This window comes from Venturia canescens, chromosome 2, assembly GCF_019457755.1.
Source record: "Venturia canescens isolate UGA chromosome 2, ASM1945775v1, whole genome shotgun sequence".
In the NCBI taxonomy this organism is placed as follows: Eukaryota; Metazoa; Arthropoda; class Insecta; order Hymenoptera; family Ichneumonidae; genus Venturia; species Venturia canescens.
In genome coordinates, this window is record NC_057422.1 from 7130724 (window position 1) to 7550679 (window position 419956).

At 43.6% G+C, this 419956-nt stretch overlaps 14 protein-coding genes and 2 long non-coding RNA genes across 30 annotated transcripts; 7 read left to right on the forward strand and 9 right to left on the reverse strand.

Annotated features, from left to right (window-relative positions):
• Window positions 1–3293: 3293 nt before the first annotated feature.
• Window positions 3294–238724, reverse strand: dac (dachshund). Of its 4 annotated transcripts, none has more exons than XM_043411371.1 (12): window positions 235096–238718; window positions 141691–141845; window positions 124536–124761; window positions 120854–120916; window positions 88288–88364; window positions 86151–86321; window positions 82100–82324; window positions 59044–59127; window positions 21218–21364; window positions 19619–19933; window positions 8560–8646; window positions 3294–6554 (listed from the first exon to the last, which is right to left on the reverse strand). In XM_043411371.1, exons 1-12 carry the CDS (start codon window positions 235893–235895, stop codon window positions 6502–6504), a joined length of 2403 nt encoding a protein of 800 aa, XP_043267306.1. In that variant the 5' UTR covers window positions 235896–238718; the 3' UTR covers window positions 3294–6501. The 4 variants fall into 4 exon arrangements, with proteins under 4 accessions (XP_043267306.1, XP_043267308.1, XP_043267307.1 ...); XM_043411373.1 differs by having other exon boundaries at window positions 141691–141839; window positions 235096–238717; XM_043411372.1 differs by having other exon boundaries at window positions 141697–141845; window positions 235096–238716.
• An 11870-nt stretch (window positions 238725–250594) lies between these two features.
• On the forward strand, window positions 250595–252774 carry LOC122405707 (uncharacterized). The gene is made up of 4 exons (XM_043410606.1): window positions 250595–250765; window positions 250900–251007; window positions 251618–252367; window positions 252456–252774. The coding sequence occupies exons 2-4, from the start codon at window positions 251005–251007 to the stop codon at window positions 252549–252551; spliced, it is 849 nt and encodes a 282-aa protein (XP_043266541.1). The 5' UTR covers window positions 250595–250765; window positions 250900–251004; the 3' UTR covers window positions 252552–252774.
• An 88-nt stretch (window positions 252775–252862) lies between these two features.
• On the forward strand, window positions 252863–258147 carry RpIII128 (RNA polymerase III subunit RpIII128). The gene is made up of 13 exons (XM_043410599.1): window positions 252863–252994; window positions 253065–253153; window positions 253402–253556; window positions 253898–254074; window positions 254167–254458; window positions 254558–254715; window positions 254787–254895; window positions 254995–255294; window positions 255400–255600; window positions 255684–255961; window positions 256219–257198; window positions 257274–257569; window positions 257697–258147. Exons 2-13 carry the CDS (start codon window positions 253076–253078, stop codon window positions 258078–258080), a joined length of 3408 nt encoding a protein of 1135 aa, XP_043266534.1. The 5' UTR covers window positions 252863–252994; window positions 253065–253075; the 3' UTR covers window positions 258081–258147.
• A 1556-nt stretch (window positions 258148–259703) lies between these two features.
• LOC122405706 (protein FAM76A) lies at window positions 259704–320334 on the forward strand. 4 transcript variants are annotated; one of them, XM_043410603.1, is made up of 7 exons: window positions 259704–260418; window positions 261003–261067; window positions 261629–261842; window positions 262004–262140; window positions 262392–262635; window positions 262966–263203; window positions 320193–320334. In XM_043410603.1, exons 1-6 carry the CDS (start codon window positions 260323–260325, stop codon window positions 263197–263199), a joined length of 990 nt encoding a protein of 329 aa, XP_043266538.1. In that variant the 5' UTR covers window positions 259704–260322; the 3' UTR covers window positions 263200–263203; window positions 320193–320334. The 4 variants fall into 4 exon arrangements, with proteins under 4 accessions (XP_043266538.1, XP_043266540.1, XP_043266537.1 ...); XM_043410605.1 differs by lacking the exon at window positions 320193–320334 and adding an exon at window positions 269814–269831; XM_043410602.1 differs by lacking the exon at window positions 320193–320334 and having other exon boundaries at window positions 259704–260129; window positions 260254–260418; window positions 262966–264154.
• Blimp-1 (PR domain zinc finger protein 1) lies at window positions 265518–276775 on the reverse strand. The gene is made up of 8 exons (XM_043410600.1): window positions 275261–276775; window positions 273526–273696; window positions 273173–273292; window positions 272455–272580; window positions 272245–272371; window positions 270048–272033; window positions 269494–269838; window positions 265518–269264 (listed from the first exon to the last, which is right to left on the reverse strand). The coding sequence occupies exons 2-8, from the start codon at window positions 273688–273690 to the stop codon at window positions 269104–269106; spliced, it is 3030 nt and encodes a 1009-aa protein (XP_043266535.1). The 5' UTR covers window positions 273691–273696; window positions 275261–276775; the 3' UTR covers window positions 265518–269103.
• Window positions 320335–322204: 1870 nt separating the features above from the next.
• On the forward strand, window positions 322205–323893 carry LOC122406568 (uncharacterized). Its single transcript, XM_043412095.1, has 3 exons — window positions 322205–322368; window positions 322465–323208; window positions 323315–323893. Exons 1-3 carry the CDS (start codon window positions 322348–322350, stop codon window positions 323405–323407), a joined length of 858 nt encoding a protein of 285 aa, XP_043268030.1. The 5' UTR covers window positions 322205–322347; the 3' UTR covers window positions 323408–323893.
• Window positions 323894–327097: 3204 nt separating this feature from the next.
• Window positions 327098–330345, reverse strand: Pdxk (pyridoxal kinase). The gene is made up of 7 exons (XM_043410943.1): window positions 329980–330345; window positions 329315–329414; window positions 329061–329204; window positions 328836–328956; window positions 328512–328654; window positions 328009–328185; window positions 327098–327928 (listed from the first exon to the last, which is right to left on the reverse strand). Exons 1-7 carry the CDS (start codon window positions 330070–330072, stop codon window positions 327816–327818), a joined length of 891 nt encoding a protein of 296 aa, XP_043266878.1. The 5' UTR covers window positions 330073–330345; the 3' UTR covers window positions 327098–327815.
• Window positions 330346–330625: 280 nt separating this feature from the next.
• MTF-1 (Metal response element-binding Transcription Factor-1) lies at window positions 330626–338004 on the forward strand. 2 transcript variants are annotated; one of them, XM_043410942.1, is made up of 6 exons: window positions 332789–332920; window positions 333229–333242; window positions 333329–333498; window positions 333934–334216; window positions 334564–334750; window positions 335211–338004. In XM_043410942.1, exons 3-6 carry the CDS (start codon window positions 333339–333341, stop codon window positions 336666–336668), a joined length of 2088 nt encoding a protein of 695 aa, XP_043266877.1. In that variant the 5' UTR covers window positions 332789–332920; window positions 333229–333242; window positions 333329–333338; the 3' UTR covers window positions 336669–338004. The 2 variants fall into 2 exon arrangements, with proteins under 2 accessions (XP_043266876.1, XP_043266877.1); XM_043410941.1 differs by lacking the exons at window positions 333229–333242; window positions 333329–333498 and adding an exon at window positions 330626–331289 and having other exon boundaries at window positions 332697–332920.
• LOC122405887 (uncharacterized) lies at window positions 332207–334069 on the reverse strand. The gene is made up of 2 exons (XR_006259843.1): window positions 333986–334069; window positions 332207–332892 (listed from the first exon to the last, which is right to left on the reverse strand). It is a non-coding gene; the product is annotated as an uncharacterized lncRNA (long non-coding RNA).
• A 61-nt stretch (window positions 338005–338065) lies between the features above and the next one.
• On the reverse strand, window positions 338066–339857 carry ATPsyndelta (ATP synthase, delta subunit). Its single transcript, XM_043410944.1, has 4 exons — window positions 339702–339857; window positions 339367–339491; window positions 338750–338947; window positions 338066–338386 (listed from the first exon to the last, which is right to left on the reverse strand). Exons 2-4 carry the CDS (start codon window positions 339481–339483, stop codon window positions 338219–338221), a joined length of 483 nt encoding a protein of 160 aa, XP_043266879.1. The 5' UTR covers window positions 339484–339491; window positions 339702–339857; the 3' UTR covers window positions 338066–338218.
• A 1459-nt stretch (window positions 339858–341316) lies between these two features.
• Window positions 341317–343656, reverse strand: Prdm13 (PR/SET domain 13). Its single transcript, XM_043413360.1, has 5 exons — window positions 343498–343656; window positions 342759–343008; window positions 342483–342614; window positions 341924–342398; window positions 341317–341770 (listed from the first exon to the last, which is right to left on the reverse strand). The coding sequence occupies exons 1-5, from the start codon at window positions 343654–343656 to the stop codon at window positions 341536–341538; spliced, it is 1251 nt and encodes a 416-aa protein (XP_043269295.1). The 3' UTR covers window positions 341317–341535.
• A 13004-nt stretch (window positions 343657–356660) lies between these two features.
• On the reverse strand, window positions 356661–367589 carry Rsph3 (Radial spoke head protein 3). Of its 2 annotated transcripts, XM_043412031.1 has the most exons (10): window positions 365115–367589; window positions 364726–364809; window positions 361919–362000; window positions 361562–361735; window positions 361064–361192; window positions 360793–360996; window positions 360560–360722; window positions 359803–359889; window positions 358008–358238; window positions 356661–356752 (listed from the first exon to the last, which is right to left on the reverse strand). In XM_043412031.1, the coding sequence occupies exons 1-9, from the start codon at window positions 366065–366067 to the stop codon at window positions 358015–358017; spliced, it is 2100 nt and encodes a 699-aa protein (XP_043267966.1). In that variant the 5' UTR covers window positions 366068–367589; the 3' UTR covers window positions 356661–356752; window positions 358008–358014. The 2 variants fall into 2 exon arrangements, with proteins under 2 accessions (XP_043267966.1, XP_043267967.1); XM_043412032.1 differs by lacking the exon at window positions 364726–364809.
• Window positions 367590–371769: 4180 nt separating this feature from the next.
• On the forward strand, window positions 371770–378222 carry LOC122406419 (activin receptor type-2A-like). The gene is made up of 8 exons (XM_043411861.1): window positions 371770–372548; window positions 373461–373651; window positions 373837–373996; window positions 374135–374274; window positions 374569–375138; window positions 375233–375370; window positions 375549–375680; window positions 375983–378222. The coding sequence occupies exons 1-8, from the start codon at window positions 372491–372493 to the stop codon at window positions 376166–376168; spliced, it is 1575 nt and encodes a 524-aa protein (XP_043267796.1). The 5' UTR covers window positions 371770–372490; the 3' UTR covers window positions 376169–378222.
• A 1611-nt stretch (window positions 378223–379833) lies between these two features.
• On the reverse strand, window positions 379834–402741 carry LOC122406415 (uncharacterized). Of its 6 annotated transcripts, none has more exons than XM_043411845.1 (11): window positions 397240–397721; window positions 395803–396249; window positions 388456–388603; window positions 387758–387971; window positions 387320–387415; window positions 386475–386712; window positions 386067–386365; window positions 383827–385797; window positions 383642–383747; window positions 381969–383442; window positions 379834–381822 (listed from the first exon to the last, which is right to left on the reverse strand). In XM_043411845.1, exons 2-11 carry the CDS (start codon window positions 395990–395992, stop codon window positions 381651–381653), a joined length of 4908 nt encoding a protein of 1635 aa, XP_043267780.1. In that variant the 5' UTR covers window positions 395993–396249; window positions 397240–397721; the 3' UTR covers window positions 379834–381650. The 6 variants fall into 6 exon arrangements, with proteins under 6 accessions (XP_043267780.1, XP_043267781.1, XP_043267786.1 ...); XM_043411846.1 differs by having other exon boundaries at window positions 395803–396302; XM_043411851.1 differs by lacking the exons at window positions 395803–396249; window positions 397240–397721 and adding an exon at window positions 402480–402741.
• Window positions 401801–405734, forward strand: LOC122406437 (uncharacterized). The gene is made up of 2 exons (XR_006259961.1): window positions 401801–401881; window positions 405079–405734. It is a non-coding gene; the product is annotated as an uncharacterized lncRNA (long non-coding RNA).
• Window positions 405735–407531: 1797 nt separating this feature from the next.
• LOC122406416 (angiotensin-converting enzyme-like) lies at window positions 407532–416594 on the reverse strand. 2 transcript variants are annotated; one of them, XM_043411852.1, is made up of 13 exons: window positions 416086–416594; window positions 411045–411236; window positions 410770–410928; window positions 410590–410671; window positions 410363–410503; window positions 409657–409842; window positions 409490–409584; window positions 409239–409390; window positions 409015–409142; window positions 408667–408913; window positions 408492–408581; window positions 408246–408353; window positions 407532–408158 (listed from the first exon to the last, which is right to left on the reverse strand). In XM_043411852.1, the coding sequence occupies exons 2-13, from the start codon at window positions 411225–411227 to the stop codon at window positions 407540–407542; spliced, it is 2190 nt and encodes a 729-aa protein (XP_043267787.1). In that variant the 5' UTR covers window positions 411228–411236; window positions 416086–416594; the 3' UTR covers window positions 407532–407539. The 2 variants fall into 2 exon arrangements, with proteins under 2 accessions (XP_043267787.1, XP_043267788.1); XM_043411853.1 differs by lacking the exon at window positions 416086–416594 and adding an exon at window positions 411460–411591.
• Between the last annotated feature and the right edge of the window lie 3362 nt (window positions 416595–419956).

The following is a 419956-nucleotide window of genomic DNA, read 5'->3' on the forward strand; positions in this document are numbered from 1 at the left end:
ATACGCATACATATATTTAGTGAATTATATCGAAGGTAGATTCTCGGCGTAAACAACTCAACAACAACAGTCACCCCATTCATTGCTCCCGGCACTTTTAGACCAAAAGTCCCAACTAGTGGAAACAGAATGTGTTGAGGCATGCACCGAAACATGCTTATCATGGCCACCCACGCGTTCTCTCGATCTTTATTGCACCGGGAACATATATTTAATCAAATAAAATGCTAAAACGAAGAGGCTTGATTGTTACATTCTGTTCGTTAATAACGCAAGCACCTTGCAATTTTTTCTTTATATATTATAATCAAGTGTGCGATGAAGATTCTCTTCTATTTGATTCTATTATCAGTCTAGCATGAAATGTTTTTGTTCTTCTCTCCCCCCACTCTAATTTCTTATTCTCGTAACACTTTATTTTACATCGACACGCAGAATCGCCGGAGCTCAATTCTCTCGTATAAATATAATAATATAATAATTATTCGTATGGTTCCCATCGCGTAGCTCTAAAGTAAGCAGCGTTAATGGTTTACCCAATTAAAAAAAACGACCATGCGCTCTCTGCCTCTCTCGATAGCAATGGGCGTCCGATGCTCGCGGTGAGAAGAAAAAAATTAATAGGTGTGCATACATGTCGGATGTTTTACGTACCCACGTGCTCCAATCAAATTAACGCGCCTTTCTGCGTGCGTTAAAAAATGTCTGCTTTAAACATGTTTTTTTGTATAATTCGAAGGGAGTATTTTGGATTCCGACAAATTGATCATTGACGAACACTATTTTGTGGTTACTTCGTTTTTCAATGAGTGATGAGCATCAGCAAAAATATTCTCTCCGCATTCGTCCAGGATTTAAAATATTTCTTTCCCAACTTCGCTTGACTCGATCATTACAAACGCGGCTCTGTTACAAAATTCCACACTGCTATAGAGTTTTAATGAGAATATAAAAATCGCGGGGGATCAGGCTCGAAGTGAGATCGATTTAATTGAATTTGCTGCATGTACAAACGCCTGCAACAGCAAATAGAAAAAAATTCCTCACACATTAGGCTAACTCTGGGGAGCACACGGCTCATAAACCACACGGGCATTACAATTCTAATTAAAAGTAACATCGTATACCATCGGATCCCTGGTCCAAATTATATGATCCTGGGCTAATCACTGAGAGAAAGATACGCGCTCGTATATCTGTGTATACGAAGAACGGGGCTTAAAGGAGGAAAAAATAGCGATATGAAAGTAGAGAAAGAAGGGAAGAAGGAGCACGAATACGGTGGGAGAGCGAGTGAGAGAAAGAGGCCAAAACTACCCTCTTACACGCGTTTACAGAATAAAAAATAAACGAGAATAAGGGGCGAGAGTGTATATTAGAAAAAAGTAGGAGCATGAAATTAGTCGTACACTTCGTTTTAAGGTTTGTGGATCTCTTTATGCGCATGTATTTTGTATATGTATATAAATGGGGAGAACGAAGACCCCGAGGCTTTCATTCTTTATTTTTCTCCTACTCTTCAAATTCGTTTTATCCCCCTTACCACGACTACGTAACCGTTTTATTCGATAATTATGCAAATAAGGAAATGATTGTCATGGCAATATGTCCGACGAATAAAAAGTGGGAGACGAAAGCAATTCGGTTATCTTTATGATTCGAGGAGGATGCTGGTTGAAATGAGAAAGAAGAATTTCAAGTGCGGAGACGAGAGAGAGAAAAAGCTTCGCAGAATGAGAGATCTGCATGCCCAACCGCGAGAGGGCACCGATTTTTTCGCGGAAAAAAAAGATCGAAAGTGCTCTCTGAGTAGGGGATGAAAACGAGGGGAGAAGGGGGAAGAAAAGTCGAGCTAAACATGGCCGCGAGGCCGCGAAGTCAAGCCCTTCATTTGCATCCAAACGTTCATTTTTTTCTCCAGCTTTTCCACGAGCTCTTCTCTCGCACTTTTTCCCTCCTTCCTTCTCTCTCATCTTACGCACAGAAAAATATCCGCTGACAGGGTGAGGCCGAAACGCGTTTTGCATTTTTACAGAGAATCAGCCCCCCCGCCTTCAAACACAATTTCTGCTGGAAAAATGTTTCCCACCACCCGCATCGAAATATATTTTTTCACCATCTCGACTTCGAGATTTAAATATACACCCCTTCGAGCTCCCGATTCATCGATTATTCGTCAATTTCGTGTACGATTCAGAACTGCCAATAGGTGACTCTGCGATCGAGTCTTTTTCAGTTTTTTTCAACTTCGCTGTTCAAAATCAGAAAAAATGTTTAGAAATTATTATTTTTTCGATTCCTCGCATTTCTCCGAGACTTTTTAGATCGAAACTTGATACGAGTTGTGCCTAGACAAGGTTAAAAACTCGTCGATGAATCCAGCTCGTCAACTTATGCGAATTTTCAGGCAATTCTGATCACACCAGAATTTATTTGAGCATGTCAAAGATTCCCATCCATTCAGGAAAGGATTGAATCAAAAGCAAAGTTCCCTCATTTTTTTTCGAAAAAAAAAAAAAAACAGACTTTTATTTCAAAACCTTGACAATTAAGATTCCGGTGAACTATTTCGAAATAAAAATGGATTTTGACTAGAAGTGCCCATGCAAGAGTACCAGGAACGGTCTCCCATCGGAATCGTCCGCAGTCGTTCTTGTTCTTACTTATACACGAACGATGGTCTTTCTTACGGTCTACGCCCACGTCTCGGTCGTACGTGTGGATTAACGTTATTTATTAAAATATATTCATGTCTGAAGGGTGGAGCGAACGAGGAGTCCGACCAATGGCGACGAACTCGCGTGCTCCGAATCGTTACATTATACGTTACGGCAGATTGATAAGAGTATTACACGGACTCCCGCACCTACGCGAGCTCTTGACCATTCACTTTTTTTTGGTAGCATATTTGAGTTAACGTCCAAACAGTATTTAGCGATGCGGAGAATAATAACCAAAAATCATGCGCGTTTTGAAAGGCCGAATGAATTCGTTCCAATAAATAAAATAACCAACAAGACGAAAACGTTATTTTTTCATTAGAAAAATCTTCTGACACTACGAAGAAAAATTCTGAAGCCCCAACATTTTTTTACTTACCTGAACTAGGTGGATGAACCCCAGAAATTGTCTCAGCACCGGCTCGGATCATTCACCGTCCGATAAAAGTCGAATTCAATTGAAGGGTGAGAATAATTTTCTCTCGGAGGGAAATCGAATGAAGGAAATGTTCGAAGAGAGTTGGCATAATCGATTGCGAAAGCACAGCATTAAAATCAACCAACAAATGTCACTTCTTACAATAACAACTATTTATTTCATACGTAGTAATGCTGAATTACATGAATACACTTCTTGCCTCGATATTAAGATTGTATGAGTTCGGTGTGGCGTGCGGGTGGGGCCTTGATCAGGCAACTATAGACACACTTGTTATTCGCTCCATTACTTCATCTCCATTTGTTTCCTCATGTTGTATTTATTTCGTAACCGATGAGATTTTTTACGGTTTTTTTTCTCATCATCGATATACGAGAGTTGACTTATGCCCATGTCATGTACACACTCGATCGTCTATCTATATTCGTATGCATGTATATATATACACTTGCACGCATTCGCACACATACATACGCGCATACACACACACGCACACGACGTATACGTATACGCATGAAGTTGCATGCATTTTCGAGTATCCTTCAAAAGACGTATATATAAATCATTTTTTTCGACGAATAAAAAATGAAATTCATATACGAAATATAGGACGACTTAAATTCCTCAGGTGTGTTTATCGGCGACTGTCAAATACAAATTCGTCTACGCATCCTCGGAGTTGAATCTTGCATTATTCAACTTTATATTTCTAGTGTTTCCTGTACGTGTGTCCGCGAAGGTTCATGTGCATGGGTTCGTGTCTGTGTCCACTTTTCCGTCCGTCCGTCCGTCCGTCCGCGTTGCTGTCTTCTCGTGTGTGTGTGTTTTTGATTTCAATGTTTATTGTTGTTACTATTACTGTTGTTGTTGTTGTTTTTGTAATAGTCTTAGCCTTTTACCTAGACACTACGATTATGTGAACTTTACAACACAAGACCGTCTTTCACGGTTCGAAGTTTTTCTTTTCATCCTTCTCTTCTTGTTCAAAAGGCTTTGTACATGGATCTCGAGTACGTCTCTCGCGTGACCGATGAAATATGTTTCCTCGCGAGAATTCTTCACCGTAATTCTCCCGTATAAGCGGCGCTATATAGTACGACGAAGACATTATATGTACATACATGTTGTGTGTGAGTGTATGCGTGTGTGTGTGTGTGTGTCTTTATGGAAATAGGAAAATTCGAATTTTCCCACGACACCGCGATTATACATTTGTGGGTCTACAGAAAAACAACAGTGTGAATCTCTGTGACTGAAGAAAAATCCTCTCGCTTGGAAATACACTTCAGCGCACACGCCGAATGACGCAACTATTTAACGCCGGAACACGCACACGCTCACGCAGCTCAATTTCCACTCATACCCGTACACACTCGCGTTATGGATTAAAATTTAGTCATTTCTTCCGGGTAATAGCTTAGTTTATTTATATAAATAGAGGTGTTAGATTCAAGAGGCTACTGGGATTTATGTTGCTTTTTTTCATCGCTTTTTTTTTCTTCTTCCTTTTGCTTTCGTTTATCTTTGCTTTTCGTCAGTTCTACGTATGATACAGTGAACGAGCCGCGGTATTCGAGAATTTTCTCACGGTTTTCTTTTCCCCCTTTGCACTATTAGAATCTTGAATTGTTTCAGTATTTTCTGTTTTTTAATATGCAAACGAAACAAAGCTTCTGTCGACTTTTGGCCAATTTGTCGTAGAGTGCCTGGAATCCTAATTTTCTTTGGATGTAATCATCAATTGAGTGAACGAATAAATTGTTTATTTGAAATTATGGAAAGCTCAGTACCCGGCTCGATCGTCACTATTATTATTATATTTCAACTTTTAAAATTTACTTTTTTTCTCGGACGCGTGTTATTTATGAAGAAAAATCACTGTTATCACGGATTACTTTCCCATCATATATAAAACGTCTTATTACTTTTTTTTGTCAAGTTTTTATTTCGTATTATTTTTCAATTTTTGTCTTGCGATCAAACGAGCGCGAATGGCACACGTCTCTCTCTCTCTCTCGTTCTCTCTCTTTCTAGCCGTTATACTAGTGAACGCGCTTTCTTATCGATTACCTACTTAATCACGATCGATATTAGGATATTATTTTGTTTATTTAATGTCTATAGGAACGCATCCATTCACGACACGCATTCACAAGCAGTCTTTATAAATTATATCTCTCTTTTTCATCATTTTCTTCCTAATTTTCTTACTTTCTCTCTCGTTCTCTCTCTGTCTCTCTCTCTCTCTTCCTCTCCCTTTTTCTCATTGTGTCGCTCTCTCTCTCTCTCTCTCTCTCTCTCTCTCTCTCTCTCTCTCTCTGGCTCATTATTTTTTGTCCTCTTTTATCACTCTTTTGTTTCTCTCGAAAACACTGTTGTTTCTTTTTCTCATATTTTCTATTCCTAACTTAATATTTATACTGATTTCACGTGTTTTTAAAAATCTCAGGTGAAATGATTTTTTCATGGTTTCTTTCATCGCGTGATACGAGATGGACTAGCCTCGCGCAGATCGTTATTTTTATTCCTTATATTTTGTTTTCTCGTGTCCGACTTACTTTATAAACTCGCACGAACGAGATACGAAACGATCGCGAAATTTTCTCTACCCCAAAGCTCGCGACAACGGTTCCTCATCGCGCTTATTTTTTGATATGTCTTTCATTTATTTTTATTTATACAAAGACATATATTTATTTATAAGTTTATTTATATATATATTTATATATTTATAGAATTTTTTTCCCCCTTCTCGTTTCACAATCGACTCTTTTTTTCTCAATACTTCGCTGTCACCTTCAGAGGTAAAGAATTTGACGCGATTCATATTCAATAAAATGATTGAATATTTATAATTATTCATTCATCTACAAATACTTTAACTCGAATGGATTTTCTTGACTCACTCATTATTGGTTCTGTACATTTTACCGATATCGTGGATCACGCTAGGATATATTTTAATCAATTTTGTTATTTCACTCCTTCTCATCATTCATACGGAGGTTATTTTTTTTCGGGTTTCCCCTTGAGTGTATTAATAATAAAATTTACACGCGTACAAGTTTGTTTATTCTTGTACGTTTCGGATTCGCAGCCTCTTTCGTCGTATCCCGAGATGTCGTGATTCCTCTCACTCGGCTCTCTTCTTCTGTAACCATATCCGACGAGTCTTCGAAGTTTGAGAGTCAAACGCGAAATTCAGGTGCCTTGACCAATAGAGCCGAGAACCTTTGGTGCATTTTCGGCTTCCGATGACATCTCAGCCAACGTTTTTGTACCGGACGATTTTCCACCGTCCGATTGTTCGTCATCCGATCGCGAATCCTCGTTTATTCTTCTCTAGGTCGCACTCGTAAATAACACCGAATTCTTGTAGTATCCCGTCCGCGATTCTGCAACAGAAGGAAAGAAAAAACGTGCGAATATTGAAAATTTGGTTCCCGCTATTCCTTCATCAGCCTCGACACATTTTTTAAACTGCACTTTGAGTCTGTGATTATAGGAATCCACAAAAAAAATAATCCAACAGGCTACAATTGCAATTTTGAGTCGATTGTTTCAATGATTTCATTATACGATTTTCTCTTCGGCTTTTTCTACGTCTTAAGGTCTTTCTGAAGTGTTGCTTCCATAATTTTTTCATCACGCCTGCTCATCGCATCATAATGATGAGAAAAAATGAAGAAAATAGTCATCATCATGAAAATGCATTGAGAACGAAGTGAGAATACTACGAAACAAAAAGGCTGAATGTATGTTCAGTTCCATTATGAACGAGTGGCCGATAGCATTGGATTGAACGAGATCGAGGAGTCGAGTCATCTCGGCCCTTATATTTGCCTCGGCTACCGCTCGTGGCCCTTTGAGACGGTGCCGCCACTTGACTTTTTATCGAACTGTCGCTTATGATTGGAAAATAATGCGTTAATAGTGCAGCTTACGGGCTAGTATAAGTTTTCGTTTGTTCCTGAGACGCTCAACATTCGTATTGCTTTTGTTTCTTGATTTTTTTTCTTTCCTTGATACACTTCGATCTTGAGGCTCTCGTTCGACACTGACGAACCCTCCTCAAGGTGCCTCCTCCTCTCGGCCGTGGGATAATTGAATTTCAACTTTTTAATTATCAATTTTTTATTCGTTTTCTCGAGGGAGCAATAATAAAAAAAGTGACGACTCAATTTGATCCGAGTAAATCAATCTCGCTCGCTCCCTTGTTTGGATCTTTGAACACTTGCGCTTATGCGTGTATGTGGATGTACGCAGCAATCGAAGATTCTATCGACGATCTTCATCTCTCGAAGGCATTCGAAAGTAAGAGAATAAAGCAATGATGCGGTGCAATGCGATCGAGATCGGGGTACCCTTCGAAAAATTTGTTGGGTGCGCGGTTTCTTTTTTGTTTTTCGTTTGACTGACACATCCATTCTTGATGTAAGGCGTGGATTTGAATTGAGTTTTTCATTCCGAACGCCCAACATTTTTCTTTGATTAACGCTCGATGGAAAAAAGAGTGGAATTTTAGGGTGGGAAATCGGCCAGTCGAGGTCGTAAAACCTTCTGGAATAAGGGAAAATAATAAAGTTTTAATGCTTGTTAAAAAAAGTTGTGGCGAATTAAACGACGGAATGTTGATTTTCGTTTCGATAAATAGCGTCGATTGAAACAACGAATCTTCTTCGTTAACAGGCGAGTGATCATGGAGAGTTTAATCGAGCGGTAAAAAGGGAAAAAACGAGATTGAATTTAGAGTTGATCGCGCGGCATAAGAAATCCTTCGGAAGGTTGTGGTGCTTTCGCATAAAGAGGCCAAAGACGCCGAATAAGAAAACGATTATATCGAGGCTCGCATAGTCATGCCTGATGGCGGGTCTCCTGTGATCCCGATAGTTTTTGTTCTTCAGCCTCGGCCCTTTGTCCTTGCGGTTAAAGTTTTGATGCCTCGAAGCAAGTTTTGGCGTTTGCAGCCGCAAGTTTCAAATTCGGGGCTGCTATCGCGAAGTATGTCGCCAAAGATTTCGCGTCTTCGAACGGCACACACACACACACACAGCTGCAAGAAAGTCAATTTCGAACAACGGAGCTTCGCCACCGAAGAGAACAACGACGATTTACGAATTATTCGTCCGAACTTCTAATTAAAAGACGAGCAAAGAAATTCTTCGAAGCTCTTGCCACTTTTCATTGTGAACATCTCGCCCAGTACAAAAAGCCGCATTTCTCACACTTCACAAATAATTATCCTGCGAAAGTTTACTCGGGCCGATTTGTTACATTCATCAAGTTTTTTATCGTCCTGAATCTAAAAATTGCTATCATCAATTAAGAAGAACATGGACCAAATGTTTTCCCGATTGTTGCCCGAGCGCGGAACATAATTTTAAATACTGAGTAACGAACCTTGAAGGGGAGACTTGACCTGTTCCCTCTCAGTTGCCTGGTGTTGCCGCGATTTTCTTTCCTGCTCCAGCTCCTGGACCAGCGATTCTGCGACAGAAGAGAGAAAGAATTGATTTTGGTATCGTTAAACGTATAATTTTATGTAAAATGTAACTATTTATTTGAAAAGTTAATGCCAATAATTTGAATGATTTTAGAATCCGAAAAACCAAGAAGATCTCTATATAGTGACGTGATCGTTCTCTCCTCATTTCGCAGCCTCGCATCACACGAAAAGATGCTTAATGTTTTTGATTGTCATAAAAGCACGCACTGCCAAATACAGTTCATAAATAACGGTGTGAAACGCTTAAATTAAAACAAAAAAGTTGCCCATTGCTGTTACGGAAGAATTGAAAATCTCGATTTCTCCGAGCACTCAATTAAATCGAGAGTTTTTTTCGAAGGGACAATAACGAGGGAATTAGAAGATCGCCCTCAAACATAATCCGGTGTACAGAGACTTCACCTGCAAAATACGAAGTTGGGGCGATGAAAAAATGGGGAACTTTGGGGAAGGGAGTAAGAGACGTGGGAAGGTGAGAAGGGGATGGCAATCGCAGGCAGTTTACTCGGACTTGATTCGTCGGGGTGTGAAAACACAAGAAAGAGAGAAAAAGAGAGCGAGCGAGAGAAAAAAAGAGGCAAGGAGGAGATGGAACAGCGGAGTAATTAGTGGAAAAGCAAGCCGAGACTCACCCTCTAAGGGGTGGTGGTTTCGTGCAGCTCGCGGTAAATGCGAGCACGGGCTTTGAAAGGGATGCGGGACGAGTGAGCGAACGTGAAACGGGCAAACTAAACGGGATAACGGGGTAAGGCAGGCGTGAACGGGCCAACGGCAAGCACAACGGAGGCTCAGGTTTGCTCACTGAATTCCGCAAGGATTAGGGTGAAAACTGGAAAATGTCCCTTTAATGATAATACGTCGAATTAACCGGTGAACGCAAAACCAACGCGCCTTTTCCTCCGACCCTTCTTTTCGTCCACAAAACACTGTATTATTATACATCGCTGACCCTCGCGCTCAATCTCTCTTGACCGCGCGTGCCATACACGTAAATTCCTCCGCTTGTTACCCTTATTATCATTATTATTTCACTCATTATTGTACCTGAGTGGACGAAACTCCCATTCAAATTATCTCCCGAGATAACATCCCCGTGGTATGAAGAGTTATGTCAAAGGAATGAGAAAAATGAGGAGGGAAGCTTTGCAGGTTCCTTACGGGGCAGGCGCGAAATTCCATTCGATCGCCAATTAAAATTGCAATAAAAAAAAATTCCTCCCAAGCATCAGCTCCAATGATGACTCTAATCATTAAAATCAATCTGCAGAGAATTCACGCGAGGACCAAGCGAAATTGACGCCCCAAACCCTGCGCAACTCCGTTTTCGAGCGAGCTGAGAAATCGAGAGTCAGAAAATCAGCGATGAGAAAGATGGACAAATAGAACCGAGTCGTCTGGCTCGCGTGCGCAATGGTAAAATCCAATTGAGAAGCCATTAAAGCCCGGCTGGTTAAACTACCAGCAAGGAGAAACGCTTCGTGGCACAGCATATCGCTTATATATGCGTATATACAATACTATTTCTCTTCGCGAAATTGGTATATATAGCAGGAAACGCTCTCTGTTGGGACTGCAGAACGACGGGGCCGAGATTCCATTATGCTTTGAGCAACAATAGCTGAGGGCTGTTTCTCGCGGCACCAGCAGGGGTGTGAATCACGCCTGGCGTTTCGTCACTTCGCGTTGTATAAATCTATACATTGCTCACCATAACACATACAATTATACTCCTCAACTGTAACGTGCCAAAATCACCGTATACATATGATCCAAGAGCTATTCTGTGCAAAATCAAAACTCCAACTGCATTCGAACTTCCCTGCTTCCAGCTTCGAATTATTCTTCGACTTTGAAAGCATTGATGCAAATTTTCATGAAAACTCGATGCACGTTTCGTGTCAACTCGTCTGCTAATTTTCTTCATTCGTATTCGACCTTGGGTTTGAGCAAAAGGTTTTCTTTACGAATGTCGCTGAGGGCGGTTGAAATCGCTGTTTACTTTTGGAAAGATTTTAACGGTTTTATGAGTCAAAAATCTGGGGGAGGAATCGTAGGGAAATTCAAGATTTCGATGCGAGAAGATCGTTGACTCGAATGCAACTTTGGAGGATCGTAAAATGGGGTTTTGGGAATCGGCACAGAATTCTCCATACAGATTTAAACACGGGTATAGACGTAGATGAACGCGAAAGGGAGTGCGAAACGCTTAGTCCCACTGTTTGCGTTTCACTGAGCCAAATTACCTAACGCGCCCTTATCCTCGGGCTCGCGGTGTTTTCCTCCCTTTGATATCCAAATGACAATTTAACTGCTCAAGATACCGGAGGATTTGGGACACACGGAGGCGTGTCAACGTCGTTTTCGTCGCTGTCGACGCGTCTCTCGTCGCTAAGGGACGAAATACAGGAGACGAAGAATGAATGAGAGAGAGAGAGAGAGAGAGAGAGAAGAACAAAATTGTTTTACCATAACCCTCGAGCGAGAAAATCAGAGAACAAAGAAAAGGGACGAGCGGGTGGGAGGAAGAGGAATTTTGTGAGAACGACAAAAACCCTTTTCGGTGCAGATTGAGCCACAAATCTGACTGACTGTGATTCGAATTGTCCCCAGTTTCGTTGCCGTGTTCAACAACGTGTAAATACTCTTTATCGACGATCATTAAGAAAGGGCGAATGAATAGGGCGGTGATTCTGATATTTCAAAAACATATTGGAACGACATTGGCGTTATTGGGCGAAACGAAAACGATGTTCAGTGGCTACAGAGTGGGACGGAAAGTGCGAAAGTTTTGGATATTCCGCGAGCCTCCAAAAATTCGGTTCGACTCATAAGTAGGACGAAGTGAGCGCGAAGTTACGATTTTTATTCGCAAACTTCGTGGGGTCAATCTCCAAAGTATTTAAAAGCGCACGAAGAGTTCACGGTCAAGGACTAAAAGAAAATCCACGATCTCCAAGGACGCGATGAAAGTGAAAGATGAAATCTGAAGCGTCCCGGGACGTTTCGCCACCGTTTTGCGAAGCCTGACAAATAGTGAGTAACAATAAGAAAAAATTTCGGCGAGACTGTTTGGAGTCTAAACTGTTTCGAGAAGTTTCATCTTCTATAAAACTCTCTCGATCGCACATTTTCTCTCCTTCTTCACCCTCGCTCCACTCTTATTCCCCTGGCCCTTGATTATTTCTTACACATTTGTTTCATTCTTCATTCATTTATTTCGTATCGTGTTTTCAAAGCTTTAAGAGAGCAAAGGCCCTGCTCGCTGTGGAAGAAACGCATCGTGGGCCTTGGTTCCTCCACGCGCTATGACTCTGCGTTTATCCGCACGTAATTAACTCCGACACAATGCCATGACCATAACAGCGGGGTTAAGGGGACTGGCTTGCCTCGAAGGAGGACACGAAGTCACCGGAGAAAAAGAAGTCGAAGAAAAGAAAGAAATATTTATATATATGTAGTAATGAAGAGAGAGAGAGAGAGAGAGAGAGAGAACGAGAATGAGAAAGGCCCAAAGAGTGAGAGAGAGAGAAAAAACGAAAAGAACCGGACCTGCTCCCGCAGCTTCTGCCTGTGCGCGCCGGCAAAAGTGAATATCCATCGAATAATTCGAATGAAAAAGGCGTATCGTTAATCTTCAAAGATGGAAGATCCGTCTTCTCGATCCCAAAGCATCCAATACCCATACACATATCTCAATACATACCCATAAATATGTATATACACGGAAAGTTAGAAAGACTCTTTCGTTTATCGCGAACGCTCTTCTGGTTCTTATTACCGCAGTTGGTACGATAGGAAAAAAGAAACTTCTCGCGCTTCCCGCTGCAGTAAAAATGCACGCATTGTGTTGCCGGCGCCTCTTCTCCCTCTTCTTATTCGATTTCCGATCGATACTGTATATCCATATAGCCCTCTCGCAACGGCCTTCTTCGCACGACGCATTGTACCAAACTCTATCGCATTGTACGGTTGCCCCGCGCTCCTGCACCCCCGAGGGATATTTCACTGGGCAGCCTCTTCGCTCCCGCGTAGCACGTTTGATTATCGAAAAGATCTCTGTACGATATCACGTAGGTGTACGCGTTTTATCGCAGCGGACATGGCATTATCTCGTTAAACGAATCTTCGAAGTAAGACACGCGTTTGTGCATTATCGTAAATCCTCAAGTCTCGTTAGATCTTAGCAAAAACCCCTCTCGTCGTGTGTGTACACAGCCGGAAGATGCATTGAAACTACCGCGTGATAAACTCGTCGAGTGATCATTGCGAATTATTGGGCATGGGGGAGATCGAGGATTTTTCAATTCGTAAACACGTTTGAGGAAAAACGGTTTGGCTTGTTGATGGCGAGTCGTCAAAATTTTGTCAAGGACAATTAATTTGGGAATATTCATTCGGTTTTATTCGATGGTGCAATTAGAGTTAACGCACTTCATTAAGCACTCTTGCGACTGGGAATTATAATCTCGTGATCTCGGAATTAATTCGTCTCCAGTCTTTCGTAAATTTGCCTCTTATGTGCTTCCATCGAGAGCCACAGGGGAGGGATAATTACACTTAAAAGAAAAAGATGCAAAGGGCTCGGGTCGAGTCACAACTTCTTGAGGAGCTTCACAAGGGCAGGGCGAAACTGAGACGATTTTTAAATTTAGAGGGTTGATTTCGTGTAGCGTTGCGTTTTTAATGCTCTGATCTTTATGTAAAACAGAGAGTGGCACGAGCGACAGCACACGCGTTTCTCTCTGCGTTTTACATACTTTTTTCTTCCTCTGTCTCCCTCCTCCCTCTCTCACTCTCAACTTCTTCGTTACTCACACGCTGGTATGGTTCTTGAGAATGCGTCAAGCGAACCGTGAAATTGTATGAATCGAGAGAGAACGAGAAGAGCAAAGACGAAAAGAAGAGTGGGCGAGTGAGTGCGCTGAGCTATACGGAGACATGAAAAGCGAAAGAAGAATGTCTCTTGCTCTTTTGCATCGTCTTGTCGTCTACGGTCTTCGTGTACGGGATTTTTCAGGAGAAATTAACGGTCGCATCACTCGCGTCACGTACTCACTCTTTTACAGAAATTTCAATCATTCCTGCGAGTGGGCGAGCGGTCATGGTACACGCGATTTTTGGCATTTTCTTCCCCTAAAGTATTGCTAAAACTACTCAAATGTCTGATTAAAAAATCCAATTGACCGAAGCTCGCGCTGGGAGAATGAAACCAACAAATGTCGAGTCCTCGAAATTCAGTGGTTTTTTTATGATTTACTGTGACGGGGATAAAATAAAGTGAAGCTGAGGTCGTGCTTCTGACGATTTGGTCCGGAATTCATCGTGTCGGTGAATAAATTTTTGCTTCTTTGGATCGTGAGTTCCCGCGGCTGAGTCTCTCATAATTTCGAATTTCCGTAGGCTCTGAAAATCCGCTTTCTTTTTCGTCGCCCCATCTCTTTCCTCGCTTTCTAATAAATTTTTTCTCTTCTTTTATCGCTTATAATCTCAGCGATATATGTCCTCGCTACTGTTTTTTTTTTCAGTCGCCTACCCCGAATCGTGCCCTCAGCGAAGAGAGAGAGAGAGAGCCGCGTTTTAAGGGGCTGAGAATATTCGCTGTGCCATCTTTTCTTTAAAAGAAAAATTGAAGCAGGACGGAATAACAAGCCGCCTGATCTCCCGCGTTTTAACGCCAGGTTAGATCGAACGGAATGGAGTGCAAACAGAAAAACTTGGGGAAAAGTGATCTGCAAATATGAGTGAGAAGGAGCAATAAAAAACCGAGAGAATTTCAACTTTTCCAAGCTTTCGTTCCTTCAGATACAAAGCATTTTACGATCTTTCATTTCTTATGGTGATCGAAACTTTTCTTAGACTCACAGTGACACTCCAAATGTCACAATATTTACATACACTGCGGATGAAAGATTTGATAAAACATTCGATGCCCCAAGTCACATGGCCACGATCAACATAATTGCGAATAAAGCTGATACCGATAATGATAAACGAGCGTGGGAATTCGACAAAGACGAATTTTCGTTATTAATATTGAATCCCTGTATTATAGTCTTCGGTAAATAAAAGCGAGGGCTCGTGCCCTCCCGGAACATCGAGATTTCATTCCCCTCCCTTTTCTCTCTTCCTGATTTTCCTCTGCCCCTTTTCTCTCGCCCGGAGGAATATGAGATGAAGAAAAAGCTTTCCCCAAATTTTATTTAAAATCTGGCTCGATCCCCTCACCTCTGGCTGGGCCGATCTGTTGGCTCCGGAGAAACGAGATAAGATCTCGGAGCCGTGATGTGACGCGTCGGTGGAAATTCGAATAGAAAGAAAAACCTGGCTCTCCTTTCTCTTTGCTCTGTCCCGGTGGAACATTTGTTTTTATATGATAATCCCGGCGGTAGCGCCTCCGCAATATTATTACGTTTTCTCGTATCATGTCTCACTCCCCCGCGCTTTATTTCCCGTTCGTGTTCCTTCTTTTCGTTTTCCAACGAGCAGTAAATCCCTGAAAAGTTCGTACACACCGTAAGCTCTGCGTGTACGTGTGCGAGTGTTTGCGCCCCCGCGGTTATCCTTGTTAAGGGCTGTTGTGGATTCGCGGTCGGTGATTGTGCATGTCTTCTGCCACTCGCTTTCGGTTGGATAGGTATTATGAGGAGAGAATAAATAAAAATAAAGGAAAGAGCAGCGCGAGGGCAACACGAGGAGAGACAAGAAACGGAGGTTAGTTGGCGAGCGAAAAAATTGGCCGACGAAATCGCACCTCGTAATCATGACGCTCTGTGCTACGGGGATGGATGTGGAGAGAGACCTGAAAATCGTGCACCCTCTACAACCCCAATATTTCCGGTTGCAGCACCCTTCAGCCTTCGCTTTATACCCTTCGTTCTTTCGGTCGCTCGACACCCTCTTAGCCTTTTTTTCACTCTTTTTTTCCACCCCGACGATAAGTTTTTTGCACTATTTTACCGGAAAACCACGGGGCCTCCTTTTCCTCTGATTCCCAGTTCTTTCGTGCCGAGGGCAAGCACGAAACTTTAATGTAGGATTGAATTACGCTTCGAGTCGCGTCCGGAACCCACCGAGCCTCACGGTCGCCTCGATTACTTTCGATTTCGTTCCCTCCCATTCAAACCTAATTCAAAACGATTCATTGCATTCCCATTCGATTCCACTCGCTCCCCCATTGCAGTCCTTTTTTAAACGATTCATTCCTCGCGTCGGAATAACCGTCATTAATCAGCAATGATTAGCGATAAAAACAAAAGTCAACGGCTTATAAACTGGAGAACATGAATATGAGCAAGTGCGAAAGATTCCAACAAAAAACGGTGTTTCCTTGCCTGACCTTAACCTATGCCGGACACTGGATTCTTCATCGTAATATAAGAAAAACAAGGATGATGCTGGTTTCGCCGGTAAAAACGATGCATCTGTATGAGTTTCGAGACACGCCAGAAGAGGCGCTCCATTCCGGGGCTCGTACGTGCATGACGAATATCCGCGCAGCTACCCCGCTCGACACTCGCTCTCTCCCTTCTCGTGTCGTTTTTTCTCACGTTCTTTTTATATTGTCGGATTATATACAGTATACACGCACATTGCGTTTCACGCTTTATCACTCTTGCGAGGTTATTGTCTTTTGCGTTGTTAATAAAAACGCGTCGCTTGCGCTCTGTCTCGTTTATATTACGCGCGTCTTTTCACCCGTGTTATAAACATGCCTTACGGATAAACCTATTCTTGGATCCATACTCCACTCGCTCTCATCTTCTCAGTTTTTCTAAACACTTGTTCGTATAAATACACAGGCTAATATCGAAGTGGCGAACCTGCTTGAGCGTTAAACTTCGTTCTTCGTCATTCACAAAGGCCTCGCGTCAAGCAATTATTATTAAACTAAATTGATGGAAATGTCATCACTTAAGGTTACGCGATGAAAAAATCATTCGGGTCGGTTCGAGCCGGGTCATGTCCGCGCGTGCCGGAGGACGTTTGAGCTTCAATTCACGATCTTCCAAGTGAATCTTCATTTTTTTCGTATTAAAAACAATCGAACGACGATGAAAATCAAAATTCACACTTTTATGACTGGATTCGTCGAACCAAAGCTGTTTCGTATATTGCTTTTCATACGCAGCTTCGTTATGTACTTTTTTTTTGTAGGCGAGTGATAGAGAAAGAGAGAAACACACACACGTGAAAAAAAGTCATCCCCCGTCCGACACCTCGGCAAGCAAAAACCGGTGAGAAAGGGGAACACTGAACCGCAATCATTTCAATTCCCGAAGAATTTTCAAAGACCCCGCCCATCAAATATTAAGCGGTCCGCCCGGCGATTTAGAGTGATTGCGGTCGTGGAGAGAGAGAGAGAGAGAGAGACGAGAGTTTTGGGTCCACCGGGGCTCGGGATGAGGCCAATACACTCTTCGTCACTCAGTTGCATGCAAAAGATGAAGGACACCGGTAGATGAGTATGCGCGTGTTTTAGATTCGGCTTCACCGGCGTTTATAAACCACAAAAGACCAGCAGCCAGGAGTTCTCTAAAAATGTATATATCGAAAGAATTTTCTTCAATCAACCAATTGAGCTGCTTGAAAAGTTTTGATAAAACACTTTGATGACTTCAAATTTTTAATGTCTTTGGCACTACTCCTTGACACAAACGCATACGAATCAGAATGATTCCGAAGACAACTGTACTCGAAAATCATCCGACTCGGCGCGAAAGATTTGATATTCATGCATTTTCTCTGAGCATAAGGCCGAAGTGATAGGGAAGACGGAGGATTTGAGGTAGAGGTTATGTGCTTGCTGAGAAATTATTGCATATAGTTTGAATATTAAAGCGTGGCGGAGTGCTTCTCAGCGCTGCTCTTGATGCCGGTGGTTGTTGGAAGCGTTAAGGAATTGCAGTACTGTATAGCATGGAGTGATAGAGACGAAAACGATGAGAGAAGCGCGATGAAGGTGTATGTATATGCGAAGGAGATGAGAAACAAGCGTAGCATAACAGAGTGAGGGTGAGCGAGGAAGAGGGAAAGAGAGAGAGAGATGAAGAGATGAGGAGAGAAGACAGGTAACGCCGCGCACCGAGGAGACGCGAGAGCTCGCGTTGGCCGCCGGGGAAATTACGGCTTCTTCCTTACGTTGCCAGAAGAGTGGAGAGATATGTGCATAAACTCTGCATTACAAGACGACGGTTCTCATTCGATCAAACGATCCGTTGTCTGTCCCTTTCGAGCCGAATTCTTGCAGGCTCGGTGATAAAATTTTGATTTTTTCCTCAAAATCCTGAATGTAACGCTTTAAGGATGTGGGAAAAAGATGTTTGGAGTAAAACGCCTCTGTCGAAGAGCTTGAATTCAGATTGAATTTGCACGAGCCTCGGACTGCGCTCTGAGCCAGCTGGAAGGTACGACGGAATTCATAACTCGGCGAGTATCCGAGTGAACATTGAAATTATCATGCTAACTTTCAAAAGAAATGATTTCGTCATTTCCCACGGATTCGCCCAAGTCTTTTCTGCCCCGTGCACTCTCTTCCTCCTTTTTAGTTTTTGACTCGCGCGTATCTCTCCCAGAGAGCCACTGCTCGTATAGAATGCATGACTCCCGAAGACACCAGCAGAGCAGAAGCGAGGATGCCAACAGGCGAAGAAAGAGAGAGAGAGGGAATGGGCAAAAGTAAGGGAGATAGAGACGTAGAGCGCGAGAGAGAAGGGGCTGGAGGTCCCCTCGGGTGGCGTATAAGTACCTACCTCAGACGACTTTGCCTCCCAAACCCCCACCAACCATTCCCATCCCGCCAGCATCGCTGTGTACCCCTTGCATACGTCTCAGGACCTTGGTGGCTGTATACATCGACGAGAAATGGTATTCCTGTATGCATGTTTTCTCCCCCCTTGCCGTGCTAACCCTCATCTAAATCTTGGTTGTTTATTGCAAATGGATTCTGCATCATGATGCCCCGGTGGCTTCGAAGACACAGAGCAAGAGGCTGGAGAGCGAGGGTCTATTCAAATACGTGTTTCCTCGCGCGAGTATCAGCCCATATAACCAGCACTGTTCTGCACCTTCTCGTCATCCGCAGTTTTCCTAACCCCCGAACTCTCTCCTCGATCCACGGCCAACTCCGCGGCCTCTGCGGAAGCTGCATCACCAACGAAATCCGCTATGTCCGTGTGGCAGCGAGCCTGCCGCTAGTATCTCGTGTGTTGGCTCCTATGGATACATCGGATACGGGACCCGTTCGAATCCGGCCTTCAAACAGGCTTGTTATTGCCCCGCAACGTGATTGCTCTCCCTCAAAATCTTTCGAATAATTTATTTTTCGCGATAACACACATTCCCCCTATCCAACAGGATTTTCACGCGGAAATGCTTCGTCGGGCGTGATCGAGGAAGATCGACGAATTTTTAGTCCGTTTCCCTGAAGCCATGGATAAACAACTCGCCGTTCTACGAAACGGAGCGCGCTATATACGTGGCCGTTTACTTGTCGAGATTTCCCGTACAGTCGGGCACTATGGATAACGCTGCGGAGATACCATTAATACGAGAGAGAACAGATTTTCTTTATAATCGTTTGGGGATCAGTCGATTCGCTCGGGAGGTCAGAAAAATTGACTGGAGCCTGATACGCAAATGCGATTAGCGTGGACGTGTTACGGAGAATTTGTGATGGACCAGGTTTCTCCACGTTTTACTCTTTTTCTGCCTTTCGCCCTGACTCTGCAGACGGTTTTTCGTTTTTCAATGGATACTCTCATTCGAGAAAAAGAACTCATTCGGAGCCGAATGAGAGTGAATTCGATTTGGTGGGTTTCCTTGTTCATAAATCTTTGATCGAGTCGCAACCAACGTGAAAGGGATTTTGCTATTTATGACATGAATCAGTTAAAATATCAAACCTTCGTCCTCTCCATTCATCGATTTTCTTCTCTGAATGACTTGTTTTCTTACCTTGATAGTTTTGCCAGAATGCCGATGCCTGACCACCGATGAGATCGAGACCGTATCCCCAACCCGGTTTTATAGCGTCGGGTGGCGACGGTTGTTGTGGCGTACGTGGCACTTGTGACTCACGGTACTGTTGCGCCTGTTGTTGTTGGTGGGACGATTGTTGCTGCGACGATTGTTGCTGCGATGATTGTTGTTGCGACGACTGTTGCTGTTGCTGTTGTTGGGACTGCTGTGGCTGGGACTGTTGGGATTGCGAGTGCACCGGGCTCTCATCCGTCGCTTCCGTGCTCGTGCGCGCTTCCGCTTTAACGTTTTCTGCGAACATCAAACCAATCACCAGAAATCTATTGAGAGAGGTATGAATTCGAAAATTATTAAAACAGTTTAGGAGAGAATTTCAAGATCCTCCGAAGATCATTTTCCATTGGAAATTTCATTGCAGCGCCGATCGTGGTAATAAAATCTTCATAAAGATCGCCCAGCAAGATTTCTGTCTCGATTAAGGCACATTTCCGAAGCTCATCGACAGAGAATTGCCACCGGGAAACGTTTAGCTCTGTATATTTCGGCGCTCCTCCGTAGGGACGGAAGCTGGATTTTCCATCCCGGGCAAATTCGTCCACACCCCCTTGAGAAAGAGCGAGGCTCCTTTCGTTTGATTTGAAATTAATATCACGATTCCTCTGGGCCTGACAGGGTTAATCAGCAGCGAAAACGGCAAGGAGATCGAGCTAAGAGTGGAACAGCGACACGGAGGGAAGTCAGAAGAGAGATGCAAAACGTTATATCGGAATAAGAGATTTCACTTAAAGGGTTTCGTGTTTGAGTTTTGGTCGTGACAGGAGCGGGAGAGGAGGCTTGGGGTGAGTCAACCCCGTTATTCCGTCGTGAAGGGTGCAGAGGGGAGGATAGAGAGTAAGAACCTTTCGAGAATCTTGCAAGTTGAGAGGAAATCTTCAAGGTGGAATCGCTACGAAGGTGGCGATGACGAAGTAACAGAGTCCGTACCGACGAAGAGTCGGAGTTAAGAAGTGGGAGAAGTTATGGTGAACATCGGCGAAAAGTGGGAGATTAAAGTTCGAGCAGGGGAATGGAGTGAACTGTAAGACAAGAGGCGGGGGGAAGGACCGGATAAGTAAGGAATCATATTCTGCCGGGTGTCAGGGTGTTTGCTCTGCCTCAGCGAATTAATTAATTTATTCCGAGATCACGCCGAGTAGCCCCGGGCCGTCTTTGCGTCGAAGTTCGAGAGCCTCAACGTTTCGTACGGAACGAGAGATCCTAGACACTTTTGGACTCGTCTGTATGTTTACACGTAACCCTTCGAAGAACGGCCTGCTCGGGAGAATCGTTGAGCTCGATATTTCTCTAGTGAGCGTCCGCGGATGTTCTTCGTACTATCGAATAACTTTTGTGGAAACGAATATACAATCGTAAACATCGAGTGTTTTGAAAAAGTCTACTGAAGAACTGGAAATTTGGTTTTATAGTTGCGCGATAAGTAATTAAGGCGTGTGTCTGGATCCACACGATCGAATTCCACGACACAAACTTTGTTAGGTTCTAGTGAAATTGTTTCGAATTGATGTTCAATCTTACCAGCGATTGCTCGGACTTGCTCGGACGACGCGCCCGTTGCCTTCAACGCGTCTTCTAACTGCACTCGCCTCTTCGTCTCGAGGTCCAGTTGTTCCTGAAGACGTTTTCGCGCCCGACGTTCCTTCTTCAAGCGTTTCTGGTACAACACTGCAAAAGAAAGTTGACAAAAGAGATCAATGACTCTGGTCAAAAATCCATTTGAATTATAACTTTAAAATAGTTAAACGAAGCGAATGACTGAGGAAACGTTTCCAGTGGATTCGCGCGTCTCCACATTTCAACAACGAGCATTAAATTCACTTAAAGATTCCTAAATGATTCTGAATACGTTGAAAAACGAATAATGCAAATAAAATATGACACGATAGCTCTGAGCCGTGACACCTTTTCCCCAGGTGGTTGAAGCCCCCCGCAGACGCGGGGTTGGGAGTCCCTCGAAATTATCATCACGTATCATTCTACCGCGGGGGGTTCCGCGCCCCGTCCCTTTGCCTCTCTCCGTCTCCCGGCGCAGAGGCAAACCGAAGGGCGAAAACGTCCCTGGAACGTTGCCGGACGCCTCGCCTTTAGCGAAAGGTCCGCAACCGGGCGAGATATCCTTCGAGAGATCTGTCATCGTGGCGGGGGTTCCAGCATCCCGCAAAGACGTGTGGCAACAGCTACCGTTCAGTCTCTCTCATCCGCGAGCGCTTTTATGCCGCTTGGTGGGCTCGACCACTCGAGCTGACCGCACATCTCACTTTCCTCCGACACTATTTCACTTCCTCTCTGTCTCGCTCCCTCATTTCCACTGAACTCTTTTATTTATCGCTAATGAGATCAGTTTTGAATGGAGTTACTACCGAACTGACGAAACCGGGAGTTTTTACGCGACGAAAAATCTACGCCGCTGATGATCGAGGCCAAATGTTTTTTATTTGGAAAAAATCCAATCGCTCGAAATCAAAATTCTGCTTAGACATCGCAATATTCTCAATTTTTTTTGTCTTGGAATTTAGGAAAAAGACGATTTTTCGTGTTCGAAATAATATCTGTTGGAATGAGCTTGGCACACCGTTCACTTTTCTTGCCAATTGGTAGAGAAGCAATCTACGATTCTCACTTAAATTTGTAGAGAAATCAATAAACGGGCAAGCGGTGGTACAACGTCTTGGCAGATCGTGATTCCGAGTTGAATATAAGATTGCAGTAACATCGCGATACTGGACATCGTAAAAAGTTCTCTCTCTCTCTCTCTCTCTCTCTCTCTCGATTCTCAACGGTAAGAAGGTCTAAAGAAATCTTCAGAAAATATAGACCTGGCTTTGATGTATTGAAAGAGTGAAATGTATAAACTCTTTGAGCATAACGATCTCCGAGTTCACGTTGTTTCCTCTTTCTGGACTTTTTACCACTGTAATTCCAGCTCGTTTTCAGCGATCTCTCGCAGTTACCAAGAAGATCGTAAAGTTGATCTGTACACAGTAGGAAAATTGAGATTGGAGGAGGCTCAGAATGTATTCCACGCTCTGTAACTCCAATTTACTTTTATATGGGATATTCCGTGCTCAGTTTGCAAGTCCCCGTTGTGTTTGATTGTTGTCTGAGTACACGTTACGATTCGTTACTTTCATTTGTTCAGTGCATTCGAACTTTATATCAATGAAAAATAAAAAGGAGTCAATTAAGATTGGCGAATCGGATTTAGAGGCCGATGAAAAGGATTCCACACGAATCTATAGCTCATTTTCTCTCGTTTTTTTCGCACAGTTGAGGTCATATCAACGGCATATCTCCGTCTCTTACCAACAATGAGGGAGCTGCAGCGAGCAGCAGCCGGAATGGAGCAACAATGCAGCAGATACGCTACGGCCAAGAGACAAGACGTTCACAGAGCTGTACCGTGGGGCGCATTGTCCGATCGTTTCTCCACCGAGTCGCGCTTCGATCTCCATCATTCATACTGCGATGAGGAGAGAGAGAGAGAGCGAGCGAGTGAGGGAGGGACAGAAGGATCGACTTGCTCGATTGTTCTATCGAATCTCCATTAAACGAGCCACCTTGGCCTTGGTGAATGGAAGATAATCCGACGACGATACAATTACGGTTACTATTTTTGTAAAATATTTTATAAAACAATTAGAAAGGTACATAAACACACGTGCGCGTGATACGCAGATTCTTTACTACGAAAGGCGTCCACAAAATAATATTTCACCGATCTCGATCTCTGGAGAATGTGAGTTGCAGCATGAACTTTATTATAATGCACCAAGCCATGCTAGGGTCGTGGAGAAACCTCTCTCCATTCTTTAACGCAGATCGTGCTTTTGATTGGCCGGTGGCCCCGGGTATGTGTGAGCATGACTCCAGACCGCGGTGCCTTTGATGTCCGCTCGATCTTTTCATTTCTTTTCTATCTTAATGCACTGTTTAATTAATTTTACGTCATTGTCGATATATCCAGCGTGTCCGCCTATTGTGTGGCTCACACGAGTTATTTCGATGTGGGATATGATATTAGTGCAGACACACACACACAAACACACACACACACACGGACCGATGGCTGTCTTGCAAGGGGAAAGCAATAAAGTGAAATATTTTGCAGTGTTTCCGAATTGGAAAGCTCCTTTGGAAATTCCTCAAGATATTCTGCTTCTAAAGTTGAGAATCAGATCGAAGCTAAAATAGTGAAGAAACAGCGTCGATTTTTTATCTGCATTCCTTTGCGCGCCTACATAAACCACAAAAATATGTTCATCGACTCAAATGGACATACATATTCACGTCCACGTATGCGTACGTCTAATAGCGCTCTTGAAGAAACGAGGATGACGACGATCAGAAGCGCAGTAGCGGCATCCACGTACGGTACGAGATTACCCGGTCTGACAGGAGACGGTAGCGAGGCGTAGGTGCCACGTCGCCGTGGGCGTCTTTGAATCTTGCGGGAGAGAGAGAAAGATTTTCTCCACTCCCGAGAGACGTTACAGCTCGCTCGTTCCCAGCCCATGTACATGCGTGTATAAGTATATAATCGCAAGGATTTTGTATTTTATGTACTCGATACTGGTATGAGTGTGTGTGTACGTTCAGGCGTACACGTGAATCTTATTGTAAGTGTCTATGTGTGCATGCATTCAAGAAGTAGTGCGTATTGTATTGGTACGTACAGTTTCATGTCATGCCCATAGGGCAATGCGCGTCAGCGACGAGATGATCGCGTGGACCGCGAATGAAAGAGGGGAAAAAAGGTGGCGAATGAAGAGGATCGGTGCGTTTCATTTAAGTTCAATCGATGGAATAAATTTGTTGTGAATTTCAGCCGAGTTATTCAAAGACAGTAGAGCGAGCTGACCGTAATCAGAATTCGGTAAGGACACGGGAAAAGGATCTTGAAAAAGGTCCGGTTGAAGGGGACCACTCGTCACGCGTAGGACCAATCGATATTTAAACCAAATATGAATCTGCCAAAAAAAAAACAAAATTGAAAATTCCGGAGGTGTGGAATTGAACGAAAGTCAACAACGTTACTTTCACGATAAGGCAGCGTGGAACGGTAAACGAAGATGAGGAGTGATCGAAATGAAAAAAAAGGGTCATCATACACGGCAATTAATTGGTATTTGTGTGAAAAATCAGGAGCTGTAAAAGTGTCGCAGGGTTGCGGGGCATCGAGTTTTAAAGTGCGCCAGGTGGTGGCAGTGACGGTGGACTAACCGAGAGCAGTTGTGCACCACTGTTACGTGATTGATTCCCGGCAGACAAGGCGCAGACAACCCCTTCACTCCCTTTGCCTCTCGCCATGGTCTTCCCACTTCGCAGCAGTCCGTCTTTCCCTTTCTCTCCGATCCTCTTCACTCTTCACACATACAGACGCATACGTTGTTTCTCCTCCCGCTGTTGCGGCTGAGTCTGCTCCCTCTTTCACTCTCTCGCTTTCCCTCTCTTTCTCTGCCTCCTGATCTCTTGGCTTCCAGAAGAGAATCCAAGACGATCTTCCAAGTTGTCCCGGGGCCGTCTCTTTCTCTCCCTCCCTCCGTTGGATCTCCTTCGTTCTTAGCTCGCACTACTCGCGATCGGCACACTCGTTCGCTCTCGTGCGAGTTGGGCTATGCGAGGGCGAGGACGAGAAGCGAGAAGCGGCAGAGAAAATCCGGAGAGAATAAGAGACGAAGCGAAAAAATTCGTGACTGAGGTAAAAGGGAGAGCAGAAAGAGGAAGACGAGGAATCGAAGAGGAGGGGGAGCGAGGGAAAATAAAAATACGTCCAAGTGCGCGATGGCCATAGCCGAACGGGAATGATCGGGGAAAGGAGGAGGTCGGATCCGAGCGCAGAAGTAGAAGCCAGCAGCAACGGCCAGGAGCTCGGGCATACACCGGCAGCAAATGCGGGGGTACGCAAGGGGGGCCCCGCTTCGGAGAGCCTTCGGAGAGAGCATTATGATGCAAAGATGGCGCGGTTGCGGCACCCTAGAATTAGCCGGAGCACTCGCCATTGGTTGCGTCGGGCAAACCACTCCTTCGCTATAACAACCGACTGCATACGATGCATACTAAGGATAAGCATGCGAGCCGACAAAGAATTGGCTGTCCTCGCGCACAACACGCGGACAACACGGCCAGACGGTTCTCCAATATTTGGTAGAATTATTCAAAAACTCGTAAAAAAGTAAATAAATCAAAGTATTGGAAACGAATGCGAGTAATGCACCGCTTGCTGAGTCACTTTTATGAATAATGAAAATATTCCAATTGGTCGATCGAATTTGACACCTGATCGAACAAGATTCGTAGCACCCAGCTCGTGAAGCATGAGCACCGATACTTTTATTACCAGCAAAGCGAGAAAAGACCCAGATGCAACGAATATGAATACGTGAAGATATCGGAGAAGTCAACGAAGCTCATCTCCGATGAAGGAATCTCGATAATAGTGGAATATTGACGCTCCGGTTTCCCGTCCGGTGTGTACGCGCGTGTGTGCCGAATCGGTCAATATATTCTCGACCACAGGGAATCTCTCGGTCAATCTACGTTAACGTCCGTCCGTCTCTCTTTCTCTCACCTTCGTCTCCTATCTTGCTCTGCTACACCCGAGCATTTTTCTTCACCCATACAAATATGATGAGCTACGACACCAGCATGATCATGAAGGTATAATCGCGTAGAAGCCTTGTGTATATATATGAATGTTGGCAAGAGAGCGAGAGAGAACGGGAAGGAAAGTGAGAGAGCGAAAGAGTGAGGAACTTCACTGCCCGCCTCCGTCTTACCTCCGAATCCCGTGAATGTAACTGGCCGATAAGTTGTTCCTCTGACGCGCGCGCAGGAAACAATATGTATACATATACGTAGACAAACGATGGAAGTTGCAAGCTATAGGTAGATCCATCCCCCCCACCTGAGAGTTTTCATTCGACTGTGGTAATAGCGCGGGCAGTGGTTGTCATCGGGGTGGTCGATGTATCAACAAGAGAGTTCAAAGAATGAACCATATTCACAACAAGCCGACAGCAACAGCCTTGTCTGCGAAAGTTGACGGGTTTGACCGCAGCTGCTACCACAGAATTCCCAGTGAATGTTGTAGTAAGTCAGTTTGACTGTGCGGTCTTGGGTCATGTGTTATTTCATAAGCATAGCAGCTTTGCCGAGGCAAAAGTCAATGACACGAGGCAGACAAGCATCGAGAAGTAACGAAGGAAGTGAAGCATGCCCTAGCCAACGAGAGGGAGGAATAAAGAGGCCGATAAAAGAATTCGTGGTCGGTTATGAAATCAGAGATCCCGACTGATGAAGGGGTCGCCCCGGAGGACGTGGCAGCAGATCGCAGATAGCCCGAGATTCAGAAGGACAGAGAGTGGAAAAAAGACGGCGGAAGATCGGCAGTTACCAGGGGGCGGGAGGAGAAGAGAGCGAGAGGGAAAACGCTTGAGGAAGATAGAAACAGAAGAATCCTAAGGAAGGATGACAGCTTAGCAAGGACAGATCCACGGAGGCAAGAGGAGAGCCGCCAGCAGGCAAGCGGGGGTGCTCCATTAGATAATGCAGTCAACGCAGGAGAGAAAGGACACGCGCTGGTTAACTGTGGAGTTGCAGAGAACGAAAGGATGATGAAGAGAGAAAGACGGGGAACGGTCACTTCATCGGGCACGTCAGAATCCATCAGCTACCGCTGTGCGATCGCTCAGAAAGGCCCTCCGTTCGCCGTTCCCTGTTCACTGTGTATTATGCGTCCATTCTGCCTGGCGAGGACTCCCCACGTTGACTCAAGCCACCGTCCTCGCTCTCATTCGACTTTTCTTCAACCCCCTGTCCTAGAATTGTACAATCGTCACAGCTCCGCAAAACGTGCGCTAACGCACGCTCCAATTATTCATTTTCATTGTTATTTTACCATCCAATTGCTTTTTCCGTATTCAAATAATTCTTGCTTCCTATCCACGAAATAACGGATTTGACCGAGTGTGTGTGTACGAAACCGACGGCCTCGACCTCTCACAGCCAAAGGCAAACAATCAAAGTCCATCCGCCGAGCGACTCGATCCAAAACGTCGGTACACTACAAATCCAATCAACTCCGTAGAAACTAATATTGCAAGCAGCCAGAAATGGAAGGAGGTCTCCCCGTCTTGCGAGGCAAAAGCGCAAGTGAGTTAGGGGACGCCGGTGTTTAATACAAGTAGCCCTCAAACCCGATGAACCGTTTCCCTTCTATCGCTCTCCCTCTCTCACCCTCATCCCTATCCGAAACAGCAATATGATTTACATTTTGCCGCTATATTGACCATTTCGAGCACCTGTACCAACCGCTAAATTGTCCTCCCGTATTTTCTTGCCCCTTTACTTTCTGCATTCTTACGTACAGAACTTTGGCTTTTAAATATGATGAAAAACATCTCGCTCTTTTCCTCCGACTAAATTAATAAGAAAGTCTATGGAAAACCTTGTCTCGAACCACTTTCGACTTTACTGCTAGCAATATCAGCTATGAAAATCTACAAAAAATTGTGGATTCTCCACTTGGATAGTTAATCAGCAAATGTTGGCAAGTGTGCCAGACATTTCGAATGTTATCCCACGATTCGTCAAGCTGTACGAGAGTGTCGAACCTTCGCAGGGCTTACCAACCACTTCTAATCACGCTCATTACGATTCATGACCCGACGCCAACTATCTTCTTGTCATTTCCTTGTACCATTTAGCCAAACAAGCCGAGCAACAGCGGTAGCTAAATGAGAAACGGCGAGTGAGACGAAGAAAACAGCAGACTGCGGACATACGACTCTGGGATTGATCGCGTCGTCCCGGGATGGGGTGGGTTCTTAGGCACCCACTAGAGAAGTCGTGATTGCCCGAGTGTGTTACACTGCTCCGACGGACAGAGGCGGACAGAGGTAAAGGAACAGCAGCAGCATCTGTGCTCTACGGCCCGATATCCATACAAAGCTGTCTGCTGAATAATATTACACTTAACCCGTACCACTCGGATGATTATAGTTGTAGCCAACGTCGATAGTAGTTAGAGCGTGCATCCTGTGTGAATGCTAATATTACACACTAGCCGATTCCAACGTCTTGGGGATACACGTTGCTCCGTACGGCAGAGAGCTTCGATACGAATTGTCCGCTTCCACGTTATTCGTGGAAGAATCCAGAGATAAACTATTCTCGCATTGACATTGCGATGAAACGAATTAAGGTCATACGGTATTTCTTTTGTCGGCGTGTGATCAATCTTGCAAGAAGACGTTATTGAAAGAAAGCAGATCCGAGTGATATTTTGACGAGGAAGTTTCGCGAGCAGGGACTGACGAAGCTCCGGAGCCCTGATGCAGAAACAATGCCGCGTAGGTTTCCTGCAAGAAATCTCGAGAATGTTGAATGACCGGAAAATGACAAGAGTTTGAAAGATGTGGAAACCATACGAATACGATTTGTCAGTGGGTACGATGATAAAAAACGAGAGGAAAAACTCGTAACCGAGGGTCGCCTGATGTCCGACAACCCTCGGGGGCATCGCTTTACGCAGCTTCGAATATCAATTTCGTATATAGCTCAGAGACAACTTTTCGCCCTTTTGCTTTCAGGCACACACAGTCGAAACGACACGCCAAGGATCTAGTCCTTCTCTCTCTCTCTCTCTCTGCTTCTTCCTCGTGGTTTTCACTCGTGTGTACCTCCTGTGGCGGCTCATATGGAAATAGAGATCGCTCTTCCGCCTCTCGTCCACGTTGGAATTCAGTTTTCGCTAGTGTAACCATCTCGAGAGGGTCAACCCGACGTTTTTTTCCTCGATCATCGTACTTCTTTTTTCCTTTCATCGCATTCTCCCATACACGCGTTTTCACTTTTACCGATGTCCTACAGCTGTATATGTGTCACCAATTTTTGTTAGCACTCGGGTATAAAGTCGAAAAGCTTGTCGATTTTACGCATTACGATACCCCCTTGTGGATGGGACCCCTGAGGCTCGAGTGGATTCAAAGAAATATTTTCCATACTTGAATATAAATATACGCACACTGGGACGTAAATTCTATGATGTCCGGATGAAGCCATTCGATTATTGACTTTTCGAGCAGCACACTTTTACGCGTGGTTAAATAATCCTGGAGCCAATCCAAGCTAGCAATTTTTTATCAACGTTAATTTCGTCACCAATATTTTCGAGGATCTTTTCGATTCGTGTCATTTTCGAGGACATTTCTTGCTCATTGCATATCAACGAAAACATTCTTCGACCCTGTAAAAAAGATTTTTTTTGAAACTCAAAGTTCAACACCTTCTGAGTTCAAGACGAAATCGTTAAATCATTAATTCAAAGTGTTGCACTTTCCTCACAAGAGCATCGAACGTTTTCCATTGTTTTTGCATACATAAGAACGCCGTATGGAGTCTCGTGTGTGGTCCAAGCGACCGAAGAGCACTTTTGCGAGATCGTCGGAAAGTAAGCCCATACACCGGACTCTCGGAGCTGCAGATTTGCGTCGGTTGAATTACTCGCCCCCCTTTGCGATGGGGTAAAGTAATATGAAAATATTTACCGGAGCAGTAACGGTGCGGCTGACTGTCTTGTTTTCATGGACAGCTCACGCACACGCATACGAACCCGAACAAATCTTGGGTCATTCGAGACACGGGTCTCTGGTTACCGTTTCTCTTTGGATGCTCTCTGTTCCTATCCGCGCGCATGTCTTCCTTTGATATTCTTCCCTCGCTCGCCTCTCCTCGATGCATCCACCCTGAAGAGATCTGCTCGCGTCTTGGGACCCCGAAACGTAATAGCCGCAACGAGAGTAAATCGGGATATTCGGTTTCGGTAAGAGATGAGAGCGCACCTCAAGGTACTTGCGGCTGACTACGAAGTGTTTTGCGTTACTGCTAAATCCGTCTCGAAGTGCTCCGAAGACAAATTTCACGATCACAGATACCCAGTTCTTTAATGTCGTATCAAAAAAAAAAAAAAAAAAAAAAAATTGTTGAGATCAACTGCGTACTGGATGCGATTTAGATTTGGGAAATCAATATGAAAAACCAGGAAAGTCTGTGAACGGTATGTTCGAATTTATTGCAATACTGATTGCGGGAAGATAGAAAAAAAAGCGAAAAAAAGAAGTTTCAAGGGAGTCGATATCTTTATGTGATTCCAGTCATTTTTCTTATCTGCTCCCGTCAGGATCCGAAAAAAGTAACAATAGTTTTCGATAAATGTATGTTTTATATGCTTATATACATACGCATTAAAGGTATACTTCGGTGTTTTATTGGCCGAAAATCGACAGATATCAGGATTATATGCTCCGTGACTGAAGGGATCTCTGTAGTGTGGAAAGCGTGGCGCACGCGTTCGAGACTGAGTCGAGGGGTGGGTTGGGCTCCGAATAGCGAGGGCGAGTCGCGACGAAGGAGGAAAAAGTTCTCGCACAACAGAAGAGCCAAATTTTATTTAAACGAACATTCAGAAAAAGGGAGTTTGATTTTCATTTTTTTTTTCGAATTACCGATCGATCGATCCACCCCCGAAATTTTTCCTCGAGGGATTCCTTCTGAAAGTTGTTCCTCCTGCTCTTCTTTCGGCTGTTCTTTCGCCGTTTTCATCTCCTCATCCCCGATCGTCCGTGCGGGCCATTAAAAAAATAACCTGGCATTAGATTGGCCAGTGATGCGGCACGTCGGGGCTCCGTTTTATTTTATCTTAGTCCACGGCGAGACCACGATTACTACGATAACCATCTATATACTCGAATAAGCATTTTTTCTCGGACTCAGCATCATCGCCGTTTACGTTTTTTCTCCCATTTTTTCTTCGTGTCCAGGCAATATGCGCGTATGCATCTATTTCATAGCCGAAGAGCCCAACACCCATCATTATCACCATCGACGCTCTCGGACCCCCGAGAGCCGATTTATTTTATTCGGTCAACTATGCTTTTGCGCTTTCTTCTCGCTTTTCCATCGCCCTTTTCTCTCATCTCTCTCATTCTTCGCCTCCTCCTCCTCCTCTCGCATTATCTCTCAAATCTGACCCACAATCGCGCTCTCTTCTTAAGGGCGATCCCATATTCTCGACACTATATAAATACAGTCAGGCTTTCGGGGACGCGGGAATATTTTATAGATTAAATGAAAACAATTTTCGTTATGACCAATAAATTTAAGGGTCACGAAAACGTGAAAAAATTCGTGTTTTACGCTCGAATGTAACGACTTTCGAGAAGCAGGAAAGCATTTTACAACTTGCCGTTGACTCATCTTCGACTCGCGTGGACACTCCAAATCATAAAAAATACTTGCCATTTCGTCGGATTCGTATATTCTACGTCAAAATTAGTCCGAGTGTCGACCTTATTTCGATCGATTTGAGGTTTTCAACGTGCAAAGGTTTATCTTCACGAAGAAAGAAGAATAACGTACGAGAAATCTGCGTCAGCTTCCACACTTTTATGAAATCCCACCCTACATGGTTGTTTTTTTAACTGAAAGCGAGGATGGTTTTTTACGTTCCTTCGAACATTTCCTACTCATGCGTTCCATTACATAACATCGCTGAGAGAGAGAGAGAGAGAGCACACTTCTCGTAGTTGTTCCCCAGAAACTAGTGAGTGAGAAACTCTGTCGTGTTTTCCTTGTGAACTAACCCCAAAATATCCTAAGCGCCATTCGATGAAGGGAGGAGGGAAGGCAGAGAGAAAGAGCGAGGGGGAGGAAGGGATGATAGCCTGCGAGATTCCCAGTGTTGATAAGCCTCAATGATATTTCTTAATATTTCATCTTTCCAGTTTTTTTTCGTAAATAAAAAACAAGAGTGATGCTGGCGTGTTGTTTCGTTCTTTTTCTCCTCTTCCTTCATGACGATCTCTGTTTTCTTTTGGCTATCGAGGAAATCTGCCATACGGTACCCAGGGGTGTGTTTTAGTTTATCACGTTTTTGTCGCTTAATGCGTTCACACGAGAAACGACTATTCCGTTCTCGACTACATCTCTCTCCCTAGCCGAAAATCATGGGGATAGAAAACAGATTTCTGATGGCAACGATTTTTTTCTTTTCCGCACACATTCTCCGAGTCGTTCTTGACGGAAAATGGAGGGAAAGAAATCGTCGAATGCTCCGGTGTTCCGTGGGTCAAGCGTTAGTGCTTCGTCCCCCAGGCCCTTTCCCATAGGTCACCCCATGGACACCTCGGTGAATGAGGAGTAAAAAAAGATATGCACAGAATCACTTAGTGCTCGGTGTGTCAGGAGCGTGTTTGGATTGCTAAACGAACACGTGTGGGTGCTCGCAACGTAAAAAGTAATTGTGTTACTGATCACTTGCGACTACGAATGCGAATTCGTCTATTAATGTTGCATAAAGTTTTGCATGAATCGATTAGAACTGAAAAGAGAAAAAAATAGGACGCAATTCTGCAAATATTTGAAGATAAATGGATCGGGAAATTGGATAATATAATTGGAATTTCTCGACTTTAATATTGAGTTTGCCATGTTGTATGGAGCAGTGAGAATCTGAGAGTTGACATTGAGAAGCTTAGCTCAGCTTAGCGTTGTATCTCGGTCATGTTGTATCTTGAATTCGAGCCTGTGGCGTGTGAAAAAGGAAGTTTAATAAAAGCGAGACTATGAGGATTTGGTCTTAATCTTTATCGAGTACGCATGTTCGTATTTCCAGTTGAAAGTAAGTCGGAATGAAAAAAAAAGATATTGATAAGCTTCAGTGTCGCGGGGTGACGCGAGGAAGTGGAAAGGTGGCCCAGCGAGTCGGTGTTTTGGGGGAGAAATTGAAATTATGCTCTCGAGACGCGAATGAAATTGGGCTTGCAGGGAGAGAGAGCGAAAGAGACGGAGAGATCGTTCTTATTCTGATATTCCTCGGAGCAAAATCGTCGAACAGATTATAACTCACAAGGATAAAAACGAAGGGGAATAAAGAAGAAAAAGCTTGAAATAAAAACTAGGCAAAAAAAGGTGGAGGTAAGAGGAAAGCGGAATGGAAAAGGAGCCAGAGAATGGGGAAAAAGAGTGTGTAAGCACACGAGAGAGTAAAACGAGGACTGTTAGGAATTAAATTCTTAAAGTTCCCTCCATGTATGCTGGGAAAGTCGCATTCCATGGGTCCCTGGGATCTCCACGACGCTCCTTCTTCCTCTTCCGTCGCTTTCCTCGACCCTGGGGAACCAATATTAATTCCCATAAATTTCCTTTCAACGAGTATACTGTATGGATACTTTAGTCCCGCGATACCTCCCTCCCCTCCTCACTCCCACTCTCCGTACTTCGTCCCCTGAGAGCTTCAGCGAGAAAACGCTTTCGCATACATATCTTGCGGGATTCGAGCAGAAACCATCGTTTGCCTTTTTAATCTTCTCGTGTATGCAAAGAAAACGTTTGTTCCTTACGTTATTTTTATCCACTTTTCACGGGTTTCAATGGATCCTACGTATAACGGGCGCTCAAATATTTGCCATTACGCTCACTCATTATTGAATCGAAAGACTTACGTTTTCTCGTACAATAAGAATATGCGAAAAGCGTCCTTCCAGAAATTCTTAATATAATCTTTTTCGTAAAAATTCTTTGGCAAGATTTAACCGAAGTTCCAAACGAATTTAAACTTTTCGCCATTATTTCCGAACGACTACAAAGGTGCGAGTGCACTCTGAATATCCTGGTTAGAAATGTTCTTGTGGAGTAGCTTCCAGTTGAGATTATTGTACGCCGTACTACAAAGATCCATGCGTGTCTGCACATACGAAGAACATGAATGATCCACGTGCTGGATTCCTGATTCCCTTTCGCGGCTTTTCTAGCTTGCACCGAGCGTTTATCACGCCCCGAGATTGCCGCATTAAAGATCCAGCAAAGAGAATTTGCCGACAGTTGCACCGACGCCGTAGCGGCGAGCGCACTAGAACCACGTTCGCCGCCCCTGTCTGAATAACCCGTGGGTTGAACACCCCGGAGCATCGCACTCCGGGTTTCCCGGTGCATGACACTGAATTCCGTTTTTAGTTCCACATATGAAAGGATTTCAATTACTGCCCGCAGTACACTGAGATTTCAATGTCTCTTGGCACATATTTATCTTTAGTGTCACCAGTTTTATAACGATTGTACGGAACATGAAGAAGGGGCGAAGTGAAAAAAAAACGAGTGATTTAGTCTCAGGAACGACCACGATCGCAGACGAATCGTTCCGCCTCGCCGTCAGTGGGATGCAGCATCAAGATTGAGAGACAGCAAAACGTAAATGGGAAATAACTTCACATTTGAAATTCCGGTCGTTGAATGTTCGTCAATTCACGTCGGTGTTTGGATTATTTTAATGACTGCATCCTCGCCTAACGGGAGACTGAGTTTCCTATTAATCGAGCAGTCATGTAAGAACAATTGCAAGTAAAAGGAACAGTAAAACGGCAGCCGAAAGGAAGGAGATTGAATGTGACGTAATGCACGATACTATGTATCGAATGTTAGGAATCATCGATGAATAAGCCCGGTGAAAAAGTTGCACGGAGTCACACTGCTGATGATGAAAGGTTTCTCATAGTCCTTAATACAGGGAGGCATATGGATGGCTTCGCCTCCTTCCCGTAACGATATTTTCGCAAAATAATTATCATGCTGTTCGAAACTCTTGCGAAGACTCCTTTTGGTATTAGTCCGATGACACTGCTGCTGGTCGATGGACAACGAATTTAGAAGTGAAATTTGGAATAAGCTCGATCGAGCAGCCATACTTTGATGGCATACGGATGACGCCAGGTCCCAATTAGTAAGTCACATTTTTCCACGAATTCTACTTTCCCCGCGTACGTTCATCGGCGATTGTTCTTTTGTTTTTGGGATCGAAGTGGCGGAGTGGTCTTTTTCGTAAATACGAAAGCCTACAGGCCAGAATTTCAGTAGGGTGTCATGCGAGAGTGCTCCTTTTCCAACTAGACAGAGAGAGGGAGAGAAAGGCAGAGAGAAAGCGTAGATATAGATAGGGGAAAGGGTGGCATGTGGAGTTCTCTCACCCCGCGAAAGTTTATTTGGGACCGAACGAAAAGCTCTCTCGCTGTCTAGATGCTGGCGGGAGAGAGCAGTGAGCACGAGCTTTCCACTGCAACGCTCGATTTTGCCAATAATTGTGAAGCGAGAAAGGGAATTCGGTGGGCTGTATTCCGGAAGAGAGAAAAAGAGAAAGAGGAAAAGTGGTGGTGAGAGAGAAAGCAAAACCAGTAGATGGAGCAGGGAATGGCGGCAGATAGAGGCTCTTGATATCTTCGTAGCAGAACGCGCCCGGGTAATTGTGTCAAAGCGAGTTTCCAAATTTCAATCACGAACCGTCGAGGCGTTCTGCTCTGGCGTCAGTTCTCTCCTGTCTCTTGTACCCCCATGACACCGCACCTATAGCCCTCCCCTCCCCGATCTCTCCGTCTTCCCTTTAGTCCCGTTGCAAAACCATCGAGGCATTATGTATTTGCTCTTCAAGGTAGAGTAACAACCGGCTCGTGGGTGTGCCGCTTCACCCTCGAGCAAGCTTTTCCTTCTCGCTCGACACAGTCTTTGAATCTCTTCTCATTCTCTTTCGCCTCTTTCTCACTCCAGTACTCACCCGCAATTCTCAATTCTATATCGTTCTCGAACTCTCCTGCTGCGCCACCCCTTTCATCATCGTGGCCCGCAATTATTAATATTTGCCGACAATTACCGGGGAATGGTATGCTCTGCTGCTCATCGTTACCCCTTTAATTCCATGCCTCCGAGACCAAGACACGTACCGGAGAAATCAATAAGATCTTTCGAAAATAAAACGTACAATAAAAGATTCGAAGTGTCTAAAAAATTAAAACGTCAATCGCGACCACTGGAAAATCAAGGCCCGAGAACAGTGATCAGATGCAGACGGTAATGAACTAAACTTCCGGACTATCTGGGGTGCTGTTACGGTGATCCATCATCTTCTCGTGGTCACGCTTCTCCCTTGCGACTGACGTCTCGTTACCAAGCCAGTAATTACAATCTCTGTACACTCCATGGACCGGTGGAACCGCCAGCTGAGCATCTCACATATTGCATACAACATTCGGAAAATCAAGGATCTCATATTAATGACATTCCATTGGAAGAACGAATCGCCAAGTTGTCGAGGAATGGTAACATTACCATGATGGCCGCGAAGCACGAACGTGAAAATTCTTCGTAAATCTCGCACGCTCAATAATTAAGCAACGTTTTTTCCTCGAGCTCATTAATCATATTGATTCAACGTGGTGCTTACGAATGTCGTAATTCAAATATGCGTTGGCACTGAGATATTCATTGCTTAAGGATTCGTGATGGTTAATGAGAAGTTCTCATCGTTTTATGATAAACACATATCGTGGAAAAGGGAGATTGCTCAATCAGGCGGGGGGAGAAGAGAAGGAGGCGAGGGCTATTACTTTATTGCTTTCTTGTCAGAAACAAAATGAACCGGCGAATCACTGACACTCCCTGACATTCCTGATGGCTCGAATAAAAAAAATGATATACCGAACGAAGCCTGGATTACACGGGCTGCTATAGACATGCGAAGAAAGCAACGGCTGCCTACGAGATAGGGCGGTGCGACGACTCAATCCCGATAACACCTCAGCTCTAGTAGACAAGAGATGGGTGTAGTAACGGGAACACGGGGGGCGTATCCTCGAGCAGATACATCTCCATTATTCCACGAGTTGGCGATGGCTAGGGACGTTGCCGAAGGACAACACATGGGCCTCAATAAGGGCAGCGGCACCTGCCATTGAATTATCGTTGCGTTATGCTTCGATCGATACGATCGAATGTGTTCCCACCGGGCTTCATGGACTCGGATATTTTCTGTCAAGTAAACCTAGCTCTTTAATCTTCATTACAACTGGACGCAGAATTCTCCAGCGTTAACAGCATTAGGGATGCTTCGATAGCGGAGTTCTTTTCTACAGATTCCTGTCGCGCAAGAAACTTGATACATACCCGAGCGCTCCGAAACACCATCGTTGCGGATGGACGCGGCCGCGGAGGGGTGAAGAAGTGGCTGGAGTAACTCCTGCGCTACCGGAAGGCTGGGCAACACTTCCGGACCTCGGAGAAACCATCAACGATTCCCTGATGGATGGGTTAGGCCTGGCGGGGGGATAAGACTTACTTCTTCGAGGAAAGTGTATGTCGGACGAAGACTTCGGAGATAAGGGAGTGGGCGCGATACACTGAGAATCCAGCTCTTCGTACAGTGACGTCGAAAGCAATCTGGCCGATCCGTGATCCGTGTTTTCGAGCAACGGTGGCTGTGTATTCTCAACTAGGGCAATGCGGCGCCATGTATCGTTTGGAAAGCTCTCACAATCTCGCTCCGGCATGATTTTCTTGCGCTTCCATTCGTCCATATCGGATATTCTCTGGTTATATATACTAGTAAGCTTTGCTTACTAAGTAGGTTTTGCTTCTAAGACGCAGCGGAGAGTTTAATTACAAGGCTTTGCTCACCGGCGCTCTATCCCCCGGCCGAATACATGTCTAAAGTATGAAGGACCTTCCTCGGAAAGCTCCGCTGGTCCAGAGCGCAAAGGAGCAGTACGTGAGCAGATCGAGAGCTTTGGTCCATACTCCGGATATGTGGTAGATGTTTGCCTGTGCATCCGTGTGTTGACCTGAGCTATAATATAACAAGACTCGAGGACCGATGGTCAGTCTTTGGCTTGGCATGTGCCCTCAGGTCGCGAGCACTCGATAATGGAGTAAATGGACACGGAGATCTGCGAGGTGGACAAAATGCCCCGAGCTTCGACCTACCCAAAGTGTTGGGTTCCCTGAACGAGGTTTCCTTGAAAACCCAACGATCCGAGAACTCTCGCGCTCTCTCGGACTCTGCTAAGGCTCCATGTCCGGGTGGCAAACCAGAGCTCTGAGAGGCGAACTTGCGGCTAGGATTCCTCTGGTGTACACCAACAGTCTGGTCGAATATCCTCTATGCGGTAAGACGGACGAAGAGGGATCGCTCACATCAGACTTCAGAGAGGATTTCAAAGACGAATTTGTTTGTGTATGTATATGTAACCAGCTTCGTTCTACTCCAATGTAACTGCTGGCAGAGCCCTCTTTCAGGATACTTACTAGAGCATCTAAGACTATAATCCCGTTTCACCCCGAGAACGTGACGAAGAATTTGTCTCTTCCTTAACTGGATATCGGCTTGATGGAGTGATACTATTTGGTGTTTGAGTTGACGAATTGCACAAACAAAAACCTTCAGACGTTTCTCTTTTTTCTCTTATCTCGCCATTCGGACGGAAAGTATGTTTTTGTTCACTTGCAACAGCACGGAAGCAAATTTTTGCTTTCTGCTACAGTGTATTTTTTCTTTTGGTAGCATCCTCAAGTCAGTCCGTGGTGAGATATCGAAAATCTGTTTTAACGGTGGGGGAAGATTGCGGATTATTGTCAGTGCGTTTGAATACGTATGAAAAAAGTTATTTATGTTTTTGCGGGACAATGTGATGTTAGGAAAATAGGCTTGATGACAAAAAATTCAAGCGCTTGGTGGGTCCCGTATTACACAGAGAATTGAGCGAGTGCTTCCATCCGACGAGTAGCAAGAGCATAAAAGCCTGGCGTGGAATGGCATTTTACAAAGGTTCTATCAAGCCCAGAGCAATGTTGATGGCCAACAGATAGGCAGAGAGTCTCCAGTGCAATTTCGCGTGTATGCTATGTGCATTCGGTTGGCGTGGTTACAATTTTTATGACGCACCGCACACAGCCTCCTTGTTTCTCTCTCTCTCTCTCTCTCTCGCCCGCTCTTTTTGCTTTTACAACCGACAAAATGTAATTTTCCCGGGATACGTATTCGTGTATGTGCGTGCGGCGGCGGTGAACCCGGAGGACGAGAAAGAAAACGCGACAAGACAACAATAAAATACAGTAGCACGAGAGTGCCGCACACGTATAGCCCGGGAGAGAAGCAGAGAGAAATATTGCTCGCGGTTCAATAAATTCTTGGTCGAAAGAAATAAGCTGCGCAAAATGTCGGCTGATCGTGTCTTTTAAAAACTAGAAAAAACTGATCTGCATAACGTATTATTTACTTTATTATTCCTCAATATATTGAGCGAACAATATTTGTCTCAGTTGCTTTTGTTCACAGTATCGTTTCTTTTCACGGCGGGTCTCCCTTGCGTTTTTATATGAGGATATATTGCGTTGAGGTCAAACGAACGAGTCTGTTACCGGAGAGTGGCGATGTGCACCGAGAAAAGGAGCCGAAGGAAGCGTCCAGTCAGTCGCAGCATTTGAGGATATTTTACGAGCAAAGTGTCATCATGAAAGAGTCTTGCCGAAAATATTCCAAATGAGCGAGTCGAAATTGGAGAAGAAAAAACCAAAAAAAAGGTGTTTGGAGCTCGGAGGGAAAGATCGAGCCGACTGTTTATCTACGGTTAGGGCAGATAGATGGCGCACGAGAAACGACCTCAGCAGACAGACGCGCCTCCGAGTTGGCGCAAGTGGTTACTCCCCGGGCGTGGGCAGACACGGACCAAAGGAGAGCGCGAGCGAATTGAATTTCAGGATTTATCGCAGTCGGAGCTTCCGTTTTGCGCAGAGCCACATTAACCTCTCCATCTTTCGTGCTTCTCGCACTATTTTACCTTCGCGCACTCACACCCACCACGCTGCAATTCTGTATTTCTTTTTTCCCCTCGAAACCGCGGGTACGTAAAGTAGTTGACTTTACGACGCCGCGTCTCTCTTCAACCACACAAACATGTCTGTCCTTTATTTCATACTGTAAAATCCGGTGCTAAAAATAATTCATTCAATCATCGTGATTCTTTCCTCAGCAATGGCAAGGAGGGAAAATAAGATCTCCAAATCGTGTCACCGTTATTTTTCGGTCACGGATCTGCACCGGAAGTGACCAGACGAAGGAGCAAGGTCCAACCATTATTTCTATTGGGCCAATACTTTCCGACATACACAGTTCGAGCTCGAAGAAATTCTTCAAATCTTCTTTTTTCACTTCATTCTTTAAACTCCAATTTTTTATGTCCTCGGGCTGAGAAACATTATCAAAAAATCCTTTCCTTTCCTGGTTACTTCTCCTCTGATCCATCATCCAAAAGCGTCTATGAAGGCGAGTTCGTTATTTCCACAGCGGCGATGCCAATCTACATTGACTTCTAATCCATTCTCACCATAACGTGAATCCTCATACAATATATCAGTGCCTAATGCTACAATAGATAAGTGGTACAGAGACATATGGTAGTTGAACAGCTAGAACGCAATGCGGCAGTTGCATCGGGTCGAGATAATTAGGTTTGAGTGCACTCTGGTCGCCGCAGTCGGTAACTCAGTTATCAGTGGACACCCCCGCGTACAATGGCTATCACAACGGCATCAAACATAACGCATCAATTAACGTGAACAATAACCCAAGCCACGAGAGAGAGAGAGAGAGAGAGAGAGAAAGGTTGGAGGTTGGTTACTATGAATATATACGTAAGCAGGATTGCGAGAAGGGTGTACGAAGGGGGTGTCGTGCAGTACGAAGTGTGGACAGCTCTAGCCATAGCGAGAGATGGTCGGGGCGAGAATACGCTCTCTTGCTCTCACTGTGCATGGCATATTCTCTCCCTATATACATTCAGATCGGCCAGACGAGCCCAGCACGTCGATGATCGTTGCGGAGAACCATCGATGTGCAGCCCCGATGCGTTTGTGTCGACACTTCTCTCCCCCTCCTCCTGCTGCCCACTCCTGCTCTCGCTCTTATTCTCCCTCTAAACAGCATTGTCGAGAGCTCCAACGAGCTCTCGATATCTCTATAATATTCGCTCTCTTCTCTCATCCCCTATTTCTCTTCACGTTGCCTCAAATCTGGCAAACTAAACTGGAGAAGCATGGACATACGAGCCAATGAACGTTCCGATGGGACCAATGTGCCAAGTTCGATATCGCACGTGTAGTTTGTGCTTCCATTTATACACGTGCGAATTATTCGATCGGAGAATTTCAGATCAGGCATTAGATTCTCTCGCTCGGATGACCGAGGAATTCATTTACGGTCAACAGGGAACATCGACGAGTTCGGATTTCCCATATGTAAGTTTAAACATATTTTTTGTTCGTCGTACATTACTGCAAGACTCGATTCAATTTCGTTCGTACATTTGCTGCGGTCCCAGAATATTTTTCATTCCACTGACAATATGAAATTCCCGACGTTGAGATACAATGACTATCTGGAAAATGACAATTTTTTCATGAAAATGAAAAGGAACAAAGTGACGAGATAAAACTTAGGCTCGATTTGAAATCAATAGTATTCGTATGTGCTTCAGGAGCGGAACGAAACGTTTCATCGTGCATCTAACATATTACGTGCGAAGAGGAAGAACAGTGAGTTTCGTGATCCGAATTTCCAATGAATCGTGAATGTGTCCCATCCAGAAATCCCCTGAAGTCATAGAATGCACGGGAGAGAAAGAGGACGAGGATAAAATGAAGAGACGAGCGGAGTGAGAGAGAGAGAGAGAGAGAGAAGAAGAGAAGCCCTAGAGATGGGAGAGGACGAGCGGAGCATCGCACGCAGCGTTTTCAGTGAAACATTAATCTCTCGCGGTGGCAATATCGCACCGATGATATTCGAGGCACGAGTATTATGGCAGCAACAGCCTCAGAAGCGATGAAGCTACGTTCGTGTTGGCACTGATGCTCCAGTGTCATTAGTTCGTGGCCTCAAGAGAAGAACGAGAGAGAGAGCGAGAGAGAGTCTGCACATATATCAGGATGCGTGATTCACTTTGTGTGCGTGATGAGAGAATGCGCTTCGTTGATGATCGTGCATAGATAGAACGTTATATATTCACAAATCGATTGCCTACGCGGAGAGACTGGCTTAATCAACCGTATCTCCACCTAAAATGTTGTCTTTAGGATATTTTTTGGGTGGAGACAGAACACGAGCGATAAATCGACATCCGAAGCAATAATCGAACTTCTTTTTACCGTAATCCCGATTACGAGTAATTCGAATCCCATTCTGCCATGTTGAATGACCTCAAACACCGAAATGAAATGTTTTCGTCTTCATTGGATGCCAGATTATTCATTATCGTTAACATCGTTATTATCAGATGTATCCACAAGCACGCCATGTGTGTATATATTCGTTGTGCATTGCTGTACACACAACAGTGTACGATACAGTAATAAATGTTCACATAATGCGTAGAGGGCGACGAGAGCTACGAGGCGTTAGTCCACGAGAGAGTGAACATTGGCGAGGGAAGAGAATCGCTCTCGGACACGGGCGGATGCGTGTGCAGCCGGTTAAAGGCGTGCACCAACACACCGTATAGACGTACTTATGAGCTGGTGACACAAGCCAATATTGCAGCTTTCAACGTATCGATATGCGAGCAGCGTGATAATCGATTCCAACATTCCCCGAAGCAGAACGACTCCGACGGGACAAAGTTTCATCTCCGTTATGCACATTTTGCTGCGTGGTTACTTGAGATCGGACTCTTGGCGTGCTCGAGAGAAAAATATAGTGGTGCAGGCTTAACCGGAAAAATTCGTTGCTCCGACGAGAATTGTGAATCATCGCGATTCAAAACTTGCCACTCTTTGCTGCGTATCTGTAAACACTGCTATATTTATGCTTGCATTCACATGCACGTGTAGAAACGATAATGGCTGCTATTAACGAGCCACGGCGGGTGCCGAGGCACCTGGGTCCGAAATATCACCGCAATTAATGCAATTACAGTTTACAAGTCCCTCTCACCGAAACAACCGCGGCTGTGCTCGAGGCTTTTGCCATCACTTATTCAGCCAACATAACCACGTTCAATAGTCAGTAGCGTGCATATACATTATTTTCCTTTTGCTGGTCTTGTCGAGCATTCGGAAATTCGAAATTTTGGTTTTTTCATAATGAGGGTAATGAAGCAATGGAAAAATTTCAGTGCACACGTATGCACTATGAAATTATATGTCATTAGATAATGGACAGTAATTGTTATGAAAGTATCACTTCATTATTTCTCTTTACATTATTCCCATGAGAGACTCAAAGCAAAGGGAGTGCCTATGCGAATGTTTCGTAGAATTATTGAGTCTGTCAATGACTCTGAATCTCATCTCCGATAGTAATGATGCATTGGGCGTGAAAAAAACAAATTTTTGTCATTGCTTCATTATCATTTATCATTGCATAGACAAAGCACTTTCTCAGATGATTTCTTGCCCTAAGAATTGAATTGTGTATTATAATCCTCACATCGAGACTTAACAAGTGGAGTAGACATCGGGCGAGAAGACTTTGCCATCCCAAAGTCTTGACGTTGTTATTCACAGGGTCAAAGGGGTTGTGGATGAGAGAAGCTGACGCAGAGTGGCGGGAGTAGTAGCGGCAGCAGCAGCAGAAATGGGGCTGGGAATTTGAGACATCGAGCGAGAGGCGAGGTCGAAGGCACTTTCTCTAAAACCCTTGAGCGTAACGGTAGTTCCGTGGTTGTGGTTGACGTAATTACGGAAGGTCCCTTCGTTTCCACTGGCAAGATCGTCTCTCGCGCGAAACCGCGAACGTCTTAGCTCTCGCGCTGTCTTAAGATTGCGCGATCCTCCGGCTCTTCGAATCTCCTCTGTACTCTCACTCGCTCCATTTCACGATCCCTCAAACCCGTAGAAATTGTCCGAATACCAGTAATCGCTCCATGAAGGAGCTCTTAGGCTCATCGGCTAACGATGAGCTTTTCATTTTATTCTTAGCATATTTTTGCAATTATGTTATAGAGCGATTCCAGACAAATGATTTCATCCAAGTGGAATAAACCATAGAAATTTATGGTATGTTGCCACTGTAAATGTATATTTGAAAGATTCTCATGCCGAAATCTCTTCTTTAATCAAGACAAAAACAATAAATCATGAATTAACTCTCCCATTTATTATTCTTTCTGAATTCCAGAAGCATTTACACAGCCCTTGCGTCGAGTGCAAATGACCTGAAAAAATCGTCTCCTTTATGTCCCTACGAAACGCTAATGGACCCTCAAAATAAGATCGTTGACTTTATCGAAAACGTGATAAATATTTGATTGGTAGAAAAATTGCGGGAGAGCAATTTCAATAATGCCGAAACAACCGCACACATTTTACAATGATTTTGCTCGTTGGTTTCGCTCGCTCGGCGTCGCGATGTCGCCGCCTCCTCAAATGGGGATCAAGCGCAATTACGCGCGCGCACCATCATCGTCATCTAGTTGGATGGTATATCCGTGGTCAGCCGAGTTTGTGCAGCATTCGAGTATGCATTTTGCATACGCGTACCAGCGGTACACACTGAAATGACTGCACGACCATTGATAGTGGGGGAATGGGCAATGGAGAGAGAGAGAGAGAGGGGAGGGGGCAAAGTGAGGGATAAGCTTTGCACGTACTCTCGCAACCATCGGGCTTTATTAGAGCGACGATCGAGACAATCATTCCGATGATTACAGCCGAAACATAATCGTTAACGCATACGACCCATCAATGACTATGAACCATTCGCCCACGCCAAATTGGTTGTGGCGAACGAGATCATTCGCGGCGACGTGAACACGTACCTAAAGCGTTATTCGCATGTTTGTGCAGAGACACCGTCACTTCCTACGCACAGATCCAATAGCGATGAAGTTTTTTACACGCACATACGTCACACTGCACTTCGGTGGGTTAAATAGATTGAGAAATGTGCATAAATCGAATATGGAGCAACAAATGCTTTTACATTTAGTCAAAAAATGGTGGACGGGGAACAGAAAAAGGACGGAGTTTTATCGTATTTCGAGTGATGAGTGAATTCGTAAAATCAAATTGTCAATATCGATTATCGTTCACGCATTCGTTTACGCTTGAATAAAGTTAGTTGAATGATCGTTATATTTCTTGCCACTGGAGTTGAAAAATAAATAACGGGGCTGTATTTATATTTTTGACATTTATGTATCTTCGTTCGCATTTGTCAGCTTGCAATAAATTTTCATTTGGACATTCGTAGCAAGGAGCAGAAACTCGGGACAACAAAATCCATTGAGGCTTTACGACATCGTTGATCTTGTCTTCGATGTACAGAGACAGAAATGAGCCCCTTTTACACTCGCAATGAAGCTAATAATTAGAAATATGCTTTCGGTCGTAATTTCAATGGCGGCTTCGCAGCAGCAGTGACTCCGAGAAACGGGCTAGCGAGGGGAAGGGTAAGCCCGTTTACTGCCAATAAGGAAGGGCATGCATAATAGAAAGCTATGGAAACAAGTCGAGGATGGAAGCAAGACGGAGGGGCCAGGGGACGAGACAGTGGTTTACAGTCAGACCGACCGACCAACATCGAGGCTTTAAGGGGGATGTTACTTTGCGAGAGAATTCTGAGCACAAGGGCTCGCTTCTTAAATTTCTATCCCTTTGCTACTTTAACCCCTCTGAGTCTTGCAACTTCGAACTTTCTCAAGTTATATTTCGTTTCGAAAGAGCGGACCGAAATCTGTATTTACTCTTGAGAAGAAAATGAACTTTTTATTTCGTTGTTAAGCTACGATTACTGTGATCCAACGTTCGATTGAACGCATTTTTGATTGTACCGAATACCCCAAAGCTCACAATTTCCAAAAGAACTCTGAGCCGTTCCACGGAGCAGCTGAAATCGTTCGCGAACTCGATAATAATCTTTTTTAGTGTTTCTCAACTGTTTGAACTGTGAGTCGTTAATTAGCGTTTGGTGTGTTTCACGCTCGGCTCGCTCCGCTATTTCTCTCATCGACGGATCCCCGAGAAGAATGGATAGAGCAAAGAAAGGGGAGAAAAAGACTGTCAGTGAATAGTTATGTCGCTACGAGAGCAGAGGCCGAATGGGTCTCGGTTGGTTGAGAATGACACCGCAGGCTCATAATCACCGGTTATCACCGTTACACGTTTGGCTTTATTTATTTACGCCCTCCCGGTGAGCTAACACACGTAATTTTCTTCGTAATTCGAGGTTGCGGCGGCACGTGCTGCACACACACTTTTGAATGAATCCAGAAAAAAGAACTTCGAAATTTCACTTGGCGAAAAAAAGTCTCGAATCCATCTTTTGCTGATTTCGTCCAGGACCTAATGGACAATAATTTTCGGACAAAAGGACCCGGCATCCGGCATCATTTTTCTGGACATTTGCTTTGATTATTTTCCACAAGATCCCTTCAATTTCCAAATGATAAAAAGTTTTTGTGATTCGAGGAATGATTTGGCCTATTCCAGCGTGCTGAAGTCATCCATGAACATGTTTTTTTATCCTCATAGAGCTCCACGAGATATCCTACGAAGCATCGCTCGAACCAATAGAATTTATTGATCTTGTGACGCATGAGAAAGCTTTTCAGCCACTACATTGAAACTTTGACCATATTTAAACATCGAATAACGCTCTCATTTGTAGACTCCTGTTCTCGTTTATAGATTCCTCAGTGGCTGGAATATTTCAAGGGATAAAAGCGACAGAGTTCTGTTTCAGAATTCCTGTTCAAGTGTCATTGGCCAACGTGCATAATACGAAGCGAAACATTATCGTGCTTCCAGTATACTCCCACTTCAAATGTGTTGGATCGTGTGGATAAAGGATGGGCTCATGTGAATATTCTCCTTTTCCTCTCGCTCGCTCTCCGTCTCCTCACCTCCTACTTGCCGGCGCCGAAGTAATTTCCGCAATTTCATCTAAATTCCGTGTTCCAACAAAATTTCGAGGTCTCCTCCCCCTCCCCTTTTTCTCTCGCTCGGTCTCCCTCCCTCTCGCTATTTCCTGCGTCCTCTTGCTTAGGCATACGAGTGTAAATAAGCTTTCGTCGTTGCCTGCGCGAGAGTATAGACTGCCGAGAGGAAAGGTGAACTGTGCTTGCGTGGGTGGCGGGAGCCTCGCGATGATGCTGTTGTTGCTTCTACCAGCAGTACATACAGAAGCTATGTTCGCGGGAGTAGTATGTACAGCCCGAGAGCGGTATTTCTTACGTCCTCTCTTTGTTTATTATACCCGCGGTGCCACCAAGCATTATAATGAAATACGATTAGGCACGGGTATACAAGCGTACAAACGACTTCGTTTTAATCGTACATTTATAGAGGCGGTTCTATACGAAAAGGAAAACATTTATGAATTTCTAACGACCCGTGCTCGAAACTTGCAGTACGACGAAAATAAAAAATTATTTTATGGACGAGCGCAATTTTTAGCTTACTTTTAAATATGATGAAGACAGAAGCAGTTGCTGCGACATTTTATTCAATTTTTGACTAAGCAATTGAGAAGAAATTGTAGAACTTCCGATTTTTAATATCAGATTGCATACACGAAAAAAAAAGTTACGCGTTTAGTCGCGATGAACTTTTTTTCGAAAAGTTTCACCGTTCGATGTTTACGAAAACGACTAAAAATTTTCAACCAGCTTGTAGACAGTTTCTTTTTTTTTAGTTTGATTTAATCGTAGTTCGAATAAACGATGGAGATTCGTTGTTTATTTGACGCGTCGTCGCATTGAGTTTGTATAAAAGATCCCATACACGTGAGCATTTTTCTTGGTCCCGCGCTCGTATGATTCTGTATTCCCTATTTCACTGCTATCCACCTCGTAATGTCTTAATCTTGTTCACTATGAATGTGCATACGCGAGGTCTCGTGCGTGCTCTCGAGGCATTCTCAATATTTGAGTCCTTGAGAGTAATAAAAGCCGCGTGCACTCGCCAAGATCGAACGAGGAAGATAAAAATGCATTTTATGGTTATATGCGATAAAATATGTGAATCAAACTTGCTGACTTTGAGCAGACTTTTCGAACACATAGCAGTTGGGAAATTGCTTGTGAAATGATTTTTTTTTTTTTCATTGGAATTAATGATTTATAATAATAAGGCGATCTTTGAAGCTGAAAACTTTGAAGCATCAAGTGGGGAGTTTCATTGCCAAATTTTCATACTTGCATGTTTATTTATCTTCGGTCCACACAGTAATAATGAATTTTTGAGGGCCGCGAGCAAGAATTATTCAAAAGTCGTACATATATAATTATCTTATCCATCAAACCGGGGAAATTGACCCCGCGGCACCCAACGAGGAGAGAGACTAGAAGATACGTGTACCGAAGTTCGCTCCGTTTCATCGTCGATCTTGGAAGAGCTCTTGCGAATCTATTATCATGATACTACTGAGCGTGTGTTTGTACGTACGGCGAAGCGTTCTTTCGAGAGACGTCCTTTGGCGGAGCAACGATATAAAGTAGCACGAAGGAACACGTGTACGATATAAAATGCAGTATACCCTCGCGGGTATCAACGCTCCAAGAAAAGCATCGAGTACGAGCTATAATAGTGGAAACAAAAAACAAGAAAAAAGGGAGAGAGGGCGAGAGAGATGAAGAAAACGGAGGAAAGTAAGAACGTGTACGTATGGATGGCTCGGAAGGGAATCAGGACGCGAAAAAGACGCGGACAAAGAGTGGAGGCCGAGAAAACGTTGAAACGTCGTTCTTCGCGCTCGATATATAAAAATAAGAATGAGACGACGTTAATCGTATTATAGAGGAGGGAGAAAAAATGTAGATATGTGTGGCTGCGTCTATAACAACGGGTTGATGAGACGCAGCTTCTCTCCTCGCGTTCACGTGTCTGTGTGCGTGCGTGTGAGTGTGTTGTTTTCTTTTTTCTCATAGAAAGCGTGTGTACGCGATTATTATATTTTATGCGAGCATAAGAGAGGAAAATGAGTGAGAGCAAGAGAAAGAGAGAAAGAGAGTATAACGCGCGAGGCGTGTTCATCGTACTGTATTTGCTGGCAGTTTATATACCAGTGTGTAGTCGGAGCCGATGTGCGTCTATTTTTACGTAAGGGGTTGCTGATGCTGCTACTGGTCGACGTATATACCCACGGACGCGCGTTACCAACCGTACATTATACCACGCGGCGTGTACAATGCATAAGCAAGTCTCGGCTGACGGGAGCCCGAGGGCCCATCAGCGCATTAACAATTATATTACGGAAGCTCGATGTTATGCGCCAACGAATTCATACGCGCGTGCGAAGGTTGCTGCTGCTGGATTTTCAACGTTCCGTTGTAAAGGAGCACCGCGTTACACGGACACGTACACCTCGTGTGATAGTCACTCGCTTTGTATCATGTTTACTGCTGATTCTCGGGGCTGGGGGTCGAGTCATGCGGCATTGAGAAAAAAATCTTTGGGCGCGATCCATTAAAAAATGGCGAATTTCCTGTGCGAGCCGTTTTGATACCAGGAACAAGGCGAGTTTTCAACGATGAAAAAGCCAGATTCAATTCGCTTTTCCATATTTTTTCATGAGAAGCTTATCGACTCGTGAAATCATTTAATTTTTGAACGACCAAATCGTCGTTGACCCCTTTGGATCTGCTCGACGAACTCTTTTCTTCATTTGCGTCGACTCTTCTGCGTGAAACATTCCCCTCAGTAAACTCGTCGCTGCACTTTTTCTTGTTCCCGTGCAAAAGCAACAGTGCCAGGTTTACGCGAGGACTCGGGAACCGCGTGAAAGCGAGCGTGACTCGGATCGTACTCTCGCCACTGTATCTCCGAACAAGAGAACGAAAGCTTCGGGGGGCGAGGGTCGAGCGAGATGGAACAGCACGAGTAAAAATGAGAGAAGCTGGAGCGAGGAGGTGGGGAGGGGTGGGGCCTGCTCGACGGGTGAGTGTATTGGCAGCGGTGGTGATAGCGTTAGTCGTTCTGCGAAGCGAGAGAGCCTGAGTGCGGAGTTCCTAGTCTAGGCAGGACTTAATTAAACAGCGGGCAAAGCCAGCTTAGTTCACAAAGTGACCGCGGTACCTATCCCTGGTTGTGCCAGGCTTGGGTTTATACACCATACCTTTAGCCTGCTCGTACAGCTCTGCTCGACTAGTGCGATGCTGGCGCTGGTGTTGTGTCCGGGGCCAACGGTACGAAGTAAGCGAGCTGCTATTAACGTATATTCGCCATTGGTGCAGTAGTACACGCCGACTAGGAAATACTGGTTACGTGTGGTACACACAGAATACAATACACAGAGGGTGTACGATGGTGGACAGTTGCTCGAACGAGACATAATACGAGCTCACTCGCTCTCTCTCTCTCTCTCTCTCTCTCTCTCTCTCTCTCTCTCTCTCTCTCTCTCTCTCTCTCTCTCAGCAAGAACCGAACACCAACGCTGGGGTTAGCCGATCAACTGGGCGAGAAAGTGTACTCTCCTCTCTCTATGGTTTACCTCTTTCCCTGTTGGAGCCTGCTAACCCCTTGCTCCTGGTAGTCCGCAGTGGCAAATTGATTTTGACCGTCGGCTTCCATTCTCAACTGCAATGAACCTCTATCCAGAGAAGAAGAACCTATAACCGGAGCTTGCTCTACTTACCGCACGCCTTCGCGAAGCCAACACCTATAATACCTCCTCTACTCAGGAGAGAGAGAGAGAGTAACGCGAGACTGGTGAGGAGTGTGAGAGGGTCGTGCACCTTAATTTTCCAACAATTAAGCGGGGTACATTATTCACACATGTACAAGCTTAGTCAAGTCAGGGTGCTCTCAACATTAGAACCTTCGGACTCATTTCAATTAATTACAACACCCTTTGGGCTTCGGCTCATTAAACTTTCTTTGTTTTTAAATGTTCTCTGTGCTGCTTCCGTAGCACCAGCACTTTGCCATTTCTCTATATATTCGCGGTATTCCAAAGGGACGCACCGGGCATTCATCGGGCTCGTACTGTCGCGCTTGCCTTTCTGCTTGACATGCGTAAGTCTCTGCCGCCGTTATGCTGCCGACTGGCGGAGAGTTAATTGACAAAAGAGTTGAGAACGACCGCTACGAAAGGCGACCCTCCGTGCTTGCGCAGAGATACGTATACTCGGCGAGCTTGGACCATGACAGAGAGAATCGCTTTGAAGCAGCGAATGTGTCGGAGTTACTGGCCTTTCTCTTTTCCTTCAAGCTTTCTGCCTTTTTCTAACCACCCCCTCGACACTCGACTGCCTCTATATCGCTTGCGTCTACCTAACGCGATACACACTCAGACGTGAGCTCACACAGTGACGGAGACGGAGACGGAGAGAGAGAGAGAGAGAGAACAGCATGGAGAGAAAAGTGAATGTCCGACCTCGACGAGTGATTGAGCTTTGCCCGGAGCTACGAGACCGCGAGTGAGCCGTGCAAGGAACAACCCCTTTGTTCCGACAGAACAACAACGAGATGTGGCTCGTCGCACATACGTCTTGGTCTAACGCTCGGGCTACTTGCGTGAGCGTTTCTTCTGATTCATTGAATCTTTGGACTTAACGGGCTTCGTTCTTACAGGACTTTATGCTTTGTTGAATCGAAGTCACGAAAGTGGACAAACATTAGCAAAACATCGTCTCACCGGGCCACCCTGGCCGGATGTAGAGCCTTGCTTCGGTTCAATGAACAGCACAACTTCGTACGAATATAAAAATTCTACTGAATTCTACCAAGTGTCAGAACCTCGTAAGCTGCAGCATTCGCGTGGGAAACATGTCGCAGGAGCGGATGTAAAGATGCTTGGGTCATTAAATTGGATTAGCAATCGCGAGAAGAAACTGGATCAAGAAGCAACTGAACCAGATACGTTCGACCGGCACAAAACGTGGCTGCTTACCTACTGAGAATTACAGGTATTGCGAGGGAACAGGGATGCAAAAGATATACAAGGAGCGATAGAGAAAGAGAGAGAGAGAGAGAGGGTGAGAAAGATTCATCAACAGCTCTGATAGAACAGAAGGGTTGAGAACAGGTCCGTGTGCTTTCATTCTCGGCAATCCCCTTTGTGGCAGAGTTTAGCGTTTCATGTGTCGTATTCCGACTCATTGGAAATTAAGGAATACACAGAGGAAGCCGTAAAGGGAAACGGCTTTGAGATAAAAAGAACGAGGCTGCACGAGGGTGTGTGTGTACTCATACGTGTCTGTTTACGGGGAGAATTGGTGTTGGGACCACGAAAATAAAGGCTCTTGCTACGAGTGTAGCAGATACATGCTGCCTGGAGTATTAGGGGCAAAGGGAGAGAGAGAGAGAGAGGGAGGGTAGAATTCGAGGGTGCTTTTCTGTGCACGAAGCAGGTGTGTGCGTCAAAGGTGTTCGCCCGCTCGTAGTATCGTTCGTCCATGAACCTCCAAACTCTCCGTCCGACCCACGTTCATCGCTGATGCTGTCGTCGTCCTTTCTCGCTTCCTCTATTGCCCTTCTCTCATAATACTGGAGGGTGTGTGTGTGTGTGTGTTAAGGGGATGCTGGCGGCCCTGGTGAGGTTCGGATATCCCGGTAGGTCGATCATCGAGGGGGTGCAGGGGTGTTGCAAAGGGTGTGAAAAACCCGAAAGAGAGAGATAAAGAGAATAAGTGAAAAATAGAGGTTGGTGGGGTTTGTACAGTTCGTGGTTTGACAGGGCACGTGTGACGGTTCGTTGACGACCTTCTTTCTCCCTGCTCGATTTAACTACCTCTTGTCAACTTTTCTTTCAGTAAATTCTTGACAATTAACCAGCAACTACCTTCAGAGATACGATATGGAGGAATTACGTTTGCAGTATTTTTCAATTTCCATGTTACGAGGATAAACTCTCGCCTCTCGAATTTGTTGCTACGACGAGAAACAGCCAAAACAATTTCGCACGAGTTATCAACTTGGTCGCCTCAAAGCTCAGGTCCGCTGTGTTGGTTTGAGCGAACGACACACCAGCGCGCAGTCGAAAATCGTACTGTTAGGGAAAGTCCCTCGGGTCCCAATTACACCGACACCCGATCCCTGGCATCACCGCTCGGCTAATTCGAGGGGGTCCTGTACGCTTCGGTATATCTGTGGCTATGGTATAAATCTCGAAGTGATTTTGATTGTACAGTTTTCGGATGCCGTTTGCCCGAGTACATGCCGCGAACGAGCGCGCTTCAATATCACCAACTTTTCGCGTACATACGCCGGAGTGATTGAGTGTATACTCGAGCATTTAATGTGCTCTACGGATGAGAAGTGTCGAGTTGAATATCGCGTTACAGTTCTGCACGCCGCAGAGCAAATATATTACATCGAGATACTTTTGAGTTTCAATTCTCGAAGACCCTCGTACTCACGAAGAGCAACTTTAAACAAATATTCAAAGAATCACAACTTCGTTATTGCATCAGTGTCCAGTTATCCAAAAGCTTCTACGACAATAACTAATTCTCTGGAAACGAATGGCTAGTGAAGCAAAATTATGAAGGAAAAAACAAAAAAAACCCACAAAGGAGGATGGCTTTCTCAGAGTTTCTCGCTTGTCTCGAGTAATAAACGTTCCGCTTCTCTCTCTCTCTCTCTCTCTTCATCTTTCTGTACCCACGACTAATTACAGCGAGGCCGCATAATAACAGTTTCTTGTAAAACGAGGCTCGGCTTCTCGTCTCTAATGTGTAACACAGAGAGAAAACGCCGCACCGCCGTACCACTAAGAAAACAAGGTACATAGAGGTGCGTTTTAGTATCGTACGAAGACTGTCGGTTGCCAGCAAGCTTTGGTGGTTAACGTGTGTAGTTAGAGCTCTCGTATGACATTATAATCGATATGTATAATCGATATGTATAACAAAATAGTAGAGAATGCGGAGAAGCGAATATACGAAGGTTTTTGCACATTTAGTCGATTTTCCCATCGTCGTATATGACATAAGACAGCACGAATAATAACGGATCGTATCCAGAAGCTGTATAATAGCAAGCTCCGAACCCTTGCGCACATATTTTCTTCTCTCGTTTCTGCTCTTTCTATCTCTCCGTCTCCCTCCTCCACCCGTTTCTTTATTTATTATCGTTAATAACAGTGTGTATGTATATTTTCCTCGCTCGGTCCGGCGTTATTATAATATTATAACGATATTTTTCTGATACGCGAGTGGGAGGGGGGGGGGGGGGGGGGGACGGAGCCGCGAAGCGAAAAATACCAGCGACTGGCACAGTCGTCTTATCTTAGTCGACAAGTACGCCTTACGTACATACATAAATATATTGAGAAGCATGTGTGTCTTCTTGATGGAATGAAAATCGAGTGTAACCCTCGTAAAGTGGGTGTTTTCGGGCCTCGGAGAGTGCAAGGGGAATTGTTTGTTTTTTGTCTATTAGACATGAGAGAAAAAATGAGTGTGGAAGGAGAGTTACAAGCAGTCGTAAATTAAAACAAACTTTATCGCCTCGACGAGGAAAAAGAAATGGTGTTGCTTTGTGCGAATTCGTGTGTGGATATACTTCGGGTTAACGCAACGCGATAAGTATCGAATCGATCGTCGAAAATGAATCCGGATTTTACGACGACACGAGCAGCAACTTGAACGTCGTCGTCGAGCGAGTACGACCACGATGGGAATGACCCAAGACCATTCGATGAAAGTAATTTCCGGTTAACGAGAGAAGCTTGTATATCGAGGAGAGAAAGAGAGAGAGAGTGAAAGAGCGCAGGGAAGGGGGGCAACGACCTCGTCAATCGGGACGTATTTATTACAGCGATAAAGGTCATCTTATATTGTTTCGTCTAAGATGCGAATAGGACATTATGTCTTTGCTCTTTCTCCATAAAGATGTATCTTCCTATATACATACATCTGCAGTTTGTTAGTTCAATCTCGCTCGTCGTTGTATTCGAGCCTCTCCCAAGCACAGAGTTGATCGTTCTTCCACACTTCTGAAAGCCTTATACTCCTCCAAGGATATAGCACACAGCTTACTTTACAACCCTAACACCCTGCACAATCCTCTGGCTTGGTTACAACGTTGTACAGTCCAACCTTTACCAAAATGCCAGGCCAATCCATCCTCCTATCAGGATAGCATCAGGAACCTTTGCACGCGTTTCTGCCCTTATCCGCGACATTTAGTTTTCAATTACGGGCGATCTAATGACTGAGTTTTCGTTGATTCAATCGCCCTCGATAATCCTTGCGATGAATTTTCACTGGAGCAAAGTTTTTTTTTTCGTGTAAATAGTCGCTCTCAAAGATGACGAAAAATATTTTAGTAGCGCAGCTTTGAAAATGAGATTATTTTTAGATCCAGGTGAAGGAAGGCTGCGGAACGACCAAACATTTTGTATACCAAGGATCCAGGAACGTACCGGAGAACCCAAACGGCGAAGAAAAGAAAAGAATGCGAGAGATGTTAAGTATCAGGAGTGCAAGGGGCGCGACGGTTGACACGGTATCTCTTACAAGAAGGTCATTAGTCGAATGAGAAAATAAAAGAGATACGAATACCCATACATGTATATTAATTCAAAGTGCGTCCGTAAATATCTCCGAGAGACAAACACACACGCGTGCACTTAACTTCATCAATCATCCTGGAGTCTGGCTGCTCGCACAGCATTAAACATGTAGAAAGAGAAGAAAGGAGTCACAAATTACATATTCGTTTTATCTTCGCTTTTCCTCGTGGTAGCTCGTTAGAAGTTTGACCAACAAAGAACAAGGCGTTTGAAGTATTTTGTGTCGGCACCTTCGCGTGAATTAACCTAAAGACGTGACGCGATACGCCTACTTTTCCGATTACGTTGAAAAAGAGATATTCTCTCATTCGTGGCTGGCTCTAGGCATGTCACAGATCGATGTTTATTCGAGATTGATGGATTCTCGTGCAAACATCTCAATATCTATGTTTGAGGTGTACTTTATCATGGAGGTTTTCAACACGAGCCCGCCCATATAATTCGAATATGGAGAAAGATAAAAGCACGACTCTATTTACACTCGATAAGCTTTTCGTAGTGCGGGTTCGATATTACTTGTACAACTTTCCTCGTATTATTTCCTCGAGAGAGATATCGTAAGTGTAAATCTAATGGACATAAATGTAGTAAAAGTTAGATGTGTGTGTGTGTGTGTGCGAGGATGAAAGTCTATCTGTCGCACGCGGGGATCGTCCTCCAACTTCCGGATGAGGATCGGCTCCGTCACTGTTTCTTCGCGAATGCTTGTCATATTCATGTATTGACACACCACGAGGCGGTTGACTAATGGACTGGCTGTTTTCTCAGTCTCCTATTACCAGCGACGAGGGCTTGGCCGAGACCAAGTCAATTTTTTCCCTTGTGCGAATCAAGACGACTTACGTACTCGCCCTCAAAATTCTCTGTCGCACTCTCATTCCTTTTTTTAGCCATCGGTTTTCCGTACAGACGGATGATGGAGGATCGCGAAGTTTCGATCGACAAAGTTCCTCCAGTCGCATGGTGAGCAAAATTGTTTTTTTAAAAAAACGTTCAGGACGGAGGCTCTCTGACATCGAGGCAATCTCTCGATGAGATAAACTTCCCCGCTGTGAGTATTTTCTCATTTGGCTGATATTTTACCCTGGCTTTGTGCCTCCAAGGGCAAACATCGTCCACGAGAACCTCGAAGACGGCGCGTGTCATAAATCCCGTTCGTACCGATCTCCCGCGATATATTGCTTAATTAAATTTTTATTTCTCATACTTTTTATCACTTGTGTCACGTTCTATTTCCAATAAATCCGTTTTACCGCGGGTGTCGTTATATTCGAAAACTGTATGGTTAGCTCCAGGACCAAGGGACACGAGGGAAAGAGTCTTGAGGGAGAAAGATGTTTTCGTTTGTCAATTCTTTTGCGTACGATGGAGGCAAGTTAAAAAGTTTAATATCCCACGCTATTGAGCGGGATGATAGAAGGCTTTCGTCAATACTTGAAGGTAAGCCACACGCGTATCCTCCGACTTGTCCTACGTATTGTCCGTTGTCATATTTTATTTACGACACATATTGCGCTCATGTTGAATCCACACGCGCAGCGACCACGGATTCCGCACGCCTCGGCGATGGCATCCCGGACGACACCGGACGAGAGAGCTTTCTGTTCGAGCAAACGGAACGACCTTACGAAAGGAAAAAGATGGATGGATTGTTGGAGCGAGGTGAGCAAGAGAAGCGACACGATTCCTCTAAACTCGTCGAATTTATGTGTGACTTTCAAACATCATTCGTAGGGGAACAGTCAGCATGAGAAGATAAATTCCTACCAATTTTTTCACACCCTCGTCCTTTAACGGATATTTGATACTCTCAAATATCCAAGTTTGAGGCCATGGATTTGAACTCTCGCACTCGATGCAAGCACAAGAAGACACGAGCAGTTCCCAGTGGACATACAAGTTTCCAAAGGGACTTTGATAATTCGCTTGGCTTCCGAGTTTTCGTAGTCGAAGACAATGATCGAGGGTCGTCTTGAACTTGACTATCATCAGAGATAAGCATATCCATAGATATAGCACGACGGTGGCTGATGCGGTTGGGGAATCCTGAGAGTCATGTATGAACGAAAGATAGAGAATGACGAGGTGAAAGGGACAGAGGCAGAGCATCAATAGTGAAAGAGACGAGACGCCGGATAAGCCGTGGTCAAAGGAACCAGCCCATAAACACGAGACAACTATTCTATTACGGACTGACATCCGATACAAACTTGGTTGAGCGATCACGGCCTTTGGCATGCTCCGCGCTCCTTCTCTCCTTCTCTTTCTTTCTCGATTTTCCATTTACCAACGTCACCTTACGTACGTACGTATGTTCATGTGGCCAAACGTTGAACAGCGAGTTGCTCAGGCCCGTGGAACACACGGGATCGCAAGACGCGCGAGCGATGAAACATGGGGCAGAATCGAACGCGAAACAGCTATAGCTATGTTGAAAACCTTTTGGCAAAACAGAATGATGGTGCAGCCGAGAGAGCCGGTGGCTACGGATCCAAAAGCTTCGTGCCAATGTGCAAAATGATTGCCAGCCCTCAACACAGAATAATAGCACACGCGAAAACCTTCACAGCCCACAGCCCTTCTCCATTGACATAGATGCCTCTCTATCTTTTCTCTCCTCCTTCCCGGTCCCTTTACATCGTGGATCGGTGTACGAAACTTTATGGCAAACTCTGTCCTATACGGCTTCTTGATTTATTACCAAGTTAACCCTTGCTACGAAACACCCCTTCCGAGACATTCGATACCACCCCTCCACTGAACACTTTGTCTCCGACATATCTTCGAGTCATGGAACGATTATTGCGCCCACGAATCAATAGGTCGGCACAGGCATTTAGGTTAATAACTGTGACAGCTAATTCTGAAGAATTACTACTTCTGGGGACGTGTCGGGCCACCGGGGCGCCACTGATTTGCTTGTACTCACTCGGACATCGAATGATTACTGATTCGTATTGAAATGCCAGGTTTCCACGATGATAAAAAGAGTGCAAAGATATGTTTTTATCTCACTTACCACGGGTCTTTTGTTCGTCTTGTAATTGTCTCTCGAGGCTGTCCTTGACTTCCCGCTCTCGAAGGACGTCCATTTTGAGCTCAGCTGAAAGCAGAAACGAAAAAGGTTCCTTAATTTTTTGGAGCATCCAACACGATTTCACCCATGGCTTCGTTCTTCAACAATGTATTACTCAAAATTGGAGAAGAGTTAGTGACACTTGAGAAGTTCTGGTTTGCCAGTGCCATAGTTTTTCATAACTGGCTCAACTACCAAGACGAATGACGCGCAATAAAATATTCTATTAAGTGGATCTTCCACCTGGGTCATGGGAGTGGACTAACGGATGGGTGGGTGGCAAAGTCGAATGGGGTTCGTAATAGAAGAGAGAATATCGCACGGTTCGCTGGCTCCGTGATTAAATCCAACGATGGAGATGGTCTGCAGACCAGAGAGCTCGCATAGTTACCTCTAATAGAATTATATCAAGACACGGAGATCCCCGTTGCCCTCCTCCGCCTCTCCCTCATTGAATCTCGTACCATTCTCGTCCCTGCCGTTTTGCTCCTCTACACAATACTTGCTTCATTGGACGTTTCCTCTTTCTGTCCAACTCTCGGAGTATCTTGACTATACGAGACGATGATAATGCCGGCACGGTTGCGAATCTACGAAGATTTCCCTACCCTTGCTATTCCCCAAGGAATCGCCGCGCTGAATTAGCCATTTCGAATCCCGACGACGAGGGGAGGGTCGTTAGTACGAGTCCAGAACTGAAAAAACCTCTCGTACCACGAGTCAGGGTTAGACGGGATGTTAAACTCGGTTAAGGATCAACTCAAAACGAGTGATCAACTCGTTTTTCTCATTATTTCATCCAGAAATTTTCCCATCGCTTATTCCGTGACTGTGAAAGCGCCAGGTAGTTGGATAAATTGTTGCATTGAAAAAAGTGTGTCCGCAAAGTCTTGCGATCCGATGTGTGAAAATGACTTCCTTCGTGAATTTTGGGGACAGTTTAGTTGCAACTTATTCCAAAGTCAAAGTTAAACACCGATTGATTTTTCTTCTCGAGTGCTCCTGACCAATATCGATGCACCTTCGTTAGCCTCCAAATTTTGTCGCGTTGAGTGCATTGAGAGTCCAATTTCTTCATTTTCGCTTCACGAAACCTGGGGGGCACCCTCGACCGGTGGTGGCGTTACCGAAAATCACTTTCCAACGGTGTCACCCGATAGAACGTTCCCGGAGTCTAAACCAAGGGGCAAGCTACTTTGGTTTTAAGGGAAAAAAGAAACGCCAAAGTGAGGGTGAAATTCTAACTATACGCAGTCACCAGCACCCTCCTTCTCACTCTCACTCGTTTCTGCTCCCAGGACAGACACGAGAAACCCCTTGTCGCCTTGTCGCTCTCCCTCGCTGACGTGATGAATCCGCTCCCGCGATCTTCGAATTGGGTTCGTGGCTAATGAGCCGAAAAGCTCGTAACGTACGCTCTTCCGTACTCGACGTATGTATTATGGCTTTTTCTCGGTCCATAACGTCACCTTGTCCCCTTTTATTGCCCGCTAACGCGTCTTGATACAATTTTTTTAAATATTTCCTGATTAACAGTCCTTAAGAATCCCGACGAGCGAAAGGTAATGGATAAAAACGTGCGTGATGAGGTTTTCCATTGTTTTCCATGACCGTGGATGGATATCGTTCTTGATTTTAATTGACATTTTCTAATGATTATCGGATTTAAATCGCTTTCAACCGATTCGAGGAACGGAACTGAACTTTCTCCTGATAAACCGAATGATTTCAACCGTCGAAAGTTACAACGATAATTTCAACGGGTAATCAATCGATTTCTGTTTATGAAAAAATAAAGAAATTGCTCTTATGCGAGCTACCGGATTAATAATTGACCCGTAAACGTTACGAGCATGTCCCAAGTGAATTTCATGTTTTCCATCACGTAAGCTCGATTATCATGCTTATTAAAAATTCGCCGATTGAATTCGCGACTGCACGTTTACATGACGCAAGTGGAAGAAGTACGCAGGGAGAGGGAGAAAGAAATATGGGCCGAAAACGCGAGGGAAAAGGAGGAACAAAGAGGAAGAGAGAAAGGCAATACCGCTTTTCGTCGACCTCCACTAACAGCAGACACCAAGCAGAGGGTCTATATGCCAGCAATTTGAGAACGTTCGCGAGGTCCATTAACGACGGTAACTCTTCACGACCGGCCGCCACGAAGATTCAATTTGAATGCTAACCAGAATAGGAAGTTCTCGCACCGGGGCACCGCGCTCAGGCATATCCTGTTATTGCCAATTTCGGCGCGTTTCTGCAGCCCACTTTGCGATCGTTTAGATTATCATCTTTCTCTCTATTTCTAATTCTCTCTCTCTCTCTCTCTCTCTTTCTCTTGTTATCTCTTTTCCACCCTCCGATTCAACGTATTTCTGATCACGTTTTCTGCTCCCATCCCTTTTCCTCGCCCAATCATGTTCTTCGCTTTTCTCTTCTACCGTCGAGATCTTTGTACCCCTGTTCGTGGACGGATGGAACATCGGTTTACAGAATTCTGTAGGGACGGTATGACACGTGTTTCATGGATCGCGATAAAATTTCTTAAAAAATGGATTTCAAGAGATATTGCTTATTGGCATTTTTTTGTAACGATTCGTGTAAGGGATTTAAAAATTTTCTTACACTCTCTGTAAGAGAATCTGAATCACGCTCTACGACATTCGATTTAAGACAAACATTGAAATGTTGAAATGAAAAAAGTTTTATTTCCTATGAAAACTAGTAAAGATGTTGCAGCGAATGAAGAATATGTTCTTTGTCGCGCACTCTGTTAAACAAAAAGTTGTCAAAAATAGATATCGTTGGGTAGCAGCAGCAGAGGCAAAATGGGAAAAGGAAGAATTAATTATTCCTTGGTGGGTTCAGGGATAAGACGAAGACGGGTATGAGGTCGTTGTATTGAAATTAGGGTCGCGAGAGAACATTAAACTTGCAGGGATTAATATCGGCGTGGTTGAGGACACGGTGAGAAAATAACTAGCGCGAAAAGACGAGAAAGGGGACAAAGACTGAGAGAGAGAGAGAGAGAGAGAGAGAGAGAGAGAGAGAGAAAGCGAAGTTCGCGTTGTGCCGTACACTCGTAACGTTTAATGTTCATCCGGGTTGGGACGTTATCAGAGGTACACTTTAAAAAGTAGCTAAACGAACAAGAGCAAGAGAGGGATAGCATCCAGAATTAAGAAGCAATATTCGCGAAGAATCTTGAGAAATTTTCAAACGAATGCAAGCGTTACGAGGCCCTAGTGGCACGGTGGTTTCGGAGCGTGCAGAAACTTCCTTGAGCATCATTCTTATTTCAATTATAACGGGTGGCCAAGCTGGAGGAGGGGGGAGAGGCAGAAGTGACAAAAAGCGAGACAGAGAAAGGGAGAGAGATCTACTCGTGGCAACCGTGTCGCGCGTCATAAACCGCAAATTACCACGAGGGCGATTTACTACTCTTGTGATCCTCCTTCACCTCTGGACCCATTTGGGAGTGACTTGAATTTTATTTCCTTCCTTCGACCGAGCCAAAACTCGAATTTTCTCCATTTCCTGTTCAACTTGGAAAGCAATTTCGTGAACAACATCAATAATTAATTCATAACAAGTTTTAATTGGCTTCGCTTTCGAAGCATGATGATAAATCAGAGCCTCTGAAGTCTCGCAGACTCAACAAGAGCGTGTAATTCACCCCCCCCCCCCCCCCCCCCCCTCGCTACCTTTATTCTCGTTCCTTCTTATTCGTGAAATCACATTTCCGTTCGCGATCACCAGGATCACAGATATCAACATGACCCTCAATGACGTACGACGTTTCTGGTGAAACCTTCCTGATGGATCTCGAAGGATTGTTCGAAACTATTGATCAAAGTGGATTGTGGCGATAGGACGGAAGCTGTTTTGACTTGTACGACGTTCGCGCATTTTCCAACCCCAAAATATAAGCAGATACATAGCAATACAGCAATATACATATAGAACGAGTGTACGCTTTTCGTGTATATGGAAGCTAAGATATATTCGCAATGGCCTCGGGCCACCCTCAGAAACAACAGTGTCAACTTCCCGGAGAGCGAGCCGCTGAGAGCTCGCCTCTCGTGACCCGATCATTTGAATAGTATAATGTAGTTTTCGTGTTAGTCACGTAGGAAATGTAACCAAGCTCTTATGGAAGATGGATTTTTTCGTATCAACACTAATAAAAAAAACCCTCTGTTCTGTAGGTCAATGGCTTTCTGTAAAAACATTACTAGTTACGAGCGAGCTCTGCCGATGATCAATGATCGAGTACCAACTGATAAAAATGCTTGGGAAAATGCACCGTAAGTGTGACGAATCGTGCTCGTTTGAAGTTCTGCCTCGAATACGTGCAAAGTCTGTGACTTATTGGATTTTACCAAACCAAGCAGATGCTTACTCCTTATCTAATAATAGCAGGAACGAGTTTTCCATTATATTCTGATTAAAGCACATGTTTACCTAGGTTGATGGGCAAGTTTCGGTAACGGGAAAGGCCCGAATTGCATAAATCTCGACTAGTAATCTCTTATAATCCTAATGTCGTACTATTTGCCTAGGCATACAGGGTCGATTAGGGTGTCCACTGAGTAAGGATGTTACGAGTTGTCTATACCGCTGCTGTATAGATGCTTTTCAGCTTTGCCATACTGTATATTATTGTTTCTGTACCCTTGCATATTATAGTCGAATAACGATTAAGTGTACCGGGAAGTTTGTCCTGGCCGGAGGGCCGATATATAACGTCGCGGAGATCCAATTGTCACGAGATTCGTTCTTGCGTTGTACCGGCACCGGTGGCCGATGCTGGTTCCACGAGGGATGTAAAGAGTCGACCATAAATATGAATTCCGTTGGATTTTCAGAGCGTAGGAAAGGCGATGGAATCTGCGAGGAGAATACGACAGGGAAAGCAGTTATGGCACTTGACATTGATTACTTCTCGATAATTAACGAGCAAATGCCGAGCCAATAATTCTCATCCATCCGTTGCGCATACGGTTTGGCGTCGGTCTGCGAGCCCGTTCGCAGCTCTGGTCGTCTTCCTTCGTCAATTGCTCGAGGGCAATTTGACTCGGACTCTCGGCTCTCGCTCGAGAAGCCTTCAATCCACGCTGCCAGCGATGACGGAGAACAAGAGTCCGATACGCTAGTGGTTCTCTTGCTTCATTCACAAGCACTGCCTTTGGGGGTCAATAGTTCTCCGTCCGGGATTAGGACCTTCGAGAGCGGTGTGAGGTGCACCGAGTTAGGGAAAGGGCTTCGAGTGCGTGCCGAGCCAAAAACCAGACTGTTATCCAGACTCCCTTGCAGATAGAAAGATCGACGGAGGAGGGAGTTCTCCGGCGGGATTTAAGACGGACTTAGGCCTTGTTCCGGTTGCTGACCGCTTTGCCTACCATTAACCATTAACGGATCTCTACCAAATAGGATTAGATATCTGGAGGTTGAGGAAGACGTATATAAGAAACGAATGAAGGTTCGTCTCGGTGAGAGTGGCCTGCAGGGTTTTAGCATACGAACGAAAAGTCACTCAACATTAACTCACAACAGAAAACCTTGTCCAGGCAAATCTTTTCCAGCGACTACAAACTCGAATCCATGCGACCCAAAGGACCGAACAAAATCGATAATAAAAACCGTCACATGGCCGAGGCTTGGTTTCAACGCTCAGCTAAAATTCAGCATTATGTCGAAGCCACAAAAATGACGGGATCCTAAAATGCGCACGATACGAGAATAGCAGCAAAAACGCTTTTAACCGCGATAACGTAATTAAGAGTGCGGTCAAACCCATAGGAAATGTCGGTGTATCTACTCGCCGTAGGACGTAGACCATATGGCATCAATTCGAAAGCCACGTGCGTATGCGGACGCTCGCATTCGAGGACGAGGCGAGAGACGAAGATCACATACGTGCATGACACATATCTCGTTTGTTCGCCATTTTATTTCTCTCTTGCTCTCGATACGGAGCAACGTACATATGTACGATCATTTGTACACGTGTCGGAGAATCCAAAATATATGTACAGTGTCATCGTCCATACATAGGCCGCGTATGCGCTTATATTTCGACGAGTATTCCCTATAAATGTAGCCAGGCCCGAGGGAGAACGAGAACGAATTAACTGGCACCTGTACGTATCGCTCTCTGGTCGAGTGGTGGTGAGAGAAACGCGAGTATGCGGTTCCGATAAGAGGATATAGGCTGCTCTCTGTGACTACATGAGTGTGGGAAATAAAGTGTGCAATATGCAACATGGATACGTTTCGAAGCTGGTATATAATACGAACGGGCTCGCGGAAATCTTGTTTTGTCCATTTACTTCTGTTACTATCTCTGCGTGCTCGTGCCTTTGCTCCTTCGCTTTGAGAAAATGCGTGAGAAGCGAATTGATAGGAGGGTGATAACTCTTCTCCTTGGAAGACGACCCCCCGCATCGAGAATTCTGGACTCTTGTTCTGCTTTGTTTTTTTATTTACTTTCGATTATTTTCCTGATGGGAGAGGGGAATCGATCATGGAATCTCGTCGATGTCTGAGGGCTCGAAGTTTTTTTTCGTTTGGACACGTTTTCCGGAGCACTTTCGTGAATTTTGAAAGAGATTTTTTTCGTTTTTCGACTACGGCGTAAGCAAGAGCTTGAGGAAAAAGTGATTTTTGTTTTATTCTTTTCTAATGAAAGTCTTTGACAGCTTTCTGTTGAAATTATTGAAGGTAAACTGCTCCGATTTCCTTCTCCCTGAGCCAACCTGGATGCTCCTTCTTCTCGTCGGTCCACGCGTACTCCGAGACGCAGAGAGATACGCTGGAGAGCCTTTTCGCGTTTCGCGATAGGCATTCACCGCTCCTCCACAGGATTTCGGACTGAGGGGTATCTGTGCGAGTTATTGCTCGTGAAGATCTCTCGCGAGAGACACCATCGCATCTCTCATCCCGAAACCAGAAGGATTTCGTAATTTTTTGCATTAGGAGAGCTTTGATTTCGTCTTATTTTCAATCCTATAAGAAAATTGCTGTTTCCAAAATTATCGATTCAAAAATTTATATTTCAACAAATGAAAATACACTTTTCGTTTAATTATTATTATATTATTATTTCAAAACTCCCAATTGAGGAATCTTGACTAAACCAACTACCGTTATTTTTCACCGTAAATTCTTCGATAATTCGTGAACTAATTAAAATTTACATACTTCCTCACCTACCATCGTGACGAGATAAAAAAATAACCCTTTGTAAAACTCTTATCACCATTCAAGATTTCACGTCTCTTTCTTCCCTCAACTCTCGCCGCAACTCTACGCCTACATATCAACTCTTTTTTCCCAACCTTCCCGCCTAAGATCTGATCGCGAGTCCGCGATATCTTTCTCTCTTATTTTTGCCTACACTTTTTTCACTCGCCATCTCGCTTCTGTTCGTTTGCACCCTCTCGTCTCCTTTTTTCTCACCCTGCTAACTGGTGCTATAACGAGGCTGACATGCCACGAAGAGTCCGATCTTTATCATTATTACGAGTGTACGTCTGTCTGTCGGTCTGTCTGTTGGACTCGGTTGTGAGAGCACTGTGGGCGCATACGTACATATACAGGCTGATTCGCTCTGAATTTCGAGAAAAAGTTATACAATTGTTTTCTTATGAACTTCAACTCGGCAGAACATTTTCGGCTGGTTTATTTTCGCAGTAATTGTGAACCCTTAAATTCTGCAGTGATAACAAAAATTATTTTAAAAAAATTGAGATCCTCGAATTCATTAGTCTCAACACAAAAACCATTTTATACGATTGTAAAAAGAAATTTTCGAATGTTGGAGAATACATTTTTGAGTCTTTTCTGTGAATCATAGTTGCCCTTGAACATTCAAAAGTTCAGAGAATTATAGAAACGAATTGACAAAAAGTGTTCCTACGATGAAACAACTTTGTCACTAAAATTGCTGAGTTTCGAATTCTGTTAACATTCTAGATATGCCTCTCTGATTAAAGAAATAAAGGTTCAAAGATTCAAGATGAACCAGCCTGTACAGACAGCGAACAATCTCGCTTAGATTCGCTCAGGACTCTGTTTCGTTTATACAGCAATGCCCTCAACTTGTATTTGTTGCATGACCGCGTATATACACGGTTGTAAAGAAGAAGGAAGACGAGAACGTGAAAGAGGAATATCGCGTGCACCGGAAATGGCACGCGTTGTAAAATCGGAGTTTCTTTCTCTTTTCTCCATATCGCTTATTCTCACTCGTTCTTTCTCTCGCGTTCTAACTTAGTTTTCGTGATTAAAGTTTCTCCTTCTCATACTCTCTTTTGCGTCTTGGTCTTGTCTCACTCAGAGTTGCGTATCGCCAATCCTCGTGAAAAAGCCTCCTCGAACGCCCTCTCTCACGTGTCACTCGTCCGAGAGCCACCGCAATCAACAATCGTTTTAATGAATACGCTCGCTTTAATCGCGAGCTTGAGCGACTCCCCGTGTGTGGTTATTATCTTCATCTTTACACTCGGTAGCGAAGAGGAAAAAAGGGAATGAGAAAGACTCGCAATCGCGAATTCGTGTTTTATATCCCATCTTATTTTCTCTTATTTACGGTAATTTTTTTCATTCTCAACGTGAAGAGACGCGAAAACAAACGAAGCGATCTACGAAGACACGCGAATATCATTTTGTTAGGGACAAATACGAGAGTAAATTGGTGCTTAGGCTTTCAAGTTTGAGAAATAAAGGAAGAGAGAGAGAGAGAGGGAAATATCAAAACACATTGTATTTCCCTTCAAATTGACCAACTGACGCACCGAGAACATGTGACGAATTTCCAAGTAGCGTACGCTCTGTTATTTTTCTCCGAGTTACTTAGCGACACTGCGAGATAATTTATTTACTTGGTTGCCGAGTCTTCATAGTTTCATACTTGCCTTAATTTGTACGAGCATCCCGTGGAAAAAATGAAAAATATCATTGGAGAGTCATAGCGGATTGACACGATTGTGGCAGTGCAGCTTCCTCAATTAATTTTCGTAAGAAATCAAGGATTTTTAATCGCAATGGGGAGCGAGAGATAAATCTTAATAATAGCGATAGGATGATGCGTGCTCGTTACCTCCCTCGTCCGTTTCTTTATCGTTTTTTTTTTTTTTTTTTTATTTTTCATTCGTTCCCCTGGCAAATACGCATATTTTTTTCAACGCCAACACACGCACGTATACAAACAGAGAAATATTTCTCTCGTTTCTTGCTGTCTCGCTCGACTCCCCTTTTTTCTTTTCTGTGTGTGTTGGCTGAGATGAGCGCACGAGCTCTCCGCTCAATTCTATCTCTTACTCTTTCACTGCGTGCCGATCGTAAATAACCACCTGGTATAATAAGACATCAACGAATGGCTCCGCGCACCTACGCCCTGATACGATCTTTATGGACATGACAGTCGGAAGTTGTTTTGTTTTTTCGTTACGTTTCGACTTTATTTTCTCGTTGTGAATGTTGAAAAAATGGTTTGTTCATACTTTTTCATTCCAACTATTGTGCGCGCAAGCGTATAATTACGAAAGCTCATTATTGATTTTTTTATTTTGCCTTCTTGTGATCGTAAAAACCAAATGATTGGCCCGTTCCTGTTAAAACACGAATTCTCTTTAGCCGAAAGCGATATTTGCTGCTCCGCCGAAAGCGAATCGGCATTTTTTCACGAATCGACTGTCGCCGAGTGCGCCCTTCTGTCCACCAGCAACGATCGTCAACGATTATCGATGCACTTGAAAATATAAATGTGCTCCGCGCATGCTTATACAGCGACGGTAATTGTCAATCGTTAAAAAAACGAAAACGCTCGAACGTCCTGTTGACGATCTCGTGGACTCGCGATCGCTGCGACATGCTCTGTCCCTTTCCTCCTTCATTGCTCGCACGATTTTATCGATCCAGCTCCCGACGCACCTGCTCTCCTCGCAACGATTAGTTTCGCGTCCTGTTTTCCCTCGCGATTACGAACCACCTGAAGCTCCCTGTCTTCCGATACGTTTATACACATTTTTCTGTATACATTTATAAGCGTGTACAAAAATTAATAACCCCGCAGTTACTGTGCCTCAAAGTTGGAGCTTCTTATCGCTCGCAAAGAGACTGGCACTTCATTTTTTCTAAGCTCCCCGATTAATGACGAGATCACCGATGCAACTTTTCACTCAACCACTTAAATGTCGAAGGAACTTATTTCCAGGGAGACGGATGAATTAACACAGTCCATAAACGACCCTGCTCATCATCGACGCATCGTTCTCGCGCTACTCGTGCCCCGACACCAAATAAAAATACAACCGCAAACGACAGTGAAATCGTTGTTATATCGAAAGACGTTAAGGAAGAACGTTGCGAATATAATGAACAGGTGGATTCACAGGTTTTTAAGTTTTTTTCAATATTGCCTGTTCACACTTTTATCTAATTCATTTGAGAATTGATGAAATATAATCTTATTGATAATTATTTTCTGAAACTAATTTCATCGAGTCTGATATTTTAATTTCAGTCCGGAGCGTATCTTCAAAATTTGTTTCTTTTCGTTCACTGCATTCTTCAATTTTTCGGTGCATTCGACTCGTTCGATGCATCGAATATTCGTATGTTAACATTGTTGAAATACGGATAATTTACAAATTTTTTGCTACTCAGTGGAAATAACTCTTCTTATCTGAAATCAGGCGCGTCGACGTTTCGGAAAAAAAGGATCGAAAAACGTACTCGGTGTTCGAGTGGCTTGAGCTTTCTTCGTCTCCGTTTTTTTCTTCACTCTTTCGCAGTAGTGTAACAAAATATTCGTATCTCTTGGAAAGCAATAAACGACATCGTTAACGACGACGGTGCAAAAGAGTCAGAAGCGCCGTTCGTCCGCTCACGTGAGACTTTTCTTCTCTTTTATTGCACGGTAAATAACACATTTTATTCCTTGGACTCTGGCAGTATACGAAAAATCTTGAAATAGTCGTACCGAAAAAGTTTCTCGAGCTGCGGTAGGTCAGGTTTCTTCTCGCTTCTTTATCATCGTTTTTCCACATTTTTCAATTTTTTATAAACGTACTTCGAACAGAAAATATGAAACGTTATATTTAGTCCTAATAAAAGCGGTTCGTTCGTCGGAACAAAATTGTTGTCGGAGTTTCGAGCGATTTTTTCCGAAGTAAGAACGCGAATATCCGCTGCAGTAATTTTGCTTCGTACTTCGTCGAGCGATCAAATGAAAATAAAAATTTCTTCAACTGCGGCTTTTTATCGTCTTGAAATATTTTTTTAAACGCCAATTTTCGGGGGAAGTCCGTGGGAGGTGACGCGTGTTCGGGCCTCTTTCGAGTGGTTCGCAATATTTCTTCACTCCTTTTCTCCGTTAAACTCCGACACTGTTGTACGAATCTGGCAATAAAGTTAGGGGAATTAGCGGGTACTTAAACGACGAGAGACTCACGCATGATCGGCAAACGTGAGAGTTATTATACCCCATACAATGATAGCCTTTCCGTCCCTCTTTCTTTTCCTTTATAAATTATTCGATTTTATTTAACTTTCATTCTTCTTCGTTGTTTCTCCGTTGTCATCGCCAACAAAATACTTCACAATGTATTACTGTCTTTTCATCGTGGCTGTATCGTGGTCTCACACACGGCATGTTTGCGTAAAAAGCTCAAGAGTCGTCCGACAAGACAAGAGGTTCGTCGACCGTGTGGGCAGGTCCCCAAGGAAATTATTGTACCGTCGAGCAATTACTCTGTGACGTCCATTTACGCCCCTCCATTTTTTCTTGCTTAGCGTACAAATTTCTTACTTTTTTCCATAACTATTCAACGAGACAATCCCTCGGGGTGTAAGTGTTTTCCCGTTCTGTCTCCATTTGCATTCAGCCCTTATGAGTCCAAGTGACTTTTAACAGTTTCATTAAGATTCATTCAATTTTTCACTATTTTCTAATGAAATATTTTATTTCCAATAACCTTTCGTGGATGCTCCAATGACGAATTGATCCAAGAAATCGTTCGGAATTGTTAAAAAAAATGTAGACGGAAAAAAAGAATTTGCTGATTCCGCAAAATTTTTGACTGATCCCAAAAACAATCGAGACCAAAAAATAGAACTTTTCTGATCGATCGATCGTTTTTATATATTTCGAGAAAAACTTTTCGTGACCCCACATTTGAATGATTTTCTTGCACGGCCAGTTTTAGGCGACTCACCCTGTATATGATTCCACTTTATATAAAGTAGCATTCCAAGAGCTTTTTTTTATAGTTAAATAAATAATCAAGTACACAGTTGTATTTCCATGTTAGGTATAATTTATGAGCCTCCCTCAGCGAGCAAAGTCCACCCCTTTTCTCTCTTTCTCTCTGGCTCAGCACAATCAGCACAGTCTTAAATTTGCTCGTTCTCTAACCATTTCTCTCGTTCTCGTGCTTAATTTCAATGTCTCTTCTCTCTCTCCCATTCAAACACATATAAGATTTTGGTCTTTTCTTGCTCGGTTGAATCGATTGCGCGAGTTTTATGTATAGGTTAAGTTTCGTTATTCGTTTTCTCTTATTTCGAGCCCTCGGTCTTTCTCCTTCGATCCTTTTCCCAGCACCAACAGCAGCGAGGAACCCCACCCACGATCTCGCGATCCGTGCGCTATGCTAACAGAAATCGTGGCGCGGCGCGGCACGGAGCGGGAGGGGAAGAGAGAACGAGAGACAAAGAAGGTGAGGCCTCTCGCGTTGTTTCTTTAATTGACAATCCTCCGCGTGTGGTAACCACAGACATCGGTAGATATATAGCCATATACGTGTATGCGAATTTCGGTTCTTTAGACTCCGGTGCAACGAGGTGGGAACCGACAAGCCGGCCGGCCGGCTCGAGCCCAAGGCGCCCCACAACATCGTATTGTCTTTCCCATTTTTATTCCAACTTTCTCGAGTTAGTTAGTTCTCCAAGGTTATTTACCCTTTTTCGAGAGGTTTTTAAACGCACATTCACGTGAGGAGAATTCTGGAGGCTTGCGAGTTCGTGCGAATTGATGAAATCGGAGGAATGTCATTAAAAAATCACATGACCGGATTGAACATTTTTTTTTCAACTGTTCGTCAGTGAAAACGTTGACGAAAATGAGAAATTTCTGGAAATGTTGTTTGTCTCGGAGAATTCAGCTCGGCGAGTTTACGCTCCGTGAAACTCCAACGACTGCGCACGCCGGGAGTGAACGTTGTGTTTCATCCTTGCGGGAACAGAAAGAAGAAGCCCGTTGGGCAATTGAAAATCCTCGATGAACTTTGACATTTCTCGTTTCGGTCTGCTTCAGCCAGGAAATTGAAAATTCACGTTCTCTCAGCATTTTCATTTGTTTTTCTTAATTAGCTCTTTTCTCAGCTGTGCTTTAGACAATAATTAATCTTTTGCTCTCTTTGAGACTTTTGAAAAAAATCCAAAACGTGTACTGCTCCCTCCCAACGATTTTCCACGCTCCATTGTCTTCGGTTTCAAGGAGAAGGGAGAGTAAATATATCACGCCCTTGGAGAGAGCGTCATATTTTCAAAGATACAAATTATACTGAAACAATTTGTTGCAGGGATACAGATGACGTAGCTTCTGAGTTATAAACGCATATGTAAAGTTCGTGTTATGGTCGTTTGAGTGGGCTCGAAAAAGAGGCTTTAGTAAAACATATCTTGGCTGTTAGCCACGTTTTAAAAAACAACAACAACGAAGAAAACGAAAACAACAGCACAACAACAAAAAAGCATGAATACATACGAGTTCTTCCTAATGCATTGACTGCCATGCCATAAGGACGCGATCCTCGAGCTCGCCTTCTTTTGCTTTTATTTCTCCTTCTTCGTTGCTCTCTCTCACTCGACGAAACGAAATAAGCGAACGAGAGTTACGATTTCGTAGGCGCCTGGGCGAGCTTCTCGTCCGTCCTGTAATGTCTTTTTCTACTTCTTCTTCTCCTCCGCGCGTTCTCTCGGTCTTTATTCTCGCCACCCATTCCAACTTCACTTCGCAAAATATCTACATGTGCTATTTTTCCAAAATAAATGAAATACTTTGCAACCTCGTTCGCGTTAATGGTTTCCTCGAAAGAAATACAATTGATCAACGATTTTAACTGAAAATTATTCAAATCGCATGATTAAAAAAAAAAAAAACAGTAACTTTGATCCATGAAAATTATTTTTCTACGAAATTTTTATCGCGTTCCTTCAGAAACTTTCTCATCTCTTTAAACCTAAATTTGAGCAGACACTCGAATTCTTCAGATTTTCTCTTCATTTTCACCAAACTTTAAAATCGATCTAATTAAATATCCGTGGCCCCGTGATCGGGACTGTCGTAATCGGCACCGCCAAGACCGTAATGTACATAAATATAGTAAAACACGTCGTCGAATGCGCTACCTTAACGATTGTCTCTGGGTCAGAAGTCATTCGGCACGCACTCTCTCACACACACACACACGCACAGGCACGTGAAAAGAATCGAGTAAAAAAAGAGAATACGTGTAATCGACTGAGGTGGATCGCGATTAAAGGGCCTCGATACAACGGCGAATGGCATGGGAACTATTATGCTTATTAAGGTGGAAAGTAATAAATTATAGACGGCTAATAATGGGAACCTCGAAGAGCGTAATTGATGTATGCAAAGGAAGTCGTTCCTATATGTGCTATAATGCGTGGCCTCTGTGTGTTTCGCTTACACGAGATTTCCGAGCGCGCGAGGGTTCACTGTACTACATATCGATATGGGCGAGAGGGAGGGCTCGACATATCGATCTTCCAGATGCAAATATGCATATACATAAATACATACGTGTAAATCCACTGCTAATCTTCGCCCTTTTATTATTCTCCTTTTCTATTTTGTCTTGGACGCGAATAAACGATCAGCTCATCATGCCCCTCGCGCGGTGCGCATTAGGCACGAAAGTCAAGCAATTTTAATCGGCCCCAGTCACCGTTTTTCGTCCCCTTTTTTATTTTCACCGAGAATATGTTCCTCGACGAGTCGAGAGTAATAAAAGCGCGAGTGAAATAGTATTTATCACCGAGTGCTACGATAAAAAACCACGAACCGACTGCCTCTGCCACCCGCTCACTCTCTCGGGTACACATCTCACGTATATCTTGAGAACAAGCCGATAAACTAATTCGGTTCTTAATTAAATCTAAGACGGTATGAGCGAGGGAGAAAGAGAGAGAGAGAGAGAGAGAGAGAGAAAGCCGATAATTAAAAGTGACCGGGGGAAATAAACGTCGACGTGTACGAGACGCTGCGCGTGAAATGATTCACGTGCGGTATAGAAGCGGAAAGAAAGAGAGTGAGAGAGTGTGGAGAGGGCAGGGGAGTAATCGCTGCAGAGAGTTGTAAAAAATAAATAAAAGTCCAAACCTTTATCCGCGCTTTGTCACGAAGTCACCTGCTGCGCTTACATCTTCGCTACCTTTAATTACCCCGATTCAGGCGAATGATTATTGAGACGAAGTATAGGCGAGGGATGAAAGCGCATATATTTTTCATTTTCGACGCATCTGTGTCTCACCGAATTTTAATGTTGCAGGCAAGTTCGTGAAACGGACAACGATAGATGAAACGAAAGCAAAAATCTCAACACAAACCAATTCCACGACTAATCGACCACCCTCTAATGACATTAATTTCAAAACCTAACGAACTTTACCTCCGGAAAATTGGAGATACTCAAGATATGGGTTAAAGTTATAAAATCACAGTGAAGATAGACGCGCGGTGAATGAAGCGGCATGCTGTCTGTGGATTCGACCAAGCGAAGCTTATGAGGAGAGCGGGGGTCGGTGGGTGGGTGGATGGGAGGGTCACGGTGTGGCAGGGTTAACCATAAATCAATCAAAGTGCATTCGAGCGGATCGAGGAAGGCAACCGAGCGGTTGTTGAGCTTTCGCGCGTTATAAACGGTACACGCATAAGGTACAACACACTTACGCGCGCTCTCTCTCTCTTTCTCACACACACACACACACACACACGCAAGACAGATACGCAGAAAGAAAAGAAAACTTGTGCATGAACTCACGTACAGTATTACTATGAACCTCACACAGAAGGCGTCCCGCGGTAGGTGGACGAGCCAGCGGATGTTTATATCAATATTTCTGTTTGTTCCATGTAACGTTTATGCTTCTTGCGACGTTGAATGAGCCACACGACCAGCCCCCTCTCTCCTTTTTTCTCTCTTTCTCTCTCTCTCTCTCTCTCTCTCTTCTTTCTCCCGTTCAGTTGTCCATGTTCGTTGGTTGATGCAAAGATACGTATACACACATACATATATGACGAATAAGGAAGAAATGAAAGAACGAAGACGAGTCCAAAGGTTCAGTGGAACCACCCACCGGCACTCGCGCGGTTATAGTTGTAAATTTTGCTTTAACTCGCTCGTCGTTCTAACTCCGTCTTCCTCATGCTCTATCGCGGTGTTGTACAAGAACCAACGATATTCTCCACTCCTGCAGCCTGCTCCTATCGCACCGACGTTAATTCACCTTTATATCTTTCTCACTGCTGCTCAACATTGTAGTACTCTCTGTCGTCGCGAAACCATTCAATAGCCCTCGCATTTCTCACGAGCAATGCAGAAATAACATACCCTTAAAACAAATGAACGAATGAGAGACGATAAATATCCAGTCTCGGGACAACACAACGAAAGAACACCCTTCGAGAAACTCTAATTGAATACTCCGATGTCTAAAGTAGCCTTTTTAGAAGGAGCCCGAGACGCGGCAACATGAAACAGAAAAATATTTATTGCAAGTATGTCCAGAAAATTATCGTGTTACTTTTGTGCTAAATTTCGTTTACTGGATCTCTTAACTGCCACTGCACTCATCGAATGACGATTGAACTTCTCAGAAAATTGCATGCCACAGGGAGAAAGATGTGAGTCAAGTAGAATCGGAATTATGCCAAGTAATAACGAAATTCAACAATTTTTTATTTGTTTAATGAATTTATGTCATCAGGCGAGACAAACGTTGAGTGAAATTGATAAAATTTGCGAAATTCAACGGGATTATACTCAAGTTTTTTAAGAATATTTATTTTCTACATTGCATTGTGAGAGGAGGCAAAAATATAAAAATCTTTCATCACTTCGGTCAAAGTAGATTGGAAGAAAAATGAGAATAAAATTTACTTGGTTTCTTTTCACCGGTGATTGGTTCTAGCGCGGAGTCTCCTCGAGCGTGCCAATGTTGCAGCAGCGAGATAAAGAGTGGCGCTGTCGCGGTCCCGTCCTTGGCTTCATATTCCGTTTTCTCTGTGATCCATTCCCTTTTACTCACTTTTCACGATACATCGACACATAAATATATATATTATGAAGGAACAATTGGATCAATTGTATATTTGTATGGATCTGTATTAATGTGAAATCGCAACGAATATCGTGGCGGCAAATGCAACCGATGGTATTCCGTCGATTCGTGGTCCTTTGGTCGTTTTCCGCTGGAAGGAATATTCCGCATGCGATCGAGGGGGAGGCACCGAGGGAAGTATATGAACATTGGGGCTCCGTGGATACGAGTTTTCCGTATAGATATAGAGTCTTATTAGCACAAAGATACTCGTTTTGTTCGTTCTTCGATGTCGTGTCTCTCGCGGGCCTCGGTGGTGGGTAATAGGATTTCACGTAAGCAGCCTCCCATGCAGCGAGACGGCCCAAAAATCGGAGGAGTTTACGGCGAGGAGAGCATCAGCAGTAGCGAGGTTCGTAACAGTCGCAACGAAGGAGCATCGTCGTCGTCGTCGTCGTTGTTGTCGTGGAAGCATCGAGGGATTGTGGATATGCTGGATGCTCGATAAAAACGTGGAAGAGCGAGGTGGAAGTACGAAACGAAGAGAGACACGCTTCCCGATACCGATTTCTGGCTGTGTCGCTCGTGCAAGTGTGCTAACTTCGTTTGTGTGTTTATCTCTTTCCCTCTCCTCCTCATCCTCCGACTTTTTTCTCTCTCGAGCCTACAATTTTAATTAACCCGGTACCGGGTAGCAGCGATCGCGATCGAATCGGGTGCACGATCTACAAGGAATCTACATAAGATCCTCCACTCCCGGCTACAACTCAATCCTCCCGATATCCTCTCTTTATTCTGGCCGTGCGCTTCCCCCTTAACCGTGCCCCGAGACTCTGTTTTGCTTTTCTGACCGTGCCCATATTCCTTCTTCCCCTCCCGCTAGCCCTTCTGCCTCATCTTTATACTTCTCTCCTCTCGTAGTACCTTAAGGGCCACTGGGCCCTCGCGCGTGTACGGTGCGCACAATCCACCAAGAAACACTCGCTAGTCCCGAGATCTCGCTGCACCCCCCCGTATTATCTCCCGCAGGATCGGAGATAGCGTCTTCCTCTCTCCGCTTTGCTCCCTAACCCAAACCCAGACACAAGTCTCTCGTACTCCGCTGAATCCTTCTTCCCCGAGCTCATATTGTCTTCGCCTCGCGTGTGCGCTCACTTTTTATCCCGGTATATAAAGACGACGACGACGACGACGACGACAATCAGCCGGTATAAACTTAAGGAGAATACGCCCGGCAAATGAGATGGTACAAGAAGAAGACGTAGAAACAAGCTCTCCTCGAGGAAGCCTCGCTATTGAAAGAGACTTTCCTGGACCCTGCTCCAACGATCTCTGCCCCCGCCAAAGTTACTTCTGCTCTGTTCTCAAACACCCTTTTTCTACATTGATGCGTTAACGATTCGATAAGAATCAAACTCATACAGCTGTGGACAAAAAAACTTTTGCGACGACGTTCAGAATAAACTGGAAGAAAAATGCAAAATACTGCTCAACGACGATCCTCTTGGTAACGAAACTTGTTTCAGACTCCCGTGAACTTTCATTCGGAACTAAAAACAATCTTCAAAGCTCCCTATGAAATCCCTATGAGAAAGTGAGATTTCCTCAAAAGCTGTCATTCGAACGTTCGTAAAACGCGAATACGATTCACCAGGTCCTCCTCCGAGTCCGAACGTGCACTATTGTGTAACTCGAGCTAATATCAGCAGCACGTGGAGGATAATGAATATGACACCCTACTTAACTTTTATTCGTTGGCTGGAGCAGAAACGCGTTCAATGATCGTCCAAAGGAATTGACTTGAGTCCTTCCTGCAACCTTTTTTTCCTTTCTCTCTCTCTCTCCCAATATACATATAAGTAGACTCGAGTGTTTCGTTTTATTCCTCGTTGGTGCACAAGTTTGGTCGAAGCGCTCGTGCTCGACGCCGCCTCAGCGCGAGAGGCGGCCACCGTACAAAGAAGGATAAAGAAGGATCGAGAGGCGAATAAAATGATCGAAGCGCGGGGGGTCCCAACGCGACAAAGACGAATAATACATTATATCGATAGTATTCCAGCATCGCCAAGAGGAACATCTATCCCTTGGTGGATTGTCACGGGTGTATACCTCGAGTGCGTCGGCGTGCGTGCGTGCGTGGCGGGAAGAGAAAAAACTTACTGTGGGACTATATGTGCTACGGTAACACGATAGGAGGCCGTATGTAAAACCATCTGGTGTAAAACGAGCTGCTGGCTCGTTCGAGTATTAAATCGGGTCTCCATCTTTCTCTCTCGCTCGCTCTCGATCTCTTCCACCTTCGTCCCTTTTCACGGGACCCCACCCCCAGTTCCATCATCTTCGCGAGCACTCTTTCTTTGAAGATAAATACTCCCGTATTTTGTCCCCGATTCTTTGACGGCGCGACGAAGAATCGAGGATGGCGAGTAAACCATCTCATACGGAAATATTCGATTTGGAAACGTTAACTTATTTTTTAGGACGTTTCATCGGAGACGGAGATGAATACGATCGTACTGGCATTTCGAGTTCATATGGAAAGAGGCACTTTTTCGATTAATCAATTCGACGGAGAATCCCGAAGTCTCAAACAATTTGCGATTTGAATCAGCTCTAGAGAACCGTGAGCGAATATATCGAGTCCAAGGTTTCCGGACCTCGAGTCCGAGGAGTCGAATCCCTCGATTCGAGCTCGAGTCTGAGGCCAAGATTCCTCACCGATCCGACTACGCTCTTATCTCCAAGTCAGTGAACGCATTAGTTAAGGTCTCCAAAAATAACACTTTGTATCGGCTAATGGGTAATTAAAGTCTGAGGGAGGTTGCGATTTGAAAGAATGTATTTAGCGAGGGCGGTGATGGCGCGAATTTTTCTGTTGGAAGCTTCGAATAAAAGGAGTTTGCGGCAGAGGTGGGGGGTGGAAGGATGGTCGAAAAGAGACAGCAGAGATTGAGGTTTGAGTACGCGAATTTGGTCACTATCGCGAACGTTTTATGGCCATTGGGCACTTAAAAATCTGAGCAAAATCCGGCTGTATGGACGACGCCTGATCGCGCGAGAGGGTTTTTTAGTTGCTCACATTGGTTTCGAGAAGAAGGATAGCGTCGAGGTGTTGTTTTTTTTTTTCGAGCACTGTCTTGTGAGAGGCACGTTCGAGGATTGTTTCGTTCGTTTTTTTTCGTCGTTTATCCTTTTCTTCTCGAATGGGCCATGGCCCAGTGGCAAAACGAGGTGCTCCAACCGTTTTTATAATAATATAGCGTCGTTCAACGGAATCACAAAGTTACAAGAGAAGTCGTATGGTCGAGCAATCGTAGACTCGAAATGCCCGGAATGACATTGACTTGATGATACATAATTATAGTTTCCATCTTGCCATCACGTTTAAAATGTGCTATTACGAGCAATCAAATTATAGTGAGTATGGATACCTTTGTTTCCTGTCTGTGTATGCGTGCATGTGTTTATACTTTTATGTTTCTTTCTGCTATCGAAAAATTTAGCACTTCGTTTCGCGATGGCTCGACCACAAAAATCCTTTCATCATATTGTTTGCTGTTCATAATGGTTTTGTTTTTATTATTATTTGTTTTTTTTTTCTCCAAAATCAGTGTTATTATCGACATCTCGCATGTTATAGTTTATTTATTTATTCATTATTATTATTATTATCGTTATCACTTAGTCCACATCAAAGTATCATGCATAATAGTTCCTTGGTTGACTCAAGTTTTACGGCGATGATGATAAACACGTGCATAAAATTTTATAAGAATAATAATAATAATAATACTAATAATAATAGCAATAATAATAATAGTAATGATCATTTTTATTGTAAATATAGAGATAATAAAATAATAATAGTGATAATAATGATATTAAAGATAATTCAATTCGTAATTTGGACGCAATGCGTGTTTCGTAATAATATTAATGACTAAAATGGCAACGTTAATATTTTTAATATTAATACTAAATAATTTAGTCTCATACTCGATCCTGCGATGTATCGCGCTCATTTATTTCCAGCCCCCGTGTCAATATTCAATATTTTATTTTTGAGCCTGACGACCGGAAGTTTTTCGAAAAGCGAAAATCAATTGATTTCTTAAATATATGTATAGATTGATATTAAACTAAACGAATTTGCATACGACGAGTGGCATTGCAGGATCGATGGAGAATACAACTTTACGACTTAAATAGAAAATTCGAATTTTCTTACCGCTAAATCATCTATACAATTGAGATTTTTATCCTTCTTCGTTCTCTCTCTCTCTCTCTCTCTTTCTCTCTCTTCCTTTCGTTTCTTACAATCAGCCTCGTCGAGATCAGTACAATTATTTAAATTAAGAACAAATAAAAGAAGAAACACAATCCATAATGGTAGAACGTTCACGATGATGGGGGGGGGGGGGGGGGGGGAAATCATCACTCACGCGCAGCCAATTTTTCTGCAGTGTATCGTAGTTGATGAAGGTTTGCATATCTCAATTATTCCGTTATTATTATTACTATTATTACTATTATTATTGTTATTATTATCATTATCATTAGTGTTTTACTATCGCAGGAAGTTAAATTAATAAATTGTGACTCATGAACGAACTTTTTCTTTCTTTCCATTTCTAGCGATCTATCTACGTAACGTTTCACAATCTCACACATTCAGACACACACGCAATCTTTTCGAGGTTTAAATGGAAAAAAAAGAATCAAAAACTCGTACGATTCTTTCTTTCCGCAAAGTAGGATAATGGGGATTTATCAGTAATAATCGCTGTTATAGTACAAAAGTTTTGACTCTCCTGGTCGCGTGCCAAGAATCTCTACTAACAAGATCGAAAGTCAAATTAAATACATAATCTTTCATTTTATAATTCTCTCTCTCTCTCTCTCTCTCTCTCTCTCTCTTTCTGTATTTCGCTCTTTGCCTCATTCCAACGATCTACGCTCTAGGTTTTATGTATATGTATAATCGATCGACCTTTCGTTCGTATGGTGCACGCGGTAGTTGTCTCTCTCTCTCTCTCTCTCTCTCGTTTTCTCTCCAAGTTTCATTTGTTTTTTCTCTTTATTTCTGTCCCCTCATTCCTTTATCTCGATTCTTTCAAACGATAACACGAAATTTGTCGAGTCAAATATTTTTCGGCATTTGAGCTTTCAAAAGCGAAAAATCGTGGGATAGTTTATTCATCGACAGAAGAGAAGAAAGAGGGGGGGGGGGGGGAGAGTTAGAGAGAAAGAGAAAGAGGAGAAACAAAAGAAACTCCGTTAAAAAACCTATTTCCAATCATGCGCACCCGGAGAAAATGGAGCGGAGAAAATTGTCTAAAGTTCGAGTCTCCTTGCGACTGGGCGTCAGGGAAGGCTCATGATCAAGACTATTTTCAGGATATTATAATGGAAGTTGAGATTGATAAATGAAAAAAAGTCTTTTATTTTTGAGGGCGTAGGAAAAAGGCCTTCAAGCTTTTTTCTCATGTTGCCCTCTCGCGTCTCGTCGAGAACGGATGACGAAAAAAAAATGCGTCTATTCGAATAACATTAATTCAATGCCTCTTAATGTGATTCTGAGAGAGTTGGTAGATTATGAAATTGTGGAGAGCGCCCTCAAGTGTCTTAAGAAAGCCCTGCCACTGACCTTTCTCGTAGTTGATTTGCCTCTCCTGCTGTCGCGCGTTGTCAGCCGCAACCTTCAAAAGACCTTGTATATTCCTCAGCAGGGTCTCGGTACTCGATACCGAGGGATCCTGACCACCCTGAGATACCGCAACCGCCGCCGACGCAATCTGCGAGTAATTCAGTGCTTGAGGACTTTCCGAGCCTGGCGCCGGTAGCGGAAGATTCTCTGGTACGTCCGAGAGATCTGCAAGTGAAAAACCGAACAAGAAAAATGGTTAGACAAAGATTTTCAAGTGATTGAGAAGGTCGAAAATTCTTCGAGGTCCAATGAGACGAATATTTGAACTTAATTCGATCAAAGATTTCGTCCACGGAGAGAAAAGTCGCCAGCAAAAGGAGCAATCGAAAATGTTTCTTTTTTAATTTCAATCGCCAACGAACGCGATCGACTGTAACAATAAATTCAGCTTTCGCGAGCGCATATAAACATTGACACGAGCAAGCAAAAGCGACAGGATTTTTAGCTGTGTTTCTGTTATACGCGAGAGAAACCCCAAGACTTATGCAAGTTGCGTGTCCCGAAGTCGTAAGATCGCGACGCCTGTGCTTGTTTCATCGCTGAACATTCGCCAGACTCTGATTTAACGTCATAGCAATCGAATGCAAACTACGATGTTTTGTGTCGGGTTAAAAACATAAAAATAAAAGTAACATTTAAAAGTAGTAAATGAGTGCGTCTCCAATCACGAAATTCCCATTTCTCATTAATTATCAATAAATTCATTTCATTTTTTCAATCACAAATCTTACTAAAACTCTTATAACAACCATCGCATAAAAATCAACCTTCCAAGCAAATTTACAACAAAGTTCAACCTCCCGCGGTCATCCAAGATTCTTAAAAAATCAATCGAATTTTTTCTCCCCCTCCAAGAATCACGTTCCCACAGAAATCTCGCGGATCACATCGAGCCAACACACGTAAGAGCTTTACAAAAGAGTCTTAGGTTGGATAAAGGCCGTCCGGAGAGGACAAAAGGCGAGAGTCGAAGATGCACTAAAATCTATCGGTTACAGAGATATTTACATTAACATGAAAAGAGAATTGAAGAGGAATGCCTTATGGTTATGGGCTTTGGCTAGTTGGCATGAAACGCGATTTGTCTGCGTGGGTTCTCGCGCTAAGTGACCGTTCGTAGTCAGCCCACACCGCGTCCTCGGCGTTCTTCTCTCTCTTCTCCCTTGCTTTTTGCTTTATTCCCGTCCGCATATACACAAGCGAGAGAGATCTCTCTGCTTTATGGCCAATGATATGTGTATTTATTGTATCGTCTTTTAATTATCAGCCCCGGATTCACCTAACAACGCGACTACGGCATTCGGGTTTACTTATTGCTCTCCGCGGTTGGAGAGCGAGAGACGAAAGGCCGATTTAATGCTCGCGGCCTTTGCTCGCGTCGAGATCGCTGCGGATCCTGCACACGTCGGTATACCCTTTTGATACCGCGAGCGCGTACGTTCCCTCAACATTGTCACTACATGTATACACATTTGTGCATAAACACATGTATATAAGAGGGGGGGTTATGCTACGAGCTGGACCTCACAGTGTCCCGCGTGGAGGCTGCTTCCTCTTTATCTCTCACGAGAGAAACCATTACAATTATCTGAAAAAGAATTGGGACTCTTCGCGTAAATCGCACATTTGTCGATGCGAACGCGTGTTGGTCAAAAACACTCGTGTATCGGTTGCTGGTTCATGCTCGACCGGCTGGCCACAAAGATTCTCGCGATCGACGCGTTCGCAAATTCTCTACTCTCTTTGTTTTTCCATCCCGCTCACTTAAGATCTTTCCTCGGCTCTTTCTTGTCTCGTTGTTGTGTCGTTGTTGGTCTTGTTTTTTCCTTTTCAATATCGTCTCGGTGTAATACACACGCATCGACGAGGCTCTTTCGTATTGCGACTTCTTTCCGGTTAACACCGCGGCGCGCTCTGGGATTGCTAGTTGCTTAGGAAAGCGAAGACTCGGCGGGTAGAGTGCTTTTGAAATAGTTGGGCGAAGAAAATTTGAAGCGTCGGTGGGGCTTAAAGGGCTCGACGATTTCAAGAATCGTACGCGAACGTTTAGAGACTTAATATATCGATTACTTCCTTCGTGATTGGACCCCAATGTTGATTAAAAAAGGAGAGACCGTGCGAGGGAGAGCGAGTCAGTCTCATTAAATCAGAACTGCATTCCACGGGCGTGTACACTCCCACGGACTTTCGATGGGGCTCTACTTCGATCACCATAGGTAGGATGTACCGGTGCATACAACACGCTGCGAGACACGATTCTCTACCGCCTGATTCCTCCCGCACCGACCAAGATATACATACGATAGTTTTAAATCCACCCCTTCGTGGAAGACACCACAAATTTTACGTGTCTGTAACTGCTGCGTGAGCCGGTTCTTTAACTCTGGATTCGGTGGATGTTTCTTGCTCCGAGGGAAAAATGGCTGAGGGATGCGCGCAGATTAATCCAACGTTGGTCGGTTCTAATTCGATGAATAATTATTGCGAATCCCTCGAACTGTGCGCTTCGTTTCAAAGAGCAAAAATGCGAAACTGTCGACGAGTGCCAAGGACGTTAGATCAATTGTAGGAGGCTCAACTGCGAGTGACGAAAATAGTATCGAGATCGTGAATTGAGGCAAAAATCAAGGTAAATCAAGGTTTCCTCCAGCATCCCTAACAACTGTCACTGTTCTGGGCAACTCGGCCAATTATAGGGCCTGAACGATTACGAACGAATCGATTCTCAAACGATCTTCCGCCCTAAAAATGACACTCGATTCCAGTGAGGTGCAATCTTGGGCAGTGGTTCTTCCTTTCGAAAAATGAATTCAGAGTAGAAAAATTCGCTTATGTTTATTCGATGTACAGGGATTCCTATTGGATTTCCCGTCGAAGCGGATCGATTTCAACTTATTGAGCGTATTAAATCTTTTGCTCAATTGAAATGACACGTTTATCGAACGATTACGAATAATTAATCGAAGGCCGCACATATGATAGCCGCTGAGAAACTGCTTCACTTACGAAGCGTCTGTGTGCGCGTGTGAAAAAAGAAAGAGGGAAAGAGAACGACGCTGAAGACAAACCCGAGAACGTCGCTCTGCACTCGGTAGACCGATGATCGATGAGAGCTCAGCTCCGACCCACCGTGCGGCCAAAGCATCGCATCTCATCGATACAGAACTTTCTCTCTGTCCCTCTTAGCATCCTTGACCATGGACCCCTCGCTCGTTCGGCGATATAATTATTTTCTTTTTTATCATCTTATTTCGCCTCCTCGTAAGGCAGATAAAGATAAGTTACGTTTCTCATCGTGGCGCCTCGAAACTCATATGAATATCTGATGCCCGCGATAAATGCTCGTGAGACGTAACGCGAGCGGCTTTCATTTTTTCATTTGACATTATTTTTCAAGATTCTGCCAAAGTTCGTTAGAACAAATACGAATAAAAGAGCGTTGAATTCGAGTGGATAGATTGGTGTATTTTTTCACTCTTCGTATCGCATATCTGCAGGTCATTCGCTTGGACTGAGTGGTCGATAATTAGTGAGCTCGCGATAAAAGATTGCAACTCGATTACCTTCCACTTTCTCTCTTTCTCGAGCGATCTACGCGCGCTTTTCGTCTTCTTTCACGGTTGCTCCTTTTGTTTCTGTCTCCCGTTCTTTTCCATTTGAATTTTTTTCTTCTCTTCTTTTTAATCGTCAACATTAAAACCTCGCAAAGTCGTTTATCACTGTCCAAGTGAGCACCGATAATTAATGAACGACTCTTCATTACGTTCGCTTGATTTTTTCAACTCTTTTTTTATTACTTTCATTCTTTTGTTTGCGGCGAAGGAAAGGGCATCCGACGAACGGAAAATATTCGCTTTGCGGAGGGCTAATTGCGCTCTTTCCGAAGGGTCACAAGTGACTCAAAACCGTGGGAATTTTCATGGGACCAAAGTGTGTTTAACGAAGCAAAAGCGTGAAGATTATTTTCAAAGGAATATCGATTTTTACGCACCTTCGTCCTTCTCGTTCTCGTCGTCCATGTCGTCCGATAAATTGTCATCTTCCTCTTCGTCGTCGTGCGAACGATGCGACGCAGCTCCTTCGCTTCCCGAGTGCTCGCCTACGCTTCCGCTGCCCGCTGTTTTTGAGAGGTTCAGAACTGGACTGTGTGCGTTTGAGGAGCCTTCAAAAAATAAAAACAAACCAATCCAAAATTACCAAACAATCTTCAATCTTCGGTTCGTTCATTTTTCAACCATAAAGCATCAAAAATTTATTCCAAAATATCAACAAACTAGCACGAATGACCTCGAATCCTTTCCCAATTAAATCTTATTCTCACCAAGAGAATCCAAATGCAAAGTTTTTCCTCCTCAACCCCCCCAAACCCTGCTCTTTTTCATCTAAGCTAATTCTAAGGCGCTTTCAGGCTGGTCAGAAAATGTGACGGAATATATCGTGGAGAGAAATGAAAGAAGAACGAATTTGGTTGCCCGATTCGCTTTCCCTGATCGGTCTCACTCCCAACTTCTTTGACAACATGATGGATTTTATTTACCGTACCGCAACAATCCTTATTTGGACACGTGGCCGTGCAGCATACATTTGTACATAAAAATATGTATATTCTCACGAATATATACGTATATTTGTACTCGGACTATCCACTTTTCAGAACTCTATTACTCAGATTGCGCGTTGAGCCGTATGTGAATCGAGCGAGCCGCACGCGAAGCGCAGGACCGAGCCACTTTTCCTACACGCGTATTTGATATCCCAGCGTTTTAATCCTGACGTGGATGGATTCTGTTTGGGCAGTGGTGAGCTTCTCTGTGGCCGTGCCCTGTTCGCCGCGCCACGGGAGTGACGCATCGCCACACACGGTTTTACACATGCGGGGATTCCGAGTCGCCTTTGCCCTAAAACGGGATAAACCCTACGAAGGAGATGTCCGGTCGCTTTCTCGATTCGAGGCATTACTTGATCCGAAACACTCGCGTTTGGGGTATGAAAAAAAAAAAAAAAAATATTCGAAGCTTGAATAATTTGAGCTACCGAAGTGAGAATTTTCATTTACCAAATTCACGCGAGCTACGGAAGAATTTCTGAAATTGTTTTTTCCTGAGCGATTGCTTCCGTATCGAAAGAAACACTTGAACGTGCCGATGTTGAAAGAGCCAAAAAACTTTCGGCAAAACTAAAATCCCCAAACTCGAAAAAACGAGTTTATTTAATCTAATGAGAAAAATAAAGAAGATTGCGAGGCTGTAGTGTGTGGCACGATTTATACAAAGGGTTCGACCAGACGGATTAAAATATTACGTGGAATCAGAAAGAAAAAGTAAAAGAGACGGCCGGCGGTGTTTGGGGCTCCGAAACCCGATATCGGAGTTTGGTCTTCTCCTCACCAAAGAGTCCTAAACGCTCTCGGGACCCCCGCTCGATCTGTACAGAATAGCGAATTGAAAAAGCAGAAGAAAACAAAATCAACGGGAGATACGCGGAGGAGCGTTCGAGAAAAGAGAACAAATTTAGAGACAGAGAAATGAGAGATATATGCGTAAAAATAAACGTGTATATATCTATAGATTTGATTTTAAAAAAACGAGAGCGAAGGGACGAGAGGGAAGAGGGAGCAGAGAAGCCACAGGCTTCTTCTTCTCTTCCTCCTTCCTCTTCGAGTGCATAAATATATATATATATAGATATTGAAATAAAAAAAAGTGTGTATAAATTCATGGAGAGGAGACTTTTCTGCGTGGCTTAATTTCGATCGGAAAGAATCGATGCGGGGCTCTTTCTCCCGCTGTGGTCGAACGATTGTGGATCAGGCATTATCTTAATCCGCGTGACACGTCGTCGGTGCCTCAGAGGGCTCGAATTTGCCAATGAAAAAGCCTTAATAACAACAATAATAATAAAGTGAAAAAATAATGCAGGCCATATAATAGCGAATGAGAGGAGTGAATGCTGTAGAAAAGCTCGAGGCATTTTTGAGTTCCCCCTGCGCGAAACGCCTTTTATTCGCGGTAACAAGCAACCGAGAAAAGATGAAGGAGGCTATCGCGTTATTCTTGTTGCAAGAATATAATAATTGAATTAACGACGATATTCTATACTCGTATGCTGTTTGTGTGTATATACGTTACCATTGTGCGAACTCAGGTCTCTCGGTTTGTGATCCAGCGCCATTGCTCTGTCCGCGTCCCCCCTCTCTTCCCTCAACCTGCAACAGATAAAACGTTCCAAGCATCAAATTAATTTCTATGAGTATAAAAATCCGGGTGCTTCGTGCTATATCTATAGACAAACTTGCACTTTTCAACGCGGAGTATTGTGAATTGAGAAATTGTGGAGGTGGATCAATCTCTCTTACTCTCTCCCTCTCCCTTCACTCCTACCCTCACCCCCCGCCCCTCCTCCTTCCCGACTCCCATGTGGATGTAGGTATTAATTAAATAATTATTCTAGTCCCGGTTTCGCGAAGCCGTGGGACGATAAGTGACGGTTACAAGTACATATAACGTGCTCAATCGACATGCAGACAATCTTGCGACTTTCGTCAGAGTCGAGGCAAAGTTTATCATTTCAATATTTTCAAGCCGAATGTACGATGCGTATGTTTCTCGATGTATTCATTTATCCTCGTGCTTACGTTCACCGAGGCGAGGATACATTGGCGCACGACGGCGTGAGAAACGGGACCGAGTGTGTTTCTGGTTTGCGATGAGAAATCGACTCGCGATCATTCGAGTACTTGGAAACCGTAGCCACTGAAAGTTGACTGAATTTACAGTTTGGGTGGAGCAGGAGACGCAATTTTGTTTTTCGTTAAAAATCTTTAGATTCATTTCACAGTTACTTATTTTCGAATGGTTTATCGCGATTGGAAAAGTATGTCTCGGGGCTTCTAACTCCACAGAAATTTCAAGGAACAGTAATCTAGCTGCAGTGTAAAGTAAAGTCTCCTTTCCAAAAATGAGCCGAAGGTAAGGAATGTTGATGAGGAAAATATGACGAATACACGCGATTCAACGAGATGTTTTCAGTCCTCGGCGAGTCCAAGTTTTAGCAACAGCCCCATCCGGACTCTGTGTACATATTGAGGGAGTTTAACGATACTCGAGTAAAGGTGAGCTCGTTATAGAACCAGCGAGCTTCGCCCTTGCTTACCTTTTCTCGTATATCGATAGTTCAAAGCAGAAAGAAAGACTTTTCGCATTCTCTCACGCGTCTTATGTATGAAATAACGCGAGTTACGTCCTTGTGGTTATGAGCTGGCGCCTGCTTCTTTGGCAGGTTAGACTGGACTATTCGCAAAAAACTTTTAATCTCGTCCGACTTTATGTATTGTTTGACTCGCGAGGCCCGGAGGGTTATACGAGGAGGAACATCGCGGCCGCGTAATAGCCGCGAATCGTTAAGATTTTCCCGTTGAAAATGTTTCGTGCACCGCTCTCATTGGGCTCTTCCTCTTCCTCTTTTTCAGCTGACAGCATTGAGAAAATATGCTGGATTTCTTAGGAGAGGGAGAGTTGCGGTGGAGATAGAAAGGAGACATCTCAAGCCGCGGGAAGGAGGAGCAAAGTAAATGCGAGGAGCGAGGATGTCAAGAGTTGTAATAAGAAAAAAAAACGAAACTCTCGTACTTTTTATAGTTCGCCATTGAGATGTGAAATCCGTGGAGGCCATTGCAGCTTGAGTATAGACATTAAAAAAATTAGTTTTTCGCGAGATGGAACTAATGAAAGAGCAATAAACCTTTTTACGGAATAGCTCCATCAAATCTGTACGTTGTTTTTTCTCGACGGGTCATTTTATCATTCGAGGCTAATGTTTTTCAGGGGATGAAACGATAAGAGATCGTTGCGCGACGATTCCAGTGCCATTTTTCTGCCTTCCCACCCTTCACCTTCCATTCCCAAAATTCTTCTCTCATGCTCCTTAATGATATTATGATTATTCTCGTTATTAAGTTCCTCCTTCCTTTTGCCTGTTCGATCTTCTTCGTTTTCCTCGGTTTTTCGCGCGGCAGCAGGTTTCCTCTTCGCACCTCGAAATCGAACCGCGGACCATTAAGTAAGAAGTTAATATCATTAAACATAATATTGGGCGCATCTGGGAGCCGCAGAGCACTTACCAACCCGAGCTACCTCGAATACCCCAGCTTTTCTGCACGCTCTCTCACATACGTATATACACAGAGAAATGTACGAGCAGCTCCTCCGGAACATTTTCCACATCGCGAATATTCCCGCGAATTCCCTCCCTCGTCCATTCGTTCTCGGCTGTACAAGCGCCTTTTCAACCCCCCTCCCATCCAAAACTCTTCTCTATACGTGTACGTGCAAACGTGTATATACGTATACACGCGTCTCGTTGCGAGCGAGAGCCCTCTCTCTGCTCTCGCCTGCGCGCCTTAATTTTTTAATGAGAAAATGCTTTCAAAGCATCCTACAGCCGAGAAAAAGAGAGATACAGTGTCTACGAGCGATAAGTTACGGCGGTTCTGAATAAGGGATCGCGCCGAAAGAAAGGTCGAGAAGAAAGCCTCGCTCTGTGGTCGTGGTAATGTTGATGTATAAAATGGCGAAATGAGGAGAGAAAAAAAACGTCTCGGGAGACATTGAAAATAAAAGGAGCAGGAAATATAATTCATGCAAATAGAGATTATACTTTACAATGGCTTTTTTTAACGGTTGACTTTTCCATTAAGAAAAATGTTGTGCGAAAAATTGAGGCGTTCCGATCGACAAATTTTGTCGTTTACGAAAATCAGCGACGATTTTTACGATATTTGTTTCTAGGTTCGATGCTATACGAGGGCTCGGATGTGTCTGATCGATGTACAATTTTCTCACCAGGAACATAAACACCGATATACCGTACCCATAGAAACGTGGGCTGCTATGATTCGATAACGTGATCAGTCTCAATCTCGCGGTCTTGATCGCGGCATCAACATAAAGCGAATATATACAGGAGCGCCTGCGTCGAATCTCAATATCGTGAAATACCTCGCGTCCTCCATGAAGACTTCATTTCGGCAATAATTAAATTTTAATTGGTAATACGAGTCGATTAAGACGCAAGATGGATATCTCTGTTCGTTTCTCGGGCCCTTCGCTTCACTTGTACATACACACACACACACACACACACACACACATACACACACACGCGCACACAGGCATTTCTCGATGCAGTAAACCCTCCTTCCTGTTTGTACTATTTCTTCTTATTGTGCCTTCTCTCGGGTCCAACTTAATTTATGATCATCTTTTAGTCTTTAGTGCAAACGTTTTGAAAAATTAAAGATTCAACAAAAGAGGGTGATTGAACTTCCATTTCTGATATTAATTATTACACGATCTGCTTCTCGTATGAATTTTCATCCAATAACATGAACAGCATCGCTCATGCTTCTCCCGAATTTTGTTAACGAAGTCACTTTAGAAATCATTTATCGAGAACTTTTCAACTTTTTCTTGATGGATAATTGGGACAGTGAGATTCAATAAAGCATGAAGGAATATATATCTGAAAATTTTGGTTTTTCGTTGACCTCGACAGCTCACTTGACCCAGCTTTTCGAGGTTTATCGAGCCTTCGAACTCTGTACGTTTCCATGTTCAACATAATTTTCATTATTCAACAGTTATGATCGTAAATCCACTGTTGCTTCCCTCAGAAGCTGATCTGTATAACACTCAAATATTGAGTAATGTGGAGAGCAGCATATAACACGTGAGAGAGTTAGAGAGAAAGGCAAAAAGAGAGCTAGGTAGCTGTCAGATTCATAATTAGACAAATAACATCGAAGCTCGCGGGTGCGTTCCGCGAAATCGACGATGTACGATCATTTCATGTAATCCGTTGAATGCAGATATGCTCACATTTGATTAATTTCGATAGCAACAAGACGAAAGTAGGCACAGCGTTTCCACTGGTGGTGCTCCGATTATCGAGCCTAATTAATGTTCCATAACACGCGTTGTACTACCAAGAACTTTATGAATTCTTCATTCCGAAAATGAATATTTATCATACAATCTCTCCGGATGTTAAAAGAACAATAATCTGCAATTGAATCTCGTCGGAGGATCGAGCTTCAATGCCCCCAGATCACTGTTAACGATCGAATCGAACGAGTAAATATTTTCATCTTGCTTAGCAAGGGATAGCACAGATTTTCGAAGGTAATTGATCGGGTGGGTCCCGAAGCCGAGGACGGGCCTGAGTTTGAAGAGAAAAAGGTCGTGGGTTATCCCACGCTTAGCATATACGAAGCTAACAAACGAGCGAGAGCATCGCTCCATTCATTCACCTTCCGTCTGAGATATATTTGTGCTATATTTGCGTTCTGTGTGCATGTGTACGCTCACAGATGCTCACGCCTTTAATTTTGATTCGGTAATGACGAGACCCCACGGGGAGCTCCCCGCATGTCGAAAACCGACTGCTAAACCAGCGGGAGTTCGTTAGGAAGCGAAACTCCGTAATGCGTATGTAAAAGATCCTTCTGAGCGTATGCATTTGTACGTTAGTTGCAATATTAAGGCGAGTCCGGAGGCCCAAATATCATTCAGCTTCGGAGATTTTAAATGAAGCAGAGTCCAATTACAAGTTTCCAATAACTCAAGACTTCAGGCATCAATCATTAGAAAGGTTGTAGAATTTTCGAGGATTCGAATGAATCTCGATCGATTTATGTAATTTTTAACCCAAACGGGGAGTAAAAAACTGAAGAATTTTGTGCGAACCTAGTACCGAAAGTATTTGGCAATCAAAGAAACACGTCGATTGATCCAGCAGCGTCAGTTCCATGCTGACATATGAGGGGATAGCTTCAGCAGAAGTTGACATCGATTGGGACAAAGGATAACGTGAATTTTGTGAATCAAACGAGCGTGCATCGTCGGCATAGCAAGTTTCGATAATGATGACAACAATTGTAATTTCGATGAGAACAAAGGACGAGCCAAAGGGTGAGGTTTAAGGGGGTGGAGGTTACGGTATGAGAGTTATGCCTCCCAACCGCGTCCCTCGTCCAGCAGAGTTCGACAGGCTAAGCTTTTCCAATAAATTCGCTCTTCTCGCACGCTCCGCTCGACGAGCACGAGGCTGTTCGGATGGCTTCGGATTTACATGCTTGCATATTCGTACACGAATATTGGTGCATCGTCGTCGTTCCGTTGTCCTCATCGCTTCGCGATGCAAATACCGAGCAAAAGCTTTCGGGAAGCCGAGCTTCTAGACTCCCGAGTCTGACTGAGGCGAAAAAACGTTGCAGGGACACACCGTTACAACGATTACAATCAAAACGAAAAGCGCTGGAAAGGCGACGAGCGAGAGTCGAGTCGCGAGGGGGATGCTGGAACATTTCTCATCGAAATAACCGTCACTCTCGACACGCTTGTTCATCCACGCAAAGATTCGCATTACAGAAAAATTATATGAGGGAGATACAATAATATAATGTCTGATAATAATGACGAAAATAATGATAACAATAATGATGTTAGGGACGATGAGAAAGAATAATAAACAGACTGAGAGAAGGACCTGTAACATGATCCAAAGTAAGGCCTAGAGAGAAAATATAAAGACGAAGAAACAAGAGCGGAGAAGCTTGAAAATTTGCACCCTCATGCACAAGGTGGGCAGAGTGACATCCGAGGCGAAAAGGGGGGGTGTCTCTTACAGTGTTCGTCGCGCCTTTGGTTATGCAAGAGACGGGCACCGGATCCTGAAAATCCAGCAGAGACCCTTGAAGTACCCAGCATCCCGGCTGCAACCCTTTTCTCGTTCGCGAGAGAACGTTGTGCCAATAATTACGAGAAGGTGGTGGAAAAGAGAGGGAAACTTCGAGTTGGCGGAACGGCTATCGAGTTACTTTTGCCACTCGAGAGGCGCGCAGTAGCCACTGAGAGAATTTCGAGATGATCCGATCCGGGGGTGATGAAGAAACGAAAGAAAGCCAAGCAACGTTAGCAGGACGAAAGAGGAAAAAGACAAAGGAAAGAACCATGTGAACCGACGGGGACCGTAGAATGACTCGGTGAAATTCGCAACGCGCGAGCGGCCTCAAAATTGTAGCAGCAGCAAGAATGTCGAGTGATAAATTATCCGAATGGAGGGAATAATCCGCGGGGAAAGACGCGAGAAAAGGAGAAGGGCGTGGGAGTCCATATGCGGGGTCGCTTCCTCATTTTCTGCGAACCATGTTGGCACGTACAAACTTTCCCTTCTGCTGCGAGGAAGAAAGAGAGAGAGAAGGAGACGGAGAAAGAAGAGGAACGTAAGATGAATCGAGTCTCCCGGATACAATCGAATTACGAACATTGAGTCCGGATTCGAAGATCGTTTCCCGAAAGTACGTTGGAGAAGGGCGCAAAAGGGCCGCCGCCGGGATTGACTTCGATCAACGAGATCGGTGCACCCCGTTCCTCGAGCAGTCCGTCTGTGATCCTTACAAATATTATCAAACATATCGCGTCTGCACGTCCAGGAAACATTTATCAAACCAGAAGGCTCAACTACTCTGTTCCTGACCTCGTGCTTTCGTGTTCTCGGGTTATCGCGAGGGTCAGAAGATTCAATCAGCGGATGCCTAGCATTCCATCGAACGTCGATAAGGCGGAAGGAATAAGACGTTCGGCAACCGCGCCAGAAATTATATCCGCGCGTACAACAATCGCTCGAGTGTATTCGTCATGGAGCCCAAACGCGGAGTAAAATTTCTCACAAACTCATTGACTCATTCCCGCAACTGGGCAAAGATATTCCGATCTTTTTGATCCTGCCAAAGCTGCGAAGTTTTAGATTTCCATCAGCAACAACGAGTCAACATGGACTGTCTCGGGCATTAATTCAACGCGATAACATCGTGAACCGATGCTTATTCCAAGCCTGAAAGTGATGTGTAGCATTTGTATAATCATATCGCGCAACAAAGACCACCTGCGGTTCCGACAACTAAACCGGTATGGCATTGCTCTGCTCCTCGGGGGTTCTGCTCCGCGCGCGCTCCCTCACACGCCAACATTCGTGAAAAGCTTTCTCACTCTCTCCCTCGAATTACGCGTTTGCCGCTGTCGTTTACTGCACATACATTGATACGCATAAAGATACATAAATACACGTATAAGCAATAACACATACTGGAATCCCTCGCGGAGCAGCTCTCGCCTCTCAATATGACTAATAGATCTCAGCAGCAGTCACGACACAATCATTCGCAGGCTACCGTTCCTAACTCCATATCAATCCGCGATGTTATTCTCCCTCCTTTATTCTCTCTCGCAGCTCCGCGCGCTATCTCCTAACAAGATTTGATAAATGATCCTAAGGCGTGAAAAAGAGCGAGATGCCGAGAAAATGATACGCGTATAGAGAGACGATTGAGATTAATTTTGCGAGCGTTACACCAACGCGCATCTCGTGCTCTCTCCAATCGTTCTTTCGATATATTTTCGGCACGCCTCCCCTGCTTCTGCGCTCGCTGGCGCATTCAAATCATAAGCTCTCGAATTCGGCTCTTATTTCCTCGCGCGAAAGGATAAAAGTGCGAGAGATGGAAAGTCACGCAGTGGATGAATCTTTTGGCCTCGTTCGAAACGTCCGATCCGAGTGAAACCCTGAAAAACGGAGGAAGCGTGGAAAAAATCGACCGTCACCTTACGTTCCCGATGCCAGAACGCGAGAGCATTCAATTATGCTGAACAATGTAAGTGAAATGAAAATAATAAAAAAGAAAAACGGAAAGGGGAAAACTCACTTTGACCAGTCATGATACAGACATAAAAATCGTGAGAGATAACGTGGCGCACAATGCTCGAAACGATTCACCCGCTTTCCTATCTGTTACTCATCGTTCCACCCTTTCCGGCATCACGCTTCAGCTTGTAAAATCACCCTCAATCCTTCATCAGGATGATATTCAAGAATCGATACGTGCGTACACTCGCGCACACGCATTTATTCAATTTTTTAATATAGGATTGTGCGCCAGCAGCAGCATCGGGCAAGAGTCTCATGACGTTTGAATATTACGATGTAACATTTGGTGGTGCTCGTGAAAATGACGTGCAACTTGTTATTCGTAACTTTTGGTTGCGGATCCGTCGTAGACAGAGAGCGAGAGACTCATTTCAAGTCTCATGCGGTGACGATTGAACCTCGAAGTTGCTGCTTGTCGTTGAATAGTCATTGAAGCTCGAAGTGGATTCGCGAGTATAAAACGTCGATGGCAATGCCAATTGCTGGATGAGAAACGGGCCAGGTTTATGAACACATCGAGTTGATCGTTCATTATCATTCTCCGTGGTTCAGTTAATGAAAATAAGGTTGCAAGATGTGACAGAAATGGATACAGGGATGGGCCGTTTGATTTTGGTTCCTTAGAAAATTTAGCGAACGAGAATAATGAACTCTGATTGCGAGTCGCAGAAGATGTAACACGACTAGGTGCGACGATAGGTCCGATCATTGAATTCTTATGGTTCCTTAGGAGAGACTATTAACTCTGTGGAATGGGAATGAGATCGGAGGACAGTTGGATTAAGGCAGGAGCGTACGGGGGATAGAGGACGAGGAGCGATTCAACCCCATAGACTTAACATAATCATAGTTCGAAGAAGCAGGGAAAAGGAGAGGAGGCACCGAGAGCGTGGTTTAATTAGGCGACAGCCATTTCCAGTACGGGCGAGATGTTGATTGAGCTAAATTGTTTTCCGGGAGCCGTTGCTCCGAGGGCGCTGAGATAGCGAATCGAGCGAGCGAGTCGAGCGGAGTAAGAGAGGGATGTGCAAGAACATACGACCCCTGGCCCGAAGAGGTCGAACGGAATACGCTCCTTGGTCGTTTATACGTAGCATTGGCTGTTAAAAAGGGATATGCGCATGGTGTGAGAGATACAGCGGAGAGCGAGGCTGAGAAAGACAATGCTGATTCGCCTCGGAAGATAAGACGTCGGGCTAGCGTTGCGGCAAACGACTTTGGCTGGCTGTTAAGGAGTAGAGCGCCCGGTTAACTATGCCCTCGCCATAGTTTCATCCTGGGCAAGCTTGATCACCGTGTAAGTTCGCGGATGCGAAAGCTTCTTCAATTTTACGGTGGGTTACAATTAAAAAGTATTGCTAAGCCGACGCATCGCGGTTGCACGATGCTCTCGGCTTGTTGAAACGAACGTTGCGACGAATGCTCAATGGCAGGTATCGACAGTCATATTCATCATGCCTTTTGGACTTACAGTTCCCAAAGACTGTCCAACTCCAGGTCATTTCGTACAAGCAGCCTCATTGGTAATGTATTTACGCGAGGCATATGCTCCAAAACTGTTGTTATATCGGAAGCACTAATGCTCGGTATATTCCGAGACGAGAGCATCAGCCGTCCAGAAGCATTACGAGGGAATGGTCTAGGCATTAAGTCTGCAAACGGCTAGAAAGGGTTTGAATTATGAAAGAGAACGCGAGTGGCGTTGTGTGGATGCTACGGGATATATAGTATCTCTAGAATTCGCTCGGAGATCCAAGGGATAAGAGGTTATAACCCGCGCCCGGTGTACGATCGCGCACCCGGTAGATAATAGATCGCGAGGGATGTATACACACGTTTTCGTCTATATAAACCGCACATACGAGGAGCTCTCTCCTCGTAGAATAACTCCGAAGAGCATGAGACGCGACGCAACTACCCTCTACGATCCGTCCGTCCGCCTGAGCCCTCCGCATTTACTGTGCGAGAAAACCCCCCTTAAAGGAGGAGCTGCGGGTACGACGTGGCCCATATACATAGCGCGAACTGTATAAACGCGTTGCTTCCGCAAAAAGCATTTTTCAATTCCGCGAAAGTTTACGATAAAAATCTATATAAGCATCCCCCGTCTCGTGCGTCACCAAAACGCTATATATGTTCACTCGAGAGAGAAACATTTGTACATAAATCTGAAAATTATGAGCTCTCACCCCTCTTACTCTCGTTTCCTCGCTTTTTCTCTTTCTCTTTATCCGCATCTCTCCTTCCTGCTCCTTCTTTTTCCCTCTTATCGCGCATTTCATCGTTCCTGCGCTACTTTCTCGCCTTCTCTGTCCAACTCCCGGCTTAGCCGACCCCCATGCCCTGTCCGCAAGTGCAGCCGCACAACCACCCTGACGTGGCATATGCCTGGAAACGCGTAACGGAGAGATAACGCCGGAGAACGGAGCAATGGCGTATGGAACGGCGAGCGCGCCCGCGATCCCGACCCCTTCGTGCACACATGGACGGGCCCGTGAACGAGATGAACGAGAGTAAAATCAACCCCTCGCTGGTGCGCGCAATTGTGTGAGTCGAGCTTCCTTCTTTATCCGCCTTGGTGCGTGCATATCGATTGTATCGCCAGCTAAAATGACCTGCGCCGCCTTATTTCGTGCAAAGAACGTTCCCCGTTACGCCCATCTGACTCGCGATTTTCACGGCCTCGATGCACGAGGGTGGGTGAAAGAAGAAGCCGGGGAAAACATTTTCCCACCGCGCGCCTTTCGACGCGAACGCACGTACGTATGTGTAGTTCAGTCATGGCCAGGGGTGCGGGACGACAAAAAATCGTCGCCTCCTCTCCTCCCCGAATATTTCTACGAATAGCCAGCCACGTTGCCGAAAAATATAAATCACAATAAGGCAAAAATAAAAATCACTTTCCAGCATTGTGCCGAGTGCCCCGAGACCGAGAGAAAGCATCGTCCCGGCGATCATTCGATTAAGGGGCTATCGATGGTCGTTACGGGACCTCGTCTCAGTCAAAACGCGGGGGAAAATATTGCTCGGCTTATCGCGGTTCAACTGTGGACTCTCTCGATATTTGCGGGGGATTTTACCCCGATTCTATGAGGCCACATATACTCGCGCGATGCTTCACATTTTTTTAGATCAAATCCGACGTTTCCCCGTGACTTTTTCTGTGGCTCCTCGCTTCGATCTTTTTCGTACTCCTGGCTTATTCTTCAAACTTTTTGCTTCTGTTTCCGACGCCCCAACAGACCCCGCGGTTGTTGGCAACGGCTCACGGACTTCTAGATCTGCTGCTTCGTCTCGAATTTTAAGTTTCTGCACAATGAGAGCAATCGATAAATATGTTTCTGCCGGAGAGTTTGGAGTCGAGAAATACAACACAGTTGTGCCCTCGGTATGCATCCGTAGCATGAATAATTCCATTGCGTTTTACCCCTTTTGGTTATGTGGCCCTAGGGCCGTGAGGGGATTGTCGGTACTGTTCGCGTTCGAACATCTGAGGGGAATCGTCCAAGTCACGAGTTTCCGTACATGCCTGTTCCGTATACAAAAAACTCGGATAAGTCTTTCCTCCGCAACTTCGATCTATCCGCTTGGTCTGTCTATTTGTCTCTTTCTAATTCTGCTCTCCCGACGAGAATTGACGCCCGAGTGATCAGCCGCCAGGCAAAACGCAAATAAACCCTCGCCGGGCTCTTTAACCCCTCGCGATTGTATCCTTATTCGCCGAGCTCTTGCTTTTACACCCTTCGATGAATACAAGCCTCGATACTCTGTTACGAGTGTAGATTGAAGAAAAATATGCCTACTCGATCGCCCGCGTGTGCGCGCCCTTCTTATTTTTTATTTTTATATTCGGCACGAGGAAAATCCCAACCCTTCTCCCTCTGGCAGGTTACCGAGGTGCACGGGCGGGGGAACCTGAGATAAGTGTCTCGAAAAATAAACGAGGAAAGAAAATTCAAAAAACGTTCCCTTCCATTGTATTGGATGAAGAAAACGCTTTTATTTTCGATGAAAATTCGAATTCTCCTTCTCACATTCGCCCTTCTTTTCTCATTTCACATACTTACAATTCTAAATCAATGGATTTTCTGTATTTCTGAGCTATATCGACACTTTTTCCTTAAGAAAAGTTGCGCGAGTCGCGCGCACGGAGATATACAAACGAATACATCGGAAAACAACCCCTCCGAGAAACTCGACATGATGGAATATATATATATCGAGTGGTAGAAAAGAGTAGCACAAGCCTCTTATCGGGTTTGCGCAAGAATAGGATCCGAGGAAGCTTCCGAAAGCCATAACCGTACCGGTAACTGCCACCCTCTGACTGATCGAACTTATTCTTTTTTTTCTTCTCTTCTCTCCACAAACGTGATGTCGCTTTCTCACCCCTTGAAAACGCACACACCCTTTGCCCGAGACACGGGAACGACCGATCGTCAGAGCGGAGGCAAAAAGCTACGAATTCTCCGATAATATTTGGTGACGCAGGGGAATATGAAAGAAACGTTCCGACTTGGACGTTTTTCTCTCTTTCACTTTTATAACGCGCGCCCGGGCGCGCTTGAATTTTCCCCGTCAGCCGACAACCTGATCGAGACAAAGTGCTATTTTTCTGGAAAATTGAATAGTCAAAATCGAATACAACGAGACGCTCTCCAAAACCCCTCTCATCTTCACTCCCTTTCGCTATTTTATCAATTTTCCATGATTTTCGCACGGGAAAACCGATTTATTTTGTGTTAAATTCGAAAATTGGCTCAAAGTCAAGTTTTTTACTTTTAAAATCTGAAAAATCAAGGCATTTTCATGTCCGCTAACTTATTTATCCCAATCCTTAGAAATCCCATATTTTCATGCCCTTTTCACCCTTTTTTCGGACCCTCCCCTGAGCATCTCTGTAGATCCGTGCACGGTGAGAAGCGAAAAGATATCCTGAAACATCGACCACTTAAAAATACAGTTTCGTTCCTCTTTCAATGCCCGAACCCACGCGCACATATACTCGTATACACGGTACACAACATGAATTAATGAAATAAAATGTACGCATCGCATTCGCCAGGCTTTTAACGTTTGTCTCGCGCGCACGCGGCCCCTTTCGTCCCCACGGCATTTGAGCTGGCACGGCTGAATTTAGGAAGGGAGGGGGCGCGCTCGTGCGACAGACTGAGAGTCCATTCGTTTGCGTTTTGTCTCTCTTTAACCGTTGTTCCGGTGCATGGGGTCGTCTCATCTTTTCTCATTCCTTCATTTCAGGCTGCTCGTCCTTCTCATCAAACTCCGCTTCATTTCTATCTCGCGGGAAGGCAAAAGTGTTTCATGGAGGGACTGGAATCTATGGGGGAATCGGTGCAATCTAGGAATACCAGGATCTACTTATCGGGCTCATTACGATTGCCTGAATGCCGATTAAGTACGAAGGCGAGCCAAAAACTGGGCGGGGGTGTTTTGCTCCTGTTTTCCAAACCATTTTTCTCGGACAATCACACAAAACCCACTCACGCGAGGGGATCAGTTGAGTAGGAAAAATCTTCAAGTTACAAAATCCCGTGAAGAATTCTCGAAAGAGTATTTTTTACGTCTTTTCAATGAATTCTATTTCGATCCACTTCAATCGACATTTCACGAAGATTCCCCTGATCCCAAATCCTTTTAAACTCGACGTTGAATTCCCCATACATATATTTATACAGTGTCTCACGGGGGAAAGCGAAAGTGAGTATATTAAGCGACACTCGGAATTACAAATAACAAATTGGAATTTGATTCCCCGTTATACAGCAGAGCGTCGAGGAGAGATCGTTTCTCTGGTGGATTCCTCGTTCTCTGTGATACACGGGAGAGGCACGTCCCTCGGCTTCGAGGCTCCGATGCCAGGCCGAGGGCGCAATTTATCATTAGGGGCGCGACAATTTGGTGACGGTTTCCGCTCTCCGTGCCGTATCAACTCCGCGTTCAACTGCTGCCACCGGGAGCATTATTCTCACTCGCTCCTCGTCCTCTTCGCTACCAAAAAGTGTTTTCTCTCTGTGTTTGTATGGAGGACGAGAAATGGTTCGAAATATCACTAAATACGGTAGGGTAAACGTTTTCGTATGTAGAAAATGCCTGCGGGCTAGCGGAGAAATGATTGCACGCGGTTAAGCAAGCGTCGTCGAGTACTCGAAGTGACCAGTGAGCCGAGCATTTGCTGGATCAGCCAGCGAACCAGTACGAAACGATCAGGACGGCTCATTCGATCCAATCTCTTCCAACGAGATTTTCGTTCGTCTCCAAATGGAAACGTACGAACCTTTTACATAAAAATACTGACTTAGATCGGAGGCTGGAGATTGAGTCGTGATCGAGAATTTCGAGATGAAATTTCGCCGAAATTTTTGATCGACTAAAGCGAGTGAATGCGCGCGGAAAGAAAAAATAATCTCGCATAAATTTGAATGAGTGAATAACTTTTTTGTGTTTTGGCGTTGAAAAAGCTTGGAACACATCACGATTGTGGGGGGCGAGTGGGGCGAGTGAAAGAAGCGACGGAAAGGAAAAAAGGATATAAAGCCAGAGTAAACGTGGTAGACGGAGTGTCGGACCTCGTGTCCGTATCACGTACCCGTGAGATCCCAAATAAACAGTGAAGGTAGTACAGAGGGGAATGGAAGTCGGAACGATGCGTATATGCATTGAAAAGTATGGGTGACGGAGCATGTAGAACGCGAGGAGGGGATGCTGTGTCGCTCCTGGTACAATACCGATGCTCCGATGCGGTGTAAAGGGCCGAAGGGAGAGATGGAATACGTGGCTAAAGGCGCATCCACCCCCTCACGAGTTGTATCGATCGTTGACTTTAAAATTCAAAGAGACCGACGATAGCTTCCCTTTTGGCGTGGTGGGCGCTCCTTCTCGCTGGTACTATGAGAGCGAAGAGAACGAAGTTGGCATCGGAGAGGACGAGGGAGACGGAGATACTTCGTAGCTCTACAATATCATATTCCGTTCCTTTCGTTTCATTGTCTGGCAAAGCCCTGCGCTAATAATAAAAGATTGCTGCCCTCTAAGCTATGCCGAAACGAGAGAACGTGAGTAAAAGAGCCCAAAGTATATGTATACACGGATATATACGTATTTTATAGCTGGGGAACGAGCGAAAGATTCTTCAAGACTGAGAAAGACAACGGGCATGAGAGCTCCGAGAGCAAAAGGAAGAAGAAAGCAAGAGCTGCCTTAAACTTGGCTACTATATCACGTCGCGACTACCACCTACCGTTCAACCACATAATGCTTTCCTGCAAAAGTTACCAAATTCCGCGTGAATTTAATATTCCACGCACGTGAACAAACCCGATGAAACCCCGAGAACGCGGCGGCTTCGTTATGCTTCCTCACTGAGATCGCTAAGTGCTGCACACTCTAAATTTCCGCTCGTTTTGTTTCATAGACTCGTGGACGCGTCTGCGTCTCTCCATGACCGTTTCCGGAAAGTCAAACGTCGCGAATTCCTACAAAATCTGAGCAGACAACGCGAGAGAGCTGCGCCGGATTCGCGCGAGCATCGTTTGTGAGACGAACTCCGAAGAATTGAATGTCGAAACTGGCACGAACGAAAATGTTCTTTGAGCCTAACAGCGACTTAAGGAGTAACATTAAACCCCGTTGAAATCGAGTGCAGATATAACGATGAGAAGAGCGAATGCCAAGATCTAACTTTGAGTTGCGTATTACGGTGCGAGATTGTGCGGACTTTGGCAAGAGAAAAAGAGAGAAAAGGAGGAAGCCTGCTCCCGACAATAGTGCGCTCTCGTGTATTAAATCAGAAATGTATATAGCCGAGAGATGGAAGGAAAGAGGAAAGGAAATGAAGCTCCTGAACAATACGAGCTCGACCAATCCACGAGCCCTTTTTTCCTTCCCACTCCCCGTGCGCTCACACACACACGCCCTTCTCATTTCTCAAATCGCTATATCCACAGGGAAGTGGTTTGGTAAAATTGAAAATTTAATATCAATGCGCATCTTTGAAGATTCGGAGTAACAGTTATTTATCTAAAGATCAAACGATATCTACTCTGTACTTCTTAGCCGAGCTTTGTGCACGCACGAAATCGTCGAAATGGAATGCGCCTCATCGGTACGAATGCGAATTCTCTGCTGCTCCGAGAAATGTCAGATCGTCGATTCCCCATGCTACTACGGAGCTTCTGGCCCGTACCCCTACCCGAAAAATCGGCTCTATCCCTCGCGGCTTTTACGCGTGTTTCACCACTGCGGGGGCGTATGGACCGTACATATATAGAAAGTCGACGAAGGCATACCTGAGCTGAAATTAAACGTTTGCAAGGACACGAAATGAAATATTTAGCGATCCATAAGCTCTCGCAAGAGAAACTATGACTGTATTTTCACGTGTTCACATATCGTCGTTCCGCATATCGAAAAGGGGTCCGTTCAAACTCCCATTCCTTTATCCCGTTTTTTCTACATACGGATGTCTTTATTAATACGCGTATAACCGTGAGCCTTTGTCCGCAACATTTCAGATGCCAACATCGAAACTGCGAACTAAACAGACCACCCACACAGCAAATCTGGACTCACTACCCTCCTCGACTTTTCGCACACGTCGTTCAACGCTGCATTTACGACGTCAAACGCAGAATGGCTCGGGCATTCGATAAACCTTTTATTTTCGCGTGTACTCTAGCCTCCGCGATTTCTCTTTTGTCCCTTTTGATGATGACTCTTTCACGCGGTTAGAAAAAGCCTGACGAGTATTAAGTTCGCCACTTTTTTTCGTCCCTCAAAAGCTCCTGACGGAATATTTTCGTCCATTATATTCCGGCGGTAATTCAGAGAGAGATTAGAGATAAACCTGGCAGATACGGACCGCGGAGGCCATGCAGTAGAACGAATCACTGCGCGACTGCGTTAACAAATTTATAAATTTCTCTTTAAAAATTGTAAATATAGTCATTTAGTAGCGCGAAGTGAGCCCGAAAGATTCGAGTGAATCTGCAAATCGACTACGAAGCAAGCAAAATTCAAATTGTACAAAGATTGATCGATCGACGCGATTCCCAACGATATTTTCCGTGTCGAAGGGATCGTGGCACCGGAGCGATCGTTCGCGCAGCGGATCGGATTAAAACGTTAAGTTGTGAGTGAAAAGCCCCAGGAACATGAAAGAAAAAGTGCATTAGCCGGGTGAGGATATAAAAAGCTCTCGAGATTTACTGATGTGCCAAAAGACGTGAGATTGTTGTAGTACGCACAGAATGCTGACGAATAAAAAGAGTACAAGGAAGGTGATGCGTGGGGAGGGTTTTGCAAAGGGACGTGAATTAGTTATATTTCTTGAGACGCAGATAATCGATAAGCGTGAAGGAGAAACAGAGAAAGAAAGAATGAGTTGTGTGCGAACTATGATTCGTTGGGTACTTAGAAAAGCACATCCAATTTCCTTCCAGGGGTTGAGAAAATGCTCGAGATGCTCGAGGGGGTTAAATAACGCGAGGGTAGGTGCCGTTTATAAGAGGGGGTGGTTCGGAGGAGTGGGAGGAGTTTGGAAATTGAGAAGCGCTCGATCAATCCTCTCTCGCACGCCGAATCAACGTGTACGTGTGTCTTATTCGTGTTACGCTATGAGCACTGCATTATATATAATACGTATAGTTGCGTATAATACCTCGAGGCGGGCAACGTGTATAACCGTAACGATACTTCGTTTGCATAGAGAGTAGAAGAAAGAGCGACGAGAGGGGCGCGAAGGGGGTGGAAAAAGAGATCGAGGAAAGTAAAAGATCTTTTTCTCTGGCTCGGTTCCCGCCGTAGCGCCGCTGCTACAGTAACGACAGACTGACTTTGAATATAAGGGTCGCATATTGGCCACGCAATATTTTTCTTTATCAGAAAGCACTAGGCTTCCCGATCCCCGCTCCAGCCCCTTGATCCTGCTCTCTCAATTTTTTTCTCGCTTGTAAAACTCGTAACGCGTGTGTCCTGAGTGCCTCGAGGTGGAAGGGCGATTGGGAATAATACCAATTTCCCCACTCACCCCTGCACGCTATTGCGGGGGCGTGAAAAAGAGTTGCGCGTTTTCGTTGAGGCGTGAAACTGGGCTTAGGCGTACGAAAAGTTTTGGTGGGCGGTGCGGGTACGTTGAAAAAAATTACTCTCGTTAGCGCGATTTGAAATTCTTATAAATTCTTACGACTGCTTTGAAGAATCGGGGATATGAACTTAATGATGGCTGTCCGGAGAGTGGCTTGGAAAAAAGTGTGTCCTATAAAATCAAAAAGCATTTGTCAAACGGTGAAACAACCCCCTGCAGAGAACACACGGGCCACGAGTTTTTCCTCCTCCCTTCGCGACTCGCAGCCAGAGTTGCAAATTTATTTTCTTCTCTTTCAACAGAAGACTGTTGGAAAAAAAATGTAAGAGGTATTCGAGAGAAGGGGAGAAAAGTCGTAGAGGGCTGAGGGATGCTCTCGCGATCACTGATGGGCCACATCTAAAATAATAAAAGTTGCCTTCGTCATTTGTCAACGGACTTGATATGCTCGGAGAAAACGTCGTGTGAACACTCCTCCGCGATGCTGTGCGGCACACCTCGTAATTTTTGCGATGGTGCCAGCTGCGACTCGGTTGTACAACGACGTCGACGACGATCGAGTTACTCGAACGACGAAACGTTTCGAGGGATGGGAATTCAACGAGCACGATTTTGCTTCGGGGTGTGAGCAGGCTTCTTTATTTCTCAGGCTGTTCCGCGATGAAAAAATGGATTTATTGAATTTGAATAAATTTCATTTTGCTCGAAAACAATTTTACTACGGACTGATTCGAGTTCGACTTCAAATCCAGCGCAAGGCTGATTTTCGTGGTACGAATTAATGTTTCACTCCACCCGGATTCACTCCTTCTATTCGTTACTTCTCATCCCCCACCATTTCTGCAGTCTATTTGATCGGATTGAGACCATCAAACGATAATTATACTACTTCAAACGCTCGCAGCCGATCGCAACTTTTATTATACCGGTATTCTCATAAATGTTATAAGTTTCCGAACACTCTTTGCTACAAGGACGAAAAAATGTATCAGGATGCGTCTCTATAATCTCGAATATGAATGACTTGAGAAACCAGAAGGCCTCACGTAGTTCTCGTAAAATTCCTCTTTCTCGCTCTATTTTTCTGCTCTCTCGGTCTTACTCTCTTTTTTTTCTCTGGTACGTGTAAAAAAGACACGCGAGAAGAATTCTCTCATAATCCGGCTCGTTTTGCGAGTCGCAGGCTCGCTCGTATAGACGATAATAAAATAATATTCAAAAACGGGTTCGAGAGCTGTGTTATCGTCTGTCCGTGGGCAATAATATAGTAAAACAAATGTGCCAGACGACTTTTATGAAACGATTGGAGGCGCGACTCTGTATATGTATTCATCTGTGCTTGAGAGAGTGAGAGAGTGAGAGAAAGAGATACACAACGGTGAGGAGTACGAAGTGGTCAACCCTTTGCTCGTAGTTAAAATAAAATCCTTACCCTTTGCCAGGAGGAGAGGACTCGCTAAAAAGTGCTTGCATGGAATGGAAAACGTAGAATGATGGGAGTTGTGTGCGAGTCGGCGGCAGGATAAAACGTTAAATACGACCGCTGAACACCGGGGGCCGGCAATAAAATTGTCGTAAACTATATATTCCCTGCTCGAATAATGCACCTGCTTTCGGAAGCTAAGCCAAATAAAGCGTCGATTCACTGACGCGTGTTTGACGAAATTTCACATGTACGAAAACAACCTCGTACTAATTTCCGGAATACACCACCACGTTTTACGATCAATTCGTTCGGGAATGCCTACTTAACGTTTCATTCGTCGGCAATGTCTTGATTAACCAAAATGCCAAAAACGTAGCGCCTCAATATCGGTACTACACAACATTCGGTTTCATCTGCATAATTGCAATTATCGCTCTCTATGTGTGCAGTTGATTAAACAGTCGTTCATTCATTAACAAATATCATTCGTTCGCGATCCATCCGAATTTCGTTGAAAGTTCCACGAGTGTTTTACAGATAAAAAATATATCGCTACACGAAATCGTCATTCAATTAAACCCGCGGACAAAAGTTTTTGTTGATATGAAAATTTTCGAGAGCTCGATTCACTTTTATGCAGCAATCCCCGTGTCATCAAAAAATTCCATTAAAATGAGTTGATGTCCTTAGGAATTAGAACAATCGAATTCTTCTGATACCGACGATAAAAAAAATCAAAAATAAATGCACCATTAGGCCGCAGCGGCAGTTTTATGAGTAGGATTTTCAGTCGTGTTCAACTCCCCCGAGCTGCTCCGCATTTTATAGTTTCAGAGGGAGGACAAAAATATATATTTAAGTAAGAGCGCGATGACAAATGGTTTTTCGGTGTATCACCGAAGCAACACTCTTTCCGCTGCATACTAAGACGAATCGAGGGAACAAGAGAAAAAGAGGGAAGCTTGTGTCAGAGGCAATCGGGAAGCTCTGCAAGCAGCGGCGCGTTGCGCCAGCCCAAAACCGCCGCGCAGATGGGCCATGACTGATGATCCTTACTCCCAGATGTACTCTACTCTCTGCGTACCGTATCTTCACAAGCCTCAAACGTGTACTTTTATCATCGCTTGTTTGTTCAGCGAACGAGCCAGAATCGTGCAGCAGAAGAAAAAAAGTTAACTCTTCGTAGAGCGTCCCTTCTTCGAGCAGCACAATATGTGTACACACTGAAGCACTTTAAATGCGCGTGCTCAAAGCTCCAGAGACGAGAGAAATCGTGAAAAGAATCTCCGATACACGTGTGAGCATGGGAAAAGCGAGATAAAGAGTTCGTTCATTTTCTGCGTGCGATACGAGAGCATCAATTAAATCCAAAAAAGTACAAAGCATTTGAAATGAAACATTCCAATGCAAAATTGAAGATCGATTGAATTCGAGCAAATTCACCGATTCGATAAACTTTTTATCGTATTCAGCCCAAATGCAAAAGCTTTCGTGCAAAAAAGAACGTACGTAAAACCTAGTAATTGATCGTCTATGAATGAGTCGTCAGTTTTTATTAATGAAAATGGCGTTAAGAGTTCAGTGGGATTTTAGAGTGGGCTTATCTCCTCGCGATATGCGTCCCAAATCTCTCTTTCTCTCGGTCTATGTAAACTGAAGAGGTTACAAGGCAGTTTTACATATTTCAACAAAATCAACGCGACTGCCTTCTGTGGCTCCGCGCACGCGGTGTGAGATCGACGAGTGTGCGGCGAATACGGGATTGCGCGAAACATAAGAGAATGAAAGAACGGGAGAAAGAAAGATGGATTGGGAGAAGAGAGAAAGGGACGAGATGAGGAAGGAGCGAGCGAGAGAACGCGAGAACAGTGGTCCACGAGAGGAGGGAGTCCAAGGGTGGGGGTAAACGTTGGCGAGGCGGGTGTAGCACTTGAAAAGTGCAGGCGAAGCGTTTTGTTGAGTGTTTTATGGAAAGCTTTAGAATTGTAGATTCTCCGTGAAATCTCTCATGTGCGAGTCGCGCGATCCTCTCGCGAACGTATTTTTCACGATTTATGCCTGCATAGCAGTCTCGCGATCTTCATGTGCCAATATACATCCGCGAGATTTTCGTGTGTGTTTATACATCTATTTGCACGTTAACAGATGTGATGCGATCGAAAAAAGGTAACGAAAATCTTGAAACTTTCTCGAGAGGGATATTATTTAAATTCTTTGAAATTTCAGCCGCAGCATCCCCTGTAAAGATTTAGATTCTCTCACTCCCATTGGCGCAGAGACGTATTTTTATCCAGCAGAGGTCAGCCGCATAGTCGCGATATTTGCCGAGCTCTGAGACACACTTTTAACCTTCGTCCCTCGCCCCCGAATCAGAAGATCCCGAGGTTTGTCGTGGGTGTCAAAAGCATCTTTACAATCGTGATAGATAGTGGCGGGCCTGAAGAGAAAAAGAGAGAGAAAAGGAATCGTCAAGCGTAAGGAGAACAAAGTTCCCAGCAGAGATTCCCCCGCCCCCGTACTATATTTTGTGCTCTGTTATCTTCGCTTGTTCTCTCAGAAGCTTATACACTCTCGAGTGCCTACCGTTGCTATTGAATTTCAATTGAAAAACGATTATTCTCACGTCGAGTGACCGGCGAGGCGAGCCCGGAACATTTTTCGGCTCGTTTGTCATCGAAAACTTGTATTCTTTATTTTTTTATGAGGAAAAAGCACACGCGTGAGCCTCGAGCTGTCAGTAGCACGAGAAATAAGTTACGAATGAGGGAGGAAAATGAGATTTTCGCGCGTCCTTCTCGCCGGTGTTGTATATCCACGAAAATATCCAAGAATCAATGTTCACAGTCGTCAATAAAAATGATCGCTGAAATATGCGCTGCCTCGAACCAACCAGTTCGGCGTTCCTCTAAATTTCCAAAAAACCTTCAACACTAGTTAAAAATTCAACTTCCACTGGAGTTGCTTATGTCGACGTTGCCGATCGAAGAAACGTCGAAATACGCGGAGCATATCAATAATCCAAACGAATTGAAATTCTCGTGCATATCGATACGCGTACAGCGATGATCACACAGCAATATGCACACATGTACTGCGATAGAAATAAGCTAAAGGTACGTGCACGTATGCGCGGCTCGGAAGGGAGAAAGAGCTCTCGGACCGGGGTCGTGGGATCGGTGGCCCCGGGGGCAAACGCGTATTTGCAGAAGGGTCGCTGATAACACGCGACCGAGTTGGTATATACGCACCTACGTAGTACGTAATTCTACTGCATAGCGGAGTCTCTAGGCACGAGAGTCAAAACGCCCACTTACGTGGGATCCCATACATGTACGTACAAAATAAATACACATCGATGTCCACACATGCACACAGTTATCGTACGAAACACACAAACGTCCTCGACATTTTCTCATTCACTCACATTTCACCGAACAGACCGTCTCTTGCTCGCGTCCACGACATGAACAGGCTGCTCATGTACACGCGCTTCGTTCCTCTCATCGGACAGGACAAATATTAGTTCATTATCAAAAGTGCCAGCGAGCCTCAACCGGGTGCTTTTCTCCCATATTTGAACGTAATGCCTACATGCACCTACCTTTATGTCTGTGTGTACACACGTTCGTGTGCAAGCATCGAGAGAACCAGCAACGAAAAAGGCTCAACTCGCATCAGTTTGCTTGATGGAATTCTCAGACCCCGCTTCCTTTTGTTTCAACTAATTTCAACCTCGTTCTATCCTCTGCATTCAATTACAGCGACACGCGTGTCAGAGCTATTTAATCTCTGTTTCCGGTTAGCCTTTTTCTCGCCAATCCGAGCGCGAACTCGACGGTGTGCTTAAACTACCTTCGATATCTTCAACTAGCAAAAGTTTAATTTATTCCATTAATTTCAATGTGCCAGTCCTCGCAGTCGAACGAATGATCAATAGCCATTGTTTTTACACGTGTGTTGTGTGTTAATATGATCTATCGTTATGGCCTCACGAACTATTAATCCCGAGTAATTAATTGTTCGATACGTCGATAGACATCGGATTAAATATATTAGTCTTCCCGAGGGAACAGACGCGAGGGAGGGCCTACCGAATGGAGTATACTTTGTGTGGAAATGAAGAGAAAGCAATCAACATCGTCGCAACTTATCGAACCTCGGTAATACCTTTTCTTCGTCGTATCGTACAGACACAAACTTTTTTCTAGTGATTCATATTGCAGTACCTGCTGCACCATTACAGAGGTTGCACTTTTTGGAATAATGAATAAAGAACTTACTCTGAATTTAAATACAAAAAGTTTTCAATAAATTTTGGTTTACAGAGTTTGAGTTGACTCTCGCGACTGATCGTCAGTTTCGTAAAAAAAAATCGAACGTCAAATGCAAGATAACATGGAGGAACAGGGCCGAGCACAATGCTTTAGCGGATGATGATTCTCGCGCTATGGATCGGTACATGAGGAAAGATCGCGAGAAAAGGTGGCCCACAGACGAGGAATCGCATGCCACGAGGGCATAAATAAGAGTCTGTGGCGAAGCAGAGCCCCCGGCGGCTCAACATTCGTGTTCGTGTGGCTGTAAGTGTGGAGAAAGGAGGGACAACGTGGCAAGACGACGAAGATCCGGCGAATCTATGTTCCTACCTTAAAATATATGTATAGAGAGGTATTAATGCGTATATCTATATATTATAGGTGGTATGGCTAAGAGACATGGTACGTAATATACTGGCGTGTGTGGAGCGTCGAAGGGAGACCATTTAATAACAATATATCTTGGCCACCACAATGCTACAGGCTCTCACACCACGAGACGCGAGCAGCGCACGGAACATCCAATGTTCAACTTTTATATACGTCCGATGTGTGTTTTGTACGTGCCTTAACTATGTTAGGATTTGCGAAGCGAGAAACGATTGGGAGAATGAGAAAGTAGCAACCGCGGAAAACAGAGATAGGAAAGTAGCTGCATTGTGTTCCTATCAAGTTGGACATTTGTTTCGGCTGATTTAGCGAGAAAGACGACGCAAAGAAAGAGAGGGAGGGAGAGAGAGAGAGAGATGTGCTGGTAATTAAATTCTGGATAAAATTAGAAGAGTCCGGTGCCCTTTGGGGTAAAATAAAAATCGTATGATGAAAGTTGGCTCTAAAAATAGCCTGTTCGTTGTGATGCTTTATCAGGGGCTGTGGGAAGCTTCGTGGATAAATAAATTTCCAATTAATATTGATCAGGGAGGAAATCTCGGTGGGAAACTTCCGCTGACGATATTTGTAGAATTGGGCGTCACTGGAGGCTCGTTAGCCCTCGAAAAATATGGAGAATTACTATTTACGAATATTCAGCATTAACTTCCTGCCTATCAATTTTCTGACACGAAAAAAATAAGGAGAATAACGATTTTTACGATATTTCTATCGCCCTAATGAAGTCGCTTTCTTGGTGGAAAAAGAAAAATATTAAAAGAAGCGCTCCCATAAGCCGATGACAATTTCACGCTACATTAGCCACCGGTGGGTGGAGCTCGGAGGTTGTTCCGTCTCGATGCTTAGACAGACGATGGCTCGTGGCTACCTCCGACACTCCAGGACTAATTGTGTTTTTAATTAATCATCATTTTGTCACTTCTCGTCGTCTCACGCACCTCGTTTTACATACGAACATGTCGAGCACTCGGATACCGAAGGCTCTCATTCCCCAATGTAGGAAGTCAACTCTTTCACGATATTTTCGTCGCAAACGATTCGTACGTCGTTTGGAACGCCTCCCGGTAGCCGCTTTCGACATTAATCGCCAAGAGGTTGCTTTGTCGCGTGCCTCCAAGTTTGCTGAGAGAAGCTTCCTTCAAGCCTCGTTATAACTGACTTGTTATAATAAAATGCAGTCCCCCTGGAACAACACACGCCCCCTTCTCGCAGCTACTAATGTGCAGTCCATAACGACCCGTGTCTCCTCGCTCCTGGTCTAATAGCAAACGAGAACAAATATTCTTCTTGTTACTCTCCGGTGTCGCTCTCTTTTTTCTTACTTTTCGGTCAACGAGACTCTGTCCGAGTTAATGAAAACGCAAACTTTCCCCAGGACTTGTACATTCCGGAAGACAGTCGGGGGGTTTCAGACTTTTTATTCTGCAACGCGTTGTGAAAGCCTTCGAGCACAAGCCTCGTCATAAAGCGTCTTGTATTTTTTCGAGATTCAATCGAAATACAGGTTTTCGCATTGACACATATCTGAGGTCAGAGTTCATCATTGAGCAGAAATTTCATTTTTTTCCTTTTACTTGATCGAGTCTCTTGCGGTGGGAAAGACCGAGACGGCGTCAAACCGACGCAAGCATGTGAAGAATTTGACGCTGAAAAGCCAGAGGTGACGTACCCGACACCTCAGCGCACAGCCTTACCGGAAATTGGCCAGCGCAAATAAGTGACGAAACACTACACAAGAACGAGAAAACTGTGCTTGGCCAATGCTAGCTTCGCTCAGCAGAAACGACAGAAGAGAAAGAGCGTCAAAGCATTCAGCGACGAGAACGGAGAAGTTTACGAGTCGAGAGATTTACCGTTCATGTAACAAGTGCGTTAACGCTCTTTCAGGACCTTCCACGGGGAGCTACCGATCCCCCTGGTTTTATATCACTTTTCATTAGCTATGAACATTAATCTGTCTACGAGAACTCGACAAGAGCCCAGAGGCTTCGCCAAACCGTGAAGACTCCAGCCATTCCTCATATTTCCTCTCATTTCAGCTCTTTGCCTTCCGATCTGACAAAAGAAGCCGCAATATCTTCTCTCATTTCCTTTCTTATTTTTCAGTCGCACAATAACCCTTTGGATCGGAAAATCGATTGAAAATTCTCCAAGAAATGACGCTGGAAGAAATAATGAAAATGACAAATAAATATTCGTCAATAATCGATTTAATCCATCGATCAGCATTTCTCGTTTACGGATAAATGATCCGAGTCTCCCTTGACGAAACCGGGCCAAATTGTTCATGGTCAAGGGTCGCAAGATTCGCGATTCGTTCCTTGGAGAGGATTATCGATGGAGGTCGCCTTCGGAGGATCATCGAGACTGAAGGTTACACGTAGAAAGAGAGGGAGACAAGGCCAGTGGCGATTTGATAATAGCTTCGAGGAAAGGATCAACCATCGTAGAGGCACTTTAATCGGGTGCCAAAAAGGGCCTTCCTCGATTTATAAAATATTTATACGCATTAAGGTCCCCGTGCTTGGTCTCCCTTTCTCTCCATCCTCCAGACAGCAGACCATGTTTATTGTTCTTTCTATCAGTAAATTCGAGTCCTTTTCCGCCTAATTTTGGCATCTTCTCACACGCGATCCCGAATCATCGTTGAGTTTCCAGGTGGAGTGCCCTGGGGTCGGAGACTCGCAACGTCCGGGAATAAAAAATATTTGATCTTTCCCTAATTATCTTTGCGGTCCTGAGGAATTGATTCAGTACCATCAGCCATTAACAGGCAAGCCAAAACGATTTGGGAAGAAACATTTTGCATAATCGATCGGTCAGTCCTCGTTCTTAATGCGGTGCCTAAGAATAAATCTCAATCACGAAAAAAAAATCGATCCACAGACCGATCGGAAGGTTTTTTCAATCGTATTCCCTCCGGCGCTCGCTCCACCAGACGCTTTTTTTCATTATTTCTCCTCGCATTTGATTACGCAGCCATTATTATCCGGCCAGACGTCCACGCGTCGTTATTTGTCATGAATTCGCGTGCGTGCTTAAGAAAAGGGAACTCTTTTCGGATCGTGACCTGCCAGACGGTTCTCTTGGACCTGCTCTCCGTATTTTTGGAAAATCAAGTTCATAAGCTTTCGGCATCCTCTATGCAAAAATGAAGGATTTTTCATGAATTTCCGTTGCGATATTTCCTAACCGCATTTGCGGTTGGGCTGTAACTCACAGTCGCTTGAATTAGTCCAGGAGGTGTCGGAGACCTCACGTGCGTGCGAAGATTCTTGCCGACAGTTCGTTTGTGAGCAATTAGCGTTCGGTGTACTGATACACACGTGGTAAGGGAGTAGCGCGAGCGCGACCAGCGGCGCTATCCGTCTGGAGGATCTGCCGAATGGGAATTAGCCGCGACTTGGTATTCCGGCGCGTATTATCGCGTGTACATGTGTGTGGCACTGCGCGTTTAACTTAATGAATTCGTTCGCCGTTCACGATTAATTTGCGGAGATATGCAACATTCGATCTCGTACGTTAAAATTTATCTGGGGAGTCTTGAAAATTAGATAAAAACGAGAAAAGAGGGTGGATGAAGAATGGGGAGAAGAGTTGTGAGAAAAAAGGATCCTCCGCTAAAATCATTAGAGCCGTGTTAACGAAGAATATTCCAATCGCGTAATAGTCGTCGGATTTATTCGACACTAAAAGGGGAAAAATCCGTTATGAAAATCGTTGTACGGACTTGAACGATGGGACGAAACAGCGGGAGCTGCGCAGGACGAGGAAAGGTGGCGGCGGCGAGGAAAAAGTAGCGCGGCGTGAATAAAAAGCGAGTGAAAAAGATTCCTCGTGTCGAGAATCACCATCTCTAATATCATTTTATGCCGCGGTGTCATCGTATTTCTTGGCCAATCAAGCCAATGTTGCAACAGAGCAGCGCCGACTCGGGGATGCGAGTGTTTTATGCAAAGGGAGGTGTTCCCGTAAAGGCAAAGATGCTGCGAAAGAAAAGAGCGAGGCGGACGGGGGAAAAAATCACACAGAAATCGTCGGGATGTGCCGAGAGTCGTTGAAGCCATCACGACTCGATCAGAATTCCCCGCACGGTGTGTAACGACAGTAGCGATTGTGCGCGACGGAGAGAATAAACAAAAAACTGCGAAGACAGAAGGATAGAGTCGGATGAATGAAAGTGTATATAGGAGGACCGGGGATGAGCGATGACGGAGAGAGCAATATTGGAAAGCGGGTGGGGCACTTTGTCGTCATTGCGGCCGCGGGGCTGAGCTTTATGAATATTATTTTCCAGCAGATGTCTTTTCCGATAAGACGGCCTCGTTGCCACCGACGTAATTAATGACGTCTCGTCGCCGGCAAAGCAAAGAGGAATGGGATACTTATACCGTCACCGAGAGCGAAAGAGAAAGTGAGAGAGAGAGAGAGAGAAAGAGAAATCCTTTTAACGAGAAGAGAAAAGAGAATGCTGTAAAGGAAGGGAAAATACGAGATGATCGGACTATGACGCCGATGGCTGTGGGAGAGGGAGCTCAGATATATTTTCCTACAGCAAGGTTACTCATAAATATATACGTATAGAAAGTATCCTTGATAAGAAATGAGCCCTCGGCACCCGCGAGCCCAGCACTCCGGGTTACGAGAAGCACGAGAAAGACAGCTCGATCCAGGGGAGAACGGAAGTATGGCGATATTCGGATCCTTTTCCTTCTTCCCCCATTTATTCAATGTATAACGACAATACCCGCGCGTGAATTATGCCGGAATGACTGGATACTTTTAAAGCTAACAGGAAGCCGACATTAGCCGAGACTGCTGGAAGCAGCATTGATACACACGCAGAAAAGCGAACACCTAGCGTCCCTGACACCCAGCGACCATTAATATTACTTACTTACACCAAACTCTCGTAGCCCTACTGTGACTCGATGATGCTGCGCGTTTACCCGCGAGATTATACGATCCCGGAAGTCATTATTTTATTATGATTTTCTTTCGAAATGTATGTCCGTTTGTAGATGTGCGAATGCCTGTGTTGAAGGCTTATTTAGAGCGAAGTGTGAAATCATTTACGACAAAATTCGGAATTTCCTTTGAAAGTTTTCTTGATTTTTTCTTTTCGTATCGAACGTCCTTACCGCGGTTGGATTTTGTTTCCAAGGCTTTTAGGAGTCTAAAAATATTGATTGCGCCCAAGTACTCGGCTTCGCTCGAGCAATCTTTTAGCAACCCCGAAATCTTCGTCGACTTGCTAAAAGTTATTATTAAATCCTAGGGCCTATGACGCTGAGACGTTCAAGTCGAAAATGAGTTTTGCCAATGTTTGTCAGGAATCGAAGGAGACGATGGATGAAATTGAGCTGATTATTGAGCCCGCAATAAGGGGGGAGAGAGAGAAAGAAATAGGCGGAGAAGAAAACGTAGATTGGAGAGATGGAAAGGGAGTGAGGTTTGAAGCGCAGTTGCGTAGGCTAGCGGAGTAGATTCATCGTGATGTCAGTGAACACGAGAACGGGAAGGGCGCGCGTGCTTAATGAATACTCCGGACGGGCGCTCGGAGGATCCTCCTTTCCAAAAAGATTTAATTAACCGAAACACTCTTCTCGAGCTTTCTGGGTCTCGTTGTAATTGTAGAAAATATGGGAACGAGAATATCGCTTGGTCCCTTTTATCTCGGTTACACGATAAATAACACGGCGTCCATCTGCGGGGATTTTCTTCGCGATATCCTTCTCGACCGACACACGTAGAAAGTGGACCGCTCTAGCGGAGGAGGGTGAAGCGACGGAGAACCGAGGATGAAAGCGTTGAGAGTCCAAACGGATTAGCATAAACAAATCATCGGGATTAAAATAGTCGGGACAAAAGCGGGCCAGCTTTGGGAAACCGCGAGAGTTCATTGAGTCGAGGCAAAGCGGTGGGTATGCGAGAGGGAAAGCGGGCGCCTGTAAAATCAAAAGGACAAACAATTAATCTCGGTGCCTGGCGGTGGATTCGTGAATACCGGCAGAGAATCGTAGCGGCCCGATGATTAATCAGAATTTAACGGGGTTAAATAATCTTGAAATGCTTCGGGATATTCCGACCCCCCGATGTAGCAACATCAGTTATAAGCTTCCACGAAACCCGATGGGAAAACAATTTGTATTCGTAAGCTACACATCGCGAGAGGAGGAGCACTTCCGGTGTACTTGAAAGAAAATTCGGTTGGAGCGAACTTATTGGCGAACACCGAAGTATTTGGTCAACTCGGCGAATGTCTCGGGTTCATTTGTCGTTTGGAAGACAGAAGAAGATAGACTCGGAGAGTCGCGATGTGGATAAACAAAAGGTCTACATCAGTGTCAGTCGCAACGCGTCCGATTTCGTCTAGGGCACGTCAGCCATGAATATTCACGGGCGCGGTTCGAACGTCCCTTTTCGCACCCCTATTCCGCATATCGTGCGGCGTCCAGCGTAAACTCAACCCTTTCCCCTCGCTCTCCCCACCAGCCACAATGTTGCTGCTTTCGCTCGATTCCTCTGTACTCTTCCACCTCGTCGTATTTTCAACCCTCGGACACCTCCCCAACAAACGCGGGGCAAACGTTCATCGAATGGCGCAAGCAGCAGTCGCACGCGGTATATAACGGAGAGTCAAAGGCTGAAATCACAATACGCGTTTGTCCGGTTGACGAAGCCGCGTGGGTCGCTAAAAGCAAATAGAGATAGAGAGACGAAGAGGCAAATCGAGTGAGGGGCCAAATCACCCGATGCATGTAGCAAGTGAGAGAGGGTTCGACGACGTTTCAATATATAAATATATGCGAATCTACATCAGTAGATACGTATATACGCTGTTAGGAGAGTATCGCAATAGCCAGTGGCCAAGTGGTCATTGCCTTTGAATTGGAAATTACGTTTCCAACCAGCCAAGTGTCGATTCCCTTTCTTTTTCGGTCAAACCCTTTTCATTTTTCTCCCTCTCTCTTTCAGACTCTCTCGATCGCCGTCACAGCCGTGCACTCGTATTTCCGACCCTCCGCATTAACGCGTCCAATTCTCTGCTGGCACCTTATCGGAATTGCATTCCCACTCTCGTTTGCGCTTTCTTCTCTCAGTGAACTCTCATTTTACGAGCCCTCCTTCATGTTTATATTCGATTGTTGTTTAGCGCACGAGTCCGTGGATATTGAACAGTCATTCGCAGACTTCCAAGCGATGAGAGCTGCCAGTTTTTAAACTCGCGAATAAGGTCAGCGAGATGAAATTTTCATTCTGTCCAACATCATTCGTTGCCTGGGTTCTACAGCAGGAGCATGAGTTTGCAACCGGCAAAAGTTTGATTGCAATAAAAAATACATTGCGCCAGTGACCCTCGGCCAATGAGCTTCGATTTTTGCCAAGCCTGCTGCCATGCACCAGGGACAATGAAGCTCCGCTCGGAAATTCGGATCAACGGAGCTTTGGCCGTGGTTCAACGTTGAAAGAATTCTCGAAAGAGGTTCCGATCGTAACGAGTTTAGGAGGCATTCGCTTGCGAATGTAGAAGAGACGACGAGAGGTCGAAACGGGGGAGGGTTCGGGAGAGATTCGAATGATTTAATCCCCGAATGATGGACGGGCCCGTCGCGACGATGATCTGCGTCCCGTGAAGTGACAAGTGGTTAGGATCACAGGGTAACCTCGTGGCTGGCTCGGTGATGCCGCGGGGGGATCACGACTCGGAGTATACCCGCCGAATTGCCTCCAGCTATCCTAGCATGGGGAGGACACGTTGGAAAGCAGGCTGGTGTTAGTTTCCAGTAACGCTAGCATCGCCGGTGGGTCACAGGGAGCAACAGAGGAGGCCATCGTGAGTGAGGAAGAGAAAGAGAGAGAGAGAGGAATGGAGAAAGCTTCGCGTGTGTGAGGACTGTATACAAGGGGGTTTGGGCGACATCAGAGAGAGGCTTCGAAACACAGCGGAGGCTGCGGACGATATAGATCGCGAGATAGCGAGGACGAACGGTACAAATCATGTTGGCATTACCGCGTCAAGCGAGCGCGCTGGGTTGACTCAACCCGTCGGACCACCGGAAACTCTCGATGTTGACGGTAATACTGATTTATCGGAAGTGCAATACACGATGGACAAACGCATACAAAAGCCGCCCGCTGCGTGTTTCCGAGATGCGTTGCTCTCTCTCTCTCTCTCTCTCTCTCTCTCTCTCTCTCTCTCTCTCTCTCTCTCTCTCTCTCTCTCTCTCTCTCTCTCGTTGCATCGAAAACTCACTCTCTCCGTACGAGCGTTTTATTTTGCTACACTCGAGCATTCCCACATCCATGAAAATTTATGTATATATATTAGAACCGCTTGAAACTCCCCGGGATACTACCAATTTTTCGGCTAATTGGGAATTATGATCGAACTGCCGGTGCGGAGCTTTATACCTCCGCATATATACGACCGATAAACGATAGTGGGCTCCACTCGAAAATTCGGGGCGATTCCGTAGCATGTGACACTGTATTTTAACACGGTTCGCCTGTCAAACATTGCCGAATTATCGGAATCACCTCGTCGGGCTTGACGCTCTGATGAAACTCCGAATTATCAAGAGTTACTTTATAAACAGCCGGCGTTAAACCAGCCGTAAGTTTTACCGACGATTCTTCGCATCGTTTTGCCTAATATTACGCTTATTTTTAATTCATGCTGTTTCACTTCTGCTTACCTTTCAAGGTGCTTTACGATGTCCTCGTAGGCTGCTCGGCAGTTTTCCCATACGTGTCCCGATCTGCGAACACGAAAAATGCAAAGATGCTTGAAAATCGGCGCTGCATCGCTGGTTATAGGGACGGAGATGTCTCAGAGGAAAAGCCTGATGAACTTTCTTGAAACTCTCTTTTCGAAAATCCACGTAAACAGTCTTGCAACTTAAGAGACGGCGTTATTTGATATTTTAAGTCCACATGGACCGTTACAAGATTTGCTCTCGCGTGCCATGTCTCTCCAATCAATCGACAGGATTGAAGGGAAGCTTTGAAGTAGTTGATTAAGAAAAAGCGGTGAAAATAAAAACCCACGGAGCTCCGGATCTCCCGGATGAAGTCGCAAATTAATCAGCATCAAAAAATTGTACAGCCATTTAGCAAAGCTCGGTTAAAAGTCCTTGGCAGGAATGATTATCGGCGGGGGAGCATTTCTTTTCCGAAGGGTGGAAATAAGCGCGAGAGCATCGGGCCCGGGAGTATTTATTTAGTGGAAAATGGACGGGCGGAGTATCCTTTTCGGACGTTGGGGTCGATCCGGAGACGAGAGAGTGATGAAAAGATGCGAAAGCAAGCCGAGCGTGTAGAAGATCGTAGTTATAAATTCGATAAAGAAAAAGAGAGAGAGTGAATCAGCCGAGAGAGCAGCGAGGTCAGAGGTGACGCACAGAGAGGATGTTGGGGATGCTGGAACATCCTGGGACACATAAGAGGAAAACAGGCAAGTAGGAAAGATGGGGTTGCGTTGAATTAATCATATTCCGGTGTTTGTCGTCGCGCCCAACCCCCCGCCTCCCCAGACGTAATCCGTCTTACCTCCCGATTCCTCGCTCCTTCTCTTTCTCTCACTCGCTCTCTCACCCTTAGGACGCTCCTCTCTGGGCTAGATAGATTTGCATTTTAATTAAAAGCAAAGCGCTGAAATCATAATGCGGAACGTGCGGTGACGCCTTCTGATCGTTATTAACGTTAGGCACATGGGATATAGTGTATATAAACATCAAATAGATGCGTGATGGATCCCACGACCCTTTTCCGTACGTCTCTGACGGAATCATCCCTCTTCCCGCACCCAATTCATCTCGTATCAATCGACGTTATAATTTTATTCACGATAGAGAAACGTGACCCAGTTTCTTTGCGTATTGCAAGCTCCGAGGGTATCGGCTACGTGATATTTCTATGTCTGCATGATTGGAAATAATGTTTTATCGAGAATCAACAGAGTGGTGGGTATTTTTTGAAACTTTTCGAAAGAAAGAAGGGAACCGAGGGTGTCTGGGAGAATCTGGGACCAAATTGTCGTGTCTCGACCTCCGAAAAAATCTTGCTAACGTCCGACGTACAAAAAAATCCGTGTGAAAATGCGAATGCGGGCGAGAACGATCGTTTCTGCTTTCCCCTGCCGCGTTCAGGATGCATGTATACTTTGGCCTTTTTACGAGGTTTCGCCAGTTGCGACCCTTAGCCCTGCAGGTCGATAAGGTCTCCACGTTTTGTGTAATCTAATACGAGTAACGAACCAGGAGCGAGAAACTCGCGTTAAGGAAACAAACTTAACCGGTGAAAGTAGCAGGATGAGCGAGTCAAGTCAGTCCGAAGAAGAGAGAGAAAGGGAGAGAGAAGAAGCAGCGCTGATGACGTAGACAGAGAGACAGAGCGCAGAAGGAGAATAAGACGAAGCAGCAAAGAGAAAGATCAAGCAGTGTCGAGACCCCTCGGATTTCCACGGCTTCGCTCGTCTTTTCAAATCCTCTTAAAGTTGTATTCTTTTGGCCTCGTCTCCCTACCAACTAAAGACTACGACGACGACGTTCACCCTTCGCTTACAAGACGCTGTTACAGAGCGCCCACTTCGCCCCTCTCTCTCTCTCTCTCTCTCTCTCTCTTTTATTTTCACTCGCGCCCTCTCACTTTCTCTCTGTTTCTCATTCTCCGTCATCCAAGACAGTGACTTGCTCACGAGATACTGCATAACTGATAAATAAATAAATCCAATTTTCTATTCTCTTGAGAAGCTAATGCGACTATTTCTGCATACCCTGCGCAATACGTTATCGAATAATTAGCAAGGTCGGTTCACCCATCTCATCGTTGGGCGAGAAAACGTCTCGATCGTGGCGAAGCTCTCCAGAAAAACAAAGAATCCAATAAACTTGAAGCTACTGCTAATGGAAGACTTGAGAAAACGCAAATTCGTGTCAACGTTCGTTCGCTGTCGACATTTGCGACGGAAGACTCGAGCTGTTATTGCACACGCCATTTTGAGTTCTCCCGTGTAAGAAACTTCACAAAGCTTTTGAGCGAAATGCTTTCCCGCGTGTAGAATTCTCGAGTCTGTAACTCGCTTTTCTCCCTTATTCTTCGGCGATAGACGCTAAAGAGCCCCTGAGTTAATGAAAATGTTTCCCGCTGCGTCAGAGGCCCCGACATTTACTCATTTCCGCGATATATCATTAGCTTCTCCCCATTCCTTCGTTGGCATCGTCGGTACGCCGTTCCTCAACTGAATGTAGCACATTTTAAGTCGCCGAAAATCTTACCAAGGCCCGCCTAAACTTTTCAAGGAAATCCGGCACGAAAACATTTTCAATCGCATATTGAATGCTGCGATTGGTATTCAACGGGAATTTGAAATATTTTTTTAAAGCGATTTTAATGTTTTTTTTTTTTCATATAAGTTGATTGATTGATTTATAATTCGAAAAAGCAAAAACTTTCATACTAATTTATCTTCGGGTGGGGTTCAATATGTCGAATAACTGAATTGTAGAACGGTCGATATTTCGAAATTTTTAAAGTTGTGATATCAGTTTGAAGAAAAATAAATAATTCGAAATTCTTATTCCCGATCGACTATTCAGCAGATTGCGCGTTTAATCAAAAATTCTTTCTTTGAATTCATATTCACCCGAAAATATATATTTCAATAGTTTTCATTTCGAATGCAATTTTAACAGACCATCCGAATGTCAAAAGTTCATATTTTCGAATTCAAAATGGAGAGTAATTGTTTTACAGACAGACCAGAATATAGAGTAGCAAAAAATCGAAAGTGAATTTTTGGAGCCTATAAAACTTAGATATGCGGAATAGCGATAGTTCGAAAAGGCGAAAGTCAAAATGGCGATGTTTAAAATTGGAGATCACCGGTCTGAGTAAGTGAGTGAGTGAGACGCGTGTATTTGGAGCTCCGCTGCATTTCTTTATTTTGATCGATCGACTTTCTAACGTTTCGCTATTTTGACCGTTCAACTTTTTGGTGTTTCAGTATTTCAACCTGAGTAATATTTGGTCTTTCGTTATTATATTTTCAAAATTGTGAATTTTCACAGTATCGCTGACTGTATTAATTTATGAATCGAAAGAGTGATAGTCGAATTTTCGAAAAAACGATATTTTAATCATCGTCCTATGGGCGATTGTTACATTTTATTTTCGATGTAAACGTTCTTCGAACCCTGTAGTTTCTGCTTTATTTATTTTCGGCATTCAAAGCTCTGGTCGAATCTATCCGTCTCCATATTATCATTCGAAGTTTATAAATTCGAGATTTTAGCTGTTCGAAATTTTAGTCATTCCAACATTTGATCCCCACCCTTTATCTTCGTCTTTCAAAATGTAATATAAAAAATTTCAACTAACCTCGCAAGAGCCTCCATGTTCATGTTTGGATTGACTTTGAGGCCTTGTTCGACCCGTGCTTGAACCTGAGCTTGCAGATGATGTGGCAGGCTAGCCGGTGAAAGTATCGCCGTGTGTCCAGCTCCAGGATGACCACCGAGTTGCATATACTGCATGTGACTCAGATGGGTCGGTGGTTGATTGTAACCGTTGGCGAGGAGGGGCGATTTCTCCATTCGTGCGACATCTGGAAAATCATGGAGAACGAAACATGAGAATGTGAGGAGGCTAATGAGAGAGGAATGCTATTATTGAGTACACGAAGTTGAAGAATTCGATTATTGAACAGAGCCAATGAGAATGTGAGGAACTCATCAGTTGAGGGTAATTTCGTCAATGGTTCAAATGGATCGGTGCAGAAATTTCTTTAGAGGGAGACTTTCCGGAGACTTGATGGATCACCATAGAGCAGCGACCTTGGTTTAGCCAAATATCAATAACGACTTTGGCGTCCTCAGTGGACCAGCTCGTGGCATAATCCCTTAGCCCTGATTTGCTTGGACTGTCGATGTTTGCCGAGCGACTTAACAGAAGCGTCAGGGTTCCAGATCCTCGCGAGATATTCCGGGGGCATCAAATGTCCGCGGTAATTCGCGTACGTAACACGATGATGAATGATGCTCGGGCTGCTGGCAGAAGTTGCGGCGAATGTTCGCGCAGTGCCAAAAATAAGGATAAAATAATAAAATTTTCTCCAAATCGTTCGAACTGGAAAGATCGGTTAGTGGAGGAACGGGGACGAAAATAACGTCGCCGGCACGATAATGCATGCCAAGTCACGTCGATTCTTCTGAGCGCGAATCCCGGCGTTTTCCGCGCGGATGAGACACCCACCAACGATATCCACTGGAGTGAGGCTGGTCGTTTGTTATGCGAACGCCTCGCGTGTGCGACTGATAAGTCCTCCTGTTCCCCCTCGTCGCGGTTTGGTTACGTGCGCGTCATCGATGGGGGTGAATTTTCCATGCATAGAGGAGAGAGCAGCGGCTTGCCGCTTCGATTCACCCCCCTCGATCTCACATCCAAATCCGTCTTTCATCTCTCCTCTGTTCGCGCTCCTCTTAAATGTTCTCTCGATTTCTTTTTCCCTTCTTTCCTCTCTCCCTCTCTCTTCGTCATACCTCTCGTTTGTTTCTAAATATACACGCGTAATACAAGAATGTGCGTATACATGCGCACACACGAACCGATAAAATATGAATTCTGTGTATTTCCGCGCGCGCGCGCGCGCGGGATTCTCGTGAATACAAATGAGTTTGCAAATACGCGGTTCGGTAAACTCTCGGATAGAGGGAAGCCTCTATCCCTTTTCCGTTCGAGAGGTGAAATTGGCGGGTCCGCTTTTAATAACGCATCTCCTGGCGATATTCACATGTGTACACTGCTATGAGCCCGCGCGTTATTGTATTCACGGATATAAAAGTGTGTGCGTCGAGCGGACTCATCGCCGCGGAGTCATCGGTTCGTTCGACTCTCGCGCGGCTACACACTTCATTCTCGTTTCGCGGTCTCCACACATTTCCACTTTGTATGTATAACATCGAGGACCGAGAGCGCCCGGAGAACGGAACAGAGACAGATATCTCGACGCGTCCAACAGTGAAACAGGCGAACACCTTTCCTCGTCTCTACTTTACTGCACACTCTTTACCATCGATCCTGGGCCCTCGCACCGCGCTCTCGAAGAGAAGGAGAGAAGGCGCGTGTTCACGCGATCAGCCCGCGTCCGCACCCTGACCACCACACACTAACCGCGCATCACGCGGCGCGACTAGGCATCGAGAAACTTGGCCAGCATGAGCTGCATCCTACAAATTATAACCGGAGAGTCCGCTTCACTTTATCTCATTTGAAAGTCTCGCTCCGAGTGTGGCGACATGCCCATTTTATTCGCTGTTTTTATTTATTCTTCCTTCTTCATAATTCCAAAGAGTTGGAATTATGAAGAATTATGTAGACTCGGAATCGTGGAATTTTGGATTTCAGAGTAATTCGTTTCTAGGGCAGGATGATCCGGTGCGACGTTCTGAGTGCAGTTGGAAAATAATATTTCGAACAACAGACTTGCCTCGGAGTAAAATGAACGACGAGAAACAAACCGAGTCGCTCAACTGTGCAGGACCGAGTGCTGAAGCGTATTGGGACCCGGAGAAAAGGGAGGGGGGAAGGACAAAAATTGTATTTGGTGATGGTAAGATTCAAAGATGCGATGGATGGATAAAGAAAGCCAGAGCGAAAGAGGGAGAAAGGGAGAAAGAGTGTGTGCCTATTCATTACAAATTATCTAAATGGCAGTGATTTTAGTGGACCGGCTGGCCGTTTGACGAGTAAGTGGTGGGTTCGTGGATCCTCGGTCGTTGGCAGCGATCGCCATTCACCTGGCAACTTAAAACCCGCTCATCATGACATATCGTGCAATACCCGAAAGCAGATTTATCCCCGTTGGGAACCACTGCTCAGATTGTTCAGGGGCCCCCCTATGACCGGCCCTAAAATTGGACTTATTACAACTTATAGAGCGCGATTTGAACGCTCCGCTCAATAACATACATTATCCCCAATCCATATGATTTAATGAAATCCCTCTAAACTCTCCACTTAGCCTCGGTCCTTCTCGCGCCCGTACTCTTCCCTTGTCTCTCAGTGCTTCGATACGTACGTATACCGATACAGTTGCTCTATAAGAGCAATACACGTGTATCGTTGCAGATGATGTTAGCGCACAGCATCCTCTTCGTCGTCGTTGTGAACCTCACTGTCTGGGACTAACTCGAATGCACAGATCGAGCGTCACGTTTCTAGCTTTGATTGGTGTCATGCTGCACATGAGGAATATCAGGTTTCAGGTTTTCATGGTTATCGAACTGCGACTTGAACCTAAATTCAGTTTTACGACAGGACTGTGATCCACGGAGCCAAAAAACCCTCGGAGGAAAAGATTCTTCAGTTCCCAATATTTTCTTCTCCAAAGCCTCCGGGTTTCTTCAAACATGATCGTGGATGCCGAGAAAACAAGACCACAGAGAAAGGCTTCGAGTAGGCATACGCGAGGGACGATAAAACACAATTTGAGCTTAAAGACTCGTACTTTTGTAACCTCCCCCGAATGAAAGAATAACAGAGACGAGAGAGAGAGAGAGAGAGAAATAAGCATCAAAAGGACCATATAGCTGTTGGTGCAGTGGATCACCCGGTCCTCCGGATGAACCGGCACCCGGCCTGCCCTCCGTTGCCCCCCGCTCGCGAGCTGATGAGGTGACAACCCATAATTATACAGACCGCTTTCTGTCTGGCCTGACTCTTCTGCAGTGGCATGTGGAGAGACCTCGCTGGATAGTTATGCCGGCAAGATCCGCGGACCCTCCACCAACGTCCAACAGTCCTCACTCACATAGAGACGCCTTTCGCTCCGTCCTTCCCTCTCGCGAGCTTCTTTCGGCTCGCTTCTTCTTCGCGACTCTTCATTCTCTCCGTCTCACTGCGGCCCCCCTTCCCTTAATACTTATGCACCGGTACATTTCATCCGCTAACACCAGTCAGTTTCGAAGCTCGTGCGCACAACAAGAGATGACTCTCGACGCTACTTCATCCTCCACGCCGTTCCTTCATTTGCCCTCAACCAGTGTTAATTACAAAATGCAAGAACATTAATCGCCGTTTGAAATGAGATGGAAATACTCTCTCGCGGCCTAACCCTCGTGATCTCTGCATACCGCTCTGACCCGCTGTCGGAATCATTAATCATCGAATCACCCAAAACGAACTCAAAACGCATTTCCAAATGATGCGTATCCAGTGTGATGACTTTCAAGATTCTTTCGTTTTAATCAAAATGCGCCGCACTGACGTTTTGGTGTACTTGTACATTCCGTGACGAAAATCACTCGTTCGTATTTACTGTACGAAAACAACGCGCAGAAACAACCGACAGGATCGAGCCGAGATGTCTACGAAACGAGAAAAGACAAATGGCTGCGAATATTTTCGCAGTTTCCTCCCAACTCGAACGCACCGAATCTCCACCGCCAGCTGTAACTCACGAGTTCTGCTTCACGGGTTTTTCTGTGCTGATACCGAAGCTACAGTAGCGAGCAACACAACCGGAATAAGACTGACGCGGGATTAAATTTTTTCACGTGATTGCCTTTCGGTAAACAAAAGGAAGAAGGGCGAGAGCGGAGAGGACGGTAAATTAGGCACGGCGACGACAGGGGGGTAAGGTCGAGAGACGAGTGAAATTATTTGGAAAATCTAGCCCTTTGTTCGGCGAATGCCTTGGGCCGTGGTATTGTTCTTACCGATCGCGGAGGATACACCGAATTACACCGGTGGTATGCGCGCGCGATACAGCCCAGATATATGCGGAGCCTCAGCAAACGAGTAGTTCCCCCGGAGCATCCCTGCTCGGTAAATATTCCCCGGGCACATACGCGTATTCATATTTGCACGTGTGGGGACAGGACACGTGTGTATTTTAGCATGAACGCAGAGGTTCCGTGAACGAATGTTTCTGCGACGGTTCAAGGGCCGGGTCTAGTTGAATCTTTGTGCGGAATTTCCAAGTACAGATACTTTGGAATTGATATAGGAATCGAGTGAAAGCCAAAATGTTGGGAATGGCGTTGAATTTGTAAGGAAAAAACCCGCAGAGGTTTCCGCACGCCTGGAGATATCGACGTTTCCGACGGACGAGACGATCGAAGCAGGGGTCCAGAGATGAATCAGTATCCGAGGATCGAGCGAGCCCCGCGTAGCGCACGATGTACGTACGATATGCATACAAACGGAATACGCGAGCGCGAGCGCAGCCTCAAAACTGCACGTGTGAGTATTGGTAACGCACGAAGAGAGTTGGCGGTGTACGTAGACGGGGAAACACACAGTTTCGTGCGCGCGAGGAATCCGGTTTTTCAAGTAATCGAGTAGGCCTCCGATGAGAAGGAGGAGGAGGAGGAGAGACCTCGGACGAAGAGAACAGCAGCAGGAGCAGCGGCAGCAGAAGCGGCATCAACGGCTGCAGGCTTCTTGCTAAAAAGGATAGAAAAAGGGAGAGAAAGAGAGAGGGAGAGAACTAGCGACTCGACGAGAGCAAGGTATCGAACGGTCGAGCGAACACCTCACCCATTGCCGGATCGGTTGTTCGGGCGATAGGTACGCAGGCAAGAGGGAAGGTAGGAAGAGAGCCGGTGCCTTGGGCTCGCTCTTTCTTCCACGCTCTTCTGCTCTTTCAGCCAGTAGTAGTTTCGCTCGCTGTCTGTCCTCCTCCGGCTTTTCTTCCTGCTTCTTTTTCATCTTCGCGATTTCTTCGTCAGCCGTCCCTCCCGAGTTCTCTCCTCCCGCAGCATCTCCCACTCTGGGAGGATATGCAAGAAGAAGAAGAAGAAGAAGAGGAGGATGAGGCGTATTGAAGTATTGAGACATAGGTACGTTACGGGCGATAAATAGACGGAAAGCCGGCGAATAAGCGGGAGGAGAGTTGCGAGTGAGTCGAAGGAGCGACCAATCTTCCTCGCTTCGAGCGGTCCTCTATGCCATATAACGACAATATAAAGTATGTGCGGGGTGAGCGAGGGGCTGCGAGTGGACGGTTGAGTTTGCGCTGGCGATTCCTCGCCCTCTTCCACGCACATATTCTCGTCACTTCGAACGCCTCAATCGCTTTCATCGCGTTTAATAAACGCGCCGCAGAAGAACGTATTTGCAGGCATTTTCTTACCTCGTCATTCTCTTTCCTCGGCAGCACTTGTTTCGTAGCATTCCACACTTCGAAAGCTAATCTGCATCGCCGGGCCTGCCGCTCACTCGCACTCCAAATAACGCCACATTACATCGAGATGTGTATGAACTGCGGCTCCACGCTATTTGTTCTTCTCGAAGGCTCTGTGTGTGATGGCGCGAGCGCGGGTCCCTCTCTCGCGCGCGGCTTCGCTAGTCGTTCGAGCATCATCCAAGGGCAGTAAACCGTTTGATATATAGTCGAAGCTTTTTAGAGTTCTGTCAGCCACGCCCACAATCAACCTCAGTATTATTTACACTCCTCGTGCGCGCGCGAATGTTTCTTCTTGTAACTTTCTTTCTCTGTCTCGCTGGTGCTCGACCCCCTTCGCTTCTTCATCTCGCCTAGCCCACACGAAACTTTGTATGTGTGTATACGAATGCATACTCGTCGTTGAACGCCGCAGATTCCTTCGGCTCCATGTTTTTGATTGTACGAGAGCTTGTCTCTGAGACCAGCTTCATAACGTGCTTCTTTCATCATGTTTGCTTCCATTCCAGTTAATTATGTTGGCACCGACGTATGCTTCAATAAACCTTTGACTAACAACCGTGCTATGCCTCATCGTGACACACTCTGAGAATTATTGGTAAACAGGCTAAAACGATTGGATGGAAAACGTTGTCGATGTGTTCTAGATCATCGTTCCATTCCGGCTGGCTCCATTTTTATCTTCTTTCGTTTCTCCAATCATATTCGCCCCGGCCGTATTCAGAGCGGAGGTTGAAGAATACAATTTGGTCGAAAATTACCCTCGCTCAGGCGCTCGTTCCGGTGAATTAACTATTTTCGAGGTCACTACTTGCCCTCTGCGCACGAGGACGAGGAGCACTTTTTATTTGGGGGTCCAGTGGCGCGGGCGTTATCACAAAAGGTGTACCGGCCAGAGCAATGTGGAATGCGCGATGCCCCAAAGAGAGAAAAAAAACCAAATGATTGGGTGAGCAAATTCAACGAAGATACAGATATTTTGTGTTTTCATAACGTATCGCGATCTTCGAGAACCATATTCTTTGGTACAAAACTTTTATAAAAATGATCTCGAACGATCTACACGCGCGTGCGAGTCTGTTTATAGTTATACACATGACGCATAATCGCGGATCTGGACCACGCCCTCAACTCGATAACATCAACGACTCCGAGCTCTAATATTGATACGAATGCATTTTACTGGATTCAATGAATCGATCACGAATGCCTTAAGAAACCGGTTGTTTGTCACAACGTTAACCACTTCTTATTATTATCAATGTTGCCGATAAATATTCCTGGGCTCGACGAATCGATAAAACATGGAAGTCCTCGATCGCTCACTGGAGTAACCGCGCGAAGCATAATTGTCAAAATAGAAGAGAATAACGATCGCAATCCCGTTGAAATTCACAGCAAACTCGAGCTGTCGATGACAACAGAACTTTGCAAGCACTTTTCGTTCTAGCATTCGTCCACGATTATTTCGAATATGAGAAGGCAGACAAAGAAATGAATATAACGAGCTAGAGAAACGGAAGAACGCATATAAAAGTGAATGAAAAAAAAGGAAAAATCGAACTCGATTATCTCGAGAGGAAATCTTTCGCTGCCTCTTGCGCTCGCGTATCAACGGCATAGATCGAAGTCCGTGTCGCCTCCCCCCTCCTCTCCCTTTCTTCCTCTCTCTCTCTCTCTCTCTCTCTCTCTCTCTTTCTGTTACCAACATCATTTTTCCGTACCATCTGCCCGTTCGAAACCCGGCAAATATCTAGTCCAAGTCTCGAGATACATCGCAATAGAGTTTTAAACGTAAACTCTTCCCCGCTCGATGGTCGATACTTTTTCGACATCGGCCCACAACATCGGTTAATCCGGTGCATAAACATTGTATTGTATTTCGCAGGGGATGCTTCCATTATATCATATTTCGTTATTAATATCTTCTGACTGACTGGGCCTCGGCTGCTTGCCAGGAGCAGGTAGGGCACTTTTGTCCATTCGACAGGACGAATACACAAATACAGATATACTAATGTAGATATATCCGCGGGTATAGTCGACGCGACGTGCTGACAGACGGCCCTTACCGGTTCTTTATTTTCTCTCTCGTTCATCTTCTTCCCGACAATACACTATTCTCTTTTTAATAAGTATAAATTCTGTCGAAACAGACACACACACAATGAGTATATCCAGAAATAGAGAGAAGAGCATTTTTTTTAACCCTCGGAAGCATTGAGCTCATTTTTTTCGGATCTTTTTACTAATGTTTTCACTATTTGAGAGATATATTCAGAATTTTCGAGCCAGGAATAATCGATGGTTACTCTCATTCTGGAAGGTCGATAGGAAAAAAGTTAGTAGGGTTTTTTTACTGGATACAATTTTGTATTAAGTAAATAATACATCAAAATGAAGAATGTTTAGTTTTCTTTGATCTTTACAAGGGCATACAATTAGAACGAATGTTCGTTTAAAATCGGACATTTGAAAATTCCGATACTTATAAGGGTGTGCGCGTAAATTGAAATACCACGCTACGTACACGCTACAAGCCCTTCTCTTCATACGTTTATGAAGTTTTTACGGTTGGCAGGTTTATGCCTTTTGATGGCGCCATACGAATCCAACTGTTGAGCGATTTAAAGGCTCTCTTCACTTTCGCATGGCTCAGAATTCCTCTCTCATTTTTCTCCTTCCCCTTCTCCCCCCCTTCCTTTTCTTCCTACTCTTTCTTTCCTCTTTCGTCATATTGTCTCTCTCAGGGCCATCACAAGGATTTGAGCACAGTCCGATATCTAGCACAACTAATAACGCAGACTGCAGAGCAATGGAAAATTTAATGGTTTCAGAGTCGACTTCTGCGTTAGAGTTATCCCAGGGCAGTGTAGCTCTTTTGACCAGCAGTGTTGCATATTACCGCGGTCAAAGCATCTGCGGCCATTGTTTATCGTTTTATGCGGTAATTAAAATAAAGAGCACGTATCCGATGTGAACGCAGCCAGGCTTTTATCTTTCTCTTTTTTCCCTTTATCCCTATCTCACGCTCCCTCTTCTCTCTTTCTATTTCTTCTCTCTCCAGTGCATGAGAACGCGTGTGCGGTCACTCTCAAAAAATTTACTCCGTGCTCGAACTGAAGACTAGGAACCGATCTCCGTTTGCTCGGACGACTTCCGTGCTGAAAAAATATTCCTTTTCCACACAACGAAATCGCCTGGTACCGTTGCCAGCGCATTCCTCCGTTTGTAAATACCGGCGAATGATAATTCGATCCGACTTATTCCTCGATAACTCGATTCTAAATGTCTGTTATTCAACTCTGCCTCACGCACGTACACAAAGACATTCGACTGGGCGTATCATGGATTTTATTTCATTGGAAAAATTATTATTCTTTATTCGTAGGGTAATAACAAAACGCAAAATAACAAAATTCAAATGGATCGGTCGAGTAGATTTCGATTTATACTGTTCACTGATGGACAACTTTTTTCCAAAGTGCCTCTGAGGATTTGCTACCATCGAGTCAATTATTGATGTTCGGGTTTTCAAAATTCTGGAAATATTGTTCGTATATTTTAATATATAATGTCACAATCAATAAAATTGATTTGTCATTACCTGAAGCGTCTAAAAAAATTCTTAAAATTGGGTCTTCTTTCCACCGAATGGACGTTACCTCGTCCTTAATGTGTGAGCACATTTGTGAAGAAATTTCTAAACTTCTGTCGATACAAGAACAAAATTTACCCGTGAATTATGCTTGATCGAAAGCCCGGTCGTTTAAATTATAGTAGATTACTTCAATGGGGCTCAAAATCATGAAAGAGAATGACGATCATTCAACCATAAAAAAGTAACACTCAAAAAAACTATTTGCCACTGACGAATTGGAAAAAAGGTTCGAAAGTGTGACGATCGATTGAATCGTCAACTATAAAAATCCCAAGTTATTTCTGACCAAGTGATACGAGAGTGAGCGATGAGTTTTATACGAAGAGCCGTACCCGTGGAAATAGGGGAATCATTCGGTATCGTGGTCTCGTTAAAAAAAGCCGCGCGTATCCGGATAAACGTCGCAATGTTGCATGTAAACTGTATGTATACATAGGCGGGAGAGGAAAGTGTGTTTTACCGAGGGAATATAAGAGAGTGAGAAATAGGAAATTGAATCTGCCTCACGCCAGATGAAATTACACCTGTCCGTTGGCGCAGCTCGCGCGAACGCGCTCTGCACTCATCTCGCGCGATTCACTCGCGCGTGCGAATGAAAAAACGAAACAAGAGAGCGGGGCTAAAACGTTGGTTGGGGAATCTCCGTGTTCGGGGAGGTTTAATTAGCGACTTTTAATTCACTGAACGCTCGTTCGCTCGTTGGATCTTTTCGGTATTCTTTTTATTTTAAATGTCCCCACCGAAGAGCGATCTCAGTCGCGCCTCTTTTCAACTACCTTCCAAAGTTGTGTCTCAATTAATTTGCAGGAAGGAATTGAGCGGTTTTACACAGTGCGAATGACTGACGAGGAAATGAGCAATGACTATGGAAAACCAACGAACGAAAGAGACGGAATGAGCTCAGGGAACCGGTTCACCAATTGGGATGGGATTTGGTCCAATTTTTTTTCTCCCCACCTCATCCCTCCCTCGGTACAGTGACGTACATGTTTATAGATGTTGTGTCAGAGTGTGTTTGGAGCATGGCTTTAATCGTAGGAAATTGGTTGCCACTTGGTGGTCGTGTCGACCGAGAGTTTTTCCACAACTCTGGCGACGAGAGAGACAGAGAGAGTTCCCCCTTCCCGGAGCTCTCGAATTTCAGCCCTCCGCGTTTTTCTCTCCCTCCGCTGCTCCGTTGCGTGCTCTCTTTTTCTTCGCTCGGGCGATTTCCACGTGGAATGACCGAAACTTTTTCACACACACACACACACGCTCACACAGTTTAACGCCCTTCGGGGGTAAGCCCTCGTTAACTTTTAGGCTGGGATGGAGTTAGCGTGGGCTGCTTTTATTGCTTGCTATCGTGAGAATAAAGGTCTCTCCGTGCTTTTTGCAAAAATCTCTAATTGTAGATCGTTTATGATCATTACAATCAATGGGGTCCTTTTTTTCGACTCATTTTATCAGCGTCGACGAAAAAGAGGCAACGGATTGAGGCGCACACAAATCATGAAAAATTTATGCTGCTCAGGTGACAGTGAGTGTCTCGTGGCTTTTATATTGCGGGGATCGCACCCACGATGTCATTCGAAGTGAGCAAGATCACGAGTGCGATTTCTCGATCGTTGGATTTAGTACGACAACATCCTGACAGTGTTATGGGATTCGCTGTTCGATGTAACTCAACCTCGAAATACGATCGATATCCTGAAGTGTCTTATAAATGAGAAATGGAATATTGATGGCTCGTTAATTTTCGAACATTCAACGCCAGTTCGAAGTCCGCAGTCAAAATAGAGGGAAGAAAGAAGAATTCAATTTGTCGAATTACCCGAAATTTCGAGCTCTCCTCGACGCTCCATCAGTACGAAACGTAATTGTAAACGCGTGTATACTTATCGTAACGAAAGCGACGAATAATGAAGCAGTACGATGACAGAATGTTTGTGAAAAGGCCGGAGAAAGTTCACGAGCGAGAGTTCTTCGACAGTCTCGACGTTGATGTCTTCATTGCAGGGGCCCCCATTGTGGGAACAGAGAATTGCTGGGGGATGCTGCTTCGCTCGCGTTGGGAGACGCGGCAAAAAGTGCGAAACGCGAAAATTTCGGTTCGCTTGATTTACGGTCAGTGCTCATGTGTATAAATACGTATGTAGGCGCGCGAGTCTCCGCGTGTGTGTAAGTATGTGTATAAAGAGTGGACACAGGAGAGAGAGGTGAGTGAGCAGTAAAGCCATAACAGTGTTACCAAAATGAAGAGGTTTAATGCGTGCACGCGGAACTGTCAGCCAACAGCAACGACGGCGGGTGGCTCGGTCATCGCTATATTGCTATACGGTCAGCGTACATGCTTGCTTGACTGACTACCCAGCTCTTTTTTCCTCTCTCGCTCACCTCTATCTTTCCCTCCCACTTTCTCTCTCGCGCTCGTTCCCTTGCGCTGTCGCTGTCTCTTTCCATAGCTGGCTTTTCAGTGGACACCCAGCCGACCGGCCCGGTTTTATTTTACCCAGCTCTCTCGTAAAAACAATCAAGCGGCGCGCCAGCAGCCCGACACACTAAACCTTGATTGTAACTGATGAGGATGAAACTGCAAGTGAGTATAACTCTGCTACATTTTCGAACGCCACTGATTTTTTTATCCCCATAGCCTCATTTCCGATGAGGAGGCCCAAATGTTTTATCAACAGGTAATTAACACGATTGTTATATCCTCGGAGGTCGCAGACGTTCCTTCGAAGAATCAGACCCGCTTGAATGAGCCACATATACGAAGAAAGTAACAAAAGAGTTTCGTCGATTGGATGATGACTCTAGTCGCTCCGAGACCCCCGGAATTCATCAGTGATCAGGAAGTCAGGGATGCTGCCCGGACCCTCAACTGTATGGAGTGTTTCCTACACCACTCCTCGCTTCGACCGTTCCTCACCGGATAAACAATTCCAAAGAGATTAATGATCTGAGGCTTCTCGATAGAATTTATTCTCAACTCTTCATTTTCATTCCATTTAAAGGCTTTTCACTCTAAATCTAAGTGTGTCATTGCTAACACACATTAAGTGTGTTATTGCTAACACACATTAAGTGTGTTCTGTACTTAGCGCCATAAGGAAACCATAGATTTTTAACACACCATAAAGCGTGTAAAAAGTGACCACAAGAAATCTACAATTTGCTTACGGCATTAAGTACAGAACACACTTTACGTGTGTTGGCAATAACACACTTGGATTTACAGTGTTCTGAATCTTCGATCGTGCGTCGTTGACTTTGTTTTCTTTATTGCTTTCAGACAGTTAAACTGAGCTCTAGACACTGATGTTCAAATTTATTTAATTTCGAAACAAATTGAATTTCGAGAGCTGACGTAGTCGGCTTGATTACGAAACACATTCGATATTTATTCAGTCTAAAGATTGAAACGAAATTATAGTCTCGAAAGGCGCGAGGAGGGCTGACCGCAAAGGGCTACTGCATCTGAAATCATCTTCCTTATAGCTCAGCCCGCAGTTTCCTCAATTTGTTAATTACTTCGTTCGGGTATGTATTTGGCAGAAGCCTTCCACACACCAGCTTAACCGCAATTTCGTGGCGCGCGACGAAGATGACTTTTGTCTCTGTCTCCTCCGTCTGTCTCCGCGGGAGAACAGAGAGCATCGTGGTCTGGCGAATTACTGCGTTCCTACTGCTCGACCGCATAAGCTGATATAATAAATTCCTTCGGTGCGCCGAGCATATATATTCTTCAGCAATGACGGCAAAACCGGTTGAAATTTTCAATGAATATTCACAAAAGCTTCCCGATTAAAAGTATCAATCGTAGTGAAAACTATTGATTTAAGGGACTCTGTGAAAGGGAGCAGCTCAAATATGCACGCACGAGAATGTTCCAATGATTTTCGACGCTGTACGAAGGACGTAATTTAGAAGCGAGTTCGTCCTACGACTGCCGACAGTTAATCAATGCTTTTATGAGCATTCTCTCGGTGATGGTAAAACGAGAGTGCGAGAGATCAGCCCACGTACATGCGCCGATATTGCCAAGACTACGAGTAATCCCTAAAGCGATTCGAACGCGGATAGACGCACACACGGATCAGTCGAGCGAGCGTTCCTCGTGTTTGGCGAACTGTATGCATGTGTGTGTGTGTGTGTGTGTGTGTGTGTGTGTGTGTGTGTGCATGGATGAACCAGAGAGCCGAACAAACTAACACGTGCTAACGCAAATTGGCAGACGGTCGCTTTGTCGAAAACTCGGACTATCGTACCCCCATTATTTCTCACCACCCTCGTGCTTTTTCATCCCTCTATACATCACCTTTTTTCCAGCTTCGATACCCGAAGCGCGACTATTGCGTTAAACAGCTCTCATTATACAGCTAATTTACTCCGCTAAATAGTTACACTGATGCCAGCATTTATCGTTGGTGAATTTGATCGTCCAATCAAGAACAACGGACCGTGAAGGTGACTTTTTTTTATCAACGCCAGACAAAAGTCCGGCTTTCGAACGACAAACGATCGTGTCTGTGCATCGAGGAAAACAACGTTGATCGGAGGTTAAGTTAAGGTAGAATTGAAACCGCTAAAAATTGATAAGCTTCGTAAAACCTCCGAAACGAACGTCGACCGATAAGGAGCTGTCCCCAGCACTGATGCCAGCATTGAGCGATTAGATTAGCTCCGATTTAAGTGGATCGATGCCCCAAACTTTATCCGCAATTACCTCCGAAGTTCCCTCGAATTGACTTCCCATAACGCGTGTTGCGAGGGGAACCATTTTGAATTCGTTGGGTGCAATGGCAGTCGGTGCAACGAATCATCGGACTGACAGAGGGTCAAACTACCGATGGCACAATATTTATTTTACGTTTATCGTGGATGTAGCGGAGTCAACACAGGCACACGTCGACTCGGATATTAGGTCGACGGAAATAATATAACGCGGGGAGGAAGGGAACACGGTTGTGAAGAATACACGTGCGCTGGGTACATCGTATGCTCGTTTGCCAGCTAAGTTTTGTTTGCACGGTGTGTGAACCCTTTGGTCTTCCTCCAACTGCGGCCCCCGATATTCTCATTTGTCGAGCAATCGATCGTAGCTTTTTATGTAGCTTTTGGATTACACTATTTTCAATTATCCAATGTTTTTACAAGTTCGATTCACAATAACAGTTGCATTTTTTAAAAGAGTGCTCGTGTATTTTCGCTTTTGTAAACATATCGAATCTCGTCCCAGAATCAGTCTGCATTTTCCGGGGACAACGCAGATCCGTATCCTCGATTAATCGTAACTGTGACGCGCTCACTCTTCGCTTCATTGTTCTCCGCAGCGAGCTTGTAAAACTATTCAGTGGCTGGAGAGGGGGGAAGGTCAAATCGGCCCTATTGCTGTGTACACGTGCTATCGGGATGGGATCTCGATTGTGTTTATCGATCGCGTTCAATGAAAAGAGTAGTTTAATTCGGTGTGCTAGGCGATAATAAATTTGACGAAAATGGCAGCAGTCAACATCGACTCCAGGTTCGAAAAACTGTTGTGAGAGCAGTAAATTGATTGGGAAGATCTAAAAAAAAAATGGTGCGGAAATAAAAGTTAATGTTGAATCGAGTAACGAAATGAGTTTAGGAATCGGTCGTTGAGAATTTTGATGGATGCTGCGCACGATTTTTGTTCGGCGAAACGATTCATGAGGTAGTACGAGCGATAAGCGTCTGTCACAGGGGAGTAGCGAATTGATTGAAATAATTGAACATCAATGACGCAGCTGCAGGATTCGAATGTGATATTAATGCAACGAGAATCAAACGAGCAGCGGGCAGAAACGTTCGGCAGCGTCAGGAGCAGAGCCAGGATGTTGAGAGAGCAGCGGTCTACCAATCGTAAAACAATCATACAATTATTCCAGGAATTTCGATCCCGGTAAAAGAGAGCGGGAGAGAGAATGGGATTGTAGGTTTGTGTCTGCGTGTGTGAGAGTGCGAAATTCCGTAATTAATTTGCCACATCCGAGAGAATTTCGACGTTTACCGGACAGGGTAGGTAACCATAGCGAAGCAGAACAGCGGCATTAATTCGTTATAATTCCGCACGGTGGGAAGGTTTATTTGCCCGTAAAATTGGTCCCGTTCAATATAAACTTAACCCGCGCGCACGGAGCCGATTATTTGCTCAAACAATTTCCGCATCCGGGGTTGCGTAACTGTGACCAATGTTGATATCTGGCACGTGATTAGCCTGCGGTTATACCGTCCGCAGACTCGAGCAAGGGGCCACCGAAAAGGGCAGAATTTCCTCCGCAGCATCACAATCCGATTGAGCTTCGTGTGTTAATTGGCAATTGTTCGACGTAGCGGATCCCGGATGAACGGAGCTCTCGATTCCGATTGATGATCGTCTTCACTCATAATCGAACATTCTCGAAGATCTCCCCCCAAAGAAATTCAAAAAATCAAAAATACGGGAGCGAATGACTCCGCAACAGAAGGTTGTTGGCACAACAAGAGAGCGCAAGAGATTCCCTGCAAGGGTGCGCCAGTCGGAAAACAAGCTGCCGGGAAACGGAGAGTCCTGCGTGTGGATCATGTGGGATGAGAGAGCGTGTCCTGTTTCTGCTCGGGCGGTAAGTGATAGCAGCCAGCCGGTATTCGAGTGCGCGCGACCGCCATGTACACCTATGGACACACGGATACGGCAATATTATGCGAACCGAGAGGTCAGACTCTGGAGCGTTGATCAGCGCTCTTTCTCTCTCTCTCTCTCTCCCTCTTTGCTCCGAATACGCCGCTGAGCATCGCTACCCCCTCGATAGGCACGAGAGACCGCCACCGCAGAGGCCGCAACACGGGAGTGCAGTCGCAGTTAATTTGCTCACTCCAAGTGTGTTTGATTCCCCTAATTAATTGATTGCTAGGGTCACAGTGCGTCGATGCACTGCGGCGCAAGAACCTCGCGATACGGATGGCAGTAATCAAGTGTTGCTGCATAACGTGCGTTCGCACACACACACACACTCACTCCGCCTTGCTCCACGATGTCGGCTCACTCCGTTTTACCCTTTGCACAAGCGCGCACCCACTTTACGCATACATTTATACATAAATAAATATCTCTTGGTCGCTGTGTGCGCCTCATATTTCGCTTCCACAACCCCCTGGTACGTCAACCACTTGACGCACATTTGACCGCTTTATCCTTCGATCTATGTGATTACCGGTCAGCAAGATACATCAACCGGAGTATCGGCATTCAGGGCTCGACACAAATCATCACTCTTGTTAACGCGCGCATATACGATCAGCAGCGATAACGATGCCACGTTCGATTCCTTTATTTTTCATTTCAAACGAATTCGCCCCTTTAAGAGTGTGGATCAGTCGATTCAACTCACTTGGAACTTTCGAAACCGATATTCCCTGACACAGTTTGATCGATTAAAAAAAGGCTCTGGCAGCCTACGCAGAACGATGGCGAAAATCGGCTGACAGAGCCTTTTTTTAATCGGTTAAACTTTGCCGAAGAATTTCGATTTCGAAATTTGCAGCTATTAATTCCCCCGTAATTTGACCACTGGAAAATAATTATCCAGAATTCACTGTTGCTCTCCATACGATATATTTGAATTGAATTTCCTCTTCCTAGGTTTCGATTATGAATGAAAATGGGCAATCAGTCTAGTTAAAATGTTGATAAAAGATATCCTTACACTCACCGAGATGACCATTCTCGTAGTAGTCACCGTTATCCATACGATGCTTTTTGAGAGAATGTTGGGGATGGTGTCCGGCTGCAGCTGCTAGATGACTCGCTGCGAGGCTCAAACCAACGGAGGCTCTCTTCGGGGGTCTTCCTGGCCTGGAGCTGTGCAGTGGTAGAGAGTTACTGTGGTTAGAGACACCCGTCATCGAGGTAACGTCTTACCCCGAGCATCGCGGTTTAACCGCTCATATGCTTACTGCATATCCATTCTTTGTTTCTCTTTTTTTCTCTCGAAATTGCTGTATACAGCAGGCCATGAGATCGAAGAGTAATCGAACGTAATATCTCAGGACTACAGATGCGAAAAATCGTTCTTTAGCGTCGAGTCAACTCGATGCGAATTACGATTATTTGTAATTGTTTTACTGAAACATTATTTTCATCGCGGTTACCCTTCGAAACGTTGTTCTTTGTATACAGCAGTGTCTGTTTCAACTCTCACTAAACGAATCGAGAGAAAAACATGTTGCAAGTCATTTGGTAACGTGGAAAAATCTCACGATTCGTTCCACTGAGCTTCGATCTGCCACTGACCACGTGAAACTTTGAACGTTTTCTCAATACCCGAATCTCTTTGTATCCGGAGCATCGGCTTCACGATACTTCCATCGATTTATACGTCTTTTGCGAATACAAAGAGGACTTTTGAGGAGAGAAAACCGAAAAAGTGCACACGATAATCCGTCATTGAATTACAACACTTAAATACCAAACTGATTTATTTGCGGATTAAAGTGACAAGATAAATCTATAATTGGTTCGAGAACGAGACGACGATTTTTCAGGCTGTTTCGAGAATAGCGAAGTTCTTCATCGTGGAGGAATTTTCTAATGGAAAATTTCCGAAATTAAAGTGTTTTCGAAATGACGGATGACACGAAATGCGTCAAAGGTTTCGCGGATTACACTTTTGGCATTTTTTTATTTATTTATTTATTTTTTTTTTAATTTCGTTGGAACCGGATGCGTAACAATCGGGGATCGAGGCGCGGAGGAAGAGAAAGACAGAAAGACGGAGTGTAAGCGCGGCTGTTAGGAGCAGCGATGTTCATTTTTCATAACGGCAGGCGCCAGTGAGGCGCTCTCTCACCGGCAACACTCACGCCTCTTGTTCTCCTCGCACTTACACGCACAAAAAGGCGGGAGGAAAAGGGACGGAGATCGAAAGCACGCCCTCGTGGACCTTCGACGGCGAATCCTTCTCTCTCGTACGTAGAGGAGCAGCGAGAAAAAGCGAGAGTGCGAAAACGAGAGATGGAGATATGCAATGCAGGAAAAGAAAGAGAAAAAGGAAAAGCGGAAATTCGGGAGGCTTCGAGCGCAGGAGAGAGAGAGAGAGAGAGAGACGGAGAGGAGGGAGATCGAAGTCGTTCGGAGTGCGAGCGAGAGGGAGCCCGAGCATCGGCGACCTTTTCACTCCCGTTCATCGTTCCCTCCTCACTCTTGACGCCTGAACAACCTTCTTGCTCCCTGCGTATGCACGCACCGTCAAAATCCTCCGCAGGTTCTCAGCTCGAAAAAAAAACTTCCATTTGTTTTATTCCTCACGAAAATTCGCCACCTAAGCTCAAAAATATTCGATGCACCGTTCCTCCCCCTTCATTCGACAACGATTTTCGGCCTCCGCGTTGAGAACCTACGCGACACGGTAAGCGAGCAATCTCGTAGTAGACCGGACAGATTTGTGAATCTAATTTTTCATCCCGTCTCTACAAACGCTGGCGCTTTTGCCGCCTGCTTTTCTCCTCCCACCCTCACCCTTGCTCACTCTTGACCCTGTCAAATCCTCGCCTCCAATTCCATTTTCTATTTTCAAAACCCGCCACTAGAGAAAACCAACGAAGACTGCTCGTTCTGGCGTTACGTTTCTACAGCTTTTTTAACTTCGAGCCGATCGAGTTGATCGATTTTCAAACGAAGAATTTAACACTCGGTTCAATTTAATCCGTTATCGAATATGAAAAATTCCAAAATGCATCAATGACATCACATTTTTTCGACACTCTTCTCGCATGACTCTCCGTAGAAACCAATGATCGAGCACGAATTAAGCGAGTCTCGTTGATCACACCGTTCCACTCCCCCCTTTTCTCACATTTTCGTCGTTCATAAATTTAAGAAATTTTTCATCAATCTATTTCGCACATTTGCGAACTCTCGCGCATTCAAGTCCCAAAAGCCTCTTCCACACCACCATTTTTGTGCTTAACAACAAGCGTGATGTGCTTTCTCGAAGCGCACGCGTGCTATTCAGCTTGAAAAAGTGGTATCGTGTGCAAGGAGCTTAAGCTTAGCACGAAGAGAGAAAGAGCGAGAGAGGAGAGAGTCGCTGCTCATTCCAGACGGTTCTGAGACGGTGAGAGACAAGAGCGCTGTTTTATACGCTCGGAGAGCGCGGGCACGAGTTCTCTTATAGGCGTTGATCTTTTAAACCGCTTAGCTTCAGGTTACACCGAAAACAAGAGCGCACTCTTCGAGACTCTTAACCGCTCGCGCATAGTTTATAAAAATAATCTAACAACAATCGGATCGGGAGCGCAAAAGTAGACGGAAAATGTTTTTGTTATCGTTGAATACACTAGAATTTGAATGGAATTTTGAACCGAGAGTTTTCAGATGTTTTCAGATGGTCGCGGATTCGTTGCGCGTTTTCATCGGCATCATCGTCGTTCGCAGCCAGTACTCCAATGCTTGTTTCGTTTTATTTTTATCGGGGCGCCAGGGACTCCCATGCCGTTTCTTTGCTTCGAGGCATCGAGGCAAAGTTTACACCGCATAAAGAACCGACGGGTTAACTAACCTTCCGCGAAATTGGCCAACCGAGCGGCGATAATCCTGCGTCTGAAACGTCAATCTACAAAATCCTCGTGCGATGTGTGTATACCTCGGGCCACAGAGCGACGAATGAATTAAACGATCGCCCACAGAGCGCGCGAAGATATATTCCAACTAAAATCAGAAGCGCGCGTCTCTCGAGCCTCACTTTAATGGAACAGATTTTATGCTCGCACGGTCTGAAATGCCCATGGAGCTTTGAAATGAAATTCTTTTTATTTCGTTATTGCCATTGCGATTCGATACTTTATTCCGGTGTCAACTCGGTCATTGTATTTTATAAGGATCGAGAATTTTTTCGTTTCGAATAAAAGGATTTTCCGTCACCGAAGTTACGACTGAGAACGTGTTGAAGGAAGAAATTGTTCTGAGCTGCCGATGAAAAGGAATCGACATTGCAACCGAATGATTTTTCCTTTGGTCTCGCGAATGTATTTTGCTTCCACAAAATTCAATAACGAAAATGGGCTCTCCGCGGTAATGCGGTTGTGATTTAATTTGAAAATGAGTCCCCATAAAAAGGCAGTTGGCTAATTTTCTCCCGGGCTCATAAATCACTTGTTTCAAAATCGAAATTGGGCGTAATCGCTCTCAAAAAGTGTGTTGGACAGCTAAAGTAGCCGAGTTTATAGACGATAAACACGGCTACTTTATTTTTCGTCGGACAGTCCGCGTCTCGATTTCGAGAGACAACTCGCGAGCGATACCGAAAGGGAAGTTGAGAGGAGAGAAGCACGCTCGAAAAATCGGGAGAGGAAAAGGATTGGCATAAAATATTCGGAATACGTGGATTGGCACAAAGTGCAAGCGATATTTCGTGAAATACGCGAGGCAGAGATATATATCTCCCGACATTCAGTACTTGTGTATAGAAACGATAATGGCACGTTTGCGGCAATAAATGGGCGTAAGATCGAGTACGATTTGAGAAATTATTGAGAATCGACGTTTCGTATATTTAATGGCCAGCAGTGGAGAGAAGGAGATCTGTATATATACGAGAGCCGCAAAACTTATCGAGACTTTCTTCACGTGCTTTTCCCTCCCCGGAACACGTTTCGCTCGAGCACGTCGTTTATGCATTGCGCAACGAGCAAAGAAAAAGGAAAATGAGGAACAAAGAGAGCGAGAGAGAAAGAGAGAGGGCACAATTACAGAGTTCGATTTGCATTCTTTATCGAGTTTACTCTCGCCAACCGATGTATACACGTATATACGAGCGCGCCCAACGACGTCTCTATATCTGTATCAACGCGTGATTTGCAGAGGAATGGTGGAGGAGTGAATGAGAGAGCTGCGCAGCACACTCACGCCCCACAGGAAACTTGCCATGTGGACTCGATTTATCGAAGTCGCAGGATCGGAAACCGCGAACCGATTTTATCGACAAACGAATGTGTACAGTTCACTCCGTGCCAATGCGAACTCCGATGATCTCTGATCTGAGCTCCTATACTTTCGTAAGCGAACGTTGCGAAACTTTTCCACCCGGACAGTTGTTTTATTGGACTCGTAACTCGGGAAAGATGTTCGATCACAGGCTCATCATCGTCGCAGTTTTTTCTCAGCTTCGCTACGATGGAACTCAAGATTTTTCTACAATTGGATCGAGGCGGAGTTGAGTCGGAGAAACTTCAACGATAGCGGTGCTCGAAACGAGGAAACTCTTGAAAAAAAACGTGTCAACGAGAGTTTATTCGCACGAAACGCGCACGGAATCAGGGGACATGGTCGATGCGAGAGGAGGGAAATCGGAAAGGCACTGCGGAAGCGAAAAATACGTTTGTTTGTATATCGCTGTGTTGTTTCGGAGATTCTCGATCAAGTCGCGGAGAGTGTGTTGCGTGCATAAGTGCTCGGTTCGATTCGAGCCAGGTGTTGTCGATCCAACCGTGCTGGCTCGCCACGAGCGATCGAATCTTCCTTGTATTGCTTCCATTATCGTCGGGAATCTATCATGATATCGACTCATAAATAGTCCCGGAGATGGGGAAAAGAAAACGGGCATCGAAACGGTCGAATGAAGGACGGAAATTATTTTTGGAGGATCGAACTAAAATATAGGAGCTTTTACAGCGATGTTGAAAGAGGAAGAAAACATGGAGGGGCGATGAGCGATCGATCGGACGTTCTCGATCTCGCGTCGTTATTATTTTCTCGAAATATCATCGTTCGGTGACCTACACAATTTCGATTTATCGACAAAAATCGTAGGCGCGATCCGCACGAGAGCAAACATTCGCGTTGGAGCGGAGTCAAAGTGCACAAACTTTCTCACTGCACAATCCGAGAACATCGCAGTTGATTATTATGCATTTGAAGTATAATGAATGGCTCTGCTAAATTACGATGAGGATCGTGGTGCAAAGACAGAGATGAGAAACAGGCGACTGGGGGATAATGAAAAGAAGGAAATCTAGAAAAAGGTTTTGTTAAGCATGGGAGTTAAAGCTTGTGCACTGAGAGATAATGACCTACCGCCTCCTTCACGTGAATAATTCATGTTTCGAAAAATTCTCTCCGCATCGTTAAGCGGCTCGCAACATCGATGCATATAATAAAGAAATATACAAAGGAGCAAGAAAGAAAATTACGAGTCTCGTTATTTATCGATGGCAGAGACGAAACGATCGTTTTATCGAGTCTCGCTGCTCGAATTTTTCAACGCAGTTTCCTTCGGACACGCTTTCCAATGAAACTATTCAAATGCTTTCCAATAAATATAAATTCCTACAAATATAAAACGAGCCTATTGGCTTTGGTGGCAAGACCAGGGGCCCGCGCGATTTCCACGGAAGCGAGCGCGTAATTAAGACAATTAAGGTACTCGCTATAAATCACACCGGTGCGCTCATCTACTTAGACGATATCGGGATCGCGGATCTACACGCGTTCCGGCGAACGACCGCGCGTTCGATGCCAGACTTCTGATTTATGTTTTATCCTACTGTTATGCAGTCTCCATTATTTCTATCATTTTTCCTCCCCCCACCCCCCCCCCCCCTTCCCTTCTCCCGCGCTATCTCAACATTTTTATCTCCGGAATCTTGAATACGAATCCAACTTTTCGCCGGTGATGAAGACTCCCTTCAATTGCGCTTGACATTCGCGTGGAAAATATGCAACGATACGCGGCCAGCGGAACATCCGTTAGAGTAGAGACAAAAAACTCGTTCTTCCATCGTAAATGTGTCACGTTAAACTCTCCCGCAGACGGCGGAGAATCGCGGCTTCAAAAAATGGAAAAATTATTACTCCTTTTCTACACGGTTTCTACCATTCCACGTGAATCTTCCGAAGAAAAAATATCTTTTCAACCGTTATTCCCCGTGCACATTTTACTCCGCTCGATACAAACAAAGCAACGATTTTGTTAAGTACTCGATCGAGGACGAGAAAGGTCCGGAAAGAGATCGAGGAAAGAATGCATTTTTTAGAGGCGACGGAGAGAAGGGGAGAGAGCGATAGAGCGATCGAGAGGAACCATAAATTGTCAATTTCGAAGTCAATTTGCCCGGGCTTAGCAATCGGTTGCTGGTTAATTTCAAGGTGAATTGTGTCCAATATGGGTATATTATTAATGGCCCTACTGCAGAGGGATAGGGTGCAACGTGCTGTACGTTTGTCTCTATATATATTCGTCGGTGAACATTCGAGAGGGTTCGAGCCCCGTTTTCGCGCATTGCGTTCGCAAATCTATCGCTCCGGGGCCAAACGAACGAACATATCGAATAACCGCATATTCTCCGGCTGCCTGCATACATAGGTGCGCGCATCGATGTATGGAGTTGTTTGAGTTTACCACAGCACACCCGTTGCCCAGGATTAAATGTTTTGCCAATGTTACGTATCTGCTTTCCGACGCGATACGAAATTTTCATACATTGGTCACCGAAAAGTTTATATAATTAAGTTAGTCATCGGAGCTTGAGGCCGCTCGGGAATTTCCGTCGATTCGCGATGTGCTCGCGGACGAAACAAATTTTTGCTGAATCATATTTTCATATTTTCAAACACTTTTGAGGAAACTAAATAAGAAAAATGAGAGAGAGCCAATGAACTTTTGCAGTTTTTCTGATGGAAAAACCTTCCCGAGGATCAATTTACTGATTTTTTATTTATACCGCAGTTTATTGAGACCGATGCGACGTTGAATTTCTCCGTGCTGCGGAGACTATACGAACGAAAAATTTACCTGCGCTGCGATAAAGATTTTCAGAGTCTCAGTCGACGATGCAAGGAAACCTCGTCCCTTCCTTTCGTTTCATTCTCATCTTTTATTGTTCACAATTATAACAAGGGAGGTCTGTTCGAGTCGCCACATGCGCTCGATCCCCTCGCGCACTGCCCAAGATAGACCGGCGCCTTATCTAATGAATTACGAGCGAGAAGGTGAAAAGTTTTCTTATCTCGCGGCATCCTGCGGCTACCGAGTTGCGCCGAGCAAATATGAGCAGGCTTCCATTGCAATGTAACTGAATTAAAAGAGTGTGAGAAACATGAGCGACGAGAGAACAGGTGACGTAGAGTGTGAAAGAACGAGTAAACTCGACTTTATGCATATGCATATGCAGATGCATAATTACAAAATAAAAAAAAAATTATTCGAATGAAAGAATCGCTTTGACAACGAGCTTTGATCGGGTGTTTTTCACGAATCCTTCTCCGAGTTCTTTTAATAAATGTTGGGGAAATTTTCAGCACATTTTTATCCTCACATTCACCGTAACGAATCGATACCAAATAAAAATGAAGATTCAATTTTTTTTTATCGCTCTTTACGCGATATAAAATCGCACGGAATTTTTCTACATACAAATACGTATATTTTCACGCCTCGTTGAGCCTCCAAAGCCGTGTTCTTGAGCACGCAAAAACGTAATCGAAATCGTGAATGAAGCGCATACCGTGATATAAAAAATAAATATCCGTCATGGCTCATAGAATCTCCCTGCTTTTCTCTACGATTCCCAAGACACATTCAAGAAAATAAGCTACTCGCACCGCTTCTCAATAAGGCATCAAAGACCCTCGAGCTACTTTTTTCCACTTTATTATTTTGGGGGAAGCTGATGCAATTTGCAGTGCAGGGCTGAATTTCACGCCGAATTTTCCTTCGCAGAGTCGTAGGGACTGAAGTGGGTCACGCGAAGCCCATGCAAGATTCATTGCAGCTCGAGCGCTTTCGAGCGATCTTTGAGTTTCTGAATTTTATTCAAAAGATTTTGAAGCGATTCACTCCTTTTGGGAGCCCCCACTTCCCCCGAATGTCGTCGCTCCACAGACCGAGCGAACGTTCGCTTCTCGTTGCATCTTTCTCATTGATCGAGTGCAGTAGACACTCAGATTTTATAATTCGGAGTGAGAGTCACTGCACCTAAAGGAGAGAGCGCTCGAAGCAGCCGAGGGGTTGGTCTCCGCAGTCGAATTATCATCTCTCGGTCGTTCTGTCGTGGGCGAATATCGCGCGACAGAGAAAAAGACCGGGAGACGAGTGAGAGGGAGAGAAAAAAGACAGCACGAGGAGGGATCGAGAGTGCGGAATACTATTCTATTCCTCAACCCCTCGTAAAGCTTCGTCGCATGCAATTCCCGTCATAACAACGACTTCAATTTTCGTCAAAAGTCTTTCCGGGCGTCGGTTTAGGTCTGGAGAGTATATTTTCATCGTCATTTCGCAAAAGAGAGTCCGCGAGAGGGAGAAAGAGGGAAATGCTGCGACACAAAATACACAGACTGGATATGCCCCGGTGTTTCCGGCCCCTTCGATTTCTCGCTTTATAAACTCGATTGCCGACACGCAGAAATCCGACGTTTTTTTTCCCAACCCCCTCATCTCTTTCTACTTCTATTTCTCTCTCGTCTTACACGATATTTTCCAAATTATAAATTTTTACGACTCTCCGTTCGTTTTACTTTTTTTCCGCTCTCCTCGCCCTGGACTTTCCTACCCGACGCCGTGTGCGATTGGATATCTTCTGATTTCACACACGCATCGAGCGTGAATAAGTCGTGATATCGTGCCAGAAGCTCAACCCCGTACGAGAGCCTCAGAAAGGGTCCAGAGACCCAGCCCCCTGCAGAAGGCTTTCAACTTTTGTTGGAACTCCAAACCGTGATCGAACGATTGACCGAGTGTTACTGATTTTTTTTATCAACACAAGAAACGAGCGAGTTGGGTGAGCGAAAAATTAAGTGAAATTTTGAGTGTTTCATATTTCTGAACGAACCGAGAATTTCGGTAGTTCGAAATTTCGCTCTTTTCATCCACGCCAATCTTGTGATTCGAGCAACAAAAAATCCACGTTAAATTCGACGTGCATACGATTCGACATTCGCAGCAGCCCACGAGCGATCTCGTGCGCACTGGCAAACTCTCGGAGCTTCGCCCCTCGGCAGGAGACGAGCGCCCTCGCTGTGTAAGCGAGCCGGAAAAAGTATATTTTCTAATAACCACAATGTAAAGCAGGGGTGCGTTGCACAAAAGAAATCTTAACGTGTGCTCTCCTTCTCAAATATGGTATATGATGTTAAGAAACGAAGAAAAGGAAGCGAGCGCGAGGACGAGGGAGGAAGCGAAAGGGGCGTTTTTGTGTTATATACACAAATACATTTATACACGTAGGAGATCGTGCCAGGGACTTATCTTAGTAATATTGGATTAAAACTTATGCCTTCCACGGTTGCAATATGTTATTTTTATTGCCAGTGGCTTTGCATAATATTCGAAGGCATTGGGGTGAATTTCACGGATCCTTTTGCGCATGGGGAGGGGGTTGAAACGCCTAACGGGGCTAATTTTAATATTTCTTTCCCCCTGCTCTGTCCCTGCGTTTCTTTCTCTCTCCTAATTTCGACTCTCTTCCTGTGCATCACGATTCGGTGTTGAAGCAGAGTTAAGTAGGTAAGGAAGAACAGAATATTTAGGCGCGCGTGTGCATGTGCGTGTGATCATAATCAAAGTACGGCGGAGCTGTCCGGGCGTTTATTTATTCATGTCGCAGGTTGCAGGAGGAGCCTCTTCATCGGAGAGAGAAACTCGGTGAGCTCGTGTGTGTAGTTTATTCCATTTTTTCTCATTCCCCGGGCTCAACTCAAATAACAAATAGAAGCCACCCGCTGGCATTTTTCTCACGAAACGTTTTGACTTCCCACGATTAAACAGCAGGCGTGGACCGACGATGGAGACTTTGCGGTCGTGAATTCGGCCGGGAGATTAATCGCCGAGTTACGGAATACGAGGCGATATTTTCACCTCTGGAAAATAGAGATCGGAGTGGACAGAAATGAGAGAAAAAGAGATGTCAAAAGGGCGAAGAGCTTTTTTCATCTCCCACCAACTTCTGACCCGCATTCGCGTCTTATTTTTCCATTTGCATTTATCGAACAAAAAAAATAAAGAAACGATACACGCTCGTCGAAGAGGAATAAAGCTGTCAAAAATTGGGGGCGTACGAGGGAAAAACGTAAACGAAAAAAACAAACGTGCTTACTCTCCTTTCAATTTAGTGGACCCTTCGCAGCAAAACATATCTCCATTACCTCTGGCACACATGTGCACCTCAATACCAAACCCCTCCGCATGACCACACGCGATACACGCGTTTCGCTCGTGAAAAAAAAAAACCCCACTGCCATCTCAACTACCATCTTCTCTCCTCCTCTCCGGAGATATACTAAGAATGAGAAATATTTTAATTGAAAAGTGTGCGAGTCGCTCCTCGTCTGCTAATATAAATCAAGCATTCGTGACCATGGGGAATACCGGAGAAATGAGTTTTACGGGCATTACGAGAAAAATAATTGTTTCTCCTCTCCATTGATGGTAAGTTCTTATTAAAAATAATGACCAAATCGATCAAAATGTTTTATACCGCTGTGCAGTGAGAAAAGCTTGCGACACACGTTCTCGCATTCTCGTGTGTAGCAACAAGATTTTTTAGTGTTCGAGATTCGTTCGTGTAGTGCGTAAATGAGTTCGGTATTGACGTTTCATGATCGCATCTGTATGCAGGGGAAGAAAAAACATCGAAATAAATTACGATCGTCGCCGCGTCTTGCTCGTAATCCCAGCAATCTTGGGGGCGTATAGCTGAGTCCCAGAAATCACATAATCCTGGCAATTTGAAGCGCGAGGAACCGCGGTAAAAGATTATGCCGCGGAGGAGCGAAAAATCTCGTTGGATTCTGCGTGCTCGTGTATACACGCATGCTTACGCGCGCGTAATCCCGTTCCCAGGAATGGCTGCTGCTTCGACACTCACGAAATATTTCGTTCAACATCGCTTTCATTGTCACCTTTTTACGCGAGTGAAACATCGATTCTGATTTTTAGGCTTCCAATAAACGTCACAGCGAAAAAGTACGGTGAAAAAATGTCTTGCTCATTATCACGGTGACACGACAAAATTCGACGAAGCTGAATGTATTTAAAATTAACGGAAAGGAAAAACCGAGCGGAAAAACAGAGAGCGACGAGCCACCGGGGAGGCCGTGGGTGAGGAAAAAGTTTTTCGAGGCTCGTTGCGTGTGGTCGTTTCGGTTAAGAATCTCGGGCTGCTGCCGGTACGTGCACCGGAGCTCCATATATTTCTCGTGCAAAAATAATCAAGCAATTACGACAGGCGCCCGGAACAATGACCGAAACAGTGAGAAGCTTCTGCGGGACCATTAATCACATTCACAAAAGATACGAGAGCGTGCGCCGCCCGCAGTACTGAGGAACAAGACCAGGGACAGATCACCGAGAAGAAAGGTGTGCGAAGGGGCTCGTGTGTGGAGACGATACAAAAGCTGCTCCGCAGAGCACCGCAGTGAAACAGGACCAAGAGAAGCCGACAAATACGACGGACCAGAAACGAAAACTGGTTTGAAAAAAAGGTGATGACGAGAACGAAGAATTAAAAAAATGCGAATAAAAAAATTGAATTCTCTCTCTCTCGAAAAAAAAAAAAAAACAAATAAAGTCGAATAATTGCGGTTCAATCGACACGATTATAAAAGTTTCCCGCTCAAGTGCGTAATCTAATTATAGAAAAATTAAAGACTGAAGCAATTGGCACGATTCGAAGTATTTATTTGCGATATCGTAATTGCAATTGGAATGAGAAAATCTGCTTTGGAAATTCAGCGATAGTCGATACTTCGCTTTTTCCATGTTACACCGTTCAGTGTTGCTAATTTCAATATATAAACGATAAATCCATGCTCACGATTTTACGACTTTGAATTATAAATAATGAAGGATTCTAGCGTCCTGCGCGTTCAATACGCGACTACCTGCGGAGAGGACGGATTCGTGTGGTCCAGCACAGCTCTGCTCCAGCAGACGAGAGACAACTCTTTCCTTCCTTTTCCCTTTCGCTCTCTCTCTCTCTCTCTCTCTCTCTCTCTCTCTCTCTCTCTCTCTCGGTCTCCCTCTTTTTTATCTCTTTCCTGTATGTATGACACGCTTTTACGAGCCATGGGAATGCGATGTTCGAGTGTCAGATCGAAATAATAAAAGGCTCTTTCTCTCTTCTTTCTCTCTTGCTTGTTCTCGTGTGGTTTCTCTGAACAAAGGTCGTGGCAAACCGATGCATAAACTCGAAACGACTTATGGGGCTGACCCCTGTATTTTTGAAATATACGTTTGTTGAAATATTTGCAAAGAAAGAGAAGAAGAGAGAGAGAGAGAGAGAGACAGCTGCAGGTCTCGACGTTGAATTCGTTCGCTTTATTAACTCGTTAAAACTCAGGCGGATGAAGCTACGTTTTTTTCAGTATAAACTCACCAAAAAGGACCTTACTCCACAAGGAGACGTTGACGATTAACACAAATTTCAACGAATGCCATGTTACTCCAAATTAAATGAACGTTTCGATGCATTAAATATGACATTAATTATGAAAATTTTCAGCCAACGACATTCGAGTATTAATCAATTTAATCGAATTTACAGTGACCTCTCATAACAATAATAGTTCTAATTATGAAAATAATCATTCCGCAAACGGGGTTGTGTGCGTTTATTAACGTGTCGTTTGCGATCAAGGCTGAAAATGATTTGATTGTCGATCACAGAGCGAAGGCGTTTACTATACCAAAGACGCTCGTGACTTTGATTACCCGTTCGAAAAAATAAAAGTGCAAAATACACTGCGATCGAATGCACACGAAGGTAATTGCAAATAGTTTTAATGCGTGCAAGCACAAAATACTGTGAATATTTATCTCGTGAGATCTATCTCTGGATGCGGCTATAAATATCAGATTCCAGTGCACCTCATTATTTTTATTGTAATTGTTATTATTAAGGTTTTAATCACGTAATTACGATGGTTGTCGGAGCCGAAGCTTTAGTGACTCTGTCAATGGTGTTAAATGTAATAATTCATAACTTGATCAAGTCTGAAGCAGTGACTCGCAGTGTTTTTTCCCTTTTTGTCCCTTCCACCGATTCCCCCTTTCCCTCCCTCGCACCGCGTTGGTCTGGCCACAAGAGAAATAATTAAGGAATTATTTCGTTCCAAAGAGAGGAGCAAGGCTGTTCTTTTGCGCGGAGTGAATATTATAAAGTAAACTGGAGGGATTCCATCGGACGCTCGAAGCTTTTGGAAAAGGGCTTTGGAAGACTGCTGCTCGGCGAGGACGAGAACGCGCCGAAGAGGTCGACGTCAACGAGAGAACAAGGAATAAAACCGCACGGGATTCTTCCCTCTTCGCTAAATTGTAATTAAATATCAAACGCTCGCAATTACTTTGGTGCACCTGCTTCTCATTCTCGTTGGGTTATTCTCGCGCGATTTTGCGCGCAGCGCACATTCGCACACGCACACTCTCGCCGTCTCTTTATGATCTTCGCTCCGATGCACACTTCTTTTTATTTCAGGATAGAAGATCCTGCCGTATGTGACTCGGACGGACTTATTTGGAGATCGCCCGACAGCAAACGCAGAAGGGGACACGTCAGTCGAATTGCCGGGTTCGCGGGCTCCGCAAGAATATGCTGACGAATTCGGCCACCAGGATGAATGATGATTGCGAAGAGGAGAGCCGTTTTTTAAAGGAAAACTAGCTGCTTCGCATTCGTATCTCTGAATAAACACAGAGGCCAATCGAGTCCAGTTATAATTCCCCGTTGGCAGCGCGACTGCGCTCGAGCCGCGCATGATCCTCATTTACATCTTATGGAATATGAATACGAAGCCAGCAGATATTTTTATTCGCGTATACCAGCATTTGCGTATGCGCATATTATCCTCGCAATGGCCGGCGATTAATTACTCGTTTCTCGCGCGTTACGGGACTGCTCTGTAATATTTTTATCCTGTTCAGGATGTGAAGCACGCCGGTTTATCGTTCGATCTCACTCGACACAATTTTCTCGATCTCCGCGAATCCCGCGCAGCCATATTAATTCAACAAAAATAGCGAACCCCGCGCGTGCACTCGCTCTTGATTGCGACTAGTAAACGAGAATGAACTCATTGACGAGCCGCTTATCCTGGGTGGCAATCTTCTCCTTATTTCCCATCCAACTAATCAATCAAACCCCACTTTAAAAAGTCCCGACGCGTCTGCTCCACGCGGAGAGTCTAGAGCTCGCTGCTACCATTCGTTAAGTGCAAGTTCACCACTTTTTTGCCACTTGCCATCTGTAGCCTTAAACTTTCTTCGTACGGATGCGCCTGCCTCGTCGCACCTCGTTCCTTCAGCTCCAGAAGAAATCTCATTGATTTACGAAGCTATCGAAAAAAGCGTTAAAATCACGCGTATAACGGTGGACCGAATTCCAGACTATGCCTCATTCGCGACCTCTCAATCGTGCCAACGCTCTCGTTACGCGGCCCCCGACCCCGACAAGAATCGAAATAACGAGGCTTTCCCATTGCGGCGCGCGCGCGTCAACACCGCGCTCTCGTCTTCTCCCCCGGATCGGTGCTTTTTCGAGCGCACTTTTAACACGCGATAATGTTGCACAGGCAGCACGCGTCAGTTTAGCCAGAACGAGAGCACAGCCGGGGCAATAGTTATGGTAAAATGTGCGCGCAAGAGTAGCGAACATGCTACGAGAGGTGAGAGCGGCGATGTGCGGCAGAAAGGAGCTGGAAATAACGGGGTGATCGGTCCACACGCGTGGACGTTGTCGGTTTGCGGTTGACCCGTTGCGCCCGCTAAGTCCGCTCGCCGATACCTCTGCGGTTGAGAGCCATGCCGACCCTATAAATACAGATACATTGAGAGCCACAGACGACCTGGTTACACCGCAAATCCTCAGTCGACAAACAATAATACGCAAGCCGAGCGCTCTCTGTGCGACCGACACCGCCCGCGGACCGCTCGAGCATCTCCGAACAAGCCGGAGGCTCATAATCCTGTACACGAATTTGCAGCTCGATGCGTTTAACGACATTTTCCGAATTCCAGTAGCCCCACTCCGATCACCGAACCCTCACAACGTTGACCAACTTACTTCGCCACAAGGATTATCAATTCGGACGAGATCGCTCGGTCTGAAATCGCGACGAAATTGCTCATCAGCAGGACTGTCCAGCTGCCCACATTTGTTACCGGATCACCGGAAGCCAAATTACTGGATTTCTGGCTCGACGGCAGATCGGGACTCGCGGAGAATCTGACAAAAAATCTCACCGAAAGTCGAACCCATTTTAACCATTTTATTCTCGCGGATGTGAAAAGTTCGTCATAAAAAGAGCGATTTGCGAAATGATTTTGAAAAAAACTCATCCCCGTGATCTCCGAATGCCGGGCATTCTCATTATTCATTCACGTCTGATCGATTAATCGAATCGCATTGATTTCAATAATGACTCTCTATGTCAGTATGTTTTTATGAGAGCAGTTATAAGAGACACTTATACGGATCTTCGATTCGTTAGATACAGAATTAACGAATGTCAAACGCTCGACGAGGCACGAAAAGTTTATTCCACTGGAATGCGATCTCGATTTGAGTTCCGAGTATATCAAGTGGTACGCTTAGAGTGTTTATTCGTGACGGTTGACTCTCGCGCCCAACATCGCATCGATGTTTCACACCCTTCGTGGTGGCCATTCGGGACGGATCAGCAACTCGATTCGTCATTCTGACGATGACAGGGGCGTTCCCCCTCCCGCGTTTTCCTCCTTCTCTCACGAATTTCTATCTCGCGTCGTCTCTCGTTCTATCGATATATCTATCAAGCTGATCTTTACAGTCGTGGCGTTCGTCATCGGAGCACCAAACTCGCTGTGTCTTGACACGAAAGATTTTTCGTTCGCACCTCCTTCCCGTCTCCATATGTCGATATTTCCATTTCTTTCGTACTCGCATCGCAATAATTATTTTCACCATTCGAAATATCGCAGGTACGCAAGAATCTCGGAAATCTGACTGAAGGACAAGCGATCGCACTTCGTCGAGAAAAGCAACAAACTTTGGCAGGAATTTCGACGAGTGACTGCACGAACGACTACGAACGCGTAACCAGGATTTCGAGTTCATCCTCCGAGAGCCATTCGAAGCTTATAACCAACGAGAACAATGCAAAGCTCAGTAAACCCTGAGAATTAAGAGCATTACAAGTTCTAATTGAGCCCAATCCAAAACGTTTGATTGCCAGACTCTCGTGAAGCTCGCTATACAGCTGCGAACCTCCACAATTGTTCGGTATTTTCGGTCAACGGGCCCAGGGCCCGAGAGCCTCCTGCCCGAAACAGCTTCGCTTACGTCCCTCTGAATCTCAAAAGTTCGAATGTGTAAGCGCACGTCCGTACAAAGGGGTACGCCTATCGCAGGACATAGACGCTTTATCTTAATACCAAAATCAAATCAGCTCGTATGGAATTAGAGATGGCATTACGAGGGTGATCGGATGTAGGAGAAGCTATCGGGGCATATGCAACCCCACGCGGATTCGCTGCTTATTGCACTCGGCTGGCAACTCTTGTGCTGTGCGTTTGCTATCCTTGCCGAATAGTCCTGGAGAGAGCTCCGCTCATCATCGTCCTCTGTGCACGTTGTATATTTTCCTATCTGCGTCTTTCTCTCCCATGACAATACACGTACGGAGAAGGGCGAGAACAATGCAACGATGGGGAAACACGAGAACGCGCATATCGGATGATATTACCGGGACCCTCTTTCCTGTACAAACGCCCTGGTTGTGCCTGCCACGTCTCATCATATGCATATTTATATGTATATACATCTATACAGGTTTCTATCCGCGTTGCGTCCCACTCGGCCCCCATGTTTTCCTATATAATACAACATATACACCCAGTATGTTATTCCGTACTTGCGAGCTTTCGAATGTATATATCATAGGAACATTACACACTGAAGCACCACTCGATGACAACCAAATTCGCGTACGTATGCCCTCTCCCTATTTCTATATTTCCTTTCTCCCTTCGTTTCGTATTATGATATATCTGCGTGAACGGGCGTTGTGGCCCGCTCTGCCTTCGTCGCTCCCGCGCTCGTTTCCAGTTATGTTTCAGTGACCAAATTCCGCATAGCATTATACAACGCGATTCTCCCCTTTTCTCCATCGTTAGCCCCGATTTTCGATTACCCGATTCATTGTTTCTTCCATTATTATCGTATGATTGATGAATCCATATAGAAATTCAGAGTTGTAAATGACTTTTTGGTTTATTTATTCCCGAGAGGCAAAATCATCGTGGAATGTTAACGATGATACTTTGGACGAGGAACATTATGATCGAGGCATCGAGTGCTCTTTTGTGAGAAGATTCGATGATTCGTTTTTTTTTTTTTTTTTATTTTTGTTTGTAGGGTTTTTATCGAAATGGTAGAAACGATCGATTCGAGGATGAGTTGATTTTATCAAGATTCTTCGAACAGTCGATCTGAAAAAAAGAGATCGAGATCGCGCGCTCGAACCTTTTCTCTCTTATTCTCTCTCTCTCTCTCTCTCTCTCTCTCTCTCACTCGCGATTAAGAATTTATATTTTTCAGTTCGCTGGCTCGATTCTCGATTCACGGAGGGAGCCAATCGAGTGGAAGATCTCGTGGCAGGCACAGGAACACCGAGAGTTGTGTATATGTATATGACGAAAAAGAGTTTTGCCACGAGACACTTCATTATTATTACAGATACGCGCGTGTGCGTGCGCACGTTGGGGACGCGATTTCTGGACCGTGCTGTAGCCTCGAGGGCTTCTCTCTGTCTCCGATGAGCGAGAGAATGAGAGAAAGAGACAATCCGGCATGGATGCCGGCAGAGCTCGCCGAGTATCGTTTTTTTTCCACCGCTTCCTTATAAACTAATTTTCTACCACTCGCGGCCGAGCCCGAAGAACTCATCCCTTCCGCCTCGCTCGGGTGCAGCACGAGACTGGCGCACTTAACATTTTTTCTTTCTTTCTTTTTTTTACCTTCATTTCATTTTTTGCACCGTCTCGCTCCGACTCCGGAGAAGCCTCCCGCGATCTCCTCGTACAACAATTGAATTCTCTCTTTCCATTTACCTATCCGTTTGTATCAACATTTACATTTATATTTGAATAATGGGAAAATAAAGATCCCGCGAGAGTGCTGAGACCGGGGAGGAGAAAGGGAGAGAGACGGAGAAACGAGATCGGGCAGAAAGTTGTGTACACTTTCGTCGCTGACAACCATAAAGACGTATCCGAGTCAGCTCGGAGTCTGGAAAAGAACGATTCGCACCCTTTTTACTTTTCGAATTAGTTACATATATTTCACGAAAAAACGACTATTCACGCTGAAAAAAAAAAGAAAGAAGGAAACGAGAGTTTCGCATCAGACTTTCAGCTCCTCGCTAAGGCCGCTATTACATTTTTAAGCGTTCGTTTTCCAGCCCCCGGCGGGCTTCCCCCATCCTTCGCAGTCCCGGGTCCCCGCTTCTCCCGAATAATCCAACACGAGAGAAGAGGATAGACACGAAAAACACGTACAGGAACAGAGAATGCGATAACGCGGAATAATATCGCGGAGGAAAGAAAAGTCAAGACTCCGCGACTCGCCAGACATGATTTTTCTTCGTGTTATTTTTATGTCGCACTCGCAGTCGATACAACGGACTCGTGTATTAACATTTAGATAAAGCTTATGTTAATACGAATTCTTCCGCTGCTGCGTATCGCGCTACCGGAGGCGATGCCACTGTACATTCAGTGCCCAGCAAAAAGTCCTCGGGGAATGATTCAAGAGTCAGTAACCGTTAGGAAAGTTGAAAGCGAGAAAACTGAATGGGGAAAGTCTCGTTCTCGTGTTCCGAGCGCTCAATCATTAGACAACAAAAATGATAAATTTTCAGGACAAATTACGCGAGCGGTAACTCACAGACATAATAATAAAGAAAGTATTGCGGTACTGGAGCTGCACGTCCGGAAATATTGAACCATTGATAATTGATATTGAAGTGACGGTTGGAAGATACGAGCACAATATGTTGGCTTCTGGTATTCGCATTATAAAATAACTGATTCGATTGTTATTTATATCCATCGATAAGCATTCGAATATAAAGGGAAATATCTGGCGCAAGTGCATTGTGCGCGAATGGAGAAGCGGAGCACCATTTCATTTCGCTCATCGATGTAATCATTGTTGTTGCCAGCTTGATTGAATTTATGTTTCCAATTCTATCGCATCGACTCTCTCTCGCAATGATGCACCCGTGAATGCTGCATTGTGTGCGTACAATGGTACGTATATTCCGCATGTGTATGATGCGTATAGTCCTCGAGAGCAGGGGCGATCGACGGTTTTGATGCCAGAAACAAATGGAAGCTGGCATAAATTCGAGAGATTCAGACAATAATAACACTGCTGGAAATCCTGTGGAATGTACAGGACTGAAGAGCGGTGCGGGCGAGACGATGGTTTTTCTGAGAGAGTGAAAAAGTTCTGAAAAGTCGCTGGTCGCAGTGAATTTTTCTTCATTTGCATGATATTCTGTTGTGAAGGGAGTTGAGCAGAAAACTTGTACGTGTAATGTGTACCGAATCGATAAAACGAGGTTGGAGGTGGCGAGGAAAACCGCTGTCTTTGTCTCTCTCTCTCTCTCTGCTCCTCGCGAGATCGTTCACTCGGACCAGGATCGTCTTTTATGACCGAGGCGTGTCACCATCGCCACCATTCCGCATTATACCTTTCGAGACACGCCGCGCGGTGTTATGCCCCCCCGCGTTCGTTTTCCCTCGCCGCGCGTAGTGATTCATAGCTACACGCAAAGATTTAAGAAACTCCGAGCAGGCAACAAAGTAAATGCGACACGAGCTCGAGTGGAGCGAGACGAGGCTCGATTAAAACGGTTGCATCGATAATACAAGTGACCATGAAAAATGTTCTCGCTCTCATTTCCTTCGTTTTCACGAACTCGTTGATTATCGCAAGATTTTTCGAAATGACTCGCTTCCGAAGCTCGCCAATTCATAAATTATCCTTCGTCAGAGCCGCTCGTGCGAGAGGGTCTCGAGGAGTCGCAGAGACCCAAGATGTTTCATAGAACGTACCCGGAACGCGATCACGAATGAATGTTTCATCTTGTATCACTCGTCCGGCACACACTCCCACGCACACAGACCTGTTGTATGTGTTACTGGTGATCTCGCAGGGGGTTAGGGTCTCGAGTTTACGAGGTAGCATATTTCTGGTTCTGGTACTGTAACGAAAAGCCCACCCACGGCGATGGAGCAGTCAAAATAGCATCGAAAATCATAACGGGCGCGATTGTCCGTACACACGAACCTTCTCGAGTTATGAAGCCGTAAAGATCTCTTTCTCCTGCTCGCTCGCTCTCTCTTCCTCTCGAGAGCACTCTCTTTCCATTCTGCAACTCCAAGCCTTGAGCTCCCATCTCGCCTTTCTGTTATACTCGAAGGATTCCGGAGGAAAGATCAAAATGTTCGCTATGCGACATTTCTCTGTATCGCAAACCCGATGCCCACTTCGTAAAGGGAAACGCTCCCGTCTTATGGAATAATTTAGATGATTCGAGAGAACTGAGGGGGGGACCGGCTTTCACCCTACGACACGCTATCCCATTGTCCCGGGCCTTATTGGCGTATATGAATATGCAGTAAAACAGCTTCACGTGCACTAAAACGTACCTAACCCGGCGAAGAAATGCGTAGACAAGAAAAAAGCCGGCGAATGGAGCTGAATAAAGCAAAAATACTTGTTATCGTCGTCGTCGTTCATTCCACTGAATTTTCGTTCGCGGTAGCCTCCCGGAGCGTCGTTTCGTTCTCGAGTATTTCTAAAGTCCAAAAGCCTCGTACGAGACGGTACCTACCTGCAACAAAAGAAAAACACTTTCATTAATAAACGATTCATCATTGAATTTCAGATCGATCATAAATTTGAATACACAATTTTTAACATGAGAATTCATGAAAATTCATGTGTACTGTAAATTAAGCCGATTTTTATGTCGCGAAATGTCGCGGATGCTGGATAAATCATTGAAGCATCAGGCGAGAAGAACCTCGCACTTGCGGAGCGAGCCCAGGGCACTTTCAGTATCCGTAGTTTTCGTATTTATTCATTCCAGTTATATTTATATATAAATATAAATATATACGTATTAAGGTGGACGTATGATCTCGCGAGTTCCGAGGATTTATACGAGCAATATCGGCACAGGATTAGCACGATCGGACGGACTTAAGTCCTGCGCGCGAGGCCCGATACCGCATCGAGCGGCTCTCACTCGATCCCGGGGGCTATTAGTGTCAAAATAAAAATGTGGCCGCAATATATGGCCGTGTAGAAAACGTCGGGTGTAAGCCCTCTCTCATTGTCGTGTGTTGCTGGCGATCTGCTCGCCTCTCGCTCCCTCCCACTGTTTCTTCCTCTCTTTCATCTTCTCGCAATATCATCTGGTGAAAAGTCAGAACAGTGAAAAAGAGCAAGAGAGGAAAAGAGTCGAATAAAATATAAATGGATCTACGGTGGAGCAAAATTTTAAGGAAAAAAATCATTAAAAGTAATTTCATCGACGATAAAAACCACCATTTCCTTTTTCCGCTAAACTTTGCAATTTAATTTCGACGTGTTTGAGTGGACAGGAGCTTTATCACTATTTAACTCTTGATATTCATCTTCTAATTGTATTTTATCATTCGCAGTGTAAAATAGAAGGGAAAGAAGAGAGTGGCGATGAATGAAACGCGTTTATGATGCGTTCGGGAGAAAAAAAAAGAAAAACAATTAAAAGGAGGAAGGGTCAGTGGAAATGAGAAAAAAGTTAACGTCGAGTTTCCTCCACACAACCACCGGTAAACGAGAATTGTTATCCGCACCAACATAAATATACGCAGCTGCAGAAAATACGTGGATATAAAAGCTAGTGGAAAATCACAGCCCTTAAATAAAGTGAGCATCGCTGTGAACAGAGCCAGAGCAGCTATGGGCAGAGAAAAAGAGAGAAGGATGAAGAGATAAGGCTCGTAGGGGTGGTCCAGGGTAAAGCTGCGAGACTGAGGAGAACGTGGTGTGAGATCGTGAGGCAATAAACCACAGCGAGAGGTCTCTCTTTCTCTGGTCACCTCGCAGCTCCATATATTCTCACTCCTCCTATCTCGTCAGCTTCTCACGTGTATACATTGATATATTTATAAGTATTGTGTACGAACAAACCCTAAATCGAGGGTGGCCGAAGAAGAGTGGACCACAACGTCATAAAACTTAGAAACAATTGTCTTTTATTGTTTTCTTCTTATTTAATTTCACCCCCGTGCAACGAGGCGTTCGTTCATCCTCGAGCTCGCGACTGTGCAGATCGAAACGAGATGGAGAATCGTACGGATCGTGATTATACGGGGCGTTTGAGGTCGAATGAATCGATGTAGGGTCACTTGAAAAAACTGGAAGCGAGCAAACGATTTTCGAGAAATAAAACGCTTCGGTGGATCGATTTCAAATTGATATCGCTCCGTACATTTTTTGGGCATATTTTCCAGCGAATCGGAATGAGTTTTTCCAACCTTTCGAGATACCACGTTTCGCGATTCCACTCGGAATCGAAGGCCCCGTACGATCTTTAATCCGCACACGCAATGACCGCAAAACAGCCCTAAATAATTTACTGCCCTGCTCACTTTCTCGGTAGATTTATGGAAAAAAAAATGGCTACGTGGACCGGCCACAGCCCCGGAGCATTGTTCTCGGCCCTCCTCTGACTTACTCCTTAGTTAGAAGATACATCAAACGCATCGCCCCTTATTTTATGGAATTCTCGGTAAAATAATAGCTCTAGGTGCGAGAATAAAATAAATCCCGTTGCGTTTTCATCTCATCCGTGCACTTTAGTTTCTCTTTTTTTGCTTGTTATTGAAACTGAATCGATAGAAATTAGAGTGCCGGGAACACCGTGCAATGAATCAGAGAGTTTCTTTCTTCCCGCATTCGATCCTCTTTGAAAAGAATGAAACTTTGAAAACCGAACGAATATCGTGCTCGGAGAATACCGAAAGTTCGTGCACTTTGCTCCAATAATAACGTGAAGAATTCAATATTTTTTCATCGCACGCCGAGCGAGCGTTGCCTGCTCCCCGAAGGAGGATTAGTTCCGAAGGTTGCCTCAATGACCGCTCGACAGTTTGATTTCGCGCATATTCTACAATTTGCACATGCGACGCAATGAATAGTTTCAGAGATTTGAAGGGTCTGATGTGGACGTGGAGGCCTCGGGTATGCGCGACTCCCGGGTGTTCTCGCTCTATTTTTATATCCGTTCGTGCAGGAAGTCGAAGTGGTCGTGGTGATTGGAGGGGATCGAAAGAGTGAACACCAGTGGCAACATCATCATCAGCCAGCAGGAGGAAGAACGATAAACGTGTAGCAATAGCACACGTTCAATGTTGCCAAGAGAATCACTCGTGTGCATTCGTTTATACGTATAGATATATCGCTGTATATAAATGTACTCGGCACGGGATGGAGCACCCCAATGAAAATAATTATTAGCGTTAAGTGGACATAGTTAGCCAAAAGAGAGGACTGAGAGAGGAGAAGAGAAGCGAGCGAGCAGCGCGACAGACGGACGAGTAGTTACGTCGAATCAGTGTTGCCGCATTGCATTTACATTATATGGATATAGAGCGATTGTGTGGACAGAGGAATCCGTGAGTCTGCCTTGAATACACGTTTTTATCAAATTTAATGCCTTCTAAAAGTGTGAGAATGAGAAAGGCGTAAACGTGCTGACGCGACGTGCCAGCTCAGCAAAGTTCTGACCTTTTTGTCAGTGCAAAACCTTTCAATAGACTCTCTGAATAAACCACAAGTGAATCTGCTTCTATAAAAGCATGCTCCTCCCACACAATGTTCGTACTAATACTTATAAATGATACAGTACATTAAAGAGAGGATGCGGATCCATTGGCTAGATAACTAGATTTCATTGCGTAATAGCAAACTCCGAGTGGACGTTCGTAACGCACACGCTGCTCTCTCGTTTCGTCCATCAGACTGCTCGCCGGACAAGTACATATAATAAACGCCTTACGTGCTCTCGTACGCGCTGCTTCAAAAGTGGATTATTAAATCACTCGCAACGGGAGAAACGATTTGTTTGGTACGAAGCAGTTTGTCTCGGGGAACGCTCCGCTTGGAGGCTCCTCCGCGAGCACTGGCTGATTTATTGCTCTTTAAACTGTGTGCTCGGATTCGATTGACGAATTTTCGAAGGCGGCGTTGCGACAGATCTTTCGGCTGCGCTTCGAATGAGTTTGGGATGTTGAGAAACGATCGATGTCCAGGAGGGATAAACTATGAAGCTACTTTTGAGTACGTGCGAAATGACACTCGCCCTATTATATTTCCTCCGTCTATCATTGGCTCCGGGAGGCTTAATCTCTTTGCGCAATAAATAAATCTCGTATAGGATGAGTAGTGAGTAAGAGAAAAGGAGTGTGAGAGCGAGAGACACAACTGCGTATACGGCGAGGAAGAGGAACATTGTGTCGGACGTATAAATAAACGTTTTATGTTCAGTGCCGGAGCGTGAAAGCGAGGAGAGACCCTTTCTCTCACTCCAAACGCTCCTCGTGTCGTTGTCTTTATCTCAACGCTGCACACTCGCACTTAACGCAACGGGTACGATACACATCGAAACCTGGCAAACTAAAGGTCGTAACTTTTCCAAATGAAACCCTGCGAGTCGGTGCGCTGAGGTCCTTTCGTCCACCAGATATCTGTATACACGTACGTGAGTTATGAATCGTAAAAGCTAGATCAGCAATCGTCGCGAGCTCCACCCGCTTATATGTGCTCTTTGCTCCCCTCGGGCTCGTCTCTCGCGCGCACTAAGCGTCGAAACGTAACGCGCTGGACTCTGGACCAGTTAACTTTTGACGAAAACGAGAGGCAACGCGTTCGCACCGGACTTTATTGCCTCATTCATCGAGATTTCACTCGATGAGTTTGTCCTACTCGAATTCAATGGACTTAAAGAGCTTTCGATCGTTAATCGTTTGCAAAAAAGTGTCGGGACGCGCTCGAATAATTGGACCGAATTCTCGATCGTTACGAGCCCGAATAATCATTTCGAATTCACTCATTTCATTTGTATACTTTCCAATAAATTTCTTTATCCCCGCGATAAGATTATTGCGAAATAATCATATCCGATGAATAAACGCGCCAAATGAAATTCGACGTTTATAAAACTCTGCCACATATTTGATTCATTTGGAACACAATAATTCGGTACAGTCTCCGTTATTAGACTTTATTGCTCCGCATATAACAGTTGGACGCGCGATGCACGTAATGCACCAGACCCATCAGCAATAATGATAATGGATTATATAGCTGTATATTTACCCGAGACGGAATTACGATAAGGCCATTAAAGCATGAAGAACCATTCATTATTTTTAAGTAACAGGTGTAATGTTGGACGGCTATATCTGTACGTATGAATCTAGATATATATAGGAGTGTGTGCTGCGAGTGTAGTGCGCGGTTTTGTGTCTCGACGAAACACGCGTGGGTACGCGACCCTCGTTAGCGCGAAGCAAGCATCCTCTGCAAAGAGCACAAAAGCCTCTCGCAATTCGTCGCGAGCGTCCTTCTCCACTTTAGCTTGCTGCAGTTCTTTATTACTCCGGAACAAAAAGAACGTCGAACAGAAACTTTTGAAATCGGAATAGTCTGGGCGGTGGGGGCGGTTCGAAAAGATCATTGGAATCGAGGAAATTAACGAATCATTTTTCGTCCACATACTCGACTGCGGTCTCGGGCAGCTCTTCGCATTCGAATAAGAGGAACGTCGGAACGGATCCGCGCACCGGAAGTCACCGGTGAAGTTGACACATGCGTTAGTCGTCTTGAGAAATTTAGCTCGGGACAAAACCGAGTGAATCACTGAGCTGTATTCGAACGGAAACACTCCCGAGATATCTCACTTCCCAGCATTGTGGGTAAGCTTTGTTGCTCCGTACACGAGTTTATGTGTATGGATTTACATTCGGTGAGATATTCAACGCTGTAAACTCCAATGCACGTATAAATATACCACGTTAACACCTTATAAATATAATTGCTTCGAAATTTTCAGGTTTTAATGGAGTTAACGCAACGAGTTACGATTTCTTCACTGTACATATTTCGTTTACAGTCCTGATTACATCTGAGAGATATGAGCAATTCAATGGAAACCGTAAATAAATTCAGTTGGAAAATTGTTCGTTGGGGGAAAAGTATTTTTCGAATAAGTGCGGAGGCTTTCAGTAAGCGTTTTCACGTTGAATATAAAAAAGCACAAAACGGATAAGATTATTGGGGAGGAATCTTTTTTTATGCAGGAAAAGAAAATTGTTTTCATTTCTCCCGACGAATCATAAGAGTGGAAAGAGCTGTCTTTCGAGCACTTGTAAAGTTTCGTGTTCTGCTTCTCATCCTTCTGTTAATGCTTCGTTTTTGTGAGAGGCCTGCGTTGATTATGGGGCTAAAAATTCGAGGGTGACCGCGTGGCTGCGATGCAGGGGTAAGAAGGCGCCACGAGTCCAAAAAATCTTGTCTTCGGTTGCCATTCGGCAGTGTCTTGATTCGGCACCCATACCGAGACTCGTGAACGAAGCAGACATCGCCGGATCTTTTTGGTGAGAGATAAGAGCTCTGCGGAGGGAAACCCTTCAAAACATCAGATCGTACTTGAGCACGGACCGTGAGATTTGTACAAATGTAACTTTTTAAAATGTGATTATTGAATTCTTTCTTGCGGTAATCGAGTCCAGCTGCCAGCAGAAAAGAAACTTTCTGGCTTGGATGCTACTTCCGATAATTCACACGCAGAGGAAAGTCCCAGTGGAGAAAAAAAATGCAAAATGAAAAAGAATGATGCACTGACGTGGATAATTACGTCCCAGGAACAAGCAAATGGGAGGAAAAATGCTGTTGTAAGAGCCAAGATATCGATTCATCTACCGCAATAACATTCAAATTGTTCTCCGAGACATCGGACGTCGGTTCTTAAGTATTTTATATCCAAGCGAAGAAAACAACGTGAAATTACTCGTCGTGGCAGGGAAAAAGGATTCGTTCGTGTCGAGTATAAAAAGATTTCGATCCCTCCACCCCTTCGATAGACGTTTAATGATTGTTTCTCGGTCGGAAGTACAAGAAGAAGAGGAAATTCTTCTCATAAGAATTACCCACTTTGTATCTCTTTTCGTAAACCAGCCTTGTCCTCTGTCATTTATTCTCCCTCGTTCTTCATCGTCTGTCGATAAATGCGACTGAGAATTGACGCGATTTGCAATCCACTTGTCGCCGTAGTCGTAAACACGCAAGTGTGACACGCAACTCGAGCGGCGTATGGAAATTCTTGAGCGACGTCACAATGAGCGTAACTTGGATGATTGAGGAAAATCCTGTCGAGTTTTCAGCCTACTTATTTTCTGGAAAAAAGCCAACTTTTTTCTCATAATCTCTTGGAGCCATCCTCGAGAGTTAACTCTCGTTATCGAGCCATGAAAAATCTGCTAGCCTCGTAAAAAAATGCAAAAATTCCAGGAGGATCGAAGTTTCGTTGGCTCCCGAGCATTCTGTGCCTGACCGAAGTAGCGTAGAAAAAAATAACGAATCTGATGGGAAATAGTGAGCGCTATATTTTCCCACTGCGATGTTCATGCATGCGGAAATCGTCGGAAGGATCGGCGGCGCATAGCGAGGGCAAATATCCAAAGTTTGTTCGACAACTATCGGCTTTTCCTTCTTTCTGTTTCTCAGAGCTATGCGTACGCGCTCTCTATCCGTGGATTCGTGTACTTCCCCATCGTGGCTTTCACGTCTCGATCTTTTTCTCTCAATAATTTACCCACGCGGGGAGCCTCCGAGAGCATCGTTGGAAGTCTCTAGTGCGTCTGTACTCCTCTTGGAACACAAACACACTCCGGAGCTACATGATGCACGTACACGTAGGAAATAAGTAAGCCATCGCTGGCGCACACCGCTTTTGTACACGAAAGATAATAAAGGGGTACAAGTGCTAGCGACAATGCTCCGCGTTGTTTCCGCCTTGTTAATAGACTCTCAAAGCTACGATACGCGTATCTTCAGCGTGCGTGACTTTCGACGAGATATTCCCGAAGTAAGTTTCCGAAAAGGATATCGCTTGTACCGCATTGGGAATCCTACTAAAAGCTACAACGGGAGATTCGAGCGACGAGAGAGCGCGGAGTTTCAAGTGCGTCCCGCTGGCTGCGAGAACCCACGGGAAATATTAACCGATAAATGAGACGAAAGTTTCTCTGGAGTAACGATTATTTTTGGGGTCAGACATGGGTCGAGCCTGGTTTCTTCTGAGCTCGTCAAATTCTCCGTTTTCCCGCCTCCTTAACAATGTTTCCGTGTTATTTAAACCGTTTTTTCGTTCCAGCGAGGATTTCTCGCGCTGCTGTCTAGCAAATTGATTGAATAGAGCGAATTTTTTTACCGATATAATAATCGAGGGTGGGAGAAAATGATGGGAGAATCCCTTGAGTTCTAGACGTACTGAGATCGTTAAGACGGAAACGTATTTAATTACGTCGAATCTGCATATTATATAGTTTGCCTGTGAACAAGAAAAAACACTCAGCTACGAGAGTCTACTTTGATTAATCCTCGTTTCGCCAAGTTTGTGAGAAAAAATACACGCGGGATTACATCGAAGCGGTTTCATATCGAAGGGAGGGCGGGCAAACGGCGGGAGGGGGAGGTAACGACACTATAACTTTGGTGAAATAACTTGGATCATTCCGCTCTTCGAGCTGAGCAATCGAACGTGTGTAAACTGACGATTGGACTTTAGCCATGAATGCAACGCCTGCATGGGGCTCTTTGGGTCGAATGGAAAAGCCAATAAACTTGGGAAAAACAGTGAAGAATGTTGTTAAATATTTTCGGCGAAAGAGGACTTTTTTTATTCCTCAATATTGCCGAAGATTCAATAAAATTAACGCGCTCACGTTTGTAGCTCCGCTCCCAAAGTTTCATCACCGAAACCTCGATATTTCGAGCTCCTCGTCAATAGTTATGGAATTTTTTATTCCCTCGAATCAACTAAAGGTTCTGTGCAAAATGGACATTTCGATACGAGATAAAGTCGTCAAGGACTCGTGGACCGTTTTGCCTCGAGCGACCGATACGTGTGTACAGCTTCACTTTCAAAGAATCCCCGGGGTATTACCGAGGAAATGGGAGCACTGGAGAGGATTTCCCACTCTCTTCTTCCTCTTTCTTGATATGGGATATACTATTTCCTGGTCCTGAGCGTGTGAAGAAGCTCCTCTCCACTCTGCAACGGCTTAATCAACGGGTCCGAGTGTTTATGATTTTTGTTATTGGCCTCATATCTCTCGAATGGAGTTGTTTTATCCCCCCCCTCCCTTCTACGGCTCTCGCTCTTTCTTGCCATCTTCGGGTCATGCTCTCTCATAAGGAACTTCTCGCAGGACGGGAGCATCCCTTGGAGAACTCGGCTTTTTCTGGTTCTTCGCTTCTCCGCGGGATAAGTACCCGGACGAGAGTGTTTAGGGGGATGAAATTGACTCCGACTTGGCATTACAGTCGCGTGATAAAACGCCGCGTAATCGCGCTCGTATATATTGTATATGAAGTCGAATGACCGAGGAACGTTTATATGCGTCGACCCACGCGTTTACTTCAGCCTGCCAAGTGAGAGTGTGAGAGTGCCTTGAAACTCGTGAAGTAAAAGAACAAGGAGAAAAGTGAAGTGAAACAGACAAATTTCAAATTCGTGTGATTATGCGTGTAATCGATGAAGCGAGGGAGAAACGTGAGAAACTTACGAGCGTATTTTATCTTCACTCTCATTTCTTCTTTGCCTCATGAAACTTTGGGAAATTCGAAAAATATTTTGATCACGAAAAAACTTCGATGAAACGAGTTCTCACTTCGGGGCCTCGCTCCCATCCAAACGATTCTCTGACATTCCTACTCGATCGAAGAAACATGAAAAAACGTTTGATCGACGAGAGCGGAAAGAATAAGACATGATCGAGCCTTGTCGCCGAAGCAATCGTGCGAATGGCTCGGCAAATATATTTCCCCGCTCGCCCCACCTCCGGTATACTGTCCCGGTTTCTCTCGACAGCTTGTACTATATACTGGCTCTCAACCACCGCGAAAAGTCGATCCTACCCTTCGGAGAACACAGCCGAACCCGAGATCCGCAATCAGTCAGCCGGGGACAGCCATTACATATGTTGTCCATTTCGTGCTCAAACACCGCACAGAAAAGCCATCCGTACACACTCCAGTTATTTAGTATCGGGTCGAGGGCCAGTCGACGAAACGATGTACCATCGGGTAGAATTCTCGGGGAATTGGACGGTGAGAACTGCTATGGAAATTTATATTTTCTTCAGAACTTCAATGAAAAACGAGGTATTTGCTTCACACCGATGTTTCGGAGTCAGACAAACTACAGAAATTTTTATTCCACCATTTTTATGGTGAAGAATGAGAAGAAAGGTTAGAAAATTCAGCAATTGCGTGATTCGTCGTTAGAAATATGGTCGAAAAGAGATTCTATTGGAATATTTATCGCTTCAAATCCATTGACAGTCGACAATAGTCGAGAATCGAAAAAAAAAACTTTTCAAAGTGCCACGATTGTTTTCACCCCCCTCCCCCCCCCCCCCCCCCCCCGCAAAGACTCGTTCAGCGAGGGAAGCTTAATCGTCCAATCGCAATTACTCAATCCCGTTGGCAGTGTTTAATAAAGCCATGTCCGTGTGCAAGGGTGTAGAAACCTCTCGTTTTTCGCGTCGAGTTAATTTAGCGAGCGTAAAAAAATTGATGGCAAAGACCGTGCCGGTGTGGCCATGCACACGTACGTCGCGGAGCGTTGAGGGACAGGAGCCTGCGATCCTGGGCAAAAATGTCCTCTCGGGAATTCCGTATAGCTTGTGGCACATGCGCTCTCACACGTTCGTCTGAACTTTGGCACTCATTCGTCGGGAGTTTGTCAACTTGAAATTCATATTTCGCCGTTCGTCGTGGGAGAGGGAGACAAACTGGTGGGAAGAAAAAGTGAATAAAGTTCGTGCCTTGGGAAATTTACGTTCGGTATTTACGAGAACTTGATCGTGCGCTTCCATCGATATGTATATCTGTGTATATATTATGATATATAATAAGTATATATCGAGCCTGCTCAGAATGATCGCGATCGCGAGCCAGTGGCAAACCGAGCCAAGATATCAGCCCGAGTGCATTTTTATGAGTGGCGTGTTGGCACTCGCATGTCGTTCAGCGTTCTTTCAACTCCTTCCTGAGCTTCCAGCAGAGCGTTCGAACTCGCGGCTGTAAACATGATGTGGGCCGTAAATCCAGAAAATATTAAATGCTCGAGCGGAATCGAGGGCTGCTAAGTTTCGGAAAAACGATCGATTCGACACCGAGTTTTTCTCTTGAGGCTGCAGCACACGAGGATCATGGAATGTTTCTTCACGATGAAAGTGGAAAGATACGAGATGGATTTTTTATTAGCAGCAAGGCTTGATTGTGATGATATTTGACTGGATTTTGCTCCCAAATCACACGTTACTGAGCCCCAAGGCCGAGGCCAATGCTGATTTCTTCCCTTTCTTCATTCGGCTTCTTCAGGGCGAGTACGCAAGCCGCAACCTCAACTCTTCCTTTTTTTCGTGACAGGGGGCACTCCAATCAGAAAATATTCCAATCTCCAGACGTCTCTCTCTCTCTCTCTCTGTCGTTGTTCCGCCTTACGTAATTCACGTGTCCGGTAATCGTCGTTGCGTGCGACCACGACACACAGCTGGAGAGTCGAGTAAAAATCGACGGAGGTTCAGAGATTGAGGGTGGGAGAGAGAGAGAGAGGGAGGGAAAGGGGGGGGGGGAATGACCACAATCCTAGAACGTTCGTAGCCTCCTTATTCTTAGCCGAACTCCGGTCTTCATCGATTTACGTATCCACGACTGAGCGCACATCAAAAAAGTTAATTCATCAACGAAAAGCACATGATACGCTGTGAGGGTGTACTCAGCTGGATTGGAATTAATCTCCGTGCGGTTTTTGGATGAAAAAGTGCTTTGGGAGTGACCCATGTCCGCAGGGATTTGAACGCGACTTCGTTCGACCTTTTTCTACGTTTCAATTTTCCACTCCGAGCCCAACACACAGTAATAAATATTTTCCAGTCAAATTTTAGTGAAGGGAAAATCAAAGGTCAGCCAATCTGCCATTGCAGCGTTGACCTCGATCGATTATGATTCAATTCGATACTTTCCGGTGATAAACAAAAAAATTGAAGAATTGAGAAGACGAAACAATGTTGAGACTCGTCTAAAAAGCCTCATGACGTATGCAATTACAAAGAACGATAGAGGGCGTGTTGAAGTGCTCGGGCACACTATTAGAATTGCTTTGATCGAGTGAAACCGAAGAAAGAAGGAAGAGAATAAGAGAGAGAGAGGGAGGGAGGGAGGGAGAAGGCTTTTGATTTGTAATCCTTTTGGGTCTGGTCACGAGCTGCGGGTACCAGAGTGCAAACCTCGGGTTCACGAGTTGCCAAGTATTTTGACTGACAAGCTGACTTATGCAAATATATATGCTAGCCCATATACCTGTATATGAGCATGTGTAACCCATTTATTTATCTTTTATTTCGTTTTATAAATATACAGGGTGAGTCAAGTGGTACGTTGATTTAAAAACGCCTCGCACCGCCCTTTCTTTTTCTCCATTCTTGTTCCCGGTCTCCCTCATTATTTCGAAATAAATATCCTAACCGGGTTCGTTCCCTTTGGGCCTCCATTTCTCCCTGTGGGATTCAAATTACCTGAGCGCGTTTAACGCCCGTAAGAAAAGGGAAAAAAATGAACGCGGACACAAAAATAATAAAAAGACGTATAATTCGCAACGACTCTATCGTGTGCAGACTATCGGAAAGATCTTTTCGTACCTTTGCACATCTTCTTGGCGGAGCGAAACTCATTTTATCATGATTGTTATTATCTCCGGTGTACTATTTCGTTCTGTCCGTCTGTAACGAATTTTCACACACGAATACACATGTACACGTGCAATAAAAACAACGCGCGTACCATGTCCGTGTACGCGAAGTCGAACGTGCATCCACGTGTGTTCGCTTGTGTGCGTGCGTGTCTTTACTACTCGAGAGCAAAACTCTTCATCGTCCTGTCACCGGAAGTGTCTCGGTACACGTTAATTAGAATGATTGGCCTCGGCTGCACCTCCCTCGCAGCTCGGTGACACGCGACGTGTGTTCTCTGCTTTTTCAGCGAGTCCGTATACGCGCGAGAAGCACAGGAATGAGTAAGGGGACCGAAACAAATTGCATTTGTGCGCCTACATTTGGCTGTGAGTGTGTCAGGGGTTTTCTAGCTCCGACGTTGGCGCATTGAGATCGCGAGTCGCGAGGAGCAGCGTCGAGGGAAGAGGTCGCGACGAAATTCGACGACCACGCAAACAAGTGAGCAGTAAATTTCGAAAAGCAGGTCGCTGCTTTCGAATCTCTATAATCCGAAGATTTCATTAGAGAGACGCGACACGACGGAAGAGAAGCGCTTCGTGTTTCGTCGCCCGCGAATTCAAGCCACGGATAGGAGCCTTATCGAGATAGAAGATAAAGAGGAGTCTGCGGAGACGATGAATCTCAAGTTAACTAGAGGAACGCTCGTCGGGCTCGATTAATTGAAAGGGTGCGTCGCAGGAAGAGCAGATAGGTAGATTAGGTAGAGAACGACAAGAGAATCCCTCGGAGATGGCCACTGGTCATCGGCTAATCATAGACCTCGCAGTTTGCCAACGTACCCTTACGCGCCACCCGACGCTCATTCCTCTCGTGGCTACTGAAACGTTTCTACGACGCCAGATTCTCTTCGTTCCTCTCCCGCTCCCCCGCCCCTCCCTTCTTCCTCTCTCTCTCTCTCTCTCTCTCTCTCGCTCGCCGTTACAAGGGTGTCTGATTGTAATTACTTTACTCAAGTGTGGTGATTAAAGTTCTCGGATGGCTGCTGGGACAACAGGACATCAACGGAGAACACAGGGAACGAAGAGTGCTCCGGGGAGCTGTCGAGGGCGACACTGTGGGTGCCGCTGCGAGGCCACTCCGCCAACTAATCGCTGGTTCGCTTACGTTTTTCGTAACGCTTGACCTCCCACCAGCCCACCCATATACACACGGAGCCGTGTCATTTTATTGAGGAAGATGACACCGCCGGTGTCATATCGAATTCGTCGTGTGCGTTGCTTTCCAAGGACGAGATTTTGGGAGCGCTCATTTTATAAAGGTTAATTTTTCTGGGGAAAATGTTATTTTATGAAACTACTCGATGGAGACTTCGTTCCTGCGAAATGTTAATAAGTTACGAAAGGAAGCGAGAGATCGATGACTGAACAAGTTTTGCTCGAAAAAGTGATGCTTGGCACACTTCAATTTTATCATTACGCGAAGCAAGTTACCCGAGGCAGCGGTTATTTTAATTAACGGTGCAGCAATTATTTTGATGGAGATTCGCACGAAAATGTGCTACACACTCGTGTTCTCCGGAAAACGAAAAGGTTACACCGGGAGGTATCGAGTTCCGGATTTTCTCGCGCGCGAGCTCGTTCATTCGGAGCTCTCGATCGGTGTGAAAATTCACTTGAAATAGGGGAATCTGTAAAACGTCAGCTTAACGCATGTTCCGATACGCGCAGTGAAGAATTACGCACTTTTGTATATGATCGGCGCTATACAAAGTACAGGAACACGAGGAGCCGCAGAGCACGCAGTCGAAGAACGCACACAGAGAGAGCAGCGGATTGAAAAAATGCGCGTGGGCGAGCGAGAAACTCGAACAATTGCGAAATTAAATACTTCATCGGATATCTGGTGGTGGCGAGAGCGAACGGGGGTGTAACCGAAAAAAACGAGTGTATTTAACGAGGGAGCGGGCGCGAGAGGGCTGGAGGGACGAGGGAGGGAAACAGAAAGAGAAGAAATGAAGGAAAAGGGCATGTTATATTTTATATAGCTGACCCTCGACACGATGTTACAACACAATATCGATTTTCCTCTTGCGCGACACGCGTATATGCTCTGCTTTCACGTTATATAAAATGCTCGACAAAGCAGCAATTGTTGACCTGATAAAAAGCTTGCTTATAATAGAAAAGCATTCGTGCTCCATTGCACTATCGTTTAAGCGCAATAATATTTATCAATATTTTCCTTATCGCGATTTATCTAGTGAAACAATCGTACACGGTGAATTGGAAAAAGGTTATTCAAGCAAATATTTGAAATATTCGGATCGGACGAAACCGACATGGATTTTAAAAATTGATTATTCGTCAATTTTTTAAAAATCTTGCCTCTACGAATGGTTAACAATCACGCGATCCTGACCGCTCGACTTTGCCGCGGGGTATTTAATTTTTCCAATCTTCCGCTCCGACAGATTTATTTGCTGCTTTATTTTTCATTTTCTCTTTCTCTCTTTCATTTTTAGTCGCAACTACGTCATATTATTGTCACCTTCTTTTTCTCTCATTCTCATCCAATCTCTCGTCTAGTTAGCGTCCGCTGTGAGCGCGCTCAATGCCGAGTAATAATAAATTTTGTCGAATGGCGAGAAAAGCGGGGGAATGAGAGAGACGGAGAAAGTGCTCGCGCAGGGAACTCCCGCACATCGCCACGCGGCTTATGGGGACCGGATAATTCCCTCGTCTCTGTCCCGATGAAATTTTCAAATTGCGACAAGTTCCTCGCTCACTGTACAATACGTGTGTAAACACCATTCATATACGTATATACCGATGCACATTTATTAATATACGCGACAGCGTCGAGCGATAGAGCCCCTTCGAAAATCGTCCGCAAAATGTGTATTTAATTGAACAAACTCTACTCGAACTACGTTCTCGTATGCGCGTGCCACAAACACACGCGTGTCAAATTAAACGCGTTGAACGAACGTTCGCGAACTCGAAAAAGCAACGAAATTCTCAAAATAACTTATTTGACTGATTATTGGAATTGATAGAAAGAGAAATTCTTCATTCGAATTTTCAATTTGTGCGAAAAACCAATCAACGGAAAATATTGCAGCGTTACGAAGAATCGAATTATCAGTTTTCGAGGCGTTTTTTCAATTGAATTGGAGAATTTGAAAAATTTATCTCTCCGACACTCGATATGTTCGTTTTACGTCGAATATTCTATGCAACTGGAAAAAATAAGGAGAACGCGATTCCCTGTAATTTTCAAGGGATCCTGCCCCCTTTTATTTCCCAGCTGAGAGCATATCAGCATGAAAATTTATTATTAAAATAACCATAATCAGTATTATCATACTATTATTTGTAGGAATTTCGAGGCAATTGAAAAGCTCGAGCTGACCGCAATTCCGGTGTTATGGTGTGGATTCTCGTGATGCATAGAGAGAAAAACGATGCAAACCGAGAAGTAAATTAATGGATCGTTCACATCGTGTGTGCCTCAAGGCTCGGCGAGGCTCATTCGAGTAGTCGGGGTTATCGATCCTCCTCGCTCGCGGTGGTTTTGCCTTCCTTTTATCTCCCCCCACCCCACCCCCTCCGTCGTTTCTCCTTCTGCTTTTCTCCTCTCCTTCGCCCTCCCGAGCCACAAGCCATTCGAGTCTTTTTCTCTCGCTCATTCACACTCGTTTCTTCCTTTGTTTTTTTCTCTCTGTCTCTCTCTCTCTCTCTCCTTTTTCTTTCTACTTCAGCTCATGCACGTCTCACATCACGTAGTGCCAAAGTAATAGCAGGTGCGATTATGCGAAAGCGTGCGCGCATGCAACCCGCTGCTGAAATGTCATTCTCCCTCGTCGAGGTGTGTGCTTGAGAGTCAACGAAAAAAAGGGACTCTTGTGTGTAACGAACTCGCAAGCGTTTCGAGCATTTCACACGCACCGAGCACGCACCCCCTTCCTGTCAAACAAGACTTAAATAAATCTGAACACAATCCGTTTTCGGAGTCAACAAACAGAGCACGAGATTGGACAGGGGACGACTGGGATTCGCGTCTTTCGTAGGATCCTTTCGCGAATCGATGGGGCAAAGATACACGAAGTGTGATCGAACTCTTTTTCGTATTTCGGTCTCTGAGAAATCGGAGCAAAGCAGAAACCAGAATGCAAAGATTGTCATTTTCGTGTTAAATTCTTGCTGCTCGTAAAGTATAACGAATAACTAGAAAACTGGAAAGCTCGAGTGACTCTCGAGCGACGTCAAAATTGAAATTTTTTTCAAACTAAAACCCCCCCTTTATTCGCATATTCGTGGTTGAAACAATACTTTTCTTGTCACATATACATTGCGGTCGGGAATTATGAACACGCGTCTACGGTGCATGACGAAAGCGTTTGTCAGTACAGGCTAATACGTATATGCAAGGCCTATAAACTTAATATTCGTTTCGCTCACTCACTTTCGCCACCTTCTCTCTCCCTCTTTCGCTCTTTGCACTAATGTCAGTGGCAGTGGTTACGAGACTCACACAAAGTCACGTGCAAACTCATGCTCGGTGACTGCCACGTGCGATATACACGCCCGTGGAAGGATGACTCAGGCGACGTGTTTAACTTATTGGCAAATTCGTACTTCCGATAATATTCCCGAGCAAATGCGTACAGCTCGATGTTTACTCGAGAAAAGGCCTGCAAGGCATCGGGCTATTTGTACATTCAATGTTATTCGTGCAGTCCGACGCGATGGTTACTCCCTGACTCGTCAATTACTGCCAGCAAGCGTGACATTCGATTCGCAAAAGGGAGCGGGGGCTGAGTGAAACATTTGAAGAAGAAAACAATCAAATTTTCTGACGTTTCATTTGCACGTCGTTAGAAACGACTCTACGTTGATATTCAAAAAATCTCGGAACGAGAAATTCACGGGAAGGAACTAGGCCAACTATATTTGGCTCGATAACCATTCCAATTCATTTGTTTTTCGTTGCTGTGGATCGCGGAAGCAGCGAATGGAAGAAAGGGACGACGGTAAGTCGAGCCATCGTCACTTGACCCAAAGTGGAGCAGAAGCACTTGCAGTGTTCCTTTCTAAACAAGAAAGAGAGCCAGAGAGCGAGGAGAAAATGCGAGAAGACAAGAGCGAGATGCATGTACGAAGAGGGCTTTCGAAACACGTTGAGTGGTGAGCCGTGTGTCAATTGGCGGTTTCCATTTGCTCCGTTCCTCGAGGCATCTGGGTCCCTACTCGGCTGTAGACGATAAAAATTATGTCCTGCCAGAATATCTCGGGGTCTTTCTCCCATACAAATAATACATATTCATGAATATACGCGTGCATAAATAAACACGTGGATATAAATATCTTTACGTATGAAAACATACAGCTACTGTGTATGTCAGAGCATATCGTAAACCATAAGTGGCTTTAATACGATACCAGATGAGAGTTTTCCTCCGCTCCTGCTACTCTTTCGTTCTCCTTTCACGTGTCAAAGCACACGGGGCAGTCGAGAGACGCGCGCAGCTGCAAGAAAAACTCTTGCTCTCCTTCTCACTGTGTTTCCACAGTGTCTTTTTCGTATTTATATATTTTGGGCACCCCTGGCAACTGGGAGGGCGTAACTTTGACGAATCGTCGAACACACTCCTGCCGCCAGAGTCCTTATGTTTGCGAGGACTCGACGAACGTTGTCAGTCCTTTGACAGCGCGAAAGGGAAAAGTTCGTAACGAGTCCCGCGCGTGTACGTACCTCGAGTTATGTGTGCTCGTTACAAATAGGGGATCGCGCCGAAGAAACGTAATCACCGTTGCATGGAACCTTCCACGATTAATGGATCAGACCAGCAGCGATATTTGAACGGTTTTTTGCACTTTGTAGGATAATCAGGGTACTCGATCGCTCGCTAATTTGCCTCGTCGCCGATCTTTCGTATTATATATGTATTTAAGAGAAAAATTCTCGATTTTAAGATCTCCGGTGATTCGACACCGAATGCCTCGTATGGGGAACGCAAACAGGCTGATGCAGCAGTCCTCAAGCCCTTCGAAGAGAAAAAATTAAGGGAGTGAGCTAGATAAGGTGGATTTGAATTCGGATAAGATCGGAGCGACAGAACTTTAGTGCGAGGCACTTGCATCATCTGGTGTCTCGAGTTAAAAACTCGAAAGAGATTAAATAGCGACCCCTCGAGTTGGAAGTGTCTCCGGGAGACACTTAGAGAACATCGAAACATTTAATGGATGTTTATTTGGAAAACTGTTGTATACATCGAGATAAACTGAGCCAACGATTGCGAGCAGGAACTCAGAATTTAATAGCGGAATGTTCCATTGTCAGAAGATTAGGGAAAAAAAGTTTAATAAACGTCGGAGCGATATGAAATTGTACTTCAGTCTCTCGAGTTATCGACGCAACAGCGTTGATATCCAGTTGAAAAACGAAACCAGTGTGAACCACGCAGGTTGAACCAGCTGATTTTTATTGCACGTTAACGATACGGGGAACGATAATCTCAGTATTTTATCGATTCTAAAAACTATTCTATCTCGAAATGTTTTGTAAGGGAGAGAGAATTAAAAAGTGACGTCTGATTGACGAGCATTGAATTTCAAACAAATTTTCACCGTGTCAAAATACACAGAGAACCGCGTGAGAGAGCAAATCTTATACTTTGGTACACAAATTTACGCGGGGCTCCGAATCCTTTTTGTTATAAACGATCGATACAAACATGTACGCGAGGCAAGGATGTTGGGCATGTGCGAAAGTAGCACGTAAGTCTGCGTCCAGCCCCAATTTCCGAGCCGTCAGTCGGCTTCGTGGAATGCCTCGAGTTAATTTTTTCCTCCTCTTCTCATCCTCTTTCTCTCGGTTTATTTTTTCTTGAGTTCGCGACTTAATTAATCGCATAACACTGGAGCCTAATGAAATCAAAACTCCAATCGCGCCTTCTCTCTCCCCCGAGCCGCGTATTCTCGGGCCATCTTTTCCCTATTCCGTTCTCCCGCCAACGCGCACTTTTCTCCTCGATGAATTTTTCTCCTTCCACCAATTGAGCGTGGCAATGTTGAAAAAAATGAAAATATTCGCAGCCGGAATACTTTTCCATCGGTCAAAGCTTCCTACGCCGCCCCCCACACTTTTAGTGGGAATTTACATCGAGATATTCGCAGAGAACGAACAACGGAGTGTTCTCGCGAGCGATGAGAAAGAAACCCCTGTCGGAGCTTCATTCACAATGGGGAAAATGGGGCGCCCAACTTTCTTCAGAAATCGATGCTCGTTGGAAAAATAGTTTGTCAGATTGGACAACACGGAAATTTGGTTTCCGGTAGCTTCGTGCGGGGGATTTGAAAACCCTTAAAGTTTCTACTCCTTCGTCATTAAGAATGCTCCGCTCTTGGTTTATCGATGACCCCCCGTTGCACGGGATTAGCATTATTACTTGGCAAACCTAAAACTTTGCCATTTGCCGATGCAACGGGGGAGCAGCAGGCTCTGAAAAACGATCGAGTCGCTCGACAACAATAAATAATTAATAGCGGTTGCAGGGGGAGAATCTCGAAGCGCAGGCTTGCTCGTCGTACGAAAAATCGCAAAAGGTTTGATTAATCGGTAGCGCGGAGCGTCCTCGTCGCGAGAAGAGCGTGGTCTCTCGAGCGTCCGTGATTTTAATTAATCTTTGTGCTCTCTCGAGGTCACGAAGGACCGGAGAAGAAATTATTCGCGGTGTACAGAAGGTAGAGAAAGAGGGAAAGAGCGAAGCCACCCCAGCTCGATCACGGTTCCGTCTTCGTCTGCTGAAAAATCTGTCGATAGGTTGCGCCCTCGTCGGGGGGCTGCTCTTCCTTCGTCAACGAGATTCGACCTTGTCGCATTCTTGCTTCGATTATTTGTCAATCGACTCTGGAGAAAGAAGCAAAAAGCCTGACGATACGATGCGCGAGACTTCGGGATTGCGAAAGTACTTCGAACACGCTCTTTTTCACGAGGAATTTTCTCGCAGCTTCGGCTGCACATACACGCGCGCGTAAATAAACACGCAGACGCTCTGTCACGCCGGATAATTTTCCCCGTTCATTGTCTCTCTCGAGAACGTCGCGTCGAGAGGATGAAAATTTGCAGAGAGGCGAGCGAGGATAAAACGATTATGAAGGATCGCAAAGGCGCTATATTCGCGGAGAAGACGAGGAGGGAAGCCAGAAAAGGGGCACGGTAGCTCTTATAATTCGAGAACTACCTCGCACGTACATACACGCCGCGATAAGCGTCGAGTCTCGTGAAATACTTAACCGCGCGACTAGTCACCACGATAAAAAGCGTTTCTCAGTGTTGGATCGTTGCACCTGACCGTTTCTCACGACACGAGCGTTCAACCCTTATATTTAATATCGTCTGGGCGTCTCCTTCCTTTACTCCGTTAAAATAATAAGCGTCCTTTGAGTTAACGCGTGAACAGGGCTCTCGTACCCTAAACACTAGACACGAGATCGTCCAGGATATTATTGCCGGTGAGCCAAAGACACCGGGAGTCCGAGAAGATCGTCAACTTTTTAAATTCGCACTCGTCGAACCCGATTAGAGTGTGTTTCCGCGACGTGCTTGAGGGCGACGAAAGCGAGACAGAGAGAAAGCACTGTCGAGTTGCCAGGGTTTCGCGATCATCGCAAACCCCGTCAACGAACCTTGGGAATTCATTGTCCAAGGAGACTATAGGGAAGGAGTCCAATCTCGGCAATCGGGCACGTCCGTAAAAGTGTCGGGAAAGAGGGTTCCTCTCGAGCGGCGCTGTTGCAGGTAGTGTACGGGTTAACGCATGCGCATTATGTGCGCGTTATATACGCGCATGCGTTGCTGCCAGCTGACACTGTTGATAGTTTTTGTGGGTCTAACCTATCTTTGTAAAATGGAATACACTGACACAGTAGCTATTGCTGTTAAAATAAATTAACATATTGCAGTTATTTTTTATATGAATGAATAAAAAAAAACATAATTCAACAAAATCAATTGATTTTTTAAAATTTCTGCTATAGTCAGAACAATAACTATCTATGATGAAAAAAAAAATAAAACAAAGGAAGATTTGAACCGTGGACTCCACGAGTATCAGCCCGTCATCGAACCATTACACCACGTAAGCTAATGGTATCCTAAATGGCAGAAAATGCTACTGGCTCATCCGGGCCGCTTGATATTTTAAGGTTTTATGAAACAGTAACTATGGTCACAAAAGCTATAGTTATCAATATAATTTTAAAATATTCATAAATATCATGCAAAAAAAAATTTGTGACAAAAAATTTCTTTCGACATGAGTATGTGAACCGGCAATTTCCCGGATGCTATGGTTTTCTTAGCAGCGCGACATACGAGGGGAGATAAGCTGATACTTGGAATGTGTAAAGCACAGGGTTTTACGTTGCTGGAGAATATTATTACAATATATATTAGTATTTTCGATTACGAGCACTCATAATCGTTGATTCAACAATTTTTGACAGGCGCGAAAGCTCTTTAAATCCACGATTCGGCCGCCATGGCGGTCAGTTTCACCAACGACATTGATTTTATTACTATATATATCCGTACACAAACGACAATGCGACGCGAGTGGCCGTTCCTCGAACCCGGGTTCCCGACATTTTCACGGACGTTTTTCTAACAGGCGCCCAATACAGAGATTGGACTCCTTCCCTATAGTCTCCTTGTCATTGTCGATAAAGAAATTTAAAAAAAAACAACAACAACGCGATTACTCAACACGGTACGACCCGCACGTAAAAATCGATTGAAGAATAAACGTTTGGGTAAATTTTACGGCAAATTTCATCGTCAGGACCTAACGAATGGGAGAAATTACCGCCCGTCGACGAGCTCCCTAAAAACGTGTTTCCAAGTGGAATATAGGAGTTGACAGTACTATAAGAGATCGTCGTTTACAGGCCGAAAGCGAAATATTCGTACGGGGAAGTGTGCGAAGCAAAAGGGCGCGGAGGTTCTCGTAGGAGGCGCCGAATCGAGCAGACGGGGGCCGGTTTGTTCGTTGGCAATTGACAAATGCTGCGACTGCCTACACGATGAAGGACATGTGGATGCGCAGCAGTATCGCGAAAGCCCGTCCAGGAGCCCGCGCGATATTAACGACGTGCGCTTTGTGAAGCGAAACTATAACCGAGTTACCGGCGTCATTTTATGCATCAGACTCTCGCCATACGGTAACTGAATTCGATGGGTAACCCAATTACGCATCTTTGCCTGCTGCATGCGCGGCTCTCTGTCATGATATCGTATGCACATGCGTCTACGTGGATAAATATATGGACAGGGAGGCACGGGAAAGGGAGAGAGAAAGAGACGAATTCGACATGCCAACGCGGATGAGCGGCAGACGCGGAGGCTGGCACGTTGTTGAAACAATGAACAGTTTTTCTCCTGACAACTCCGCGCGTTGTCATAATTCCGGAAAGAAAAAGCTCCTGATATGCTCAAACTGAAGGCTCCTCGTGTCAGACTCCCTTGTGCCTTTGCACTCCCGCGTTTATCCGTGTATCTTGCCCCCGCACACGCGCGCAGCCAGCACCAACTTGGAGGGCGTCACTTTGATAAATGTGGCGAGCAAGCGGAAGAGCGAAATTCGAGGCATGCTATATGGTAGAGAGCGTAATGCTGACTCGAAACGGGGTGAGAAAGTGAGTGCGGTCTGTGCCGTTTCGCTACAAAAGCCAAAGAGACAGGGGATATCATGCTATATTGTGGCTCCACTCAATCAGAAGTCATAATACATTTACTACGAGCTAATGAAGTCTTGATGAAAGGCCTCTGGGACAGGCCAGCGGTTCTCAGACGTATAACGACGCGTGAAACACGAGACGTTTCGTTTCTTCGTCCTCAGCCGACTTCCGCATTGCCTGGAATCGAGATTAGAGTGCTCGTCGAATAAACGGCGAAGCTCGGAAATCATTGGGAAATAATGTGAAGCAGGTTGAAAGATCCGCTGATGGAACCGTCGAACGGGGAGCCTTGCGTGGTTGACAACTCCACTTTGTCCAAGGGGAAAACGTAGCAAGAGAAAAAAGGAAATAATCGCTGTCCCTTTGCGCTTAGGACGCTCCCGGTTCCTTTCTCTCTGCTCCAGCTCCGCGCAGACTTAATAATCCTCAAAAATGAAAAATAGCGCGGCGTTTCCACGCGGCGGTCTCAAAGACCGCTCGGTGGCTCGTGGCTGCCGGTCTGGCTTGATGCTGGCCATATCTATAAGCCGGGCTGCGGTGCTGCTCGTGTCGAGAGCGAGAGGCACCGAGATGATAGGCGGCAACCAGTGGCAGGTTCGCCAGCCTACTCGCTCCGCAGTTTTCCTCCTTCCGTGAGCTCCATTTACAGAAACCCCATCAAAGGGATTGTGGCATTGTACTTTAGAATTCAGGAGGAGTCTGTGGCAAGACGGGAAGCATTGGTGAAGCTCTTCGCCTCGCCTCAGAGAAAGGGGACAGCGCGGCTGCGGTCCGTGTAAAAGAGTGAATATGCGTATATGCCTGGAAGCGAACCTGGTAAAATCTTGGCCGAGCAATACTCCTCGGTGTTGAGTGAAAGAGGATTGTGGTGGAAAAGTAGAGGGAGTGGGAGGACGATAATGTGCTCGTGAGCATTTACATCTCGCCCTCTCGCTCTGCCCCTCGTGCCCGAGCCAAAGTCTCTTTCTCTCATCGCCGCTCCATAAACGAGTATTTGTCCTTTGTGAATAAATAAAACGCATTACAAAGTTGCCCGGCTGCGCCAAACGAGAATGAGCTTCGGTACTGTGCCCCTGGATAAAAATTATTATTACCGGAGCTCCGAATATTCAGAGGTTGACCATTAAAGTGTACGACGAATTTTGCGGAACCCTATAAAAATGTCCGACAATCGAGGCTCGCACGAGACTCTGGGCTAGTGCTAATCTAAAATGAGCCTGAATCATCGCTGTACCTGGAAGCCTCGGCCGATGCTGTCCCATAAGTTCAATTGAATTTAAAGCATTGCCAGAGCGGAGTGCAATCGCAATATTAGCAGACCCAAACACCTATATGAAGATCCGTCAACCTTGAGGATGGTTTTTGCGCCCCGATCGACCGAAGCGATCTACGTCGGTGATTAATAAAACCGAACGTCGTGGAGATAAGAGTGGCCGATAAGAGAGCGAAGCATCCGGGCAAATCTCTCTCCGCATTGGCCCGGTGTTTCAAGCCGAGTCTTCGGCGCATAGTAAGACTCCGGGCGCGAGGCCGAATTGAATTTGCAAACTTGCAGATTGGATTCCAACTTGCCTATTACAGGGTGCGTCTGTTCCGGTTAAAAGCCGAAGCAGCAAGGGAGCTTTCTCGTCGTCATAGTAGGAGGCGAGGGGGCTGCGAAGGGTGGATCCGCTAGCGCTATGGCTACTGTACTCCCGCGCAGAGAAACAACCGGGGCAGGGGAATTAATGCCGATACGGTATACACGGAGGTCGAGGATTACTATCAAGAACTTACCCCCTACGCCCCCCCCCCCCCCGCCCCTCGCCGCCACTCGTTTTCTCTCTCCCTCATTCCGTTGTCTTGGACTCGCGAGCGTCTCCGAAGCACCGATGCTTATATCTTTAGCTAAGGGATCACGTATATACGTACAACACATGTATATATATCGAAATCGCAAAGTCTCAGCGTTGAGCCAACGAGGCTATTTTCTTGACTACCATGTACAACATCGAATATTACACGGGCGACGAACCCTTCGGAGCAAAACCAGTAGAAATCTTTGTGCACGCCATCTTACAGACTAACCTCTCTGCTCCCGCACTACTCTTCCACCCCTCGGAAAGAAACTCCGCGGTGTTTCCTGGCGTCGAAAAATCCCTCAGCGAGGCTCATTAAGATTCGTTCAATTATTGATTTTAATTACGACACTCTTTCGCTCTCCGTCCTCCGCGCTCGTTTTCAACCATAACGAGGCAGCCTTTTGTGTTCAGCGTTGATAGGAAGGCTCGGAAAATGCAACGAGGAAGCACGTCAAGATGTTTCTTGTATTCCTGCTGGCTACTTAGACGGACCGGAGTGATCGTCGAAATGATTGAATCCCTAACCAGGGAAAAGTTCATTTTTATGTTTCAACATCTGGCTCCTCAGAGACGGGGAGAGAAAATGAGCCGGTTAACGTACATCCTTAAGAGTTTTTATTTAGCATATCGTTTCCTTGGATCAAGACATTAAGAATAAACAGCAGGGGGATATCTGGAGTGTACGAGGTCGTGAGTAAGATGAGCTAGTAGGATAGAAAGCTCGTGAATTTTCGTGTTAGCGTGTAACGAGGTAGAAAACGTTTCTCTTGATATACACATTTGCGAGAACGGTGCGGTACGTCGGGCGCGTGTATATGTGCGCGAAACAGTTCGGATGTACAAACTGGCGGTATAGTTACGCTCGTACGTGTGTTATTCAAATTAGATTCCTCACGGGGTAAGAAGAGTCGTCGTGCCCAGAGAAAAGGGAAGAAGGAGAGGACGGTCGAGTTGATGTAAAGCCCGAATAATTCCTTGGGGATACAACGTGCGGTATGTCGTAGAGGTACGCCAAACGCCTTGGGGGCATTCGTGCCACTGATGTTCGTGAGATCTCTCCCTCTCTCTTATTTCTCTTTTTCTCTCCCTCTCGAGATGTGTGTAGAGGAAGATGAAGAGGAATGAGAGACTAAAGGGACTTTCTTGGTTATATATGCGTTCATATAACCGACGACGTATATCAACATCGCAGCAGGCTGTGACTGTTGGCAAGTGGCATCCTGCGAATAAAATGTCTCGATGTTTTACCTTCCACGTAAACAGAGCCTTCGGTCTGCGCAGCCCTGATTCATCGAGCGTTCAATTACTTTTACGATTTACGACTGTAACGATGTTAACCGAGCGATGCTTTTGATCGATCAATGATCGAAATGCTGGGGGAAAAAAAAACTTTTCAAGATCTCGTAATGACGAATCAGAGACCGCGAATCAAACGTAAGATTCAGAGCATCCTTGGAGCAACGCTCACAACCCTTTAGCTCGAGCTCCGAGTCTTAGAAACCGGAGCCCTTATCCGGGGTTCGCGCGAGCATAAACGCAATAATTTCAGGAGGGTGAAAGAGGGTTGCTGATGCTGCGCCGCTCCCCTGGCCGAGCAACGCGACTACGGTATGCGCGCGTAAATGTAGTTATAAATAAATCTAGGAGCTCTTAACGCACGCCGACGTTGCTAGATGGGTGGAAAGTTGCGTGTATACATGCAAGAGAGACCATGATATTTCTGCTGGGGTTTTACCACTCAGCGAGGAAATAAATCTTAGATGTTATCGAGAGTCGAGGCGGAGTCTTGTTGAAAGATTTTTAAAATGCGGAGATCAGACACCGGAAAGGAAGAAACGGCCACGGGAAAAGACGCGTCAGAGTGAATCGCTACTTTCTCTCTCTCTCTATGTGTACTCTGCCGCTAGGGTGACCTCCTCCAGGGGATGAATGTCGAGGAAAAAGGGTTGAGGAGCCGGCGAGCACTCCGGGAAATTCATTCGTCCGTGGACATTTGACTGCTCGTTTCTTTCGGCCTTTTCTCCTTCTCTCTCGTCATCATCTACTTTCCAAGCTTCCCATTGCGAGGTTTACCTTTTGAAGTATTATGCCGTGTATCACTCGCTCGTTGGCCGTTTCTACCTTTTCATTTCCTTTTCATTCATGCCATTTCAATGCTGTGCAAACTTCTCATAGAAATTCTCCTGCCACACATCGGACCCGTAACTGCCACGCAGGAGAGTCGTACTTCGTGAAAGTCATCAACTTCTTTGCGGAGGCCTCCAGCCAGCCTGCGTTCCAAGATTCCATGGAATAGCCCTGGAAGTGCATCTCATCAATCAAGTGAAAATTGTGGCGATTTCACCAACAAAAACACTCCGTCAATGCACGAGCCTTCGACACTCTCATTCGTCGTCCCCCGAGCCGAATGCATCAAACATTCTCTAGCTAATAACGATCTCCATGAAACTCGACTAAACGCTGGAGGAAGATTCTGCACAGAGGTGTAAAACGCATTCGCATACATAAACCAGTTCCGAGCCGCGATAAAGACCATTATCAACGTTTTAATTACTATAAAATTACGATGTTTTTCGACTCTTCGAGAAATACGATGAAACGTTGGGTGCCCTTTTCACCCCAGCGGCTGCCTGGCGCCACAGTCACATGCACACACGAATACACGGTGAAACATGGCGATGCTCGCCCATATGCCTGCTCACGTAGCACTCGAGAGTCATTGCGTGACAATTAGACTCGACCCGAGGAGACCGGAGATAGGTGTGCGCGTATCCGAGATACGAGTAAGAAAAACATCGTCGTTACGAATGTATGTAAACATGTGTACACATATAAATACGCAGCGTCGATATACGCGTATCGAGTGAGAACGAAAAGGGCGCATTTCAGCACTCGGAGATGAAGGCATGTGCGGGACACAGGCCCGTATGACTGTCAACGGCTTGCGGGTGCACGCACCTACTCAAAATTGCTCGGGAAGGGTGCAGAAAGACAGAGGCGCGAGCTGATGCGGTAACGACGTCCTGGGTACACCCTCTTGAGGCAGAAACTCGAATATTCCGACTGTGGAAATAATTGTACGAAAGCACACCAGCAAAATTCATCATATTCCATCTCTTCTTTATGCTTTTCCACGAAATGCATTTATTTATATTATTTTTCCTCCTATCTGCTCCTCGCGTACGTGTGCTCATGACTCTCTTGCGTTCTTGTGTGCGCGTAATACACGCACTTGGAATAATGTAATCTCAACGCTGATTCGATAAGATCTACGAGGTTTTACCACACTTTAACACGATCCTACGAAGTTGCCAACGCAAACAACCAGCCTCGTTACACTTTACACTTATTTGTATAGACAGCTGTACGCCCACCGGAAGCCAATTTTTCTTCTCTTTCCTTCTTTCTGCCGCTTTGCCTCTCGTCATTTCTCTCAATCTGAGCACTCCGCGAGAGTGTCGTTCGAGATAATTAGAGGTCGCTTCGCCAAACGCAACATCTTGAGGACTGTTTTCAGGGAGACTCGAGCAGATCGAAACGAAATTCTGTGAGATAAAACCTCAGATAAATGAAAAAAATCCCAACGGTTTTCGCAACTTTTGCATTTGAGAGAGTAAATTATCGTGATGGATCACGATTCGAGTGTAGTGGAAAGAAGGCAGTCGGAAGTTAAAATTAGTCGAGGAGCTCGCGGCCTTCCCTTTATACCCTTGAACGTTGAAAATTCTTCGGATTCTCGATAGCGAATAAAAACGAGCTCTTCATTTTACGCTAATTTCATTCTTATTTGTATTACAAGTTTCCGTAGTAAGATTTACGAGTTTAAGAGAAGGGAGATGAATCAGGGGAGTCTACAGATTCGAATGTACTATCGGCAACGACGAGATCGAAATATTGGCAGAACTGAACACAGAATAAATATATGTATAGACGCGAGCCCTCTGAAAAGCTGAGATGAAATGAGTCGAGAAATTGTTCCGAAGGAATTTATCAATTTTCTTTGAGGCATTCTAATTGTACTAATTTGTTTGTCTTCAAGATAGAGCTAGGAAATAAAAGAGAGAGAGAGAGAGAGAGAGCCCCAAATTTTCCTTGTACGTTGTGAAACAATCGCGGATCCCGGACTTTGATAGGGGCGAAACTGGAATTCCATCGTTTAATCTTAGTTGCCCTTCTTACCCTTGGCTCCGATGTTCCAAGACGTATCATTTTTACGTCTACGCTTGAATGGTTTCCCCGTTACAGATGCGTGCAAAAGACTTTCTTCTTGAAGAAATTGTCACGGAAATGTGTTCAAAGTCACTGAATTCGTGGATGAATAATAAATTCGTTATAATTAGAATTCAATGGAATCGCGATGATTGGAGGAAAAATGATGATGTTACATTGACTAAAAAATGTTTATTTCAGTAAAATTGGGGAATTAAATTTTGCATCTAAAAGAAAAAAATTCATAGCCAACTGTGAGAACGCTTTCTTTGGCAATACTTCAATGAACTGGCACACATTTAATGCCCAGTTGCGTCCATCTATTTTCCAACGTCATTTCCAACGAGTAAAAATCTCAAATTTCTCAACCCTTTTTCCGCTGTAGTAACTTGCATGGGTACTCGTATACGAGTTCGAAGACAATCGAGGGATCGAATGTCTCGCGAGGTTTGATTCGCGAGGCTGTGCATTTATTCTCGAGGCCCAAGAGAAATGTTCATTGTCGTCGTCGTCGTGCGTTTGTGTTTCTCGAGCACATAACATCGTTTCTTGTTCACGCTTCGATAGAATTGGAAAGCACGTGAAACGCGATTACGTAGTTATATATCAGCTTCAAAGTCGTATGTGCCAGCTGTCAGAGAGCAAAGAAGGTTTGCTGGAACAGCTAAGAAAAATCGATACAAAAAACGCCTCAAAATATTTTTTCTTCCTCTTCACCATTCTCCCTCGATTTTTTCGCCTCCTCAAAGTACTCGATAAAAATTTCTAGATTCGAGTAAGTTACCAAGATGGCGAGAGTCAAACTACAGGTCGAGACAACGTCGCGAAAGCCTTTCGTATGTACAACCAAGCGAAATAATACATTTTTAATTGTTGGCCTCAGTGCGTTTCTGTGTCAGGCTGTAAGTGCGCCTACCAAGATAGTATTCAAGACACTTCGTGCATGTATATTTTATAGAGTGCAGTTGGCCCGCCCACATCGCTCATACTCGTGTGGTAACGAGTCTAATTTATTCCAGTTTAATATCAACCGAATTACACGCACTATCGAGGCTTCCACTCGCAAGAGTGATCATTCTCAACATTATTTTTGTATTCGAATTGAATTATGAAAATAAGAAATTCAGTATTTTGGGTCGTACTACCATTAAAAATCAACAAAAATCCAAGACGTCGGTTCTCTAGAAAAATCCAAGACGTCTAGTAAACTGGGAGCAACGAAAGCGACTGGAGGAAGAATAAAAAAAAATAAAAAAAATATGAAAGCTTGAATTTGTATATGCAAATATCTATATTGATATCATGGAATGATCAGAAATGAGGGGAAATGATGGTCTGGAGGATGATATGAAAGCTCTCGGGCTGGCGCCCCGTCGAACAATACACGTGAACGAAGAGAGAAAGACAGAGAGAGGTGCTGATGCGATTGTATTATGGCTAGTGGACCGGCTATCCATTGTCTCGTCACGTCTCTCTACCCACTCGCTTTTATCTCGATCCCCAGACCTCGCTCGTATCGAGTGAGCATCCATCGAAAGTAGCGTGTGTTCGTGGCCAAGATATGGAGAATATTGAGAAGACGGAAAAAAGAAAGATGAGAGTACGCCAGAGAAAGACAGTGAAAGAGAGAGAGAAAGAATCATCGCTGCGCTGATCTTTCTGGAGTGTTCCACATTTGAAAACATGCACAGGACCTTCAAGATCAACGAAAAAAGGTATGAGAAATGTAAATCGACCCTCAATTTCTATAGATTTTTTTGTCTTATGAGACAAAGAAATCTTCCAAATTCCTCAAACGAATGACAATTCGAATCCCTCTAATGACTCACCACTCTGAAAGCCTTTCATCATCCACGGATGGGTCAATTCCGAAGAGAATGTCCCGTTTGAGGTGCATTTCTTTACAACGTAAAGGGCCCCTACACATTTACGTATTTACGCATATCTATAGGCATATTCGATGGCGCACGCACCTACGTGCCCAGAGTGATACCTTTGTATCTCCCTTTCGTTCTCCTCTTGTCTCCTCCTCCCCCTCGGCCCCTCGCTCTTGTTCAACCCGCGGAGCAACGTATTTGAAATTCTGCGGTCCCGATATTAGATTACCGAGAGAGCGATCGACTACTTCCTGCCCATCGTCGTTGTCTCGAGCACACGTCAAGAGTCATATACGTACGTCGTATGCATACACACATGCGTATTACATCGGTGTAAAGTAATGAAAATGTAAAAATTAGCTGTTTCAATGTGAATTATCGTAAACAGTTTAATCGTAAGATTTCGATATTTTTTTTCGTTTTTCGTACTCACATATATGAGTCGTTTTTTTACTTTTCGAAAGTCTCCTTTCACAGTGTCGTGAATTTTGGTTGAGCCACGGAAATCACTCGCTTTCGTGTTCGATCGTATGCTCTTACCTGGAACAAAAAAACAAAAAGTTCGAGTTCAGATTAATGATTTTCTTAAAATTGTTTCGAGTTGCCACTCGAGGATTAATGCAGAGCGAAAAAATCCCGGTCTATGGACACGGTATTTATAGGCGCACGAGACGATTTTTGTTGTTGAGGAATATTTATATATACACACGTAGATGCGAGTAGCTGAAAACGAATTGCCGCTGGGGTTCGCAAATTTATCTGATTTTCATTCAAATGGGCAGTCTCTCGCCTCATCTCGCATTTATGTATTCCAGTGATATTGCACTTTTTTTAAACTCTCGACTTTCACTCTCTCCCTCATTCGCTCTCTCTCTCTCTCTCTCTCTCTCTGTCTTTTCCTCGAGGTTTTTTGAACTGGGATATTAAGCCCCCCACAGAGGGTGTATTAGTCGTATAAATTCGCTCCAACACCGACACCAAACATGCAGCGCACCTAATATTTATATTCTTCTCCGTACAGATTCATAAATCTACGAAAATTTCGTAATGCCAGGTCCATAGCTGACTCGGTACGAAGTAGCTTTCTAATAATTGCTCTTGGTGCAATAATCTTGGCGGTATTTTTCAGCGTTTCTTTAAAAAACCGATCATATCGAATCCGCCAATAATTTGAAACATCCACATGCACCTCGTGCCAACAAAAAAGCAATAATATCGAAAAACTCTGCTGAAGAATTCGCTCCCTAGTTATTATTAATCGAAGTTTTAAGAGTTTCGAATAACTGATGCATCATCCCAGCAGATTTTTTAGCCGAATTTTTTTTTTGTGTTGCGAATAAAAAAAGAATTTTCATCGGTAAACGGAATTGGGAGCATCAGTTGGGGCTGAAATCGGGCGGGAGCTCGTGAAAAATCGCATTTTTTGGTACTTTTTAATGTTTCAAATGTATACGAGGTTTAAACGTTCGTCGAAAACTTTTGATGCAACAAGATTTTTCAAGTGAATCGAAAAAAACAACGCTTCTTTCGAGCATTCCATTTTCTTGCAATTCATTGTTTCCCGTAATTTAACATATCGATAGAAAAGTCGACTGTGTCGAGTAGTATGCGGGAGCACAAAAAAACGAGCGACCGCCAGGAGGCATCGCGTATGTGTTGGTTCTAAGCGATGCTGTTCCGGATTTTAATCAACCGATTCACTCCCTCCTCCTTCTCCAACGCCACCCATCCCAAACAAATTTGCCCCTTGGGCAGTTCCGAAGCAAACCCCTGGCGTTTCACGCTTCCCCACCTGAAACTTGCCCTCCCTATAACCACCCAGCACCTTTCTCGATTCGCCTCGAAATTCTTTCGGTTAATTACGCAGTTTTCCAATGGATCATAGCCCTCGTGGAATTTTTACGATTGGCCCTCTCTCCCACTTTGTTGTACGCTCCCGTTTCATAAAACCATTTGTACTGGAGCCTGAAAATATTCGTTCGTACAAAAATTCCGTATGGAAACCGGATATTGCCATTCAGCCTGAACAATCCTGGGAAAAGAATTCATGGAAGCTTGGGGGGGGAGGCTTATAATTGGAGAAAACATACCAATCGAATAATTTTCAATTTTTATTCTCATTTAAATCGAATGGCGAATAGAAAATCAACTGGAATTCGGAAAAATGAGTGAAAAAATGTTGAATTCATCGGTTTTTCAAGTTCGAATGTGTGTAGAAGGAATTCACGTAATTGACGTCACAAATTCGATAATATATAAGGTGTGCTTCAATTTCTGGGGAGCAGTGGTGAAATTCTTAAGAAATTCTGATCGTCGAGAGTTATAAATTATAGTTAAAAATCTTACTGGAGAGAGAGAGAGAGAGAGATAGAAAGTGTTTTGACAAAAAGAAATAATGAGAACACGCCCTGCTTCATCTAATCTTTTCAACAAAAAGGGTTTTCGCGGGAGCCGCAACATAAATGAGCGGGTGAAGGAAGAAAAAGAGAGACATCGAAGGGGATGTAAGACGAGATCTCGCTCGCCACCTGAGCCAAAAAAATTAACGCAGGGAAATTCAGCGTAGAATTTTCCTGACACTCCCTTAAATACTTAATTCCATTCCCTCTTAATTGGACAGTTTTATTAAGGGATGCATATTTCAGATGGCTTTTTTATTATGTCTATTGGGAGCTCGCCGCACTTATCTCGCTCTTACCCTTTTTTTAAGCTCATTCCATTATTTTTTTGTTCATACAGGGTGAATCATCTGAACAAAGGCAATTTTACGAACAAAATTTCTGTTTTAGAAACAGAACAAAGATCTGCCGAAATTTGATTCTGTGTGAAAAAGCTTTTTCGGAAGTTCAGTCTTTTCGCTAAGTTCTACGATCAGAGGAAAGAATTCAATCGCTTCATTCAAATTCGTAGAAAACTTGCAATGGAAAGTCCCTATTTCTATATTTTTCGACTTTGGCAGGTTTTCAAAGTGTTAATACAATCGTTTTTTTCTCACGAAATGTTTATAGATTCGTAAATGTTTAAAAAAAAACCTCGACCAGTCTGACTTCGAAGGCTCACCCTGTATAAAGAGACGGAGGCTTGCTGGCGGAAGAGTTGCGAGGGGCCAAGGCTTTAAAAAATTAGATTTCAACCCTTCGGAAAATATTAGCACGCCACGAGACAGTAAAGTACATGTTGAGATTTTCTGATGTTGCGAGAGTAAGAGAAAGGGAATTAACAACCCTTTTTCAACCCTTGATATACTTTGACTCTCTTCTCGCATTGCGTTTTTGTACACCAGGATTAAAAGGACGAAAGTGTTATTTCTCGGGATCGAAAGACCCGGAGATTTTCTCCCGTCTCTTTCTTCCGTCATTTCATCCTTTTTTCATCTTCTTTTTGTTTCATCGAGAAAGTAAAGCTTGGGTCGCTGGACCCTGGCACGACCGCGAGTATCTCTTTAAATTCCCAACCCTTTTATCGCGTGTGTTTTCGCAGTAGTGATTTTTCCTTTGCATCTCTCCCTTTTTTCATTTTTAATTGAAATTATTATACCGAAAATTTCGCCTATTTCCGAGTATTTATTACCGAATTTACGAAAAAAATTCCATCACGAGTCCGCAATGAAAAGTGCTCCGATTCTCACTGACTTCATGAAACTCGAATGAGTTTTTCGGGTGAGTTATCAAAAATGCGGCGAAAAATTAGAACGTAAAAGAGACGGAGGACTCGAGTATTGTGTAAATTTTAATAAGCCTCATTGGCATTAACCCTTTGAGCCTGCCGCGAAATGAACGAATTAAAAGTTCGTCTCGTTTCTCCTCGCGTTAACCGAGCTAACGTTGCTACCATACTTTTTAGTGGTCTCGCGGTTGACATTCCAACTCTCCTCTACGATCTCACGGAATAGCCAAACTTTCGTCGTTTACCTGCTCTCGCAAATGTTCTCTGAGAATTCTTGCTCGAGAGTGCGTAGAGAAGCAGTCGACAAGTCTCGTCCAGTTTTTTTCCCTCGTTCGCTCAATTATTTCGTGAGAGTAGCAAGAACGAATGCTCTTCAACTCGCCTAAAAAAAAAACTACCGAAGCTAAACTATCGATTCATACGATTGGAAGTCGTCATTGGAAATCCAATGTTTGAGCTCATTAACGGAATTTCTCTCTTCCTAAAAACTTGGCACACGTAAAGTTTTCCGGCACGTGTCTCTTCGGATGGATAGAGTTGGGAAACGAAGAAACGAACGAGGAGAGAGGATCGAGAGTCGTTCTGGCGAGAAACTTGGCTATAACTCGGTAACGTGTTCTCGTTAAGGGTGCGGTGGATAGATCGAGAGAGAAACAATTTTGAAGCCTGTTCTCGAGTGCATAACCCAGAACGCGTGGAAGATTCGCGATTCGCTCGGTTCGCTCTTCTTGTACGAGGGCAGCACGAGTATAACCGAGTAAGATTTCAATTAAAACAACCCCCCGGCAAGCCGGGGGGATTAACAGTACGAATCCTTACCGCTTTCTCTCCCTTTACCCGGTGTGTATGATGCTCAATGTATCGCCCCGGATATATACGAAGAAAGCCTCGGTTATGACGCGGCATAAATATCAATGTAAATTGCCTGAGCTTACGCCCACGCTCTTGCATGCTACACATTTACATCATACTCGGCATGCATTAAGCCCGATTCTCAGCCAACTTTCAAAGCCACCACCAACGTCTTTCCAGATTCCCCATGCGGTGCTCCAGTTTTGTAAAAAAAAAAGAAAAAAAAAATACGAAATAGCGACGGGTTTTCATTAATTTTCACAAGACTATTGCAGGCCACGAAACACGCGGCGATAAGAGTCATTGAAAACGCGTTCCAATTCCTCTCACGCTATCGATTGTCATAGCGATAAAATTGATTCAAAGGATCCTTCGGCAGCCTGCGAAGAATGTGAGAAATGGCGCGAGTGTCTGGCTTTGATAGACGGTTAATTATTATCGGTAAAGGGTAAAGCACGCTCCGCAGACTTTGTTCGTGCGAGGGCGAAATAATACGGCAGATACGCGCAGCTCTTTGGTTGCCGTACTCGCATGTACGAAACATCGATACGCTCACACGTGTCTAGTGACATTTCTCCGGTAGGCGTTCCCTAGAAACTGGAAGAGAATCATACTCGGAAATCATAATTAACAAAATTATGCCGAGGTAACTCGATATGTTGTACTACTCGGGAGGAAACGTCGACGGCGTGTTCGGATCGTTCTCGAGGGATGAGGTGGGGCCTAGGACTTATATCTAAGAATAAAGGGTTGTTCGAACTTGCCACCCCTTACTCACCAGCCACCACCACTCCACGTAACGGTCCAGACTCGCTCGAGCTGGAGTTGGAGGTTGAGCGAAAATTCTATCAAGTCCCCCATATACGTAGGTAATCTTATACACGTGGGGTGATTGCGTTTGCTTTATTCAAAAGGTTTTAATTACAGTTTCGGTACTTCAATTTATTCAAGAGCTCTCTCCGGCGCTCCTGCTCTCTCTTCGCAGCGTCTCGTTCCTTTCGCCTGCTAAGAAATTCGAGCAAGATGTTATTGTTCCTCGATGATTATCGTGCGGGGGGAGGAGATTCGAAAAAAATCAGTCTCCGTGGACTCGGAGTGAAACGTCACGAATCGAAATGAAAAAATTGAGGATTGAAAACCTTCGAACAAGTTGCACGGGGAAGAAAAAACACTGTTGGAGTAAAAGCGAATGTGTAGCTGCATGGCGAGATCGAAGTGCGCTTGAAGAAAGAGAAAGAAGGGAAGGGAAAATATGTGCGCACGGAAAAGGCCCTGCCTCGAAATCCAAGAGGGCGTTAACTCAACTTTAATGGAGATGAAAGATACAACGCTCGACGTTGAAAGAGGTCTCTCTGACGGATTACGACTAAATCGTATCTATCTCCGACTCTCATTCACACATGCATCTTTATACTTATAAAACATCATCATCGTCGTCATGATGATCGTGTGTCGGAAGAAAAGGTCGAATATAACGAATATACCTGAGTTTTAAAGTTGGCGTACGCAGGGCGCCACCGAAGCTGAGTGTTCTAATACCCAGAAGACCCTTTTCTGGGGATACGAGAATGGATTTTCCACGGTAGCACACGCAGTCCGTCCATTCTCGCCTCCGTGCGTTTCAACATTCTCAAAAGTCCTCACATTTTTTCTTAAGACTTCTTACGTAAATAGATCTCGGAGCGATTCCTTAGGGTGTTAGTTCTGACACAGGCTTATCGACGTAGCACGATCTTCGCCGGGAGAAAACTTTCTTCCCGCGGAGATGAAAGATCGATTGGCCTCGCGGAGGTTGACAAATGGAGGCTACGATTTCAGTCCACTTCAAACGACCCGAAGCTGCTAAACGGCCTCCGTGAATAGGAAATTATAATCGATTGGAAGTAATTGAAACTTTGTGCTCGGAAAAATGTACGTGCGAGATGAAAATCCGGCCGATTCAATTGAGTGATCAAACGACAGATGCATTATTGCTTTTTCACAAGCTCTTCGTTACTCCGATCCTTTCCTTCCCTTCCACATTTCCGTCGCTTCTCTCACCCCCGCGCGTTGCCAGAGCACACGAAAAAATTTGTCGCACGCGCGGACCCCTCGAACATGCAAAAAGGAGCGAGAGAAAAAGTAATGGAGTTGCAGAGAATAAGACGAAAAAAGAGTGTCGCGCAGCGGGGGGAAACGGAGAAAAAGGGCGAAGAGGAGAGCTCAACAAGTCGAATAAAAAGCTCATAAATAAAGAAGAGGAAAAATCCTGGTCTTTCCCTAACCGGGAAGCTGGTGTGTTATTCCCGCTACGCGCCGCTTCCCGGGGAGCTTTTTCCTCCGGAAGAGACCTCTGCTCTCACAATTCTCTCACCCTTCTTACTACTGTATAACTGCCTCTATATCTGCTGTTCTATATACATTTAAATATACCTATATACGAACGTAGAGAACGAAACGTTGCTGCCCTCGCCGCGATTCCTCCCCAATCCACCCCTAACGCGTTTCTCCGAATGTCCCCGCGGACACCTGTTGCTCTCGGATTTCGCCCGCAGCGCGCATACACACTCGAGCATTCGAATCGTCCTCGTACGCATATAGAAGTGCCACCCTTTCACTGAGCAATCGTTTCGGTGACATCAACTCGGATAAATCGCAGCACGATGATATACGTTTATTCCGGTTGAACGGAAACTTTGCTTTCGAGGTTTTATAGGAAAACTGAATCGCGCGGCTACAACCATCGCTTTTCGCTTGATCAACGAATATTTTTCTTTCCATTTACCAAAATCTGTTTAATTTATCCTCTGAGAGTTGCGCTCAGCAAATTCAGTTCGAATTTGTTCGGTAATTGAGTTGATTTTAATGAAAGTCAAGTTTTAATTGCTTTTATTTTGGCATTGCCGAGAGAATATGTCGTGAACGATTGAAATGAATTTTCTCGTGATACTCGATTTTTCGAGCGATCGGAGAACGAGTGAAAAGATTTTGATTAAAACCCTTTCGAGTATGCGGAGAGCAAGCGAGTTTCGAAGAGAGCGAGAGTGCGTGAGTAATGTTTCTCCGTTTGCTCAAGCAACAGACTGAGCACTGGGGGATTCGAGGATGGGGCTTTGGATGCTTTTTCCGGGACAGTGGATCTTCCGTGGGTGTTTCGCCTCGCGAGTGGCTTAGCTCGGCTCATCTTCTCCTTACTCGCTTTGCCTCTCTTTCTCACTTACCAAAGCATTCGTTAAACATCTTTCTTTCCCACTCGCTGCCTCGAACGAGATGAAATAACGGCGAGGGTTCCTCGTCGGAATGCACAGTCTCTCGTGACAACGAAAACTCTCACCCAGCAGTTCGTTCAACCCCTTTTAACTCCGCTTATAATGCAGCTCATCACGCGACATTACACGGAGCTTTGAGTTTCCACCACTCACCGCGAAATCCTCTCTCGCAACTCATTCGTTAAAACGATTTTCAACCCCTTAACAAAACACCTTTTTTATTACTTTATTCTCTTACGTTTGTCAAGTAATTCGTGCAATTTTCTTGACATTTAGCATCGAATAGAAATTGCTTCGTCGAATGACATAATTCCCATTGAAAATTGACCTAAATTTCACGATTGTAACAAAAACGTTGATGGACTTTAAACGCCAATGGATCTGAGCAAATTTCCATCGCTTGGGCGTTGAAAAATAATTGATAGTCGCGCTTAAAATATTTAAGTTCAATAGCCATTTTGATGGCGGCGTAGACTCATCGCTGCGGAGTTCCCATCGTACGTACGCATCCGTGAGCCCAAAATTACTAAAACGGGGATTTATTCGTGAGGGAAATATGCGGAGCATTTTATTTCCAATATCTTCCTCGCGAATCGTCGGACGTTTCAATCGAGCGATAGATATACAGAGGGGATGCTGCGGGGGTGGATGATTCGGTCCAGGGCTCGGTCAACCCCTCGATCGCGAATGGACAAATTGAATCGAATAGCTGTGCTCAAAAGTCTCAAAGTCCGTACGCGTTGGCGGAAAATGTTCGGCCGCAGTCGATATTTACTTTCCTTCATAAATAGTTTTAACGAGAATTTTACGGAAGTATAATGAATTTTATGATGTATTTTAATGCAGGATAACGAAAGATTCGAGAGGTACGTTAATTGGAGATTTCAGCTGAAAAACACCTCGCGAGAAAGCCAATAATTTTCTCGTTTCGCGAAACAAAGAAATATGAAAATGACTCTCGTGTAAATCGTAAAAGTTCGGTCTTATCAGAAACGAATGGGACGTTCGTCGTTTCGCTTCTCAAATCAGTCGAATAATAGCCTGGCAAGAGGGCCCCGTTTATCTCCATTTGATTCAACCAACATTGAAGTATATTTTATGAACGCTCGAAAGATCTTAAAGGAAAGTAAAATAAAGGGAAGTGGAAAATGTATACACGAGGAGAATCTCCAAAGCGAAAGAGAGGAGTCTCGCGGGAGAGAAGAGCACGAGGCTGGTCCTCGATTACAACTTTTTATTACATTTCCATTCCATTTCTCGGGCATGAAAGAAACTCGGAGATATCGCGTTCGTGTACCACTCCTGGGCTCGAACGACCGGTGTATATCTCGGGAGAGATCATGCAGGAGAGTGAGAGACAGAGAGATTGAGAGAAGGGGATGAAATTGAAACGAATGCGTTTTAAACGCGATTACGAGAGAGAAAAAGGCGAACGAGTGAGAGACGCTTTTTTCCGCTTCGAAGAGAAAACGCCGTCGTCGTCGCTTACGGCGTCTCGCTCGCGGCCGAGAATCGCGCCTCTCTGTTAAATTTCAATTTAAACGTTCATGCATTTTTCCTTAACAGAGTTCTTTTCCAACGCTAGATCCCTACGGGGGCCATAGTCGTGCGCGCTGTTATATAAATCCGTTCGCCCAAAAAATACTTTAACTGCGAGGAATATTTTTATTTTCCCGAACGAACATGAAGAAAATCCAATTTGAACTATTCTCCAGGAATTTTTATTTCGATTCGTGTGCCCAGCTGAACGCAATGCACAGAATCCAGAACTAAAGGTCTTTAAATGTAATTTAAAAAATCGCATCGTGTCGACCTAACGTGCCACGATTCGACGAACCTCTTGAAAACGTAGCTGAGGAATTTTCTTATTAGATGTAAGTCCAACGTTTTTATCGAGCTCAATACTAATGGAGAATTTTCATAATTTATGTTTTCCAGTTATGAAATCCTCGTATAAGCTCCGACAATGCACATCTATAAATACGATACGTTTATGCACCTGTCAGACTCCCGAGCTGCTCAAGATGCAGTAAAAATCATTCAGAGACTTTACGACTCGTGAATAATAAATTAGCCACTTCCTGACGGGGACAAGAAAATAACGAACAAGCCCTGAACTCTCCATCCATTTCTTTTCCTCTCTCGCTCTCTCTAAAAAAAGAAAATAAACTTAATTCTTCTATTCCACATATAATAAAATATACGTCTGCATATGCATACAAAGCCGGTATTATTTCGTATGCGACTGCGAGCAACACGAGAAACGATGCAAGATTTCTCACCGATCGAGTTTCTAACGGATTTATCATCCACGCGAGATCCAGCGGGTTATAATTATTCGCTTGACATTTTCCAATAAATTGGCTTTCCCTAGTGAAAATCGATCAACACGATGAATTCAACACCGCCTTACTTTCTCGGAAAATTCAAGCAGTAAATAACGAAAATGTGTAAATATTCTCTCCAAGAATTCAGTCAACGTTGGCATTAATTACGATCGTTTGAAAATCGAATGTTTTTTAAACACTCTGTTAAATTGAATAAAAGAGACAAAAACAGATAAAAACATTGAATAATCTGTCGGTCCCTCCGTTCGACTCCCATGAATGTACGAAGCATAAGAAAAGTGAAATTTACGTCGACCGTTGCTCCCGCCGCTTTTGTCTCGCATTTCTCACAATTTCATTGCCAGAATCTCCGTTTTCTCGAGGCATCATTTGTACCGATAAAAATTCAAGAAATTTCCACTTTTTATCAGTTCGCATGTAACTTCGGTCGACTATCATTACGCACATGAGTTCGTTGGCACACTACAGCGCGAGCAGAAGTACGCCAGGCGTTCGTACATACGTTTATACAGGCACACACACACACACACACACACACACACACACACACACACACACACACACACACAAACAATGTCTCCCTGATGCATCTGCCTTGGGCGTCGCCGAGCATTATATCTTTCCTGCTACAAACAAATTGCGTTGCCCCCGCGTTATCTCATAGTCTACTTCCGGTGTGGCATGGCGAGAGTTCCTCGCTTTACTCTCGTTCTCTTCCAAGCCCTTTCGCGACTCGTGTGCACGCGCATGCTACTGTACTTGTATTCGTATGCGCGTACACGCATTCACGATCTGCAATTCACAGCGAAGATTAGCGCAATAAATAATAGCTTGGTGTGGCTCTACGAAGCGAGCCACCATGTTTCCGTACTCTTTTTTTCTTCGAAACCCCATCAACGGCACGTGTGAAAGACCATGAAATTTATCTATTTTCTCGAAAAACCTATTTTCACTCGATTTTAATAGCATTTGAAAAGAAATTCGAAGATTTTTTGGAGCAAGTTCTCGGAACGGCGATGTGTTCCTTCACGGATTGTCTACAAATGTGCCTGCCATAGTTTTGCAGATAAATTCAGTGGAAAACTCGAGAAATGGGGATAAAATTTGAAAATTTGTTGTTGCTCCGCAACGAGAACGATACCCGACGAATCGAAGCTACCGGTTTTCCCTCGCGTATTCGCATAAGCGAGAATACACTCAGGGCGGCACGGTTTGTAGCTCAAAGCGAAATTAAGTTCTTCAACGTGGGTCGCTCCATGTGTTTTTTCCTGCTTCTACAATATCCGAGTAGCCTGTTGGGGACGCGCAGTAGCGATATTCTACGGAGACATAATCGCTCGGCGGGTGTCATTTCGCATTTAAAAAGGTGCCCAATTTCTCACCCCCGTTTCGTCACGACGGGTGGCCTCTTTTCCATCTGAGCGTGCGTGTGCGCGTGTGCTTGTACCTGATGGCGTTCGATTTTGCCGAATCGTCGCGCAACAGTCGAAAGTTCCTGGGGCAATGGACGGCCCTCTAAGGGCGGATAAACGCGCTCTAAACCGACAAAAACCAGTATTCATTCGTCCATTCGTGTGCCCCCACACACGGACAATTTTCTCTTTCTGCATCCTTCAAATCTCTCACGCCCCGATAATCGCGCTAAATGGGTCGCCGGATTTTACGCATCCCCGAATTATTTGTGTCACGGAGAGTGGGGTGGCCCGCGGAGTGTACCAGTAAGGCCAATTGGAGAGAACGATCGAGGCAGAATGCAAGCAGCTTTAAGGAAGGGGGGGGGGGCAAAAATGCTGGTGGATTCTCGTTGAATCGAACATTATCGTACGAATAATGAGTGGAGTTTTTCTATTGAGAAATGAGAGCACGAAAAATTGTTCGGATTCGCTGGACTTGGGATCCAAACATGCAAATTTCATTTGCACAATTTCCAGAGCAAACTCTTTTACTCTGACCACTCAAATATTGATAAAAGCGCACCGAACGATGTGGTTCGTCGAAATATTTATGTTCCAGCACCCCGATTATACTGCGGGGGATATAAGAATCAAGAATTAAATTCGAGATCGTTGCTAGAAAAATAAAGCGTTGAGCATAAATCGCACGGGCCGATTGAGTTTGCAGCAGTTTTCTGACGAGGATCGAGATTGTTCATTGTGCCTCTCGATCGTACTGCCCAAGGTTCGATCGGTGTAAACACACGTGTGGATATTCTCAATCATTCGATCATTGGGCAAAAGGAGAAATTGGTAATGCTCCGGTATCACAGGATTCCACGTGGGTCCAGCACCGCACGGACGAGTCGAACGAAGGATTCAGCCAATTGGGGGGGTCGCCAATGTGGAGGTGGCATCGGGAAGAGCGCCGGGTACAAACGCGCTGTCTCGTGCCAACTCGCAGTGCTCTCTGCACTCTGTATATCTCCGCTCCCTCTCTCTCTCAGTTTTTCTCTCTTCTGGATGCTGGCACGGCGTGGCCGCAGGTATATCAGCCATTACAACGCTCGGTGGTTCCCCGTAGGATTATTTACGGTTACCATAACTTCCAAGGCTCTATATCGCACTTAAAGCCTTAAGAGCCTCTCACTCGGTGATCTCTCTGGTCAGCGTAAAGCGTTCTCTCTGTCGAGCCTCCCCTCCTGCCCTTCCCTCTCGTTCCCTCTTTCTTTTCTTCCGTCTTTTCTCTCTTCGCGACTCCAACGGAAAATAGAGCCAGCGCAAAACACGTGTAACGACGTACGATTTATTCGTACGAACGATTCCGTACAAGGCATCGTCCTTCCTCCGTGTTTTTCTATGTCTCAATACTTATTTTACACAAACGTGTCTATGCATCGTCGGCTAATACACGTACACCCTCGGTAATGGACCTCCGAGCCAAGAGATTTTCTGGACGACCGTTTCTCCCGGGGAACACGCGAGGGCGAGCGAGCGATCGACGGAGAGGCAAATCAGCAGCTATTTTGTACCTCGGGAAGGAAAATAATGCGGGCTCGTTACGAATCTTTCGTTTGGTACGAGCCCGAAATCTCGCTCGAGGTTCAAAGCTCTTTTACGAAGCGAAAAGTTTTCTGCGCTCCGGGAAAATCACTGAGATACCACCGTCCAAATTTTGCTCTGATCTCGAAGATCTTCCGGAACGTGCCAAATATTCGTAACCGAAAGACACTTCGGGCTGGAAGTTTCCAGTTCCGGTTTTCCAACGCATCTACGCTAAACCCTTCACGACGATACGGAATTACGCGACTGCTATCGGTCCTAAAGTCTCCTTCCCAAGAATAATGCTTTCCGCGCTAATTGATGCTCGGTAAATCATTTTACATTGGAATTAGCGCGAGCATACGTTCGATGGGGAGAATACGATTGCGAATATGAAGCCCCCGAACGAGAATGAGAGAGAGCGAGGGTTCCCTATTAATGTAATACATCATAAATGCCAGAATTGCGCCCTACTGTAATCCGCACCCATACATAATGCATATCGAGTGCAGGAGAAGAATTCGCGAATGCAACGAGGACTCACGTACACGCACATGCACGAGTCCTCCGGAGCGATATCGTTCCCGTTGACATGCGATTCCGGTGTCCAGGGAGAGGCCCTCTCTTACACAGTTTACGCGCCTTCCTAGTGCTCCGTTGACAAACAGGTTTGCCGCATGCATGTCTCATTGCAGAACCCTCAAACTACACTGCTCCACACTTTCTCTCCCTCTTTTCGTTCCTTCATGCGGATTTTTTTTTTCTCATTCTTTATTGTTAATTCCGCTCCTGCACTTTTTTCTATTCCCATTTTCGCGCCCTTTTTTCTCACTTTTTCCGTCCGTTCTAGATTTCGCACTTTGCACTCGAAGGAAAAATTGCTTTTATTTAATGATACTCTGAAGAAAATTGGAAGAATGATTTTCAAGGAAAGTGCATATCGAGTATGGAAATGGTAAAGTCAAAAAAAACAGAGACATTGTTTCAAATATTTTTTATGAATCTTAGAACAGTCTGAAGTATGCTGATTCGAAAAAAATTGTTATTCAGGATAAACAGTGAATTTTCATCGTTTTAATCGTGCACGGTCATCACAATGGGAGGGAAGGAAACGCAGAAGAGAGAAAAGGGGAAACACGCTTGTTGATGTCCATGGGCGCTTAATGTAATCGCTAATTACGGGGTAACGATTCCCGGGGCCGCAGGGCAGGAAGAAAAAACGACGTCGCGAGATCACAAGCCACGGTTGCAGTGCGCGCGCTTAATACGAAAGTGCGGAACGTCGGAGGACGTTTTGCATCGGGCGCGGTACGAGAACACAAACATTCAGAAATGAAAAGTGCGAAAAAAGTAAATTTGCTAAAAAAACGTCTACTAAAAACATTTTTTTTATATTTTCTGTCTACCGTTTCGTGAAAATAACAATTTGCATAATTCAAAATCCTCGGAACGAAGCTCGATTCATGTTTCATCTCTGATCGTGGCTTTCTCGCTTCGTTGCAAAAATTCGGATCGTTGCAAGTCTCTCGTCATGCCTTTTATTCCTGCCACAATGATTCCATCCGAGAAACATTTGAAATTTGTTCCTCACCACTCGAGCTCGAAGCAGTCAAACATGCAGAGAAACTTTTGTATGGACACAGAGAGACGGAATATTTGTACAGGATACTTAATACCTGACTTAACATGCACCCAGTACTTAGCTCGAGTACGTTGAGACTCGTAGGAAATCCGTCGCACAGCAAAACAAGCGGCAAGTTATCTGAGAAAGAGCGGAAAGACTCTCGCAGCTCTTGACTGTATTGGTGGGCTGCTCGAGCATTCGGAGTATTCAACTCTCGGACGAGAAAATTTATAGCCATTCTTTCCTCTCTCGTATCTCTGTATATACGTGCATTCGTACACTGATATATTTATCATTTGTCTCCGGTGAGTTAAATGATACGCGCGATAAAGTCGAGTAATTAGCACCGATCGAATTAATCTCGATCGCGAAGCACTGAGAGAGCAGCGAATAATAAAATATAATTACGGTTCGTTCTTTCCGACACTCGACATGTGCGAGAATCTAACCTTTCGAGTCTGCACGTTTTTTCCTTAACGACGCGCTATACGAGGATTAAAAGCAAAGCGAAGAAAAACAGACGATGGCTCAGTACTATCGAACGTAAAGAATGTTGTTATTGTCGGTTTCGTAGAGGAGGAAAACGTGAACGGCTTCAAAACTGATTGACGGAACTAGTGTCATGGGAAAATTGCGTAAAAATGAGTATTTTGTGGGCTGAAATACCGCTGCATCACGATCGTGTCTACGATTTACTTTTGTTTACAAAATAAAGCGAATATTCGCATTTAAAACGCACGGAAAGCAAGCACTGTCATTAATTACAATTTTGCAAATATATTCTCTCTACTATCCGCGATAATTCATAGCCACGAACATCGTCACTGTGAATTATAAAGAGTTTTGTAATTAAAAAAATCGCGTACGGAGATCGTTCGCTATCAAGAATTATGGAAGCGTGACCAACAAAAACAGAGACGGTGGCTTAGGAGATTCGCACTTTTGCGCTGAAAGGTATTTACACCTCGATCTATTCGTAGCGATCTCTTTTCGTGCATCTGATTCGTTAAATATTCAAAGCTTTTTTCTTTTTTCGAGTAAACATCTTGCGGTTACTTGAAAGCTCGGCGTTGCTTGCGTCAATGATTCGTCGTTAGAAGTGATGCAGATTCTCTGATCTCTTTCCTTCTGCAAAGGGTTTTTACCGGCCTACGTTCGAGGTCAAATTCACGAAAAATCTCGAAAAACATGGATGGTGCGAAGCTGCCAAAGCCCAGACATCCGGACGCCGTTCCTCTGAAAAATCTTCACTAAAATGCTTCTTGCGTTGAACTAAAAAAAAAATCGTCAAATTTTCGTTTCTAAGGCAACGAAAATGTGATTTTTGAAACAGAGACTTCCGAGTCTCGAATATCTCGAGCGTTGTCATCACAAATCAGTGATTTGTCTTATCCCGCATGATTATTTATAAGCGCGTTTCATGAACGATTCTAATCGTTTGCAATGTTACGTCCGTTTTGATGGATTCTCAGCAGTATTTCTATTACAATTTTTTCTCTTCCTCGTTCCCGATGCGTATCGAGGCCGGTCGCAAGCAGAAGGGCATAACAAAGTGCTCGAGCGAACCGAAGAAAGTCGTTGTTCCTCTCGACTGCCAATACGTTAGTTATTGCCGAGTGTAACTGCTACTGGTTCTGTAGCCCTACGACTGCGTTCCTATCATTAAAACGTAATCACTATAGAAGCTCGCGCGCGCGCGCGCGGGAAGTATATACGATGTTAATTTGTCGGTTAATTAATACTCCCGCGGTTCTCCCATTGTATTCATCTGCCTAATGCTGCTTCCCGGAGCCCGCGATCTTGAAAGCCTGTGCAACCCAAGTTGAGTGCTATTTTCGATGCGGAAACTAAAATCCAATTTATTGATTTAATGAGAAAGATTACAAACGTTTTTTTTCGATGTTTAATCAAATGAAGCTCATGAGGGAGAAAAAAGAGTATTTCGCGGGGTCAGTACACGGAGAAAAGAGGCCGAAAATTCTAGAGGAAAGTACTAGAAATATAGTACCTCGGCGACAGTATTATACGTACTGGATTGCAGCATTAATTCGAAGAGCAGTAATAACAATTGTTTTATCCACCATAGTAAAAAGACCAATAGCCATACACCTTTTATTCAAAAGACTCAAGACTCTTTTTCTCTGTAGGCGTAGTAAAAAATATTTCGGTCAGTTCAAATGTTTATATTGTAAAGTATGCTCGGGCAAGCCTGAAAAAAATTATATGTATGGTGTATTTATCATAGAATTTACTAAGCTGACAGTGAAAATTTGTGATTCACAATATATTTCCACTTATCAGTAAGTGTGAGTCTGACATGATGAATAACACTTGAAAACAAAACGAAATATGCACATAAAGCTGTTTATAATTCAAGGGACGAAAAATGGCAAAATTCAAAAAATACTATGCTGTGTGTGTAATGGGTGTCTGTATAGTTTGAAAATTCTTGAAAAACAATGTATTCCTCACTATACAAAACGAATCCGTTGTCTCCGTGTTGGGGAAAAAAATTCTACGTGGACGTGAGCCAACCGAAAAAGTTCGAAGTTTAAAAATTCTCATTCCAGACATTCATTCGCACGAAAAAATCGATCAACTATTTTTCATCGCCCGTTTCCATCCGGACTTGAGATACGCTCGGTTTAAACGTCACAATATTGTGGTAATCGAGCCTGTTATCGTGCAAAATGTGCAAGAACGATGATACGGTTGAAAAGTAATAAGAAAAATAAGAGGATATTATAGCGAGGACGTGACGGAGCATTCTCGCGGGGATCGGAGATCTCGATGAGTTCTCTCGAGTCCACTGCTTCGAGGAGTATATAACGCGTTGAAGTATACTTTAATGCTCCTCGAAGACGCTCGAATGTATTTCCTGCTCGGATTGTTCAGCGGATTCGCGACGGTTACGAGAGCGTAATTAATTGCACCGGTTAATTGCAATGTTGAATAACATGCGCAATGTTTCATCTACACACGTACGCCTCGAAGGAGGGAAAAAGGATTGAGAATAAGAAGAGCACGTGTGCTGTGCCAACTGCGTGTGAGAATCAGCTGTCGATTAACCGTTGTAAATCCTATTATTTCCATCATCGGTAACGTCTTACCCCTTAGTATGTGTGTAGACTCGAAGAAATAATGCCTCCTATAGACGTGCAATAAAGTGCTTGAAATAACAATGAGAAGTTTCGAAACAACGCGGCGATTAGTTTTTGTAGAAAACTTCATTCATCTGCATCACCGTCTCGGTCTGAGCAAGCCCCCAACACGTTGATTGCCCCTTTGCCTGTTTTGTTTTTTTTTCTTTTTTTCTTCGAAATTAAATTGATCGCAAGATCGATAGAAGAATTCGATTGTTTCGTTAAATCATGGAAAAATCAAATTGGAGCGATATAAATTGGTGTTTCTAGAATTTAAATTAATAGAAATTAGTGTTCTTGAGTAAACTTTCCTCGAACTGAGCTGTAGAAGGAAATGTGCAGCTTGAAAAAGCTGGGCGGAGAATCTATCGGAGAGATCCTGGAACGGGACCTTTGTCGAAAGAGCCATAACCCATTGAGTGGATTAACGAGGAGGAAACAACGAGTCGGAGTGCGTATAAACGAGGCAAAAGAGTTTATCGAGAAAGAGGCGAAGTAACAGGAATAGAAAGACAGCGGGAAACATTGGGAGCGCAATGAAAGAGGAGAAGCGTGGGGGTCATTATGAGTGGGAACAAAACTGATTAGTACACAAGTATAAGCAAAGAATGAAACAGAAGAAAAGAAAGAGACCGAGACGGACGAGTGGGCATTGTGAGCGAGGGAGAAAGAGAGAAACCGAGAGCAGCTCGTCTCTTAAAGCACCGATATAATTAAGAGCGCGTTTGACGACGCTTTCTGTGTCGCTTCGAACGATATGCAAAGGGAAGGGAAAAGGGTGAGAGTTTTGTTGCTGGAGTAGGGCTCAGAGCCTCGGAGGAAAGGCTCGTGCGAACGGCGTACAAAACGGACTACAGTCAAAGAAATCCGAAGAGGGAATTCACTCTTTAGTTTCCTCGCTCCTTCTCTTTCCCTCTTTTCTCCTCGCGCACCTTTCCCTTGCGCGAGAACGCGCACCACCCTCTCGAGGGTCTCGCATTCGAGTGCCACTCGATCCGTGGCGCTCGGAGGCACTCGAGAAAAAGAGAAACTTATATTTACAGCGCGGAGTGAGACGAAATTAAGGAGGTGAAAAGAGACGAAAACTAAAACGCTGGGAGCTCTCGAAGAAGCTAGCGATAAATCTTTCGATACTTGTGCCTTGCCACTCGTAAACTTACAGACACGAGACAATGCGGATGGGAAAGAGCACGTGGAATTTTCAACACTCGCCAAGTTCTGTTATCGAAATAGAGCATGCAAAAAGTATATTGTGAGTAACAAGTTCACGAAATTATTCCAAAAGTTTCAATAATTTTGTTCCAAACTGTCATAAAATCAATCGAACTTCATCTTGGCTTGCAATAAAGGGAGAGAGCGAAACGCCAAAACACTCGAGATGAAGGAGGATCTTGCATTATTTTTTACTGAACTTTTCGAAATTGTCAACGCGGATGAAGCTCGCGTGCAGAATTGTGAGTTTTGGGCGTGCTTAAATCGGGGGCCGGCTTTTCTACTTCTATGCTTGAAGCAATGCAGCGAGTGCCAAAAAGGGTTGGGCCAGCAACCCCCTCGAATTTCCGTTCCCGACCCTTTTTCCCTCGTGATCTCACTCCAAAATGGACGGCTGTCGCTGCGCGCTATTGTCCTAAGGGCGGCCATTCTTGTCCGATTTTGCTCCGATGCTGAATGCATTGTCCGTCAGATTTGGGCTGAGCGTACTCGAGAAAGAAATCGAATTTCCCTCCGCTCTAATAATCGCCACTGCCATCCCAACAAACTCACTAATTTCCCCTGCCTTTCCAGCTCCGAATGCACAAAACACGAGGAAAAACTGTTGCCAAAAGCTGTAATGCAGACCAAAAAAACGATTCAAACAATTGAAACTTTTTATTTACCCTCGATTCGAATCCAAAGCGAAATCTTCGTCATCGAGGACCTGTGCGAGACATGCATTTCGGTCAGCTGCTGCTATACCGCTCGTTCTCTCCGTAACATGCTTTGTCTCGTACGCTGACGTTGCAACTTTGACCCCATCGAAATAGAGAGACAGAGAAAGAGAGAGCGAACGAGCTACGAGATAGGAGACATGTCGAGGCCCCGTTTTTTAGCGAATTTAATATTTATACCGAATGACTGATGACTGTAATAAAGAAACGGGGTCGTATTGTTCGCCACGTTTTCTGTCGTTGATCGATACGGTTGCTCATGCGATATATATACACATGGCATATCCAACACGGCTCTCCTACCAGGCTAATATCCTCTTTCCAGCTTTTGATGCTGGGAAAAATTTTCCAGGTACTCCGTCACCCCAACGAAAGACTGGGACCAGTGTGCGGAAGGTTCACTCTCGTTTGCCCATGTGTTTCGGTTATCGCGGCTCGATCGATTCTTTTTTACGACAACGGGACGATTCGCGCGATGAAAATTCTTCACAGCGTTGTTAGATCCGATAGCAAACGTTGGGACAGAGTTTTGTGACGGTCTCTGTGCAAGTGCTGGGCGAATTCGCGAAATTGTTGATGGGAATTTATTCGTCTTCTCAGACGAGGGCGGAAACGTTTTTGAGATAAATGGTCGCTGAAGTTTATTCATTTTGTTTTATTTTTTCACGCGTTTGGTTTAATATGGTTCGGAGCACTCCGGAGATACAACTTAATAATTTCTGAGAGGAAAACAAGCGTGAGAGAGGAAGCGGAATGATCATCTCCGGATTTTGGATTAGCGTGAAATTTCGATTGTTCCAAAAAGCTTCGGCATGATCTTTGGTGAAATGGTAAATGCGAGCGAGATTTTTCAATGGATGCACACCGAGTTTTTCACGCGGTCGAAAACGAAAAGGAGCTCCGTTCCGATCGTCTGGGCGAGATGAGGATTGCAGGGAAAATCGATGAAGAGAGAACGAAAGAGGCCCGAAATCATTAACGAATCATTACCCAGGATCTTTCGGCTCGGAGGACGAAGGCGCGTCCCGCGCGTGGGTGTTGTGATTCGAGCGGTCGGAACTCTTGAAACAAAACCATTAATGATTTCTGTTTGTACATTTGGTGCGCTCCGACCGCGAGAGGGAGAGTGAAAAACGAGAGAGAAAAGTGGCCGCAGGCCCGTTCGGCGCTAGCGCGGTGAACGATGAATTATATGTGAGAAGTTCGCCAAGGACTCCTGCGGCGCGGACAAATCGTCCTTTTTCGTTTCTTTCTATCTCTCGCTCAACGTGCCGGAACTTTTGTTTCTTCGATCTGTTTTGTTTCATTTATTTTCTATCTCTCTCTCGCTCTCCCTGATCCGGAGAGAGACCAACGGTCACGCCGAGAAGACATCCTCCGATCAGTTTTCGAAGGCTGCTGGGAATCACAATGGAACGAACATCGATGCTAGAGAAAAAAAACCAAAGCCGTTTCATCAAAGTTTAGAAAAATACTGACAAACGCATGAAGAAGGACTGGGAAAAATCCAAAATACTAAAATCACTAAAATCTGAATAATTTCTGAATCATACCAATTATTCATAAATAATCGCGAATTCAAATAAAACTTGGGATTATATGCAGGAATTCAAAACAATACTGGGCTCGAAGCGAGCCATTTTCTGAACTCCACGTACGAATAAATCAGCTGAGATATGATGTTCGCTGCACGCAATTTCCGAAATGATTCATCAAAAAATGATGAGTAAACTCCAAACAGCAAAAAGTATATCCGTAGACAAGATTCCCTCGGTCTTGGCGCGGAGGCACGTGCGCGTGTATGCGTTCCTATGTATTTCCGTTTTCTCGTGTTGCAAGAGAAAACATAGACGATCTCAAACGCATTCCGGATGCTGTAAAGTCTCGGAGATGATCGTGCTCTATGAGCTGAACGTCGCGGTCAGATATACAGACATACGGCAGCAAACATTTATAAATATAATTTCGATCGTGGAGGGAAAAATCCGCGAGGGATAATAGCGCAGCGTTTATATTTATGAGCGATTGAAATAATTGGCGTCTGAATTAGTGTCATTAGCGATGCCCACCGCGTTGCGGATGACACGGATCTTCTACGTTTAAGCGAAAAGAAATTTACAGAGGCTATTAAAAAGTCGATTTTTTGTCCTTCGAAATCTCGATTATCGTTTGAGGCCGCTTTGCCTTGGAAGTTCGTTAAAAAGACTTAATTCATATTAAATGAATTAATTGTGTTTTCATTTTGCATATGTTAATCAATTTTTCTACCTAACGAATGAGCCAGATTTTGGTTCGATGGTGCTCGAATTTCAAAAGTTTTTGTTCGTACGAAAAGTGTAGGATCCAAAAAGTAATTGTTTTTACGTAAAATACTCGATGTGATTAGAAAACACCGGGTATTCAATCCAAGTGTGTCTCATCTGTGAAAACAAGGCATTTAATTGGACTTGGCCCCACGCCTTGATATTTATTGTAATTCGAAACACGTGAACACGCGCGAGTAAGCTCCGGAGATATTTGTACGGAGGAGAAAAATGCTTGGCCATCTCTTCTTACTCCGGAACGCCTCGAGAGTTCGCTTCTCTATTTCTCATCTTCCTCGAAGCGTGATTTTAGTCTCTTGTTCAAACTCTCATGCTTTACGATCTCGTTTTAACTGAAATTTATTCATAATGTTCCCTTTCTTATGAGCATTATTTGCCTCCTGAAAAAATATCCTTGTAACAGCAGAAAATTTTTGGTCGTCGAGCTCGTCGTGATATTATAATGATCATAAAAAAATTTGAAAATTCTTTGCACATGACTCAAACGATTTTAAATCGAAACTTTATTCCCTAAATGTGAAAGCAAATGAAAAGAGTATGGAAAAAATACGTTTTGAGATTCTTTAATATTTGTCCAATAAAACAACGGGACGCGGCCAGTGTCCGCGAACTTACGGGCACAAGCGATAGCAAGAGAACAAAAAATCGGCAAGCATAAAGCCTCGTTGGTCGAGATCGCCGCATAACTGGACGTTTTCTTCTATACACATGGCAAGAGAAAAAACCGAATGATCGTCTACGAGTTATTCTCAAGGCAGACGCAGCTCATCGAGCGAGGATCCCGTCGGTGATAATTAGAAATATTTGTATTCCGCATTTCGCATTCCAATTTAAATCAAGCAGTGAATATGAGAAAGCGAGAAAAAGACAGAGCGGAGCACAAAAATAGATAGAAAGAAAAAGACAAAGCAGGTTGAAGGGGGAAAAAGACAAAAGTAAATAAGAAAAAGGGCGAGTATAAATGAGCGCATATATCTCGTCTGTATATTGGCCAATGGTCAGAGAACTTGAACCCGTAGAAAACGAAGGAAGAAATATTGAAAACGAAAAAAAAGGAAGAAACGTTTTGCTTCGGTGCAAGGAGATGCTCGCTCGCGTACGAGCATTTATACCTGGAGAGTTAAATCTTATAAAGAAACTTCTACACACAAATGTACACACATATTTCTACGTATGTACAATAACGTATATATGAGCATTGTGATAAAATAGAAAGAAGAGTGTAGCAGCAAAGATATAAAGAAAGAGCACACACAACCGTGTGTTGAGTAGCGAAGAAAGCTGAGAGCTCTGACAGAACGAGACCCGCCCACAAAAGTAATCTCGCGGACTCGCGAGAGCCGCCACCGCGAGAAAAGAGCGCCCTCTGCGCTCTCTTGTCTCACGGTGTGCCGATCAAAAGAACGAAAGAAACTGCATCCAACTCGCGAGCTATACCCACCACCTGATTCATCAACAACGGAACATAAATAAAGAGCGAGAGAGAAGGGAGACTGAATTAATTGAAGCAGTCGAAAAGTCAATAATTAAAACAGTTTTCCACTGGCGTAGTAAAGCAACGGATAGCGATGAAAATAACTTAAATGATATCGCAAAATGTGAAAAAAAATAAATTCTCAGCTGAGGCCAAATTTCTCAGTTTCGAAGATCCCCATTTTTCGGGTCCAGACCATGAAATATTTGACAGCGAATATGTTTGGCGTTTCTCTCAATCCAACTCATCATTACGATTCTCGTATAATGTTTATTTTTATAATATCGAAGGGATGCTTCACGCTGCATCTTCGATCTTCGCAAGGACACATTGGCACGTCGATGTAACGTATTAAGGGCATCGAAGCCGCTTAATTTTATAATACAATGGATAATCATCGATCTCGATCTCTCCCCCTCGCAGCACTCGCTTTCGATACGATTGAATGAATTAATCATATCAATTATCGAGTCGAAGTGTGTTTGATTTTCATTTCTATTCTCATTATTGATCTTAAGGTCCAGCCCACTGTACGTATTGTTGGTGGATGTGCTGCGCGCGTGTGTTCTCGATGTATATTCGCTTTTTGTATTTCTTATGCGAGCTGCTGGCTTCTTGTTCGCCCGAAGCGTGCTCGTACCTGGGGAAGAGAGAGAAAGAGCGAGGAAAAAAAAGGAAATCCTCGCTACGTTCAGCTCTGCGAGCACCGAAGAAATATTTGTGGCGAGTACTCACTCTGTGAGACGAGATGAAAGATTTTTGTGTTTTTCGTGGTTATTTCAGTAGCTGCTCAATATAAATATTGTTCGATTAAATCGAAGCATTGAAATCAACAGAAACTGGAAATGAGTTTGTTATTGAGTCAAGAAAGTGACTGGTTTTTGGTTCAGCTCGATTGCGATGCAAGAGTTTCAGATTAAATGAAAATGTAGAATTTGGAAGAAAAGTTTTTCATGAAACTGAATAAATTGAAAGAAAACAAAGTTCACGATTTTCGGCACCGCTGTATAGAACGAGGTTCGGAGGAAGAATGCACTCAACGATGCGTTTCCATAGACCACACGAGGCTACCTGAGCCTCGTAGATTAGTGAAAGACCGGTTCGAGAAGTTTAATGTATCTGATCTCCGATGCCGCGATCTCGTGTCGTTTCCCGGGTAGGTCAATTGCCCAAAAAGGAGCAAAAAAATGGGAAATCAGAAGCTTGGAATGTTCTGATTAACGCTCGACTGCAGTTTTGACAGTTTCCCCGAAGCATTGATTTTCCTCCCTTTTATCCTCTGCACCGAAAAGCGAAACGAATGCAAAGTCCGAGGTCCGCGGGGACGTAAGAAGCTCGAGGATTCTTTCGTCGCGCATCGATCAAAGGGAATGAAACGAAGAAATGAAAGGATTAGAGCCTCGAGCGGGGAGCGTTTTTGGCCGCGAAGAAAAAAAAGATTAAACGAGCAAACGAGCGAATAAAAAACGTATGAGGAGCCAGATAAGATGAGAGAGATGCTTGAGAGCACAGAAAGGAAAAAGGGGAATGAGACTTACCAATGAAATACCAGAGTGCTAACAAAACGATGATTCTCCCTCGGCATCTGCACCGCTCTACTTCTGACCATTCTCATAACTCCGCTGGTCAACGAACGTAGATGGAGAAAAATACTGTACAGACCCGACCGGTCTCTATAGAGGAAGCGTCAAAGGAAATGCGAGGGTGATCTTGCGGATAAAACCGAGAGCAAATATGTAACTCGACTCGGAAATGGTATATGCCCACCCCTCGAGCCATATCCCTGCTGCTACCGCGAGATATAATAACCCGGATTTTATATCTTTCTGACTGGGTAGATGCACCGCGCGCGCGTGTTCCGCAATCAAATAATTTGCTCGAATAAAACAATATTTGAGTAAAATTTCTAACAAAAGATTGTTATCCAAGCTTTAGCTCAGTTGATTCGTTGCATTATGACAACAATTATTGTTCGCTGTTCGATGAAATTCTGACAGGATCGTAAAGCGCAAATGTGTTTTCATGGGCGGTTATTCGGATGGAAATTCATCGCAGCATCCGATACCGTGTGTAATCATCATTCTAATAACGAGCGCATGCGCATGCGAGAATGATTTACTTTTCTTTTCCGGCAGTAACGAGGAGCCCCCGTTTTGGAGGCTGCTTCTTCACGAGGAAGAGGGACATAAAAAGGATGTTTGGGCAACGAGGAGGACGATTATGCAGCTAATCAGAGGGCTCACACGCGATGAAAAAACATTCGCGTGATTCGGAGCTTGTCGTCTCACCGTGGAAAACGACTTGGAATTTCGTTCTTTTGCTCCCCCCGCACCCTCAAAATTCTATGCGTAGCGTCGTCTCCGAGTTTCTCGAAGGGCGTAACCGTTGCGGTATCGAGTATGAAATAAAGCTCCTCCGGGACCTTTTGTTTGTTGAAATTTCGTCTCTCCCTGTGTTTGTGGGCCGACTAAACTCGTCATCATCGTCAGCAGCCTCCATTTTGATTTCTTCGTCTCTCTCTCTCCCTCTTTCATTCTGTGCGGCTTGTAACGCCGACCACTTTGCACTCTCGCGCGTAACCCCGCGATTAATCATCGTCCGGCTACGGTTAACGGCCCAATTAAGGGGCCCACCGTTTTTGCAAGTCTGATTGTGTTCGTGCGGCGTTTGCGCCTTGAGGACTCTTTCTCCCTTCTCGCAAGCCTTCCTCTTCCTCTCTTCGTTCCTCCTCCGTCCTCGCTGAGCTACCGTGCTGAAACTTTTGATATATACGCACTCGTGCCCCCCACCCGGTCGCTCGATCGTTACGTCTACTTAGTTGGAAAAACCTCAGTCATAGCAGGCACCTGCAATTATCTAAGAAATATCGAAACCATAATACACAAATGACTACTAAAAATCCGCGTTTTTGCCGATAAAGCGCATGTAAACGCGACTCTCAAATTTCATATCCGTTCAAACGATCGTGCTAATTAAAAAACATAAAAACAATCGTTGAAAAACTATTTTGTGGCTATTCCCGAGAGTTTTAAACGAAAAGCATCGATTGAAAAATCTCATCGACTCTCGAGCAGCTCGCCCCTTCGCTCGCGATATGCACTTCGCGTTTTTCGATCCCTTCGATTTTCTTCCTCTCCCTTATTTCGTTTCTTTCTCTCTTTCCAGCTTCGTTTCTCATAGACATAAAACTTCTCTTGGACGTGGTAACGAGCGACGTTGATAAATAGTTGGCTTGTGGCTCGGTTTCTCTCTCCTTATTTCTCCTGGTGAGATATAAGCGCCGACATCACGGGCTGCTCTCGTAATTACATATGACTTATACTCTACGATTGCTCGCGGAGGAACCGGGGGTCCTCCGAGTCTGCACTTCGGAGATACGCGTGTTGCAACAACGTACTAACAGCTCGAGAATTTCTCATCACGTGAATCGGTACGTTCGCACAAGGATCATCGTCATGTTATTTTTGTGCCCTTTTCCATTATTGGAGCTCGGATCGATAACACTCGAGCGAGATGACTTTTGACCTTTCCAAGACAATCTAGACGAATTTAGTTTCCTCGAGAGCTCACTTGCCACTCAAACTTTTGTCACGAGAATACGCGAAAGATAATAAATTGCTGAATCTCCAGAAATCTTTAGTGAAAGAGATCCTGGCAGTCGTAACAATTGTATGACAAACATGATAATAGTGTTGGTGGATAAAATTAGTGAAAACGAGTATGGTCCAGTTAATGCCCGAGTCTATATCCACATGTATTTATCTACCTGTTGGATGTATCAATGTCAGGGCCTAATAACACCTCGTAGCAAACACTCTTGAGAGAGAGAGACAGAGAAAAGGAGCTACGAAGCCCCCTTACGCTTTTCAACGGAGCCCGAAGATCTCTTGAAGGAAGAGAGTGAACGAGAGAGAGAGAGAGAAAGAGCAGAGCAAAGCGGACGTGCTATACGGAGGCCGCCGGGTAATTTCAAACAATGATATAATTACATATTGTTCGCCATTATCTCGATTGCTCGAATTATACAAAGCGAGAGAGACCAAGAGAGCAAGAGAAAGAGCGAAAAGGAGGGGGGGGGGGGGGGAGAGAGAGAGAGAAAAGGAAAGAGACTGAATCGCAAGCGTTCTTTCACTCTCGTCTTTTGAATCTCGACGCGCGTCTATAGACGTAAAAACGTGTGTACAGATACGCACATGCAGACTCGTATGCACGACGTGTGTGCATTTTATTGTGCTTATGATTGTATTGGGTGGTTTAATGCGATGTTGAGCTTCTTCTGCCGGTGCTCCGGACTGGTGAATCGTACGAGGATTCTCATTCTCACGCATTCGTTAAGCGCACACACGTTAACAAACGTACTCGCGGGAAATCTCAATAGCCCATAAGTGCACACCTATCTTATAATTGATAGTCGTCCCGGTGTGCGCTGTAGCTCGACGAATTCACGGATACAAATCGCGATGCAGTTCCCGCGACGATCTTTAAAGAATAATACATTTTTTGAAAGCTCTCGCGTCTGCCGATGAAGTAAAGTTGTTTGCGGGATTCGCTTTTGGACTCTTTGGCGAGGATGTTGCAACCGCACGGGGCAAAATTTCGCTCGAATTAATTGACTTTTACTGTCCTAGTGAGACAGTAAATGTTCAGTGAATCGCGCTTTGGAATTTTCAAAAAATGTATTCTTCAATCCATAAAAATGTGAGAAAACTCGGTTTCAGAAGCCTTCGAAATGCACTCGGAAGCGCGTTATCAATATGCATACAGACAGTACTATGCAATATTCTTTATCGAGATCATCATAAATTCTCGTTATCTAGCATTTTCTTTTTTTCCGTATACGGAACGAACAATAAAGCACGCAAGATCGTGTACGACTCGAGATTATATGGACGATAGACGGGAGTTCACGGTGAAATATACGCAAATGAAGGTTTCCGGTGATCAGGAATAAACGTACACGAGGAATTGACGTGAACGCGCAACTCCGGAGGATCTAAGACGCAGTGCGCCTGTGGGATCGCGAGCTGTACGACGGCCGAAAAGTTTCGCGAAGAGTTTTTGTCTTCATTGGGAAATGAAAAATAATATTAGAAACGATTTTATTACGTTAACGAAGGAGTGCAGTTGTTGCGAATAACGGAAATGGGAAGTTATATTTTCAGGAGCAAGAAGAAAGTTTGGTTTATTTATACACGTTTGTTACTGCGCCTGAGTCGCGAGAAACGATGAAGAAGCTGCGAGATTTATCGCGTCACTCTCTTTTCGTTATTTCCTTTCATCGCGGCGTCTCGATCGCGATTCGGTACGCAGTGAAAAGACGAAAATAAGACGAAAACAGAAGGAAGACCAAGTGCTGAGGAACGTCCGAATCGTTTCGAAGCGATTTTTTTCTCCTCCCTCGAGAGATCTCTGCCAAAAGAATGAATCTGCGCGAATCGTTTTCGCCATCAACAGAGCCAAAAGATTTTGAGAGAGATAGAAAATGACAGAACAAGGGGAAGAGTTAGAGGAGAAAGAGAGAGGAAGATTACTTTCGCAGCATTGAGTCTCTCGATCTCGACGCCTTCGGGCCTCTCTCCTTCATTTTTCTCTCTTTGATTCCACGCTCTCTGTCCCTCTCATCCTTCTTCTATCGATGTATACACATGTAGAAGGATCGTCTGTATCGGTACCATAGCGTCGTGCTAATGGGAGACCAATTTTGTTCGGTGATTCAAGGTCGATCGAAATAATCGCCAGCATTCACTGCTGTTCCCTCGATTTCTTCGATCTCCGTGAATCCCCGCACTGTCCTTTTTCTCGTTCCTTTCATCCATCACTATCTCGTATCGTTTTACTTTTTATTTTGTGCCTTTCTTGATTGGAATTCATTCCGGCTTCTCTCGAAATGCAATTTTGAGTAATTAGAAGAAATTTCGAATGAAAATTTTGCTGTGAACGGTCCTCGCAGGACAAAAAATCGATCGATTATTCCAATTGCGACCGAACATGTTTCGAAATATCGAACGTAACCGCGCATCAGAAGCATATCGAACACGATGAGCGATACCGGTCGATCGCAATGATTCGACTTAAAATTCGAAAAACTTCTGCGAATCCTTTCAACGCCGGTTATCGCGCGAGTGCGCACCTGAAATAGGAGCGCCAAAAACTCCCAGTTCAGTGGTGGAAAGAAATTCGTAAAAATCTGCGCGGCGAGGTAAATTCGTAAGGAAACATGTCTTTGAAGAGTGTTGCACACACGCAGCTGCCCGAAAATGAGAATCGGCAAAAAGGAATATCGGGAATGAGCGCGCGGAGGAGAAAGAAAGCCTGCAATGCAAAAATGAGGGGCGGGAAAGATTTGGCCGTCCTCCCCTCACTCGCTCGTTCTCTCTTTATCTTTCGCGCTGTGTTTCCCCCCGAAAAAAGCTGAGGAATGGAAGACATGCACGATTGCGAAGAGAGACGAAAGGAAAGCGAAGTGGAAGCAGAAAGAGAGAGAGAGAGAGAGAGAGAAAGTGAGACGAGGCTTCGGGCATAGGAGCCAAAGAGGAAGAAGGAGAAGAAACTGAGGAAGGAAGGGATGAGAAAGAGGATGGAGACGCAAAGGAGGTTAGGAGCGGGGTTTGGCATGCGTGCATCACGCGAACGGACCGCACGCGTGTAAAGATGGCTCGAAATGCGCTCGCTCCCTCGATCGCTGTTCGCTCACTGCCTGACGACTTTGCCAAAGCAACTATCTCTCCTTCACTCTCGCTCTGTTCCTCATTTTGCATCTTAACACCGGTAGATCTACGCGTGTATCTGTGTTTGAGTATACACAAGAGCGTCGCTGCTGTACACGGTGCAAAGTGCCGACACATCAGTCGACCCGAATAAAAAAGTCACTTTTCACCGCACACTTGCACTTTTCTGCCCACCCAATTTCGAGGAGTCTCAAGACACTCTAAAAATATGTCGATCCCCAAATTTCTGTTTTCCCCAAAATAAAACACATTTTCGTAACTATAAGTATCAAAATACGAAAAAAGTATTTGGAGGAATCGGAATAGAAAATCTCGTGCATAAAAACCAATTTTGCGAATTTCTATTACTCTCCTCAACCGTAAATCCATAAATCCAACTTCACCAGTGCAAATGTACATGCTCGAAAACGCACGCAAGTACTTGACGTACTTGGCTACAACGTACGAGCCAACGACGAGAGATTCGTCGGTTAGCCTGTCAAGCGGTATCACGGTTTATCGTAACGAAGCGAAGCCATTTGGCGAGTGTTCATGATTTTACCTACAATTAGCTGCTCGGGATGCACGTACGTGTGTATAGAAGAGCTCGAGAGAGAGAGAGAGAGAGAGCGAGAGACCCACTTTCTCTCGACATCGAGTGCAAGGATCATTTACCGAAGACAGAGGTTGAAGGCGGAGGCGTCATGAATGTCGAGTATGAGTGTAGCTAGAGCCCCCATAGAGAGCGGGGGGTTCGCTGATCTTTGATTGACGCGCGACGTTCCAAAGTTGCGTCGCTTGCTCTCTCCCTCGCTCGGCTTTCCTCTCTGTTTCATTGGTGGCAAAAGGCGGCACGCGAGCCAAACAAACCCGAACGGAACAACTCCGCATTATTCTCTTGCGGACTTTCTGGTGCACCGAGTACCGAGTCTCGGTCTTGTTTCTCTCGTATTCGCGAGGAGCCGCGCGATGGTTTCTCTGGAGGTTGTTCGCGGAGGATCGATCTTGGCGGTATTAACACTCGGCAAGGAGGGATTCCGAGACGAGCAGCGCAGCTGCCCGTCGAGCTTGTATACGAAAAGGGAATTTAAACGAGACCAGTTATTACTGTGCACTTTGTATACAAGCGCATCTCATACGTATTTGCACATCGGATAAATTTTCATGCAAATACACTCGCGAACGAGGCGGATGCGATAACTAGAAGCGAAGATTCCAAGTCGATGGAAGCGATATTTCACCCGGATCTCGCTCTGTTATTTCAAGTTTCATTCCCAAACTAGTCCGCGCGCAGAGAGTGTATTAACGCGATATATTAGTCGCAGTGTGAAAGAGCAGAGCACACAGAGTCAGGTATAGCATTACCTATATTCTTGAGTCTGCTTCCGGAAGCGAACGGTTCTAACAACGGCATAAAAGCTGACGTTGTATGGCAGAGCTCGCTCCTCTCCAGCCCCCGGGCCTCCTCTTCCTTCTTCAACAGCAACATACGTTGCACTCGTCTATATATTCACGCATACATACAGATATGTACAAATGCTCTCGGGGAGGTCTCGTGCGTCGTTTAATTACCGTATGTAACGAGTTGGAGTGCCGGGGCCTGGACTGGCGTGCCCGCACGAAAGCGAGGCTCTCCTTCTCCTCCTCCGCGCCTCGTTCCACCGACTTCTGATACAGTTTTGTATGCATATACACAGAGTTTCTGGTGCGATAGCGCAGACGGTAAAAGGAGAACGGAGTGCAGAAGGAATGAGCCTAAACTCGGCGAAGCAGCAGGGGCTCGACGAGCGAGCGGAGGGTGCGTTATCCCCCCGCCGTTGACGTCTCTCACGAATCACTCGAAAAATGAGCTAATTCGTGCTGCCCCAGGAGCAGAAAACTTGTGTACCCTCAGACCGTTTCTTCAACTTTTTTTTTCTTGATAAAGATGTCTCGAGGTCCGGAGATATTTGCTCGTTCGGGAGTACGAGCTTAGGCTAATTGGCTCGGTCTTGCTCTTCGCGCTCGAGGCAGATATAAAGTTGGACATATATTTTCGAAAAAATCGGCACGCGGAAATTGTCAGGATGGTTGAGGGAAAGATTTTCTCGTGTGTGTTATCAGAAAAAAACGACTTTTTTGGAACGCTCTCGTCGACCGATCATTAGGGGATGAGGGTCGAGAGTAGATTGTCGCCATGCTAGTTACACGCTCGTAAGGGAATAGCGGAAGCAAAAGGGGAGTAAATGGAGAGCCGGGACTGCTTTTCTCGCCCCAATGTAAGAGCGGGAGAGAGATGAGCTGCGAGGGGAGGAGATAGTTGACTGAAATCAGCTGTTTTAATATGGGTCACAGTGTGACGACCCTTTCTTGAAACAATCGATTTTGACCCGACGAAAAAGGCCCGCTCAAACGAACTCGAATTAGGAACTGAAACTCTCAGTTTTCTCAGTTTTTATCGTTCTCTCTCGGGCCAGCGAGGAGACGAAGGTGGCTTCGAAACGGTCCTTTTATTATTTGCTCATAATGACGATAATCACGACGGCGTGACGAGTTGTTCGATCTCAGAATATATACACAAGAAGTCGAATGAGTTTCCGAGAGAGTGACGAACGAAAGAGCTGCTGAAAGGGGATAGAGAAAATGAGGGAGAATCGAAGCAGGACAGAGAGAGAGAGAGAGAGCGAGCGAGTGCATAAAAAGACACATCGGCGAAACGGGAGCCTGGCGCCATTGCAATACAATACAGGACCCCGAATGACTTGCATTTGTATCTCGAAAACGATCGAAAGGTATCCTTCCATCTTCTCTCTCGCGATCTCTCGCTCTCTCTCTCTCTCTCTCGAAACGTGATTATGGTCATGCCGAGCGAAAGCTTTCGCCTCTGTCCCTTTCTGCTTTACGTTTGTTCGAGGCGTTAATATGGCATGGTCACGGGTTCCCAGCATCGAATCCGATCTCTATAGAGACACAGTAGCATCGTGAAACGAGAAAGGGCCCTTTTTTCCTCCTCTCTTTTTCGCCTTGATCACCGTGTCCAAGTCACTCGGACAGCTACTATACGAGCTCCGTTGCTCAAAATACACGAGAAACGTGCTTCGCCAAAGATCTTGTCGATGTCATCCCCTTCAAGAGCCAACTTTTTTCCCCAATCGATCGATAACAATGATTGTGCCGTGGAAATAAAACAAGAGTTTATCGATTCTTCGAAAATCATTGGTGAGAAATGGACCGCGAAGGAGAGAGCGAAACGAAAAATTCAAAATTCCATATACAGCTGTTAAATTTACTGTTAAAACCAAATTGCATTATTATCAAGTTTCCTGGTCACTCCTTCCCATCTTCGCTACACGCGACTTTGCGAATATTTTATTTCCCCACATTTTAACGACTCTAATCTCGCACCAGCCACAACAGAATTGAACGTGCGCTCTGCAAGACTACGATGAACCTCTCATTTTATGAGCTCTGCACACGTTCGAACACACTTTTTCTTCAAGAAGCTTTCTTTCGGGATTCGCGATAACGTTATCAAGCACTCGCATATTTTTTCACCCCCTCCTTAAACTCTTGTAGCGTTCTTGATGACTTTACTATCGAACATTCTTGTTTCCATTCCGAATCGTTAATCGATAGTTTCAATTGAGGGTCAAAAAATCCTTCGAAACTAAAATACAATGTTGCATGAGATTCTGAAGGTTTTAAGCACTTAAAAAATATGAGTAACTTTTACGCCTTCGTTGCGTCAAATCACAGGAGAAAAGTTAAGGGAAGAACGGGCGGAAAGGGAGGGAGCAAAGAGAATGAAAATCAGTGAAAAGCAAAGACAGTTAATTTTTCTTGTTTGTCTTTGCATTAATTATCTAGAATTAAGAACGCGAGAAGCTCTGGTTTCCGCGGGAGTTTCTCTCTTGCCGCACGCAGCCCGGATTACTGGCTTTATTATTACTTGTTGCGGATTATTAATTACCGAGAATTATAGCGAGGGAGAGAGAGAGCGAGCGAGATGGAGGGTGGGTAGCGACGGAGGTAAAAAAAGCGCATTGCTTCCCTCGCGGATTTGTGTTTTCAATTAATTTTCAAGAATTAAGAACGAATGTAAGAAGCGAAAAAAATAAGATGAAGTTTCGGTCCACAGAATCATTGTTACCCTCGGACTTTTAAACCGAAAGACTTTGCTGCGAGACAATCGCAAACGTTTTCTCCCCTTTCCTCTCCGAGTATACTTCCCATCCGTCGAATCTAATGCCTCGGAAAAGTAACAGAAGAATCGATCATTCTTTCGTTCCCTATTTTGTCCGGGGCAAAAGTTCTCCGGGCGACCCGATGTTTAGCGTGGGCTAAAGAATTCCTATTATCCAACGTTTACAATTCAGTCCTTAACGATTTTCACTCACTAACCAAGATGATGACTCAGTGAGTGTCGGAGGGACGCGTGTGCTCATTGTAATTATTATACGAGGGAGAATTACGCGTCCACGATAATCGAGTGAGCCCATTGTATTTAACGTTTTTGGCTCTTATCTACGTTCCACATCTATTCTCCTTTGTTTATATCGGAATTGGGTATTGTTACGGTATATTCTGCCATGACACGCTACCCGTTATAATTATTCTATAGATGAAATACATATTCTACGACATGTACGTGAATGCCATGAAAAAAATGCTCCGAATCACTAGCAATTTGCAGCGTCGGTAGACTAAAAAAATTCAGATTACGTGACCAAAATCGATTTTCTTCTGCAACAGGCAATCTGCGGAATAAAATCAGCGCCACTCGACGATCGATTGATTTATTTCATTCGATTTTTGAGTTTGTTACTAAGCCCTGCAAGCAAAAAAATTTGCTTATGAAGAGTAAAGATATAATTTTTCGAGATTACGTCAGCGATGAAAATCTTAGCAAGAGATCAAACTCACTTTCGTCGATATTTCTCGTTAATCTTCGAGTCTCCAGTTTCCATGGACCGATTTATTTTATACAACGAAAAAACTATGCGATTAAAGCAAATGAATCTTCCCTTTGGGGCTTCTTATAAACAAGGAAACGCGTGTGCCTACGCCGTCACAGGGTTTGACTGCGCGTGTGCTCGTAGCATCTCTTTCCCTCCCTCTCTCTTTATATTTCTCTACATATAATAATATCTGTATCAAAAGAGAGGCTGAACGAGACGCCAACAATGCCAGGGGGGAGCACATATGAGCCCTTGTAACATCATGCCCAGAAGCTCGCCCTCTCTCTTTACTCCCTGTGGACCGTCATAAAGAGAGTTGTAGAGAGACCTCGAAAAAAAGAAGATTCTCATGCAGCTGCTATAAGGCTCACAAGAGTGATACAATTGCAGTGGATATCGTAGGAACTAAAAAAAGAAAGAATAAAAAAACGAGTACGTCGATACTCGTGCACGTCTGTGTAGTGCAGTTTAGGCAAGCATAATACCGGTGTTATTCCGAGTTCTATTTGGCCTGAGATTTACAGGCTCTCTCGAGGTCATTCGTCGAAAAGTTCTATGAAAGAAATGATGGTATGAAAATGAGTTGTTGTATCGGTGAATGGCAGTAGCTCGAGTCGACCGCAATTCCTGCCAGTATTTTATGAACAATGAGACAAAAAATGATCTCGTCGAAGGGTTTCGTGCGGAGTCCGGCAGAAATTCCTCGTTCTTTCCCCGGCGCATGCAAAAAGTGCGCAAAAATGTGAATGACAACGACGAAACGTATACGAAGATCGCACTTTCGTAAAGTCGCACGATGTTGTAGTTCACGCTCGCGTCCAAGTCGCCGTTTATCCATCATTGCAATCAGCAGCCGCTCCATCCACCAGACCAGCTAATACCGAGTTTTCCCGCGAATACCTTCGTGAGCGGGGACGCCGACACAATTCGTACACGCGTACGCGGATGGGCGCGAAGAAAGAAGGAGAAGCGCTTTGCATCACACAACATGCATATCAGAATAAACTTAATGGGCAGGAGAATCGTAGACGTTTCTCGCGTTAGCGAATCCACGCATCACAGCTTTTGCAGCATCGTGGTAGTGAGGTAGACTGCGGTAGGCGAATGTATTTGCTGCTTAATTTCATACGGAGTATGTGAAAAAGTGAGACGGTGGAAGGTGCATGCTGGAAAAACGAGCAGGGGGAAGGGAAAAGAAAGAGAGGAATAAATATTAATGATAGCTCGGAGTTCTCGACTCTCTTGCTTCGTCTGTCGCTCGCTCTTCCTCCTTTTCTCTCTCTCTCTCGATCATCCCCTCTCACCGCCCTCTCTTGCCGCGTCTACGCTTGCTCATTGTTGAAGAAGGGCCATTACGGGCCGAGCCAATTAATCTATGCACAATTTTATAATTAAACGGCTAATAACGCATAGAATTAAAGTCCAGGGCTGCACACTCCCACGTACGCAGGTGGGCATAAACAAGTCGACGTACACATCGACATACTTTTGCTAAATATACGCCTAGACGCTGTATATCGAGGAGCCAACAAACCTCTCAAGATGTGTACTATATTAGCGAGAAACCTCGAGCCCAAACGAGAAACTTAGACTGTGGAAAGACTAAGAAAAATTACTTTATGTATGCATCGAGGAGTTTCCCATCTTTCGTATTTTTATTTCCATATCTCTGCTGTTCTCTCTCTCTTTCTCTCTCTCTCTCTCTCTCTCTCTCGCGAGTGTAATTCACCGAACGTGTGTACGATAGCACCGTTTCTCGCGCTGATGGTCCTGTGATCGGGAATGCATCCACTGGATATATTTATATACATACGTAGGCAGCCACTTAATGTACCAATTAGAGACGCGAGTGCACAAGACCGCGTCCGAGAGATTTCTGCGAGCTTATAGTACGGGCACAATTTGTTCATTGTTCATTTAACTTGGTTAGGCAAATTAATTAATATAATTGCGAGGCTCGACTCGTTAGTCCGTATGTAAGAAGGGGTCTGGGATTTTATTATTGTTAAAATAACCATCATCGTTTTCTCTCAGCAGCAAATGCATTTCTAATTCGATTTTACCAACGACTCGAACCATTTGTTTATCAGAAATATTGCTGAGAAGATAAAATCGAGAATCGCTAGCCAACGCTTCGGAAAATACTTCGTATAAACATCCCGAAATATGATTGCACATCAATTTTCAATGTGGTCCACCACTTGATGGGGAAAAAGTAGGATTTTCAATCGAAAATTGTCTCATTTTATTTTTCCAAGGTTTTGTGCTCAGATTAGAGAAATCCGAATGAAAAAATGAAACGGACTCGTTTCTATTTTCGTTCGAATCGCGATAAAGCAATCATCGGCCGTAGCAATTAGAATATTCCAAGGGAGAATGCGACTTTTAGAAACATAATCACTGAAATTCCTCTTTAACACGAGATGAATCGATGCTTGTGACTATAACCGGTCACAGATATGACGTAGTATATAAATAGTAGATATATCAACATTCTAATAATATGCAGCTGCCTTGCACAGTCGCAATTATTTCACGAATGGCTGATAATATCACGACCCACCAGCACCAATTTCACGCCATTAATACCGCACCGAGAGCCGGCTTGTATATCTTATCTATACACATTTTTTGTACAGCAGCCAATTCGCTCTTCGTTTTTTCTTTCTTTTCTGTTTGTCGTTGATGTTGGAAATTTTTAAACAGACTGGAATTCGCTTAGTAGAGTAATAGAGCGAGAAAACGAATTGAGCATGCAATATTTCGTGATCGATTTATGAGAAACACAAAATGGCGGAGTTTCAGTTTCCGAAGGTTTTCTCGTTGAAGCAATGACATTTAAATAAATCAATATTGTCTGATAATTAAAGGCACCGAAAATGCAGCGAGAATGACAAAAAATAGGGAAAAATATATGTTTATTCGCCATACGAAAATTCCAACTTTCAAATTTAACTACGAAACTTGACATCGCGCAACGTAGCATTCTCTGAAATACTCGTCGTCTCACGAACGAAAATAATCACACTGACATCACGATGCATTCTGAATTCCATGAAAAAATGCGACAATATTCGTGAGGAATTCGCCTTCGACCTTCACCATCCTGCTCCGTAGCTCGTAGTTTCCCCATAAAATTAATATTCGCTGTAATATTTTCTCCGCCTTCTGCGGCCATATTCGCGTCAATGGCCGAATGAGCACGAATCAAATCCCGGGAAATTTGACTTCAGAGCTTGTAAAGTAATCCTCGTTCCTTTAATATCAGAAGAGCTAATCGGAAGCGAGCTACGAAGCGTCGCGACAAACGCGCGCGGTCTCACTGAAAACTGCTGAAATCTCAAGCCCCCAGGAACACTCTTTTGCAAAATCGACTTTCCACAAAACCGTTCCAAGGAACTTGGCGACAATTTGACAGTAAATGATGAAACGCGACGGAAAACGTGACGATTGTTCCACAGCAACGGACCCAGAAACAACGTGACTCAACTGTACGAAATTCAACTGCTTCCCAGCAATACTCTCCTCGCTAAAACATACGTTTGGCATCGATACTCTTGTCATAGAAAAGCTCTGTAATGCACGTGGTACATACAGAATGCCCAGCCGGCGCCATGGACCGCAAAGAATAAAAAAATCTCACTGAATTATCGCTGCGGTTCCGGCTGTGCACATTCTGCTCGAACTACGTACACATCCAACAAATACCCACCGAGGGAGAGAAATAAGAGAGAGAGAGAGAGATGGCCACACACACGCGCGGTAACAACGAGATGTGAAGAGCGAGTAACAACAACGCTGGATACATAATCCATGTTTCGTGTTGTCGAGAACATCGAGAGAGGCTTGCGTCAGCCAGTTTTGGATGTTACTGGCCTCGCCGAAATCCAGAAGAGGCAAAAAAGGCTTGACGTCGCCAGAGAATTACGATCGTGATTAACATTGCGGCATTATGGCAAGCTCTCGAACGCGATACATATTCGCGTTATCGGAGCCCTGAACAGTGCCGATAATAGCTCAAGAAAATACAAACACTGCGGAAAAACAAATCGCTCGGTCCAATTCGCATTTTGGTGGTCGAATCTCGCGCATTGAGGCTTCGACAGATTGGCACAAAAAAAATGCGATTCGACCGACGAAAAGTGATATAATTTTGGGCGAAAAAATGTTATTTTTAATCTTCTCGTACCGGACTGAAGAAGCAATAATCGCGTCGATCTCATGTCAGAAAAAAAGTCGCAATCAAAGCAGCCCATCACCCAGTCGACAAAAAAGACTTTAGATTTAACGTAGTCCGTTTGTTGGTAAAAGATGAAAGAAAAAGAAAAGGAGAAACGGGCTCTTTGGAGCAGGAAAGAGCGAGGGGACCCGCACGAGCCGACGGCTCATGGAGCTCTGCGGTTCTGTGACTGCGACTCCTCTGGATTATTCGGATCCCTATCCCTACGGGGCTTTCTCTCCCTCGTGATACAAGCTCATCGTCTTGTTCCCTCTCTCGAACAACTCCGCAATCCCTTGCTCTCTTTCTCTTATTGCTCAATGTATAGACGTGGGTAAATACATCGGTCTCTGTTCCGCTCGTCGTCTCATTGAATCTCCGTTTCCGTTGGCACGAGTGCGACTGTGAACGAGCGTTTGCGAGCATCACAGATTAAATATTGTCACTCGGAGGGTAAGACTGCCGGAGTAAAAGGTTCGAAGTAGCGAAAAATTCGATTCCGGAAAGGCATAACATTCGGAAGCAATTGATTCGGCAGATTCGGAGGCTTAAAAGTCGCCCGAAAAGTCACGAAATCGTGGAAACGAGACGCGATAACTCGACGTTTTATTCTCGACGAGGATACGCCGAGTGACAAAATCTTTACAGGCGAAGAGAGCCGCGTCCCACCGACGGGATCCCCTCGGTTCCGTTTACCATTCCGTTTCGTCTGCACCGTCTGGCTTTAGCATTGTGTAGGTGGGGTAATCTCTCTCTTTCTCTCACTCCAGGGCGTACGCGGGTTGAGAGAAGCGGCGAATACACTCTGCACACTCTGTCGCGCCCGCCACGTCAACGTTTGGGGACGATTCATTCAGAGAAACTACCGTGAAAGGGACACCTGTTGGCGCTCTGACAAATCGTACTCGCACACTCACGCATATACTCGAACGCAAACACAGAACGACCGAGCTGTAACGCGCACCGCGACAATCCTAGAAACAAGCAGGGCACGCGCCCTTTACAGCCACTCAAACTGTGCGTATACTACACCGATTGTGTATGTACGTAGAACGATTTGCTACACGATGCTTTGTGCGAATCGTTGACTCTTTGGCTTGCCAATTTAGCACTCGAGCGTCAGCGTTAACTAGTTTCCGGGGTGCCTGCGGGGACAATGACATTCCGGGTAAGCAGCATCGAGGGCTCCCGTCGAAAAGCATGATCCGAACTCTCGGAGATGAATCTACGGATCAGGGGCAACCGCGATTGGGTACTTGCTGCGATTAAGAGTTCAAAAAAACTCGTAAAAGACCAAAGGGAAGGGAGAGAGAAAAAGCAGCAATTAAAGTGTTGATATAAATATCGGAGGTAGATGGGTGTTGATCCGGTAGCTGAATATGAAGTATGCGAGCGAGCACATCGCTGCTTCCGGATCTTTCGAGTTAGTCTGAGCGCACACCGAAGATGAACCGCTGCCCAGAGGGGACATCTCGCGTTATTAATGTATGCCAGAATTTTGGCTTCCGTTCTCTTGGTCGGGCAGCTGCTTCTCGTATCGTATGTAAGCGAGCGAATAAAAGAGGTATCGAAGGTGTCGGCAACACCGCACACGTAGCAAAGATCGGATGATAAATATAAAAAGTGCGCGGTTGAACCGAGGAAGTTCGCCTCTTGGTTTATCGTCTTGAGCCATCGAAGCTGTCAGCGCTTGTAACGTAGATTCGTACGCTCAGCAAAAGGCTCGCGAAGTGTCTGACGAAGCATGGTCTTAGCTCTATTGAAAAATAACGCAAAGATTATGCTGTTTTTGTTTCGTCTACGAAATATCGCAGTAACGACGAGATGAGAGTCTGAATGGATTTTAAAAATCGAGGGTTTTTCTCTCTTTGTTTTTTTTTTTTTTTTTTTTTTTTTTCCCCAGCACTCGAGGATTCGCGATACGAAAAGATGAAAAAAGGCAGTGGCTTTACCTGGCTGTTGTGCAGTCCCTGTACAGTACATCGAAGTCCTTGCAGCTGAGCAACTTGCATCGGTTAACACCGGGTTGTATGGCACCGAGACCACGGAGAATTCTGACCTGTTCGACGTTGCATACGAGAGGTACGATATCGAGTCTCTTGAGTTTCGTGTAAACGGTGTGAAGACCGCCGACCAAGTGTTTGAGAAATAGTTCAAAAGCTTGCGGGAGGCATAGCATCGTGTCGCCAGCGATGATGAAAGCCGCGACTTTTTGTCCGCGATAATCAACGAGCTTGCATTCGTTGGCGGTCGGATCGCTCGAGCTTATCGGAGGTGGACTGTTGTAAGACCTTGGCGGTAATACGCCGTGATGAGCTGCCATGAGTTCGAGAGGCGAGCCATGGTGAGCACTGAGCATGCCGCCGAGTTGACCAAGAAGTCGCAACTCCGGGGGCGGCAGACCGGGCATACGAGGGACCATACCTGGGAGCCCACCTGGACCCCCTCCGGCCGAGAGCGGTGGTGGAGTCAGCGGCAAAACTTGAGGCGGTGAACCTCTCGTTGGGGAACCAGGGGTCGGTACACCCCGGAGTTGTGCCTGCTGTGCTTGGAGCTCGCGCAACTGATCACGCGGATGACTCTGCTGATGAGAAGGTGGCGGTTGATGCGAGCTGTGATGCTGCTGATGTTGCTGCTGCTGCTGCTGACTGAGCTGCTGTGCCAACGGACTGTGCGGGTGCTTGGGACTGCCGGTTACGGGACTGGCACGACTGCTGTGATCGGAGGAACTATCCATCGCTCCGTGATCCATCGAGTGTGCGAAACGCCTAAGGTCTAGCACCTCGAACCTCTCAAGCAGGTCCGTGGCGTTGCCTGTTGTTTTACCTTTGTCACGAGATATCGTATTCTCCGTTGGCCCCGCCGTGTCCGTTGGCTCTCCGATCGAGACCAGCGTCGTTATAACGCGGTCTGATGGACTACCGATTTCCAAATTACTCCAAAATCATATCGTTCCACAACTCTGTTCGCTCAATCGAGCTGTCAACGCGACACAATGTTCATCCGTCGAAACCTCCGACCCGAGCCGAATCCCTTGTAAAGCCCGATTCAAATATTCGATCAAAACGATCGATCACTCCTCGTATGTTCCTACACCACGAGCAACACACACCTTCAAAAAAAACACCCCGAAATGTTCACTCTCACTCTGTAGTATACACGCTAAAAACCCAGCTGTCGTTGTTAACACGCGCGCGCCAGTCGTACAGCGTACAAGTATAAACTTCACTTCTTGACAACTGCGCGTATAAACTGTCATTCGTGTATACGCGATTCGTTGGAGCAAATTTTCATCGTAAATATTGATGATTTTTCATTTATTCTAGGACATCACAGAATTCGTCAATACTTTTTTTTCTTTTTTTTGTTTGGATAATCCCGTGGATTAATGGAATAAATAAATAGGCTTTAAGGTCGGACATACGATAGGGCCAATGACGGATATCACGATGACAAGATTCGTAATTGCGTCGTCTTTGAAGCAAGAATCTTTAAACACTACACTTGGCTCGAAAATATGTTGAATCTCCGTTCGAAACGCGGGAGTCAATGTTTAGGGGAAACGCTCGCGAGGATCAATCCTAATCACGACATTCGATTGGTTAAATAGTATATAAAAGTGAGTTGGTAAAAGCACGCGGAACGCGAACGAAACACGGGAAACGTCTCGTGCGACAACACCAAACGAAGTAAAACTACAGTGAGCGCGATGTGAGAGAGGGGTGGTGGTGGTGGTGGTAAGTCGGATAGTGATGGTGGTGGTGGTGGTGGTGGTGGCGGTGGCGGCGGCGTTGATGGTGATGGTAGTGGTGGTAGTTTGGTGGACGAGACGTGCCCGCGATCCGGATAGTAGTAAACGCAACACACAAGGAACGCAGCAGCAGCAGCAGCAGCAGCAGAGAGAACGAGACTCTCGTTCCTTCTCTCAAAGTGGCAAACGCTCTCGGCTCGGTCGAGTTGGGAGTATTTCCACTACCCAGTCACAGATGTAATAAATAAAAACATCAGTTGAGACGCTGTTAAGGGGGTCGGGAGGGTAAATGGGAGGTTACGATGCGCGCGATCGCTCGGCTCATTGGTCGAGTCGCGTCGATTCGTTGAGCGTGGATTGGCCGAGCGGTCGGCGAGTGACACGCCCACGGTAACTCCCTACCAGCGTTGAAAAGGAATAAATTGGAGTGGGGAATACACATTCGTACATCGCACGAAGGCACGATTCTCTCGTGATTCCACCACCACCAGCACCACCACCGGGACAGTGGATCGCGAGCCGGAGTCCCAGCAATCCTTCCACCGACGCACTCCCACGAGCGCCCTCCCGCCCGCGTTCCCTCTCCCTCCGGCGATCCACCTCCAGAACTCGGCGTCTCACGAGCAAACGACACGGCTATATACAATTGGAAAAGGCGGAGAGGCAGTACGACTGGCGAACTGGCACGAGAGTGAGAGAACCGCGAGGATATATAGAAGCCTCTTTCGTTAAGAGAGAACAGTGTGTTCTGCGCGCGTTCTGCTCGCGTCGAGAGCAACTTTAGCCCCAGGTGGGGGATTTCTTCTTTTTCCTTTATGTATCCGCGACTTCTCTTCCTTGCTTCGCTCTTCTCTCATCTCTCGGCTCTCTCGCCTGTCGACGTGTGTTCCCAGCGGTCCCTCCTCCCCCTTCCCCTCTTGCACACCGCGATGCCCTTCCCGGAGCAGAGTCTTCTTCTCTTCTCGCGCTGCTCCATCTCTTTCTCCTACTGCATCAACTGTATATGTACACGCCAAATCTCTTTTAGCTGTCTCTGTCGCCAACTGCGAACAGCCCCGGAGAGAGACACAGAGAGAGAGAGAGAGAGAGAGAGAGAGAACCAGAAGGAGACTCGTGTATACGTGCCACGACGAAGAATGTCGCCGTACACTCCTCTTCCTCCTTCTTCACCTCCTCCTCCTCCTTATCCTCAGCACCCCTCTTGGAGTACGAATCGATAGCGTCCTCGCCTTTATTCTCTCACTTACTCTCTTATTCTCGCTAGCTCTGTCTTTCCCACCCCCTTTTCCAGCCCGTCTCACCTACATAGAACTTGGGTGGAGAGCGAGAGCCCAAGAGTAAGGTAGGTAGGTAGGTACTCGCTTCTTCGTCGTCTCCGCTCCCCCATTCCCCATCAGCATTACACTGGCGCACTTATTTCTTCTGTAGGTAAACTCGCTCAACTCTGAGCTTCTTCCTCTTCTATTGTAGAACAGTTCTCTTTGGTCTACGAGCTCCCCCCCACCCGTCGCCCCTTCGCCACTTCTTCAGCTTCTGTACTTCTCTCTACCCCTTTTTCAAGAACCGAGCGAACCTCCCTGTCCCCGCGGCACCAGCGCCGAATCCCCTCCTTCCCTTTACGATTGCACAACTCGAAGCCTCTCCGCACCAACTGTAACCCTTGCAGAAGTCTGGAGCCACCTTTTCGCGTGCAATGTACCCAAGCGGCGTACGTAGACCAATTTCAGGCTACTTTTTTTAGGGGCTCGAGAATTAGCTCGATTCGAAATACAACGAGTAACATTCAGGTAGCGCATCCGCAGGTACGAAAGTTTTTTGTTTTTTATCGTAATTATACACGAAAGTTCGATCCGAAAGCGAGTCTTCGGGTTCCATTTTCTTGTTGAGTGCGCTCAGAGATCGTACGACGAGCTTGGATGGCCAGGGATTCTCGGTCTTTTCCATGTTTTCTCAACTACAAAAAGTCATTCTGATACGGAGCTGTTTATCAAGTTAGAAGAATTAGCTCGTCATCAACAGCAGGGTCAGTGACGTCTTTGTTGGCTGCGTGAATGCGAGTATATACGTATAAGGCTGAGGATGTAACATGCTCCCCTCATCAGGCGGCGCGAGTCTCGCCCCTTACAGCAGCTATCTCTTAACTTTTAAGGCGGATCTCTTTGGAGCATCGCTCTCCCTGGATGGCAGGTATATACACAGGCATATAGGAGGAATGCCGCATCAGCTGAGCCGGGATGATTGAGAACTCGAAGAAGAAATTAGCTACCTCGCGGTGATGCGGCGCTGGGCAAGGTGGCAGAGGAAAGACTAGGTGAAAAGATTCGAGGTGTTTGGAGCTTTGCCCGTTGAAGAGCCTCAACGATTTAGAGAGCTCTGATGATCCAACGGAATGAATGGAACGGGAAAAAGGAATGATATAGAAGCCTTTTGCCGATAGGACGGAGGAGGGACACCGGCAGCTACTAGCTGAGCTCTACGCACCGCTATTATCTTGTCATATAGACGCGTTTCGTTGGAGAAACACGCCGCCGCAGTTGGAAGAGAACTAACGCGCGAAGGCCCAGCGTTGCAGAAGAGGATGCTGCTTTTATCTTTGTGATCCTTCCGCGCACAGCTCTCATTATATCTCGCAACTCCACTCGGTCAAAAGCCCCTTCGTCTATGCCCTCGCGGATTGGCACGGTGACCCAAATTCGCCAAGAGGGAGCCTCTCCATCACCGAACTTACACGCTGGACACGCTGGCTCCCTGTCTCCGCTTATATAGCACGCGCGTGTGCGTGTGCGAGTGTTGCGCGTTTAACACACGTACGACGGGAGAGTAAATCGGCGTCCCCACTTGCTTGTACAGCTGATCCCTTGACCTCGCACAAATCCGAACAATCATCATTGCGAACCGATCAGTTTTGAAGTTGCGCCTCAATGAAGATGCTCGTACGAATTCACCGATGCTGCATGCCGTGCAACGACGCATCCAAGTTCGCGTACTTTCAGTTACAATTTTCGAGGCTTTCTCGCAAGGACCATCTCGCGCCTCTGAGAATTTCTTCGAAGAAGGTATTAATAGCTCGACGCGACTGTCGCACGGTATTCGGGGAAATTAGTGAAGCCCTCCGAATAACTGGAAAGACGTGCGATCGACTTTCGGGCGAGGAGCAGACGCGATCAATCATAGAATCGACTCTTCCCTCTCCAGCGCCCTCCTCTTCCTCTCCCGTCCGCGTTCGAGACCGTCTATATGACGTTAAACAAGAGCCTCGCGTTTCGTGAGCAGTCAAGGCGAGTGACAGGAAGGGACCGATGTTTGCCTCGGTCCAAACCGCCCCCAATTAGTGGCATTAATACAGGGCCGAACGGGGCGCTATGGAAGGGAGTTAATGCGCGCTTGTGTACTCTTATGCACCTACGAGAACCGTATGCCTGTGTACGGTATATATGTACAATTAGGCTATGTTGGTGTTACTGCGTTGCTCCGTTGATGCTCCATGCACGCATGAACCCTCCTCGCCTCGCTTCTCTACGACTCCACTCTTCGTCCTAACGAACCCGTGACATAAATATCGCGCGCATCTCTCGCTGATCTACCACTTTTTCTCGACAACGAAAATCATTTTCAAGGAAGACGATCGGTTGTAGAAGTTCACTCGTTATGTAATTCGAGCAATTCGAAAGCAGGTATGGATGCCATGCTGATGACGAATCATTAGAAATCCAATTTTGTGTGTACGCAAATCTGCATATTGGCCAAATGAGCGAGTCTAAATGACGCGAATATGTCCACATATGCAGGATCGGATATAATCAATTCGAAATTCTTTATTTTCAAATTCAACTTCAAAAAACAATATTTTTTTTAAACGACTTCCTTCTTCGAAGCTCGCCAGCGAAAACTGTCGCTTTTCTTCACATTTAAGCTTTTCCTTCACTTTCAATTATTTTTTAAGAAAGAGTTGTTATATTCTTATCATTGCTTTTTACGACGTGAACATATCACATTTCGAATACCCTTTCATGCTCCTTTCCCCCACATACGAGCCAATAAACTCATAATATTTGACGAAATATCAAATACACTCGATTCTCCAAATCCCTCTTTTCATCATCAACTACCAAAACGTCACATTGCAGAGCTGCATCGCCCTTCGGACGTGGCGAAGGATTTTGACGAGCATTTGACACGTTTCGCATTCTTTTTCGTCTCGTTATAGCGTTTCTGGTGGAGCCGCGAACGAGGAGCGACCAGAAGAACAAAGTTTTCGAACGAAGGGAAGCTCCCACATGAGCCTGAATATTTACCGTTATACGTATACGCGCATGAATATGTTGTGTTACGTAGAAAGACAGGAGGAAAAGGGAAAGAGAAACAGAGCATTTTCATCCAGGCTCCCGTGTGATACGCATTGTTCGCCGTGAGCGGTTGCGGTATACGTATGCTCGCGCTCTAGTGAAACGCCAGAGCATGCCATCAGAGGGCAGGACCGCCTGAGTGTTTGCATCGCGAGAGTTCACGCTCTTTCGCGGACCAGTACAGCTTTCTGCTGTTACATATTTATGCATCTATATATCTATAGCTTTGTAATAGCTACGTATAAAATAGATACGTATACGAGCGTCTGTATATATATAAATATACACGAAGCACGCACGTGGGTACGTAGCCTCGATGTGTCGCACCATTGTTTGTTCAATGCTCCAAACACACATGTATCATGCTTCGTGTCCATGAAACAGGCCAAGAGATTAAAAAATCGAATTAAGTGACGTTTCGAAATAAAATGTCGGATATACGAGCACGGAATATGTTGCAAGGTAAATCTGAGAAAATGAACGCAATTTATTCAGAGGTGAGGTACAATGAGTGTGTTGAGCTTTGCTCCAAAACTTGGATTTGACCCTTCGGGGCCACTTTCGTTTCTTGCTGCACAAGACCAATGGAAGGGCGAATAGATGATTTTTGGATAACCTCGTCGTTCAACGTGTTTTTGAAATTTTTCTATTCAAAGCTTCGCTGGAACGCGACAAGTTTTCATTTAGAAAATCATCTTGCACTTTCATCGTGTTTATTCTCGATGTTTACTCGAAAGAACTTGTTAACCGAGCACACACGAATTTCGTGGAGTTTATGAATAGTCAGAACGGTTAGGAATAACAGTCTTTTTTGTATGGACGCGAATCGACAGTGGGCATCGGAGGAGCGAGAAAAATTTGAGAAGCCAATTTTTATGGGATAATAGTGATATTGGAGCTGGTGTAAAAAAATGTAGAGGAAAAATGCCGGTGGAGAGAGACTGGACACACGTAAGGCTTGTTCTCGCTTCGGTCCTCGTGTGTCGAAAACACTCGGGAGATGGAGACTCCCAGCGATCTATATCGGATGCTCTGATCCGGACGAAAGCCTTTTCTTTTTTCACTTTCCACGCGCTCGAAACACGTCAATCGGGTGGACACGTGTCGAGGGTCGGGGAGAAAGAAGAAAAAAAAGGAGGAAAACAGCCGTTCGACCGGAAGGACAACGTCCCGCGATTTGTGTATTGACTCTTCAGCCTTACTGGAATCTCTCCTTAACCACAGTGCTAAACAGGCTCGTTTTTTTCGAATAATATCGACCGTAACTTTCCAATAATTCTCCCAAGAAGCTCAATTATAATTATCCATGCTTCCGTCCCTGAATTTGGGCCAATGTTCGGTGGATTCCTGCGAATTCTTTCGCGGTGCAACGAAATAAACCCACCGAGTTGAGGCCCCAGAGAGGAAGCAGGAGCTTCGATTTTTCGGGGGTTTCTCGCACTCCTCTCAGTGTGCAATCGCTCATTTCTCGTATTGCGCCGAGTTCCCGAACACTTTTTCCTAACGAAAAGATAAATGTTGTGTTCGCCCAAGCTGCCGCAGAGGAGCTGTAGCGAATTGAGATTTAATCAACTTTTTGTCTTCGAATGGGTTTCCCGGTGGCACTGCTCTTTGCTCCAGAAACGTGCTTCTTCTCGGAGTCTTTCAAACATTTTTCGTCAGATATTGTTCTCTCCCGTGCATGTACACGCAGCAGCCCTAGTTCTCCCTCCACTTTTAAGTCTTCGATCTCTCTGGCTCACCTATCTTTCTTTTTCTGTCTTTCTTCCTTCGTCTTGGTCTTGGTCGCTTCGTATACGTCGGTACAGCATCCCTCTCTCGCGTACACAGGCTTCGATACTCCGCCGGAGCAATCCCCGCATCGATAAGCATTGTGCGCTCGTACGGCCCCACCGAGAGTGCACAATAGCCAAGATTTTATAGCCAGAGCTCTCTTATCCGCGAGAGGACTACCATCCTCGTCCTCACCCTCCATAAGTAATCCCGTCTATCTCTCTTGCCCCCCTCCCTCTCTGTCTCTCTCTCTGCAGCTTTCTTTGGCCAGCTTGATCTAATCCTGCAATCTCGATAAATCTCACTTGGTCCAGAACGTATGAATTTCTAATATGGACTTTGCAGTATTATACGAAATAGAAGGAAATTAACGTTGCAATTATGAGTTTACTTCGGAATAACTGATGTATCGAGAATATTGTAAAGTTAATAATCTTGGATCGACGTTGGATTCTCTGATATTTTGGGAGAACATTCTCTCAATTGATGTTCAGTTTAATCATCATGAGGCTGGGAGAATGAGATTTCGTTATTTCAACCAAATCCGTTCGGTTGAGCGATTATTGGATAACAATATTTCGTTGGATGGCAAATGATTGGGTTTTTTCAAGCGCGAATAACGAAGAGGTCGAAGCAGTTGATCGTTTGGATTAATAAATTTGGAGATTATTCAAAAATTGGCTTCTCTTATTGCAGCAATATGGCCTCGTCCCGCATCGACCAAATATTTTCGTCGAAACAAAATTATTTTCGATCAACAAAATTTCATCGCCAAAATCGAGAACACTGCGCTGACAGTGATCGAAATACCGATCGAAAAAGGCAATGGAAAAACGTTCGATTACTTTTATACGCTATCAATCGTGAATATTGAACAAGCAACCAATTCAGGACAATACCATACCCAAATTCTCCAACGATAATTGGAGAAAACTTTTATAAAAGTCGTCTGACAATATTCATTTTTTTATCACCGATGAATCTCTCTTTTGTGCAAAATATAACGAAATTATGAGAATAATGTTCCGAACACGATTAATATATCGGGGTGTAATATTCCGGAGGCTGCTTTTGTTGTAAATACTCCTCTCACACGTAGGAAGGGACGAATCGATTGGAGGGCTCTCTGTCTTTCTCTCTCTCTCTCTCTCTCTCGGGAAATTAATGCTTAATTCGATATAATCATTGACCGTACGAGTTATAGTGTATCGATATAGTTTACAGTCCCGATGATTTGTGTACGTATGTGCATGTAGTCGTGTTTGAATTTACATGGTTCGGTCGCGACGCCAGCGCGGAGATAGATAGTCGCGAGTTACATTTTTCTTTTGCTTTCTCTCCCTCTTTTTCGTTGTCACCATATCCGACGAGCGACAAACACCGCGTGCTTGTATTACTGCGCAGTTCGTTGTTTTTCAACGCTTTCTCTCTCTCTCTCTCTCGCTCTGCCGCTCTCTTTCGGCAGCTTACGAGCAACTAATTACCCATACGAAACGACCGACGTGTGTGTTATTATAAATAGCCAATCGTTATGGGGCACACCCACCTTCGCGAGCGAGAGAGACAGGCGAAATGTCCAATCTCTCTCTCTCTGCTGGCTCTCTCGGTGTATTTCGCGAGCCCCGCGATGCTCATAATGGCGTGTTATCGGATAAATAAAACGGATAGCCATCCGAGAGAAGTGGGAGCAGGCAGAAGTGAGCGTGGGGTGGTGGAACTCGATTACTCGCAGACATCCCTGCTCTCAAAATCATCTCCGTCATGCCACTATATGCACAACTTGCACGATATTAACGTTCCGAAAATATTATTCAATAATAATAACCGAAACGGGAATTAATGAAATTATCAAAGGCAAATACGTCCTCGCGACTTTCGCGTTTCCTTTATGAAGCTTCATTAATTATTCGCGACACTCAATTCCGGTTATTTGATTTCGTTGTTTTTTTTTTTTTTCTTTTGTCACCGCGCGTTCTTTTCGCGGTCTGAACTCCGAGTGGAAATTGTTTCGATAAACCACTTTCGGCGGCAGCATCCTCCTCGCAGTACGAGGATTCCAAAGCACCGGAAAGACGAGCCGACTTTTAAAAACTTGGATTTTCTGCAGCACTCTGTTTTGCCTTTGTTCAATAAAACTGCTCGCGTACGGAAGCGACGAATTTGCAAACCTCTCGCGCAGAGGGGCTTGGATTCGGTGGATCGAATCCATCCGGAAAGCGATCGGAGTCTGTATTATTTGCGGGTCTAAAAATGATGTCTTTTTGCGCAATTCGAAGCGAGCGTTGTCAGAGATACGCGCCAGGAAGAATATTCTCAAGCATTCCGCCAATACTTTCGCCTTGATTCGAGCAAGCGACGACGACGACGACGACGAGGACGCCAAGTCAGCAGCGACAACAGCAACGACGGAAGACAATCACGTTGACACCGCGTGATTGATGGCTTTTACGTCCCCGCCCTTTTTTCAAACCTGCACACATACACGGAGCTAAGCCCGCAGCAGCGCGTATCGCAGCGCTTTCCCATCTTCCCCCTTCGTCCCTGCACACTTTCGGCTGGCAGCTTCGCTCCAATAAAGCCCATTGTAGAAGCGAACTATTCGAAATATTAGAGCGCTCGTATACCGATTACTTGCCGGCCGTTCAGTCATCGGCTTGACGCATCCTAATCCTTTCACTCTCCTCTCTCCCTCGTACTATTTGCATCCAGACTCTTTCTCCTCCGGTTTCATCCACTTTCTTGCAGGGGTTACGCTCCGAAATCCATGTCAAACTAAAAAAAAACCGGCCCGATCCTCATTTATTAACGATTAGCTTTGCGCAGCGCCTTTAAATCGAGCACGAAATACATCGCGCGCGCGTGCGCGACGCCGACGAAACAAGCGACAAAGCGACCTGGGTAACGGCAGCCCCGAATAAACGATCGGCATAATCATGATTTTCCAATGGGAATTCAACAATCTCGTGGCCTCTCAACTGATACGCTCCGATAACGCGCAGCGACGCCTCTGTAGACACGAAAGTGTTTGAAAAAACGAAACCGTTCCTTGTTCCCGCGCGCATGAAATCGCATCTCCGCGAGTCACAAATGACATTCGTACTTTTTCCTCGCGCAACTAAAATAACTCTCATTTGATACGCTTCGTAAAAATAACCCTCGCGCGGAATGTAGAAAAATAAGTGACGTCGAGTCTGCTTATCGCTAGAAAATCAATATTATGGGAATAAATAGTACGCGGTCGAAAAGGGGCCCGGAGGTGGGTCAGCGGGCGAGAAAAATACATGACGAATCGTGATCTCAAATTTTTTGCAGTTTCCAAAGTACGACCTCGAGGTAGCGCGTCCCATTTGCCCGATTCGAGCAAACGTGACATTGGTAAATTCTGCTTCACGAATAATCGACTCCTCAGAGAATTTGATCTTGTCAAGTTTTCAGTAAGATCGTACACACGGAAGCTTGCGTTTGTCTCACGTAGCGCAGAATTTATTGTTTGCACTGGGCTTAATCTCCATTATAATCGCACGTGCGCGCGCGCGGGAGATCGGTTTGCGAAGCTGAGGAAAGGTATTATAATATAGAGTGGTATATAGATGTATATAGAAGAAAAAAACGTGTAGCATAACTGGCGGGAAGGTCTGAGAAGCCGATGTCGGCTTCGCCGCAATTTCGAACTCGGATTGTCCGGGCGAATGATGGATCGGTCTTTTGTACCGTGCTGATGATACCTCGCAGATGTATCCACTCTGTGTTAAATATATGTGTATATAAAAGGTGTGTTACGTATATCGATAGTCGAAAGTGAAAATGCTGCCGAAGGTATTGCTGCGGGTGTGTAACAACGCCCTTTTCATTCGAAGCTGCCAAAATGTGTGCGCGTCTTTATATATTTTTATATTTAGAGACGCCCGCCGCCGAGAGCATAAGCCACCCCTTTTTTACCCCGAAAACCACTTGCCTCTCGCTCGCGATTATCGATTGAGCGCATGCAAGGGCAGACCCCGAGATATATATTTTTTTTCTTTTCTTTTCTTTTTTCAATCGCGTATTTTCTTAGCTGTCAGAGCGAGAAGAATCGCGATATATGAATCCGCGATAAACGCAGATGCCGAGAAAAACCGCTTCTTCTCGGCTGTGCCCGCAACGCGCGCGACTCAGACGATTTATTCGAGGCAACGAAATTCATTGAAATCTGACGACAATTCCAGTCCGGAGGTCACGTCTAATTTTACTTGCACGTTATTTGGCTATTGAAAATGAACGAAAAATTCATCTTCGATTCAATCATCGAGGAATATTCGTGGTTTTTATCCACTAATCATTCACTATCGTTTTTTTGGATGCTTGAGGTAACTCCTGTACTGCGTGCCAGTCAAACGAGTGCTAAATTTTCAAAACGCTTTCAGACCAAGTTCAACACGTACCGTATTAACGTGATAAAATATTAAAAGTGATAGTTTTGCAAAACTATCAACTGATGGATGCAAATTTCCATGATGACACATTTTCACAGCTATTTTCAAAGAATCATCTGTATTTTACAACCGATTTTATTGCACCGAGTCTCATTTTGTTCCTCAACTGATCCTCTGCGAATTCACCACGTAGATTTTCCTTTAAACTCATTCCTGAGAGAAATTATGAATGAAAAAGTTTTTTCACTCAATGAACAATTAGCTGCAACAGTGAAACGATCAAGTTAAAAAAAACAATTGCATGGTGGATTCATAGAGGACCGGTTGACGAACAAAATGAGACTTGTTGCAATAAACTCGATGAAAAAATGCAGATAATTCTTTGAAAAATACCAGTGAAAATGTGTCAGCGTGGAAATTTGCATTTATCAGTTGATGCTTTTGCAAAACTAGCGATTTCAATATTTTTACATCTTAATGAGATAAGCTGTAACACAACTCCACTAACAATACATTTAATCGGTACGTTAAACTTGGTCTAAAAGCGTTTTGAAAATTCAGCACTCATTTGACTAGCATGCAGTACAGGAGTTACCTTAAAAGGAAAAAGTGAAAGGTCGAAGTAAAAGGGAAAAATGAAGTGCACGAGATTTTCGAATGATACTCAACAGTGGCTTCGCTTCCATTATTACTTCACGCGAGCAAACAGTTACTTGGAGCTACCACGAAAAGCACACATGGGTGGATTAATGTCGATACTGGAAATTCAAGGACACGATAGAGAGAATCCTGAAAATGTAAATGAAAAAAAATTGAATTAAAAATCTCACCGAGGCAGAGAAATGTAGATGGAACTGGCATATGTCACCACTCGAGAGATAATCCGAAGCTTTTACAGCAATCTAATCAGAATCATTAAATATGAAATACGTTTAATAATTGATAAGAAAGCCTGGCAACGATTGTTTCATATATTTATACACGCGCATATCCGTGACTGTTCACGAACGTTCGTAGCGACGAAAATAACGGGAACAAACATAGCCCAGTGTAAATTTGATAAGATCAATCGAAAAAGGCAAGTCGACATTACTGGCCCTCTCCGCGAATCGATGGAAGGGAAATGAAGCGAAATTTTGGTCGTTTCTCGTACGAGTGCGATTAAAAATTCATCGATGGCTTTAATGAAATATTTGTTCAAATACCAACGACCAAATTGACCGAATGATATCGTCGAGTCGAGTCAATGGAATCGTGCATCCAATATTTCTTGCTCGACAGTCGCTGAACGAAAAAGGCGGGTTGATCGTACTTCTAGCAAATAATTAGATAAATTCGCAGAAAGGCTTGGCAAATATGAAACGAAGAGCGTGAAAGAAGCAAGATTTTCGTACAGATATTTCCAAGGAACGACAGTCCTTGTTTTGTGTCCAATTAGTTAAAATTTTTTTGGTACGTTTTACGAGATAATAGTCGATATAAAAGAGACCAAGGTTCTGAGCCAGGACACAGCTCGATACTTCAGCATGTGATTTTGCACAACGTAAAGTTACACTCGTGTGTAAAGCCGACCGAGAAGAGTAACGTTGAATGGGTGTTTGAAGGATGGAAAAGTAGAAAAAAAAAGCAGACTCGTTCGACTTTATAAATAATAAATTCGTAACGCCAGGAGAAAAGGTGATACGAGGACGGAAATGGCTGGTAATAAAGTGCAAGCAGTAGGAGGCGAAGTGACGTCCTGTGTCACAAAGTCATAAAACTGCAGGACCTTCCTTCTCCCTCTCCCTCTTGTTTTTCCTGCTATTTTCTCCCGTTATATTAAAATGTACTCAAAAATGACGCTGTACAAGAATTTTCGTTTTTTGCTGCTTATTAAACCACGTAGCCTTGCATTTTGATGGTGATTGATCACTTTTTTTATTCGTTCACCGAGAGTGAAAACTTTATTTCTTTAAGAAGGAAAATTATTGCTTATAATTCGTGTCAACTTCCGATCAACCTCCGACCAACCTTTACTGTCGAAATTTCATATGAAATATGAAAATTGAGAATCAAATTATGTTTGCAATTCGATTCAGGATTTTAAAAAATGTTTCAATGAAATGTCCACCGCGCGATACAAATCGTTGCTTTTCGCTCTGGTAAGCTTGAATGACTGTTCAATGGATGAGAACGAAAAGTGAAGCAGTTGACGTATGGGAACGGATTGGGTCGATGTATTACAGAACTTTTGACACCAGATAACGTGAGAAAAAGGAGCGTTGAGTGCGAAACTACTTCAGTTTTAAGGAGAAGAAATGGTCTTTATCCGCTGCAGCTAAGTAAGTCGCGACCACAAACCTTCAGACTGGGTAGAAGCCAGAAATTGAGTCGTTGCATCTTCACGAAATTTACAGCCTCAATTTCATTCCAACTCGTGATACAAGCCAAAGTGATTTCCCTAAAATTTTTTCAATAAAGCTGGAAAACGGTAGTCCAGAAATTACCGATGGAGGAGTTGACACAAAGGATCGAACGTAATTTTCTCAGTTGACCCACACGAGAGTCATCTCCTCCCGGATCAAGCTTTCTTCGACGCATCGATTGGTGGTTTTTGGTGTTGTGAGGTATCGTATTGTGTTGACTAATTTTGAGCTGCAAAACATTTCGAAAATTACACGTGACAGCTTGTAAAGTAGAATTTTCCTTCTCGTATTCCGTTTTCCTAATTTTGTTGAAATCGACGAACGATAACACGGAACTTTGCATTGGCCAACAACGCTCAACGCGAGAGCTAAAATCGTTTTTGAGCCCAAAGCTCCAGGCACACAGGACTCGCTTTTACCAGTGCTTGATCCACTCGCAGCGCTGTTCTGAATTCATAGTAAAATACTAAAATCAAATATGAGTTTTTACAAAAATTCATCACTGTCCTACATGAGCATCGAATTATAAATATGCGAAAATTAAAATGGTTCGTTACGCTTAAAATTGAGTAGTCAATTATTTTAAAATGCAACACAGAATATTATTCGCCGAAAAACAATGCTGTATTGTTATCTACGATTATCTTTAAGTGCTAAAAAGTATTTTGTTTTTTCTACGTGGAAATATTACTCACGAGGCCAACTCGGATCAAGAGCTAATTTTATATCGCAACGTTGTTCGTGCTCGGAAGAAAGGACGAATACCTCGCACGAGTCGTTTTACTCATTATTGTTCAACGATATCAAAAGCATTACCACTCAAGGCTACGCTGTTACTTTGAATCGTTTTTTAACGAAAATGAGAAGTATTTTTCTCCTGAGATATTGGACCGGAAAAAACTTGGATTGAATTCAGTCAAGAGTGGAGCTTGCAGGTAATATTGACGTTCAACTTGATCAGGCAATTGGAGAAACAGCTGAAAAAGTGATCGCTACGAATCAAACGAATCGGATCATCTTCAAATTGATCACATTTTCATTGAAATCCAAATCATATTTTGGCCGTTAGTGAGAGGAATCCAGGAAAGTTCAATCTCATCAGCTCCGAAGAATTTCTGTTCGAACATTCGAGGAATAAAGGAAAGAAGTAAGAAGGAGAGAATTGCAGCAAAAGATGGTAATTATTTAGACGAAAAATCACTTCAAATTAGCATCGTTCAGAGACTAATACAACGATCGATCTGAAGAGTTTCCTCTCGCACTTGGTATCCAGTTCAATTTTTAACACTTCAGATCACTCCTGAGCTTCGTCATTGATTAAATTTTCTTAAGGAGTTTCGGTACAAAAGTCTAAATGTTAAGAAATTGATCAAATTTGGTGATAATGTTCTTCAACATCAAGTGCGAAAACACAAATTTTTTCAAAATTTTCTTCTACTTAGTTATCGAGTAATTACGCATTAAAGCAGATTTCTTATGCCCGGCATGTATACCTATATATATGGAAACGCTATGCTTATACACGTAAACTTTAGTGATAGTTTAGTGACTCGATAACTGTGTAGAAGAAAAATCTTAAAAAATTTGTATAGTCAAATTTGGCACTAAAGAATATGTTCACCAAATTTTATAAAATTCTAAACTTTTTGAATTTTTAAATTTTATTAGCATGGATTAGCATGGCAACATTGTATCGCCTGTACCGAAACTCCTTAAATCGATTATGATCTGCCTACAAAGATATTAAACTTCATGAACGCGCGACTCCTAAGCTATTTTCACTGCAGGATCCGATGTCCGGAACGGATGACTGGGAAGTAGTTTACTTCAGCCTTAGATCGATGCTTCGCCACAACGGAGATCACTACATCTCGCAGCTGATAGCGAAACGCGAAGACGATACATTTTCTTATTGGATCAAGCCTCCGAAAGGATTCGTACCGCCGACAGTTCCAATTCATGGATTGCGATTCCAAGGTTCTGAAGTATTTCGGAATAATGAAAAGCTGCCAACTGTTTCACTCAAAATAGCAATAAAGCTTTTCCGCGTATTTCTTACGACACCACCGAAGCCAATTTTACTCGTTAGCTATTTTGGACCAGCCAACTTCGGACACTTGGTTCAAGCCTTTAAAAAAACTGACACGGCGCACTTGTTTATCGATGTCATTGCCGGTTTTTCGGATACTTTATTCTTATTTGAACAAAAGTTGCCATACATCAAGAAATTGAGCGATCTTACGGTGCCAGTCCTAGTGAGGGAGGTGCTGAATAGAAATTATGAAAAACAACGCGAGGAAACGCTTTATGATTTGGATACTATGGAAGAACTCGTTAACACGGCTATACCAAAAAGGGAGATTATTTTAAATAGTTACGAACGTGGAAGAGCTGTTATGAATGAATTGAGAGGTCCACGAGTCCCCAGAAATTTTCGACGTCCAGTAACGCGGGATAGCCTCGCAGTTGGCAGGCAACCAGCAGCGAATCCAGGTCCGTCGTCTTCCACTCATTCAACCGAAGCTTTTCAGCAGCCGGTAAGTTTTTACGGGAGGCAAGAAGAAAAAAACTTTTGTAAGCATTTCAAGGCCAAAATTTTAAAAATCTAACACTTTTTTGTTATAGAATTACGTTCCAAATCCAAATCGATTCCAAAATCAACAGCAGGAACTTATTGATGAAATCTATTCATTAACGGAGGGGTCCATTTTTCAATACTAGGAATCGGAAATTATTGAAGTTTCGGAAGCGAAGGGGTGAATCTCTATTTTTTTTTTTTTTTTTTCAAGTCCAGAAAACCGATGCGATCGCAAAAGGTTTCCGAATGAAGACGAAATGAGCGCTATTTTGAATAAATTTATGGCGTTTTATCTAAGAAAAAATGATTCATTCGATTTATGTGAATACAATCGAAACTGAATAAATATTGTGAGCTAAAACGAGATCACAAAAAGCCTGGTGGTTTGTTGTATTTTTATTTGCATTTTGCCATTTGAGTTATCAGCATTTCTCACTTGCTTCCACGAAAAAACGTGCGGCAAACACTTTCGATTCAGCCGTTGTGAATCCCTCTCACTGACTGAAGATCAGCTCTGCTCTCTGCTGCGCAGCAAGAATTCGGGCCCTGCCGGCTCGAGAATCGGCTTGACTCGACACACTTGAAGGTTAGATTCGATGTAAACGATGTTGATGTTTGTCATTTTTTAGTTAAAAAATTATGACAATTATTTGTAGGGTTCGTAATAATGGGTGAAATGAAACTGAATGGCCTCGATGGGCTCAAAACTGAGCAAAAATATAACAAAGTTGTTAAGCACATACAGGTGAGTTTGAGGTTAGGCTTTTTCGTGCACACACTTTTCGATAGAAAGAATTCAAAATTGTTTTTTTAATTCTACACTATCCATTGATTTTTTAAAATGTATTTATACTAGAGAACTACAGAATTGTCAAATTCATTCGTTATTTTATTACTAATCGTACGGACGTGTGACGAAACGCGTTATTTATTTCGTAATTATTCAAATCGAAGTATAAAACTAAGAGAGTGAACCTTTGCGAACTTTCCCAGGATAAGTGGAAATTAGTGCCAGCTTTTTTGAAGGGGAAAGGACTCGTTAAGCAACACATTGACTCCTTCAATTATTTCGTCAATGTTGAAATCAAAAAGATTGTTAAAGCTAACGAAAAGGTGATTAGTGATGCCGATCCACTCTTCTACGTCAAGTAAGTCACCTGCCCATACTGATGGATCAATTGATTGGCCTTTTTTATCACTGTCATTGACAGTTTTATTATTTTTCATAATAAAAATGGTCCCGAATCGAAATACTTGGTACAAAAATAGCAAACAATTAGTATTTTGAAAAGGCGCGATCACAAACTCTGCAAAAATTCATAACTATTCATTGAAAAAAATTCTAAAATTGTGGAAAATTAATTGTTGTAAATGAAAGATGAGTGAATTTTTGTAGATGTTCGTTTTGCTGCAAATTTTGAAATTCCGATCCTGTAAAGTTTTTCATGAAAAAAGATGCACAATTCATCCTTGAAACTTATTTAAAAAGATATCTGAATGTATACATCGGTTCCCCTGATGTCGAGGAAGGCTTCAATGTAACAAGATCTACAACGCCTCACGAGTGTCGCTTACGAGACTTAAATTATTCCGCGCCAATAACGGTGGACATTGAGTACACGCGAGGACATCAGCCCATAATCAGAAATAATCTTTTGATAGGAAGGTATAATGTTGTAAGAGTGAATTTCTGACCTGAAAAAGTGAGATTCTATTCACTCTCGCAGTCCCTTGGTACATTTATTTTTCTCTATCAAGGATGCCAATTATGCTAAGAAGTTCAAATTGCGTACTCACCGACAAATCGCACTTCGAGCTGGCCAAGATGAACGAGTGTCCACACGATCCTGGCGGCTATTTTGTGATAAACGGTCAAGAAAAGGTCATCCTCATCCAAGAACAGATGTTGAGGAATAGAATCATCCTGGAACAAGATAGCAAAGGATGCATCGTCGCTTCTTGTAACAGTTCTACTCACGAGAGAAAAACAAGAACAAACGTTATAGGAAAAGGTGGAAAATATTACATGCGACACAATATTTTTCAAGATGTAAGTTATCGACTCAGATTTATTCAGCTCATGAGTGTAATTTTCAGTCGAATTGCTAAAAAATGGTTTTTGTTTGTTCAAACGGTGACTCGTTTACAGGATATTCCAGTGACAGTGGTGTTTAAAGCGATGGGAATAGTTTCTGATCAAGAAATCGTGCAGCTAATAGGAACCGAGGAGGATTACATGAAAAAATTTTCCCCCAGTTTAGAAGAATGTCATACTCTGAGTGTTTTTGCGCAGAACCAAGCGCTCAAGTAGGTTGAAAATTCATCATAATTATATCAGTTTTTTCTCATACATTTTTTTCACCGAAATTATCCAACAGGTACCTTAGCAATAAAAGAAAACAAAAACGATTCGCTTCTGTGATAAAGTCGAGTGTCATAGACGAAGTTAAAGATCTGTTGGCCACCAACGTCCTTTCTCACGTTCCGGTAAGAAAAATGGCCTCTAAGCATAATCGTTAAATCCAATGAATTCATGTAACGACAGCTGCTCTACTAAAAAATAAATGGTAACCGTTTCAATTACAGGTCGTAGATTTCAATTTCAAAATGAAAGCGACCTATCTCGCATTGATGGTACGTCGAGTAATGAGAGCTCAGGTAGACGGTAAATTAATTGACGACCGAGATTATTACGGTAACAAGCGATTGGAATTGGCTGGATCTCTTTTGTCGCTCATGTTCGAAGATTTGTTCAAACGATTCAATTGGGAATTGAAACAAATAGCGGACAAAAATATACCCAAGATAAAAGCTGCACAATTCGATATCGTGAAACACATGAGACAAGACCAGATCACCAATGGATTGGCTTTCGCCATATCTTCCGTGAGTTCAACGTGTCTTTTTCACTTTTTTTTCAACTTTCAACTCGAAAAACCGTTTTTCTAAAAGTTCCACTGTTTCAATCTGTTTTCGTTTGAATATTTCAAGGGCAATTGGACCATTAAACGTTTCAAAATGGAACGTCACGGTGTGACCCAAGTCCTATCGAGATTGTCCTACATTTCGGCATTGGGTATGATGACAAGAGTGAATTCGCAGTTCGAAAAAACCCGAAAAGTTTCCGGACCACGATCGCTCCAACCGTCGCAGTGGGGAATGTTGTGTCCGAGTGACACTCCTGAAGGAGAAGTCAGTAAATTATAATACCGAATTACCGTCATCGAAATGATCAAACGTTTGACAAAATTATTAATCGCCAACTGCGGTTTCAGGGTTGCGGTTTAGTGAAAAATTTGGCTCTCATGACACACATCACCACTGAAGTTGAGGATGAACCCATCGTCAGATTAGCTTTCAATCTTGGCGTCGAAAACGTCAACATACTCGGTGGCGAAGAGATAAACAACAAGGACGTTTACATGGTTTTTTTGAACGGCAACATTTTGGGTATTGTGAAAAATTACAACAGACTAGTCAACGTGTTTAGAATGCTCAGACGAAAAGGTCTCGTTAATGGATTCGTTTCCATATATTTGCAGCATCAACACAGGTGAATACATCTTTCCAATTACATACTGTCGAGCTTGCTATTAAGCAACCTCGATTTTTCATTGATATCTGGCATCCGATAGTCACAAAATAAAGTTTCTTGTAAAAAAAAAAAAAAAAAATTAAAGAGACGATAGCATGAAATTGTACAATTTCCTTGACGATTGCAATGTTATTGTTTTCCTGTAATTCATTGAAACTAATCATTTTACTCAGTTCTTTGGGCATCTTCAAACTTTGTTCCCATTCTATTTGTAGGTGTGTTCAGATAAGTTCGGACGGCGGAAGATTGTGTCGTCCTTACATAATAGTAAAAAATTCAGAGCCTTTGATACGTGAAAGCGATATAAAAGATTTAGAACGCGGTGTGAAATCTTTCGAGGATTTTCTTCAGGACGGTTTCATCGAATATCTCGACGTAAACGAGGAAAACGACAGTTTCATTGCGTTCGACGAGTCTCACATACACGAGAGAACGACTCATTTAGAGATCGAGCCTTTCACTCTTCTGGGAGTTTGTGCAGGCCTCGTGCCCTATCCGCATCACAATCAAAGCCCGAGAAACACGTATCAATGTGCTATGGGAAAACAAGCGATGGGAACGATCGGTTACAACCAGCGTAATCGAATCGACACGCTCATGTACAATCTCGTTTATCCCCAAGCTCCGATGGTCAAATCTCGTACAATCGAACTTATAAATTTCGACAAATTGCCAGCCGGACAAAACGCCACCGTTGCTGTAATGTCGTACAGCGGTTACGACATCGAAGACGCCCTCATCCTAAACAAAGCTTCGATCGATCGTGGCTACGGTCGGTGTCTGGTTTACAGAAACGCTAAAACTACTCTCAAAAGATATGGGAATCAAACTTACGACCGAGTGATGGGCCCCTTGATCGACGGGACGACGAAAAAACCGGTCTGGAAACACGACATCATCGACTCCGATGGGATCGCTGCACCCGGTGAAATGGTCGAAAACCGCAAAGTTATGGTCAACAAATCCATTCCATCGACCACCATAAGTCCGGTAAATCCAACCAATATTCCTGCTCAATCGGAATATCGCGAGGTTCCGGTCGTCTTCAAGGGACCGGTGCCAGCTTACGTTGAAAAAGTCATGATTTCCAGCAACGCTGAAGATGCATTTTTAATAAAACTTCTTTTACGACAAACGCGAAGGCCCGAAATTGGCGATAAATTCAGCAGTCGCCACGGCCAGAAAGGAGTTACCGGTGAGCCGCCCTTACAGTCGTTTACTTCGAATCTGCAAAGAAAATTTCAATTCTCATGTTGATTTCGTTCTCAAGGTTTAATCGTCGAACAAGAAGACATGCCTTTCAACGATTCTGGCATATGTCCTGACATGATCATGAACCCTCACGGCTTCCCATCCCGTATGACGGTCGGTAAACTCATCGAGTTGCTAGCAGGAAAAGCTGGTGTTTTGAAAGGCGAATTTCACTATGGCACGGCTTTCGGTGGCTCGAAAGTTTCGGACGTTTGCGAAGAGCTCGTTAATCACGGCTACAATTACATGGGGAAGGATATTTTTTATTCCGGCATCACAGGGGAGCCTCTGCAAGCTTACATTTATTCTGGACCGGTAATGCAATCCTAGTGTCATTTTTTCCAGTCAAATTTAGATAAATTAACTTTTTTCGCGGTTTTGGTTCAAATATGAAAAAATAGTTTTTATTTATTGCCCATATTCAACCTCCTTATCGACGCAGGTTTACTATCAAAAGTTGAAGCACATGGTCCAGGACAAAATGCACGCGAGAGCTCGTGGGCCAAGGGCTGTTCTAACGAGGCAACCTACTGAAGGAAGATCGAAAGAGGGTGGCTTGAGATTGGGCGAGATGGAAAGAGATTGCTTGATCGGTTACGGCGCCAGCATGATGCTCGTTGAACGCCTCATGATTTCCAGTGACGCTTTCGACGTTGACGTTTGCAACAAATGCGGTCTCATGGCGTACAGTGGTTGGTGTCACAGTTGTAGATCGAGTGCTTGTGTCTCCACTATTTCAATGCCCTACGCGTGCAAACTTTTGTTCCAAGAACTACAATCAATGAATATTGTGCCAAGATTGACGTTGAAAAATTACTGCGAGTGAGAACCAATTATTTATAAGCATTTCTCTATCTAACGAGAGGCTCGCTTAATAAAATGTACAGTCTGAATTCGTCTTGGATCATATTCATTTCGAGAATCGCAAAACACCTTTTTCGTAACTAGAGTTATTTCCATGCCGAAATTTAATGAATTTCTACAGCCCTGCACAAGTTTATTCCAATTTTTATCAATTAATTCGAACTTCTAAAACAATTGCAATTTTTGTAATAATCTTTGCATTTTTTCGATTATAAAATATTCGACGTGTCGAAAATATTTTTATTTCGTTTGACAAAACAATTCAATGCGGTTGAAAGTGTTTGAACGTAAAATTTTTGTATTTACTGAAGATCAAATAGAGTTTCGTGCCTCACCTATTCTACGCTCCGTTTTATAAACTTCGTTAAAATCGATTTACGACAGTGCGAAACGTTGCTTGGCCGGCCAACGCTCAGACCGCTCAGACTCTTTCTGCGTTGTTGCCAATTTTTCAAAATCGTTCGGTCGCCTTGCGGGCCTCGAGTCGCTTTCGTGACTACGAGTTCGCTCCCCCATCCTCGCCGCGAGGACCACACGACACGAGGACACGAGCGAGTACCTTCTTTCTCATGCTAACAATTGCTAACAATAAGCGTGAGCTCTCCCACTATTCTCGCTACGGAGCGGCGGCAGCCGAAGCCGAAGCGTAAATTCTCCCCACCATCTGCGCCGTACCGGGCCAAGGCCGCGTAGAGAACTGATGAACAGAATTGGGCTTCACGAATGTAAATACACCAAATGAACTAGTGAAAAACCAGCAATGTTTTAAGGATTACGAACATATCGGGATTCTTGTTTGCCAAACGGAAAACCGCCAAATACAAACCATTTATTTATTTTTGATATTTTTGTTTTTCAAAGTTTTTGAGTTATAATTTGAGAAAAATCGGTCAAAGTCACACAAAATGATCATATCGTTCTAATGAACATGCAAATTCGCCAAACTTATCCTTAAAATTCGTGTAATACGCTTCGATTCGGCTTTCAAAAATTCTCGATGTCTCAAAATTGAAAGGAATTTCCGTCGAGCGTCGATTTTGATCCGACAATCCCCGACGAGAGCCCAACAAACGATTTTGCATTATTACGAAAAAGTTAGAAATCTAGAATACTGATCGGCCAAAATCATGGAGTTGAAAAAATATTCGTTACATCGGCTTTGTAATCGATTACAATTAATTTTTATCAACTTGCATGGGAAACTCAATATGCATGATAATCTGTTTAACTTTTTTTTCCTGGAAATCCGATGTTGGAACACAAAATGGCGTTTCCCCTATAATCTGTAACTTACTACATTTCGGAGGAGCGTCTACATTTTGGGTTCGAGACTAAAAGGAGTCGATGGTAGTGTACCTCGATCAACGGAAAGAAGGTCAAGAAAAATGTATACCTGGCAATTGCAAAATTTCATTGAATTTCCGGAAGAGTCTTACGAAATAAAAACCGTTGAACCATTTCGCAGCGATTTTTGTCCATCAAGCATCAAGCGGCAACAGCAACTGGTGGACGCGTTCGAATCGGAGCGCCCTCTATTGCTCTTGTAACGCTAAACGCCACCGCCACAGCACGGCGAAACGGCGATTTCTTTCGTCATTTACACGGGCACACGAATGCACGTACGCGTAGTTGGTTCGAGCCTCTTTCTCTCGCGCTCAAAGTGACACTGGAGTCCCGAATACGCGTTGAATCAACAGCCGGTCGAAACGAGTGCGTGCGCGAGTTGCGTCTTATTGTCGCGTTCTATTGAAAGAGTTATAAAATTACTAAATTAAAAAAAAAAACAATTACTGTTTTTCGATAGTCCTCTTTTCCGAGTGAGTGCTATTTTGAGAATAAAAAACAAATAAGAAGAAAGAGCGTGCTTTACGGAAAACATGTTGGAATAGCAGACCACCCGATACATCGCGTCTCTCCGTCATCGCTTCCCTTCCCTTGCCCCTTTCCTCTTCGCAGATGTGTTATGTTTTTTAACTTATTTCCGTATTGAAACGTCAGTCACGTTATCCTGGTGCGTGAAACTTCTTGAAAGGGCATTTTTTTCAATTTATCTTGAAAATAAATAAATTCGTTAAATATTCTTGTACTCCGAACGAAAAATATATACATTCACGGGGAACTCGCGCGTGTTGCAGACCAAAATTTGCGCGTTTTTTTCGAGCCTAGAAAGGAATAAAACGTGTGTGCATTATTTAAGCTCGAGGATGAGCTCAAACAACGCCAAAGCGCTTTTTGCTTGCTCCGGATGCTTTTCCAGACATCCTTTCGAAGAACTGTCACCCGGACAACAATTGTGCAAGGTAAAGTGTCTTTGACTTCTATCTGAATTTACTATATTTCAATCCCCCCTTTCCTTTTCTTCTTTTCTACGCCATTATCGCGCTTTTTTCAGTCTCGCCAAATTCTGTATTCGCTTTGTCTTGTTAGAAGAAATTTATCTTCGAATTAATGTCGAAAAGAATTTCGGCCTATACATGGATAAAGATGTATCCTAATTTTAGACAGTCTCGTTTAACCTCCGGAGCGACGCTTTCGACGACCCAATGTACAAATTATTGGGATACTCGTTGCCAACTGTAAACTAGGAAATCAGCAATTTTTTTTTTTTTTCAACAATGAGAAATAATATAACGTGGGCAATGCTGAAATTGTCAAGATATACAATTGTGTGTTCTTAGCCTTTAGCAGGTTTAGAAATTTTTTTTTTCTTATCAATTGATTCACCGAGCGTACTTAAGAGTTTGTTTAACGTTACCTGGCGCTATTCCCCTGGCCCATTGTCTCACGAGCACCCGCACTTATTGAAACATGGCTTAGCTTTAAGCTCAGATATCAGAACGTTCATTGTCTGAACATTCCAATCGTTGTATTTGTTGTCATTTAGGAGTGTCGAGGCTCTTATCCAGTGGTTAAGTGCACATACTGCAGATCGGAATTTCAACAAGCCATGTGAGTATTTGTGTCTGTTAAGTCAAAAATTACATTACTCAAATGAGTCGGTCACTCCTCTTTTTGCTTTTCGACCGACATTTGGAAAATTTATAGCATTTATCACAAGCATTGCAACTGTGAAATACTTAACGGATCAAGCCAAGTTCACTTTTTAATCTGCAAAGTTTAAAAAAATTAATCACTAAGTAAAAATGAAACTGTCGGTTAAAATAGACAATTATTGGAAATCATCACTAGAATTTTTATGTTAGATTCGTTGCTTTTTCTCTTCTGTCTCGTTGTTCCAAAAAATAGAAATTCTGTAACGTTACAACACTGGATTCAGTTTCATTGATTTTCATAAGTTTCATTATTAATGCGATGTTTTCATGGTTAACCAATCGCAATTTTAGTAATTGGTAATAAATCAATAATAAAAATGAGTCGAACTTGCATCGAAGAGAAACATCAAAGTTAATCAGTAACGGGAACCATGAATGAAAGCAAACATTTAGGAAAGAAACATCCCAAGTTATTGATCGAATTGTTTTAATGTAGCTATCACTGTGTTCCTTACAGCAAGGGTAATACCTGCACAATTTGCAAAAAGTGTGAGCAAAATGTGAAAGCTTATGGGAAACCATCCGCCTGCGAATATTGCAATACTATAGCTGCGTTCATAGGCAGCAAATGTCAGAGATGCACGAATTCTGAAAAACGATACGGCCCACCTGTAACCTGCGAACAGTGCAAACAGAAGTGTGCCTTCGACAGACAGGACGAAGACAAAAAAGTGAGTAAGACCGGAAGGTTTTTTATAGTTGGTTCAGCATCTGAAAAAAATAAGTTTCCAAGAATCTACAGTTATTTTCTTATTTAACGAATTCGATCGAAAATATCGGATGACCTCTTATTTTGAACATTCGTGATCCACTTTATTTTCTTCTTTTTCAGGTCGATGGCAAACTCTTATGTTGGCTCTGTACTCTTTCGTACAAGCGAGCCTTGGCGAAAACGAAACAGAGCGATGCAGACAGGAGAGCTCACTTGAAAATGTCCCACGATCGTGCGACGAAACACAAGGAACAAAAGTAATCACGATGCTTGCATGAGTGAATGTGGATTGAGAATGGAAAACTGAACAATTTCCTCGCACTTGTACAATATCAACGTCAGTTTTCAAATATTTTTTGTCCCCAATCGGATTGAGGCAGCCGAGCATCAAAATCAGTGATTTCTCAATCTAAATTCCCTTTGAACAGAACGATGAGATAAAACATAAAGAAAACGATCTAACATTTTCGAAAACGAGATAAATTACTGATTACACCGAGTTTTACAGGATCAAAGTTCACAACAAGAGACCGCAGAGAGGCGATGTAACGAAATTGCCGCCTCAATCGGAAGTGCCAGAAACGAACGGTCCAGCACCGGTGAAGATTGCAAGAATGGTACCGATCCACGATCATCACGATCCCAACAGTTCCGACCACGTGGTTGCAGTCACACAGTTGAAGGAAAAAATTGCCCTCTTGCAAAAGCAGCTTACCCAAAAAGACAACCAATTATTAACCAAGGATAGACAGGTCAGTATTTTTTTTGAACGTTTTCGCTGCCAGATCATCTTTCTAAAACGGTTAAAAATTATTTCTTAATTAAAAAAACAAAAAACATACAACTTCCTGAAAGCTAATTCACAAAATTTAGCTGCTTCACTTCTTTTTCTCACTGTTCTCAGTGACTTTTTGAGTAGCTCCAATTCATTTAAACACTAAAACTCGTAAACCTATTAAAATAAAATTTAGCAAACTCGACGCTTCTTGATCGCCAGAGGAAGAGAATATGCTCTATGAAAATTTGACAGTAGAGCCAGTATCCCAAAAGCAAGATGTCTTTCAATTACTTTATTTCCACAGATACACGAATTAAAAGCGAAAAACTTCACTTCCGAATCGGAATTGCGTAATAAGATGAAAGCTACGGAAAAGGAGCACGATAATAAGGTTTCTTACATGCAACAAAAGATTTCGGGTCTATTGAAAGAAGTTGCGGCCTTGTCGAAAAGTACGAAGCGTGGCGATCGCATTGCCGCAACGAAGAGCGAAGCAAGTACTAACAGTGGAAGCGGAACTGACAGTCCGGTACCTTGATAAGGTAGGATAAACGATTAAATCTTATTTGTCACACAGCGGTGCGTTATGTATAGATACATATATATATAAATATACAGGAAATTGTATATAAATGAAGAATAATGTCAACTTGAATTCCAGACTGAATTTGGAGTCGGAAAGACTGATACCGTTGTTCGATCAATTTTTCACAACAGTTTATTGCTTCTTTGCGATTGTCAATGAGTTTCGCTCTATTTTACAAATGCTATCGAAACGGTTGGAGATAGAGCAAACATGTACAGAATCAATTTTACAGAGCATGAAATTTCCCATGAAAAATCCCATGCTGCTTTGTTCTACCTTCAGGAGTTAAAAATACTGAATTTTCGATTTCTTCAAGCTGTCTTGAAGAGTTCCTTTTTCAATGGGCTCTCGAAACGAAAGGACTGGAGATACACAAACGTTTATTCGGACTTTTTTGTAGGAAATTTTCTGCCCTACGATAATGGCCCAATGCATATTTGCTCTATTTTCACTGGTTGACCCGAAAAATTGATGAAATGGTATGAGACGTTTCGCCTCGAAATTCAGCACGTAATTTGACCTGACATTGTAGACCATTTAAGCTGGCGATTCCTGCATACGTAAGCGGCGGTGCTCGTGTTCCATAATCCTCAATCCACCATATCGTTTTTCCACAACATCGAACAAACGCCATTTAAATGTACAACGAAAAAGAAAAAAAGTAAAATGTTTCATTCCATAGTTGACGAAGGAGAGTAACCGCTCGAGTCATTTGAGAGGATACCGTTATCAGGGATTCGTTCCTCGCGTTGCCCGCTCTGCGACACTTTATGTTTTAACAACAAAATTTCCGAGAAAAACTCCCAAAATCGAATCACGTGATACTGAGAAAACATAAAATGAAATTAAATGAAATACGAAACGAAATAAACAAACTCTTACGTACAGCTGATTGTTTAAATCGTAACGAAACGAAAACTGTATTATTTTTCTAATTACCCGTAGGAACATTGTCCTCCCTCGTCAAACTCACGTATATACGACTGAAAAAGGTTTTAAAAAATGAAAATATACTTCAAAGTACGATAGAAAAATGTTTTTCCAGTGCCAATACTGGAATAAATATGCATAGCGACATACAAAATATGAATTAGTTAGAATTGATTTCTTTTTGTACATTGGTCATCGCATTGTTTTTGCTTCGTTCGCTTGCAATCATGTGAAGTCCGTCAACTACGATGAATCGTAATCTCGGTCGTCGAGTTCATCGATATCCTGACTTCGTGGTTACGCTATTCGAACGAAAGAGCGCAGCAGACTCAAGATAAGTTTGCAAGATAAGTGAGAAACCGAGATTAGTTTTTCTTTTTTTTTTTTGTTTTTTCTTGTATTTCCATCTCCGAGCAAATGAATCATTTGAAGTCTTCTCATTTTTAAGGAATTGTTAATACGTCAAATTTAAGGTACACTCAACAGGATAATACGAGAGTATAAGCGAGCGATTCGAGTGTGACATGAAGAGAGAATGAAAGAAAACAAAATCATTATTATTAATATTATTATTATTATTATTATTGAAATTGAACGAATAACCGGCCGACTATTGTGTGCGACTGGTATTACGATGTTTTATTACTTATTGACGAATGTAAACGACGACGATGAAAGTGAGAGAAAGAGAGAGAAAGAGAGAGAGAGAGAGCAAGAGGATTTGGTGATTGTAGAAATGAATTTACAATAAAATCATGAAAAAAATGCACATTCAAAAAAGTCTTTCCCCCATCGAAGATTCTCTTGAACGATAATCTCATCCAGATCCGTATTTATCCAACATTTCAACGCTTCTCCAAAACTTCTTTTCTTACCAACGGTTCCAAAGAATCTTGAGAAATCATTCTCCAGAAAAAAAATAGGATTCAATCGAATCCGATAGAAACTCGATGGCCCTCCACCCACCGTTTTTCGTCCTCTCCCATCACCCAATAATTCGCCTTTTCATTTCTTCTTTTCTCGAGACGAAAGTTTTGAGATTATGGAAAAATTGAAAGAATAAACGACGCTAAATTATATTGAAGCAATTTTGGAATCTGCGACCTTCGAACGCAACCACATGTTCGTTTTTTCTTATTCTAATTCTCTGAGCTTCGAGAACTCATTCGGACGGAGAAAATTCGACACCATTTGAAACACACACACACAAATATAATAATCCATCCAAACGATAATCTTCGCTGGCTTCCAACAATGGAAATTCCAATATTATCGTTGTTTTCGCTCATTGTGCAAAGGAATGGACAAAAGGGGAACATTTGCTTCGTCTATTACGCGCATTTAAATATCCAACAGCCATATATTTATTCTTTATTTTAAGAAACAAATGCTAATTGAGCATTACCTATTCGATAATTATAATTATAATAAATGCGTAACAATTTTTCTTCATCTTCTTTCTGTTGTTGTTGTTGTTGTTGTTGTTTTTTCAATCTTACTATTTACGAAGTGTAAGGATAATTAACATTTAATTTATAGTCGTTTAAATACGAACGTGCGCGTCGTACACGTGTCACTTGTTCTCACGAGTCTTGAGTTAACGGTACATATTTCGGAGTTGATCCTCTCCCATTTCTGTTCATTTGTTTATCTTTAAGAAACAGTGAGAACTAAATATTGCTTGGTTGCTTCATTTCGCTGCTTACTCGCGCATCGTAGTTTCGTTCTCTTTTAGTTTCGTCATCGATAATTCGTACTACTTTCAGCCTATTTACATGGTGGTTTCGAATCTCTACTTCGATCTCGAGCTAATTGCGCTTTTCGTCGATTAACAAAATTCAACGTTTGCGCGCTGCGCTCACTCTTTTTCAAAAATGTTTCTACAAATTTTAGCGCGTTTTAATCGTAATTGCTATTTAGTCTTGTTCGCGCGGTTAATCTTTTCGCGTTATTCTTTGCTCGTTATTTTTTTTACTTTTTCGTTCCTTTACATTATTTATTTATACAGTGCTTTTTGAATGCAGGCAAGGTAGCTAATCGAGGCAATTCACAAAATGACTTTTGCGTCGCGCGGCAATGCCTTCGGAAGAAGCTTGTGATTTATCTCTCGGAATATATCGGACTGCATCGTTCTTGTTTTTCTTCTCTCGCATACATATTTACTATCATAACATTAGTTTGAATTGACTTCGTGATAATAAAAATTGTGTATGTGTGTGTGTGTTTGTGTGTGTGTGTGTGTGTGCGCGTGTGCGTCTGTGTGTCTATGTGTATGTAATGCAACGCACCATTTCCAGAAGAATAATTGCGTGTTATTTGCCTGGAAGCCTCCTTACGCTTTTACGTTCGTATCATTTTTCATTTTCGTATTTGATCGTATTTTTTTAGTTTTCTTTTATATTTTTTCTCTCATAATATTTCTTCTTTTTTATCTTCGTTTTGATCGCTGCCGCATCGATGCGACGTTCGGTTTTTTCAATTTTTTTGTTCTTTATATTTCTTCTTCGTCTTTGTTTGTCTCGATTCTCGCCGATATTTCAAGAGTATATTCGTACGACTAGAAAAATGTGGAGTTAGCCCGCTCCTCGCGACTGACATCGGAAAGCCCAATTATACTTTTCACCGTTTTTATAACCCGAAAATGAATTTACACATTTGTCCCAACAAAGTGATCCAACTCCGGTCGCTGTTGCGGTGCGGTGCTTCACATTTTTTGTTTTCCCTTATTTCTCGTCCTTCAAGTCCCCCGTCTCAACGCTGCTCTCGGAGCATTCACTACAAATTACGTTCCCGTGGCTTTCGGGCATTTCCGCGTTGTGCCTGAATCATCCACGTTGCCTGTGCGCCCTTTTTTTTGTCATCCTTCGTACCCTCCTTACGAAAAAGCGGCCAATTTTTTCTTCCGTTCCTCTTAATCCAACCGATTTATTTATTTTATTCATTTCCTTTCGTTTCGTAGAGAAGAAAATTTCGACAGAGATCCCTCGATACATTTATACAAACGGGTTTGGAATATTTATGTATGTATATCAGTCTGCGAAAAGTTGTTGAAAATACGCTCGTACAACAGCGACGGAATGCTCCTTCGTCTCGAAACTCATTTTATTTGGGTCTTTGTCAACGCGAGAGATCCCTTTTTCTTGATTATTTTTCATGAAATGATTTTTCACCGAAGTCTCCAACGGTCGGTGTTGTACGACAGTATTTTGTATTCGTCGGTAGGCTGCTCTCGTTGCTCACCTCGGAGTCGACCTCGTCTTTCTATCATACAATTTATTGGAAGTTATGCTTGGAGGAGGAGGAGGAGGAGAGAGAGAGAGAGGAATAGCAGCGATTTTCGAGTGAAAAAACTGGAATAAAATTTAAGAGTGAATTTACTCTTGTAGTGAATTTGCATTAGTGAAAATCAAATCTAGAAGCAAAAGGTCAATTGAGCGTTCTTGTCGTTCCATTATCTCCTGAAAGATTTTCAGCTCTGTCTCTATTGAGATCTCGAGGGATATAGAAATAGAAGGAAAGAGAGAGAGACAGAGACTACCAAAAAATCCGGAGAATTTGTGCAGCGAAACTTGACTCGATAAACGAACAAGAAAAACCGTTGTACGTTTTAGCTGAGCCTTACATTTTCCAGACGAGCCTATTCCAATCAAACAATAAAAACATTTACGGAAGAATACTGATCGATATTCTGCATAAAACAAATTGGTATCTCGATAAGAGTCTCTCCCCTCGTTCTCACGATGATTTTAAGAAGTCAAAACATGCTTAAAAAATATATTTACAATATAAATATAGAATATCTAGGCTCGTGTATTATCGTTACTGCGTGAAAATGGATAGTGTGAAATTCGGAGGATCAATCCCTTCTGCGGATACTCCCTTAATGAAACATTTACGATCTAAGTGTTTTTTTTTTTTTTCTTTTCGTTTTTCTTCGTTTTTCAATAAGTTACTCATAAAAGAAGGAAAAGTTGGTGACCAATGCGAGAGATAACCGCGAACGCAGCCCACCGCTCGGCCAACCGACGGTATATAAATTATATATATTTATTTTTTTATTATATCTATAATAATTATATTTAAATTCATATATACATATATATGTATGAAAAGAGACATGAATCCGTATACATATATATCTATATATCGTTCATTCATAGCTTTTAAATATCTTCATTAAATTATCGAATAATTTTTAATCAATAATGTTAGTATATACAGGTACAGGTCTCGTATAGTTGCAGTCGTGTCGTCACTGGTTGTTATTGTTTTTCTTTCGTTCTAATCCCTTTCTTGTTCATTCACATCGAATTCCACGCTTATCTCGATGGATTTTGCCATCGAGAATCATCCCTTCGATCGCATCCTTTCTTTACCACATCATTTTCATGGAAAAGGTAAAAAAAAAAGAAAAAAAAAAATAAATAAATAAAAAAAAAACCCATAACTTTCTCGAACATTGGCGGGTGCCGACAAAATCCGCCAGTTTTCTCCTCGCCGCGCCTTCATTCAACAATAAAAACGAAAGATTTGTGAAAGAATGATGAAATAAGCGGAAGTCGTGAGCTCGTGCGCGCGCGGTCGCATATTTTTAAGCCCTAATTCGTTTGCGCGGCTGAGAAAAACCGCTGGAGCTTTAGCTTTGGAGTTTTTTTAGTCTTTCCACCGTTGAATTGGAGGAATATACGAGAGGGAACGAGGGAGAAAGAGGGGCCGAGTCTTCTTTAAAGCTCGTCTCGTTCGTCACTTTCACTCCCCGCGTCGATATTCTCGGCTCATCTCTCTTCCAATGCTCCCTCGAATTTCTCGTTTATTTTTTCAGCTTTTTTCCTCTTCGAGTTTTGTAATGAATCACCACGCGGAACTCGCGTACGCCGATTGGTCGAACGACATGCTCATCGATTCACCAATCGTTGGAACGTTCGGTTATGTGCACTCAATTATATGCGGTTGCGATGATTCTATCACACTCGGGCGACCTACCGAACTGTCCAAATTGTGGAGCGACGTCGAATGCGGACCGTGCGCACTCCCTCGTCTCTCGTAGTTCTCCATGTGCTCGAGCTCGCACTCCTTTTGCATGTTACCTGCAAAAAGGTTAACCTTTTTCACTCGTTTTCGGTAAATCGTAGAAATTTGTATTTCCCCACATTTTTTTCATCGATCGAGCCACAAGTTTCGAAATGATTTTAAAAATAAAATTCTCTTCGAAAATTGATTTCGGATGAGAAAAATGATGAAAGATCCGCGTAAATCGAAGAATTTTCGATCGAAACGAGTCCTAAAATGAAAACTCAAAATTCCATCGACACTCACCGACATTCATGTCAGAGCCATACTCGGTGTAGTAACTCGGAGATCCAGCCGCAGCGGCAAGAACCAATTCGTCCTCGATGTTGTTAGGTCGACAGCTCGTCGTTTTCCAATGCGTCCTGAGCCCACTGGCGCTTATGTACTTTTTGTCACAACCCTGACACGTGTAAGGCCTCTCGTTAGTGTGCAGTCTCTTGTGTAATTTGAGATGAACGAATTGGGTGAACTTGGCAGGGCACAGATCGCAAGCGTAGGGCTTTTGACCGGAATGAAGTCGGAGATGAGTTTTGAGATTGGAAGTCGAGCTAAACCTCTTTTTGCAGATCTCACACTGGTGAGGCTTTTCACCTGGAAAATTCGAGAAGAACGAGATTTCAATAGCGCTCGACAAGGAAAATACATTTCTCCGGATCAAAGGAATCATCGAACCCCGACGGAGACTGATGAAAATCGAGTGAAAGCAAACGCACCGAAGATGGTCGATTCTCGACAACGCCGCGTTCATTCCATTTCGCATAAAAATGGCAAATGGCTAATTAAAATAAATCAAGCCTTACCTGTATGAACGAGGTAATGTTTCTGAAGATGTGCCAGCTGAGTGAAGCTCTTGGTGCAAACGTTGCACTTGAAGGGTCTCTCTCCGGAGTGTGTTCTCAGATGGACCTTGAGATTGGAGAGTTGTCCGAAGGTTTTGCAGCAAACGTTGCACTCGTAGTGCATTTTGCCGTCCTTCTTTTTCAGGGGGTAAGGCAAAGATCTGTAGCCCCGTGAGCCTTGCGAGTTCGGGCTGAGCGAGCCGCTTTGGGAGCAGGCGTGATCGTCGGGGGAGAGAGAGCTCGCCGGGGAGTATCTGTTGATGGGTGACGAATTGGCGTGTATCGTCAGGCCGGGATGGTGTCCGAGATGGAGGTTGTGAGTGCCGGCGATGAGGTTCGACTGGTTCCCGTCGATCTGCATGGTCGAGGAGGTTGGCAGTTGGTGTCCGCTCGCGTTCTCGTGTCTCCGAGCTTCGTTTCTCTCGTAGCTAAGATTGCCAGCTGATGAGGGAGTCGGCGAGTAGGCGGTGCAGTTGATCGAGAGGGGGGCGACGTGCTGGTGGATGCTGCCGTTCGAATGGTACAGTCCGTAGGGGTACGGCGAGGGCGAGTGGATCGGGGAGATGGGGGAGACACTCGTGTTGTTCGAAGAGTTCAAATACATCGAGTTGCTCGATTCGATATGAGCGGAGGAGACGTTCGAACTCGAGTACAAAATGGTCGTGGTGCCGACCGGTGGGCTGCTCGATGAGTTCGGAACGTTGGTGGTGGTCGTCGCCCCGGGCGAGGGACTCTTGCTTTTCCTCGATTTTATGACGAGACCGTTGCTCGTCGTGGTCGGATAGAGGCCGATGCTCGTCGTCGTCGTTGTCGTTGCTGTCGCCGACAGAGCGTTGCTGGAATGCACGTTTGTCTGGCTGGCGTTGATGCTCGAATGCAACGAGTTGTTGCAGGGGTGAGAAGGGTTCACCGGGTTGCCACTGGTCGAGTGTAGGTTGCCAGGACTCTGGAGCATCGTCACGCTGCTCGTGGAGTTTACGATCGTGTTGCAGGGCTCCGTGCTCATCGGCAGGTTCGAACTCGAGTCCGGGCTGCACGGCAATATGTTACCGTATCTGTGGGATTTCTTGTACGAGTACGCCATTTCCGTTGGGCTGGACGGTGGTGGAGTTACCGAGTCCAAATGGCTCGCGTACACTCCGTGATTGTGACTCTGATGGGGATGGTTGCTGATAGAATTGGTGATGGAGTTGTGATGATGGATGTGAACGTTTGAGTTGGGGTTGCTGTTGCTGTTTACGACGTTGTTGTTGCTGCCAGGATTGCTGCTGTTGCTGTTATTATTGTTGTTGTTGTTGTTGTTACTGTCGGTGTTGCTGCGTAGCAGTATATTTTCCAGGATAGAACTGCTCGGACTCGTCACGTACGGGGGCCTCGAGTTGCTCGATATCGTAATCGGCAATCCTTTTGGTTCCGGCTCGTAGAAAGGCTTCGTACTTTTTTCCATTATCTCGTCGTCGTTCGAGGTCGATATGACGGTTTGCTTTTGCAAGAGCATCGGTGAGACCGATTTCTGAGGGATTTCTGGGGTCGCCGTGCCGCTCGACAATTCGTCCTTGTCCTTCGAGACCTCGATCGCTGCTTTCGCACTTTGAAAGTTATTGTAACTCTTCGGTATCTTTATCTTGACTTTCCTGTACTCGTTCTTAACGACCACGCTGTCTTGCTTGCTCCGCAACTCGTTGCTGCTCGGCACCGATGTTCTCGTGTTCTTACTGAAATCGAGCACGTAATTGTTCTCCGAATCAGACTCGCTGCTCTCCTCCGGCGGCGTTAGTATCTCGTCGTGATAACCGTTCGAATTGTAACCCTCGTCCGATCTCACCGAACCTTCCGTCGGCGTCATCTGGCAGCGCCTCTCGTATATCGTCGATTCCTTCAGGGGTAATACTACTTCGACCGTCGGTGCCGCTTCCGGAGACAGCGTTGATTGCTGGAAATGTTGTCCTGCAAAGAGCGCTGAGGTTGTAGATTTTTTGCTTATTTTTTTTTGTTAAAAAAAAAAATTAAAAAAAAAAAACAAATTCTTCAATCTTTACTCCCAAATTCCCATTTATTCTCTTTTTCGATCGATTTTTTAAATTTCTATCGTGCTCGACCTTTCTTCGGTATTTTTTCAAATTCCTCAAAGAATACTGAAATTCAAGAAAAAACTTACGTATTCGCTGCAGCATCAGTTCACCGGTGAGCGGATATTTCAGCCTCTCAGCAAACTCCCGGCAATACCACACGAGGAGCTCTTGATTCGGTAGGATTGGTTTGATGGTGTAAAAATAAATGTTCATCTAGAATAATAAAAGCGAGCGATGCAGCCAAAGTTTGCACAGGAAACTTTTATTTGCAGCTTTTTTCTTCAATTGAAACTTACCTTATATTGACAAGCTATGAGATTTTGGGATTCCGACGAATACGCAGGGTTGACGTACCTCATCCAGTTGGATTTCTGGACGTCATACCCATCGATGTAGTAGAACAACTCGTTGTTCTTGTACACCTGTAAACAGTCGAAAAGGAGCAATTAAACGTTTGAGAAATCAACAGTCTTTGAAGCTGCCTTCGTTTTTTTTTCATTTCTTCTTGTCTCGTCTCGTTGAATGCGAACAAACGATTCCGTCATATTTGACCGTGTAATTATTTCGTTGTAATTCATCACCGTGCTTCGGAAGATTTGCTCATGACCCCCCAGAATTTTCAATATAAAACGTTTTTTTTTTGTTTTTCTATTCAAACGATTTTCACTTGCGAGCACCGAAATGGATGTTTGATTTTGAAGATCAAATAAGAGTTTCGTTCCCTCGATGCAAGCGCTCATTACATTTTTTTAATCTTCTGAGTAGAATGATTTTCCGGATGACCAATCGTGGTAAACGAAAATTTGTCGTTTCAACAACTCATTCGTTCATCGAAAATGTCTTCGTCGCAGTGATAAAAAGTATTCGAATCGATCGAATTTTCGTTTGGATGTAAAATGTATTCTTCATCATCACGATTCGTTGAACCAACAAAGCTTTCGTTTAATCAACGAACGCCCCATTTTTTAGCACTATATAATTATGATTATCAATCGAAATTAATGTACGACTTACCCTCCAGAAATAATTCCGGTTGGCGTCAGCCGGCACCGAGTCTTTAGTGTAGACCTGACCGACAAGTGGACCGAAACGCGTCCCTTTGGGAATGTAACTCGTGCTCCAAACGCCCAACATCTGTACAACGATGAAACGAGCGTTGGTTAAAAATGAAGGAAGGCAGCAGAATGTTTTCGAGAAGAAAAAAATGTTGGTCGTCATGGACGTTCCGATCTCACGACAGTTTCATATTTATCGTTTTTAAATTAGCAAAAATAGGGAAAAAATATTGCGAGACAGGATGAATTGAATCATTTACGGACAATCGGATTTTCGAATAAACGTTGGAATGATCGTAAAGATTGACTCACGTCGTCGAGTGCTTGGGAAGGTTTGAGCACGAGATTCCTCGGCAGCGATCCTTCGGCACGATTGGCATCGTTCGGCGATGCCGACACATCGGGCACCAAATAAACTGCATGTTGTTCGAACTCTTCTTCCCTTAAGGTCGCGTGATCCCACTCGCTGGCTTCCATTCTTCACTAAAACCGAAAAGAAACAGAATTTTCAAACGACTTTCCTCTACAAGCCACGTTTTTTACGTCTGAGTACGATTTCCACATTTCGCTTTATTCCTCGCGAATAGAACGCTCGAAAAATATCACTTTTTTCGTGATTATTGAACGGAAAACAATCACGTTGAAATTTTTAACGCTTAAATGTAAAACGTCGATTACCCTACCCTGAAGACTGCTCATCGATACATTCAAACACGCTCTTCGCTCACGGAAACGAGCTGCCGGTTTTACGATCCTCGTGCGCCTTCGGGGCAGAATCTACTTGGCTAATAACGAGACGAATAGAGTGACTAATTCAATAAAACATCTCTCGCATTTTTGGGCTCGAAACTGTTTGGAATAATTGGAAAAAATAATGGTAGAGGAAACTGTGAATCGATCGAATAATTTTCGAAGGATTACGGTTCATTGAAACAACATTTACACTCAATCGTTATACGCTTTTGTGTCCCTGATCACCATTTATTTGGCGATAAACATCAAAGCGTCAAAAGCATCATTTTTTTCAAGCTTTTACAAACGAAATATCCAGTTGGATTCGACGTTACTGCAAGCAAAATTTATTTGGACGCCTGAAATATAAGGACGTATTGAAAAAAGTCGTTTCGTCCAGGCACCATAATTTGGTATTTCCAAAAAAAATCCCGTTTTCGTTTCTCGACGAAGCTTGAATAAACATTTGGTTGCTTGTACGAAATAATAGAGTTGAAAGCTCACGAATATTTCGCCAAAATTGTATTTTCAGCGATGACAGTTTGCTTCCGACTCGTCAAAGTGGTCGAAGCAAGTGCTCCAAATATAGCAGAAATGTGGAGGATTCGAATGAAAATATCTTGCGAGTATGCACAAACTCAGGAATATTAAGGATTTCGGGATTTTCCTCCACTTTCGGTTGCATACCGTGGGAATTGCACGCTTTAACATCGCGAAAGTGAAACCCGTCGACGCATTGATCGACTGCAAGAGGGGGTGGCGAGAGGGTGGAAGGTGGGCTGCACGAGGGTGGCAGTGAGTATAAACTCGGAGGTCCATCCTCCTGCGCCCCTCTTTCCTCTTGCACTTCGCCCGTCAACCAGCATTCCCGTTTCTCCTTGACTTTCTCGTGTTTAAATCTTGCAAATAAATTTCCCATTATTTATGTCCCCGATGATTTTTTCCCGATGGAATATGCTCTGGTAAAAACGTACTCCGGACTGGCAGATTCAAGGGGAAAAATGCATTGTTTTGTTCGGGGGAGGATGCGAAGAGTTTGGTGCAACGCCTCAGACATTCTCGCTTGACCCGCGAGGGAATCGATCGCACCGTTTTCATTTTCACTTCAGAGAACTCGGCGGCGTTCCGCACGACCTCTCGCGCATAGATATAATAATCATTATTTCGAGCAACAATATCAATAGTTTTTACGTCCCTGTATCCATTCATAAAACTGCTAGCATGTTGGTAGACCGAATGAGATTTGCAGGGAGAAATAATTTCCAGGTGATCGAATGGGGGGGGGGGGCATGAGAATATCAAAATTTTTACGTACACGAGTCTCACTGCTCGTTGAGAAGCTGCATGTGGGTCTCCAAAATATGCAGCACTTTCGACGAACACGGTCAAACTCGATTCGCCGTTTTTTTTTTTTTTTTTTATTTTTTTTTTTATTTCTTTTGTGGAATTGTTCTCAGAGTTTTTTTTATTTATCGTCTGCACACTTTTCGTTTTCGCACCACCTTTGTTTACTTGATTTTTATGTAATTCTGTAATTCTTTAATGAAATCGTCGAGATCATTTTCGCACGAGGTAATCCTTTGGGGATGGTAAATCCACGGAAATGCGTCGAACACTCGAAGTCACGTTCACGAGGAACAAACGATTTTGTTATTTTTTTCAACATTTACGTATCGTTCGATTCGAAATGGTGGTTTTTATACAATTTTTGGTATACTGGTAAGAGCTCTTCGTTTTTATTGAAATGGCGAAAAGGCTCGTTGGGAATATTGTTGAGAGTGCGAAAGTGTTTGTATCGATATCAGGACATCGAAAACCGAGCAGCTACTGAGCGGAGGTTTCGAGTTCCATTTTATTGGCGTTTTCTAGTCTTATTTATTATCGTGGTTAATTATTCGATATAATTAAATATTGGCTAATCGTTGATGAGTCGTTAGTGTTCTATATTATTGTGAGAAAATTATTCCCCGAAAGGGTTGTTCAGTCTGTTGGAAGCCGGCCGGAGCAAAGGTTACTGCCGCTGAGACAGATTTTCTATTTATTTTACAAAAAAATCGGCAACATTTTTCAGTTCGTTGGATCGGTGGGTGGGAACTATGAATTTTTTGGTCGGAGGAGCTTCTCGTTTTTTTTCACGTTCGTGCTCGTATGATTTTTCTCGACTGATCGCGATGCTTGTTATCCATCAGGGAAAATTGAGGTGGAGAATAGAGCGTGAGAAAAACCGGTCGACCAAAATCGCAAAAATCAAAGCACTTCCAATCGCGAAAGTCTCTCGAGTCGGAGTCGAATTTCATTAAACTGTCGATGACGATTTGAGAAAATTTGACTTCGAAACGAACCCCCACAATTATCACTTCCACACCTATTTTCACGAAACACTGTTGCATTAAAAAAAAAAAGGCTTCAACACATTCGTCGTCTTTCTCGTCCGTGCACGATCGAGTCAAATAACAAAAATAAAAAGAAATAAAAAAAGGAGAGTGCCTCAGAAAGGAGGAAGGATTTCAATGAATCTTCATATCAACGACCGTAGGACACTCGGGCTTTTGTAGAGATTTAAGTCATTTTTCGAAGCTCTTTAATCCTGGCCGAGCCTCGTTTATCGTTTGTTTGTTTTCAAGTTTCGATTTGCGACGACACTATCTCAGTATTGAGCACCCTTTGTTGGGAAAGAAACGAAAAATGTGCTCGGCTTATTTACGTACACGCGCGATATTGCTCCCTCGAATAAAGATTATTTTAAAAGACGTAACAAATTTTTTCTCGGTCCGCGACGACGTCGTTGGCTTTTCGTTGGTCGTCGTCGGCGCGGCGTTCGTCGCGGATGGCACAGTGTGGAACTCGGGTAGACCTGACCTAACCCAACACGAGTCGGCTTGGCTCGAGCCGTAGCTCTCTGCTTCGTTCCTCGCCGGTTGAGGGCGCGTATATCTATAGATAAACACGTGCATATACATGTATACACATTCGTATACGGACGAACACATTCGCGGCACAGTTCATACGATGCTCGCGTTGAGAGTGGGTGGTGGTGCATTTCTCTGCGCTGCGCTTTCGATCGACCCGCCGAAGCACGGAGGAAGAGAAAGAGAGAGAGAGAGAGAGCGAGAGAAGGAGGAGAGAAAACCACCCTTTCTGCTTGTACTCTCGCTCTTTCTATTCACACAGATATATCGCTCGTTGAAAACGAGAAGGGCGCCAAGGCAGCGGGTTTCTGCACTCGACGCACATCTTTTCAGTCGCGGATCACCGAAAAGCGTATGTACACGGATCCCCCACTCTCCCCGTCGCGTATATTTCTCCCCGTTTCATCGCCCCTGCACGTATCCCTCGCGTTCTAACGCGGCTGCACTCCCTGCAACCCCCGCCCTTTCGGAGCGTTGCAACCGCGTCTCTCGCCCCTTCGTCGGCCTTTTTTCCTCCGCCTCACCTTTTCGCCTGCTCTGCGTCCGCTTTGACATTTTCAGGTTTTCACCCGGTCATGCTTCAAAAAGCATCCGGAAGATGCGCCTCTCCCTCTCTTTATGTCTCTTCTGGAAATCCAAATGATTTTCCACCCGATTTTCCTTTCGGAGCAGTTTCGTTTTCCGGGTATCCTTTGTCATTTTTTACGAAAGCCTCTTTCGCGAAGAATCCAACTTTTCTCAGCTCCGCACACGCTCGGGGCGTAACCCACGTCTTTGGGTCGCGAATACTCGCCCCTCGGGCTTCGAAAAAGAAAACTTTTCTCGATTCTCCGCACGGTCGATACAGAAAACTGGCAAAGTAGTTCTCGCACTTTCATTTGAATTCGGCGCTGCGAATTATTCCGTCGAAACGTGGAAGCGTTCGATGCATCTCGTTTCCAAATTATCTCGATTCTCCGCATTTCAGCAAGAGCCGCGAACTCTTTATTATCGGCAGATTGGCAATTTTTCGCTTGCCATCTCATCAAAATTCTTCTCATATGACAGTTATTTTGTCTCCACAATTATGCGATAAAATCTATGTACCAATGCGTTTTCCCAGTCTCACTCAGTTTGAGTAACAACGCCTCGGGCATCGTCGGAGTAACGAAGCCGCCCTCGCGCCCTTTTATCTCCGCTTCCCAGTCGCGTCTGTGTGTTTTTACCTCGCGAGCGTTGCGCGCATGCATCCTTCAGCTCGCTCTTTCCGCCTCAGGCCGGTGCAACAAAAATGCGAGTCTTGATCCGCTGCTGCAGTGAGAGACGAGCGCGTCCAGATCTCTTCTTTCCTCGCGGAGGTGTGCATCGAGCCCTTTTCTTATGCACAGCATACAAATGAGACTTTCTGTCTCAACTCACCTACATTTTTACCACAATGAAGCTTCTTTTCATCAGTTAAAATCTTCATGGAACTTACACTCGAGCCTTCAAACGTCATTTGACGATTTGTTTTTTTATTCATATAATAAAAATCATTACGTTCCGGATTGAAAAGCCGCCGAAATCTTCACACGCTTTCAATACGAATTTCTCAGTCTCAAAGTCGTTCCACTTTAAATGAGACTCTCCATAATGATAAATCTAAAAATATATCTTAAATATGTAGATGCCGAATGAAAAGTGCACGGGCCCCGAGTTCCCTTCGTCAGGCTCTTTTTCGCCGGCGCTGTCCCCATTAATCCCGTTGGAATGAATCTCGATCCAGCCGACATTATAAAGAAGTTTCATGAATATCGTCGCAATATTATTTCGATCGGTGTCCGGGAAAAAGAACTCGCGAATGTTTTCCTCCTTCTTTAGGAGTCCGAGGCGTGTGATTATCCGCAACGAAGCTGAGAGAAACGACGCCGAAATTGATAGGCATCCTTCCTCGTCGTGACCGCGGCTAATGAGAGACGTAGCGGTTTCGGCACGAGGCCCAAGGTCATCGAACCTTCATGCGCCCCCAGCGTGCTCGCACTCCACAATCCAGACCACCGATCTCCTCCTCTCTCTTTCTTTCACTCCGCTACAGCAGCAGCAGCAGCAGCATGTCGTAGCGTGTCGGCACTACACACGATTTGACCCTTGCGCCTCCCGCCGATACGTTCAACCTACGATCTTCGCATACCGCTTTCGAGTGACGAAAAAAAAATGAAAAGTCCTCGATTTACGATATATTCGTGTTTCAAAGACTCGCGGGAGGAATCGAAGAAACGGGTTTCCAGGAATTTTTATTCATCGGTTTATAACGCGTTTGATAATCTCATTCATTCCTCCAAAATGGAGTCTCTTGTGACGCGAAATTCACATTGCAGAGCTTTCGTTGCACAAAAGTTTCTTCGGTTCTTCGTCTCTCGTGACTTCGCGTCGAAACTCTGCTGCGTCTGTTGAACTGACGAAAAACGATTTGCACACGCGAGTCAAAGCGAAATGCTCCGAATAAATTGAAGCTGACCCCAGTCGTCGTGTTACGTGCATAGTTCAAACGACGCTTACATAAGTTTTGTAACAGAGCGGACGCACTGACAAAAAAGATTTGAGAAAAGAAAATGGCAACGAGGGCGGGGGGAACGAATCATTGAAACACACCTCGGAAACTGCGAAGAATCGTTCAGCAGTGTCACGGAAATGAAATATTCGACGCGTCTTATTCGCATAATCGATGCAGGCCACACGAGGAATTTCCCTTTTCGTAAAACAGGAACGAAGCGAGCTCCGCTCTGTCTACTGTTATTCGTAATTTCCGGGTGTTTCTCGCGGCAGTAAGAGCCCGAGGATGCGATCGGCGAGCGCGCGGTAACAGCGGAGTAATACAGGAGTAGTACACACGCCTAGAGAAGAATTTCCGCGTGAATCGGCGACGACTACTAACCCAGATACGTTCTCGGGTCGTCGATCTTTTCCCTCCTCCCCCGAGACGATGCCCCCTCCGAACGTCGAGTGTGTACCAGATATAAATTTCCTATACAGTCTTATTATTCGCGCGTCGTGTTCGTCTCACATTTTATTATCGAAATTTACCGCGCGGAATGTTGGCCCGGAGGATAAAAATAATGGCAAAGTCATACTGAGAACAATAGAAATTCGTGGGTAACTTTGGCTTCGCGAGGGATCCGAAAGACCGTCAGAAAGCGAACAATGAGTCGCGGTGCTGATCGGTTGACGTTCTGCAACTTCATATTTGAGGCTGAGCAAAAAGTGCGGCGTCGATGTGCTCGAACGATGGCAGCGGCGAGGCCGGACTCGATAATGCGAATTCGAACTGACGGAATCCTCGATTTATAAATCGAACAAAAGCTACTGAGCGATGAAAATTAGGGCAGAAAGAATGATCGAGGCGGCGGAGCGACATTGCGATGATTCTGGCTTAAGTTCTCGCTCCCCGTCTCCCTGCTTGGACTCCCCACCTTGAAGAAAGTCTCTCTTCTGCACGAAGCTCGCGGGGGCTACGAGAGTTCATTCAACTTGTTCTGCGTCCGCGTTCTCATACAACAAATGCGGAACGCCAATAAGCCTGTGCAGGCTTGCACACATTTTTTCTCATATCTCGGTGGCGCGGCTCTCTTTCTGTTAAACTCGAAAGGGGAATGAGAAACGTAAAGGCGGTTTGAGATGGTTTGAGACGTCGGGGAGGCTCGCCGCTGAGGCATTCTGCGGCGATCTGTGAGATCGCAGCCGCGAATGCGAGGCTCCGAAGACACGTATGAACACGCGGATCTGCCTCGATGCCTCGATCTAGCGCTTGGAAGATCTCGTACGCAAACTCGTGTATAAGCGCAAAGTAGCTTCTGTCGCATTAGCCGCGCGGCGGTGCGCGATATAACGAAATGTAAACCGGAAAAGCGAGCGCAGGAGGAGAAGTGAATTAGCGAGGAGCGAGTGTGTTGGCGCGAGTAATAATGCAGCAATCTTCTCTTTTTCTGCGTGCCCCTTCCTTCCGCATCCGCACATCTGGTCGTCTCTTCCTCCGGTGGCCCGCGGCACACGGTAGTCGCGAAGCATCGGAAGAAAAAGCGAGAGACTGCGTCGGAGCAAGTGAGCGCAAACGCGTAAGACACGAGCGAGCCGAGGGCTCGGTATGAGGCCCCGCGTCGCGGCGAGCGTCCGCGGACTTGAAAGAAGGTCTCTGCCGGTCATTGTCCCACTTGGGATGCTCTTTGCGGCGGGGCCTCCGATTGCGGAGAGCGCGGATTGGCCGTTCGCGCCCGCCCTGGACTTGGACTTGGACTTGGAGTGTCGCGCGCGCGAGACATGCGCTTTCAGCCATCGATGCACGTACGCGCTTCGGGTTTATAGGCTCGTTCCGCATGAATCGGAACGATTCTCACCCGATACGAAAATTCCTCGTAGTTGTGCTATTTGCGAACGTTCTCTCGCGGAGTTGAAAGGCCTAGAAAATCCGATCGGTGCGTGCCCCCTCGCAGCTGCCCGCACGAAACTCCGAGTGAGAAAATCTTTTGCAAACTCTTCCTGCCGCTCCTTACTATTCGAAGGACGAAATCCATCGAGCCGACGAAGCAGTCCATGCGGAGAGCACCGAGTCGGACCACCGCGCCGTCGAGCACTCGCTCCCCCACAGCCATTCAATCGAGTCCACACCCCCTCGTCGTAACTACTTCGTAAACGTCTAAACAAGAGAATAAACTCAATTGAATAACGACGTTAACGAACGCTACGACGGAGTGGTCATAGCCGCGAGTCGAGGGCTCTGCTCGCGGGTTAACTTTGGCTCCGGGGCCTCTCATCAGTCCGCGAAGAGCTTTCCGATACCTGCTTCCCCTGCTCTTATCCCATTGAATGCGCGTCGGCGAGAGAGAGAGAGAGAGAGAGAGCTCGTTGCAGGTCACCGTATTGCTATTGCGTTCTCTTTCCGCACACCGTCACAAACGACGCGAGCGTCATTCTCGTTTCTCCGTTCACATTTACACATATATATATATATATACGAGAGCGACGAAACGAAGACGCGAAGCGAACGACACGAGGAACAAAATGCCCCGTCACTCGGCTAACTGTACTGTACCATCGACACACACACACACACACACGCACGCACACACACAGATATACGAGCGTGTGTGAGGAACGCGGAGGGAGAGTAGCCTGCACACCCACGGTCACCAGGCAAAGAGAGTAGCCGCGCTCGTATCGCGAGCATTTCTCTATACCTATTTATACGACGCAGCAGCTATGTATAAGCCCCCGGAATTATAAAAGGTACGAGCGATAGCGACTTCGGCTAATACATGCATACTTAACGTTTTACCGTATAACGACTTAACGTTACTCCTCGTGATAGGCGCGAGCCTCGTCGCAGCAGCAAAACATTGTTGGAAGGAACGCCTTTTCGTGCCGCGGCGATATGCACTTGGAGGATTGCTCGCGGTCGTTTCATTGATTCCGAAAGCCATGAAAACGGCTTCGAAGGCCGAGAATGAACCGTTATCGCGTCTGGGAGCTGTCGGAGTGTTTATCCAATTTTTCATCCCGGGAGCGGTGGAAATTCGTCGGAAGGAGTTTCACTCATTCGCGGCGTCTTTTTGTTTCTCCGATTTCGGGTAAACGTATGACTCGCGGGGGCTACGAAATTCGTGGAATTCAGAAACTGCCGATAATGCTCTTTCGCCGATTCCCGCGATGATCGGTGGGATTGAACGGTCAAAGAGTTTTGACCGATGCATGTAAGTAGGCAAACTACGAGCAGGAATTCAAATCCTCGCAAATGTGTGTTTGCGAACGAGCCCGGTTAAAGACGCCGGGGAGTTCATGCGGCGGTGTCGCCTTCCGTCGAGCGAGGGTGCACTCGTATACGTGGCAGAAAAAAGGAGAGGAACGGACGAAGCAGCACGTAACGCACCGTTATTCCGCGCGGGGCCCGTTCCCCTCGGCAGAGAGAAAGAGAAAGAGAGCTCAAGAGTGGGGGAAAACACGGTTATAGAAGCAACACTGCGTACAAGCAATTTGATGATATACACGTATATATAAGCTTACGCTAGCGATAAATATAGGTAGAGAGTCCGAGCGGTAGGCCCACCAGCCAAAAGTAAAACCGAATTCATTTTCGGTCTCGTAAGACCGAGAAGACCTCTCTCGAGATCACGGACACCTTAAATACCACCGCAGAGTCAACGCACTCGGTCACATAGACGCGTAACACTTGGGAATCTTGCTCAACAATCTTTTCTTATATATTTGTGTGCGTCGTGGGCGCACTGGGAGAATGGTGAATCGACGTCGGGAAATAATTTTTTTGAAAAAAGTCGACGCAGCTGTTAAAAAAGGCCGTAATATTCTTCATTTTCTTTCGAAATTCCGCATTCACATATAATCTTCGGGGCATCGATTCTCGATAGAATTGTGAGTAATTCATGAGCAACGAGAGATCATTGAAGAGGAGGCAAATTCGAGGAAAAGATCGCAAAATTCTGGGTCTTTTAGGCTCGATAAGAGCAAAATGGGAAGAAAAGAGCTCGCACCAGTTTCGTCCTCCCGATCCGAGGGCGTCTGCCCTCGACCGCGTCCCTATTCTTTTTCGCAGTCGACTATGAAAAAACGAAGGTGTTTTATAGGCGAGCGACGAGAGTCCTTGAAAATTTCGGATCGTTTTGTCCTTCAAAAAGTTCGATGCTCCGCAGCGTGTGCGGCTAAAACATTTCGGAAGGAAAAAAAGAACAGCAGAAGTAAAAAAGCAATTTGGAAGTCGAGTTCTCCGAGCCTGGGAGAAGGACGAGAACGAGGCAATGGCCCCGAGACTCTCGAGCGTTGCGTAAGCGGATCCTCGTCGCCTGCCTCCACCGCTCATTGGAGGTCGCGCGCGCGTTTCGTCCCGAGATTTGCAAGAGAACGCAGATCGGAGCAAAGACTTCGATGTAGGTGAAGCCTCGCGGCACGATACGCTCGTAAGTGTTGAACCTCCTGCATCTCTACCGAATAATCATAATTCTTATTATATCTCCACTATTATCATGATTATATTCGGATACGCAAGCGAATATGCTCGGAGACATCGAACAGGACCTCGAAACCGAAGAGAACTTGAGAGTTCGTTCAACTCTCGATGCTGCCTCTCTATAAATATATATACATCCGCGTCCATATAAATCCTGTAACAAGAGGAGGAGCAAGAATGGCGCTATAAGCGTCGTATCTATCTTCCTATGTCTCACGTTTCTACACTTCGTCGTAATATATATATCTCGCAGGTAATACACGAGTCATTCTACACGGAGGAGTGTTCACGCGGAGCTCATTTTTCGGTGCTGGAAGTCGGAGTTAGCCAATGAGTTCTGGATGAGTGTAATCCTGCGAATGTTTTGAGCGAGTATACGAACTCGGAGCTGTCAAGCGAGCTGATTTTGGTTCCGGGAGGAAGGACGGGCGAGGGCGGAAAAAATGTTGAGTTTCAAAGGAGTATTTTGCAGTTAAAAATCTTCGTGCGTTGTCTGTTATTTGTGTGATGCGCGGTTGAACGAAGTGAAGGGGATGGCCCTGAAACCGCGAGTTTTTTCACCCTTTTTTTCGCTTTTTTCGCCGTGCCCAGTCTCCTTTCGACAATGTTTTTTTCCTCTCTCGCGCGCGCGCGCGCCTCTTTCTATAATCGACGATGCCAGAATACGTTTCATGGCCATGGCCAAGAGCAATGTACTGTCAAGACAGACCCGACGGCCAGTCCCGATTATCGCTCATCGCACAAATTCTTTGTTCGCGCTTAACGCGAAAGCATCAACGCGCAAATGCAAAAGTGAGACGGAAAACGAGAGGGAGTCGAGGATCGAGGGGGCATTGAATTCCACCGCCAAATACGCCTCGATCCCGATCGCCTTTCGCTTCGCTCTCACTCCAATCGATGGAGAAATATTTTTGCCTCTATCGCCATCCATTTTCTCTCTTTCAAATCGATTTCGTTATTCCGCTTCTTCCAACACTCCCGCCTCGAGTCAAGCTCGAACGTCGTCCGGCCAAACGCTAACTTTACTACTCGCGCTTCTCGTAGCTCCGATTCAAAGTCTGTGCCCAGCGATTGACGAAAGAAGAAGAAAACATAAAATGGTGCAAAAACCAACGAGCAGCGCCAAACTTTTATCCGGAATCAACGAACTTTTCATCGTTTCTTCTTCGGACTATTTCTCTCAATAGTTTAACTGCCTAAAATCTAAACCGAAAGTTCAGCTCCCCAAACCATCGGTTTTCTAGAAAATTTTCATTTTAGCCAAGAATTTTGAATTTTTATTACAAAAAAATCATAAATTTTCACAACTTCGCGAATACTTGTGCTTCGGTGGGTACGAAAAGTAGACTCGCACAATCCATCTGTTGGCTACCATTCACACATTTCTATTGTTCACAAAAGTATTTATAAGTAGGAAACGTTATGCGAGAGGCAACTTGGGAGCGCCCTCTGCGTATGGAGGCTCGAACGAGGCGCCGCTCGTAAGTAGTCTCAGTCAACGGCGCATCGTACGTGCGACCGCTTTCAATGGAGAATTACTAGAGGTTCTTTCCCTCCCTCGGCGTCACTCGGAGCAGTGGAACAGCGCGTATTGCCAGACGGCATGTCGGGAGGTAAGGGGGAGGCAAAAATCCCGGCGGTATGTGAGAATCGTGAAATAGCGAGAGACGGAGAGAGAAGTAAGAGAGAATGGAAAAGAGCAGGAAACGAGAACGAACGAATGCGAGAGCGAATTAGTTTCAGTGGCTCCGAACTTCTATTTTGTGCTCCGAATTCTAAACATCCGTTGTCCATGCGGTTGAAAACCATATAAAAGTAAGAATCCTCGCGACACCATAATCAAAAATTTTCGTGCCGCTCAACGGTTTCCAGCTTCGATTGTCCAGAAACTCGCGCTGACAAAAAACGAAAGATGCGATTTTTCAAATGATTTGAATTCCTCTGTTGCGAGTTTTCTTTCCAATATTCGAGTCCTACATTCAAAAATTCCTTCCCTCACAAAATTCCAATGAATTTCATGCGATTTTTCATTATCTCAAGACAACGATGCGCGTCCAAAAATGTTGATGAACCTACACGAGTGTATCGGCGTCTCTCTCGGTCGCTCGTTCCTCCATACGGCGCTGTACACACGGTGAGCGGCGAGTCTAGTGAGGCCTCCCGTGTATAATTTCGCTATAGCACTGAGCGAGCGGCCTCTCGAGTGTCCCAGGCAACAACGAGGTCTTTGAACCTAGTGGCACTGTTGAGCTGCATAACCCATTTTGTAATAGCACACTTTGTTTAAACCGGCACGCGGCATCCTTGCTAAAAGGTCCTCCCCCTCCCCGCTCCTTTTTTCTTCGACGTCCCCTTCTCATGTCGAACGATGCGACGAAGCCACGGTGGCGATTCGCGAAAGACCAGGACCCAGATACCAAACGCGTCTGTCTATATGTTATGACGAACTTCTCGCCCCGTTGCGAAGCGACGTGTGCACACAAACGATCCTCGTTTTGTGCCCATCGAAAGCCGAAGAATGACGCCTCGAGCTCGATGCTTTTGGCGAGAAAACGACGAGGGGAAGAAAAAAAGGCACGAGCCAAGTGGAACGAATAATCATTTGGGAAGTCGGAGTTTGGAGTCGGGATTTTTAAGTATAATAATCGCATTTGATGGATTATGTAGATTTGGAAAATGGTCGGTGCTATCGATTTTTATGTATTTGTTAGAGACGAATTGAAAAGATTGAAAAGAAGGAAAAAACACTGAGAGCTGTAGAATTTGATAAGATTTTGAAAATTTCTCCGCCCATTGTTAGTAGAATGTGAGAACGTTTTTTTTTTCGTGTTTGAAAGATGAAGTTTGACTAACGCACGAAACTGCATAGAATTGAGGAGAATGTACTTTCTAACCTAGTTGGAAGAGTCACCTCTTTTCTCTCCCTCTCTTTCTCTTTCTCTCCGTTTCCCCGGAGCGTCAAACTCCTCTGAATTTGCTACTTCGTACTTTTCACTCGCGAATATTCGCAGAATTATTTGATCTGCATACAAGGGGCATTCCGAGTCTTTGGAATTTTCGTTGAGCGTTTTCATTTTCGTCCAATCTTTGGATTCCCTGTTGAGAATAATTTGACAAAAGATGCAACAGGCAGTCGAAGAGGTTTTTGCAGATTTTTTTTCACATTCTCCCTCCGATGGCTCGTTTCGTTGCTGGAAACAGACTCTCAGTGTTGCTCTAAACGCTGAAACTCTCTTGTTCGTTGTTCCGCAGCTACTTGCAAAAGCATCAATAATTTTTCATCCTTTTCAGTCGCAAAACTCGCGTATCGCATTTTAATACGACTTTATATCTGTGTATACAAACACATAATATTCGTTGCGAAAGAGATTGAATAATCCAGCAGCGCAGGCTCTGCTCGCTTCCGCATTGGAGCTGCTTGGACTTCAATGTCAATGCCAACACAGCGAGCACCGTCGCCCTTTCACCTTATATAACGGATAAGTGTTCTCTCTCTCGTGGAGATTTAACACATAGCTTAGAAAGGCAACGGGCACACGAGCGAAGATACCGATACGTTGGCGCAGCAAAAGAAAAATACAAAAACAGGAATTATTCGAAGGCTCATTTCCAGTGGTCGCGTCCGTAATTTGTCACTCGAAACTGGGCTACATTGAATCACTCGGAAATACAAAATGGCCGTGAAATTTCAAACAAACGTTTTGAAGAGCCAGCAAAAATGCAGCCGATTCGCGATTCGGCCTCGAGAGGAATGTCAGCGTTTTTCAAGTTTTTATTTAGTTTTTCAATTGGACGAGCCTAAAGAAGCGAATTTCGCAAATGAAGCAGAAACTGGGCGATTTATTGCGGAGATAAACGGAGAATGTACGAAAACGGAGCAATTTTAACCGCCGCGTCGATCGTCGGCGGAGTCAATATTCGGAGCATCGTCGAACCACTTTGACTTTTAATATATAACGAATATGGACCCTGATTCGTCTCGCGTCGCTTCGGTGACTCGTGCGATTCGTCACACACGTGACGAATGAGCTCACAATATATATTTTGACAAGTTGATCTCCGGTCCGCGCACCAGTCGAGGCATCATATGCAAATGGAACTTGAAAATACTCGCTCATATTCAGCAGAGACGAGAGTTACGGTGCGAGATTTTTTGTTTCGGCCTTTTTTTCGGGAAGCAACTGGGTGACGAGACTCGACTCGGACGTTTTCATATGCTAATATCGGTTACTCCCACTGATATTTTCATCTCTTTGCTCTACCGCGTACACTTTAGTCCTCTGCGTATATTCGAAGCGTAAAAATAGTACCTACGACTCCGCGCAGAATTGTACTGAAAAAACAAGCAAATTCATACTTTCGTGCATATTCTCCTTCGTGTGCCCCAAAATCCACGAAGCGTCGCAAAGACTTCGAGGAAAAGCAGCGATTAAGATTCAGCGATTTTTGTTTCTCCCAATGATAAGCGCGGAGTTACGAATAAGATTGATTCGCTCATTCCAACTCGCTGAGGAACGTTCGTAGCCGTTACTTGGCGAATGACACACGGCGGAAAAGCACGCCGAGCGCGAGACAGGAACGTCGCGATCCTGCTCTCGTGTGCGCGAGAGGGCAAGCCTGCGGAAAAAGAGAAAGATGCGGAGAAAGAGAGTTGCAGGAGTTTAAGAGGGACGGATTGATCGAAAGAGAGGAAGAGAGGGAATCTCACGGCTGATGGTTGGCCGTGACTTTACTCAACTCTTGGCGGCACTCGGCACGACGCGCAACGCGTCAATGTAGAACGGTCGTTGACTCCGCGAGCTGTGCTCGGCCATTTCAATCTCTATATAGATATACGCGTCCGCGCCTTAAGGACTTCTTTTCCTCGCTTCGTCACAGTCGGTATTGGCGACTGGCGCTCTTGCTCCGTTCTCCTCCGGTCCTGCAGCAGCCCTATCTACATCGGGACGAAAGAAAGGGAGAGAGAGAGAGAGAGAGAGAGAAGCGCGATACGAATTCGCCGTTTCTCGCTGTCGATTTGCGCCCGCTCGGAGATCGACGTGAGGCTCACGAGCGCATTGCGGATGAGCCTTTTCTGCGCTCTGCATTTTTTCCCTGGACTCAGTAACGCCGAAAAATAAACGGAGGTTGAACATTTTTGAGAAAATTCAGTTTCCGAGGGGCGCATTTCGAAGAAAACTATTTTAATTGGAGAACGTTTGAGCGCCGAAATTCCGCGAGGGCGAGACCGATCGTTGCGTTCCGATCATAATAAAAAATGAACGCTGGATGCCCGTGATCATATTGATCGAGACTGAAAGATTGACGAGCCGTGTACAGAATATCAATTGAGACGCGGAAACACCGCGAACGCGATCCCTCGCGAATCGGTACAAACGCATATATTTGTGCTCACGTGATTCTGTATATTTCAATACGGGGGCAAAACCGTCGCAAATCTACGGTCATCATTACGGTAGAGTGTAATACTTTACGGTTTGCTCCCGAGGTATATCACGGAATCGCGAAACGTTGCGCCATTTTCGCACGGAAAATGGCAGCATTACGGTACTTTTGCGCATTCACTTACTGTGTGTACGTGTACGTCTGTGTGTGTGTACGAGAGCGCGTGCAGCACATATTTGCCTGCGGTAAATCTAGGCTAGAGCGTATGGCACGTCGGGTGAAAAATGGCGATTTTTCGTCGGAGATTTCAAGCCAGCCTGTTGAGAGCTTCCGGCGCACGAAAGTTGGAAAACAGAGTTCGAGGATTTTTCTCAATTTGACGAATGCGTGAAATTCTTTTGATCTGTGCCCCCGTCTCGTCGTTTAATGAAGCGGTTCATTCAAAGTGTTTCATTGAAAAATTCGATCGTATTGACACAGTAGGAAAGTCCCTTAGGAGAGGATTTACTCGTCAAACAAAGAGGCATCGAGCCGCAGGGGAGGCGGGATAAGGAGAGGGCAAGCAGATCCTTTCGATTGGTGTCTCTTCCGAAAAGTGCAATGACCGCTCCAATAAAACGATCCCCACTATCCGCGGCGAATAAGCCGAGGCTGGATTCGTGATCGAGCAGCCAGCAGAATATACAACTCGCAGTCGAGAGGCCGTTCCAGCAGCTCCGCATCCACCTCCCCCACCCCAAAAATCGTCGCACACTCGGCGCACACACGGGAGTCGAGGCGAACACGAACGCGTTGACGCGCGGTGGCAATAAGAATTGTGTGGCTTTTCCATCCTCGATCTCTCCCCTATATTCGCCGACCCCTCGGGCCAGAACATCGCCTGCTGTCCGTACGAACACCAGCAAAACAGATACCGCGTCAGGATACCGTTATGTCACATTAGTAAGCACCTGCAGGCTTCATTTGCTCCGCGCTCTCTTCCTCTCCCCGCCTCCTTCCCCTTAATCCTCCGACTCCCGTGGAAGAACTCGAAAGAAGGAAGAAAATTTGCCGATATTTATCCTCCGCCCTCTTTTTATTTATCGGCGATTATCACGTTCCCCGGTTTTCTCGCTCTCGAGTCGATATGTTCGCGATCGCGATTAACATCGCGAATGCGGAATTATTTAACGCGAAGGATTCTCGTTTCGGGGGGAGCTTCTTTTTCGAGGATTTGTTGTTATTAATTGACAATTTGAGGGGTTCCTATACGAACGAGTGATCGAACGATGAAAATAATATTGAAGATCGCGAAACGTTCGAAGGGATTGGTTCGTAGATGTAGCAGGCAGCTTCCTGGGGAGTCTTTTCATTTGTCTTTTCTCCGGGTAATCGAAGAGCTCGAGCCTTATTTCTCGAGGTTTTTTTACAGTTAGGCTCCGCGCCGTTGCATGCTTTTCATCATTATAAATGACGCGGAAAGCAGCGGAAACACGAGAGAAGCCCGCAGATGATTTTTTTTCCTTCGAGTATGAATGAGCGCGTTAATAGAAACGAATGTTCCTCGCGCGCACACGCGGAAGCGTGTGCGGACGAGTACGTCGGAGTTCCAACAGAAGGGATGATGCACGCTCGCGTGCTGAAAAATTCTTTCTTTTCAATATCACATCGCGTCCGGGATTGCTAACAATGGCTGCTGCGCAGGGAGCATCACCGGTGCCGCTGCTGCTGCTTTTTTCTTCCTTTTTTCTCTTCTTTTTACTTCCGCCAACGCAGGAGTCCACCCTCTCCACGAAAGTACCGCAATATCCCTATTCTACCCTTTTCATATTTCGGCTCTTTTCTCATCCCACACACACACACACACACACACACACGGAGACGGACACAGAGGTTCGACAGCCGAAGAAGAGCACGTGCCATGCTCACATGGAGAGCATGAAAAAGGAGGAAAAACGAACTGAGATTCGAGAATGATATTTCGAACTCTTTTTCCCCCGAGAAATCCTCTTTTATAAACAGACATTCTTCCCTTTCGTACGCTTCCGCCGATGCTTCGTTTCAATGCAATTTTTGCTTTCTTCCTCCCACCCCCTCTCACTCTTTCTTCTATTCTCGTTCAATTCTTTTTTCCTCTTTTCATTTACGAAACGATTCCCGTTATTGTGATACGTATACGTACATAAACGCACACAGAATACACCCGTATATGGCGCAAAGTGTGGTTCAAAAGAATGAAAGAGGAAGAGGAGCAAAAAAAGGTAAGGTGCGAGCCCACTCGCGGGTTCCGTTCGAACAGATCTGCTACCGAATCGCTCCCCCAGGAACTTCCTTCTCAGCCGTTTGTTTTTTTTTTATTTTTTTTTTTTATTATTTCCCTTTTTCCTTTCTTTCTGCTCTTTCACATTCTCCTCATTCTCTTTTCCCTCTCCCTTTCTTTCTCCTTCGCTCTCCCTCCCTTCGCTCGGTGTCTTTTCTCGCTTTCGGAGCAACGGTACACCGTTATGTCATATTAGGAAATACGTGCGTTTAACGGTCTCCCGCGTCTGCGCCACGCTTCCAAACGTTTGCTCTCGCCTCCTCTCGCTCATCGCAGCTTAAATTTCTCTTTGTTTTTCTATATCTTTGTCGCCCTGTGCACCAGCTTGATCCTCCAGCTTGAGCGAGGTCGTCGGTGCGTTTCTCCCTCTTTTACCATGCCATTCGATAAACGAGAGAGAAGAATTTGGGCTCGATCCTGCTCCTGATATTCCCTCGAGTATATTTTCCGTGTCCCCCAACCGTAACGACCAGAAAATCTTATGAATCTCGAATCTACGAATATAAATATTTTTCCAACTCTTTCTCTGCGTTATTTTACAGGATTATTCTAGAACAACATTCCTGGAGAAAAAACTTTTTGGATCTTTCACTTTGCTTTTTGGAAATCGAGTGTTTCGCAGTTGACGTTCAACGGGGAATCTCAATCTTTCGGATTTTCTGATGCCATCCCTCGATTCAACAGTGAATCGTCATCGATTTATCGATCAAGTTCATCGAGCCACTCCAACAGTTTTGGAGGAAATTCCATAAAAATTTTAACGCAATTGTCACATCACTAAATTCCATTGGTGTGCAGGGCATCGAACCGTAAAATTGAACTTTTATGTTGCTCACTCGACGCATGCGTTCAAAGGTATAAAAGCGTGGTGAAGAGACTCGTTTTCATTTATTATTCCATTTTTATAGCAGCCCCAAAAATTCGGAAATTTCTATCCCGCGTAAATGCACGAGAATACAGGAACGTTTCGAGATAATATCGGGCCGTGGAGCATGTACGGACACAAATTCAAGCGTCCACAGGTAGTTCGTAACAGGTTGGTGACCCCTCGAATTCCGGCGAGCACCACGTGTTCAATCCCCATACGGCTAGGAGCATCGTAAATCTTGGTGCGGCTGCATCTAATACAAATGCGATTCTGCTCCCGTCCCACGATTTTATTCTCCTGGTAGTTCGAAGTCAAAGTCCCGCTTGATCAATACAACGAAAAGCAGCTCGTAGAGCATCAAGCATTTGGGGGAAAAGTCGTCGAGCGGTTTTCAGGATTTGACGAAAGTGCGATGAACTTTGCGAGAGCTTTTTATTCGTTAATGAGTGTGCGACCGAAGGATGTTTGAGGCGGACGAGAATCTAACTCGATAAACGAATTCAATCATTTTCGGATTGAACGCAAACGCTGACGATGCGCTAGCGCAGGGAGTGCTAAGAAAACGAAATCATCGGACACATTCGCGACTAACTCGAGGTACAACGAACCTGTAATAATAACGTCGAGTCTCGTGACATCGCCCGCGGATAATTCAAGCCGGTGAAGATATGGCGCGCGAGAGATTCGTGACGCAAGACTTACGAGGTTGAAGTAACGTGCGAACTTGTCTAAAATTCATACGCTATTACATTATAAGGCAAAAGGTAGCGCGGAGAGGTGCACGTTCTATGGCAAAGTCGTAAAACACTCGTGGTATAATTAACCTGTGGCTTGTAAATCGCACGGGGAGATAGGCCCACACGCGTGTGTATAAAATACCTTTGGAGCAGCATAAAAATAAAGGGTATTTATTATATTTGCAAGAAAATACATGGATGCCCGTGCATAATTGTACGGTGTAGTCGTTAATCGTCTAATCTTAAGTTCGCACCGGTCTACCTCCGTGTCTGCCTATCGAAAGGAAGGAAGAGAAAGATTCGCTGTTCCTGCTCGCGCGCGCATAATGCGAAGAGCTTTTTCCATTTCAATGGCTCGCTCCTCGCTCCGACCTTTCCTTTCGCATCGGTACCGTTATTCACCGATGTTCTCTTCCTACACGGCTAAGCTATTTGTATGCGATCGTACATAACGATCGGTGAGCACCGAACGGGCGTAATTCTCGCGATCCGATGCTCCCGCGGAGCTTGCACTCGCGCCCTTTTCGCTCGGACAATCCAAGCGAAACTCGAAAGAAAATAAAACGCATCGTTACACATTATCGCGTCGTGCCAAGACAACTCGCATCGAGAATCCGTTCAAACACCTTAATGCAATCCGTATATAATGACCCTGACGCACTGCTAATGGTCATTTGAAGACCTATTTTCATAACGATTCCTACAAATTGTTCCACGAATTTTCGACCGAGACTTTCATACTTTTTCGCACTCTCCAGTCGATCTCGTTGGATTACGAAATTATTCGTCCTCTTATACAACCCGATTTTCGCATTAATCTCTTCGCTCAGCACCAAGGCGCACGCGTACGAATAACAAAACTAGCCTCTTTTCCTCCAAAATCATCGAAGAAACCACGAGGAACTTTCCAGCGAGTTTTCGCTCTTCTGAATTTTAATATCCAATCGAATTCCGAGGCAGTAAAGTGACGCATTTCTGAATGATCCTCATCTTTGAGCTTTTTAGTGAAATTGACGAATTCAGGGACCCGATATCCCGCTGTCATTCAACAATTCAGTCACTATCCAGTTTACGCCTCTTTTACTACAAACTTTGCTTAGCAACGGAGTCACGGCGATACGAAATCCTCACCACCATTTTAGGAATCCAAGCAATATATTTTCGGTGAAAAAAAAAAAAAAAAACATTTGGATGGTAAAAAGCGATGCTGGCGATATGCTGGGCGAGCCTTCATTATAATAACGACATAATAGAGTATTGTGTAAGCTCGGTGCTGCAAAATTCGATGGCTTATCAAATAGGTCCTCATAAATATGTATAAATGAAACGTGTATTACGAGTTTCTAACGTAATACGAGATGAGAATTCGTCGAAAAGAAAAGGACCAAGGTTAGGAAGGCCCGAGAGGGGCAGGTCAAGTCGCGACTCAATGCCATTTGGCCAAGAGTCGCTTGTTACAACAGCGCTTTGAAAAAAAAAAAGAAGGCGAAAAAAATAATAAAACGAAAAAGGAGCTCTCGTAATAATGACGGGAGTTTCGCCGAGTCGTTGCGGGCTCGGCAATGGGCGAGTTTCTAAACTCGAAGGTTATCAATGCGAATTCTAAGCCAAACTATGCGGATTTCGACACGGCTCGAGTGTCCTTCCAGTCTAGCAGGCTTCGCAATACTCCTCGACCACCTCCGCAGGCTTTCGCCATCCTGGCCTCTCGCATCTGGCCGTGGAAGATCTCGCTTTTGCCGCGAACTCCCGAGCGACGACCTTGCGCCGCCGCTCGCAACTGTGTGAGATGACTGCACACTCTTTTACGCCACGTACTGCGATGGCAGTTGAGACAATATAAATATACACCGCGTACCTCATTGCGGATAGGCCCTTGCGCGGGAAAAACTGCGGAAGTCGGGAGAAATCGTAATCGCGAAAGATTGAAATACCTTCGGAGATTTCTTCGCGATGTTATATTCCAATCGTAAAAGAATTTGAACGGTCGTTTTAACGTGCTGGCGACAAAAGGCTCGTCGCCGATCGGAATTACGTCATGGAGCGACAGAGAAGATTAGCGAGCAACAACAGTCATTCTCGGGGGATAAAAATTTCGTTTGACACTCGGAAGTGATTGTTGAATTATTTTTCTGGACGCGCGACTTTTAGCTCCGAGTCAAGGAAACCGATCGACGATAATGCGGCGATACGCGGGGAAATGGGTCAAGTGAAAATCCTCTTTCGAGATCCATCCAGAATATTCGTCGACCCCGAAAACGCGGACGTCTCAACTACGCGATCGACGCGTGTTCGGAAGAGTTTCGCTGGCGAGTAGAATATGAAAAAAACAATCTGCGCTAAAGACACTCACCTTATGCGAGTTGCCGTTTTCCCGGATAGCGATCCCCGTAGCTGTCAAAGCACTACCGAGGGCACTGTCATTTCCCCGCACCAGGATGCGAGCTTTGCCACCGAACAACGAGGACGCACGAGAAGCTCGAGAAATATCCAAAGCTCGATCGATTAGTTTTATTCACCGAATAGCGCAAGCGCTCGATCGAGAAATACGCGAGTCTCTCGATCGTGGTTTATTCCATGAGCCGACTAAAAACTCGCTCGCGACACTGTCCACGATAAATCGCCGTTTCACCAAACAACAAACAGAAAAACAAACGCTTTATCATCCACTTCGTAACACAAATCAAGTTTTCTTCTTGTCCGAAATAACGGAGGCAAAAACCGCTCAATGAGTCGTAATGAAGCACAATATTTTCTCGTAAAACGTCACACTGTCTTGGGATCACAAGATTATCCGAATAAAATGACACTGCCTCGGGGGAAAAACGAATAAAAACCGATGAGATTGACGAATAATCGAGGATTTCCGGATAAATGCGACAGTTAATGCGAGGAGGACGGTTAGAGTGTGATTGAACGGTAAGATCAATCGGACGGCGAGTAGTTGAATCGTTCGGAGTCTCTTTCCGTAAAACCACGTTGAACTCTCTGGGTTTACTGTGCGCGTATAGAGCGCGTGAGGGGTAACCACCTCGGAGTGGTCGACGTCCTTAATGAACGGTTGTTTCGTGCAAGCCGCGTGGTACGAACTGCGGCTCCGAAAAGCGGAGTATAACTATAGGGGGCTCGAGGCTGGCCCGTGAAGACTGGCCGTCGTCGTCGACGAAGAAGAAGGCGATGACGACGAGGGCGACAGCGTCGATGAGGAGAAGGACAACGACGCGAGTTACGAACAGGAGGAGGACGATGATGATGGCGACCAGCCGGTCGGGAAGCGAGCAAGGCTGTTCTACGGCCACGGGCAAGAAGCCGGCTACTCCGTTCGTTCCTCCGTTCCTTCGTTCGTTCCTTCCACGGGAACTTTAACACGCTTACATGTAGCCACCTCGCAGGAAAAGGCACTCGGGGAGTACACACGTACACACACGCGCGCGCGCGCGCGCCTATACACGTGCATTGAACACACGAAGAGAACTGGATACACGAAGAGATGCTCGCAATGGAAGAGAGCATTGCTTCTTCGCAGCTCTATGTCTCCCTCGGCTCGAATTCTCCTCCACCGCCTCCTCCTACTCCTCCGTCATCTCTTCCTCCTCCTGCTACTTTGCCTCCTACTTTTCCCGATGCTCCTTCTCCTGCTCCGACGTAGCCTCTTCTTCTTCTTCCTCTTCTTCTTCTTCTTCTTCTTGTGCTTCTCTCCTTCGTCTTCTTCCACCTTCCACGATCCCCTTCGCGTTCTCACCTTTCCTCCTCCTCCTACTCCTCCTCGTCCTCGTCGTCCGGTTCTTCAGTTGGCTTCGCCTCGGCATTCCCGGCATCGAGCACCAAGTATACACACCGATTCGGTCGTCCGTGTTCTCCTCGATCTTCTCCTCAATAACAGAAAGCCTTCGGTTGCCTCACTTGGACGCTTTCCATCCTCAAACTTACGCCCCTCGCTGCTCAGTAATCTTGCGTGTATGGACATCGAGGGAAAGAGACACGAGCATATCGCCAGCCGCACGGAACACACCGCCAGTACACAACAGGAACAACGGTACTTCTTCGTGGGGCCCTCTCAGCGCGAACGCTACAGCTTTTTTTTATTCCTTCCCCCTCCACTTCTCTCTCCTACTCCCCCTTTCTCGTCCCTTTCTTCTACCGGCCTTTTTCCATCTCGCTCTCGGCTCGCTGGTTACTGACCTCCGAAAATACGTGCGAGCCCCGATGGTGTTTCCCTCCGGCAGGAACATGAACAACCACTAGAGACCGCGCACATCCGAAGGGTTACATGCTCTTCGCTTTTCAATCGGGGGAGGGGAAATCCTGAATGCCCTACCAGACTATGGAAGTCGTAATACGAGAGCTGCGTAGATCGAGAAATCGTTTGTTTTTTTTTTTCATACTCTACGCCGCCGCCGAGCTATCCGTGCCGGGGCTTGAGGGGCGTTAACCCTTCGAATCGAGGATACAATCATCATAGAATTTTTAATGCGCATCAGTTTTATGGTTGTTTTGATTTTCATGCTATCTCGTAAACTTCTTTCGTTGTAAATAAACGGTTATTAAGCTTTTGGGTTCGATCGTTAGAACCCGATTATCTTCACCGTTTCGAATACTCTTTTCCTTCTTTTAGATAACGATTGAGGGGCCACGGATTCCCAGCAGAAATTCAGCCAACGAAAACTCCGATTGCACTTTTTTGCCAGAAGTTTTCACTTTTCAATCGTTCGATTCGTCTTGAACGATCCCACCAGTGAAAAAAGCTTTTTCTTTCACTTTCCATTTGCAAAAGATCTCTTCGCCTCGCGAATACCTCGAAATAAAATCGACCGGTTAACGTAACTGTACACCGTGAGCCATGGAAACGTGACTAATAAAAATGTCTGTCCGGTCACCGTTCTCAAAATCCCTCGATGCTTTTACCGCGTGCGTTGTACGAGAAAGTATTTTTCATAGTTAATCGGATCTCTGTACCTTTTCCTCGAATCTCCTTTACGAGTATCGATATTTTCTGAACTTTCCTCCCGGCGTTTGATCCTCTCCACCGTCGTTACCACTCCGTCGATTATCAACCTCGAAATTCCACCGATCCGCGCACCGCCTCGTTCAAAGCAACTTTGAGGAAATTCTTCGATCTCTGAAAACAAATTCACCGAGTCATTTCAACTCACCGGAAACCCCGGAAAAAGTTTCCGTTTCCCTGAACCTTCCGTTTCTGCACATCTTTTTATCACACCAGCTCCAAAACGGCTCAACGAAAATGGCATCACCGAAGAATGGAGCTAGCAAGGGAAGAAAATATAGGTACGCGATCGAAAGTTGTAGCTCTTGCTTTTTAGATACGTTTATCTCTTTCTTTTGTGTATTTCTAGTGTAGCCACTGCCGCGGTAGTCTTACTTAACGTCGTTACGAGGCATGCTCGGCATGAATCACTCGAAGCACGAGCATCTTACATATACGCAGAGCTCATTTTACATACAGCCATGTTTATACGTGTTACACCGCGTATTTCGTGTTGATGTGCACGCGCACATATGGACACGTTCGGAAGACGTGTATTGCACCACACGAACTGTGCTCCAGGCATCGAAGTCTCTGCTCCGAGAGCTCTACTATCCCTTTTCTCCCTTCGTCACTCCATACAGCACAGCCGAGCGATAAATCTCTGACGTAAACATAAACGTCGTTTCTGCAATACTCCTGTCATTGATTCTCGCTCGATTAACGTTGTGTAAATGGAATAATTCCGACTGCAAAATCGCCTTGAAAATGGCTACTTTTCTATGGAGTCGAGTTACAATTTTTGCGCGGGGAATCACGATTATTGAGATACATTGACAGCAGGCTGCCTCGGAGGAGCCGCGAGATCGTTCTTGGATTCTGTAATCCGTGAATTTCGATCTCACTAAAGTTACCAAGAAATGATTTACAACTCGGCAAATCGAGAGGGAAGGAGAGTTGAAAAATTGAGCAAGGAGTAAGACGAAGGAATAAATTGATGGAGCTCCTTGAAGAACGGACGATCGCTCGCCAATGCTCCGCTTACGAGGATATCTGCGCGGAAGCCTGTCCGGCTGTACGAAGATGCAGAATCTACTTTCATCAGTAACGGAATATCAACGACAGGCTCGTGCATATTCGTCGACTCATAAAGCGAGAGGCGATGAAATAAATGCCTGTTTATATATAGAAAAGTTGGAGTACATTTATACACATGGATTGGCAGGAGGAAGAGCAAGGAGCGCGCGAGGCATCGTCGAAGCATTCAGCAATGGCTACGACAACGAGGAACCCTGGGTAACCGGAACGGAACGGAGCGCCGAGTGGTTACTGACCTCACGAAGCACTCTTACGCTTGCACTACTTACTAACTTGGCTTAGACCTTTCTTTGCGCCCGTCAGAGAGGTCTCAACCATTCGCAAAAAGCAAGAAGGAGAGACACTCGAAGCAGGAAAAAACGGGGGTAGAGAGAGAAAGAGAGAGAGAGAGAGAGAGTCGTAGAGAATGTCCTCGTCGTGCTTCCACTTGGAACGAGAACTTGGTCTGCATCCTTGTCGTTTCTAATGCACTCCATCGCCGGCGCAGCACGGGATTTACCTTCACCTTGATGCAGTCGTCGCGCAACGCGATACGCGAATATAGCTCTGTACTATTGATGTAAACTTGAACTTGTCGGCGCGTCGAACTTCAACGCGGCAAGAACCAAGTACACTTTGTAAATGACACGTTTTCTCGGCTCCTTCGGAGCAGCAAGGGCGGATCTTTCGTGGTTTCGGATGAAGGACGAAGTATGAAATGCCATTTTGCTTTTTAACAAACATTTGTGCTGGTAAATTGTATACTGATTTAACTGGCAATGCGACTTCCAGGAAATATCGCTTTTTTTCTCCGCTTCCATTGTAATTTTGGTTGCGGTCTCGCCCCTTGATTACCATCTTCAACCGGAGAGTATTGCCTCGAAGAAAAATCTTGCTTCGTGTTATTCGTGTCTCTGTATGCGCGTAATGAGAGGGTCACGACTATAATATGTAACGGAAACGAAGCACTGGCCGGTTCGGGAATTCGGCGGCCAGCAATACTGCACTCCAATTTTTCAACGGGATGCTGTGCTCCGGTGCACATCCATCATCGTTCGCACGTTATATTTTACTCTCCTGCGTACTCGACTCCTTCTCTCACTCGCTTTGTCTCAATACCCGGAGCCTTCGTAATTGAATCGAGAAAGAAAATCTTTTTCGAGGCTCGGCCATGTCTCGAAACGGTGAAGAAACTATTCCCTCGATCGATCAACCTCGCTCAATTATTCTTTGTTCTCCTGCTCGTCGATCAGCGCGTCCAATGAAATGACACCTTTGTGTGCGATTTAAAAAATTTCTGAACCTTCTCTAATGAAACGTCTTCGAGGGGTCTCGAGAAATTTGCAATTCATTTGACAACGACGATGAAAAAAATAAAGGAATCTCGACGCCGTCACGCAAGACGAATACGAAGATCGTGAAAATGGAAAATAGTTTTTCTCCTCGAGGTTTCTCCCCGCCCGGGACGAAAGGGAGATGGTCCACGGATCGTAAAATAATCGAGGTGGAGAGTTGGCAGAAAGGGAGAAAGAGAGAGATACTCGGATGAAAAAATCATCGATTTCCCTTTGAGTTTTCAGCGGCAGAATAAGTAAATACTTACAAATAGGTTTGTACACATTGAGCTGGCCTTTTTTCCACGTTGCCGGTGTCGATCGCGCGAATAAGTAAGACGCGAGAAATTCTCGCGTTTCTTTGATGGTGTGTGCCCGTGAGGCTTTCGCAAGAGAGAGAGAAATGCGAAGGAGAGAGGCTCTCTCGCGCGCTGCCACATCGCGCGTCGACGTCGACCGCGAGGCGGTTTGAGTTCGTTGAACTCCTGAAAATACTCTTACATCGGTTGCGTGCTCACCGGGTCGGTGCACTAGTTTACTTTACGCTCACTCGCGAAGACTCCCCAACAAATATCTATATACAAGCCTCTAATCCCCCACCTCTGCTGTGTATACATAGAGATAGTCTTGCCATCAATTCCCACTAGCATTAGAGCAAGAAACATTATTGCGCAGACACGCCTTAAGACTGAGACATTGAGACTTGTGCGAATTCTCGCTCTCGATATCTCTATTATTTTCATTCAGTTTTTTTCCTTCCCGTTCAAAATTGTACCTCAATTCAATGCTTTTTATCGCCATTAAAGTTTTAGAGGGGCACGATGCACTCGAAAAACATTTGGGCTCAAACTTGGACTCGAACTGCGACGAAACTCGAGTGCATTAGTCTTAGGATTAATGTTTTTGATTTCTTTTTTTTTTCATATTCCTAAGAGGGCAAAAGTTTTTATCGAAGTTGATCGAAACAGTCGAAAAAATCTGTCACTCAACTGCATTGAAATCGAGAATCATCGGCGAATCGATGAGTTATTTATATACTTTCAGATCTCGTTCCATAATCCTTCTCCGTTGACTTATTGTTTTTCTTTTTGTCTGAAAAAATCAAACCTGCTGCTCATTTCTTGTCAGTTTTATAAATCATCCTCAGCTTTTTTTATTTCCTCTTATGTTCCGTGCTCGTTCTCGTTCGTCGCGGCATCGAGCTCACCACCGCCATATCGCGGACTCGTCGCCGAGACTCATTAGAAAACTACTTCACCTACATCGCGACGGCCCGACTGCAGCAGCGCGATGACGATAGCTGTCCCGAGAAATTGCATTTGCAGCAGGAGGGGGCGAGCGCGAGCGCAACACTTATGCAGCTTATGCATGTGAAGAGTGAGCTAAGCCTCTCTATTATACTCCGCGCGAGCCTCGATGTTACGTCCAATCGGAACTATGAGCACACGCTTTGTACGCGCGCTAGCTTCCGCTATTTTCTGACAATATCAAGGGCATTCACACCTGAACTTTCGTCCGCAGAGACTGCTGAATGGAGTGTCCCGAATACACTTTTTATCGGAGTTTTCCATCTAATGCATCGTTTTTCAAAATCTGATACTACAAATCGGTTCACGATGATGGAAAAAATCACTTTTCGGGTGCGTAAGGAAATAGCGCATTTAAAACGTTTTTTAAACGTTTTCGACGAACATTTTATGGGCCTTGAATGTTCGGTCGAAAATGACGAAGCCGAGGAACAAAAATGTGTGCAAACTCTTGAAGATCCGAGGCGAAGATTGAATATGAAGCGTCTGAAAAAAACTGTTAAATCAAAATGTTACATTCTCGATTGATCACAAGCCTCGTCCGAACGAATGTTATCGAATCGTGAAATATTATCATCTCTGCTGCATCCTGTGAAAATTAGATGAATAGTGTTACGGAACAGACCGGAGGAGCGACGATTTTTTCGCTGAATAGTAAATCCTTCTGATTACAATTACAAATTCTTGATGTCATTCGTTATTACGTAGCTTTGCTGGTCGCGGCTGTTATGCGTTCTCTGAAATGCGTTGACCCTTTGTTCTCTCGAGCATCACGTTTCGGTTAACGGTAACAATTATCAGTTGAGATTAAAGCGTGGAAAAATTCTGGTATAGATCTGTAAGGACGCACGAGGGAACGAAGTTGGTTGCTGATACGCTCAAATGATTCGGGGAATTTCGTTTTCATTTTCTACCGAGGGGTCTTCGTGTACAATTTGATTTCGACGATGACGGTGAAAGAAAATGAGTTTGGAAAGGGAGAATGATCGGTCAAAGGCGCAGGTAGGAAAGAGAAAGAGACGCAGAGAAAAATGTTGAAAACAAAGTCCGGAGACTCCCGTGAGATTTTTTGTTTTCGAACGGTTCGTTCCGTCACCGTGAGCGTCTCTGTGCCTTTGCACGTAACTCCAAGAATCATCGTTGAAATACCCTTTTCGTTAAGGACCGAGCTCAGTCCTTAAGTCAAACGGATCGCTGGGACCTTTCGAGTGTATCAAACCCTGCCAGAACTTGCTCTCTCAACTATCAGAGATACTGTTAGCTCAGCTATGAAGTTTAGGGAGGGGAAACTCGATTCTAACGTGCGCATTTGTGTGGGTTTGTGTGTGTGTGTGTGTGTGGATTAGGTATTCGTCTAGCTGAAGGCAAAGAGAGTCTGTACGGGATCTGTGGTCGCTCCAGCGAGCACCACGGATGTTCCTCTCCTCCTGCGTGGCAATATAAAACAAGCTTGAACCATGGATCACCCCTCTTTTTAGTATCCCAGAGCGCATGCGAATTTTAAATGGTATAACCAGGAAGAAGAAATCATAGAAGCTGCACAGAGTTTAGTGAACTCGTAGCTGCGAGGCAGCTTTTCAAGGAATCACCCTCCCTCTCTCGTATTTCTCCCTTTTCCCGATTCCGTTGACTCCATTACCCAGCAGCTTCCGCTGGGAATTACTGCTAATTCGACGAGTCCAGAGGACGTTTATTGACGAGAAAAAATAGTGGGCGATCGCTCGATGGGTCGGAGATCATTTTGGCGATACAAGTTTCGCAGAGGATCCTGCAATTTCCTTAGATTATGAAGCCCCCCCCCCCCCCCCCCCCCCGAGAGTTGCGTCACATCCATGAAATGACGCGAGGAAAGAACGATCTCGATGAATCATTAACGCCCCCGCTCACTGCATTGGCTCTGGAAAGAAAACCGTAACGGCGTCCGACTTATCGTACCGGTTGATTTTCCTGGAGCCGATTTTTCATCACGCTTCGAAGGAACCACAAAGCCCAACGAGGGTTTCGAACCTTGGGCAAGAAAAAAGGAATGATACGGGGGAGGAGAAAAAAGATTGTAAAAAAAGGTGGAAGAAAACGAAGGGAAAAGGCCCAATGAGAGTGCAAGAGCGTCGTGAAGTCGAAGAGAAAGAAGAACACTCTCCCTAACCGAACCCTACCGACCTACTCGCATAATAGAGGGGTAGAGTGGACCAGCGGGATCTTCGGGAGGCAGCGCGAAGAGAGTGTTCACCTAGAAGGACACCGCGGAGGACGAAGGGAGACGAGGCAGGCGGATTCCTTTTCGAGAAAGAGAGAAGGCGCGCTCGCGTCTAGCGTCCGTACACACGAAAAGCCTCTCGATTTTTTTTCCTCCATGTGCACGGTTCCTCGGGACCGCCGCGTCCTACGAGGCTACGAGTCACGCTGTGGCGTGGGCCCTTCGAACGGTGATTCGAACGGCAGGGCCTCTCCTCACACGCCATCATCTTATAATACACTCGCGCACTGTTTACCTGGCCAAGCACATATCGCCGGTACGTCGAGCGTTGGTGGGAGAGCATAATGGTTCAGGAAGAGAGGAGAAATAAGTACGGTACTATTAGAGGGTCTGTAAGTCTACATGAATCAAAGACAGAAGACAGCACGATAGTTACTGCTTTTCCTACAAGATTAACGATTTTGTGTAACGAAACGAATGAGTTTACTTGTCTCGGGAACGAGATGTTTTTTTCCTAATTGCAACAGAGAGCGCGTCTTTCCAACTGATTCAAAAATGCCCACTCCCTCGTGTTAATTGTCTGCTGGAGAACATCCGGAACCCGCGTTTCTTTTCTATGATATTTCACTCTTGTCATTACCTGCTTTTATCGAGCGCTGATTTTTTATGTTGTTTTTCATCGGACTACATTTTCGCGAACGTTCATGTGGAACAGCTCCTCACATCGGGGAACCTTTTTGCTCATCGTTCGTGGTGCAGGTCGAACGATGAACACGTTGCAGTTTGATCAATGTTATTTACTCCTCGATCTCACGAACACCACCGGACGCGGGGATCCTCTTAAACGGCAATGTCGTAATTACACTTAAATTGATCTAATCTCTTAAGAATACATATGTTTATGCTGTAGATATGTAAGTAGCAGCGGCGAGAGTTGCCTATATTCGGAGAGGGAAATGCGCGAGAGTACAAGTACTGTTATAACAGAAGAGCGAAGCAGCCTCTCTGTGGCACACTAGGGAGAGGCTGAACTGAGGTCGAAACTCTCTCGGTGTATGCCACAACTTCGAGAACTCATAAAATCGCATTTTTTTTATCGCTCTTCGAATGATCGCGATGAAAATTCTTTCGCTTCGATTGTTCCAGTTGAGGTGCTCCGCAAATCATTCGTTCTTCTCTTCCCTCTTCTCGGTAGAATGTGAAATTCTTCGCGGTATGTTGAGAGTAAACAAGACCATATTTTCCTAATACTACGAGAAAATCTCGATTCAATTCGAGTTCGAACGACTCGCTGATCTCACCGTCGATTTGAATAACTCGAAAATGATGATGATTATTGAAAATCAATGTAAAGACTCATCATCGCTACAGCACGAACTAGAACAAGATGAAGATTCATAGCGATGAAGTACCGGTGCAAATCGCCCATAATCACCACCGTCGCGTTCTCGCCTCGTGTGTCTTCTCTCATCCTCATTTTTTTTCTCGAATCCGCACTCGCTCGGTCAATCGGAATCGCGATTCTCCACCACCATAAAGCTTCCCTCACCTCCGCGCACCATCGATTGTGCCAACACTCACCTCTGCTTTCGACGTCGTGTCCCGTCAGATAAGTGAAGTGGCACACACCATGCGTAAGAGTATTTTCAGAGTTCGTCGACCGCTCTGCTTCCCGCGAGCCTCCGTCGTCGTACGCGTCTCTATACATATGTGTATGGGTTATTTTATGCCAACTCAATTCCTGCTCATCCACCCACCTTCTAATGCGGAAGGTGCATTGTTTTTAACACCTTCCCGGGCCGTTGAACATTTATTCCCGTGTTCGTCACGTCGAGCAATGACAAGTCGAATTTCAACATTTTCGCGACACTTTTGTCTCTTTTTTTATCTGCAGCAGGATCTCTGAGTTTATTTTTCCCGTTTAATTTTGCTCACTTCGTTATCGAGGAAGCGACGCAATTTTGAATCGTTGCTGTTTTTGACGAAAAGCTGTTTAATTCCGTGATCAGAGGAATCTCGGTTTTCGTTGTGGCCTTCGGTGCTGAATTTCTTGAGAATCTTACAAAACTTGGTGTCGAATTCTCCGCATACTTTCTCAACGACGTACTGTCGGGCTGTGTCGAACGAGATCGGCAAATTTGCGCTCAATGCCGCAAGAAACGATCACACCTGCGACACGAGGCAAAAATCCTTTTGCGGGTGAATACATGCACGCGAACATTTATGTAACGTCGACACCGCGGTTTTTTAACAGCTTCGAGCATCCTCGCGGAATATCTAACGATTACGGGACCGTCGATGACACAAACGACGCGAGGGTCGTTCCAAAAGTCCAAAGTCGTCGCGGGACTTGAACGCTGAAGGTGCGAGTTCGGGCGCGAACTTTTTGAAAAATTCTCAGGCTGCTCACTATTGAAGGTTCATTTTTCGTTGAGATAACAAAAGACGCAGCAGCGAGGTGATGTTGAAAATGCAAAGAACTGAAAAAACAGCGGAAACGCGATTTTCCCTCGCACCCATCAATGGACACCGTAATATAGAATTTCTAATGGAAGGAAAAAATGCGAGATTTTTTGCCAAAGATCTGCTCAACGGGAAAGGAGAAGAGGCTCCCAGCTCTTCCGCATCTCGATTCCCTTTGAAAAGGAAATTCTCGTGACACATTCGTTTTTATCGTTCACTCGTCTCTTGTCTCCCCGCGTCTTATTCTTCGCCGCGTCTTCTGGAACGCGTACAGCAGCGCGACGAGGATTTATACACTAATAAATATAAGCGTACAGCATACGCGTCTGTTTTCTTTTTCTTACTCGATTCGCGTATACGGAAAGTCGGCGAATACTCTGCTCCGTATACGAGGCATTGACCCTGTCCTGTCTACGAGTACACGTTCTCCATTCCGTGCTCCATACACGCGGGAGCATACATTGCAACGAAACTAAATGCTAAGCGCGCGAGTTATGAATGCGGAGAGTTAAAAGAAGGAGAATCGAAATGAAATTCTTATCGAACGGAACAATCGTGCACTCGCTTCCTCCTCTTAATTCGAAATTTTAATTGCTCACAATTAGCCACCGATCCCCCTCAAGCTTATTTATCTTTCCTCCTTAATCTCATTCATCATCGATTAATAAAGAGTCGAAAAGCGAACTGGCTGGTACATTTGAAGTGAAAAATAACGGAGATTCTGCTGCGAGAAATATGTGGAACGGTCGAGGACCTCGAGATCCTTACGTAAGGCCGTTGTCGCGTCAAGGGCCCGAGCCGATCGTCAGCCTGCTCGGGACGTCAACCGAAGCGAGTCACTTGTTCGTGAGACCCAGCCGAGTAAAACTAGTGGAAAGAAGCGAGGCGATAAAATCTCAAAACCGACGTTAAAGGGACTCGCTTTTGTTTCGAGCCAGCTCCATATCCGCGCGTCCGCGTGTCATTCGCATCTTCTTCGAGAATCCGTCGCTTCCTTCCAAAGTGTGCAGCAATGGACGAGCGTCGAAAGCATGACGAGGTGGCCGAGCCGCGGGTAACGCGATGACGAATCTTCGAGCGCAAATTGATTAAAGAATTTTTATCCTTGCGGTCAGGAAAGAACGCCTCGAAAGGTGGCCCATATACGCTCATATGGGCTCGAACGGATATGGATGGGCATACGGCTAGAGGCCAAGTCCCGTAACTCAACGATTATATGAACGTATAAACATTTGTGAAGACGCCGTCCTCAGGGTCTGAGCACGAGAGTTGACGGGCGTGCGTGTGTGTTTGTGTGTGCCTTCGGTATACATTATTCTAGCTGTATTCTCGAAAGAAACGGTATTTAAATGTCGAAATACATAAGAGTGAAGACGGCGTTGAAAATTCAGAGTTTAATGAACTTTGGGAGTCGCGGCGAGGTTATAAAATATTTCGTTGGGCACGGAGCGTCTGTGCCCGCGATCGGCGTGGATGGGGAGCGAAAAAAGTGTGAAAAAGGATGGATGCGAGTGATTGAAGTGATTCGATGAATGGCAGATTAAAATGAGTTCGTTAAAGATCGTGCGAAAGGCGTGAACTTGAAAAGCGCGATGAGAGACGCGCCAATAATCGCTCGGAAGTTTCTCGTGCTCGTCGCGAATGTGGAACACTTTTTTCCGAAAAGTGAGAAGTATCCGAGCCAATCTGAGCTCTCGCGGCGAGCAGACGAAGCGGCTTAGAAAGAGGAAGGAGCCGAGGAGTCATTGAACAGCGGCATCGCTGGATTTACGAGCCTCAACAAATCCCATTTTCCATCTCTTCTCCGCATCTTCTGCATCCTACATTCGGCGCGAACTCGCCTTACGGAGCTTTTACTTGCGATCGCTACCGACGCGGAGAGCTCGCGTATATTAATAGAAAATGCGGTTCGATCGCGGGCAGTGCCGATCTTCAAAATTCGTCTCTGCATCCGAAAGACGCCTGAGAAATCCACCGTCCTCGGGACATTGTTCGCGACCTGGCGCACATGGCGTTAACGCCGATGCGCGCAGGGACTTTGCTGGGAACGAGGAAGACCTAGTTTTAAGGTAGAACGAGCGAGAGCGCGCTCTGCAACGGCACTAGGTCACGCATCGCAGTTCCTGAATGCAACTTGTAGCCGGGCTGAGGGATCGGGGGCTCGGGAGAAATGAGCGAGTGCAACGTACAGTGACGCGTGTCTGGCTGTATGCACTTGTCTCGCAGTTTATATGTTTATGCTTGTGCCTCCCTAGATCCTATGACTCCGCGAGGCCGGACTGATGGGCGAAAAAATGCGACAGTTCGATGCTCGCATCGCTTCGGAGGGGAAAAGTTCGAGGAGCTTTTCGATACGTCTTCCGATTCCATTCCTATTCTGAGTCTACTTAAACGAATTAAGGGGGTTTGAGGTGCACGGAAGTTTGGAAACGGCGCTACAGGACTCGGGAGTCGATCGAGCCCGTGTCGTCGCATCCGGAGGCAGCAAACACTCGATTTCCGAACAGTTTTAGTAGCACGATAAATATGTTTGAATGGCCTAGAAAAAATGGTGGAGATAAGCGGCGATTTGGTCGGGGCGATCAGAATTTGATTCGGTGGGCAGTCTTCGCTCGATTAAATCGTACCGCGAGCAATTCTTTTTCCTCTGACCGAAAAACTAACAATTACGTTGTTCGGCGATAGATCCGCTAGAGGGCGTCGCGCCTCCGTTGTCCCGGTGATCGTTAATTAGTTCTTCGGTATATAATTGAGCTTGAGCGAACAGGGCTCGTACGTGCGAGTTAAAAGCGTATACGCGAACACACGCGTCGACGCCACGTGAGAAAACGGCGCGTGTCGAGGTGCACTGACATTTCGCATTCGGCGGCGATTGTAATCAATTCTCTCGTACGCTTTAGTGTCAGTCTCGAATCGCGTACGTGTGGCACGCATTCATACACGAGGACGGGCGCCCAGGGCTACTCACGATCGCTACAATCTTCGCCAATAGGCTTATCGACCGTTCAACAGTTCCTCTCGCGCGCACCAAAGAAATAATCGAGAGAACAAACAAAAAGAGATTGAGTGAAGGAACGCAAAGAAATAGATAGGCGCCTAGATTTCCAGGCCGGAGGGGATCCGACGACGCCGATCTCGTAAGTCTCCTACGAGCCTCGAGAGTATAATAGATACCTGACCGTGGTAGAGGATGACGGAAAGTTGCAATTGAGTTCAACAAACTCTGTCCCGTACGTAATCACGATTTTTATACTGCTAACCTGATTTCCGAAAGCAAAAATTTTCACGATCTTTCCTCTATTCGCACCTTTCCACATCTGCCGAATCTTCATTTCACTCGTTCTCAGTATCAATCGTTCTTTTTTTATTCGACAGTATAATCAACATTTAATGAGAGACACTAGTTTGTTTTGGAGTCTCGATTAATTGAACTTACTTTGGGCAACGTGTGCGGAGTCACGGAATACAAACTCTATGTGCGATCATTGGGTGTTGGACTTTTTATTGGGACTTTTTATCATTGTTTAGAAGAACACAGAGATTACTCGATTCCACAGGAACGGTGAATTTGATGTTTTTTGTTATTGATATTTCTGAGGGATTGAAACCGATCTGAGGAAAGAGACGAATCTTCCTTCGTCCTTTTTATTCTTCTCGTCTTCCAATCCTTTCTATTTTTTGTCTCTCGGAGACACTGACCGTTCTCCTCGTGTTTTGTTCCGGGAGAAAATAGTTGCAGGCGCATCTTCGCTACGACGATTCGCTCGCAGGTAAACTCTCAGCCCGCGCGGCAGGTTCGCTGCACCTGCTGCATCTTCGCCCTCGCTCTTCATTTCTCTTCCCCCCTCCGTCCCCCCTTTTTTTCTATTTCTCTCTTTTACTCCCCATCAAACGACGACTGGAAAAAGTGGTTCTATAAAATTCTAGGTCTCGACGGAAGAGCGAACCAAATGAAAAGTTTTTCGGTTCAAGAACACAACGAGCCCGTACTTTCGTACACGTTTTTTTATTCCTCATTACTGAGCGCCTGATTATAGTTATTAGGTTTTTTTATCACTCCGAAATTCAATGCGAAAGAAAGGAAGAAGGAGCAAGGACTTGGGGATTTGATAAAACAGGGGAGTAAGAAATTTTCATGCCGCGGGAATCGTGCGAGATTGTTTTTTTATTCGTTTCTATAAATTCTTCTAAAAATGCCTTTTTTTGGAGTCGTTTTTTGTTCGAGAAATTATTCCGCTCGATTCGCAGTTATTCAATTATCTTAGCGAACCTTTTTCATTCGTGTTAATCGAAAGCATAACCCTCCAAAAGTAGAGTTACGTGGAATGAAATTTATATACAATATAACTTTTTACGATCCGTCACTATTACTTTCGTACACGTTTGGGAACGCGTGGCCCGGTCCGCCAACACACCGTGCGGGCCTCTTCCTGCCCCGGGCCACTTACATTTTCCTCTGACGCAAGTTTCACACCGTAACACTCGATAAACCTGTGCGCGCGCGGAGGCAAAACACCTTGACTTCCCGTAACATTCATTTTTTCGGGCAATGAACGCGTGAGAAAAAAATAAAACAATCCAACTACCACGAAAGTTCTCGATTGTCCTGATTATTTGACTGGAAACATCCAGAAAAATATCGAATTTTCCGAACAGAATAAAAGTGGAATTGGAAAAAAAACGAACGGTCATGAAAATTGAAAATTTTCACTCGCAACTTGGTCAGCGGAGAATGTTTTGATTGAATCGAAACGATTTTTTGAAAACGTCTCAAGACGCAGCAGTTTGCTGGGGAAGCAAATATTGGGAGTCGTTAGAGCTCGCTCAAAATGACGTTTGAAAAATGAGGTTGAAATCGAGTTTAGTGCTCGAACTTTTGAATAACTTTGGGTCAATTAGAGAAACGAGGTTTTTCAGAGCACTGAGATATGAACCATAAATATATTACATTGTGAAAAAATCGTTGAGATAGAATCTCGCGTAACGAAATTTGGAGATGCCGCGAGTGCGCTATTCGACGACGCATGCACAAGAGAATAAATAATGGAAGATTTCACAGTACCGATAGCGCAACGATATAACGGTCGAAAGTAACGAAAAATATTTATTTCCATTAAAACTGAAATTTCGTAGTGAGTTAAAAAGCCACGTTATTTGTCTCCGTACATCGAGGCTCAAAAACACTCTCCGCGTCGAAGAAATGCCTCGAGGGGCTCCGGGGAACTCGGCTCTCGCGTAAGCGAAACCCGGAAATCAGCGTCAGGTGAGCTAACGGTAATCCCTGCACGTCATTTCGGCCTAATTGCCCGCGTTTAGGAAACTTTTCCATACTCCTCGTAAATAATCAAGACATAGATTTATAAATGTGTGCAGAAATCAAGCGCACGTTATTTTCAACGCGTCTTATACCGCTGGCCATGAAAACGATTTAAAAAGTGGAGAACCGTTGATTTTTAATGAACGAGTTGCATCAAAATATCTAAATAGCATCACTCGAGCTTCATTTAAATCCGTAAACGTAACGGAATTCACTACAAATTGACGAGTTTTCAAGTTTAAATAAGCTCAATTTCGAGTGATACTTTGTTGAGCTTAATCAACGAAGTTCGACGAACCTGCGTTTCTTCACTGGCACAATAAATTGGGCTTGGTACAGAAAGTTATTTTTTAATCCGCCGCCTTACGTATTCGGTTTCCTTTATTCGTCTCGATCGATAATTTGTTTTTGGCGAATTCTTCAAAGCGAGTGACGCAACGTATAATTCATTGAGAAAAGCGGGTCAATTTTCTAAAAAATTTCTATACTTTCGCACAAACGTCGGCGAGCCTTTTCATCTTTCTTCATGAAATTAACGCCATTTTTTTCGTCAATTATCGCGCACACGCTCGATCAACGCTGCATCTCGTGTACAGTCCTCGTTATGCTAAGCGTATATATATGTATATTCGTTAACTCGAGATGCTGCTCGCTGTCTCGTTACGTTACACGCGGATGAGAGTTTCGTGAGCACCGGAGAGACTACTTATACTTCTCGATCCGCCATCCAGCAACGACCAGATGAAAGTTTATGCAATTTCTCTGTTCCATTTGTGTCATTTGCACAATGAATTATACACGTAGGAATAATACACTCTGTTGGCTTATCAGAGATTCGCTTTTATTCTTGACGAACGTTTGTCATTCGTTTGCTCTTCTTAACGGCTCTCAATTATTTTATGATTTGAAATGAAGTTCGTTCACGCGCAGTTATATGCTCGTTCGCCATAGCATCGCACTCTCGAGGACGCGCGAATGCGACGGTTTTTGGACGTTTCGATTATTTCAAATCAATCTGACGAAAGAAACAATTGAGAATGTAAATTTTTGCTTATTCGCGACGATGTGAAATTGTCCATTTTTCGTATGAAAATAATTTGGCGAATGAATATTGAGCGGAATGAATCATGGCGAAGGAGAGCGAACAAATAATTAGGATTCGTCGAGATTAATCGAGTCCCCTCGAGTCCGCAATTCTCAGCAATCGATGATTCCGTTCACTTCCGTTCGATAACCCACAATGACGCATGATCGGTATGACGAGTGAAAAATTTCGCTAATTCACCGCGCTGCCGAACAATCCGTGATTTCCGCATGGACGCGGTGTGAGAAAAGACGAAGCCGCAGATGGAGAATGGCGGCGAGAAGGAGAGAGACTCAAGTAGCCGTGGCAAGCAGCCAAGAAGCGAGCACTGAACCCGAGGACCTAGAACAACAAAACTGTTTACTGTGATACTTTCATTCGTACTGCTGATCCTGGATCTACGCTCGAGTCTATGCACCTGAGACTCGATCCACAACGAGCAAAAATCTCTTGGCTCCATCTGCGTACAATACGGACATTATTTATTTATTTATTTATTTATTTATTTATTTATTATAAATAACTGATTAATCGTAATAAATGTTGGAAGCGCTTGAAAAACTGGATAAGCTTTAACTAATGTCTTCCCTTCCGATCTTTATCAGAAGCTAACGAGTTCCGAAGAGCAATTCGAATCGTTTGAATCGATGCAAAAACCTGGGCAATTGCAGTAATTAACTAATGAGTCCGCTTAATGGCCTCATTTTCAACGATACTGAACCATGAATCATCGTCTCTGTTTCCAAAACAATGCTATCAAAGACTGAAGATAATAAAACCTAAAAAATCATTAATCCAATAGAATTACACGAAGAATCTTCTTGCACAGTTATTCATTCGTTTTCAACGAAAATCTCCACCAGCTCGGAGTCCCTGTTCCAGCCAGAGCCTTGAGAGGCGATCAGACCCGTAAATGAGGAAACTCCGAATCTCAAGACCGATGTCATCAATCGATTCGGCGTTGTCGGCAATTTCTTGACTACGAAATGGGCCGGAAGTCCCCTGAAACTAGTGCAATGGCGCGAGAAAAAACGCGCATCGACCAGGCAGCCAGAAAAGTCCTCTCCGAATCCCGAGGAAATCCCAGCAGTACTTTTAGCAAACGACGAATATAATCCAGGGACGAGGATGTTTCGATTGGAGGCGAAATTTCACGGGTTTGAGGAACGATTGAAGGGAATTGATCGCCGTTCTACTTAGTACGAAAAAAATGATGTACGTGTCCATGGCAGAGATCACGCGACGAAACAGGCCAGCCCAGTTATTCGTCGTTGACGTTTGACGGGCCTCTTATTGCGGCGCGATTAACAGCCTCTCTCTGTTGCACAGGAAGAAAAGCCACACACGTGGACCTTTTTTTCGCAATGCATACGCCGCACGGGGCTATATATGCAAAGATGTTATAGATATATAACATGCTCGGTCTGTTGGAGGCTCTGCACGAGTCTTCTGCACAGGTTCATCGTTCTCTCGTAGCCTGTTCGTATATATTCGCGGGCGAGTTCAACTTTCTCATTCGCGCAAGAACTTGAACGTCGAATCGCTCGCGTCGCGCTTTTACGGGTTAAGGTTGCGGTGTCGTTGAACCACATTTCCTGGTTTTCCGCGTAATAGGTACAGCGGAGGAAGAAACCGCGGGGAAGGGAGCTCCGCTCTCTGGGACACGGTTATGTCTGTATATATGGCCGCTGTGTATGTGTTTGTATTTACTTTTATTTATATGTACAGTAAAGTGGATATATAATGGCGAGACTTGTAGCTGCACTTGAATCTTTTACTTTGCGCCATTCACCTACTTTCGACCACAATGAGACAGGCTAAATATGAACGCGTTACCGTTTTGAAAAAAGATTCATTAAATTGCTTCGTAATAATGAGCCTTACTTAGTTGCTGCATTTACCTCAGTCCATAAGTTCAGAAAGCGCTCGAAACGTGCTGATCGAGTTGGAACTGAAAATCATTTTACTCAAAGAAACCAAAAGAGTTCACTTATCGTTAGGTTATTCGGGGATGGGTGATTATTGGCTACGCGATTCTATTGAATCGTTATTGCTGCATGCTCGATATCGCAAATACCAATTGATCAAAAATGACAATCGAACGGATGCGACGAAGATTTGAATTTTTTCGTCCACTCGAATGGAAATGAGAGATTTGGAAAAGATTCAACAACGCATCCATGAAAGTTCGTGAGGAATGAAGAAAGAGCATTTTTATAAAGTGTGCTGAGTGGAGAAATAGCCTCGCAGCGGATCATTCCAGGACGATTATTTTCGATTTAGATTTCGTTCCTGCTGAATAATCCGAGGGGCAAGTCGTTTGGTCGGGGGATATCGGGCCACAGGTGCGAAGGCTCTGCCGGTCGAGGCGTCGAGCACGAGGCGCCCTTTTCCATTTGAAAAGTAAAAAGCCGAGGACTGCATCGCGCCCGCGTTGTCCTTCGTAACGTAGGTAACTGTACGAGCGTGTAATGGGTCGAGTGGCAGTGTGTGAGTCGGTGTGTTTCGCTACAGCGACAGAAGAAGGCACACATTTTTCCATTGTACCTGCGCTCCGATGCGAGAGCTTCGCGCGCTGAGATCAGTAAAGACGCAAGTCGCGCTGTTCCACGTGCGGAACGGCGACGGCGAAAGGCTTTCTCGTTCGTCAGACCTCGATTTACGTACAAGTGAGACCGTATTAAAGCAAAGTGTGTTAACAACACGAGCACGAGAGTCAGATCGAGGGGTGAACGCCCTGGACAGACCTAGACCCAAAAAGCGCTCGTCCTAACTTCCACGGGCACAACACTCCCGTATGAGAGACTCTCCCCCACCCCTCCCTCTGCAATGCCTCGCTCGCACTGGGTTAAGGCGGAGTTATGTGACGTGTGCTGCACCGGCGAACGAACCGAGTTGCATACCTTTCGTCCTCGCCTGCGCACATGCTCCAAACAACGAGATGGAAAGAAAGAACCTGACCGTACGTAATCGCTTTTTATCCGTGCTCCGACTCCAAGGCGCCACTCCAAATCCTAATAGCCTCACTAAAACTAATGTTGAACCATACACTCCAGTTTTTTACTCCTCTGGAGCACGCACTCCCTTGCCCTTGGCCGAGAGCTGCCGGACTCGCGTCCCTGGTCCAAGACTCGAGGATCTTCTTCATTCTCCTGAAAATTACGAATATTTCGTTCTGATGTCAGGAGTGGAGCGATGAATAAAAATTTCCGAATAAAAACTGAGTCAGAGGAGGAATTTTTAATCGGAGTTAAAGGATTCACCGTCAGATTTTCTACGAGACGAACAATGTTTTAAGAATTATAGTATTTTAAGATCGAAGTACCGAATTTGAGGATCAAAAGAGCCAGTTAAATTAGACATTTTTGTTGGGTGACGAAATAATAATGAGTCCAAAGAATAAGCATGGGGCATGCGAACATTAGCGTTGAAACTAAATGAATGGAGAGAGTAATGACTTTTGATGATACGACGTTGCCAAAAGTGATTCATACACGGAACCAGTGTCGGTTTGATCGGACTCGTGATTCAATGTCACAGTCACCACGCACTTTCTTTCCAATCGCCCGTCGCAACCGCCTTTTTCCCTCTTTCTCATTCTCTTTTTACATATACATTGGTGGCGAGTCCATATATCTATAGCTTCGCTGTGCTACGTAATCGCATTGGTGAATTTCGTGGTCGGTTCCACCGCGAAGCCACGGAGGTCAACGAACCATCGAAAAAATCAACCACATTACTTCTCGCGGCCTTTCCAAACGCATGGACGTCGATCGAGCTTTGTTGAATTCTGTAAAGCCTCGGAACGGTTTATCTGTAGCGTTAAAATAACTATTTGCCGAAAGGAATGATTTATTACAATGAGGTCAACGCTAAAATGCATTCCAGTTGAAAAGAATTGATAAAACGCTCCAATGATTCTTGCAGCTGTTGCAAACAGCCATATTTTCTTTCAATTTCTACCGTCGAAATATTCTGCTTTGTTACTAACTGAAAAGCAATTGAAAAATAGTGAATTTCCATGCGAATCGTTGTCGTATCTCTAAACTGCAGTTAGCGGAACTCCGCCGAGTGCAGCGTTGTACGATCGTGGACTACTTTGACTGCTTGGTTGTACACTCTCCTTTCTTCTCTATACTTCTACACACTTCGCTGCACTCGCGGCGTTAACTGACCTTCGATTCTCGAGGAAGAACCGCTATGGGATGTCCAAAGCTTCGTGCACCACAGCGAGGAAGTTTGAAAATTTTCTTCGGTGAAACCGAACGATCCTTACTCGCGTGCGACTTCCCTTCTCTATTTTCGCTTCTCAGTTTCTACGCTTGATCCAACAGCCAATTCTGCGAAAGATAACTTTTCTTTAATTTTCCTCCGCTCTCTCTCTCTCTCTCTCTCTCATTTCGCATAATTTTTAGTGAATTTTAAAATGTTTACGTTCTCGAAACGTCGCAGCTCTTTTTTTGCGAGCAACACCACAAAATTTCATCGCGACTTGCCAATCTTTCCTCGATCGCAGGCACGTCGCCGTTATTATTTTCTTTCATTCTTCACTTTCTTTTTTAACCTTTATGTTATTCCTGCAACGTCTTACCTCTGGCACTCCGCGATTATAATTATTATGCAATACAACATTCTCGCGGCATGAACTTTGTGCCCGTCTCACCTGGTCAGCGAATATGGTGAGGAATTATCATCATTATTCCCGTAAAAGTTGTACTCGGGTCGATGTATTTTATGAACTGTAGAATTCGGGATAATTATCAGTAACGAGTAATCCTGGATTTGCAACCACGATCGAGTGGCTCGGAGCGCCAGTTCAGGAAGCTTTGCGCCTTCGTCGATCGCAATGTGAATCTTTATTCTCATTTTCGTCCAATCGAATGTCGAATAATCGATCTGAAAAATCGATTATCGATTGGACAAGAATCGATCCTTGGAAAATTAGATTCTTCGATCGGCATTTCTGTTTAGAAATAAACAAACGAACAGGAATGGTTATTGGCAAAAGCATTAGAAATTCGTTTCTCCTGTTAATCGATTATGATTGGAAAAAGAAAATTTGAAAAAATGTCGATCCGTTTAACCGGCACCTAATTTGCGAGCTGGACAGATACTTGAGGAGGGATTATAAGTTGACCTTCGACCTTACGCATCCGCCGAGTGCGCTGGAGCTTCGGAACAAGAAGTTCCGGATCTTCGTGATTCTGCGTGTTCTTTATAAACTCTCGAGTGGACACAGGACTGCGGTCATCGACCTCGGACCTCCGGTATATTCACGAATTCTCGTGAGCGCGAGAATTGCAAAAAAACGTCGTAAGAAACGAAGTGAAAAAAATGGAGAGGATAAAAATAGATTTGGGACGAGGAGCGGATGAGGGTTCATTTATTCGGGAATTAAAGCGTGCGAAGGAAGAATAAAGAAAAACAGGAACGTTCGGTATCGAGGATTTCGATGGCCGAAAATTTGGATGCGGCGTATTCGATTAGTTCGAAAAACTCATCGAAAAATGAGATTTCGAGGGATTATTCTTCGGGTAATTTCACTGATCGAATGGCAACTCACGATAAAAATCCATAGAAAAGGCTCTATGGGGAAAAAGTCATTTCTGCCCTTATAAAAAAGGAAAACACGCGAGAGAAGTTTGGCTCGAAGGATCGAACTACATACATTAACGAACGACCTTCGATTCGGTATCCTTCAGGTACACGTTCCGTGCAATCGCCCGGTGAAACGGGAAACGAGAAGAGCAGAAGGAATCTCCACCATATGGAGAGGAGCCGCGACCGGCCACAGAGCACTTCGGTGGCATCGACCCCGAGGAAAGAGCGAGGAGATGACGACTCTCCGTCCTTTTCTCGTTGCAAAAAAGCGGAGACGAAAAACGACGGGCTTGCGAAACATCGATTTCGAGAAATGATATCGAATGAAGCAAGGCTTCAAATTTGTTCGAAAAAAACACGTTAAAAAGTCGCAACAGTTCTTTCCGTTCCGAGGCGACTCTACACGCCAAAAAAATTCAAACACTCGGGCTCCGAATCTGTAAACAAAATCGACGAATGGAAGAATCGAGGCGACGATGAAGACGAAAAAATTAAAAAATGACTGGCAGTGATCGAACGAAAACAACTCTGAAAACATTCTCGATACACTGAGAAAAATAAATGATTTATTCAATAACAATTGATGTTATAGGAAAAGTTTTCTTCGTTTGATCTAAAACTATTTTATTCGTTTAATCATGTTTAACCGTGTGATGCTGATCATATATTTCATTGACACTCCGTAATACCGCACATTTCGTTGTTTACTCTTTTCTCAGTGTACACATGGAAATTTCGAGGATAATTTTGTAACTTTTGAAACAAGGACTCTCTCCTGAGATTCATAGATGGAAGGGAGCGTGTTAGTTACGCGTGTAGCCGTGTGCCTGCTGGATGAAAGAAAGATAGAAACAGGCTCAAACACACCGAGGAGTCGATACATCTCTATGTCGCGTCGTATGTTTGGTGTTTTAAAGTGTGTAAGAGAGCACGAGAGGCTGACGAAGAGAGGCTCGCGCCAATGGAAGTCCATCCTTGATGGAGGTTACTCCAGGGCATCGTCCCACATTCTCTTCTTGGACGTGAACTTGCCTCTTCGCCATCCTCTTTCGACGCGCTGCCTCGGCTCTGCTCTTCTCTCTTCTTCGTCCTTCTTCCTCCTCTTATGGTTGGTCTCCAGTCCGTTCCCTTGCATCGCCATCATTATCTCTCACCACAGCCACTTCAGAGGAGATTTTTTTCCGTCTCTCTCGCTCTCTCTTCTTGCTCTTTCCGTCTGCATCTCCTTCTCGTAGACTCCGCGACGAATGGACCGGTTAGCGCTCACCGCTCCTCGCTTACGGGGTGTACGACCGTTTCAACCCCTCCGCGCCCCCGGCCCCTGCTCTCCCACACCCGCGCATTTCTTATTCTCTCTCCGTTTTCCCTCTCTTTGCTCTACAATTACACGAGAATGCTTCGCCATTCCTTCCGCTTCGTTTGCTCTCGAACGAACCGTCAATTACCATGCATTTTTTCAAATCCTCGGCTTCCCCTTTGAATTCATGAAAAATATCGATCCTCCGAGCTTTCATCGCAGTCTCGATGGTCATTGGCGCAACGATAAATTTTGTACACTTCGAGATCGGTCCTCGTTAACAAATAACTGGAAATTCAGTTTTTAAATATATATGAACATTTGGAAATACAAAATATCGAGCGTAGAACGCTCGCGCCTCTCTCCTCATTTTCCACTGTAATTCTCACCAACCTCGTTAATTTTTTCTCTCTCGCAGTCACAATTCATTCAGCCACCGACGAAGATTCCAGAAGCACGGAAAGTCAACGGACGAGAGGTAGAACTCGACCCGGATAAAACTTAGGCGATTCAAAGCATCACGAGAGTGACGTTACACCGCTATGTAGCTCAGTCTGGTACGTAAAATTGGACGAACCTTGAGTTCACGAGAGTTTTTCATAGCTAGCGAGCTCTCGATGACAAAAAGCCGGGAACAAAAGTTCATTCGAAGTTCTCAGAAAAAAATGATATTCAACATCAATCGAAACGAGGAGCACGCAATTTTTCTTCTAGTTTCCTAAACCCTCGGTCAGCACCGATCGATTAACCGGGCAAGAAACTTCCAAAAAAACATCTAAAAATTTCCGTAAAGCATTCCAACCCAACAAGCAAAACTTGCAAAAGTTTCATTCTAATTTCACCGAGCAGAAATCAAGTCTACCGATGAAAGTGAGGAAGATGAGTAAAAATCGAAATAGATCAGTATCTCGCTCACGTGTAAAACCTTAGAAATTGAGAGATGCAGCTGTCTGTGAGGATATTCGAGAGGAGAACAGAAACGCGAGGATTTTTCACACTCTCAGGGTCAAGGCACTCCCGCGCGCCGACTCTCTCTCTCTCTCTCTCTCGTTCCCTCTTATTATGCCAGCATCAGAATCTGCGCCAAGAGAGAAAGAGCCTTTTACCTTCCTCTTCCGTACCTGTAATCCGGGACTATTATATTTTTCCCACTATTACGAATGCAAGCGAGCAATGAAGGTAAGAGAAACCCACACGTTATATGTAACGATATCGCGAGCTCTCATAAGAGTTTATGCTCTTTCCTGCCCGCTTGAGAGACCGAGAGACCGAGAGAGAGAAAGAAGCAAATAAACAACTATAAGGGACATCGTAATAGTATTACCGTTGTTCGTAACGTCTACACACACCCGTCGCTTTACTGTACTTTGCTGAATAATACCCAAGTTATACGGGCATAGATCGACGATCAGCCGTTACCGAAGCCGGAACAATGTTCCCTGGCTATCGCGAATAGCATTCTGCATACTATTGCTCCTGCATACTATCGTGTTAGAAAAAATGAAAAGTTTACTGGGAAAAAGGCTCTCGTTGAAAATGCGAAATAAATATGAGGATTCGGTCGACTCTCTTGACTTTATTTTCAACGCTCAATGAGAACAATTGTAGGCCAATCGATGATGCATCGCGTTTTCACATCACGCGTATCTCTGGGCAAACTGTCCTGCGGACCGCTCTGAAAAAAGTTTGGCACGAAAAAATTGTTCGTATAGAAGTGAATTTTCATTTAAAAATATTGAATATTGTATCAAGTCAAATGCAACTCTTTCGAATTAATCGATTTAACATTTTTTCGAATCGACTTGAGATCAAAGTTTCGAAAATTCAATTCCAAATTATTCGTAATGGAAATCTGCGTTACACGAATATATTAAAATATTCGCGAAAAATTTACGTCGACACTGTAAAACAACTTGGTACTACTGGAAACATTGGTTTCTACGATAAAAAAGTTTCCAGAATTCGAAAGAAAGACTCAACCATAAGAAAAACAATAAAATCAAGATTTATTGTTCCCACGTGCCAAGCGAAACAACAAAAGGCCAAAAAATTTATTCGTTCTTGGTAACTCTATCAGCCCCTGTAATAACTAAACTGCAGATTTGGAACGTGGTCAAAAAATATCTCCCGCGTCGTGTTGTTGAATAATTAATTGAACAATATGTCGAACAAAATTTCGCTTTCAAACTGCATCGTTGTCCAGAATCGTTGCGAAACGAAATGAGCTGTTTTTCGCTGGAAGACATTAGTCATGAACCTCGGTCGGATGAAATTCTTGCTAAAAGTTTGACTGTTCAGAAGAGAATAAACGAATATCTCGCTCGCTTTGTTGAATTCATTGTTTAAATATGTTAAACAGCCGTTCAAGGCCGCGTTATCGTCCGGAAGCTTTTTCCACGGTAAGATTTTCGATGCGGAATACAATTGGGCTCAGTTAGATTTTTCTTTCGGTGAGGAAAGAAGTGTTACTGAAACTTTGAAGCGTTGGTTTTTGAGTGGATCAGAAAACTGAGGAAACGACAAGAATATCATATCGCCATCGCCATCCAAAGTATTTTTGAGATATCAGTACCATGACGATGAACCCTGGAACGGTTATAATTAAAACGATTTAGATACCAATAAAATAATAGTTTCATCGAATAATTGGATTCATTTTAAATTCTAATTCTCGTCTATTTTTACTACAGGAGTCGATAGCAAAGGTGCCTTATAGTGTTGGTGATTGCGAAATCGTTTACTTCTGCGTGACTTCATTGGGTGAAATCGGGAACAAAAACATCCTGAGACTCACGGTAAAACTGAGAGCTGAGATGATGTCTGTTTGGATCAAGCCTCCACTAAATCTACCAGAAATACAACTCGAGGATCTCCAATTTTTCGGCTCCGATGTGTTTCGTTTTGACGAAAAATTGCCGACTGTTTCGTTACCAGTCGCTATGAGAATGTTTCTCGGATTTCTCCAAGTATCGCCGAAGCCTGCCTTGCTGGTCACCCACTCTCCAATATTCGACTCGGTCCTGCTGGTCCAAGCTATCATAAAAAGTGGCTTGGAGGACGATTTCGATTCTGTTATTGCTGGATTCGTAGATACTTTTCCGATGTTCAGAAAAAAATATCCAAATCTGTCAACGTTGAAGGAGTTCAAGCTGTCCAACCTGATGATTCAAGTGCTGAAAAAAAGCCCTGAAAAACCAAAATTCGAAGCAACAGCCTACTTGGAGTACCTTGAAGAGCTCGTCAGCGTCGATATTTCCAAAAGCGATCTCGTTAAGCGCAGCTTAACTTATGAAAAAGCTATGTCAAGCGAGGGTGACATCACAGCTATTTACGAAATGTACGAGGAATTGGAACCCTTGGCACAGGCCATGGCTCAGAGGGACATGAGACGAAAGTTGAATGGAGAGGCCGAGAAAAACCAAGCTCCCCAAACGGTAAGTTTTGAGTTACTGAACTAATTATCATCTGCAAAGAAGCACCAAAACATAATGACGCATTGCCTTCTCGAGTCCAGTGCTACTAAACCTTGCACGTTTTTAGAAAACTCCGGATCTGGTCAAGCCTTTTAGTGATAATGATCGCGCTTACGAAGAACTCGTTGAAATTATGAATCGGGATCGTCCAATATACTGAGTTCCAGCTAATCGAAATGAGCACAGTCTCGAGGTCTTGTATTATTGATTTTTCATTCATTTATCGTTCGCCAAATTGTTCACTGTTCAACTTTTATTAAGATACGGCAGAAAATGCGTTTTGACACTCCGTTCAATTCAACGAAATTAACGATTCATACAGTATTTTGAAAATATCGACCTAAACGACGAATAACCAATTTGAGTATCGTTCGAAAAGGGAAAAATTGAGCGCTAGCTGATGGACAATTTTGTGTAGAAAAAAGTCGCAATAATTTTGATGGAACGATAGTAAACCAAACGATAATTAAAAAAAATAAATAAAAAACATTTCGAGAATCTTGTTGAAAAAGAAACTGAAGAATCATCTTTAACATTGAAAATTGTATGTGCACGAGGAACAGCTGGTAATAAATGAAAATTCGTGCGATAGCTGTATTTGAATGAACGCAATCAAATAAATACGGAAGATTCTAATGAAGCTGAAGAACTGTGTCGTTTCGTCAATTTTTCATTAGCATTCCGAGTTCCCAACAATCTGTCCCTACGAAAGAAAACACGCCGCTCATCCTCTTGGATCTACTAAACGGATAGCGGTTTTATCATCGGAAAGTGAGACGATCGTCGGTGCATTTACTTTGAAAATCGTTTCCGTCGAACATTCTGGTCTTATGAATATTGACGAGGGTTTTCGATAGCACGAATCGAGATTGAGTAAAATTCTATTGATTTCTAGAACGTACAACTGCGGATTGGTCACGTCCGGCCACTAGTTCATTGCATAACCGGGCGAGAGAAGACTTATCTTTCGATTGATTTATTTTTGTTTCTCGTCGACGTTGCTCAAATACAGATTGCGTTCTCGACCAAAGTGATTTACTCTGGTGAATTTTCGTTCGGACTCATTTGTCGTTTGAGATAAGCGAAAATGAGTCATCCCGCAGGTCTTGCTTGCAGAGACGGAAAGTCAGGCAAAGCATTTCCTTTTATTTACGTTATTATTTTCAAATCGTTGTTCCGGCTCTCGGGCAGAATTCGAGAGTCCCCGCACTGTTAAAAAAAAAATTCTTTTTCCAAGTAATTCAAATTATTTGAGGGAAATTCATTGGCTACTAAAATATTTTCATTTGGGTTGGATAAAAAAATATTTTACGTCCAATAAATCATTTTTTTGGCAGTTATTGATTAGTCGTTATAATAAAGGTTCTTGAAACTAAATACCGTTATTTAAATTAAATACAGAATTGCTGCCAATAGCAAATAATATATTTTCGTGGTAAATAAATAATATTTTTGGTGACAATATTTTATTTTGATGACATACATGGAAATTACTCATGAAAAATATGCAATATTTTCCATTGGAAACACGCAACGTACTTGAAACAAGTAATTGACTTTTATTCCAGCAATCACATTACTCTTCGGTATAAAAATAAAAAACTTTAATCGAAAAAATTTGTATTCCAGGAAGAAGAAAGAAATTACTTCCTAAATTAAGATTGTACATTTTTTTCATTTCGAACAAAACATACTTTGGCTGCAAAAATTCGAAAGCTCTGTCGAAATTTTTATTTAGTCAGCCGAATTAAATTGACGCATTGTTTGTAGTGAACGTGCAATCTCGTCTATTAACGGTCCATTATTTTTAAGAAATTTATATTTGTTTTCATAAAAATATTAAATTTATGTCAAAAACATATTTACTTGGAAACAATAATGAATTACTAGATAATATACAAGTAATTCATTTATTTGCATTAAAAAAAAGTTACTTGTTTGAAAAAAAATTTTTTAACAGTGCGGTTGAGCAGGGAAGGGAAGGAAAAAGAGGAGGGACTTGGAAAGGGTGCGGGGAGCGATCGTCGGGCTAGGAAAGTCTGGAGCCGGGAATTCGACGGGAAGACGGTGCGGCAGGTGGACAGGAATGGCATTAAAAGTCACCAGATTCGCGCGTGTATAGGTTTATGAAAATATATGAGTATGCAGAGGAGTGCAGAAGCGGAATGGAGCAGTACGTTCAACTCGTCGTTGAATGACCTCCGACAACAATGTCCCGTAGAGTTTGAGCGACTGGGTGGACGGGCTCTTGCGGCTTTCCTGGGTTGTCGTGTCAACCGGGGCCGGAAATGGCTTGGTAACTGTGCGCTTACGCGACTTTACGATTCTCGTAAAATTGCCGTCCCTTTTTTCTCGCCACGCAATTTTTCGCTGCTTTCGCGTCTCTCTTTCATTCTCTTTCGCTCTCTTCGGCTCGTCTCAAGTTTTTCAGACTCTGACAAAAAACAACCTGACCCGGATGGGTTGTTGCGAGCCGATAAAATCTCTCGAAAATAAAAGCTCGAAGGGAACTTTGAGCGTGAGGCTTCGATGACGGAATTTTTGTAAATTAAAAGAAATAAGCAATTCAATGGACGCGAGGGACAAACGAATAAGAATCACAGCCGAGTTAACCCAGTTGGGCCAAGTCATGCCGAATGAAATTCTTCTTTGCGCCGTCTACGTGTCTCGAACACAGAAAAAAGGTGATTAAAAAAAACGAGGGAGGTTGTCGGAGAAGGCAAAGAAAAGTGGGCTCGAGGACGAGGGAGAATGATTGTCAGAAATGCACGAAAAAAAATACCCTCGGACGATGCAAAGAAGAGGAATCGTCGAATAATGAAATATAATGCTGTTGAAAACAGAATTATAAAAAAAAGAAAAAAACGAGCGAAGAACTGTTGAGTCTCCCTAATTAAGTTTCATCCCAACATCCATTCTCACTTTTTATATCTCTCTTTCTCCGCAGCCTGTCTCGTAATACACAATCTAAAAATCGATCGAAAACGATCGGTCTTGAGCCAAGGGGCATCGGAGCAAGTCGTTACACAAACGGTACCAGACAAAATCTCTGTTCTTTTCTACTCACCTTGCTCGATTATTCATGATTATGCAACTTTCCCTCGGCCTCGGAGATTCACTACGAGAACATCAAAAACGTTTGCCTCTCCGACTTTGGATAATCTATCTCGACACGCACACGCAACATACCGTTCCAACGATTTCGATTATTCTCACCGCGTAAACTCGTTTATCTTCTGTTAAACTCCATGAACTTTGTTATGATGATTGACTCGCGCACTCAGTGAAATAATCGTGAAATTGCGAAGCCGGAGTTATCCGAAAAATTGGCACGATATCGTAATTTTTTGGATTTTTTTCGAGTTTTCGAGAAAATGTTCGTTCGCGAACATCTATCCGATGAATTTCCGTGCGGAAAGCATGTTCATCGTCATTCGTTTTCGGATCAACGTTCAAAAGAATTTTTGAAAATGTTCCATCTTCCGCTGAGAAAATAACAAAAAGCATGCCTTGGCAGCGTACTTAAAAAATTCCAGTGATTTCAAAAAAATAGGATTGAAAGTAACGAAACAAGAACCGCCCAGTTTTCTTGGCTCGAATCGTCGTTACAAATTGCTTCTGAAAATAATCTTTCCTCCTATCAAATTTTTCTATCTCCAAGAATTTTCAGTGATCGTTTCATTCAGTTACTCAAAAATTGAGCTTTGTAACAATTTTTTAAAGAAATGTATTCTTTTAAATAATCGACTTTTGACTACTCAGTTAATATGTTACCGGATACTCTATCTATTCGCATTCAAATTTTCTACACACGGAATCGTATGTGGCGTGTATATTGAAAGAACGGATAGCTGAGTTAACACTTTTAATACATTTTTTGATATATAATATTATTTTACAACAGCGTTCCAGACGTAGCATAAATATTTCCATATATTTAACATATACGATAGCAGACGTCATATTACATCAACGATTAAAAGATATTTTTCGGAAGACTGATTTGTTTGGTCGTATAGGTCAAAATCTCGAACGAGCTCAGCCCGATTGAGGCAGTATTCACGGTTACGAGAGCGAAATCAAAGAATCTGAATTGAGATCTTGGACTTTCGAAAAAGAACCATCATTCATTTGCCAGTAAAAAATAATGTATTTTCGGAGAAAAATTAGTTTTCAAAATGCATTATTGAAATAAGTGTGTTACTGAAAAAGTGTGAGAAATTCTCAACGAGTTCTCGGATCAATAGAATCGGGATCTTGAACTTTTTAAAAAAAATAAAAGAGAAATCTTACATTTGCCAGGCAAAAATAACGTATTTTTTTCAAGAAAATGCCTGTCTGTACAATCCACTTTGCTTCAGCTTAATTACTGCAAAATATTAAAAAATAAAATATTCAATAAAGTGAAATTGATCGAACCAACAATGAACACATGTGGATATTTATCTATCAATATTGCCTCGCGTTCAACGCGAGCTTCTTGCTATTGCGTTTGGTCACAATTAGAATAAATTTTGTTTTTATCGCCAACAACGTAAATGAGAGATGACTCGAATGATTCGCTCTCGTTACATCAAAACTTCAGCAGTAAGTTTCTTTGGTGGATTTTCGATGATAGCCTTGCTCTGAATGAGACGAAGCTCAATTTTTCTTGCAGATTGTGCCTTTTGGTCTTTGTTCTCTGTTAAAATATATAAAAAACAATTATTCTTGACTCGTTGATTTTCTTTGGTATTGCAAGTGACAAAATGTTTGTTTTACCCAAGCAACATTCGTGAGTTTTTTGTAAAACTCCATGCACCGTATTTATCGTTTTTTCCAAAGCTGTTCTGACGTCCTTGGAATCCGAATGGGCGAGAAACAAGGCAGCGAAAAGATCTCCTGATCCAGTGTACATTGCAGGTATTTTTGGAATATTGATGCTTATCTTTGTCTTATCTGCAGCAAAAATTATGCTCGTCACATTTGTGAGGCTGTTGAGATAATAACATTTTCTTGTTGGCAGGTTAGAGCTATTTGAAATTAAACATTTCTCAAGAGAAGTACTGCGTAACTAAATAGAAACAAAAATATCATCAGAATTGGTGGAGAAATTTCTTAGAGTACGAAATCTATATTCCGAATATAATTCGAATCTTCTGATGTGAATAGACTATTATGTGGCACTAGAAACTATCTTCCAAGCAGCGTTATCTCTGTTCATATAGACAAAAGAGCAAACGCATTGATAAGAATGTTATAATTGAGTTATCATGAGCTTTCACCTTTTACGTTGCTCACAACCGCTGTGAGTTTGTTATTCAAATCTGTCGATGAGACAGCAATGATCTTAGGGCCCATGATGTGCAGAACCTCTATAGCTTTTTTCAAATCTTCCATCGAGCTAATCTTCACATTTGTCAGAAGCCTTGGAAAACAAACAAATGAGAAAATTGTTAGGACAGTCTGATCCGCTATTTGATTAGTTTTTGCTGTTTTATTCAATTAGTTTAACTGATGCGAATGGTTATTTTCCATGGTACTTAATTTGACTGTCAAATTCTATTCTCTTCGTTTATTAAAGGTTAACATGTTCAGTTTTTTCTTACTCTAATTCAAATTGGTTTGGTGTAATGGTGTCTGCCAAGGGAACAATGTGATTCTTGTAGATATCCTTGAGTTCTTCTGGAACATACATGTGTCCATTGTCACCCATTACAGGATCACAAACTGTAAGGAAAATTAAAATTAGTATACATTCCTGTATCCAATAAATAATTATTACTGGATATAACTTTAAGGATCAATGTCTCTAAATATATCATTGGATCTACCGTATTTTAAGTTGGGATTCTTTTTCTTTAGCAATGGAACAAGCTGCGCTATTTTCTTTAGAAAAGAGGCTGAACCAACGTAGCCTGTGAGCAAGTGACTGTAGGTGTCCAAGTCATTTTCAGCCAAACCAGCTGCTAAAACTCCTGTGAAATATAATTAGTTGGCAAGCCTCCTTGAAACTTGTTTGCATTGAGTGTCTTGTTTTTTTTTTTTTTTTTTATTCAAAACATGATTAATAATCAAAAACACTTGCCCAAATCTTCGTCGTTCAATATTTGACCCTTGAACACTTTGTATCCAGTATGGTTGGATAGTTGAACAGAATTAATCGCATCAACTTCATAGCCCAATAACTTGAAAATGAAATTTGGAAAGAACTGGTTACACTTTTGCGAAAGGATGAAATTTTGTTTCACTTCAGACACAGAAAATGGATATTTCGAAAAGTGCATATATTCTCATTCTTGCTACTATTTTCGATCGAACAAAAAAGCAGGACGGAATAGTCTTCCAATGCATTTTTGGAATTTGAATTCTATTGCAGTTTATCAATTTAACAATCAAGGATGAGAGTATACAGATAAACAACAAATGAGAACTGAGTGTGTGAAAATTCGAGGAAGGTTTGAAAAGTAACATCAGTTGGAGTCATGAACTGTCAAATCGAATGTCAAGGTAATTTTATTGCAATTGAGCTTGAGAGTGTAGTGGCATCTGACAATAAAGAAGGACAACGTAGTATGAAAATTGTTACTCAATAAAAATTCAATAAATTTCAATGCAAATGTAATGAAGTGGATGAAGAAAATCAAAAAAAGCTAAAATTTCATTCCAGTTGTTTAGAACATCGTAATGGAAAAATGAATCCGGTCATATGCATACGCTGGGGTGAAAAGTTTTCGAAAAACATTTATTTACCTGTAGAGGGAACGTTGCACTTTTATTACCGACATAACCAGACACAACGTGACTTTGAATCGATAAAACACGGTTTTGTTGTGGTTCCGACATGTTGCTTGAAAATATTACTTGTGAGACAACTGTTTTCAATAAAAGAAATACTACTACACGCTAGAAGACAATAGCTGCAACTGCAATACACGTCATAGATCGACGTTTTGTTGTACGACGAAGTTCGATCGACAAGTCACGACCACGACGCGCGCATGGCTGTTCCAACCCATTTCCACATTCTTATCTTTCCATGTAATACTGATTTTCTCATATGAGCGATAACACGAAGATTGAACTTATATACTTCTAACGACATTCTTACATAATTCACCTGCTATATATATTATAGCTGTCTATCGACTGTTGATCAGGAAATCATTGGTTCATTATTTTTCCATGCTTTAAGACTGTTTTATCACGAATTTAAAGATTCATGAATAAAAAGTGTTCATTAGAGGAATGTGAATATATACATTTTAGTCAAACTATATATATTTCTTGAAATTATCATCGGAAAATCCTAACTTAAATGGCGCAAATTTGCAATCAATATCTGTTTTACCGACAATGATTCTCAATCAGCTGATTGAAATATAACCTATCACTCGCCTTCCATCATTTTTTTTCTTGAAGTATTCACGTGTGTGAACTACATTATTTAGTAAACGTGAAAAATTGAAACTAATGTTCTCTTATAAAATGTAAATAATCATGTTATCATGAGGAAAAACTGTTGTCCATAATTACTTTCAACGCGGTTGAGTTGAAAAAAAATGTATTGTTTTATCTGAGCGAGCTTGTCAAAAAAACCGCTAGATGTCTAATGAATGTGTCTAAAGATTCCGAAAATCGAACAAATACTTTTGGAATCCTCTCGGTATCCTCCGCGACACGATGCACACAAATGCAAAATTCTCGCTTATACACATAAACACAAGTGCGTAAAAAACGACGACAGAGACGACGAGCCACACGGTTCACGGTTGTGGGATAAGTGTTGTTCAGTGGGAGGCCGAGTTGTTTTGTGAAAAAAACGTTCCCACGAAAAAAGTGATGGCGACGTGGGAGAACGAAAAATTCGGAGAAAATGTTACGAGTATCGGAGAAAATTTCGACGGTATTCTCGTAACTCACGATTTACAGGATTGTCTCGACGACAGTCTCGATCTCACGAGTTTCGGTAGAGTTTACGAACAAACTCCTGTTTTTGATTATGGAAAGTACTCAGACGAGGACCTTTCGTCCACCGTAAAATTACCGGATGATCGAACCGGGTGAGTTTATAAATAATAAAATATTCTCATTTCATTATTTTTCTCCAGTATCATATCATTCGTCGTACTAAATTTTATCAGACCACATTTATTCTTCATCGTTTTCACGTGTTTAAAGTTACGTTTCCATTAACCCCGGCAGAAAGTGCGCGATTTTCATTCGTTCAAACTTTCTTAACGTAGCTCCTTTCCTTATAAGGACATTTAGCCGGAGACTTGAAATTGAAACTTCAACGATTTCACTCTAGACCCAAATATTTTCTTCCCGTTTTATGTCCCGAAAAAACCATTTGACAAAGCTTTACGACGGACCTATTGTTGTTTATTCTTACTCGTATGCAATATTTTCTATCACGTTCGAACTGTCTGTTCGTTATTAGGTTATATTCGAAATAAGTTTGCTTTGTCAACGGAGTTCACGGAATTAGCGTAACCAACACTCAAAATGTGTATCATCAATTAAATGATCTCGTAACTTTATGATCTAATAAATCCTCGACTCTGATAGATGGCATAAATTTTCTACTGGCTAATATTTCTTAACCATATACCATTAACCAGTGCACATACAGAGAGCGTCCTTCTTCTAAAAATAACATTGGGCAACTTAGCTCTGGCATTTTCTTCAAACTAAAGTTTCCCAATATCAGACCAAGATTTTCAATGTTGAATGTCTGCTTGTAACAAACACCATTTTGATGGATGTAACAGGTGTAAGATGCCTGTTGCTATAAATTTAGTTCCTACAAACAATATCAAAGATTGATGGACACAAAGCCAAGCTCTGCTTTGGCTTTTGTATAAATACAAACGTGAATAATACTTGAATATTTCAACCAACATTTTTGAGTTCTGATGTATGAATTTATTTTGTCCATAAACTTGAAAACAGAAATTTTACTCAATGTTTACAACAATAAAAATTCTACTCAATTTATTAATTTCAACAGAAACATACATAGAACCGAATCACATTATAATTTTAATTGCCATTCAATTGCACTAAAATTAAAAAAGTTTTTTTCCATTGAGTACTTGCATTTGAATACTGTGATTCAGCCCGGAATATAAGTGATTCTGACACTTTATTTTAAATATTCCGAATTATAAAGTAGCATTGATTCATTTCACAGGAGAGGTGCCAATTTCTACAATCTGATTCATACTGTCATACTCGCATACCACAAATTTTTTGAGAACTTGACATTACGTTGACTATTATATTTATGATATATCTCAAACACGAACATGTTTTTTTTAATAGTTTTTCTAATCTACGCATGAAAATTTGTTGGAATGAATATACCATATTTGATTCAGTAAAATATTAACACAAAACTTTTCTTACAATTTCAGTTACGAAGCTTAGAGAAGTGACTAAAAAGGGAATCTTGCATTAAATTTCAGATATATACATCACACGATAAGCCCTAATGAAATTTACATGCGAATTCATCCTGGTCAACATGACTCAATGCCGGATGATCCTTCGCATGCAACGATCACGATCGAGAGTACAGATCCAGACACCAATCAAAAGCACATTAGTCGTTACGAGTGCGAGTACGACGGTTGCTCACGCACTTACAGCACCGTAGGAAATCTGAGAACACACATGAAAACCCACAAAGGTAGTGCTTCAGATTATCCGAGGAACAAAAAAAATTAAGATTATTTTGAATGTACAAATTGAGAAATTCTTACTAACGATTGAATTTGAAAAGAAAATCAATAATCCAAATCGAATTGTACATTTAACGCTAACTAGAAAATACAAACAATTATTTTATTTTACGTTTCAATAATGCTTTGCATGTTGCATTTAAAATATTTGTATCTATCGTCGTCTTAACAATAATTCACTTTTTCACTCATCATATCTATGTGTACTCGTCTACTTCACATTATTTTTTCTCGTTTTTCATAATGCTTACTAAAGGACACAGATTTTGGGTAAGTTTGACATAACAAAAACTAAATATACAAACAAGAGTCTCCGATACATGCTAAAAAATCAACATTAACATATTTCTTCACAGTTGAAAAAAAATGACATCTCAGAATAGGATTCGCGCATTAAACCAATATGAAAGATTAAGAGCTTTTTATCGTCCATGTACAAGATTATTGTCTATCAGTGTATTGTCCTTGAACGTGTCCAGATGTGATTGCGAAAGGATCGCTTCTCGACCTGCATGGCTTTCAATCGGTTAGTGCCTCAGTAACTACAACAAAATTCGCTTCCATCGTCTTCTTTTTGTTTACAATATGTGCAAAGCATTTTGACCTTTCTCAATCGAATGTGAAATCTCAAATTTTTCTAAAATTCCAAAAATTGCGAAGCATTATTTACCGATCATTTGAAATAATTTTAAATGGTTGTGAAACTGATTTTGTCAATTTTCTCTAGCATCAAAGCGTAAACCTGATTCCCTCAACAATTAAAAATTTCATTTGAATGTTAACGGAATTCTATGCTGATCCTACTTTGCGACTTTGGGAAATAGAGCTGATTCGATTTTCATTCGATAGCAAAAGTAATCCATGCTTTCTGACACGTTTTTCCATTTCAATGCACCTTGCAAATGAAAAGCGATAAAAATTTTTGGCAAATGAAAATGGAGAAAAAACCAAACGATTTCAGGCGAGTATCGATTTAAATGCGCGGAAGCGAGTTGCGGCAAGGCATTTCTCACCTCGTACAGCCTTAAGATCCACATTAGAGTACACACAAAAGTAAAACCGTTCGAGTGCAATCACAACGGTTGTGAGAAGGCATTCAATACCCTCTATAGACTGAGAGCTCATCAAAGACTTCACAGCGGTAATACGTTCAACTGCGAGGAAACAGGATGTGTTAAGTTCTTCACTACACTAAGCGATCTCAAGAAACACGTCCGTACCCACACTCAAGAACGCCCATACAAGTACGTTTCTTGATGCTCCGCACATCACCTTTTTTTTGCTTTTGCTACCTTAAACCTAAGAAATACTCTGTGTTCACGAGGAATTTTGTAAATTATTTGATCCTCCGAGAGTCTTATAACAATCTTTTATTTTAACAATTGAAATAATTTTCAAATATTCAAGTGAAATTTTCATTGTGTTTATTCTTCTTCAAAAGTTTCCCTCGGAGTGAGTTCTCTGCATTTTGTTGGGTCTCCAAAATATGTGTGTACATTTTGCCGTGACAGTTGCAATTTTCAGACCGACGAACCACTTCATTCATTTTTAATTTTTGATGAAACAACATTTTTTTTTCATTTTCTCAAAGATGCAGGGAGGATGGTTGCGGCAAAGCATTTACAGCATCACACCATCTCAAAACTCACAAAAGAACTCATACTGGTGAACGTCCCTATACGTGTGCCTTTGAAAATTGCCAAAGATCCTTCACGACTCTACACAGCCTCAAAAGTCACTTGAAAACACATAAGAGATCGTTAGCTAATGGAGAACCGGTGGGTACTTTTTAATATCTGATTTTTTTTCGAAAATGTGAATTATAAAAAGTACGACTATTAATTGCATCACTCGTACACCGTCCTCAACTAGTTTTCAAAGCTCGTATCCCCGTTTCTATTGTTAAAATTGCGTTTCTTATTCTTAACAGCGAACAAATGGTTTCGTGTGCAATTTTGTGTTGAGATATTCTTCAAATTTACAACGCGTCGTAAAATCCTATTCAGAAAAGTCTCTAAGCCGTTATTTATTTATTTATGAGAGATGAGTGCCAAACGGAAGTTGTGGTGACGTTCAACGTTGTTGAAAATTCTTTTTTAATTTAGTTTTTTTTCTATTGAAAATCATTCCTTGGAGGCCGAAACTTTATTGAAAATTGAGAAAACAAAAGCACTCAGATAATTGAAGAAAGAATTATTACCAAGAGTTTTTAAAAAAAATTATTTCAATGAATTTCAGAAGCACAAATTACCTCCACCAGTGGAAGAAGGAGCTTCGAATTTGATAAAAATCGAGCGCTCAGAAAACAAAACGAATGATCGAAAGGATCTTCAGTCGTTCTCGATAATTCCGATGACATCGAGCGACCAACAGAGTACCGAAACGCTGACATATTTGTCGTTGCAAACGAGCAAATCGCCAAACGATACCTTGGTGGATGCGTTCAGCAGTGAAATGAGTTTCGACATAACCAGCAGAGAATTACGACAAATGAACGATGCGAAAATACAGCACGAGACAAACCCAACGGACGATCTCACTTTTCTTACCGTACCTGGTATTAACGAGCGTGAATCCTTGGTAAATTTCACGAGTACGGAAGAAGATTACGAAGAAAAATTGAAGATATTCCGTCAACTGACGGGAAACGAGGACAGCGAAGAAATCACATTGGCTAAGAGCGATCATCTCAAAGTTCCTCAAGGGAGCCAAATGAATTTGGAACAAAAAATAATGCAAGACGGACTTGAAAACACGATAGCTCAATTATCAGAAGTCAAAGATCATGAAGTAAATCCCGAGCATTACGGAGCACCCTGTTTGGCCGGACAGAGCGAATTTGATCGTTCGATCAACGAGGATACATCAATGAGGAAACCGAACGATCACTTGTTCTCAAATGACCTCGACACCATAACGTTCACGAGCCAAACCGACGAACTAATAAATCCGGTCAATATCGTCAGTAACGAGCCTTCCGAAGCCGTTGAATTGGCCATAGCAACTGAGGAAGAGATGCCATCACAGTGGATCGATGTTATGGCATTAGCAGCAGCACCAGCCTTGAGAACGGAGTCGTGGTCGGAGTTGAACGCTTTTCCAACAGCTGTTCATTCCCTCGTCGACCTCGTTGGTCCCGAGCCATATCCCCTTAACCTTGAAAATCAGCTGGAAAATGTTGCAGAAACTCTTAATTGTCAAAACGTCGATAAACCAGAACAAATTTGCCATCTTCCTGTGATAGAGCCAGCGAATCCTATCATTAAAACGACCGACCCTCGTACACCATCGATACTCGCTTCGAGCAACGACAAGAGAAATCGTAATGTTTTGCAAGAGATTACAGCCGATGCAGATATTTGCAAATGCACCGACTGCAAGTGCGATAATTCTAACAGTTGTCATAATTGTGCGAGTACGAATGAAACCGAAGTACCAATTCATCACAAAGCAACTGAATCGCAGCTGCAAATCGTCAGTGAAATCGTTTCTTGCCTGCAGAACGAGTGCCCGTGCGACAACGATGGATCCCAAGGCTGCGGTTCATGTTGCGTCGTCATTTGCTTGAAAACGTTACAACAATTGCAACGAGTATTCAACAATAGAAATTGTTGCAGAGAAATGAGCAGAAGTCAGTGCTGCAAGGAGAAAAATTCGTTCAATCTGATGAAAAGCCAAGTGGCCAATAACCAATGAGGACCCACTATTTTTCAGGATTTCTTTGTTGTTATTTACTTATTACTTTAGAGAAATCGCTCTACCAGTGATTTCGCAAACTAGTCATTCAAACGAAGAGGCTTCCTTCCGCTTCCTCGACCATTTAGGAATTTTGCCATTTATATATATATATATATATATATTTTTTTTTTTTCAACGCAAAAACTTCACGAGTCGAAGGACAGAGAATATATGGACTGTGTTTGTATTCTGATCGTGAGCGACAAGCTTGGATGTTTTTGTGCCTAAATATTTGGTCGAAAACCGATTCAATGAGAGTTTAAAATGTTTTTTCATTTTCGTTTCCTAACACTTCTATTCAGTTCTTCTAAATTATTTTTTGGACTACAACGAGCATTAATAAACATTCAACATGAATAATACTGGCTCGTGATGTTTTTTCAAAAATATTCATTACAATCAATGTGAGAAATTTTCTTGAAACTTTCATTGATTCTATATTTCGCTGCTTTCGAAATTGATTAATTATTCGAATGAATCAATGTTACGAATCGTTGTTAGAAGACTTAATCGTTAAAGTTGTTCAAAGAGAAATTCGTGCTCGATTTAATTGCTTTGTTAAAAAGTTAAGAGCTTATTTCGTTTCGCGACTATTTTTGTTGTTATTGCTGCGCATTTTAAATAAGATAAATGAAAAAACTGAGTGACGCTCAAAGCGTGACAAATCGTATATGCCAAATAAAAACATATTTTTGTTTAACTTTTCCTGCACTAGCCCACGAGAGTTAAAGCGTCTCATCAAATCGTATCGTTGCGAGGATGTACGTATTTTCATAGTTTTGTTACATTTTTACGTATACCAAAAAATATTCATAATAGTATAATAGTAAAGAAAAAAAGAATTGAAATAAAGCCTGCGAACACGGTGACGAAGTACTGAATTTATCACGAATGAATTTATATATCGAACGTTACTCGCGTAAAATTTTCGTACGCATGCTTCTTGCAAATTTTATGAACTTTTACACCGTGTAAATGAATAAGCAAGCATACATATATACATATATATATTTATACAAAAATCTACCAAAAATAATATCCGAATGAATTGAAAAAATTCATACGAGAATAATGTTTGCTTTTGCCTTCCGAGCCACTGTTGGGTCGACGACGATTTATAATGGCTGTTTCACGTACTTCGAAGAGCGCTACTTATCAGTGAAGAAAGAATCGAGAGCTCGATAAACCGATAGAAAAAGAACAAATTGTTTTAAATGTTGATTTAACTAATAAACGTTTTCGATCGCAATTTCATTGTGGATTTATCGAGAATAAACTCGCTTGGAGAATTCAAGTATTTTTTTTTCTTCTGGATTCTACGCCAAGGAAATAATCAATAAAAGCGTTTCCAAATCTTTACACAGGCGAAATGATCGTATTATTTATACAGTAGTGTGTAACAACGCTTGATCGTTCACGGCAGATGGCTCATTAACATTTCTAATTGCTAAAGACTCTGTAGCGAATTCAAATTTCTTTTCACGTTTTTTCGAATCTTCTAATGAAGCTTATGCAGATGCTGCAACAAGTGCCTCAGCAACTTCCACTGCGATTGCAGCTTCAGCTTTTTCCACTTCCGACGAGGCAGAACTCAGCTGCTGTTGAGCCTTGCTCAGGATATCACGAGCTGCTGAACCGTCCAAATTCTCAACGAGATGAGCTTCTTCAGCGAGAATCTGAAAAAATGCATAGTAAAATTTTTTTTATTTCATTTTACCATGGAACTTCTCACTTGGTTTTGACGATTTGAAAATCATGAAAAACCTTTCAAAGAATTGAAATGAGGATTGAGATTAAGAAAAATGTAGAAACTATGAATTAATTTGAATTGGAACTATTCCCTGAATCAATACAATGGTGTTTTGAGTCCAACTTTCGTTAGCAACTTGCGAGGAATTTGAAAATATTCGAAGGGATAATTGGAGACATTTTTCATGATGATTTTTCCCAAGCGGCAGAACGAGCAACATTGATGCGCGAAAAATAAAATATAAATGTTTCTTGTTGGGAGTTTCTTTTTATGGAACATCAAATGTTACCTGAACACTGGAGTCTTCGTTAATTGTAACAGTACCCGAGGAAACAAATACTTTTTTGATCTCTCCACTCTGTTCATGAACGGTGACGACTCCTGGTTTCAGGACAGCCAAAGTGGGTACGTGATGGGGAAGGATGCCGAAGGCTCCTGAGAATGATGGCACGTCTACTTGCTTAACATCGGCAGATTCATAGAAAACCTGTAAAATAATATGATTTACATGAGCTTTCCTTGCATACAATGAAAAAAATTGTTCAAATGATCTACCACTAAAAATAGACATAATAGAAAATCAAAATGAATATAATTGAGTTCCATATTTGAACATGGGAACAAAAGAAACATTGGGAACTTGGGGTCTTTCGCTCCAATCGCTTGAGTTTCCAAAATTCATCCACAAAATCAGGCGAAGCATTTGTACGAACTGAAAGTTTTTTGCGTCATAAAATTATATAGTCTTTTGAATTGAAGAATCCAATTCAAAGATATAACGGTGAAGAAACACTTTGTTGATACAGATGAAAACCCAATTTTTTGACCCAACGATGGGTGTACAATTTGAACTTGAGTTGTAAGTGGAAATTATTGAAAACAATGTAAAGGAATCAATGAACTCACCTGGTTTGCTCCGGCAAAGGTAAACTTCATATCGCTGCCAGAAGCTTCAGCATAATTTCTGATCTGGCCCCGAACGGACCTCAAGAAGGGCCGAAGTGTACGTGCGAGAGTGGCCATTTTTAATTCTGAAAAAAGTTTATAAAGACATATAGAAAAAAACAATAATGTGACATCCGAAACTGTTACATCACAGGGTCGAAAAATTCAATAACCTCATTCGTGTTTTCGAACTTGGAGAAATACCAAAAAAAAAAAAGCTCAATCATACTGCAAAATTTTTATTTGAATAAATCACTTGATTTTAATTCAAGAAATATTAATCGACTTCAACTTACCGTGTCACCGGTCGTCTACTACTTTTTTTTCAACGAAAATTTCACCACTGCCTCGATGAAGAGGATTCACGCCTGCGCCGTCTGCTACAAGCACTACAAGGAACAAGGACGTTGCACGGGGTCCAAGATGGTAGTCGGGGAAGCTAAATACGAATCACGATACGAATGCTTGTTTTTCTGAAATAGTGTACTCAAGCTCCGAAAGATGACGCCACACACCGATTAAGGAGGGTTCCTACATTCGTCAAAATGATAAGAAATTGATGAAATTTGGTGATAATGTTCTTCAACATCAAGTGCGAAGACACAATTTTTTTCAAAATTTTCTTCTGCTTAGTTATTGAGTAATTATGCATTAAAGCAGATTTCTTATGCCCGGAATGTATACCTATATATATATGGAAACGCTATGCTTGTACACGTGAACTTTAGTGATCAATTACTCGATAACTCTGTACAGTAGAAAAATCTTAAAAAATTTGTATTGTCAAATTTGGCACTAAAGAATATGTTCACCAAATTTGATTAAATTCTTATCATTTTGAAATTTTTATGCCCGTTTTCTCCAACGTTAATCTGAGTTTAAACGCGGTTCATCCTATTTCGAAACTCATATGAAAAAAATTGAACTGAGTTTAAACCGCGTCGGAGAAAACGGCCATTAATGTATTTAACACGGTTTAGCATGGCAACATTGTATCGTCGCTATCCACCCGGGGCTGATAAGGCTTATAGGAGGGGTGACGGGTAACGTGACCGCACTGCAGTTCATCCGCTGTTCGCTATTCAATGAAAAAATTTATTCTGACAATGGAAGAAAGTTTAATCATTTGGCTACAATGCTTTTATTGTTTATCGCAGACTTGGCGGAGTTCTATCATCATCCCAAGTTCCGATATTTCGAAGGTTGGTCAAATATAATTTTTTCATTTTTCGCGTTTTCGTCTCGCGACAAAAACATGATGTCTCGATTATTTTCGATTTCAAACACAACCAAAGTGTGTAAAGAAAATAAAGCACAGTTTTACCAATAACAATTTCGTTTTTTTATAATATAAAATTACAAACTAATTTAACAATTTTTCTTAAATACTACATATACGTATTGTCTGTTGGTATAAAATATCTTTCTACATATACGTTCGTGAGCAAAAAAACAAATGGAATAAATAGGAGAGATGCGATTGTAAATTTCTGTGCATAATGAATTTACAGCACAGCTGTAGTTATTCAGGTTTTATGCTGGGAAATCAATCGCTGGATTGTGAAAAAGTTTGCGTTTTAATGCGAATCTGACCTCGTTAAAAACTCAAATGCCAGTTCTCATTTTTTCTAATTCGTTACCCCAATGTTTTGTTTATCTGTTCTACAAAATAATTCGAGAGTATTTTTTCCATAGCAAAGTTTCGATACACAGTATCCAAAGGCGCAATATATAACAAAGAGTAATTGAATCGTGAACCGTTGAAAATAGCTCCACTATTTTTATTCGTGACGTGTCGTTCGCGATGTTTTAATTCGAATTGATACTAGCCAACGAGTTGCGTTTAGACGGGAGAAGTGTGCGCGACGGTAGGCGCAACCCAAGTCGCTCGGACCTATCGACTGTGGCAGCCGTGACGGGACGCATTCCCCCCACTCCGCGCTCTTCCCTCCTCGCGCAACCCTATTGGTCGTTACGTTTTATCGAATATCTTGAGAACGGTTGCTCTGAGAAAAAAATCACTGAGGAAGTTTATCCTCAGAATTCGACGATCTATCCATGTGACCCATTAATAGTAGCCAAATTTTTTGGCATACCCTGCATTTCCCTTTTTTTCTATCCCCAATGCTCCTAATCCATAATACCATCGGACGATACGTCAGAACCATGATCCGCATTGTCCTGGTGCCTCGATCTTATGTGTCTCTCGAGGTCTCTCCTCCTCACGAGCACTTTGCCACACAAATCACACCGATAGGGCGTCTCACCGTCCGCATGGAGTCTTACGTGCTTGTTCAAATTACTGGGGTCTCCGAACGGTCTCAAACAGAATTTGCACTTTAGAGGCTTGTAACCTGTGTGAGTTCTGTAAGAAAAAAAAAAAAAAAAAAAAACACAAATAATTAGTCAGTTTTATTTTCAATTCGTCAACCCTTTTTTAATGATGAATAAAAAATCGAAATCGTATCCAATCGTCAAACTGAAATCCAACGAATCGATCAAAGTATCGAATGCCCACCTGATGTGGATTTTGAGACCATATTTCCGGGAGTAAACTTTTCCGCAGTAGATGCACAAATGTCCCTGCTTCGATTTGCCTAGATTGCTGACGAGGGTTTCCATCTGGGCGGCATGGGCGTCGTTCCGGATGGTCGGAGGTGGTGGGACATTGATAAAATTATTGTGTACAGTCTCGTTGCGAATGTTGTTGCTCGTAACGACATTAAGGGGCGGAGTGCTAATGGGAAAGACGGTGGGTTTGTTCTCATAAGGCTTGAAAGCGGAATTAGCGCGGTAGGCGAAGTTTTTTCGCACAGGTGATATGGGAATCGACGAGTTTGGGGATGGACCATTGGAGGACGTTGGGGATGGATGGTTCGACGAAGTTGGAGATCCCTGATTTGAAGAGGTCGGTGAATTGTTCGCCAGCGAAACGTTCGAGTCCGACCTCTCGACGATAATCGGCGATATTCTCGTCGGCGATGTTTTCGTTGCTGAGCTCTTCAGCTCGAACCTGAAGGGCGCTATTCTTTGGGGAAACAAATTCAACGACAGGGACGTCGGTCTTGGCTTGGCGCCGAACTCTCGCGCTAGAACACTCCACAAATGATTGTTGTCCAGACGATTGCACTTCAGGGCCAAATGAACCTTCAAGGGATTTGGATACTCAAAATGATGGTTGCAAATGTGGCAGGTGTAACGATTTTGACCTGAAAATAATGAAATTTCAATAATCTTTTAGTCTCAGCTCGTTGAAGCGATGAACGGAGATTAAAAATGAGAAATTTGTCAAACTTCGGTGGCCTGCACAACATCCGAAGTGTTCGGAAGCTCTGCCCATCAACGACGCTTACCTTGGATGTTCGAAGGCGTCAGAAACGGCATGTTCATCAACGCAAGTATGTTTTCTGTAAACCACATCAACAGTGGCTCCCCAGGAACGATGCACCTCATTACTTTAAGTACGACACCCTTTTCCGTGCTCATAAGCAACACGTTACAGCTTTGACAGTCTTTTGCAAGTGTCACGATCTTGACCCAGCAAGCCGCGTTCACCAGGCCGTCCACGCAGTAAAGATGACCCTTGGAATCCGCCACTTCGACCTATTTTAAAAGCACAAAAAACAACCCATTTTATCGAAATTCACGTCACTTTTTTTCAACGTTTTGGGCTTTGAGTCATGAAAATTCGTGAATATTTTAATCCATTTTTTAGATAGAGCAAAAGCCTCTGATCAGCGATTTTGTGATTCTCCGCTCCTTAAATTTTCACTCTCTCGATCTAAAGAAATTTCCACTTTGACCGCGTGATATTTTTTTATTCAATAAAATCTATTCGAACCGATGCTGGTTTGAGTCTAATGCAGAAAAAATATTTTTCACCTAACCTGCGCCGAAAGTTCAACTTTCCGAAATCGGGAGGTTGAATTTTCGGTGCACGTGTGGTGAAAAATAGTATACGCTCCACGGGAGTGAAATTAGACCACCTCGAACCACGTGCTTATTCGTGGATATTGAAACGTTTTGAAAGTTTCGGCTCGATTGTGAAGCTGATGAGGGAAACTTGAGTTTTAAAATCTGGCAAGTCTTTACGTATTGGATAATCGAAGTATTTCTCTGCGAGAGTCGATGGACGTCGATTACTTCAGTGGAAGAATCTCTAGCGAGCAGACAAGCAGCTCTGACGACGGGCCGTCCGACGACTGATCGCTGCGCCATAATTGTTCCTCTCTCGATCGCTTGAAGACTCATGATCAAAGATTGGTTGTCCGGGAACATCGGATAATTAACAACTCCTCGATTATCCACGCTCATTAAAGCGACTGATCGTTAGCCTTGGTTCACCAAAATATTCGCTAAAAGTCCGACACTCCGGAGCGATTAATCCTCGGACGAATGTGGTTCGTCGTTTCACAAACTCTGCACTAATATTATTTCACTTCATTCACGAATTCATCCAAAAATCGAAGAATTTGGGGGAAAGCATTGTCAAGTTTTCTACATATTTGGAGACTAGTGCATCGCGAATGCACTCACTGATTTTTCATAAATTCGGAAGATTAATGAAAACCGTTGAACTTCGCGGGCGAAGCGATACCGAAAATCGCCGATTTTAATGAACTCTTCGACGAACGGTTATTTTACAAGCACAGTCGTAACAGAGTTTGATATGAAGAAAAGATGGTGATTGGGCGAGGATAAGGTGTCAACTGAGTCGCAGTTGCGGTCCGCACATGGCTTAAATATTAGTGGGGAACAATACCCCCAGAGGTTTATATGGATGATTTTCTCAGTCCAACCCCCTCTCGTCTTTTGAACCGGGAATGGCCAACTCGTGGTTGTGTACATCGATACATGGCTTATGGTTTTTGGCTGCGTTCTCATCCCCTCCATTCTCTTCCGGTCTGGAGGCAGCACACACTCAGTGTGCCAACGCTTAATTGCATTTAAAGAGCTATTCCCCTTCTCGTGAGGGTAGAGGACAATTTTTGGTGATTCCATGAGCGATGAGCAGGGCTGGTGTGCTCGTAGGAGTGGGGATTCGAGTTGTGATTTGGTGGAGAACATCCAGGGGTGAGATGAAAGCCGAGAAGACGAAAAAACGGGAGAAAGAGCTCGGGGCACGTGCTGACACCGCAAGGTGCATCTCGACACTTTCCTCCCTTCTCTCCCCATCGCAGACTAGTCAAAGAAGGCGTCCCCACCGGGGATGATGCCTGTCGCGACAACAATGGATTCTCTCATTCAGGGAATACAAAATGGCGTTTTTTTACTGATACACCCGCCCAAAGGATTCGTTAGCAAAATATAATTATTTTGCTAAGTATCGAGGCTCGTTCATGACGGTATATCGATATTTCCGAGGATTGATCATCGCCCAATTTCCATTTTAGGATCGCTCACTTTTCAATGCTCGAGTACGCAAAACGAAGAAAATTACGGAATTTATTATGGACATTCTCTATTCCCTACTTTTTTTTATTTATTATTAGTTGCAATAAAACTTGGAGTTGCGAATCGTAAATCCAAGATAGTGATACATTGAATGAACTCGCTCCATCTGACCCCAATTTTAAGAGCGATATTTTGTTTTATGGTCCATTAGTTGCCGTAATGGAAGGAAAAATTTGTATAATTCGGTCACCACGTATCTGTACGTTTATTGGTAAACGGAAACTCTTTCTCTAACGGTCTATACGATGAAGTTTCTTCGACGAACGGGGTACGCGGACTGCTGATTTTTGTGAGATTATTTTATCCTTGATTCGACTGAAGCAGAGAAATTATGGGAGGGAAGAAGAAGGAATAAAGCGCGATCTAAATTCGATGCGCATCTAATGAGCACTCATGCGATTCGCTGTGGGTACAAAGTCGCGATTTTCAGGGTGGAAATGCACATATTAATGAGACCATTCGCGCTCACTGGTATATTAATGAACGCGGGCGCAACGTTAGCGGAGAAGCTGTTCGCGTTTCGGGTGCGAGAGAGTCGGAAACTCGGCTATGAGCTTTTCGTCATTCGAAGCTTCAACTTTGGCAGGAATATTGAGGGGTTATCGACTTTTTAAACATGTCAAGTGTCCTGGGACGATAGATTATTTCAACTCTTTTCGCTTTTGTGTCGTCGAATTTGCTATTCTTGATTTATGTTTATCTGCGGTTTTTTTAACTACAATCAAATAAGACAAATCGTTTTATCGTTTTGTAACACGAACTTTGTAACTGATCGTAAAAAAAAGTTATTGGATTTGCAATAATTTCATTATATAACAATTGAAAGCAGCGCTCGAACTGTCGAACGTAAAAAAGCTTTAGAAAAATAAACTTTGCCCAGTCAATGCAGGTCTCAGGTGCAAACGGAAAGGACAAGTTGGGCGTAAAACGTTCAAGTGACGTCGTCCCAATGTCGAGCCACGAATTTACGAAGCCCCTTTGTTTGGCCTGGCGCCAGAGAATTGTCTCGCAGACGATTTCATTGCTCATTTTCTCTCTCGCTCTCTCGACCGTTAGCTAGACGTGTCACGTGACCACAGACAAGTGACCACCTGAAGGATACGCATGGGGCGTTAATAACTCCAAATCGTACAAATAGCAAATCCGTGTACCTGGCTTATGATATTAAACGAAGTAGACGAGCGCGACGACTACTGGTCTCTCATACAATTTACTGGTGGCTATACAAAACTACGCACAGTTACCTGGTTCGCTTTGTAAATAACACGAGACACCGAAGAATCTTCGTCGCCCTCTCTTCGCCGAGGTTTTCCAGAAACCGATAAATCAGTTCGAGGAAAGAGTGCTGTAATGATGCAAATTCTCGTTGAACTTCCCTAATAAACACACTTCACTGTTGTCAGCGAGTCGAGATTCATTTCGTGACTCGATCGCGAGTTGTGAGAGAGGAGGATTCAGGTCGACGGGTACCGGCTCGACTTCACTCGAACTTCAATGCGGCCGAGAGTGTGCTCGAGTTACAAATAATGAAGGATCGAAGAATCCTCTCAAACGGTACGAGTTAAGGTAGATCATGTCCGTAGGATCGTCATGTTATAGGTATCTAAATTGGCTCGATTTTTAATTCCTAATTAAATATATTACCACTCTAAATTAACGTCAGAGTTATTCATTCGAAATTGTAAATAAACTTTTCAACGTATTTTTTGGTGAATGATATTACAAGCCATTAATCGAACGGGGATCCATCACTGACTGAATCCAAAATTTCATTCGTCCCTGGCTAAAATACTATAGCTTTTCATCTGAAACAATCGCTTTTGAGAGCACAAAGGGAAATGGATAAAAAAAATGTTTTACTGAAAAGACAGAAGGCTATGGACAGGAATGGGTCAAGCCAAAAGAAGAAATAAAATGCCGAAATAAGCAAATGTGAGGTTATGCGAGTACTCGCTACAAATTTCGTTCAATCTTCAATGTAATATATCTAGAGTCGCGGCAGCGTTTTTCATAAACTTGGTAAGAAGCGTTCGTTCGTTATATGGAAAGATACACGATTTTTAACGCATAGTTCCCATAAACCTGTGCATTTTTCTTCGTTTCAAAACACGTTACAATAACCAATAAGAGTTAAAATTTGATGCGCGTAACAGTCAATTAGCCATTGAAACTCTGTGTAAATTTAAAGACTTTTTTAAGAAAATCGTTTCGTGGATGAATTAGTTTAAGGTAGGAGTCGCGTGACAATCGATATTAGACGAACTCGTGATATATAAATTATATAATTTTAACGTGATAAACTTTCATATGGCTAAAGGATTTAATAGGTTACCGAAGATTATATCAAGAAATTTATGATCAAAAATAGAAATATAACACGGCTTCTTATGAGAAACTCATCTCGCCAATATTTGACCATAGAGTCGCGCGGCTCTTACCTTAAGATTATGATTTGAAGATCCGCCGACCAGGATTGCGAGATAACGAAACTCGATGAAAGTGTCTCGAGACTGAATTTCCGAATGGATCATTTTTTGAGCTGTAAACAGATGGGAAGTGAATCGATCATTTTTTTCATTAATCGTTTAAATTTCGTGAATAAATTGAAAAATATTCCTCGCGGATTAAGCCCTTGATGGAGAAACTAATTGCGGTTAATTGATTGGAATATTACAATTTCGGCTTGAATAATGCAACGAGTCCGATAATGAAAGAGCATTCAATGCAACACATAACGAAGCCTCGTTTTTACTCCGATATATTAGCTTTATGTACAAATGGAAATACACACTCATGTGTGTATAGATTTCTATTAAATAATTGCTTTCACCCTGTTAGCGTACTAATTGCGATAACGAAGTCTTTGGTCAGTTGGCCGGTTGATACAACGAGCGGTTTGGCCACAGTGCGATTCAACAGCGTTTCTCTGTCGGTGTATGTGCGCACATGCACGAGATAGAAATACATCGCAAACGTTGAAGCGCAGAATTGTCATCGGGTCAGGAGGTTTCGTAGGCGTTCTCGCTCGCAGTCTCCTCGATGGGGCTGTAAAAGCCTCATGTGAAAGGACATTGTTTGTCTCAGCTGCGGACGAATGCTAGTCCCATCGAGAGCATGCGAGATTCTACGCAGAGGCGACTCGATGGGGTGACGAAACTGTCGTCAGGCTTGATCCCCGCGCTGAAGGTGCATCTGAATCAACGCTTGATTAGCAAATTAAGTGCTTCATTCTTCCTCGCCCTTTTCATACTCAGATCATGAAGTTCCGATCACTTTTTGTCGGCCCACCAAATCTCTCAGATGTATCTGATCGATGCGGATTTATTCTCAGATTGATTCCTCCTGCGTGTGCATGCACGTATAAAGCACTCGAGATTTTATCAAAGCGCCACGTGTTTCGTATGCACCGTAATGAAAATTTATTCAACGTCGCAACTGCTGCCGAGGATCATGGCTAAGCGGGCAACTCGTTTTGACCAAAATATTCAGACCCCAATGTTCCATCGACTCCTAACATTGTGAGACGTGCCCTGGAAATCGATGCCACTTATTTCTAGAGACAATTAAAGCCACTAAAAATTAGTAATGGAGGTTGTGAAACTGCAAAAATTAATGAAATTGCGGCGGGACAGAGGGACAGGCCTGTTGAGGGGGAAGCTCCGCGGCCATCACCAAAACATGCGGTAGCCGTGCCTTTCTTTATTATCAATGTTTTGTTTCCGTGCGTGTACATTAACGAACCTGAAGACGAAACGTTGACAGTGCGCGCATCAGTAATGGCTGGGACTGCCCGCTGGCCAGGGAGCCCCGTCTTCCTCCTTCAGAAACGAGTCTCACATAAGAATAACGAACCAATTACTTTCCTCGATATGTAAACGTGCCTTTTCCGATGGAAAATTATTCGTAATTATTGGAGATGAAGAAAAAGATAAGAAAAGATTACGAGCCGAGGAGAGATTCGAAGAAAATTTAGTTTTCTTAACGAGCACAGAAGAATTTTTCGGTTCTGTTTGATGCTCCCTCTCTCCCCCTTTTGCGTATCGTTCGGTTTCCTAATAGCAGTACTACGCCGGACGGGTCGTGATTCATTCGGAATGGTGTCGGACCAGGGAATAACACGAGTGTTCACAAGCCGCACCAACCCCTCACTCGGTTCAGGGATGCTCCAAACCAAGCGACGTTGTCCCCCTCTTCACGGTAATTCGAGGGTTGGCACACGAGTGTTTGAAACGTTCTCCACGTGGGCTGCTCTCGCGAGGCGACCCGTTCATGTACCCTCTGTAAACTACCCCCGGTGGTGCAGCATTCACGTGGAGCAAGTGTTTATAGGGATGCAGGAATAACCCTGCCCGAAGCAGTCCGCCGATGATACGGAGCCGAGGAGGGGGAGGACGACGATGATGGTGCGGAAACTTTACCGATCATACTCGGCCCCATTTATGTTAAAATCACCTGGTCGGATCGTATTTCAGAGCGCTCTGTTTACGTGAAACCGGTAGGCAGGGACTTCCGAAAATGTCAATAACTCAGGTTTTTTTTCGCTTCTCGAATCGCTCGAAACCGTTTTAACCACGATCTGATAGCCATATTTTTGCCTAATGAGCTTCCTATTAATGACATGTCATTAATCTGCTGCTGTGAATTAGAAAAAAATGAGTTTCCCCGCTTAATGCACTTTTGTTTTTTTCCCTGCTTAGACGGTCCTCCTTCTATACTTCGGTAAAATAACTCAAAGTTCCGGTTACTTTCGAGACTAGTTTTCTGAGGGGGGAGAGCTCTCTCCCTCCTCGGGCCCTGTAAATTATTTTTTGGTGTATACAGCACGCAAGGGAGAGATCCCAAAATCAGGGTGCATCGAAACAAGCGAGACAGACTCAAACCACGGGGCCAGTCGAATCGAGCAAGTGTTCCACCGTGACCAATGCCCGCTGCACGCATGTGCGCGCTTCCCAATGCGATATTAATATCACGATTATCATCTACGTATTATCGCTGCGACCCTCTCTTCACCACGCATGTATATATGTATGGCGATAAATATGGACGTATAAGCCACCCTCAGATCGAGTCTACGTGCACCGACTGTGTTTTCTTCTCCGAAACCTTGGTTCTTTCCTCCTGCTCCGAAATGGTGCGAGGCCCGACATATTTTTTGTCACGCGAGCACAAAGTCACTTTGAAGCTTCGATTCCATCAGTCGAACTTTGGGCTTGATAATTTCGCAAAAATTCATTTTCGTTCGCCATCTAATTACGTTGATTTTCATTTTTCTATGAGTGGGGAAAAAAGGAAAACAAAACTGACTCCTTGGGCAAGCGAATGAAGGTCGGTTAAAACTTTCCAAAAATGATTAAATTACAAAAGCGTGTCGAATTTATCGAGAATTTTGTCACACAATTATAGTCGTTTTCATGAGAAGTATTCAATAAAATTTTTTTCTTACTCGCATGTAATTAATAAACACAATAAACATGAGAAACGAGAATAACGATAACAAGTACGATTCACTCGCGCTCGAATCATCAAGCCGAAAGATAAAATTTTGTAAAATTCAGCAGCTGCGAGTGACGCAGAAATAAATAGATTCACGAAAAGTTGAACAATATCTCTCGGTTAGTTAATTTCGTGGATTATCGTAGCCTCGAGATAATGCCTGGTTGTGCACTTCCCCTTAACAGTGTCGAGAGAACCAAGACGAATCTCATTGTTGAAATACCCCACCGAAATCACCGAGAGAAAGATACTAGCATGATCGACTCGTAGGGGTAACGAAACTTTGGTATAGACATACATACATGGTTGTGTCGGAGGCTGAGCGAAGTCTGAATTATGATCGAATTCTGCGGGGAGCAAAAGCTATAAAGGTGATTCGTCGCGGTTCTGCAAGTGTCAAAAGTTTATTTCTAATGGTTTTCCATATTATATACAAATGTCTATATATATATTGCTTTATGCATGATCCAGGGAAGAATCAGTCGCTCATGCATTATGAATTAACGTTCTGGCAGCACGGGCATATACATTAAATAGTGAGGCGTCATTCGAATATCGTATGAAACAGCATCAGTCATCGCGAGGTCTGAAAAGATTTGTTATTTGCGAAAAAAGCACATTCGCAGCATCTTCGATGAAAAAAGATGAAGAAAAATCAGGTTCAGCTACTGTGTGGAGATCAGAGAATGCCTTGTATATGAATCGACCTTCATTTTTTGTTGTCATCACGGAAGATAATTATTCATAGGATTTTCATCGTATTTCAGGAGGAAAGAAGTGTTGCTTCGACTTTTGGCACTTGCTATCATCGCTGTTGATGCAGGAATAATATCAATGAAATCGCGGAGGCCACGTGGCGAGGCATATTGTCCAAGTCCCCGCTCGATCCGCAACGATTGGCTTGTAACACGACACGTGACCGCAGCAGCCCCCAAAACCCCTCGGAAACTCGGTGCACTTTTCTCCTTCTGTTTCGTACTGGCCTGAAGGCTCGTGCTATATGTTTAACCATTTGATACTGTTTACATGATTTTAAGAGTCGATTCGTGTGTGGAGCCCTTTCTCGGCTTGCGTACAAACACATTACATTCACATTTATTATATTCTTACATGCAATCGACTCGGCGTGCTCCAGGCACGTGGCCAAACTCTCGAACACATGCTGGAAACGTTCTGGCATGGAATTTCGAAGTATTCTGAAAACTTTTGCCAGCGTTGGCAGCTCCAATTTTTCCTAATTTAATTTTTAGGGTGATGATGATTCGTATGATATGCGACCAAAGTCCATTCGAAACGTTCGTGGATATATTTAAGGGGCTGTACGCAGTCTGGATCTTGAAAAAAATCGATTTTGCATTTACTTCATTATCGCAATGTACATACTCGAGTAAAAATACTATTTTCGGACACGTTTTTTTCAAAAATGTTTTTATAGAGTGGCTGAACAAGATTTTTGGGAACAGCTGAACCGCGATCGGTCTTAAATTTTTACACGGGCTTTATAAACACCTTTTTTGAAAAACAATCGAAGATTTTTCCCTTCCGATTAATATTTTCCAGTCCATCAACAGTTTGAGACAAAATGTTTCATCAAAAATCCAATTTTTTTAAGAAACACTTTCGTTAAAATTAATATTTTCCTGATTCCTTCGATCGAATCCCGAAATATCCCTTGTACGAACGAATAACTAGAAATATCAAAATTCAGCTAAAAATTACATGTCGATTTTTACGTCCACCAATTAGTGTCTTCCCAAAATTTCGTCAGATTTTTGAAAAATCGTTCACCCCGGTCTCTCGACTCGAGGTAACTCTTTGAAAAGCCCATCAAATTTTCGAATTTCCCAAATAAGTGTCTAAAGCTGACACTCCCGGAGTATGAGGTGGAAGAGAACCCTAATTGCAGCCCGCAATTGTGCAACCCCGCGCAGAATGGGCAAAAATATTGACACAATTTTGGGAGGTCCATATCGAAATATCGAATCACTCGCTTATGAAAGGGAAGCGAAGAGCGAGGAAAAAAGTAGGTTCGAGATAAAAGAAGAATGGTGTTTGATACGAGAAGCGAGGAAGGAAGAGAAAAAATCACGTGGAGTGCAGGTGACACGGGTCACATGACAAAATAATATTAAAGCCCCCCCGTGGAAAGGGATGTTGGTTGAACGAGCCAAAGAGCAATAGCGCATCGCGGAGCCCCGAGTTTTGGCCCTTCGTCTCCTCTCGACGCGGACCCCCTTCTAAAACACGTTTCACTTGGCACACAAGTTTCTTGGATGCAGAGTATAATGCAACGCTCCCTTTGGCCTGCACCACCCCTAATGCTTAATTTAATCCAATACAATATGTCCCTCTCGCTTAAGCGTGCCCCCACCGCCCCCCTTTTTATTTCTGCACGCGTCTCTCTCTACGTGTATGGAAACGCGTGGTCGAAGGGGTGCATTTAAAAGGGTGGGTGGCTTTTTAAAACTTTATGCTCCGACCTCAATTCACCGTGAAACCTCATCCTATTATGATTGATCTAATCCTGATTGGATCAGACAGGTTTGTCTTTGCGGTAGACGCGCGAGAGCAAATCCCTCTTTCTCTCTGCTCTCGGCGGTGGCCTTCGTGGCTGTATTACTGTGAACATTTGCAGCTGATATTTTTCATTTGATGTTGAGGTAACTTCTATCACGGACAATCAGGCGCGAGGTGCTCGTCGACGGTGCTCGTCGTCATCACGGAATAAAAAGAACTTGGAAAAACTGTTTGCGGTGTGCTTCGGACGGTTTGATCCTGTTGTCAGTTGTGGAATTTCTTCATGCGTCCTTAATCTCGAAAATGCGACGCACTCGAAGGGGAGAATTGTGGGATACGAAATTCAAATTAAGCGCCTTGATCGACATTCCGAAAGTCGTTCGTCGATGGCCCCACTTATTTCGTTTGTCTCACCCCTACCAAACTTTGTCACCTGACGATCCCGACGATCATCTCGTCCTCGCGCTCTTCCCTCGGGGACGTCAACGAGGCCGGATCATCGAAGGAGTTATTCCAACCACGGAAAAATCACTCGTTACCGACTGGCCAGCCACATTGTACGCCAACGAGGGGAATTTTGCCAATTCTTTAAGATAAGTCCCCTTTTCTGTATTTACCGGTTCAATTTTTCACTATAACGAATGATCTATCGACGTCAAAGCTCTTCTGTTAGCACGAGCGAGAACGAAACCTCAAAGATTTACTTGTGTGTGTGAGCGGGTTATGTGCGCGAGATTGTATATTTCGACAAAACTTTCTGTTCGCATGATCAACTAGATCCGATATGATTGTATAGCAATGTCCAAAATTTTGACACCAATAAAATCTCGGTGATCGTTTGATGAAAATATTCTTGTAACCTGAATAAATAGTGAACAAACTCACACTGCTGACAGATTCCCCGAGATACATTCGTAGGCTCTTTCTCTTTTTGAGTGTTTTTAAAATCGCAGAATATCGTTGAAGAACGTTCGAAGTGGAGGCGAGTTCTGCTGTGGATTCTTATTGGACATTTATTGCTGTCAATCATCGAGCCTCGTTCGCTAAATATTTTTTCGTCCTTTCGACACACGGGGAGTGGATTAAATCCGTTTTTTTACAAGGTAAGCCCAATAGTTCTGGACTTGAGTCCCCCGAAGGAGAGGAAATTCGTCGAAACTCCGGTCTAACTCCTCGAAACATCACGCTCGCATTGGCCTAATGATTTCTTCACGAACTCGAGGATTATTGACGTTGTGCGAAGCGCTTCGGTGCCGATCGTTCCTCCGATTATTGAAAATTTATATCTGTCTACCCAAAAGTATACAGGCTTACCAGTGAAATTATCGGAGTGGTCACGTCGACACAATACCGACGGATTCGCCAAGCAAAATCCACCCTCAACGATGGCGTGACGCGGGTGGCTCTTCTCTCCGGAGGGTGCGACCATCCCCTTCGTCGCAAACGACCAAATTTTTGTTTAGCAACGTCTCGACGTCCTGGAGATCACGGACAATGCGAAGGACCTCCACGACTCGACTCCGCTAGACTCGACTTGTCTAAGTACGAACATAATTAGGCACACCAACCGATCGGCGCGTTCCGATCTTCCAACCAATCGTAATCCGTCAAGCTCACTTTGCAGCTGCATTCTACCGCGATCTTATCGCTGCTTTGCCTACTACAGCCACCCCGACGATACCTCGTTCCCGTTATCGAGTTTTTGCATCTCTTCGCTAAAGCTGAAAAAAAATTAGCCCAGTTTTCCTGCCATTTTCACTTTCTTCACCCTCCGAATCCTAACGAAATGTTATTTGCGCTGGTTTCCTCTCGAGACTAATCATTTGGAAATCCTGCGGGAGGAGCAGTGCGGTTTTGGGCCAAAAGAATGGCTGATTAGATTTGATAAAGTTCATTGATTCTGTGTTATCTAATTTTAATTGATAAAAAATTCATCCGAAGCATTCAACCGGATTAGGGGAACCACCTGCATTTTTAAAAACTCGATTTTGGCTCGTTTGCACTCGTTGGCCAAGTCCTCGAGGAGTCGCTAAACTGTTCGTTTCGCTTCGTGAAAATCGTGAGATATAAATCTCGTCTGAGAGCACAATCAATGCGTCGAGCATTAGCATTACAATTTATTAATTTCATTTCCAAGGGACCAGGGGACATAAAAATGTGCTCGATCGATATGGCGATAAAGAAATCGGACCCGAAGCTTGTTCGAGGAATATAAAAGCGTGCTCGATTCCTTGAGCAAGCAAACGAGCGGGATTAACTAATTTTCTACGGTACCCTTAACCTGCGTAAGATATTCTAAATTTACAGTCGAAAGTATCCATTCAAGAATAACGACCTGGTAAATATAAGCGGCACTTGCCAAAACTCATGAAATATGAGTCAAGTCCTGTTCCGGCGGGTAAACGAGACAGGTGACTCAGCCTTAATGGAGAGAAAGTAGACGCCACGATTTTCGGAAGAGAAAACCCTTCGAAACACTGCCTTAGTTATTGCTATTCGATTTTTTTTTTAACTTTGCAGTTCTCATCGTTGTTTTGACGTTAAAATTAAAGTAGTTCGGCCGTTCTATGACTAGTCAAGTTTGCGACCACTTCATATTGATTAATTTTAAGTCTAAATTATTAATCAAATTAATAAATATTTACATTGAGAATATTTTTATCATTAAAATGTAATAAAATGCTTTAAAAATATCTTAAGACAAAATTTATACTCCAACTTGACTAGTTAGTGATCGAGTCGATACCGGTGACACTTGAAATACACATAACCCAGAGAACATTTTTATTGTGCGAAAGAGAGTTTATATCGGTGTTACGGCACCGAGAAAAAGGAATGGTCAATTCATGAAAAAAAGCGAAGCTACTGGACGAATAAAAGCACGTGAGTCAGTCTGAAAAATAAATTTGATGAAATTCCCGCGGTTCCCGAATTTGCTCGAAGTTCAATCAGCTGTTACCAGCAGTCCAACGTAATAACTGGCATCCGGTTTCGACACGTCAAAAACTCAAGTTTTTTCATGTTTTCTTTCTTAAAAGCCCCGTAAGGTAATGTTTTTTTTAAAGAAATGATGTCTCTGATAAATTTTCTTCACGATAGAAATTCTTTCGAAGCTCGAACACCGTACAATTTTTCCACAATTAATATTATTGTGAGTTCTCCCATAGGGAACCATGTTAAAAACTCAAAATTATAAATGAAATAATTCAAAAATTTTCCCCGTAAGAGGTCCCGGAACTGTGCTCATCGTTATCAGGGGACCTTAAACTATCATTTACCGCAAAAAAAGGAGACCTTCACCGTGCTTTATCGAACGGCCGAACTACTTTTCCAATGTAAGAAAGCGATTCTAAATGAAAAGTTTATTTTCTTCGTCTTTCGAAGCATTCGAAACTTCCTGTCAATTGGAATTTGACGTTCGAAATCGATATTTCAGGGCTCGCAAACATTTTCCTTTTTTTTTAATCTTCATGCGCAACGAGAAAGTGTAAATGCGGAAATTTTTACAGAATACTATCCACTTTTTCGTAAGAGTTCAATTTCTCTTGCACCGAATGTTTTGAATCCTTCATTGGAATATTCCACATTGGAAACCTTCAAAACATCATTTCGCTAATGATACTCCGGTAGGCTTAATGAGAAACATCATTTGCTGATCGTTAGCAATTTCCACTCGCTGTTCTGACCCCTAACAACCTCAAAAATTTCCGAGATATTTTCGTGTACCTGCATTTTGTGGTGCGTCAATGATTCTTGAGAATTTCGAGGTTAAAAATTAAAAAATGCAACAGTACACAAAGACATGAGTATATTTAAGTCAAATTTATTCTTCGAGCGGAATGTCCGGCAGTCCTAACGACCACTTCGCTGCTGTTGGAAGTACCTGGAGAAGAGAAAAATTATTTTAGTATTTTGCAAAAAACGGTATTACGATACAGAAAAGTACATAAAATTATCGATTCTCAACTTCAGAATCCACATTTCTTAACGTTTTTTTTATATTTTCATCACTTTGTTGGAAACAATACACCACGATCGCGAGGCTACGTAAATCAATAATGAAATTTATCAAAACTATTAACCGCCTTCTCGCTTCGAGAACGAAAGAAAAATATTTATTCATAATCGCAAATGTTTATCAATGAATATAATTGGAAATCGATTCGACGAGCTCCCAGTCTCTCGGTAATGATACTCATGAACTCAAGTGAGAATTTTCATTCGGTAAAACAACAGTAACAGCAAACTGCATAATCAGCAACGAACATTTGGATAATCATACGAAAATTCGGTATGAAAATTTATTGCAAAAGATCATTATTCTTTAGGCAAATAATAGTAAAAAAAAAGGTCATTAATTTGTTATGATAATACGTGGGTGATCGATCAATAAACATTTTTTCTTCATCGTCAATGTTCGGCTTTTAAAATCGGTCAATGATTAGTTTTTAATGGGGGAGTGGGTTCGTTTTCCCTGTTTTTCTGAAGTCCGAACCCTGTCCAGGCTCCAGTGACGAGTGCTTATGTACGCAGGCACGTTTCGAAGAGGGGTGAGGATGGCACACGTCACGAGGGGGTCGAAGAGAGATGAATTTGACGCGCAGCTGTGTACACTAGGAGACGTTTTAATACATCGGAGGCGAAGAAAGTGGAGACGGATGGGACCAGGAGAGGGAGAAGGAATCAGGCAGGGTTTGGTCCATCGCCTGCTGGTTAAGGTGTCCCTAAATCCGGAGTTAGCCGCTACTTGCTCTTTCACGTCTGTTTAATCAGGGCTCAGAGTGATTCTTTTTTTGTCGCTAATCCCGATAAATGGGCGTTAAATAGATCGGTAAATATAAAGCGAGCACTAGCCCGATCACAAGTATTACAACGTCGTTAAAATGTTTCTTGGATCACGATCCTCATCGATGTCGATTGTGTTGCGATGGTTTTTATTCATGAAATTTCACTTTTTATCAATTTCCATGAATTTGAACTTCGGTTTTCGTTATCAAGGTCCCGTGCAGTCGATTCTTTCGTTTTTGGGGGTATTCGGGCTCGAAAATTACGACAATCGGAAGAAACGATCCACGCAGAAAAGGTTTTTCGAGATACTGCGCGATTGTGAAAACTCTCATGGAGGAGGGTCGATTTACCTCTAGGCTAGAGAGCATTTGTTTCATCGGCGTCATCGACGGGTGCCTCCTCGTAGTTGATAGAATCGACTTCTCGACCCTCACCCCCTTCGTCAGTCGGTATCGCAGTCTCGCTTTCACTCGAGGGCTTATCATCGGATTTGACTGTGACTGTATCCCTCGCCTGGTCGTAATCCTCTCCTAACCTTGTATAAGTTTGTGCACGGTTTTCCAAAATTTCACGAATTATTTCTGAAACAAAAAAAACGTACGAAGTCAGTTCTAGAATTGGAGTTTCAGTTTTGCGTCGACGGGGCAAGATTTTTAACGAAACTCCCACTCCATTTTCGATCGTCTTCTTGGAAAATTGTCTTCCCAGCGAGATCCAAAAAGTTTATGGTAAATGAAAACGAGTAGAAATTTCACATTGTTACAGAGCACTATTTTCTATCGAATCTACCATTTTTTTGCTTAGCTTGAGAAAAGTTTTTCCCAAAACCCTGCCAATTTCGTCATCCGGAAAAAATATTCCTGACCGATTCTACTTTTGATACGCCGGATACAGCGCATAACGTCGATTAACGCGGAGGAATGAATTCGTTAATCCTGCAGCATCGAATTATCGATTCCGAGCAGCTTTACCGATCAATCCTTTTAGCTGACACTTGAAAAACGCGCAAGTATATCGACACTCAATAATGCAGCAATTCATATTGATCGAAGATAATCGATTCGGCTATTTGGAGAGTTGACTAAATTCGAGTTAAAAAAACGATGACAACGGTGTGCGAGTGAAAGTACTTTTGACTCGAAGCGTTATTAGCCACCCTTCAATCGGACTTTTTTACTCACCCGTCGACGGTGGATGAGCTATAATTCAATGGTACAGCCCAGCAAAGGAAATTGTTCATAATTATCGCTTTTTTTCTCGCCAAATCGATAGTTTTCCTCTCGTTTTCTCGATCTTTCAAACATTAGCAAGTATAAAGCAGCGAAAATGAGGAGCCATTCAGATTTTCACGTTGAAATGGTAATTGCGAGATGGGACGAGGATCGAAAAACGATCGAGATACGCGCGGTTATTTATGAGTGTTTAGTTAGGAAAATAGTGGCCGTGAGGAACTAGGGATTTCGGATGATCCGATAGGCGTCGCGACACAGTGGCGGCTTATTTAGTTGCCAATTTCGTCGTGGTGAATCAGACGGGCTCATTTGGCGCTGATTATAGTAAGTTCCTTCTGCTCTCACCCGTGTTCGTACCGTTTGTTTATTAGCTGCTTCTCCGCTACTCTTTTACATCCTCAACAAAATGTCAGCCGGTAATTATGTTTGGTGCTATAACAGGCTTTCGCCGTTACTTTTGTAAGCACCTCTCGAGAATTCTACCTCCAAATCTCTGAAAGTATCTCTTTCTTTCCTTTGTTTTTTTTCCTGCTCTTTCGGATTCGTAATATCGAGTATACGATCGAAAGGGAAGTGTTTCCTCGTTCCATCGATCGGCATGAACGATGATTTCAGGCCCTCCTTTCGCTGGCCTCTACCAATACTCGTAAAACCAAACTCCCATGTTATTACTGCACTGAAAAATTCCTGCCCCTTGACCCATTCGTACACGTCGAGGCGTTCGTACCTTTCTGCACTTATTATTGAGTCGGGTAAGTGCGTTCGTGTAAGTTCAATTATCGTGGACAGCGATGAAACCGTTCGAGAAAAAATAGATTTTCCCACGGTCCAATGATTCAATAATTAGCTGTGATTGTGGACAGAATTGTACCGATTACTCGCCAATGAGATGATTCAATGGCTTTCAACTTACCGGCCAAAAGCTCTCGACTCTCGATCACCGAGCCCATTTCTTTTTTGACCTCCTTCATCAGCCATGGCATGAAGCCTTCCTCAACATCTGTAAATCCGATTTTCGGTTATTAAAAAAACGTTATTGAAGCTTCGTGTCATTCTAGTAAAAAATTGAGGCAATTATAATTCGTGGAATCTATTTGTGGGCTCAAAATCGAAATATAAAATTATGATCGAACCATTCCGCGGTGGTGATGAGAAAATAACTTTTTTTGGTATCGATAACTGTTATTAGAAGGACTATCAAAGTGGGTAATTTATTTGTATTTTTTCACCTTCTAATCACCTCGTGGGTCTTATATTAGCGTCGAATAACCTCCAACTGAAATACTCTCGTGTATGATTTGGGGGCTGTCACTCCCTCGTCATGATTACTCATAAGAGCTCACGAATCATATATTTCGATATTATAGCATTACCATCAGAATAGAGAATTAATATCAACTTGTAGAATTGGAAGTAAGTGGATGCTTGTAAGACTTTTCGTTAAAGTTTTGAGAATTCCTAACAATAGAATCATTCAGCTTTCCAGTCTAACACGCACATGGCAAGGAAGTGCTGACGATTCTATTTTTGGAATCGGATTTTTAGTGTGTTTCAATGTGTTTTCAAACGCTCTAATCGCTTTGAATGCCCTTCGAATTTTCGTATTTTGAAAGCTCTTCGAATACGAATTGGAAAATTGGAATAAATTTTGTGAAAATGATTGAACTTGCCGGCTTTTATTTCGTCCAGTAAAAATCCGGACATTTTGAGACCTTCGAGAACGGCAGGCAACAATTCGGCGATGTAGCCTGTCAACAGAACTGCAGCGGCGACACGTTCCTCCGTCTCTTTTTGTGTTTTAACAGCTTCCTCGTGTTGCCTAACTCGGCGACACTGAAATACCAAATTTTTGGTAAATGTTGTATGAACGTTCGCATCGAATGACGAATCTTTGGAAACTTACCTTTTCTTCTCGGAGACGCCTTTCCTGTTCTTCGAGTCTCTGCTGCTCGGCCTTTTCGGCGGCTCGCAGCTCGCGGAATCGTCTTTGCTGCTCTTTCAGAGCAGCGAGTTCTTCCTCTTCGAGAACTTCGATCAAAGCCTGCTCGATCGTCTTCCCTACGAGGACTTCGAGAATCGGTTGAACCTCGACATCGTAATCGAAGAGCTGCGAACGTTTAAAACTCGTTAAAAAATTATACTAAAAGGCTCTCCGGACACCGATCAAAACTCACATCTCCAGGATCAATTTGTGTTTCGGCATCTTGACCAACTTTGCCGGGACAGAAAACTGGCGTTGGCGGCCTGTCCAGTAAGTAATCCGTTTGGGTTGCCACTTCAGACTCTTCGGGTCTGTCGTACAGCTACAGAAATGGAAACGTCGAGTAAAGTCATGGAGAATCGATTAAGAACGTGGCTGCACACGCGAAGACGGCCAAAAAGTTGAAAACGCGCTACAGAAACACTCGAAAAACATTCCTGGATCTTCGAAATCGACTTTCAAAAGAGTGCTTTTAATTCCACGAAAATGTAAAATCCTCATACCACTTCAATCCGAGGGTTAAATTACTGTAATTTTCGTCACTTTTTTCTCTTTATTTTTCGTATAAAACCTTTGGCGATACTTATTCGGTAAAGTATTGCGTCATAGAAAGATGCAGCGTGTTTCTCGGTTCTGCGAAAAACTAGCAATTCGGATGAATGATGAATTATAATATGAAAACCGATGATACCTCTTCCAAATAAAGTTCTGTTTGAACCGGTTCGTGTTTCCGGCCGGGGACCGGTGGCGGTGTGCCAATTCTCATCATCATCAATCTCGCCGCTTGTGACTGTGCACGCTTTTTCACCATTTGTTTTCTCTTCGCTTCGGATTGCCTCGCCGCTTGTGATTGATCGGCGTCGATCTGTCGAATAAAAACTTTGATTAGCCAAATCGTTGAAGCCTCCGATTCATTATTCCTTCGATAACAGAAAGCACAGATTTGAGAGATAAAAAAATTGACATCGTGCGACAACCAGCACTTTTCCAGCAGGAATGAGCAATTTAACATGATTTTTATCTATTTTAAGATGAAAAATGAACTCACGAGGGTAGGCGCCGAGGCATAAGTACTACCGCGAACGACTCGTCGATCAAACATGATATTCCCAAAAGGAAGCGGTTGATCACTGCAATGCAGAAAATATGCACAGCTTTATTCCGGGTTGCGCACTAGTAATATCGTTCGCTTTCGTTTCTACTGATAAATTTACATGTACTACGTAAATGCACTCTAAATCTTAGTGCATCGAGGTCAACCTCGACAGGAGAGGTTCCATGTTTAAGGTTGAAAATAGGAGCAACGAAATTCTAACTTCCTAGTCGAGCAGGCATCGACAAACTTTCCGTATGACTGACTGAAGAAATTCGCGTTTCCAGACCCCCAGTTCTTTCCTCAAGTTCGTTCAATCTCGGCCCGAATTGCTCGAGTTTCACTGGGTTTTGAAGTGAAACTTCTGTACTGAGGGGGCTACGACTAGCGTTACGAAAACGATCATATCGGACGAGGGGAATGGTTAGGATACGCGGTGGGGGGCATCCGGGGAGGCAAGGGGCCCGTTAGTGGGGAAGCTGCTTGAGCGCATGGCAATGGACCCGGGCCGAGTATCAAGGGTGGGGTAACGTTAATTCGGTGAAAAAAATCGCAAACTTAAGAATTTTTTAGACGTTGCAACATGAACGATATTTCTTGAGATTTAAAACTCGAATATCAATATAATTACAGTACAACCTCTAAATGCGCGAACTCTCAGAGCGTGAGCTCCCCCACTCTGGGCCGAACATCGATCGACATGGGTGGTAGTGGGAGAAGCGCCAGGGCCCCCACGACATTGGACCAGAAACGCCTCCTGCGCAGTACCCACTTTTGGGCAATTTGCGGAGTCTACTGTATTTATAAATCCGAGGTGGATGCGGTCCCGTCGCCCCACTCTAATGAGGCTTTTCAAATTTTTACTCCAATAAAAAATACAAACTAAATGTGATAATAGACTGATAAGGTTTAGTTAGGCAGGCGTAGTCCTCGTGCAACAAAATGTACCCCAAAACATTGTACTCAAGGATGAAATAAAGTTTGAAAACGTTCAAAAACGGTCCCGTCGCTCTTACGCTTTTAGAGGTCGTGTAGCGTAGCTCGTCGGGAGCAAATCTTCAGAAGCACTTCGGGAAAAGTTGTGTCCACCGGTGAGCAATATAACTCTGAATGAACTCGACCGATTCTTTAGAAATTTAACATACTACTTCTTTACACAATTGAGCAGATATCGGCGGGAGGATTTTTTTAGATTAAACATATTTTGGACACTTTTAGAAGTAAAAACATCGTTTTGTTCTTTAACCCTCTCAGACGGAAGGAAAATTATTCCGTTCGTTATTTAAGAGTCGTCGAGTGATGGCATACGCAGCGCCAAGGTTTAGAAATCAAACTAAAATCCGTTTCTACCGAATTTCGTCGCGAATATAACGATTGCGGGAATATTAAAAATATCAAAAAGTTCGATTTAATTAGTAAATAAAAAAATACGGAGCAGTTTGCATACGCCACGACACTTTTTACGCCGGTCACAAAGATTAATTTATCACAAATTGCACACACATTTGCCACAACCGAAGAGCCGGATTCTCGCACCGCTTCGCGGCTCATTACGAAATTTATGTGTCGCAATTTCAATAAAAATTGACGGAGAAATTCCGTAGAATACACGCGAGGCGTCTGACATGTGACAGCGACCGTATTTACTATATTTTTCACCGAACGAACGTTACTCCGCCCTTAAAAGAAAAACTAGCGTGAAAAGAAAAGTTAACGCGAGCCCTGCCGCAGTCTCATATACACGAATTATGTCGACTTATGACGTCAGAGACTTTTTCGAACCGTATGGATAAGCCGCTGCAGTTGGAGATTTGAAAGTTACCAGCGGCATTGCTTAAGGATGGTGGATCACGAAATCAAAATAATCAGAATTTGATCAAATTTGGTGATAACGTTCTCTGGCATCAAGTATACAAATACAATTTCTTTCAAATTTGTTTACCACATGGTTATCGAATAATTGAGCGTTAAATCAAAGTTCTTATGCACGAGATGTACAACTGTATGTAAACTCTATGCTTCAAACGTGAAATTTAGTGTTCGATTACTCTAGAGCTATGTGGCAGAAAAATCCAAAAAAATTTCTATTGTCTTATATATTCTTAAAGAATACATTTACCAAATTTTTTGAAATTCTTATAATTTTGAAATTCTTAATATTTTTAACATGCTTTAGCATGGCAACATTGTATCGTCGCGATCCACCCTCCTTAAAAAGGATTGGCGAACTTTACCAGTGATATTGAGCGGAGATTTCAATGTCCGTTTCTCCAGGCCTGAAAGTCAAGCTCTCATTGACTTTTTGGCTAGTGAATTATCATAATCTATTTATGGTTTTTTTTTTTCAAATAAATAATAAATTACTCGTCGAATACATTTGAAAAGGTTATTCGGAAGTTTTCTTTTAATTTGATATCGTACCCGTATCTTCGCTGTTCTCAATCATTATGCCCAGTTCAATATAAGAAAGTACGAATGATTAATCTCTATCTGCAAACAATCAGTAAGAAGTTTCACTTCCGTTCGGCATGGATTCCACGCGCACTCATCATCGTTTCGTACGCACCGAGGCAAAGAGTGGCGACGCCCTCGAGAACGGAATACAAATAAACGAATAAAATGTGGATATAAAACTGAGAATGAGAGTAAAGGCAAATTGCTCGCAACGTAAGAGTAATCGTTCAGCTAATAAATACAACGATCGTAAATCATAAAATCAGAGAGATCAATGCAAAGGCCACACTATGTTGCTCAATCGTTACCCGAGACACGGCAGCATACTCATCATCATACCCTCGATCGGTTCCAACTTTTTCGGTAACGCTCGTTGCGTCTTCGTCAATTCTCTAGAAAAATATAAGTTCCCTACTTATAACGCAGACAACATGATCGTTCCTTCTTTAGCGCCCTCCAGCTTGAGTATTTTTTCCAATTTTCTGTTTTTTTTTTTTTTTTTTTTTCTTGAGGAAAACGGTTGCAAATGTGACGTCGAAAAGGGCTTATCGTTTTCGCACATTTCTTTCTTACTGACATTCGTTTTGTATTTTATTTTACTTCGGTTATTCGATTCCCACTCATGCGGCAAGACTTTTTTCAAGAGCTACAAGCAGATTTGTTGATTTCGTGAATCAATAGAATTTTAAGGACTTACATTTCCGAGTTTAGAAAGCGGTTGGCCCTGCGAGCTTTCTCGTACTGGGGACACGATAAGCCGTTCGTCGAACTGACAATACTATTGTTGATAATATTATTATTGTAATTTGTGCTGGTCGCGTTGACGAAATTGGCAGCGAAATCGACGGTGGCTTTGAGAGCGGCTGGGCACCGGGCTTTGTGACTGTTGTGACGAACTTCCGGTTTCCGTCCGAGAGAAATGAGCCGGCGGAATCTCGATCGAGGAAACGCGCCGATATCGGTGTCCGGATTTTCGTTGCTCTGGTCACCGAAACCACCGATCCACGTGCCGTTCGGCGACATGCCAAGAAGAGCGGCCACTTCCGGTGGGGGCATCAAAAACTCACCGGTTTTGACGGTCGTTATGAACGGTTTTTTCTGGCTTTCCATGCTCTTTTTACACCCCCTCCGACCCGCCAATCTCTCGTCGTCGCGTTCCTGCAGTTTGCGCAGTTTCGCGTTCAACACTTCGTTGAAATCCTCCGTTGAGAGGCTCATCGGAGTCTGGCGATTGTTGCCGATGTTGTTGTTTAAAATTTCGTCGCGAGCTCTCTTCTTCTCGGCGCCGTCACCGAGGCTCTCGTGACTTTTGCTCTGCTGTTTTTTCCTCAGCGGATTCGCCTGGTGATTCTGAAGATCGGCCAGGATCAAGTGGTCGTTCGAACGACTCATTCTCTTCCGACGGGAGTAATCGCTCGCTCTTGATTTCATTTCGCTGCTCCTCGAGTCTGGCTTCGAAGGACTTTTCTTACACATTTCGTCCTCGTTCACCGAGTCACCGTTCACGTGGCTCATGTGGAGCAGGGGAAGAGTCATCGTGTGACCGTCTTTGTGCACGATCGTGAAAGCTGGTGGGTTTTTGATGACCTCGTGGCTCAGGGTACTTTTTATTTCTGGCGGTGGGGCGAGATTCGAAATTCCAGCTGGCATTTTGATCGATTTTTATGAAAGCAACTCCAGCTCCCTGTCCCAACTAGTTCGTGTACTTTTTATCGAATAAAATGTACCCTCCGGGCTCTTACTCTGTCGATCGGATACGAAAAACCTTGAGCTTTTATCGCCCGACTTTTTCCGTCGCCAGAACTTTTTCTTTCCCTTCGGATCTCCAATTGTTCGGCTCTTATTTTCAGATCCTGCTTTCGATACGCGAAATTTTACCTTACTTTTCATTTAATATGTTTTCGCCGAAGGCGCTATCCGCAGATCGGCAACGTCGATAGCACGCGTAAGAAACAAAACGTGGCTCGAAATGCTCGTCGTCGCTTTACCTCTCTACGTCGATGATTTTTTATTTTTTCATTTTTTTATATCTTTCGTCTTTGCGTGACCGAGTGACGCTCCAGCGTCTTGGAGAGTCACGAGAGTAAAGTCTCCGATAATAAGCTCGAGTTCTCGTGTCGGCCCGATTTCTCATGCGGAACACTCGTCCGGTGTCAGAAGCTACTTATCGTTCAGCATTGACGGATTGGCTGTGACGATAAAAGTTATTTTGCGAAGGAAAAAAAGGGTCAATTACGTTTCTTATTCTCGCGTGTTTTTTTTCTTCTTTCCGCAGGCGAGAGAATGTTTTATTCAGACCCTTCCAGATCGAAGAGCTTGAACTTTCGTTGAGAAGCCGCCGCGAGGATTGTTTGTCGTGCGGAGAAGCCTCTTGGACTACGAATATCTGAATTCCTCGGTCCTTTATTTTCTCGTCCACATCACGAATCGAGAAATAATTAATGGTTCATTGGTCTTGGCCCACTCGTCACGAACTTGCTTATAATACCTCACCCCTCCGTGTATAAATTTAATGTTCGCATGTATATGTAACGGCCATTCATCGACCGGCCGGCGGCCAGAGCGCCGGTCACCATCCAACCCCTCGGTGAAGAGATCCGGCTGCGATCAAACGAGCGCCGTACACGATCGCTTCCGTCGCTTTAATTTCGCAATTTTTTTCGCCTCGGTTATAAGATCAGCTCGCATCGTTGAAGTCTCTTCCTCAATGGGCTGACACGAGGCCAACTTGTTTCAAAGAACGATCATCGCTCCCGTGAATCTTTCCGTGCGCTTAAACTTCAGTGGAGTTTCAACTGACGTGAACATCTCTCGAGACGGTCGCTTCGAACCTTTCGTCATTTCATTTTATCGTTCCGTAGCCGTAGCTCCCGATTCTCCGGCTTCATTAAATTCTTCTCGACGCCTAATTTTGCCCCGAGCCGCAGCACTTTCGGTTGAAAGTTTCATCGACCGCGATCATTAATTCTCATCGGAACAGAACATTTTCCCGGTGAGGCGACGATCGTCGAATCCCCTCGAGCCAAGTGTGTCCTCCCCAAGCTCGCAACTTGCATTCACCGAAACTGGAAACAGCATCGAGTCCAGTGCTATTTCGGCGACTTTGAAACTACCGTACAAAAGGTGGCGAGACTTCGGACGAACGGGCTTTTCTCCACGGCCGGAAGCTTCGGCGACGAGACTCGCGGCGCTACTGAACTCCCGTCGCGGATAGCGAGACGGAGAGAGTGCGGGAGATGTGGCTCGTGCGGGGTCGCTAGGAAATTACCCGCTGGACATTGTCCACGGGGCTGGCTCGATATGTAGATACCGCGGAGTCACGTACACGGCGACGCACACCTTCGAACCGAGGTGCGCGCACAGAGCGCCGGAGCGCTCACCGGGTGTCCGGAGAGTGGGGACTCGCGTCGCCGGGAAAACTGCTCGCGGAGCCCCCGAAGACGAGCCCCCGGTCCCACTCGTCTTCGGGGTACCAACCGACAAACTTTCTCCTCGTTTTTCACCAACGATCCTGCGCCTCCTGAGGCCCGCTCCACGAACCACCGGGCTCTCCCGGCTCGGGAGCCAGCCCATTCGCCCTCGAGCGTGGATCAGAGTCGCAGGGGTTATTTCGCGAGCTGCCAGCCGATGAAAGCCGGCTCCGGAGGCCTCGCACACCCCGTACATGAGATCAATCTTTCGCGCGGCGTATATCCACTCGATACGAGTTGACCGAGCCGCGTACGGTCAGCCCGGCGCATGCTCCGTTCCCCTGCTCCGGAACTCGGCGACAAGTACACGAGGAAAATCGAGAGTGTCCTCGTCGTCCTCGCGGCGCTCTTTCGCGATTAAACACGCGTAGAAGGGGCCTGCCTTCGTGCTCTTGGTCTCGCGCTTCTCGCGCGCTCAGACATTAGGCATGCTTGCAAGGCTGAGCGAGCCCTTAGCAACCGCTTCAAGGTGAGACCGCGGACCTTCCTTCGCCCTCGATCCTCCTCGATCGAACGGTACACGCTTGCTCCTTATTTCTCATTGTTGCCACGAAAGGTCTCCTGATTCCGGCGAACCCCTTCGACCACCGCGCAAACCTTAATCAATTCTATATCTAGATACGTCGCGCAACGTGTCTCGATCCAACTTGCTCGAGTACATTTCATTTTTGACCTTTTTTCTGACACCTCGAACCACCGATCTACCGCGCAAACTTTCTTGCAACATTCAACGGAAACTTATCGATTGCACCCAGGCCTCTGCGCCACCTGGACTGGCCGTTTTCTCCTTTCGATAGAAAAAACCAATTGCAGCTCTTTTACTGCCGGAAAATAACGCTTTTTGCCTCCCCACGATTTACAGACTTCGGTTTCAGCCGGGAACGCAACGTCGGACGTTTCGTCGCAGCGCTCAGCACCTGACGACCTTCAAATTTCGTCCGCTTCGTCAAATTTTCACAGGACATCGACCGATCGTGATGCGGCCTTGAAAAATCGTTATTCCCGTGAAATTTTGACGAAATTTTTGTGTTTCCTTCCCACTCTGACACAAATCTCGCGTTGCGTGGCCTGACATCGCCCAATTCTTTTAATATTCCGCCTTATATTCTCAACGCCACTGAAGCTAACGACCCGCCCCCTTGTAATATTGTTAGACCGTTTTTCAAAGTGGTTTTACAGGCTTATAGACGTTTTGCGCTTGCTGAATATTCGCTGTGTAAAGTGGAGTAGACCCGCGGCTGATAAAATCTCGCGGCCGCGGTCATTCCCTCCAGTTTGCCCCTTCACGAGGCTCGTCTGCGTCCGATAGTGCTAGCCCGCGCATTACCAGCCCTGCTGTAATCCCCCCGCCTCTATACTTTTGCCGGGGCACATTATTTTCTACCGATCGATACACGCGTTTGGCCACATCTACGGATTAACCGAAAATTTAAACTGGTTTTCGCTCGTTGGGCGCGAAAGCGTTAACTATTTTTGCCGGAAATGCCAATTCGGATTGATGCGAAGTGTGTTTCGAGCAATGACGCTGAAGTTTCCAACGTTGGAGTCCAACGAAATGATCGAAAAAAATTCTCCAATAATTCCAGTAATTCTCCTATTTTGTTCCCTGCCAAATTTGCGGTTCGTAGTTTTTCAAGCTGCACCAACGATTCGTGAAATAAAAAATTGGTGAATTACAAACGTTTTTTTCGTTCATTTCGTTGGACTCCAACGTTGGAAACTTCAGCGTCGTTTCGAGCAACGGAGCATCCTTTGGGGGGAAAAACTGGGAAAATCGACTGAGCGATGTCACGAGGGTGGGATGAATGCGTCTTCGAAAAACGGAAGTTTCAAATTTGTGAAAGTTCTTTTTTTTCGAGGTTTCAGAATTTCAGAGATTTTTCAAACTTTTGCTTTTCTTTGCTGATCATTCCATTCGGTAATATCGAAAAATGGTCGATTTCAGCGTCAGTCAAGGCGGGTACGACCCCTAGAGAACATCCACAGTTGGCTCAACATCGGCCAATTGAGGCTCAGAGTTGGCCAATGTTGAGCCGAATGTCAATGTTTTCTAGGGACGAAATAAAACGGAAAGTAATGCTCGATACTCGTGCGGGGAGTTTGAGCCGAAGTTTATTGAACTTTCCTTATACACGGAAAGCATAGAGTTTAAGCGTTCGTTGAACTACTAATAATCGTAAATTAAAATAATATTTGTCGGCTTAATGTTCCAGTAAATAATTCCAATTTAATAGTAATGATAATAAATGAATGAAAAATTTATTCGTACGATAAATGTAAATGAAGAATGTAAAAGTCATTTATTCAGACGATTAAGCTTTATCGCCAATTTCGTAGCGTTTGAGAAAGTATTTTAACGTGAAAATTATTTATAAAAAGAATGTTGAATCGATAGCTCACATCGGTGGATTCCTGTATCTTTTGTGCGTGTGAAGTACCGCTCTTGGACTCTTGACAAAGGTGTAAGTTTCCCCCGGCTCCTTTTTCGTTTGAGTCATTTGAGTCAACGAAGGTATGTTGTACGGTTGCATACCGCGATTGCACATGTGACACTGCTGGCTAATTTTCGAAGCCATGTTTCCTCCTTTGGATCAACAGATTTTCGCAGAGTTGAAAATTTTTTATAATTTCTAAGCGTGCACGCAACGTTTTTTGGTTAAGTTCGTCCGACGACTTGTCCTCCGAACTATAGACGCTGCTGCTTCATTTTAGTGCACTGTTAAATTCGACTCGTCGTTCCCATAGAAACGTAACAGACGAGAATGATCCTCGGAACTGTATCGACAACCTTGGTGTTGTTTACAATGAGAAAAACTCTTCGAAACACGAAGGTTAGACGTGCCTGAAACACTGCTTTTGAACACTTTCACTTCAGTTTTTACGCGAATTCGAATGTAGAACGGTTTAAATTTCACGAAGCTTTTTAGACGCGAATAAAAATCACACAAACTACAAAGAAAACGCCACTGACGCGAGCAGCATTCGCTGCTCGATTTGAAGAAAAAAAATCCAACTACTTTTTTCAATCCCCCGCTTGTATTCGACGAAGTTCACTTGTTGATGAGTCTTGTGTACAAAATTTGTAGTCTTCGCTCTGCCTGCGAGCCAACATCGATGATATTAAGAATGTTTACAAACAGAGCGTACCCTTGAAGTCACTACGGAAGTCGTTTCGCTAAACCACACTTTTCGACAAAACTTCACTGATGAAATTCACAGGGCACATTCAGGCCTCAACCCCCAACAATTCGGAATTCATCAAAAGACTTGTATTTTCTGTCAAAGATTCCGTGAGTTCCGAGTTTAAAAATTGCATGTAAACGAAAAAACTTTTCAATCACATGCCTATATAGATAGCAAAATTTCACTACGCTGCGTAGTTAGAAATTCAGCAATTTATATCCTCAAATTTTCCACAATACTGTAGCAAGAAATATAATTTACATTTTTACCAAAGAAAATTTATTAATAGTTGAAGAAAGCACGAACAACAGATCTTTTAAGTTCGAAAAAAAAAGAAGCGAAGTTTTTTCTATTCTATAACGAGCGAAGAAATGGTGGGATATGGATAAGAAGAGCAAATTTTTCGAGTGAACTCTTTCAAGTACGAAAAATTCTCGAAAGTTTGAAATTATAAAAAATCAATGACGAAAGGTCCTAAACGAGGTTAAAGCTTCGCTGATATGTTGAGCACCGATTTACCGACGCCCTTGTTATAACTTCCGGCAGACAGATGGCAGCACGAACAAGCTTAAAGTAGAAAAAAAAGCACTAAAAAGATTCATCCAATCCCGTACAAAATCCCGTTGCGCCGGAGATGCCAATTGGCTGCAAACGCGATACAGATTTAGTAAAGTGACGCGCGACCGTGCGACATAAAAAGCACACGCTTCTTCCAATGGAATACACGTTCCGTGATTGAAGATCTCCTCTCAGTGATATACTAACCCCGTGTTGAAATAAAAATAAAAAAGATCCAAGTTACGCGAGATTCCGAGCGAGGCCAACACTCCGGTTTCGGCCTTTGCTCGTAATTTGTCATTGAGAAAAGTGAACAAACTACAATATTGGTTTCCGCTTTCCTATCGCCCCTGTTATTTTCGTTCCTGCTAACTCTGCGAAAAATATTCGCAGAGCTCATCGAGCGCCAAGCTTGCTTGGTCAGTGTGTTTAGGAATGGGTTCGAAATCGAGCGGGGAGTGGTTGTTATAACGCTACTGCGAGCTTGTGTATGTGTGAGAACACAAAATCTCACCCTCTTTTCACCAAAACGACGGCAGCTTTTGTAAAGTGTTTACCATAAATTAATGGATGTGCATTATTGAGGCTGTATCTTCGATGCCAAAAGTAAAGTGACCCTTCGTGCATTGAATTATATTTGACAGAAGATTTAAAGAAAAAGTGATTCTCAAAAGATACACTCATATTATCGGAGTCGTGCGCGCATGTACACGCGTGTAGAGGGATCGAGACAGCACAGTGTGTGTATGTGTACGCGGGCTCGAAACATGTGTCGGTGGGATGAATTACTCCAATTTTCTCAACAGCTAATGGAGTGAAAAAATATATATACATACAAAAATTAGTGCTGTGCCAATGTGATATGTTCATGCTTTCGACGTATTTCATTATTCTGACTTTCATCACCTTCGGGTTGTTAGGTAATTACATATAAAAAACCTTCACAACAAATCGTTATATTTCGGTCGCTTTTATTCTGAGATCTCTTTAATTATGGTTATTATTATTACTATTGGAATTGACAGAGCTTTTGGGCTTCAACATGTTTGCTATTTTCGTCGTTTATTTTACGAAGCCTGAATATTCCGCAACCAAAACTCCTATTGTTATGATCATTTTTATTTGTTATTCATTTATTATGAAAATTCGATCTTCTTCTCGCGTTCTCGCGGAACTTATTTGTGAGACCTGGTAATTCGGATGTTCTTGGAACAGATAAAATGAGTTGATTTCTCGCTTATCTTTTTTGATATAATACCGACTTTTTTGAACATTTCCAAATATTTGATAACGACTAGATAATCCAACAAATACGTACACAGCGAAGCTTTGTTTTTCATTTGATAACGATAAATGTTTCTTATTATCTTTAAGTTGATATAGATGTATTGAAATAACGAATAAAGTCGTAATTGCAATCGGCATATCGGTGATTTTGTGTATTTGCGCATTTCTTTTTTCGTTCCAGTTAGCCAAATTCTTGACTAGTGTCTGATATGAGAAGTATTTTTATATAAAAACAACAATGATTACTTTAGACTTGAATTCAAATAATTCATATCTCAATGTAAACATATTTTCAAATATTCTCGGCTAACTGGAATAATGTTGAAAAGATATAAATAATGTGAAACTTTGAATCCAAGAGTTTTCTCAATTGTTGCAAATTATTTATTTTCATAATTATTTCCTTGGTTTTCGAGGCAAAGTAACAACCATAACGTTTTCATTTTTATTGTGAATCAACAACGCTACCTTCACACATTTTTGTGTACTCATCGCAAAAGGAAATATTACAATGAACACCTGATTAAAATTATGTTTCCACCCAGGCACAATAAGTGGCCACGATGTCAAAGGCTCAGCATTCTGCGAGTTCTACAACGAGACTATGTGCGCGGAGTCGCAGCAAGGGTGTTCGGAAAGAGAGGAATGCATTCCTCACGATCCGGATAAAAGAAACCATTGCTACGTTCTTTGGCAGTTCGATAGTGCCACCAAAAAATCCACCATAAAGCTCAAGGTTTTCTATCTGTATATTATAAAATATCACTATAACTAGAAAAATAATTTTCTAAATAATTAACTAAATGAAAAGATTCGCACAGACTTAAAAAGCATCCCAAACTAAAAACGAATGCATTGATAATTGGATTATTCGAATGTATTATGTATAGGATATTAATGACTTTGCTTTATCAATTTCAGGGCTGTTTTTTAGATAGCAAAGAATGTTACGACAAGCCTCACTGCGTTGAAAAGAATGCTGATAGAAAAAAAAAATTATTCTTCTGTTGCTGCGATGGCAATATGTGCAACCAGAATTTCACATGGGATCCGCAACCCACGGAACGACCGCACACAGAACGTATGAAAACTCATATTCCAACTAGCACTTGAAACTGATAACTTCAAGAATCAGAATGTTTATATTTGCAAGCTAAAAATTCAGATTGATCAGGAAAAACAATTATTAATAATGATTTTTATCTTTTTTCACTTCCAGAACCGAAAGCTGTGCCAAAAGATGACCAACAACTCTTCACGCTCATGTTGTCCATTTCAGTTCCAATGCTGATGCTCACTATTGTTCTGTCGTCAGTTTACTGGTGCTTCAAACGCCGCAAGTTAGGATACTTCAACGAAGTAAGGCACTGGGAATTTTATTCATTCTTTTAGTATAAAGTTTAATGTTTCAAGACCTTAAATATTGAAATCGTATTTTTTTGGAATGAATGAATTTTCGGTGACTTTGACAAAGATTAAAGTTATTAAGCTTCCTTAGCAATGAGTTTTTACTATTGTGGAATTTGTAAATCTGATTTTTGAGACTTGAATGGTGACAAAAATAGATTTTTTAATTTTGTGGACAAAAGTAAGGCTTCGCGAACAAGGGGCGAAAGTATGAACTTGTTACTGACATCTAAATAACTTTTGTAGCAAGTTCCCACACTAGAACCATTGCCATTGCCTCAGCCGTCACCAAATCTTGGACTGAGACCTATCCAACTGATCGAGATAAAAGCTCGTGGCCGTTTCGGTGCGGTCTGGAAAGCGCAATACAGAAACGACATTGTTGCAGTCAAAGTGTTTCCAGTGCAGGACAAACAATCGTGGCAGACGGAGCAAGAAATATTCAAGCTGGCTCATATGGATCATCAGAATATTTTGAATTTCATCGGCGTAGAAAAACGAGGCGATAATCTTCAAACTGAATTTTGGCTGATCACAGCTTATCATGAGAAAGGTTCACTGTGCGATTATCTCAAAGCAAACGTTGTTTCGTGGCCGGAAATGTGCAAAATAGCTGAATCAATGGCTCATGGCTTGATGCATTTGCACGAAGAAATTCCTCCGAACAAAGTTGAAGGTTACAAGCCAGCAGTTGCACACAGAGATTTCAAATCGAAAAATGTTCTCTTGAAATCCAATATGAATGCTTGCATAGCAGATTTTGGACTCGCTCTCATTTTTCATCCTGGAAAACCGTGTGGTGATACTCACGGTCAGGTAAATACTCTTTATGAATTCTTTTATCCTCTATTTTGCACATTGTCATATAAAGGATAAAAATTCATCGAAATTTTAACGATAATTGCTGCAGGTTGGAACCCGGAGGTACATGGCACCTGAAGTCTTGGAAGGTGCGATAAATTTCACGCGAGATTCGTTTCTTCGCATTGACATGTACGCATGTGGTCTCGTTCTTTGGGAGTTGGCTTCTCGATGTACCGCCCAAGATGTTAGTCAAGTTTTTTTCTTAAACATATCGAATAAATTTATTTTAATTGCTGTAGGTAAAATGTTTGATTTCTTCAATTTATTTAACGGGATTGTCGAATCGTAGAAACTCATGTTGAAACCAGTTGACATTGAATACTTTTTTCAAGATAATCACAATCATAATTTTCGTTCATCAGGGACCAGTCGGAGAATACAGACTGCCTTTCGAGGAAGAGGTCGGTCTTCATCCTACCTTGGAAGATATGCAGGAGAGCGTAGTACACAAGAAGGAAAGACCACTGATACCAGAGACGTGGCGGAAGCATCCCGTAAGTAAATTGCCTTTACAGAGATTCATCAATGACCCCTCGGCATAACCATTGAGAAAATCCGCTTGAAAATAGTTTCCTGAACTTTGATGGAATAATCTCTTTTGGACATTTTTTTTTTCCATCCGTTCCCTTAAACTGAGTACAAGCCACGTTCAAGCTAATTTCTAACAGCAAATTCGTCAGTAAACATTGTTGAAAAACTAGATTTTCCTTCAGTTTAGATTCCTAGAAAAAACAAGAGTGAAAACAATCATTTGCACAAAATTTTCAACCATTTTTGTTTTATTCCGATATTGCAGGGTCTTTTTTCTCTCTGTGACACGATGGAGGAATGTTGGGATCACGACGCCGAGGCACGCCTATCGGCCTCCTGTGTTATGGAACGTGTTGCTACGTTGAACAGAACTCTCGTGATAAATGCATCGACGTTGATACGCGTTGATAATACAAACGAGTCTATGACTACGAAAGAGTCTAGTATGTAGGTAGCCTATGTATGTATTATAGTTTTAGTTTCACTGCACAACCAACCAGTTTTATTGTACCATACTTTTTATTTTTACGTTTTCATGAAAACAACATAAAATCATACATGAACATAAAAAGACATGGGGACGACGGAAAACGTCTAAATCATACGCGTTTGTGTGTCAACGAAGAACTATTTTTCTTGCCTTTTATTAAACTATTCGAAATTTCGTTCCTGCCATTTGTAATTCAATATCTTGGGAAATTCGACATTTCTATCGACTTGAATCGTATTCCGAGTAATTACATTTTTAACCCACTACTTTTTCTCGGTATCGATAAGTTTGAATTGAAATTGAAAATATTTTTCAACCGACTGATGCGGATAGTTCATGATCATTCTCGAGTATTCGCAGCCGTTATTCAGCATCAACAATCGACCATTGTAAATAAACATACAAGATCGTGTTTCATTTTGAAAAGCCTTGTTTCACGGCTGTTACACGAATTTTGCTTGTTTTTCTATTCCTCGACGTTTTCCGTCTTCGCTATAAATTTTTCACTGCTCACAAGAAAGAAATAATTAATAACGAATTGGTTGAAGCATTATTTGAAGAAACGAAGATACTCGTTTTTAGGGAAATTCGAAGCGATTTACTGCTTGAACCACAATGATATTCAAAAGAACGATCTTCAACAGAAATTGACGAAAAATCTGGCATTCGAGCAGAAAAATAGTTGGATTTTTTTCTGTCCGATGCAAATTTCGGTAATAATGATTCGATACACTTTTGGTTAATATTCCAATAAGATGTAACGACACTTTAATAAGTTAAAGTACCACCAGATCTCGAATGCAATTGAATTTTGTGTTTTGTAAGAAAGTAAGTGTTAATTTAAACAGAGAATATTGTGACCACGCTAAAGCGCAAAAGTACATGAAAAGAGAAGAAAAAGAATCGTCTATCGCTACGAGAATGTTGTAACGACCCTATTACGATGTACCTGGTAGTACCGATCGAGCTTTCTACGATTGGAAAAGCCACGAGGAATTTTAGTAGACAGAATAAAATGAATATACTTGCGCTAAAAGTAAATTAACTTCAGTCATTCAATTCGATTATCATCGTATTTCGTAATAATGTCGTTGTAGGCGTTTCATCGATTAACATATTTCCACGCAAAATTTTCGTCCCTCATATTTCTCTCATCCGAGACGATTCGTTTTTCTACGACAGATTTTTGGAGCTCCCATTAATCTTTCTTTTCTGACGAAGACCTCGATACGTAATTTATTGTACAGTTAAACGAACGTAAAACTCAAATACAGTTGTTACAACTTTACACAGAAAGGGGAGAAAAAGGAATGACAGAAAAAATGGTATCGTGTCCGCCCGGTATCGCGCTTATCATCGTTCGTTTTACTTTTAACTCAATTTCATTATATTGAATCTGACGAGAAAATTGTTACAGCCGTTTGTTATTTTTCCTTTGCAAATAGCTTTTCTAACTGATACTGGGCTTTGACAGTGCCAAATAGCCGTATGATAATCATACATTGCATGCGACACACGCTTTTCATTAACACGATTGTATATTTATTAATACGTAAGATTAAAGAGTTTGAAGTAAAAAACGATCTGGAATTTGGTAAGAAAATAAGAAGAAAGAAAATGAGTGAAGATTAGAGAAATCTTGGTGGTGGATTTCGGCTTTTCGACATTGTCGAAATTGTGAAATTCGCATGATTTTTTCGTGCTGACATATCGAGTGATGAGTCGAAAAAACAGCTTTGAAAATTCGGCGGAATATTGATAAATTTTCATTCGTGATTATTAATCCAACAATCATAACAATCGATCTGCCTTCTCGTGCCCCTAAACACCAGGTGCGGAGAATTTTCGAAATTGTTTTTTCCTTCAACGTGGAATGTATGATATTTAAAGTTTAAAAACAAAATGAAAAAGGGTAATTAGCATTTTTATGGAAAGGTTCATTGTGATTATGTATACCAAATTGTTAACGAAGGTTTTGACGAATAAACTTCTTTTTTTTACGTCTTTTGAACAAATCGACAGTTTCGTGCTTTCGTTCGTAGGCTTAGTAGAAAATTCAATTAATTTTTTAAGCAACTTTATTGGTGGAGAATGTCGATTCATCTAAAAATTGGTGTTATTCGATCGACGAATACATAATTTCATTTCGTTCAGATATCTGGCTGTTTTTTTAAAAATAGCTTTCTTTCTGATTTTATAATTTCCTGTCATTCATCTCATTTATAAATATCGCTAATTCTGGTTGGTTCGAACTTTCATTCACAAACCGCTACAGTCAACTTTTATTATTAATAAAACGAAACTAAAGATTACATAACAGAGACTGAAATGGCAAAAAATCTTGCGAGCTTTTATTATTTCAGTTTACTACACAGTGAATTAATGGAATAAAAAGTACCGGCTATTTTCTGGGTGTTAGTCCAAGTGTGCATAAGCAATCTCAAATATTGTAAGTTTTTTATAATTTGAAATTCGAAATTGTGTAAAAAAAAATTTTCACCAATCAGACTCTTAAAAAAAACAGTCTCAAAAATTGATAACTGAATTGAAAGTTTTCCTAAGATACTCAAGGAAAGTTTTAGTCATTCATCTACTTGTATTTTTCCAAGATTTTGTTGGCTCTTCTCATTGATTGAACCTTTGCTCCAATCCAATGAGAATTCGATTCGCTTGTAAATAAAATAATTTAATAATTTAGGAGACTTAAGACTACGTTATCTTTAAGATTATTCACACGAATCTTCATTCATCACCCTGAAGTACGAATTGTATATAATAGAATGTTCCTACTGTGCAAAAACCCGATCTGAAAACATTCGTTCAAATGATGAGTTTCTCAAGTAGCACGAAATTATTTGAACAAATGAAATATGCTATCGAAATTGAAAGCTGCCATAACGAATCTAAGTCATGAGAATTAATCATTTTAAGTTTTGTGACGTTTAAAAAAAACATGCTGTTTCTCGTCTTCTAGTGAACAAGAAATACTGTTAGAATTTTTCTGAATGTTTCTTCTATCCAATTGAATTGTCGTTCTCAAAAAATGTAGATTTTTCGAAGAAAAAAATAAAAACTCACACACGTTTTCATATTAATTTTACGTATCTGATCATTGTACTGTGAACATTAACGTGAAATAAATACCTACAATTTTACACTGCAATCCAACGGTCAATTGATTCATTCACACCATTTCTCACCGAGCAAATGTTGACATTCGCGTAAGCTAAAAATTTTGATTGACTGAACAGAATTTAGGATCGAATTCGAAATATAAATCATTCGTTATTTTCAGAAATCATTCATATTTTGTACTGAGGATATAAACTAAAGATAATGCTCAATATTTGTGACAATGATAAGAAAAATCTTTTTACAATCTCCATATTGAAAGTTGAATGTCAGATTATGAAGTTTTTTCATTCGAACGAATCCACCGTAGCTGCCAAAGTTCAATCAGTACTGAATAACGGAACAAAAAATTGCTTCTTGGACGTGAAAGAAAAGGTCTAATGGAAACAGTCCTTTCCAAGGGGAAAAAACTTGCTTTACGTCAAATGAAAAATAATGAAAATCAATCGAATATTAGGAAGGGATGTGAGTGGGAACATTTTATTCATAAAACATAAAGCATAATATGATCATTTTATTAATATCAACGTATACATAATTGTACGTTATTTCGATTACGAACGTATGAATAAACTTGATACGAGGCCAATGCTTTACTTTGTTTATTCTTCTGTATTGCAGCGAATATTACCTATTTTTTGTTGGTTTATTTTTTGTACGGTGTCCTCGAGGTATGTGGCTGAGGCACATATGAATGCAAAAAATGAATAATGTTTAGGGGAGTTGTGTTTGTTTTTTTTTTCTTTCCAAAGTAATACGTTACTATTTGAGTGAGATTATTTGGGGATTCGTACAACCATACGAGCATTCGGATTTCAATGCTGAAAGGATTAAGCAAAAATTGAAAAAAAAATTTCAACAGCGTGATTATAACGTTTTTGATAAAAAAGAATTTCTTCTCTTTTTTTCCTCATAAGCCATAGATAAGCGCACACTCGCACATTGATATTATGTACATTCTTCATTTCCTCACACGCAAAAGTCTCATCCATTTCGTCTAAGATAAATATCCGATCGACAAATTATCACTCGCGATTACGATGATAATGATTTCCATTTTCGTTCTTTTTTTTTCCTTTTTTTTTTACTTCATCAATGGAGTCAACTGTACAGACGATTAATTACAATAACGATTTTTCTTTCATTTATTTCTGTTTTATTGTTTAAAATCTATCTCATCGTATTCATATAGTAATAAACTCTAAAGAATACAAGAAGCAAGTAAAAAAACGTCGTTACTTCACGAATCACGCAAGCGTCTTTAGTAAGTTTACAAATTTTCGTCAGCATTGTTTCTTCTTCTTCGGTTTTCCTTATTTTCTTGTCTTTCTTAACATCGAAACATAAAAAAATGTTTAAACAAACGCAACAACGTTTGCGCGTACATTACCACACGAAACGAAGAGCGGGGCAAAAATAAACGAGAAAGTACAACGTTCATTCAAAGTATGAGAGTGACAACCTTTCTGCTATTATTTTTTGTTATTTCTTTCGAAACAAAACAAATTTTACTCGCACTTTTCATCAATAATAAACTTATTCGCCTATTTTCTATGATCACAGTTACATTTACGATAATAATGGTATATGAGTGTATTACTTTTTTAGCTCGTCGTTCCGATCGTTTCGTCATTGTGTCGTCACTGTATATAATATTTACATTTCGGTAAAGGGAGGGGACGAGAGTGTTTCTCTTGTTTTATAAATAGTTTTATGTTCAGATAATTAAATACAATCTGGTTTTCGAGAGTCTATCATGACTAGCCGAGTGTAACTCTTAATTGTTGTTGTTCTTTGTTTTTCCTCATCTACAACCAGCGATTTTCATATTTTTATATTTCTTTTTCCAATGAAAATACTAAATACGCCATAATACGAGATACAAACCAAGCTTTTGTTGGTTAAATAGATAAGTGGTAATTGTATGTTGCTTTTTTTGACGTTCTGTTCATCTTGTTTTTTTGTTTTTTTGTTTTTTTTTTTCGGGTATATAAACTATCGTAACTGCGTCGTTTGTGGATTTAACGACTCTAAACTTCTGCTTTGATACACTGTACAATATAGTCTTGATTTTTTCGCCATTCACTCGCTCGATAGTTCCTTTCTTCCTGTTTTTTCTTTCTTCTCTAATCTTCAAATATCATTATCGCCGATTTACGCTTACAAACGGGCCGTGAACAAAGCTCGCATTATGAAACCCAATTCACGGTATTCTCTCAGTCGATACGCAATTGAAATCTCACTTCCATACATGCTTGGATCTTGATATCGTCTCTCCTTGATTGCTGCTTGATCATAGATAAGCCGTGGGTTAGGAATGAAGCGGATGGACGCAAGATCTCGGTACAAGGCCCTTCCGATCGCCTCTTGCGCATAACAACCATTTGTTGTCGACCTCCAAAATTACCTTTAATCTCTCTCCCTCATTGAACGACAGATGACCGTTGTCGGACGGCAGTCTGTGCGTCAATGTACGAACTTCTCTGTAATTTAGACAAAATTCGACTTTGACATTGGAGCGACATTTCAGTCAAAAACTTGACTGAAAATTGATAACATCGATATTAATAGTTTGCAGCTAATATTTCGAAAAAACAATGAGCAATCTACGAATTTGTAATCAACTCACTTGACAGGTTGTTTGATAATGGCGCTAGCCCTTGAAGTAGTGGGTGCCGTTGGCCTTGGTAAAGAGGTTGAAGCAGCTCGTCGATGTGGGGAAACAAGACTTTTGTCTCTGGCGGTAACACCATGAGATTTGTATGGCAAAGAACTGGGTCGAGTTAAAATTCTGGGTGGGCCAGCAGGGTCCTGATCAACGCGACTAGTGCGTCTCGTAACGTCTTTGACAGCCTTCAAATCGGTTGTTTTCTTTTGTCCCAATTTCGTCGCAGTGGCGTTTGCAGGTTTTTTCAAAGATGGAATACCCGAAACGGGAGATTTGGTAGTTTTACCAGCAGGAGTGGAGCTACTGGAGGGTTGTTTTATGGGCGAGGTAAGTAATCTTGGAATCTTAGATTTACTGGCGCTCGTCGGAGTCTGATTAGGCGAAGAAACGTTCGGTGCATTTGTGTCTCTCGGTTCTTCTTTGTCGACCATTAATTCCCATTTTTCTTGGAGCTTCCGGAATTTAAGTTCTCGCGGTATAGAATCTTCGTCATCGTGTTGCTGTCTGACATCCGGACTCGACATTCTATTTGGTGTATTTTGTCTCGGATGACTACTACCGGGACGATTGAGAGGCGTGTGCTCAAGACTGTCGGTATAATCCTCCGAATCTTCGGAAGTTAATTTCTCAAGGCCGGGATACATTTTAGCACCGCCGGGCAAGTGGCTCCAGCGTTTTTTCACCTCGCTGTCAGTCTTCGTGTTCCTTTTATCCTCGTTATAGTAAACGCCGCACGAGCGTGGACGTATTCTCTTTGGACTTGGTGCGACGTTTGTTGTTGTTGTTGTTTCGGACGTTTCGAAATGGTGCTCTTTCGGCGAGTCAACCACTCTGAACGGCGTGGGATTGTTGGTTAATGCATGATTATTTATGTTGCCAAAACTATTGTGCAACTGACGATACTGATAAAGAAGATCGAGCTGGAATGGACAGAAGGCGAGAGGCTGAAGTATGTTGAGAAAAGCGTCAACGACTTCTCGAGCATTCGCACAACCGAGAGCGCCAACGAAAAGACTGTTGCTGTTGTAATGCTTCCGCAATATTGTTTCTCGCGTGCATAAATAAGCAAACCACGCATCCAACGCCCTTAAATTCAAGAGCCCAAACACGAAGGCGTGGAACTTCAGCATTCCCTCGGTTATCAAATCCTCTCCATTGATTTTTTGCACCAATTCGTTCAAAGTGTTTGTAAGTGGACCCTGCTGCGAGGACGCTTCTACGACTTGCCACACACTGTTCGCGATGGGCCCGAAAGTTGAATTCAATTGTGGCTTCAAACCGTCCGACATTATTGCATACAAAGCGGGGCATAAATTACTGACGCATAATTGCGCACACTCGTTTTTGTCGATGTAATCTCGCGACGTTTGAATCGGTTGCGTGTGCCAATACTTTACGAGCAGATCTACCGCTTTGTTGACTGACCACATCATTTCTGGAAGCGAAATAATAATATGAATACGTAAATAAATTAGAAGCAATGACGTGAACAACTTATTAAGAAAATGAATTTAAAATAAGAATACAAAAGACCAAAGAATTTATTCGGAGTCTGAAGTTCAGTGGATCAGCACACGTCAAGATTGACCTTAATCCGATTAATCGAAGAACGGAAAGGGAGAAGGATTACTTACTCTTCTTTTCCTCCAAGTCAATGGGCTTCGGCTCAGCATTTTTTACTGCAGAGTCGAGTGTAGCCGGACATTCCTTGGTATCGACCAATCCAGCCAAAACGTTAGCCTAGAAAAAAAAATACAATAGAGTTTCAAAGTCGATTGCTTAAGTTATTGGAAAAATAAATCAATTAAGAGAATGCAACCTTATTCGCGAGATAAGCTTTTCTCTGATGAACGGCAAAACTGACAGACTTTTTGTGCGACTCCATCATATCAGCAGCTTTACCGATATCCTTGTTCATTCGAAGTGCCAAGAATTTTCTGACGTAAGATCTGAGTTTGAGATCAGGATCTTCATCGCCGTCGCTGCTCTGCGACGAGAAGCCACTGCGTTTTAAAAATTCTTCGAGTTGTTTGACGTCGTCGCCACTAGATTCGAGAGGATCACTGTCGCTGTTCCCGAAGCTTCCGGTTTCTCTCAGTCTTTCCGCATAGCGTCTCTCCTCAACCTCATCAACGTCTTTTTCCGAGTCAACGATTCTCCCGTGTCTCAATAGTTGCAAATCATTGTTTATGTAATAAGGTTCTGGGAGGGACATTCGCTTGGATGGCTCAGGCGATTGTCGATCTTCGACCTCTTCGACTCCGCCCATTTCGAACATACTGTATCTTTTGTTCGCCGCAGCTCGATTTTTTCGCAAAATACTCTTTGGTAAGGGTGGCCTCGGCGGTACTTTGCCACAAGAAGTAACGTCAGCTGATTCGCCTTGCGGCAAAGATATCGATCGTTTGGTAAAGGTTGAATTTCCTCCGGGCCTTCCACTTGCGAGAGATCGATGTGACTTTTTGTCCTGACTGACGAGACTCGCTTCGGCCGAACTCATGCTGTCGTAACGATAGAGATAAAGGGGATTTGCTGAATTGCCGTTGACCTGAAGATTCGAGGAGGAATCGGTAAGGATCGTCGATGAGCCACGGTAGCCTGAAGAGGGTTGAGTTCCGGTGCTACTACTCGACGAAAAGTTCGACGGTATGATTTCGCTTATCGGTCGAGTACGATGACGCATCGGTGGCGATAAACAAAAGAGCGGTTTTTTCAAGTCGTCGCCTAGAGTTATGTGATGAGAGACTTCCGGAACATCGTACAACACTCTTTTATATTCCGATGGCAATAAGAAGGTAAGAGATTCCCAATCTTTTACGTGGGAAAAGCCGCGTTGACGCAGTGTGTCAATGTCGTTGCAAGAAAATGGTCTTCCACTTTTAACGATTCGTTTCCAACCGGTTTTATCTCGGTCATAAACCTGAGGCTTGAGTGCAATGTTTTCCATTCCAGCAGTCCCACCGCGATTCGCACCAGCAACGTCCTTTCGATTCAAGAAAGACAAATCAGGCAATGTGTAGTTTGGATAGACAACGTAAACGGGTTTTTTGTCCACTATGGTTTCCCGCAAATGTGGATAATCGGGTTTCCCCGGGATCGGATATATCAAAGATGTTTGCACACCGTTCTCCTCGACTTCGATGATCGCTTGGATTCCAGTTGTTTTCGAAACCGGCTGACTTTCTTTGCACCAAGTGTTGTTTGCTGAACGATTCTTTAATTGCTCCTCCGCCCGAGTTCCTTCGGAGAAATTCTTTGAATTAGAAATTCCGGATTTCAAGAGACTCTCGGAAAGTTCTTCGACCGATGGAGATTCCTCGCGGAACTCTTTGATCGATGTTATACGCTTCGAGGTATTGTCACTCGAGCTTGTCTCGTGTGAACTTTTGTAACAATCCGTTTTGACCCAATTTATCGAAAAATCGTTCTCCGGAATCTCGTTACTGTTGTTGCTATTCCCGTTGCTTCCTCCTCCTCCTCCTCCTCCTCCTCCAACGTTTATGTTATGTCGTGGTATTTGTGTATTTGTATTCGCAGTTCCACTATCGCTGTTACTCGTGGGCCAGCCACTCTCGCTCACCGAATCCGACTGGTCGAGCGTCAAGCTCATGCCTTCGGCGCTCATGCTTTTTTGCTTCATAAACAGACGTACCAGACTAAGGTTTTGTAACTTCTTGCCTGTTACAGCATGATCCACGCTACCCGAACTGTCCTCGTTTACTGAACGACTCATTGCCGAACCTGAGCTCTGAAGATTCGTCGCGTGTGCGTTGCAGTCTGCAGAATCGATCTGTACAAAGAAATAAAAGGAAATGATCGAAACGATTTACTATCTATATTTAGGCATATAAATTCTTTATGAACCATCTTTGTATAATGGAGAACATGTGAAAGTATAAAGATGGAAAAAATATTCAATTTGTTCACAGATTTTCGAATGTTGAAGGAAACTAAATTCACCAAGAATAAACGGAAAAAACAAATTGTTCCAGCTATTTTTTTAATGATGAAGAACGATCCAAAACCAAAGCGATGTTCAAGAAACAATTTCAAACTCACGGAAAAATTCAAAGGAGCGTTGATCCGTTGAAATTCTTGAGTTTTCCTGAGATCTGGGAGACTGAGGCTCCGCTTTTGAGAGCTTAGCATAAGATTCCCAGCACCAGTAAGAAAATTCGGTATAGTATTATTGTTGCCTGATGGATGTCGTGTCATGACCTTATTTGACGACGAATGTTTCAAATTACTCCAGGTCGTATAAATCTTTGAGTCGGAACAGGCCATTGATAGATCCAAAATGTTTTTCAGATCAAGTTTAGTGTAATATGCGTCTCGAGCCTCGTACATTTTTTGTTTTTCTGAAAAAGATCATTTCGTTGATTCGTAATTGAGCATATTTTTTCTCCTAAACTTAAAACATTCATAGTCGGGATAGTGTCAGTGCATAATTTCACATAGATTGATTACCTTGGCTTTCAAAGTCTTGTGAACCGTCGGAATACATGGTCATGCTACCTTCGAAAGCAATAGTGTAGTTATTTTTGTTGTTCGTTTGGCATGTGAGTAACATATCTTCGCAGTCCAGGGAGTCGACACTGTAGCTGCCTCCTGGAGGCAGGACAGGTGTCTCCTTCACAGGTGAGAATAGCAGAGACGATTTGCAAATGGATATTGTATCCGTCGTCGAACATGCTGAGTCTTCTCCCTTCGAATACATTCGTTTTTTTTCATTAGTTTTTATTCAGTAATATTGCTGTTCAGAGTGCTTTTTTGATGATTGAATACATCAAATATCAACATGCTCTGATGTAGAAAAATATTAGAAATTGATTGGCGTCGAAACAAAATACACAGTTAATAGGTTAACGATAGTTCTTGGAGTGCACATCCTTTAATCTCATGCCATTACTTTACTGGATACTCGGATTGTGTCAAAAAATCTTGGGTTTCGTAGCATTATTTCTGATTTTCATTGTGCTCAAAAAACGACAATTTTTGTGAATTTCCTGATGTTATTTTCTTTACTCCATCGATACTTAATAGTTTCACTGGAAAAAATAGCGGTGTAGAAAAATGTGACAGGAGGGTGAAAAAAACGTTCGTTTTCATTCGCTTGAAAGTTCGCATGCCTGAAATAAAATATCACAAAATGCAGCATTCTCATCCGTTTCTACAATCTCGTGTGGTGTTTCGGAATCTCGAAAGTTTTCGTCAACTTCAGTGATGTAGGATTTTTTTATTGATTTTTTTCTCATTGCAGCGTTTTTGTTTATCCACTTTTGTTTAATTTTTACGGCAGCTCATTCTCGTACCTGGCTGCTTGAATGAGGACTGATTGAGGAACCAATGTCGATCTTTTCCATGACAGAGCCAGAAATACTGGCGTAACGTTCCCTCTGATAGTTAAACTGTGTGGGATCGAGAATTGATGGTTCGATTAAGAAATATCGGGTGGTTATCTGATCGAGACTACGCGGCAGATGAAAAGCACAACTTCATTGATCAACGTAAATAGAATTTTTTTATCTTTTCAGGGTTTTTCCTCGAGTTTCTGCCTACTTGCCATTTTATACAATTTGTTAACATAAAAATCTGAGGATTGCGATCCAAAGCTGCTGAAATGTCTAACAATCGATGAATTTTTCATTGTAATGCGATAGCTCCTTTTTCTTTACTTACATTCAATTACAGTTATGTACAGGGAATGATGAAAGTAATAGTTCAAAATGAATTATAGAAAATATTTTTACCTCCGAATGCTGGACAGGGTCGGTACACATGACTGGTAGCGCAGTGAGCAGAGTATGGATGTCAGCCGTTCTAAAACTTTCCATATCGACTTCCGCCAAATTGGCGTCCAAGTTTCTCGCCAAATCATCGTAATACCCGAGGTCATCTTGGGTGTAGGAAGTCGACAGGGAAGATAGAACGCTCGGATGAACGTGAAGTCCTCCATCTCTGTAACTTTATCAGTTTTTTATTCCAATTGGGTTTATTATAAAAAAATAACGTTGAAGTGTCACTATTTTATTTCATGCGAAATAACACTGTTTGGCAAAACTGACAGCAAAACAAAAAATTTACCAATCAGACGGCATTGAAAAAAATTTGGTTTAATGAAAATACTGCTTTTCTTATCACAGTATATTGCAGTTTATACAATTGATAGACCTGATTCATTGAACTTATTGTATACGAATTTAGTAAAATTGCCAAAAACTGCTGGGAATAGAGCTTAATTTGATTTTTCACAGGATCTCAGTTGGATTAACAATCTTTTGTTTCGATACTCTGAAAATTTTCCATCGGTCGATGATCGAAGACAAAGAACATGTTTTATGCAACGCTATTTGGAAGCATAACCAATGTCATTTTGATGCAAATAAATAATTCACCGTAAGGTATCAATTTCACATGGACTTTTATAGAGAGTATTTGGTTATCTTACCCATAGTCAATGAACCATTGATACTCGGAATTATCCTGGACAAATTCGGACCCAATCAGTTCCTGCGATATGGGATCTGCAGGATTTGAATTGCAATCGGAACCGGGTGTCTGAGGATCTTCCATCACTGTGGCTCCCTTGACAGTGCCTTTAAATATTGAAAAAAAAAACACAGAAAAGTATAGTAAATCAGTGAGGGCACACGTTTTTTTTTGTCTTATCATTTTTTTGCTGAATTATTCATAGGTAAGAAGGCGACAGTTGTCTCTCCTTATTCAATAATTTATTCCGTCGTGACCTCTATACATATATTCATTGGTGATCGCTAGACTCGACTGTGTTGGTTAATAATGACAATTGATATTCTGTTACTGATTTTTCAATATCAATTATACAATCATGACACTCATTGTCAGTCAACATTAATTATTGTTTACAATATGAAGTGTTTGAAATTGATCATTCTGATAAAACCAAGTAGGATTGAATTCTGCACTATTGGAACAAATCAAAATATATTTGTGGGTTTTTTTTTTCTCAAAATTTGCATTTGTGTCAATCATGACCATGCATTTTTTTTAAATCACAAATAAGACTTCTGAATTATCGTGGCCAAAGTCTGGGTACAAATTTTGAACTGAGCCTGAGAAAAATAAGAAATTTTGTTATATGTCAACAACGCTATATCTGCAATATTGTGGAAACTATGCATTATGATAGAGAAAGGATAAAAAAAACTTTGAACCTATATCAATTTGGTAGTAAACGAATGGATGCAGGAATGAAGATTGTCGACATTTATAATCAACGATTGTTATTCCGTATAAAATCCGTAGTTTGAAAAGTGATTCATAAATTCCAATTTGTATTACGTTTGATGAATCACTAACCCAATATCCTCAACACACACCAGACCCCTAAAATTCCAACGTTTATGGAAGTATCCAAAAAATTAATGGTCGACTTTGTTCGTAATGTATTGATCGTGTCGTTGGTATTTAATATTTTCTACCATCACGTAACAATGTTCACAAAGTCAAGAGGGAAAACAAAACGACTTCGTTTACGAACGCGTGTAAATGTCCAACATTTGATGGACTTCACCTTCACGATTGGAAAAAAAGTAATTATTTCTGTCAGTCGAGTCTTTTCTTTTTATCATCGTTAAAGAACGATAACGGTCTTGCCGGAGCCGATTTATCAGTGTGTTGATCTGATATACGGATATATACACAGCATAAATATTTTCATGATCTCATGAAGAGACATTGAATCAAGCAATGATATCAAGTGGAGGATCAGTCACAGCACTTAAAGAATTACCTACATGTTAATAAAGAAAGGTGGCTATTTAGATCGAGGTATCGCCGTATAGCTATACAAAGACAAAAAATGTAGGGCGGGTTTTGAAATTACATCTCCGTAATTAGACATCTCCAAGAGCGAAGCTGTGTTCGGGCGGGTCGTTATCGTTCAAACTCCTTAGCACATTCAGAGCCTTGCGATTGACTAAAATGATTTTCTTTTCGTGAATTGTCACTTCACTATTCAGATACGCCAATACTCGATGGCCATTATTATTGTGTTTCTTCGAAAACAACACACTATCAAAGACCTACCAATTATTGACATTTCATCAGGGAAAACTTTTGTTTATCATCCAACATCGTCTTAAAACGAAGGTTCTTGAGGCACGCATAAGCGAGTTACCAACCTTTTCTTACATGGCAATCGCACGATCGATCCGTTCCGTGCTTCGTATACCCAGCAGACGAATGCAAAACATTTTCATTTTTCTACTCACTATCACTATTCAAATCCACACATTCCTTAAGATTTTCTCACGTTTTTCATGAACACCAAGAGCAAACTCCTGGGAGTTTTCTCAAGAGAATAATGGGAAGAGAATTGGAGGAGAAAATAACAAGTGAATGCTCTCGAAGCCGCGCGACGAGCGCGAGCGATCTCCCCCGCACGAGATCCCGGAATGTACTGCTGTCCGTACGTCTGTCGGTCTGTCCGACTGTGCTGTGCCATCGAGTACTAGTCAGTCGTGACGTCACGTTGCGCAATATGGCTGCCGCATCGATGCACTCACGCATGCGCAACGTCAATTTTTCGAGAAGTGGTTCGCTCTACACTATTCTGTATACAACACTATCTTTGAATTTTTCCTTTTCATTAGGAATTGTGACTAGCTTATTTCGTGATTTGGTTTTCTAAACATCCACGGGTCAATGGACGCGCACTAATATACAGAGAGATAAAATTAGCGTTTTTAAATGAAACTTCTTGATCGTTACTATTTTTGTATTTTGGTCGACGCGAACAAAAACTTTTTAACGACTGCGAGAATCATTTTTGAAAACAGGAATAATTTATATATTTTTCCAAAAAACGAATTCACGGATACGCTGCTATATACGAGCCTCCTCCTCCTCAATGTGGACTCTCTTGTGTCATGCCCTCCCCCCTCCTTCCTGAAATACGTGAGACGAATTAACTAATGTAACAATCGGGAAAGTAAGTATATATTTCATCGTTTCTCACTTTCCATCGTACATGTGTAACATGTCCATGATTGTTTTTCGTGCATTTTTGCGTAAACATTTTCGGCGGGGGCTCTAGGGATGAATTTTTGTCGTTTTTTTACGACGTTCAGGGTCACGTTTTCACTGCCCCTGAAACGTAACGAAAGAAAAGTTACTGCAATGAGGCGTCTTTGATTGTGAGATTACAGAACAAAGATCACGTCGATAATGAAAATATTATGCAGTTTTTCCATCTTTTTTTGTATATCGACGATGAATCAACGGGCATGATAACATGGCCCGAATTTATGGAGTCCGATGCTCATGTTTTTGTTCATTTTGTTATGGTAAGATGCTATGTACATTTGACCTCGGCCGGCCTAACTCTCGAGACATGGACTCTTGGAAGCTTCGAGCCCCGTGTTACCCTTTCTCCTTCTCTGTCTCTCCTACGCCCATTACGAGAACAATGTTCCCTATTTTTTTTTTTTCACAATGCTCATTTCAATTATGATCGTGGGCTTCGCTCTTGAATTCTTTGCATTTTTCCTCTGGAGGTTGTGAATACAATGGGCTCTGAGATTGACTAGAAAAACTAAGAGATTGAAGTCGACCACAAGAATCGTATTCTTTCGAAATTGTCTTTGTAAACCTCATAGAAAATCTTCGAAAAAACAGCCTTAGAGAAAATCTAACACATTATTTAGTTCAATGAATTTTCTTCATTTTATCTAAAACGAGTTCGTTTTTTTTAATGCCCCAATATTTTATAACAGAAATTTTAGCTAGAATCGAAATTACGATAAAACTCAGTTCAAAGAATCGATCCAATAAATCTCGACGAATGAAACTCGAACTTTCTAATCAATTCAACGAACAGAATTTTCTTTTATTTCGAGCAATCAGGCCAGCGCGAAGGAGCCACGGGAAGAAACACCCCGACGAAAGAACTCGGGTGATCGATCACTATTTGGATTAGAGAAAAAACGTTTTTTTGACATGTTACAAGTTGGATATTCGGTCGGGCGTAAACCCGTCAACGTTTTAATCACCATATAATATTTGTACAGACACGAGAACCGCCCACCTGAACGTACGACAGCTTTAAATCTCATGATTACTGTCGCGTTGTGACGTTGAAAAACAAAAACACCGATTTACGCAGATAACATTTACGCAGGTTAAACGTTAGCCGAAATCGTACGGAATCGTCACCGTCCATATGGCGCGTACCGAGCCTCGCGCGCCTCTACACTCTTTCGAATCTTTCTCGCTACTGTCGCCACTGGAATTTCATTCTTGTCGCCCATAGGCCTACGCACTGTTTTCATACCTGTAGCTCTTTATACCGTTCTTCGTAACAACATTATGGATGAAACAATGTGCGCATGACCAACGGCCAATAGAGATTGCTTTGTATCGAATACTAATACTGTTGGGCCTCGAATTATTATTGTAATCGAGCTCCTCCTCTTCGTACGATACACTGAGAAAGTGCTGTGCAGACTGGCATCAAATTTATTCAGAGTTCGAACGAATATATTTTTTGTTTCAACGAATTTTGAATTTCTCGTGACTTTCCATCGTTTACGAAAGTCGGCTTGAGCAATCCGAATATGTGGGTTTAGAAAAGAGGGTTATTTATAGACTTGCGATCGGAAGTCTTTTTGGAAGCGTCGCGTAGGGCGACCTTTCATAACCTCAATTTTTGCTGCGTTCACAGAAAATAGAGGATTTGATTATATTTTCACAAGGTAAGGACAAAAATACATTTTAATATCTAAAGGGAAAGAGAATAAATTACGGTAAAAATATATTTTCCGAAGGATTTATTACGTTTAAAAAAAAATGTCGCGATTATTCTTCCAGTCGAAAATCAAATAATTTTCAATATCGCGTCAAAGAAGGTTCTTTTTTTGAGATTTTTTTCTAGTTCTAAAGTTTTTGGATCATCGACAGCGACTGAAGGGTGATGAAATGCATCGTGTTTCGTACGAGCTAAAGACGTTTTAACTTTTGGCCACTGAAATTTGTTGGATTCGAGAAAATGATCGCGGACGCGTTGGCAAATGGAAAAAGAAGAAAAATGGTTCAAGTGCGAAAGCATATTTTAGAAATGGTACCAAGCCAGAAAGCCGCGGCGTCCTGGGGGTGTAATTTTAGACGCACAGCTCAACCAACGCGAGCGAGGAAAACGATAGAGCCAGCACGCGTCGAACGCGAGCTTTTCGCTCCTCGTGACGCCCCGCAAATTTCATTTATTCGCCGTGAAATTCAATCCGATAGAAACTCTCGTACCCGCACCAATTCCACGAATTGTTTGTCATTTGAGCTTCGCAATGACAAAAATTCACTCGTTTTATTCACTTTTTTCAAAATAACTTTACGAAAAATTCAGTTTTTCGCATCAATTGAAGAACGGTTCAAAGTATGCCCGTTTTTCAAGAATCTTGAAAACCTCGATTGCGTTCGTCGACGTTCGCTTTTCCCTTCGACACGAAAAATCTTCACATTTACACTTTTCATTGAAATTTCAATAATTCCGCTACCTTTCACCCTCGCATTCCCCCGAACACTAATCCTAAGAATCGAAACATTTTTTTCGTGCATTTAGCGACTTTAAGGTATTACTGGATCGACAGGCCAGCCGATAAATTGTACCTGATCGGAATTTCCGTACTTCGTGATGCAATAAAAATCTGAAAAAATTCAGCAAAATTTGAAAAGTTATGAACTACAATTATCGATAATAATATTGCCCAAAAGTTATTAATAAATTGTTTAAATAAATAATTTTTTAACAATTTTACAGTAAACCCTTGTTTTTTTTACGGATCGAATGTGCGCATTTTTCTGAATGCTCGTGATTTTTTTCAGAATATTCGTGGATTTTTGAAATTCCCTTTTTTTAGTTTTTCAAGCGGCTCCATTTGTACACTTTTGATCCAGTGACCTTGAGACTTTTCAAAACTGATGGTAAATATGTCTTCTAAAACATATCCAAAATTCAAATGAAAAAAAATTTTTTTCAAAATTTTATCAAGAAATTTCAAAGATCCCCGAAAATTCTGAAAAAATTCATGAGCATTCGGAAAAATACGCACATTTGATTAGTAAAAAAAAAAAAAAAAAAAAAAAAAAAACAATAGGTCACCGCAAAATGATTGAATAATTAATTGTTTAAACAATTTTTTATCAACTTTTGTGCAATATTATTATTGATAATTGTTGTTCATAGCTTTCCAAATGTTGTTGAATTTTTTCAGATTTTCATCGCATCACGAAGTACGGAAATTCCGATCAGATATAATTTTTGGTCGAGCCGTCCGTCCAGTTGTGCGTTAAAACTCCGCCCGAGCCCTCGGGTTTCCGCAATCTCCCGGGTTTCTGTATCGCTCGAGTTTCATAGGCGATTATTTCCACACGGCGATCTCCGCAGTCAGCGCGTTGAGTAGTTTAGCACCAGCGTTTCTGGATCGAGGAGAATTCGCGATGATGTCATAGCGAGAAATAGGCGTAAAAGGAGCGAAAGGAAGAGCGACTCCTCGCGGAGAGGAGGGCTGCGAATTCCGGAAGTGAGTGACGGCTCCGTACGTTCCGAAAGTCGAAGAATCCCAAGAGAAGAGCAATGAGAATGTAAAACGGCGAAAAATTGCGAGCGGACGGAGGGAAGCCTTTTTTCATTTTGTGGAATTTTGTGAAAATCAAAACTTGTGGAAACAATGGCAGCTCCAAGGACATTGGCCTCCGGGCGAAGGGCCAAAGGAAGCGCGAGTTTTTGTTTGCCAGGGCCGCGCGAAGGATCAAGATACGATGCAGATAGCCCTGTGCCTTTGCACGGGTGATTACTCATCGAGGGCAAACTCCATCCACCGGATGGGGGGAAACGGTGGCACTCGACATTGCGCCGTGGCAGGAGTTAAAGTTGCTAATGATCGAAGGGGGACGAGTCTATTGGCCAGTGAACCGCTGGCAAACGCGATTCTCCTGCATACGCGAATTATTTCGTGGATTGGGATTGTTGGTTGAAAAAACTGGAGCAGAAATTTTACGGAAGTGGATGCTCCGAGGTGAGCAATGCGAGTGTCAATGTTTAGCTATATTTTTGGGGACTCGTCGTCGATGCTGGACAAAGAGACGTGAACTAATCACGTTTTCGGTTTACGAGTGTTCTCGCGGAGAATATTATTTGGAAGCGTGCGTTTTAACGAGCTGCGATCTCGAGTTACCGGGGAGCAGCAAAATGCAGGCTATTAAAACGTCTCAAGTATCGTAGGACATTCGCTCGACCCTCGTTCTCGTCGCTGCTGGCTCGCTCCTCGTCCATCCCACGGCAGCTTCCCCTTTTATATTTTTAAATCGCGATCGATTACTTTTATTTATATTTTAATTCATGAACCTCTTCGCTTTGGCTCGTTCATTTTTACGAGAAGCCGCAAGTTTTCAACATTTTCGAAGCTCTTTTTGAAGCATTCGCGTGGATCAGTTGACTGAGAAAGCGCTCGATTGCTCCCCAATAATAACCGGAAACGTTGAAAACAAAGTTAATGGAAATAATGCGAGTGGCTCGATCGAAAGATCGATTATTTTCTCTCAAAAGCAATAAAATTGTCGAATCATCCCAAAGAATGAAGAAAAAAACGTCAAAAATATGAATTAGAATTGAAATTTTGCTAAATTTCATTTCCCCCGTGATTTAACAGCGAAAATGCGCTCCCTCGAGCCCGCGAACGTCGAAAAGTACCGCGGCGTTGTCCCTCGCCTAGAAAACGAGAAAAAAATAGCCACGAAAAAATCGATTCTCGTCATGTCTTACGTTTGAGGTTGATGCATTTGCATCTGTCGTTTGTATTTCTGTTGTGCTGTTTGCGATACCGTCTCTTTCGTTTGTTGCAACAAACCGGGAGAACTTGTTGTCCCGGAAACGTTGGCAAAGGCGGGCTCCCACGACCGACCGAGAACTCTGCTATCTTCATTATGACGCACAATAGAAGCACTAGCATCATTTGACAAATGTTTTACGGTGCTACCTTTTTTTACAGCATAATCGCACCTTATGCTGTCGCTGTTTTTCCTTTCTTTCCTCTTTTATATTCCTCTCGAGTATTTCATTCGAGTGTTTTTGTCCCTTTCATACGCGAGGTAATGCGCGCGGTTGCACGAGTCCAACTAAAAGTACTGCAACGACGACACTCGCCTCGACTCCACTAACGCAGTCCACCGAGCTTTTTTATATTCAGACCGCTTGATGCACCATTCGACGCTGGAATAAACATTCTGTTGGTTCACACTCGCAACTTTTACTGCGTTGATGATCTTCGATAGAGGCAAAAACAATAAAGTGATTAAAAATTCCATTGATTTGCCACGACTCTGCTATCAACGACCTTAAAACTTCGTCAAACCGGTTACTTTTTTTATCAATTACTCATGAAAATGAACTAGAACGAGGCTGATAGCGAATCGCGTGCATTATTCAATGGAATTCATATTTGCTATGATAATGAGGAGAGGCGAGCTGCTCGTACAAGCCACTCATCCGTAGGTTCATTCGAGAAGCCTCGTCGCGAATTATCTTTTGTTCGGACGGCGATACAGATATAGCTTGGGCCCCGATTCGAGCCGCAGGGAGCGAAGATGTTAAAAATCGACGAGTAAGCGCAGAATCGTGTGTTATAATACGAGGAATAAAGTCGAGTCAACAGAGATAATGGGGGAGCCTGATGCTGGAGTGCCGCGTAACGCGATGTTTAGCTGAAAGATTTTTTTTCCTTTTGAAACTCAGTAGGAAGATCCGCGCGAGAATGGAGATGAGTTTGCGTTGATTCGGGACAAAATTTATGAGAAAATCGAGTTTAGGATGATTTCTAAGGGAAATGATGGACCCGCTGTTTCGACGATTCGGAAAAGCTCATTATCGCAAGTCGACATCGGGGATTAAAGTCATTCGGAGGCAGGGGTAAAGCCGAAAATTTATTTTGGCTCGAAGGTGGCCGGCTCCGATAGGGCACCGCGACAATGGAAGTTACGTCAGGACGGGCGGCTCCGCGAGCGTTTAAATTGCAACAAGTGACGGAGCAATTGTTCGAGTTAATCGAACGGCTACTGAGATAACGATGTTTCAGCGCTCCCGTTGAGCTCGTTAGCAGAGGCAACCGGAATAGCACATACTCGCGCGCTCGGCCTCTTCCTCAATTACAGACTTCCTTTTTCCCTCTTTTTTCACTTCAATTTGCCGGGAATTAAGGCTTACGAATAATTGACGGCTTCGCCGCGGCTGTTCACTGCTGCGTTGCACGAGCGATGCGAAATGAGTTCGACCGGAGATCACATCGCTGCTGGCGAAACTTATCAACGAAAGAGACTGCGCGTCGCGCGCGATCCTTGACTCTTCCGTACACACGAAAACTCTTCACATAATTTGGTCTTCGTTAAGACTCCTCCGAACTGACACACATTAAAAGTCCATAAATCTCAAGATCTGTTTCCCCGAGCCCGCAAGAAACCGATCCAATCGACCCCCAACTTTCAGGGACTCTCAACACACCGCCGAGAAAATAACGAAAACGAGGAACGAACAGCCTCGACTCCTCCACCCAAAATGGCCTCTCCGCTCTCGCTCGTTTTTTCTCAAACCTCCCAATCGCGAATGTTAAACTCGGCGCACACAGCCCTCGAGAAGATTAAACGCGCGCGAGAGTGTGAGATGCGTATCGTGGACCACTGTCTGACTCAGACTGCTTCGCTTGCATGAGAGCAGCGCGGGAGAGCTCCTGCACACGACACTACACGACGCGAAGTTTAATCTCTATTAATAATACCCCGCCCGCTTTTGCCACGAGCCGGAATAGAGCCAAGACTCGCACAACCTCTCCCGGCTTCATTGAATCCAACCAGCATCACCATCGGCACTCGCAAATCCTTTGCTCAAACTTTCGCGCAATATTTTCGTGCCCTTTTCCCTGCTGCCATTTCGTCTTTTATCTGCGTCATGAAAGCCCACGAATATGCGAGACGGGATGCCGTCGACGGAGGCTGATTGTTTGTGAAACGAGAGATCGAAGTCGCCGGGTTGATGCGCTCGAAACTTTTCTCATTCCAAACTCATCTCGGGTTGGACAATCGTTCGATTAATTTCGACGTTTCTCACTGTAAATGTTGAGTATTTTTGGCTGCGACGACTAATAATGAGAGTTTTAGCAACTTTTGTCAAACGTCGAACTTCTCGGTGGCCCGAAATTCGTTGTTGCCAACCAGCAGAAGAGGATTCATCCGCACTCTTTCGAAAAGAAAAGTTGTCTCGTCTCGGCAGCACTCATGAGCATGATCATTTTCAATTGAGCTCGAAGTAATGCTCCTGAAAACCGTCTTCATTTTGCTGCGACACGAGCGGGTTTCTTTCGCGGAGGCAATGCCAGAGAGTTTTGTTATTCGCGGCGTTGCCGGTAGAAAGTTCAGCCGGACTGTGAGAGCAGACAAATTTTCCTTCTGGGATTTCGAGCAGGTTACGGAAGAAATGAAAATAACGCGGTTGCGGAATAGAAAAATCTCGAATTCGATGGGCCACGGACTTTCTTCGATGGCAGAAGTAAAAGTGCGGCAAAAAGTGACCTCAGAGAAGCCGACGAAGCGAAAGAGCCAACTTCCACCGCAGAGTTCAGTGGTGTGTAAGAATTTCGTAATTGCCTCGATCCCCTGTTCCCCCGAATGGAAATGGGAGTGATAGAGAGCGCGGGTTGAGAGAGCAAACGTTGTTGATGACGAGAGACATTTGCTTTCGGTATCCACAGCGCCCTCCCAACATGGTATTTCCGTCATCAAAATACGCCGGCGATCTTTCAGTAGACAGAATAAAAGAAAAAATCGTTTGCGAAGAATTTTGTGTCACGGGGAGGAAAAAAATCCTTTCGAGATTCAGAACCGTCACGAAAAAGCGCTTTTCATGTTTTTCATCGCGATAAAAAGTGCTGCAATAACACGAAGTTCGGGCAATTGGAAACGGCGAGAAATCGACGAGCAGCTTCTACGATTCGAATGCTTTCGACTCGCTCGAACCCTACGAAGTAGCAAAATCACTGTAATCGTCGCCTCCAAAAAAATCGTTTCGATTCTTCCTCAAGCGCAGGCAGACTCTTCGTCCGCAATTTCATAATTGGCTCGGATTCTTGAGATTCCTCAGCAGCAGAAACAACTCGACACACAGAGACTTCATTCTTGGGTCGAGACACTCGTCACGTGTGTTCAGGTTCGAATAGCCGGCTGTACACATCGGTGTGTACGGTGAGGACAGTCACTTCATGCAGAACTTTAGTCAGCACTCGCCCGGTTCCTACGAGAATATCAACATTTTTGGGAGGGGCCACGTGCACCGTCGTGTTCCTACCCGCTTCTATATTCGTTTTGCGCTGCGCTGTAAATCGCTCCTATCTACTCGTGGCATCCAGAAAGCACACATGTGGGAGAAATCCTTCGTTCAAAATAACAACCCTCGTGCTGCCCCCTCCCCGCTCCCGCAGTCTCTCTTTTTCCTTGTTTTTGACAGTCAAACCAGTCAGAGCCAGAAGAAATACGCAAGGAGCAGCGGAGCCTGACTGCCGAGAATGAAAATTCGTGTGCTGGCTCCCTCGATCTGTCTTTTCTCACACTGATCCATCTATTTGTATTTATATACTGCTGCCCAAAATGATTTGACTGTTAAGCCCAAGGGGCGATTCCGAGAGAAATTTCCAAAGAAAAACGTAAACAGGCTAAAAATTAGACAGCGGTTCGGAGGGGGAGGCTCATTGCGAAATTTCGTAACGAGGATTTCGAACTTTTCGTATACTCAACGCCTTTTCATTGAAGCTGTTTTCCAAAGATCGAAACTTGGCAGCCAACGAAGCATGCGAAGTTTACCGATGAAGACAAACTTGAGAGCTTGAGAGAAATGGCGAAAACAAATAATTAAACTCGCTGAATTTGGGCGATTCGATATGTAACGACGCTGCGCGTGTAGTTGAGTTCGTCGGCAGGGTCAAACTCCCTGGTTGGATTTACGGGCCCGAGGAGCCTCGAGCGTTCCGAATGCCCGCATATCGCTTTCAGAAACGACGAATCCCAAGTGGAATTAGTGTCTGCAGGCGAGCGATTCTCGACCGGGTATTTCTCGAGAGAAGAGAGCCAATAACAAACGCGCCGATAAGATTCCGCGTGTCTCTGATCTGACGTGGCTCATCAAAGAATTCCTTTCTTCTGGGTTTTCCAGTTTGAGATAACGCGCTATTCGATCTCGTAGTTGCAACGATAATCGAAAGGCTTTCTCGGAAGCGCAGTCGATACAAGTCCACTATTTTCTCTGGTGATCCAGCACGGTTTATAAATAATTCAAAGGTTTTCTCGTTGAATCGTGCGGACGAAAACGTCGTGGGAGAAGTTGTGACTCACGACGGAGAAAAGGGTGCGCTTTGAACTTGTCCAGAAGTGGTAAGCCCGTTCCGGGGCGCTAAGACCAATCCTCGTGGTTTGTTGTGTCAAGCTGCACTCCGAGGGCGAAGAGGATAGAGCTGCTCGCAGTTCCATTTTTGGATTGTGGGACAATATGAGCCTTCCCGCGGTGAACTGCTTAAAGAGATTTATCGACTTTCCTCTCCGCTGGCAACGCTCTCGGCACTCGTTCCAAAACAGAGTCTGTATCGTCTCACGAGAATTTATTAGCTTTGAGTGTAACGAATTATCGAAAAGGAAAAGTTGCCGAGCGAGAACGTCCGACATGCGCACTTTCTTTCGATTCGCATTACGAATTTTGAGCACTCGAGTTAAATGGCTTCGAGCGAAATCTACCGACGAAAATGCTATTTTCAGGTGCCTCGCGCGCGCTTCTGATAAATTCATTGAAAATTACGAGTTACGGAGTTTTAAGACGGCGTAACAATTGCGCTGGTTTTCGATCCGCGAATCTCGAACCGCGACTCTTTGACCTTCGCCGATGAAAATCGAGCGTCGCATATAAAAGTGACGAGATTTTTATGAGCAATCGATACTCGAACGATTCGAGGATTTTCCTCTCTCTGTCTAGAAAAATTTTGTGCTCTTGGCATGAAATGAATCCACCCGCTCTTACGAGACTGCCTCGAGAGAGTATCGAATGCCGGTTGGATCAATTCCAATACCTGTTTGGCAAAGTGCATTTTATGACTGGCAATGGAGACTCTTGGAACTAAAAAAATTACAGGCGAGCTGAAAAATCACAACATTGTGTCAAGTGACTCAATTGCGGGGCGAAGCATCAAAGGGAATTCGGCTCAGCTTTTTTCTATCGGCCTCCATTCCGTCGATTGACTTGTCGAAAAAATGTTCCAACGGGGATCATAAAGTGCTGGTTCAAAGTCCAATTGAATTTTTCTTCTCGTTCCTTTCTTTCTCGTTCCAGAAGCCGAATTCCGATTGAAATTGTCATTCTGGAGAAAATTATTGCCAAAAACGGCGGTTTCGACTCACCCAACTTTTCGTTTTAACAACGAATTTTCCCAATGTCACGATCAACGACCCGACCATTCGGATGAAAATGAAGTTTCATCGAGAAAAAATGGTTTTTGGAAGAAAAAAAACATTTTTTTCTTCCATTGCCTCTCGAAACAAACAATTTGATGATTTCGGGGCCGTTTTGGAGAGGCTAAAAGCTGGAAGATATATTGACAAATCGATAGGACAGGACGAGGCTGAGCAGCGAATCGGACGGTTGGCGAGAGAGCGAAGGCAATTATGATTGTGACATGTGACAAGGACACGTTGTTAATTGGATATGCAGAGGCGGATACAATTGTCAGCCGTGGCTGGTTCTCTCTTTGGTTAGGCGAGCTGATCTCGCTGCGCTCGCTGCTTTTGTGAGCACGAACGCGCAGTATTATATTATTATCGTAAGTTTTCCATACTTTTTTTTCTTTCAAATGAGTTCTCTATGCGATCAATCTCCTCCTCGCAGCAGCCTCCGCGTTTCCGGCCCGGGTGTGCATGAAATATTTGTCCTCGTGATTCAGCTGACAAATAAGTTTCTCAAGAGATATTACTCGTGACGCGACTGGAGTGAAAACAAGAGCTGAAATTTGGGGCTCGGGTCATTGACCGCGAAGTTGACTTTTTTCCTACAGTTTTCATATTTTTTCTCGCAAGTCTCTCAACGATTCGCCCTCATATAAGTGAGCCCTGTGATTCCGGGTGATGAAAATTTTCAAAAAATCAAAATTTAGATACAAATTCTGCTGAACAGGCTCAGCCGAAGCCAGCTCAATGAAAAAGAACGTTACTACAAAGTGTTCCCAGCCATCGAGGCGATCCAACGTTCTCGACGAAATTGACGGTTCGTTCGAGTGAACTCGAAAGTACAGAGGTTCGGTATTCGAGTCACGTCGATCGTGAGTGGAATCCGAGATCACAGAATTCCAAAAGGACCGAAGCTCCGACCGATGAGGATCGAAGAGCGTGAATTTTCTTACGAACTTTTGGGGTTTTACTCACGTTCATGTTAAAGAGCCTGGCGGCGGTCAATCCATACGAAAATAGTGCGCACTCGAACTGCACAGAATTCACATTAGTCCCGAGCGGTCTTTAAGAGCCTCGTCGAAGAGCCTCCCACGATCAACCTTTACTCGTCGATCACAAACGATCGTTTTTTTTCACCAGAGAATTATCTTCGTAACCGCGATTAATAAAAGGGCGCTTCCGGTGTCAAAGGGTAGACGTTTTACAGAAATTGTATTTCTGGATTCGAAGCGAAGGCGACTGAGTCACGCGATAGGACGGTGTGCCCCTCCCTGAGCTCGTAACAACCCCTGTCCAAGCGCTTCCCGCGCATGCCCCGATCCGGACGGTGCGCGGCTCGCCAACCATTTTCCCGATAAACGGAGGGATGATTCTCTCGCTTCGTGCCCTACGAGTTTCGCCTTCAAAGTGCTATTCCCACACGACCAACACTTGCTTCGCGATGTATGGGGTTGTTACTTCCTCTGGGCACGTGTACGAGCCCACATTTCGCAAAACTTCCAAGCCATGGCTCCGTTTGAAGGGAATAGGACGCTCCAGAGCCCTGCACCGATTCTTTTATCTTTCTCATCCCCCATGCCCTCGGCACGAATAAAAATCTTTTATGTACGCACGAGTAAATTCCGCTGAGAAGGAAGTCTCGTTAAAAGAATATTTCGTTGCGTCGACAAAATATCATTTGGTTGGACTCGTGCAATAAAACTTAAATATTTCGATGAAATTTTCGTTTCAGTCTCCGTTACGAAGACCTCCAATTGTTTTTAGTCAAAAAACGAATTTGCAGAATCTTAAAGTGTCTTGTGCGGGGGCTTTCAAAAATTTGGAGTGTCCGTTTTTCATTTTTTTCCATTTTCTTCGTTTCATGCGGTCCAGATAAAAGTAAACGGTCGAAATACTGTGAAGAAGATAAACCCAAATACTCGGGAGAGCCAAAACTCGTTGCTATCGTTTTTTTCGTATTTGCGGAAAAGGTGTTGTTAAAAGCTCCGGCATTTATGGGCTCAACTGTTTTTCCATGTAAGACGAGAACTTGAGAAAACTAATGAGTTTGCAACGGCGATGTTTCATGACGTTACAAATTTTTAATCGTCTGGCACCGATCCAGGCTTCGCGTTCCACTTCCGAATCCACCAACAGTCATTAGGAAAATTAATTCGAATATTATTGCAGATTAAAATTCTTGGGCAGGGAATAGAAAGATGAATTCAGTGGGGATTGAAATCTCATGAAAAATCGATGAAGGGACGAGTTCTTAATGCACCCTTCAAGTCCGCCCTACGCAGAGAGAACTTGGCAAGAAAGAAAGTACAAAAGAAAGGCGAAAAAGCTTCGTCCTGTTCTACCCTATTTAAGGTCCATTCACGTATCAGTCGGCAAAAAAGTTTCCTGACGTCTCTTTTTTTTCACCCTCTCGAAGGAGCCTCGTTCAAGGGGATGTTACACTAGAGTTTGGAGATTTTTTTGTTCCCCGCGGTCCCTGTATCTGTAAACTCCGCAGAGTTCAAACTCTCCGATTGATCGTGCTTGACATATTTTTATTCGCTTCAAAGCCACTCGGGGATTCGCCTGTAGAATATGGCAAGCTCTCAGCGATTGGTTTTTTCTCACATCCCTCGTGCGCATATATTCGTAGAGGGTAGCATTTGGGCTTTAGTTTCATCGTGAGAAGCCAAGCGAGAAGCTCGTATTGATTTTTCACCGATGCGATACGAAGGTCTCCGAGGGTCATTTGCTCTTGAAGTTTTCACGTACGCGAATATCTCCGTATCCCCACAGTTTTTACTTCTCAAAAGCTCCTCCTTTCCACCAGCTCCGACCGGAAGCGTTTACGCTCTGCTGATTTGGACAAGCAGATTACAAGCGATCTCGCATGTGATCGACTCATTTTCAAATTCTGTTCTCTTACCAGAAGCACTGCTCCAGGTGAGAACTCCAAGACCCACTGACCAATTTTCAGCTTATGTTCGACGAGAAAATTCTCAGGACAGTCCTCCAGGATCAATTTTATTCTGGTTAATATGAAATGTAATGCAGCACAGGATTCTCCCATGGAGAATTGTAACTGAATAACCAAAAATTCTTTCCTCCGAATGAAAAACAAAAAAAAACGAATTTGATGGGATTTCAATGGTTCTTGGAATTGCATCTCCCTCGAAACAGGATCTAGACTTTTTGTTACTTTTTATCGTCAAAAGAATTGACGTTGAGACCTGAAATGGAACTTATTTTTGTTGGTTTAAAGACCTTTGAACTGGTCAATGTTTTCATCAAATATTCTGCAAAAAAATCATTCAAAGAATTTCATCTGGCTCGAGGTAATTTTTATGGATAAAAAAACGTACGAAAATTCATCTGGAATAAGTGGGAATCGTGGGGCCTCGGAGGGGCCGGTTATAAAATAATTCATAGATCTGGAAAAGTTTTGTGAAAATATTATTTGGCTGCACTTCTCGGGGCGTTCACTGGAGCTGTTCTAGTTGGCAACTAGACGTGAGAGAGAGAAAGAGCGAGTGGAGAATGAGAGTGAGCAGGAGAGCTGAGCTCCGGTTCGTTTATATTGATTTTCCTGTTGCAGTTTCTCCGTAGCCGAACACGCTGAGAAATTGAATTTGCCTCAGAGCCGTGAATTAGCGTTGGGATGCATATAGCGGAGCTTAAAGCTCGAATGCAAAAATCCTTCGTAACCTTATTTCTGGTCTGTTCTGCTGCATTGTGTCAGGGCTCGTTTCGGGGACGTTAAAATCGTTAAATGCTCCATCGAACCAATTCGAGAGGAGACACTTCCGGACGGATCGTCCTCGCTCCTGTAATGTTGAACTTGAAAAAAATGAAATGAAAGATAAGCACATTTTTTCATTCGTACCTGAACCACAATTTTTATTGCTTCCTTAATATTCACACGTTCACTGAATCCCATACATTCGTGATAAAAATAAATACTTTTATAAAAATATAAATCTTGGTTCGACGTGAATTTTTATCGAGAAAAATTCTCGTCCCAGTTTGCCATTCGTTCTCTTCCCTATTCGTTATTTCCCCCACGATTATCAGCGAGTAACAGAACGATATTTACAAGTAGACATAAATCTCCGTGTTACTTTGGAGCGTAGGAAAAAACTGGTAAATTCTTAGTAGAGAAAATAGTGAGGAATTTAAACGATTGAACATTTTTAGTTTATGCGAATGTTCGGGGAGTTGTATGAACTCGCGAAAAATGAACAATTTTCTAAATACGAAGTACGAAATGAAAATAGAACGTGACGAAAAATTTTATCGAAGTTGACCTCCGATTTTCGCTCCTCCGCCGCCCTCGACTTAGTCTAATTGTCTTTTTCCAATCGATTGAAGCAACAGTTTGATGAATTCGTTAAAGAACCTCCAAAAACAATTATTTCTCTACGATTCATGAAAATTATTCACAATATTTTTACCAAAGTGATTGAGAGGAGCGAGGATGGATTCTTTTTTTCATGTTACGAGCAAAGAATATTCCAAATCATTAAATACAAAAACAAATATTACTTGCATTAAATATTTGTTCGTCTCCTCTTTGACAGACTTGAGATTTAATTTACATATTCGAATAGAAAAGAAGCTCATTAAATGACTATCGTCCTTACGAACTAATTATTTTTATCCAATCTACGGTCTTTTCTCATATTTGTGCTCTGCCGCAAAACTCCTCAAATTCTTATCATCGCCGAAGCTCATCTTCGCATTCTCAATTGCAATGTATGCATATTGCCGTTATAAATATACGATTAATTCGATTAAAACGGCGCTGGGCCGTTTTGGAAATACTGTCGATTGCCAAACTACGTTAGATGTGAAAAAAAAAATACAAAAATAAAGCGATGGAACAAGCGTGCTATTTACATTTTAACTAAAAGATCGTGAATTTACTGGCCGATAACGTCCGGGACTATACCCGATCGTTGAAAAATGTTTCTACATTCGTTCGAGCAAAACTACGATAATCATTCGCGATTTATTCTATCGAATTAATTCATTTGAGGTTTTTTTTTAATGGGAGTAGTCAACGCCAAAATATCGTAATATCTTCGGAAATGTGCTTTTCGTACAATTTTCAAGAATCACGTGAATTGTTTTCTTTTTCAAGATTATTGGGATGAGAAAACGATTATCAATGAAGATGAATTGTGTCGAAAATGCAGAAACAATTTCTAAGAGCGAATGGTTCGATCGAAATATTAGTTACAAATAATAACGCAATCGAAAGATTTTTAATGATTGAATTGCCGCAGTTTCATATTTTCCGTGAACTTTTGGAACCTGCCCTCGATTCTTTTATGTCGAATTGTTTGAAAATTTCGTTTGATCTATCGCGATGGGATGAGAGCAAAGTCGTTGGAAATTAATACACGACGCGTCGACTAATTGGAACGAAACGAGCTCAGCTCTTGCAAAAAAAGGGGCTGAAACTGTTTCATTTCGATCGATTAAACTGAACGAAACAGTTCAAAATGAGAATTTATAAGATCCCTCGACTAACGTTATTGTTTATATCTGAAATTTCTTCCGACACTATTTTTCTCCTTAGAAAAATTGTATATTTTACGATTTTTAAACCGTTGCAGTTGATCGTCAACGTTCGGATGAGATGAATAGCCAAAAATGGAAGAAACTCAGCATGAAGGATTCTTCGTTCAGATTTACGATCGATAAATAAATGAAATTTTGATCTGTGTTTTATGAAAATGTTCCCGTAACATTCGAGAGAATCGTAACAAACTGTTCAGACGCCGTTAACGACTTGAGGACAAGGGAGTGCTCTCGCACGAAAGGAAAAACGATCGCTTTTCATGCGTTGGTTTCGGTGCACAGCTCCAGAAGTTGTTTGGTGTCGAGTTCACTCCACTGTTGAGTTTTCTACGATGAATGCGGCAGTAGACGTGAAAAAATGATGATTCTATACCACCAATGGTGGAGGTATGCTTCGAATGAAAATGCTGTAAATTCTCAGATTATTCTCGATCAACGGAAAAAAAAGAGCGAAATAGTGGCATCTTAAATGTCTAAACGTATCTTCTATTCTTTGGTGCTTTCCTACATCGTCTCCGACCGAAAATAGCTATTATGCAAATGGTGATTGTTGCTACAAGAACCGCGGCCACGGCCCAAACGGCTTTGCTCGTGTTTGGTTTGGGTTTTTCGTCGTTGATTCCGGCCCCCTCCGACTGCGCAGCTTCCGATTCAATCGGAATTTCTTTCTTCTCGTTCGCCGGTGCGATTTCCACGTCTCTCGAGCTCGTCGAGTTCTTACTCGATTCGTCGGAGAGCCAAGATTTAGCGGGTTCCATCGTCTGCGGAGCGTTGTTCGCGGATGATTTTCTTGATGGCTTTGGTGTCATTGGCTTACGTGTCGTTGTCCTGGTCACTGCAGGCTTCATCGTTGTCGTCGTCGTTGTGCTGGGGGCGTTCAACGTCTTTCGATATTCATCGCCAATTGAATCCAATTCCTTTTCCTGCTCTTCAGGCAACGGGAAATCCTCGTTCATCTCCTCTTGCTCGTCGATGTAATCCACCAACGGAGAAAAATACGACAAAAGCGCGTCCGCGTTGATTTCATCCATTTCCAAATACTTTTTCATCACTTTGCTCCAGTCATCCGCGAAACCAACTCGTATCATCTTTCTGCAATCATTTCAGGTTTTCAGAATAACACACTTGTGGAAAGGAGTGAAATTTCGTTCGCGATCAAAATCGTGTTCCTTTACTCACGCCAAATGGTGATTCCCCGTCGACGACGAGATCGTTTCGTACCGCATTTCTGTAGACTCCATAAGATATTCGTACAGTTGGAATCCCAATATCGTCCCCAAGAATTTTCTGCAAAAAAACATTCACAGTTTTCAGTTTTCTTACGTTTTTTTCTGTCAGCGATAATCTATTGAATTTTTGGTTTGAAAATATTTTTCGATCTCGCATCTCTAGCTCCGGACTTTTTCAGTATTGAAATTTACTCACGGTAAATAGGGTTTGTTGCTCGTGATGTAATCATCGTTCATGAATGTCGGAATGTCTGGAACACTCGTGCTGATGCCTTCGTATTTCATCCTGCAAAAAAATGTAAAAATCCAGGAAATTCAAATGAAACGAAGTCGATGCAAGTCTTTGAAAAACAAATAAACACTTGATTTACCGATAATTCCACCAGCTTGTCGCCATATCACTTCCATCGAAAGTTCTGTTCTCTGTTGCATCAATTCTCCAGTTATCAGCGGCTAAGTAATACGCCATTCGTGGTAAAACGTCGAGAGCGGTTATCATCAACGAGACAATGTGCGCTTGGTCGAGATCTGTGCTGTTATCGATCAGATCTCGAGAATTTAACCAGGCTTGACTGACCGACAAAACGCCGAATAATTCAGCGACTGCTTCTTCGAGTGCTGGAAAGAATCGAAGAAGAAAAATGACTTTTTTCTTTTGGATTTTGTAGTGAATTTGATTTCTATTTATGCCACTTGAACCGACTGAATTATTAACGTACCTGAATATCTATTAGCGACGCTGAGAATCGGCTCCGCGTGGTGAGACATTTGCGTGGCAAGAATTTTGGCAACGTTTTTATGAGCCGAGATGAAATTCGCGACCGAAGCCTCGGAGCACGTGGAAATTCTACAAATCAATAAATTTTCCCATCACTCTTTCTACACGTTTATCTAAAAATTCAAATGTGAAGCAGACACGAGCGAACGGCACGTTGGTACCAACCGCATTTTTCCGTCTTTGCAGAGATTTATCAAGTGCGAAGGACATTGACCCCGGAAGTTGCTTTCCTTCCAAAAATCTGCTTGAGGCACGTGCCTGAGCAAAATCTGACCCAATTTCGAAGCCTCTTGGTACAGTTTTTTCCCAACGAATTTCTGTCAAGTATGAATTACTCATTATTCTGATAAACTCACAGCGACAGATGAAATACTCCTCAAAACTGTTTTGTTCATCGTTCCTCTAGCAAGACTCACTTCTTCCCATAAATTTTTTCGAATATTGTACGACACGTCACTGTACGGGGCAACGTCCATTACCAGATTCGTCCAATCGTATCCCTGTAGAGATCCTGCGTAATTCATGAGCATTTAGAAGAAAATATGAAATTTTTTTCTCTCAAATCTCCGTTTGAATTGCTTACCCAACAGGTGAGCTGGCAGTGTATTGTTCTCGATGGCATCGCTGTATTTTCGGTTTAAACGTTTCTTCACAAAATCTACAATTTTTTTGTGAACCGATGAAATCTTGAGCCATTCTTGTTTCGCGTGGTCGTAACCGTTATCGTAGCTACTCAGCATTTCCCAATAGCTGAGAACTCCATTTTTTCCTAGGTTGTATGAATAAAGGAACGAATGAATTATTGAAATTTCCGAGCAAATCTTCGTCGCATTTGAATATCGTAACTAACTTTACGAAATATCTTTGAAAAAATGAATCGGACCATCGGTATTTTTATTCGTTGCATCACATTGAATTTTTACATTTAAATTAGACTTTTATGTTTTTTAAATAAACAAATAAGTGGGAAAAACGGTTGATGCGAATGAAGAGAATTTCTGACGTTCACGAGGCTTTTGTCTCGTAATTTTGTATGCAGTCAGTTTCACAATCGCAGTTACAATGAAAAGTTATAATTTTAACCCGGTATTAATTCAGCATTCGTAACGATTGTTATTCAAAGTGCATCTTCCCTCGCTCGTTAAAATTTTCCAGATGATAACCACGTCATAATCGGCGCTGCGAATAATCTTGAGAAAAGGATGGCGAGTTTTTCACTCACTGCGATTACATTCGAGGCACGTTGAATTCGTCGAATGAACGAAGACGCACTCTTCTTTCATACGCACCATTAGCTTCCGCTGCTTTTCCAACTAACTGTAGACTGTGGGAAAAGTGAGCTGCCAATGGGAGGAGAGTTTGGTGCCAGGAGGTCCAGCAGGAAAGTTTTTCTCCGGGCTTTCCATTTCGAGACAATTGCTGTTCCACGTCTGGAGTAATTTTTTCAATGAAATTTTTTCGCTATTAATTTTCATCGAGTCCTCAATAATTCCTCATTATTTTTCCTCTTTCTCACCTTGCCGGTAGTTCTTTTTGCTCCCAGTTTCAAAGTATCCGCTCAGTCGAGAGAGCTCAGCTTGACCAGCGAATGACACGAGCTTATGAAAATTTGAAAAACAAAAAATGACTGTTTCCAAACGAAAAGAAAGCAATTTTTTCATTGAAATAAAAATTCACATAATTTTGCTTTCGTTACCTCGTTGAAATGATGGATTTCGAGCAACGCGTCGCCAGGTTTAATGACAACGTCGTAAGCGTATTCCAATGAGCTGTAGGGAAAATCTTCCACGTTTTGAATGCTCGTCTCGTTCACTTGTTTTATCTTGTAAAGTGCATACTCGCTCGTCGCGTTTTCCTGAAACGTGAAAATCTCAGTACAGCAAGTTCTCGCGTGTAATTTTGCAACGGTTGTTCACAGTTTCAAACACTTTTTTCGTTTTATTTCGTCCTTCAAATCACAAAGCGTTTTACCCATTCCAAACGAGTTTCGTTCGTCGGCTCGTTAATGAAAGACCATTCGGATTGGGCGGCTTTTGAACACGAGTCCTCGTACCCGTACTTCGTCAGCGCTATAAATTCCTTGATCTGGTTCTCCGGAAGTCCCGTCGTAAATACGAGTAAACTCAGAACCACACAAGTCCACGTCAGATTCATGCCTCGTGTCTGGAAACAAATTAACCATTTTCAAACTGATTACAAAACAGAAAGCCGCAGGTTTTTTTCCCCCTTGAAATTCCTCCCCCCCCCCCCCCCCCCCCGAGTTCTTTGCAGCTAAATACGAATCCGCCGGAAGAATGGAGAGAAATCAAAAAGATCGATCGCCGTAAAATTTTTCCTTGCATTTCATTGGTTTTATTCAATTTATTCAAGGACGATTGTGAAGTACCAGAAGAAGCAAAAGTGAAAAAAGTCGCAGATCGATAACGCTTTTTCGGATCCATTAACGCGCTAAATCTAACGAACCCATCTGTAAATGGACGCAGGCAAGAATGAATGATCGTTTTCGTCGAATCAGTGTACGAGATTCGATCGATTGAAAACGTGAGATGAGCTCGAGTACTGCCACGAAACGAGCAACCTTTGATCGATGAGTCTCCTCGAGGGTTTTATCACTCTCGATATTGCTCTCACGCCTCCTTACGATTCAATCATTCAATTTGCTACTCGATTATTGTCAGCCACGATCTTCGAGAGTCTCCAGCAACTCTGGCGGATCGAGCCGGTCGGGAAACGCTCGTTTGTGGTCTGTGGGAAAATGCTGCGGCAATGGCAAATGAAAATCGAAAGTTGATTGGGAGGACAACTTCGGTCAGAAATTCGCCCAGCTGCGGACCCCTTAAACTGTCGAAACTTGACGATCCATTTTCCTGCGTGTTCCTCGTCACGATGTGTCAAAGCGAACGAACAGAACGTACGAAACTTCAAAACCGACCGGTTGTGGACAACTCAATTCGAGCTCAAGTCAAAGATCAATTATCCGGTCTTTCACCCTGCTTTACAACAGTCCGCTCGTATTGTAAATTTTAATGAAGGAACGACGACCGAAATTGGAGATGCTCGAACCCAAAAAATCCCACGCGAAAGCCCCAAACCCGAAAATCCAACAAAAATAATGCGAACCTTAAAAATCTCATTTCTTTTCGCACCAATTTATCGTTTACGAAATGCCGCCGCAAATTCGAATCCCCACGCTCCATGGTTTGAAAATTTTTAACCCCAAACTTATTGAAACTTTCGTAGTCGATAGAAAAAACAAATTAAATCGCTAAATATTGAATTTCTTCGGTCGAATCAAAGAAATGCTTCGATTATTTTAGCCTGCATTACGCTGCAAATCTAGCAACTCCGAAAGTTTGCTTTCAACACTTTTCTTCGGGCTGCTGATTCAACGGTGACGTTTCTTCGGTAGCGTCGTGTTAATTAGCGAAATAATTGTGAAGCAGTTGTGAAAGAGGTCAAGTACCGGAGACGAGCTGGGCGAAAGGAAACAATGAGAGTCGAGTTCGTCAGGCCAAAACTTAAACACTGTCGAGGCAGCGTTCATTTTTTGAAAGGTCAATATCAAGAGGGCTTTTCAGACGTTCTCACAGAGTTTTGCTGCTCTTCAATTTTCTCGTTATCAATCTCGAGTTATGCGAATAAAAATAAAAAAAAAAAAATCTTCTTTATTTCTGAGCCTGCTTTATCGCTGTGAGGGATTCTCTCAAGCTGACATTCATTCGGATTTCAATGACGCTGAGTCAAAAGGTCCGAAATGAGTGGACGTTGGCATTCTGATGTTGGACGATAAGATCGCTTTGTTATCTCTCTGACATTCTCGTCCCTGACACTCTTGAATTGCATTTCGTCGAATACAAAATGAAAATCAGGATTCTTGAGCCGGAGAAACGAGAAAAAAAAAAGAAAAAAAAAAACATTTCGAGCTCGGAATTCGAACGGCAATTTTCGGTGGTTCAGCTGTTTTTTCAGAAGCAAGTGCAACTTTTTCTACTCGAATATTCGAGCTCTTGCGGCCTCTGTTTTATCGAAGAAAAAACCTTTTCGGAGCGTCAAATGAAACCGAGAAAATTTCAGTGAAAGATCGCCGAAATGAAATCGGATCCGATTCTTCGCAGAATAAAAAAAAACCTTCGTGGAAACGTCGAGTCTTGCTCGAAGCAACAACGCGATAGTTGTCGGGTTCTGTGAAGAATTCCCGCAAGTCACGACGACGGAATAGCTGATTCGCGTCAATCCGTTTCTCGAAACGGTTCGCTGACTAACAAACTTCTTATTATCGAATATTTCGAGACCTTCCGGTCTCGAAATAACAAGGAAATTCGTTTCAACCGGTGGACTTAAACGTGCATTTGGATTGTTCAGAGTCACGAGCTCGTCCGCTTCTGCCACTTTTCCAAAATAAAATGTTTTATAAAAATGAGTGTGCGAGCTGCAAATAAAGTGCAAACAGCGTTTACAAATAAAAATATTGAGCGAAATCAGCGAAGTTGATAAGAGCTTTAAAAATTTTTCATTTTGCTCATTAATATTTATGAATTTCTCGTACCGCAGGAAAAAGTGCTTTTTTCCCAAATTCAACGAAATTTATTTGGACAAAAAACCAAACTTACAGTCGCCCGATCATTGCATGAGCGCTTGGCTCCCAACTTCTAATATTTTGTTATCGTAAAAACAGCCATTTTGGCCTAAAATGTAATCTAAAACTCACGACCTTGTGCTCGTTGCAAACAGCACGAGGGATTGAGCTTCGAACATTCGAACGTTTTCATGGAACCTTTCTCGGATAGACGTGAAAACTCGACTGATAAGTTGAAATAATGAGAGATCTTACGATAATAAACGGTATTTGAGGTGATTTCTAAGCGAGAAGGGGACACCGGAAGGAAACGGGGCACCTGTGGAAAGCTACTTTTCGGAAGTCCGAGAAACTTTGTTTATTTTTCAGACACCCAGAAATATACTGTGATTTCTTTGTAATTTTGAAAATAAAAATTTATTGCGATTTCGATGCGATGGACCTTGACTGATTTTTTCACAAATCAGCCAAGATGCAGTGTGGAAAAGTGTACGGAAATGGATTGAAGAAAGCAAAGAAATATTTGAAAAAATATAAATTAAAGAAAAATATAGGAACGGGGAAGAAATTTTGAGAGAATTTATATTTTTTGAAAAATATGAGAAATTTAAAGAATGGAAAAAAATTTTGTAGTCTTTGGAGCACCCTGTTTCTTTATCCAAGTCGTGAAAATGGTAACGAAAATGGTGCCTCGAGGGTCGTAGTTGCGAGAATAAGGATAAAATTGTTTAAATGTGGATGAAAATGTGGTTTTCGTCGTCCCGCAAAAGCGTTTGAAATCGATGGAAATCAAAAAAGGTTTCATCATCCCATTCGATTTCGTAAGGTCGCTGCTAGCAAGCTCGTAAAAAAAAAGTAAAATCTCACGAAGTTGCATAATTCAAGTATAAATGACGCAGGCAGGACCAAAGCCAGGCTTCCAGTGGCTTCTTCAACGATGCGTCGTTTTTTTATACTTTTTAAATAAATGCAGTTTTGCTTAACCTTTGGCTCTGTGTCAAGGTTCACGTGCTATAACGTCCGCTAGAAATGAGGCGTCTTCGTTCAAGCATGCCGCTCGTAATATAAACTTGTTTTGCTGCTTGTGTACATGCACATCCGAAGCACCGTGAATATATCTGTAGACGATATTTTTTCATTCTTGCGTCGGAGGCTTCGCAAATTTTCTTCAATTGCTCATCTTTAATCGATAAATTCGATGAAAAATTTCAGCAATAAACATCGATTCGTTCAGGCATTTTGACCGAATTATATGAACGAAAATCTTCTCAAACGCGATTTATTTCGTGATGGTACTTTAGGCTCGCTGATACTTCGACGAGTGATTTTTCGTATTGTGTTTTCATTCGATGGTGTGACGCCTCCTACGTATAATTCATCGCATATCACAAAAATTTTCCTGCAATCGAAAGGTTTTAACGGCAAACATATTTATTTCGGATTCGTCGTAATATTTGCCCTCGCAATGTCTAAGTTTTGTGGTTAGTAAGAGCAAAGACATTTTTCCGGATAAACTAGGATTTTGCGACCGGAATATTTTTCATTTCGCGGAAATGCTTGAAAACAATATGCGGCTTTGACAATGGCAGTTTTTTACATCGTGGGTCGTAATGCGTTTTAGATAAAACCGTTGTAGAGCACGATAATATAATGACTAAGTTCGATGAATTTATGCGATGAATCACGTCCGCGCTTCTTTTTCCTATCCATAATTCCGAGCTTGGGTTCGTAATACCGAGAGCATATTCAGAACTGTATTTTTCGCGAGGTAAACTCTGCGATGAAATCTGTAACGAATTTCAGTAAGGAGTGAACCGAAAAACGTAAAGTGAAAGGTCTCGGCGAGCTCGTTAGCAAAAAATGTAATAATAAAAAATTTTCAATTTATCATTTGCAGGGATAGACATGACAAGTATCGATGTTCCACGAAATCCAAAGGAATAAATAAACTCGAATTCATTATTCACTTGTGAATGGAACAGACGAATCCCTGTTTCATGAAGCGCCCTTTATCCCAGTCACTTCCCGATGACAAGAGCATCTTTGTTTATTTCCCAGATGTGCACGAGCACATGAAAAATTCTGGGAATCGAGGGAAAGAAAAAAATTATGTGAATTTCGTTCGATGTTGTTCACACGAACTAAAACAGGAAAATCTGTAACTCGAAAGCCATAAAATCAATGTTTTCGAACAATCTGATTATAAATCATTTTCAAAACTTTACTTTGGCGAGGATAAATTATTAAAGAGAACTTGATTACAAAAGCTATCTCCTTGAAATGTTTAAAAATAAAATGTAGTCGTCCTTGTAGCCAAAGTTGTTAATACAAATGTGAAAAAATCAAAGAAATTCACTTATCGCAATCACAACATTTGAACATTATTTTGGGAGTTTGTCACGTGACCAAGCCCTTGGACTGAATTGATAACCTTACCTTTGTACGTTCAAGCGTCACTTGCAACTTGTTTCGTTCACTTTGCGCAGGAATATTCAATCGTAAATATCTTCACACGTAAACACGCATGTTCCTATGATTTTCTTTTGTTTTTTCGCTTTGAAAAACCGTGCAAACAACTTTCGCTCCGAGTCGGTTTTGTCGTTATCACTGTTCACGCGGTCGACTCCACGCCGGTTTTGTTTAACTCGCGAATGGAATTACGAGGAAGCAAGAGAAACAAATAATAACAGAGGAACAAAATATATCGTCGAGGCCACCAGTTAATGTGTATACACGTTTAATAACGAGAACTGCAAAGTTACATGCGATACAGTCTTGTCTTGACTAAGTTACGGATTGATGTTTTTTCGCGCGTCCCATCCAACTCTGCACCACACTCTGCTGTGTTTGATCAAAGTTCAATCAATCCTAAATTCTCGCATCACACCACTCATTCCATCGACATGACTACAGTAATGCTCTCACTGTGACGTGATGAATTATTCTGCTCCCCATAAATCATGAGTCTACTATATAGACCCACCGTCGAACGTTATTTTTATTTTCGTCTCCCAACCACCAACCTTTCGAGCTACCGAATGCCTCCATGATAATGCGGAGCACGAACATACCTGCAGTAGGATGGAGATTGTCCGAAAAAAGCACTAGAACTCAACGTCAGGTTACAAATGTTAAGCACAGACGACGCCACGGTCGTTTTCTTCGATCGACGACAGAGGTTCTCAACTTTATTAACAATTGAGTACAAGACTTAGCTTCATGTTTATATTTTCAGTGCAAGAACCGATATGAATATAAGTTAATGGAGAAAATTTCAGAAATCTTCGTTTACTTTTTCGGTGACAGTCTTCTTTCGTTCGTGTTCTTTTTCCTTTCCCTGAAACACTGTTCCCACTTTATCTTTTTTTCCTGTACTGCGTACATATCGATGTTCGTTTTATTAGACAACCTGCTGTTTAAGTAAAATAAATAGTTGAATTGAAAAAAATAATAATAAAGTAAATAATCAAATAAAATTGAATTCACCCAAATGTTTACCACAGCGCGATGTTTTTTCCAGAAAACATTTCTACCACATAAATTTATCAATTACGCAAGTACCTTATTTTTGTTAGTTGGGGGTTTTCACGTTATCAACTTTTATCAAGAATAAAAAAATATTAATCTGAATTGGAACACTATATAAATATATTGTGTGTCACTTAATTGGATGATTTTAATTTTTTTTACGGTTCGATACACATACATGATTGTGTATTAATAAAATTATGGCAATCTCTCGGTGTACAAATATGTGATATTTGAATAATTCTGAATGGATATTGGATAATAAATAATTTGTTCGGTTTGTCTACGTTCATCAAGTGTTTACGTTTCACGCGTTTACGCTGGGTCGCTTGGTCGTGTTTTGACTGTGGCCCGAGCAGCGCTCGGTCCGCCAGCGGCAGGGAAGGGGGGGGGGACGAGTGAACGCCCGGCGGAGCGCGAACACGAGAGGGAGAGAGAGCGCAACATTTTGATTTTCACTCGGCGCTCGCTGGGCGCAGGGTGGGGGGGAAATGTGGACTCCGGCCCGAGCGCGGGACAGGAGAGAGAGCGCAGTAACACGTTTCGCTTCACTCGGCGCACGGCCGGCGTGGGGTGAGGGTGACTGCGGAGCGTGAGCGTCAGTTCGGTTTTACGCATTGTAAACTCCAATGCATTGAGAAAACGGGGCACAAAATATGACGCGTGGAATTCTACTTTATCTTGAATGACTAAAATAATCTTTTCCTAGGATTTAATTTTTTTCAATCATTCGATAAACAAATAAAATAGAAACCAATAAAAATTGGCAGAAGTCATAATTTTATCAGTTATCGTAGCTCTATCCGTGATTTCACAATTTCAATAGTAATTCCGCTCTCACTGAAGCAACTGATCGTCACCTAAATTAAAAAATAAAAGAACGTCGGATCGTGCAAATCAATAAACGGCACAACACAACGTAACGAATATTACAGTTAAAATTTAATGAAAAAAAAAACGATTCGTTTGTTTTTGTAGTTCGTTATGAATATACAATTATTTTCCTTTGATTTCTGAGTCCCTTTTTTTGACGCAATTAAACGGATAAGCTGATGGGAAAGTCTCGACTCGACGTTATTATCGCCACAAAATTAGCACGTGAATAAATGATTCCAAAATTTTTGTCATTCGAAAATAGTATCAAGGCAAGGGCCAGTAACAAAAAGAGTTTAGTGACGCCTGTAACACAGCTTCGAGAGTCGTGTGTATGCTCGCACGCGCGCGTGTTCGCAAGCGAGCTAAGATGCAACCGTACATGTAAGCAACGCAACGCAAAGCAAAGCACCAAACGCACGGTCCTAAAGCCATGGGGTTGTCGGCAAGCGAAGACGGACAAGTCTGTAAACCTACTCAATAATATTGATAGTTAGACACAGCTCCGAGCTCGATACAGTTTCTGTATCACTTTGAAGTCGCGCAGGCAAGATTCCATGCAGATAAGTCGGAGTTGCAAACGCTGCACGCTAAGCAATGCACGCAAGGCATGTATAACCGCAGCTATGTACAGCATTACGAATAGTTTATACTAGTCAAACGCTAACAATAGAACGCGAGCAACCGACCATGTGTGCAGCCACGCGGGCACACTCGATTCTCCATGCACGAAAGGGTGGTACAGGTTGTCACTAAAATTATTTCTGTCACTCGACATTGGCTCATCCGTTTGCGCAAAAACAGTTTTTTGAGAAATGAAACGTACGGACGAGTGGTCAAAGGAGAGCGCTCCCCAAAAATGTGGATATTTTTTTTCGTTAACGTTTTTCATATTCATTCAGTCGCGTACAATTGAATAACCAGTTTTTTTCTCGCGTCGGTGTGATGTTTAATTTTTGGTGAATAAAAAGCCACATTCGTTCTCGAAAAAAAGACCAGCGTAAATGTGAATTTGTGATGATAAAAGTCGGTCACGATTTTCTGCGATGCGGTCAAGTGCTAACAAGTTAAAGGTGAAGTGATAAGTTCGAAACATGGGAGCACGAAGTAACGGGGGAAGAATAAATCGTGGAGGAAAACAGAGGTCAAGGAACGTGGGGGAAGAAGACGGAGATGGCGAGGATCGCGGAGGAAAAAGGTAGGAAGAAGATCGAAGGCCATTCCTGTAAACGCGAGTAATTACACCAACGTTTTTTTTTCACAAATACACGGAGAGAATTACATTTTTTCATAAAAATACGAAGAAGGAAAATATTACCGGTATAGTAGTATTTATAGTGTGAAATTCACTGCAAAATTTACTACCGGATGTTTGACTGCGGGGACAAGTTAACCAAAAAAAATTAATTCCTGTAACGCACTGTAAAGTTTTTAATATTTTGCGGAATTCTCGGTTTTATAATAGTAAATATTACAGATGGTAAAATTATATAAAAAATGTCTAATTAATTAGACATTTTTTAAATTATTCATTTTCATGGCATAAATTTATACGAATAGTAATGTTTTGGTACAGTTGATATCCGGTAGTTGTGCAATGAAATTTTGCAATAAATCTTTCCGATAGAATTGATTGTTGGTAGAGATGTAAATGTGCCGTTTACACGAAACTCAGTCCTATACTCGATCGTCGTCAATAGACTGAGAACTTCTGTCATCGAATTTTATTATCTACGAAAACGACCGTAGCGACATCTGTTCTTAACATTTGTAACTAGAGTTCTAGTTACAAATGAGTCCTAGGTTTTTTCGGGCAATCTCCGCACCCTCTACCCGTGCCTGTAAAAATATTTGTTATTTTAGTCTAATTTCCGAAAAGTCTCGATTTTGATTCGACAATCACCAA

Coding starts and splice junctions, on each gene's coding strand:
- LOC122406419 (XM_043411861.1), top strand. CDS start 372,491: ATGTTCATGCTTTCGACGTATTTCATTATTCTGACTTTCATCACCTTC. Junction 373,997..374,134: donor GGAACGACCGCACACAGAAC/GTATGAAAACTC, acceptor TTTCACTTCCAG/AACCGAAAGCTGTGCCAAAA. Junction 375,371..375,548: donor CTCGATGTACCGCCCAAGAT/GTTAGTCAAGTT, acceptor TTCGTTCATCAG/GGACCAGTCGGAGAATACAG.
- MTF-1 (XM_043410941.1), top strand. CDS start 331,069: ATGGCGACGTGGGAGAACGAAAAATTCGGAGAAAATGTTACGAGTATC. Junction 331,290..332,696: donor TTACCGGATGATCGAACCGG/GTGAGTTTATAA, acceptor ATTAAATTTCAG/ATATATACATCACACGATAA. Junction 334,217..334,563: donor ACTCAAGAACGCCCATACAA/GTACGTTTCTTG, acceptor ATTTTCTCAAAG/ATGCAGGGAGGATGGTTGCG.
- Blimp-1 (XM_043410600.1), bottom strand. CDS start 273,690: ATGGAAGCCAGCGAGTGGGATCACGCGACCTTAAGGGAAGAAGAGTTC. Junction 272,034..272,244: donor ACTGATGCTGCAGCGAATAC/GTAAGTTTTTTC, acceptor CGCTCTTTGCAG/GACAACATTTCCAGCAATCA. Junction 269,265..269,493: donor TGGCTCTGACATGAATGTCG/GTGAGTGTCGAT, acceptor ACCTTTTTGCAG/GTAACATGCAAAAGGAGTGC.
- Prdm13 (XM_043413360.1), bottom strand. CDS start 343,656: ATGAGTCTTCAAGCGATCGAGAGAGGAACAATTATGGCGCAGCGATCA. Junction 342,615..342,758: donor GACGCCTTCGAACATCCAAG/GTAAGCGTCGTT, acceptor CATTATTTTCAG/GTCAAAATCGTTACACCTGC. Junction 342,399..342,482: donor TGTTCTAGCGCGAGAGTTCG/GCGCCAAGCCAA, acceptor TGAAGAGCTCAG/CAACGAAAACATCGCCGACG.
- ATPsyndelta (XM_043410944.1), bottom strand. CDS start 339,483: ATGGCCACTCTCGCACGTACACTTCGGCCCTTCTTGAGGTCCGTTCGG. Junction 338,948..339,366: donor CCTTTGCCGGAGCAAACCAG/GTGAGTTCATTG, acceptor ATTATTTTACAG/GTTTTCTATGAATCTGCCGA. Junction 338,387..338,749: donor ACGAAGACTCCAGTGTTCAG/GTAACATTTGAT, acceptor GCATTTTTTCAG/ATTCTCGCTGAAGAAGCTCA.
- Pdxk (XM_043410943.1), bottom strand. CDS start 330,072: ATGTCGGAACCACAACAAAACCGTGTTTTATCGATTCAAAGTCACGTT. Junction 328,655..328,835: donor CCAAACCAATTTGAATTAGA/GTAAGAAAAAAC, acceptor TTGTTTTCCAAG/GCTTCTGACAAATGTGAAGA. Junction 327,929..328,008: donor AACTCACGAATGTTGCTTGG/GTAAAACAAACA, acceptor ATATTTTAACAG/AGAACAAAGACCAAAAGGCA.
- LOC122406415 (XM_043411845.1), bottom strand. CDS start 395,992: ATGATGCTAGTGCTTCTATTGTGCGTCATAATGAAGATAGCAGAGTTC. Junction 387,416..387,757: donor ACCCTGTCCAGCATTCGGAG/GTAAAAATATTT, acceptor GATCCCACACAG/TTTAACTATCAGAGGGAACG. Junction 386,713..387,319: donor GTCCTCATTCAAGCAGCCAG/GTACGAGAATGA, acceptor ATGTATTCGAAG/GGAGAAGACTCAGCATGTTC.
- LOC122405707 (XM_043410606.1), top strand. Junction 252,368..252,455: donor CCGAAGCTTTTCAGCAGCCG/GTAAGTTTTTAC, acceptor TTTTTGTTATAG/AATTACGTTCCAAATCCAAA.
- LOC122406568 (XM_043412095.1), top strand. CDS start 322,348: ATGACGATGAACCCTGGAACG. Junction 322,369..322,464: donor TGACGATGAACCCTGGAACG/GTTATAATTAAA, acceptor TTTTTACTACAG/GAGTCGATAGCAAAGGTGCC. Junction 323,209..323,314: donor AAAACCAAGCTCCCCAAACG/GTAAGTTTTGAG, acceptor GCACGTTTTTAG/AAAACTCCGGATCTGGTCAA.
- LOC122406416 (XM_043411852.1), bottom strand. CDS start 411,227: ATGAATCTGACGTGGACTTGTGTGGTTCTGAGTTTACTCGTATTTACG. Junction 410,504..410,589: donor CAAAAAGAACTACCGGCAAG/GTGAGAAAGAGG, acceptor AAATTACTCCAG/ACGTGGAACAGCAATTGTCT. Junction 409,391..409,489: donor GAAAAAATTTATGGGAAGAA/GTGAGTCTTGCT, acceptor CATACTTGACAG/AAATTCGTTGGGAAAAAACT.
- dac (XM_043411371.1), bottom strand. CDS start 235,895: ATGGATCACGGAGCGATGGATAGTTCCTCCGATCACAGCAGTCGTGCC. Junction 88,365..120,853: donor ATCGTAAAGCACCTTGAAAG/GTAAGCAGAAGT, acceptor TATCTGTTGCAG/GTTGAGGGAAGAGAGGGGGG. Junction 86,322..88,287: donor AGACCTGAGTTCGCACAATG/GTAACGTATATA, acceptor TATTTTTTGAAG/GCTCCTCAAACGCACACAGT.
- Rsph3 (XM_043412031.1), bottom strand. CDS start 366,067: ATGCCAGCTGGAATTTCGAATCTCGCCCCACCGCCAGAAATAAAAAGT. Junction 359,890..360,559: donor ACTGGACGAAATAAAAGCCG/GCAAGTTCAATC, acceptor TCGGATTTACAG/ATGTTGAGGAAGGCTTCATG. Junction 358,239..359,802: donor GAGTCGAGAGCTTTTGGCCG/GTAAGTTGAAAG, acceptor TTTTTGTTTCAG/AAATAATTCGTGAAATTTTG.
- LOC122405706 (XM_043410603.1), top strand. CDS start 260,323: ATGAGCTCAAACAACGCCAAAGCGCTTTTTGCTTGCTCCGGATGCTTT. Junction 261,843..262,003: donor GACAGGACGAAGACAAAAAA/GTGAGTAAGACC, acceptor CTTCTTTTTCAG/GTCGATGGCAAACTCTTATG. Junction 262,141..262,391: donor ACGAAACACAAGGAACAAAA/GTAATCACGATG, acceptor CGAGTTTTACAG/GATCAAAGTTCACAACAAGA.
- RpIII128 (XM_043410599.1), top strand. CDS start 253,076: ATGGGTGAAATGAAACTGAATGGCCTCGATGGGCTCAAAACTGAGCAA. Junction 254,075..254,166: donor AATAATCTTTTGATAGGAAG/GTATAATGTTGT, acceptor TTCTCTATCAAG/GATGCCAATTATGCTAAGAA. Junction 257,199..257,273: donor CGGCCAGAAAGGAGTTACCG/GTGAGCCGCCCT, acceptor TTCGTTCTCAAG/GTTTAATCGTCGAACAAGAA.